This window comes from Drepanopeziza brunnea (assembly GCF_022702325.1).
Source record: "Drepanopeziza brunnea f. sp. 'multigermtubi' strain 214-2 chromosome Unknown ctg5, whole genome shotgun sequence".
Classification (NCBI taxonomy): domain Eukaryota; kingdom Fungi; phylum Ascomycota; class Leotiomycetes; order Helotiales; family Drepanopezizaceae; genus Drepanopeziza; species Drepanopeziza brunnea.
The window spans coordinates 1710804-2257672 of NW_027094068.1; the positions used below are offsets into that span (position 1 = coordinate 1710804).

The window sequence follows — 546869 nt, forward strand, 5'->3', positions numbered from 1 at the left end:
TACCTTGATGAGACCTCCTAAAATTAGCTTCTGTTCTTATGGTGAGTATGGCTGCGCTGCTGAGTTGTAGTTCCATATTGGGGATTTCCGCTCTGGACTAAGCAAGTCTCGAGATGAAAAAAAAAAATATGTTTACGAGTATGAAATTGGGATTTCTGAACTGCGATACGGCAATAAAGGCTCAAATGGATGTATTCGATCTGTAGGCTACCAAGTTCCGACTCAGAGAGCGTCAATGTCCAAGGGGAATAGAAGCATCTGAATCTTATACTACAGTCACAGCAGAAGGAACTAGGAACTCAAAAATTCTGGCTGAGAAATCATCGTATTAATTGCAGGCGCCAGCGCCAAAACACCATGCGTGATCCCGTTATCCAGAACTATATATATATACATATCAACAAGCGAAAAGAAACATCAATAAGCGAGAGAGAGAGAAAAAAAAAAGCATACGCAGAACCCCCCCCCCCCCCCCCCCCCCCCCCCCCCCCCCCCACACACACCGCAGTCGAGACAGAAAGCCATTCGTGTAACCGTATATATACCCATGCCAGCAGCCAGCTCAAGAAGGAAACCCCATCCGTATATATCACAAGCGCCAGGCCGCGGCCCAACCAACACCATTACTACAACCCCATATTTCCAACATTACCTCACACTTTCTTTCCCTTTCCTCTCTCACCTCCACCACCACCTACCTACCCTCATCAACGCCGCAGCAACCAGCCAAAAATCCCCTTCGCCTTCCTCGCCGCCTCCGCAGCAGCCGCCTCCGCCTCTGCCGCCACCTCCGCCGCCGCCTCCGCATCCGCCATCGCTCTCGCCCTCGCCTCAACCTCGGCCCTCACCCTCCGCAGCTCCCACTCCCTCGCATGATGCTCGCCCTCGTGCATCTTGCAGAGCCGCGCGCCGCGGTGGTGGCCCTCGATAAAGAGGTCCTTCTTGGAGGGGTCGTCGGTCCGCCAGTACGAGGCGCAGGGGTTTTTCCCGCAGTCCTTCGTGACGATTGCGCCGTTAGCGACGAGGTTCATGCAGGTTGGGATTCTGCAGAACTCGTCGGCGTGACCGCACATTTTTTCCCCTTCTTTTTCTTTCTTCCTGGGAGAAGGGGGGGGGGGGCTGGGGGGAAGGGGATGGATTGGGTAGCGGGAGTGGGTGCTGTTTACTCTTTCTAGCTAGCCGAGATAGGAGAGGGTAAGTAAGTGTGCTTCTCCGATTGACTTAATATCGAGGAGGAGGCTTTCAGTGCACGTGTATATATCCGCGTGTATGTAAGTCCCACTGAGTCAGATACCAACCTTTAGTATTCTGGTTCTGATTCCGGTTCTGAGTCTGACTTGTGTGCTGAACGTGGTTTTGAACTTGGCACTGGCCCTGTAAGTTGTATGTTTGATCGCTAGACGGTGAAGAAAATAATCCCAGATTCATACGCCACGACGACGACTTAATATACACACAGTCTCGTTGGGCCCCCAGTGTTCACCGTGGGTTTGACTTTCCCTTCGTTCCACCGAGATCGTGAATGGCCAGAGTCAGAGACTACGACCTCTTTCCCTTTCGGCATCGTGAATAGGACAATTCTACGTCCATAGGAATCATGACTGGACATCCATCCACCTCTCGGGGTTCTGCTAGCTGTATTTGCCAATCATATAGTCATAGCCCCGGGTGCCGTGATTGTGTAACTGTTTTGCAAATCTTGGATATGGGACGAGGAAGGGCTGGGAAAGTTTATGATAAAACCCTCCGGTAAAAACCGGAGAAGAGGACAGCTTTGTTCGGAAGAGAAAATATACTGGAGAATTGCTTAAAGCATCATAAACACCACAACGTCTAGATCTGAACCACAACAGCGGAAAGCTTCGCTATCCAAGAATCAAGATAGTGAGTGCAACTACGCCGTGATGAAATCTTCTTGACTCCAACCCAGAGAGCGAAAAAGACAGATACAAACAAAAAATATCAGAAAAATCATATTTCATTACTTCTTACTTGCCCACTTCTCTTATCCCGCAAAGTCGCCCATACCCTCCGTTCCGCAGTCAGTTGCCATCTGTGGCCTAGCCATCAAAATGTAGACCTCTTGTCTTTCAAGTAGGTAAGTATTCAAGGACAGTTCCCCCCTTTCTCCCCTTTCTCTCCCAGAACAGAAAAAGAAAAACCTCAGAAAAAGGTCCATATGAAATACGAATGGAACACCTCAAGGGCACTATCGAAAGCAGAATGGTGTGACTCCAGGCTAGTTTGCACAAGGGACGGATCGAAAAGGTAACGAAGTGAGAAATAAATAAATGCAATAGGAAATCATAGTCTGGTCGGAAATCGAGACGAGCAGTTGGAGATTGGGAGAGAGGATAGGACGTAAAGATAGGAAACCAAGGGAACTAAAGGACAACGTTCTCCATTCCCTGCATCATGCCACTCTCAACTAGCGAGGTATGGTTGTTAACGCAACTTGTGCGCGGTGCAGTTCCCAGCTACACCCAAAGCGATGCCTCCAAGACTGCCCTGTCTGTCCCAGCCAGCCAAGCGGCCCAACAAGTAAATGCCCACAAAACAATCATCCGGGTATCATGAAATCTCCATCCTCTTATGGCATAGTCCCAAGCCGATATATTCGTTACTTCAGTCCCCCGTGCGTCGCCCGAAAGCCCTCGAGGCTCGGAATCACACCCGAAAATCCAGCATCAAATGTTCCCGACACTCCACAGCTCCACGCCCAGAATCTCAAACTTCTCACCTTCCTCGCTCAGCGGCTCGTTTCCAAACGTCAAGCAGTGGCTGCTGATCCCTCGCTCAAAGTTGTCGTCTAGCCATAAGCCGTAATGGCCGTCACCGCCGCCGACGCTTAGGAAGCCCGTCTCGCAGAGCATCATGTAGTCGTTGACTCCGGAGTAGGGGAAGGCTTTGAAGCGGATGCGGTTGGGTGTGGACACGCCGGAGGCAAACCGTGGGGTCTGGGGAGAGAGGATGGAGGATGAGGAGTGTGAGGGCGAGGCTTTAGGAGGTGCGAAGTCGGATGTGAGGAGGTCTGGAGGAGCGTGCTGAGGAGATCCGACGGTGGTGCTACGGACGGCATTAATGGTATCTGCTGAGGGCGGAGGAGGGAGGTTGCTAGGTATTGAAGAGGAGGTCAGGATGGAGGCGCGCCAGAGAAAACATTCGCCTGTGCCGAAGTAATGGGGGGCCGGGTGGGGTGCTTCTGTTAAGTAGGCGCCGAAGAGCTGCATTACATATATATAGTCAGCATGTGTATCCTAGTAGCACAAAATGGAGACCCTCTGAGAAGAAGGGTGATACTGGAGAACATACCCCGCCTTCGCCGTCCTTCACAACCAGCACAAACCCATTCCGTAGCCCCCTCAGCTCTTCACATTTCTTGTACAGCGTCCCCAAACTGACACCGTCCTCCTCGAGACTATACACCAAGTTCCAGTCCTCGACCAATTGCAGTCTCGCCGGTACCAGCAACCGTATCTCCTCGGCCAGCGCTGTACTGAGCAGCCTCGCAGATTGTGGCGTACTGGAATGGTAGCCCTTCAAATGCACGGGGTATAGAGGCGGCGGCTGGAATGGAGAAGCTTGCCGGTACGGAGGCGTATAGACACCGTCCATACCGGTATGTTTCGAGGCCGAGAAGGACGGAGATTGTAAGGGAGACTGGTGCTTGGAAGAGGAGGGTTCGGTGGAGAATCTTCGTAAAAGGCCAGTGACGGCGTGTGAGACTGTAGAGGGCATGGCCCAGGATGAGGAGGAGAGGGAGGTGGGTGTGCTCGTGCCGGTGTTTGGGGAGGAATTCTCTTGGTTGTTTGGGGACATTGTGTAGAGCGGATTGGCGAAAATGATTATGGATGAATTCGTAGACGGGTTGAGAGCAGGTCGAGTTGCTCTTGAGGAGGAATGGACGTCAATTGAAGAATACTGAGTTCGTTGCGGTGGTTTGAGGTAAGGTCCCCTGTCTCATGGGGGGGTAGTTTGATGGCCCGGGGCTAGATTGCCAGGAGAAATGTGATTGGCTTTGGAGGGTGACTTGGCCAAAGGAATTACGAGGCTGGCATTCAGTGAGCTTGGCAGGCACAAGTATATCTTCATTTTGTAAATCTCTGTACATGAAATGGGCGTTCGCCGTCGTAGCAGAGGGAGAAATTTACAGTCGTACGTCGCAAAGGCTTTGAATCTCCATTCGGTACGTACACAGTCCGCAAGCCCGCTCCTATTTCCACTGTTTGCCTCAACCTCGGTGCTTCTTCTACGGTTGATTCCATCCTGTCACCCTCCAAAGGCTCGATACCCTAGCCTATCTCTGATCGTTTCCCATCCCCCACACCGGGGCATCTTCTTCACGACCCGAGACAAGCCCAGAGTCCGCAATGAAAATGGAGGTCGCGTCAACTGGAGGCAGTGTAATACCAGTGACACAGTGGGAGAAAGCATAGGCAAGCCCAGAGGCGATCCCCCGAGGGACAAAAATAAGTATAATCAATGTGACGCCCTTAGACGTCTTTCAGAGATTAAACTGAAAAGAACAGATACTACACTTGATCTAAGCCAATAGGCAAAGCTGAGGTGACATGCGTTAGCAAAGGTGGATGTATACCTTGGGGTCGGGGTGGATGGAACTTACAGAGCTGAGGAAGAGAAGAGAAGAGTTGGGGAGGGAGAGGGGATTATATAGGCCGCGAAAATTCCAAGGCGCGCTAGTGGATGGGTGTCCTGGAAACCATCACGTGAGCTCACACCAGGCCTAGCGCAGAGCTTGGCGCGCTAAGGATTTTTTTTGTATATAAGCTCGATTCCAATTCCCTCTCTTCTGGTTTCTTTTCTTTTCTCCATGTCAATCATACTTCATAGAATCATTTCTAGTAAGTTTTCTCTTCTGCACTCCAACCCGCAAACCATCGCTGACCTTCCTCCCTCTACAGAAGTATACGACCTTCTCTGAGCTTCTCAAAAAAGCCACAGACCCGCTCTCGAAGATGAACTTTTCTTCAGCGCTCAAGAGTGAGGCCTTTGCTCCCGGACTGTCTGGGAAGATGGCGGCTATGCGTAAGCAGAGCTGTATAGGGAGCGGCGATGATCTTGGCCTTCTTCGGGCGTGCTTCGGCCGCTTGGATTAGGTGGGTGCTGATAGATGACTGAGAGATCCTTTATTTTCATTGCATGTCCTGGTTCTCCAGGGCAGTGAAGAAGATGTGGGGGTGGTTGTGAGCTGGGCGGTGTGGAGATAGACGTGCAAAGGTTACTTGAATGATTCGGTGGCTGTCTCGTTCTCCATGTGCGAATGACGCAGATCTAAAGACTGGGAATTTGCAATGACATTCGAATAATCTGAGATCTATTTGACGAGCGTCATGTTAAATGCTTGGCTCGCGCCCTGTGAAGTACCTGCCTATCGAAATTGGTACGTGAGAAATCAAAAGCGCATGCTGCAGACACTGACACGTTCACGTTACACAATATGGCCAACCCTCCTTATCTCGGCCGAAGATCGTATGCCATCGTGAAAACCCTTTTCCCCTTCAACTAATCCGACCTGTATATACGACGAAGGCGAGCTCCAATGTCTCCCAACTCGTCAGCAGCACTCCGCCCCTTATCCACCTTGAAACACAGGAACCCGTATCACATCGAAATCATATCACGTCGAGCCCAGCTCAGTTATTGTTTGTCTATACTTCGTAGTAGTGACTTAGTCTGAGGAGCGAGTGATGATAGGACGTCCAAGGGGTTGGTGGCAGGATTGGATTAGGAAGGACGAGGTTTTGATGTATGACTTGGACCGAGCGAGCCAAGGGTAGCTTCCAATCCATCTCACCCTGACCGCACAAGCCAACACCATGCATCTCGGCATCGGGACACGATGAGAGCATGAATGAACAGTAAAGGGACAAAGAGAAAACAAAAAGGCGATGCAGTACAGAAGAAACAAGCGGCCTCTTATTTCTGCAGTGACTCGGAGCGGTCGAGCGACTTCAAAAAAGGTATGAAATTAAGTACTTTTGCCCATCGCAGTTGAGAAGACCGGTTGATCACGATCGTTAAAACACTTAGAAGCTGCAGGTGATTTGGAAAGCCAAACCACCAACGCCCGCTTGCAGTACCAAGTATCATACGCCACGGTACTCCAAGTCTGTGATGCGTACCAACCACCCTCTCCTCTCGACCCCTATCCGTACATGGTCATTCTGCAATCGTCCCTTTTTGGTGTGCTGGGAAGCGTACCTTCCACCAAATAGGTAGAGCTTGTCTCAGAGCCACAGTACGCTGGGTAGATCGGGGACCTATCGCGAATTTTGTGCTACCGTCTGCGTGGCATCCGATGCACGCTTGTCCGACCACACTTCTGGTGACGACTTGCTACAAAAATCTTTTCGAAGTCTTTGAGTCGTTGCCATGAATCCCTTGACGGACGTGGTATTGGGTGATGCTATCTTACAGGTATGATAGGCGAGGGAACGAGACGGAGGGTGGTGTGAGAGGACTGGGTTTTTTGTGCGATAGAGGAAGGGACATTGAGGGCCGAGATCCTCGAAAGTACCTCGTTGAAACGGCTCAGGGCTTCCCTTTGTCATACCTGGTACCATTAGGTATTCTCATCCTGGATCTTTTTGATCACAAAATTGACCCAGTTCGACCAGAAGTGCTGGAATAGAACCGCTATCATTGATCTTTTTCCGAAAATGCTCTGATCCCTGCCTCAACCCCTTCCGGACTAGGCTTCTCGGCGCAAACATCCGGTTCATATCCAAAGCTATGCCGCAAGAAATCTCTCGTCGTGGGTCCAATGGTAGCAATATATGTGCTTCTCATCTTGGGCGGCCCAACTGCTTTCGCCTTCCCTGTTTTTGGATCCAAGATCCCCAGTGCCCGGAGCATAGCCTCGCATCCCGTGGGAGAAAATACAACTACCCACCTCAGAGGCAGATCCCGGGTTTCTCGTAATATTTTGGTGAAGTTTTCCTCGAAGAACTCCATAACGCCTGTCCCGTACACCACAAGTTCATCGACTTGTATGCGGCGTTCGTCGGCCAGCGTAGGATCCATCAGGGTTTTGGGTATAATGTCACGCCTTTGTTCACCTACTAAGAAGAGCAGCGGCGGCTTGTTCTTCCGGTCTTGATACCATCGACCGTAGTGATCGAGCATGTAGTGTGACAAAGCCTCCCCATTGCCCATATCTGCGCCAAAGATATTGAGAGCCGGAGTCTGCGAGATTGCTCGTAGGGCTCGAGCAGTTGCTGGCCCGACAGTGTATATCGGTACATCTTGTAAATATGGCCATTGCTCATCGCCTATGCCCATTGCATTAGGTCTTGTACAGAACGGTAGAATATTGATTGATTCGCACCTTTGCCCTCCTCAACAAGCCTTGCGAACGCTTCCACCGCATGCTGGGACGTAAATATCATGCCGCCATATTTCTTCCATTCCTCCTTGCCAATCTCCTTATTCCGAACCAGATCTCTCACAATATCAATGCCCTTATCCAAAAATCGAGGCTTGAGGACCGGCACGAAGGTAGGTGAGAAACAAAGCCCATCTTTCTTGGTGGAGAATTTCTCCTCGTAACCATCATGAGGCGTTGATTTTGTCTTCAACAATAAAATCGGGGTAGAGCTCCCATCTTCATTGCTATTCGTGCCCATTGTCGCTGAGTGGCGGGGGGCATAATGTGGTTGAAAGTCGTGTACCTGAAAAAGCGTCATGGAGATTCGCGTCCCCGCTCAAGCGGCCGCCATCACCGCGTTTAGAAATCCAGAGCTCCAGCAACGGACTTTTCTACACATCCCCATCTTTCTTGACTACTTCACAATCCGTAAAAATGGAAGATGATACTCGGGAGCGAGAACCACCCAGTACTGCTCCTGTAGCTGCGGAATCTTCCACAGAGCCTCCAAAAAAGCTACCCAAAGGCATCATCCTCGGGAAGGATGGCAAGCCGTGAGTAAGCTAGCTCTACAGGCTCCAGACGTCAATACTAACTACCCTAACCAGATGCCGAACATGCAATTCTCTCAAGGACATGACATCCCAATCCAGAAAATTCACCAAAACCCCGACGACCATCGCCCCCAGAGAGTGCCCGCCGGACGTCGAGCAACTGGGCCGCTCCTCCTGGACGCTGCTGCACTCCATCACCGCCGCCTACCCGACGGAGCCCACCCCCACCGAGCAGACCCAAGCCAGCACGTTCGTGAGCCTCTTCGCGAAGCTGTACCCGTGCTGGGTGTGCGCGGAGGATTTCCAGGACTGGATGGCGCGGAACAAGGTACGGACGGAGAGCCGGGAGGAATTCGGGCGGTGGATGTGCGAGGCGCATAATGATGTTAACCGGAAGTTGGGCAAGAGGGAGTTTGATTGCTCCAAGTGGGAGGAGAGGTGGAGGACTGGGTGGAAGGACGGGAGTTGTGATTAATGGGGGTTTGGGCCTGTGGATGTCGGTGTACGATATAACACTGGGAGGGGGGATATGTGTAGATATCTGGGATATTTTTGCATAGCGGGTAGGTGTTCTGGGCAGGGCGTTTAAAAGGGTCGGTCTCAACTCAGAATCTGAAATACCTCTGCTCAGTCATGTAGGTGGTCATTGAAAGCTCACGGCAGTCTTGCTTTAGGTTGCGAAGCGGCATATAGTTCCCGAATCTGCCTGGATCTCGGATGAATCTTTGTCGCCTGGTTGTTCTTGCTCAGGATCAACACTGAAAGCTCTCAATTGTGAATAGCTGAGTCTGAGAGACTGGACCCCGTCTTCTCCTTCGCATCAGTAGTCCACGACTGTATTTTTTCTCCTAATGTCCTCCAACATGTGCTCTTTGCTGGAGATAGCATCTGTCCATCTCAAAAAATCGATATAACATATCATCCTAGACTACAAAACTACAAGAAGAAACCCGCTTCCAGATTCCGAGACATGAACAGAGACACTTATTTACTGCATCGAACAAAAACATTGTCATTCCCCCCACTCCCCGTCTCTCAACTGCTGCACTTCTACCAACACCCGGGGGGCTCTAATATACAAACCGTTCTGGTTCTTGCAATACAGAAAGGGTCATGACTCCTCCAACCAAACTCAGCCTGACAGCCTCATTCTCTCTACATCTTGAGATATCAGGTGGTTCTTTCAATGTACACAAACCCAGCGATGTGCAAAAAAAAAGAGTGTTCTTTTTTTGTTTTTCCCAACGCAAAGCTAGGTCGGACTCAGCCTTTATCAGTTTTGAAAAAATTAAAGTAAACGGAGCTGCGATGTGCAAAAAGGGGAAGAAAATATTATTGCGTTCGCTAATATCGGCAGTTGATGTGTATTTTCAGAGAATCTTGCCCGATTTGGAAAGTAAATAACGCTGCGACGTGCAACAAAAAGCTTGCTTATTTTTCGACAGCGGTTCGCCTTCTGAACAACGATTCGATAGGAGATGGAGATTTTCCCTATTTGGAAATGAAACAAACGCTGCGACGCGCAACAAAAGCTTCGATTTTTTTCTCGACTGCAGGTCACCTTCTAGGAATTATACTATAGAAGTAAAAATATTAAAAAATTACAAAAGGCCTAATTAAAATCGCATGTCCAAATCATTACATGGCTGGTTCCCTTTCTCCATGATTTATAGTAAATGTTCCCTCTTCGCCAGAGCACTTCATTAATTCAAGCAATCCAAAACCAAACACTCTGCAGCCAATTCTTCGGCTCCCTGATGACTTCCATCTCGGCCAGCTGATCCATCTCCTTCTTCCCCGTCAGCACATCGATGTCCTCAATCTTCCTCGCCCACGGCGTGCGGAACCACAGTTTGTGGCCCAAGTACAAGACCAAGAAGATCGGCAGGGTGATGTAGGCCGCTAGGAAGTCCGCGACGCTGAATTTGTCCGGCCAGAAGATCTGGAAGCCGTTGGTGAGGGTGAGGAGGAAGATGATGATGAGGACGACGTGGGTGAAGTAGGGCTGGAACGGCGTGCGGTAGGGAAGTGTGTGCAGGAGCTTGTTGTGCACAAAAGCCGCGCGGAATCGGAGGTAGGTTATCATGACGATGATCCAGGCGATGAAGCCTGAGATGGTGGATATGTTGACGAACCAGTTAAACACCGTCGCCCCCGTATTCGAGACATTGAGGAAGGCGAGGAGCCCGAAGGACCAGGTAAATAAGACAGCGACGTACGGAACTCCGCGCTTGTTGGTGATGCTGAAGACTCTTGGCGCTTGCTTGTTGAGGGACATGGAGTAGAGAACCCGTGATCCGGAGTAGAGGAACGAGTTCCCGGCCGACCATGCGGACGTCAGGATTGCAGCGTTGATTGCGTGGTTCAGGCCACCGATTCCAGCTCGCTGGATTCCAATCACCCACGGACTCGCGCTCGCATTGCCAGCTCCGAGCAGCCTCTTGTCGTCAGAGGGTACGATGACACCGAGAATCAGAGACGCGAAGCCGTAGAAGATAGCTAGTCGCCAGATGAAGCGTCTCGCAGCTTTGGGGATGTTCCTTCTCGGATCCACTGTTTCTCCCGCGGCGATGGCGATGAGCTCGGGAGAGGTAATGAAAGCGAAGCCAGCCTTCACACACGCGTGCCAGAAGGCCAAGAACTTGCCCGTACTGCCTGGAGCCATATATGACTTGAACGCTCCGGGATCTTTGTAGTACCTGAAGCCAAGACGATCACGGTTCGGGCCGCCTCCGAAGAAGAGAACGACTCCGAGGATGATGAGGCCCATGATAGTGATGAGCTTGATGCTGGCGAACCAGAATTCTGCCTCGCCGAAGAAGGATACGGCAACGACGTTCAACAACAATATTATTGCCAAGACAATCCCAATCCAGACCGCGACGTTTACTGGAGCATTCCAGTAATCCAGTACGATAGACGCCGCGCTGGCTTCGGCAGCAACCAGCATGGCATACGCATACCAGTAGTTCCACCCTGCGGCGAAGGCCAACGAGGGGTCCACAAATCGCTCAACGAAGTACGGAATTGAGATTCCCTTCATAGGGAGATAGGTCACCATCTCTGCAAGGTCGTTCATCACACACCAGACGACGAACATCATAAAGACGTATCCCATGAACAGCGGAACTGGACCTGTCTCGGACAGGATGCCTCCAGATCCGACAAACAAGCCAGTCCCAATGGCACCGCCTTTTGAATTTTTAGCAGCGGTCTAATCAGATGGACAGGCAATTCCATGCTTACCGAGAGCCAGGAACTGGATATGCCGACTCTTGAGTCCACGTTCCAGTTGATTATGGCCCGTAGCCAGATTGAACTCGGGATTGCCATCCTGAGACTCGGCCTTCAGCTCATCACTGAGCTTCGGGTCCGTTTCCTCGTACAATGCTGGATACGCCATGGCTGGAACCGATCGCGTCACGAAACGCTGATGTGTTTGCACTGTCTACATCCCGAAGTCGACGACGACATCTGGATAATTGGGGATAATTACGTAGTGTCCGTCGGCTGAAAGCGGTGTGCGATAGTCGTGCGACTAAATTCCTTCAGGATGATCTTGTGGGGGATCCTACGTGTTAGCTTCTTGTGTTTCTCGTACCAGCGGCAATCAATACTTTCTAGTGATAAGTGCTATTTATAGTCTAATTACCGCGCGGTCCTCATCGCATACAGGTGATGCGGCAAAAGCTGGCTACCAGCGTGGAGTTGATGTCTTTGAGCCGGATACATTGAATGGAAAAGAACGGAAGGCCTGGTTGCTGCAAATTGTTGTGAGATCCTGCCTGACGGGCAGAGGTCTCTTGGTTTATGAAGATGGATGTTGAAATTCTGGTAAATGACGGGGATTATGACTAAGGTGCCAAGGTTCTAAACGAGACTAGTGTGCATATCAACTGTGAGCCGCATTGAGCTTAGGTCAACCTCCATTTACTTTTTCCGCATTTAATCCTGCACCTCCATTCTTTCCAAACATCGCGAGAGGCCTTTTCACACTGGATACCACGCATGACACTGGCGGCCAAGAGCCAAAAAGAAAAGGGGGAAAAAAGGGACCGACACCGGGCATTTACTTCATACAATTCCAAGGTGTTCAAGTATTTTGCGCGGCCAGATGCACGGATCGGGCTTGTCTGGGGCTACAGGGCACCGGACATGGTACCTACTCAAAGTGCTGTTTGATTCCAGCTCATCATGCTCAAGTGTTCAAGGTTCTAATGGATCTTCATGAAAGCTGTTATCGAAAATATTAGGCGCCGCGAGAGGGACAGCACATCTCATATCGTATCCGAAGCAATGCCTTCAATACCGTCCCGTAGAAGCTGATCAGCAAGGGGGGCTCAAAGATTCGCAATCCCGTTTGTTTCATGCAGCTCTTTGATCTTTCCTACCATCCGAGAGAAAAAGCCGAACCTGTCAATTATCTCCTCCTCTTGTAAGCATTCACATGTCAATCGATGCCCCCTTGGCGTTTACTGATTGTAAACATCTTGGCTTCTGATTATGTACCTGAGCGTCGTCGGCTATGTCATGTTTATCAAGCTTCGTGTTTTATGTGTATAATGCGGCTTTCACTGTTATTTCGTCTTTTTGGTTCTCTATTGCCCAGAGTACTACAATTCTGTCAGTATCACTCTCGCCGTTATGCATTGAAACATATCATGCATAGTATTAGTTTCAATTTTCTAGGCTTTCTGCTTGCAGGCAGAAGCAGCTGTGAAGCCACGCACATCCAAGACGCAAGTCAGAAAGTGCCTTTCGCCCTAACAAGAACGCCGTGTTGCTTTTCAGCTCCTCTTTGTCAATTAGTCTGAAGATCATGGTGAGGTTGGCAAGCATCATGACATATCAATTCGCTCTTCTACAGCGTTGAACATACGACATTGAGACCTCGCTTTCTCCACATCCCGCAAACCTCATGGTGGCTTGTTAGTAGCCAGCTGCTGGGAGTATGCCCCCGCGTCTGTCCCACGTTTCCAGCTGGGACGAGAAACGCCAGATCAGATCAAGTTGCTCTCCACGATTTTATGCTCGCAGGTATCTGTCCCAGAACGTGCTGGAAAAGCTTCTGGGTACCGGTTTCATTTGTAACGGGTATTCCGGGCGACCAGAGACAGTGTAAGATATTTCAGTTGGATACTTCTCACCCTTTAATTCAACTAAGAGAATGGAATTCTCCTCAAGCGTAGCTCCAAACCAAGGGGTCTTTAGGGAACACAGGATGCGGGGTATGCAGAGCTTGACGAGAGTTCGGCATGGAACTGACGTTATGTCGAGTAGTACAACATCAGAACCCTTCAGCTTGGATTCAAACTCTCCACCCATTTTGAGGCATGCTGTGCTTGTTAGAGGCGTCAAAACTCGAAGGCAGCGTGCAAGATCTTGGAGGCTCAATTGGCTTGGTCCATCTCTAGCTTGCATACCTCAACTGACGTCCTGAGTCCTCTCGGTGATCCCAAATTGAGTGGTGGTTCGTCTTCACGCTGAATATTACATTTTGGGTGGTCTGATAGAGGACGATCACGAATCTACCTAATCTCGCCAGACAACCAACGCCAGCCAAAGTTGTACAAACGGCAATGTCCGTACCACCAATTCTTTGCAGACTGATCAATCAAGAGCAACATGCTCGTTTCTTTTACATAATGTATTTCCCAAATCAATGCACATGCTTCCCATTAAAGAGGGCCTGCCACTATTATCTCCTGAGAGCCTCCTGCGAGCCTCCTAAAGTCTACGTCTCACCACATGCCCTGCATTGCTCTCGCGCTGTAGCTTGTAAGTGTAAGAAGATATTCATTGGATGTAAGGTGATCGACAGTGTCAGAAGGAAGTCTTGTACATCAGTTATCTTGCCATACTGCATAGCAATGACGTTGGGTCTTCTAACTGGCTAAACTCTGTGGACGAATTTGATTCCTATCTCTATATAAGACGTCTCCCCGCTCGAATAAATTCAATTGAAAGTTCACATCCATCTACGATCTTCTCTATCATCTGCTCCATCAAACATCAGAGACTTCGCCCAATCTTCAAAGTTCAGACTTCAATAATCTGTCAGAATGGCACCACCAAACGCCTCGGTCATTGTGAATCGTGAGTCTCTACTTCCATCCCAGCTCTCTGCCTACCGATCCACTCCTCAATGTGCAACTAATGAAATCGTCCAGGCACAAGTATCGCCGCAGTCGGCAAGACAGGCAAAGGTGCTGGCGTCATGAGGGTCTACACTCAGGTAAGGTCTCGCTGTCCATCCCACCAGCTCTGCTAACATAGGGCCTCTCAGGACGTGTATGGAGGAATTCGAGAAGCCGGATACAATGGATCCGGGTCTTCTTGGTGGGGTGGAGACACTGTCATCGCCACGGGCAAGATCAGCTCACCTATTGCTGTTGCCGCCACGCCAGGCCTTGAGCACGTAAGTCCCTCAAGATCTTCTTCACTCGGTGATATGGATTCTGACTTCCTCGTAGATTCGTCTCTATTACATCACTACTGATTTCAAGCTTGCTGAACTCTGCTATGACGAGTCGGATAGCGGCAAGGGATGGTTCAGCGGAGAGCTGAGCGGCAAAAACTACCCTATCGCGCCTTACTCCCAGATCGCTGCCACCTACTTGGCCGTCGATGACCTGAAAATTCGGTACGTGCCCATCTAACATGTAAATCTGGAAGGCCGTGTCTGCAGAAATTTCCACCGAATGGGATAGTCGGTAGAGTGCTAATGTGCAAGACAGCGTCTATGTGCAAGCGCCTGACAACTCCGTCCAGGAGTACAGCAATGATGGTGAGCACTTCAACCATGCTGGGCATCTTCCACTAACCTCAAACAGGATCATGGTACAAGGATCAACACCTGGGCACAGCCTGTCCTGGAAGTAGCATCGCAGTGACTGCCTACAAAGGTGGTCCAAACGCCAGTCTCCGGTATGAGAGCTACTCCACATTCTCAAGTGGTCGCCCTTTCCAGCTAACTCGCTACCGTCAAGTGTCTACTACCAAGCCCCCAACCTCGATCTGATGGAGAAGGCGCACGACGACGGCGGGCACTGGGAGACGGGGAAGTTCTCCGTGTCCTCCGCCTCGCCCCGTGCTGCCATCTCCGCCACCAGCTGGACCTCATCCTCGGGGACCGGAATCCGCGTCTACTACACCGGGCCCGACGACACGATCCTCGAGAAGTGCAACGACGGGAGCTGGTACGACGGCGCCTTCAACCAGGAGTCGATCCCAGGCTCGCAGGTCGGATGTCTGTCGTGGTACGCGGCGAGCTCGAAGGCGCCCGAGATCCGCGTCTATTTCCAGAACGGCATCCAGGTCACGGCCGTCTCCGAGTGGAAGTGGCAGGACGGGTGGAACGCTGGTATCACTGCCCTTCCTCCTGCTGGAAAGTAGCAAGAAGAAGGCGCGGCGCAAAGGCAAACAGTAGGGTTGTTGTTGTTGGTGCTGAAGGCCGTTGAAGGATTAAGCGAGTGCCCGCCCTCCCCCCCTTTTTTTTTCCCTCCCTTTCGATCTCGGAGGATGGAATCAGCGGAGGAATCTGCAGGGTTTTGTTTTCGTCTGTTTACGATCCACACAATCTTTTTTTTTTTCTTCTTTTTTTCTTTTCAAACAAATAAGGCCCTTTTTTTTTTTAACTGTGATGGGGGCCATCCCCTTTTCCCGTAATAAATTACGATTTCAAAGGTTGGGGTTAGATAGGTGGTGGATGGATGCATCCCCGTGACGGAATGGATGGAATGAATAGTGAGTGAGTGAGTGAGTGAGTGAGTGAGTGAAAACCAAGGAAGTAGATTCTGGACCTATCCTACTGACTTCCCGCTCTTTACTCCGTGCACCGAAATCCTCTCCTCTCCTCCCATCTAGCATCCAGCATCTCAAGTGAAAAATCGACATAACATAACACTTTCACCATATGTAATTACTGCTCGGTAAGCAAGCAGCCCGCTCTGGACTCACACACACACACACACACACACACACACACACAGGTACCCACCCACGAAGGGGCATCAAACAGCAGATAGCCGAGCCCGAAACATCCTCTTTATTCACGGGTCTCAACCCCAATCCCAATCCCAATCCCACTCCCAACGCCAACCTTCTCCTCCTCTCTTCACTCTCACGCTACAATTCCGGCTCTGCCGTCTGCTCAGCCTCATCCAGATACTCCTCCATCGTCGTCGTCGCCGTGGCAGCAGCATCCTCCCTCCACCCGCCCCCGCGGATCGCCATGCTCGTCGCCTCGGCGCCCTCCATCCGGCCGACGGTGCTCGAGGCTGTCACTGTTCTCATATCTCGAGTCGTCGACCCCGAGGCCGCGATGGGTCTGACGAGCAGCGTGAGCACCTGGGCGAGGGGAGCGGCGCTGGTGATGACGATGGTGTTCTCCTCCTCCTCTTCCAGCTCCTCCTCCAGATCCTCTAGATCGTCAAAATCGTCAAAATCCCCCTCCTCCAGATCCTCTTCTCCCAGCTCTAGGTCGTCATCGAAAGGGTCGGCGTCGGCGTCGGCGTCCAGATGGTGCTGGTGGGTTGCGTCCGGGAGTTCGGATAGCGCAGCTGGCATGGGAGAGATGGCGGTGGTGGGAAGGGCGCTGGGCGATGTGTCATCGGCATGGAATGAGACCTGCGCAGGTGCATTCGTGTTAGAATCCATGCATGCTTGGTGGGTAAGGTAGTTGGACGCGGGGATAGCGATGGATACCGTGTTGGGGTCGGGTCGTCCCCTGCTTTCTTTCCCCTCCGAGGGAGGAGGAGGAGGAGGAAGAGGAGAAAAGAAGGGTGCTGTATTATATGTACTGTACGTACCTGCTCTTCGGGGTCTGCATGCATGGGAGCCTGCCCACCATTCGCGACCACGAGGACGGGCAGGGAGAACTGCAAGAGAAAGAGGAAGATCTGCATCTTTCTTGATGTCTTTCTTGATGGTGTTGAAGATGGAATGGATCTCGGCAAAATAATAAATAGTAATAAGAGTAGATGCGACCAGGACGGCGACAACGAGAACGAGATGATACCGAGGCCGGACACGGGCGTCAGTAGAAAAAAAAAGAATAGATATGGAGAGAAACAGATATTAAGACGCGTGAGGTCGTGAGAGAAGAGAACACAACAGCTTGCCGATTACAGTATTACACGAGAGAGATGGAGAAGAGAGGAGAGCAGAGACGAGACGAGGAAAGGAAAGGAGAGGAAAGTAGAGATGAAATGCTGAGAGGACATCTGGACCTGAAGAGCTTGCGAGGGAACAAAGCGTGTCGTTCGGCGTTTCACTAGGTGTCTAGACTAGCTGCCCCCTTTGTATGGACTTACCTCTGAAAAAGAACCTGGTGTTGGGAAATCAACTGCAGAGCGCCGTCTTGCTAGTAGAGGTGTCTGTGATGTTTCCATGGTCGAGTCAAGCGGAGGATGTAGTGCCGAAGTGGGGTGAACGTTTGTTTGTCTCGATCAAGGTCTACACGGCCAATGAATTGAAGACAGAAAGAAGTGTGAAGGCGTGCAGAGCGGAAGGGACCGAGGCCGTTTCACTATTCTCACTTGTAGACTAACGTGTATAAGGTATATATATATATGTATACGTTATACGTAGCTGTAGTCTAGGTATCTATCTACACCATGATCAGTACCGTGTCGACAGACGGGGGAGTGGAAATAAATCTGCATGTCGAGGTATCTGTCTATCTGTAACTTACTTCATGTTCTCATGCCTCCGAGAGCGCATGCCTTGACCGGTTCCAAAGCTGAGATGCGCTTTATGCGTCGACGGTCGGCGCAACGAGAAAAGGTAGAGGTGGACTTACAGAAGTATATATCAGGGTCCACTTTCCCTTTCCTCCGGATTTAGTCTACTCTGTATATATCATACGTACATACATACATACATACATATACACACATATATATATATATATATATATACATTGCCTTCCCACCCCCACCTTTCTTTCCTCCGCCGTGGAACGAACGAACTCGCCTTCACTTCGGCCCAACACGATCCCCACATTGGAATCCAACAAGCTACAGAGTAGATCGTATAACAACACACGACCGCGCCCGGAAACCAACCAGCACATTTCAATGTGTCAGGACATGTGGCCGAGGTAAGCTTCTCGCCCAGTCCTCTCCCAATGACAGGCAGCTAACGTCCCCCATAGTGGTTATGGCGTGTGACTCAAGATCGGATCTTGTCGGTTCTGCAAAAACCGGTGTCTTCTCATGGGCTCTGCCCGCAGGGGTTCGGTGTGTACTCCGCTCACCATACCACCTGAATCCAGGAGCTAATGTATATGTATTGCAGAATCCCCTCGTGTTCACTATCTTTTTTGCAATTTTTTCCATTCCAATTTTTTTTACAAGGTTTTTCTTGATACGTGAATATTACAAAAGAGATATGTTTTTTTTTTGACCCCGCACCGCGAAACGAGATTTTTTTTTTCCCCAAACGACCCCGCGATTCTCGACCCCCGGAGAAGCCGCGGTTGGCTTGAAAGAAGGCAATACCGGTACATACTTACCTGTGCTTCTCCTCTGGGAAGAAAGATGAGCAAACAGTCTACGGAAGATGGGATCCCCGCTGGCTTGTTAGATTGATTGCTTACACCAAGAACTCGGAATCGCTGCCGCTGCGTCCAGGGCTAATCATAATGTCTGTATGTGACTGCATATATCCCTTACCTGTCTGTGATCTTCTTGCGGCTTTTCCACCTTCATCATTCGCTCATATGATATCTAGACCCCAAGGGAGAAGGAAGGGCTGGCATCGTGTTCTCTGCTGTACCTATCAGTATACCTACCACACGACCTTCTCCCAAGCCATTCTCTCCAGCTTCAACATCTGGCAACACCCAAGTACTACGGCAACTCCTCATAATTTATAGCTACTACAAAAGATGGGTATCTCAACCTTCAAACCGGCCTTGTCATTGCCAGCAGCGCGCCATCGCGCCCCTGAGACTCCCGGTCAACCTCTTCCTCCGCCTCAGCCAGACCAAGTCACCAACCCCCAAATCCACCGCGTCCCCCAAGTACTCCAAGAACGGCTGGGAGGCCTTAAAGTAAGGCGCTTCTCAAAGCCCGACGCGAAAGCCCAGTAGAAGCGTGGTCAGCTTGCCCTGGAGAAGCTCATCCACGCCGCCAAATTGGGCTCTCGCGCCCCCGCGTGCCCGCATCGACGTAGCACAGTGCATGCTCTTCCCATCCCCTCAAAATGAGAAGAAGAAGACTGTCGTGCTCGCCGGCGCCGGCCTCTCCACCGCAGCCGGCATCCCCGACTCCCGCACGCCGGGAGCGGGCCTCTACGTCTCGCTCCTCTCGTCCCCCTCTGCACCCGGATCAGAGCTGCCGTTCCCGGAAGCCCAGTTCGAGCTGTCTTTCTTCAGGATGAACCCTCACCGTTCTACGCGCGTGCGCGAGCGCTGTTTCCCGATCTCGTTGATTCGGGGTCCAGGTCCAGGGAAGCCGAGGATCGCGCTCCTCGCCATGTTGTGGCGGGAGGGCTTCCTAGGGAACGGGGCGCTGCAGTATGTGGATGGGCTGGAGGCGCAGGCGGGGATTCTTGAGCGCATGTTCGTGCAGGCGCATGGTGGATTCGATCAGCCGGCACTGTGCGAGCTTCCCGTCTGAGGTCGTCAGGCGGGCGATTGCAGGGAAGGGAAGCGTGCCGTGCTGTGCGGTGCTGTATGCAGCTGGGCTGTTGGCGGGTTCGTGAAGCCCGGGATTATGGGGGATTTCTTTGGAGAGCAGCTCCCGAAGAGGTTTCACAAGGCGTGTCGGGGAGTGGAGGGGGCGGATCTGCTGCTCATTTTGGGCTGTGGAATTGGAGGTTGCGCCGTTTAAGGCGGTGCCGGACTTTGTGGGTGGGCGAAGAAGGCACGCCGAGTGCGCTGTCTCATCGTGAGAGGGTTGGGTCGTTGGGGACGAAAAGAGCCGACGTGATCTTTCTAGGAGACTGTGATAAGGGTGTGAGGGGCTTAGCGAGGGAGATGGGCAGGGAGGAGGAGCTAGTGAGGACCTGGAAGGAATCTAGGAGAGGTGATGTTGTTCGTTAATATATTTAGGACGGATTTTTTTTTTTAATTGCCGAGTTTACGTATGAGTATCTGCTATCATTGGTATCTTTTTTAAATACGATTCCCATCCTGTAGATACTTTTTGTTTCTTGTATCTATGAATAGGAGGCGTGGTGAGTCAATACCTACTTGTCTTACGGAGATGGACTTCTAAGGGGGTGAGTAGAACCGTCACATGCAGCTTATCCACGGGATCATCTGACCGACATCACATTATCCTCTTCTTCTCCTTCATGTCTCATTTTTTTCTTCTTCTTCTGACTCTTATCGATACACGCACTCGTCCCTCTGGCATTGATTCGCGAGTCCCGTGGTCGAAGAGATGCGAGATGGTGGTCAGCCAGCCAGGCAAAGGTCTGAGTTACGACACCCTTATTAACAAGCGTGCTGGAAGCACTCCTCCGAGCCCCCTATTCTTAGGTATCGTGACTAGGTATCTATTATTAATGGCACGATTGTTTATAGCCGAGAAATAAAATTCGCTTTCCCGGTTGTTAATATTAGCAAGATGAATATGAGCAGCGGAGTATGTATGGATTTAATCAATTAGAAGGAAGGATTACGAAAACCGTGACAGAAGGGGATATATACCTCTCCCTGCACGTACTTACCTCAGGTCCCCGTGGTCACCCTCTTCGTCTGCGAGCTCCGCTTCCTCTGCAGGCTTCAAGACTACTTCGGGTAGTTTCTGAATACGATGCTACTTTCGAGGTCCCTTTGCGTGGCCTTGCTAGCCTCGTTCAGCTTTCTTTTTGATGGAGCGCAGGGAAGAAAAATTATCGGCTATCGGACAGTTGACGAGGTAAGTTCCACCTGATTTGATCCTCGGGTTACCGCCGACCACATCGCATGCGCTTATATCACATTACGCGGACTATAGGAAGAAGCCGACTTGATTAATTTTTTCAACAAGCCGTACAGAGATACCCTGTACGACCGCAGTCGGAGATACTATCGTCAAATAGGAAACGGCTTTTACATGGGTGAGTTGGTTTATATATCTGCAGATCGTCACTTTTCCCAGGCGCCGCTAATCAATACTTGGGGCGAAATAGTAAACGAGCCTGCTGGCTGGCTGCGTAAACGATGGGATTGGTATTGTGTCATCGAAGCGGAGATTGACAAGATTGAAAAAGCGGCCAAAGTATACATCCCGGAATACTATGGACGCACGACTCGAAAAGGTCGGACTAAACAAACGCTGTTATGGGAATCACCCGAAGAAGTCTTCGTGGATTACATCGACTCGTTGGATATCCCCGAGCCCGACGAAGCGCTACGATTTTCCTGGATCGTAGAACACAGTTGGAAGATGCAGATGGTTATCCCAACCAAGGTACTGAATAGGGATGATCTGGGGCTATGGGCTAAATGCTATCAGACACGGCAAGAGCTATTGGATTATTCGAATGAGGTTGTTGAGTGGGGGACCTGGGGCATTGAGGGCAATCCTGGATTACCGAGAAGGATGTCGAAATAAATAATCCGGCTGATGCTGAAGTGGAACTGCCACGCTGGTACGCAATCTACGGCGGATCATCATCGAGGCTTCGTGTGCATGAGTGGATCATTAATGCGGATAATTATTATATGTACGGAGTAAGCCTTACCTAGGGAGGGTCTGAGCAGTAGGTATGCCTGTCGGTAAATATTGGTATGGATATAAATAAATGCACCCACCTACCTAGGTACCTACCGTACCGTTATAAAGAAAGACAACTAGATAGGTGGTTTGGTTCAGATCAGGGCGGACTAGCCATCTAGCCAAGCTACCTAGCTGGTTGAGGAATTGGGGTGTCACGATCGCGAATCACGATCTCTCCAGCGGACGGGAATTAATCGATTCCTGCACGCGGCGCGGGAAGCGCAGGATGGGCCTTAAGTACGGTACCGGTACCGTAGCTAGTACTGTCGTACCGGTACCTACTTACTACTAGGTACCTCAAACCTATTGTTATGCCTTCCAAGCCAGGATCCGCCTGTCGACTTATGTACTTACCGTAGCAGTACCTACTTGGCTGTCCCTGTTTGCTCAGCCTCTCTGTCTTCTTATCAAAAGCTGTTGGGTTGTGGTTGCCACACTATTCCTACTACGTCAACATCACTCTGCCACTTCCAAGTACCCCGAGTTCATTCTGGAATTTTATATCGACCGACTTTGTCGACACGCCGCTGTTCGCTGTTCGCTCTGCTCGCCGTTCGCCGTTCGCTGTTCAGCGCGCAGGCCTCAAACGGCAAAAGCTCGTCATTATTAGCGTTGCCGTCGATAGAACAGGGATCTAGACTGGAGCGAAGGACTCGACCGGGCTGGACTCGACCGGGCTCGACTCACTCGACTCACTTCGACTCGACTCGACTCGACTTGACTCCACCCGGCGGTGAAAATCCAGAGTCTGAGCGTCGAACATAGCTGCGTGCTGCCGCCGCCGCTGCTGCTGCATCTTCAATTCCTAATACTACTACATCTTACCTGACCCCCGCAAAAGCCTCCCCAGACGAGACTAGGCGGTCTAGGTTCAGTCTGCGTTCAAGACGGATATCTTCCCGACTTTAGAACCTCCAATTATTCTTCACCAATCTCTCACCTCCCATCACTACCCACGCGACGAACCCCCCCCACTTCGAGGCGGGGTCGCGATTTCAAGAGCTTCACTCTCCTTCACTCTCCCCCCTTCCTCTTCGCCGCACAATTAATTCGAGCATTTGATTTTATCCTTATCACACAGGACATGTTAAGTCAACGCACGCCGAGAATGCCCACTGAGTACAGACATTCGAGCTCAGGATCTCTGAACATCCCCCCACCAAGCACCATCAAAGGCTCCGGCGGTCCGCCACCCCCAGTCGGAGGTATGGGTCGATTCGAGGGTCCCCGAAGCCCCCCGAGCAGACAAAGTGAGTCGTGGAATCGTGTGGAAGGCCAATACAAAATATGGCGCCAGGAGAAGGGTATTAACAGCTGGTAGATACTTCACATGTACCATGCAAGTTCTTCCGCCAGGGCACATGCCAGGCCGGTGCGGCTTGCCCGTTCAGCCACGACCTGGCGAGCCAGAACGACAACATCTGCAAATACTTTGCAAAGGTAAGGATCGGGATCTCGCGCCGGAACTTTTCACGCCGAAAGCTGATTGTCGCAGGGTAACTGTAAATTCGGTCCCAAGTGCGCAAATGTTCACGTCCTGCCCGATGGCCGCCGAGTGAACTACAAGCATGGAGGATCGATGGGAGGTGGACACCTGAACATCGGAAACCGATTGAATACAGACGGATATCACAACCAACCCTCAACCTCGACGCTATCGAACTTTATCCGCAATGCTGCCCCTTCGCCCTACAGCCAACCATATCCAGTCGCGTACCCGAACCAGGAAAACGGATTTCCTCTGGTCGGCCGCCAGCAGAGCATAGATATCAACGTACCTACGATCGATACCAGCTATGCCCCTCGTCCCATCTCCAACTACGGCTCCCCTCGCGATGACGACCACAGCAGATATGGTCTTGGTCTCTCTCCGGTGGCTGGCAAGGGTCTGAGTGTTTTGGACGCCCAACTGCCGGCTTCGTTCGATAGCAATGGCGTTTCGTGGATTGCGAGAAATGGCCCTATTGCTTCCTCTGTCCCAGCCAAGTTCGGTCTCGAGTCCCCACCCAGCTCTCTTGGAGCAGCAAAAGATGGAAGAACGTCGGAAGCCTTGAAGAGTCTCCATAGTTCGGCGTTCGGTGATGATACGAGGGATCGATTCAATGGTACTCCTTCTTCACCACCTACCTACCCAGTCGAGGAATACTTTGGAAAGAAGCCGATGCACTCTCAGCGATATGCTAAGCCCAAGGTCATGTCTTCGAGTTTGCCGAAGCCTGACTACGACTGGGACCCCAGTTTCCAATTCGAGGAGGATTACCTGCCAGAAGCTCTGAATGATCTCATGACCCCACAGGAGAAGGCTCGACGAGGATCAAGAACGGCTGCCGAGGAGGGTAGACCGATTATTAACTGCGGAACCGCCACGCCGAACAACGAAGTCAAGTTCGGTTCGCCTTCTGGGGCTAGTCCTTCCCGCTGGGGCTCTCTCTTCTCCCGCCATCAGAAGGAAGACGAAGACCGAGCTCGACCTTCAGTATTCGGCCATGTTGGCTCTCCTCTCCGCAACTCATCGCTTCATCCAGGTGCCAGTCCCAGCTCGAGACCTATCGCCCGACCCACCGTCTCAGGCGACTCCTCCCCCTACCTTGCCTCACCACCCCGCCAATCCTCCATGTCCATCATCTCCCAGCAACTGCAACGGACCCGCCTCTCACGAGCCGAGTCGAACGGCAGCAGCGAATTCCCGAACCGCGTCCCCAGCAACCCTATCAGTGGCGCCCGAGCAGTAGCCGAGCGACAAGTCAGCTCAAGTAGCATGAGTAACAGATTTACAACTCCAATCGACGAGGAGCAAGGCGATTTCATGTTCAACCTGGAAGACGACGTCGATGAGAGAAAGCGTGAGAAGCGAAATAGCGGTGGTTGGAATATTGCCCATGGCAAGAGTCCTCAATTAGGTCCTATTGGTCCCAATGGCGCGTCAGGTAGTTCAAATGGTGGAGTTGAGGGCGTGTTTGGGGCCCATTAATATAGCACGGCTCTATCATCTGTCCTCCGTCTCCATTTCTGGCGTTTTGGTCCTCACGAAAGCCTTGCTTGCACAAAATAAAGATTCTCACAACTAGGGAAACATCGGCAAAATCACATTCGGCGTTCACCCACTCCCTGGTCTGTCAAAAGCACTACGGCGGCACAAAGTTTTGCGCTCAAGGCATCATCATTCTGCATAGCTAGAGAATATGCCCGGAATCATTCACTCTGCATCGCATGTTCGTCTCTCCAGCGCATCGGGGCCATCAAAAGGTACAAAATGGTCTCTGTTGCTCACGAAGGCTGGGCGCATGTACTGTTGTTGGGTTTGGTTGGTTTGTAAATTAGATCTATTTTTTTTTTTTTTTTCGCGAAGGATCTGGATGGAGGGGGGGGAGCGGGTTGGAATCAACTGGCGTAAAACTTCCTTCTCTTTCTCATTATGGGGATTCATGGCAGCGTTGAATGGATAGATACAGCTAGCTCTTGGTTTCTCCATCAGGAGGAGTTTGACCGGGCAGTGGATAGCGGAGACAGCATCAATTCAAATCCAATCTTCAGAGCGGATCCATTGACTGGTGAGGAGGGAGGGCTGGTGAGCTGAGCGTACTCCGTAGAATCTGGTCGATTCATGACTGCCCATCACGTGATACAAAATCCGTTCAACATGTGACCCTCACTTCCCAGCCCAGTAAACAACAATCTTGAAAATCAGAAAGTGGAAGGAAAGAAATGAACAAAGAGGTAGCTTTACTTAATCATGCAATCAGCACCATATTCGACCGAAAGTAAAGATGAGTAAAAAAAAAAGTAGGGCTTCAGACTCGGTAGCCCTCCCAAGAGCATTTGTGGGAGTGGATCCCTCGCTTAATCGCCCACCCTAGCGCGAAAAAGAAAGCGCAGCTGAACTGGAGCTATTTTCAATTTCGGAAAACGGGGACGAGAGCTACGACAACACCAACCCATCACATCGACATCGATCGCCCAACGAACGAACGTCGAGACAAGATGCCTACTCACTTGAGCAAGACCCGCAAGCAGTACGTTCCTACTTCCACTCCCCTGTGCTATGCTTTTCTCTTGTGTGTTTCTGCCAGGCGGGTGGGGTGGGGGGGTGAGCGCGCTGGAAGGGCGAAGGCGAAGGGGGAAGGCCGATGAATTCTTGAGGGGATGAGAGAAGAGGGGAGCTTGCCTCTGCGCGCTGTGCTCTGTGCCCGGTGTGGAAGGATTCCTGGAGAGACTGTCTGCCAGCTCTCCTCACCCTACACGCCAGCCAGCCAACCCGCCAGGGGCGCGACGGAGATCTTGCCGGGGAACGGCACGGAGCCGAGCATACTGTGTATATTTGTCCCTGGAGAAGAATTTGGCGCTGACGCTTTTTGGTTTCTCGACAGCCGCGGCCACGTCTCCGCCGGACACGGTCGTGTAGGAAAGCACCGCAAGCATCCTGGTGGACGCGGTCTCGCCGGAGGACAGCACCACCACCGCACCAACATGGACAAGTACCACCCGGGATACTTTGGAAAGGTCGGTATGCGTTACTTCCACAAGCAAGGCAACCACTTCTGGAAGCCCGTTGTCAACTTGGACAAGGTATGTTCGCTTTTTCTCCTTGGGGTTTCTTCCTTGCTCTGTCGAGCTCCTCTCTCTTCTGTTGGGTGTGGGGAAGTGGGGATTCCGAGGTGCTCTCGTCGATACTTTGCGGCATCCCCTTTTTATGCGCTTCTGCGGTAATGAGAGAGTATGTCTGCTCTGCAAGAGCTCGAGATGGAGGCTCGGAACAGCCAGCTCAAGGACAAGAGCTTAACACCACCAACACTCGCGCACCAAAGCAAGCCCAGTCAGCCTCTGCTCTCCGCCAGATCGTCTACACGGAGCCAGTGGCACGAAACCGGCTAACAGACCCCAACAGCTCTGGTCCCTGATCCCCGCCGAGAAGCGTGACGAGTACCTGTCCTCCGCCGGCAAGAAAGACACAATCCCCGTCCTCGACCTGCTCCCGCTCGGCTACAGCAAGGTGCTGGGCAAGGGCCGCCTGCCGGAGGTCCCGCTAGTAGTGCGCGCGAGATGGTTCAGCAAGGAGGCCGAGCGCAAGATTACTGAGGCTGGTGGCGTTGTCGAGTTGGTCGCATAATTTTTCTCTCGAAGTGTGGTTGACGAGACGAGATGCCCGAGATGATGGCGTGTTGCCCTTCTGGGTTCTTTCTGATGCGGGCATGCTATGGATGGGATGATGGCATTGCATGGCATGGGATGGGACGGGGGTGAAGCCAGGCTTCCTATTCGCTGTGTGTGTAGAGGACTGACTCTATACTTGCGAGATGGTGGCTTCTGTTATGGCTTCAGAAGCTCCTTGTGAAAAATGAAAAGCACCACCTATCAAACCCAAGGAATTACCTCGTTTCGTTTCGTTCTTGGAGTTTTTCGTATTGTGAAGTGAAGATCACATTAGGGAACTTGGAACTTGAAGTATTGGACAATTGCTTGATCCCAGATTACCACGGTCCAGGCTCTACCAATCCTCCCTTTAATATACCTCGTCCCCCAACTTACCACCAAGAAAGAGAGAACGCGAGAGAAGTGAGCTGGAACGTTTCTCTCCTTAATCACAACCAGCATTCTTTTATTCATCTAGTTCAATGCACCCAGTTCAATCAATCAATCAATCAATCAACCAGTCTACTCCGCTGACCTTCTTCCATAGCAGGACTCTTTCCTTGTGATTGATTGTACTTTCTCCTTGTACCGCTCTATCTTTCTGTCTTTATCTTTCTGTTTCTGTCTTTTTGTGTGTGTGTTTGTGTTTGTGTATTTGTCTAGCAGGTAGGTAAGTGGGTGGGATGGTGGGTAAGTGGGTGGGTTAGTGGGTAGGTAGGTAGGTGGGTAGGTAGGTGGGTGGGTAGGTTGGTGGGTGAGTGGGTATTCGGACAAGATAGCAGAGGGTTGGTATGTATGTTGTGTTGTGTTGTGTAATGGGATAGGATGGGATAGGATGGGATGGGATGGGGTAGGATGGGGTAGGATGGGGTAGGATAGGATGGGATGGGGTAGGATAGGATAGGGTATGGGATATGGGATATGGGATATGGGATATGGGATATGGGATATAGGATAGGATAACAGAATGAGAATATATATATATTGAAAACAGCGAATGTACCCGAAAATGAGTGATTGAGTGACGGACTGACTGAGTGAGTGAGTGACGGAGTGAGTGAGTGAGTGAGTGAAGGGGAGGAGGGGAGAGGAGGAGAGAATGAAGAGAAGAAGAGGTGAAGAGGTGAAGATATATAAATATAGCAAAAAGAGGAGGGAAGAAGGAAGGGGATGGGGGGGGGGGGGGGGGGGGGGGGAAGGAAGGGGAGGAAAGGGAGGAGAAGAAGAGAAGATATAAGATATGAAAAGATGAAAAGATGAAAAGATGAAAATATGAAAAGATGAAAAGATGAAAAGATGAAAAGATGAAAAGATGAAAAGATGAAAAGATGAAAAGATGAAAAGATGAAAAGATGAAAAGATGAAAAGATGAAAAGATGAAAAGATGAAAAGATGAAAAAATATAAATATAGCAAAAAGAGGACGGAAGAAGGAAGCGGAAGGGAAGAGGAGGAGGAAAGGGAGTATGTGATTATAGGTGGCTGATTATAGGTAGCTGATTACATAGCTGGTTAGCTAGCTGGACAAGATGGGATGGGAATAGACAGAGTAGACAGAATCGACAGAATCGACAAAATCGACAAAATCGACAAAATCGACAAAATCGACAGAATCGACAAAATATACCTACCTACCTACCTACCTACCTACCAACCAACCATCTGTACATCATTCATCTCCGTCACTTAAATTCATCAGCTTATTTTCGTTTTATACCTTTTTTTTTTTTTGTTTTTCGTTTCTTCATTTCCCGCTTCGACTTCGTCGCGTCTTCTTTCTCGTCTTTTGCTTGATACGATAACTTGCTTGCTTGATACCTTGCTTGCTTGATACCTTGCTTGATACGATACCTACTTACGGACCCATCTCGTCTGAACGACCGAGGTGCATATGCTATTATGTATCTATAGAGGTATGCGTGTATGTACAGTGAATCGAAAGAAAAAAAAAACAAACTCGAACCATATGACCTGATATTGCATTACCTGTTCTGGTCTGCCTGCCGTGCCTATCTATCTATCTGCTGAGAGAACGCCATGCCCATGGTATCTTTCTTTCCCATTACGCTTTCGCTTTCGCACATTACCAGAGTTCCCAGTCTTTCCTTACATATGTATCTTACATCATCTGCATCTCGTCCTCATCCGTATACACATCGCCCTCCTCTTCTTCTTCCTTCTCCTTCTCTTCCACCTTCAAGAACGGATGCTCAAGCGCCTCCTTGGCGCTGATCCTCCGATTGGGATCCAGCTCGAAGCAGCGCTCCAGGAATCTGACCGCGAGCATCTCCTCTGCCGTCAACGGGTCCTCGGCGCCGTTCTTGCCGCCGTCGTTCCGGCACGTTGACCACAGGATGATCTTCTCCAGCGTGAAGCCCGCGTTCCCGATCGTCGGGATGTTGCTCTCAAAGACGACGCCGTGCAGGTAGGCGCACGACTTCATGCGCTTGATACCGAAGATGGTGGCAATCTCAATCGTGGCCTCGACGTCGTCCGCCGAGTTGAAGAACGGGAAGCGCCGCGAGAGGATGGTGAGCAAGATCACGCCCGCGGACCAGATGTCGATCTTGGTGCTCTGCTCGGTGCATTTGAAGAGGACTTCGGGCGCTCTGAAGCCGCGGGTTCCGGCGCGGTTAGCCCGGCGGGAGGGTCGTGTGTCGTTCTTTGGGTAGCCACTCGAGGGCCCGGCGTTGGCTGCTACGCTGTTGTGGATGCGCCGTTTGCGCTCGTTGGGGTGCTCTTGACATAGGCACGGTTTGGCGTCTGTGCCTTCGCGTTCTGCTAACCCGAAGTCGACGAGTACGCCGCGTTTCTTGTCGGGCTCGTAGAGGAAGTTCGTGGGCTTGATGTCCCGGTGGATGATGCCCTTGGAGTGTACGGCTGCTAGGGACTGGAAGAGAGAGCGGAAGTAGATCTGCATGTCTGGGACCGTCATCTTGCGGAAGTACTCGCGGAAATCAGTGTGTCGGAAGTATGGGAGCACGGCGACGACTTGGTCGGTGGAGCGGAAGGCGGTGATGAGAGGGCACACCGAGTCGAAGCCGCGGAGGTTGTTGAGAAGCTCGAGTTCGTTGAGGATTCGGGAAGGACTGCTGGTTACGTAGATCTTCTTGATGGCTACATATTTGGGTCGCCGGCGCTGCTGGCCGTAATCGTCCATCTCTGACATGGGTTGCATCCGACGTTCCTTCTTCAGAGGCGGTGATGTCGATCGGGGGGTTTCCTTCTCCTCAATGTCCCATTCATTCCTGTAATTCTCGTATTCAAGATCCTCGGCCTTGTATACTGTGGAAAACGTCCCTGCGGCGCGTTAGTATTTATGCATACAAGCCTTGACATGTAACATACCCTCTCCAATACGATTTATCAGTCGATATCGGTTCTTGATTCCTTTGCTTTCCTGGATCTTGTTCATATCCTCCTGCACAACCGGGTCCACTGCCCCGTCGCTCTCTTCAGACGTGTCTGAATATGCATCATCGTGCTCTTCGGGCTCCTCTATCCTCGAATCGTCCATGCCGTGTTCCTCGTCGTCTACAGACTCGTCGCCATCCATCGGGTCGTGGTGTATCGAGAAGGATTTCGCATTTCCATTTCTGTGCTGGCGAATAATAGTCGCCATTGTGTTGTTGCTCGCAAGCGGCAACGAAATCCAGAGGTACAATCAAGCTTCCAACAAGCCGAGTTCGAGGGTCGAGAAATTTTCCTTTCGTTGTTTTGGTTGTTTGGGATGTTTTGGTCAGGATACAGCTTCCCGCGGCGCATTCGTGGTGGGGTCAACACCGGACCGGTCAGACTAGCCCGAAGGAGACGCGAAGAAAACAAAAACGCGGTTTCCCTGCCGCCGAATGTCAATACCAAGATCCGGCACTTTGCGCCGTCAACATCCACAACCACGACGACGACGAAAACAAAATTACAAACCTGAATGTCTGTCTGGATTTGCGTCGCAGAACCCGCGCATATACTGCCATCATGGACACCATAAACTTCGATATCAACGATGCCCTCAAACACTACATGAGCGACCCTGCGACCGTCGCAACGCCCGAAGCAGACTCCAATCTCGTCGACTGCGAGAACGACCCTGAAGCCCTCACTAACCCCCTCATAAACACAGTCCTCAACCCGATCGTCGACTCCGTGGCCGAGAATCCAGATGCCATCACGCGAAGCTTCAACTTCGACTCCCTACAGTTCCTACTCAAGTGTGCCCCCATTTCTCTTCCCTCATCCCAGAACTATATATCAGAACCGGACTCTGAACTCTTCAAACTCTCTAGATCCGCTTCGGTTCTCCCCACACATGCCCTCTCCAAGATCCTCGACCTCATCGTGTCTGGCCTGTCCACAGAGGCGGACGTCATTCACAATGATCTCGAGTCGGACGAGCAGGAGCTGATCTCGCACCACAAACAGCTGCTGGAAGCCTTTGGCTTTTTGTTGCAGTGGACGATCGCGGCAGTCGAGACCAAGGCCGCAGAGAAATCTAGCTCGGCGCCGGCTGCCAGAAGCAGAGGGAAGGGTGCTAAAGCCAAGACGGCTGGGAAGGATAAGGATGGCAACTGGGATTCTAGTGCGCAATTGCAGACTGCTCTGGACACTATGTGCAAGGTCCTGAAGTTGAAGCTATCCAAGATTTTCTTGACAACTTCTGAGCGGGATACCTTTGTCAGTTTATTTACGAGGCCTGTGTACATGGTCCTGGAGAGCGAGCAGAGAGTCAAGAATACTGCGATCCGGATGCACGCTTTCAAGGTTTTGTGTATAGCTGTCAAACACCACGGGCATGGCTACGGTAAGAGCAGACGTTTCTTCTGCCAGAGGTTCAGGGCTAATAAATTCTAGCTGCGCAAATATCTATTGTCCAGAACTTGACATACTTCGAGCATCTTGCGGAGCCTATGGCGGAGTTCCTCCACATACTCTCAGAGCAATACGATTACCCGCAACTTGCTGACGAGATTCTCCGGGAGCTAAGTAACAAGGAATTCAACAGCAATGATACCAGAGGTCCCAAGTCAGTCTCGGCGTTCATCGTCAAGCTCTCGGAGCTGGCTCCCAGACTAGTCATCAAGCAAATGACAATGTTGGCGAAGCAACTGGATAGCGAGTCCTATGCCCTCCGATGTGCTCTTATCGAGGTTTGTGGGAACCTGGTAGCTGATCTCAGCAAGCAAGAAGAGCGTAGCGATAACTACAAATCACAACTGAATGCCTTCTTTGACGTGTTGGAGGAGAGATTCTTGGACATCAACCCGTACTGTCGATGCAGAACGATTCAAGTATACATCAAGCTTTGCGATCTCGACCAGAAGTTCCCAAAGAGAAGACAGAAGGCTGCAGAGCTGGCCGCGAGAAGCTTGGAGGACAAGAGTAGTAATGTTCGTCGAAATGCGGTAAAGCTACTCGGAACGCTCATCAAAACCCACCCTTTTAGCATTATGCACGGATCCCAATTATCGCTAAAAGAGTGGAATGCTCGACTGGATGCTGTAGATGCTGAGTTGAATGCATTGAAGCCTCCGGCAGAGACACCGGGACTTGTCGACGGTACCAAGGCCAACGAGACAATCGATACTGCCTTGCTTGATGATGCTACTGTTCTTCCCTCGGATTCGCCTCAAAAGCCAATGAGTGACGAACAGAAGATGGCAGCTATGAAGAAAGCTCAAGAGGATGCTGCTACTTCAGAGGCGATCAATAAGCTTACCTTGACCAGACGATACTATGTCGAGGCACTGAAGTTTATCGAGGTCTTGCACGGAGCGACTACCATCATCTGCCAACTTCTAGGGTCCAAGAACAAGAGTGAAGTTATCGAGGCTATGGAGTACTTCGAGATTGGCGATGCTTACAACATCGAGCAAAACAAGTTGGGTATTCGCCGTATGCTGAGACTGATCTGGACCAAGGGTAACAGCGACGAAGGAAAGGGTGTCCAGAATCATCTTATCGAGTGCTACAAGCGCCTCTTTTTTGAAGCTCCTGACTCTTATAGCGCTAACGACGCGGCTAACTACATTGCTCGGAACATGATCAGTTTGACATTTGGTGCGACTCCAGCAGAGCTGACTTCGCTGGAGCAGCTTCTGAGCACCATGATGAAGGCCAACCATGTCTCGGAGCTTGTTGTACAGAAGCTGTGGCAAGTGTACGGTGTGCAGAAGCGAGAGATCTCGAAAAGTCAAAGACGAGGTGCCATCATTGTTCTTGGGATGTTGGCAACCGCCAAACCCGAGATTGTGGTCGGGGAGATGGAGTCTATGCTACGAATAGGTCTGGGAAGCCTGGGCCGATCAGATCTTCAACTAGCAAAGTATACCTGCATAGCACTCCGACGTATCAACCCATCTGGTCGACAAGCGAAAGAGATCGCGGTACAGCCTTCGAAGCTCACCAATGATCATGCTGTCCTCCTGAAGCTTGGAGCCATCGTTGAAATCGAATCCGATCAAAAGGAATGGTATGGTGTTGCTGAACAAGCCATCAATGCTATCTACACTTTGTCGAGACATCCGGACACACTATGTTCCGAGATCTTGCGAAGGAAGACGAAGTATGTCTTCCAGAAACGTACTGAGAAGACTCCAGAGCCGGAGGAACCGCAACGCGAGGATACGCAAATGTTGTCACCACCACCAGAAGCGCCTGCAGAGCCAGAGCCCAAACTCAAGGGGTCCATCGCTCTCTCACAGCTACTCTTCATCGTAGGCCATGTTGCTATCAAGCAAATTGTTCATCTGGAACTCTGCGAACTCGACTTCAAGCGCCGGAAGGCAGAGGCCGAGAAGAACAAACCAGCATCCGATGCTCCAATCGACAAAGCTGCAAAGGAAGCTGCTGATGATCTCGACGCGATTGGCGGTACAACAGAGGATGATTTCACAGAGGCTATGTCTCACATCCGTGAGCGTGAGCTGCTATACGGTGAGAACTCGCTTCTTGCCAACTTTGGCCCTCTCGTCTCTGAGATATGCTCGAACAACACTACGTACCGAGACCGCAACCTTCAAGCGGCAGCTACTCTCTGCTTGGCAAAGCTCATGTGCGTCAGCTCCGAATATTGCGAGAACAACCTGCCTCTTCTCATCACCATCCTCGAGCGCTCCAAGGACCCCATCACACGCTCCAACGTCGTCATCGCCCTAGGCGACATGGCCGTCTGCTTCAACCACCTCATCGACGAAAATACCGACTTCCTCTACCGCCGCCTGAATGATAAAGACGCCAGCGTCAAACGCACCTGTCTCATGACCCTTACGTTCCTCATATTGGCAGGTCAGGTCAAAGTTAAAGGTCAACTGGGCGAGATGGCTAAATGCCTTGAGGACGACGACAAGAGAATTGCGGATCTCAGTCGTATGTTCTTTACGGAGTTGAGCACGAAGGATAATGCGGTGTACAATCACTTTGTGGATATGTTTAGTCTGTTGAGTGCGGAGAAGGAGTTAGGGGAGGACTCGCTCAAAAGGATTATCAAGTTCTTGGCCGGGTTCATTGAAAAGGTACGCTCTTCCCTTGCCACCACTTATTCCTTTTTCTCGCATCATCATAATGGAATACTGATTTCCAAAAAGGACAAACACGCGAAGCAACTCGCAGATAAACTCGCCGCCCGACTCGCCCGCTGTGAGACCGAGCGTCAATGGAACGATGTTGCGTACGCTTTGAGCTTGCTGCAACACAAGAACGAGGACATCACCAAGCTAGTCAGCAGTGGCTTTAGGGTTGTGCAGGGGAGTGCTTGAACTTGAAGAAATCATGGAGTGTATAATGAAGATGAACGATGTAATGCACATAAATGGTTGGTAGGCTGGGCTGGGGGAAACGGCGCTGCGGGTACTGGCGTTATGTGTGCAGAGTGGTCGGTTTTGTTTATTTGTTTCTTTCTTTCAAGATTCTGTGGAAAGTTGGAGTTGTGCAAGTATAATAATGAATGGATGTGAATTTTCAAGTAGTTAGGACACTGTCTCTCTCACTAGAATTCAACCAATTTTATGATGAAGGGAGACAAAAGGGTCCCATTCGACTAATGTAAATCCCGTTTTCCAAACAAGGAAATGACAATGGCGAGCAATAATCGCTTCTCTCATTCTCTTGACAATCACGCCTGCCCTAGCAAATCTTAGCAGAATCTCAAATAAGTAAGAATTGAAGGTGACCGTCTGCGTGAATTCAATTTGCCTGTTCCTTAATGACAATACTAGAGATTGCAGAGCCCGAGCTAGCAAGAAACTTTTCAAGTTGCAACAAACGACTATTGAAACTGCCCCGGGAGAGATCAATTTTCTGCACAACTGCACATCGATCAAGCATAGAATACGATATGCGCAATGGCATCTTCAAGTAGCAATCGCGAGGCCTCTGTCTTTACGCTTGCTAGCGACTATCTAAAATCCCCTGAAGAACTACCGTATGGAGTGTCCCTTCACTGCCAAACCACATTGCTTTCGGCCGGACTTGACTGACCTCAATCTTAGGAGCCTGTATGTGACGTTCATTGTTGGCACCAAAGATATCCAGCAACCCTTTAGGCTACAAAGAAGTGTCGTCTGCACCATCTCGCCGGTCCTGAACGAGATCTTCAAAGACTTTACAGAGATCTTGAGAATAGAAGACGTCGAGAAGGAAGTGTTTGAATATCTTTCTGTTGTGAGTGATGCTCGAGATCTCTCCACCTTCCTTTCAGGGTTCGTGTACTGACGTTCGGAAATCTGTAGTGGGTAACCACTGGACAACATCAAAGCGTTCACGATGAGTCCAGGAAGTTACTTGGCGGAAGAGCAGCTCCGGTTGGGTTTCCAGCTCCTGTGACCCTCGTGAAGGTTTGGAGATTGGGAGAGCGATTCCGAATCCCCGAGTTCCAGAACAATACGATGAGATTACTCTACGCGTAAGTGCTCTCTACGCGTAAGGACAACTGGGCCGAAGGCCCTGTTGCATCTTCCCAGTGTCTCAGGAGTATCATGCTTCTGAGACGGCCCCTAGACGCTCAGGAAAGGATTTTCGCGCTAATGTCTCAATGATCTAGTGTGTTAGATATAACAGCTTCGCAGAATACCATCATCAGTGTAGTCGAATTCGCTTGGCATGATAGAGAGCCCGACATGTTGAAGAGCTTGTTCGTTAACAAGTTTGCATACTGCTGTACGTCAGAAGAAGTCAAAAATTTCTGATGTTTGATTGGCCTCTAGGATTCTGAGAGCATCTATCATCCTTTCATCGATTTCTTTCAGAATAAGCCATGGCTAACTTCCCATGTCCTATAGGGTGGAGTGGATATGTTCGAGAATTGTTGCCTCACCTTCCATCAACCATGGTTTTTGCCATCGTCGACCAATTGAAACGTGGCGGTGAAGCAAAGAGAGATATTAGGGACTTGAGGAAAAGTGTTGAGGCATTCTTCGTGAAATAGGCTGGCTCGCTCAAGGGGAGTACACAGGAAGCTGGCTGGTCATCGCGAGAGGGGTAAGTAAGGTTGGACAGGAAAGAAAGTCGATGGGCATAGTAGAATTAATTTCCCTGCTCGGCATCATTGTTAGGCTCTATAAGAGCTTGAATGAAATATTCTTTCAAAATCTTATCAGTACTCCAGGAAGGGCTCTTATCCTGACCAGAATCCCACCATGAAACTGGCTGGTAGTCTTTCCTGAGATATGAGGAGCCTACAGGAATTTCTGTATAGCTACGTCGCAAGGAAAACGACTTATAATGGAGAGCAGGCATACGAACTCGTGGATACGACCGTTGGATGTAAGTGAGAGTTTTTAGAGAGATTCCGAATGCTACCTGCACTCATAGAAAAATTTTCTCTTGATTGAAATGCCTCGAGAATTATTGGCAAGATAGGCGAAGTGAAATCTTGACATCCCAGTCTGTCGGGCAACGTTGCATATGCCAAGATCCTTACTTGGAAGGCACGTATGACGAGATCAAGTCTTTCAACTTTCGTAGTAAATCACTGAGATACGACGATAATTAAATTCATGAGTTCACCGGTCATGGGATAGCAATGCGAAATAATGGATATGAGAATAAGATAAATCCGCTAGGTTCCAAAACGGTAAAACCCAGGCGGAGCATCCAGTCATTAGCTACACTGAAAGAAGCAAATATTCTCATGACTTTAGATTACAGTAAGGCATATTTCTCAGCCAGAAAGATAATGATAAGGGAATGGCAAGCCAAATGAAGTTATAAATGTGCCAAACTCTTGCTGCGGGTCTACGACTTTGCAGATACCAAGATAGACAAGATGCTTGGAGAGCTTCCACTGCCAAGACAGAAGTTTTGAAACCCTCAAAGCTTTTCATTAGAAGTCGGCTTAATCAACATTCTGGGGACATTCGTAGACTGTCTGTTGAGGCGGAGGAAGGTCATGAGGCCCAGGGAAGCACCTGCTCACCCAGATCACGGGTCGCGGCACTCTTTAAGTCATGGATATAAGGAAAAGCCCCCCAGACTCAGTCGTAGCATTACAACAACTGATATAAAGTGACTGATATAATATCAAATTAGATAATTCATTTGCGATGGGACGGATTCGGATCAGAAATATGTTCTGGACTTTGACGTCCCAATGTCCCCGATATTTGTGGGGCACACTAGTCAGCGTTCTCAGCCGCGTCCGCGTCTCCCAAAGTTACCTACCCAAATCCACAACCCCAGACCTCACATCAACATCAACAACGACGACCACCGCCACCACCACTACCTACGACACTCCCCTTCTCACAATGGCCGAACGAGAACTCCAAGACCTCCAGCGCAAGCTGAAATCGACCCGCTCCTACAAGGAGCAGCAGCCCCTCCTCTCTGCCGCGAAGCTCTCCCTCCTCAAGCTCAAAGCCCTCACTCCGCTGCCCACAACACCTAGCTCCGTCCTCGCCCTCGCGCGCGACGTCTTCGAGAGCGGCGCCCTGCTATCAATTCGCGCCAAGGACCCCGCGGCCTTCACCCGCTATGTGCACCAGCTGACGCCGTTCTACGAGCTGCCCGAAGAGCGGCTGCAGCCCAGCAGCGAGAAGAACAAGATCACCGGCTTGTACCTACTGCTGCTGCTCACGCAGGGCGACTATGCGGCCTTTCACACGGAGCTGGAGGGGCTGGAGTTGAGAGGGGGAATGGCTGGTGTGGATTGCGAACATGATCGCTTTCTGGGATACCCGATCAAGCTAGAGAGGTGGCTGCAGGAGGGCAGCTTCGACCTGGTGTGGAAGGCGATGGCTAGCAGAGAGGTACCCAGCGAGGAGTACGGTGTATTCAGCGAGGTAATTTCTCCATTCCTTCGCCTCTTCTCCTGCCCCTTTAAAAATAGTCCATCTCCCAGCATCAGAAAGAAATGCATGGGGGCATAGCGTTAACCTACCCCCCCACAGATCCTCACAACCCACATCCGCGACGAGATCGCCACCTGCAGCGAGACGGCCTACCCATCCCTCCCAATATCCTCGACCAAGAATCTTCTCTTCCTTGACAGCGAGGGCGCAGTCGTCGATTTCGCACACGGCCGGGGCTGGATTGTCAGGGACGGCCGCATCTTCTTTCCAAGTCAGAGCCTCAAAGGCGGTGTCGACGATCTGGGCAACGAAAAGGAGACCAGCCAGCTGGCCATCGAGAATACGCTGGGCTATGCAAGGGAGCTGGAGACGATTGTATGAGCGGGCGAGTGGCAGAAAAGAATACGGATTAATGGATGGCATCGCGGATTCTTCCTCAATCAGAAGAAGCATGATCTTGAGGGTTTAGAGCACAGCATAGGAATGGTCGGGCATGGAGAATAAGAGATCAGCTGATATGATATCAAGCTTGTATTCTAGATACGCTTACGCGTAACAATTGCAGACTTGATCCCACAATGAATGGACTGCATATAGTATGGTTCCGCTTGCTTTCAACTACTTACTTACGTACCAAGCCCTCTGACCAGCAAGAGACTTCTAAAAAAAAAGTCAATTGCTCCCTACATACATGCAACAAGTTTCAAGTAGTCTAGTAGAGATGACTACGATCTACTTTTTCCGAACTCCTTTTTTGGGGTGGCCCTGGCTTCCAAAAATTCGACCTCTCATGCAATGAGCTTCAACCCACTGCCGTTCTTTCCAATCTCGCAGACACCGCATACCGCGCAAATCGTCCCCTTATACTTAGTCTGGTACTTGCTTCCGTCGAAGGCGCACACCTCGAACGATGAGCCGCCGTAGATGGGTGTGTAGGAGGCGGCACAGACTTCAAAGTCGGCGAACTGATCAAACTCAATCTCCACAGCATCATTAGGGTTCCTTTCGCAGTTGGCTTTGATCTTTTTGGCCTACAAGCTGTCAATAGGGAGTCTTATACCAAGAAACGAGGTAACTCACGTTCTCGAGCATCTTCACTGGCGCAGGATTAGCCAGCATTCTATTCGCGAAGCTCAACGCCGAGTTGTAGTTCTTATTCGTGAAGGCCAACTTCATGGCACTGGTCAGAGCGAGGACTCTGTGATTGACCTCGAGTTTGGGAATGGTGAAATATGCGGAGAGTTCCAGACTACGCTTGAGCTTCTCAGGTGACTGTGAGACCTCGGCATCAGTGCCAAGGTTCCGTCGAGCTAACTCAATGCCCATGGCAACGGTGTACTCGCTTGCGGTGGTAATGAGTTTCTTAGCATCCTCAACCTCCGAGGCTGACGAGACTGCATTTACCAGGAGAGCATGGAGAATATTTTGGAAGATAGCCGCACCATCTTGCAGCTTGTTGGCTTTCATCGCGCTGTACCCATCCTGGAGGTCAACGGCGGCAAGCGTTTCAAGATCTCGAGGAATTATGGGAAGGACGTTTCGGGGGTCAGTCTCGTCGACGTTACGACGGACGTAGTTGATTAGAGGAGGCAGGCCACTCGACGCGGGAAGGTATGTCTTCGAAGCCGAGTAGACTTCCAGAAACCGCGGCTTAAGAGGGGCGAAGTTGACCGCACCGAGTTGTCTGTTCAACAATTGCATAGCGGTCTCGAATGAGCCGGCAGCCACATGATCCGCGGCGATCGGAGAGTTGCGAGCCCACAGGTCTGCTTCACTGCTCCCCGCACCACCTGTCTCAGCACTGTCGACATTGACAAAGTCACTCTCGACTTCTGGGACTATGTCATCACCCATATCCCATCCTCCTGCGTCCTCGTCGTCATCGACCTCATCAAGAGCCCCATTTCGCTTGGCAACTTCATCGCCAGCGTCATCAAAGCCGAAGCCATTCGATGCGACTGCTGGCTCGTCTTCTAATGATAAGCCTTCGACTTCGCCGAGAAGTGCCTTCTCGAAAAACGATTGAGATGTTGCCTTCGTTGGCCAGTTGGCCTTGAAAGTGGAGACAATTGGTTTTGGGGGAGAGAGTGGTGAGCCAATTGCGGGGAGAGTGATCTCATCTTCTGTAAGGCCAGTAGCTTCGAGGATGGATTGGCATTCGTCCTCGAGACCATGAGCTTTGGCAGTCATGTACGCGAGTGGATCTGGAAATGTTAGTAAATGTAACAGGACTGTGCGCTCAATGCAAGCACTTACAAAGGTCAATTTCCTTGAACATAGCTATCCGGTCGTTGACATCTCCAAGGTACAAGGCATTTTGGAATCGGGCTGTGAAATCGCCACGATGTTCCGCAATCTTAGCCATTCGAGTGAGTTTGGCTTCATCTCCAGTAGCGAGATACAGGAACGAGAGCTTATCGAATTGTCTCAGCTTCTGGTAGGTCATCTCGACAATCTGATGATTGCCATGTGCGAGAGCCTCCGTAGTCAGTCTTGACCAGAGCTTGGGTCTGTCCAATTGCTTTGCCATCTCAACTGCAACATCGAGATTACCACACTCAATCGCAAGCTCGAACCGTGTTTGTGGGTCCTGAACAAACTGCAAAGCGATTTCGGGGTATCCCTTCTTCTGCAAGTACGAAATGATGCTTTGACCGACAAGACTTGAGTTCTTGATGATCTGGAGCATTTCCTCGTAGTTTCGCTTGACGAGCGCAAGCTTGAATCGGTATTCCGTGGGATCAATGTTCAAGATCTTGGGCTTGGCGTTCCTGTCCAGGCAGTAGACGGTTCGCGCCTTCACTCGGACAAGGTACACAGTTTGGTCAAGAGTGCGTACAATGCCATTGTCACCATTGAGCAATGTGTATTTGATATGGTTAAGGGTAGAGTAGAGAAGAACACCAGCATCGTCCCAGGTTGCGCTCTTGATTCGGATGGTCTCGTGGAGTGTGCTGACTTGTTCCAAAGTCTTGGTCACGATTGTGACATTGTGTTTGCTGAGAAGCGCAGCATACAGCCCATCGTTAGACCAAACGACGTACTTGACGCCACTGACAGCCAGTTCCGCTGTTGACTTCTTTTGTTGGACGTCATAGAGGTGGACGGCGGTGGGAGTAATTAGGAGGATATTACCAGTTCCTCCGAAGTAGATGTCCGTGGTTCCAGTGGGAGGCTTGATAGTCTTGGTAGTCGAATTTGAGAGGTCCTTGATGTCGATTTGCTGGTTGGCAGCAGTGAAAACAGCAAATCTATTACGAGCGATAAATACAGCTGAATTTCCTTGACCTCGCTTGGTGTCAGTGGTATCCCCGGAACCGTCTCGGGGTAGGTTGATCAGTTCGTAAGAACCTCCGTCCGCCGGAGAAGTGACAAGGATAGCTCTCTCCGCTGGATTGAATGACAAGGATCGGGGTGGGACCCATGGGCTGCCAAGCTTCTTCAAGGTCAACAGCGTTGGGCTCTCAATATTCTTTTGGAAGTCGTAAGAGCGAACCTGCTTATCCTTCGTAATGAAGAATAAGTTGTTCTGGTAGAAGGCCGAGGCTGGTCTCTCTCGCTCAAGCTTGAAAACCATAACTCCGTTGTCGTGACCAGCTGCGAAAAGGTTGATTTCTGGATGAGCGGCAATAACCCAGAATCTATCGTTCTCCCGCTTGAACGACTGTACAGAAGTCCGCTTGTTGAGATCCCAAACTCGAACCGTCTTGTCTTCGCCCACTGACAATATCAGATCCTGGTGGGGGTGGAACAAGCATCCTGATGCATTCTGGAAATGACCTCTGCAAGTGTCGACCTCCCATGCCTTCGTTTCGCTCATTCTCCATAGCTTTACCAATCGATCATCGCCCGCCGAAACAATCAAGGGAAGTGTAGGATGGAAAGCGACCCAGTTCACACCTCTGTCGTGTCCCTCTAGTACGAATTTGACCACAGCATCTGTGTTTCCGAACATGTCTGCCTGGTTTTGGTTTCCCCTCGACATTTGATCCTCGAATGTCATAGATGTTGGCGCCGAGTGCTTTTTCCGCAGACCAGAGATATCCCATACACGCACTGACTGATCGAGGGAGGCCGAAACTACCAGGTCGTCCTTAGGGTGGAACTGGGCGCACATCGTGTAGTGGTTATGGCCAGTCATTGTGCAAACTTAGAAGCCTAATCAGTAGGCTTCCATATAGGGCATTCAAGCAGACTTACTTAATGATCTGTTCTGCCAATTCCAAATCCTGATTGTCTGATCATCAGAGCTGGAAATGATCCAGGGAAGCTCATGATGGAAGAAGACAGTGCGAACGTAGTCCAAATGGCCGTTTAGGGTGAAGAGACACCTGCGAGTCTGATACGACCAGACCTTGATCTTGTAATCATCCCCACCAGAAACGAAGAGAGGTTGTGTCTTGTGAAAGTCAATTCCTCGTACCGGGCCATCGTGCTCTTCAAAGCGATCAATCAGCGTTCCCATACGGTAGTCCCATAGCTGGATGGTCGAAGAATGTAAGGAGACAAGAATCCACGGTCTGGGTCCGATTAGCTACGAGTGTGCGCAAGATGCTGTGGCTGCGGGGCGCACCTTTTGGGATGGAAAGCAATGCCTTTCGCTCTCGAGGACTTGGACTCGAACTGGGCTGCTGTTAGCAACTGTATTCGCATATGCCCGTTCTACCCTAGAGTTCCCCATCCTATATCAATCCACACATACCTTTGTGAGCATATTAGGGGAGGAAGTGGTTGCCATCTTGACCGACGCTGCGAGGACCGTGGAAACCTAGGCCTCTGGCATGAAGAACAGCAGATGGTGAAGAGTTCAATGCAGACAGACACGTATCCAGCAGCAGTATTCAGATGTTCAGAGTGATAGTATCGAAGGCGGAGACAGGAACGGAGGTAGAGAGAGAAGGAGATGGAGACATCCGAAATGTGTGATGCGGGAAGCTGCGACTTGCGACTTGTTCACAATTCTTGACGCCTGAGGCAGAAGCGACCGAGCCCTTTCAGTCCTCAAGCCCCCTGCGCTTCAACTCAAAGCTCTCCACTACTAAGCTCTTTAGCGCGACGTCAGCTCCGGCAAGGTGGCATCAACCGCCAATGTCAACAATACAGACCAATTCCTCAGCCTCGTCTGTTGATTTCCATTTGTTCTGTTGATAGAATAGAAGACGATGCCGAGATAAATTCTGCCTTGGCCGTAAATCCGTACCTCTCTTCCCACTGGCGGACTGCATTACACTACAATACAATACATTACAAAATACATCCTCGTCTGAAGTCAGGACACAGCCCATTCCACAAGACCGGAACATCTGTCCAAGAGGCTACGAACAGCTTGACAACCCCCTCAAAATCCAGAAGATGGGATTTTTCACTATGCCATGGGGCCTGACTGGAGCTCTATTGGCAACGACATACCTTCATTCCCTATGCGGCGTGTCTGCGGGCCCATCCATTAATGTCGGAATGAAAGCCTCGTTTTCCGCTGCGCCATATCTTCTAGAGCTCCTGTACCTACTCCTAAATCTGCTTAACTCAGACACATAAAGCTAATTGGATGTAGAGAAACTGCGGGAAACGAGAACGCCACATCCTATTTCCCCCTCCTTGACCGAATCGCGGATGGCTACTTTACCAAAACCTCAACGGACAAAGAACTGTTCGAGAAATTCGTTCAAGTTCTGAAGGATGACGGGCATATGCTGCAGCCCGAGTCTCTATCTTCCTGGCAGTTTGCTCTGTCTATGCGGGCCTCAGCGCCTCGAATCGAGGCACATTACCAGTACTACCACACGGCAGCCGAGCCATCATTGAAGGGGGAGCAAGATACCTCCTGCTCGGTCTGGGTGCTGTTCAATGGAAAGCAATATTGTTCACCAGCACTTGATGCAGCCCATGGCGACATTGGTGGAGACTCGTAAGCCTGTCATCCCCAATTTGATTAAAATCGCTGACTTGATGGCTGCAGGCAAGTTCAGGAGTTGCAGTTCGACCGAGTGTTAGGCAATTCTTCAGCACCTGCTTCCATCCTTTACGCCGATATCACTTCTCCTACTTTTGGGCGGTTCCACAAGACCCTGGTGAAGACTGCTCGTGAAGGAAAGACCTCGTATCGTATTCGGCACAGAAAGTCACTAACAGCCGAAAACAAACCCCTTATTATTCCTGGATACGGTGTGGAGCTTGCCCTCAAGCGGACTGACTACATTGTGATTGACGACCGCGATGAAAACGAGAGCAAGACTGCAAGCGCAGCGCCAGAGAAAGAAGTCAGGTTTGAGGACGAGGAATTGGCAGATCTAAAGCCGCTATCAGCATCGGAACTGTACTCGCTTGGTTTAAAGGCTTCGAGCTTCATCTTACAAAGCGGGAATCCTCTCGATTCGCTTGTAAAATTGTCCCAGGATTTCCCCAAGTATTCGAGCGCCATCTCCTCTCACGATGTCTCCAAGGAATTTGCTGCCGAGCACCACTACAACCGTGGCCAGTTGGTACCTGCGGGAAACAATATGGTGTGGATGAATGGAGTTCGGCTGATCGATCGGCAAATTGAAGCCTTGGACCTGCTAGACATTTTCCGAAAAGAGCGTAAGCTTATCAATGGACTCAGGGAGCTGGGCCTCACTGGCACTCAAGCCATTCAGCTACTTTCGCACTCGGAGATAGCCACTGTTAAGGCTGAAAATTCACCCCCAAGATTTGACTGGAGAGATGATATTGAAGGAGGAAACGCCATCATCTGGATGAACGACCTCGAAAAGGACAAGCGATACGCCGGATGGTCACCCTCACTGAAAACAGTAAGTCTTTGAGACTTCTTCACGAGTCCAATGCTAACCTCACAGTTTCTCCATCGAGTATATCCTGGTCAACTGCCTCAATGTCGACGAGATTGTTTTAATGCAATTTTTCCAGTTAATTTTACCAATCCCCAAGACGTTCTCCTGGTGGCAGACAACTTACTGAATTACGTGAAGAGAAAAGTTTCAGTACGATTTGGAATCGTGCCCCTTACAAGCACCCCTGATTCTCTGGCGCACGCCAAAGTGATGTACCACTTGCTGGATACCTATGGACTCTCAGCTGCCATGGCATATCTCGAAGCTGCGTATACGTCTCAGAAGATCTTGGCACCAAGTGCTGCACACTTTCAGACTGCGATTGGGGAAAGGACGGCCCGCAACGATAAAAAGGCCTTAACTCTCGAGGAAGTGCTTCACCCAGAAAGCTACCAAACCCAAATCGAAGCAGCCCGGCAATGGGTGCGACGACTTGCTGCAGATAGTAAGATTCCAACGATGTTTATCGATGGTGTCGCTATTCCCAGAGACGAAAACTGGCTTCAGGCGATGAGCCAGAAAGTTACCACTGATCTTCAACTCATTCAACAAGCCATCTTCACCGAGATCCTCGATGAAGAAAGCTGGCTCCCTGGGCACTTTCTCCTTCAGGCTTCAACACGTCGAAATTCACTCGTTGTTCCCGAGGACGAGAAGACATTGAAGATTTTTGACGTCAACAAGCTAGTGGGAGAGAACCAAGAGATCCTGAACAATTTGCCTCGCATCGAGGCAGATGTCACAGCCGCAAAGGCGGACTGGGCTCACATGATTTTGGTTGTTGACCTAGAGTCCGAGGCTGGCGAGAAACTTCTTGCAACAGCGGCAGTCTTCCGCGAAGCCAACCCATCCGTCGAGCTAGTTATTGTGCATAATCCGGCCTCAGACATAATCGATTCCGGTCTTAGCTCTGACTTCTACCAATTTATGCTGAACAACGATAATAAAGCGTTCTCAAGCATCAACGATCTCACAGCTGTCTTGTCAGCCGAACTGGCCGCTCCAGGGCAGGAGATTCAGCAGCATGCATTAGAGTACTGGCGTGGAGGTGATGCCATAGTCAAGTTTCTTGGGCTTCTCCCAGGTCAGAATGCAGTGCTTTTGAATGGCAGACTGGTGGGTCCCATCCCTGCGGACTCGGATCTCGATGAAGGAGACTTGGACCAGCTTCTTTCATATGAGCGATCGAAGCGCATTACTCCAGCCAATGCTGCTCTTGAAGCCCTTGGGCTGCTGGATAATATAGCAAATCCTTTGGCAGCTGCCAAGATCTCGTCAATCGTAGCTATTTCGACTATTTCTGACACTCCGGATGGAATATTCGAGGAAACTTCTACTCTTCGAATGAGCCAATTTCACGTTTGGAATTCTACGTACACTGCAATCGAGACTGGTGATGCGTTGACTGCAAGCATCCACCTCACAGTCCTCCTCGATCCCGCAAGCCAACTTGGTCAGAAGTGGGTTCCTCTTCTCAAGGTGCTCTCGGAACTTGACGGGGTATATATGAAGTTATTCCTAAACCCTAAAGAGCGCTTGGAAGAGCTACCTGTCAAGCGTTTCTACAGATACGTTCTGGAATCCAAGCCAACATTCGACGAGGTTGGCGCTCTGAAACCTCTCAGTGCAACTTTCACAGGTGTTCCACAAGAGGCACTGTTAAATCTTGGCATGGACATTCCTCCAGCCTGGCTTGTGGCTCCCAAAGTCTCCGTCTACGATCCGGACAATATCAAGCTCAGCTCTATCAAAACAGATGTGGAAGCTCTATATGAGCTCGAGAACATTCTTATTGAGGGGCATTCTCGCGAAATTCCTGGCGGAGCTGCTCCGAGAGGGGTTCAGCTCACGCTTGGTACGGAGAGAAACCCCCACACCGCAGACACAATCATCATGTCTAACTTAGGATACTTCCAATTCAAGACAAACCCAGGCTACTACAGGATTGATCTGCTCGAAGGTAGAAGCGCCGAAATCTTCAACATTGATAGTGTCGGATCGAAGGGCTGGAGCCCAACTGCAGGTGATGAGAACACCGAAGTTGTCCTGATGAGCTTCAAGGGTGCAACCCTCTACCCACGGATATCCCGCAAGCCGGGTATGGACAGCGAAGATGTTCTCGAAACCAAAGCCGACTCGAAGATGGACCTAGTCTCCCGCGGGCTGAATTTCGCCCAGAGTATTCTAGGCAAAGGCAAGGGCGCCGTCGAGAAGCAAGCACAAGCAGACATCAACATCTTCTCTGTCGCTAGTGGCCACCTCTACGAGCGTATGCTTAACATCATGATGGTCAGTGTTATGAAGCACACCAAGCACACCGTCAAGTTCTGGTTTATCGAGCAATTCCTCTCCCCCTCTTTCAAAGACTTTATTCCGTACCTCGCCGCCGAGTACGGCTTCCAATATGAGATGGTTACCTACAAGTGGCCTCACTGGCTTCGCGGGCAGACTGAGAAGCAGCGCGAGATCTGGGGCTACAAGATTCTATTTCTGGACGTTCTGTTCCCGCTCTCCCTAGACAAGGTTATTTTCGTCGATGCAGACCAAATTGTCCGCACCGATATGATGGAGCTCGTGAACCACGATCTCAAGGGCGCACCGTATGGCTTCACACCGATGTGCGACTCTCGCGTTGAGATGGAAGGATTCCGCTTCTGGAAACAGGGGTACTGGGAGAAATTCCTCCGCGGCCTTCCATACCATATCTCAGCCCTCTACGTCGTCGACCTGCACCGTTTCCGTCAGATTGCAGCCGGAGACCGCCTTCGTCAACAGTATCACCAGCTATCAGCTGACCCGAACAGTTTATCCAATCTAGACCAGGATCTGCCAAATCACATGCAATCGATCCTCCCGATCCATAGTCTCCCGCAGGAGTGGCTGTGGTGCGAGACATGGTGCAGCGACGAGAGTCTGAAAGACGCAAAGACGATTGATCTGTGCAACAACCCACAGACCAAGGAGCCGAAGCTCGATCGCGCGAGGAGGCAGGTGCCGGAATGGACTGTGTACGATGATGAGATTGCGGCGGTGGATCGTAAGCGCAAGGGCTTGCCGCCGATAAGTAGTGAGGCGCCGAAGGTGGCGGGAGAAAGGAATACGAAGAGTAAAACTCTGGAGGTGGCGAGTCCGACAGCAAGTAAGAAGGATGAGCTATAAATTCGAGGGTGGGATGAAATTTGTATAGTACAGGGAGAATGAACTCATAGAATCGAATGTCACGGGATATTTTGCGGCTGCTTGCTCTGGAACGCTGCAAACACCGCTTCCTCTTGCCCCTTCCCCGCTGTTTCAAAGTCTGCTACTGCTGTATATGACATTCTTATTTGGAGGTGGGAAGGTTTATCAAGAAGCTGTTGGAATTTATAGTTTTAATCTGTGAATATATATATACACCCGAGGACAGTAAGCGCCCCCGCCCCTCCCCCTCCCCACAAAAGAACAACAAAACTCTGGATCAGTGCCAGTGTCCTGCAGCTCTTCAGGATACATCAAGCTCCAGGCTTGTTTGCTCATAAGCTTGGTAAGAGCCGTATGAGCAGTGCTGGGGATGTAAGAGACGATACAGCAGACGGGCGAAACCTAAGATATCGCAGCATATATCGACTGGGCGACGCCTTTGTTTACTTCTTACATTGGCTTTTTAAAGGTTTAGAAATATATAAGTTTTTATGGTGCATGTAGTGCACTAATAAGCTAGGAGGGGATTCCGATGATTGAATGAAGCTTGTAGAATTCTATCTGGGAGACTGACACACAAAGAGATGGAGATCTCATTGCACTAATAAGCGAGGTCACATGAGCTGAGGCTTGGGTGGAACGAAGCTGAGGCGTGGCTGTTCCGCACAACAACTGTGGTATTGTGTTAACTGGACCTTGGAAGGACTTGGTCAGGAACTTGGACTTGGACGTGGATCTGGGTATCTTTGTTTGGTATTTCGATGCTTGATGCTTGTGAAAAGGAACGGGTGAAGCAGCATAGTGACAGTGTTTGACGGTATGCTTCCTAACTACCTTGGACCTCTAAAGAAGCAGGTGTTGATTAAGCTTGGTTGGTAAGAATATAATCTTAAAGGCAGGCCATTTTAGAACAGTTATTGAAGGGAAGAAAAATGGGTTTCTCGATGGGTAGCTCAGTTAAGACTAGAAAAATAAGCTTTTCAACCCTTTTCGGTCGGATATTTTACTTTTTTTGATATCCCTCCTAAAGAATATATATATGCAAATTCAAAAGTTTTCAATATGAATGCAAGCGTTAAAAAGCTTCTGATAGCCAGGAATAGTGTGAATATTATTAACAGTAAGGTTTTTTTTATTCTCTTTTTTGGGTGGGGGGAGGGGGGGGTAGCTTGCGATAGCTTTTGCTAATATTGTATTTGATAGCTTGGCTAACTGCGTCCCAAACAAAGTGAACCCCAAACTAAAAGGTAATTACCATGCATGGTTTACTACACTTATTTACCTTTTTGATTTATGTTCTGACTTATTTAAGGAATTTCCAATGAATTCTCGTGATAGAATGTCGGTCTATACGTATAGGTCTCCATCGTAAACAATTAATAAACAAGTTCGCTTAACTAGCCAATCATGTGTGCACGTCGCGCCGGCATATTAACGGGATTTCTTGCTTTGACTACGCCTGATGAATCCCATTTATTGATTCCTTCCAATCACGGCGCTAGTTGAAGTCACGCTATTACTATCGAGTCGCAATAATTGACCCCCCTTCGATCTCCAACATCCCCTTCCTTTCTCACGCAACATCACAACAGCAACATCACAACAAGAAATCTTATCTCACAACAAATGCTCCTTTAATATCGTGAACCTCAACCACTTCTTTACTTACAGCATTACGCTTGCAAATTACAATTGCTTCTTTGCTGTACGCAAACCTCGATCTCAGCCTCGATTTGTATCAAGTTGAAACTTGCAACTGGAGCTTGCCTTTCTCACACCAAGACGCGACTGATATTACGACCCGACTTCACATCGAAATATTGTACAGCCGAAATTGTAAGTCAAGATCCTCTAGGAAAAGCTCTTGTGTAAAATGTCTTTTCTTTTGCTCGAAGCGACTCTTCCATTACTCAAGTTCCACTCGTCAGCAAAGGGGCACCTGCTCGTTATGGATCTGACACAGATCCTGCGGTGCTCTAGCATACGCTATCCTTGTCTCTGCCTCTATTCATATGTTATTTGCCCTTATAATTTGACACGAAGAACATAGACCACTGAGCTCTAGGCTGATATATCCTATACAGGACTTCACATGTCGAGCGCGACTGGATTCACCAATCACCCCGGAACTATGGCCTCAAACTCCTCTACTTCTCTCCCTGGCTTTCCTTTTAAGAGCCCGTACGATAAAACTTCTGAATCAAATGCTTCCACACCAATTCCTCTTCCTGATAATGTCGCTACCAATATCAAAGCTTCCCGCACTTCATCCACTGAACTCACCGATCACGGCCCTCTGCGCTATAGCAGAACTAATTCGGTCAACACTATCGTTAACGTGGATTTCGATGTAAAATTTAGCAACGTCTCATCCCCGCCAGAGGTCGACGGTCCAGATATAGCGATTTCAACATGGGAGGCTCCAGGTAATGATCGTATCTTCCCTCACTTCAGTCATGGCTGTCCTAATAAGGAGGCACATGAGCTAGGCACCTTCTGCGAGGAGTGCCGCGGAATCGGTATGCCATGGGGAGCAGAGCTTCCGGTCTACCACACCGAAGATAACCTCGCCCTTCTTCATGGTCCACCAGGTACTCTTGTGGATCACGTTCTTCTGGCCGATGAGGAAGCTGTCGCTGTTTTGTCGATCGTAGCTTCGATGGATGTTCGCGGTCGTCTCTACAGCAAGGTCGATGGCCTTCCCAAGCTCATGCGCCGCTTCCCTGAGTCGGTCTATGCTGGCCAGAACATTGCAGATCTCCACCGATCACTTCTCCGAGTTACCGGTCCCGAGCACGAGCTTATTGAAGCCCATATGATTGTCGAGGAAACCCTGAGAGATCCCCACCTCACTTGGGAGACCCTTGGTAACAGAATCTATAATCACATGCTTTCCGTCGCTCCTGTTCTCCATTACGGGCTTTCCGCCGAGGAGATTGCCGCTCCACTTATCTATGAAGAGAGGAAGATTCCGAAGTCGAAAAATAGCAAGGGAATGTGGAAGGCTCCTCCAAAGACAGATGATGATTCGAAATGGGTGAGCTGAGCTTTTTTGTCCACGCAGCTTGAACCTAGACGGCCGCTTAATAGCATTCGCCTCTGTGAATTCGATGTACTGACCTGATCATAGGAGTTCTGTCCTGGTTCGGATACCAGTTTAATTATCGTCGGCAAGCCTGAGCCTCAGAAATTCTTCCTCATCCGTCAGAAGAAGAACAACCCAAATATCAAGGACTGCCGTCAATACCCTGGCTGGGAGACCTTCGACTGGTAAATTTTGACCCAGCCCGTGAAGACAACTTGCGATAAGAACGCTTCATGAAGATGTTACTAATTATCTTTCCAGGAATGACCCAGATCTCGTGGAGTTAATGAACAAGGCCCGCCGCCAGATCCTTCATCGAACCACAGGTGGTACTTATCCTAAGGCTCTTATCTGGACCCAAGCAGAGAAAGACGTCCTCAAGGGTCTTATCAAGGTCGTTCTCGACAGCGGTGTCGCTCCTAAAGATATCAAGTGGGATCCGATTGCAGAGGGCCTGTTCAAGCACTTCGAGGGCAAGATCCAACCTAAAGGCTCACCATTCGCCCAAAATCAACACCTCAACAAGGATGGCAGCATCGAACCACCCCGCCTCAAGTTCGCCAAAAAGCTCAGGCAGGACCGAGAGGGCTGTCCGAACAGAAAAGGACAGACTGTCAAGACACAGGCACATAAGTATGGTGACATTGCGCTGATGCTGAGAATGGCGGCGCCTAAGAACCAGCAGCAAGCTTCGGATTCAGATTCGGACGACTTGGACGACTCAGATGATGAGCAGCCTAATGGAGCTACCAGCAGCAAGATCAACAGGGCGAAGAAGAATACTGCGAAGTCAGCCACAGCGATTACGAAGGTTACCAAGCAGGTCAAAAAGAAGACGGTTGTCAAGATGGAGGCCCATGAGCCTGATTCAGACATTGGGAAGATCGATGCGCCTTCGCCCCGTCTTCGCGGACTGAATAAGAGAGACCGATCTCCTGGCGGTGGCGCTAGTGATCCTGATGTGTCTGGGACTCCTCGATACTCCAAGCTGATTCGAACTGAACGTCACTGAAATGCAAGATCTTGGGGGTATTTATCGGCGGGGGATCAAGTCTAGAGGTTTCTGGGCAAACGATGGCGCATTTGGGATTCCTCTCTTTAAAATTAGCACAATTTCTGGGACGTCGGCTGCAGATTGATATTGGTCTCCTGCGTAATTCGAGGCTGGTTTCTTGTCTCCCTACATTTCGCTTTGGGATATTTATGCAGTATACGACAGTATCGATGACAAAGTGTTGCTAGGTAAAGTGGAAGGAGAGCAGGGTGCACGTGCCACCAAGTCGGTGCACAGACCTCAGGCCTTGGCGCTGGTTCCTACTACCGGTACAACCTCACCCCAATTCCTAGTCCTAGATAATACAAGTCAAATCAACCACAACCAACATCATCAGAAGCTTCCTCCTATGACCTAGTATTATCACTAGATAACTACTAGCGATACAAAGTCCCGCTATGGACAGGCCACGACGCTGACATCTTGGGTCTTGATCGAGAGATGCTGCAATGGAGAGATGCTGCAATGGATGGATGCTCATGTTGTTGTTGTTGTTGTTGTATTTATTAACGTCGGGCGGGTATCCAAAACGCAATGCTTGGACCCTGGGGACCTCCCATGGGGTACGGCGACGTGCTAAGTAGAGGAATTATATACAAAGTACTATCTAATCGAGAGTAAAAACCACGTTGGGGAAAACCTCTCGTCAAATAGCTGGACACCTGTAAACCCCCTAAAAGCAATTCATAGTGATGTGCGTCGAGTTTTCTCTCGACAACTGTCGAATACGTGTGGCCCTACGGGCGGCCTCGATCCGTATAGTACAAACATCGTTCTCTTTCGTCGTAGAGCTAAGAAGGCTCGCGTTCGTAGCCCTTAAATAGAGCCGGTGTGTTTGTAGAACGCTCTTTCGAAGGCGCAGTACCGTGTTTTCGATCAATCGAACTAAGCCCTTCCCATCCCATCTCTTATACACGTTCCCCCTCTATCGCAAATCCTCCTGGTCTTTTCAGTCGGTATGCCCGTCAGGTATAGATCGTAGTCGGCGTGGTATTCGAGAAGAAGGAGGAGGGAGGTTCGGAATCGCCGGTAAAGGAAAATCTCTTCGAGGAGACGTCGCATGTCGATGATTCAATTTCGGCTCTCCAGACTCTTTATCTCTCTTTCTACCGCAGGAGAAAGAAAGAAAAAGAGCTGAAGGTTCGTAAGGGGCACCTCGTACAGATAAAGAATCGTAGCCCCCCGATGGATGCTCATGTAGATAGCGAGAAGTGCAATATTCTTTTCAAGAATTACAGTTTCATGTGATATTTTGAAGGTTTAGGAGCGGGCCTCTATTGCTTGAGTTTGAGAATATGAAGACGAAGATGTGCTCTATAGGCCATATATATTGAACAAAACCCTGATAATGCTAGTGCAAAGGTGTTTATTTTGCTTCTGATGTCAAGACTTTTAAAATACGTCGACAACGTAAATACAAACTCCTTCGCCTGCCTCGCCACTAGAAACTTCTCCAAGGTGCTACCCTTCAAAGCTTTCCTGCTCTTCACTTCCTACCCTCTGATTCACCAACACCTGTATCGCAAGCGTTTTTAGCGGCTGGAATTCCACATGAATTCTCTTACCAGCCTCATTTGTTGCAGCCTTTTTAGCGCTAATCGTTTTCGGCTATTCACCGATGCTCCACCTTCCGACTTGGCTATTCCTTTCTCCGTGTCCTTCTCAAAATAACGACTCGATCTTGCAACGCAACGTCCGAAAATTCTGCACCGCATCGATTTTGCCCACGACTCAGAAGCTCGTGATACAACAGTTTCTAGGAATTTACGGCCAACAAAAGTTTCCTCCCGCTTTCTTCGACGCGCCGCGCCGACTTCACGAAGGGACTCTGTTAGCAAGCAAAGCGAATATTAATGAATATTTCAGGTGGAAGACTTGGTAAGAGTTTCATGGGCAAGAGGCGAGAGAATGAGAAGAGAAATATGGATAATGATAGCGGCGTCGACAAGATCTTGATTATTCAAGCATCGATCCGGGACTCTTCTCTTCTGAGTCTGTCAAGGGTTGTACTTCACTATCTAGCACCTCTGGAATCAAAGCTTCTGCTACCCCAAGCTCGGTATCAACCATCCCTACTATCCAGGCTTGTAAGTTCGACCCCGCTCTTTCCAATGGTGATTATTGCCAACATATGTCTAGCTCAAGCTACTGGGTCCGATGATAGCTTAACCATCATGGTCGATGCCTCTTGTCAACAAGCCGCTCCTCCTGGTACTAGAAAGACTTCAGCTGCAACGGGTAAACCAAACCCCCAGCACAAAACCACTGGAAAGACCCGAAGAGTGCCCGCCTTGTGTTCGGACCAGAAAACACTCGACGAGAGGAAGGCCGAGGTTCGCAAGCCCGAGCCAGACAAGCTGCGGTTCGCATCAAGCTGAACAGTGGAAAGTGGCACGCGTTCAAGTATCCTGGCCGCGCCAACTTCGACTAGGGCAAGAAAACCTCGATTTCCAAGTGGAACGCGTGGAGAACGAAGAACTTCAACAACTACTTCGAATATGACAACGCCGGCACTGCCCCCCGACCGCAGGGTAACCCCCAAGCCAGGTGGTACCACGTGGAGAAGGAATTCATCGAGATAATGCTCGAGAAGATGATCAAGAATACTGACACCGCTTTGAGTGGCAAGGATTGGCAAAAGCTGGCTAAAAAGCACAATAAGATGTTCAAGAGGACGAAAATAACAGTTGCGGAGAGGCTCTTCAACGGGAAGGCTGCTACCAAGAGCGAGATTATTGGAGAGAGAAGTGTCGCGTCGCTAAGGTCCCATTTCAGCAAGGACGAGGGGTTGAAGGAGCTTCAATTGCAACTCATCAAGAAGTATGACCTAGACCACTATGAGGGCCATACCACGGATAAAGACTCTGATTCTGGATCTGATGAGCCGGTGCAGGACGCCAACTTGGAACGTGGCTCGAACAATGAGATGGACGATCAGCGACCTGCTGCTCAGTCAACTGTTGGAGTTCCTGTTGCTTCTACGTGGTAAGATACTTCAAAGGGTGGTCTTCCTGTATTTCGGACTCCAGCCAAAAGTTTCGCTAGAAGACTATCACCCTCTCTTATTAATGTCTTGCGTCCAGCTGTTGGGCCGTCAGCCTCGTAGAAAATTGACGAGTTTTTGAACTCTGCGCTAATCAAGGTCAGCATCGCAAGTTCAAACATACCTGGCACTGTGTTTGCCACGGCTATTAACAGTTCAGTCTCGCGGCTTATGGGATTGACTGCCTGGCAATCTTGTATTCTGCTCTGCTCCTTGGTTGCGGACGTTCTGTACCATCTGTGAAGGATAAGAGGAGCTACGTGTAGATTTGGGTTTTTTTTTTCTTGTATATTCGGACATTTGGTTTCTCTGGATTATTCTTCTTTGTGGGGGGGGGGGGGGGGGGGGGGGGGGGGGGGGGGTTGAATAGTTTATGGATGGAAGTCTGGCATAGCATAGAAGATCATTCTCGATGAATCGAGCGGGTATAGACATCAATGCTAATTGTAACGGATAACTTATCAACAACCATTATGCCTTCCATTTGTATATGGTGACCTGTGTCCTTATATCTATGATGTAGGCGAGATTTCCGTTACCCACGCTACTGTATCCGCGGACATTTGCCTTTTGCGACCTTCAGGTTCCAGGGTGTGGAAGTGCATCATAAAATTTGTTCAGAGTTATGCGCCTAGTAGTATCTACCAAAGTAACTCCTAGTTTTGCTGACTTAGTAGCAAAAGGACCCGGATAGAGAGGCTAGGAAGACGCGAGGTTGATCGCCGTCACAGATCACGTTTCCCTATCTATCATCGTCGAAGTTTTTCATCCGACTTAGGAGAGCGCTGCGCTGGAGAAAAAGCGAAATGGTCGATTTTATTAAGGTACCAATCTCTAGATCTATCGAAATACAAAGATCGCTTGCTCGCTTTGACAAATCGAATTCTCCATAAGTCCATATCGTTCATCTGGTATATCAACACATTACCCCCGCACCTGAGCGAGCCCCTTTTACTTGCAACTGTAGTCTTGGCAAAATGGCTGTGAAGAATTTAGGAAACGTCTCGCAAGAGCTTGTAAACTATCTTTAGATATTCCTTAAGTCTATAGTGTTGCTACTAGTAGAAAGCCCTTCGGAAGATACAAGTAAATGATCTCGGCGATATCTAGGAAGCATCTCGATCATATTACTTCCAGTTCATCTTTTAAAAAGCTTTAGGAACTTGGTTCGAAATAATCAGCCCAGCATCAAAGGAGCATCAGTTGTCACGGCAAAGACACTCCAAGATGTCAAGGACTAGTAAAATCCTTCAGGAATTAGACTTCCTTTTGACTTGATGGTGCCCTCATTTCTGGCCGCTCACCTGTATTGTGCTTGAGCCGGAAACTTCTTCTTCCCCGATTAAAGGCCTCAAGATCCCCCCCTTTGCTTCCATCATCTAGATTTTTTAACAGTAAGAGATCCTTCCTTTTTCGGCGCATTTATTTTCATCGACCCCTCTCAAAGCTCGGAACTATTTTATTTTCTCTCTTTCATCACGGGACTTGGAACGAGAACGTTCGCCCGAGAATGAGAAGCCTTCGCTTACTCCCATTGTAGCGCAGAACAGCATTTAAGATGTCTCTTCGACAGTAGAACTCGAAGTCTGGAACCATCATCGTCGACTGCAACACATTCGACCGTCCCCCAAAACATCAAGATCCACCGACAGCGACGACAACTAGCCTACGCCGAGCAGACCACGAAGTTTCTTATCTTCGACCACCATTGATCAAGACATCATGGCTCCCCCAACCAAGGACTCCTCTTCGACCGCAAAAGAAGCCCTCCCCGAGAAGAAGAAGATTCCCTTCAGCAAAGGGAGCACCGCTAATCGAATATCTAATGTAAGCACTCACCCTTCCCCCCCCTAATCATCCAAGACCAACACTTCACAGAGCTCCATCAAACATGCCCCCTGCTGCCCCAGAGGCACCAAGTTCAGCTGGTCGGCCAACATGCACCTTTCCCTGGCCAATACCCCCCGCCCACAAGTCGGTGTCGAGAGCCCCGAGCTCATGCACATGAACCTCACCGACACCAAAGGCAACACCTACAGGATCGTCTACCCCGGCCGCGGCAAGATGGACTTCTCCTCCCGGCAGTGGGTCAGCGCGCTCGACAAGTGGCGTCGCCAGTTCATCAACCGCCGTCTCAACAAGAACAACGACGGCGAGAGCCAGGCCAACGACTTCCGCCCGCACTGGACCGAGCCCGAGCAGGAGTACCTGCTGCACGTCATCAAGGAGTGGATCAAGAAGAACGAGTGCTCCATCAGCATGCGGCACTGGGAGGAGATCGCCGGCATCTACAACGCTCGCTTTGAGGGGACCGAGGCGCAGGCCGGGTGGAGATGCCCACCAGCCTTCAACGGCAAGGGCTTGTCGGCGGGTGGGAAGTTGAAGCTGGCGCACACGCTCCCGGCCCGCAAGGCGACGGCTGTGCGGTCCCAGGTGTATCGATGGCCGAGAGTCAGAGAAGCGATGGATGCCGAGCTGAGGAAGATCGAGCAGGAGGATAACGGCGATGACGATGACCGGGAAGACGTCGATCTAGAGGCTCCGGACTCGGATGATGAGGATGCGCTGGATTCAGAGGACGCTTACGAGCCAGTGGACGACGCTCCTCATCAGCCGCAGTCATCTCGCCTCGAGGCGTAGATCGGCCCAATCTTTCGTCCCGAGTCTCTTCGTGGTCAGTACGGCCCCGACCATACATGTAGTTAATTATCCAGCTAACTTAAAAGCTCAGTCCGTTCTTGAATACGGACCCATCTAGGCTCTATCAGCTAGGGTTCTCCGAGCTCTAGACAATGGCAGAGAGTTGGGTTGGCTCACATTGCCATATTCCGAACCTGGAGAGAAGCAGCCAGACAGGCCCTTTGAGCCTTCACGATGAGCTAGCTGTACTCTACATAGCCCCGAAAATCTCAAGCCTCGCTCGCACATCCACACCCTCTATCTCTCGAATCACACAGCACCGCACCCGAATCCCCACGCGTTCCCTTTCCTCGAAATATCCACCGCCGGTAGCAAGCGTCTCCCCCCTCAATTCCCCACCCAGCCAAAGTCTCAGATTCTCGCAATGAGACACCCTCCCCGATACTTGCCGTCTCTCTAACCCTAGCCCACGAATATCCCATTAGCTATCTGTTGCTAGGTAAAGTGGAAGAAGAGCAGGGTGCACGTGCCACCAAGTCAGTGCACGGACCTCAGGCCTTGGCGCTAGTTCCTACTACCGTACCTACCGGTACCTTAGGTACCTAGGTAGGTACCTACCTACAACCTCATCCCAATTCCCAGTCCTAGATAATACAAGTCAAGTCAACCACAACCACACAACTTCATCAGAAGCTTCCTCCTGCGACCTAGTATTATCACGAGGTAAGTACCAGCAATACCATCTATTCCAGCTCCCCACCCCATTTACCTCGTTCGCCCATCCCCGCCCAGAGCGATGAGGTGCGTGCATCTCTTCGGCCAAGTGACGATGGATTATAGGGACGGGCTACGGTACTTGCATCTCATCGCTGCCCCCTTCATTCCTCTGCGCCGATCTCTCTCTCGATCCCGGTCAACTGTCGCTTCTTCTCATGTTGTAGGCCGGCGCATCTCGCGCCGTTATATCGATGGGGAGGAGAGGGCCGGACTCGAAACCGCTTCTATCCAATTTCCTTCGGCTCGTCATTGGTTCTCCTCGTTTGTTTGGTCGCTTGCGACTTGACTTGACTTGACTTGACTTGACTACCAGCTGAGTTCGAGGTGTTCCCATCTGGTCCCTTCGGCATGTCTCCTCTAGCCTTTCTCCTGGTGCGCCAGAGTGTATCATTCCACTTGGCAAAAAAAATAACAATAACATTCTGGACTTGTAAAGTTCTATGAGTTTGAATCAAAAATAAAAATTGCATAAATCAACTAGCTACTCACGAAATGATTACACTTTACAAACCTTATTGAATCGGTTTTGTCGCCAGCTTGTAGTGTCTGATCTCAACTGACAGTAGACTGGTAACTTGTTCTCAGCGACCAGGCCGCTGAGCCGCTTATTTGTAACCACACGATATATTCTATTTTTCACTCTCAACTAATTACCCCCACTTCTAATGATGTACACAGCGTTCTTCGCAGCTAGAACGCAATTCTACTTCTATTCCAGTTCCACCCGAGCTCATATCAGTGACAACGAAAGCGTCAGTCGAGACCCGGCTATAGAATATTACCCTGAACCCCTTAACCAAAGTACCCCAGAAAATGATGCATCATGATACTCTGGAGCATGATATCCCCCTCGAGTGTTCCAGGTGAGAAGTTCTCCCTAATCAGATCTCGGTTCTCGATGCGCGTAACGATCTCGCTAGGGTAAAATCAAGTCAGTAAGAGCTGTGTTGAACTTTGGCTTGAAACCATACCCCTGTTCATCCTTTTTGGGACTTGATCAAGTTTTTCACGCTCCAGATGGGGCTTTTCGACGCGTGTTTTGGCGTATGCGCCTGTCTCATGAAATTCGAACTCACTACGAGGTCTGGCCTTTTTCGATTCCTGCACGGGCTTTTATATTATTGTCAGTTGAAGAAATCGTGGGAAGAGAGTACTTTACTTACGCTGCCGTCGCTAGATGGGGGTATCTTCAAGCCGGATCTGGGCAATATGGAATTCTGAGGATCAATCAGTAACGTGCCCATCTGAGCTGAAACCTCACTGACCAGCTCTCTTTGCTGGCTTCTAGTGTAGCGAAATGGCGTATCCAACGGGATACCTTCCATCTCGAGCTCGTGAGCCTGAATCGTATCCGCTTAGCACCAAACCCATCATTGATAAGTCCAGTTGGGAACCCACATCTTCCCGGGTATTCCTCAAATCTTCACGAGATTTGTCCGCTTCTTCTTGACTAAGATAATACTTCCGCTTCTTTTTCGAAGCTCCGTTGACTTTGGTAACCACACCCCTCTTCCTTTTTTTGTCGATGTCTGGTAAGTAACCCGCGGCGAGTGTTAATTCTACGAGCCCTGAGAACGCGGGTTCCGGCTGTTTATCAACAGAGCATTCGCTCATCAGAGTATCCTCGTTCTTCAGAGTATCCTCGCTCGTCAGAATATCCTCGCTCGAGTCCCGTCTCAGTCTCTTAGGCTCTGGAAGATTTTTTAACTCCTCAAAGTTGGTCTCCATCATCCACTCTGTATCCTGGGCCTTCTTGATAGAGAAGAGCCGGGTGGACGAGACAATATCGGTCTGCGTGCTTGAGAGTGACTGTCGATTACTCTCACTTAGAAGCCTTAAGTCACCACCATCAGTTGGGTACCTTCAAAAGAGCTTCCTTTCCACTCACTTGTTGCTCCCGTCCTCAACAGAAGATATCCGTTGGTGAGTTGAGGCATCTGTGCTCGTAGAGCGATTGAACTGCCTCCTATACTCCCGTTGCCACCGTTTGAATATCTCAAGGCAGTTTTGAGCAATGTGGTGTTCTTGCGCCAGTGAATCCGTCCGTTTATCTTTTTCCTTCTCGACCTGTTTCGTATGGGAGTCTGATGTGCCATGATTGGTGGGAATATCTAAGATGTCCGTGGCTGGGCTGGTAGAACACGGAAGTCAGCAAATGGTTTTGGAGGGAGGACAACACATCTTCCCAGATATGTCGGAATAACCCGAGAGCCGGAACTAATGGAATACCTGTAAAGTGTGGAGGCCTGCGTTACTGGAACTTTGAAATTGATAGGGGTGGTCTTGCGTCTCATCGTGTATCGAAACCGGGATATAGAGGGTGCAGCGTGTGAATAGTAATCGATACCGCGTACGATAGCGATGCTACCGTCCAAAAGTGCGATTGTTGTTGTTGATGTTGGTGATAATTGATGATGATGATGACAGATGACTGCTTTGAAAGATCAAGCCATAAAGAAAAGTCTCAAGTACGTACCACTTGGCAGTTGTTAGGAGGGAAAGAGCGAGGTATCGTCCTTTGGGAATACGCGAATGTCGAAGAAGACACGACAAACGAATGACCACCCACAGATAATTCGATACCGTCTGGGCGTTAGGTATGTACAATTGCGTTCAAGTCTTTCGTTTCCAAGTTTCCATCACCGCAGATGCCTAAATATCTTAACTTTAGGGGCGTGCCGAAGCGTGACGAGGCTGCTCGGCTACTTATGGGAGTCCATCATAGCCGTAAGGCTGCTTGCTATCTAGAACACATAGTCATCTTCAGTAAGCCCTGGAAGGTGATTAAACAACTTGCGAGTTGATTTAAACTACTATTATTCTCTGTCTAGCTTTGTTCACTTTACACGGCTTAGTATATCAGCATTGTGAAAGCGGACTTATGCTGTCCTTGAGAATTCCGTATATTTCTATATAGTAGTTTACCTCACCTAGAATCTTTTCATTAAAATTTCCAGAACAAGTCACAATAAAGGGTTTGTTGACAAGCCCCCCCTTTTTTTCCCACGACCATCAATCTCGCCTATTTATAGCAAGCATTTTACTGGCCCTCGGCATTATTCTCTAGTGCCTTGATTGGCCCCACCGTTTGGTTTCGGTCGCGCCGGAATATTTTTTTTTCTTGCTGGAATTTACCCGTGATGTGTTTGTACTTAGAGAGAGGTAGAGTTGGGTGACGGGTGTCAGAAAATTGATTGCTCTCGTGAGAGGAGAGGAGGAGAAGAAGGTTTTAGCTAAGTAGAAGTACATGGTACGGATATATGGATCACGTGCGTGGAACATGGGAGCCGGAGTTGCCAACTACTCCAGTTGACGAGCCTTTATAAAAGACCATACGCTTTGCCATCACTTTTCAAGTGATTGTTAATTCTTTGCAGGATTAAAGATAGTCTTTTGGTTATCGCGTACGTACGAAAGATGACGTCTCTATCATCGCTCCCAAGATCCGATCCCAAGTGCTTGGACTTCTCTAAGTCAGTTCCGGCCGCCTCTCATTTCTGCCACTTCACACTCTTCGACCTTCCATTTCTCAGCTTGAGGCACAGGAACACCATCGCATACGACGCCAGGGCGAAAACCACTACGATGCCCACATCCCGCCAGCCATGGCTCTTTGAAAGATTCAGCGTCTTCAGATAATCGCCGCCCTCCCGAAACTGGCAGACCCGGCACTCCTCAGTCGCAAGCGGATTAATCAGATTGCTACCGGATCCAGCCTCTCTCAGGTATCTCTCGAGATACTGCCCACACGTCTGGCCCCTGGGCGGGTCAAAGATGGCAAACTCGCTCTCGTTACACGTGACCTCGGTATCCCAGATGTCAAAGACGAGCATGGCGCCCATGAAGTAGGTGAAGGGGTTCAGGTAGTACAGCCAGTAGCGCCAGAAGCCGACGATCTGGTCGTATGGGACCAGGATGCCGCAGAAAGGGGCCAGGACGCCGATCAGCACGGGGCTGGCGAACGCGGCGAATGCGGCGTTGGGCGCGCACGTCGCGACCAGCTCGCCGATGCCCGTGAACACGAACTCGTACATGATCATGACCAGCAGCGTGGGGCCCGCCCCGTGCGATGGGAAGCCAACCGTCCAGTACCAGGCTACGAAATAGAGGGCGGCGCTTGCGACCAGGTAGGGGAGCTCTGCTACTACGACCGCCGTGGCGAAGGCGAGCCAGGAGTAGATTTTGGATTTGGCCTCGCGGGTTTCGAAGATGTCGCGTCGGGAGATGAAGAGAGGTTGCAGCTGGTTAAGGGCACCTGGGGCGACGAAGATGAAGTTGAAGATCGTGAAAAGGCGGGAGTGTAAGGAGGTGACGGAGTGGCTGACTTGGTAGAATGTGAAGCCGTTGAAGAGGGCAGATGAGATATGCAGGATAACTGTGGTGGGTGGGCTCGCTTGTCAGCCTGTGCCTGTTACCTGAAATGGAAGGAATTGTTGATGGGGAAGATGAGGACGGCAATTTCTTTAAGATTCGTTTCGAAGGATAGAGGCACATGATCTCAGGACTCACGAAATGCTGGAAAGATCCCGCTAAAAGCTTGAAGGGGAAGAAACACGCTCAGAAGATGATGCACTCACGCTTGTTGTTAATGTAGTCGGTGTTGCGGTACAGGGAGAGACTGGTCCGCGAAGTCACCATTCTGATCTGTTGCCATATCGGCGTAGCGAACTCGTCGTTGTACTGGTCGGACATGGCAGAGAGGGAGGATGTTGAGGCCGATTCGCGCTCGATCCGTTCGAGCTCGGCGGCGACGGCGACGTATTCTGGGGATTCGAGCCAAACTGTATTCCAATCCTTTTCACGGCCCCACGAGCTGGAAACCACGTCGATTATATACTCGGCCGGGTTGGTATCGAGAAGGCATTCCGGAGCACCGTTCCTGGCGAAGTAGCTCTTTACCGTTTGAGAGTTCTTGCCGCCTGTGTCGCCAAAGTAGGCGACCTTTCCGCCAGGAGCGAGGAGGAGTAGAGTGTCGAACTGGGAGAATACCTGTGCGGACGGTTGGTGAATTGTCACGAGCACAGCTTGTCCGACATCTGCCAGTTTTCGCAAAAATCGGATCGTGTTGAACGCAGATTGACTATCCGCCCCGGATGTCGGCTCGTCGAGGAAGATCAGGACTTTCGGTTTCGACACCAACTCGACACCGATCGTGACTCGTTTCCGCTGCTCCAACGTTAGGCCGGCGTCGACGCAGCCAATCAAGGTGTCGGCAAGGTCGTTCAGTTCTAGTAAATCGATGATTGTCTGGACGTAAGCGATCTTCTCCTCGTAAGAAACTTTCCGGTCTTGCCGTAAGAGGGACGAGAACTCCAAGGCTTCCCGGACGGTGACGAATGGCTCGTGGACGTCGACTTGCTCGCAGAATCCGATGCAGCGTTGGAAAGACACTGGAAGCGGTCGACCGTCGACTAGGACCGAGCCGCTGATCACGCCCTCGGTCTTGCGCTGCCGGGAAAGTCAGTACATGCATGATCGAAGATAGAAGTCTCCGCTGCAAGCTCACTCAATACTTACTTGAGCCAAGGTATCCAAAAGTGTCGTCTTGCCTGCTCCAGAGGCACCTATTCATGGTCAGTAGACATGACATACAGTGCTGAAGATCACATACCCATCAGAGCCCCTAGCATGCCAGGCTTGACCCACCCATGCACATTATCCAGCAGGACTCTCTCTCCAGCCTTAGTCTTCACCGTGTACGACAAGTTCCTCCACGTCAGCACTGATGTATTCCGCGCCAAGTCCCCAGCAACCCTCGTCTCCTTACCGACGCTACTAGAGGAGCGGACTTCATCAACTTCCATCACTTTGTTTCCGGCTGCGCCAAAAGTCTCAGGACCCACAAGTGTTTTCTTATTGTCGACATCGCTTTGCTCCGGCTTCTCCAAGCCCGGGCTCGACATCTCTTCGTCTTTTACAATAGCGCGCAAGACACCAGCAGCTTTCTCTCGCGGAATGAGAAGTGTTGTCTGTCCCTCGGACGCGAAATGCCACTTGGTGCTGTAGAAGATTGTGACCCCGGCGAAGAAAACCCACATTGGCCACAGTATGGCGAAGTTACGCCAGACGTGTCCGTGGCCGTATCTACATTGCCCCGGCGTCAGCAAGCTCTAGTTTGGTTGACCGGAGCAGACCGGTTAGCTACTTACGCTAAGGATTCCAGATAGTCGTCTCCTCGGACGAAGGTGGTATTGTGGAGTGCTGCCGCACCTACGCCGGCGCAAGAGCGGGATTCCGGGTCAGGGTAGCCGGGGCCGACGGGAACGATGTTGGGCCCGATGCATTTGATGATTGTGTCATGGAGCTCGTTGGATAGCAGAGCGTCGAAGGCGTAGGCCAGGGGGTCGACCCAGAAGATCCACTGGTTCATAGTCAGCAACCTTTGCTGGCACTTCCACACGTTAGTTGGGAAAGTGAAGGATCCAAACTTACCACGAACCACGGGTGCATCAGGTGATAGTTAAACATGTATCCCGTGTACAGGTTGACGAAACCGATCACGATTCCGGCCCACTTGGAAGCTTTGTCAAATGTTGAAGACATTGCGCCGATTGCACGGAAGAGGGCTGTCATGGTCTGGAGAGAGTATCAGTATGTCCACCAGCTATAATAGTTGATTGATGGAAGCTCACTAATGCCGTAACGAAGAGCAGTACCCAGTACGTAAAGAAAGCATCAGCACTCTGTGCCAGCCCAACCATAAAGTACAGCACCACAGAGAACATCGTAATCCGGAATGCAATAACAGGAATATCCGCTACGATCTGGGCGATGTGATAGGCCGCCAAATTATTAAAGGCAAAATACTTGTGCTTCAGCAAGACCGGCCTCCCATTGAACGAATCCGCAACTTCAGACATGGCGATCAACGTATTATACAGCAGCGCAAAGAACAAAGCTCCTGATTTGATGAACAGCCCAACTGAATTGGGAGGCGCATCGTAGAAGAGTGATCCGAGGATGAGCGCCAGCGCGGTGCTGGATATCTGCTTCATCAGGAACGTCTTCTTGTCGCCCCACAGGATCTGGTACTGGCGAACGAGGCACGCTTGAACCTGGGCGCTGAAGCTGACGGTGAACAGGTCGCTGCAACTCTCATCGGCGACGGACTTTTGGAAGCCCAGCGTCCGTTGCTCTGCTAGTGCGCTGGATGGGTAGTTGTACTCTGATGACATTTCGAGATAGATCTGCGATTTCTCGTACACGGCGCGGAACGCTGCGGTGTTGCGCGGGACGATGCCCAAGCATTCTGGGCGGATCTCGCGCTCGCTTGGTACCGTCACACCGGTTAGGAAGTCGGCTGTGTTGGCGCCGTGCAGACAGTCGAAGCCTAGGCTTTCCATGTAGGGTCGCGTGGCCTCCATGGGCCCGAAGTAGATCTGTTGCCCTTGGTCGAGAAGAAGGACTTTGTCGAAGAGGTCGTAGATCCCGTTGCCGGGTTGGTATAGGGTCACGATTGTTGACAGTCCTCGGCTATTTGTCAGTGCCCGCAGAGTTTTGATGTACTGCAATGCTCTGCATATCCCAGTGAGTAATTTGGAACTCAGAAAGATGGTGTGTCGTGAAAAGACTTACGTGCTTGCATCCAGGCCTCTGGTTGGCTGGTCCCAGCAGTAAACCGACCCTCTTGTTGCCAAACACTCCGCAATGGATACCCGCTTGCGCTCCCCACCCGAGACGCCCCTGACAAACTCATTCCCAATCTTAGTATTCTGCGTGTGCTCAATCCCTAAAGCTTGCAGCAGAATATCTCGATACCCCTTCCGGTAATTCTCCTTCTCGGCTTGGGGCTTGTTGAACGGGACCTTGAGCCGGGTCGCAAAGTCCATCGTCTGGCCCACGGTCAAAGATGGGAAGAACAATTCGTGCTCCGTATTCATGACAATCTGCCCGGCATACTGCTCAGCGGCTTTGTGATCCATCGAGCCGTAGAAGACATCGCCGCTGACGGACTCGTATCCTCGCCTTCGGTTTGCCAGTACGCTCAATAATGTGGTACATCCCTACTCCGTTCAAAGATTAGCAATCTCTCAAAAGTTTGCAGCCTATGCAGGGCAATGTCTGCTGGAGGTGCTCCCGCATAGGCCGGAACTAGACATGTGGGATGCCGTGCCACTACAACTTACCGACCCAGGCTTTCCCAGCACCAACAGCATCTCCCCGGGCTTGACGCAGCCATGCGAGCTGTCCAGAATAGTCCTAGTCGCGGGATGGCGGCGCAAGCTCCTCAACTTTCGGGGAATGTCGAACTGCGAGACGAAATTCTCATGAACAGCAGCATCAGTGCTAATACCTTTGACAGTGAGATCGGTCCATGTGATGCCCAGCTCCTGGGATGTGCCACCTGCACTAATCTTCTCCCTGTCGAGGAATGATTGGAGTTTCGAGAGGGCGCTCTCTGCTTCGCTGGGCGGGCCTTCGGTGACACTCGGAGATGTCTCTATGATATCTTCCTGCGTTCTGGCGCTGTTGGGTTTGCTGTCGTCGTCGTCCGTGGAGGAAGAACTTGGCAATTCTACCTTTGCAATTTCGCCATAATCCATACCAACAACGGCATTCGTCGCTGACACTTCCTGAATTCCCGCAGCAGCATCAGTGCGCATGGTGAAAGTAGATAAAAGATGACCAGGCCGGCATAGGCGGGCGGTGGATTGAAATCGACTATATACAGGAAGAGTGTATTAGAAAATGTGCAAATTGAAATCGAAAAATTCCTGAGCGCATTTCATATTTATTGCTCGAGCACCATATACATAAGCTTACTCTCAAGAGGCAGGTTCAGAGATCGGTGGGCCGGAAATCCACTAGGCTGGTCAACGCTACGACGTCGCGGAGTAAACAACAAGCGAAGACCGATGAACAGGACATCGCGTTTGGTGGAACCGATAGTGCGAACGGGAAAGCAAGATCCGTGATACCGACAATAATGATGATGGACGGATAGGATCCAAAAGATACGACAGAGAAGTCCCCATAAGCATGATGATTATGATTATCGTTATCATTATCGTGATCACTGCTATTATCACCATAGGAAAGCATTGCATTGCATTGCTCGCTTGTGAATTGTGGGACGGCTTCAAGGGGAGTGAAAAGGTGTCCGATTAGTAAGCGGCATCTGTTCAGCAGCACCGTCCAATCAGGCGACGAAGCGAAGGTCCATCAACAAAGAAAACAACAAGAAACGAATCTCCACCAACGTGACCAATGTGGGGCAGGGTATCTCTGCAGCAAGGCGCTAGCAACTTCTATCTGAATCTTGTCAACCCAGTTTGCGATTCAATTGCGTTATTCGTCCTCTTCCTTCCGTGTGTCTTTCTCTCCTTACTTCACCTCACCTCAACTCTCAGAGAAGCGGATTATTCTGCGTCCATCTGCTTCCTAAGTACAGCCAGTCGACCATATTGCAGAATCATCATTCCACACACTAAACTAGGAGCTAGACTATCGCGCGACGGTCAGCGGAGACGAACAGCAGTAATTCGAGATGGCCGATACCAGTGACTGTACGCTGGCTACCTGCCCAGTTGAGTTGTCGGAGATTGGATACTTGCCCAACGTCGCCGGTAACGTCTTCATTGCCGCATGGTTCGGTGTATGTCTCCTCGCTCAGCTGGTGCTCTCGATCAAGTACAAGACGTGGAGTCATCTGGCCGGTCAATTCTTTGGACTCATCCTGGAGATTGTTGGCTACGCCGCTCGCGCCAAGCTCCACGATGATCCGTTTGGAAACCAGTTCATCGTGTACGTACCCACCTCACCTCTAAGAATTTCAACTTTTTTCTCCTCCTCCTCGTAACGGAGAGGACGTTGTTGCCATAGGACTGACCCGCCCTGCTCCTTGCTCCCAGATACATCATCACCGTCACCATCGCGCCGGCCTTCCTGTGCTACACCATCTACCTCTCCTTCGGCCGCATCGTCATTATCTACGGCACCCACCTCTCGGTCATCCCCTTCCGCTTCTACACCATCATCTTCGTCGCCACGGACATCATCTGTCTTGTGCTGCAGGCTGGCGGCGCGGGGTGGACCCAAGACAAGAACATCTCGCCGGCCAATCTCGAGCGCGCGATCAACGTGCTGCGCGCCGGCCTCGGGATGCAAGTCGCCAGTCTGAGCATCTTTATTGTCCTCGCCGTCGACCTCGCGTACCGCGTCGTCCGACGTCGAAACTCGTGGAGCATGCGATTCGTCTCGGTGCGAGAAAAGAAGATGTTCAAACCGATGTTGCTGGGTAAGTCGTGCCGCTCCCAACTCCCACCTTAACTACCCCTCACCTCACCTACACCTACACCTACACCTCCACCTCTATCCCCCTCCCTTACCCCTTCCCGTCTGAATCACACAAACAACATATATATATATATGTATAATTTGGTTAACCACCTCACCCACCTCTCCCACACAGGCTTCTTCACCGCCGCGGTCCTCATCCTCGTCCGCTCCGCCTACCGCATCCAAGAACTCAGCGAAGGCTTCGTCCCCCCCGAAGATAACGCCGAGGTCCTCTTCATGATCCTCGAGGGCGCCATGATCGGCCTCGCCTCGCTCCTCCTCGTCCTCGTCCACCCGGGTCCCGTCTTCGGCCCCGCCGCCTGGAAGGCTACCAGCTTCTTCTCCAAGCAGCCGTCCCGGGCTGAGAAGCTAGATCACCACTCGGCGGCTGAGAATGGCTTCGAGATGCCTGCTGCTGCTGGCGGTGATGAGGGGGATGGTGGTGATGAGAGGAAGGGGCTGCGGGCGTCTGATATGTCGGGGGGGAGCAGTAGTCGGCCGTTCAAAGGATAGGATTATGGACGGATGGATTCCTGCACTATGAAGTGGATTCGAATCCGTTGTTGTTGTTGCTATTATTGTCTTTCTTGGCGAGCGGAATTCGAAAATCTGAAGTTGGGCGATCCCAGGTTGCGCTGCATGCTGACTAATAATACAATACGATGCAAATGCAAATGCATGGGGAAAGTAGACAGCCGTCTTTAATCCCTGTCTTTAATATCTGCCTTCCCGCTTGCCTGCTTGCCTGCGCTCTCTCTGCAATAGATCGCTCGATGGCTTCCACTTCTTACGCCTGTCTCCTTCCCTCTATCTTCTCCTTCTCCTTCTCCTCCCCCCACCCTATCCTCATCCAACCACCCATACTGATACACCTATATCAGTACCTATATCAGTACCTACATTAATCAGTAACACATAGACACGGGGCTCGACGCATCATAACCCCCTTTTTTTTTTTCAATCTGAAATCCATTACATAAAAATTATCTCTATAATTTTCCTCTCATCCATTTATCTCGCGCCTTGATCTACGTATCTATTCATCACGAGACTCTTCCAGCTCTTTGATTGGCAGGGACGGAACCCGATCTCGGCTTCGGCTTCTAGATTGAGAGATGCGGATTCGGGGGTCGGTAAAGAAAGAGGTAGATAAGAGTGTAAACAGTGAGAGGGTCTTTTTTTTTTTTTTTTTTTGAGATGAGATTTTATATGGGTTTTTGGATTTATGGATCGGGATAGATAGGCTGGGCTGGGTTGGGCTGGGGATTAGTATTGTTTTGAAGGGAGTTTATTTTGTTTTATAGCTTTTGGGGGGGGGGGGTTGGAGGGAGGGGTGGGGAGGGAGATGGATACCCGTGCGGCCAAGAAGTCTGTCCGCCAAGGCTAAAATCGCCCAAAATTACTCCCAAAGTTGCAGGACTCTCCGGTACTGAAAAGGCACTCCAGCGCACCGTTGCGTCTCCAAGATTTTCGCCTTGGCGGACAGACTTCATGGGGCACGAGTAGGGAGGGATGGGAATTGGAAAAGAGGTAAATCCGTAGAGAGTTTATCCTGCTGTGACTTATCTGATTAGGGGAAAGAGATTACGAAAGCTTACCTTTGGGACATGGATTACACATGGATGGAGATAGAAATCACATATAACATCATTCCATTATACAGCTTCGTATGTAGGGAAAAAAAGAGAGAGAAATTAAGTAAATTACATGTCCCAAAGGTTAGCTTTATGGACTGAGATAGAAATTATATATAACATCATATGTTCCTCTATCTCTTACAGCAGAGTGTGATAAGAGGGGTGGATGAAAGAATCGTGGGTTTCTTTGTTTGTGGTTATGATGGAAGAGTTCTTCGCTTTTGGCTTGGCTTGGCTTGGCTTGGGATTCGCTTAGGTCACCTAAACAAGCGTCCAAGCGAATGCTTGTTCAGCAGCTTTAGCGAGTTACGTCGCAAGACGGGATTCGCCCTGAAATTCGCATGAAGGGAACAGGTTAGCAAGGGTTAACGTGCAAATATTAGAGGGGTGAGATAGCAGTGGAACGTTGGGATGTAACATCTGCAGCAAATCCAGGACTCACAACAGCGGCCCTCGCGGATTCAGGAGCTGGAATTGCTTCAGGGCATCCGCGACCCGGTCGACGACCTGAGTCGGCGCGTACGGAAAGTCGGAGCCGAAGCCGACTTGCGCTGCTCCGGCGAAATCCAGCATGCCGTCGAGCTGCGCCGTGCTGGTGCTGAGCGCCGTGTCGTAGTAGAAGCGGCCGAACTGCCTCTGCGCCTCGGCGATGTCGATGGGCACGAGATCCGCGACCGAGGGCGCGAGGAGGGATGCGATAGCACGGGTTCCCGCGTAGGGGAGCGCGCCGCCAGCGTGGGCGAGAATCACGTCGACGTCGGGCGCTGCGGACAGAGTCCCGGTCATGACGAGGTCCGTCGCGGTGCGGGTGGTGGTCCCTAGCATTGGAAGCACGAGTGTCAGCAGTTGCTACTCGCGATCCATCGATCGGCCAAGGCTTGCGGTAGGTGTTAAGATTCTCCCATTACTCACAGAGGAAGTCGATCACGTATTGGGGCAGGCCTGGGCCGATAAGTTGCGGTACGACATCTAACCCAGCGGGGTGGATGAAGATCAGGGCCTTGTACTTCTGCAGCCGAGCCCAGATGGGTGCGTACGCGGGATCGCCGAGGAGCTTCCCGCCATACGTTGTGAAGATGGCGACGCCGTTGCACAGCTTCTGCTCGGTGTAGAGGTAATCGAGCTCGGCGAGCGTGCCCTCGACGTCCTGCCAGTCTGGGAGGGTCCCGAAGAAGCCGAGCTTGGCCGCGGTCGAGTTCTTATCGGACAGATAGGATGCCATCTCGACATTTAAGCTGCGCGCCAGACTTCTCGCCTCGTCGCCCACGCCCACGACCGAGACTCCAGGTGCGGAAATCGACAGGATGCCTGCGGTGGTCGCTCGCGTCAGTCCATCACGACTCTCACTCATGGGGTGGATGTTCTGTTCTCTACATACCTATCGAGGCCCCGGTCTCTTGCAAGAAGCTCTTAGTGGCCGATAGAGACCATGTTGGGATATCGGTTAGGCCTGCGGCGACCAGCACCTTGGAATAAGATAAGGGTATCGCGTGAATGTGCGTGTCCACCCTCCCAGTACCACCTGAATTGGAGGCTTTCAAGAAGGGAACACCGGCAACGAGATGCACCACTGCGCACATCAGGAAGGAGAGTTGTTGAAGTTTGGCCATGATGGGGTGGCTGGTCGTGATACTGATACTGCTGCCGATATACTCCTTTCCCAAATCTGCAGAAAATGGCGGAGGTGGCCCCCTTCTTGAGCTTGAGATCTTCCCGGGAACATTGATGCGGTAATAGACGCTCAGTGCCGTCGTATACGTCGGTCGCGCAGACTCCGGATCATGTTCCTTTCTTGGGACTCTTCTGCCGCTTTGCTGCGCCTACCTTGCTCGGATATATCGCGCCTGTTGCCCTTGATCGACCAGTTAATTTGGAGTCGTGGTTTTCGTGCGGCGTCTGGAATTACGGAGATTTGCTATGGCCAAAAATCGGTTAATCTAGAATCATCTTATCAAGTGGGTTGTTGTTGAGCTTGCAGTCTAATATTGATTGAGATGCTCCATCCAATCCCCGTCTCCGGACCCATAGTAGTGACTTCTTGGTCGCAACTGATGATGGTGTAATATAAAATCGATTTGGAAGCATGCTAGGCTCAGTTGGTAGTCGGTGGTCGGTGGTCAGTGGTAAGTGGAAGATATCTCGCGAGACGAATCGAAACATTTCATTTCGAAGAGAATACGGGATGCAAGGGGCATCACGTGATGCGTGCGGTAGTCTATCTATCGGACGGCTGCATGAGAATCACCCGAACCGCGACGATCACGACCCGGATATATCATGACGGGTTGAAGTCCCTAATCCCTCGACATGCAGCCAATATTACTTCTCAACATTACCTTGATTATTGCTTCTCCTAATAAGGGTCTTCCCGTCCGTTCCGCTTTGTCATCGGTATCCAACTGGAATTTTCGTTTGTTGTTTTTCAACGTCGGCCGGCCGTCGCGTCTGCAGCGGTCACCTGTGCAACAATCGAAAACACCTATACTACACTCTTACAACTCCATCGGTTACTCTCTATGAAAATTGCTAGTCCAACCGTCTCGTTGCGCAAGGACCTTAACAGCATTATTCGTTCGGCACGCGGGTACCACGATGGGCAGGGGGGGGAGGAAGAGGGCTTGCGATACGTGCCATGCGCGAAAGATCCATTGCGACGGAGCGCTGCCCAACTGTGACGTAAGATATTTAGTTTTTTATTTACGGAGAGGAGTCGGTCGGTCGGTCGGTCGGTCGGTCCGTCGGTCGGTCAGTCAATCGGTCGGTCAATCAGTCAGTCAGTCAGTCAGTCAATCAATCAGTCAGTCAGTCAGTCAGTCAGTCAGTCAGTCAGTCAGTCAGTCAGTCAGTCAGTCAGTCAGTCAGTCAGTTATGGGATCGGATCAGAGCATCTGGCATCTGGGCATCTGGCGTCTGGCGTCTGACATCTGGCATCGGGCATCGGGCATCTGGGACCTCCACATCCTTGAAAAAAGCATTTTCTAAACGCGAACGCCAACGCGCTTTAAGGCTGTTCCGGCAAAAAGGACAGTAGCAATTGCAATAGTAAATAGTACTGACTTCCGCCTTCATCCATCTAGTGGTGCAGTCACCAAGGCCTCGCTTGCACCTTTGAGCGTGGCGTCGGCAAAAGGGCAGCCGAGAGAGAGCGGCCGAAAAACAACAATCGGTGAGTTGGAATGGGAGTTTCCCGAGTAAACGAATGAATGAGTGGAGGAATGAATGAACGAATGAACGAATGATTGAATGAATGAATGAATGTACCGCGTGTAAACTTCTGGAACTCTCTGTCTATCTTAGTGCTCTACGTCTATCATAGTGCGCTTACTAGACTAGACGGTTGGAGAGTCGTGGATCATCTCCCCCTGTCAATCTGTCCGGAAAGAATAACGTCCTGTAACCGCTTCCGCTGCTCTGGTACTGACGATCTATAGGGTCTCAAAAGCATCCGCCACTCGGAAATCATCTGCGTCAGGGTGGGCAGTGGCGGATGAGACGGTGCCATTGCCATGGCCAACGTCGCCTCGCGCTTCCACGCAGCCGTCGTTCGATGTATCCGGGCCCGCATACTTAGGACCAAGTCCACTTCAACTTCCACTTCCACTTCCTCTTCCACCGCCAGGAAGTGTATGTTACCCGCTCCCTTCACCACCAAGCTCTTGTTTCCAGGAGCATCACCGGTCACCAGTCACTCTTTCGCCAGCAGAGAGCAGCCGGGGATGGGCCTGGGCCGAAAGTCCTCTTCTCGCGACAGACAGTCGTGATTGGATTCGGAGATGGGCTGGGGAAAGCGCCATACTGGACTTGCTCTCTCCTATCCCATCAGGGGGACCACCATGGCAGATAGACCCGCCGCCGCGCCATCCACGGTTGACAACTAGTGAAAACCTCACCGAGCTCCCCGAGAAGAAAATAGCAGAGCTATACCTGCAGCTATTCCGCTCGACTCCGTTCCGTCTGGTCTTCCCAATCGTCGACACGGTCCTCTTCCAAGATACGATCAACTCCGCCTACACACGAGACGGCAACTCAGCCATCTCCAGTGCGTGCGTCTTTGCATTTCTATCCATCATGTCCCATATGCCTTGGGGACCTAGATCAAGCGGTGTCTTCGACGGTGACGCTTGTGCGAGGCAAGCAGATTCACTGATGGGCTTGACTAGCCTAGAAACCAGCATCGTCGAACTTCAATTCTATGTTATGCAATGCATGCAGAAACTCTTTTCTGGGAATCTGAAAGCGGCGACCATGTGCCACGCCGTTGCGTGCCGTCTCCTGTTCATGCTGGGCGGGCACCTCTATCCACAGGAACCACAACCGCCCACCAGAAGGCTTAGCGGGACCGACCTGGGTCGGCGAACCCGAGAGCATCTGCGGAAGCTGTTCTGGCTCTGTTACACCTTCGACAAGATCATTGCGTTACGCACCGGGGAGCCGCCCTGTATCGACGACGAGCAGTGTGATCTCACCCTGCCACCTGGCTACGCAGATCTGCTCTACGAAGAAGGCGACTTTGATGCGGCGCTCGTGACTGCCATCACTCTATTTCCAGGGGACCTCAGATTGAGCATCATCAAATCGCGTACCTGCAAGCTGTTATTCAACCAAGTACAGAAGCTTTCCAACTCGGAGCTCCTGCGGATCGTCCGAGAGCTTGATGGCGATCTCGAGGAGTGGCGACTCTCGATACCCCTTAGCTACCGGCCCACACTATCCTCTAGTGATGATGGCCATGGATTCACGCCCGATATGGATTCTACCCAGAAGATGCACATTATTATGATTCATTTAGAATACCAGTGAGTTCTCCTTATCGCTCTGTGGGCTATTATCCAAGGGTCTCGTTACATCGTAAAACCATGGCTCTCCTCTTCTCTCCAACCCGATATCATCTTTGATACAAGTCGATTGCTAATCATATACCTGCTCAAGTCATCTCATGGCGACTATCCACGGTATCACCAGTCGATCCTTCGCTTGGAGCGCCGGTGATGGTGTCAATCTGGTAAATCCAGGCCTTGGCATCAGCTCCAGTCAGGCATTATCTGTCGAAGCGAGCCGAGCCAGCTTGGAATACCTCCGCGTCGCATCCCATGCACTTTTAAGCACAACATTCTGGTGAGACAACCCATGGAATCGATGCTTTAAACCTTCATTCAACGCTCAACCCTTCTTCTTTCAACCCTCAACCCCTCTTCCAACCCTCAACACCCCTCCCATGCCCTCCTCCCTCTCCCTTCCCCTTCTCTCAGCTCCCACCTATCTCCCCCCCTCTTTCCTCCTCCTCCTCCTCCACCACCACCACCACCACCAGCATCCTCGCTAACCACCCACCTTCCCCCCTACAGGATCGTCGTCTTCTACCCTCTCAAAGCCATCCTGACCATCATGGGCAACATCCTCCTAGACCCCCTCCAGCCCGCCGCCGAGCGCGACATGCTACTCTTGGATTCCACCGCCCGCCTGATCCAGCAGATCCGCGCCCAGCGCTCCATCCCCATCGACAATCAAGACATCGCCCGCATGGACAGCTTCGTCTCTGAGGTCATCCGCTCGGGGAAGTCGACTGTCGCGACTGCTGCTGCTGCGAGGAAACGGCGCGAGCGTCAGGCGCAGCCGCAGCCGCAGCAGCAGCAGCAGCAGGGTGGTGGTGGAATCATTGACGACGCGGCGGCGATGGTAGGTGGATCACCTTGAGCCATGGGCCGGCTGCGGTTTCGTCCCCGATCTTTCGGGGGTAATGATGTGGGAGTATGTGGTCTGGGAGTTCGGAGCGGAGATGTTCCAGTAATTTTTTTTTTTTTTTTTTTTTTTTTTATGTTTACGATTGAAAGTGATACAACGGTACATGAACGAGAGAAAGAGCGCTGGCACGCAATCATCACATCCCATCCCATCACATACACACGACTCTTTTCGAACATATTCACTACCATGCCATGCAGGCTCTGAAATCTTTTTCTGTTATCATCTTTTGTTGTCTTCATTATATAGATTTTTATTTTCAGTATCGAATTGGTAAAATTAGTAGTTGTGGTTTTCGAACCCTTCTTATCATGATCACTATCATTCTTATTGTTTCCATTGTGATTATTACTATTGGATGATGATATTGGTAGTTGTGGTTGTATGAAGAGGAAGAGGAAGAGGAGGGGGAGGGGGAGGAGGATGAGGGAAAAGTAAGTGAGTGAGTGATTGGTGGGATTGTACGGCGTAGCTGAGACAAAGGTCTATGTGAGGAGGTTTAAGTTTGGTTGGAAAGGAGGGGAGAAGGCCTTACCCGAATGGAAAAGGAGATACCTAGGGGAGTACCGTAGGTAGGTAGGTATTCGGGAATGGGAATGTAATGCGGGCATTGATGCGGGCAGTGTAGTGCGAGCCGTGAATGTGAGACGTGCGGACGTACCGTACCGTACGTACGGGGCCGGGACTGCTGCATATTTCCACACTACGGTAGACGAGAGGGTGGTAAAAGAAAAGGAGAGGAGGGAAGAGGGGGGAATGAACGTACAGAGGTTAATTGCTGTCTGGCTTGGCTTTTTTGTATGTGTTTACTAGGTATTTATGAGTAGGTAGGGAGGGGAATTAGCTTTGCTTTGCTTTGCTTTTTTTTGCTTCGCTTCGCTTCCCTCCGTATGGTGCGTTTTGGTCGACCGTTTATTCGACCGCGGGCTCGGCTCGGCTCGGCTCGACAATGTGGACAGACCTACCTATCGACAGCCCACCGGACCTTTCACTTTTGATGTGATACCCGACCCTATACTTACGAAGTGCCCAAAGTCTGAGCCCCGGGAAGAGAAGGGTAGGTAGTCCGTCATCTGGGCGGTAAAGTCCTCCATCTACCGTACCATCTCAGCGCTCCTGTCCGCTCCTGTTGGCAATTGGTTGCTTCGCCCTGTCAAACCAAACCCCTGACCCTCTTTTTCCGTGGTTCAGACCTCTGGAAACATCGAGTAGGTAGGTAGGTACTCCCCTTACTTAGCACGAGAAGAAATCCGAAAACTTCTTTCTTTTTCTCAATAGCGCGTATCAGATCAAAAATCTCCCCTCCCGCTACGGGATATTATCGAATCTACTATCTCTATCACTATCACTATCACTATCAACCTCGGCTACGCTCCTCTGCTCTGCTCTGCTCAGCTCAGCTCAGATAATCCTCCGTACATGAGTTGGTCAACGTTCCATGCTCGATACTTTCGCACTCTTGTTAGAAAAACAACGATGAGCGGCGCTGGGTAGGTGTCAATTGCGCAGACGAGGCCATATACGGCGATGTGGCTTCCAATTCCAATTCCAATTCCGATTCCACTTCCAGCTATCCATATCCATCTGGCGAATTTATCCATTTATCCATCAATCTTTCTCTTCCCCCCTCTCTCTCTGTATAACATAAGCGTAGCGACATATCTCCCGCTCATGCGCCCTTCCTTTTAACCGATCCAATTCCACCATCCATCCATCCGTTCATCCGTCCATCCCATCAGCTAATTAATCGAATACGAGTCGTCACGTATGCTATCACCATCACCATCATTATTTCAAGTTTTCGCAAAAAGGATTAATAGATAAATCATAGCCAGCCAGAACAGCTACCTACCTACCTAATTATCTACAGATATCATCAGGCTCAAACACCACACAACACACAATCCTCAGACCCGAAACAATGCCACCAAGAACCCACAAACAACGAGGTAGAGATAGGAAATCGTAAACGAGCGTGGATAATAGATTGCAGAAACGAGAGAGCGTATCAATTCATCTATCTAACTATCTAACTAGCCAAGTAACTAGCTACCCTGAGGCCTGAGGCAGGATGTACTACTGAACGTCGTCAAACTGTGCAACCCGCACCTGTAGGTTGAGTCCACACCGAAACCCCATGAGAAAAAAAAAAAAAAAAAAAAAACAATAATAGTTCTGGGAGGTCATTTCGCTTTGTTTGAAGAGAAAGGTACCGTGCACCCGAGCTGAATATAAAGAAGATGATAGTAGTGATCCTCCGTAAGAAGGAAGACGGAGAGGAGAGGAAACGGAGAGCACGCATCCGCATGAGACAGCCAGTCTAGAATAGAAAAGAAAAGAAGAAAAAAAGACTTCATGCGCAAGCCTCATCGACAGCCTCCCGGATATGCCCTCCGGTGGCCAACGCCGTCGGCATAGCCACCATGCTGAAGTGGTCGGCATCGACAACCCACGTCTTGAGCTCTTGTCCGACGAGCTTCTCCCAGCCGTTCGACCCAAAGGAGGTCCGTTTCGCGTAGAACCAGCCCATCATGCCCGCGCCGGCGTTCTGCATCGCGTTCCCGTCGCCCTCCCCGCCGCCAAAGAACCACTGCTTGGTTTTCTCGTCCACCTGGACCGCCTCGTCCGCCGGCTTGTCGTCCATAACTTCGGAGAGGCCCAGCCGGGCCCAGATCATGAACGTCTTGTTGGGCCGTCGGTCCGAGGTCATGGGGCGCGGGTTGTACTTGACCAGGGCGCGGCAGACGCTGAGGAGGTGCTGCTTGAGACGGAGAGGCATCGGGCCCATGATGGCGGTGCCGCCTTGGCTGCGGTTGATGCCGGCCGTCATCCCGCTCGCCTCCAGAAGCTCCATGCTGATTTCGGGCTGGTGGGGGAGGGGAGCGGGTACTCGCATATCGAGCATGATGAGTCCGAGAATGGTCTCGCCGGCGTCGAGAAGACGGCCACTGACCTCGTACGCGAACACGGCACCGGCTGACCAACCACCTAATAGATAGGGGCCCTGCGGCTGGACGTTTCGCAAGGCTGCGAGGTACAGGGTGCTCACTTCTTCGACGCTGCATTGAAAGGCTGCAGGGTCCTGAAGGAATGGTGATTCCAAGGCGTAAACGGGGCGACCCTTGGGTAAACTAGGCAAATGGACTTCAGGGCAATTAGCTTTGACTTGATCCGAGGAGAAAATCGGATTAAGGGCGATGTATACTTACGATATGCCGCTGCACTCCCAGCGCCATCGGTGATCAGAAACAACGGAGTCTCTGTGGAACGTTTCCTCCCATGGATCAAGACTGCTCTGCTGTGATAGAGTGTAGCCAGATCGGGCTTGGGGCTGGTCTTCTTCTCTGCAATGACGATGTCCTTGGTGTCGAATGTGACATGGTTTATATCACTCGGCGAATGCGCATTCAACGACGATGGCGTCTCGCATCTATCTGCCCCTTCTTCCGACGAAGAGAACACGTCATTCTCCCACGACCCTTCCGTACCATCTTCGGTCTCTACCTGTCCAAGGGCTTTCCGGACTTCGGCGACGGAATGGTGCTCCTGAAAGAAGGCACTTGGAATCGTTATGTCGTAATCCTTCAAAAGCACATCGCTTATGGTGATGGACATTAACGAGTCAACCCCCAGGTCTGCGAAAACGGTAGAGTCGTCGATCTCGGAGCGGTCGACACCTGTTTCTTTGGCGATCGTGCTGAGAATTGCTTCCAGTCTAAGTTACGAGAGAGTCAGCAATTTTTCGCATCAGGACGAGGAAGAGATGACTTTCTAGAAGACTTCGAGATATCGCAAAGAAAGGAAAAAAAAAAAAAAAAAAAGATGGACTCCCCAATACTTACTCATCTGCTGCACTCGTAACGGGCTCCTCAATTGATGGCTCGATCACGACTTTCTTGATCGGGGCTGCGGGCTCTGGTGTTTTTGCAGGCTTTGCCACTGGCCGGGGCGCGGCGGGACCAGCGGAGGACCTAATCAAAGCGGCAAATGCGGACCGCTCGAGTCGATGGAAGGCAATACCGCTTACCACCCCGACAGTTGTCTCGCCATCGAATATGTAAGCGTCGCCGATGATGTTATCTTCTCCAGGCTCGGGGGTGTTGAAACAAATGTAGTTCGTATACGACTTTCCAGAGCTTAGTCGATCGCGCATCAGGTTCAAGCTCTCAAAACCAGTCGACACCCACAGCACGTTCTCAGGCTTGTCTGGATTGCAGTTGACTTGAAAGCCGGCGAGATGCACAAGTGCGTCAAGCCAGTACGGACTGAACATGAAGTTGCTGTTCTCGGAGTCTGCGTCCAATGTGATCCGAGAAACACCTTGGCTAAAATCGTTGGAGACAGTGACCTCGCTCATTGCTTGGTAGCGCGAATTGTATCGCACCAGCTGGGAAAAGAGCTTGTAGACGATGGACTTGGAAAGGCTGTGGTTGTCTCTGGCGTTCAGAAGACCCTGTTTAGCAAGCTTCACGAGAGAGCTGCTCTTGCGCCAGGTTGATGTCCAGGTTTGGGGGTCTGCGATCTGAACGGTGCACTTCCCATGCTCCAGCTTCCTTGAAGTCCCTAACTGTGAAGAGAAAGTCACAGTGACGGAGTCCTTGGAAGTGCTCATCTGGGTGGCTGTGACGAGGACTTTCTGGTCGTCACTGCCAGACAGCACCAGTGGGCCGGTGATATCAAGATGCTCGACCGAGAAGGTTGGAGCCTTTGATCCCGGATTCGTATGTTGCACGACGTACCGAGCGGCACTCAGGGCCATGTCAAGGAACACACTGGTAGGACAGATAGGGTTGCCGTCTACGATATGCCCCGCCATTGCGGCCGACAAGCTTGGCTCCAAGATTGACGATGAAAAATTGAAAGTCGATTTTTTATCGGAGACGACTTCATCCTGAAGACTCTGGATAGAGCTATTCAATAAGCTGCGGATCCCCTTCTCCTGAACAGCAGGCTTGGCACCTTGAGAGCCGAGCGTGGCGCCATGGTCCTTGAAAGGCGTCCAGAAATCTCTGAGCTCAAAGGCATAAGCGGGTAGATCCAGCAACTTCAGGTGGGCTATGTGCTCCTGGTGGAAGCGTGTCCAGTCGACAGTCTGTTGCTTGGTATGTAAAAAGGCGAGAGTAGACGAGAGAACCTTCCAATCATCTTGCCCGGATTGCAAGGATGGAAGAAGTCTAGACTGAGGCACATCCAGCGTGGACTTGACGAGTCCCAAACAGACAGGATGGGGGCCACACTCAATCCAGACAGTGCTATCACCATCAAGAGAGCGAAGCGTACCCAAAGCTCCAACAAAGTTGACGGGTTCACGCGCTTGAAGGCCAAGATACTTGGAATCGAAGGTTCCTTCCTCAGTGACCAGCAGGCCTCGCAAGGTAGACGCAACGGGAATGGCCGGCTTAGAGAATCGGACCTGTGTGGCACGTGACACAAAGGTGGAAAGGATTGGATCGACCTGCTGACTGTGGAATGCATAAGGCGTATCGAGCTGCGTGGCTGTTACTCCTAGACCTTTCAGACTGGACTTGAGAGCTTCGATCTGGCCGATTGGTCCACTGACGACAGTGGACGACGGTGTGTTGATACAAGCTACCTCGCATGAAGCAAAGTCTTTGAGCTTCAGCACGCTGTCATCCTTGGACATGCCAACAGCTAGCATAGCATGCGTGTTCCGTTGCGCACTCTCTTGAAGCAGATGTGCTCTTGTACCGACAAGATAGAGCGTATCGTCAACTGAAAGTACACCGGCTGCGCACAGGGCAGCGAATTCGCCCAGGCTGTGCCCAATGACATGAGTAGGCTTGATCCCGTACTCCTGCCACAATGAGGCAAGGGCAAGCTCCACCGCTACGGTTGCAAGTTGAGTCTGAGCTGCGGTAGGGACAAAGCCGCTGGGAATGTCGCCGCTCACAAGCCCGATGAATGAGTCAAAGCCGTAACCCTCGCACAGGCGTTGATATGACTGAATTGACAGCTTGAAGCTCCGAGACGACTTGTATAGATCGCTGCCCATGGTACGGCATTTGTGGCCCTGGCCAGTGAACGCAAAGACAACATTGGATTTTGTCTTTGACTTTGACTCTGGAATGTACGAGACATCGCCCTCCTGTGATAAGCTTTCTATGAGTTTTGCGACCGAGGCGACAGTGTATGCATTGCGGTACGGGTGATGCATACGACGAGCAGTGGTGGTGTAGGCCAGATCCGCCAGAGAAGTCGCGGGTTTTCGGCGAAGGTACTCTAGCAGTGCCTTCTTGTTGGCCGTGTACGAGCCAGCAGTGTGACCGGAAATGGCCACAACATGGTGTTTTCGTGGATCCTGGCTTTGGCCGCTGCCAATAACAGACGCCTCTGCATATTCTTCGAGGATCAAGCTCACATTGCCGCCCTTTCGCGACATTAGCCAACGATCAAATTTTGTGGTTCTGGGATCAACTCACAGCAGCATCGAAGTTGTTAAGCAGGATCTTTCGTTTTCCGCCATTTTTAGGTGCCCGGAAGGCCTGGTGTTGTTCGGCAATACAAATACCAGCCATGCCTTGGAGTGACAGGTAATTTCGGTTGAAAACGAACTGTCCGGCTGCAGGAATCGGCTGCCCCGGGATCTTGCGCTCTCTCAGGATCATGATAGATTTTATCAGGGAGGCCAAGCCAGCTGAGGCCTCACCGTGGCCGATGTTCGCTTTGACGGCTCCCACATACAAAGGATTGTCAGGTTTCCTGTTCTTACCAAAGACGGCAGCAACACCTGACATTTCTGCCATGTCACCAGCCTGGGTAGCGGTACCACTAGTGCTTTCTTAGCATGTTTCCACGATATTGATAACGTGTCGACAGAGAAGAGAGAACCAGGCTCGAAGCGAGGTTCTGGGCGGGCCAAGAGGATGTAGGGGAGGCATTCGACTTACTGCATTTCCACGAACCCGATATCTTCGGTCTTTACGTTGAGTTGGCTCAATAATGTGTTATAGAGAGACTGCTGCGCATTTGTACTAGGATGCGTGACTTCGGACTGATCAGCCATACTTTCTTCACAACGTAATGCACGGAGGCTTTCCATACACCATGGGGATATCGAGGAGAAACTGTGAGGGTTTGTACTTACTGGAGATGGAATCTGCGGACGAGTTGCGGACTGCACCTCGGATGACAGCGAGAACGTTGTCGTTGTCAGCCAGAGCGTCTTCCAATCTCTTCATCACCACAACGCCAAGGCCTTCACCTCGACAATATCCATCCGCACTGTCCTGGAAGGTCTTGCAAGATCCAGTTGTCGAGAGAAAAGAGCCTCTGCTCAGACCTGCATAAACTAGTTATACGGGAATTGTATTAGTCTCGGCTAATAATTATAATGCAGGGGTTCAAATGTTGGAGCCTTGGCGGACGGTGCGAGCTTCGTCTTGACCACCACCCCAAAAGCCATCAACAGAAGAAAGAATTTTCTCGAAGGAGATCCTAGTTCCTTACCTGCAGGATTTGAAAGGATCGAACCGCCTCCAGCAATCGCCATGTCGCACTTGTTGCTGAGTAGATTCATCATTCCTAGGACTACCGCAGACAGACTCGAAGCGCAGGCACTGTCCACGCTGTAATTTGGACCGCCGAATCCGAAATGGTAATGAAGCCGACCAGGTACAAATGCTCGTTGAAGCGCGGGTACGAAATAAACATCAACGCCTTCGTTGATATTGGTGTCCCGATAATCGTCACAAGCTTGACCGAAGAAGGTAGCAATTCGACTGGTCTGCGTAGACATCGTCCTGTTCGGGCTATAACCTGCCATTTCGAGAGCTTCGTAGGCACACATGAGGGACAGTCTCTGGAGGGGATCCATCTGCAGCGCCTCCCGAGGTGAGACCTTGAACATTCGATGATCAAAGAGTCCGGGGTTCTCCAAGAAGTTGCCATATGGCACAGAACTTGCGTTCTTCACTTTGCCGTCTGCATCAAAATGCGCATCAATATCGAATCTTGAGGATGGAATCTGGCAACCAACATCAGCATTCGGTCGGGTAGCGTGGAAAGGGGGGCCTGCTCACTTTGCTGTGGAACTCTTTCTGGTCAAGAAGAGATTGCCAGAACTCGGCAATGCTTTCCGAACCAGGGAATCTGCCGCTCATGCCAACAATGGCGATGTGCTCGGGGTTGGGACCATTGGGAACAGAAGGGGCAGGTTGGTCCGCCGGGCATGGTGGCAGTTGCACCAATTCGACGGTCCTTCCCGCTCGTTTCAAAGCACGTTGTACCATACCTGTGTGTCCTAGGGGCCCGATAGAAATCAACCGGACAGCCTTTTCGCTTCTGGGCAGCTGTTCTAAGACTCCTTGGACTGTGCCACTTAGTCGCAACTGGCGTTGCATGGTATCGTCAAGAGCACCCTTGAACAGCTGCCGCAGAGTCTTTGCATAGTATGGAAGACAGGTACTCGTAGACATGAGCTTTGAACTCGAGCGAATGAAATCATCACCTATGCCGCTCGCCTCAAGGAGGCCATCGATATCTGATGGAGGAAGATGAGGGGCATGTGCCGCGGCCCCGAACGGGAGTAACAACTTTGGCGCATTGGTAAAGACTTCGGAATAAGCGAACAGCTCTTGGAGTAGAGAGGGTGGTCCGCTGACGGTTGCCCATCCCTCGGAGACAACGCTCAGGTATGCGTGCTTGTGAGTAGGGATGCCCTGATTTTCCATGGTTAGCCCTACTTTCCCAAGCTTCCTGGCATCGGATGTTACCTTCTCGACATGGAACTTTTCGATGACCTTCTCTAGGGTATCTATTGGAACGTTCAGGATGGAATATCCCCAATGGCCAAAGCCAGCTTCGATTGCCTCGGAGCGGCGGCCAATATCGACCGCGAGTTGGAAGGCAAGTGAAATCACTTTGGTCCCAAGATCAAGCACATCGTCCAGCCCTCGAGAAGACGCACAGACTGCTGCGGGTAGAACACCAGTGCACAAGCCGACGATCACGGCTTTTGGGTTATTAAGGATTGATGAATCGGATTGACAATGTCTGTTACACGGTATTAGCAGGCACACTTGGTGGGTAGCAAAGGTAACTAAGAGAACTTACAGTATAAGTTCTCCCAGCTGGGCAACGGCCATAAGCACCGTAGCAACAAGGTCATCTGGATGGCCCAGTTTGCTGAAACGTTCTGCGAGGTCGAGCAGGTTGGTGAAGGAAAAGAAGCGACTCTGCTCGGAAAGTTAGCACTGCTTCCTTCCAAAGTCTCTGAGATCGAAAGATCATCTAGGGTTGCTCATCTAGACAAGCCATCCCTATCCTTAAGACATCCATATTTTTTTTGGGGGGGGGGCATTGGCTGACCTGTGCATCTAGGTTGAGGCCTTGCACCTCGCGCTTCACCACCTTTGTTGCATCTTCGAGGAACCTGTGGAGGAGAGCCGATCGGTTTGAACGCTCAATGAGAGACCGGATGCAAACCAGTGTTTCGACTGTTTGGTCGCCGAACAGTATCACTGGTGACTGCATATTGACTGAACATGTGGTGGTTTAACGCCTTGCTCTCGGTACGGGAGGGGGTATGATGAGGTTATAGCCTCTCCAACCGCGGGGCGAAGATAAGGGATGTTCTATCTTCACAGGATATGACATAGGGTGTTGCCGTCTATTGGACAGCCGTACGGAATCCGAGCCTGAAGAGTACTCGCCCTGGGTTGAGCTTCGAATGGCGTTCTTTCCGTCTCACCTGCCGCTAGCAGTCATCTCACGCATATATTGATACTTTTCTTACACACTACCGAATCTCCGCAACGCCTTCCGTCCTCTCTGTCGTCAGCTAGCTATCTCCAGTGCAGATAACTGGACGCGGTTCAATCCGTGGCAAAGATAGTGAGATGATAGCCGTTCGGTCTCGACTGTTCGTCGGGTCTTCACGGAAAAACTCCTCTCCACTCTCGGACAAAGGACTCGTTCTCTTGAAGAATTGGAATTGGTTTGATGATGTTGAGATATGCCCGCTTACAAATTTTACCGCCGCGAGCGTTTGCCTGATGGACTGTTAGATATGAGGATGGGAAGAGGTGGGTACGAGGAGCGAGTGATAGCGGTAGCTTTTACGGATGGTATGTAGGTATATGATTCTGAATCTTTGGCATCTATGAAAAAAGCTGCGCTCAGAACCCGAGAGGTTGTTTCGCTCCTTGCTCAGCCGTATTCCAAATAGCTGACTTTATTATGCAAGCCGACATGGAGTGTGATTTACCGCGAGATACCAAGCCAGAAATTTCGGAGTTAGTATTCCTACATGTTATGAGGGGTCAAGGATTTGCAAAAACGGCTACCGTCTCGAAAGGCGGCTCTTTTTTGTGGATCCATGCAGTTCTGAATAAGTAAAGCTATAGCACCCGCCAAGAGAGGCACGTACTGACTGCAGAAGATCCCCTGCCTGCTCGTCCGATAATCATCGACGCCCCCACCCCCATGGAGGGATAGATCTTTGGATTCCGTATGTCTCGCTCGCGAATCTGTGGGTCTCAGCCTCCGTGTTGATGCCGCGTTGGGAGGAGACACCTCAGTGTCAATTTACTCCTTCTCCTGCGCATGGATGGGTGGATGGATGGGTGGATGGGTGGGTATTGAGCCTCGCTCCCTGGTACCTTTTCCCAGTCCCCTCTCCAGATATGGTATGCCGATGCCTCGTTCAACTCGGTCAGGAAGAAACACAGCTGAAAGTCTGCAGGTAAGCTAACGTCACTAGCGCAAGATCAGCGCTGAGACAGCATCTCGATCCCTTGGCTTGACGCTTAATCCCTTGACCATTTGTCGGTAGAAGAGATAAGCATGCGTCGCCTGAACTGTTCCGGCTATCTGTTGAGAGGTTATGTTCCAGAAAAAGTTGCCCTTCGGCGGACTGTACGAAGAGCGAGAAACATGTATGTCAGAAAATGACTAATCGGAATGCACAGAAACTATCTTGTGGTCGTCGGAAACGTTGCAAAGAAGGCAGGAGCGATGATAGTCTGCTTGCGATAGATGGACCTGGCGTTGAAGTGATCAAAGGCAATTGTTTGGCCCGCAGTTGTTGATAGGAAACGAAACCCCGCTAGGAGAAGCCTCATTCCACCGAATGCAATCATGTCTATATGTGCCTGTTTAAGAGCCAGGATAGGAAGCTTACATTGCTTAAATACGACTGCATTCAGTTCAAAAGTCCAATGTGCCTCCCTACTTTCCCAATTCCCCATTCCCATACTTCCTCGAGGAAACCATCATTCAGAGTCACATCTGCTTCAAGCAGCTTCGAGCATGACCATCAAAGTGTTTCATCATGCACCCATCTGAGAACGGTTCATCGGTCAAGATGGAGGACGATGCGATAGCTGTGATCGGGCTCTCGTGCCGCTTTCCTGGCGACGCGACCACGCCACAGACTTTCTGGGATATGTTACGCGAAGGCCGGTGTAAGCGAATGTTTACTTTTGCCCCCGAAATTCTAGATGAAAACATCGTGAAAAAAAAATCGCTCACAAAATTATACAGCGAGCGCATCGAAGGTGCCAGCAACAAGATGGAATGCCGAAGGCTGGCATCACGACGTCAAGGGGAGGAGAAACACCGTGATCGCCCCGCAAGGTTACTTTCTGTCTTCAGATATCACAGCCTTCGATGCAGAGTTCTTTCACATTAACCAAGCAGAGGCGGTCGCCATGGACCCGCAGCAGCGCATCATGCTCGAAGTCACGTACGAGACCTTTGAAAATGCCGGTCTCAAGATTGAAGACATATCCGGAAGCCAGACAGCATGCTACGTGGGCGCCTTCACGAGTGACTGGAGAGAGATGCAATTCCGCGACCTTGACAGCGCACCGACTCGTAAGTGGAAAAAACAAAACAAACCAAAATCGCGAACCCGCGATTCAGCTAAATCAAGAGCCTAACTTGTGTATGCAGTGGCCGTCACTGGTTCTGGAATCGAACTGCTGGCCAACAGGACTTCCTGGTTTTACGACCTGCGAGGCCCCAGTGTGACCGTTTCAACTGCGTGCTCGGCTAGTATGGTGAGCATCCATCTGGCATGCCAAAGTCTCCGAACTGGCGAGGCTACCATGGCACTGGCCGGGGGAGCCAACCTGTTCCTCTCCCCAGAAGTCTTCGCGCTGCTCTCCAACCAGAACTTCTTGTCGCCCGACGGAATGTGCCACAGCTTCGATGCTAGCGGCAACGGCTATGCTCGCGGAGAAGGCGTTTCTTCCGTTTTGTTGAAGCGCGCGAAGGATGCCATTCGCGATGGCGACACGATCAGGGCAATCATCCGGGGGAGTGGATCAAACCAGGACGGAAAGACGCCCACGATGGTAAGTGAATCGACCAGATTACACTTGTGTCGAAAACAGGAATATTGCGAACGAACATTGGATGGCTGACCGATCGAGTTATAGACGATGCCCAATGGAGCTGCGCAAGCCGATTTGATCCGTGCCACTTACACATCCGCCGGCCTTGACCCTAGCCAGACGAACTACTGTGAGGCGCATGTGAGTCGTTATTCTCCGTATATTGATTATCTGCATGCATACGCCTAGATATGCAGCTGCGAACGTTCCCGCCGCCAGCCTACCTGTGCATTGTCCTGAACCTTGGCTAATTGATTGTGGCGCTCCAGGGAACCGGCACAGCAGCAGGGGACCCTGCCGAGCTTTTCGGTCTTGCATCAACATTGTGCGAGAATCGGGATCCCGCTAAGCCCCTATATGTCGGCTCAGTCAAAACGAATGTAAGTCGTGAAATGTCTCGCTCTTTTGTGATAGATGCAGTTGCCTTGGGCCGATCCTTGCCTGTTGAGGCATCATAAAGTGCCCAAGTGGGGTGTTGAATCTTCCCATTGTTGCAGAAGAGGCTGACGATCTGCAGATTGGACACCTGGAATCTGTCGCCGGCATCGCAGGCGTTGTCAAAGCCATCCTTGCCCTCGAAGCCGGGGTCATTCCCCCCAGTCTGAATTTCGACACACCTAATCCCAAGATTCTCTTCAAAGATTGGAACATCACGATTCCTACCACAGCCGTTCAATGGCCATATCCTGGCCCGCGCCGAGCCAGTGTCAACTCGGTAAGCCAAATAATGACCTCCTATCTACCTTGATGAACTTCTCTCATCGGTGATCTAGTTCGGATATGGGGGCGCCAACGCCCACGTGATCCTAGAAGATGCTTACCACTACCTTGCAGAGAGAAATCTGCTGCAGCAAGGGCATCATCGTACCCGGCTTCCAGCTTTTACCAATGGCTACCATACCAATGGTGGGAAGACGAACGGACTGATCGTGACCAATGGCAACACCAATGGGAGGACCAATGGAGTTGGCAAGAAGATCAATCGGCACGTGTTCGCCCTCAGCACTACTGACGAAGAAGGCATCAGCCGAATGAGTGCAGACTTAGCAGGCTATTTGGAGACGCACAAGGGGGCCGCTATCCTGCCAGATCTCGCCCACACCTTGAACCGCCGGTCTCGCTTCCCGTGGAAGTCGTTCTATACGGCTTCGTCGGCGACGGAACTCCAAGATGCTCTCGCAAAGAACAGTGGATCCTCTCATGTCTCCACCAAAGTACCAAAACTAGGGTTTGTCTTTACCGGGCAGGGAGCGCAATGGGCTCGAATGGGCGCTGAATTGAGCCAGTTCGACATCTGCCGCAAGAGTTTCGAGGAAGCGGATGCGTATCTTCGTGATACTCTGTCATGCCCTTGGTCTGTGATCGAAGAACTTGCGAAAGAAGAAGCGAGCAGCAACGTCAACCAGCCCTTTTACAGTCAGCCCCTCTGTACTGTGGTTCAGGTTGCTATCGTCGACCTGCTCGCTTTGTGGAACGTCAAACCTGTTGCTGTTGTAGGCCACTCTAGGTAAGCGCAACCATCTCCATCCCAGAATATATAGCTCTAGCTGACTGTTTGCGTGTAGTGGTGAGATTGCAGCAGCCTACTGTCTCGGTGCGCTCAGCAAGCAAGATGCTTGGAAGGCCGCTTACTTCCGTGGCTATCTTTGCTCGCAGCAACAACTCTCAGGAAAGAAGCACGGAACCATGATGGCGGTAGGTACCTCCAGAGAGAAAGCTCGAGAGTTCACGCAGAAAGCGACCACCGGTACATGCCTTGTAGCTTGCGTGAACTCCCCCACTAGCGTCACTGTATCCGGCGATAGCCAAGCTGTCGAGGAAGTGCGACAGCTTTTGCAGAAAGAGGGCATCTTCGCTCGCCCCCTCAAGGTCCAGGCGGCATACCACTCCCACCACATGGCTCCTTTGGCTGGACCCTACCTGGATGCACTCGGTGACATGGAAACGCTTCCTGGCCATCCCGGAAGGACCATGTACTCGAGTGTCACTGGCGAATACATCGAACCCGATGAGCTTGGCCCAACCAACTGGGTGCGAAACCTCATTTCGCCAGTCCTGTTCTCGGATGCCGTTGCGGAGATGACGAAAGCTGGCGATGCCGATCTCTTCGTCGAAATCGGACCGCATCCGGCATTGAAAGGTCCAGTACGTCAGCAAGCTGGCAATAAGACAGAGTACTTGGGAACGTTGATGCGGGGCGTCGACTCGGTAGAGTCACTTTTCGAATTCGCAGGGAACGCTTTCATCCACGGCGTGCCAATCAACTTGTCAAAAGTCAACAACGGAGAGGGTAAACTAATCAGCGATCTCCCGTCATACCCCTGGAACCACACCCGGAAGTTCTGGAGCGAGTCTCGCATCTCCAAGACCAACAGACTTCGCAAAGCGCCGCGCGGAAGTCTTCTTGGGGCTCCTTACGCTCCAATGACCCGCGATGGCCAGCTGTGGAGAGGCTTCGTCAGGATTTCCGAGGAGCCATGGATTCGCGATCACAACATCCAGGGCTCTATCTTGTACCCGGCAGCGGGATTTTTATCCATGGCAATCGAGGCTGCTCGACAAGCTGATTTTGATCAGGAGCACCAGAAGTCCGTGAGCGCCTACCTGCTGCGAGATGTACAGATCGATAGCGCTCTTGTCTTGACGGAGACCGCAGACGCTGAGTGCATTATTGAGCTGCGCCCTAGCGAGCCCGGAGGCGCATGGCAGAGGTTTTCTATCTCCACATCTCAGGATGGTGGAAATCTCCAAGAGCATTGTTCCGGTCTCCTCCTGCTCGAATACGAAGCACCCAAGGGCTCCAGTGCTGCATTCGAGAAGGCACTCGACGACGAGGGTCGAATTGTATCATACCATAGTGCCGAAGGCGTCACCAAACACACCATAGATCAGGAGAAGTTCTACGAGGACCTCGCATCCATCGGAATGACTTATGGTCCAGCTTTCCGAAATGTACACGCCGTTCGCGTTGGCGATTGGACAAGTTGTTGCACTTTGACCATTCCGAGCAGTCAAGTTATCAACTCGCCGCAGGTGTCAGCTTTTGAGAGACCCCATATTATCCACCCCACTGTTCTCGACGCGATGCTCCATGCTGCTTTTGCCGCATCCATGGGAGCCGGTGTCAACGAGGCGGCAGTACCCAGCTCTATTCGAGAACTGGTCATCACTGCCGATATGCCATTCGGTGGCGGCGCGGTCCTCCAAGGCTCGGCAACGACCAAACGCCACGGCTATAGTGCCTTCATGTCCGATGTTGATTTTCTGGATGCATCCTGCACAAAGCCTATTGCTAAGATTGTGGGACTTCGGTGTGTCAAGGTGGCATCGTTGCCATCAGGGCAAAGCGCATCGGCAAGTTCAAAATCGCTATGCAGTCAACTCAGCTGGACACCCGTGCTCTCTCTCGCACCCCAGTTGCTGCAGCACTTGCCCAGTGCTATTCGACCTCTCAGCAAGATGACCCCTGATCGTAAAGGGGTGGAGAACGAGAAAGCTCTCGAGGGATTGGTTTCCCACGGCGTGCGACGGGCGCTCCAGAATGTCAAATTCTCAGAGGTGACCTCCGACAAACTGCGCGAAGTTTACAGTTGGTTGGAGCAGAGGATGGACGTTGCCGCAACGCCGTCAACAAAGGAGCGAGCCGGCTTTTTGGACGGCGGCCTCGTACCAGAGACCGATATTGAGCAATATCTGTGCGCAATCGAGGACTTGGAGGGCCAGGTGAGTTTCAACCGCGCCGATTTGCAGCATTTCCTGCCGAGGCTGGAGAACATACTGCGTGGAGAGCCATACGTTCCGCATGAGGGTCCGGGGGAGCATCCTCCAGTCTTGATCGGCGCAGACGAAGCCATTTTTACGGCTATTGAGGTAAGAGATAGAGTATCCTGCCTGCTTATTCCGGAACATACTCTAACTGTAAGTAGACTTTGAAAGCGTTCGCATTATGGCGGCCCGGAAGCGACGTCTTATTGATAGATTCCGGATACGATGGCGTGACAGAACGAGCACTGAGCAATATACGTTCCGTCACTGGGTCAGCGCTGCTTGATACTGTGGCGATAACATTCGCCTCCAACCGGCCCAGTGCCTTGGCCAACGCCGAAGAGGCGTTTCCCAATGTCTCCTCGGTCCTCTTTGGACTCGACAAGGACTTGGCTTCGCAAACATTGAAAGAGTCTTCCTTCGACGCTGTCTTTATCAGCGGCGGTCTCACATACTCTCAGGAAGATCTCAGCACAGTTCTCGGAAAGCTGAAAAGCCTCTTGCGACCATCTGGCTGCCTTTACACCGTCGAGTTGACCAACCCCAGCATTTCCAGACTGCCGTCGCTCTTGGGATTTCAGAACCTCTGGACGAAGTCCAAAGGGCCTTCGCCATTCGATGTTTTCCCACGAGAAGCTTGGGAGTCCGCACTGACCGAGAATGGCTTTCGATTAGATTTTGCTTTCCCAGAGCAAGACAGCCACACGCCGGAGACAACACTCTTTGCGGCCTCGATTCCATCCGACATGGCTCCTTCTGGGATTGACAAAGTCATCATACTGCAACCAGTAGCACCTTCGGAGCGAGTCCAAGCACTGGCAAAGGGAATCACTGAGGCACTTGAGGGCCTCTCGGTCGTGGTCAAATCCGAGACGTGGGGCGATGCCAGCCCTGCTATAACTGGCGGCAATTTTGTATCGCTGCTAGAAGTTGATAACGACATGATCGTCAATCTATCTTCGAGTAGTTTCTCCAAGCTCCAGGAAATGATTCTCAATGCATCCAGTGTCTTGTGGGTGACGGGATCCATCCGACCAGAGCATGAACTCGTCACCGGACTGGCGCGCGCGATCAAGAATGAAGTCGCGAGTGTCGAATTCCGCGTGCTGCATACGGACGATACCAATTCTGATGGGGTGGTATCTTCAACTATCGCCAAGCTTGCAGTGGCTGGAACAGGGGAGGACGAGTATCTTCTCCGTGGCAACGCTCTTCACACCAACCGCATCATGGAGGATACGACCCTGAACAAGCAAGTAGGTGAAATGCTGGATCACAAGACCGCGGAAGAGATAGTTCTGGGCGAGTCTCGACTCCCCCTCCTCCTCTCTATCGCACAGCCAGGCCTACTCGATTCCTTGTGCTTCACGGAAGACAAGAGCGCCGTACTTCCACTTGGACTTGACGAAGTAGAGATTGACGTGAAGGCCACTGGGCTCAAGTAAGTCGAGTCTCTGATGCCATATTGCCTATTGCCCGATCCCTTTGAGCTGACTCGATCAAACAGTTTCCGTGATGTGATGGTGTGCCTGGGACAGATCCCCGATAATCTTCTTGGCTTTGAGGCGAGTGGACTCGTTCGCAGAGTCGGCTCGGGCGTCACCCGATTCAAGCCCGGAGATGCCGTGTGCGTGCTCGGTCATGGTGCTCACAGGACCTTGTTCCGCAGCAAGGATCTCTTCTGCCAACACATGCCTCTAAACATGTCGTTTGATGAAGCAGCGGGATTGCCCTTGGTGCACGCCACCGCATACCATGCACTTGTCAATGTTGCTCGACTCAACAAGGGTCAGTCGGTGTTGATCCACGCCGCCGCTGGTGGCGTTGGACAAGCTGCGGTTCAACGTACGTACTTGGGGCTTCCCATTTTTCCCATTTCAGATTGTCATACTTTACTCTCGAGGTTTTCTTGATAGGGCCGTTACTGACTTCACGGTCTTCAACAGTTGCTCAGCACCTCGGTCTCGAAGTCTATGGCACCGTTGGCTCTCCGGAGAAGAAGAAGCTTCTTCAAGACCTGTACGGTGTTGACGAAAGTCATTTGTTTCATTCTAGGGACACTTCGTTTGCCAAGGGTATCATGCGGGCGACCAACCAGCGCGGTGTCGATTGCGTTCTCAACTCCTTGTCGGGAGAGGCTCTCCGTGCTTCGTGGAACTGTATCGCACCTTTCGGAAGCTTCGTCGAGATTGGTATCAAGGATATCCTAGCGAACAGCGCATTGGAGATGCGTCCCTTTATCCAAGATGCCAGCTTCTCATTCCTCAATCTCGAGCACGTTCAGCGTCGGCGCCCAGAGTTGATGGGAGAGATTCTGGAGAAATCCTTCACCCTCCTTCGCGAGGGTCTGACGAGAGGGGTCCAGCCACAGAATGCGTATCCCGTCTCACGTGTCGAGGACGCCTTCCGTCTCATGGCTTCCGGCAAGCATCAAGGCAAGATCACCATTTCGTACAACTCTGATGCCAAGATTCCTGTGGAGCTGGATCCTGCAGCTGCCATCGACCTCTCCAGGGGCACTTACGTTCTGGTTGGTGGACTTGGTGGCTTGGGAAGGAGTCTGGCAAGGCTTCTGGTCGAATGCGGTGCCCGAAGCATATCCTTCATCTCGCGATCTGGCTCGTTGACCGAGCCGCCTGCCGTCGCGTCCCTTGTCGAAGAGCTAGAAGGAATCTCGGTCAGTGTGACGCATTACAAGTGCGACATTTCAAGCGAGGATGCCCTGCGATCGACTCTGGACAGGTGCGGAAGCGAGAACCCTCCCATCGCAGGTGTCATCCAGTGCGCCATGGTTCTCCGCGATTGCCTCTTCTCCACAATGAGTCACCGCCAGTGGATCGAATCTCTGGCGCCGAAGGTCGAAGGAACGCGCAATCTCGCCAAGACCATGCCTCCAAACCTGGACTTCTTCATCCTCCTGTCGAGTTTCTCCGGCATTTTCGGGAACATGGGCCAGAGTAACTACGCCGCCGGTTGCACGTTCCAAGACGCCACGGCTCATACGATGCACTCGCTCGGCCACAACGCCGTGTCGATCGACCTGGGCATCATGCGGGATGTCGGTGTCCTGGCCGAGCAGGGAGCCAAGGGTCACCATCTCCGAGACTGGGAGGAGCCGTTCGGCATCCGCGAAGACGAGTTCCACGCCCTCATCAAGACGGTCATCAGCGGCGTGTCCAAAGACCGCAAGACCTTCCCCACGCAAATTGTGACTGGGCTGGCGACAGGCGGAGCCGTCGCGAAAGCAGGCATCGCCGAGCCCTTCTACTTCAGTACGCCCAAGTTCCTGCCCATGAGCTTTGCGGGCAAGGGTGCTGCTGGAGCCGACCAGACGGTATCGGTTCTTGAGGAACTGGCTCGTGCCGAGACATTCGAGGCGAGAGTCGTCGTGATTGAAGGAGCGGTGGTCGGCAAGGTGGCGACCATCGTCAGTACGGCGGCCAGCAATATCGACATCTCGAAGCCCCTCTACGACTACGGCGTGGACTCTCTGGTTGCTCTCGAACTCTCGAACTGGTGTCTGAAAGAGATTGGAGTTTCTGTTTCCACGTTTGACCTGCTGAAGTCGGCACCCATCTCGGCTCTCTGCGAAGAGATTGCGAGGAGGATTCAGGGAGAGGCCAAGTAGTCGGTCAGGTTGCACGTAGTACCGTAATGCTTGCTTGCAGGTTTGTTTGCCATTCTGCTCTCTTCCCGTAGATCTATCTGGGTGGTGTCGTATTCTGCTGGGTTTTGTTGTTCGCGTTCTAGATACTAGGAGAATCTTTTGCTAGATTTAGAATGTCAATATTGATCAGATTAGAAATGGCTTTGGTGGGGTTGAGGGATGTCCATGTCACTGCCAACAGTGTGAGAGGTCGTCATCGTTTTTGAGTCTTGGCCCGATTATAAATCAAGGCACGTGCACCTCCCACTACTCTTCTCCCTACTTTTCTTGGGTGCCCTAATCGTCGGCTAGCTTAGGTGGGCCTCCTTGCATCCTTTCAGTTAAGCGACAATTAAGTGAGTTTGTTTTCTCATGCTTTCTCGATCTCTATGGCTGTTCTCCAATCCGAAGCTCGACTCTGGGCATAAACGAATTACCAAGGGGTTGAAGCCATCCAACGAGCCAGATATCCTCTTTGCAAAGCTCCTGGCATAAATGGCCTGATATATTACAGCCTTCGTTTACGCAGTCAGTCAGTCAGCCATGCCAGCCAGCCACCACCCACAGCCCCTTTCACCCTCTCACTCAGCAAGCCAGTTTTTCACTTAGCGGACTAATCTTCTCCTCGGTCTGGAAATCAGCGATTTTTCTGCGCTCGTCTGATGTTTTTGCATCGATCTTGTCTAACTGTCTCTTGACCACCAGTTACGGGGCTCCAGAAAGAAAGGCTTTGGCGAGTTCTAGAGCTTAAATTGACGGAGCCAAAGCTGGAGCTGGAGCTGGAGCTGGTCATGTCAGATCACGACTTCCTTGCAAATTTTCTATTCAATTACTTCACTTCATATTCGCTTATGTATTTACAAGTGTCCGCAACTCTCGAGCTTATCTGAGAGCAAGAAAAAATTTCTCTCTAAGGCCGCTCGTGTAACAGCATATCTGCAGCCACAGCAAGTGAGCAAGCAAGCAACTATCAGGCACGCCTCCCCTCGAAGTCTCGCAGCGGTAAGCAACGTCTCGCTGCAGATAATCGGTGATCACTCCCCCCATTGCCCACGCCTCAAGCATCGTATAGGACTTGAATCATGCGAGATCAAGCCCCCTCAACATTTACCTGTCATCAAGCCCTTGCATCTTCGTACTTGGTGAGAATGAATCTCACGCCAAAGAGGTGTTATGACCCGTCGTCGCAGTATCGTTGGTGGCTCCAGTACGGCCCGATTGCGTTCACGATAGCTTCACGTCGGCTTCACCGACGTCGAACGTACGTTATCAGCATACTGTGTTCCTCTCTGACTTCAGCTGGGACGTGTGATGTTCCCCCCTCGCTAAGCTCAACATGTTCCGTCGTCGCCGAAATGCAGAATGGGCTGAGCAGCAGCCATGTTGGGTACAGATAAGATAGATATATAAACCTCCCAGGAACCTTCTGTGTCCTGTTTTTGTCTGGCATTCAGATCATCCATACAGTCTTCTTTTTCAACAACTGCCTAGCTTGCTGCCACTTCTTCAAACTCGAATCAGTACTCTTAGATTTTATCTTTTTTTTTTCTACTTTACACACAGCGTCAACCCTCTTTTGGTTCTCCATCGGTCTGAGAATTCGTCTATCCAGCAATCATGAGTGACTATCCTCAAGACGAGTACTCCGAGGAGCAATCCTACGAGGATCAGAGCTACGAGCAAGATCCAGAGCTGGCAGCGACCGAAGAAATTATTGGAGAAGAAGGGCATGAGGAGGAGGCTGAGGAAGAAGCAGTTGAGGAAGAGCCCACTGAGGAAGAGTCTGTCGAGGAAGAAGCAGTTGAGGAGGAGCCCACTGAGGAAGAGTCTGTTGAGGAAGAAGCAGTTGAGGAGGAGCTGCAAGAAGAGGAATCTTCCGACGAGCAGCCCGTCGAGGAGGAGTTGCAAGAAGAGGAGGCTCCCGAGGAAGAGCCCGCCGCCGAAGAAGTCTACGACGGCGAGACCCTTGAGGCCCCTGCCGAGAACAGCGGCGACGAGGATCGCTCTCTCGACGCCGAGGGCTTTGAGATCACGCTCGAGAACCGTACCAACGTCGAGCAGGTCTTCTGCTACGTAGTATGTCTACCCCGCCACCCCCAGCACTCCGCAAAGCGGCCCTGCTGAGCCTTGAATCGTTGAATATTCTCAAAAATAGGTCGCTAACATCATCTCAAGACAGGACAAGCCCTTGATAACGGCAACAGAGTCTGCTTCGTTAAAGCTGATAGAAGGACTACCTACTTCCCTGAGAACATCACCGAAGTCGGTTCCGAAGTCCCAGAGGACTGTGCCATCAGACTTGGTGCCCCGGGCGAAACTATCGCCGTGACCATCCCCCACATCGCAGGAGGCCGGATCTGGTTCTCCCTCGACCAGAAACTAACCTTCTATCTCAACCCTGGCGGGAACGGGCCGGCCATTGCCGAGCCGTCCGTCACCAACAAGACCGACCCCAACATCGACATCCGATGGGGCTTCTGCGAGTTCACGTACAACCGAGATCAGATCTACGCCAACATCAGCTACGTCGATTTTGTCAGCTTGCCCATCTCCATGCGCCTCGAGACGACCAGCGGCGACGTACAGTCGGTCGAGGGACTCTACCAAGACGGCCTCGATTCCGTCGTGGCAGGGCTCCGCGCCATGGACAGCGACTACGCTGCCGACTGGCAATCGCTCATCTACCCCGGCGACGGCACGCCCCTGCGCGTTCTCAGCCCGAACAACGCGCACGTCTGGTCCGGCGGCAAGGCCTTCGCCGGCTACTACGAGCCGTACGTGCACGCGGTCTGGGCCCGCTACCGCAACGAGGCCCTCCTCGTCGACACGCAGGCCAGCTACGGCACCCTGGAAGGCCGCTGCGACGACGCCGACGATGGGGACACCCTCGTCTTTGGCCGCCACGGCCGCTTCGCCCGGCCCAGCACCGGCGACGTCTTCAGCTGCAGTACCGGCCCCTTCCGCGATAACCAGGGCGCCATGGGTCCGCTCACGGCGCGCATCAGCGCCGCCCTCAACCGCTCCACGCTGTTGCGCAATCCTGCGCAGCCGACGGCGGAGACGGTTGCGAGTTTCTACGCCCACGACGTCACGAACCACTATGCGCGGTTGGTGCACGCGGCGAATCCGGACGGGAGGGGCTACGCTTTTCCGTACGACGACGTGCCGGCGCCGGGGGATGTTGATCAGTCGGGCTTCGTGACGGGCCAGCCTCGGGCTTTCCACGTCTGCATCGGCTCGGTGGTTCGTCGATCTGACTCTGAAGCTGTGGCCGAGGAGGGAGGGCTGGAGTAGATGTGAGGTGGAAGTGGAGGTGGAGATGGAGATGGAGATGGAGATGGAGGTGGAGTGGGAGTGGGAGTGGGAGTGGAAGCATCAGACTCGACGCCGTGGACGTCTCTCTCACATCTTGTCATCACCATCACCATCACCATCACCATCCCCCCCTTTCCTTTGTTTTTTTCTCTCTCGTACTGCTTTCTCCAAGGCCCACGTAGTCCCCCACGTCCTTTTCGCAGCTGCGTCGTAGTAAACCGCCTTGAAATTAGTCACAGTGAATTTTTAAATCTTATTTTCAATCTCATTATCAATATAAATCCTAATAAACTACCTAATCATTATAAATACCAATCTCCTCTCTTTCCCTCCTCCCCTGCCTATCCTGCATATCTGTACATATACAGCACGTAGTACGTAGTACATACGCATATAAACCTTTGCTAATTAAATTATCTCACATCTCATCTTCCGTTGTACATGTGTGGTACCGGTATTATATCATTTTATGTAATCATCTATTTCTATTTCCACATCTTGACGCTCCTCCTTTTCTTCCCCCCTACCTACCTTCTCCCCCTTTCCCTTCTTATAATTACTTAATTCCCTTGTCTCATTCCCTCAATTCTCTTACTTAATTCTATTACTAATTCTCATATCTGATTCTCTTAATTTTCTTATTCACTGCTTGCTTATCGACTCACTCACTCACTACACTCATACGTAGTAAATAGATCAATTTAGAATTCACAATTCATACTACGTAATTCTAATTTCAAAATTCCACAACCCCGAAGAAAGCTTAAAGAAATTCAAAGTTCCATGATCCGAAACTCAAAATCCTAAATTCGCAATTTCAACTTCTAGTTTCTGAATCCTAAATTTATGATTTACGTAGTAAAATCCACAGAAGTCGAAAGAAATTCGGAATTCGCCATCTAATATCCAAAATTCTAAATTCTAAATTTAAGAATCAAAATTCAAATTCAAAATTCGCAATCCAAAATCCGAATTCAAAACCCAGAAACCCCTCAACCTCTAAATTCAAAATTCTAAAATTGTAAATCCTAAAATGAAGGAGAAAAAAAAAAGGCTTCTCACTTCTCGCTTCTTAAATCCCGCCACAGCCGAAATCATAGAAAAGTCCCTAAGCAGAGGTATTGCTTACTACGCATAAATACATACATAAATACATACATAAATACATACATAAATACATACATAAATACATACATAAATATATACATAAATACATATCAATTATACAAGCACAAAAAGCATACACAAGAAATATTCATCTCTCTCATCAAATCCCCTCCTCCCCTCCTTGTGTTAAAAACCCCCTTCCTAAATCCAAACCCCAAACCCTCTAAAAGAGTAAAACTCCAAACCCTTAAACCCCTAAATTTTCAAATTTTCAAATCTCGAAATCTCGGAACGCGAAATCTCGAGATCTGAGAAGAAAGAAGAAAAGAAAATCTAAGGCGATAGACAATACAGATACAGATACAGATACAGATAAACACAAACACAATAGAAGACAATAAAAGACAAGAACAACCAAAAAAAAAAAAAAAAAAAAAAAAAAAAAAAAAAAAAAAAAAAAAGGAAAAGCACAATCAACGTGACCACCAACCGATAAGACAAACCCCCCGTAAAAAAAGGGGGAAAAGGGGGCCGGGAAAAAGGGAGGAGAAAAGGAAAAAAAAAAGGGAAGAAAAAGACGGACCTATAGAAACCTCTTGATTCAATCTTCTTCATCTTACCCTCTTCTTGGTTTTTCCTCTTCCGTTCCTTTCGTTCCTTTCCCCCTTTTTTTATGTGTCTCTCTCGCTCGCTCGCTAGGCTGGCTTGGCTTTCGTCTTGTCCTCTGGTGGCTTATCCAACCTTATGCATTGTTTCCTTTCTGAGCTACTACGTACCTACTGTATCGTCTTCTTGATGCAAGCTTATCTTCTCTCTTTTAGCCTTTATTCTATCCCCTCTTTCTCTCTTTTACGACGTAGCTTTCATCCTATCCTTTCTCTTCCTACCCAACCTTATTCTTTCTCTCTTTTAGCTTTTCATTCTATCCTCTCTTTCTCTCTTTGACGACGTAGCTTTCATCTTGTCCTCTTCTTGGTTTTTCCTTTTCCGTTCCTTTCGTTCCTTTCCCCCTTTTTTCTTGTGTGTCTCTCTCTCTCTCTCGCTCGCTAGGCTGGGCTAGCTCGGCTTTCGTCTTGTCCTCTGGTGGCTTATCCAACCTAATGCATTGTTTCCTTTCTGAGCTATCATCTTCTCGATGCAAGCTTATCTTCTCTCTCTTCCTACGTACGACGTACGACGTAGCTCTCACCTTATCCTCTGTCCTTCAATCCCACTTTGACTTCTCTTTTACCTTTCATCCTATCCTCTCGCCTCCTCTCCAACCTTATTCTTTCTTTCTTTCTGAGCTGTGATCTGATCCAACCTTATCCTTTCTCTTTTGGCTTTCATCCTGTCCTTTTCTCTCTTTTAGCTTTCATCCTATCCTTCTCTCTCTTTGAGCTCTCGTTCCGCTGTCTCCTTTCTCATCCAACCTGATCCTCTCGCCTCTTATCCAACTTTATCCTTCTCTCTCTTTGAGCTCTCATTCCGCTGTCTCCTTTCTCATCCAACCTTATTCTCTCTCCTCTTATCCAACCTTATCCTTTCGCTCTCTTCTACTGTACTACTGTACGTCCTACGTAGCTTTCATCCTATCCCCTCCCCTCCAATCCAACCTTATCCTCTCTCTCTCCTTCAGCTTTCATCTCATTCTTCCTCTCTTTCCGAGCTCTGATCTCACCCAACCTCATGCCTCCTCTCTTTCTGAGCTCCGTATCATCCAACCCTATCCTTCCGCTCTCTTCTACTGTACTACTGTACGTACGTCCTACGTAGCTTTTCATCCTATCCTCTCGCCTCCCATCCAACTTTAACTTCTCTTTTAGCTCTCATTCTACCTACTGTATCCTCTCTTCTCCCATCTCTCCCCTCTTCCCATTCCCATACTCTCCCCTCCCCTCCTCCTCTCCCCTCTCTCCCCCCTCTCTCCCCCCTCCCTTTCAATCCCAACCCAAACACCCCTCGTAACAACTTCCCTCCCGCCCATCCATCCATCCATCCAAACACCCATCCAAACACTCACCCAAACACCCACCCACCCACCTAAAGATACACGAAACATCTCCCATCCCCATCCCCATCCAGCCGTCCCTTCCGGATCAACGGCTATATCTAAAACCACCGACGGACGACCGCGTAGGGAGGGACCGACCGTACGAGAGATATTTTTATACACGCATGTATGTATGTATCTATGTATGTATGTATGTATGTATGTATGTGTGTGTGTGTGTGTGTGTGTGTGTATTTATATCGATGCACATGTACCGGTAAGTATGTGTGTGTGTGTGTGTGTGTGTGTATTTATATGCACATGTATGCATATTTATTTATATACACACACATGCACACACACACATGCACATGCATACGTACGTATGTATGTATATTTATATACACACACACACATATATATATATATATATCAACTCACATACATATATATAAATAAAAACACACCCACGAAACACACAGACCCCTCCTCTCTGTTCAAACATAGCCCAAAATAATAATAAAAAAAGGGGACCAGTTTTTGGGTTTTTTTTTTTTAAAAAAAAAAATTCCCCTTCCCTCCCCCGTCACGCAACCCCCCCGTCACCCACCCCCCCTGCTGCTCCCCCCTGCCCCCCCTGTTCCTCCCACCCACCCCTGCCCCCCCCCCCTCCTTCCACTCACTCACGGGACCAAAAAAGTAAGCAAGACGCCTGCCTCCAAACATCAAACATCAAACATCAAACCCCAACCCCCAAGCAAGCCTGAAACACCGAACCTGAAACACCAAACATCAAACACCAAACAAAAAACGTTGAAACGCGCCCAGCCAATGACAAGTGCGCTCACTACATAGGCAATAACATACTGTACATACAGTACGCGATAACATATAGTACCTGTACATACTACGTACATAGGCTATAACATGGCGTGGGGGGAGGGGGGAGGGGGGAGCGGAAAAAAGGAGAACCCCAAGGCCGCCCAGGCGATATGACTCCGTGAAAGTCCCCAGCCGAGGCGCGGCTGCGACTCTTTTCGTACGTAAAGGGGGGGGGGGGGGGGGGGGGGGGGGGGGGGGGGGGGCGGACAAGGCAGACGAGGCGGAGAAGGCAGACCAAGGCAGGAGGGAACCAAAAAGAGGAGGAGCACGATTTGATAATGGGAAAAAAAGGAGAGGAGAAAAAAAGAAAAAAGGAAAGAGGGAAGAGGAAAAGAAAGTATGAGCCCCCCGTATGCAGTTCGACCGTTGGACCGTTGGACCGTTGGACCGTTGAACCGTTTGGGTTTCCGGGTTGGGTCGCCCGCCTGGGTTTGATCGCCCGCCCCGGGAGGGAAGTTCCCGCTTTGGGGAATTTGGGTTTGGGTTTGGGCGGGATGGAGTATGTGTCAACCGGCAGTTGCTGTATGTACGTAGTACAATTGTAGTACTACGTACCGTACCTACTATAGTACCTACTACGTACCTACTACGTAGTAGGTACTCCTTATGCATGCATGGAAGCATATTTCGTACGTACAGTAGTGCAGGACGGGATGTGGGCGGTGCCGGTGCGGTATAGGTTTTATGCAGGGACGGAAATCTAGCTTGTTTCTTGTGGAATTGAGTTTTCGATGAGATTTTGGGGAAAAAAAAAAAAAAAAAAGGGAGGGGGAGTGGGGCCGGGTTCGAGATGGGATGGGATAGGAAAAGTGGATGGGAAAGTAGATGTGGACGTGGACGTGGACGGGGACGGGAAGGTGAGAGTGAATGGAGGCGGCTCGGTGGGTGAGGGATGGTTGGTACGCGGCGAGCTGCTCGGAGGTGGTTGTGATGCGGTGGCTACGACTACGTACGGTACTTCGTCATTCCTCACGACGGATCCGTATACTACGTACCTACTACGTACCTACTGTAGCCTGCTTTGCAACGAGTCGGACGAGATTGGATCCGATCGGATGAACGAGCTCGAGGGGGCCAGGGCCAGGGCCAGGGCCAGGGCCAGGGGGCCGGGACCAGGGGGCCGGGGGGCCGGGGGCAGGGCCGGGGGCCGGGACCAGGGCCAGGGCCACGGCGCGGAAAAGGTCAAGGAGTTGATGCACCGTCCGTTCGTCGGAGGTCCATCCACGCGCTTGATTGGGACGAAGTCAAGGGGGGAGTCACGGCAGTCGAGGTGGGCGGAGTAGGCGGAGTGGAGGGGAGTGGGGGAGAGGTGAAGGGAGAGGGAGACGGAGAGGGGGAGGGGAAAACGAAAAGAGAAGGAGTCAACAGAGACAGACCGACATATCGATCAACACACATTACGACGAGGCGGGAATTCGGATGGGGTCCTGACGTGGTGGCTCTGGCCCGGGCTAAACTGGGCGGCCGGGCTATTATTACGACCGAGCCGATTCCCTGATCTGCCGCGGATAGACGAGGCGGGCGGAGTCGCGTGTGAGCTAGAGCGAGCGCGCACTATGTAATGCAATGCAATGCATGCATGGCAAGGCCGGGCAGGGCAGGGCGTTGCATGACATGAGAGCGTGGTCATGGTAGTATTTCGGGATACGGAGGCCAGCAGATGAGGGAGGGCGAAGAGGGAAATGACAAAAGAAGAAGAAGAAGAAGAAGAAGAAGAAGAAGAAGAAGAAGAAGACGAAGGGGGGTGGATGGAAATGGTTGTCGGGAACGCAGACACGCAAAACAGACCTGCATCGAGCGGACGACGAGGAGAAACGGACAAGAAGGGGCAGCAGCGACCAGCGGCGACACACGACACATGTATGTCGTTTCAGCCCTGTGGAAACCTCGGCCCAAAGAGGAATAGGAAGAAAGAAGGAGACGACGACCGACGCATGCCGACTATGCCTATTTCCGATTTAGCCTCCCACCGCTTCCCCACCGCTCTCCACTCTCCACTCTCACCCTTCTCCTTTTTTGCATGTGCAGCTTCACCCGTCCTCTTCACCTTCTAAATCAGGTAACCAGGCCTCTGCCGGTCCTGCTCCGCCCGCCCGTCTGCCCGTCTGCCCGTCTGCCCGTCTGCCCGTCTGCCCCGTCTGCCCCGTCTGCCCGCCCGCAACTTAACTATGTCCGATCTTAGGTTGAGCCGTCAACCAAGGCACCGCCCGAGAAAGCGGGCCCCGTATCAACATCCCATACTTAGCCAAACACCAATCACCAATCATCAGCCCCCCGTCCGTTAAGCGAGGCCCCATCTCCCCCATCCACCCCCCCCCAGCCCTGAATCAGGAAATTTGGTTCCCATGGCCGACTCCACCCAGACTCCTCTGCAGCCCGTCCCCCCCCCCCCCCCCCCCCCCCCCCCCGTTCACCTCCCCCCCGTCACCCAATTCCCAAAATTCCGCTGCCCCTTCACTATGGGAAAGAAGCCAAATTCAAAAGGACAGCTGCCCCCCCGCCGACCGGTCCGTTTTGAGAGCCTTTTTGAGCAGGTTTTTCTTTTTCCCGCTCTCTGTTGTTGCCGTCGCTACTGTCGTCATCTCACACTCGCTCGCTCGCTCGCTAGATTCTGACCGAATTGAATTGGATTGGGATTGGGATTGGGATTGATTTGGCTGCGGATTTGTTGGCTTCGGGATCGCGCATTGGATTGGGTTGGTTTGGACTCGATTGGATTGGATTGGATCGGATCGGATCGGATTGGATTGGATTGTTTGGATTTGATTGACGGAACTGTTTGACTGTCAGACGGACTACCGGGCTCTCCATTGTCGCTGCTGTCTGTTGCTGTCTCTCTTTCTGTCTGTCCATCTGTTCGTCTGTCTCTGCATCTCTTCATCTGTTCATCTCATCTGTTCATCCCATCTGTTTGATCTCATCTGTCTATCTCTTGCGTCGGCTCCGTTGTCCGTTGTCCGTTATCCATCGTCTATTTCTCGTCTTGTCGTCGGCCTCATCGTCGTCGCCGCCGTCGCCGTCATCGTCGCCATCGTCGTCATCAGTCTTATCTATCTCTATTCTCACCTGGTCGCATTACTCGACTCACCGACACCCACCATCACACTCTCATCTGTACCTCCTACCATTACACGCCAGTACACCTGGGGTCCCGCGCTCAGTTGTCTCCGGGGAACCTGCAAGTCCCGGACCGTCCTGCACCACGCCGGACCCGAACCCAACGTGCCTTGATCTATATAATTTAATACTCGGCCTGTACCCGTCGCCATGCGATCTTCTCTTCTTCACCTCGCCGCTGCCGCCGCCCTCTCCTGCTCCGCGGGTGCGGCGGCGGCCACGGTTCCGAAAGCCCCCGCCCTGCCCGCCTCGGCCTTCGTGCCGACCCAGGCCAAACTGCTCCCTTTCGACGACGCCAAGGCCGGCAAGGATTTGGTCGGGCTCGAGTTCGACACGACCCACGCCATCGACCTGATCTCCGAGGGCTCCGCCGCCGACCTCGTCTCCTCGGCCAGCGCCCAGTCCTGCGCCGCCTCGCCCAACATGCGCTTCGAGTGGAGGTCCTACTCGACCCGGGACCGGCAGGCCCTCATGGTGGCCATCCGCTGCCTGATGAACCGCCCGCCGTCGGGCAACTTCCCCCCGGCCGCCAACCGCTACGAGGACCTGGTGCGCCTGCACCAGATCAACACGCCCCGGGTGCACGGCAACGCCATCTTCCTGCTCTGGCATCGCTACTACGTCTGGACCTTCGAGCAGGTGCTGCGGGCCGAGTGCGGCTTCAACCGCGCCTTCCCGTGGTGGGACGAGACGCTGGATGCCGGCCGGTTCGCCCAGAGCACCCTGTTCACCCAGCCCTACTTCGGCAACCTGCTCCCGGCCCAGGCCAACGGCCAGGGCTGGTGTATCAACAGCGGCGCCTTTGGCGGCATCACCCTCAACGTCGGCCCCGGCCAGTCCAACCGCGCCCACTGCCTGACCCGGGCCCTGAACGAGCAGTTGACGGCGCAGGTCAGCAAGGCCTACGTCGACCTGTGCAACTCCCGTGCGACCTACGTCGAGATGGCCAGTTGTGCCGAGGGAGGGTACGTGACTTCTCCCCTTTTTCCCACATGCTTCTTCTCCCGTGTCATGCGTCCCCCCCGCGGCTCCCCCCGTCGTGTCTCCCCGAACCCGAGCCCCCAGACTAACCCCCCACGTGTGCAGACCCCACGCCTATGGCCACAACGGCATCGGTGCCGTCATGTCGGACGTCGCCGCCGCTCCCAACGACCCGATCTTCTTCATGCACCACCTGTTCGTGGACCACGGCTTCCGCATCTGGCAGAACGTCCGCGGCGCCACCTCGGTCAACGGCAACGGCCCCGACGGCAGACCGCTGACGCTCGACACCATCATCGAGATGGGAGGTGTCCGTCCGAATGTCCCTATCCGGAGCATCATCAACACGCTCGGAGGGGTCCGGATCGGGACCGAGATCTTCTGCTACCGGTACAACTACTAGTGTCCGACGTCCGGACATGGCAGCGGGGCGTGACGCAGGACCGGCCGTCGGGCGCTGCGTAGCTGTACTGTACAGAGAGCGAGATGCCGGGCCGGGGGGGGGGGGAGAGGTGAATTTATTGTATCTATGTAACCCTGTGTTCTTGGGACTGGGCTGTTGCCGTGTACTGTCTAGCCGCAGCACCAGCCCAGGGAAGCCTCCGACAATGGTTTGGAGGGGAAAGAAAAAAAAAAGGGACGTCAATATGACGAGAAGGAGGAATTTTTTATTTTTTTTTCTTTTCCGTCTCTCAACCTGAAGGAGGAGATACGATACCCGAGGGACGTGGGAATGACCCCCTAATACTTGGAACCTCTCATGTTGTTTATTTGTCTCTCCTTTTTTTTCTTCTTTTTTTCCTTTGATCGATTGACTCTGGAAGTGGCTTCATTATTTTTGGGGGGGTGGGAAAGGGATCTGGCTTTGCGCTTTACATACTAATACTGAGAGTGCGTGTGTATATATATGTATATATTTGTGTGCGTGTGCGTGTGCGTGTGCGTGTGCGTGTGCGTGTGTGTGTGTATATATGTGTGTGTGTGTTGTGTACATATGTGTGTGTGTGTGTGTGTGTGTGTGTGTGTGTATATACATTTATATCATCAATATAGACCTGCTCTTCTTTTTTCTTCTCATGTTGGTATTATTTGGTTTTGAGGCTTGGTTTTAAGCTTGGTTTAAGCTTCAGGTGCGGGATTGGGGATTGGGGATTGGTAGGTTATTAGGTGGTGGTTTGTTTCTACGCTGCTGAGATTGTTGGTTTGGTTGGCTTGGTTGATGGGGTTGGTTGGTTGGTTGATGGGGTTGATAGGGTTGGTATGGTTGTGGGGTTGGGTTGGGTTGGTTGGTATGGTTGGTTTGGTTGTGGTGGAATGGAATAATGGAATGGAATGTGATGTAATGTAATGTAATGCTATAGATATACACTTCTCTCACTTTTACGTAGGTATTTATCTAGAGATCTGTTTATACGTGTTTGTTTCTCTTTGGGTCTTTGGGTCTTTGGGTCCGTGTGCTTTGGGTTTGTGGTCTTTGGTCTTTAAGTCTTTGGGTCTGTGTGCTTATGTCTGTGGTCTTTAGGTCGTTCGACCTTTGGGTCTGTGGGTCTGTGGTCTTTCAGATCTTTTAATCCTAATATAATAACATCGAATTCACATTCCTTTTTTTTTTTTTTTTTTTTTTTTTTTTTTTTTTCAGTTGTGCGAGAAGGGAAAGGGAAACGGGAAAGGGAAAGGGAAATGAAGCGAGATAAAATAGGATAGGATGAGATGGGATGGGATGAGATGGATGAGATGGGATGAGATGGATCGGATTTCTTTTCTCGGCGGTGGGATAGTGGGATAGGATGATAAGAGGATAGGATGATAGGATGATGTGTGTGTGTTGTTGATTACCTTCGTTCTTCTTCTTCCGAACCGAACGGAGCGGAGCGGAGCGGGAGGCGGAGAATTTTTTTACGTTTTTTTGGGGAGGGGTGGGGGGGTTTATTTGTTTTGTTTATATGGAGTATGGAGTTTGGAGTACGCGATGAGTGCGTGCGAGGTGTGGTGAGGTAGGTGAGGTGGGGTGGGGTGAAAGAGAGGTGAGGTAGGTAGGTAGGTGCCTTTAAGCTATACATACTATACGATAAGATACGATACAGAAGTACGGTATACAAACGAAGAAGGTCTGAGAAGGTATACCAAGTACGACGTAAGAAGGTACTACGTACCTACTACTACCTCCTACGAAACCCTTCAGCATGTTACGGTCCTGGCAAGGGGTCAGGGGGTTGATTAGTCAGCCGTGGTCATATGACATCCCGCCTTGGGGGATGCACGTACTCTCTCGGCCTTGTATCATAGTTCGTGCGTGCCTCCTCGTCTTTCCTTCACCCTACAGTACGTAGCGTACAGATGAGCCGCGACTACGGTACTAGGACGGTACCATACTACCTTTCCTTAGCTGTTACACAAAGAAAGACCGACCGACCGACCGCCTTCGCTGCGAAGCGCGAAGCATGGTAATAGGTACAGTACCTACCTAGTACTACGTCTCCACCCCGTTTTCTCAATATACTTTAAACCGGCTCGGCTGCAACCCAAGGGTCCTTTCAAGTGACACCGGCTCCGACGTTCCTCTGAAGTCTAAGTGCCGCGATCAAACCCCCTTGCGGATCTCAGTCCGCCAGAAAGCTAGTAGTAGTAGCTACCTAGTACCTAGACCCCCTCCGAACCTCTGCCGTTGCGGTGCGACTCTCACCTTCGCTTAGATTGCTTGTGCTGCAGTCCGTTCGGAACCCCTTTCTTGCGATAAGACGCGAAGCTCTCTATTAAGCTATTCTACACCTGATCAAGCCTCTCGACACCTCTTGGCCTGTCAGCTTTATCGAGCGTTGCACCTCCCCTCCCCTTTTCTTTTTTTTTTTCTTTTCTTTTTTTCTTTTTTTGTGATCTGCTAAGCTGTAGAACCACGCCAATTCCACTCCTTCCGCTAGCTTCGGAATCCTTCTTCCCAGCTCCCTTGCCGAACTTCAACCTCACAACTTCCACGCATACGTACCAGCGACGGCCCCACGAGGGATTCATACCGTACTTGTTCGTACTTGTACACAGAGAGGATAAGGCTGCCAAGACCACGCTTGCCGGAAAGAAAAACCTCTCGAACCTAATCGCTTTCTCTCTCTCTCTTTGGTCCTGCTCCAGTCACTCAGCCGATGACCGATATGCTTTTCCTCCCGCCTCCGCCTCTAAGTACTACGTAAGTAAGGACTGCTGCTTAGCCAAAGCCCGCCACCCAATCACTTTCAGTACTGTACTGTACTTGTAGTAGAAGTAGTAGCTGCGATTGAAAAAAGGCCTTATTTAGCCTTACACACGCTGCCGAGCTTGCCGACCCTGCTAAGCCTGCCATACGTCCTTGCTTAACCTGCCGCTCTGGCAGCTGACTCGCAGACTCGCAACCAGATCCTCGAGTACCTAGGTAGGTACGTAGTACGTCCTTTTCATACTACTACTTATCGGACCCCTCGATTTTTTCTTCTAGTCGAAACCGGGCAGAGGCCAAGTGGCCCCGCTCGGAAATGCAACGACCACCGACATGGTAGCCATATCGGATACGACGCGTAGAAGAAAAAAAATGGGACGTGGAGCCCTTCTTTCAAAAGGGTAAAGATCTTCTTTGAAAGGAGTAGGTACTTTAATAACTTTATTTTATTTTATTTTATTTTATTTATTTATTAATTTTTTATTTTTTATTTATAAGCGAAGCGAAGCCTCTGAAGTTTAAGTGAGGAAAGTACTGCTCCTTATACTTCAGAGTGCACTCTAAGCGACGCCTCTGAAGTTTAAGTAACTACTGCTACTTATACTTCAGAGTGCACTTTAAGCGAAGCCGGATTCATAATCTTCAAAAAAGCATATATATATACGTACGTACTAGTACGTAGTATACCGTTCTGAGTTCGCCGATACCTTGCATTTTTGGTGCTGGTCATGGTTACTTAAAATTCACCCGATTCTTGAATCGCCAGCGCGGACGGTCTGCGCGCAAGAGTGTTTTGACTGACTGACTGACTGACTGGCTACGTACGTACGTAGGTAGTAGTACCGGTAGTAGCTTACTTACTGTGAGTCGAAGCATGTTTTTTTATGCGTGTATAACGAACGACCTTTCGAACTACGCAGTAGCTACGAGCGCTCTAATAAAGTAGTAGTAGGACGTAGCGGTTCCTGACAGAAAGTCTCGCGATATCAAATCCGGAGAGTAAAAGCAAGGCAACCTTCTTCACTCGGCCTTCGGATATTTGACGAATCTACGTAGTACTAACGATAACAACGATTGGCTTCTCTTAGCTTCACTCTTGGCTAGGCCTGCTGGATAACTCTAATATACGCAGTACTGTATTGTAAGAGCCAAAAAGATTAATTACGGAATACTAGTCAACTCAACTTGACTTGCAACTGCGCGGACGCATTAGGTAGTGTTTACGGTCTTGGCAAGGGATTTAAGAGGTTGGATTAGTCAGCTGAGATCACATGATGTCCCACCCTGGGTAGGGTAGGGGATGCATGGTACCGTAGCGTACCATATACCGGTACTCTCGGCCTTGGACTGTAGGTACGGTAGGTAGTTCTCCCCTCCTCGTCTTTCTCTCACAGTAGGTAGCGTATAGATTGGTAGCTAGCTAGTAGAAGACTACTTTTGCTCGGCCGTAACATGGCATCTCCCTCTTTTATCTTCCTTTTTTTATTTCTTTTCTTTTCTTTTCCTCTTTCCCTCTTTCCCTTTTTCCCTTTCAGTGCTCTTTTTTTCATTCCTTCTTTTCCCCCTTTTTGCTCTCCCCTTCCTCGCTTGTTCTCTCTCTTTCTCTCTTTTTCTTTCTCTCCTTCTCCTCTCTCTCTTTCTTTTCGCTCTTGTTCTTCTTTTCTTCTCTTTGATAGAGGATCCATCATTTATAGTTTGCAGTCTGAGCAGTCTGAGCAGTCTAAAAAATCCCAATTTCATCATCATCGTTATCATCATTATCGTCATCGGTAAACCCATTTATGGATGCGGCGTCCGTGCGTCCGTCCGTCTGTTTCTCTCTTTACAGATCTTTGAAAATCTTTAGAGAAGATAGATATGTTTCTCTCTGCTGTTGATAGTAGGAGTTTGACCGGATTTTTTGAGGCTTATTTTGGAGGGTTAGGGAAGGGGGAGACAGGGAGGGGATGGGGATGGGGATAGGGACGGCGGGGACAGGTGTACCTAGTGAGTACCTATGACGAGAGCAAGTAGTATATACTACGTAAGCCCGCTATTGCTCCAATTGCCTTTAAATCCGCAATCCTTTCGGTTTTTTTTTTCCGGCCGATTCTTTACCTGCTCGATTTTACCGAAAACGCAAAACACCCTCGTTCGAACTAGGCTCGAAGTACTCGATGGAATGTGGAAGTAGTGGGACTTGACGTCGCAACTCTATGGAAAGGGCCCCTAAAGTTGCGACGTCAAGTCGCACTATTAAGCTCAAGAAACGAGAGTTCTACGACCACGACCGAATAACATGCACTTGCGAAAGAGGTTCTCCCCAAAGTGTAATAGAACTGCGAGCGAGCGCGCACAAGAATCGAAGGGGAAAGCGTTAAATTGAGTTGTGTAAAAGAGAGTTTTCAATCCTCGGAAGAGGCTAAGAGGCGACACCTGTGGAATGTACCACGGTACAGGCCTAAGTATTACCCCTCGAGGGTGCCTTAAAAGTTTGGTTTCCACTTTAAACCCCCTGTTTTCCTTACCCTCGAGGGGTAATACTTACGCCTGCGACGTAGTACTAGTACGTAGTATGGAAAAAAGATTATCTGCAGGAATAGACGGGATCTATACTCAATCGAGTACTTTACCGCGAAGTCTGGAAAAACTTACTCCGTAGCTTGCGGAGGGCCGTAGGTTTCAGCTTGGCGGCCGGGCTGAAGCTTAGAATTGCATCTTATTCTGCGGCCGAGCTGACTTATGATTTCCTTACATCATTTTGCGGTTTTAGTGCATTTCTTATCTCAAAGTGGTATAGCGTTGGTGTTAGAAGCCTCGGAGGTAGCCTTATACTGTACCTGCGACCGTTGCGAAGCGAGGTCCCTTGGCCTCGGAGCTTGCGGAGGGCCGCCAGGGAAAAAACCTCGTTTTTATTATTGATCATTGTGAAGTGAAGTATATCGATTACGAGGGGTATGTATGTTTGATAGGTTGGCGGGCGAGCGGGTATACGGAGTAGCGTATGTTAATTGGGGATATGTTAAAAGGATAGATTGAGGATGAAAGAGGAAGGAGGGGGAAGGGGAGGGAATAGGTGTGATGTGATGTGATGTGAAAAAAGAAAAAGAAGAGGAAGAAGCGGTTGCAATCGTCGGCGGTTTACTTGAAATTTTTGATTTGAAAATATGTATATATATATATAGGTATATATATATATTCTGCCGAACTGGCTGCATATAGCGACTTCGGAATCACCCAAAGCGGGACGGACATGCAACTGCAAACCCGGGACACTTTCCTTTTTACTAATGACTTGTGTCAAATTATAATTATTAGTAGATAACATTGTGAAATATCTGTATCTACATCCATGCTAAGAATACATTGCTTTATAAAGAGTACATGATGAATATATAAAGATGCGGAGTCAAAACATTGCGATGTATCGTGAAAATATAACGGAAGAAACTGTTCCAAATAAGCCAAATATTACCTACCTTGCTCGTTTCTAGATATCTCCAACAACCACAAATGCCAATCGAAAAAAAAAAAGATCAATACACGAAAAGGAAATGATTCTTTCCATGATGTTATAATGGATGTATTCATAAGTGAATGCTGGAGCTGAGCGAATCAACTCGACTCCGACCCGATTCCCCCTATATTAAGAGGAACCGCGTGCGGTCCACAACCCCAAGTTATCAAACCTCTACAAAAAAGATCTTTGCGAGCCCACCCACCGTCCCTTGCTTTTTAGTCAGTTTGTCAGTTAGTTCTGTTTGCCCTTGACTCTAGGATCAAGGTGCGTAGCGGAGGCCGAAGCTTGGCCCTGATTTTCCACTGGTTCTCTCTCAGAGCTGACCCATTCAAGGCGAATAGCTTTATCTTGGTCCAGCAAGCAAGCTGCTAGAAACAGAGAAAACGCGTGGCAAGCTAAGCCCAGAGCGTCCCTACCAAATATAGAGAGCCGTTCCCTACCCGAGTTCCCCTTTGTTGTGGTTGCAATTTGTGATAGGAGGAACGATAAATCACAAAAAGGGAAAACCTTTATTGAATGAAAACGTGGACAGTATAGAAAGTGAGTATGCTTTCAAAGGAAAAGTCCGATCGATTATTGTGTATATCTTGAAGAAAGTTGCGTGACGGATAGCGCACGTACGGTATGTACTTGTAACATCAAAAAGTAGGTACGATTATTATTGCATCAAAATTTAGCACTACGATAGAACAACAACAATAATATATATTTGGAAAAACTGTTTTTCCTACCGATTATTACAAGTATGAACGGAAGTGTCCCGGGTTGCTGGGTGTCCCCCGCTTTGGTTGGTTCCGACTTGCTATAGGAAGTACTGTATTTTTTTTACAATAATACTTGAGGCAACCGACGATGATCCGCTTATTTCTTTTCATCTTTAAATGGTATCGAATGTGTAAGTAGGTGAGAGTTAGATTCTTCTTTTGAATTGAGAAGATAAGAAAAGAAAAAAAAAAGGTAGGTAGGCAGAAAAGGGAGAGGTGTGAAAGGAGGAGGAGGAGGAGAGGGTGATGCTAGCTATATATATATATATATATAAAAACTTGCATCTCATCACATACTACCGCTACTACTAATACTACTACTACTACTACTGCTGCTGCTGTCTCAACCTAATCCTCAGAGTCTCAGAGTCTGCACGAAAAATAATTGCAAGTTTCCTTGTTCACAATCTTCACTTTACTTTACTACAGCTTCTTCTCATGTGTGTCTGTTTGTGCTAGCTCGCCATATCGTACAGCCATTCCGTGTATCCATCCATCCATCCACCATTCATCCATCCACCATCCATCCATCCATCCATCCATCCATCCATCAATCCGTCCACTCAGATCCCAGCCACCCAATCAACCCAGACGCCAAAAGCAAGCAAAGTAGCCAATGCTCCCCTCCCATGTCTCCTACCAATTCATCCATCGTCACACCTCACCATCCGTATCTACCAAGTCGTCTGCATCTTCGGGTACTCCTTCGAGCTCAGCCCCAAGTCCGCAAAGATTGGATCATCCTGCTCCAGATGCTGAACACGCCTATGGTCCTCTTCTTCCAACTTCGCCATCTCCTCTCCCGGCGTCTCCGTCTCATCATCTCTCTCGTCCCGACTCATTTCCTCAACAGCCTTGTCCATATCGCCTAATCCCTCACCGATAATCAAGAACTGGGTGTGCTGGTAGTTCAACAGCTCGGGCTCGAGGGGCATCCAGCGAAGGTTGCGGAACTTGCTTTGGATATGCTCGGGGTACTGTGCTGGGTTGTCGAGGGTTGCGTTGGCTGGGCCGGGAGCGTTTGGATTCTTGGCCGAGACAACATAGCTGCCTTTTTCGTTAAGACCGAGCTCTTTCTGGATTTCGCCAATGGCGGGCATGGTAACGTGGTATGCGAGGTGCGATTCGCGACCGGTGGAGGTGATGGCGTAGATACCTTCAGCGAAAGGGGTGGCGGCTGGGATGTGACTTGTGCTGTTTTCTGTCAGTTTTATTTCGCAATCAAAGATTGGGAGTGACTTACCCAGAAGTCTGGGTAGCATAATCGTTGCTTGAGAACTGCTCTCTCAGATCCTTGATCGTCGCATTCGGCTGCTCAACAAATACCAGGAAACGATCTTGACGACTCTTAGGAAGCATTTTCTTTGGCAAGGCCAGGAGGCGAGCATTTCCAGAGTCCTCGAGTGGGCCTTCGCCGAGCTTTGCGCCAAGTGGAAGAGGGCGGAGAACGATGTAGCTGCGAGCAACGTCCTCAATGCCATTGGGGTCCTCAACACCAACGCGAGCACGGAAGAAGAAGTAGATGATGCCCTTCTCCAGGATAGATGATGGAATGGCAGCTTCACGTTTCTCGCTACCCTCTTGCTTCGATCCATTGGTATTTGAAGCTTCTGGCCCGTTGATCTGTTCGGCAGTCTTGTTCTCGGAGTCATTCTTGAGATCATTAGAAGACGATGTGATAGCAAATTCATGCTTATCGCTACCCTCTTGCGCGGATCCGTGGGTTGTTGAAGCCTCTGGTTGATCAATCTGCTCCGCAATCTTTTTTTCGGAGTTATTCGTAAGATCGTTAGAAAACGATGGAATAGCAGATTCTCCCTTGTCACCACCCTCTTCCTTGGATCCATAGGTGTCTGAAGCTTCTGGTTCGTCGATCTGCTCAGCAGTCTTGATCTCAGATTCCTTCCTGAGGTCATTGGAAGAGGATGGAATCGCAACTTCACGCTTATCGCTACCCTCCTGCGTAGATCCGTGGGTGCTTGAAGCTTCTGGTCCATCAAGGTGCTCCGTAGTCTTTGTCTCAAAATCATGCTTGAGGTCGCCGGAAAAAGCTGGCATACCAGCTTCATGCTTCTCCTCCGCAATGACGGACTCGGCGTTGTTCTTGATTTCCTCGGTCGCAGCTTGCTGTTCTTGAATTGTAGATTTCATGACATCGGAAGTATCAGCATTGACTTCATCAGATGCTCTCTTCTCGCCCTCAATGCCATCTGTCATAAGCTCGTACGATCCACCGTTTATTTGCTTGGAAATTTCCTCGTCATCTTCAATGTCCTTAACTTTCGTGCTTTCGCCCTCGTCGTCCTCTTGCTTGCATGCAATGGTGTTTGGAGCGCTTGATTCGTTGATCTGCTTCGCAATCTCATCATCGTCCTCAATGTCCAGACCCTGGGCTGGCTCCATCTCAACGTCGCTATCGAGGCCGTTAATATGCTTCTCATCCGCTTCAACGCTCTCGTGCTTCAAGAGGAGCTCTTCATTTCGATCTTCATGATCGTCGACCATTTCGACGTCGGCACTATCATCATTGAACTCGTTTATCTCCGGCCCCTCAGGTAGACCTCTGGCTTCCTTCATCTCTTCGTTATCCACGATTTGCTCGTCTTTTGGCGTCTCGGCATCATGGTTTTCATTCTTCTGTCCGTCGGGAGACGACTCATCGGGTGCAACCTTACTCGCGCCCTCGTCTCCAAAAGTATGGCCTGCCGCCGGTCCATGCTCAGCATCGTCTACCTTCTCTTCGTTGGCAGACTGCTGTTCAGAAACATCTTTGTTTTGCTTCGTGATCTCCAGGCTACCCTCGGTATCCATTGCCTCGGTACTGTCGGCAATGGATCTCGGGTTTATGTTTCCGTCGGCCTGGGCGTCAACAGGGGCATCATCAGTTTGATCATCGATGTGATATGAGAGCTCCTTGCCATCCTGGGCCTCCTTGTTTTCCGCGTCTGAATTTGAGACCTCACTTGCTCCTCGTGCCTGCTTGACTCTACCCCGGCCCTTCTTTGCTGCTGGAGTCGACATCTTAGATGGGTGAGAAGATGCATTCTCATCCCCCAGCTGTCTGGAAACATCTGCGCCATCCTCGACTTCGTTTTCAATCACGGAATCTTCGGCATTGCCATTGGTCTTCTGGTTCTTCTTGGGTCTACCTCTGGCCTTCTTGACTGGCGGGGACGACGCAGTGTCTTTCTCAATCTGCTCTGCGATTGCCTTATCATCCTCAACACCATTCTCCATGATAGAGTCTTCATTCGTCTCATCATTTGGCTTTACCTTCTTTGCTCTGCCTCTAGTAGCCTTCTTCTTTAGAGCAGGCTCTGCAACTTCCTTCCCATTCTCCTTCGCATCATCGACGCCATTGTCTACCACAGAGTCCTCGACGGCATTGGTATCATCACTTGTCTTCTGCGACTTCTTAGGTCGGCCTCTTCTCTTCTTGGGAGCGATCTCGACCTCTTTCACATCAGCAGCATCGTCTTCGGCTTCATTCGTCATAACTGATTTTTCATTTTCTTCCATCTTCTGCGCCTTCGCACGACCTTTGCCTCTCTTCTTTGGGGGCTCAGGGGCTTCATCTTCAGCCTCGTCGACAGCTTCCTCGTTGGCGCCGTTATCCATGACCGAGTCGTCATTCTCATCAATCTTCTTCTCCTTCTTCGCTCGACCTCTGCCTCTCGTCTTTGGGGGCTCAGGGACTTCCTCCACATCCCCATCGACAGCTTCCTCGTCAGCGCTATCTTCAATGACTGATTTTTCCTTCTTGTTAACCGTCTTTTCCTTCTTCGCTCGACCTCTGCCTCTCTTTGGGGGCTCAGGGGCTTCATCTTCAGCCTCGTCGACAGCTTCCTCGTTGGCACCGTTATCCATGACCGAGTCGTCATTCTCATCAATCTTCTTCTCCTTCTTCGCTCGACCTCTGCCTCTCGTCTTTGGGGACTCAGGGACTACGTCCTTGGCGCTCGAATCGTTGTTCTTGTCTATCGTCTTGGCCTTCGCCCGGCTTCGTCCTGTTTGCTTGGGGAGATCCTGGATTTCATCGACTGACGCCAGCTCGGGGCGATCCTCCATGACAGAATCATCTCCTCCAATCGATTCACGAGTTGCCACAGCCTTCTTTGCCCGAGCTCTTCCTTTCATCTTTGGACGTCCGGCGATTTGCTTTTCGATCTCCTTCGTGTCGTCCTCGACTTCTTCATCCATCCCAGTATCCTCGGCGCCTCCCATCGTCTCCTCGAGAGTCTTTTGGATTTTCTTGGGTCTGCCTCTGCCGCGCTTGGCCGGCGGAGGTGAGGACGGAGCGGCGGCGGCGCGCTTTGTGCCTCTCTTAGGAGCTGGTGAGGCCTTAGCCTCCAGAGAAGATCGTTTGCCTCGCATGGCGAAGTTCTGTGGACTATCTCTGTGGTCAGTTTCTGGAAGAATTCGAACATTGCGCAGAAGTTAATGGGCTGAGGACGCAAATCGCCCGACTTGAGAACTGCGACGAAAGGCGATTGCGCGCGAAGCCGATGCAAATATTTACTGACCTTAGCCTGCAGATTGGAGAGCTTGATGGGTTCTTTAGAGTCCAGATGGTAATCGATCCGTGTTGCTGACGTGCCAGATTCGATTGACAACTTTGGCAGCATTGGTCTGATGATGAGGTTGGGTTTAGACGAAAGCTTCCTGTTTGACAAGCTTCGCTTAGTAAGAGACGCGAAAGCGCGATCACCGCGTCTATGACGCTGATATATCACGTGATGCACGAGCTCAATTTGGGAAGCTCTTTAATGTTTTGGAAGACATTCCCTAAATTCTGTGAGAGTTTTCCGTACTCAATACCTCCCTTATCCCATCTTCAGATAACGCGAAACATGTTTTCCTTCACCCCTCTTTTCAGGCCCACTGCTTTGCCACCCTCGTATTCCACCCCAGCGCCTCCTCCCTCCCCTGAAATGCTCTCCAGCCTCAATTTCAGCTCTTCATCTTGCTCCAGTACTGTCTTTTGTCGTTTCGGTTTCTCTCCCTCTTCCTTCGGCTCTTTCGCATTTGTGGTTGGTTCCGTAGATTCCTGGCCCTCCTGCTTTTTTCCGCTCATCGCGTTCGTGTCGAAGAATTTACGAGGCGACTATTGAAAATTGGAGATCAGCCTCCGTAACACTCGGAATTTTCAGAGCCAAGCCACGGATTCCAAGATGTCCGCACATTTAAGTTCCATATCCCTAATGGAGCCTTTGTTATGATTCTCTGTTTCGACATCTGCAAGCGAGAATTGAAAGTGGCATCGAAGATGGGATTCATGCGGGCTTCATTCTCATATTTACGGTAGATTTACCGTTCCATTACATCGGCTGATCTTCTCCCGTTATTAGGCCACCTGTCACGTGACATCAGAAGCCGTATCACTGGCTGGCAAGATAGAGCCTGTTCTGCACCATCGTGGCAGAATGGCCTCTACCTTGCTATAGAACACCCGGTATGCTGGCCTGTGTCTTTACTGTATAGTCAACAGTACCCGTTCCCCCTCCGGCCTTTTCTTCGTTAAGGCCAGAAAATTTTGAGCGAGAATATCGCGCCTGTGTCCAGTCTCCTTTGGAATCCAAGCTGCATGGCAGCGACTCAACGGCCCGCTCTTTCCCAATGCGGCGTCAGAATTCCTTACCCACTTTGAGACCCGCATGACGATGGAACGCAAGATCTGTCTCGAGAACCAGATATCTGCAACTAAGGACGTGCTTTTGTGTATAAAGTATAAGACGTACGTCCTTTCCTATTGTGTTAGTATAGGTGTGACCTTCTGTTTCCCTACTTAATTCTCATCTTTTTCGCTTCTCTAATGTCTTTTTGTGCTGCATCTCTGGGTAGTTGTATACCCAAACTCGGCCGTTGGCAAGCGCGTAGCAAACGCGCAGCAAACACCCCCCCCCCCGCGTAACGAAATTCATTGCTGCGATTCAACCTATCGTTGTCAAAGCTTATACTGCTTTTGTAGATCAATATTCCAGGACGTTGCAGAACTTAAAGAAATTATATTGCAGATACATCCAAGTAATAGACTTGATAGTCTACTACGTATACCATGAGGGCTTGAAAGGCTGAAGAGTGTATTGATCCAGCAAGCGCGGCATGAGAGATCAATTCATGACTTGGAATGGTTGTTTTATAGCCTCGTGTGGAAACCTCGTTCATGAGTTGACTTCTGTCCTGTGATGTGACTGTAGTAACTTCTGGATGAGTAGCGTAGTATTGTGTGATTAGGAGTAATTCTTTGCAGTCAAAAAATCAGGGCTTGTCCCCATGTCTGGGTGTTCGGGTTAGCTTGTACCTTGGAGCTTAGCTTGTAGGATTTATAGCACTTGTATGGTTCTCAGTGCGAGTGGGAATAACCCAACGACTTCACAATCAAAGCTTATTTCTAGCATCGCCATACTATGGTGCCTCGCATTTGATCATGATCACCACTCGATTCTCATTCAATTTCCTATCTTTTCCTGTGGCATATAACACTGCCTCTACTCCTAGTTTCCCTAGTCTCCGATGTTCATCTAGGTAAGAATGCAACCACAACGGCTAGAAAAGTTTGGAATGCGGGTGCGGGCTCATATGTTCATATGGGGATCGTCAAGGTGTGCAATGTCCAGAGTAAGCCAGGAAAACGCGTTTCTGATAGCGGATCGTCATTACAGCAGTGTCACAGTCACCTGAATTTGGATGTCAAGGGCCCAACTGCTGTCGGATAAAAATCCTTTGTTGAGTTTGTACTCAGGCCAGCCCTCCCATACCCCGGTATCACCTGTGTACTTCTGTGGCGTCTGCTCACTCTTGGTCTGACGTCTTCTTTGGATTCAAACGGATACTCTTCACCGCTTTCGGGTCCGTCGTCTTCCCCTTGTTTCTCTCCGGGTTTTGGATTTGGCCTACGACTCATCCCAAAACCCTGATTCGAGTTCTTAAATACTGCCATCAGGAATCTTATCGGCATATAACCTCTATATTCCCGTCTCATAAGTAAGCCTTAGTCTGAGACTTTGTAAAACCATTTCATGTCTTCCTTAGTAGCTTTCTCGTATGTACGCAGGGCTTCCTTTATGCCAATTTTGCCAAGCCATAGGCGAATCAGTTCAGCACTACTCCATCCTTCCTAACTTGTCGCAGAATTGCATATTCACGCTTCAATGAGCCTGGGCATAGTGATAGTAATGATAATTGAGTGGGACCATCACTTCTCTATCTTGCCAATATGAGAAGTAGCCATCATTGTACGGTGTCTAAATTCAGCTCCGAGCGCACCTAAAGTTCTCAAGTGGCCCTTTCACCTTACTCGCTCGGTCCTATCAAAACGAAAATTACTTCCTTCGCTTCACTTCATAATAGTCAGACTCTATGGCGAGACCGCCATTTCCAGAACATACATTTTCATAATGAGAGTGGGCTAGTTTCGGCTCTCAGAATCAGACCTTGATACCGATCTCATTTCGTGCAAGTGTCAATATCATCAGCTCACTCTACCCTGACCCATCTACCCCGTTAGGTAATCAATGACCTCTCAATGCTCTCCCAGAAACATACAAAAGCTCCTACAAATTATCTTGGACAACCCTACTGGAGCAAGAAACGAGCTATGCTTGAATCGAATGAATAAGTCCTAAGCCTGGCGCGCAAGAACGTCTCTCTGTATCGGCCAGGAATGCCCAATCATGCGACGTCAACACGGTGTTTGTCTTTTAAAGTGAAGGATCTTTCATTATTGGCAGCTATAAATCCAGGAGCTACTGCTGCCATAGCTATATACTGCTGCCATCAACTCAATCTGACCTCTTCCCTATCATGGATATTTATTCGAGACTTCGATACGCTATTTAGCAATCTGGCAGTAATATCAAGGCCGCGTCAATCACCGTCCTTGCATGTGATGGTTGGAAGGGTTGGCTTGTCTCAGTCACTACGACTCTCCTTCGTCCCTGCATGATACGTCGCTGGCGTAGAGATGGAAATTTGCTATGACCTTGGGATCTGTCTAGGTCACAACAGAATTTTGGACGTGTCGTCGGGACAATAAGTATGTTACGAATAGCCTTGATTCCCGCAGTCTCCACTCGGCCATCACCAAAAAAAGACAGCTATCATAAAGGCGTGATATCCAAACCTTCAGTGAATACAAAGATCGCTAGAAAAAAAATTCGGCATCCAAAGCCAGCGTAGCGTTCTCAAAAGACACGTATCAGCCAATGTAGGAGAGAACAACACTTCTTTCACCCCGAGCAACACATTCAATGACTTTTTCTTTGAATGTCAATACTTTTTTTTTTTTTACTCGCAATCCATAAGTGTTTCCGTCAATCCAGTGGGAAATAGAAACACCTTGGAGGAGCTAGAAAACTAGCTTATAGTTTATATTGCAACGTCAGAAGAAGATGATGTTGCCAAGTGTAATGTTATTCTCAACCATCTAGTATCGGCCTTTCGTGAAAGTTCTGCATGCATACCTACTGGATTATTCGTAGTGTTGTCCTAACATCTGAGTGCTTAGAAATACTCCTCCTCCTGCTACCCCTCAAAAAAAAAGTTAAACAGATTCTAAGCCGTGAGCAGCATTCGGAGACCGCACCTATCAATATAAAAGGTACAGGAAAGGCTTAAATTAGAGAACAGCGTCGAAAACAGCCTTGGAAAAACCCATACCCCGGCCGGAGAGAATGCCCGAAAACTTAGCCGCACGACCGGGGAATGATACGACTACGACAGCCCCCATTATTCCTTTAAACGGAGCGGCGGGTAACTGTTCGTAAGGCGATAACCTTGCTTAATTGGGTTTAAATTAATTATGGCATCTTGAATTACTGGCTGACAGACTGACTGGCGTACTAAATATCTGGGTAGGAAAGGAAATAGATGTGTTAATTCGCAGTCGATATGATTGGTTGTGGTTGGCACTTTTAATGCGCTGTATACAACGTTGAACGTAGGCGGATTGGGATGTGGTGCTGGTATGGTGTGGCGTGAATTCTAGGTGCAGAAAGGAAATATAGTGGACTTTCCAGTGGTAGTGGTAATGATTGAGGGGGATAATTAAAAGAGATGACTGGAGGTGAGAGGATACATTCACGGCATCCCAGCTCCTTCATGGCGTTGCTCCCGGTACAAAAACAAGAGGGATAGGTTTCCGAAGGATAGTGAAGGAGTTTATCGTAACGTCCGCTTGCCATCTCCTGGAACGGGGCAAGGAAGGAGGGTTACGGGACGGAAAACATAGTCTGGACACAATGGAATCTGCATTTTCGTCTGGACTATATATAAATATCCTACACATCCTACATATAAGTACAAATGAAATATATACACCCATGTATCAGTGCACCCAGCCATCCTTAATGTAGGAAAGGCCGTCAGTCCTTCCCAAGTCTTGCCTCTACTTCTTCTCATCATCATCACTATCATCCTCAGGCGGCATGTCCAGCACTACCTCCGTGACCTTCTCCCCCTTCTTCTCTCCATCCTTCAATGAAAACTTATACTTGCCCCCCAGCACCAGGTCCTTCGCCACAATTTCCCTTGTGCGACCAAGACTCTCGATGTCCGAGATTCTCTGCAAAGTATTCTGAAGATGTTCGTCGAAGCCCTCTTCTTCACAGATGGACCTGAACGCGCGCTGCATCGGAACGCTGTCCGCCCGCACGTACGCCTGGCTTGTGATTGTGAATAAGTTATTGTGGTCATAGTCTTTGATAAAGTCGGCTCGTGTCATGATTTGACGCGCTTTGTGCAGCGGGATTTGCGGGATAAGGTGGGAGCCGTCGGTTAAGGCGTAGGGTGAGTCTTGGGATTTCTCAGCGGCAACGAGGGCTTGGGCTAGGACCATTGCTGCGGACTATAGGATATGTGAGTGGAGAATGGGAGGATTGGAAGAGAGAAAGTGATGAAGAGGAAAAGAGCTAGGAGAGGGAAAGGGGACGCACGGCATATTTCTGTTGATCCATCACGTCGTCGTCCATTTCAGTGCCAAGGATCCAGCACTGGTTCAAAAACCAGCGCTTCTCGGTATCGATAATGGCATCGCATGTCTCGAGCATATCTCTGCTCTTGGCGACGCGGTTGAGGAAGGTGAGGCGGCCGCCTACCCGGTCGTAGACTTCGTCCATGATTTTCTTGTCGGGCTTCTCGCTGAAGTATTTGAGTCTGTATCGGGACAACGCGGATATGGCTTGGTTCTTAGGCAGATCCGTAACGGAAGTGATTTCCATTCGGGTAGCGAGTTGCTTCATCCGTTCATAGACCCAGTAGTCATCGCTGTTGAAGACCATCGTCACGAGGTTACTGGCTGCCCATTGTTCAGCTCGCTGCTGTAGGAGCTCGAGGAGATCCCGACCGTCGTCGTTGTCGCGGAGGAGATGCACAGAATTGATAATCACGATCAAGGGTTTACCGAGTTTTTTGCGGCGCTTCAGAGCCACTTTCTCGAGCTTGTTGAATGCACGTTCAATGTCGAGGAGAGCGGTGCTCTCTCTTGGCCCGCGTTCAGAGAAGTAAGACCCAATGTAGTCCTCATGAAACTCGAAGTCTAGGGCCTTTCCTAGCCGAGTGCGGAAGATCTCTAGGTCGGCGTGGGCTTCAAACATACTGCATCCCTCGCCGTCGACCTTTTGCATGGCGTCCAGCAGCATGCTTGATTTGCCTGTTCCTTTTTCTCCGATCAGGAGATGGTAGTGACCCCTTAAAGATCCATTAACGATATCATCTATCTTGGCCTGCTCGTCTCGCAGGATCCAGTGCTCGTCTGATTTTCGAGCTAGCGGTGGCGAGGTAATGGAGTTTGGGATTTGCTTGCCTATTGCCGCAAGTTCGAGAACGGGATCTCCAGGTTTAAAGGCGCCTTCCATCTTGTGGATAACTAGCCACTTGTAGAACTTGTGATACAAGTACCCGCCGGTACCAAATCCTGTTCCGAGGACGACGATGCTTGCGAACGCTGTGGCGGCAGCTTCGATCATTTTTTTCGACAACGGTATATCATCTTGGGCGTCGCTAAGCCTTTCGGAATGGTAGTTCCGCCGTCTGGGAGGACTGCGGATGTCTCCTTGGGTAGCGCTGTTAGCTGTCTGTCTAAGTATACTTCAACATGTTCTTGCAGCACATGACCCACACGTGATCATCTATCTAATGTCCGCTGGACCAGCCAGCGAATTCCACCCGGGTAGCCAGTACCTGGACCACAAAATCTCGCAGATACAGCTAATCATGGAGTGCTGAATATTGATATTTGATGAGACAAGTCTGGTACCTATATGCATCTGGCCGGAGCAGAAGAAGCATTTATCAACGAAGGCATTGGGACCGGACCGGACTCTCCATGCAAGGGGGGGACGTATTAGGACAATATAATAAATACCAAAGTTTCGTTCTACTCACGTAATTCCCCGACATCTCCAGATTTTCCCGGGCGATTCGTCGCGGTGCCAGTCCTCCCCAGGGCTGGCGGTCTCGTCCAACGGCGCGTCAACAAGCGACTGACTGCAGCATATCGATATATCCGGCGAGGATGTGTAGCTGGCGCCCTCTTCATCGTGAAGCGTATGGGGGTTGCGTTAGTCCGAGAAGAACCCGTCGTTCGTATTCGGCCAGCTGAACTGCTTGTTGAGTGGTAGATGAGTGTGATGTATCGGGAGAGTCCACGTCGTCGTTGCTTGCTTTGCTTTAGGTTTCTGGTGTTGTGCTGCTATCCAGTAAATGGTCCGTGGGAAGGACCCGACATCGAAAGGTGGAGACTACTCTCAAAAAAGGTCTGCACCTTGGATGAGGATATATACAACCTTTGTAGATCATCGATGAGAGTATTCTATATACGAATGGATCACAAAATAATTCCTCAACTAGAGATATCGGATGAACTGAGGCTCAACGCGGCTCGCAGTGCATTTCCTGATTGGATCGAGTGACTTGATCAGCAGCTCGGCGAATAGATATTCCGGGATTGAGCCTCAAATCTTGGCGCCGGCTACAAACAACGGAGTCTTAACGACATTCATCCATGGTTTTTCTTATTGATCAAGCCGGAGCCCTCGTACGGATTTGGAATATCGTGTAGAGACTACCTGTATTCACCGAGAATGTATTACTTGTACTATCCCTTCTCGTCACAAATTCGCAATGTAAACAACAACTCCTAATCACGTATCACCTGGGAGAAAAAGTTTCAAGATAAGCAGCGGGAAGGCTTTGATATGCTCCGGATGTTGTATGAAGGACTTCCTGTAAAGACCATATTTGGGTGCCCTCAAGAATGGATTGCTGGCGCGTTTGCTGGCTTGGGCCATTTCTGCTGCCCAGTTTGGTTACAGCAGATCAAGAAAAGTCACCCATCTGCCCAGTACAAAGCAGATTAACTTGCTTCAATAGTGGGCTAGCTCAGAGAGCCGAACAGCAGCTCTTAATTGTCAAATGAAGAAACACTCTTATTGACAGCAGATAGTGTATAGATTGAGTCGATGTACTATTTTACAAGGTCAAGAGGGTTACAGCCCTATATTTCCAAGGATCCACTGGCCTGGAGATATTACGATAGTGTTCCGATTGCAAGCAGGTCAGAATGCTATACTTTTGACACCTTCGCATAACCAGCTTGAAGACATGTGTCAATATCATCAGTTCACATCTGCAGGGATTGTGGTTACTATTAATCAGGACATAGACTGCGCGACTTGGCCGTCCAAAAAGATATTTTCTGAGCCGAAAGAACCCTCTGCCTTAATGCAACCTTTGTCTCCCCGGATGACCTCAATTCATCTGGACACTGTTATTGAACCAATGTTGAAATGGGATGCATACCTCCTTTCTGCATTGGAAGTGGCAGGATATGTTTTTCCTAGTCTGAACTCCCCCGTTCCAAAACCACAATATCGCAGAGAGTGATACAATAGCTTTTTAACTTTATCTACCTTGGGGAGAAGCTTAACATGAACTGAAAGATAGGTTCAGCTACAGCGAGTAAGTATCAAGTAAAGTCAAACCTGTAGCAATCAATCACAAAGGGGCTTCTTACCAACATAAACGCAAATAAGAACTAAAGCGATTCTAAAATGCCAGACTCTGCGTCTTCATCGGATAGCTAGCTTCAAGTGTGCTTGTATATTAGCATACTTGTGCCAAGAGAAACTTGCTGAGAGAAGTATACTTCAGACCGGCAAAGATAAAGGTGATAGGATGGACTCATGGCGTCGGCAAAATACTGTGGGTGGCTGCCTAACTCGCTTAGCCTTTTCTACGCGTCCGGAGATGTCAACGAGTTCAAGTTTCCTATCGACGACGCGATCTCCGCTTTCAACACCAACCTCAACAGCATCGACCTCTTTGACCTCCGACCACAAAATCTCTCGACCACACCCTTCTAAGCCCTACAGCTCTCGCAGCACGCTGGAATACGCGTACTTTTCACTCCCGTATCATAATTCCGCGAACTTTCTTCCTTGCACTGTCGCCGCGCAGTCTCTGTGTTTCCTGCGACTCGGTTTCGATCTCCGAGGACTGTTTACCTGATCTCTTCGATCTCGACTCTACCTTCACCTCCTGCAACTCAATTGCATCGACACAGCAGTGTGCGACGCGCTTCATCGGATTTTCGGTCACATCATTGAGTCCAGCGCAGCTAACGCTTCTCTTCCACCATGTTTTCTATCAATAAGGGTGAGCTTACAATTCCCTCCAATCAGCACCTGTGTGGGGAGACATCACTAACCTCCAATTAAAGGTCTCCAGAAGCAAAACCTCCCAAAGTTGAAGGATGTACACGAATTTTGGGTTTTGGACCCCCAGGGACGACTAATCTCTAACTTCTTCGCGTCTCTGGATCCTTTGCCTCCCACATCCCCAGATCTTAACACCGCTGAAGCAGGAGATCAGCGAGAGAACTCACAACTGGGTGGATCGAATTGCCCGAGTGATCGGTTCACAGACCCGGGCAACGAGACCTTGATGAACATTACCAACCTCATATCATGCTCGACCAGAAGTTTAAAGATTAGTCAAGAGAATATCAAGCGTCAGCAGGGCCGCATACCTACCTTTGATGAGGAGCACGAAATCAGGGGAACAATTCCAGTATCGACAATCCGTACATACTGTCTGCAGCGGTCTTTCGTTACTAAATTCTCTGAGTTCGAACCTCTCTCCGGCCTGACTGCCTTAGACTTTTTACGAGATCTCGAGTTCAGTAGGCGAGACCATCTGCGAGCAGTAGGAAAACGGCTGTCTCTGACGATGCACAACTGGCGAACGGCTCTCATAGATGAGGACAAAGCACTGGAATGGATGGAAAGAGCGCAAGCGCGTGACATGAAAGCTCAAACATTGTATGCCGACCTGTTCGTCAACTTGAGGATCTGGGTATGTCTCCTTTCGGATCGGAGAGAAACATCTGCTAACATTCGAGTAGATTATGATCGCAACGCTAGTCGACGAGGACTTTTACGAGGCCAATGCTTTAGCGATGTTGAACACCCTCTTCCCACCGGTCGTCAATGAAACCCCAGACGCTTCTTTCGACCCCAACACATTGCTGGAGCTCAGATCTAAATATTTCGAGTATCTGCATGACATGAGGACAGGATCTACAAAGATATCTGAAACTCTCGACATGTACCACAAGCCAAGCCACCTGAGATCATGGTTCCGGGTTCGAGAGACCGTCGACGAGTACCTGAACGTGGCGGAAGCCATGATCGAAGGGGTGAGAGGCATCAATAACGTGAAAGACATGGTGGTTTTAGGCACAAAAGTTCCTGTTCTGAACCCCACGGAAGTTGCCGCAAACCCAAGTCCGAAGACAACAAAGGCTCCAAGAAAGATGTTGAGTATGATCAATTTTCGCCCTGGTAGACACGCTAGCTCACAGACCGTCTCTGGCACGAACCTTGAAGGCTTGTATCCAACAACTTTGTATTCCCATTCGACAGCTGATGTACAGCTCACAAAGCAGCCACAGTTGGGCCAGTCGACTGGTAACCTGGGAGGGATTCACAAGTCAAGAATCGACGCGAAAGTTGATTCCAACACAAACAAGACTACCTCAGCTGCTACTCAGCCAAAGATTGACCCTGCAGCCCTCGCGCACGCGGAAAGATCCCTCACTTCTCCGGTCGCATATCATCCAAAGGATGATAGTGCATCAAGCACACGAAATCGTGCTCCAACTCTCAAATATCTCGGATTTATTCCCCCTATCGATGCACCCGAGAGGCTTAGCGAGCGTGCCTTCGCTTTAGATCCGGCGACACCTTCCCCAGAGTCTGGCCCGTTCGAAGTACATAGCAGGCTTCCCACTGAGACCTCTGTCGAAGGAATTGGAAGATACAATTCAATTTCTCAACCACGTCGCCCCCGAACATCAAAAGAGGTAGTTTCGACGCTGGGCAATTCACCCAATCGTGGGAAACTGCGAAGAAGCTCACTTCTTAGATCAATGGAGAGCCTTCACACCACTCCTACAATTCCAAGAAGCCCATTAGAGTCTGTGGAAGAGAACACACAAGTCTTAACAACGTCTGTCGATCTAGACACTCCAGAAAGCGGAAAATCGTTGAGAAAACCTAGCCCTCGCTTAGATACCGCAGGACCTCCGCCAGATGTGCCTCTGCCGCCAAAACCTTGGAACAGTCCGGAACAGTCACTGGTATCAGCTTCAAAGCAGGTTGATCGTGGAAGGAAGTCAGTATCGGAGAAAAGCGACGGTGCGGACTCGGTTGTTGTTAACAAGGTTGTCAGCAACGTAACCGCTCCCGCGTCTGCTGCAACACCACTCGCTTCCAGCCCTCCAAATATTGCGTACCCACGTCAACGCGTGCTGAGTTTGGATTACCAATATCAACGAGCAGATCCGCCCCGTCCGGTTCCTCGTAATGACAATTATGAGTTCCTCAATCACGACCCCTACTTTATCCCCCTGGATACTACAACTCGAGCACCAACGTTAAAGAAAAAAGGCAGTCTAAGCAGTTTGTTTGTCCGGCATAAGTCGTCCGCAAGTTCAATCAAGGAGGAGTTCGGCCGGGGAAACCCCTTGGGCATCTTTAGTAAGATTAAGAACAGTAGCAGCAAGAAAAAGGGCGGCGCAGGACAGAGAGAACCGCCACCTCGCCATACCCCGCGATCGGCAGGATGTGGAAGGCTACCTAGCCGTGATGTTACGGAAGAGGAATTCGACTTCGTAACCCTCTGGTCCAACGTGACATACCCGCCGAGACTTGATGCGTATACCGTATCGCCACCAGCTGAAAATGAGCATCCCTCAACACCTCAGGCAAGATCAAGGAATTTCTCCAGACCCTGATTCAAGATTTGTCCGCCGGGAAGGAAAGGGTGCCAACGAGCCGCTGCATATCTCTAGCTTACATCGGATGCTAGGATGTAGTTTATGCTGGTCTATCCTTTTTTTTTCCTTCTTTTTCTTTCCTGTAGCTCCTGTGCCTGCGTTTGGAAATATGTAGATATGAGTAATAAATCTTGCTTTACCAAACGATCCCGCTGCTATTCTTGACTTAATGATGCCGGAGGTTTAGATCAGCCCCTTTCTTTTCCCTTTCCTGATAAAAACCATTCCTGTGAAGGAACTTGAAGTAGAAATCACAAATGCGGGATGTCCGGGGTAGCAGTGTCATAATGCACATCTATGACATTTACTCCTCTTGAATGTTTGGACTTGAAAAGTCTTTCCACCCTTCGGGTACTCAGAAAGTGCCTAGGAGACTCGGAATAGCTTTTTATATACGGATATGTTTTCCAGGTCTTCTTTTGGTGGTTGACATCCATTATTGCTAGCCGAGCACGTCCCCTCGAAGGATCTTGGCATTTTGTCCTGCAGACAGGAAAGGAAGGCCCATTTTCCTCTTCTACGAACGTGGTATAATTGTGGTTTGGCGCTTCGCTCTCTCCCCTTTTTTGCCGTTACATGGGCTCCTCTCTCCTTTTTACGCTGCGGGAGGGTCGGTCCTTGAGCAGTTACCCAAGGGCATGTCTTGCTATGTCATGTCTAAACGGATCTACTTTTATTGTCTGTATCCATTAACCTCGGCATTCAAATTGTAGAGTGTTGTTCATCTATCCAGTCTTTGAGATTGGGTCATGGTGCGTCTATCTATTGTGGATGGAAGAGCTCCAGCATATACCTGACTGCGAATCAAGAGATGTATAAGAATAAAATCATGATAGTATCGAGGGTGAAAAGGAGAGGGAAAAGAGGTAACGTCTGTTCGTCGTAGTATTTATTGTATTGTATTGTCTTGTAATGACGATGTGATGATGGTTCAGGGAGGAACCAACTACTCGTCGATATATGCGTGTGCACGTGACATAGCAACGTGCCTAGTGGAGTGGAGAGCACGTGGTAGTGGGGCCTGATACAAGGCCAATAATAGACCAGGAAGTCAGGGATCAGGAACGCCAACTCCACCACACTATCTACTGCTAACCATGTGAAATGTAGAATCAGGGAGGCTGTCCAGCAGCATACAACGAAGAATCAGGCACTATCTTTCCTTGTTCAAATACTCGGAGGATTGTTCAGGCAATTGTAATGGTTTCAGTTCCGCTCTGATGTCACGTGCCTAGTTCTTTATGCCTGATGAACAAGGCATCATGAATTTTTTATCAAACGACGCGTCGGCCACAAAACCTAAATTCAAAATGGGCTTGAAACTTCCAGACGCTCCTCGCTCTCGTCTGTTGGCAACTTGATCAACGACCCACAATGTTGCAGAGATTCAAAGGACTATTTTCTTCCTCAATTCCCCAATCCAGCAATCTCAACCACGGTGAGGGATCCTCTGGTAAGTTTCAATAGAATTCTGACAGCTGTTCATGATGGGGTGGAGCTACCCGTAGCGCGACTTACAAAAGCTGGGTGTGGGGCCGCTGCTTGCAGATTTCCTTCTGCAATTGCAACGGTTGGAATTTGTGCTTTTGAAGACGCGCTGGCTGACCGAACGACGTCTGCAAGAAATGAGTCGCGACGAGATGGAGACTGCCAACGGCTTCGACGAGGTAGCTGATGCACGACCTACAACGGAGGAAGAGAGAAAGGAAGAGGATAAGAAGGAGAGGAAGCGACTGAAAACCTTAAGGAAGCTGGACAAGAAGAGGAGGAGGCAGAGCCAACAGGCGCCAGATTCGTCGATGATGGACTCTTCTCTGATGGGCTCTTCGATCATGGAGGAGTATGCTGCCCCGGAAATGGCGGCAGAAGTAGAAGAGAAGAACCCTGCACATGCGCTCCCGTCGAGCAATGGTACCAATGGACATGTGAAAGAGATGCAGGAGCAGGAGCAGAAGGAGCCTGTGGAGGAAGCAAAATCCAAACAATCCCGGAGAGGCGCCCGGTCCAGAAAAAGACGATCGAAGGCTGAAGCGGCCGGGACCAGCGCCATCGATAATACCCCACAACCTGCGGAACCCATGAATTACGAAATAGAAAGCGAAGATATTGTGTCTGCGATGAAGAAGGGTCGTTTGGCCAAGAGTCAGAGCACAGAGGCGAAGGTCAAGAAGTCAAAAAAGTCTAAGAAATCGAATCCGGAATCGGAGGTTCAGCCAACCCTTGATGAGGGAGAAGGCGCTGCTGTCATGAACGCTCAAGATCAGTCTAACAACCTAGGTCAAACCCCAGGTAAGATCAAGAAGGCAAAACAAAGATCGCATAGGTCCCCCCACAAGCAGTCGCAGAACAATGCTGCGACCGACGAGGACGACTCTGCCTCTAACTTGTACCCATCCCACAAGCCTGCTCCTTACAACCTATCAGCATCCCACTCAGCTGTTCAGGAAGATACCTCTGAGGTAGAAGCCCGGATTCAAAACAGTGCCGAGCTATTAGCACTCGAAGAGGCAGCAAACGAAGAATCGGCACCTAAAGGACCTTCAAAGAAAGCTTTAGGCAAGAGAAAAGTTTCTGATACGGCGATGGGATCAAATTCTAAGCGCAGAAAATCCAAGGTTAAGGCAGCAGAAACGGCCGAGTCGACCGAGTACGACTTCATCTTATCACAGATTGCCCCCGTCGCAAACGATGCACCGGAACCAAGACCACGCAGCAGGTCTCATTCCGTTTCGAGCCAATCACTGACGAAACTTGGTGAAACTGCTGCCCGGCTCTATGCAAGCCAGATGGAAAATAAGAGGTATTCGCCTGCTCCTTCGGATGCCAGCTCGCTAGGACCCCCACCTTCCAGCACTTACATGGCATCAAATATGGCATCGAGTCTGCAACGGAGATCTACCCCGATATTTACACCTATTAACAAGCTTCAATCCACTGCTTCACACATCAAACCCCCAGAGGGAAATCCTGATGAGCCTCCCTCACCACAGCCGGAACCGTCGCAACCGGAACCGGAACCGGAACCGGAATCGGAACCGTCGGTTGAAATACCAGCGCAGACTCCCAAAGCTGTCCAACCCCGGAAACGTGGCCTTCCTGCTGGTAAGCCGGAGTCGTCACAGGCCAAGACCAAGGCTAAGAGGAAGACGTTGAGCCGAGAGAGCAGTGCTGCTAAAACACCTAAAGCCAAAACGCTTAAGAATCCGGTCACTAGCCAGGTCACTCCCTTACCAAAGGGGGCACGTCTTCCCGATGATGATGCTCGTGCCATCGAAGCTGCTGTCCAGTCGTACAGAGATATGAACGACCTCGAGCAGAGGGATATGAACGCCATTATTCAAGATGATGCTTCCAAATCGAAAAACAGACAGTTCTGGACGCACATGTATGAAGAAGTTCCGAACCTACCACAAGTCAAGATTCTCAATCGGTGCCGTCGCCAGTTCCACAACTTCGAAGCACGCGGATCGTGGACCGAGGAGCAGGACCAGGACTTGAAAGATGCTTATGAGAGACGTCCGGGCAAGTGGAAGCTAATTGGTGCAGAGCTCAATCGATTTCCAGAAGATTGTCGCGATCGCTGGAGGAACTACTTGGTGTGTGGAGACAATCAGGTAAAGGTTTCCTGGGATCTCAGGGAAGAGGAGAAGCTGAGGAGGGTGGTGGAGGGAATTGCGAAAGGTTTGAGGGCCGATAAGCAATTCAAATCTTCGACGGACATCTACAGCTTTATGGATTGGCAACGAGTCAGTGCCGAAATGGGCCATAAACGGAGTCGACTTCAATGTCAGATCAAGTGGAAGAAAATTCAAAAGCGAGAGGAGGAGGAACCCGAAAGCCCGGGAGAGCAAGATCTCGTGCCTATAGCCAAACCCGGATGGCGCCTTGAGAGCGCCGAGGCGGACGCTAATTCAATGCTTCCGGGGGAGAAACTCCAAATGCTGTACCAGATCAGGGACACCAAGGCCGGGAGGCAAAAATCGATTCCGTGGTACCAAATTCAACAAGAACTCGGGACTTCTGGGAGAAGAATGGCCTTCAAGATTGCACTTAGGAGTATGAAGGAGCTCATCGAAGATCACGAGTCCATGAAACTTCAGGAAGTCGTGTCAGCCCTCATCGACTTGTATGAAAGTGCTGCTCCTGAGGAGCCGGACATCATGAGGGGTTTAAGGATAGGCAAATCTAAGCGCAAGAGAAAATATGTGTCCGAGGATGACAACGGCGAAGAATCAAACACAATCAAAAAGAAGCGAAAGTCCAGTAAGACAGAGAGCTTCAGCGCCAATGGTGAAGGTGCCAGTACTGCTGCAACGGCTGAGATGAAAGATGATAACGACAAGACGCCTCCGGTTTCGGCCAAGCGACCCAAAAAGCTACGATCACGCATGAAAGCTCAGAATTCAACTGAGAGCCAGGAAACAAATGATCATGTATCCGATGCCGGCGGTGATGATATTGGTCCTGCTTCCCAGGCCATTAAGAAAAGCAAGTCCACGCGCAAATCCCCTGGCCAGAAAGCAAAGAAGCCTATTACCAAAGCAAGGACTTCGAAGCGGCCTCCTCTGAGTGAGTATCGGGTGGTGGAAAGCGAGGATGAGGAGCAGGTGGTTATGGAAGACCCGATACCGAACCCAGCGCGTGAGCATGCCGTTCAACCCGAAAATGAAGTTCAACCTGACGACGAGGTGCAGCAGGAGGAAGATGAAGATGCACCATTAGACGAAAATGATCCGCAAGATGACGAGAGCCGCCCTTACCTGGATATTCCCCCGCCAGACGAACCAGAAATCCCGGAGTCGGAACACGAGATGGACAACGGCTTTCAGTCAGGACAAAATGGCTATATGATGTATGAAGACGAAGAGGACATCGAGGACGATGAGTATGACTACACTCGCATCACCCATGATCAAGAGAGCGTCGATCTCGGTGATTCTCATTCTATCGTTGCAAATGGATTCAATAACGGCAGCTCTGATGAGATGGACAGTGTCGAAGAGAATATCCACCTTCGACTCGGCAGAGAAGAGAGTGTAGATCTTGACACCCCACGGAAGCAGGCGTCGTATCCCGTGACGCACTCCGGGGAAGACGATGATAAATTTGGACTTGGGGTCAATGGCTTCAACAACCGCTATGTGAGAACGGGGTCCATCAGTTCTGATGCAAGCAGTATCCCAGCTGTGGCTTTCGAGGGACAGAAGGGGCGGGCGAGGGTGAAAAGTATGGAGTTGTGACATGTCCTCAAATTTGTGGTACTCATATCTCAATGGTCAGTCGACTTCATGAGATTGCCGGGACGGCAGCTCTTAGCGTTGAGAATGGAATGCACCAGTTCGGACTCAGCGGGAGAAGCTGAAAAGGCGTACAAGCATCCATTACGAGAGCCATAACATAGATGCGCTCATTCTGCTCGATAGGCCAATAAATATTACTTAGGTATCCTATACGTGCCACACATCTCCTGACTTTTGACTTGGATTGAGATTGCTGTGAGATGAAGTTGCAAATTTTTAATTTTCGCATGTAAAGTTGTTTTCTTCCATCTTTCCGATGTGTCCCACGCCTGGTTTCAAGCTCTTTCATATTCTGGGTCTTCGTATTCAATTTATCCAGGGGTATCTTGCGGGCTTACTGAAGGTAACATTCCACCAATTGGCGGCTGTAGAATAGAAGTTGTCCATGTACGAAGCGTGCCCATTCTCACTCGACTTGTCCCTCTGTCAAGGCTTAAAGCAATTGACGAAAGGTGATGAAAGGTGAACGTATGTACAAGAGTGTAGGAGCACCACAAGTGTCCTCCTCGCCTTGAGGAAAGTTCTGGTGCTCCCTGCGCCCTACCCTTTGACTCACTTGGCAGTGGTTGTTTTCTGTGCTGTGCACTGTCCATTGCGACCAGCCACATCACTCCGAACGCCGTTCCTCGCGTTCGAGAAGGTCCTCGCTTCTGGGCTTCCCGACGAGGAAAGTGGTGGGGCTTGGAGGGCTGGGTCTATTGAACAAGGCATTGCTTTAGCTCAGGTTTTGTCTCGGGTATCGATCGGTAAGTCTACGGAAGTTCCTCGGATCTTGCTCTGCATACACGATTGAATGCAGGATTTGCGAAGCGTCTGGCGAAACTCAAGAATATTCTCGTTCTCCGGTGTTGTGTTATCTCTTGCCGGATTTGGAACGAGCTGCATTCTGGGCATGAGGCGCGTTTTGATGGTCGAGCGAGCGACACTGCTGTTATGTGGAACATCATTCGAGATGATATTAATCTGAGATTTCTTTTATTGGAGCGCCTTCTCGTTCCGACTAGTAGTTGTCATATCCACCGACGCCTTACGGAATCCACAGAGAGATATGTAGGTGGATATTAATAGACCCCTGTACCGGCTCGCAGATATTATGTTCCAAAGGGAGCGTATCGGTAAGCTGGTTGTCACAGTCTCTCAGCTCCTCTACGTTAACTGGCTACTTACTATTCACGTAGGGTGATTTGTCTCGAAAGTCACAAACACCCCCATGGACGCCAATACTCTGAGAACAAACCTTCTTGAGGAGAATGGGATGCTTTCTTTCTTACAATCCCATCTTCATGCCCTTAATCAAACGTGGTCAGGCTACGAAGTCTGTGTGGTACAAGGTTAAATTTAGTAAGGTCAAACTGTATTACTACGTCGCAGGCGTAAGTATTACCCCTCGAGGGTATGGAAAACAGGGGGTTTAAAGTGGAAACTAAACTTTTAAGGCACCCTCGAGGGGTAATACTTAGGCCTGTACCGTGGTACATCTCCCGACCCTTGTCAACCGGTCCAGCCCGTACGTACTTACTTAAAACGGTGGAAGGGACCTTACACGCCAGAGGGACGTTGCATGAAGTTAACTATACCATACTGCGGGCTAATCCTGAGGGTTTTGCGCCGTTCTAGACCAATCGCATTTGTGCTCGACGCTTGCGTGCTGAGCTCGATCAACTACTGGCCGCATTGGATTGCATTCGTGTAGCAGCCTTGCCTCGTCTTCTCGTTGGAATATCCTTAAGCTTGCTTAAAGTTCAGGGCCAGGGGCCGACTAAGACCCTGCGTTGGGCTGAGTTTGATAAGGTTAAAAAGGCCTTATTTTATTCGACAGCGAGGTCTGCTTATTCTTACAACTACCGTTGTACCCACGGTACAGGCGTAAGTACTACGTATTACCCCTCGAGGGTGCTTCAAAAGTTTAGTTTCCACTTTAAACCCCTTGGTTTCCCTACCCTCGAGGGGTAATACTTACGCCTGCGACGTACCACGGTACAGGCCTAAGTATTACCCCTCGAGGGTGCCTTAAAAGTTTAGTTTCCACTTTAAACCCCCTGTTTTCCATACCCTCGAGGGGTAATACTTACGCCTGCGACGTAGTAGTACTACGTACAGTACGTAGTAGTACGTACGTACGTACGTAGTACTACTATTCTTGCGCGTTTTAAATTCGAAAGTGTATTTTTACTAAGGGGTTTAGCAGGGGCTTGCAAGGGGGAGGGTGGCAGTGAACCTTGGGTACCTTTAGAATACGGCCCTTAACCTTAAAAAACTGGCAGAATTCTTTACATGTCGAGCAATTACGCCGCTGCCGCCGCAACGATGAGAATTCAAGACCTTTTCAATTACGAACCTTGAAAGCTACCGCGCTACGAATACTACGATGAAGTACAACGTACGTAGTACTACGTATGTACCACTACTTGATTCGCAAGCGTCAGCTTTTCCAGCTTCAACGCTAATTTTAACCTCTTGAACTTTTACGCAATTGTACGACTTTCGAAATAGCCTTCGACCTTTTACGCTAACGCTTTGCGATCAGCCTCGCTTTCTTTTAATTCAAATGCCTCGTACGCCAATTATACGAAAGCCTAAAGCATTAACGATTCATTCCGATCGTATTCGAATTGAAACACCTTTACTTTTCAAAGTCAAATCGAAAGAAAGACAAGAGAAGTTGAAGTATACGGATAGACCAATCCGCTTTGCTAAAGCATCTTCAACTACTCTTCAAGTTCACCGACGGGGACTGACGGGGACGTAACCTTGCTTTCGATACGCTAGAACGATAACGCTTTGAAGAATAGCGTTTCGAATCTTTTTGACGCCGCCGAATTGCTTAGCACTATATACCTTACTAAGAATCCCTTTCTTCCGAGCTTCGCGGATACGGTTAACTGGCTACTATCCCCCCCCATGAATAAATACATGTCGAAAGTATAATCTTGCGAAGGATCTTATCAGGGCTTAAACCAATCAATTTATAAGAATACAGCCTTGAAAAGTATCTTTAATTTAGTAACTAGTCTGTGCAATTGAGTTGACAGGGCTTTGAGCCATTCAGAAGCCACCGCTCTACGATTGTTGTACTACACTTCGTATGAAGCTAGACTGGGTCCGACATTTAAACATGGGGAGTACCAATGCAGCGAAGTGAAAGCTACTACTCTCCCCCCCCATGAATAAATGTCGGACCCAGTTTAGGCCCATAAATCATAGAGCGGTGGTTTCTTAATGGCTCAAAGCCCTGTCAACTCCACTGTATAGACTAAATACTGGCTCAAAGATACTTTCCAAAGCTGAATCCTTATAAGTTGATTGGTTTAAGCCTTGGTAAGATCCCCTTGCGAAATTATACTTTCGACATTTATTCATGGGGGGGGAGAGTACGGTACAACACGTTGTACGTAGTACGTACTACATATAATGATATTGGATTAAGCGAAAGGGCTACCAAGGGATTCCGCATCCTCTGGTTTTACGTAGTAAATGAGACCTTGGCAAGCCATGCGCGGTGGAGACGGGCAACAGCGATAAGTGGCCGATTGGCAGGAATTGATGACTCATAAATGCCAAGTATCAAAGTCTATGGCGTTTGAGCCGCCAAAATGAGTAGAAATGCATTTGCTATCGTAGTACATCTTGATACAAGTATGCCAACATGTCTTTGCCCACTCTTGGAACTCCATCAAAACCACCAGAACCACTACTCTCCCCCCCCATGAATAAATGTCGAAAGTATAATTTCGCAAGGGGATCTTACCAAGGCTTAAACCAATCAACTTATAAGGATTCAGCTTTGGAAAGTATCTTTGAGCCAGTATTTAGTCTATACAGTGGAGTTGACAGGGCTTTGAGCCATTAAGAAACCACCGCTCTATGATTTATGGGCCTAAACTGGGTCCGACATTTATTCATGGGGGGGGAGAGTAGAACCGCCTTCAGCAAATACTTCCTTTAGCTCTCAAGCTAGCTGCTTACTAACAAAGTTTCGACGGGTGACACGAGCGGATGCACGCCTTCAGCCTCCACTTCCCATATTTCAGTCAGCTCATCCATTTCAAAAATCCTACCAACATCTCATTTAATCCAATCCGAGTAAGGTCTTCAGATGTAGCAAGCAAGCTGGATTGCTATGATGAAAAGATCACAGAAGGTCGCTGTCATCGGCGCCGGTGAGTCCCAAATTTCGTTCTGCATCGCAGCTGCAGGCCCCGGAAACGCCAGCTGACATACATTTATGATGGAACAGGACCCAGTGGACTCGCCGCGCTCAAAAATCTGAAGGAGGAAGGGTTCGATGTCACAGTGATTGAGCGGAGAGCGGATGTCGGTGGTGTCTGGGCTTTTTCGGACGATGCTGGGATTACTTCCACGCTTCCAGGTGAGTTCTGCACTTCTTCCATTCATATATACCCTGCACTAGACGGGAGACAAAAACAAATTGTAGAATTGTAGATCTGACTGACTTATCAGCGACCATATCGAACGTTAGCAAGTTTGGCGTGCGTGATATTATCTCCCCATGAAATGAAATCCGGCTAAATACAAAGACTTTGTTTACAGAACTCCTTTACGGACTTCCCAATTCCTGATGGTACGTTGATTCCTTTGCTACTCGCACTTTGACCTGAAAAGAGCTGAGGGTTTGCCTTTGGTCTTTCAGATTTCCCGGTACATCCAACGGCGGCACAAACATGCGATTATATCAAGTCGTATGCCTCTCATTTTGACCTCCATCGGCACGTCCAGCTCAATACATCTGTTCAATGGATAAAGCGCAGCGCCGATGATGCGAATTGGCAGGTGTGCACGATTACAAGCGGGAAAGAAGAGATCACAGACTTCTATCGAGTCGTTATCGCAACAGGGCTATCGACCGTAGCCTCTATTCCCAAGTTTGAAAATGCTGATGCATTCAAGGGGAAGATTTTGCATGTCCAGGCTTTCAAAGAGTATAAGCTTCAGGGAGTTCGAATTGATTCACATCGCTAACACGGAGACCAGGCCTTCAGACTTTAAGGACATGGATGTCTTGGTCCTCGGAATAGGGAATAGCGCTGCAGATACATCAACGCAGCTTATTGGACATGCCAAAAGCATCTATCTCTCACACCGTGCAGGTGTAAAGATCGTAAGTGACCCAGATAACCTTCAATCCTTGGCTTGTATAAATTTTGACAGCTTTCAGCTACCACGAAAGATCCGAAACAAACCTCTGGATTTTGTCATCACCCGGCAGAAGAACGTCGTAAAGTTCGCTCTCGATCGGTACATACCAGCCCTCAGCCGTTGGCTTTTCGACCTTACTATCGAAAAGTACTCCAGGCAGTCATTCAAGCTCGATCCCGCGTGGCGGCTATCCCCCGCCCCGTCTCTGGCAAAACACCAACCCTTGATTACAGATAATCTAGTAAGCAGCCTCTGGGCGAAGGACATCATATCTGTACATGGCCTGCGGCGGTTCATCGGCGATGGCGAAGTCGAACTGACGGACGGGACAGCCCTCCACGTGGATGCTGTCATTCTATGCACCGGCTACGAGCCCGACTTCTCAATAATGCCTGAGTTCAGCCCGCTCGATACCAGCAAGAGAGCCGGCATCTACAAGGCACCCCTAGCAAGACTATACCAGAACATATTCCCTCCACAATACGCCGACTCCCTCGCTTATCTCAACTACTTCGCCCTGACCGACGGCGTCATGAAGGTCTCGGATCTCGCCACCATGGCTCTCGCACAGATATGGAAAGGCAGCTACCAACTGCCCCCTCGAGACAAAATGAATGCTGAGATTGACAGACATCATGAGTGGGTCAGAGCGTTAGGGCAGGGTGACAGCGTCTATACCGGACTCGTGAGACCAGGACCTTGGTATGCATTTCTGGACAGCGCGGCGGGAACAGGCGTCGATGAGCATCTGGGGTACGGGTTGAACGGGTGGAGGTTCTGGTGGCGAGAGAGGCACCTGTGTAATCTGATGATGAGAGGCGTCATGACGCCTTTCATGTATCGCTTTTTTGAGGGCAGGAGGAAGAGGTGGGGAGGTGCTAGGAAGGCGATCGTACATGCGAATGAGTGGGCGAAGGCATATGCTGCGTGAGATGGAAAGAGATCGGTAATAGGACTATCGGGTAGACGTCAATCTCTAGCTCTCTGTATATTCATAGCCATCAAAGCTCAGACATGGGCTTTGTTGAGGAAACTTGGAGGCTGCAGACAGAGATTTTACTCCCCCCCCCCCCGAAGCATATCTCTCTGGTTTCTGCAGCCTCTGCCCTTCCCGAATACTGATATAGAATAGATTATATGAGAGGAAAGAGGAACCGTTGCTTTTGATTGTCGAGATTAATTTCAAGCGTATACATCCAATTTCCATCTCGGAGCACTGGTATGATTGCAATAGTCGAAGAGCCGCTGACATAGAGGACTTACCCGGCCTGGCCATCTCAGGGTGCCATTAATAAACTATAAATTGAGAACATCTCCAATGAACATCTCACGTGCGCAGCTGCGCTGAAAAGAAGGCCAGCCACAACTTACAACTTCAGAAATAGACGCAAGCAAGCAGTCAGCTGTTGTGTCCCACAGAGAAAAAATATAACCCTCCTTATCTTCCAAGGCTCAAGACAAACGAGAATGAAGCAAGACAGCCTCGGATTTGGAGCGCGATCAGCCGTAGAGATCAAGCAGTCAGCTGCTTTGTCCCCAATCATACCGAGAAAAACATAACCTTCCTTATCTTCCAAGGTTCAAGACACACGAAAATAAAGCAAGACAGCCTCGGATTTGGCGCGCGATCAGCCGTGGAGAGCATCGTATCCACGGAATCCAGATCTTGAGATAAAATAGCTCTCCATGATGAGCATCGATTCAATATTCGAGTCGCTCGGGTGCCCGGGGCAGTCACATCGGTTTGATTCCCCTACCCATCATCTCCGCGTCGAGTTTCGTGCCCGCCGTCCTCATGGAGCATCCCATGCGCAACAAGGCGGATGCGGCGCTGGGGGTGACTTGCATGGAGGGAGCCATGGACACATTCGTGACTCCGATCGTGCCAAGGTGCGAGATAGAAGGGGACTACAGGTTTGCTGGGGGGCTTCAGGTCCCGCCTTTTGGCAGCATGATGATATCTGGTGGTGCTGGAGAAGGAGGCGAGAGAAGTATTCGACGGACGAGACCGGTGGTCATGAGCGCGACGATCCAGTTGGATTTCGAGCAGCCGGTGGGTCCGGGAGCAGGGCAGGTGATGGGAGATCTCTGCAGGTTTCGCAGCAAGGAGCTCGTCGGGGGGGATCTTCTGAAATCTAGCGCAGCAGCATTCCAGATGCCCGCCCACCCACGCGCGCAAACATGACAAGGCAGATCGAGATGCATACGATGCAGAGCTGAGGGCGCACATGGTGTACCACCTGCTCTCACCCACCGACGTCTCCCAGTGTTCTCCGAAGCCTATTGCAGCTGCGGCCCATGTCTAATGACGACGCGACGACCTAGCTGGAGCAGCCGATCACCACCACAGCCGCGCTACGTCTCGCGCAGTTCGTCGGAAAGGTTTTGCGAATATCGCGGACGTAGGTCTTGTCGCTGGAGATGCTCTTCGTCGCCACGTGCCAGGTCGTCCGGAACGAGCTCTCGCTCTTCGAGCGGTTGTGCGACGTTTCGGGCTACGTACGTGTACACCTACGACCCGGCATCCATCTTCGCCGGCGCCATCGTCGGCGCCGCAATCCTGAACCGGCTGTTCAACGCTGCGGTGTCAAACACCTGGCGGACCACAGCCCGCTGCGTAACATGGCCATCTTCGGCTTCGACGACTACGCCGGTGAGATGTCGCTGGCACTTCCCGCGTCTGCCTTGGCGACGCAGGATGTTCCAAGGCGGCGCTGTTTAGTGGGGAGGGCGGCACGTACGATATTGGGAAGTGGAAATCGTCGGGCGGCGACGACGAAGGGAGTAGGGGTCCGATTGCTCGTGATCCACAACAACAGCGACAGCACGGCTTTGGCCAGATAGTAGTATATCGAGTCCGAGGGCGGCATGTCGAGCTTGGATGGGGCGATAGCTGCGCGGCGGCGAGTCTGGACCGAGGCCGTCCCGACTTGCTGCATCATATCATCTACAATTGACGTGGAGCGGGGCCTGGGTTTCAGCTCGTTCAGCTGGGTGAGAGTGGGCTACTTACTGTACGTTGCAATCTACGTAGTCCGGACCCGTTACTGGCGGTATTCGGAGAGAGAAGGGGGGGGGTTACCTCCCTAGGTAGTAGAAAGCCCAAATTCGCTTATAAGCGAGGCTGTTGATATAAATCAAGCGTCACATTAAAATGATGAGCAAGACGCCGAATTGGAATGGGAGCGGAATACCGTTCGTTCGATCGATCACTAATTGTTGGAAGCAAACTGAACGAAAGCTTTCTCCTTCGCCTCTTTCTACCTCGTGATGCCCTCCCCCCCAAAAGTGGTGTAGACAGTTGTCGACGAAGCGCTGGTCCCCATCACCAAGCAGGGCAACTTTCGTGGTCCTTCCGTATCCATATGCAGGCTCCTCTTTCCTCTTTTTGGATGACACTATCGATTGAGAAGTCCGGAAGTAGCAAGGGTTGTATATCCGTAGGGACAGTACAGTACCGGTACCTGGTCAGAGTGAGTCAGAGCTTCGCCCCTCAGTCAACCGGAATTCCCAGCCTTTCGTTTCATTCCTTCCCATCAAGGTTTCCCCTCCTCCTCTCCATCTGGTTCCCCACCTGAGTATCCCCGCCATGGCCATCAAGGTATTCCGTCGGTACCTAGGAGTTAGGAGAAGCGTCTTACAGGTAATCCCGTGATCTAATTGCCAATTGGTATCCATTTTTTTTGAAACACATCCATCTAACCCCTGAAAAAAGCCAGTACACTATTACCAGGTTTTTATTTTTCAATATTGGGTGAGCCCCACTTTTCTCCGAGGGCCGGAGCCGAACATCACAGTTGGCCCGTGACACACAGTACTACCTACCGGTAATCCTATGCATAGCATGAGTCCGCGTTTGCCTTTGCTATCCGTATTCCCCTTCACTATTACCACTTACGTGGTAGTAGTACCTTACCACCGCTTACATCGCCGTCGCTTTCAACAGGAGGAGTTGACCTCACAACTTCAAGAACCCTTCCAACTCCGACTAACTAACATAACTAAACCACGGTTTCTAAAGCTGGGTCTACTATCGATAAGCTTTTTTTTCAACAGGGCTGCTACAGATATGTCTCGCATACCTACTGCACGCTATACGTCCGATGCACAATCCGATTTTCCTATTACTAGATAGCATCGCTTAAGCACACCTCTTCTTGCTAATGCGGCCTTAATGCTACTTACCTTTCTTGCTACGTACGAAGCTGTAAAGCGCGTTTGCAACGATCACGCTTTGAACCGTGGGTATGCTATCGGTTCTTGCAGACAGCCGTGGTTTGAAGAAACTCAATGAAAAAGGGAAGAGTACTGCAGTCTCTAGCCGTGATATGATAGATGGGAAATGCTTACTAAGGAGAGGAACAAAGGGAAAGATTGGTGCTAGAAGTACCGACAGCGAGGTTGAGTTAAGAATAGTAATAGATTATGGAGTTAAGAGATTCAAGTTCACATACGGAAAAGGCGTTTTTCTCTTCCTCCGATTATCGGACGTGAAGGTATTTTCACTTCGATTTTTTTTTTAAAAAAAACCCCTGTTACTGTACTATTGTTTTAATCGCTCCTCCTACTACTACTAGTATGTACGCAGTACTAGTACGAGTATCCCTCTCAGCATCTGATGGGGGTGGGGGGGTAAAAGTCAAAATCTAATAATAAATACACTAATATAGAAAAGGAAGCGAAGTCGAAGAAGAGAAGAGCAAAAAGAAGAACATTATTCCTCGACGGACTCCTGGGAAGGAGCTTGGTGGAAGGTGGAAAGCTCTGGACGGGGATGGAAGTCGGAGAGCAAAAGCCAAGACTCAAAGTCAAATGATCCGTACGTACTACTGAGTACCCGGATATACTTACTGTAGAAAAGGAAAGAAAAAGAAGAAGGAAACCAGAAAAGAGCCTTCAAGGTGGAAAGTTTCGCATGGCATGGCATGGCATGCCCCCCGCTCCCGGCCTTGAATTCTCCGTGTGCAGGTAGGCAGAAAGGTACGTAAAAGTTTAAGCTCCAAATTCGGAAATTAAAAGAATTCAAAGTCTGAAGGCAGCACGTGGATCACGGGGGACGGGAGACAGGGACGGACCAGAGATCACTGAAGAAACATACTAGTAACATACTAGTAAGGTGAGAAGAGGAGGAAAGTACAAGCAGAGTTTCTCTCAAGTCCGTACAGGGACGAAGTAACTAGTCCTGGCACTTTTTTCCCCATGTTTTTTCCACTTCTCTGTCTCGCTGTTACCTTTCGGAGAAACGTGATCGATTCACCCATCAATTGTTTTTTTCGCTCCTCTATCCATCCCATTCATCTATCCAATTAATTCATCAATAGAAAATAAAGAATCAATGTCATTGGTATATCAATACCATCCATATCCCACCATCCACCTAATGAGTCACTCAAAAAATCATCAATGTACAATTTCTTGATTAGCTAAGCTCTCAGTCTCTCTCTCGCCCTCTCTCACATGACCTGAAAAATCAAAGGTGAGTAAGCAAGTGATAAAACCTTTCCTTCGGCATCGCCATATTTCGTTATCGTAACGCTATCGCTCTGAGATCCGATCCATCCAACCATGCTCCTCCCTCTTCTTCGTCTGACAATAGTCTGGGTTGGGCTTTCACATGTACTACGTACATCAATCTCGCTTCGTGAAACGTGCCCGTTTCTTCTGTCGTCACCAATAATCTCGAAACGTGCCCGTCTCCCTCTCCCCTCCAATACGTTATCTCTCATATACGCCACGAGCGGACGGTTACTCTCGGCGGAAAAAAAAAATAAAAAAACAAGGAAAAAAGAAAAAAAAAGATGAATAGACGATCCATCGAGACGAGGGGCGTGATCTGCCAAGCGCCACGGCTCCTTGGTATGATCCTCTCGGCGCAACTCAAAACTCTGTCTCAACATCATTCACCCCCCGACGACCTCAGCCTCCTCGCGAACGAAACAAACAATACACCATGGGAGAGACATGCATCGAGGGCCCCTATCGCCATCGGGATGGATGATGGGGGATGTACACCATGGATCGGGCGCTATCCTACGTAGTTGTAGATCTACCCGTAATACAGTCAGTACCGAGTCCATCCTCGCACAATACAACACACACTAGCACTTCTGTCTCTTGGCGATACAATTCACAGGCTTACCCTGACTGACGTTGACAAGATCCAAGCGCGATGCTCAGATTCTTCCTTCTCACTGAGGAGCGATCAACGCCTCATGGCCCTTCTCGCCTGCGATCGTACTTTGAAAGGGGATCACTTCTCTGAATAGGGGCGTAACGTCCCTTGGAGCACATTGTTGCATTCCTGCGCGCCCTTACCCGAAGGGATTCGGCTACGTGCTGCGCCTCTGACCCGTCTCCTCCGTCAGTATGATTGACTGCCCAGGCGAGCTTGTATGCGATGGCCTATGGCAAGTCAACTGCCATTCCACGATCAGGTTTTGAGGACGCACAACTTATTGGGAAGGTCCTTTTATGTAGTGTTACATACATACACTCGAATGCCACGGCCCGCAGTGGCTCTAGGGAGAGATTCGGCTTCACTTGTGCCGAGAGATGTTGTGGAAGCTCGAATCGGCCATCGGCGCCGGGTCATGGAAATGTCGACCATGGTATCCAGATCTTTTGCGGGGGGCTTCCTTTTGCTTCTTGCTGAAGCCATGTCTCGTGGGCCGTGATTCGTACCCAACCAAGCCCGAACTGCGGAAAAGCCGGCTCACGATCAGGACGTGGGATCAACGTTATCCTTGCAAGCAGCAAACATGGACAGATCTGAGCCCGGATATCTTCCGGGAGAGTGTAACTTGGGGAGTTCATCTTCACAGGCGAGTCCAATGGGGGCTTATCATTAGGCGAGACTGACCAGAGAGATCAATTCTACAGAGTAGTACCTAGTACTTTTGGTCAGAGGCCTATATCAGACAGTCCAGCTGTCTGGTCGAAGCCAACATGGAACCCCTTGCACTGTGAAATCGTGGGGTAGGCCAAGTTCTAATCTCGGATGCAACCGAGTGAGTTGGAGTCCTGAGCCCTGGAGTCCTGGAGCTGGAGTCACGTCACAGCCGCCTCACAGGCAAAGCAATGAGATAAGATAGAGGTACCAAACACCTTTCTCTCTCTGCTGCAGCGGCAGAGGCAGCGGCGGCCTTGGCGAGAGAAGCCGGGCCAGCCTGCAAGACTTCACTTCGCCTGGTCATGACTCTATCAATTGACGCGGCGCGATTAAGCAATGCCACACCCCTACAGATGATCTCCATAGGGTGTGGAGCCTGCCAAGATCCTCACTAGGCAACAAGATAACAATCTCTTGGCCGTCACCTCTCGGGCACCCTTGGCACCCTCGGCATTCTTGGCCCAGATCGACGATGATTGGCCAGGCTTGGGTTTGGCCCTGCATCGATCCTTTCTTGGCTTTCGGCGTTCCCCCCTCCGACCCTCCAACCCTCCTCGTCTCCCCCTCCGGCTCTCTCTCCAAACCCTCCAAGGTCCAACTCTTCGTTCGACCCTTCGACCCGTCAACCCGTCGACCCTTCACCCTCAGGATTCTTCCTTATCCCACGCCCCACGTCACCCCGCGTCCAACTAGCCAGACAGGCAAGCTCCCAGCGCAATTCGCCCAATCGGGCTCGATCGGCGCGGTACTTGGGCGCCAACATGATACTCCCGATCATGACCGTGGCCGTGTGCCAGGATGAAGGAGCGACGCTGGGAACTTTCAAGACTTCCAAGTTACTACTACTTAGTAGTACAAGTTACCAGCCTGGTGTAACTCAGTCCGAACTAAACAGGTAGGTAGGTAACTTTGGTGACGGACAGAAGCTCTGGGCAGGTCAAGCGAAGTACTAGTAAGTAGTAAGTGCAAGTCGCTCCTTGGGTCGGCCTATCATCTACCCGCCTTCGGCTCCACATCTGACTATCAGATTGCTCCGCAGTCTAGCGTGCTCGAGCTCATAGCCGGCCCCTTCGATATATTACCCTCCCTACCCCGTCCCCTACGAGTCAATTGCAGAATCCAGACTCCAGCATCGGTCCCGACCCCCCAAAGTCAAAGCAAAACAGAACGACGATCAGATTCTTCCAAACTCGATCATCATTACGTCCGTCCCATTTCTCAAAACATGACGGGCGCTTTCAGCTCCATCGATACCAGACGGTGTCGTCACTATGCCAGATTCTTCCAGAATCTGTCCTTGAAAGAGGCAAACGCCATCTTCTGGCTGCTTTTCTCCTTTGTAAGTACTACAACATATCGAGTCGCGTCGCGTCCGATACGGGACCCGGATATCCGTGCGGCTGTCCAAGAGCCTACAGCTGACGATGCAATAGGTACTGATATTGATGTGTTGCGCTTCACTACAGCATCACAAGTAAGCAGAGCTCCGTCAGAAGCCGTCCGATCCAATCCTTCCATGACTTCACGATACTGATGATGATGTACGTAACAGGTCAATAGCACTCACGGAGCGAGACAAACTACTACCGAAGGAAGTAGTGGAATCCCAGGAGCACAAGATCAAGAATCGCCGCACGCGGATCAAATGCCTCATGTGGGCTTCCCTCTGCCTTGCCCTCTCCGCCAGCGCCACAGTACTCGAGTGCTTCGCCGCCTTCAACATCCAGTACTGCGATGGCGAAGACCTGATGCAACTCTACTGGGGTTTCTGGTCCGTCCTCCAGGTCGGCTCGAACATCGCCATCTTGGGTGTCATGGTGCAATTCTGGATCGTGCTCGGCGACGTCGAGACGCCGAGCTGGGCCGTGGCACTGGGAACACCCATCCTGGTCTTCGCGGCACTGGGCTTCGTGTTCCGGGCCATCTGGATAGACTTCTTGCAGAAGCTGGGTAGGAAGCGCAAGCAAGCAGCACCGGATGAGGAGAGAGGAGAGTCGCGAGACGGAGATGACAGCGATGGAGAGGAAGATGAAAAGCAGGTCAGAATCAATCGATCCATAAGTGCTGCGTAAGTCACCAGTTTCCTGATCCCCACGGTGTAGGTAGTCACAAGTCACACGCTAAGCATTCCCGATCCGTCCAGTCCTACCGTGGTTAACGATACCACCGAAGACGTCATCTCGGCGCGCCCGGCTGCAACACAACCTCGACCTGCGCCCACCCCTCGCGGTACCACGGTCTGGTCCCGGGACTTGCAGTACCTCCTCGGCTCCGTTGTCCACGATCGCTCGGAAGACCACCCAGTGGTATCGCAAGAACTTCACATCTATCATCACCGCGACGCCTCGGGACGCAGTAGATCCCATGGCGGCGGCCGGATAGGCTCCCGGGTACAGATTGTGACGCCCAACCCTAGAAGCTCACAATAATCCTCCGCACCTGCCGGGCGGGAAGATTATTTTGTTACTGGGGGCGGGATTCGTTTAAATTCTAAACCTTTTGGAAGGTTCTCGTAGGGAAAATCTAGCGGGCGTTAGTGAGGAAGATTTGGGGCGACGCTTCTGGCAGTTGATATCCTCAAGGCGATAAGTTAAAATTTAGACGGACAAATAGACAGATAGACAGATCGCGCGATCGCTCGAAGCTCACAATATACCATGATTCACTCTTCACTTTTAATCAAGTCGCAGGTCGGGACTGGTATTGGTAGTGGTATATACAAGGGGATGCTGGCTCGCCCTCACACTCTTCGATATTCATCAGATTCGTTTTCCCTTTCGCGACCTTCTCTCTACAGGGGGCAGAAGTAATAGCCAGAAACAAGTACTGAACCTCGTCCATCCGTGCACGCTTCTATTACGTAATCATCAAGGTGGGCAAGGACGGCCAGGAATACCACACCCTATCACATCCAAGCACAGTGAACACGAAGTACTACTACTAGTAATTGAATATAAGAAAAAAAATGCTATTGATGGTGAGTAATCGTTACCTTGTATATATATGCTTTTGTGACGTGAGTTTTTAAAAACGCGTTTTTGGTTTGTTTTTTTCTACTTCGTATCACACCACCTCTTTCTTTATGTTGTGAAGTGCTTACTTTTTTTGGAAATTTTGGAGGGGGAGAGAGGGAGAGAGAGAGGGGGGGGGGGGATTTTTTTTTTTCCGGCTGCGTACGGTACCTCCCTCTCTCTCTCCGTATGGAGGAGTATATCGATAGGTACCTACCTAGGTAGGTAGCTAAGTTCGGGCAGGATGTCTGAGAAGAGAGCGCACGAGCCCAGGCCTCTCGTATCCGCTCCACGCACGTGCTCGCATTTCCGTGGCAGTACGTAAAGGAAGTAAAGCCTTCCTTGTTTGGCTAGCAGCAGCTGGGACGTCGGACAAGGGGACATGAGGAAAACCTACCTAGTAGTACCACCAGAAGAAGAAGGAAAAAGAAGGAAAAAGAGGAGTCGCGCAACCTACGTGCCTAGTACGTAGTACTAAGTACGTAGTACTAGCTGTAACTTTTCCTTTCTAGAATCAGGTAAGTAGGTACTACGTACGTAGTAGTACTACTAATTAGTAGTAGTAAGTAGTAGTTTTAGATTTGTTGTTGGACAGACCTTGTTTCGCGGAAACCTTGAGAGAGAGAACGTGTGATTCGATCTGAGCCGAACCAAAACGTGTGCCTCCGGACTCCACAAAGTTCTTGATGTGGAGAGGGCAGCGAGAACAGGGAGGTGGTGTCGCATCGTGTCGTCTTGGAGACGGTCGAGGTCGCTGCCTACTATTTTTTCACGCGCGTTCTGTTCTTACTTGTAGTAGGTCCCTACATGCAAACGTCTCATCGATAGATAAAATTTTATCGATCTTGTTGAGTACTATTATTGATTTTCTTACTACCCATGTTAACTCTATATCGTTGCACTTTACTCACGGTATGATTATTGAAAGCGCCATCTGCTCCGTAGGGACCACACGGTACAGGCGTAAGTACGTAGTAATTGTTACCTCCCCCCTTGAGGGCGCCTCACAAAATTTCAGTTTCCACTTTAAACCCCCCTGGTTCCCCGACCCTCAGGGGGTAGGTAATAGTACTCCCGCCTGGGGCGTAGAATAATAATTAAAAAACCACTCGCCGGAACAATCGATTCTAGAAAACGTGGATGATTATGGACCGCAACAACGCAGCGTCTTGTAAGCAAAACTAGGTAGTGAGAACATTCCCGTCCCGCTTAACCGAGTGCCATTCTCTTACTGATCTCATAGCGTTGCATCATGTGATTGATTACTAGAGCGCAATCTGCTACGCACCTTAGGCATAGTTTTTTACAAAAAAAATCACCCGCTGCAATAACCGATTCGAGAAACGTGAATAATTCAAGAACGCAACAACGTGACGTTTTTCAAAAGAAATCAATCAACCAGACGAATCTTTCTTCAGCTTTCTCAACTAGAATATCTTATTTTTTTTAAAAAAAAAAAAAAGTTTTAGCGCTGTAAAGCTGGGTTGCATGGTTACCAAAAGCGCCATCTAATAGCTACCCATCCAAACCAGCTCACCATGGTAACAAACAGCTCAAACAAGCACCACCCACTACCGACTATCATTATTAAATTTCGCGCTCTGCCAAAACCTGAACATTTCCACGCAGCAGAAAGTGACCGCTTTTCGGTTCTCGTGGCCCGTGCACCCTGTACTTTCTCAAAGTCGCCCGTCCTATCCCCTCGCCCTTAAGAAAAAAGGCCTAATTATCATCAAAGAGAGTAAGGGGGCTGCTCGAGCCTCGTTCTGGTCCAAGTCTAAGTCCAACTCCAGTCATCTTGTACAAGATGCACAAAACTAACTAACTGGCTTATAAGTTATTTTGAAAAAAAAAAAAAATTAAAAATTAAAAATTGGGGGGTTTGTGTTGTTCAAAACTTGCACTTCCGTTCTTATGTACGGTGTGGAGTAAGGACTCTGTACGGTTTTGTTTTTATTTGTTTTTTGTTTTTTGTTTTTTGTTTTTTGTTTTTTGTTTTTTGTTTTTTGTTTTTTGTTTTTTGTTTTTTGTTTTTTGTTTTTTGTTTTTTGTTTTTTGTTTTTTGTTTTTTGTTTTTTGTTTTTTGTTTTTTGTTTTTTGTTTTTTGTTTTTTGTTTTTTGTTTTTTGTTTTTTGTTTTTTGTTTTTTGTTTTTTGTTTTGTTTTTTGAAAAAAAAAAGGAAATAAATCTTCATGTGGGTTTGAAATGAAAATGACGTCTGGATTTGCAGAGGTTTGGTTCAAGAGAGAGAGAAAGAGAGAAAGAAAGAAAGAAATCCAGCTGATTATTGAACTTTGAAAGAGAAAAAATTGTAAGGGGTTGAAAAAAAGGGGGGGGGGGTTTTGAAATTGTGTTTTTTTTTTTTTTTTTTTTTTTTTATCCCTTGGAGGGGGAGGACGGAGGGCCGGCATTGCAATACGAAGTACGTGATTTATCTATTTTGATACAAAAAAGAATCATAAATGATACTCCCTGCCTCCCAGGCGTAATAATTCCCGCCTGAGGGTTAGGTGTGGGAGCCAGGGGTTTTTTGAAGGTGAGGGAGATTTATGAAAACTTTAGAAGCGACCCTCGACAGGCGGGAATTATTAGAAGGTGTTAGGGCTGTACTGTGGTATGTGGTATGTCTTGAAATGGATGGGGGGGGGGGGGCTTAGATGGATGGAGGGGTTTAAAGGGATGGGTTTAAGTACCGTATGAGTGAGGGTATTTTGGTTATCTTGTGGGTTTGGAAGGGCATTGGTTGATTTGAAGTGGATTGGTTGAGAGGTGGATTTAAGCATTGAGCAAGCTGTTGAGATTTGATAGATTGGCTTGGGCTTGGCGGCTTGGGCTTGGCGGCTTGGTAGATTGGCTAGCGTAGCGTAGCGTAGTGTGGCGTATTAACTTATGATTTGAATACTTCGTATAGGATATAATAATCTCGAGAGTTGATTGATTACATAGTTTGTTTGATTGTATAGTTTGTAAGGGATTTGCATGTATGTATGAGGTGGGTGGCGAAATAGATAGGTAGTTTTGTAGCAAGCAAGCTAGCAAGCTAGTTTGTTTGTGTACGGATCGATTTTAGCGCTAGACTTAAATATTCGGTAACCAAGGTACGCTTCGGTTTGTGTAAAATCGCAGTGCAGTAGGCCCAGGTTTGTATATACGGAGGTACTTGAGTTTGAACGAATGCCAAATGGGCCCTAAGTAAGTAAGTAAAAAGAATAAAAAAAAAGCTCTGCTCTCTGCTCTCGCACACTGAATTTACTATACTGTGCTGTACTGTACTTATAACGTGACATTCCGCAGCGCCGTCTCCATCCACACCTTCGTATACAAACGATGCAAGAACTCTATATGGTTCGGCATAGGCTTGTCCTTCGCTGTGCCACTCCCTTGGAAAAATACGCTCTTGAGACGAAAGACCGCTACGCCTCCCTTCTCGTCGCCTTCGCCTTCGCCTTCGGGATGGACTTCTACGCCCATCTCGAACAAGCCGTCGGAGGCCCGGACGCCTTGCACGGCGGGGGCGTCGCCGCAGCGCACGACGATAGATGTGGGCGTCTTGGAGACGACGACGAAGTGGTTGCTGATCTGGGTGCCGGGGGGGTAGGTGCTGGTTTGGAGGGAGGGGGCGTCCCAGAGCTGTTGCGAGGTGTTGTTGGGGGTGCGGTATTTTGAGGATAGGTAGTGACGTTGGAGGGTGTAGCCTGGAGGGGAATGGGGGTTAATTATGATGTGTGTGTGGATGGAGATGAAGATGGAGATGAAGATGAACGTGAAGATGAATGTGTGTGCAGCGTTGAATTTCGTAATGGGGTAAGATTGGGAAAATTCGGCACAGCTGCCTTCCCCAGCCCAGCTCAGCCCAGCCTGCTCTTTGGACTCTCTTCTTTTTCTTCCTCCTCACAGTACACATACCAGGTTAAAAAAAATCAAGCAACCAGCTAGCAGGCGCCTATAATCTCACCCATCCCCCCCACCCATAATAAAAAAGTAAACAGAAAAATACACATAATCATAAACACAAGCAGAAAAACATAAAACATAAAAACATAGAACTCAAAAACTCCTAATAAGCGAAAACAGCAAAACAAAACATACCATAACCGCTCCAAACCCCCGCGCAAAACGCCTCAACCAGCTTCCCCTCCTTCTCCAGCAGCTGCGGCCGGATCTCGCGCAGCGGGACCCTGCGCACGCAGAGGTCCTTCGTGACCGGGTTGCCGTTGGGGTTCTGGGCTGCGTAGGCTGGCGAGGCGAAGATGGCGTCGGTGGGGGGAAGAGGGACGAAGTGGGAGTTGCGCGTCCACTGTTGGAAGGGCGCAAACAAATCAAAAAGGGAATTTCAATTTGGGGGTTTTGATGGGAGGGGGGGGGAGAGAGGGAAGTGGGAGGTTGAAAACCTACGAATGCGAATGCGGCACCGCTGCCGGCGCCACCGAGGACGGCGGTGCTGAAGAGGGTTCGGATGACGCCCATTGCGTATGCGTATGCGTATGTATCTATATGTGTGTTGAGTCGAGTGGTAGAGAAAGAGCAAGGAAGAGAAGGGAGAGGGGGACTTTGTCACTTGTGATGTTGTTTTTTGTCGGCGCGGGCTTTGACGGCGTTTCCAGGCGAGGCTCCGAGAAGAAACTTGATCCCATGTCTTGATAAATGAATAATCATTTTATCCTTGGAGTTATTTCTTAATCCTTTTACTGGCTCCTACTTATGGTACACTGGGGATGTGAATAGCATAGGGTTTATATCTGAATTGGATATTAAAGGGGTTGTTTTCGCAGCTGCTGTTCTGCGGGAGATGCGGTCAGGTGATAGATGATATCATAATTAGTTAGTTGTCTTTCTTTACGAAGTAGATCTTATGGTTTTTTTCAATATCACTTATATGCGATCGTTTGAATTACATTACATACCTTTTAGTATTTAACCAAGTCCTGGACAGCAGCAGCAGCTCCGTCCCCTTTTCACTGAATTGTAATTCATTTTCAATATTTCCTGTTCAGTCAAGAGTTCAATATATAATGAAGTGTTTTCGTTCCAATCTTATTTGTATCAAGCTTTTTCCAAGTATTGTGTTCCTTGACTTGATATTAATTAGAGCCCGTTTGGTTCAACGCCAGTATGTAAAAACTGGCTCAAACGTTGGGTCCGTAGAAGCTCTAGTTTCTGTAGTACAGTTTGTACAAATCGAGATTTTAAGACGACGTTTGGCTCAAGGAAATCGATTGAATTTGTACAGAATTTTGACCCGTACTTCTCGTGACTTTAATGCGTCATGATTCTTTACACAAGTCAACGCAATCGTCTGTTCGCTTAAGTGGGCCTCTATCGACCTATCCTTTTAGGGCTTCGTTTGGTCGAACTCCAGTTCATATAATAAAGTGGCGTAAAACCCGATTTATATAAACCCCAGTTTGTATGGTACGGTTTATGCAAAATGATAATTTAATCGACTTTTGGTCAAGAAAATGTAACCAATTTTGAAAGAGATTCTGACCCGTATTTCTCGTGATCTCTATACGTCATCATTTTTTATACCTTTAAAAGCTATATTCACGTAAATTCTACCATTTCGTTTTAAGATTTTGATAGTCGATACCTTTTTTTTTTTCGAATCATATTTAAGGTAACCAGCGGTTAAAGAAATGGCTTTGATAGATGGTGCAATAACAAACATATGTGGTATAAATGTTTTCCTTCCCTGCTTCGCTTATTCTGTCTTTTAAATACGACAAGTCGTCCTTCTTTTACATCCAGACCCTGTCTGCAGGCGAAAATTCTGTCGTACTTTAATTTCTCTGCCGGCCTACTGTTCCCTCCGGTGACGAGACCACCATCCGTGGCCTCGGGAAATCTCGTTCTGCAAACAAATAGTCGGTTCCTGGCCAGCGTTCAGCCGTCCGGTGTATTTGCTTACCAGAACTTCTTGAACAGCGCTCTTCATCCTCTCAACTCCTCGCGCTGGCCTAGGAGAAGTTGTCAGTACCTCGTCTCGAGAGCAAAAGATCGCTGCCGGCAGTACGAGATACTGAAAATCCCATTCTGGTACGGCTTCTCATGGACTGAACTTACCCTTGGATGCTGAACTGACACGAATACCCATTCTGCTGATCGGACTCCAAAAAGGAAACTTGGCAGTCCGCGGACTCCGCAAGCTTGCCGAGGATTTCGGGCCCACTTCCCATTATCTTGCGGACCTCCAGGCCTGAGAGCTTTCTCTCCACAGACACCTTGTCCTTCTCATATAATATCCAAGTGAATTCGAAGGATGGCGTATCGGCGCCAACCCATCCGGTTCTGGCCTCCGTCCCGACGGGCAGGTCGTTGTCGACCTTGGCGAGCTCCGCCCTCAAAATCCTTTGCTTGTCAGTGACTCCGTGCGAACATGTCGAATGGAACACCACGTTCGCGTCAACGGACGTGGGGTCCACATATGAGTATGGGGTCTGCACGACGAATCGGACCTCTTTCAAACCCAGACATTCGGCCTGCCTCTCGAGCGGGAATGAGTGGAGGGGATTATACCGGCCGTGCAGATCCAGCAGTATATCCTTTGCGGAACGCTTCACAAAGGGCGTGTAGCGAGTCATTTATAACTCGCCCACCAAGCTCGGAAGACTGATCGCGACTCGCGGGACGTCCAGATCGGCATAGAAGATCTTCGAGACGTCGCAGGATCGGGAGTAGTCGGCGCCGAAGTAGAGGTAGTCGGCGTGCTTGTTGAACGCGTATCGCGCCGTGTCTCCCGGTCGGTCGTACATGAAGCGCAGCTCGTAATACTGCAGGCATTCCTTGCGGGCCTCGAAGCTGGCGCACAGTACCGCGGGGTAGCGGAAACGGGGCGCTATGTACGGGTAGAAGCTGTGGGAGGGTCGGCCGGCGACCAGAGGACTGGGTGGATTCGGTTGCAAGACGAGCTCGACTGGGACGATGCGTGGCGTTAATGCTACGAATTTCCACTTTCAAAATGTTAGCTGAGATTTTTTCTGAGGGGAGGGGGGAAGGAACATAAGATATGAGGAGGCTTGAACTTACAATCTTTATCCGAACCTCAGCGGGCAGTTTTGGAAAGAGGTGGAACTCGGTAAGTGCGCTGTTGCATGTCAGTCTACTGCCATACTATTGCATCGAGAGTGGTTTTCTACTTTGGAGCTTGCACCACGAACTCCTGATCGTAGCTGATACCCTCGCCCTTAGTCGGGTCTTGGAGGTGTTGGTTCCAGATGTGGTTGTTCCGGCACTTCAAGATCGCGTTGGCGTAGTCGTCCGAATTTTCTCTGATTTCCGATTCCGTGGTTCTCGGGGGAAGGTTCAGGCCCTGGGCCATATACCGCGTGCAGGGCAAGTAGGGGATACCGCGCTTCGAGTTGATAGTATATCCAGGTTCGCTAGATTGTGGGGTGAAGACTCGCTGTGAAGCCATATCGAAAGACAGATCTTCGAGCTTCCGTGATGGCTTGCGGGTAGCGAGGGGAAAATCCAGGGAACATGCGTCTGGTAACTAGAAATCAATGTCAGCAAGGCTTTTGTCGATAGGGATTTTTATTCGATCTCACATGCTGAGGCGCTGGAGGAGCACTGTTTGAGCGAGAGAGCCTCATTGTATCTCCTTTGTGTTAAGAGGTTCAGTTACAATTATGAATTGCTAAGCCAATAGATTTGCAAATGTCAGAGATTTGAAAATGTCAGAGATTTGAAAAATGATAGTTTATGAAGGCCGAGATGGGGAAACTACCGTGCTTATATAGGGTCGATGCCTGGCGCTAGTTGGGTACTTAAGGGTGAGTCACAATCAATGACAACTTCATAATTAGCTTGCTGATAGTGACTTAACTATTTAATGAATAAAGACTAAAATCAAATCAAATGTGTTTTTCAGTCTAACTACGGTTTACGCTTCTTCTCGAACACCACGCCGACTACGATCTATACCTGACGGGCATACCGACTAAAAAGACTAGGAAGATTTGCGATAGAGAAGGAACGGGTGTTAGAGATAGGATAAGAAGAGCTTAATTCGACTGATCGAAAACACGGTATTGCGCCTTCGAAAGAGCGTTCTGCAAACACACGAGCTCTATCTAAGGGCTACGAACGCAAACCTTTTTAGCTTTACGACGAAAGAGAACAATGTTTATATTATAAGGATCGAGGCCGCTCGTAAGGCTATACGTATTCGACAGTTGTCGAAAGAAAACTCGACGCATAGCATTATGAATTGCTTTTAAAGGGTTTACAGGTGTTCAGCTATTTGACGAAAGCTTTTCCTTAAAGTGGTTTTTATTCTCAATTAGATAGTACTTTGTATATAATTCCTTTACTTAGCACGTCGCCGTACCCTATGGAAGGTCCCCAAGGTCTAAGCATTGCGTTTTAGATACCCGCCCGACGTTAATAAATACAATAACAATAATAACTACGGTTTACGCTTCGCTTATTATATAGCCGTTTAATAGTGACCCAATTTTTGAGAATCATTGTATTGTTTATAGATATAAGACTAAGCCAAATCAAGGATGAATTCTAAACTAGATACAAACTCTAGTTGGGAAAAATTCAATAGTTTGAACTTCCCTAGAAAGATCTGGACTAAGTAGGTTCTCTCAGTGGTATCGAGTCGGGGGATAACAGCCTTAGATGCTTCTGTTAACATGCCTTCGTTAATGTCGTCGTTTGCAGATTCCATCATCACGGGAGCTACTACGGGGGCGTTTTGCTCTAGCCATGGTGACCTCGTGAAGCTCTTGTACTCTCCTCTCGTCGGCCACGGCCTTGTCCTGCAGTATCTTTTATCTGCTGCTGCGTTGTCCGTCAAGATCTTCAGTTTAGCAGCTTCTCTGGCGTTGCTGGTGTGGAGGGAAGAGCTCCAACATATACCTGACTGCGAATCATGAGATGTATGTATATATAATCATAATAGAATCGTGGGTAAAAGGGAGGGGAGGAGAAAGACGTTCGTATGATACTCGAATTTATATGTATATGTATATGTATATGTCTGATGATGATGGTTCAGGGAGAAACCAGCCACTCGTCTATATACAGGCCATACATGATGCACCCACGTGACAGGGGCGCCTGGTAGAAGTACTAGATACAGGGACAAAACAAATACAGAACACGATCTCCACCTCACTGGATGCAGACATGGTTGGTCGCTGAGGTGATTCAGAAACTCTTGATCCCTGAGCTGCTAGGAGAGACAGCATTCTTTTAATTCCAGTGAAGTTTGCTGGGTTGTTCGGGTTGCTTGTCGAATTGTTTAAGGAGTTGTTTTTAGTCGTTTCTATGTAAGGGGAACGATCGTAAGTTCGTGTAAACGTGATTGGTTGATGATATGCTTGTTTAATGCTTGAATAAAACCTTAAATTTCTGGACTATCGCATCGGTCACGAGGAAATGAGTAAATGGCTTCGAAGCATCGATCAATGCTAAGGGCCCCTTAGCTCTAAGAGATTACCACTGTAATACAACCCAATCCAACCAAAGGCCTTTATCGTGTTTCATACCGACAGCCTTTCAAGGGATTGAAGGTTGTAGCCCGCTTACTCCTTTAAGAGCATAAACACCGACATCATACGCTCGGGTTACTAGATAGCCGTTAAATCGTGACCAAATTATTAAAGATGGTTGTACAATTTATGAGTATAAGACTAAACCAAATCAAGGATGCGATCTAAATTAGATACAAATACTGATGTGCAAAAGCAGAGCTGCAATGCACATTCCAGTAACCAGTAATGTAACCCTATACCGCACGAAAAATACTAATGAAGACTCATACTAAACCTTCCGGGTTGGAAAAGCTCGCTTATCTTGTTCGGGCTTTTCAATGGTAGCCCCCTAAGCCGTATCCAACTCTCCAATCAAATACTTCAAGTGGTTTTGGAACCGTCTGCACATTGGTTTTAAGCATCCTGGGCCAGGTTGAGGCGCGAAATGAAAACTCTTCTAGTATCCCTTCCTGTCCCACTTCGAAGGTCGCGTATTAACACTCGTCACTTCTTCGCTTTCGCAGCCGGTGGATCCCTTGAGCCCCGAAAAATCCACAGAGCCGTCGAAATGGTCATAGATTTGTATATTCTGCGAGGAGAGAGCAAGTACGGAGCACCAAGCTAAGGTAGTCGAGAAGCAGGAAGGTTCTCATGCATATTCCAGTATCAAAAAATATTTTCTTTCTCTCCTTTTTTCATAACCTGGGTAAGGAGAGGTTCATTCGCCAAAGAAAGGCAGTCCTGCATTGATTTCTGAAATCAATACCTCGATGCCGCTTCTAAAATACTTGCTGCTTGGTAGCGATTCTATCGGTAAACGCACACGTCGGGACCCAAAGCTTGAACCAATATACATCCTCAGGATTGCAATGGGAGATTCTTCTAATGGAGAAACAAGTTTCCTTCCCCCTCCTACCACTCATCACTTAGCGAGTCGTTTATCTGCGCTTGCTCTATATACAGCGCCTACGACACCACTAAGGTAGTGTGCATCACATCATTGGTTTTGCAAACTCGTAAAAGCACCCCCCACTGCTAAAGCCAGCTTGATCGGTCCCAAAAGTCCAGAAAGTTAACTCCAGGCAGTAAGTAAGTAAGCGACCTTCGCTTCTCGGAGCTTTCTAGACCAGCAAAAGCAGTCAAGCACGCACGAAGAATATAGAATGTAAATGTCCAGATCGGGATAGGATTTCGTTGCGCAGTGACTTAGTTTACACTGACTGCGAAGTGAAACTTGGAGAGCTTTTTCCAGCCAGCCGGGTCACTCGCTTCATCACAACCTTGGGGGTCAAGTAAGTAAGCTGCGCATAGTCACGCGACTGATAGTTAATTCCTAAATACCGCTATCGTTTTCTGTATAAGGAAATGAAACGTATATGAAAACACGCGAACAATATCGAAAGGGAAAGAATTCTAATATTCATTTAATTATTTACATGCTAGGAAATTCCTCGAAAGGTAGGTAAGGTCCTACCTAAGAGCAAGCAATAGCTTTTTTTTCTCTGTAAAAAAACGGTTAATAAGGAAAGGAAGGGTTAAGTCAACAAATTGAAGCCCACACTCACCAGATGATTACATCGGATCCTGTTCTGGCCTCTTTTATTTGATTTTTGAAGGACCTTTATCAAATCTCCACCCGCTCTTTTCTTGGGGGGGGGAGTATAGGGGACGAGTCAAGCTACTCCTTGAGAGATTCGACGCGTCAAATCATAGTTAAAGGATGAAAGAAAAGAAAGAGAGCAAGAAAGAATCGATATCTTCCCACCATGTCCCGAATAGATATTAAAATGGAAGAACCTATGGAAGACGCAACGGAGACCCCGGGAATGTTGCCCCAATGCAATGCAAAGATGATAATCAATGCGGGTTTGAGCGACTTGAGGGAGAGAGGGCTGCGATGCCAAGAAAGCCGCAAGCGCGCAGAATTCCTGCTGTTGGTGCAGCTTGACACGATTCATCGTGAGCGGACGAGGAAGTTGAAGGATAAGATAAGCACTTGGACGAGGTTCATGACCACATCTCGCAACGGGGTACTGAGCATGAAAAAAAGATCGAGTAAGAGCATACAGACTTTGAAATTTGCAGTATTTCGTATTGGGGAGAGGTTGGAAAATGCCATCCGAGGATCGTGCATCATATAGATTATTATAAGTATGTAATTCTCATAATCTACAGCCTGGATGAAGTAGTGCTCTCGGGATCCTCCGACTTGACCTCTACCAGCAACTTACCTATTTTCAGATTTCTATTAGCTTCGAGTTTCTCCGCTTTTACAGGTCGGGCAGGAGAAACATACCAGTGTTCACACCATTGTAAAGGTCGACGAGAGCCTTTTCGGCAGCCTTGAGACCACCCTTGATGATCGTCTCCTTGCGTTGCAGCTTACCCTCGGACAGCCACTTCGCGAGTTCGGCTCGAGCTGCGGGGTATTGGGGAATATAGTCGAAGACGATAAAACCTTGCATCCTAGGAGGCGTAAGGAGAGATTGGCGCAGAAGGCCGGATTGAGACTTACTTGATGCGCATGGTAATCACCATGGTAATGTTCTGAGGAAGGTTAATATCGCGGACAGGCTCTGAATAAGATAGTGCGACGTACCTTTGGCCCAACCGGTTGAGCAGAGTTGTACTGACTGATAGCTACCTAGAATCAGATCCTGGCCAGAAAATACCCCAAGCATGGAGCAGACTTACCACCGCACATGACGAATCGTGCATGAGGTTTCGCTCTGCTCAACGCAAGCTCCAAAATTTGGCCCCCAACATTGTCGAAGAAAACATCAATCAGATCCGGTGTCTTCTCCTTGAAATCTTTCACGAAGTCAGGGCTCTTATAGTTCAAAGCATCATCGCATCCGAGGTCCTTCAGCCATTTGACCTTCTCATCGCTTCCCGCCAGTCCCAAGACTGTTGCTCCCTTGAGCTTGGCGATTTGGCACACCACGCTTCCAGTCGCACCTGCGGCGCCAGACACGACCACAAAATCACCGGCCTTGACCTGTCCCACGTCTGTGATGCCGAAGTACGCAGTAAGACCAGTCATTCCGAGCACCCCGAGAGAATCCGTAACTTTTCCGTTCTCTGGGATCTGGAGGAGAGAGATCTCTTTCTGGTTAACAATCGCTATTTCGGACCACCCGGAAGGCGCCGTAACGTAGTTCCCAACGCTGAACTTCGACGACTTGCTTGCTAGGACCTTTCCGATGACAGTTCCTCGCATCACAGCGCCAATTTGGATAGGCGGGATGTACGAGCGTTTGTCTATGGGATGTTACTCGCAATCACGTGTGGTGGTGGTGTGCATGTATCTCACTCACCATTTAACCACCCCCTCATCGCCGGATCAAGCGACAAGTACAGCGTCTCAACCAGAACCTGGCCATCTTCGAGATCCTTCTCGCTGAGCATGGGGTTTTCCTTCAGGGTAAAGGTCTCGCCCGGCACGATGAGAGCCTTGGGGCGCTGGGCAAGGACGACGGAGGTGTATGTAGATTGAGCCATGATGTTGCCTTTGCGTTGAACCGGTTTGACCATTTTGCTTCAGGCGGACACGTCTCCTTTCTTATATATGGCCACGAAGGATCGATCGTAGGGACAAGGCTTAGAAATCGCTTTCCACAATTATGATGATTTGTCTGTGGTTGTGAAACTCTGCTACTGCGGAGAACCACCGCTTGTCGGGCAGTGCCTCGGTTGCCGGTCGGTCACTTGGCTGTTTTTGGATGATGCCCCGGGTCCAATGCGTAGGAAAGTAGAGTTTTTCAAAGTGTTGTCAGAGGGATCATCGGATGGCGGAGATGGCCTTGTAATAGTAATTTTGCAATCGAGATGTAGCTGGGATTCGCTGGTTCGGGGTCTGGCAGACAGACGGCTTGATCAATATGTTGATTGATACTCGAGACGGCTCGTTCGAATTTAAGGTTGATTGAGATCTGGACTTCGAGGAAGCATAAGGTGGGACCTCGGAGCAAGCATTCGCGCATGCATCTAGAAAAAACCTAGAAACAACCTAAAAAAAACAAACACGAACATCATCAGTGTAGATCCGCAATACTGGCCGAAGGCTGACTCGTAAACTGTTTGCAAACAGGAAACTTCTGACGCTACCACGTGACCCTTTCTGGACGAATATATCCTTATGAGATTTGAGTAAGCAGATGTTCAATCTATTCCTCATACTCCCACCCATTTCTAAATACCTGTCCCTCAAACAAACCACGTCAAAACTACTGAAATCAAGTCACCAACTATCCTCTTCTCCGTATCCATACAAGTCAATCAATCTCCAAAGCCGCTTATCTCTTCTCTCCTTCTCTCCCTCCCCAACAAATAAAAACAAAAAAGCACCGGCACAACCAACCGTAATTGTTAGAATATTGGGCTGCCGCCTATATTCCCTTGTATAGACTAGCCTCTTGGCTGTTCCCTTAGGAACACCTGTACTATAGCTCTCAGTACTCTCACACCTAAACTACTACACCTTCTGCACTCCTGATTCTATCAGTAATATCAACAAAACAAAACAAAACATCCGATCATCCTTTCGTTCCCAGAATCTACTTCCCTCCCCCCCCCCCCCCAAAATATAGGATAAAAAAAAAAAGGAAAAATAAAGGAAAAGAAAAAGGGAAATATTTATGATCATAAAATAAGCCCCACCACCCAGTAAAAAGCCAATGAATACAATTCCTACCACAGAGCACTCACTCCTCCCTTGAATCACCAGCAGCATACAACGTCAGGGTTGCTAGACAAGTAGGAGTATATATATATATATATAAATATAAGTTAAAGGAAACATGTTTTACCGAGCGGGAATCGAACCAAGATATCGAGTCGCCGGGACAGCTCTGTTGACTTCAGAAGAGATGAAAAAGAAAAGAAAAGAAAGGGGCTCGAACAATTTTCCCACGTCAAAATAAATGTCTTTGTGATTTATTTGGTATCAAACCCATCCAGTACGACTGCATACACATATATACATATATATACATATATATACATGCATCCATACGACGCTGGGGGCAGCTCTGGATCGCACCGCTACTACATAATTACAAACATATACAACTAGCAAGCCATCTATAGCCAATTCTTCTTCCCCAACTCTCCAACTGCCCAGCTCCCGAACGCCAGCCCACCCTACCCCATCCCGCCTACCCATTCCTCTCCCCGCCTCTCGCATCCTCATTGACAACCCTGTTGCCATCCCTCTTCCCATCCCGCAAGCTCAGCAGATCCTCCTCCCCTCCACCCTGCTCACGACTCTTCATCCACCCTTCCAAAATCTTCCCGACTTCCCGAAACCGAACAGGCTTTGTCATGAATATGTCCACGCCGGCTTGAAACGCCATCTCCTGGTCCTTCTCGCTGCTAAAGCCCGTCAGCGCAATAATCAGCGTAGCGCTATTGCTCTTCGGCAGCTCCATTCGCCGGTCGATAATGCTTGGGTCGAAGGCTGAAGCTGAGGGCGGTGAGGTAGGGAATATGCTGTTGGGAGATGTGGCGGAAGGGGTTCCGGGAGAGGAGTTGGACGGGAAAGAGGAAATTGGGGTCGCTTTAGGGAAAGACATGGGAGATTGTTGATCGTAGGCGAGGCGTCGCTCAGTTTCAAGGTTGCGGATGTGGCGAGTTGCTTCATAGCCTGTCATTACTGGCATTGAGACGTCTGTTTTGCACGCCTGTTAGCCAGCCGACCGAAACGCAGGGAAGGTAGGGGGAGGCATACCCATGAATATGACATCGAAACCCCCGGACCGACGGCGGAATGCTTCCAAGGCCAAAAGGCCGTTCGTCGCTTTCTCAAACTCCCATTTGTTTTTCTTCATATAAGTTGCTAGTAGCATCATGTTGACCGGATTATCCTGCTTACTGTCAGTATCCTATCCCTGACATGGATGCTAGGAGGGATGTTCACTTCGACAAGCAGCATGACCGGCCGTCGAGGCGCTATTGGCGTGTTCGTATCCTCCACATAAGAGGTACTACTACTGGGCGGCGTCGTTTGATCCGTCTCCGCGACGCTCTCCCCCGAGACATTCGAGCTGTTCCCAGAGTTATCACCAGAAGTAGCCTGGGAGCTCTCCCCAAAATTATCCGTTGAGCTCTGCCCTCTCGCCCTTAAACCCAGTCCATCTAGCGCTTTCGCACCCTCAGCATCAATCGTCGTCGCGCTGGTCTCAACGCGTCTCGTAAGCAGTGGTCTCGTATCAGCCGGTTTGGGCTCGACGGCGATAGGAGTTTGAGTCTTTGTGAAAGTCGGGCTTTGGTGGATAGAATTCAGCGTTATTGGTGCGAACTCGATCGATGACTGTATGTTTCCGATCAGCCTCTGCGGAATACTGCTCGGAATTGTATTCACCCCCACACTATCTGGCAATACATGAACAGGTCCATCCTGACTTACCCGCTCTTCCATTGGCGTATAAGGCGTTCCATCTTCGGCGTCTAGACAATTCAGAAAGGCCTTAGCGAGCCGGTGAGGCCCGCAGGGCTTGGAGACAAATTCCACGATCTGACCAGTGTGGGTTAGCGAGGGGGATATGGCTCGGTATGCGCTGTTACTGCAGAGAATGAGTAAAATGCGGTGGGAAGTTGCGGACACGGCTCCTTTGTTGTAAACAGACTCATCAGAAATAGCGATATCTGCTGCTCCGGTGCTATCGACAAGTGTGAACCCGAACCATTCGGTTGCATATTTCGCTATCGATGCTTTCAGACTAAATAAGGCTTCGCATTCGAGTCCCGACTTCCCAGATATATCGTCGAAGCCGAGGATACTGATCGTTCTGCCTCCCACCCGACGACGAACAGATACAACAGGGTCTTCCCTCGTGTACAGCGAGTCTGACTTTTGTACGTTGTCCTTGGAGGGCGGTGCACAGTTCTCCAACGGCAGGCTCAACGTGATTTCGGTGCCGGCATTCTGGTCGCTCTTGATATCAATTGCCCCGCCTGACAGATCCACAATTTGTTTGACTATGCTCATACCCAAGCCTGTCCCGGGGGCAGTAACGTCTTCCTTTGTTGGGTTAGCACGTATAGATATAGCCTAGAGTTACCAAGCCGAAGCGCAGAATCAAGACAAACCTGCGAGAACGGCATGAACATCTTCTTCTCCATAAATTCCTTCGACATCCCCTTTCCAGAGTCGGTAACCGTCAACGTGACCATCGTTCTCTCAACCGCGCCAGCCTTCTTCGTGTGGAGGTCATCCGCCATCGCATGCGCCGAGATCTTGACCTTTATGTATCCCGATGGCGTGTATTTCAGCGCGTTGCCGAAGATGTTCATCGTCTGGAAGAAACACACGGGAGAGTCAGTTGGCAGCTGCATTTCCAGGAAGATTTCGTTTCCTTTGCACGAGATAAATGAAAGAAGGAAGATGAGACGGCCTCTGGAATCGGGAAGAAAAAATATGGGCGGCGCCCCGAACCTACAAGTCTCCTCCAGGTACCAGGCACAGTTGGGAATTTCCACTGCGATCTGAAATCAACGTCAATTATCACCGTAGGTAGCACTCTGTGTACAACATTGTCCGCTGTATCCTTTGCGTGGTCTACGTCCTTGGTCCGACTCCTTGTCGTGTCTGCCAACCCTTCGGAGGCGAGGCCGTTGAACTCAAAGCCAGAGTAAACACCTTCGAGGACCTCCTCGATGACCGCGGACACATCGAGATCTGCGACCACGCCCATGGGTTGCACACTTGCTTGCCCGAATTCCTTGATTTTGCTAAAGTCTAAAACGTGCTCGATGGTGTCGAGCAATGTTCGACCGCAGATATCAACAGTCTCAACAAGGTTTCTCTGAAATCCGTCAAGGACGGTGTCGGCCAGGAATTCCACACTAGCAAGGACTCCATGCAGCGGACTTCGCAGTTCGTGACTGACGTTGCTAATAAAGTCGCCTTTGGCGCGGTCAGCGCTGAGCGTGTTCAGCCGAGAAACTTCCGACATGACGGAATGTCCGAAAGCGATCAAATATGAAAGATGGTTTTCAGCAGTGAAAATTCGAGTAGCGGACGTAGACCACTAGATCACGGAGATCAGTATTTCCATACGGATACTTCGGAAGCGGGTTGACAGTGTCTCGGGATCAAATCCTGAGACTGGATGAAAAGGGAAAGAATATGGTCCCCTATTATCTTACGGCAAACGACCCTATGAAGCATCCCGAGGTGGAATCATACAGTGGCACGAAGAATATTTGGCGGGCTCCAGGAAAGGCAACCAGAAGGCGCAGAATATCTGCCCGTTTGCGAGCGGCACGGCGAGCTCGTTTGTCTTCTGTAACCGAGTTGACAATCGTGACTACGGAGCAGTCGCGGGAACGGAAATTCGGGGCAGAGTCAAGGGAAATGGGCCCGTCCCTATCGAAAACAAACAGCTCTCCCAAAGGATAGGTTTTGACGAGGGAAGTCAGAAGACTATGGTCAATGGCGGTGAACGTGCGTGGGGGATTCGTCGCATTATTTAATGACGAAGAATGTCGAGTCGAAAAACCCAAAATGTCTGACTTGAGGCCCACAGGTGGGACATTACTAGATGCTCCTCCCCTCTCAGGGGCCGTAGTATGGCGGGAATGCATGGAGCTGGGACTGCCACTTGGTAGTATCAAAGGGTTCGGGCCGGGCCTGGACCTGTCATCTGTATCGGGTTCCGAATCAGTGTCGGACTCACCCAACGACTCCTGATCCTCTGACCGGCGGGGGTCCATTTCGAGAGTCCTCCTGCCCTGATAGAACCTGAAAGGCGCATCGAAAAAGACAGCTCCGTCGACCTCCATCCCCTCTCTTACCAGATTCGACGCACGTGAGAAGGTATCGTGCAGGCGTGTAGCAAAGCCATTATTGGCAAACTCATCATCATGGCGTCCAGCTAGCTGGCTCGCAGGATCATCAATGGCATGAAAGACGGACTTTAGATGCGGCACCTGGGGAACCTCAGATGAAGATGACCAAGGAGAGTTATTGAAGGTGAAGCGCGCATCTGGACTTGGAAAGGTATGCTGTAGTGGAGACTCGACTGGGCTCGTACCTACCAGCGCTGAGAGATTGCGGCTCTTTCCCAGCTGTTTCTGGCCGTTCCTGAAGCTGCCAGTCCCGTCGTCCCGATTAGTTTGCCATTGGAATCCGACCCCTGCGCCGGATGGAAGGTTGTATCGTTTCAGTCGCTGCCAGTCTCCATCCATGGTCCCATCGCCCTCAATAAAAGCGTGCAGAGCCTGGCTCATCATCGTGACCCTGACAATATCCTCTTTTGCCCTGATACCCTCCAGGTGGTCCATAACCGTGGCTGCCATTTTCGTCATGAATTGAGCTTGCTCGAGCGAGAAATCCGTCCGCGGTCTGTCATCCACTACGTAAACACAGCCGATGTTGACCCCATTCAAATTCGTCAAAGGAACACCGCAGTAGAACCTCAAATATGGCACACCCTTGACGCAATCAAGCGTGCTCATCTTTTCATCCAATTGCAGATCTGGCACCAGATACCAAGGCGTCATCTCTGCCGTTGTGTCCTGGTTAGGCTTCAGTCGCAGAGTCTGCTCACACAGCGATTGCCCGCGCACGACCCGCGCTCCGCTGATGGAAAGCCATGCATTCTGCGCGCCGTCATCGTCGCTGACGCTCAATGTACTGGTAGATTCGGCGAGGAAGTATTCGTTTTCATGGTCGATGAGAGAGACGATGGCTCGTTGGGCTGCCAGGCGGAGAGCTATGAGCTGCGCGAAGGCCGTCAGAGCCGTATCGGAGAAGGACTGCTGGGTGTTGAAGTTAGTCACTTTTGGGAGGAAGTGAGGGCCATGGGCTTGATCGTAGCGGACGGGAATAGGCTCTGGGATATGACCGTCAACGCTCTTTGGTTGGTAGTATCTGTCTGTGTGAGGAGATTTCTTCCGGGAAGGGCAGGTCGTCTTTACCTGTACACCTCCCTCGAGCGAAGAATCTCTGCTGTGGACATGCTGGGCGTCGCTGCTGGAGCTCAGTCGGCGGCCATAATTGCCGGGCGTAGGAGTTTCGAGGGCAATTCGCTTGTGGTGTTTGAACAGAGTCCTTCGTTGAGGTGGCGGAGGGGGAGAGATGGCGAAAGAGAAACAGGAGACGGATGCAAGATCAAGGTTCAAGTCAAGAACATGTGATGTGAAGAGGCGAGTCATGTGAGGCCGAACGGACCATAACCCGAAGAAAGTTGTCGATGTCGATGTCAATGCCGATGTCGATATTCAGACGAATGTAGCCCGATCGATCGAACAGGGGGCTGGTTACCTTTCGAGTGCTCATGAGTGAATTAGTAGTAAGTACTACGTCGCAGGCGTAAGTATTACCCCTCGAGGGTAGGGAAAACAGGGGTTTTAAAGTGGAAACTAAACTTTTAAGGCACCCTCGAGGGGTAATACTTAGGCCTGTACCGTGGTAGGTAGTATTGTTCTTCATCACCTCACGATCCGGGTCGGCCCACCGAACAGCTGTTGTTACGGTCGCGGTCGCGCGGCCACAAACGGTTCCCGATCATGGCATCTGCTACATATTCGTCACATTGTCTGCTTGGAGGGCGACTTACTGATTTATGTGAATAGGCGGATTTTGGAGTTGAGTTATAGGACTGAGTTATGCTACAGTATAGAGTCAGCGCCACAGCCAAGATTCTTAGTAAGGTGGACGGTGTCAGAGATGACGGTTAAAGACCTTCTAACTTGTTTAGCACTAAAGACAGTGTTATCTCGACTTTTGGAAACTCTATTCGGCCTAGCTTGGCTTTGGTTCGAGGCTAATCCTATGCCCTGGCCCTGAACCTGTTGTGCAATTGTACTACTACCTATTCCGCCAGCATTATTTAGTATCTTCAAAGTATATCCTCAATTCAATAGGCACCGATCGCATTCGTTATAGCCCGATTTTGTTACTATTATATCACAGTTACCGCCGTCGCAGTTCTATTCGAGCTATTCGAAAGCATTTCTAAGTTCATACTACGTAATTTTCAGGCTCGTAAGATTATTGCCGAACGGCCAATAAACCCTCGATATAAACCTCTTATTTCTTACATTCGCAAACGCCTCGACCTTGACGAATATGACGATATATCTTATATCGAATACATGCGGCTCAGCAAAGCACAGATTCGTAAGTTCTCAAGAGTTCCCCCTCTCTTAGCTGTTAAGTGTGCGCCAAGGTGGTTTACGCTATATTAAGATAACTCGGTACGATAACTCGGTCTTCGAAATCCATTTACGCGATTTAATCAAGTTAACGAAAAGTGGAGATAATTCAATTGTTAAACAATTTGCAAGCATGAGGCGTGTTTCATTTCGCTTAATAATGGGACTTGACGTTGCAACTTCAAGGGCCTTTCTTTAAAATGGGCGAAACAGTTATATCCCGCGTCAAATGCTATTAAAATCAAGCGAAAATCTGATAAAATTTACGATCTTAATCGCGTGCATCTTAACGAATCTTAAAGCTATAATAATAATAAAATATGATACAGTCGAGACACTCGTAAAGTGTCGTTGTTGTTGTTGTTGTTGTTGTTGTTGTTGTTGTTGTTGTTGTTGTTGTTGTTGTTGTTGTTGTTGTTGTTGTTGTTGTTGTATTTATTAACGTCGGGCGGGTATCCAAAACGCAATGCTTGGACCCTGGGGACCTCTCATAGGGTACGGCGACGTGCTAAGTAAAGGAATTATATATAAAGTACTATCTAATCGAGAGTAAAAACCACGTTGAGGAAAACCTCTCGTCAAATAGCTGAACACTTGTAAACCCTTTAAAAGCAATTCATAGTGATGTGCGTCGAGTTTTCTTTCGACAACTGTCGAATACGTGTGGCCCTACGGGCGGCCTCGATCCGTATAGTACAAACATCGTTCTCTTTCGTCGTAGAGCTAAAAAGGCTCGCGTTCGTAGCCCTTGGATAGAGCCGGTGTGTTTGCAGAACGCTCTTTCGAAGGCGCAGTACCGTGTTTTCGATCAATCGAACTAAGCCCTTCCTATCCTATCTCTTATACACGTTCCCCCTCTATCGCAAATCCTCTTGGTCTTTTCAGTCGGTATGCCCGTCAGGTATAGATCGTAGTCGGCGTAGTATTCGAGAAGGAGGAGGGAGGTTCGGAATCGCCGGTAAAGGGAAATCTCTTCGAGGAGACGTCGCATGTCGATGATTCAATTTCGGCTCTCCAGACTCTTTATCTCTCTTTCTACCGCAGGAGAGAGAAAGAAAAAGAGCTGAAGGTTCGTAGGGGGCACCTCGTACAGGTAAAGAATCGTAGCCCCCCACTCGTAAAGTGTCAAGCGTACGATTAGATAGTATTACAATACTATTCTTCTCCAGCCGTAACAAATCTAGCAAAATCAGGCGAATCTTTCATCAAATAATAATATATTTGAACCCGAATAACACGATGACCAATTATATTAAAGTATTGAAATCAAAATCATTAGATCCATATAGTCGTATTTTAATGAGATACCAATTTCTAATCACGAAGCTTTTAGTACATAAAAAGAAATAGATAATGATTTTATTTTCGACGCGGGGCATAATTGTTTCGCCTACTTTGGGGAAGGCCCTTCAAAGTTGCGACGTCAAGTCCCACTATTAATCGATTTCCAGAAACTGTTTCTAAAATCATGACCGATGGTTTCCAAATGCCTCGAACATGAGTAGTGGAGCAAGTTTTCGAATCCCTTAATTAATTCTCAAGTTTGAATGCCGCTCTATGCTGCGAATTTTGATTCAAACGCGTCCCGCATAACTTTTGCAATCGTTAATAGTTGTACGTTAACCTTTATTTCAGTTTGAAAAAAGCCAATTTCGCACTTACCACGGTACAGGCCTAAGTATTACCCCTCGAGGGTGCCTCCAAAGTTTATTTTTCACTTTAAACCCCCTGTTTTTCCTACCCTCGAGGGGTAATACTTACGCCTGCGACGTAGTAGTACCACGGTACAGGCCTAAGTACCACGGTACAGGCCTAAGTATTACCCCTCGAGGGTGCCTTAAAAGTTTAGTTTCCACTTTAAACCCCCTGTTTTCCCTACCCTCGAGGGGTAATACTTACGCCTGCGACGTAGTATTACCCCTCGAGGGTGCCTCAAAAGTTTACTACTAGTTTCCACTTTAAACCCCCTGGTTACCCTACCCTCAAGGGGTAATACTTACGCTTTGGACGTAGTACTATCCAATCGAGAACAAAAGCTACGTTAAGGGAAAACTCTTCTTTAGATAGCCCCAGGCATTAAGAGTGAGGCGCGAGGGTGTATTGAATGTACCCCGAGGCTGGCGGAAACGAAGTGAGAGATTTGCATTGCTTAGCGAAGAGATCGAAAATTGACGTTCATCGATATTCTTTCGCATCTCCTCGCAAAGTTTTCGTGTATAGGTCGATCTCTTTTAAGGTACCCTTACACATCTATACTCAATAACGAAGTTGGGTATTAATCAATGTCGAGGGTATAAGTGAAGGGTAAAAAGTGACGAAGTGTATAAAGTAATATTTACAAAGTGAATCGTATATTCGTGAAGTTCGGAAATTGCAAATAAGACTCTGAAGGAGCCTTATATGCTGATGCCAAGGGCTGTACGCCCAGCGTACAAGTGCCCTAGACATGTAATCTAAAGGTCTGAATGATATCCCAACAAAAATAGCGCAGCTCACTGCGCTAGACCCTAGAAATTGCCCTCAATATGCGGACGGGGGACTCTTACACGTGGGATATTTTGGTAATGGCTTGCTCTTATAAGTCTTATAAGAGGCCAACGGACATCCGCTCGCTGGGAAATTACATGAGCTGCTGTTCGGCTTACCGCCCGTGATTTTGACGTCCTCAAACACAAAATTCTTGCAGCCCGTGCCGCATAGCACGTAGTAACTGATACCATCGCTGGTTACCGTGCCCGTGATGTTCTTGAACAGCACGTTCTCGATGATGACGCCATTGGAAGGCGTGCCAGTCGGTCCGCCGTTCAAGTAGTCCTGCTGCACGACGATGCCGTAATCGGAGATGTTAAACATCTGGATATTGGAGTAGGTGATGTTAGCGACGTAGCCGGTCGTGTTGAAGTTGCTTTTGATGCGGGCGCCGTTGGTTGAGTTGCGGAGGTAGCTGTCCGTGAACTACGTGTTTTGTAAGTAAGTTTAACGTTTGGAAAGGAGTTGAACGAGACTAACGAGAATGTTGGTGACATTATTATAAGATTTTCCTCCGATAGAACCAATGCTCAATCCGTGGGTGCCCGAGCAGTAAAGGTTTGAGACAGTGACGTTGTCCGCGGATGTGACAGCAACACAGTCATCTTGGTTGTACACGGTGCAATTATGAATTAAAATATTTTTGCTTTTAGTGCCGACACCAAAAGCATCCGAGTTATGGGCGGCGTTCTTGCCCCCACTGAGGTCGTTGGGGAGATCTCCGAGTGTGTTGTCCAAGTAGATGTTGCGAATCGTGACGTCTCTTGAGTTACCAAGTTTAAATGCCCGAACCGGCCAGTTCTGGAGCTGCAGGTTCTCGATGAGCGAATCATTCATCTTGACTGCGATGAGATGATTTGGTCTTTAATGTCAGTAGTGATGACGGAGGATTGGCACTGGGAGCTCTCACTTGGGTAAACCTCCGTTCGACCCCAATCCATCCCAATACATTGGTCCGTTTCCATCGATGATTGAGTCCGGAGTACCTCTGATAGTAATATTCTTTCCGCCGAACTTCATAGGGATGAAGTCGCTCGAATTGGTAAACGCGAAAGTTGTCGTGCCAGCGAATGTAATCACGGAGCCCTTCTTCGCCTTGGAAAGATCGATTGTTCCGTTGGACGGCGCTGCAATGTCTTGAAGCACAATATCCGTGCATTTTGCTAGAGCCCCAGGAATCTTAGAATACTCCGTCACAACACATGTACATGCAAGAACCGTGCTTGCATATGCACAAGCCAACGCGAAGAAAAGAGTGGAATGCATCTTGGCGACAAGATGTTATAAGAGAGCGACGATGCTTGGTTTCATGAAAAGATCAGAGGACAAGAGATGTTTGCAGACCGTCCAAGCATGGACTGTGGTCTTTATAATGCCCAATTTAGTTCGTAGAGCCATCTCTTTCCGGCTAGACTCTAAATACCCTTCTGATTCGTCTCATGTTGAAGACTTCGTTTCAGATCAAATGCAGATAATGGATTATAGGGTACGGACCAGATAGTGGCCACTCCCGATTGCTAGTAGTGGGGTTGTCGTGCTTAATTAATACAATAGAGGGGTCATTCGTTGTTCGTGAAGTTTAATGCCTTCAACCCGTTATTCGTTATTCGTTAAACACGTGACTGGAATAGTATCAGACTAGCCCCCGGCTACTTAACAAGAAGCTTCCCGGGCGAAAGATTAAAAAGATTAGCAAGTACTCGAGTCTCAGCTCGAGTTTCAGCGTTACTACTAGTATCCTTCATCCTAAATAAGAGACGAAAAGTATATTTTACTAGGGGTCTACCAGGGGGTTGTAACCCCAACGCTTGGAAACGTTTATTCGCAATTGATCAATAACGCCTCGTTACTACCCCCTATGAATACTACTCTCCCCCCCCATGAATAAATGTCGGACCCAGTTTAGGCCCATAAAACATAGAGCGGTGGTTTCTTAATGGCTCAAAGCCCTGTCAACTCCACTGTATAGACTAAATACTGGCTCAAAGATACTTTTCAAAGCTGAATCCTTATACTACGTCGCAGGCGTAAGTATTACTCCTCGAGGGTAGGGTAACCGGGGGTTTTAAAATGGAAACTAAACTTTTGAAGCACCCTCGAGGGGTAATACTTAGGCCTGTACCGTGGTAATTTGATTGGTTTAAGCCCTGGTAAGATCTCTTGCGAAATTATACTTTCGACATTTATTCATGGGGGGGGGGGAAAGTACTACTACTACGTATATATGGAAAGTATAACTTTGCTAGGGCTCTTACCAAGACTTAAACCCAGTCTTGAAATGTACTACTACTACTACGTACTTACCACTTACAAGTATCGTTGAGCCAGTATTTCATACATGTAGTACTATCTTCTCCTGTGAATAAATGTCGGACCCAGTTTAGCCCTATAAATCGTAAAGCGGTGGTTTCTGAATGGCTTAAAGCCTTATCAACTTTATTGCACAGATCAAATAGTAGTACTTGCCCGAAGATGATTTTCAGGGCTGAATCTTTATACTACGTAAGTTGATTGGTTCAAACCTTAATAAAAGCCCCTGCGAGATTATACTTTCTCTAATTATTCATAGGGGGAGTAGAGTTGACCGGGCTTTGAGGCATTCGAAAATCAACGCTCGACGACTTAGTACTGTACTGTAGTAAGTGCTACTACGTACGTACTTGTATGAGGCCGAACTGGGTCTGATAAACATGCAGAGGGGAAATAATAATATTCCAAAACTACTATGACCTACAACGATCGATCGACAAACGATCAATATGTCCGATAAATGATATTAACTGATAAAGTACGTCATTACGGTATCAGAACGACGTTTTGAAAGAAGTTTTCAACTGCCTACGAAGAGAGAAGAGATTACGGTATAAGTTGCGAAGGAAGAAATGGAGAAAGGTGTCCTTGAAAGGTCTGTGCGCACCCCTTGTTTTCTCGGCTGTCCTATCCCGAATTGCCGGGTCAGTCCTCTTACGGGGCGGAGGTACAAGCTTTAAAGTTCTCCACCGCCCAATTCTGCCAGCTAATCCAAAAATTCGTTTAAGTCAGAGGATCTATTGGCTGACAGGATTGGGCGGTGATAAACTTCAACGCCCGTACCTCCATATATAGTTGCACTAGTACTAGTATATCCGAGTTGTAGTACGTACTAGTAGTAGTAGATGGACTTCGAAACTACGGAGGTGCTAGGGGTGGGTTACTAGTAGATCACCGCCTTCGATGGCAAGGGGATCGGGCAAGGGGATTTTTGATAATGAAATATTCTATTACAGATTCTGATATGTGAAGCACTGCTATGTGAAGCACTGCTATGTAAAGCACTGTTATATAAAGCACTGCTATGCAAAGCAGCTATGTAAAGCAGCTAGTATGTAAAGCAGCTATGTAAAGCAGGGGTAAAGGCGCTGACGTACAGTAACTTAACCTTAGCACCTCCGTATGCTAAAGCTGATTAAAAGTCGAATACTACTACTGTACGTACTACGTCGCAGGCGTAAGTATTACCCCTCGAGGGTAGGGAAAACAGGGGTTTTAAAGTGGAAACTAAACTTTTAAGGTACCCTCGAGGGGTAATACTTAGGCCTGTACCGTGGTACGTAAGTAGTGCGTGGATCTTGTAAAGTCAACAGCCCCACGCGCTATTCTACTAGAAGGTTTATACGGCAACCGATAAACGATGAAGCCGATAGACGTAGTACTACTACGTAGTAGATACGTAGTAAGATCGTAAAGGTATAGCCCGATTAAGCTAGTTTCTATAGTGGATCAGGACAAAGGGAATTATATAACCGCTACAAAGGTGCTGGAGGTAAGTTAGGTCACTGCCTTCGTTAGCAATGTGGTTGGGCAAGGTGATTCGTGATAGTGAAATATTCTGACATCGATTCTGCTATGTAAAGCAGGCGTGAAGGCGGGGACCTACAACTAACTTACTCCCAGCACCTTCGTATACCTCCATAGTCTATACACCATTATCCAGGCCTAAGTGTTACAGCCCGAAGGAGCCTTCAAAGTCTAAATCTCCACTTTAAACCCCTTGATTATTCTACTACTACTTACTCTCAAGGTGTAACACTTCCGTACGCTTATGACATTATAGCGATCTAATTAATCAACCTTATCTTCTTTCCCTTATGATTACGTCCGTAGTAGTACATTATTTCGGCAAGGGCTCTTATTGAAGCTTAAACTAAGTAATAAACTTACTACGTATAACGATTGAGCCTTGAAAAGTATCTTTACGCAAGTATTTATTTTACTCCGTATGCGATCAAGTTGATCAGGCTTCAAGCCATTCAGAAACCACCGCTTTACGATCTATAGAGCTGAATTGGATCCGATATCTAGATATTAAGGGGGGGATCGAGAAGGAGATTAATTATCAGGCCCGTAATGCTCCGGTGCGAGTACGGAGTATACGGTAATCTGTGGCCATAGCGAGTAGGTGGGAGGGAGGCTCGCCGAGAGCAAGGGGCTCGAGGAATCGAGTTAAAGACTTTTGAAAAAGGTTTGAGAACACTTACTGTAACTTACTACTAGTAGTAGTACCAGTACTTAATACGTATGTTTATCTCCGGCGAATTTCGGATAAAAGTTTCGGCCCCTTTAACGGGCTTCAACTACGTACTACTAGTACGTAGTATGTTTATATTAGCAAGTTTACACCCGCTAGTTAAGTTTACATCCACTAGCCCGATTGGGAATAATAAGCGCAGATCGTCCTAGCGTTCGCCTCGGTGAAGTACTTGACTTTTCACTTCAAAGTTGGTGCAAGTACCTTACCGAAGAAGCAACGCTTCTAAGTCTCGTTTCTCAAACAGACGCTATTTAACGCAGGTCATTACATGAGTCAAGGTGATATGTTAAATAAATTACATGAGTCACGGTGATATGTTAAATAAATGAATGAGGCAACGACGAGGTCGAGTTATTGAATATCTAAGAGATTGGTTTAAACAAAGAAAAAAGTGTCCAAGTACGAAGATTCTCGCTTAATAATTTTAGCGCTCAGCTGACTCGAGGCGGGTGCTTGGACGATCGTGATGCAAATCGTACACACGGAGGGGGTACTAGGTATATTTGAGTATAAGGTTAGATTACGATGCAAATCGCTCGTGCGCGTGCGTATATTTGTCTAACGGGAGCATGCCTCGGGATGGCCTTCGTTATATCACGTGATATGTCATCTTGCGAGCTGGCTTATGTAAGCTCTCGAAAAGGAAATATGGCCGGTCGGCAACAGTTCTTTGCATTTTCATCGAATCCATCAGCAACTGTTCTTCCCGCATCTGCGACATTTGGCTTGGGAGGGCAGCCCGACTCCGGAGATGACATGGTTTATGAACGAATGAATCACACAGCCTTTTCAACTTTTGGTATCACCAACCCCGCCCGTCTTGCATACCTACTGATCGAACGTCGCTGTCTCTCCTGCCTTAGCCTCAGCCTTTCCCTCTGCCAGCTGGTCAACTCGAACCCCTTTCGAAGCGAAGTGGAGGAAGCCCTTGCACTGCTCGCTTTCCGGATCCAAGTCCAGATGCAGATATATGTATATGTATATATATATATATATATATGCATTTTCCATGGGACGTGGCGTGAGCAACTCACTGCCGGCATCTTTTGTCTCACACACGGCGGCAAGAATCCACCAATGAGAGCCAACCAACCGCCCGCGAGAAGGGTTTCATGGCACTGTTCACCGAGCTGGCAGCGTTCAGAGTTGACCACGCCGCAAGACCGTACTCTGCGTCTGCCTGGAGGCCCGTCTCACTCATTTCGCAGAAGACCAATCGCTCTTCGCGGTGGCTGGCAGACGGAGGGGCCGAGTGGTCTGCGATCCTGGCTCGGTCACTTTGTGCATCACCCCCACTGTCTGGGGCAAAAAGTAGGTAGGAGAGGTATAATACAAGTCGAAGGGCCATCCGTCACCATCTCTTGCGTGGAGAGCGAGCGAAGGCGAAGCATCCGCACTCGTCTGTACTCGTCTTTTACCGCTCTCCCCCCTTTCTCCTGTTTAAGTTACGCTTTCGCGAGCCCTTCTTTGCGCTTTTGCGCTGTCTGTTGATGCACTCCTCTCTGAAAATCGACGTACTGGGTATCCGCACCCAGCAGCACTCTTGGACGAAGAACGAACGATAACGGGCGTGGATAGAAGAATTACGCATGGTGATTGGTACCACCCTCTGGTGCCCTCGGTCGAATCGATGCCCTTCTCGACATGAGGGCGCTGTCTATTGTTTGTTTACTGTCAGCACCCAACAATGACAGAGAATTGTGCTCGGCTCAATAATATTTGTGCTGTCACAACTCGGCGCATCGTATTGTTGTATCGCAATCATGAATTTGGTTGTCGATCTGCTTTTGACCAATCGCCCATCCCATGCCTCGATTCAATCACTGGGCCTGGTCCAGGTAAGTCCTTCGAAGTTCGAAGTCCTGCTGGTGAGCACTTGAGTCTGGCAAGTCGCCAAGCTTTCTACTCCACAAGCTTCGCGTCCTTTCTGTGTCTTTCTCATCACTTTTTCGCTTCTATACTGTATCTCAATCACGTGTCCGTCGTTCTGCTTCTGCCCCTCCTAAGTACTTCTTTCTCAATTCAAATCCTCGACACAACAATCTACCACAACCACTGCACTTGCGCTGCTGCATTGCATCAACCCCGCCCTCGTCTCTCGTATCCTGCGCAATACATCAACGGTGTCCAATCCTCAGGACGTAAGTATCACGACCCCTCCCAAGTACGGAAGAACGTGACTTATGTCTGCCTAGCCTCAACTCCAACATGGCCTCGCCCCTTCAGCACGCTGGCCAAGCCCAGATCTTTTCTGCTCCCTCAGACAATGTCGATGCTCAGATCGAAGACAAGAACTCTCCTTCAACATTTCACAAAGCCATCGCTGAGGCCGCTCCCGCTGTGGCTGAGGACCCACACGATAGCGGATTTTTCGAAGTTGAAGACTCGGTCGCACCTGAAATGGCCTATAAAGATTTCACCCTCTATCCCGAGGACGATCGTTCTGAGATCGAAGTTCCCATATACGGAATGTTCGCAGACATCGACGCCGCTACTGGTCTAATTGAGGGTGATACTAGCCATAACAGCGGAGTCAAGTCCGACGACTACACTCTGACTCCACAACGCTCCGCTGAGGAGGGAGGTCCTTCTCTCAGCAACACACTCAGTGGTGGCATCATCGAGGGTGTGAATGAAGATGTGTACGAAGTCCTCGAGACCGATTACGAGATTTGCTTTCAACCTGGCTATTTCGCTCCCTCTCCTCCCGACGTTTCATCTCGGGACCCATTTGCGCGGTGGCTCGGCACCTACCACCGCCACGAGGAGAGTGCATATCTGCTAGAGCGGCCGCCATATCTTGCCCACAACTTGGAGAAGCAGTAGAAGCTTTTCCTTATCAAAAGCGACGCATTCTCACAACATTTTCACGACATTTTTACGCCAGTTTCACGACATTTTCACGACGCTCACACCCTACTTCTCACGATCGTTCGTTGGTTCTGTTTTCGTTATATCATTACGGGTTACGGCAGGGCTAGGACAACACGGGTCTGCGTCTGGGTATGGGTATGATAGGATTTATGCTACGAGGACCAGTCTCGCAGGATGGGCAGGTGGTAGGAATACTAGGGCTCTGAGCAGCGAAACAGGGTGGGCGTTATGGTGTTCGTTGTTCATAGCACAGGCAGAAAGAATAGTCTCCTCGTCTCATATCATGAGATCGCATATACCCACGAGCAGAATGGAAAGCTTCATCACACGCTATCTGGCACCGGCCGAATGGCAATCTTTTCGTTTGGCTATGCTTCTTCCAAGAAAGGTCAAGTATCGGGTAGACCGAGCTGGCTCCGGACGCGACACGATAATTTCTTGGTGTCAAGGGTCTGCCCACGCGTTTTTGGCATTTCACATCTCCCGCACGGAGGCTTCCAATGTATTTTGCGTTTTGCAGACGTGCAACAGACCACTGCCCTCCCTCCATCTTTCTATCTTTCTATCTCGGTGCTTTCAAACTCCTCTGATCGGGCCGATGAAATTATGCGACTAGGAAGATCAGAGTTGTTCCTGGCGGGCTGGCGGGACTTCCCTTTTACCGATTACCGACCGCGTAATCTTCTGCACTGAAAGTCTACATCCTGCTAATCATAAACGTCGGACCTCCTCCTCATATACACGTTCTGATTGTGGACGTCCCACTTGAAACTTGGGGGAGAGAGAGGAGGAGTCCGGATGGTACTTCTCGTGCGCTCTTCTTCTGTTTATATAAAACAAGTGGTCGACGTTTCGAAAATCGTAGGTAAGGTAGGTAGATGGATGAGTGATGCAAGGCCTTTCCCCCCCCCTCCCCCGCCCCCACCAAAACTAAGCGGTAGGAAAAAGCATGGACGCGCGGGGCGGGACTGATTACTGTATAGCAGAGGGTGATAAGTAGTTAACACAAGACTTATGGGAGAATCCTTCCCGCTCGCACGGAGGAAATTAATATATTAAACCAATCTGAGACGTGCAACAAAAGATTTTTCGGTGGTCCGCTTTCTGGTTTGTAATTGGTCTGTCGATGGATCCGATGATGAGCGCGGCGGCGTTAGCACCGTGCTGGGATTTCTTATTTGGTATAATCTGCCAGGTGCTTCTCCAGCCTGCGTTGCTGTTGAATTCTGGATGGGTTCTGGAAGGGAGAGGGCAATCGCTTATTGATGATGATGATGATGATGGTGATGATTACGCGTTCATTCTTGGTGCTAGACTTCGTTATTGTTGGTATCACATAGGGTGTGCACACCGGGTTGAGACCTGATAACGAATGCTATTCTGGAGTATTCGTTGGTGTTGTTAAGTCTAAGGAGAAATAGCTATTCTATGTGAGTGGGAAGTGGTAGGTAGTAGTACCGGTAGTAGTGGTGCCAAGGCTGCACGTGCCACTAACCCCGATCCCGAGTCCTTAACTCCGATCCCTCTATTCCTCTAGTCCAGCGTTCCCACGGTTATTCTTGGTATCCTTCAAGACCGAAGAAACCTCTTCTCCTTAAGAGCAAATGCAAGACGAAATCGTCATCTGTTAATCTAACTTCCTGATTTGGAGCGAGTAATTCCTTGAGACTCCCAACTTCTCTTTACCCATCCTTCCACTCGAATACTGACTGTGTTGATATCGAACTTTGATGGCATCGACGAAGCTGGTTGGTGTTTTGTTAGGGATCAATTTCGTCATCGCGTCTGCGCGCGTTGTTTTTGTCGCTATACCAGCGAACCTCGGCTAGTCCGCGGCGTTCGTATGACTGTCGGAGAGCCATACTATCGATCATTGACCGTTTCTGTTGGTTGTCCCTAGCTTGACACAGCACTCATATAAAGAGTACGAATCGGTACAGGACGATGACGTGGACCTCTGGGAGCTGAGGCTTCACGGTGATCGTCTCAAGCGTGGTTGCTACGCAGATGGCGATATCGATTCCTGATACCATTCCAGTTCGCCCGACTTTCTGAAGCCGTTGTGAAAATGAATCGGTGGTAGACGAAGGGTCTGATCGAACTTCTGTAGGCCTTCCGCATCCACAGAGTCATCTGCCTGACGATTCCTGCCTTGAGCAAATGGCTCGTCGCCGTAGATCTCTTCTTCTATTTTCACTACTAAAGCCCAACTCGATTCGTTGGTCCCCCCCCATCGAGAGATTGGAAGAAGTCTCGAGATCACCGTATGCGCAAATTCTGAGCAGCTCACTCCGTTTTCCAGCTTTCCATCCTCTAACACCGCAGAGTAGTTGTAGCTAAATCCGATCCAGCCACAAAGGTCCTGGTCATACCACCAAACTCCATATAAGTTCCCTGCTTGGTCGTGAAAGAGCCTGGCTATAATTCCTGTTGAACTTTGCAAAGGTAAACCGCCTTGTCCTTGCGACATTACCGCGTCTTTCGCGGAAGCGTTGGCTGCGGTCGCATTATCTGTAGGAGCTCCAGCCGTGGTGTTATCTTTGTTGCGGGGGTCGTGGCTTCGCCGTGGTCACTGACAACAGCACGATAGTTTCAGCCACGCTATTGCAACCACACGTATCAAATGCCATAGCACACCTTCGCCAAATAACAGAGCGTGCTAGTAGAGTACATTCATCTAAGCATTTTCCTCCAGGAGATAAAGGATCATCAACCATCTCAACACCCAAGGTCAACGTTCAGCTTTATAGAAGGTTCTCCATGCCATTCGTTGATTTACTAATAGACGCCGGATTGCTAATAGAATCAAATGCGTCGTAAGCAAACATAGTATTGTCTGAAACTCAACTTATATTCGTAGTTGCAGACTCGAAAGGTATACGAGAATGTAAGCTCACTTACAATTCATATGCAATTCTTAAAGAATCGTGCCTACTTCACGTTAATATATCAAGTCCACAAGCTAAAGCATAAAGCTATTCGTTTCGTTCGCGTAGCATAATGACTAGCAATAGTACCGGTCCATCGATCACTATACATAGATCAGGAACGCTATAGTACTAAGGCAAACTAAAGAACGCATATACTATAAGCAAGTGTTTTAAAAAGTGCATTGAGTCCACTTTGCTATCTAAACTAAGTCCGAAGTTTATCAATTTACTTTTCATTATTCGAACTCTTAACGATGAATCTTATCATATGAGCTAGCATTATATAATGCATAATATCGTCCCGGTGCCACACAATTAAAGGCACTAAAGCACTCGCTATGTCTGTCTTAGAAAATCTCATAAAAGTACGAATGAATAGAGCTGTATGCTAATTGTCTAAACTATTGCTACTTTATTAACAATACAACGACGAAAATCCCACTATAATGCGACTACTCATACTTTATGATATCCACTCTTACATGTCTTAAAGCGTAGTAAATGAAACATTGCGTATTACTTCCTACGACCGCTTTATTGCTATATCGGTCATCCGGACCATAGTAAACGAGTTTATAAAGTAACTTCTGCTAAATAAAAGCAACAAACAGAATGGTGCAATGCTGAATTTGTCTTTTGCAATAGTATGTTTCTTAGTTCGCTTCTCAATAGCCAAAAACAAATCTATAACCGATAAGCAACGAGCAAGAACCAAACGACTAAATACGATTTCCTTATTCGATGATAACATTGTATCAGACTCTGATCCTATATAACGAACGGGAAAAGCGAATTCAAAAAGTCCCACAAAGTCTTCAAGTGATTTGTTTATGGTGTAATTGTGCAGCACCAGCTATTTTAAAAACCCGAAGTGTCTCTCAAAACCAATGCGTTTCAGAGGATATAGCAGCCACGATTTAGCATTCTCATCTTCTCGTAGCCAAAAAGGCTTACTTTGCTGCGAGTCTACCTCTAGCCTTATCACGAAAACCAAAGACACTCTTTTAAGCAACTTGGGTGCGAAGCTTAAAGACATCTACCAAATCGACGACATTTGCTTTGCTGATAGTGATTCCCATGCGCCACTCCTTTTGTCCAATTAGTGCTCCTTTCTGACTCACCGAAAGCTTGGCAGTCATTTTGATGGAACAGGTGACATTAGCAAGGGCAGAATCACTATAGCGTGCAAAGAAGTCGGAGAATGACTTCCATAGTTCTTCAATGAGGTCTCCATCCTCTTCGCTGACAACAAAGATGTACTCCTTGTCTTCCTTTGCAGGATTGAAACCGCATCTGCTCCACTAATATTTGTCGTCTGAGGCAAGACCAGGATCCTCGAATGTCGGCTTGATTCCCTGGTTGAAAAGGTTTGTCTCGAGGGTCTCTACAAGCCAATTTAGGACTCCACAAAATACCCCAGTCTTGCCAAAGTTGTCGAATGTGTCGTGATGCAAAACCACGTCGGGTATGATTGTAGTTCTACCTGGGTTTTCTGCTGGTTGAGGGCTCTTCAGATGTATACGTTCCGTCAATCGCAATCGAAGCTCCTCTTTGCGGACACGCATGGCCACATCCCGGAATCTTTCTGTCAGGCTGCGTCCCTCTTTTTTTCCTTCTCCTTTAACGATAGTCTCTCTATCTCTCGTCGAAGCAACTGGATCTTCCTGGCCGAAGTTCTAGCTCCGTGTCTTGATCCTCCGGATTTCGTGGCGGTGTTTGCCGCAAGGTCTGGAGTCGCTGCTCTGTTTTGTTATACTCGGCTCCTCGTAGGAGTTGCTTGTTGGGAGTCGCTGCTCTGTCTCGTCAGGTTCGGCTCCTCATAGGAGTTGCTTGTTGGGAGTCGCTGCTCTGTCTCATCATATTCGGCTCCTCGTAGGAGTTGCTTGTTGGGAGTCGCTGCTCTGTCTCATCATATTCGGCTCCTCGTAGGAGTTGCTTGTTGGACCACGACTTCGCAGCCTCCGAAACCCTTGCGCGACTCCCATGTCCCTCCCTCCGCGCAATGGAAGCACCGATTCTGAGAATTGTCGGCGTCCTGTTAGGCACACCAAGAAGCTTACAGCACTTTGTCAATTCTGGATAATTGAGATACTTGAAAGCTAGGTGCAACTCTTCTTTCATAAAAGGGGGTCAAAAGATAACCCATGCCATATTGAAAGGAGGTGAGTAGATGTAACCTGGTCCGGAATTTTTGCCGCGATGGTTCGTTTGAGTGGCGTCTTCGACGACCGAACAAGTGCTGAATGCGAGGGTGGTATGGTTTCAATGTTATTAACCAGTCGATTTATATCTAGATGAGCGTTAGTCAATATCTGAATAAGAAGGGCAATGAAATAGATATACCGATGTCTGGGGAGTTGGGCGCACCCATTGCGGTAATGCTGCAAGCAATAGATATTACCCACCTTAGCAGTCGTCCTCTCGCTCATCCCCAAATCGCAGGATGTCTTTCTTTCACGGAGGAGTCCTTTGAGGAAGCTTCAAATGATACTGGTTAGCAAAGAGCGTTAAATCTCCTCCAGAGCTGTGAAGTGCTTACCCTTGATCTGTTGGTATGATACTAAAGGGCGTGCACACGTTAAGGCCTTTCGAATTTTCTGGTGGTTGGTTTAGTATTTCAACCTTGTACTAACAAAGGGAGGATAGATATAGAAGGCTATACCAACTGCCAAGCATCCCGTCGGGCTTATTCGCAACGGGGATTGCGATCCCATCATTCGGATTCATAACTGGGTCTATATATGGTGACCTCGTGCAACGCGTATGCAATGTATAAACAGCACACCATACTGGTATCCGAAACTGGAAGCGGCGGTTGCGGCTAGGATGGCCTGGTGTGTAAACGACTGGACGGACATTATGGTGGTTGGCGAGAACCAGTTGGCATCAGGTGGGTTGTTGAGGTATTGGAGACCTTATCAGTAATAATATCCAATTCCAGTCTATTGCTCGAGCAAACCGTGATCAAAAAGATGAGGATAGCGACAGTAATCATGAATTCCAAGGAACCCAAGGAATAGAGGCGATGCGGGTTTGTATCTTCCTTCCGACCCGGGAGATTTTGTTATCGGAAGAAAGACAAGTAGGTAATTTGGGTGAGGAAGAACGTATATATAGTGCCGAATCGCGGCTTTGTAGCTGTTTTACAATTCACCCAAAGCGACAATATCAGACTAAAGGCCACCAGCTGAAAGCGAACTCTAGAACATAGTGATTACATATAACCTATACTAGTATACCGTATTCTACTGTCTAATAATCTAAAGCGGAAGGATATAATCCCAAGCTTCGCTGTATCTGGTGAGGTTCATGAGATTAAAACAGGAGAGATGGGCCAGAAGCCTTCTTATACCCGCCACACGTGCTTTGCAATCAATTTCCAGTTTTCATCAAGTTAGGAAATATGGAAAAAACTCCAAGCAGTGCTGGTACAAGCAGATTGTTCCCGTTTCCCCTCAAAGGTATGATATCACAATATGTACAATCATCGATCCCAACCTCACTCTCCAGTCCCTGCCTCAGCTCCGCGTCCCCTCTTCGTCTCCAACGACCAAGACCCATCCAGCTGGGAAATCTGCCCCCTATACTGCTCGTTCGCAGCCCCCCCCCCTCCGTCTACCAGAACCTCTCTCTCGAAGAATCCTCACGTCCACCAGAGAACTGTTCTCAGGCTGCTCTGCATCTATCTCTCTTGATGAATTCCGGACGAGCCAGCTACACATACGCAATGTGTATCCATCGACAGTCTAAAACTCCAGCCTAACCCGAAACATCGCGTTCCCGCCTACGGTATACGGTATCACCCGCTGTTTGACCATCCCCATCCCAACAAAGGAGTAGTCGGCGGAGGGAGATGTGGCTAAATCGTAATCGCCAGCAAGCCCGGCTGCCCATTTGCTTCTTCTCGCCCTCAAGCATCTACCTACATCCCGGCATCCTCCGCCTTCCCAGCCCTCCGAGGTGCAACGCCCTCGAGCCAACATCGCACACTGCACGTAGCAGGCAGAGCATAGCATCAACAAACACTGTCTCGGCCCTACTCGCGCACTCGGTAAATCGAGCGAAAACACCACTCCGCTTCATCCTAGACTGTACAGGATATCAAGAAAGGCAATCGACCAGTTTCTCTATCCTGTTTTACCCCCCCGCGTTGTACCCGCCCAGCCCCTTCGTGCGTGGTTTTCCGTGTTTGGATGATTGAAAACTCAGCGTGTACATACGAGGGGGTTCCACTGATGTGTTGGTTATCTTGCTTCTTTGTACCTTGCTGACTCTGTTCTTGTGCGATACAAGCATATATATGTGTATGTATGTATATATATATATATATATATATATACGACCAGGTTCTCATCCGAGTACATATACGGGCGGTAACAAATCGTCACTAATCACCGCTACTCGCTGCTGTCAACGCGTGCTTGACCCCTTCGGTACTTGATATCAACGATATGTAATTCTTGAATCGTCTCTGCCTGGCGTGTTTCGGCTTGACTACCGTCGCTAATCGAGAGCCGCTGGACTAGACCTGATGCAGATCGACCTTCAGAACGCAAGCTTGGTGTCGATGTGAATAGAGTGTGTGTTCGGATCCGTGGCCGCCATATATTCGTCATCTAGCCGTGCAGGTCAGATAGCTCTACCATTCAAGTATATTCTTATCCTATCCTGCCGTAGTCACAACAGCGAGTTGGTCTCCTGCGAAGCACCGTCCCGATTATGAATTCAAAGTTTTCGAAGTGCTTGTCTTGCTTGCTTCGCTAAATATGTACTGCTTGCATCGCTAAGCCCAGCAAGCTTTCGACGCTCAGCGGCTGACGCTTCACTTTTCCAACAGACCCATCAAGCGCTTAAAACATCCCGGAGTGGCATCCCCAGGTCCAGGGAGGGGCACAGGCCCGAAACCAATGCCCGTCCTCCCGCTCTTCGCCTCGTCGTGTTGGCTCTTGCTCGCCGCTCTCCTCATTCCCCACCAGTTCATCAGATACCATCGAAACTTCGGATCCTCCGAGACCAGGCATTGGCCCCCCCACGAGATATCCATGAAGTATCTATGCGTGCACTCTGCCCGCGTCACCCAGCGGTACTTCAGTCGCTGATTCTCCGAGCGCAACCCCACCGCCCCCTGGTGCTCGTCGCTGACCTGAACCTCAAAGTCATACCTCGAGACCGTCGCGCTCGGATACACCGGACATGTGTTGACCCTTCGCGGTTCGCCTATGGGCGGCATGATGCGGGTGACTTTCAGCCCGGTCAGCTCCCAGACGATACGGACGAGGCCGTGAAGAGCGGTCTCGTCGGTGACCTTGGTGGCCGCGCCAGGAACGTCCCATCTATAGGGCGATTTTGCTTTTGCGAAGTGGGCTGGTCAGTCACGGTTCCGTCTCTCATTTTCTCTGGAGAACAGGATCAAATATATTTAGGGGTGCTTTAGGACAGTTGCAGATAAGAGATGGCAGGCTGCTCCTTCACCTACTATCAGCAGGTTGGACGAGGAGGAGTTTGTTGTCCGAAGACAGGATGACAGCGCCGACATGGATGCACTCCGGCCCGGCTATCGAGTCTTGAAAAGTTGGATCGGCGAATTCCTCCAGGCTGGAATCGTAGGTGATTTCCGAAGGTATGGATGAGTTTGATGAGGATGCTGAATGGATCGACGCTGATGGCAACGGTGGTGCAGAACAAAACGATTGCGTTGAACTGGACGGTGATGAAAATAATCGTTTCGATGCTGAATTCCCCATAGCTATGACTGTCCGAGATATCCGGGAATGATAGGATAATAGTATACTGATGATCAGATCTTGGTATTAGTAATATTGATGTGGTGAAGAGATACAAAATGATTGACAAGCGGAGGAGCTCGTCGCTTTGCCTATGCTAATTAGCAGCCATTTCTCCTGGGTGGCAGTTGCTTCTGATGAGGATCATACTGAGAGGGCGGATGCTGGGGCCCTGGGATGCGGTGTGCCTTCCTCTTCGGGAGGTCATTTCATGAATCTCGGAACAACGGTCGATTGATTTCCGGCTGGCGAGGAAAGCTCAAGGAGCCCTAAATCAGCCTATGTTTTTAACCTCGCAGCTTGGTTTCGATGTAATAGCAAGGTAAACAGACAGGGAGCTGAGTAAAACTCCCTGGAAGACACGGACGGTATGGTGACAATTGTTGTTAACAGTCCAAATTCAACACTAATATTGATTTATGCTTTTTTTTTTCACAGGAAACAAGTTTTTGAACTCTAGAGGAAGGTATGTCCACGGTTCATGATGCGAAATTAATGAAGCTGATTCTTGGCTATATTATTTATATATATATATTTGGAGGGAGACAGAGTACACTTCCGCTCCATCTCGGAATAAACATTTGTAAACCATCGATTCGCCAGTTTTTGATTTACCTAGGCAGAAGCAGGCTTGCACCAAACCATCAAGTGTCTCCCAGGATAATACGGCGTGAAGCAGTCTCTCCACTTCAAGTCCTCCTCCGTTTTACCATCAAGGCTCATCTCAAAGCGTCTCAACATAGTAGCGAAGGCAATGTACAGCTCACACCATGCCAAGTTGACTCCAAAACAGCTTCGTGGTCCCCGACTGAACGCCACGAGATTTTTATCCAGGTTCTTAGTATCGGTAGCAAGCCAGCGGCATGGATCGAATGTCGATGGCGAGGCGAAAATTGCATCGGATTGATGGACGAAAGGGGCGGCCATGCCAACGACGGTGCCGCCTGGGATTGATACCCCTGAGATGTTTGCGCCCTTGGTCGGAACGACTCGGAGCAGTGGCGAAGAGACTCCGGGTGATACGCGGAGCGATTCTTTGATGGTGGCTGTCAGGAGGGGGAGGGTTTCGAAGGCCTCGAAGGAAGGTGGGCGATCGATGTTTGGCCAAACAGTCAGAACTTCGGCTCGGAGCTTCTCGTATAGAGTATGCTGATTCAGGATGTGGAAATGGCCGGTCATGAGGCTATCGGCCACGGTCAGACCACCAGCGAATACCATCGTCAGGGCCTCTTCACACAGGTACGTTGCACTTGGGACGGGAAAGCCTCTGTGTGCCCCTGGATCCAAGAGTCGGTGGTAGATGGTTGGGTGAGGTGCGTCTTGGAGGCTGGATGGGTCGCTTACCACATCCCGGACTTGCTTGCCGATGATTTCTTGAAGATGTATCAGACCGGCGGTCTTCGGTGATGCTCTGACAGCCAACCAAGGCGGAAGGGAAAGCAGTGTCTTGCGGAATAGTGGAAAGTTCTTGAAGATGAAGAAGGTCGGGAGGGCTGCATCCATGGCTGTCACGAGAGGAGCCCGGAAATCGGCTTCCTCCATGGCGTGGACAGATTTCCCAAAGCAGAACTCTTGCACAGTGTCGACTGTGAAACATCGGAAGGCGAATAAGAGGTCTGCTGATTTGCCGGATGCATTGTTCTTCTCGAGGAGCTCGGTAAGTTGATCAACCTAGTCGAGTCAGTATTCTGGATTGGCCAGTGTCTGTTTCTAAGTACTCGCATTTCGTCTGACGAGGCCCTGCAAGTTAAGGATGGCTCTGCGAGAAAAGAGAGGCTGGAGCACGTCTTTCCTTTGCTTCGATTCAGCGTAGGTCAGAAGCCCGAAGGAGGAATGGTCTTCACCGAAAGACTCGTATAGTAGCCGATCCTTGTCCCATCTTGCGGAGGCGTTGTAGATGTCATGGTATGCTGAAGGATTGGAGAAGTGAAGCTGTCACAGCAGTCAGTCAGTAAATGCATTCGCGGAGCTTTACCCAGCATCGACTCGTACCTCGTTTGGTGCTATACGAATTACATCACCTGGCTCTATCAGTTCAAGCTCTGGCAGAGTGAAGAAACCTGGATACTCACCATACTGCTTGTGTAACCGTGCCAGAACATCAGTCATTGATTCCTGAGTAACGACCTCGACGTAGGTCTTCCACTAGGACGTAGCCCTCGCAGCCAGCGGTCCTGGAAAGTTGCGCAAGGGGTGAAAGAACACATTGTAGGCCAGGATGCCGAGTTTCAGGGAAAGCGACGACAGGAGCACCGTCCACAAGGCGAGACCGGTTGAGACAGCCATGTCTCTCGTCGCTAACCACACAGCAACTAATGGTATCACAGGGGTTGTGATGCAATGCAAGTACTGGATACGTATTCTTTGGTATGAGTGTAATCGGTTAGTTTTGCATACCTCTGACTGAGTGGAAAGGTAGCTAGCTACCTATATAACTCCTGAGGGACGAACGGAGTTGCAAACAGACAACCACATGGTCTGACCTTAGTAGGTCGCTTGTGCTGTGCTACCACACCTATGGTCTGACATGCTGCTCGCACAGCAGCCAATCTCGCTTAGCTCTATTGGCGTTCACGTGTTTGCAATTCCAAGTCCAAGTTACAAAGGTTACCAAAGTTACTGAAGTTTCACAACGTTCCAGCGCTCTTGCAACGTTCAGTTCCAACCGCAATAGTGCGGGTACAAGGACACCGTATGGCCGTTGTGGGTGTACAGAGAGTTGTGAAAAGCCGCGAGGATGTTCAGGGGTAAAAGAATCGCATTGGGATCAAGGTAAGGTAAGATACTGAATAATGGCAGAATGCTTGCTGCTACGCTAGTAGAGGCAGGCATCCGCGTTGAATGAATGGATCTAAAAAGGCATTATGTGGTACAATCGGCGGTACATAAGTATCTGGTTTCAAGTAAACAAGTGTGCTGCTCGCGGTTACGATGCTGATTCAAGATTCAGGTAGGAATTCGGGAGTCCGAGTTGTGACTGTCGGATGATCACTTGCTCTTGGCGCTAGATGTGCTATTCTATAAGCCAGAACGTTCGGTCTCATAGATCTGTTATCGGAAGCAATATCACCAGGAACAGCATCGCTCCACGAAACATTACGACGTGCCAGTTCATTGTCGCTGGTGTAACTTTCTGAGTCGTGGGGAAGAATGCACATCGCCAGACCACGAGGATGAAGCACACGGCACAAGTGTTGACAGAGATACCCGCATGGCTGAGGGACCACTGCATCAACGCTGGTCCGGCGGTGGAATAATATATCGGGAATCTAAAACTGTGTCTGGGGACTTTCTCCCCCCAGAGATGTCTTGAGGGAGCCGAGTCGCTGAATATGGGAGGTAACAGCTGAGTATATTGCACATACACGGCGTAACGGCATAGGATCATGACGAAGGCGGCGGAAGATCAGAGAAAGGAGGCTTCCCATGAAGGACACTCCTTGCGGGTTCCTATTATCCCAGATTCATATACTCGGTGAACAAAGCCTTTAGCGAATTTCTGGGGGCCAAGCCTCACGCCAAGATCCACAGTAAAACGTAAGCGTCGAAAAAGCCGAGCACGTAAATTAGCAACAACAAGCCCCTTCACCGGTGGAAGACACTAATTAGCGAGGACGGTGATGAAGCAGATGCAGAATCCAACGATAACAATCACAAGAAGGGTTCCATGCCACCTCTCGAAGACATCCCCGTCGATGTTGAGGACAAACAGAACTTGGATCATGGTCTCTACCAGGAAGGTCAACGCGGCGAGGCGAGACCAGTCTGCCATCCCAGAGCAGCAGCAGCCTGTCTACTTTCAGTGGATAGCGCACGTGCCCGACGCATATTGACTTGCCGACAAGGGAGCTACGGAGCTTCTGGTAGCTGCGAGGCACAAGCTGCGAGACCCATGATGCTGACCACCACTCGGCGGAGCCTTGTGTGTTCGAGCCAATCGACAATTTTATACTTGCAATACGTGGTGTCTTACATGGGAGCCATCTCAGCGATGCTCGCGGACACAAACGTGTAACCTGCTCAAACAACCAGGTGGGTACCCCTATGATAAACCTGCACTACCTCCGTTGAAGAGACCAAAGAAGCGCGTCCTGTTCGTTTCTGCCAGGACATTTTCCCAGAATTCTCCGATTCGCTTGTGCCCACATCAAGGCGATTCCCCACGTGCTCATTGACAACGTGCAAGCAAAGCCCAGAGTAGAGATGGAACGGAAGTTGCGCTATGCCGGCAGTTGAGTTGGCTCTGATTCGATCTGGTGTGTGTCACGGTAGCACTAGGTCACACGTTGAGCTGTTGTGTTTTGCCCAGCCTCCGCATCTCCTCATCTCGTCTTTCTGCGTACCTCCATGGGGAAGGGAGAGTGGTTCGAAGCCGTCGTGGAGGGGCTCATAGCGCCTATTGCGAATTGCATGATTTTCGCTCTTGCGGTGTTCGAGATCCATGATGGGCTGACTGGTTTGTTGACGTGGTCATCCAAGAATGCTCATGAGAGTATGGACACAGCTAGTACTCAGACCGGCAGGTCGGCGACCCGGCGAAATGGTTTCGCACCGAGGACAAGATCGAAAATGAGAAATGTGAGAGAATGCAACATGTAGGAAAGGTCAAAGTTGAGAGCCATGAAAACAGCTGGCGCAAAAGTACGCGGGTGGTTGCATCGAAAGAGACTGACCTGCCGACTCCAAAGGCAGCCAAAGCCGGCCTCGCTTCACCCTGTGTGCCTAAGCAGTGTTTCCGTACCACCTAGCGTTTGAATTCACCTCGAGGATATCATGTTGCCCAACGCTATGAGTAATCACCTAGATTCGATCCATCCCCGAGTGCTCTTCAACGACCTTGGCAACTCGCAAACCCACCTCCAAGTCAGAGTGTACTGCTCAGTTCGGGCAGCGTGATACCAAAACGTCCTCTCACGTGTTCTGCTCCGCCATACCTCAGAGCCATACCTTGAGAATTTGAAATCCACGAGTCTGCACTCACGTCTCAAATCCACGGTCCCAACCCCAAGATCACATTTGGGTGTCTCCGGGCTCTCATCACGCTCAAGGGTCTAGAGGATCTCAGGAAGCTGGCAAAAGCCAGCTATGGCTTTTAATGGGAGCAGAGAGCTTCTCCCCGGACGGTCGGCTCCACTGGCTATCGTCTCTGCTTCAGACCAAGGTGGTGTTGTGGTGCTAGCAGCGGCGCTAGGCCTGGCGCTTGCTCTCGTCTCAATCCTCATCCGTGTTTCCATCTCAAGAGGAATTCGATCGGCAGCCGACTTTGCCGCCGCGACCGCCATGGTAAGCTTTCTCTCGTGCGATCTCGGCTTCGCTCCTGGCTGCTGACAGACTGCAATCCAGGTGTTCTCGGTTCTGCAAGCAAGCGCGGTCTTTTTCTCCGTCTCCCACGGATTCGGCAAAGCCATCGACGACATCCCCTTCAGCTCCTGGGTGCAGGCGGAGATGGTAAGTCCCCTTTCCGCTGGCTCCATCTTGGTTTGGGAAAGTTAGCTCATGAGATAGGCAATCTACATCAGCGAGATTCTATACCTCGTCACCCTCTGGACGACCAAGTGCTCGGTGGCGCTGTTGTTTACCCTGCTATCACCTGACAGAGGTCACAAGATAGCTTCAAACGCCATCCTGGCCGTATCCACGCTGTTCATGATAATCTCGGTCCTGATGGTTGCGGTTCGCTGCGATATTGCCCACCCGTACCTGGTTTCGCGGCAGGCATGTCCTAACTTGGTAAGTTATTCATGATCCCACCCAACCACCCACCCACCTACTCTGCTAGAACGTTTCCTGATATATACATGTACATGACTGTAGTTCTCTCGCTGGCAAGCCATTGCAGGCATGGACATCACCACCGAGATATGCCTCTTCTCAATCTCCACCTCCATGATCAGCAGCCTGCGGCTCTCCCTCAAAAAGAAGGCGATGGTCGATTTCGCCTTTGGGTTGCGCCTCCTGTAAGTCCCTCCTTACCTCCTCCGGCCGCCTGCGCCTCCACAATCACCTTGCCAATCTCTGCCGGCACAGGATCATCGTCCCCGCGATACTCCACCTCGTCAGCATCCCGGCCGCCCTCAACTCCCCGGACTCAAATACCAAGGGCGTCTTGACCGTCACCTACATGCAGATCGAGCTCAGCGGCGCCATCATCGCAGCCACCGCGCCCTGCCTGCGCCCGTTCACGAGAGCCTTGCGTGCGCATCACAGGGCGCCTGCATCGGCGCGGAAGTCGAGCCCGGGTAACAGCGGCTGCGGGATGCGCACCTGGTTGCCTCCGGATCCGGATCGGGGCAAACGCGCGAGGGGGGATCCACGTCGGCTGACTCCCTCAGAGAGACGAGGCCGGGAGGGAAGCAGTTGGATGCAGTGCCCGGCCACGCGGTGGGATCACACGGAGCATCATGCCGTTGTGGTCGCCGGACACGAACGCGGCTGCCGCGCGGCGCCGCGCTCGGAATGTGGCCGGATGGTTATCGAGAAGGAGAGTCGGTGGGCGGTTGACTTTGAGACGAGTGAGATGGGGGGTGCGGAGAAAGATGATGGCCGGGATAGGCGGCTGTCTCTCCCGCTGTGATTTTTGCTGTCTGTAGGATTCTGTATGTATGATATCGGGCTGCCACCAGGTTCTTCACGAACTTCTGTGTATCTCAATACATAAATGGAGAGGCCTCGGTAGAGATTGAGATTCTTGGACGTTGTGCACCGCTAATGCCGATGTTGTTTTTGGGTATCGATCTCGGTTCCGGCTGGCTCGGCGAAGAAGCCTTCTCCGATATGCTCTCCGTTTGAACCCGACACCGCAGAGGTTTCAACCTCTGCTAACCTTCCAGACACTTCTCTCGAATTTTTCTCTTCCTTCTGCATCCACCGAGAATCCCATCCCAGTCCCCACACACACATATATGTATATGCAGAGCAAAACACACGCGGGATGACCAGCAACCTGGGGATCCAGAGAGACAGAGACTAGGAAGCCCTCTCCCTCTCGAGAAGACTTGTATTTGCGTTAAAAAAAAAGGTCGAGGTTCCAAGACCGTGATGACCGACTCATCCGTCATCCCATCACCAGCTACGTAAGCTGAGGTACCCACGTGATGCCCAAGTACAAGACAAGACCGGTCATCTCTATACGTATGAAAAAATGTAAATCTCTGAGGCTGTGCTGTCTTCTCTTCTCTCCTTGTGCGACGGATGGACGCGTTCAGTTGAACGGGGCAGGTATCCTTCTCACTTCAGTTGACTGTCGCGGCTTGCATAGATAAGGTAGATAGGCTTGTGGATATCTAGCTGACGGAATACCGCTTTCGCTGCTGACCGCGTCGCCAGTCGGTTGGATACGGCGTGCGCTTGGAAATGCGGAGGTGGTTCTGCGGGATATAGTGGAGAGTTTTGCGAAGGAGAAGCAGAATGGATTGTTTCAGTGCCGGGCCCAGACTTTGGTGTGGTGACGGGAGGTCTGCCCACGTCGATAGTTAAGCGAGCGGAGGCACGTCTACCGGTACGTCTACCGACGTTGAACGCTTGGACCGCGGGGCAGGATATTGGTGCTCGTCAAGAGAAATTGTTCGTTGATATAGAGCTGATAGATGTGCGATGTATAGTTAGTATATTTGTTCTTATTTATATATATATATGTATGTATACATATATACATATATACGCAGTATATATATAAATATCTTAATCTAAAAAAGTTCTCCCTAACCGGACCTGCCGACAACTAGTCCCCATCCTGCCGGTTTCAGACAGACGAGGGTGAAGATTCGCGGGTCTCGATGGGTGGGCAACCCGCTCGTGAACCCGGCTGCTTTTCCGGCTTTTTTCACCTGTGCCTCTCGCTGACCAGAGGTCTCCCACCGGCACGGAGGGTCGATTTCAGAACTGTTTCCGACAGATAAGACGTCTCCCTGCGTACGCTCACCAGCAAAAACAGGACCCCTCCGCAAGCAGGAGCCCACCCGTGTGCGAGGCGACGAAAAAGTCTATATACTACTTTCTTGGTGCCAGTCCAGGAGGAAGTCAAGACGTCTGCCGTGATCGAGATGGATGCTTCCTTCCACGAACTCTCTAGGGTCCCGGTACGTACTACCTACGTACTACGTACTACGTAGCTCGTCCAATCTCGAATTACGTAGCAGTAATATCGAGCCAGCCAGCAAATTTCCAAGAGAAATTAGCGATCTATATTCTATTCTATCCTGCGTATTCTATTTTATTCTATAAATAGTGTTCGGTACTGCTACGCACCGCTCCCGTACCGTACCGTACCGTACCGTACATGCAGAGGATTTCGAGGTGTACGTACGGACACCCAGCCCGTCGCTCCTTCCTGCCAACCCCCCAAACTCGTCAGCAGTCACGTACTGACGACGTACTACGTACTTACCGACTACTACTTATCGAAGCGTCAGCCCAGCTCCAGCGCCCGAATGCGGGGTTCCCGCGCTGCAATCCGCAAGCAGCTAGCCTACCCGCCAAGCGAGCGTCGAGCCAGGATCCCCCGCGGCGGGCAGATCTGAAGATGAACGACTTCTCGCCTGCATCGCCTGCATCGCCAGATCCCCGGTGGGGGCGTGATGATCGCATGCATGGGAAGGGATACTCTAACCTCTAAGTAACTTTCTCCCTAGACCTTCAAAGGCTCAAGCTGCTCTAGTTGCTCCAAGCTGCAAGCACGAGATGCTAGGGGGGAGATGGCGTGGCATGGAATAGCGTGTCAGCATATGCCTGTACATCTTCGCCAAGGAGACAGACGAGGACGCTTGATTGGTGCCGCATCACTTGGGGACCTGGGCAGTGAGTAAGATGAGTAATACAACTTGGATATGTAATATACTCTGTATACTTACGTAGTATGTACTAAGCACGAGCTGAGCGTAAGAGACGAAGACAACAATAGATCAAGGAAAAAGCCTAAACGGAAGGTACAAACAAGGGAGTCTAGTCTGAGTAGTCTCACTTCCCTAGCCTGCAGGCGGGGGACCAACGACCTTATATTCCTTCTTCCCCTCCCACCCCGTTCCATCCTTCCCTCCATCCATCCCATTCAAGTTCAACCTCCCCCTCCATCTCCAACAACTCCCCCTCCCCCTCTCTCGTCCACGCTCAACAATTTGCAAGCACGACAACCTGCATCCATCGCTGACCCCGTCCGTATCTTGATCCTTGACCCTCGACCCTCGATCCTCGACCCGGACCCAGTCTTCATTCATCATGCAACTCAAGCACCTCCTGCCCGGCGCGCTCGCAGCCGTCGCCGCAGCTGACAGCCTGATCGAAGTCCTCGCTGAACAGAACTCCACCCTCTCTTCCCTCAATGGCACGTATTCCATCTCCCTCCCCCGCTACCGCTCTCCCTTCCACTACCGCAACCCCACCTAACACTTCCCAGCTCTCCTCGCTACGCAGCCCAACCTCGTGAACACTCTCGGCTCCGCACAAAACATCACCATTCTCGCGCCCAGCAACGACGCCCTCGACGCTTTCTTGAAATCCCCGGAGGGAGCTTCCGCTGCGGCCAGGCCTGATCTTGTCGGCGCCTTGCTCACCTACCACGTCCTGAATGGCACCTACAAGGCTTCGGCGTTCACGAACACGCCTCAGTTCTTGCCGACGCTGCTAACGAACTCGAGCTTTGCGAATGTGACGGGCGGACAGGTCGTCGACGCGAGGTTGAGAGGGATTACTGCGAGTATCTTTTCGGGGCTCTTATCAGATAGCAATGTCACCACGGCTGTAAGTTCTGTCGCTCAGCATGGCGATCCTTTCGGGTGCTACGCGCCCTCTTCCCGCCTCACGACCTTCCACCTTTCTCTTCTCCCACCTGTCTCACCCCTAGCTAACATCCCCAGGACGTCGAATTCGACGGCGGCGTCATCCACGTCATCAATGGCCTCCTCACCATCCCCCTCCCCGCCTCCGAAACCGCCACCACGCTGGAGCTGACCTCTCTCGCCGCTGCCCTTACCGCCACCAACCTCGTCTCGACCGTCGACAGCCTCTCCGACGTCACGATCTTTGCGCCCTCCAACGAGGCATTTTCCGCCGTATCCGGCAACCTGTCCACCGACGTCGTCTCGTCAATCCTGACGTACCACGTTGTGCAAGGCACCGTCGGCTACAGCAGCCTCCTCAGCAACACCACCCTTCCGACTGTCAACGGCGCCAACCTGACCATCACGGTCGTCGACGGTGCCGTGTTCGTCAACTCGGCGAGAGTTACCATTTCCGACGTGCTGATTGCCGGTGGCGTGGTGCACGTCATTGACAGGTGAGCTTTCCCCTACCCTCGTGGCCCTTCTTCCCCATGGTTGCTATGATCTCCTGTCTTGTTCCCCTTTCCACTCCCACGTCGCTAACGCGCCTCCCCTCAGCGTCCTGAACCCCAACAACACCAGCGTCGATTTGTCGTCGGCCCCGTCTCCGACCAACCCCCCGGCCACGGTCACCGGAGGCGCCGGCTCGATGCAGGCGGGCGCTCTCGGCATGGGGCTCCTGTTCGGCGCCGCCGCTGCTGTGGCCTTGATGGGAAACTTGTAGATGGGCTGTACCTGGACGCCAATATCATGAGATAATGGAAGGGTTGAGCATCGGATAGAGAAGAAAGACACACGTGATGAGAAAGATGGCCTGGTCCAGGCTTTGGCCTCTGGATGGATGACTGAAATGACGAGCGGGAGTATGTCGGTCTGTATACGGAGTCACTAATGTTCGGCTGCTGCATTAATATCAATTTATGGGTTACCTCTCTGCTCTCATGGTTTTGCCCCCTGAAATCTCGATACTTTCATGTTGACATGCATCTGATGGGATTGAAAAGGTGGTGCGTCGGCAAAGACGCATCTCGAGTTGGACATCCCATCTTTCCGAGCTCGTGAAAGCGGGATCGATTAAAGCGTCATGAGGCCATAAGGCAGAAACAGGCATACACGCATAACACAGCCTCCTTCGCCACTTCTTCCGCCACCTTTTCCGCCACCTCTCTCGCCACTTTTCCCGCTACTTCTTTTGCCGTTTGACTTAAAGCAAATTCAACGAAATGAAAACTATTTTTAGCTTTTTATAATACCAAGCACGTGCGCTCGACTTCTTTTACGTTACTTTTATTTTTATTTATTTAATTTAGCTGATTATAAGCTATTTTAGCTTTTTATCGATAACGTGTATTAATTTCGAAATAAACTACTACTTATATTGAAAAAGCTTTACGTTTATTGTTACGTCACGTGTTGATTCGAGCATGCACGTAAGGCTCTTCAAACTTCCGCTTTTAACTTTCTTTTTGTTACTATACGGTGCTAGCAAGCAGGCCTTGGTTAAAAGAATAAAGGATTAGTTAGCCGAAGCTAGCGGCCGCTTAACGAGCCTCGCACGTGATATTCGAATCAAATCAATCACGAGCGAAACTTTAAATTCGATTCGAACTCGAATTTTTATATAAAGTATCGGAGTTTAGCGACTTAGCCGATTCTATGAGCGCGTTTGTTAGTCAATCGTTTACGGAGTAGTAATGCAGGAATGATGTAGGCTATACCCGGTTGAGATTAGCTCCGTCGGAGGTTCGGCGTCCGAGTGGCTGTCTAATGCGTGTGTGCCTGTTTCTGCCTTATGGCCTCATGACGCTTTAATCGATCCCGTGAAAGCGGTATAAACTACTACTGTTTACGTAATCAGGGCAGGGTACCTCCTCCGCACTCGGGACAATCAAGATGATCGCTATCGCTATCGATATTGATCTTGCTTGAATTTGGACGGGGATTTGCGTCCGGCAGGGATCAGTCTATCCCCGTGGGGAGCGGGCCATCTTTTGCTGATTGTACGTCGTAGTTGTCGAAGGAGTAGGAAAGCGGCGATATGCAGCGGAATGATTTTGCACTTTGTTTTGTTTTTGAGAAGGTGGATGGATGGGGGGGGTGGTGGTAACCTGCTGGATCTGGGTCAGGTGTGTTTTTTTTGCTGCCCTGGTTTGTTGATATCTGTTTTTTTTCCCTCTGTCAAGAAGGTAGGGAGAGATGAGATGGGATGGTTTACGGAAAGGGAATGTTGATGATGATGAAGATGATGATGGTGAAGATGATATACGGGAGTGCAACACAATGTCTTGTAAGCCGAGCTCGGCGCTGGAAGATTTTCGTGGGGAGGGGAGGAGGAGGAGAGGGGAGTGGGGAGTGGGGAGTGGGGGGGGAGGAGGGGGCTACGTATCCTTGTCTTGCTTTCAGTTTGCCCAGTCTACGCACTAAGTACTGTACGGTAGGTTGTATTGTACTACTAATCGTCGGCTCGCTTAGGTGGGCCTCCTTTCATCCTTTCAGTCTTAGTCGGCATAAGCGATTGCGGATCGGAAGCGAATGCGGATTTTTCTTTTATTACTAGTTATTATATACAAAATACAACTTAAAATATTACTTTTTAATTCACAATCGTATAATTCAATTGTATTTTATTAATTATAAGCCGAAAACGCGTTTATATACCGATAGTTTGATATTTTAAATCGATGAAAAGCTTGCTGTTAAGCAGCAAGCTGAATTTTTTTCTGAATTTAGTGCAAAATAATAATGAATCACCGATAAAATTTAAAACAAAAATGCTAAATATCGTAAAGGAATCGATTTACGCAAAGCTAAGCGCGAGCGTAAAAAGATTATACGAAAACGCTGCAAGTTTAATTATTAAAAACGACGATTTAATACTTATTTTAATTCTCGATTCGAAAGAGATTTAGTAGATGCAACAACTTCTTCAACGTCAAATTTTGCGGCTTCGTAAAAAAAGTATTCCTCGACCAACTCTTTCTCAACTTGAACTTTTTTTCGATGATAATAATTTAATAATTATAACCGATACTATCGGAGACCCTTTTTTAAAGCAAAATATTATTCCTTTTCTTAGTATTAATATCGATAGCGATAGCTTTAATTTTGATAGTAATAGAGATTCAAACGATTCGTTGCGTAAGATAAAAGACGAATCAAATTCTAATAAAAATAATGATCGATGGTCAGATATTTTATCGGATAATACGATTTTAAATGTTTCGGAAGACGATATAATAGACGATTAATTATTCATGTAAATATTTCTTAATTGTAATAATAAATGCTATAGTATTAAAGAATTTCTAACATATTCGAAAAAATCCGCATTCGCTTCCGATCCGCAATCGCTTATGCCGACTAAGACTGAAAGGATGAAAGGAGGCCCACCTAAGCGAGCCGACGATTACGTACGTACGTAGTAGGTACCGGTACCGGGTAGTACTACGTACGTAGCTGGTAGGTGGGGGGGAGGGGGGGAGAGTGGGGGGCGCGAAGTGGGGGGAGGGGGAAGGGAATAATTGGGCATGAAACGACGGGCGACGGATTCCTGCTGACGTACGACGAGTATTTCTTCCCGCTGGGGACGAACAAACCTCATCCCTCTACAGTACCGGCACAGCTCATCAGCCAGCACCACCACAAATTGTTGGTCGGAACTTGTTTTACGCAGACAATCGATTCTTCGTGACAATTACGTGGCGGATTGTTTCGGCGTCGGTCGATCGCTGTCGGTCGCGGTTGCTTTCCTCCTGCCTCGACCTCCGTACCTACCTCCGTACCTACCTCCGTACCTACGTACCTCCGTACCTCCTCTACCGGTTTATTCAGTGTTGTGGTGGCTGGCAGCTTCCTGGATAGGTCAGAGTGATCGGTCTCACCTCACTTGTGTCACGTCACGTCCGGTAGGATTGGATGCTTTTCCTTCCGTTCCCTGGTGCAGTTCACCTTCCCATCTTCCTTCCCATTCGCTTCTCTTCGTCACTGTCACTTTCCTTGTTTCGTGTTGTTCCCGTCTCCGTCCCCGTCCCCGTCCCCGTCCCCGTCCCTATTCACGTCGGAGAGAAGGAGAAGACCACAAGAAGCAGCAGCAGCAGCAGCAGCAGCAGCAGCAGCAGCAGCAGCAGCAGCAGGAGATCCAGATCCCATCGACCCCTGTTCCATCTCTCTACTCACGCTGAAGAAGCGTTGCCGTTTGGTCGCATCTCCTTCTCTCCCTCACTCGCTCTCTTGCATCACTCTTCACCTCCCACCTCCATTCAACTACTTGGAACCGATCCCTCTCCAACTCCAACTCCAATTCCATCCCCATCCCCATCCCCATCCACACTCCCAATCCCAGCTCACCATGTCGCAGAAAATTCCCATCCTCCTAGAGGGCGCATCACTCCCAGAAGCTCCCCGTCCGCGGCTTCGAGATCGCCAGCACTCCCTCCACCCAGGTCTGCGGCCGTCCGTGACTGACATCCCCGTCACGCCTGGCTTCCAACTGGGCGAATACATACCCTCACCCTACAGTGCCGAAGACCTCGAACAAGCCTCCTACTTCCCCCGCGACGTTCATAAGTGGCGAGAGAACATGGCACATTCGCCATCGGCGGCTTCGGGCGCGAAGTCCAACCAAGAGGATTCGACTTCGGGACAGGCGCGAAGAAAGTCCTCGTCGGAGATGGACCCGCGGGCTGCCAATCCGACCTTGAACCTGAGTGGGAGTGTTATCTCGACCACCTTCTGTATCCCTTATGGCCTCACGTACCGAAAAGGGCAGGATTGGGTGAGTCCATCTCGGAAGCAACAGAAAGCTGTGCTGTGTTTTGCTGTGCTGACGCTCACTACAGGCGATGCAATCTCGGCGCGGCACATCGGCCCTCTTCGACTCCTTCTCCTACCTCTCCTCCGACAGGACTTCGTGGAATCACACCCTGGTGGGCTGGACAGGGGAGATCGAGGAGCTAGAAGAGCTGACCCCGCCTGATACCCCTCCCGCGACCACCACGGCCTTGAAGATCCCCCCCCTCAACAAGAGCTCGGCTCCGATCCCCCTCGATGGTTCCGTGCGGCCTGCTGAGCCTGTGGTGCAAGAGGGCATCCGGGTAACCAAAGAAGGCCGTGCGTGTCTGGAGTGGCAGCTCGCCCACGATAAGAATTGCCGCACTCTGCCTGTCTGGTTGAACGATGACAACGAGGAATCTGCAGATGGAGACATATGCTTGAAGGACCAGTCGCGCTGGAGACGCTTTGCCGAGCACGAAATCTACACCCTCTTCCACTACAAGCAGCACGAGCCGACCAATGGCCAGGCAGAGCGCCAGACGTGGGCTGATTACTACCGGATGAACCAGAAATTCGCCAACCGGATCCTGGAAGTCTACAAGCCCGGCGATATCGTCATGATTCACGATTATCACCTGCTCCTCCTCCCTAGTATGCTCCGCCAGAAGGTCCCGCACATCTACATTGCCTTCTTCCTGCACATTCCGTTTCCCAGTAGCGAATTCTTGCGGTGTTTGCCCCGGCGGAAGGACGTCCTGGAGGGTGTTTTGGGAGCGAACCTGATCGGCTTCCAATCTCACAGCTACTCCCGGCATTTCGTATCGTGCTGTACCCGGATCCTGGGATTCCCCTCGGACATCTCGGGCGTGGAGGCGTACGGCACCAAGGTCACAGTTGGAGTCTTTCCCATTGGCATCGATGCGGCTGCGGTGGAGGAGCTGGCTTTCGATGGGAGCACCATCGATCAGCACGTGACACAGTTGAGAGACATGTACAAGGGGAAGAAGATCATTGTTGGTCGGGATCGATTGGACAGCGTGCGGGGTGTTGCGCAGAAGTTGATGGCCTTTGAGAAATTCCTCGAAATGTACCCGGAGTGGGTCGACAAGGTGGTCTTGATCCAGGTGACCAGCCCGACCAGCGTCGAGGAGGAGAAGGAAGACTCGGGCAACAAGATCGCCAACAAGGTCGCGGATCTCGTTGCCAAGATCAATGGCACCTACGGATCACTGTCGTTCTCGCCGGTACAGCACTACCCACAATACCTGTCGCAAGAAGAGTACCTCTCTCTGCTCCGAGCAGCTGACACGGGCCTCATCACCAGTGTACGCGATGGGATGAACACAACCAGTCTGGAATATGTCGTCTGCCAACGCGACCTCCATGGACCCCTGATCATCTCCGAATTCTCGGGAACCGCGTCGAGTTTGAAGAAAGCCATTCATATCAATCCCTGGGATCTCTCGGGCGTGGCACGGTCCATCAACCACGCTCTGACGATGAGTGAAGACGAGAAGCTTGCGATGCACTCCAGTCTCTACCATCACGTCACCACGCGGACCAACCAGACGTGGATCCATGCCTTCATCAAGCGCCTTCTCGCTGTGCTGGGATCGACGAAATCCGTCATTTCCACCCCGATCCTCGACAAGGCCGCTCTTCTGACGCAGTATCGATCTGCGAACAAGCGTCTCTTCATGTTCGATTACGACGGTACCTTGACCCCGATCGTGAAGGACCCAGCCGATGCCATTCCCGGAAGCCGACTCATGCGCACCTTGAAGGCTCTTGCGTCTGATCACCGAAATGCGGTTTGGATCATTAGTGGCCGAGACCAGGAGTTCTTGAACCGTCAACTCGGTCACATCCCGGAACTGGGTTTCAGTGCAGAGCATGGCAGCTTTATGCGGCACCCCGGCAAGGAGGAGTGGGAGAATCTTGCCGAGAACTTTGATATGGGCTGGCAGAAGGAGGTGTTCGAATGCTTCCAGAAGTATACCGACAAGACCCCAGGTACGTATCCTACCGCCATCGCTGGTGTTTCGCTAACAAGACAGGCTCGTTCATCGAACGCAAGCGCTGCGCCCTCACTTGGCACTACCGGCCCTCCGATCCCGAGCTCGGCGCCTACATGGCCCGCGAGTGCCAGAAGGAGCTCGAGAAGACGGTTGGCAAGACCTGGGACGTCGAGGTGATGACCGGCAAGGCCAATCTCGAGGTCCGCCCTACCTTTATCAACAAGGGCGAAATTGCCAAGCGACTCGTTAGCTCCTACGGCCACGAGATCGGCGAGCCTCCCGAGTTCACGCTGTGTCTGGGCGACGACTTTACGGATGAAGACATGTTCCGTGCTTTGAACGGCAGTGCGCTGGACCCCAATCACGTCTTTACCGTGACGGTGGGCGCGAGCAGTAAGATGACACTGGCGCATTGGCACTTGCTGGAGCCGAGCGATGTCATCAGCAGTATTGCGCTGTTAAACGGAGGCGATTCCAATGTGGCGGACCTCGGGCCCCTGGCCGTGGTCGAGGGCAAGATCCCGGAGCAGATGCCGGGGAAGACGGTCCCGGATGAGACGCCTGGCGGGAAACTGTGAAGGGTCCGGCTGCAAGCGATGAAGTCACTTGGCGGAAAGGCGAGGTTTGCAAGGTGGGCGGGCATGGAGTTTTGGCGGCTGGAGGGTCGGCGTAGAGCGTAGATGAGCGCATATCCGGGTGCGACGACATGAGACGAGACTACGTGTGCTTCGGCTGGCTTTCCTGTACATAGCAAACGGATAGAAGGTCCTGCATTTTTTTCGAGAGGGTGAGTGAGATGAGCATCGAGAGCGATTCACCGAGGACGTAGATATCGGCGTTATGCTTGATACCCGCGTAACCTCGGAATCAATAGACTTTCTTGTACATGATATGACCTGAACGTGACTGTCCTCTTCTACTGATTGATTGGTTGGTTGATTGATTGATTAGGCGCTCTGCAGCGGAAGCATCGGAGGAAGGGAGCAAAGAGCATCTTGAGTGTACCTAAGGATGAATGGGAAGTACGAAATTGGTTTTTTTATTTGTATTTATTCGCTGGGCTCATATTGGCTGGGACTACTCCGTATGGCATGAGTTTCGGAATGCGCGTGGGTGGCTTGTACTTGTATAAGCGCGCTTCGGCATTATCTCTCTCTCTTCAGCCATGTTCTCTCATCCAATGATAAGCGCCTGGTTCCCTGGTCTCTGTTCCCCCCGTCCGAACGAGTCCCGATGGCTGTGAAGCCATATCCACCCCACATTGAGTGGAACGGAACGGAATGCAATGGCATGGAATGAATCAATGGATGGGGCCCTCCTCACCCCGTCTCGCCTCGCTTCTTCATCTCACCCGCGCCAAACAGAACATCGCATCAAACGACATGGTCTCGCTCTCTCTCGCTCTCGCTCTCAGCTGCAGCCGTAGCCGCAGCCCCTATCGATTCTCGATTTTATTTCTCCGTCTCATCTACCCGCGATCATAACACGCTTGATTGGCTACCACGAGACGACGGGCTTCCCGTGCTCGTGCTCGTCCTGAACCCCCAGCCCTGGACTGGTACTACACCTTGTTTCAACCTCATTTCTTTTCATTTCATTTTTTTTTTTCTTTTGGCAAAGCTGCCCGGAATGGACCAGCGCTTCTCGAACACGAATGGGGCTCTTCAGACAAAGACTATTGTCGTCGTCGGGTCAAGTGTCACCCACCAGCCATGGCCGGCCGGCAGGCCGGCCTGCCTCTTCGTTCGTAGAAACAAAGAGGCTGAGTATGCTACCTACTTATGATGCGGTGTTCCTATGGAAAGCTAGGAGGGTTGGGTGAGGGTAGTACCGCACCTAGCGCGTTCGTTGTCGTCGCTCTCTGTCTCTGGGTGCTGCTCGCGGTATCTCTGCTTTCTCTTTTTTTTTTTGTCCTTTCGGCTTTTACTTCGTGCCTACCTGTCTCTTTTCTTTCTTTTTGTGTTCGTTTTTTCTTCCATTTTAAAAACTACTCTAGATACTTCTATTTTTTGTTAAACATCGTCTATCTGTCTATCTTATTCCAGATTAGCGAAGCGGAACGAAAAGAGGGCTAGGGAGGCTGGGTTCGATATCTGTATAGCACCGCAGGTTCGGAGGCACAGAGTTTCTCTCGTTCCTGGATGTACCCTACCCACATACATCCGAGATCCAAATTTGAAGATATGAAGCTCTTTCAAACGGTATTTGGTCTTCTGCTGCTGGTGGAGCTGAGCTCGGCGGGGCCGCTGCGGAGAGAACTGGGAAGGAGACGGTAAGATCTTCCTTAGCTTGGTGTTGCCTGTCTGTCGTGTGCTAAGAGCTGACTTGTGTACAGAATGGCGAGGAGCTTTGCCTTTTCTAATACGTCGATACCCATACGGATCAGTACTGCGAGCGTAGCTGGCACTTCCGATACGCGCACGATCATTCCTGTCATCACATCATCGGACCTGTCGTCTCTGAGCTCTTCGGTGGAATATCCGTCATCCACATCGATAATGCTCGCCTCCTTGACAGATCAGACAACTGACTCGCACCTGTCTATTCCCTCCTCATCCTCTCAGTTCTCGCCTTCAAGTACGGCTGCCAAGTCCTCGTTTGCTTCGTCACGGTCGATAGCACTTGTTACTTCCACAAGTCCACCCGCGAGCCTTCTCTCCCGCCCACCTTCTGCATCTCCTGGCAACTCTACACGCTTGTCTACGAGGCCAGCTCTATCAAGCTCGCTTCCGTCTTCTAGTGCCGTCGAAAGGCAGTCACCAAGCATTCTTTCATCCCCGTCCCCATCGGCTTCGGCCCTGAAGGCCTCGGCCCATCGGGCTGCTGCTTCATTTTCGTTGAGAATCACAACTGGTGCTGCATCGGATCTGATCCTCATGACGGTGTCTCCCACGCGTTCAGTCCCGTCTCTCAGGACCCAATCAGCAGCTGCGACTCCCAGTGGCCAACAAGATAGCAGCACATCTCTTCCTCCAACTTCATCCAGCATCCGCACCTCTATCCCTGCGAGTGCTACTCTATTGCCTTCTCCTTTCACTGCCGTCAACCCGGCTCCCGGCAGTCTCACATTTTCCGCCACGTCCTCCACGTACTCAATCCCGCGCTTCACACTCAACAACACCAGATCCATTGCTCTACCGTCATTTTCTACATCTAGAGGTCTCGAGTCAGGGCCCGCCACAACCATACTCATTACGATCGACCTCTCCTCAATCACTGCGTCGAAGCCAAGTACTACTCCATCGACCGCTCTCTCTTCGTCTCCATCCTTCGTCTTTGTATGGACACGTTCTTCCCTCCCAGCTTCGACAATCTCTCACATCCCCACCGTCATCGCCACTCCCCCCGCCCCAACCTCTACCATCTCTGCCGCTACATTTGCCGCTAATTTAGCGCAAGCGCAGGGCTACAACGTCTTATTTTCGACCCTCAACTTCTCGTCCCCATGTACAGACAGGCAGATTGCATGTATCGGTGGGAGTGTGGGAACTTGCAACAACGAGGGTAGCTTTCAGATCACGGACGTCTGTGAGAAAGGGGCGCGTTGTTTTGCCTTACCGATGAACAGCACGAGTGGGGTGCTGGTTGGGTGTGCGGATGTGGCCGCGGCCAGGAGTGTATTGGGCTTGAGCTTGAGCCCGAGCAGCTCGAGTTTGGGCGAGACGAGGTCGGCAACGGGGCTGGAGTCGACCAGCTCTTTCGCTTCAGTGTCCAGCGTGCTCGAGTCAACGGCTCAAGTATCACCGACTCTCACATCAAGAACGCCAGACACATGCTCCACGGTGGAAACGACGGCAGGTCCACCTCCACCAACCCAATCATTTGCCAGCCAGACGACGCCTCCCCTCGTTCAGCCAACTACATCCCGAAGATTCGCTTCGCAGACGACACTCCCTCTTGGCCAGCCTACACTGCTGACATCGAAGTCGCCTCTTACCTCCGAGTCGGCTCCTTCGACCTCTACATTTCCGTACGCACCAGAGCCTAGTGCATCAACAACAGTAGTGGCTGACCCGGAACCGGTTCCTGCCCCTATTTCCACGCCCACGCCCAACGGGCCCACCTCGGCCGAGCCCATCAGCACCATCTACACCACCATCCAGCCAGAACAGTCCACCGTCACAATCATCCTCACCAAGCCCTTACCCTTACCTACCGCTCCCGCTCTGGCTCCTGCATCTACCTCCACCTCGGCATCATCCAGGACTAGAGACAGCGGATTCCTAACTATCATCCCTGTCCCTCCTCCTCCTCCTCCTCCTGCGCCGAAACCCGGTCCACCATCGCTCGGTGCTGGCAGCCGAGGGGACGACGACGATGGGGCGGGTAGTAGTTGTGAGGGGAAGAAGGAGAGGGTTACTGTTACGGAGACGGAGACTGTCACGGAGACTGTGACGGAGAAAGAGACGGTTACGGCCACTGCGACTGTCATTATCGCTAGCTAGTTGGGTATGCCGAGCGGGAAGCGGGTTGGCATTCTATTTAGACTGGGCTGGGGTGTGCTGGGTTGGGGTAAGGCTGGGCTGGGCAGGGCAGGGCCAGAGGCGAGGCAGGGCCAGAGACAGGGCAAGGCAGAAGAAGAAAGAAGAAGAAGGTCAGGAAAGGAAATAAAAGGAGGGGAATGGGGGGATGGGGGGATGCTGTTTGTGTCTGTGTAGGAAACTGTGTAAGAAACTGTGTAAGAAACCGAAACTGTGTAAGAAACCCGATCAATAAAAATCCAGGCTAGCTAGAGAGGGGAGAGTGGGGGGGGGGGGGGAGAGTGGGTGAGTGGGGGGTGAGACTTACCAGGCTTGTAACTCGTAACTTGTCAAGCTGGGAAATTACAACGGAGAAGATTTATTGGATAATTTTTTGGTCTTTGAAGAATGAAAATGAAGGGAAGGGAGTCTACCTGTTTGTATATATATTTTTTTTTTTTTTTTTTTTTTTTTTTTTAGGCTCAGCTTATTTTAATTCGGAGGGGGGTTTCTTCTTTTCTTTTCAATCTTTTCAATCTTTTCAATCTTTTCAATCTTTTCAATCTTTTCAATCTTTTCAATCTTTTCAATCTTTTCAATCTTTTTTGCCCTTTTCAATCTTTTCTTTTCCCTTTCTCCTTACTCTTTTTCCCTCTTTCTCCTTACTCTTTTTCTCTTCTCTTTCTCCTCATTTTTTTTTTCTAATTTTTTTTAAAGAAATAAATTTTTCTTTTGTATTTTTGTTTTTTTTTTTTTTTTTTTTTTTTTAATTCAGTTTGTTTTTTGATTTGATTTCATTTGAATTTTTTTTTTTGAAGTTTGTTTTTTTTATTCCGTTTTTGGTTATTTCAAGCTGGATCTGCTCTTGCTCTGCTCTTGCTCTTGCTGCTCTGTTCTTGCTCTGATCAAACCAGATTAGATTAGATTAGATTAGATTAGATCAAGCTACTTACCTACTTACTACGTACCTACCTACTTACTACGTACCTACCTAATCCTAATCCTAATCTTAACTCCAACTTTAATCCTAATTCTAATCCTAATTCCACCAATCCTAGCTCCATTTCCATCTCCATCTCGTAATGATAAGCCCCCCTTCCCCCTTCCCCCTTCCCCCTCCCCCCTCCCCCCTCTTCCTTCTCCAAATCGAAAGAGAGTGTGCTCTAAGCTCTAATCTCTAAGCTGTAGGCTGTAAGCTGCAAGCCTTACAATATAAAGGCTTTCCATCCCGGCAGCCGCGTGTGTGTGTGTGTGTGTGTGTGTGTGTTTTGTGTTGGACTACCTACCTACCTTACCTCACCTTACCTACTGGACAGCTAGCTAGCTGCCTGTATTCCCCTGTGTATGGACTAGCCTCTTGCTTTTTCGGGTCTCGTGGCTACTCCTTTGCTATAGCTCTCCGTACCCGTACTCTCACACCTAATCTGATCGACTACACCTTCTGCACTCCTGATTCTATCAGTTTGTATGGTTTTTATTTTTTATTTTATATTCTTTATTTTTTATTTTTTATTTTTTATTTTTTATTTTTTATTTTTTATTTTTTATTTTTTATTTTTTATTTTTTATTTTTTATTTTTTATTTTTTATTTTTTTTTTTTATTTTTTATTTTTTATTTTTTATTTTTTATTTTTTATTTTTTATTTTTTATTTTTTATTTTTTATTTTTTATTTTTTATTTTTTTTTTTTATTTTTTATTTTTTTTTTTTATTTTTTATTTTTTATTTTTTATTTTTTATTTTTTATTTTTTATTTTTTATTTTTTATTTTTTATTTTTTATTTTTTATTTTTTATTTTTTATTTTTTATTTTTTATTTTTTATTTTTTATTTTTTATTTTTTATTTTTTATTTTTTTTTTATTTTTTATTTTTTATTTTTTATTTTTTATTTTTTATTTTTTATTTTTTATTTTTTATTTTTTATTTTTTATTTTTTATTTTTTATTTTTTATTTTTTATTTTTTGGTGGGGAAGGGGGGTTGGTTGAGATATGATAAGAGGGGGGGGAGGGGGGGGATATGGTCGACCGTTATCAGACGAGCGAGTGTGGTTGGGTTGAGTAGGGAAGGGAAGGGAAGGGAAGAAAGGCTCGAAAGGCGGGAGAAATGGGAAAGAAAGAAAGAAAGAAAGAGAGGAAGGAGGGAGGGAAGGGATATGGATGAGATGAGATGATGGCGGAGCATCGACATCGACATTGATATTACCTACCTAGGATGATCTAGCATCCATCTAGCCAAGGCCCTGAGAACATCTACATAGGTATGCATCGAGTGAGTGACTCCAGAACAGCTACTGCACTATCATCAAGTTACAATTCAATTCAAGTCGATAGTAACGTCAGGATCAGTCAGTCTGCATCATGTTTCCATTTTCATGTCATCAATAATTCCATTTGCCCTTTTCATACATTCGTGAATTCGTTTTCGTTCAATGATACCAAGCAAGGCCTTATGAGACGGTCCCGTCCCGCCTGCGCCTCATTCATCCATGTATGCAACGCGAAATCTTGGGACAGATGAAAACAACCCAGACAGATGGATGCGTGCTGGATGGTGGTCGTGTATGGCAGTTTTCTGAATGTGGAAAGAAAAGCAAAGGGGAAATTCAGAATATGTACAGGAAAGGGGGGGATCAGATGTATATGCTGTCACAGTCAGTCGGACGGACGTGCTGTCAGAAATGATCGAAAGAAACAACCAATCCTACGTCGTCAGATGTAAGCGTCGACATCATCGAGAGATCCAGAATTTAGGAGTGAGTTGGGGCATGATGATGACGAGTTGGAGCATGGGTTCTGCAAACACCCTTCTCGCAGCTGTTGTCAAACCAGCCGAGACGAACGTCATCCATCCACCAGATCTTTGGTCGACCTTGAACAGTGACGTTCATGCCAACCGAGTCGAGATCCTTGAAGAGGCCATCGAGGCTGACGGGAGTGAGGACGCAATCCAGGCTCTTGAGCGACGGGCAGGCCGGGACCGAGACTCGCTGAGTGACGACAGATCTGGTTTGGCGAGAAAGGCGGTCAAACTTGAAGCCAGTGAAGGTGAACTCGCAGGCGGCGCCGAAGCTGTCGCATCCCAGGGAGGCTCCATAGAAGTTGAAGCTAAAGCATCCGGTGGCACCATGATCGATATTGCCAATCTCGCCAGAGAATCCACCTTGTGCAGAGTTTGGACCAGATTCTGGCGTGGATGCATTGACCGTGAAGTTTGGGATGAACTCGAGGAGAAGTGGCTTCGACACGGGGAGGTATGGGTCGACTGTAAGAGTTAGAGCACGAAACATATATTTTAGGGCCACGCAAGAGCGAGTAATTTCTACTCCTCGGAGGAATATACTCTGGCAGACTTACCTGGTGGTGGGACAACCGTGAAGCCGTTCGAAAAGTCAAACTTGTGGTATGGATTCGGAACAGGTTCTGGCTGGAAATCCGTGCTCTGGTTGCTAACAGAGAGAGGAGGGATGTCATCAAACTGTGGGCATAAAATATTAGCCTGAGGCTCTTCAAACAGGTTGGGTATACAAAACCTACGTTCAAGACAAAGTCGCCCAGCAGACCGCACTTGGTAGGCATGGCAGGAGCAGGGGAGGAGACCATGACAGAGGAAGAAACTGTGCCGGAGCTCTGATTGCTCATGGCCGTCGGCTCCATGGTGGATAAGGTGGTGGGGGCGAGCGAGGTCAAGAACGAGGTCTCGGTTCCAGCTGGAAAGACACCCATATGAGTGCTTGCAGTCACGTTCACGAAGCTGCTGCTGGTGAAACAGGTGGCGGCAGACGATACTGGCGAAGAGATGGGCCACTTGCTGGACATCGAGGTAGGGCCAGAAGTAGGATTGATGGCACCGAGGGCAGCACTGGTTGATTGAGAAGCAATTTCAGTACTGTTCAGGAATGGTGCAACGGGCGAAGTCTGAGTGAAAGTCTGAGTAACTCCATGGACATTCCAAGAGACGGTCTCACCACTGACAACAGCAGTGGTCCAAGGGGTCGATGAGGCGGTGGGGTAAGCGGGGACCCAGATGGTGCTTGACGTGGAAAATGGTTTGAATCCACCCTGAGCTGCATAGCTGGTGACTTTATACGAGTGGCTGGAGGTCTTGTAGATGTCAACAGTCTCCTCAGTGATGAATGAGACCGGAGAAGACGGCTTCGCAGGGTCAGTAGCTCCAGGGAAGGCGACTCCACCGGCAGTCGAAGTTACATTCCAGCCACCCCACGAGCTTGTGTGACTAGAAGCGATGGATTGAACATAGGGGCCAGTGGTTTGCTTTGCGAGCGATAAGGTTCGAGTGAGGGTAGTACGAGTCATGTAGATAGTACTCTGGAGGGTCAAGGTGCTAGTAAGCTCCTCGGAAACCGAAGTGTAGACAGGCACAATTGTGACCACGCTTGTCTTGACGACGTAGGACGAAGAAGGCTTACGACCACCGAACCAGAAGGTCATACCATTCTCAACGATGAAGGCAAGGATACTAGAGCTGGGTGGAGTTGGGGTTGGGGTTGGGGTCGAGGTTGATCCGTATTCAGTGACGGTGACCATGGCAGTCTATCTCGTGTTAGCAGGCCCAAGTCTCGAATTTCTAAATCGACCGAGACGCGCCGCTGCCTGCGATCTGTCAAGACAGAGGCATGTCTTTGAAAGAGAGGCACTTACTTGAGTAACCGTAGTCTCGTAAGATACCAGAGGGCTGACCGCAACAGCAACGCTGAGGGAGGTGGTCTCAATGTAGTTAGTCTTGGTGGAGAGGATGGTGTAAACACGGGTGATAGTGGTGGTAGGAGTGAGCACGTTGGACGGGACCGAGTGGTACACGGTAGCTGTGGTTGTCTCCTCCTCATGGATGGTGATTGTAGTATATTGAGGGGAACTTGTCTGATCCTCACGGACGGTGATCGTAGTGTATTGAGGGGCAGTTGTCTCATTCTCGCGGACGGTGATCGTAGTGACTTGAGGGACATCAACGAAGACCGTGGTGATGCTTGGTTGGCAGACGTCGTAGCTGCAAGGTGGTCAGCGAATGTTACAGGTTGAAGGCAAGTACGTACGACGAGAGGGCAGGAGCTGCGGCGGCGAGGGCAGCCAGGCCAACCGCGCCGACGAGGACGCTCAGGTTTTGGGGGCGCATCTTAACTATAGGTATGCGATTGCGGGATGTTATTGATCAACAAATCGATAAATACCGTGCTGTGAAGACGGTCGTCGGTGAAAGTAACGTAAAGGGTTGTCAAAGGAGTGTGTGAAAAGAATTGAGTCGAAAGGAGAGTGAGGTGAATTGAGGTTGAAGGAAGAGGAGGTCGAGAAGAAACTTGTTTGCGCGGGGAGAAATAAATGGGCAGAGGTTGACCGTCGAGGAAAGTACGCTAACGCCCGATTGGGGTAAGCGGGCCAGCTTCACTGACCACTTCTCTGATACATTTTGAAGTTTCTCTACTATGGACATGAAAGATAAATAGACATTCGTGAGAAGGATATCAAAAATGTGAGTATCATTAGTGTGTCAAGGACAGCAGCAGTCTCGCATTCCGCTATCTTTGACGGGCACAAGCTTCGAGCTTCGAGCTTCGAGCTTCAGATATTCTTTGCAGAGCAACAGAGGAGATTGGAAGTAGAAGCAAGGGTACACAGGGAGCAGAGAGAGGAAGCATCGTAAATTTCAACAGCGGCATCCTGACGAGAAATATAGGAAATATACCCTGGCGTCAATCAGGCACAGGAAGCAACCCCGACATTCGGCAGTGGGCCTGCCTGCCGGAAGACTTGCAAGAGCACAGGACGCAGGATACTTTCGACCGAGCAGCTTCCCGTCTGACGCGAGCGGGCTTCTTCCAGTTACATATAGTTGTAAGATTCAGCAGCGGGATGAAAAAGCAAACGGAAACCAGAATACAAAGGCGCGTGGTACATCTCCCGATTACATGCAACTAGCCGTCGGTGCTCGAATCTGGATCAAATCCTGCGTCTACAACGATATACAAGCGTGGGCCACCACTATAGCAAGGCTCTGTTTCGAGTGGAGTTGCACAAAGATCAACTTCCGGACTTGCTTCCGGTTTAATGCTGTTTTATTGAAGTCCGGACATCTTCATCTGTCCACCTTTGGGAAGCTCCAAGCAACAAGGGACCCTCCGGCTCCTCATCCTCCTTCCATTCTGCAAAATATATTAGTAACGTATTGCAATCTTAGTATCGAGGACGATATCTTTCACTCTTACATTATTATATAGACATATTATCCAGCTTTTGTCAGACCGACTATCAATATAGTGTAGTTGAGTGTTGTTCTCAGGGTAAGGGGTCTATTCTATGCTGGATTTATCGAGCAGAATATTGAGGGCAGCAGTCCTATAGATTGAGATGTTCTTCTGGATCCTTTATTGTTTCGTAATCGCAGGATGGTCGTTAGCAAGCATCCTATGCATCTCAGGGGAAAGCCACGATCCAGCAGCCTCAGGCATCACCCGCGTCATCGTCATCGCGCCAAGTACTGCAACAACAAGAGAACCGAAACCTCCAAATTCCTATCTTTCCTCCGTAAACTGTCTCGTCTACACGTCTCCTTTAAGATGGCAGAACCAGAGCCTCGTATGTCTGCCGCTGCGGTCCTTCAACCCATCCGCAACGTCGTGTCGGCTTCCGCTCTCTATCCATTCAAGGGAATCTGGTATTTCGGCGCGCACCGCGAGTTCTGGCCCCTCTTCGGGCGCCGTCTGATCCCCTTGCTCTTTACCTCAATCGTGGTTCTTGGTCTATTATTCACATTCACATACCTGCCACAGGTCGCTTTCCTAGCTATATTCCATGGCCCGGTGGCATGGTTCAATGCGGCGTTTCTGGTTCTTGGGGAGGGGCAAATCTTGATCGCGTTACTATTCGAGGCTCTGCTCGTTGACGAGACGCTTGTTAATGTCTTTGATGTACGTCTACTTCTTGTACTCCCCACAGAGGTTCAGGCTGTACCTATTCACTCCTTTGACTCCTTTGCTAAATCCTCCTAGGGAATCCTCATACGCGAAGGCCTGTGAGTAAACTCCTCCCTTTTCTGTCCCTGGCGAACCTCTTCTATTGTTGCTTTTACTAATGTCCCCCAGAATCGACCTCGTCTCCCCCTCCCGCATCCTCTACCACGACGCCCCCAATTCCGTAAAAATGCTCGGCAAGCCCACCTCCTCCGCTATCTACTCCCCCTTTTCCTTCCGCCAAATCTTCGAATTCATCTTCTTTCTTCCCCTCAACCTAGTCCCTATAATCGGTACCCCCTTCTTCCTGCTCATAACGGGCGCCCGCGCCGGCCCTTTGCACCATTACAGATATTTCAAACTACGATGCTTGACAGGTAAACAGAAGAAGAATGAGATTAGGTCGCGCAGGTGGAAGTACACCTGGTTCGGCACCGTAGCGTTGATGTTGCAGTTGGTGCCGGTGCTCAGTATGTTCTTTCTCTTGACGACGGCGGCGGGGAGTGCCCTGTGGGCTGTGAAACTGGAAGAACAGAAGAGATTGATCGCGGAGGCTCCTGTGCCTGTTCCGGGGCCCATGACAGATGAGGAGGCGCCTCCACCGCCTTATGCCGATAATCCTATCTAGAGGGATTCTGGTAGACAAATAAGATTATTTACGATAATGCAGCACTGCTTCGCGTATAGTTGATGTCAGGTCCGTTTCTCTGCCCTTCCATTTTTTTGTGCATTTCCTTGTGCTGTTTACGGACTCTTACGTATTTTGCGCTTTCCAGACTCGTCGAGCTCCATACTAGCATCTCTTGGAACCTTGCCGCCGACTTACACCTCTTTCTCTCGGGCTAATATCACCCAGCTCTCTGTGCCCACCCGGTCTCGGGCTGCTCAGGTAAAACGCTGAAGTACTTGAGACCGCTGAAGCACTTGAGACCGCTGAAGCATTTGAGAACACAAGAATCCAAGCATCAATGTTGTTACAAGCTTCTTAGACCGAGCCTCCCTCGGGGAGAATGGAGAGAAGGCTAAGTAGCTAGCTGACTTAGGATGAAAGCCACGATGCAAAGAGCTCAGAAGATAGGACGGCGACCTGTGCCTAGATTGTGAGCCAAGACCTGCCACCCAGTTGAGAGGAACGAGATAGTCTACGGATCGTGGATTACGGAGGTCGATGCTGATATCATGTAGCTACTGAAGGCCAGGAAGCTGGACATTGGGAACTGGACTATAGGAGGTAAGATGCCTTGTTAGTCTTCTCTTCTTTCAGGCTTTTTTATGGTAGCGAGTAGTGCAAATCCTCAAGCTAGAGCTGGAACACTTACCTCGAGTTGGTGGAGCTGCCTTGCCTCAACTCCGGGCTTGGAACAGGAATGAGATGGATTAGACCATATGAGGGAGTGAGAGGACCTGATGCCGGACTCGATTGCTCTCCACAATAATCTTATCCGCAACAGACAGAAGAAGGAATGGTTGTATGCTACTGTAGAGCAATAAGAAGAGTCCGTATTGCTTTGTTCCTCCCTCATCCCTCCTCGAATCTCGAGATCTCCAAATCTAAAAAGTCCTTAGTTAATCGGCTTCAATCCATTGAAACGCGACGCTTCTTGACCTACAAACATATGAATCTAAGCTCCTTTGTAGTATTATGCCTACCGAAAATCGACAGTTGAGCGCAGGAGTCCCAAGTTCTTTGAATGTGTTCTTTCCGGTCAAAGAACGACAGCTACTGAGCTGAGACGATGAAACAAAGAAATAGACAAGGCTGTTGTTCTTCTCAGAGACAGCCTCGAGCTAGAGAACGTGGCTCCCGAGCTAGCGAGCGTACCTACCGGATTTATGAGGTCCCGTCCGATACCATATAGTAATCTCGCGATTCACTTTCGCGTCTCCCGCCATTTTCGAACAACCACGTCAACACAAAGTACGCTAAAACTAACCTCGTCGGCATCCCAACTATCAACCATTGAGTTCTCGGACCAAAGGAACGCGCAAAACGCGTACAGCAGCATCATGTATCACCCTCAAGCTGGCAGATCACAGTTCGAGATGAATGCTCGGATCGTAGGCCTACAGAACGAGCTGCAGGCCGAGATCGATGGCTACGACTCCGCTCTCCTATCACCTGAAGATCGGAGAGACAGTGATGACCCCAAGACAACATCGACGGCGGTAGTCACTCGGGCGGTGCTCGACCCTCGGGCCCAAGAATACCATCCGCTGCTTGCATCTCCTAACAGCACCACCGGTACCAGCTTCTCCCTCCCCCTTTCAAGGGTCGACAGAATGATCACGCCAGTCTACGGATTGACTGAGCGCTCCTACGGAAATCAATTCACCGGCTTCGATCCCCGTGAGGTCAGTTCCTTTCAAATCGGTCCCTTTGAGATCAGCTCCCGAGGTATATTCTGGTTCGCGGGGCGCCAGATTTGGAAGGAGGAGGCCCTTAGCACGGAGCACGTAGACTTTGTGAACCGGGCTTACGCAGCAATGCAAAAGAAAATGATAGGCGATTACAACGGGATAGAGACCCAGCTTTCCCTTCAGGTGCAGCAGACTGCGGCAAAGCAGCTGCGACTCCAGTCCCCTCAGGCATACGAGAACAAAAGACAGCGCAATCAGCTGCGACTCCAGTCCCCCCAAGCATACGACTACAAAGGACTGCGCCATCAGCTTCCCGCCGACAAAAACAACAGCGGCATCCGCTCTATGTTTGTTAACCTGCCGTCGCACACGTGGAAGGTTGTCCTCAAAAATATCGCTGAGAAACGCCAACTCATCGTCTTTAATCGCTGGGCCAACAAGCTCCCGCCGGCTTCGGAATGGAAGTTCGATACAAATATCCGCTCTGCGCTTCGCAAGGACGAGAACTGGCGTGAGCTGGAACATGAGATGACCGGTACGCCTGTCGAGTACATGGATGTCGTCGGACCGTGGGTTGATGCGCAGTCACACTGGGTGCGGGCCTCGGCCTCGGATGAAGTGTTGAGAACTGGCAGATGGGGATGGGTGAGATAGATGATTGTACGTACGTGCTGAGTGAGATAGGTGTCTATGCTGGGCGGGCGGAGGGATGGATACGATACTATAGGATGGATACAATGCTATGGGCGGGACTACGCTGGGCTGGATATGGGGTTGGGTTAATTGGTAATTTGGTCTTCTGGAAGGAGCAAGTCGGGGCCACGGGCGACGGGCGACTGCGACTGGCATACAATATGGAGATCACTGGCAGATGCGATGGAAAGAAAGGTCATGCATGACAGTTTATGTACATATACGAGTACAATTTGCTTCTTGCTTTGCATCCCTTTGTCTTGACCTCACTATGATATTTGTGAATCGTCAGGTATATAGTGCCTCCAAGTTTAAGATTGGGGAATGGGTTAGGAATAGAGAGAAGGGGACTGGCCTGGCTTCTCGCATAATAGAAACTGCCCCAAAAAAATACGATAAGCAGGACTTGCTACATCCTGGAATATAAGAGGATACATGCACAGCGAGCCGCTGTTTTCTCGTACGGTATAGCATTTATAGCACCACCGCTGGCAATGGGCCGCCTTGATAGCGGAGAGCTGAAGGGTCCGAGGTGGTGGAAAATCCTCGCTTAGCGATCCAATCACACCCCACTGAGAAGTAACAGAAAAACAAAACATCAGAAAATCAAAATCAAACACCCAGACTAAGACTAAAAATCAAGGAAATCAAGGAAACAAACGTTAACAACCCGCAACCCCAAACCGCAGATGGTATTGGGCTTGGATTAACTCCCAAGACAGTTTGCTGGAGTGTGAGGACGCATATATTGAGGACTAAATACCTGTACAGGATGTATGAAGAAGGCCAATCTTGCCAAAAGCGCTATGGTTTCTTTCGTAGGTCTACAAACACTGTGGGTAATACGAATTCGAAAATGTGCACGTCGTTCCTATTATGCAAACAGTGGATCCACTCTATGTTGCGCCTCCGCACTGCTGATACTTCGCTTGGGTAGTTCCCGTAGCTGTAGTCGCCGCACTCGTTGATGTGCTCGTCGGTGACTTACTCGTGGATGATTTGCTGCTTGTGGCGGCAGCCAGCGATGTCGCTGGCAGTCCCATTGAACTCGACCTGCCGCCCGAAGCGGGCCTCGAGAAGCGTCCCGTTCCAATACACGTGAGATCAAACCAGTCCAGCACCACCGTTGTATTCGTCTGAATGTTATGGTCCACCCCCTGCGCAATTTTAGCCGTGAACGAGTCCCCATAGACATAGGTCGTCCACCCACTCTGCGGACTATCCGCCAACGTTCTGACAGGCGCGCTCGGCAAGTCCAGCACAGCAGTCCACTCCTTGATCTCCTCCTGGAGATTCTGCGGGTGGAGAATGGTATCGGCTGTGCCGTGGAATATCTGCATCTTCGGTCTCCACCCCGAGTGGTAGCCGGGGTAGGCCGCTTCGACGATAGTCTTCCACTCGGCACCCGTCTTGGTGATCTGCCCTGTTGCGCAGGCGTCGCTCCACACGGCGTACCCGTTGCTGGCATAGCAGCTGAATGCAACGCCAGCCCATGCGCTCCCGGCGGCGAAAACCTCGTGGTATGAGCTGAGCAAGACGTTGGTCATCATGGCGCCTGAGCTTGTACCTATGGAGAACACCTTTCTCGCATCGCCATTGTACCTGGCCAGGGTCCACTTCACCATACTGACAATGCCCTGACTGTTGCCTCCGCCATCATGGGATAGCGTTTGAGGAGATAAGACATCCCAGCATTTCCAATATAATGTTGAGCTAAATATGGATCTTGGCTAAGACCGTAAACTGTTAAAAATGGGGTCACCGGACCTACGCCCGTAACGTTGATTAAGTGCATCTATTTGAGCTTAGGCTATCGAGGAACATCAAAAACTTGATTAATTGCTTATTAATAACGAAAAAGAGAATTTTGCGAATGTAAATATGACGGACGACTTTACGCGATTACTTAAGGTGCTTACGAGAGCGCGAAAGATCATATAGAGCTTAAGAAGATCTTAAAGTGGTAACTTGAAATCGACAACTATCGAGTACAAAGATTAAAAAAAGCTCAGGTTTATAAACACGAAGAAGGGAGCGCTAAGGACGCGTAAACTATAGCTTACGGGTGAAAAGAAAGGAACGAAAGAAATGAAAGAATATAAAAAGGAAAAGAAGGAGCTAGCTTAGCGCACGTAAGAATAGTATTTAAGAGACCTAGCGTATTGTTATATTAACGAGCTAGATTTGCGCTTTTGCGATTGAAAATTACTACTATAAATTCTTTTCCTTTCAAATACTTAATTAGTAGCTATAGCTAATTAATAATAGTTAATAATAAAAAGAAAAATTCTCGAAAACCAGCTTGCTGCATCGCCTTAAAAGAAGCTATTGCTATAGATTAAATGCTCGAAGGATAGCTAATTGCATCGCCTTAAGAGATACTATTGCTAAATTGCATGCTCGAAAGATAGCTAGCTGCACCGGGCTTAAAGCTATGGCTATAAATTGGATGCTCGAAAAGTAGCTAGCTGCATCGCGTTAAAAGAAGCTATTATTATAGATTATATACTACGGTACAGGCCTAAGCATTACCCTTCGAGGGTGCCTTAAAAGTTTAGTTTCTACTTTGAATCTTTTGGCTAACTTACCCTCGAAGGGTAATACTTACGCCTAGGACGTAGTAGCTACGAATATTACATCGCGAAATCCGAAAAACTTACGGCCCTCCGCAAGCTCCTTTAGCTTGCGGCCGGGCTGAAGCTTCACATTTTCTTTATATCCTTTTAAAGCGTATTTCTTATAATGCGGAAGGCAGCCTTGCACTACGACCGGGCGAAGCAAGGTCTCCTTTGGCCCCGGAGCTTGCGGAGGGCAGCCAGAGGCAAGACTTTGTTTAATAGTAGCGTAAAATTATACATACTAATCCGAAAGTGCTCTTTAAGGCCCTAAAGATCAGTCAATTATATATATATACTTCTACACTCTTACTATTCTATCTTTGCCTGTATTCAAAGCTACCTTCTGATATTAAGGCTAAGGTGCGCACGAAATTTTACTAAAGGACTTATCTTTTCTTGTACCTTAGAATCTCTTTTTTCCTTATATACTGTCGGTTCCTCACTCATTGAACTGCGAGTCGTTGATATACAGGTCATTAGACTACTAGTCAAGAGAATAGAGTAGTAGTGGGGACCGATTGATTGCTTACCCTGGTAATTACCCATTTGGGATTTACCGAGCTACGCGAGGTAAATACCCTGGACTATGTTGTCTCGGAGCCTCAACTTCCGCTACACAGCCCCTTCGGAGCTACAATTCCCGAGATCCATTTACCCTTGTAATTTACTTGATAGAACTCTTATATTTCTTACAAAGGAGTATATTCTGAATTAAAAAGATCAATCAAGATTCATGATCCACTTCCAGTACTGAAAGAAACCTTATTTTCCTATTGCAACTATACAGAAGAAGCTTCATTCATTTGATGTTTATTATTACCGGCGAACCAACATATACAATTTAGACCTTTGATAAGACCTTCTGCTACGCCGTGATCAATTTTTTTACTTTAATAAATAAGCTAGATTTTTGTAAAGAATTTTAATTGTATATCGCAGTTTTTGAAATACGGCTTTATCAGGGTCGATTATTTCCCATGCCTCGAAGAAAGTGGAGTTGTATTTCCCATGCCTCAACCCACTTTTTAAGTGGGCCCGCCCAGCCAAATATACTCGCTGCTTTATACAGGAAAAATTTTTCAGTAATGCCGCTTATACTAGAATTATTTTCTAAAGTTCTCGATTGTAATTTTAAAGCTATTCACATTTACAATTTTTTTTATAAAAAAAATTAATAGAAATAAATAAATACAATTCTATCGATATGTGTTTTTAATTACAAATATTATATTAGCTTAAGAATCAATTCTAAAAGATACGCTATCCGCGCAACCAACGGTCTTGTATAACGAACACGATTAAAGCATATATGTTTTCTCTATTATATCGATACCGTAGCTTCTTTAGTTCGAACGTCGTGGTTGCAACGAGCGCGCCATTTGCATATATCGTTAAAGTAGTATATCTATCTCATATAAGTCTTCTCGTTATTCGGACACTTAAGCTCTTATCGCTCGTTACTACGTCTTTAAAAGCTTTCAGATTGTAAAATACATCGCTTTGCTAAATTGAAACAGGTTTCTCTTAAGAATCTTTGAGAAATAAATCTATATCTATATTAGAATCGAGTATACCGAAGCCGAGGTCGTTAAATGTAGCGTCAAGCAGCGAGTAGATTTGGCTGGGCGGGCCCACTCAAAAAGTGGGTTGAGGCATAGGAAATACAACTCCACTTTCTTCGAGGCATGGGAAATAATCGACCCTTTATCAGCCTTATTTAAAGCTTAATATAAGAAGGACCGTGCACTTCTATACAAATGACGTGTCTTTATAAAGAAAGGGTCCGTGCACACGTACTCATATAACGCGTCGATGCGCCGTTACGTGCGGCAAAATTAATGGCGGTGGCTGAATTAGGCTTAGCTGTATGATATATTTAATTCGGGCCGATCGTTTCCGAAAGGTCAAAATAATAAGATATGAGCGATTAAAAAGCTTAGTACGCTCAGAAATCCTATCAGATCGGTATAGAATTGTCCTACGTAACTGGATAACTAATCATCCACCACCATAACCCTTGGAACTTATCTTGGGTCACCGTAGGTGATAACGATATATTTAACTCGGGCCGATCCTATCCGAAAAGTTTAGATAATGGAATACGAGCGATTAAAAAGCTTGGCACGCTTAAAGATCCGGTATAGAATAATCCTACGTGACTAGATGATTCATCACCTACTATCACAACCGTTGGAACTTATCTTGGATCACCGTTAGTGATAATAAAGTGAATAAAAAGGGTTTCCTAATACTAACCCCTTTTATAAATAAATATCGGATCTACTTTAGCTCTATGAATTGTAGAGCGGTGATTTCTGAACGCCTTAAAGCCCTGACAACTCTATTGCACAGACTAAATACTGGCATTAAGATTAAGATAAAAGCTTTGTTTCAGCTTTGGACTTAGTATATTCTTCCCCTCTATACTACTACTACCAAATACTAGTACATATCGAAAGTATAATTCCGCAAAACATCTTACCAAAGCTTAAACCAATCAACTTATACTACGTAAATTTTAACGTTGAAAAGTATCTTTGACCCAATATTTAGTCTACATGATAAAGTTGACAAGGCTTTAAGCCATTAAGAAACCATCGTTCTATGATTTATAGGCCTAAACTGGGTCCGATATGTATTCATGGGGGGGAGAGTATGGAGGCGGGTATGCCTGTCGGAAGCGTGCGAAAGGGTTTTCGAAATGATTTTCAAGATCGCTAAATTCGCGCGCTTCGAAGCCACGCTATATAGCGATTGAAGATGGTATATAATATATTACAGTATAGCAGAATTAAGTCTTATTAAAGGTTCAAAATGTGTATAAAGAGAAAAGAGATTCTAAGGTACAAGAGAAAATAAGTTCTTTGATAGGGGTCCGTGCGCACCATAGCCTTAGCATTCCTTGGCGAGATTGTTCATTCTATCCGATTAGAGTTCTAGCATCTTGGCACGCTATACAAAGTAAAGTATGTCCTCATTTCCAATGTATCGGAGTTTCCGCTATAAGCCGTGGCGGAGAACTCGTACGGCCAGCATGTCTGTCCCTACATTGTCAAGCATAGCCATAATATGAGCCGCCCAGTCTATAAGGGCCCGGTTTTCCAAGATATCCTTTGGCCTTCCAAGCGTCCCAATCAAGAGTAACGTGCGAAAATTTCATCAGCTCCTCTTCTGATGCAAAACATCGAGCCCTCAATTCCAAATCATCTTTCTTTACCACATCCGTTGGAATAAGCATTTGCAGCTGCCAGCCTTTGAACCCTTTAACCCATGAGAAGCGCAGCGCTTCCTTGGGCTCTGATACCAATCTTGTTAACGTGATGTAATCCACGATTTCTTCTTCGTTTTCGCTCCATAAGGATATCGGGATTTTAATTTTGCCGATATTTTTCATCTTCCTCTTTCTCGCTTCGATAGCACAATACCAACGCCTTTCTTCTTCATCTATACTGCTACGTACCCAATTACCAGGTCCGTTTACTATTCAAATTATAAGCTCCGCGTAATAGTAGTAAACAGATAACGATCTATATAGATCAACTCACATATATAAAAGCCAGATCCTGTTTGAAGAGCATATGGGGGTCTTTTTACATGTAGCTCGTCGCCTTCATATAACTTATTGTCTTTATTGATAAGCTTAGCTTGTTCCTATGAGTCGCGTATTTAGTATAATCATATAATCGTAGTACACGCTTAGGAGGTAATATATGAATCAAGTGAATCTTACTTCGGAGACTGTTGCATAGCCAATGACTTGGTTTTTTTTCCAGAAATCTTTCCACAAAACTCCTTGAGCTTTATTAAAAAGAAAGCTCAAGGCTATCAAGACTGCGCAGACAGACCTCGATCGTAGCATCGTCTTTGTCTGTTTGTCTTCTAATGATGCGCGCTGACGAAAATAAAATGAGTTCGCATAAGAAAGAGGACAATGAAATTGAATCACAACAATGAATTGCATTTGAAGCAAGTATAAGATAAAGAAATATAAATCTCTTTTCAAGCTCGTATTTGAAATTCATACGTTCGGCTATAAATATTCGTGCGGCTGATAGTAAGTAAGACTTTATTTACGCTTATCTGACTATTCATAGTATTGCAATCTCCCCTTTCCAACTTAAAAAGATTAACGTAATCTCTTGTAACAACTCCGTTTTTCCGGAAGTCTGAATCATGAGGAGAGAAGTGGAGTCATCTTAGCGATAGTTTCTCCATTTATTATAGGATCTCAGCTCTCCTATTGGTAACTTCCCCTTATCAAATTGACCTTCTTTTTCCGTGGCTCAGACTTCTGGAAAAACTGAGTACTCGTCCGGCCAGTCAGTACTACTACAGGTATGTACTATCCCCTCCCATGAATACATGTCGGACCCAGTTTAAGCTCATAAATCATAGAGTGGTGGTCTCTTAATAGCTCAAAGCTTTATCAACTTTATTGTATAGACTAAATACTAGCTTAAAAATATTTTTCAAGGTTAAATCTTTATAAGTTGATTGGTTTAAGCTTTGGTAAGATCCCTTGCGAAATTATACTTTCGATATATATTCATAAGGGGGGGTCGGATGACTCCGGTCCGGCCTTGATACTGGTCGCCATGCGACCCGCACAGCCACGCTATAAGCTGGCTACAGCAGTCTATACCTGTTTGACTCTCTTTTGTGGTTTTCCCTTGACAAGAGATTTCCTCTTATTGTAATCCATCTTATCCGTAAAGGAAAGGCGCAGACGACAATAGCTCTCGCTGCAGCACTTTAAATTGCTTTCTAGGGCCTTCTTGTATGTAACTCCTTAGCTTAACACGTCGCCGTATCCTATGGGAGGTCCCAGGGTGGCAGGCTTCGCTTGCTACCCGCCCGACGTAAATAAATACAATAAGAACAACAAATTCATAGGTGGGGGGGAGGTGGGCGTACTACTGCTACTACTGCTACTATGTCCCCATATCGAAAATCGTTCCGAATATAGAGTCAAATTTACTTAATTATTGCGTGGCCGATCATACAGAGCGTTGCAATCCCTTTCCCCATTTTAAGGAGATCGATATATAAGGATATACTTACTGGCCTGGCCGCGCGAGTACCTCCGTAATTGTATGATTTTGCTACCTCCTAGGCTAGCTGAACGATTGGTCTTAAAGGTGAGAAGATCGATGTATTAGCTAGAAGGTAGAAGCTATAGGAGAATGAGGTGACTCTTTAACTGTATGGTTTATGCTCTAGGCCCTTCTACGTGCCTCGCTTAGCTGGTCACGCGGTTCAAAAAACCCCTAACTTGACTGTAAAAGCTACTATTTAGCTAGTGCACGTAATTCCTTCTAATTGTATAAAAGAAGTCAGCTCCCCTGAACTTTAAGGAGCATACAGAATTCAGATACCTTATCAACCGAGTATTTTGCAATTGCAAAAGTGCTTTTTTACGACGTTACGAATATTCACGACAGATCGCGACCGGCGATCCAACAATAAAAGAAAAGCGCAAACGATAATAGTTTTCGCTGCAACACTTTGAATTGCTTTTTAAAGCTTTTTTATATGTAACTCTTTAGCTTAGCCGTACCTTAAAAGAGGTCTTAAGGCGGCAGGCTTCGCTTGCTACCCACCCAACGTAAATAAATACAACAACAATAACAACAAAAAATATCGTCAATCGTTTTAAATCCTTTTCCATTTTTCTTATCCCGTTCCTCCTTTATCGCAAATCTTTTTATATTTTCAGTCGGTATGCCCGTCAGGTATAAATCGTAATCGGCGTAATAATCGAGATAGGAAGAAGCGGCTCGTTCGGATCGCCGATAAAAGAAAATCTCTTCGAAAAGCTACCTTGATTTAATTTCATCTCTCCAAACTCTCTTTGCCGCAAGAAATAAAGCTGAAGGTTCGTAAGGGGCACCTCGTACAGGTAAAGAATCGTAGCCCCCTTGTCTTTCTATGAAGACGATATGCAAGGGCTGAAAACGGCATGGATTTTAGAGAATACTACTTAAAACGCTTGTCCTTCACGGTCATAGCTATGAATAGAATATATGGAACCCTCGTAATCTTGGCATAAGAATGTTCCTCTCGCATTGACAATTTCTCTTATGATATAAGCTCCTTGCTTTTAGTCTCTTCCGTTGACATTTGGTCGGTCTAAAGATCGGTACCGGCAAAGAATCTATGCAGCTATTCCGATCCTAAACCTTTATCGAAAACTAAAATGCCTTAATATATCATCTGCCGTAAACCGCTCTTTTAAGTCATACTTCAATGCATTTGAAAGCAAAACCATAAACTGATCTGCCTCCTCATCGCTAATCGAAACACCGATATTTGCTGGTTCAACTTCAGTAGGTAACATTCTCTTTAGAATTTTATTCGTTTTTAAAATCCACAAAATGAGCTGCGTACCTTTCCCAGACCGGTTATGGTTATGCGCAGCCTTGACCCGGTTGATTTTATCCCGTATATTTTTGGTGCTATTCCGTATATTTGGTCTAGCTTGACGCGGGAATGATTCATTCAGCTTCTTTAATCCTTCCAAGTGGGTAGGAGGAGGCCCCAAAACATTGTGTATTTGTGTTAGTACTTCAATATCGGGGAACACGAAGGATTAGAATAGCCTGGATTGGAGACGCAGCTCAAATACAGTGAGTGCTAGAGCCTAGATGTTCGAGCCTTTGCCGCACTTATTTTCGAGCAGCAGCTCGGGAGACCTAAAATCTGCAGGAGTTCCGACACTCTCCTCGAGTGACTTGTCGACGAAGAACGATTCGCCGAAGTCGATGACTCGGATGTTGCTAGTGCGGTGTCCAAGAAGCCGAGTGAGATCCGCGGTCTCGTAGAGAACTTGGGAGCTTCGGATCCCAAGACTCTTCCGTTGTATGCGCAGACACGATCCACATTAGGTGCACCAAGCTCTTCGTACAGCTTTTCTACCGACTATGAATCGATGCTCTTAAGCTCGAGAAGGACATTCGCACTTGTAAGATCTCTGTGTACAATCTCCACTTCTGCTGAATGGAGAATTGCTAAGGTTTGAGCGAGTTGCAGTGCCATTCTTTGACGGCTCTCCGCATCCATGTAATATTGATTCTGGGTCACCGCGGTGATGTTTGGGCTTAAAAAGCGGGAAACAGTGCAAAAGTGACGTCCGTTCGGGCCATCCACTCAGAAGTTCTCGATTGGAAGGTCGATATATTTTGCAGACTTGCCTTTGTTTATGTACTCTTGGTGTAGGAATATAGGGCTAGGCATCTAAGGTCACGTGGTTACACTAGGTAGCAGGCCTTGGCACCAGCATATAGCTCTCCCTCAGCTAGAATAGCTGACCTCTTCAGACTTCACGAATACAATAGGTACCACCATATATTCGTACTTCTCATTCGGTACCTGTGATACCGACACTTGGATTAGACCGAAAATCTTTAGACTGACGTCTGAAAATTTCTTCGAGAAATCCGCTAGTGCAATCTTGATCGCAACGTAACGTTCCTCTTCTATATCGCGAGCTAGCCAGACGGTTGCGAATGCTTCGTTTCTTAGCTTGTGGACAATCCGGTACTTCCCATCCTTGAAATTGTCACCTATCGACATGGGATGGAATCCATCCTTTGTGTAGTACTCAACATCCTTAACCTTTTCAAATTTGGAGATGCTATAGAGATTGCCGTCGTCTCTTAATTTTTCATTTCCCTTATCTCTCATAGGCTGTATAGTCTCCTTGAGGTCATCCGCGCGCTGGAATATTTCCTTACCTTCGCCCGCATTGGTATCATGTTCCTGCTTTTCGGCGATGCTGCTTACGACGACGATTGGGATGCCGGGCTTGACAGTGGTAGCAGGCTCGTTATCTTGGATTAAGAAGTTCATTTCGTTATGGTCGCGATGCTCTGTATGATGGAGTTGCATGTACTTCGGTTTGTCGAACAAGAGTGGATAAGTGGCAACAATACGTCGCTTGCTGGTGTTGCAAGCACAACTTCATCTACCAAGACTTGCAGAGCTAACAATTCATCACAAACTACTTCTTTTAGCCCTCCCATTTCTGCTGTTATCGCAAGCCCGTCAAAAGCTCCTATCGAGCCCGCCAGTAACCCTTTGGTCTCTCCTTCCGTCGAAAAGGTCACGGTGTCTAGCGTGGAACTAAAAAACGTCTTCGACTTTGCCAACGTTATCAAGGAAAATGTGGCCCAGATTACCCTCGAACGTCTTACCGGCCTGTACAATAAAGCTCTTGATGATGCTCTGAAAGCTGTCTTAGGTTCTGCCGCAGTAATTGAAAACCTAGCAGCTCGCTCATTACAACACCGTGAATATCGCCCGCAGCTTCGCTCTGTTTCGAAACCTCCCTACCGAGATCCGAGCGGTCATCTGGAGGAAAGCCTCACCAGCTTCTCGCATTCTGAATACAAGATTGTAGAAGGTTGTCAGACTCAGCCTAACTACGGGAAAGCTGGAGGAGACTTATGTCGATACGAATTGAGTTTCCAACTTGATTCCTGCAGTTTTCCAGGCTCACTACGAATCCCCTGACTGGGCAAGATCACAGTACAAAGTCCAGCTCTGCAGAGGAAATGATGGATTCAGTTTCTCCTTTCGTCCTCCATCTACCCCTTTAAGGGGGTAAATTCTGACTTTGATACCTAGTTCGGACTGTGTCACACCCTGATCAACCCGCTCACCGATACTCTCTTGATCCAGCGAACTTCCCACAAGCCAATCTCATACCTCCGAAAGATGATGGATGTCTCTGCCTGGTCGAACAATGCCCTGAAGGAGGTCCAGAATGCCGTCTTCGGCACAGCAGTATGGTTCAACCTTAAATCATCCCAACAAAACACGCTGTTCAAGTTCTAGGGTCTCAGAAATCGCGGTTTTATAAGGCATGGATTCGCACGCCACGCGCCGGGTCAGCAGAAGGTCGGCCGGACTATTACCGGATACTGCCAGATCCTGTCATTTCCCTTTCCTATAACCAGCCAAATGGTCAGCGATTATCGCCCAAAAACGTCAGAGGTGGGTGACGCGGGTCAAGCGCGATCTTGCAGAAAATATACAGAAAGTCGAGTAAGGCCTGAGAAATATCGTTAGCTAGAGAAACTTACTTGGTCGCTATGAGTCCTATATTTTCGATAAATCGCAAACGTTTTCTCAAATCCGCATCGTAGACCGGGCGCGCGTAGACTGGACATATCTAGAAAAGTGATAACACCTCGCTTAAAATCTTGACGTAATAAAACGCGAAAAAATACAAAAACAAGGGAAAATGTTAAAAAAAAAAAAAAAAAAAAAAAAAGTTCAAAAAAACTAAAAAACTAAATACCTATAACTTAGCCCTGGGTCAGGACCCCTTCCAAAGAAGCCATTATCGGGTGAATAGGGAAAATACCCTCTATTTTATACCGCGTTCTCATATTAGGAGCGCTTTTCCGGCAGAAGTAGATGGGCTACTTGCAGAATCGACGTAACTAGAGTAAACGGTTGATTGTTTGTAATGGAAGTTGGGATATGGGCATTATAAGGGAGTATATTTTTTGTTTTGCAAAAGTGCGCCGGTGAATTAGCGAGAGGGAGGTTGATCCGATATGCGATGCCAACGAGGCTAGCACCAACCACTTTTCGCTAGGCTTGATGCTCTGTCTTTTTATCTTTGTGATCGTGGAAAGTACTAGGCATATACGCTGAATTTTTACTGATAGATTCGAAGCAAGGTCACTGTTGAACGTGCGATACGAAATAGAGCAGGTGTATTTAGCTGAGCTTCGCTCCCTTATTCTGGATCAACACCTTTCCCACCCACATCTTTCTGTCCCTGAGATGAAGGGGTAACATGACCTTTCAGATGAGACTGTAGGGGGGACGATCGGGCGAGATTGTATGGGAGAGTATGCAAGCGTATCTAGGATTTGAGGTAAGGAAAAACAAGTCTTGAGGGGTAGATGAGAACAGATCCAGGCTTCGCGTTGAGGTATTCTCCTACCTGGTCACATAAAATGCCATAAAAGCTGTTCAGATATGGTGGTCCTTATTTGCCAACGGGGTTCACTTTATTCAAAGCCGCTCTCGGTGTCATTATTTCTGCGATGATGGGTAGTGCTTCTGTCCCAGATGAATACTTATATTCTTCACTGCAAGACCACCCTCGGCCGCGACGACTTCCCCGATGTCTCTCGGTGCCTCTCAAAGATCAGCGGTGTAGTAATCCTGCCCCAAACAAACCTCTTCGCCAACAACGCGCCGAAGACTTTGGCGGCTGGCCACACGGTCGGCACCTACGCCCTGGTCGAGGGCAACAGCTTCGACAACACCAAGACTCCCGTTACCGCGGGATTTTCGAGAACCAGACAGTTTAAGAGCACATGAGACGGTTGCGATCTCGGGATGCAGTGCGGCGCTTGGATGAGTCTACATAGGAAATGCGTTGAAGAGGAGTCGTGCCTTCCCGAAGTGGAAGAGCTCGGGCGTGTTGAGGTGTACCTTAGTCTGGGAAGTGGGCATTGTTATGGCACCACTCTGGGTTCATGATTAATGTTCCGAACAGAGCCAGTATTGGGAATGTCTGAATGTTTGGTTTGGACCAATTGTTAGAGTGGCGATCTTGGCGTTGAGCACACTTAATACTTGTACGTATTTCTTTCACTTTGTACATACATTCAACAGTGCACTCTTTCGCTAATAAGAAGAATATTGGTATTGGGTTGGCGAGAGGGTCATGAAGATCGGGAATATACCACTTGAAAGTAGTCTGATAGGGTCTCTGCGACTCTGCGAGAGTTGAAGGCAGGTATCAAAATACTCACCTGTCTTGCCATCGCAGCTACTTGATTGCCATCGCTGATTGGAAAGGGATGAAGAATAAGCCATGCTGGCTTGTGCGTAGTTGCGAGCCTGGACTGGATTTCAATTGTAGCAAGAGACTTCTCCGTGAGCCCTCCACATTACTTCCCTTCGGCGAATATAGATGCAACATCTGAGCCTTGTGATATAGATCTCAAAGCCCCTGGGAATCACATATTCAAGCAGCAGATCTTGCTGGGAAGACATATATAAGTCCGGAAGTATTTGATGTTGCGAGTCGGGGATGCTTCAGTCATAGAGCCGCCATCAACGATGCTGATGCTGGAAGGAAGGGGAATGTAAAGTTTGGACCGCATCCAAGCCGCATCAGCACCTTGGGGGGTTTGGGAATATGGGAGGGCTCACGACTTCTTCCATGCGCTTGGCTCTCCCACCCATAACCAGTATCAGTCAGATGTTGCCTGCACGTGCTGTTGATGCAAAATACTAATCACTTCGTCTCTAAAACTCGCCCTTCGTCCGCTTCCGCGCCCTTACGCCTTTCTCGTCCTCTTTCGATTCAATCTTCACCGAGCTCTCCTCAGCCTCCTCATCCAAAGACTTCCCAGCACCAACTACCCAAGTCTTCACAATCTCCTTAACCTCCTTAACCTTCTTTTCTTTCCCCTTCGCCTCTCCTACCCGTCTCAAATACCCAGAATACACCACCACCTCCGCCACCCCAATCAAAGCACTCCCACTCATACTCAGCGCTAATCTGGCAGGTGTACTCCACCACTTCGCCGCAATCCATATAGCCGCCGCGCAGGCAAAGACACTAACCAGGACGTTGAATATGAGGGTCACTTGTCTATCGACATCAGCGTATGTGACGCCGTCGTCGTCTGGATCTGAGGCATTGATATTCTGGTGACTCGAGGAGAAAGCTCTTGCTGCTGAGGCGGCTGGGAAGCGCTGGGAGAAGGTTTCCATCGGTGGAGGAGGGTTCGTCATGCGTTCATAGGAACGGGCTTCTTCTTCGCGGCGAAGGCGGGCCATTAGTGCTTTGTATTCTGATGTCTAAAGTGTACGTCAGCCAGCTTTTCAAGGCATAAGGAATGAAATATCCGCTAGAGCGAGGCTGGTATCTACCCGTCCATCTGCATCCCAAGCACCACCTACCGGTTCTGGTTTTGCCGGTGGTGGCGGAACATAGACTCGAGCGCCTTTGAGCAGATCCTCCAGTCGAGACGGTTGTAGTCCTCTGACTTTCATGTTCCGGGCGAGTTCGATGATCTGGCCGTGGGAGATAGGGTTTCCTATCCGGGGATCAGACAGAGCTGGTTCTGATGGTTTACTGCTTGTTTCCTTTCCCTTGAAATCTGCGGCTGCATTTTTCGATTGGGGTTCTCTTTCTCTAGCTTTTCTCAGTGCATCGTCCTCGCCGCCATTGATTTTGTTCGTCGCGTCGCCATCGACGTTTCGTTTCTCACCCACCCTATTCTCGAGGCCCTGATATTTTTCCAGAGCCTCCACGAGAGGATCTGTCATAGTAAGCAATACCATGTTCTTGGTCTACTGCAGTGTCGCGAAAATAAGGCTGGTGAGGTCCCATGTCAAAGTGGAAGCTTCAGGATGTCGGCCTCGGTACTGAGATGGCCCGACAATAATATAGTGCAAATTTTAGATTCCACACCCTCATCTTCACCCTCTAGACAATTCTGCCACGACGACGCCCCTACGCCACTTAATTCATCTGTAGGATATACTGTGGTTTTCTCGGATGTTTGGATCGCAATAAAATTAATCTGTCAATTTCGGCCGCGCAGGAGTCTGGGCTATGAGAATCCCGGCCAGAGCTTCGCTGCTCTTCAACAGCTCCCCAACCTCGACCCTCCCGCTATATTCGGCATGTTCTAGGTGTCAGTTTGCTGGGCAAGAACCAGTACGGTTATTCTTGAACTCGATACACCGGCATCCATCACGGAGGAGGCAATCATCCTGGGCGCAAGCAGCGTCCGTCGCCTCCCATGTTTTCTCGAATGCGACCGCTCGTACAGCAGCTCCTGGAGACGTCAGCGTGGACCCTTTGCGGATAGTGGCGAAGGAGATGAAATTCTTGAAGGGGAATATACAACAGTTGCTGGGATCTGGGCATCCTTCTCTCGATATGGTGGCGAAATACTACACTCAAGCGGAGGGCAAACATGTACGGCCGATGATTGTACTATTGATGTCTCGAGCTACGGCCCTGACTCCCAAGTCTCCCCGGTATAATGCCCAGCAGCAAACGACGGATATTGACGATTCCATTTCACCAATGTCCATTTTGGCGGATGTCAATCCCACCGAGCCCTCCTCGAACCCTCTCACGCATTCACAAACCTCATACCCTGCGACAGACAGCGATATCCTGCCAACTCAACGACGGCTCGCAGAGATTACAGAGCTGATCCACACAGCTTCACTACTTCACGACGATGTGATTGACCATTCAGTGGCCCGGCGCGGAGCACCCTCCGCAAACCTCGAATTTGGAAACAAGATGGCAGTTCTTGCGGGGGATTTTCTCTTGGGCCGGGCCTCCGTGGCACTAGCCAGGTTACGAGATGCAGAGGTCACGGAGCTTCTTGCAACAGTCATTGCAAATTTGGTGGAGGGAGAATTCATGCAATTGAAGAACACGGCTCGAGACGAGAAGAACCCAGTCTGGACCGAGGATACCGTCACATACTACCTGCAGAAGACATATCTCAAATCTGCAAGCCTGATCTCCAAATCTTGCAGGGCGGCCGCGCTTCTGGGGGGGTCAGATACTCAGACGGCGGATGCGGCGTACGCCTACGGAAAGAACCTAGGCCTCGCATTTCAATTGGTGGACGACATGTTGGATTATACGATCAGTGAGAAGGAGTTAGGAAAGCCAGCAGGTGCTGATCTAGAACTTGGATTAGCCACTGCCCCGTTGTTGTTTGCGTGGAAGAATAACGCAGAGCTCGGGTCGCTAGTAGGGAGGAAGTTTGCCCACGAGGGCGATGTGACTAGGGTAGATCTCACCCCAAATTTTTTCCATGTTTCAGCTACTTACACATTCCCAGGCACGAGAATTGGTTCTCCAAAGCAACGGACTCGATCAAACACGAGCTCTGGCCGAGGAATACGCAAATCGAGCCATCGCAGCCATTTCCGCCTTCCCCGATAGCGAGGCCAAGGAGGGCTTGGTAGAGATGGCGATCAAGACCCTGAAGCGGAGGAAGTGAGAGCGAGATTTCTGTATAGGCTCCTCGTATTCTTGCGGCAAGGATGCCGCACTGTATAACGCATGCATTAGAGAATCCGCATAGACGATTGTATTATACGTAAGCGTTATAACGAGTGGTCTAGCTAGTAGAGGCTGGCCAATATACTTTTTTGCCACTCTGCCGCGTGTTTTTTTCTGGCGATTCCCGGAGGATTTCTTGGGGATTGGAACTTGAGAAGGTCAGTGATCCGATATGGCTACTGATTGGGATTCTGTTCGCTTCCTGTTGCTATAAAAATGTCACCTTCTCCTTTCTGGTCCTTCTCAGTCAACCATCGCAGTCGCCATCTATTCTCGCACGCTCTATCAATGCTTTTTTTTTCAGCGATTGTCGCCTCTGCATTTGTCACGCACTGTTACAGCATAGGTACCTACTTCTCCCCGGGATCTGCTGCTTATGAGAAAAGTGTTTTCGAGTTCACGGAAAGCATTTATTACCTGACCATTGTGAATAGAACAAGTGTTATGCTAGTTAGTGTATGCGTCGTCATAGCAAAGCATTTTGTACCCTGCTGCCCATAGCCGGCGTGACATCAATTCTGGCTGGATTGTAAGGACCTCGGACGCATCATTCATCCTTTGTAGATAGATTGGTAGAGGTAGCTTTGCAGCAGTCAAAACACCTAACCGGAAACACCCGAGCGAGAATTGAATCCAGGTCTAGGTCATCTTGCAATCCGTGACGATAGCCTCCCGCTCATAATAAATCTTACTGATTTTTGTGGTTGTCGTCGGCGCTTCAGACATCGTACCAAAGCCTACCAATACCCGCCCACACTGCGCGGCTAATGGGCTTGGGTTAAGATCTGACACGACATGTTGACTCTCTTCAACAGGTGAATAAGATACACTTGAGCCAGGATGAGGGATGAAAATCGCGGACTCGACTGGGAAGGTGGGGGTTCTTTGCGAGGGAGAATCACTCGACCAGTGTGGCCATGCCGCGTTGTGATAGAAACTATTGCGATCACTAGCTGTATTTACTCTTCGTGCTTGGATATATGATGTGTACACGCATAAATTTCGAAATTCGAGATTGATGATGAGAGATCACAGAGTGGGACAGGTGCTAGCCGGTGCAGTTGACTACCAGGTGATAGCTGGCACGAAGTGCTGAGAGAAACACTGATGCCAAATGTACCCGTGGCATTCGTATTTCCAAAGAATCATAAGCAGTATATGAAGTTCAGGTCGAGGATGACAGATTTTCGTGATATGCAATGTTCAGCTAGGCCTCGTGGTCCAGCCTGGGAAGCTTCGCTAGCATCCTCTTGGACATGTTCAAGTCGGTCGATTGAAGTCTACTTCTTCTCGGTTCGGACCGGGCAGTTGTTAATGCTGGTAATTCTTTCCGCAATACTTCCATACGAATGACTACTGGGCACTGTTGTAAAATTCCTCGTACCGGGGGACATGGTGTATGACCAGGGAAAAATACCACGGATACGAATAGCGGAATCCTACGTACTTACGGATGAAATAAAAGAACTTATATCTCGCCTCATTTATATAACGCACTCACCGACAGCCGATTCCACATCTCGTCTCAGCCCGGGGAGGCTTCTCAAACCCGTGGATTCAGCTACTGGTGCATTTTCCAGTTCGTGGGACTGGCCTCGATCAACCCAGAGCTCGTTTGTTGAGTGAAATTACACATACGTCTTTGGCCATTGCCTAGACTATAAGAGGTATATCTCAACCACTTGATGAGCATTAAATTGCGACGGAACGGACTGTAAATGGCAAGGAACGCGAATTACCGTGCTTCCATTTGGATACATGGTAGTCCGAAACCAGTTAAGTCTAGACATGGTGTAGCCAAAGTAAATCCTCCATTGGGTGAAGCAGCAGAGTCACACCTCCCTTCGAGGAAATTCCTCATCATGTTATCAGAGCAACGGCAAGAGGTGGATGGGTAGCGACCGCATCTGGCCGATTCCTCAATCGGCCACAGATGGACATCAGTATCATCTGCTACTTGATAGCATGAGTGGCCGGATTAAGGTCAACCAATGTTCGTCCATGGAAACTTGAATGCTGAAAGTAGTGTTATACCAACAACTACGTAGGTCTTGGTTTTCGCGAGAAGAATGCAACATATCATGAGCTTGCTAGTTGATGGGTGCTTGCCACTCACAGATATTAGGAAGGTCCGTTAAGGCCGCTGGATTGAAATCTCCAATTTTCCATAATACGTAGTATAATCAAGACAAGACAAGACAAGACAAGACAAGAGTTGACGTTCCTCGCTCCCTAACCAGGGGCTCGAAGCGAGGTGGCTAGAATAAACGCGCTAGTGCTGGAGCCCCACATTTTTTCGATACTTCCAATCTTCGGCGCGTCGACTTCCTTCGACCATAAACATCAACTTCAACACTCTTGAAGCACATCACCCTCGATACAACCTTCGGTCAGGACACTCATAAGGAGAGTCTTTCTGTGTCAAACTGCTCACTGACCCACAGAATATACAGTTTTCCGGCGCTGCGACGCCTATTTTGTGGTGCAGGATTTGCCTCGCTTTGAGGCGTGCCTTCAACTGCACCCCCCGGCTCTAAAGGAGTTCGGCTTTCTCTCTCCCACTGTATTCACTAGCGTGGACAGAGCCGCAACCCGAATAAAGGCCGTCGCTAACCCTCTCGGTTAATATAAGTCATGGACTTCTTATATTCGTAGCGATCCTCGCTTCGACTAAACATCATCAACATATTCCAGACTGTCAACTTCGACACCAGCTCCTGACAACACCATCTTTCGAGTCAATATGGAGACAGGCAAGGCTGCCCTAGGCAAGATGGGGGGGACCTCAGGCAACCACAGGTATGACCAGCTTCTGTTTCTCTTCAGCTTCAACCACGCTAATACCAAATTTCAGAGCGCCCTTGAAGACATACTCTCGTCGCAAACCCCACAATACCTCAGAGCAAACCCCAGCAAAGAGAAAACGCGCAGAAGAACCTCAATCTCCTGAAGAGCTACCTCCCGCGAAGAAATTCGCGCCTTCTTCCATCAAAAATTACTTTCAGCCGCTGTCCAGCTCTTCAAGCCCCGCGCAAACCCGAGCGGCTCATCAACCTTCAGACGATCTTGCCTCAAGATCGACGCCTCCTTCGTCTCCTCCGACCTTTACCCCATCTTCACCCTCGCCGAAGACAGCCAAGCCACCGCGCCAACTTCTACGGCGGAGAAAGCGGCCGAAACGAAGACTTACAACAAAACTCGATCTGTCACCTATCAAGATGTCGACCTCTGAGAGTTCAGTCCTTATGAATTGCTGCATCGAGGGCACATGCCAGCATGATAACAACACTGCTCGCCTCGCTCGCAACGAGAAAATCATGTCAGCCAAGTTTGACGAAGAAGACGGCTACACGAACACCATCGACAACATTCAAGTCCCACCTCTGGATGAGGTGCTCGCCGCAATTCCCCTTACGTTCGAGCATGGACGACGTACCGCAAAGATGATTCAAACCCTGATTTCAGCAGGCCAGAACCCACCAAGATGTTCGGTCTGCAAGCTCCCCTTCAATGCCAACAACGCAGAGGACATTATCACACACAAAATGGTTCACAACAATATTGAATTCTTGAACTCAAACAAGCATGATCTCTCCGTTATTACGGATCCAGCCTGGACTCGCGACGTTGGCTCGTCTCACAAGATCACGTTTTGCAAGTTTGATGAGCACGCTTCGTTGACTGTTCGAGAGTTCGCCATTGATGTCGTCAGGAATAAGGTTGATCGGGCCTTGGGATATGTAGGATACGAATCCAATGCTAATGCCGAAGCTTATGAACTTGGTCGCGATATGTTGTCAGGAGTAGCCAAAGTCTACATTGCCTTCGTTGGACCACCAGGACTTAAGCCCGCCCTGCGCGCCGTTGGTGTGGTTGTTGTGAGGAGGGCAATGGCGGCATCGCTCTACTCTCGGCAGGATGGACAAGAGAAGTGGACTGCCCAGGATCATGAATGTGACATGATCGTCGATCGGATCTGGGTTGACGAAGAGTACCGCAAGCTGGTCCCGATGAGCGATGAGCCACAACACCTCGCCACCAGACTGGTTGACTTTGCCCGCCTCAACTTCTATTACGGCTACACAGTCGCGAAGGAAAAAACTGCTTTCTCACAACCTACCTCGAGTGGTTACCGCTTCGCCTGTCGCTATTTTGACGGTGTATGGGGTCCTGGAGAGCTCCTCGCTGTGAAGCTATGAAGGGGATGGCGGTTTTATAGATGGGTCGGGGAGTTTGTAGCAGTGATTTTCAATGCATCGGGGGTGGGGGGCGATTGGCGTTTGGTGCTGCGTGGTTTTATTTTGATTTTGTAGTGGAATGGAATGAATCAAAGTCCTGCTAGCAGCTGCTAGCAGGCATAAACCTCGATCTTAAGAATATTGACCGTGATATGAAGATACCAAACGAAAGATCTATCGATTCTCCTCACCAGCCGGGGAAGGATTTGTACTTCGGAGACGAATCTAGACTCGGATATGAGTACATATTACACGGAGATAGTCGATTATCAAGGCCTCGGAAAGATGATGAAGATAGTTAATTATATGCTTCCAAGAGGCAGGGGAACACTTTGATCTTTATCATGGTCTCCCATGGATGAGTTTTGAATGCGCTGAACCGCACATGGGAATATCCAGCAAATCATATGCTGGAGTTTCATTCATTAGGAAAAAGACGGGATGAAAAGCGCTGCTCGGGGCTTCAGCCTACAGTCGTGATGTGGGGAACCGCTGTCTGTCCAGAACTTAAGCTTCAATGTGGCCCAGGCTCAAGAGCTCATGATCCATCATCACCGAGTATCCGGGCAGCAGTGACAGTGGCAGCGCCGACGACGACAACGACGAAGACGGCGACGATCACACGAACAAACACCGTTGAGATGCCCTCAGTAATACAGCAAACAACCGAGCAAGAATCTGGATGTCTCCCACGTACAATGTCTGCGGAACTCCCTGCCTCGAATCCGTTCCGGAGGAGAATCTATGCAGCCCTCCCCTCTGCCATGTCAGAGCGCCCCTCTGCGAATTCCCAAATATCGGCCGACTACGCAGAACCGCAAACAGATCCTGTGGGAGGTGAAGGGACAGGTGTACTGAAGAAGATCACCAAGAAAGTCAGGGTTCATTCGCCTCCTCCGCCATCGCTCTCCAGTCCAACCATATCCGACTCATCCTCAACGGTTGGGAATGAAATCTATAATACATCCGGCAGGCCTACAAAATCTGCCATACCGCGGGAAGAGGATCCTTTCGAAAATGCGACCGCGGACACGAGCGATGATGAGGAAACAAGTAGACTTGGTAGGGTTCCGGCAAACCCGTTCTCGAAGACATTGGAGACTATGGAAAACCCGGGACGAGGTACCGGAACAGTACCACCAAGGAAGGCCAGCAACGCGGGGCGAGCATCTATGGATGTAGATGCTTTCAAGAGGCTATTAATGACGGGAAATTCTGGGCTGGCTACGCCCCCGACACAGACTGGAGCTCAGGCGCATGTGGCACACGCTCTCGGGAACGGGGGGAGTAGTACAGACACAACATCTCTATGTCGGCAGTCTGTGTTTGAGGCCATTCAAGAGCCATTGACAGAATCACCTCGCACATCACACGAGATATCAGAGCCGGATGATGATCGGAGGGGGTTGGTGGCAGAGATGTCGCACTCGTCCGCAGGCAGAAAGAAACCCCCTCCACCAAGCTCGAGACATGGGAAAATGATAAATATGGAACTGAAGAACGAGAATACACCTATTAGCACGCAATCACCTCCTACATCAGGCTCCATTACCTCCCAACATTACATCAGCTCCAGTCAGCACTCCCAGACAGACCTCAACAAGCCTCTGCCTCCAGCTCCGAACCGCGCCAGCCATGATTCGGAACGTGAATCTATCTTCGACAAGGAATCTGCTGGGAAGACACCAGAGCCTCCCTCTCCATCGCCATCATTGCGGTACAAGACGCCGCCCGCCCCGCCTCTTACTCGCCGGCACAGCCAGAAGATGGCCGAATCGAAGTTGAGACGAGCCGGCTCGACCCGGTTATCACCCAATCCCGAAGAGGAGCCTCCCAGAGTCCCCAGCTCTGGAAGTGAGAACAGGAGGAAATCCTCTGAAAGTGCCAGAGCTCCTCCGCCTCCGCCCTCCCGCCGTCTGGGCTCTTTAAGAGTCTCACCGAAAACTTGTGTAAATTCGCCTTCGACTGTCTCTTTGCCCGCTCCACCGCCTGCTCGAAGATCGTCTCGGTCCTTAACTGGAGGCAGACCATCTTCAGTCTACAGTCTGGATCTATCGTCGACGAACAAACGGTCCTCCGTCGTGGCGCCTCCGCCTCCACCGCCTCGCCACCATGGAACCTCACCCGAGTCGCAATTGTTCGGGGACTCCCAAAGACGAAGCGGTGAGTACCATCGAAGCACGGAGGTCACCCGGCCAGGATCGTCGAGCTCGTCCTCACTACTGCACGAGAATCTGCATGAGGAACCAGTGCAAATTCCAGCACAGGCGAGCAAACTCGATGTTCTCGCCGATTTAAGCAAATTGCAACGCGAGATCGACGCACTGCGCACCCAGAGCGTGAAGCGAATCACATGAAACCGATGTTTGGATCGGCAGTGTATACTTAATACAAACGAAGGGATTATGACGAGGATAGATGACATGGTGGAGAACATACCGGCTCCGCATCACACGGGCGTCTATCTGTTTTGCCATGTCGCTACCGTCGGTCGTCGGTACTGAACATGGGTCGGAGCTCCCCAATGCCGGGTTTCATGGTCGTCCGTATGCTTATTTGAGTCTGAGCGCGAGGGCCGTCAAGGGATCGGATCTTTGGGGGGGGGAGGTTTTTTTTTTTTTTTTTTTTTTCAAAGACGAAGGCTGGAATTGTCTTGGGCGTCTTGGGCATAATATGTCGACATCAGCCGCACCTGCCAAGTGACGCAAGCCAGGCGAATCTGAGCCCTTTACTTTACGTAGATTTTTAGAGTTTCTGCGGGCTGTGGTGGCAAGTGAGGGGAAAATGGGCACGACAGGGAAGGGCGAGCTCGGGAGATCACGGCTGAGGCGACGAGCTTTGTTGATTCTGGGATCCCGGGTCCCGGGTCGCTTGCTAGGCTTGGCCTGGGGTATGGCATAAATTAATGCCCAAAGGGCGAATTGAGGTCTGGAGCGAGATCCTGGGGAATCCGGACTGGGAAAGCCGGGCTGGGTATCGTCTACGTCAGCTTGTACTGCACTGGAATGGGGCCCGGCTGGTCTATATTACCGTTCCTACATTGATCACCGAGGGCTGCGACCAAGACGGACGGGACGGGAAACTTTCTCTGGTGCGTCACGCGCGATCAGCACCGATATTGATTGAGGTTACCGGTATCATATTGGGATTTGGAATTGCGAGGCGATGATGTCCCGGTACGATCGTCGCCGAAAGGGGGAGGGGAGCTTCCACATCGGTGATCGGGAGCTGCGGGCACGAAGAAGACTGGGAGGAACTTGTCGTCCCTCTCGCGGTCTGGCAAAGGTCTGGCTGCAGACTCTGTATGTAATTGTATCATGGGATAATATCAATGGGGTTCTCTCGAGACTATAAATGGTACATCAGACTTCGCCGTGTCGTGAGTAAGGTGTCTCCTCTCCCTCCATCTCTTCTCCCTCTTCATCTTCGCCCTTTTTACAGCCCCGTCGCATGGTCACGGCGGTACGTCTCGAGTACGGTACACGGTTGTACTTGCAGAGCGCTGAATTTGGATTGGAATGTACTTCTTAGAATCCACCTACCATCATCCATCCACCTACCAGCATCCATCCACTTCCTAGCATCCATCCATCCATCCATCCACCCACCTCCTCAAATACACTCCCTCCACCGGCATCTCCCTCTTCCCGGAATCTCCTCGCCCACCTGCGCAGCGCAAGCCGACAGACATCATCTCACCGATTCGGGGCGCAACCAGGCGGGTAGGGGGGTTTTACGCATGTATGTACATATGTGCCTAGTCTCCGTGTGTGTGTGTGTGTGTGTGTGTGTGTGTGTGTGTGTGTGTGTGTGTGTGTGTGTGTGGCGGCCGATATCAATCAACAGCAAGCAAGCAAGCAAGCATGCAAGCAAGCAAGCAAGCAATCAGCTATAGCGAGCGATCGATCGATCGATCGTCTTCGCTGTACTAGTAGTAGTAGTAGTAGTAGTAGTAGTAGTAGTAGTAATAATAATAGTAGTAGTAATAAGGATAAGGGCGGAAGGGTGTGCTTTGTGCTTTGTGCTTACGGGCAGGCAGGCAGGCAGCTTTGGATATCATTCCCGCGCTGGTGTCTGATATGTCTGATTTGTCTGATATGTGTGTATGGGGGGGAGATGAGATAGCTCTGTCAGGTCAGCTCAGCTCAGGTCAGGTCAGGTCAGAGAAGAAGCGGGATGACTGACTGACTGGCTGACTGACTGACTGACTGACTGACTGACTGACTAGATATGGGTGGGGATACTACGCGGCGATGGATGGATAGATAGATAGGATAGATAGGACGGGTGTGTGGATGGGTGGGTGGGTGGATGCGTGCGTGATGGATAACTCCCTCTCTGTTTCTTTTTGTAATCTCTCGCTCGAGGGATGAGGTTGATGGGTTTGGGGTTTTGAAATCCTCCCCCCCCTTTCTTTTAAAAAAAAAAAAAGTAGCGGTTGTAGCTTTAGAGAGAGAGAGGTGCATGATGCGGCGATGGTTAGTAAACAGCTGCGCATTTGTCTTTTGGCTTTTTCGAGGTGGAATGAAGGGGATGTTGAGGGGGGGGCAGGTGAGGTGAGGTGAGGTGAGGTGCGTTGCAGGAATACAATTCGATGAATCTGATGAAGGAGGCGGTGATTTATGGATGGATGGATGGACAGCTTGCTCTGTCTTGATGCCGTGACCGTGACCGTGACGCATACCTACCTACCTATTCCGTCGTTGTATCTAGTTGCAACTATCCATCTATCCATCCATCCATCCATCCATCCATCCATCCCAGCAGATAACACCAAAACCAAACAAAAGACAAAAGCAGAGAGGAGGGAGAGCTCTCATTGAGAAGACTACATACGGACTACAAACTACAAACTCCGCAAGTACCTGCGGCTCGATGCGGTGTTCCCTAAAAGGTAGCGCCGAATAAGGAAGGCAGAGAGAGAGGCTGACTTGCCGAAATAATCAGTGATTAGTAAGGCAGCTAGCTGCTTAATTCTTATCTGATCGAACCGAGCTTGGCTTGACATGGGCGTGAGATACCGGTACGTAGCATACAGGTAGGTAGGTCACTTCATACATACACATACACATACCTAGACGCCCATCACTGCACGTCACCTACTGGTTTACATGCACGCCGCGAGGGAAAGATGCGACGCGTCGGGGAGGACCGTTATTGGAATTACGGGGGTGCGAGAATAGCGTGTGTGAGTGGTAGTTGTACAGCAACTGTGTATGCTATCATGGTCAACAGGGTGAGGGAGTGAGTCCCTAGCGCTCTACTCTGGAAATGCTTGGTCAACTAACCAGGTACTGAGTAGCTGAGCCTGCCATGTCTTCCGCATATTCATCCATCCATTAACAACTCACGCAACTCACGAACCAGCGAGCCCGCTTGCATCTCATCTCCTCCTAGACAGCTCGTACCATCTTCTGTCAACATACACACATACATCCGTGCAGATCTGTGATGAGTGTACTCCGTGCAGGAGTTGTTGGTGGGGAACAGACTTCCCCGCCTCATGCAGAACGTGGCACGGTAGGGCCTGGCGCATGGAGATGGAGGTAGGTCCGGCGCGCCGACCGGCACCTGCACGCGGGATGGGATGAGATTCATGCGGTTTATTCAATCCGATGGGGGGTCGGGGATAGGTCCGGCGTGCTGAGCCGGCACGTACGGCGCTGGATGCGAGGAGACGTACGTACCGGGGATGGAAATGAGCATGGAGATGGAGGAGGTAGGTCCGGCGTGATGACTGTGACGAGGATGCATATGAAAGATGTACGGAGGAGGGGGGAGGAAGGCGTCGCTTATGGGTCAGTCATGCAGGCATGTGTTGGGTGGTGGTGTTTGGGTATTGCTGCTGGAGGATAGGAGTGGGTGTGAGCGAGGGGGTGAAAAGGGGGTGCTCCGTAGAGCAGACGATGGAGGTCGAGGGCCGAGGCGGAGTTTTGGGTGCCCAAGCATGGTTGGGGAATGTGATTGTTGTTGTTGTTGTTGGAGTACGTACTGTACCGTACAGCTCGAGTTCGTGTGGCCTCCATGAGATTGACATGTCGGAATGGTTGGCTGTTATGACTTCCTCTTTGGAAATAGTTCTCATGGAGCGGTTGGGTTAGGTAGCGCCTACCACAAGGCGAAGCGAAGTAAACAAGTTGCAGCCTCCAATGCAGCCTTTTCAATGCAGCCTGGCGGTACACGAATCTCGATCAGGATGTAGCACCAGGCCAGGGGAATTGCGACGAGAGAAGCGGCGAATGGGTGGTCAGCCTCTCGGTCCCAAGGAAGTGACTTACGCAGTACGCAGCCTCCTCCGGTCTCGCCCCGTGGTCCATGGTAGCCCGGGGATGCTTGCTTGGATTGGGTCGCAGCCACCATCGGTGACGAGGACTGCAACTACTGTCATTACTACTTACTGCAAGCTACTGACCCCATCAGCTGTACCAGGTTCTGCTACAGCCTTAGCAACAGCTTCAAGGGTTCTCATTCACCTCTTGTCGTCGACATGTGGCAAACCCACCGCTGCTACGTAGATCGCTGCAATCCACGGCTGCTGCTCGCATATTACCCATCCATCCATGGGTCTCACTCTCCTCCTCTTCGTATTATCTTTGCGGAGGTCTTCGATACTAGCACGGTTTGAGTGTGGTTGGTATTATTCTGCAGCAAACCTGAACATGTCTCGGTCGAGAAGCAAGCAAATGGATTCCTGGATATCGGGCATTTCCACATCCAACTTGGCAGGTCCTTCTCAAGGCGTTCTTTTGCTCATGGGATGTATGGGCGGTGGGTGGAATGCGAGGCGCGTGGCCAATAACTGTTCTCTGCAGCCCTAAAAAGGGGTTTCTTCCGTAGTGTGGCTGCGAGGGGGGGGGATGACCCGCGCGTGATGCCCATCGCCCTCCTGTCTCGGCGGTCAAGCTTCGAGAGAAGAAGACGCGTCACGATTGGCGACGAGAGGGCCAGGAGGAGGATTCCGAGGGTGAAGAAGCAATGCGTTACGGAGTATGATCGACCCGGCGATCACTCCTTGCTGATCTCATGCACGGCTTTCTTCAGCCGTCTCTCGCCCCTGCAGGAGGAAGGAGGACGCTCCAGAAACGTCGACGGTGTGAATGGTGCGTTATTCATGGATACCGGTACTCTTCGCGAGGTGTGGTGGGCCTGGAGAGCCACGGTACTCTAGTACTATACGTAGTAAGGAGGATTGCAGGAGAAAATTGGGACTAGACGACTCGCGCACGTAGGTTTCTTGAGATGGGGGGATTTCCATCCATTCCTCGAGATATTGCTTTGTCGATGGGGGAGATGTTTAGACACCCGTTTGAAATGAGTTCGGAGGGTTTTCTCCGGTCGTTTCTTCTTTTTTATATCAAGGAGCTTTGACCGTAGATCCCAGCGGAGGATGGGGTTGGGAAGAGAGAGGGTGGAGAGTCGGAGCGTCGGCGCGTCGGAGCGTCGTAGACCCCAACTGTGCCTGCAGAACCGCGGCGTGGCACCACAAGGCGTTGCACCTTGGCGGAGCTGAGTGAGAAGGGAGCTGAGTCAGGTGACAGGTCTAGATCAACCTGAGGAAGTGGAAGATTTCGCTGCAAGCTTGACCTAGTTCAGCTTGAGTTCGGTTGGATTAGATGTGCTGCATAAGCCCGGAGAATAAGCTGTTTGGATCATCGAATCTGGATACTACTACGTAGTCCGTGCAAGCAATGCGCCGATCCAAAATTTCCCTTTTCCGCTCACGCTCACCCACCCACGAGCCTCTCGGATTGGCGGCAGAGTCTTGGTGCAGCATGCCAGCAGCAGCAATAACAACAACAGGAAACACGAAGCTACTCTGTACCGTAAAGCCGTGCTGGGGAGAGGGAACACTTGCATCCGGGGTTGGTGCCGTCCGTCTCGCTTAGGATATCCCTCCACCCCGTAAACAAACCGCGAAGTAGGGTGGATCGACAATTGGAAGACGATATAGATTATATCACTCGTGCAGCAGGAATGTGTGAGGCTGCTGCTCCTGTGTTGCGCGCGCTTGCATCTTCAAGGCTGTGCCTGGGCTGAATCATCGACACGGCTGAATGATCAGTTGGTCGAGGCAAAGAATGAAGAAGCGATCGTGAGCCGAGCCGAGCAGTATCCGTCTGTTGGGCTCATCAGAACGGGAAGGTGCGGATCCCTCCTCTGGCTTTGGGGCTAGAGTGCTAGAGGGCTAGAGGGCTAGAGGGCTAGAGTGCTAGAGTGCTAGAGCTCTAGAGTGCTAGAGTGCTAGAGTGCTAGAGTGCTAGAATGCTAGAATTCTAGATTGCTAGATTTCTAGATTGCTAGATTGCTAAAATGCTAGAATGCTAGATTGCTAGATTGCTAGATTGCTAGATGGCTAGATTGCTAGATTACTACGTACTGTGGTAGAATGCCAGATTGCCAGAGTGCCAGATTCGCATGGGGTATGTATCTTGACTGACCCATCTCCGGGTATCCTGACTGATGCACCCCGTCTCACCCCCATGCCCTCGCCAGAAGAACAAATCTGACAAGTCCTAAAATTAAGTACAGTAAGTACAGCAGTAGTACTACTAAGTAAGCCACGGATCATTCGGGCGTCTGCGGCTCCACCAGAAAAACAATCCTCAGACGGTACCGTAGTAGGACTACTAGGTAGTGCGTACAGAACGGAGTATATTTTTGGTGCTGAAACGGGGGAGAACAAGGGCAGCACAGGAGCCAAAGCGTCGAGATCCCTCTCCCCCGGAGATAACATCGGGAGGCGAGACCAGATCCGTACGTACTACGCAGGTAGAGTAGGTTAGGTTGTATGGAGCACATGGCTGGGCCGGGAAGGAATGAAAAAAAAAAAGATTGCAGAGGCGAGGGATTCATCATCACTTGTCATCATGGAGAGAGATCGTCGGGATCCGAAAAAGTCCGTTTCTCTCTTACGTAGAGCCCCGAGTGCTGCTCCGCGGCTTCGGCGCAGAGGGAGGTATTGGTTTGCATGCAAATACTGTGCGCATAATGAGACTCAACAAGGTATAGATAGTGCTCGTCGTCGTCGGCGGCGTTCCCGTCGTTCGATTGCCCAACCCAGAGGCAGGGGAGAGAGAGAGAGAGAGAGAGAGAGAGAATTTCCCAGCCGCCCGGTCGGTCGCCCGCAGCTCTCGGGACGAAAAACGTCGCGCGATGTTGGAATTAGTTGTCTATGAGGGCATTTTTGTTGGCCTTCCCGCTTCATAACCTTGCTTGCTGCAGAATTCCCGTTGGTCGTGCATTACTCTCCGTGCGGAACCAATTGACGCCTTGGGTGTGCTTCCTTTGCTTCCACTTATTCTTTTTCCTTTTTCCTTTTTTTTTTTTTTTTTTTTTTTTTTTCCGCGCGCGACAGTCCGCAAGGTGGAAGCGAGGAGAGAGCTCGCACGCAACGCGAAATCGAATCGTGTTTCCCCCTCGGTAAGAGAGAAAAGACGAAACGAAGCGAGGCAACTCACGACCGGTTTGCGACTGGTTTTCCGTAATTACCATCACCCACCGGCCGTCCTGCTTTGGGAAGGGCTTGCGAGAAATGAGCTCGGCCAGGCCATGGGTCCCATCCTCCTCCCGATAGTTGTCAAATCCTGTGGAGTTTGCCCACGGACTTACGGTCTTCTCATTACGGGGCCCCTCTGGGAGTAGGTTCAAGGTTCAAGGAGAGGGGGGGAGGAGAACAGGGTGTCGTGGATCGAAGCTTGGTGTTGTACGTAGTAAATACAGTAAAGTCAAAGTCGAATGAGTAGAAGGACCCTGAAAGAGAACGGGCGTGCCCGATCGTGAGGGGGCCGGGAAAAAGTGTATATATTTTTTTCCCTCTCTTGAAACCAAAAGGTTCTCGCCGTTCATATCGGGGACATGAAAGATTCCTCTGAGCTTTGGGGGGGCCAAGAATACTGCCACCAGGAAAGCGAGGCTCGTGCACTTCTGTGGGTACCTGTTCGGATGTTACGAGGAGCTGTACCGTACTAGTACATAGAGTGAAGTCTCGATATCGTGGTGGTTGAAGGTCGCGTTGAGGATCGGGGCCGCCTGGATATGTATATTGTCCGTACCTACTACGTCCTGTATAAGCAGAGACGGATTCGTATGCCAGGATAAGGAACCAAAAGTGTACGTAACAAGAAAAGGGTTATAGAGACTATCTATTCTATCCATGCCGCAGATGCCTTTGGAATATACGTAGTAGGTAGGACTACTACGAAGTACTACGTGTTTGAATAGCTGCTAATGATTCCGTGCCGCATCTACAGAGGTAGACACCATCGACCCGCCCAAACCGATCTTGACCGAGGCTCGCTAAAATTGCTAAACCTGCAACAAAAACATCGACTGTCAATCAACACGGAGAGTGACCAGTCAGCCATCCAAACGAGCCACGGAGACATCGGACTCCCGTCTTTAATCCCATGATGCTCCTAATAAAAGTAGCGAAGGTTCGAGACTTCGGCGGATTAACTCTGCTTATCTTCCTCCGAGTCCCTGCCCTCCCTTCATCAAATTAATTTAGCCTTTTTTTTTTTTTTTTTTTTTTTTTTTACCCCCCCTTCCCTCTCTCTCTCTCTTTAAACCCTTTCAATTCTCCCTCCCACACCTTAACCCCCCACCCCTTGGCCAAGGCTCAGTGCGGTGGAGTAGCTTCGCAGGTTCCCAGTGCCCAACCTGGGTTTCCCTCGATAACCCCCACCCACCCCCCACCCATCTTCGGGTGATCGCCCTCCCTAACCCCCCCCCCCCCCCCCCCCCCCCCCCCCCCCCCCTTTCCTCGTCTCTGCTGCCCCTGCCCCTGCCCCCCTCTCTTCCCTTTCGGGTCACAAGGCCGGGGCCTAGGGCGAAATGCATGAATCATGGACCCGCTAAGGGGGTGGGTACCGTGAGGAACACAGAGTAGTCGCAGGTTTGGGAAGGGCAGTGGGGGATCTGAGTTTGAGCCCAGCTCCCTCTTTTGCTTGTTGGCTTTTGCCCAATGTGTCTCTCCTTCGAAGCAAGATACCGGTAAAAGATAGAGAGGGAAAAAACAAGCAACCAAGACAATATATAATGCGGATGTGCCACACGGAAGACGACAAAGTCGGCTCTGACAACAAGAGGGGGACGGTGGAGTTCGGGTGTGGGTGGTGAGATGCTGCCAACGGGTGGTGTGGCGGAGAGAGGTGCAAACGATGGGCGCATGCTGGCTAGACTAGTAGTTGGGAGTAGTAGTAGATGCTGGGAGAGAGAATGTGTGCCGTAACCGTATGTGGGAGGATATGGGTGGAAAACTACTACTAGTAGGTAGCCGTCTGCGATTGAGCTAGGCGTTTTGCTTCCTTCTAACGGACGGCGACCGTTATCAAAACAATACGGTGGTGATGAGCGGAATGGGGGGAGGGGGGATCGCAAGAGAATGAATGTCATTCTTCGCCGCTCCAAGCAGCTATAACCAGCTTCCGCTGTTCAGCACTCGGTAAACACGAAAAGAAGAGCTGAACAGTTGGCCTTTTTTTGATTTGATTTATACTAGTATTACTGCGTTGTACGTAGTACAGTATGTACTACGTACCTACTACTACTATTACTATTTGCTACGCGCTACGCACACTCTCGAATCCGCATAATTTGTGACTTGGCCTGGCTAAACCCTATTTACTCCCCCCACATTTCCATAAGTGTAGTACTACTACAGTATGTACTACTACTAGTACAAGACAAGGGCAGAGCCAGCGGACAGCATCCTTGCCAAGGTACTGTAGACTGTACGGACGGCAAGGGAGAAGACGACAAAATATACTTCTATTGTAATACCTATGCCGGGTCACCCAGCCTATGCCCGTTGCGGCCCCCTCCGCGTGTCCCAGACCCGACCGAAACTCTGTTTTGGCGTCAGAGTCTCAGTGGTCCAGTGCTAGCTACCCTTAAGCCACGATTCAGGGACGCGGTAGTACTACAGTAGTAGTGGTTGTAGTATTTGAGTACAACTACTACTAGCATAAGTAGCAAAACCAGAGCTGGCCCATACAGAGGACAGAAGAGGACGACACCGGGCGTATGCAAGGCCTGCGTAAAGCCCATATCTCTTGCAGCCTCCCCTGACTAGGCGACCTGCATTGATTGCATGGAATCTTTTCTCGAGGCTGCATTTTTCGGAGCCAGCCAAAGCCTGAGTGAAAAGAGTGTGACCTGTTCTTTTTTTCGATCGGATCAATACAGTACATACTGTTTTTCGCTTCTCGCTTCTCGCTTCTCTTCGTTGCCTTGTCTTCCGAACATTCTCTCTATCAGATAGTCAGTCAGACAGTCAGACAGACAGATACCGGTAGACAGACACACAGATACAACTACCGGTAGACCGACAGACAGACAGTCAGTCAGACATATCCAACCAAGGCATACCCAGTGGGATTTTCGGGCGGCCATCCCCCATCCCCCGTGCACGGCCTGAACGCCACTTGAACACCTTAATACCTGTAGCCCCTGCTGAACCTTTTGCTGGGGCTGCTGTCACCCTATAACCCTGCCCTGTCTGACAAGGTTCCACCCCTTCCACCCCCTCCAGGGCCTCCACCCTCCACCCTCCACCCTCCACCCTCCACCCCCCGAAGGTTTGAATCAAACGATTTGCTCCGCCGTGAGGAGCGAGTGAGTGAGCGGGCCACCTTTGCGTATAATAACTATACATATCGTGAGCTCCCGACCCTTCTCTTGGAACGTCGGGACTTCTTGCCCTCGCTTCTGCTCTCTCGCTTCCCCCCGCCGTTTGTCGCCTCGCTTCGCAAATGTGGATGCTGGATATACGTACAGATATACAGTAATTCACTACCATTAGTGCTCGTGTGTTGAATGCAAAGAAAAGAAGAAAAGAAAGAAAAAAAAGAGGGCTCTCATCTGATAAGATGGAACAGAAGAGCCGTATGTTGGTAGCACAAAACATTTCCTCGTTCAGTATCAACACCCCGAGTTCAGAAGAGGACATTGAAGAGGTACCCCGACACCCCGTACGAAGCGCCGCCGTATTCCACTCCCGGGTCCCCGTCCAGCGCCGGCTTCACATCGAGAAGACCTCCTACGCGGAGCCATTTCACATGATGGAAATTTCGACGTCGTTGGTAGATTCAAGAAGGAGCATGGACGGGTCCGAGATCTCTTCCGCCTCGGCGTTGACTATGGCGACTTCAGCCGGCTCCTCGACGACGGATCCATGGAGCTCGTCGGGTTTTGTGGAGGAATGGGCAGAGGATCGGGCGGACTTCAACTGGGATGAGGAGGATGGGCTGTTGCTGGTGCCCAAGCTGGAGCCCATAGAAGACGATGCGGTGGATATGGACATGACGGAGTTCGAGCCGTTACCGGCGGTGAAAGAGTGCATTGCGCCGCCAGAGTCGCCGTCCACGACGGTCCAAGCCAAGAGACCTCGTGGTCGCCCGCGGAAACATCCCAAGCCGACGCCGGAGTCTCTCGCGAAAGTGTCCAAGGGAAGGTCGAAAACTGGCTGCATAACCTGTCGGAAGAGGAAGAAGAAGTGTGACGAGACGAAACCTGGCTGTAAGTTGAGGAGGTGGAGGACGTCGAGGAAGTGTGTCCTCTCGGGTGGGGGTGGTGCTAACGTGCCGTAGGCCTGAACTGCGAGAAGAACTCGGTCAAGTGTGAAGGCTACCCGGAGAAGACGATATGGAAGAGTGGCAAAGAGAGAGCTGAAGAAGGTAGGATAGCTTCGCCATACCAGCACGGCTTCGATGAACTGACCCGGTTCACAGCCCGTCAACGCCGGGCAAGCAGCATGACTCTGTCCACCGTGCAACTGCCCTTCCTCATCAACGGCCTGGAGACGGAAGGGGATCGGATCTTCCTGAGCCACTACATCTCCCGTCTGAGCATCATCTTCACGCTGGAAGGGGAGCAGGACAGCGCCTTCAGAAACATTCTGTTGCCCATGGCCCATCAGGACTCGGGCCTGATGCACTCGATCCTGGCGCTGTCGAGCAAACACATCGACTACAGCTCCTCGTATGGTCGGCAAATCTTAGCCGACCATCCATCCGTCGACGTCCAAGCACTGGAGGAACGCTCCCTGTTCCATCAGCAAGCCGCCATCAACAAGATGCTCGGTTCTCAAGCCGATGCCCAGTCGGCCGGCACGCCCAAGGCCCCCTCCCCGGCCCTGTACGCCCAGATGCTCTGTCTCGTGCTCGAAACGCTCTCCAACCCGGAACCGACGGGCCAGCACCGCATCCACCTCGAGCACTACCAGCGCCTGATCGAGGAGAACCCCCCCGACGAAGGCGAGCCCATGAAGTTCATCCACGAGTTCTTCCAGTACCACATCCAGTGCGACCAGCTGATCCACTACCCGGGCGACAGCGGGCAGCAGGACGCCTTCCCCGACGACTTCAACCTGCCCTCCACGATGGTGCAGCCGTCGGCGGTGCGCATGCTCGGCGTCTTCGACGGCCTCTTCCTCTACATGTCCAAGATCACCAACATCCGGAACCAGATCCGGCACAACCTCGACCACGGCATCGAGCCGGTCCTCGACTACGCGAGCCTGCACGCCGCCGCCGAGATCGACGCCGGCATCCGCGAATGGACGCCCGCCTGGCCCGCCGGCGACGCCCGCGACAACGCCGGCCTGCTGTACCGCCAGATGATGTGGATCTACCTCTGGCGGAGCGTCTTCCCGCCGCAGATCACGGGCTGGAAGCCCGACGAGCGCATCACGTCGGCCGTCAACGCCGGCATCGAGCTCCTCGCCAGCTTCGGCCCGCGCGACCCGAGCCAGACGCTGATCCTGGCCCCGGCGTTCGTGATCGGCTGCGCGTGTTTCGAGGAGGGGCAGCGCGAGCCGATCCGCGCGGCTATCCGGACCGTCAAGCAGTACATGGAGTACCGGAACACGGACACGGCGCTGCTGGTGCTGGAGGAGGTGTGGCGGCTGATGGACGCGCGGGATGAGCGCAGCTGGGACTGGCAGGCGATCGCCAAAGGGATGGACATGGATTTCCTGGCGACGTGACGATGATGATGATGACGATGATGATGATGATGAAGACGGATGGAAACCCCGACCACTCTCTCGCGCGCGCGCGCGCGATCGCGAGCGATTATGATATACAACATGCCAACAACTTTGGCTGTTCGAGATATCCCCGAGCCGATCGAGACCCCCATTGCGACATGCCCTTACGATATCCGAGCGACGGCTGGATTCTATGCCGCGATACACTTGTATGACCGACGACGACGACGACGACGACGTTTGCCACTTGACCGACGACGACGACGTTTTTCAGTCACACATTACGAGATACGGCCTTTACACACACACACACACACACACATACACACGCATACGCATACGCATACGCACCCACATATACACAAATACACCTCTATCCTCACTCCCTCGCTACTCTACGCCGCGCTACGCTTCACCTCACCTCATCTCGCCGCTCCTCTCCTCTTCACTTCGACCTGTACCGTACCGTTCTACACGCACCCACGCACGCACCTACCTCCGCGTCTTCTTTCCCCCACCATTCTTATCCTCCTCCAACATCAACCGGCGGGGACTGTATATACCACACCATACCACTACCTTACCACACCAAACCACACCATCTTACATCAAATTTCTAGTCTATTGTTTTTTTCTTAAAAGAAAGAAAAAGAAACTCTCCTTGGGGTTCGGTCAGGTCAGGAGCAAGGTAAAAACGGGGCGGCTGGTTGATCGCTTTAGGGGGGGGAGGGGCTTGATTGAATGAACGACGGGGTTTGTCTCTTCTGCTCCCCCCCTCTTTTCTTTCACACTCTCTTTTGGAATTTTGGGGGTTGGGGGAGTTGGGGGTGGGGGGAATGGTCGGGGGGTTTAAGAGATACGATTGGTTTACTGGTATCGGTATTGGTATTGGTACCAGGCTGGGTTTGGGCTTGGTTTTGGATGTGAAACTGAGGGGTGTTTGTGTTTCTATACCTTCTCTTCTTTTGCTTTTCTGTTCTTTTCTCTCCCCTGCTTGGGTGTACAGCTGGGAAGATGAGGAAGGAAGGAAGAAAATAGAGAAAGGAGAAGAGAGGAGGGGAGGGAAACTTGATCTGTATTTATGGATTGGGGATAAAATCTTCGGGTGTCTTGTGGATATATGTGCGAACGTTTTTTTTTTTTTTTTCTTTCTCTTTCTTTTTCGTTAGAAAAACGAGGGATTGGGTACATGATGCATATATATACACATATTTCGTTGGTCGTTACTGTTTTTTGTTTTGTGGTTGAATGTTGCAGGTCAAAGGAGAAGATATATATACCGGTATATACATCTTTCTGAAAGGCAAACGGATAGGATATTATCTATCTGTGTAAACATACATACATACATACATACATCTTCTCTACACATGACAAGATGTAAATACACATACACATACCCACCTACACCAATACATCTTCTCTAGCTCTCTCTTCTCCTCTCTTCCTCTCCTCGCCCCTTACGGAGGAAACTCCTCTCTATCCATCTCTCCACAGAGTAAACCAATCCCTTGCGCGACAGTGCCGCCTACAACCCAATCACCATCCACGACGACCATCCGTCCCTCCCCCCCCCCCCCCCCATTTCCCCGTCGAATTTCAAAGCCCACGAGCCCTCTCTCACAGCACAGAACTCCCAACGTCAACCAAAGATCCAACTCCCTCGCCCGTCCGCCCGCATCGAGTAAGAGCGAGGGTACTTACCCAGCAGTGCAGCTAGCAGGCACACGCCCCCTCATTCACGTCTGTCCCTCCCTCCTCCGTAGGGGTCCTGCACTACCCACAGCAGGTGCATCCATCCATCCATCCATCCATCCATATATCCATATATCCATCTATCGTGCGGGCTCTGGAGCAGACCGAACAGTCACTACTCTACTCTACACTACACTACAGTCGCAAGTGGGCTAGGTATACCGAGTATTCGATTCGAATCGATAGGTAGGTAGGTAGGTAGCTAGGTAAATACCCGACCCCGAAAAAAAAAAAAAAAAAAAAAAAAAAAAAAACAACCGACGCCATACACTCCTCTCCTATCCCATTCCTCCTCCTTCTTCATCTCTTCCCTCGCGGAGGAGGCCTCCAGCCCTCTGGCGAGTGCATCTCGCCTCGTCCGTCCTCGTGTTCACCTACCTAGTCCGGTGCAGGTCCGGTTCCGGGACGAGGAAAATCCCTGGGTGGGTCTCCCGCTCGGAGGTTGGAGGTGCGGCTCGTTCGCGTTCTGCGTTTTGCGTTGCGGTGGGTGGGTGTTCTACTGTGGATGTATCGATCTGTCTATCGATCTGTCTATCTATCTGTCTGTCTGTCTGTCTGTCTGTCTGTTTAGGTAAATCTACGAGGGGAATATCTACTTCCCGTGCCTGGGAAGCGGGATTGGAAAGGGGGCCGTGTGTCATTCGTTCATGGTGAGGTGAGGTGAGTCGCCTAGCTCTCTTGCTCTCTTTCTTTGCTTGCTTGCTTGCTTGCTTGCTTGCTAACTAGAAATTTGGATGTATGGAGGATGGGAGGATGGGAGTATGGCAGTATGGAAGTATGGAAGTATGGAGGGGGGGATGTTTACCAAGAATTTATTATTTTTTTTCGCTTTTTTTTTTTCTTTTTCTTTTACTTTTTTTTTCTTTTTTCTTCTTGGCTTTGTGTGTGATAGAAGAGGGGGTGGGGGGAGGGGGGCAAAAGGAAGCTGTGCTGCAGCAGCAGGATACCTACGTACGGAGTAGATGTTGTTTACTGGGTACCGGGATACTTTACTCTGTCACGATATCTCTACTGCGTCAGTATACCGCGGCCTCCGCCACCCGGCTGGCTCGCTTCTCTTGATCGGGGTGTTTGTTTGCAAAACCATACCGGGCCGGGCTGGACGACGTGCATGCATGGTCTGGTCGTACGCGCGACGCTGCATACGGAGGGGAGTGGGTGATGATTATCGGCGGACGGAAACAAGCTTTCAACAGGATATGTTGTGCGACGCGAGGTGTGATGGGGGAGGGCAGAGCGAGACTGGAGAACGGAACGGCGGCTCGAGCTGGGGTAGGTACGGCAACTGTGGGTGTTGCTGAGATACGGAGACCAGACAGGGCGTGTCTGGTCTAGAGAGCAGAGAGCAGCTTGTGATATCAGATGTATCACAAACGGCCCAAGATTCTAGTTGGGATGATGGACGCATAGAGAAGAAGAGGCGTTCTGCAGCGCAAGAGGCCCGTTGGGTGAACGTGCGAATCGACGGTGTCTTTCTCGGCGTATAGGACAACTTGATCGTGGTGGAGTGTGAGAGGGAGTAGGTAGGTAGACGGACCGCTAGCCGGCTGGCTGATGATATGCAGGAGATACAGTTGCAGGCGCTTGCAACGTTACTCGACCCGTTATAGAGGTGGCCGAGATATCAGCTCCACGGCTGGGGGACTCTTGCATATTTATTGCAAGTGCCGGACGTACGTAGTAATAACAGGGTCGGACGTCTTTGGGGGCGACGCATCGTGTGCTTGGTGGGGGTTTTATGATGATACAGTACGAGACTCCGTACGGCAGCCGACTGGACGCTTATCTCGATCAATTGAGTCATGAGAAGTGGGAATACGAAGTAGAGAGGTAAGTTGCGATGAAGTTTTCGATATCGATGGCGGCCAAGGGTCTGAGGAGGAGAGGGGAGGCTTACATCAAGGCGGTTGCGCGCAGCGGAGCGGGCCTCTGAAGGCCTCCGAACCACTATGGAAACCCGACTTCGGATCTCGTCCTCCATCTGTCCATCTCCGCGGGGTGCAATTGGGTGCTGAAGAGATCTGATACGTCGTAGGAGAAGAGGAATGTGCGGATGTGTACAATCGTGGTTCATGTCTCCCCGTCTTACGGATATGGTAGTATGGAGCAGCGGACCCTGGACGCTGGATGGTGGACGCTGGAAGCAGGGGAGAAAAAGTCGTCGACCCATCATTGCAAACCGAGTGAGAACTTTGTACTACCAAGTATAGTACTACTACCTAGTACGTAGTACTTCACGATGCGCGTGGGGGTGACGGTAATAGACACAGGTTTGGTGCATGCACGATCAAGGGTCTTATCAAACACTCGACGTAGAGATGGTTAGAGTTTGACTTGAGCTGGTGATGCTTGGCCGAGAGGTTGTCGCCGGTGCAACTTGACAAGATCTGGCATCTCGTCTTTCAAATAGTCTGTCGGCCTAGTTGCAAGCGGTAATACGTAGTATGATGTTGCAGTCTTCGCTGCAGGGCAAAGTCTGAAAAGGTCAAGCAAAACGGGTTTCCTCCTTTGCATGAATGGGCAAAGTCTAAATCGATTGATAAAAGTCCGTAGACAACTTAGTATGAAGAGCAAGCGGAAGAGAAGACTGCATGCATAGAGTACATGCCTGTATATCTTGCAAGACAGAGAAAGTAGTGTGTATCTCCTGACTTCAATCAAGTGAAGATTGTTAAGGCGGATTCCAATGGAAGTTGGATAGGTATATGCTAACGTCCCTGGCTAGCGAGAGATATCTGATCTTGATTGAGGCATCGAGCGTGTACTTAAGGAAAGTCCACTAGTTCTATGGAGTAGGAAATATACTACGTAGTATGCAGAGCAGGACATACTACGTCGCAGGCGTAAGTATTACCCCTCGAGGGTAGGGAAAACAGGGGGTTTAAAGTGGAAACTAAACTTTTAAGGCACCCTCGAGGGGTAATACTTAGGCCTGTACCGTGGTACGTAGTACGTAGTAGTACATGTACAGCATAAATAATGGGGGTCCTCCGTCGGAATCAGCGCGTTACTTCCCAGGGTAAAAGTATACCAGGGCATGGCATCGGGGCATTGAAAATCAGAGCCGGAAGCACGATTGTCTTTCACCACCTTCTTTCGCCTCGCCGTTATTCCGTATTTCGAAGCTTGATCCGGTCGGCTCTACGTCCGAACATGCCGTATGCGATAGGCGAACCTGATCCGCCAACCCAAGGTTTTGCGGATAAGTACTGTCTGCACATGCATGTTACAGACTCCAAACTCTCAAGGACGGAATTAAAAAAAAAATGTTTACGGAGTCCGAGTAGAGGCATGACAAGAGCCCTTCGAAACAAACTCCTCGCCGAGATGGAGAATCGAACTCCGTAGTCCGTATATCCATCAATGCCTTGGCAATGCTAATCACGAGCAGCCTGTCGTATGCATCTCCAAGGCGCTGGATTATACGGAAAATCGATTTTGAAATCGTCGCTAGCTCGGGCCTAAGCTTGACGAATTAGATCGCTACAAAAAAAAATTTGATAGAAGTCGGGATGAGAACTCATGAAGGAACTCGGGTAATGAGCAGGCTCTCACTAGTACTCTCCAGTCAAGTATTTTCCATGCCATCTCGTGCCACAAGAGGACCGACCTGCCAGCCGGCGGTATTCTATAATGCTATGTCATGTAGTCTAGAGACTGTTACCAGATCGGATGATCTTGGGGATAGGAGATTCGACCTGCTAGACGAAGTGCGCAAGTCTTGGAGACAGGTATCGGAGTTGAAGAGATCGCATTGTCGCTGGATCTGACCAGTATCTGAAGTGTGCCGAAGCGAAAAGAAGTCAACAAGGAAAGCATGATGCTATAAAACTTCTGCAGATCCGCAACTTGCGATCTTTTCATCGTGGATGATATCCTCCTATTACAAGGCAAGAATCTCCCGCACTGGTATGCAAGAGAACAAACAGCTTTGAGCCACTACAACACGCTGGGAAAAACGGTACAAGAAAGGTACCCTGCTGCTTCTGAATGTTTTGCTTAAGCACCCAATGGACTCTGAGTATCAGTTTTAAAGGCTGAGCGAAGAGACTGCATACACTCACCAGTATTCTCGATAGCTAAGATAGATTTCCCTCATCCTCCGCAGCCATTTCTAAAGCTGGTGCTAAGAAGACAAGTAGCCAGCGCTTTGAAACAGTTGCTATATCATGCACCTGTCAGCATGTCCAGAAGCAAAACCCGCGGCTGCTGAGGGGTATAGCCGCATTCCGGATCGAAGCGACGAGCAGGTGGCAGAGAGCAGATGGCAGATCTCTCTTGTAGGCCGTGGTCGAAGAAAGGGATCACACGAATGTGCCCTACGGCGGCTGCCGCTATTCTGCGTACGTATACAAACTGGGTCCTTTAGCTCGCTATATACATATATAGAGACCGACGCGTATCTGGAATAGACTCCTTCGCGGAGATAATGGCCGCAATAAGTGAAGCCTGGCAACACGTACCGGCTGGAAAAAACCTGGTAGAGTGGTAGCACGTGTGCCTGAAAAAAAAAAACCCCCCCTGATACAACCTGGACGCGCTACTCTTTTACAAGGATGGCGATATGTTCGGTCCTTTCTTTCTTCGATGATAACCACCAACATATTAAATTCAGTCTCCAGTGACAGAAGCAGGATAAGGAAACTGGTATGTCTCCGTTCGGAAAGGGACCAGTAAAGAAAGCTGAGACCTTACGACGAGGCCTGCAACGAGGTATAATTACCACGGAAGATTATACCCCGAGATGGAACTGCTAGAGCAAGCCTCCGTCGCAAAGAGGCTCGCAAAGCGCTTGCGGCTTATACCAGGGGCACCGCAATGTTCCCTTAAGGATAGCGAGCAAAGCAATGATGAATAGCTCTCGTTATGCCCGGACGGAACAACGGAAAGCTCCTGCGGCTTACACCAAGAGTACCGCAGGCCACCGACAACATTTCAAGATCATGAGCAATGCGAGCTCATGATGCGGGTGATGAGATGGATGGTATGAAAGGGTAGAGGGACTGAGTGGACAGAGGGAAGGGGTTGAGACAGCGGTGATGGCGGAGAGGGACGAATGAAGTCTTTGACGACTGCGTCTGCGAGCGAGCCGATGCGCAGAGCCCTGTTTCCATCTTACAAGCAGTCCTATGATTTTCTCTCCGGGACTATGTACGTACGTACCTCTTCATACTTACTTGAGTATGTCTAGTCCAGCAGATCTATCTCGTCCCGCGGTGTGATCTCCCGTGGTAACTGTACCTCGCTGCGATTATATCTCGTCGTGAGGTCTCACTTTTAAGCTACGATTTATTCCTCTTGGACGCAGAATCCAGGGATATGATCGCAATTCAAACTCCAGTCTGACTTTTTCGGATGACTCGGATACCTATAAGAGCCACCAGTTCCATCGCTTAGTTCGTGAGAGTCATCTACAAGATCCTTGTAGATATTTCCTGACGTGTGCCTTCCTTATATGGACGACGTTAGAGTCAAAGGGTCCAAGCCTTTTTACAGCTACGAGGAAGTTTTGCCTGGAATCCGACGCTTCGTATTGGAACACATTCAGAATATTGACAGGGTAATAGTTTGATTGGAAAGAGCTAGTACTACCGTTGGAACTCAGTCCCAATACTGCATGCCAGGTCTGAATATCGTTGGATTCGTAACCGATAGCGAAGGTCGCCACGCTCAAAAAGCCAAAATAGAGAAAATCCTCGAGTGGACCAGGTGCGATGATATTACCGAAGCTTGCGCTTTCATCGGAATCGCGATGTACTCTAGGATCTGGATCAAAAACTTCTCTACTATTGCGGCCTCGATCTACGCTACAATGAAAAAAGGAGTCAAAATGGAATCCCAACAAAAGGCAATGCAATTGCTCAAGGAGGCCTTGCTCTCGGCGCCTGCCTTGATCAAAGTTGACTACGGACCCGAAGAAGATAAAATCATACTCACAGTGGACGCCTGCCTGAGAGTATGAGGAGCAGTCCTGCAACAAGAGGACGTCGAAAAGAAGCGTCATCCAGCGAGGTTTGAGAGCGGCCTTTGGACCCTTGCCGAGACCAAATACGACGCTACCAAACGGGAGTGCCGGAGAGGCCTCTAAGCGATGGAAAAGATGAGAAGCGAGCTGTACGGAGTTCTTTTCATCCTCGAAACTGACCAGAAGGTGCTGGTGGGCCAGCTTTCCTTAAGTGGCAGCCAAGGCCTTCACAGAGTGGTGGAACAAGCTCACCGATCGCGACGTAACCCTCTTTCCAAACGGGTCAGAGCAGTATAAGGATGGGCACAAGCATGTCGGCTACGGATGCGCCATCTACAAAGGACAAGCAAAGGTCGCCCGCCACTGGTAAAGTCGCGGTCAATAACCAATCCCACGTTTTCGACGCGGAGGCAATCGGAGCATGGAAGGCTTTAGAGCACGCTATTCGATCGACTCCTTCATATATAGACTAACTCCTCGCCATCCGCACTCTTCACGGAGATTTCTCTTGGTAACCACCGCAAGCAAGTGACTGCCCACGGAGACACTAGCTAAAGCAACCTACCTACTCTTGCCTTCAAGACGAAAACCCTCGGTGCCCGTCGTCATCCTTTGGCAAAAGGGCTTGCAAAAGAAAGGGCTTGACGATCATTCGATCATTCAAATCGATAGCCTAGAGATATCCAACAACCTCTTCTTTCCGCCTTCTAAATCACGAGAGAACGAGAGAGAGGCGCTGACCTAACCTACCTACCTTCCCTACCTACCTGCGCTCCCTCCCCTCGAAGCCTCGCCAACCAACCGATTTCTATTTCTAGGCTTTCCTGGAAGTCTATCTATCACGGAGTGAGCTAGTTCGGTTCCAAAACCCGCCGTCTTAGATTCTAGGGTAGGATAGGATTGAACTATCCCGTCTCGATAGCGTACCGATGTACGAGATCGATACGCCCTAAGCCATCGCAAGTAGGCATGTACAATAGGGTGGTGATTCTTGGAGTTCTCTATTTGTTTATCTGCTCGCTTTTGTACTTTTCACTTTCCCTTAAGCGAGCCTCCTGAGTGAGTTAGTTGCTCGCTCTGTCACGGGGGGGAGAAAAGAGAAAAGAAGTAGGTCACTTTTGCGCGTGCCTGGCCTGGCCTGGCCTGCTCACTCTGCTCGAGCAGAGCAAATCACTACTTACTGACTGACACTTACCGACTTCGGTCTCTCTCTATCCCCTTTGCAAACTAACTACCTAGTCGCTCGAGAGCTGCTTTATTTATTCTTTGTTCCTTATTCCTTACGCAAACACTGTCTTCACCAGGAAGAAACGACAACGCTGCTGTTCCGTACTGGCTTGAACGGTTCGACTCTCGATTTGCTGCTCTTATGCTCTCTCTCTCTCTCTCTCTCTCTTTCTCTACACGCATCTCGTCTCTTCCAGAGTTTCCATCTATGTATGTATTTAGAAAGCTAGAAAGCTAGCTAGCTGCACACGTTTATATATATACATACATAGATACCCTTTCGGGAGGAGGGTCACAGGACTCGACGGCGGCTGACCTTTGAAAGAATACTCCTCCTCCTCCTCCTCCTCCTACTACTCCCTCCCTCAGCCACCTCTCCATCGCCCTTCCCCATCCAAGCCATCCAAACCCCCCCAAACACACATCTCAAATTCGACCTCACCGACCTCAACCTCAACCGCGTCATTTATCTAATCTCAATAATCCCCAACAATCCCACTCCATCCCAAGCCAATCTGCTCGCCCAGCTACTTACCTACCTACATACTTACATACCTACATACCTACCTACATACTACCTACCTACCCGCTACCCAGCTCCAGCGCAGACCCGCGCGCGGATGCCAATCTCTCAATCAATCAAATCAAATCAAATCAATCAATCAACATGTACCTCATCTTTCCCTTCCCCCTCCCTTCCCCTCTCCCCCACCTCCTCTCCCCCTCCAACTTTCTACTACGTACTTTCTACGTAGTACTTTCTACTTTTTTTTTTCTTAAAAAAAAAAAAACCTGCAAACCCAAACCCAATCCCAAACCCAATCCAATCCAATCCCACTCCCGATCCCAAACCCTCATCCAAATCCAAATCCAAACCCAATCCCAAAACCCAAACCTGCAAACCCAATTCCAAACCCAATTCCAAATTCTCCTAGCGCTCCCGGCGCTCCTAGCGGAAAAGAAAAAGAGACAGACAGAGACAGACAGACACACGACTGCAATCTGCGCCTGCACCTGCACCGGCGCGGGATGAAAGAGACAGAGAAAGAAAGAGAAAGAGAAAGAAAGAAAGAGAAAGGGACAATGGAAAAAAGAAAGTGTGGGGGTTTGCGGTGTGCTCGATGGATTGCTAGAGATTGCGAGAGAGAGAGGGCTTTGGGTCACCTGCGGCTGAGGGGAAGAGGTGGGGGGAGGGGGGCTGGTTGGTGTGTAGTATGTATGCGTGGAGGTATGGGTAGGCTATGCTGAGAGAGAGAGAGAGGGAAAGAAATAAAAAAAAGGGTAAAAAAGACAAGTTGAAGCAGGGAGAAAACACACTCTCACAGATCTATCTGTACAGGCCTACAAATCATAGAGCTGTAGCAGACTACCTCTCATTCATCATTGGGTATCTCTCTATATCAACTCCCAGTCTCGCACATGGTCTATTTTTCTTCTTCCTCAAAATGCGCAACATTCAAGCCTTGCCTTGCCTTGCCTTGCCTCAAACACATCACTGCGGAGTTCCGAGCCTGCTCTCCTCCTTCTTCTCTTCCGCACCATAAACAGCATCACTCTCCCTCTCCCTCTCCCTCTCCATCTCCTGCCTCTCGTCCACAGTCAACTCACTCCCCGCCTTGCTAATCTGCACAAAAAACACCAGGATCAGCAACGCGGCTCCCGCGCACGCAACCTCGAACCAGAACACCGCCTGGTAACTCTCCCTCATGCCCAGCCGCTCGACCGTGTACGTGTTGACAATGTCGGCGAAGCCCAAGCACACCGCGATGCCCAGATGCAGCAGCAGCATGATGACCGATCCGGCCAGCCCTTGCTGCTTCCTGGGGAGAGAGGTGGTGATGAAGATATTAGCGACGTTGAATGTGATGTCGATGCCCATCGTGGCACAGATCATGGACGGGAATATGTATGCCCAATAATTTGCGCCTTGGGGGGCGATGGCGAGGAGGAGGGGGGCGATAATCCAGGACACGCCGGACATGGTGACAAGGGCGGTGCCGGGGACGAGGTGCATGATGAACCCGCCAAAGGTGGCTATGAGACATCCTCCCAGAGCCATTGGCACGTACCAGGCGACGACCTGGAGGGGGGAGGCGCCCATCACTTTTTCCATGTAGAATGTTGCGTACAGGAGGAAGACACCGAGGGAACCGTAGGTGAAGAATAATGCGACGACTAAGGCGGGCATGCATGGGACTTTGAAGAGGGAGGCTGGTAGAAGCGGTTCTTTGGCAATGAAGGCTTCGACGTACGCGCCAGCTATGAGCAGGAGAGATCCGATGATGAAGAGGGCGTAGATGTACGGTGTCTTCCATTTCTGGGGAGCGTGCGAGCTGTCGATGATGGCGTATGTGAAGAGGATGAGGCCGCAGGCTATAATTACTGCTCCTAGCCAGTCCATCTTGACTTTCACGGGAGAGTTGCGCTTTTCGGCCATGTCGGAGGGGATGGTGATGTAGGAAGTTACTGCTGTGATGGCTGAGAGGACAGTACCGATCCAGAAGTACCAGCCCCACGTGGTGTATTCTGCTGTGAGGCCTGCGAAGAAGATGCCGACGAAAAAGCCACCTGCAGCGCAAGCTCCGTAGATGCTGAAGACGAGGTTTTTCCTTGGACCTGGACGATAGATTGTACCGAGGATCATCATCGAGGATGGCAGGTAGGCCGCGGGCCCGAGCCCTTGCAATGCCCGACAGAAGTTCAACATGGTGTCGTTCGTAGCGAAGCCAGCAATCAGGCTCCACAGGGTCAACCAAGTGAAGCCGGCAACATAGACCGGAAAGCCTCCATACATGTCGGCTAGTCGGCCAAAAATCAAGAGAAAGCTGGCAACTGCTAGAGAAAAGGCACTTGCAGGCCATGTCGACGAGGCAACTGTGATGTTCAAGTCCTGAACTACAGTTGGCAGGATGACTGTGAACCCGGAGACAAAGTACTCCTGCTTAGGTCAGCACTCGCTCGGATATCAGAAGAGGGGATTTTACCGTGAGAACCTGTGACATGGATATCGAGAAGACAAATCCAACTTCAGCCCATACCGAGTCGAAAACTTCCGGTCTCTGTCTTCCGAGCCGCTCTAGCCGCGCTTCAGCTGACTCCTCGACTGGAAGAAGATCGCCTCCTGGATAGCGAATTTGCTTCTCATGAGGATGTTTGGAGATCCTGGGGGAGATTGGACTCGCAGCTGGGTATGGCGGACTCGAAGCGAGGTCAACACTATGTTGATGCTCGATGGTCACCTTGCTCTCTCTCGATAAAGAGGGAGCCACAAGTGGCATCTGACCGTTGCCAGGAGACATAACGAGGAAGAGGTCGTAGAGATAGATCCCGTCAAGGGTTCATAACATGAGACTGGCCGACTATCCAAAGAAAGAAAGTGGAAGAATACCACCAGCCAAGATTTTTAAGAAAGAGCAGGTAAGGACAAGAAGCGATTATATAAAAATGAACACGCTCGCTATATCATGCATGTTGGTGCATGGTAAAAGAACATTTGCTAGTTATCCCATCTTGGTGATGAGCGATGAGTGATGGATAAGGGGTGAGGGCGTCATGGTCTCGGGCTGGATGGGGGCGAAAGCGGACCAAGTTGACGCTCGCAGAACCCCACCCAGGCCGGTTCCAAGTCTTTGACCCTTTGCTCGCCCGTTCATGGTCCATGGTCCATGGTCCATTTTCCATATCCGCTACTGGAGAGAAAAGCGCGTGGACAAAGGGCTACTTCTGAAAGCACGAGCGAGCTAGAAACTCTTTGACGCCGAACGTGACGGCTGTAAAGTGATACTGCGGCATGCCTGCATGCATGCCAGTTCCGACGACTCAGAAGAGGAGGATAGGCCGGTAGAAATGTATAAACGCTTGTATGTATGTGTTCTGCAGCTGTGACCGTTGAAACTTAGGAGACGCGAGTGCACGTACGTGCAGGAGCACGAGTGGCCAGGCTTGAGGACCGTACACCGACAGACCGACAAACCGACAGACCGACAGATTGATAGATTGATAGATGCAGGAACTTTCGAGGCAAAGTTCGAGCAAGATTCGATTGAACGAGCCGCACTTGGACTTGGAGTTGGAGTTGGAGTTGGAATTGCATAAGCAATCAGACAAGATAAGAAAGAGAGAGACGAGGCTCAAGATCCAAATCCACAGACCGAGTCGGAGGAAGTTCTCTCCTTTGACGACGTAGAGATCTACCGGTACCGCGTCGATCCCGTTCACCTTATTACCTAATAGTCAGTCACATGCCCCCACCGCAGGTCACGTTTACACTCTAACCCCAACCCGGCCTTAGCTCCCCCCATTAGCTCGGTCCCACAATAATTTTTTTTCTCTCCCCTACTTAAACTTCCTCTCTTCCCTTTACTTTCTCCCCTTCTTCTTTTCTTCACTACATCAGTAGGTTATAAATTAATACTTATAACTTATATGGGCGCTCCACTACGGTGGCTTGCTGAGGGTTATTCTTTGACCGCTGCTTCTTGTAGCTGGCATACATGGGTTTTCCTCCGTTCCCGGCGCCCTTGAGGAAAGGTGAACGCTCTTTCCTACCAGCCGACTTCGCCGATTCCATCGGAGGTTTGACTGTGGGGTGGTCGCTACAAATTACGTGGAGGTCCGGCACTGAGGGTGCTGTGGTGTATGGGGGGAAGGTGAGGGAAGGGGTTGGCGTTCAAGGGGAGATTGATTTGCAAAGACTTTTTTATTTTTTCCCCCCTGAGGGATATGCGCCAGCATTGAGATGGATTGTGCTGTGCCAGTTGATTCTTTCATGGTTTCCTAATGCGCTGTGAAACTCAATCTACCGCCTCCCGTGCCCCCCAGTACACGCTTGAGGCATATCCTGCGCCGCCAATCCGTTGTGATGGCTTCGATGACGCGATCCTCGCAATCTATCACGTTCCATGCTTGTCGACGTTTCTCTGGGAGCGCGAATTCGAATCTGCTGCGCGGGGGATGTGATGCATCTTAATTACTTTACAACTTCAAAATCCAATTTCATCACAACTTCAAAATACATATCATTTATGTGGTACTCGACGAATGTCACCATGAGAAGTGATATCACTGAAAGCATCCTGTACAGATATTGATTGCTGCAAATCCTTGATTTCCATCGAGACGATCCTAATAAAGCTACGCAACAGATCCTTTCGATACCTTCAGCAGCTCAGTCAAGAGTGTATACCATATCGCCATCTAGTAGACACGCTTGGGGGGAGACATGGAAGCCTTAATCGTCAAGCTGCCAACGTTTTGCCATCCCTTCTTCAGGAGAGACACGAGGTAGTTGATGGCCAACATGATGTTGGAGATCAATTGGTCCTCGGTCATTTCGACGTTTCCGACAGCGACACCCATGCAGAGAACCTTCTTCAGTTGGAACTTGATGGTGGACTTGACCTCGGTGATCTTGCCGCTCAAATCCTCGTTGTGGGAGACTGGGGTGGGGAATTTACCAGCTGTAAATCCATTAGCAGATGCCGAAGTCGCAGATAGGAAGAGGAAGGAAGTATGCATACCCTTGGAGAGACCGGGACCCAAGAGACGGGGGATCTGCTTGATGAGGGTGTCGGAAGCGATGAAGGCATCGTACTTGCGGGCAAGCTTCTTGATAAGCTTCTTGTTCTTGTTGAGCTTCTTCAAGTCATCGGCGGACATGGCGTCGACACCACCGTGCTTCGCACGATCGATATCGTGCTGGTCACCGAGAATGCTATTCCTCCGTCAGCCTGCGCTCCATGTCCCTCCTTGTGCGCTCCGCAACGTACCAAATGCTCATGCCGGGGCGGGGGACGACTGGGAGACGAATGGTTCCGGAGAAACGCTTGTCACGCTGAGGATCATAGTTCTTGAGGCCGATTTGGAGCTCGACGGTCTCGAGGAAGTTGCGCTTCTTGGTCTCGAGGGAGTACTGAAGGAGTTGTTGTACGTTGGTACGCACTCCGGCTGTGGCAAATCGTCAGTAATTGCGCAGGAGACATTGCAGGTGTGGTCAGGGCATGGGGAGAGTAGGCGACTGATTTACGTACCGACTGTGATTTTTGAGGCCATCTTGACAGTCTTCCAGTAGAATGGTTGATTCTAATGGTGAGGATTTTGCGTATTTGTAGAGCTGGTCTGATGCGAGTTTCGTGAATGTTTTTGAGTGTGTGGGTGATTTTTTAGCGGGGTCACCAATCACGTGGACGCTTGGCAACGGGCCCCACTCGAGTCTTCACCGACTTGATGATTCCCACAGGTCGAGTGTCGAGTCGAAAATCGTTTGGGATCCTCGTGATTTCCCAACTCAATATACATCATCTACATATTACTTGCTCCTTTATTATTAGCAAACCAGTACGTACAAATAAATTAGATCACATTGAGATATTGTTAAAAAATCTATTTCCAAACTTGATTGAGATGTTGTAAGGGAAAGTTCAAAACAGTCAGCTGTATTTCCGGGCACTATGTCTGAATCCTTTGCTCTGCCTGCCACCAAGTCCAGACCAGACCGTACCCCAAGCGGTGCTGAACAGAGAATCCATGCTTCGAGGCACCAACCAAACGGACGGGCAGATGTTAGGTAGGAAAGAAGTGAGGAAAGAATTCTGCATTGGGAGAGAGGCCACGGGAGTGGGTTGTTCGAAATCGAATCTGAAGTAAACTTGTCACGGCCGGATCTCGGATACACCTGCTAGGAATATAGTATGAAGAATTCCAAAGAATAGAGAAGAGAAGCCAATCAATAAAATCGTCACTATGGAACCACAAAGCTGCAAACAGAGCAGAGCTAGCCACCGAATACTCGTGACGTTAACCTCGATCTGAAAACTTCCCATGTCATGATAAACATTTCGAACACTGCAAACCACCGACTCCAGATGACTCGGTGTAGTAACAAGGACAAAGATTTCCACGGAGAGAACGGCCGGCGTGATATTCGATCCCGAAATCACCTTTGGTTAGACGACGACGCCGCCGCCAAAAGGTGATTCTCGCTTGCCGGAATCGTTAGCGCCTGCCTGTGCTGGTCTGGATATGTGAGGGGGTAAACAAACCAATTTATATTCACCTCCATTCGCACCCACCACACGCAATCATCTCTTTCACTCCGCAATGCACGCAAGTTCCGAGCTCTAATACCAACCGTAGCCAGTGCGTAATAGCTTTTTGCGCTCCCGCACTCTCACCCGTCTTCACATCGCGTTGGTTCCTCTGTGATATCTACTCACGCCTCCAGCTACCTGGGTATCTTTTCACATTGGAGCGATACTCAGACTCGAAACCCGAGTCCTCGATAACATCACCAACACGCACCTCGTACCATCGCGCTTCAGACACTCTCATACGGAACCTCAATCGCACAGTACCTCACTTGTGCATCGCTCCTCCCCGTCCAAGCAACCAAAGTAAAAAAAATACATACAGCTCGCAACAAAATCGCTGCAGAACCGCCATGATGCCGTCGGGTCGCGGCAAACCGAACAGAGTGAACCTGTCCCTGTCGAATTGGGCCATGGGTGGCTCACTGCTTTCCATCAGCAGCTCTCCTGCATTTGCAAATAGGATCGCGTCTCGGAAGAACAGGCATTCGTCTGATTCTGGATTCGAGGATAATCTGAGCGTACGTCACCCCTGCCCTCTCTTTTTTTTTTAAATGTACGTGCTGATAGAATGTTAGGACGATGGACCACCTGCCAAACAACCCCCTCCTACGATCTCATCCAAGAAGTCCTCCGGCTCCAAGAAACCCGCCCCCGCCCCCGCTCCTGAGGTCAGCGCCCCCTCAGCTACGCCCGCCTGCGTAGATTGCAATGTCAAAAAGTCCGCTACCGAGAAATGCGTTCCGGCTTGTCCAGTCTGCAACCAGGAGTGCGTGTGGGAGAAGCACATGCATGAGAAATATGGTCAGATGACATGCCCTGACTGTCGTCGCGGACAGGAGTGGTTAATGGATGAGTTTCACAAGGGAAGAGGCGAGTATGGATGTGAGAAGTGCACGCCTGATTGCAAGACTTGTGGACGAGGTCCAGTTTGGCTGAATAAGAAGTGGAAAAAGACGTTGAGGAGAAAAGTCAAGGTCATCCAGGGGGATGATGGGAAGAAGAAAGAGAAAAGTAAAGACAATGGGGAGAACGAAAAAAACCAGGCCAAAGATGAAGAGGAGAAAAACAAAGCAGCTAAAAAGGCAAAAGAAGAGGGAGAGGCAAAAGCAAAAGCAAAGGCCGAAAAAGAGGCCAAAGAGGCCGAGAAAGTTAAGGAGGCTGAAAAGGCAAAGGAAGCTGCAAAGGCAAAGGAGGCCGAGAAGGCAAAGAAAGCCGAGAAAGAAAAAGAGGCTCAAAAGGCAAAGGAGGCGGCCGCGGCCAATGGCTGGACCACCGAGAAGGATGCTAAGCTCACTGGTATGAAAGCTGTGAACAAAACCTGGAAGGCCATTTCTCTGGAGGTCGACATGAGCAAGGATGACTGTATCGAACGCTTCAGGGATCTGAAGAAGAAAGCCGAATCTGAAGGCGAGAAGAAGGATGAAGCTACTCCGGCGGGTACACAGGACAACAGTGGTGGTGGCCGGGAAGCAGGATTCGACATATTCGGTGATGGTTGGGGGAGCACAGATCCGATTGTCATTGAAGATACTTCCGGCAAAGAGTCTGGTAGACAGGAGAAGCAAAATAAGAGCCTGAAGAAAGAGGGTGGAAAGAAGAAAAATAAGGGCAATAAACAGGGCAAGGATGCTGGAAATGCTGGAGGAGGTGCTAATCAGACATCGGGTGGCGATGGCTGGGGCAATACAGAAGACAACACTCAACCAGCCGAGCAGACTAACACTGGCTGGGGTGGTGATGGCTGGGGTGATGATGGCTGGGGCAATACGGGAGACGATACTCAACCAGCCAAACAGACTAACACTGGCTGGGGTGATGATGGCTGGGGCAACACAGGAGACAACACTCAATCAGCCGAGCAGACTAACACTGGCTGGGGAGCGTCGGGAAATTCAGGAGACAATACCCAGGCAGTAGAGCAGAACAACTCGGGCTGGGGCAAATCTGGCATTTGGGGAGACAACAACCAATCGACAGGAAACGAAGGCTGGGGAGCAGTCAACGATACAACAGGCGCAGACGGTGGTAATAAAGGCGGCACAGGCAACTCTTGGAGTAAGCTCAAGCCCACACCTCCCCCAGGAGGCTATTTCATGGACTCAAACCCCACTGGAAAGTCTGTCAAGCCTGGAAACGCAGTGCCTTTAGACGATTGGGGTGCTTTCAACAGCTCATGGGTTGAACTTGATCCGTCAACCCTCGACGATCCCCCAAACACCAATTCTGGCTGGGGAGGGGGTGCATGGGCCAGTAAATCTAAGGATACTTCTGGCAACGCATCCAATAATGGTAACCGAAACAGTAATCTGGGCGCGGGTAACAACCATAATCCAAGTGTTTACAACTCGTGGAACCAAGCTGGTACTGCCGGCAACAACGCAAACTCGGGCGGCTCTTGGAACCAGGATTCAGGGTATAAACCATTTCGAAGCTCCCGGGATAGAGGAGGCGACTCGTCCAATAACAATGCAAACTCGGGCGGCTCTTCGCACCAAAACCAGAAGTCCGGGAATGGAGGAGGCAGCTCACGGAACCAAAACAACACACCGCACAACAACGCAAACTTGGGCGGTTCTTGGAGCCAGGATTCAGGATATAAACCATTTCAAAGCTCCGGGGATAGAGGAGGCAACTCGTCCAACAACAACGCAAACTCTGGCGGCTCTTGGAACCAGAACTCAGGATATAAACCATTTCAAAGCTCCGGGGATAAGGGAGGCGAATCGTCCAACTACAACGCACACTCTGGCGGCTCTTCGCACCAAAACCAGCCCAATGCCCCAAGCCAGAAGTGTGGGAATGGAGGAGGCAGCTCATGGAACCAAAACAACACACCGCACAACAACGCAAACTCGGGCGGCTCTTGGAGCCAGGATACAGGATATAAACCATTTCAAAGCTCCTGGGATAGAGGAGGCGACTGGTCCAACAACAACGCAAACTCGTCCAACAACAACGCAAACTCTGGCGGCTCTTGGAACCAGAACTCAGGATATAAACCATTTCAAAGCTCCTGGGATAGAGGAGGCGACTGGTCCAACAACAACGCAAACTCTGGCGGCTCTTGGAACCAGAATTCAGGATATAAACCATTTCAAAGCTCCGGGGATAGGGGAGGCGAATCGTCCAACCACAACGCACACTCTGGCGGCTCTTCGCACCAAAACCAGCCCAATGCCCCAAGCCGGAAGTCGGGAAATGGAGGAGGCAGCTCATGGAACCAAAACAACACATCGCATAACAACGCAAACTCAGGCGGCTCGTGGAACCGAAACTCGGGAAATGGAGCAGGAAATTCGCCAGCAAACAGCCAGGCCAACACACCCGACACTCCCAAAAGCCACAAGAACTCGAGAAATGAATTCAGTCACCACCCGGGCCCCTCCAGCTCCCATTGGAACAGCACCGACGGCGGCAGAGGCGGACTCCAGCCATCTAATCTTGCTTGGACGGCCGATGACTGTACGATGCTGGGACTGTTGGAGCAGAGACATCGCGAGGAGAAGTGGGCACGTATAAAAGCCGATTTCTACAACTGCACGGGTCGAATGATTCCTGCTGAGTTGATCGAGAACGAATTCCGGGCGACTGGCGCCTCATAAGTGGCTGTGATATGGTATGTATGGGGATGAAGGACTGGCGGAAGGCTGAGGAGGGCGGCGTTTGGAAATCATGTACTGAGTTGGGGGGAGGTTTCTTGCTGGATCCTGACCTGGGATGTGTCTCGAGCTTTTTCTTCCTTCTCCTCATAATTCAGTGCAACTGTCACGTGGCCTACACTCACGACAGGCAACGGATTGATAGGCAGGTTTAAGTACGGGAGGGTGCTTTCGAGCAAGGGAATGAAGCCAATTCAACTTCTCCATCTCGAATTATGGCCGGGTACAAGGGATTCTGGTTGGTGTTCCTTTTTTTCAGCTGACGATTGCCGGTCCAGTGACATACATACCGGCCATCCCGGGAACAACAACTTCCACGCTTGAATCCGGCCTTCATACCTTTGTGAGATGTGGGAGCCCTTCCCCAAGTGGTGAGGTCAATTCCCACTATGACTTGCCTTCATACGTTGTATATATTCCCTGTGCAGCCTCCCTCCCGTCCTCCGCTTGGTCATCAAACAAACAATCTCGCATCTTCTTCCTGCCGGCGGTGAGTTCACGTCGTGACACACATGGGCTGTTCTTCTCGAAGCTCTGTAATTCGGCCTTGATTCTTACGATTTCATCACATATATGCTAAGAACACATTCGACAGGTCAAGGTAGGAAGGATTGAGTCACGGGGTGAGTACCGGTAGGATCGAACTGATTTCTTTCTTGTCACGTGTGGAAAGCTCTCACTCCCACTCCCACTCTCAAATGCCTCCTCTCCCGTTTGCAAGTATCACTGCGCTTCCTTTTCGGCATTCCCAAGTCCATCCGTGAGGCACGCTGCCGTACTTCTATGGCTCTATGCAGCCCTATCGTCCGGGACGTTCCGGTCAGTGGCCAGCCCAGCTTGCAGGTGCCTGGCATCGCCAGTGATTGTTTGCCTAATCCTACGCTGGGAAGTCTCATACTCCCTCGAGCTCCTCCACGGGTCGCGAGATCTCGCTGCCCCGTTTGTTACACGTAAGCCTTGTTGTGGCTCAACAACCCCATGGATAGCCACTCACTACCAAGCAAACAGGTCGTACTAATCGGGCACGATGGAGCTTGGACCAAACAGGTCTCAAAGATCTAGGTTGGCTGTCACAAAATGATAATGGGCTTCTGAAACGAGGCCGTTGAGGACGAGATGGCTTTGTACATGTGAGCCACATCAGGTAGCCATCCGAGTGACAAGGAAGGACTGTGAAATGGGGCGAATTTTAGGGATCTATAAGAACGCCTTTATCATGCTCAACGAGGACGGTCATGTCATGCTGAATGGGGACGGTCACATCTCAAGTCGCAATAGCAACACAATACTATCACTAAAACTCTGCTCGGATCTCCCAATCATTACGACTATTGTCATACAAGCAACCTACGACCCTCGATAGACACCTCGATCGTCTGACAGAAACCATTCATCCGTCTTATCCTACCCGGCTCGCGTGAACCTGTCGTTGACTTACTCAAACATTACCTTGCCCACATCCGAGGTCAACCTTCGAAATCATGTGCTACTGGTATTCCCACGTCTACAGCTGCAAGCACGTCACCTACGCTTTGGGAAAATACTGTTCACAAGCGAGTCTTGTGCAAACACCGTGCAATAAGAAGAACATCTGGCAAACAATTCGGATGGGAGAGGACTGCGAAGATTGTGCTATGCCAGCAGGCCGTGGAAATGATGTTGTGGATGATGTTGGTATGGGAGGAGGAGCCATGCAGCACAGGGTGGGAGTCAGGACCAAGAGGAGTAGGAAGTGAGCGGGTCAGGCTGAGGGGTTCTAACGGGGATGGCGTTCTGTGGAGTATGGCGCAACTCAGGAGTTTGGGAATTTCGGGGCTCTCGCGAGAAATGGGACTTCTTCTGGGCTATAAGATACCCCAACAACGCTTTACAGGGTCTGAAGCCTTGAAGCACATACTGACTGATGGATGCCAGAGGTCTGTCAGTCTGAAGGTACACTACTTGTGGAAATTCTCTATAGTTTGAAAATCAAATGGAAAAAAAAACTTTTCTGAACCAGAGGAATACTCATTCAATAATGCACCTAGAGCACATTTTATCAGGCTAAATTTGAGGCTCTCATCAGTCAGGCTCGCAAAAATGCATACATGGGTAACCGCTTCCTTTTAAAAAGGGGCAGATTCTGATTCTAGTATTTACATTGTGAGTGATGGTGCCTCGCAGTATCGATAATCCTACGATCATCAAATCAGGAATCTTTTCGTCGTGCTGTATAGATTATAGACTCAAGACTGTATCGATAATCCTACGATCATTAAATAAGGAATCTTTTCGTCGTGCTGTATAGATTATAAGCTTAAGATTGTATCGATAATCCTACGATCATCAAATAAGGAATCTTTTCGTCGTGCTGTATAGATTATGGGCTCAAGACTGTTTGGTAAAGGGAATATTGATAGAGATCTTTAGTTAATCAATCTCTACGGAGTTATATTGTCGATTAATTTGACACGGGAATAATGAAAGACATCTTTAGTTAGTCTCTAGTCACATGGTCGGTTAATTTGACACCCCTCGGTTAATATGACATCGCTCGGTTAATATAACATCGCTCGGACATTATTATTAAGTGATCAACTACTACATCGAATCCATATCAAATCAGCAACAACCACCGACGCTTTTGAAAGACCTATGGTATTATTACTATTCCATCGAGCAGTATGAGATAAGCTGTAGGGATCAATTGTATAGCTACATATATCCAGGCCCAATCAGGCTATGTGTCGTTAGATCATTATCTTGTCTTGCAATCCACAAAAGAGCTACACCGCAAGGCTTCGAAGGGACCATCTTTTCTTATACTTTCTTGGAGTCTTGTATAATTCTAGAGTTTTTATGTTCTTTGCTTTTTTTGGTTCAGCAATGGCCCTCTCTCTTCACAGTCTTTCTTTCTGCTTTCCTTGCTTGATCTCTCACTATAGCAAAAATTTTGGTCACCATTCCACAAAGCTGAAAAACACCTCGAACCGTTCTATTATGGGACCCGAGCCTCCATTTTTAATTCTCTTTTTCTCTCTTATCGGGGCAAATCCCGGAAATCAAGTGGGCGAGTTTGGTCCATGCTGGGGGGATTAGGAGGAGTTTTGACTCCTAAAATTTTCAGACTCCTCCTCAAGAGCCAGCCTCTCCATCGGCCTTACTCTTGATATGTTTATCGCCGTTGCCGTATTCTTGGATCGAGTGTAGGTGGCTCGTGCGGATCTATGTGTCGCTAGCGCTATACCGTCCAGCACCAGCCGGGAGAATCGAAGGGCACCGCAATCAACACACACTGTCAAACACGATTGCTCTGGCGCATTTGATATTCATCACAACGAAATCATGGAGGATGCAAGACGGCACCTGTTGGAAGTCACCGGAAACGCCAGATCCCGGATCAAGCGTCCGAATAACCATATTCTCGCAGAGCACATCGAGACAATCATCCATTTCTGGCAGCTGCATGCTGGCTTCGAAGAATGCGCCGATCATGGGATTGTATTTGGATACTTAAATGGGGTCTCTGTGTGCGCAACACTCCTTCAAGTCTTTGCCCTCGCGCCAGAGAAGTTTCAGAAACTCATCAATTTCGAGCATCCACGTCGCTTCCCCGTACCAGCCATCCGCGCAGACGGAAGTTGGTTGAGTGAAGAGATCATGAGTACGTCGAGTCCCACCTACACCCCGATCTCCAAGGAAGTATGACCTGCCAGTGGAGTGGAGGTATGGAGCAAGCGTGCAAGGAGCGGTTCCGCACTGCTGTTGAAGTCTTTCTCTATCTTGAAAACCACTATGCTTACAAGAATGTTTCACAGTAAGCAATACTGACTCGGGGATTAGATGTCATTGTACTACTTTCTGATACGTCTGGTATCCCCGACACCCATTTCGGCTACAGTTTAGCACTGATGTCAAGAGAGTCCATGGACCAGCTGGCTACATATGAATACAAAGCCGACTCTTACCTGGAGTATCTGGTGGGTAGAATGGAAAATGGAGCGCCCGAGTCGGTTTGGAATCCCGAGAGTTTCTATACCTTTCCTCCTAGCACCAGAGGAATATCCTTCTTCTGGAACCATAGCGAAGCGCATGTAAGTATAATTGATTTCCAGATAGCTTGCTGCATAAGCTTCACAAAGCTTCTCAAAACTTTGGATTCCGCCAACTGATCTATTTGGCGTCTAGTGGGTTGTGATCAAAATCGACACTGTGGCCCATCAAGGACAGTGGGGCTATACAGTCCTTAACTCCATGAATTATGGAGACGGGAAAGAACTCTTGAACCTCGCGCAGAAGCACATGCCATTCCTGGAGAGGCTCATTTGCAGAGCCTCTCCTGGAATCCCTGTTCCAACAAAAACTGGCAGATATGAGATTGCCGTTGACACACCTCAGCAACAGAACGGCACCGACTGTGGGGTGTTTGCGATATACAACTGCATCGCATCACTGACTGGAGAGGAGATCGATCATAATGCGTGGGCACACGAGCTTCGTTACTCTTACTTACAGCTGGTCCTTAACCACCTTGTGTCACTACCATTACCCCCATCGCCAGTTGTCCTACAATCTTCTACCATGTCCCCTCTTCGGCAGATTCAATTGCCTTCGATTGAGCCAGGAGTTGAGTCAGAGGTACCACCGGGAAAGGAAGAAACAGGCAAGGATGCGGAGGTTGTTGGCGAGGTGAATGGAAAGCATGGACAAGGTGAAGGAGAGACTGGTGGAGAGATTACGGGGCATAAGAGACAAAAGATGAATGCCAGGGATACTAAGAGAATGAGATGACTCAAGTTCACCGATATCATGAGCATGAGAGGAATCAATTCACCGATCTCCTCAAGTTCTTCGTTGTTGGTGAGGTGAAGGGAAAGCATGGACAAGGTGAAGGAGAGACTGGTGGGGAGATTACGGGGCCTAAAAGACGTAAGATGAATGCCAGGGATACTAAGAGAATGAGATGACTCAAGTCCACCGATATCATGAGCATAAGAGGAATCAAGTTCGCCGATCTCCTCAAGTTCTTCGTTGTTGGCGAGGTTAAAGGAAAGCATGGACAAGGTGAAGGAGAGACTGGTGGAGAGATTACGGGGCATAAAAGACAAAATATGAACGCCAGGGATACTAAGAGAATGAGATAACTCAAGTCCACCGATATAATGAGCATGAGAGGAATCAAGTTCGCCGATCTCCATAAGTTCTTCGCGGACTTGAGGCAGTGACGGGTGGCTACGGGGGAGAGGGCGAACGCTTGGGATATCAAGGCAGCCTGGTGTAAGATATCAGGAATACGACCCGTTTAAATTGAATACGTCAGCAAGCAATCAGGCAAGTCCTGAGCCATGCATTATGCTGTTGACCTTCGAGTCTGTCCCTCCGTAAGTCATTAGCAAGGTGAGTTGTTCTATGTACGCCCTACGTGAGACCCCCACACCTCTTACGGCATGTATATGTACACCGAAGAACCGAAGCTCCAAATTGCCGACCGACAGATATATTCTTATATATATACGGGCTCAGGACCGTCTACTCTCCTTTTTGTTTTACCACCTGAAATGCCCTCGTCTTCCTCGCGTCGACCTGATCATGTTCCAGCTAACCAAAGCAGGCGAGTGTAATCGAACGGCGCCCCAAGATCTCTCGACGTTTCTGACAGGTCGTCAATGAGGTCTGTATGATGGGCGGGGATTGTCGCACATGTCGTACATGGTACCGCAGAGTCCAGATCCTCCAATTCATTGGACGGGTGAATATTAATCGGTGAACTAGCTCTGCTACCACCCTAATTAGCGCCAAACCTCTCGCATGTTGAGCGCGTACCGAATTGAAAAACAATGAGCGGCGCCGCCATGTTATGTTATGCACTTCCTCGAGTTTCTGCTTTCTCTCTCGGTCCGGACGGTTTTTATGTATTTTCTTTTTTCGAGATGCTTCCCAATCCGGAAAATTGGTGTTGGAAAGAGAGATGTAGGAGTTGAAACCTTGGGTAGTAATTTTTCTTTCAGGGCCCGTTCGGTAACGCTTCCTAGCCGTGTTTCCAAGCCATTTTCGATTTCCTAATCCATATAACCTAGGTTTTGGTAACAGCTTTCTCCGTAGGAAATCGAAACCTCGAAATCGAAACTAGGAACTATGAAACGAGCTCGAAGCCCTACTAATCGTAGATTGTAAGAAAATTACAAAGCTGAACTTCGTATTGACCTGTTTCTACAACTATAATACCGGTCACCACTAAAAACCTTTAAGGAAGCTGACCGAGTTACTTTTACTTTTATGCTATGTATTGACTTATCAATCACCACGAATACTTATACCATACTTGACCGGAAGAAAGTCGGCATTGATGATCAACTCAATCTTCAAACGAAGAGTATTTCTAAGTCATAGATTCTAGGAAGCGTTACCAGACAGGTTTAGGCACTAGAAAACGTTTCCGAGACGTTCTGGGAACGGTTTCTATTCCTAATTCCTACTTCCTAGTTCCGAGTTTCCGAGTGGCCATATTTACCAAACGGCACCTTAGAGAAGTTCGACCAAGGAAATAGGAACTGCCAAAAGAATCAGCTTCGGTTCCAACAGGCCTACAGTGCAAATTCCAAGTCCCTGTTCATTATCGACCTCCAAACATTAGTCTCATGTTAAAAGCTGCTTGTTGCAGCGTTGGAATAGCACCCGGTGACTCTAGTTTGGTGTCACCAAGTACAATAATAGGATTGTCAGAAAGTGCGGTGAGGCAAAGCGAGTGTTAAGAGCCACCCACCATGGACCCGTGAAGCTATTGACTCTCGAGATCCTTTTCTCTTTTGCTCGTCGAAGTCATACCTGCACGGGATTCCACCAAAACCTTCGAGATGGAGAAGAGCGTGGCTCTCGAAAGTGCGAGGCAGTGCGCAGCACAAGATCACGGTTCCAGTTCTAGCTTGGATACTGGGCAGAGTCGGGCATCTTGCAGCCATGGTCGGCTGCGTGAGGGAGAGGCTGAAATGAGGACTCCGTTGTATTTGATATATCTCACTGTGAGCATCGGAGGGTAAAGCTTTTTCTTTCCCCCATACACCATGAAGACTTTTCAAGAAAGCACATAGGCTAATATTTTGCTCAGCCTACAGGTTATATGGACAACCATCATGTCCCAAGGCTCGGTAAGCTCACTTCCAACAAGTAGATATATACATACATAGCATGGCATACGCTGAAAATGTGCCGTTGTAGCCATACCTCACATCGCTAGGACTCCCTTCTCCGATCATCGCCCTCGTATGGCTCGCCCAACTATCAGGAGCTTTCGTCCAGCCATATATTGGCATCCTCAGCGACTCCTGCGAGAATCGATGGGGCCGAAGACGACCTTTCATAATCCTTGGCACAGTACTCACCATCATATGCACTATTGGACTACCTTGGACCCCAGACTGTGTTGCCTTTCTCTTCTCGCTATTCGATGGGAATAGCAGAGAGTGGCGGAGCTCAGAGCTACTGGCCACTCAAATCCTGGCTTCCATGTGGATTTGGGCTCTTAATATATCCATCCAACCTGTCCAGTCCGGCATCCGAGCTCTGATCATCGACTCGGTCTCTCTGCCCCAGCAGGTCCAAGCCAGCGCGTATGCAAGCTGTGTTATTGGATTTGGAAGTATCCTGGGATACTCGACCGCCTTTGTCGATTTGCCGCTACTGTTACCATGGCTGGGAGATACGCAGATGAAAGGGGTCTGTGTGATTGCTTCAGTTGCGCTGGGTTCTACGGTAGCACTCAGTTGCCTCACGATAAAGGAGAGGAAGCTAGATGCCGCCTCGTTTCCGAAGCACAGTAGTGGTCTTCTTGGCCGGCTGAGGGAGCTCTTTGCAAACTTCAGGATCTTTCCAAGTAAGATACTGAAGATTTTTGCGGTTCAATTTTTTGCATGGCTGTCATGGTTTCCGTTCATGTTCTACATCACCACGTATATCGGGGATATTTGTAAGTGTCGTTAATATCCGATACTGTTGTGGTAATCGCTGATATTGCCAGATGGTGTAAAATTCCAAGTACAGACTCCGTCCACGGCTCTCCCAGCTCCATCCTCTTCTTCGGTAACCTGCGAGTCAACTCGATATGGGACCCTCGCCCTGGTCTTCTTCGCCACGATGGCCCTCCTGACAAATCTCACTCTACCACACTTCATCATAAGCAGCGCCACCGAGAGCGAAGACTATCTGACCTTCGCCCAGAAATCGCAATATCAAGTTCTCAACCGGATCCGAACACTTTACAGGCGTTTCAAGACATCCTGGCTCACCCTCCCTAGACTCTGGGCAGCGTCTCACATCTTCAGATTCGTCATCCTCCTCTCAACAGCATTCACGGACAGCCTCCTCATCTCCACACTGCTCGTGGCCACGTTGGGAATCTCGTGGGCCATCACACAATGGGTGCCACATGCACTCATCAGCGCCGAAATCGCAAAGAGCCAGACGTACATCCCAGCGTCGCAACAGATACTGTCCCAGGGGTCCGCCTCCACGGAATACCGGCCGCCATCTGCAGAGGATGACGATGCAGCGGACGAGCTGGACGGCATGCTGGGCAATGCAGAGAAGGCCGAGATGGACGACGGGAGAGACGAACCGAAGGCGGTTCTGCAAGCCGGGGCTGTGATGGGCATGCAGAACATGGCGATCGCGACTCCGCAGATGGCGGCGGCGGTGCTGTGCAGTCTGCTGTTCTGGATCCTTGGACGCTACGGGATCACCGGTAGCGAGGCAGCGGGGTGGGTGATTCGAATCTTGCAACTGTCTGGGTTGGTTGCAGCTTGGCTAGCGAGCCAGATCGAGACGGACGGATAGAATGCATGTGATCTTTGCTGGATGCACATCGAAACTTGCCTTGCATGCGGAAGGTAGACAGTGCTGTTTACGAATGGGAAGCGGGTACGTCCCTGCGTTTGTTTACTTCTCACTCGACCCCACCCGCTAAGAGCCGACTTCGAAAGTCGCATGCGAGTGACTGACGCGCTGACAAAGCACGATCTTTCTATCTTCCTTTCTGAAATCCTCGAAGTATTGATTGGCCGTGATATGCTGAGCGCGGTTTTCAAAGCCCTTTGAATGAACCTCAAGGTCCCCGGGCCCAGGGAGCGATGTACATACTAGCCCCTGAGCCGCGAGAGAAGTCTCCGGGACAGATCGGGAATACGACAGAAAATAAGAATCGAAGTAATGTGCTGGTGCCAGTTCCGTGAGTCGTACCTCTGTGCCGGGTACATGTACGGTAAAGTCAAGGGGGAAGAACGTATGCGATCCACACCCTTCAGTCCCTTATCTCGGTAATGCCTTCAAAGTTCCTCTTTCAAGTCCAGCTCTGAGCAGGAACTCGGTAGACGTCGCATGCATGAAATAGGATCGGATTGAGGGCGTCATGTTGCTCGGAATGGATCCCCTTGAAATGTCTCATCAGGCGCATTTATACTTGGGGATTTTCTATGTATTGTCATGGCGGTTATTGTCTTGTCCAAGGAAATACACGATTTCAACAGATTGTACAGTTAATGAGAACGCATGTCTTTAGGAGCACAGACTAACATTCTTGAAGCCGTCAGAATCACGTTCACTGAAGACTGAATTCAATATGTTAGTGGTTAGCATCGAAGAAGGAAAGGACCAAATATACCACCATTACTAGAACAGAGTAACGTGTTCAGGTTTTGCCAGGTCTTTTCCAGGCACACGCGTGATGCCACCTTGCCAGGTTTTTCTAGGCAGCTTTCAGCCTTGCAAGAGAAGGCTGAGAGGCGCGCATGGACTGTTGTTTAACCGTGTCTTCTAGTTGTACATTCACAACAACGTCTGAATGCTGATCGACTCGTCAAAGTCACTGACTGGTAAGGGATATAACGTTCCAATATTGGCTCCAGCTCAGATGATACTGCAACATCAGGCAGATCTAGACCGCCTGTAACCTCCCCGCGCCCTCGCGCGCCATTCCCATCCTTTCTCAATCTCCCTTCAAACCAGCATAATGGCCGCAAACAAGACCCTCGACCCGGCGACTTGCTCATCCGCCCCCGAAGCCTTCAAATACCCCTTACCACAGGTCCGCCAATTCCACCGCAGCTTGACCGTCGAGCTAGACGAGAAGAATGCGCGCCTGCGCACATTGGTGGGGGGTAGCTACCGACAGCTCCTCGGGACGGCAGAGACGATCTTGCAGATGAGAGAGGATATCGGACATGTAGAGGAGAAGCTCGGTCGGGTTGGGAAGGGATGTGGGAGAGCTATTGTCGGGGGAAAGGCTACCGGGTTGGCGAAGCTGCAGGAGAGAGGGAGAGGGGAGAAGAGGGCTGAGGATCTGGCGTGGGCAGCAAAACTGAAAGTCTTGGAGATATGTGGGGTCACTGTTGGGAAGTTATTGAGAAAGGGAGGGAATGTTAACTCGGAAACGAAAGCTGGGAAGGGGAAGAATCTGGTGCTAGCTGCGAAAGTGCTGGTGTTAAGTCGGTTGTTGGCCAAGAGCGTAGGGGAGATGGCACCTAAGAGGAGCCAGGAGGACCAGCATGCAGTGGAAGAGTTGAAGAGGAAATTGGGTGCGCTACGGAGGAAGCTCCTGAGGGCTGTTGAGAAAACTGCCGAGAAGGTTGGACGGGACAGTCGGGACGACCTGATCCAAGCACTCGCAGCCCATAGTCTGGCAACAAGCTCTGGTGCAAAAGATGTCATACGGCACTTTCTACACATCAGAGGCGAAGCTATGGCTCTTGCATTTGACGAAGAAGACCAAAATGCGGATAGTCCGGGAGTTGTGAGAGCATTGGAACTGTATACGCTAACATTACTCGACGTTCAAGCACTGGTTCCGAGACGGCTCTCAGAAGCTCTGGCAAGCCTGAAAACGAAGCCTTTGCTGAAAGATGAGTCAATCAGGAGTCTCGAGGGCCTCAGACTAGATATCTGTGAAAAGTGGTTTGGAGACGAAATTTTGTTCTTCACGCCATATATCAGACACGATGACCTCGGAGGCAGCCAGGCCGTGGATATGCTGAAGGGATGGTCTAAGAAGGCCTCAGAAGTAATGTTGCAGGGATTGGGCAAAACTTTGGGCCATTTAGCCGAGTTCAAGACCGTCGTCGGTCTACGAACGCAGATTCTTGAGATCTGGATTAAAGAAGGCGGTAAAGCAAAAGGCTTCGATCCGTCGATCCTCCTAAATGGTCTACGAAAAGTCATCAACGATCGACTAGTCACGCTGGTCGAGTCTAGAGTGAGCAAACTACATCTTGTTGCCACAGAAATCGAAGGAACTTTGGGAGTATGGAGAGAAGGCATCACAGACCGACAAGAAAGTCTCTGGGATGAAACCCTGTTGGAAATGGAAATCAGCAACGGAGCAGCGCTCTTCAAGCAAGGTGTTCTCGCCCGTACGCACGGTCGCAGCGATGCCGTATCACGAGTCTTCCGAGGCCACCAAACCTGGCGACATCTCATCGACGAGGTCATTGTCATTCTGGAGCAGCTAAAAAAGCAACGCTGGGATGACGATCTGGAAGATATTGAAGATGATCTCGGTGTTGAGTCTCGGAACACATTACTGAGCACCGAGGATCCAAAGATGCTGCAAGAACACCTCGATACGAGTTTGGACGAAGCGTATAGGCAGCTCCATGACAAGATATCTGGATTGTTGGAGACCTATGAGGCTAGCGAGCAGATAGGGCAAATTTCCATCTACCTTCTCCGTATCATCCGGGACATTCGCACCGAGCTTCCCAAGCATGCGGCCCTCCAGGGTTTTGGTCTCCCGCTTGTTGCGCCCCTTCATCAAAGACTTGCTTCGGAGGTCTCTCTTAAGCCCCTGCAAGCATTCAGCAGAACATACACATTGAAGCGAGTGTCTGGGAGATTGCTGTGGGAGGGTTCGCCTGAATTGCCTGTCCAGCCCTCTCCTGGGATGTTTAAGCTGCTGCACAATCTGGCACTGGCTATGACGCAAGTAGGCGGCGACTTATGGAGTCCAGCTGCTGTGCGCGTTCTGAAGAAGGAGATGAGGGGTGCGGTGGGTAGGGGATGGAGCGAAGCTCTCAAGGCGAAAGCCAAAGTCGAAGTCGAGGCCAAAGTCGAAGTCGAGGCCAAAGTCGAAGTCGAGGCCGAAGTCGAAGTCGAGGCCAAAGCCGAAGTCGAAGCCGGGGTCAACGGGACGACCAACGGCGCCAATGCCGAGGCCGAGACGGATACTGCAAACGGGACCGAGCCTACCACCAACGGCGAATCCACCGAAGATCAGAATGAGAATCAGAATCAGAATCAGAATCAGAAGGTTGACGACGCGAGCCCAGCGGTCGTGACCGAGTCCTCACCAAGCGACGACGACGACGACGACGTCTTCATCCAATCCCTCTTCGACATTCTCGTGCTACAGAGCGCCTTTGAGCTCCCAGAGGCTGGATCCGAGGATGACGATGATGAGGATGCGCTGCTGCTGCTGCGGAACGCGATGCAGGAGAAGGTCGAACTCGATGCCGCGAGTCGGAAGCGGATACAGGCTGCTGCGAAGGAATACTGGAAGAGGACCTCGTTGCTGTTTGGTTTGTTGGCCTAGCTCGATCCTGCATAGAGACAGATAGATGAGCAGTAATTGCAGTAGCTATAAAAATGCACACACACACACACACATATCCATACATACATATTCATGAACATGGGAATCCCCAAGCAGCTACCTAGCTCTAGCTAATATCTACTCATGTTTTTGGCCCATCTTCCTTCCACCCATACATACATACTTATCAGGTCTCTCGACCAGTATGGCTGCGAAGACTGCTATTCCTCTCTCTCTCTCTCTCTCTCTCTCTCTCCCCCCCCCCCCCCCAAAAAAGGAGGGGAAAAAAAAAGGAAAAAAAAAAAAAAAGGAGAAAAAAAAAAGGAAAAAAAAAAAAAAAAAAAAAAAAAAAAAAAAAAAAAAAAGGGAAAAAAAAGGAAAAAAGAAGGAAAAAAGAAGGAAAAGGAGGAAAAAGGGGGGAGGGGGGGAATGATGAACATCTCAATGTACCACCATTCACTCATTCATTCGTTTACTCCTCATCTTGCTGTACGGAGTACAACTTTCCGTCAATCGAGGAAACTCCGGCCCACGTCGTACAACTAGGACGATAGGAGCAAGCAAAGCAGGGCTACCAAATTGCCCAATTGCCAATTTGCCACAGTAGCAGGGCAGACAAGAGTCCGCGTCACCATTCATCGATTAGATTGTGCGTGCGGTTGGTATCGAGATCCTCAAATGTCTGGAGGACTCCGAGGATGCATTGTAGGTGAATCGAGTCTACATACATCTAGTAAATCTCGGTGAGAACCGTGATCTCATCACTCCACCACCAAGTTCATGGGTACTGTTACAAAAGCCAAGCCAACCTCCGTGGCCACGCACATCGACGTCACGCAAGTCATGCCAACGCACAAACGAACGTAGTTATCTATCTCTAGAAAGCAAAAATAAAGGCGTGCTGGACAGGTAAAGCACTTTCTCCTGCCAGCCACACGGAAGGATAACTCCAGAGAATCTATTTGCTAGACTCGAAAACGCCTGTGATGCAATGCAAAGAGCTTCAAGTAACGCCGCCTCCATCCTGTGTTCCATTCTTTTTCAATCCTTCTGAATGCAAGAAGGGAAGAAAGGGAAAGCCAAGGCTAAGAAATGCGAACGAGGGATCCGTGAGCGAGGAAAAGGCGCCTATTGGATTTTTTGCATGCGCTTTGACATGCTGCGATCTAGTTAGTCTTGCACATGTAGATATGGAGAGGGGAGAGGGGAGAATGCGACTCACAAGTCAAAGAACGCAAATTGGCTCGGCGCACTTCCAAACTCATACACGAACCGACTCGCCAAGTAACTGCCAAATATAGCCCGCAGATAGCTATCTGGCACTCTCTCGATGATAGTATTTAGACCAATCTTCTCGAGCAAAAGCTTTGGCAAGGCATCCTGGAGGACCGAGTTGCGGAGCTTCTCGTCCTTCCACAGTTCCGTCTTCTGCAACTCCTCGTCAAGCTTGGTGATGGCAATGGAGAGAGTATCGGAAAGGGTGCTGCGGGGAATCTTGGTCTGCTGGTGCTCGCGCCAGATGGCCTCGAACTCTAAGCGGGCGTTGTCCTTGATCTTGGCTTGCACCTCCTTGACGTAAGCTTGGTAGAATGCGGGTGCTTGACCGTCGGCGCCGACGCACATGTTGTCGACGAAGCCCTTGTCATCGAAGGACAAGGAAGCAAGGACTTCGAGGGAAGAGGATGTCACACCGCCCTTGTTGGCAGACGCGTCCTTGAAGAGAATGCAGCCAGCGTCTTCGAGACGGAGCTTGGCATCTTGGGTGATGAAGAGATTAGCGCCTTCGACGATGTAGGGGATGGTACATTTTCCCTTCTTGATGAGCTTGCCGACTGTGGAAAGGTCGACAGACTCGGGACGGCCACCACACGGAACAAAAGAGTCGGTCAGGCCGGTATCACGAAGGTGGAAAGTGTTGCGGAAGCTGGTACCGTTATCAACAACCTCGCCGCTTGGAAGCTTGACGTTAATCTCGTCGACCAGGACGCGATATCCGGCCTCCGAGAGCTTGGTGATGTCGAATTGAGAGATCATGACGCGTGCCTTGGCAAGACGAGTCAGCTCCTCGTGGTCAATCCCGTTAGGGTCGACTAGGACACCGCTACCATCAACGATAGCGGTGTACTTCTCATTGCTGAGAAGGATTTCGTTGCTGCCCAAGTCACCATCGGGTCCTCCGGTCTGCATCTTTCGGACTTTGCTGGGATCAAGCTCAAGCTTGCGGTAAATACCCTTGACAAACTCACGAACGGACAGGGTGGTCATACCGTACGCGTCGTGAGGAATGCCACCAAGCTTGGGAGACTTGCCGGTGAAGAAAGACTTCCACCATGGAGCGCGACGCGAACGAGCATGTTCCGTAGCCCAGTCAACGAGGTCGGCGGTATTCTCATCAGGACCCATGAAGAGGATTTCTTGCTTGCCGTAGAGATCAACAATGGGGTTCTTGATTCCCGGAGTCTCGGCCTTGAGGAGGAGATCCATGATGCTGTCAATGTACTTTTCGAATGCAACACTACCCTTGTCTTGGTGAGCGGCATCGAGGAGAATGACACCCTTCGATCCTCCTTCAGGGATGTCCTTGTTCTTGCGCTGTTGGGTGTTGGCCAATCCGTAGTTCTCATCGAACATGGAGCGGGCATTGATGGCGTAAGCCTCCTTATTACGCGACTTGACGATGCGGATGCCTCCTCGGGCAATGTCACGGAAGCGGAGATGGAAACCGCGACTCTCGGAGCTGACCACTAAGAACATGCCATACAAGGGCTGAGGGTACTCGATGGCGGGTAGAAAGCTGGGGTTGAGACGGAAGCTCAGTGCGACCTTGGTCGGGGTGTAGAAGTTGGTCTTGAGGAGCGCGTTGTTAAACGTGCAGAACGCGTCCATGACCAATATTTCGTGCTCGTTGCTGCAGGTCTTGATAATCAGGTCCTTGAGCTGAGCGTCCGAAAGAGCGGCGAAAGAAGGGGTTGGGGTGATCGTGTCCTCCTCGTAGCCAGGGCCAATGGTGAGGTGGGTTGCTGCGAAAGACGCATACAAAGATTGGATCAGCTCGGGATACATGCCGATGATCTCGTGAATGTAGCCAGCGGTGAAGGTCTGAGCTCTCAATCGCTTCTTGATCTTTGACAGCAGTTCGGCATGAGCACTATTCGTAGGATCAAGAGCAGAGACCAACGATCCGTATTCAGAACCAAGGCGATTAAGGAAGTGTTGGACGAAAACCATGAGACAGTGCGCATAGACCGTCTCTTGGAGGCTGAGTCGGCCACTCGCAAACAAGGGTTGGAACTTATTTTGTGGGATGCAGTAAAGCAGAGAGATCTCCTTGGTGATTTGGTGGATGGAGGCCTCGAGAGGAGGAAACTTTACCTTCGCATCCACATTGGGAGCAGGCTTCAGGTATAGGCAGATGACAGTTATGCCGTTGCTGAATTGCTCGACGTACTTGCGAGAGCTGGTAACACCATAGTAGTGGTACAGATCAGAAAGTGCGCTGAACAAACCCTCCGCGGTTCTCCGACGAAACGCGACGACGAGTCTCTTCTCCTTGGAATCCTCGATGTCGAAGACCTCGATTACGGGACCGTTTCTTGAGACCGCTAGTCTGTAAAATACCGGAGTCAGCAGATACGCAATCTGGAGGTTATCGGGATTGGCTGCAAGCGCAAACTGCTCACGAGACGGGACAAAACCGGACAAAATCTGCCTGGTTGACTCACTCAATTACATCTTGGTAAATCTCCTTGGTATTCTTCGTCGCCTTGGCGAGGAAGAGTCGATCTGCGATGACCTCAAGACGCGTCTCTTGAGGCGAGGGGTTCGGGTCGACAAACTGGCATTCGTACACGAAGTAACAGCGCATAGTTGTCTTGGCGGGTTCGGTGCCGGCCAAGTTGGTCGGCGACCGAAAGGTTTCTACGCGGAAGGTGCTGGTGGAGGAGGAGTCGAGATACCTCTTCTCCAAGCGGTGCTCGTAGCGGGGGCCATCGAGGTTGGTGACGCCAGGCTCGCTGGTATCGATGTAGATTGCATGATCAACAGCCTCCATGTCGAGTTTGATCTCTTGTCGGCGGTCCTCTCGCGCGAAGGCCGCGATCTTCGCCGCGTAGAGGGAGACGATGTTGCTCACAATCGCGTCCGGGGTCTCCAACTCGAAGTAGACGTCGTCGATGCCCAGTTCGTTGTAGAACCAGGCAATCTGCGCGTCGATGAGGGGCTGGGGAATCCATGAGCTGGCCTCAATCTTAGCTTTGACTATTGGGGAGTTAGGTAAGTGTTGCTTGGAGGTTGGGTTGGTATTGAGGGTGCGTGTGCGTGTGAGAAGGAGAGTGGGAGAAGTTTGGGGAAGGTGTTGATCAAGCATTGGACAGACACAGAAATCAACATGATCCCCCCGTCATGATTTGGCGACCAAAGATTCGAAATACATCATCCTGGTTGCCACTGGCAAGCCCAGGATTCCTTGGAGAGGAACCGCAGACTTCTTCTACAGCCCGCGGTGCAAACGGAAGATAGTTCTTACCTTCAACCATCTGGGCGTGCTTTCCCTTGAACTCTGGAGCAATATATCCCACCGTGGGAGAGCGTAAGATTCTGTGTCCGTTACCGCTGCCATTCTTTCCGTTCTTGTGGGGCACACTGAAGTGGATTGCTTGAGGAGAGAGGTGTCGCTCTGGGCTCTTGGCAAGGTCATCAAGAACCTTGTGGGAGGGAGAGCGGATTGGGGTCGTCATGTTTCCTTTCTGTTGATCGAGTTCGAAATCGGAACCAACTGGCTCATAGAAGTCTGGGAACTGCGAGTCCGCCATGTCAGCCGTGTTGAGTTTCAAGAGTCTTGTCGTTTAAGATGTTGAAGTTCGAGAGAGAGAGAGGAGGACATTGGATGCACAAGATATAGTCACCGTCGCCTCGGCTAGCGGCGACGAGAGAAAAGATATGCCGAACGATGAGGAGATCGGAAGGCACATCCGAAACAGGACCGAGAAACAGGAATGAACAGCAAGGCAGAGAGAGATCAATGTTTAGGAGCTGCCCCCGCCCTGGCACAATCTTCCCGACTTACTTTTTTATATTTTTTGTTTTTCTCTTATCTGAGCAGTGACCGCACGAAGCCACCAGGTCTGGGTCGCACACGACACACGTACCTCCTGGTGCGGTACGGGGAGGTGAGGCGGTTTGATATCTTGAATCGTCAGCAGTGCCCCCTTGCTGAAATTAAATTGATACGAGCGATAAGAGGAAAGAGGGAGGTCTGTGGAATGAGAGGACAAAGGAAGGAAGCCTTGGGACATACCGGGGTCAGGATAGCGATAGGGATTGAGATTGGGATTGGGATTGGGATATGAAAGGGGGGTTCCAGAGAGGCCGGGGAGTCGGAATGAAGGAGTTTTTGGTTTTGGCTTGGTGATACCGGCCGGGTTCCTGCGTTGCTGCCGTGACCCACAGATAGATCTTTCCTGGCACAATTGAAAGTGTGGTAAGGGGTTCGGGTGGGCGTATAGTATAGTAGTACAGTGTTCGGCCGTAGATGGGTTTGGTCGAGCTGGATGGGATGGAGGGGGGGGGGGGGAGCAGAGAGGTGGACGAGGGTGGAGAGGATGTAGGGTAGGTAGGTAGTCGGGCAGAGGAGTGAGGCGTGAAGATTGGTGGAGGAGCAAAAGAAGCTGTAAAGCAAGAAGAGAGAGAAGCTCCTTGTTTATATATCCATAGCTCGTATCGGCTCTGGTCTGCCCGGACCTCGCATCGAGCATGGATGAGGTGAGGGCAGGAGGGGTGTTGGAGAAGAAGAGGTGGGGATATGTGGTCGGGGGTCGGGGCATTGAGCAATAACATCACGTTGGTACGCGGTCGGGACCTGAGTGGCAGAGAGACGAGGGCCTGGGCTTGGGCTTGGGCTGGGGCTGGGCTGGGCTTGAGCTTAAGCTTATGCTTGCTCTTGCTCTTGCTCTTGCCCTTGCCCTGCCCGGGCCTGGCCTGGATCCTCCATTCCTCTTGCTCTCAGGACTGTCTCTGTACGTTCGGAGTTGTTGTCGTGTCAGAGATTATTGCATCTCGCCTCATTTCTTCCATGTGGTTGTTCAATCGTGAACGCCTTGTGCCCTGGCTAAGCGTCGTCGCCCGCGACCGAGACGGCTTGAAACGGCCTACAGAGTACCGGTAGACCCGAACGCCAGCTGACTTTCTCGATCCCGTGACGGCCATCTTCATTCGAACCCCTCCCCCGCAATTACGCAACTACGCCACGACCTGGACCCGGAAGGTATTTCCTAGGGGTAATCAAAACTACCCATCTATCAATCAGATCCAACAATAGAAGACGAAGACGAAATTGGTGCAGCATCGAAGAACATTGGATTCCACATTGTCAACACGCATCCACGATTCCCCCGTCTGGCACCGTTCCTTCTCAACCCCCCCCATTCCATGGCACCATACAAACCTGTGCATCTGCCACTCATTACACATCGCCCCGACCTCGCCGATCAAGTATCAATTGCCCCAAGAGAATTGCGAGAATTGGCTCACCTGGCGTGAGGAGCTTTGTTTCGCATTACGTTTCGCCATGTCGTCGTCTCGTGAGGAGCAGAGCCAGTATGTGTACCGGTAGGTCGTATCATACATATCATCATCACGTCTGGGAACTCATTTTTCCCAAGCGAAGATGGTTTGGCTTACCTACCGCATCTAACACCCTTGGCACTTGCAGTCGCCAGTGGAGTTTGGACTTTGGACTTTGAACTTGGACTTCGCTTACTGGTAGAGTAGCAGCACCAGCAGAGAGTACGCTGTGTCTCTTGATGCCCAAGATTCTCTACATCACACAAGAGAGGAGTTCCTGATCCCCTCCAAAGCTCAATTGAAGATCAAGTCATTGCCAGAGGCGGGTAAGTCACCCGACCTCCCGCGCCCTGGACATGGGAATGTCAGAGCCGAGTCATGGTTATTAATATCATGGTGTTAGAAGCTCGTGACTCCTCGGGGTCCGAAGCCTCTGTTTACTTGTGTGGAAACTCCCTGGGCCTGCAACCCCATCGGGTGTCGACACGTATAAAACAGTACTTTGCAACTTGGGCAACACAGGGTGTCTATGGCCACTTCAAGCCTCTTGCCGAGAGCCCTTTGCCGACCTGGCTCGATGCGGACGCGAAGGCTTCGGGAGCTATTGCTCCTATCGTCGGGGCTCTTCCTTCCGAGGTGGCTGTCATGGAAACATTGACGGCAAATCTACACCTTCTGATGTCTGCATTTTACAAACCAGATATCAATGGCCGTCATAAGATCATAATCGAGAGCCAGGCGTTCCCGTCTGATCACGTGGGTACCCATGTTGTCTGTTTGGATTGCGTATGGCGAGCTTTTCTCCCGAAGCTCCTAATCGAGTGATGAGGGTCATGGCCTAATCTTACGTATTCGTCGACCAAGTTCTCCTCACCCGCTGTCGCTAACTAGATTAGTTTGCAGCAGAATCACAAGTCCGTCACCATGGTCTCTCTCCCGAGACCTCGTTAATCACAATTGAAGCACCCGCACTCCCCCAACCACCTCTCTCAACATCACATATCATTTCTGTTATTGAAGAGCACGGCTCAACCACGGCTCTCCTCCTTCTCCCTGGTATCCAATTCTATACCGGCCAATTCCTCGATATCCCTACCATCACCGCCGCGGCCCAGGCGCAAGGCATCTTCGTAATTTGGGATCTCGCCCACGCAGTCGGTAACGTGCCGCTCAAGCTCCACGACTGGAACGTTGACGCTGCCGCATGGTGCAGCTACAAGTATCTAAATTCCGGACCCGGCGCTGACGGTGGGCTATTCGTTCATGAACGCAATGGTCAAGTCACTACAGAAACCGGTAAGAAAGTATTTGTGAACAGGCTGAGCGGATGGTGGGGAAGCGACAAGTCCTCTCGCTTTGCTATGGACAACAAGTTCGTTCCCATCCCCGGCGCTGCAGGTTTTCAGCTCTCGAACCCCTCCATCCTAGACATCACGAGCATCACCGCGTCTCTCGAAGTCTTCGCCCTTGCTGGCGGTATCAGTCCTTTGCGGGAAAAGTCTGTGAAGCTTACTGCGTATCTCGAGAAGCTGCTCACAGAAATGAAAGAGCATGAGGAGAAGCGATTCGAGATCATCACGCCTAGCGACCCGGAGGCGAGGGGAGCACAGCTGAGCCTGAAGCTGCAGCCGGGGTTGCTGGATCAGACTATGGAGGGCTTGGAAAAGAGGGGGGTTGTGGTTGATGAGAGGAGGCCGGACGTCATACGCGTTGCGCCGGCGCCATTGTATAACACTTTTACGGATTGTTGGGATTTTGTGGATGCATTTAAGGGGGCACTGCAGGATGTTGTGAAGCGGTGACGGGATAGCATAAGAAAGATATTTAAGGGAAATCTCTGCAAGAACTTATGTTAACTGTTGACGATGATATATGGATGGAACAAAGTACTAAAACATGTCCGGAGCACTGTTTTCGAGAGGAATGACGAATCGAGGACTTCTATTCTGACATTCTTATATGTATACGGAAATGCACAGATACATATAATTGGGCTTTTTTCCTGCCTTTTGATCGATTCTGAAAGAGAATGCAACCACCTAACAGCATGGCATGATCAGTAGAACAATAATCTATTGATACTTTATCCATTTCATACTCTGTAAGATTTCCTATCCTCAGCTCTTATTGTCCCATCGACAGATCGTCATCACGGCCCTGTCAACAACAGAACGCCAAGCCTCTCGGAACGCATGCCGATCTCCCGTCCAGAACTCGCGTTTCTCACTCCTGCCAGTCCAAAAAAAAAATTACAACCTCACAACATGACACCCCACCACCCTCTCACTACTATACCATAAAGATAATGTCCACCCCAAGCACGCGCCTCACATTCCTCTATCCGCACTTCTTTCGCGCCGCTCGCCTCTCTGAATCCTCCGGCGCTGCTCCCTCAATCCTCCTCCACGGCCGAACGCGGACATGGACACCGCAGCTGCCATTCAAGGCAAGCCGTAAGGGTAGAGGTGGCAGTGGCAGTGGTAACGGCATTATTGGGAGAAGGGGCAGGTCATTATTTACGGCGGCAAGGCGACGACAGGAGCGCTTCGTGCAGCGCCATGGGAAAGCTGTTGAGCCGTTCTTGGCGGATGGCGAGCGTAGTGATGGGGTGAAGGTTTACACACCGGAGGCGGTGGGGGAGAGCAATGATGGGAAGGATGGGAAGGTGGTGCTGAAGAATGCTCCGGAGCTGCAGAAAGAGGTTGGGGGAAAGGGGAAAGGGAAAGGGAAAGGGAAAGGGACAGAGAGAGTGGAGCCCTTGTCGGAGGAGACGCAGGCTGCGGCGAGGGTGCCGAGCGAGGAGGGCGTTTCTCTTCCTGGTGGTGGTGCGCAAGCCAAGGTGGATGGGAGAGAAGGCAAAGGGGGCGATGTGCAAGGGAAAGAGAAGGGAACGGGAGAGCAGCAAGGTCCGACCGATACCGTGCTCCACATGCCGCCTCCTGAGACTGTGGAGGAGGAGAATGCAGGGAAGCCGCCGCATTTGCAGACGCCGCCGTACGTTCACCATTTCGACACCTATACCCTAGTGCAGCAGGTTGAGGCGGGGGGGTTCACGGAAGCGCAGAGTGTGACGGCTATGAAGGCCGTTAGGGGCTTGCTGGCGTTGAATCTGGAGATGGCGAGACGGGGACTGGTTAGCAAGAGTGATGTTGAGAATGTAGGTCTCTACACTTCCTCCCACTCTTTCTAGGTGTAGGGTACTGGATGCTGGGAGAGGAATGCTGATGATGGTTGTGTGATAGGAGACGTATCTCTTCCGAGCAGCATGCTCGGAGCTCAAAACCGAGATCCAGAATACGCGCAAGAAAGACGAGGAGACGATGAGAAGGGAAAGAACACTACTGCAGCACGAAGTGGATATTTTGAACCAGAAGCTCACGCAGGAGCTGCTAACGCTGAAGGATGATTTGAAGGGCATGTTTGACGATCGCAAGATGTCTGTCCGATCAGAGCAGAGGACTATGGATAGCAAGGTTCGTTTAATTATTCATCCAGATCTTCTCCCTTTCCCCTTCTACGGCCCTTCAGAAACCGCAGTCCCGCGGAACCATTTCGTTAACAGGAACCCAAGATCCAAGAACTCAACTACAAGATCACCGTCCTGCTCAACAGCGACAGCAAGTCCGAGATTGAGGGACTCCGCTGGGTCCTCACCCGCCGCTCCGTCATGGGCATCCTGTTTATGGCGTTCATGGTGCTCACCTCGCTCAGGTATGCGAGCTACAAGAGCCATGAGGACGAGATGCGAATGAAGAAGAAAGAGGAGGTGGTGGCAAAAGGGGGAGTGGGCGGGCCGGAGGGGGATTTGCCGGTGCAGGTCAGTGCAGCAGAGATATTGACTGCGAATTAGCAGGTGTGGGATAGTGCAGGGAGGGCCGTGAATATACCATCTGGCGAAGTGAGAAAGGTGCCTTTTATTGCTAAGGCTATTATATGTTTATAGAAGAGATACCCTAATTCCCTTTACCTGCCTTACCCACCGCGGTTTCCATGGCTTTACTAATCTTCAATACAATAGGTGCAGTGCCGTCCGTCTCAACTGCTATCTATTTACACACGGCACCGCGTCTTCCCCCTTTTCTCCTCTATCCAACAACGACACAAACAGGAACAGGCGCCTGTTCGTATACCCTGTGGTAGGTGTGCGTATGCTCGCGCTTGTCCGACACCGCTCCTTCCTAGATGGGTGGTGGAGTAGAGAGAGGGGCGGAGCGAGCGGATACGCGCGCGGCTTGTGTAGGTACCAGAAGAGGAGGAGGAGGAGGAGGAAGAGGAGGAGTCAACCGAGTAAGTATGTAGTAGGATGGATATAAGCACCCTCTTCCCCCCCCCTTCTCCTCTGTACCGTTCGTTCGTTCGTTCGTTCTATACTCGTCTTTTGCTATCTATCAAGAGGACAGGCAGGCGGATTCGAGACAGATGTATTTATGTTTATATATATTTATATATATATATATATATATCGTCGCTTAAGCTGGCAGGTTGAGTGAGAGACTGTCGGTTGCTCCAGGCTCTGATTCTAGTTCCTTGTTTTGTTCATTTGTTTGTTTGTTTGTGATACTGGAGGTTTTGACGGTGGAAGCGAAGTGGTGAGTGAGTGTCAGGGGTAAGTTAGATTGAATGAAGGTGCAGTTGGGGTTTTGGAGACGGGGGGCGCTGGTTGAGCAAGGCGAGGGGCTATCCAGCTGGCATAGCTACTGATTCAGAGGCTGCTGCCGCGAGAGGAGAGGAGAGGAGAGGAGAGGAGAGGAGGAATCGAGAATCGAGAGAAGCGTCTCGATGTGGGTGTTTCGTATCTCTGATTCTAGCAGACATCTGGTTCTAGTAAACACACATCTCCCCGCTACTCTCAGACAACACCACACTCCGTACCTGATTCGACCGTGAACAGAACAGCAAGGATTCCGGACCACCACCATCATCATCAAAATGTCGTCAACCATAAGGAAAATAGACGGAAAATTACGCCGAGGACCGTCCCCGCCTCCGGATAAAAAAAAGAACAAGAAAAAGAGAGAGATAAAACATGTCGCTTTCCCTACGCTGGATTCGACACATCTAGTAGCATCCTCCAAGAAGAATATATTTGCCGTTGTGGCATCGCTGCCTTTTCCGTGTTCTGTTCCACGCTTTATGCCACACCTGGTAGTTGTTGCCCCTCCTTGTCATCATCAGATGCTGCGCTTCTTCAAGTTGCACTTGGTGAGGCACTCCTCGACGCCCATGGCGATAGACGCGGGAATCTGGGATTTGAATTGATCGACGTCGCTGCCGTCGATGGCCTGCCCAAAGGCGGCCGAGACGAGGTTGGTCGAGAACTGGAACGTCTCATCCAGGACCTGGCCCGTGCCCGCGTCCTCCGAGTTGAAGGCGGCGACGAAGATGGCTTCGGTGCAGTCCGGGTTGTACTGCGCGTGGACGGAGCCCATGTAGAAGGGCGTCATGTCGAAAGTGTCGAGCGTGTTCTTGATGACGCGGCGCCCGCTCGTCTTGTTACCGGGGACTTTGAAGACGCCGTTCTCGGGCACCATCTCGACTTCCAGGCGCCCTTGGGTGACGATTTGGAGTTCCGTGGCGCGCGGGTGAACGTGAGGGGTGTTGAAGCCGCAGGGGCCGAGGAAGCCGACGGACATGCCGGAGCCGGAGCCGACGAGCGCCGGGAACGTTTTCCGGTTCGCGGCGATGAGGTCGCCTCCCTTACCGCCCTGGCCCTTCTTGGCTGGGTCGCCAAAGGGGAACCTAAATTGTTCATCGGTGAGGAGGCCGAATCTGTCGGCGGCGGTGTCCGCGAGGAAGAGCTTTTGCGTGAGGGAGAGCTCGCCAGGGGCACCGGCGGCAGGAGTGCTTGCGGAATAGCCACACGATGATGTGTTGGCGGCGACGGTGCTTGATGCCACGATGGCGAGGGCGATGATGGATTTGGAAAACATGTTGAAAGAGTGGATCTACCTACTTCTCAGGTGAAGAAGTCGCAGGAGCTAAAGAATGGATCAACCTGATGGAAATTATTGAACTGAGGGAATGTTTGATGAACGAGGGTAAGAGGAACCGGTGGGATAAGAAGAGCATGATATATACCTACTTCATGGTCTGGATCAAGATAAGCCCTTTTGCTATATTGATCCATACATATTACCTCATCCCAGGCGAAATGAACTGCCCCTAAGGGGCTTGGAAAAGGCTATGTTGCAAGCTTTTCAGAGGATTCTGTTGCATTCCCCTTGGGAACTCTTTTGTCAAGCTTCATTGAAACCCTTGACTGTGTGTTTGCTTTCGCCTAGGACGAAATGGCTTGCGAGAGAACATTATGAGCCAGCTGTCAGGGTGAGTAAGCCAAGGTCAAAATAGCCTAAGTCTGTTACAAGGTAAATGCCGGTACTGTAGGGCCACCAAAAGGTCTGAGATTTTAGCCTTAGCTCAATCTAGGTACCATGTATATGCTAAGTTTACCTACATACTATAGTACCGGTAGTACTACGTATATTGTAATAAACCAGATACGGATGTAAAGAACTTCCATCGCGGATTCACGGGGTCTCGATCTGATTTCTCATCGCACGGACAATTTTAGTCCTAGTTTCAGTGGAAGTTTAATTGGTGGGATGAAAAGGCTACGGGCTCGACAATGTCTGTTGATGGGTACGGAAGCCTTAACGGGAGAAGGGCTAAGTAGGACTGGCAGATGATGACGATGCTCACGTCAAATCCGCCGCCTCCATTCTAAGCGCTTGCGATCAGGATTCGATCTAAAGACAGCTGCTAGAGCTAAGGTAATACTCGGCTATGTGTATGTGTACACTAATATCGACCGTCTTCCTCGTTCTACCAATCTATGCCGTCGGTCAGCGCTGCTATAATCATCTGATCCTCAATTGAGTTTAAATCCCGGTTCAATTCGGTATACAGTCCTGAAAGAGCCAAAAGCCAAAGAATATTCTGAAACAAAGAAAATCAAACGTTAAAAGCTAAAGCCTCGTATCTGGCTAACCGAGGGCCTAGAGCCCGCAGATAAACAGTCAGCGCACTGACTATTGACCAGATTTTCGAATCTGCCACGGACCAAAGTAGCCCTAGCTCTACCGTAGTTCTACGATATAAGTTTTAAGCAACTTAAATGGAAGCTCAAATGGAATCGTCTCAATTGATCTATACGTTGTACGTTGTATACGAGAGCCCGTCTTTGCGTATACGGACCGTTCTCGGACCATACCCGAATCGCGTATTTGCTACTTACCTCCTGGACCCTCACCCTCCCCTTCTTCCCCCACAGTGTAACAACTCGCCAAGTTGTTCTCGCGCAATCGCCAAAACTCTCGTATCTTCGTGTTTCCGAGCCTTGTAATAGTACACAAAGCTGGTAAAGGTAGCCAAGCCCCGATCATAATTAAAATCAATCAGCCTTAGCTTTGGAAGTACTACCTACCTCCGTTCAGACTGCCACTTAATTTCACAGGGCTCCATTTCATACATGTTAGATCTTTCGTATCCTGATGTCGGTGACTCTGCGAGCTCTCCGTTCGTTCAAAGACTTTTATGCTGCAACGTCTCCCAAAACATCTCCCAAACTCATTTCGCGGGCTCCAAGGTTGTCAGTCAAAGAGACTTCTCTGTGAGCGAAAACACTGAGATTTTTGAAGTGTACCTATGCGGCATCTTGACGCTGAGTAGCGTATAGAGCTGCCGAGCTTGCAGTCCAAATCAAGTGACACTGCCAAATGAAGTGACACACTGCCAAATGTTGGCAGATACTACGTATGTTTTCTTCAGGTTCTTCTGCCCAGAAGCAACCCCGTTGGGACGATGTGACGAAGACTTCCAAGATGTTTACGCGGCAAAGCGTCTCAAAACTGGAGACAGTTTTCAGAAGTCAACAAAAAATGAATCGTGCAGATAACTGCTGACGATTCTTGGTCAGGGCGCGGTGGAGACTGCTCACTCTACCTACGCCGTGCAAGAATAGCTGAAGCCATCGTCATCCATGGCCTTGGGAGGCATTGGTGATTCGGAATAAATCTGCAAAGGCCTATTCTGGGATTTCATGACCAAAAGGCAAGCGCGCGAACGATGGGATTCAGACAGGACACTGCGCTTTGTGTGGAGTATGATAGGCCAGCCGGGGATGTGATGAGATTCGTGGGATTGCTCCAGGAAAACACACCTCTAGGTTTCCTATATAAATATGGATGCTGCCGAATCTCGCAGCTCACAAATAGGAGAGAGGAATTATCCATAGACCCCAAGTGGCTCCTTCGGCGTGTCCTACTCCAAGTCATCTTCGGAGAGTGACGCGCAAGCCGAAGGAAGAGAAACGTTGTGTTTGAGAGCGAATCACTCGCACCCCCTTCATAATCTATTATATGCAAGGAAGTGATTATGCGTTCTGGAAGCCCTCTCCCCCATGGTCCAGCAGCTGCGCTTCCCATGACATCGAAATCAGTTAGCTGATTGTATCGAATGCGCATGATTTGCTCCGTAGTCAGATGGAGGGCTCATCTCACCTCCTGTTCACAGATAGTCAACAGCCGCAACCGCTTCTCTCCCGACCACGAAATTTCTTCTGCATGGCACTGCATGGCACTGCATGGCACTGCATGGCACTGCACGGCACTGCACGGCAGCTTCGAAATACTCCCGGGCTGGGTCAGTGAGCTTACTAATGTCCCAATTTGGTATGTGGAGTGCTGATGTGAGCGCATGTGCCTTTTCAAGGTGTGATCTTCTTGTGATATATATATATACTTGGAAGAGATTCCGGCCGTGTAAGCATTTACTGCAAAAACAATCTTCCGACTCCGAATCGATCCTCGAAGTGTCCTCATAACGAACGGCTATCTCCAGTGGTCGAGACTGATATGACCGGTGTACGAGTCTGAACGTTGATCCGTGATGGTACCTTGACCGAGGATATCTCGCGTGCGGGAATTTTTCGCTTGCGGCAAGTCATTTTTGGTGAATATATAAATCCATCTAATGGGGGACTTGGTGAACATGACCCGCGCTGTGGTATAGTGGAATACCGACCCTGCAGTAAATCGGACTTCAGCATTTCTGACTTGGACGGGCTTGCTAACACCTCATTTGCAGGAGCGCGGGCGTGCTTACTTTTTGCTTCTCCTTTATCCCCCCTTTTTTCTACCCCTTTTTTTTCCCCTTTTTTTATACCCTCACCTTAAAACGATCAGAAACATTTCAACAGGCCACAGCTAGAATGCAGTCTTCGGAGCCCGTGAAAGAGATCCCTTCAATGAGATCTTTCAAGTTTCGTATTTAACGAGTCACCCTCCCGTCTGTTGACGTAAAACTTGCTGGATCTGGGTAAGAGCTTCGTTAAGAATCAAGAGATCGTCTCACTGCGTCTGAATTGAGCCCCAATCCTGCGCGCCTCCCTCGTGTTGTAGAGTATTGATAGAGAAGAGTGGCCGAACACGACATGTCGTGATATCCTTCGCCTTGAATGGATCGCCTTGAGAAGAGGTGAGGAGAGACGTATGCCAAATTGGAAAAGTATAGAAACATCAGAGAGCCCGGTGAGAAGTTTCAAGTCTCATAGACACACCTACAAGAGTCTATAAGAGCAAAGCAAAACCTCAAACACATTCATCACCAAATCAAAGTCACCACAACCCCAAAGCACTTCCACTAAGCATCATCAAAATGCGCCCCATGACCTTCCTCACTTACATGCTCCCCATCACCGGCCTCACTCTGGCCGCCCCCCGACGCAGAGACACTTACTATGGCGTCTCCCTCGAACTCCAAACCTCGTCTGGAACGGACCCCAATCACGTCTTCGGGCCAGCCCCCGTCGAACTCAACAAGCTTACTGCTCTCGGCGGCGCCGGAGGAGTCTCGGTTTCGAGAATCCTCGTCGATGCCAATGTCCACCCCAACATCCCTGACATCAACCAGGTGGAATGTCGTGGATACAAAGACGCGGCGGGAATCACTCCTGGAACCGCGCCGTTTAGGGTGGCGAGCCCGGCCGAGGTTTCGACTAACTTGGCGACGGTGAGCTCCGTACTGTGCTATGTTGTGACGGACGCCGAGTAGTGGGTATATGGAGTGGAGTGCTCGGATGTAGGAGAGTATTTTGGCCGAAGAAGAAACTCGATTGTTGGTAAGTTGAATGAGCGAGGGGTCTGTCTGTCCTTTCCGTGGAGATGATAAACCGGCTTGAAATTAACACGGCTTAAAGATAATTGGGTTTTCTCAATCTATCCCGTTGTGATATTTGAACATCAATGATAATCGAAAGTTGAATAAGCATGTTGTGTCTGGGTCTAGCTTACCTAGTAAACAGGAAAAAGTACGGCAGAAGGACTACCGCCAAGGCTCGTGGCCCTTCTCACTCTGCGTAACGTATCTCTGTAACTGCCCTGTGCTGCTTATATGTCTTCTTTCTCTGCAAAAAGAAGGTAGCCAGAGCTAGGAGTAGACTTGGTAAGCCCACCGCCAGCGGCTGGCGCAATCACATCTGATTGCGCTATTCCTTTCTTCTCACTCTTCGCACTGGGCGTCTGTGATACCGGAGTGACTAACTTTACTTGAAGGTGTTGCTTTGAGCTCCATTAGCAATTGTACTCGCAGTCGACGACATTAGAACGGGTGTACTCTTGGATGAAGGATGAAGAAGTACTGAAGTAGACATCAGGTGCAGTTGTCTGCGAAGATTTGTCGTCGCAAAATATCCGTTGTACAGGTCCTTCGCGCTGGTGACTTACATACCCTGCATCCACACGAGATGAGATGTAAGATGAGGCAGATGTCGCAGCTGTCTGGTCGCAATAGCAAAAGTTGTGTGGACTGCAGGCACAAGATAGCTCGATTCCGAGGGCATGATACCCGCTGTTTACACCACCATGGCAAATTCCATTATATACGAGGCAGTCGGCTGCGTAAAGCCCCATCGTTGCGAATATTTACGTAGAGGTGATTGAGATATATGCTGTTGGTCCAACGGCGGTGGTTATGATGGGTTAGGAAAGTAGCAAAGTGATTTGATGAGATCGGTAGATAAAAGAGGAAACATGAGCTGAAAAAGGACAAAAAGTGGCATTAAACATAAGACTGATTTTTTGCCAAGATTGAACCACTTTCAACTCCGAGTCCTTGCATCTTATATATCCTTGATGAATTTCGCTCTTATTGGGTGGATCAAAAATGTTTTCCAGCCGCAACTCAGCTGCCGAGGTTGTTGAACATTGAGACTCAGTGGTGAGTGTATCTGAGTTACCAGGGATGCCAAACTATCACAACTCGTCCCTGTATACTCTCGAGCCACCGGCACCAAGCTGGTGATGTTTGACACCCGCCGTCAACGCCTCCAGATGAGCCCAGTCCTTGGAGTCCTCACCCAGACCCCAAGCAAACACACCTCCCAACTTCTTTTCCTCTACAATGGAAGGAAACTTCTTCAGAATTGCCTCTGGGGTGTCCCAAGACCACCAGATGTTCTCAATCTCGTCCCAGTAATAATGTCCTCCATGAACAGCATCATATCTGCCGTCTTTCAAAGCTTTTCGGAACGAACTTTCCACTTCGGATGGGACAGTGTCGATCCAAGAGAAGCCTCCAGCCTGTCCGAGATCGGCTCCCGTCTCTGGGTCTTCCATCAGAACGGTCTTACAGATGGGTAAGCTCGAGCCGCAATTCCCCTGAGGATCTGTCTTGAACCACTTCACATAGAATGCAAAGCCCAAATTAGCGTTCTCTGGAGCTAGTCCATTATCAAGGTACGCATTAATGGCATCAATAGATAGTTCGACCCCGGTATGATGCTTTGTGACTACGTCTCTCCGGTTCATGAGATCGTAGGTCATAATATTGAAAAAGTCCACCGATTGACTGATCAACGGTACGGTGACGTTGGTGAAAGCCAGCATGTCTCTTCGTAGACCAGGTACAGCTGCTGACATAACCTTGGAGGAACCGAGAGCAGCACGAATTTCTGATAGGAGAAGGGGATATGCTGAGATTTCCCACTCTTTATCGGAATTGGGGATCCGCTTGTAGTCTTCGCCATTACCTCTGTGAAAGTGTCAGCGATTTGTAACAATGACTTTGTCTTGTAGGATTAACCCAGGGTATTCCCAGTCGATATCAACACCTGTGAAAGGTTAGCACGTGTGGTAATAAGCACTTTGGAAGCAAACCATCTGCTCCTGTGTGCTCAACCATAGCCCTCACGTTCCTCGCAAACAACTTTCGGCTCTCCTCTGTTGCAGCAGCTATCGGAAAACCAGTGTCACCCCATCCGCCTATTGCTACCATGATTGATGTACCATTGGCAAACTTTGACCGTACTTCTTCTACAGTCGTGAAGAATGGCCATGTAGATGGATTTTCCTGGTTGAAAGTTGAAGACTGCATGAAGGCTATAGCAACGTGGGTTATTTCTGAAACTAGTTCAGGCTCCGGAACATCATTGTGCTGTCTGAAAAGACGGTTAGTGAGATGTCTAATAGAGCTTGAATACTGGTTTCATCAAGTTTCATACCCCGTCAAATACATGATGTACCTCGCATTGGCTGTGAGAGCCATGAATATCATGAAGAACGAACACCGGAGCAACATTATGAGGAGATTCCAAGTCCCAATGGCTCCCTCTTGCGCGCCTAGTAACTCACAGGTCTTTGAAGGCTTTGGCCGACAACGGAATCCCCAAAACCAAGGCTGAATATGTCAAGTCTTGAACTTTGACTTTCGACAATCAGGATGCAACAGGACCAGAGTCCGATTTCCGGGAACATGTCGGATAAATGTTATCCCGTGTACGCGTAAAGTAAAGCGCGTCTCCAAGCGCGCGAAGTGTTTAACCAACATTTCAACAGCGATGGCAATCTCAAAAGGCGAAAAGGTCGGCGAATCGTCCACCTCAGCCGCGAAGAAGGCTCTCAAGGCAAATACCAATGGAGTCGCAAACTACGAGCTGCCATGGCAAGTCACCCGCTGCCTCTCGTAGCCAGATCTAACTTTTGCAGGGTTGAGAAATACCGACCTGTGTTTCTTGACGACGTTGTGGGCAACACTGAGACTATCGAGCGACTGAAGATCATAGCTAAGGATGGAAATATGCCTCATGTGATCATATCCGGCATGCCGGGTATTGGAAAGACGACTTCCGTGCTTTGTCTTGCCAGACAGCTCTTGGGAGACTCCTACAAGGAGGCTGTTCTGGAGTTGAATGCGAGTGACGAGAGAGGTACAGAATGTCCTGGTCGGACTCTACTACAATTAATCTGACTTGAACGATTCAGGGATTGACGTCGTACGGAATCGAATCAAGGGCTTCGCCCAGAAGAAAGTCACTCTTCCCCAAGGCCGACAAAAACTCGTCATCCTCGATGAAGCAGACAGCATGACATCCGGCGCCCAACAGGCACTCAGACGTACTATGGAAATATACTCTGCGACCACTCGGTTCGCGTTCGCGTGCAACCAGTCGAACAAGATAATCGAGCCCCTCCAATCTCGTTGCGCCATCCTTCGATACTCCCGCCTTACAGACGCACAGGTTGTCAAGAGGCTTCTGCAAATTATCGAGGCTGAAAAGGTCGAATATGCTGAGGATGGTTTAGCTGCTCTAGTATTTAGTGCAGAGGGTGATATGCGGCAAGCTATCAACAATTTGCAATCTACGTGGGCGGGGTTCGGGTTTGTGAGCGGAGACAATGTGTTCAAAGTTGTCGACTCGCCGCATCCTATCAAAGTTCAAGCCATGCTGAAGGCATGCTACGAAGGCAAGGTTGATGCTGCGTTGGAGACACTGAAGGAGCTGTGGGATCTGGGGTATTCGAGCCACGACATTATCAGCACGATGTTCAGAGTCACCAAGACGATACCGACATTGAGCGAGCACTCGAAGCTGGAGTTTATTAAGGAGATTGGATTTACACATATGAAAATTCTGGAGGGTGTGCAGACACTGCTGCAGCTCAGTGGATGTGTGGCGAGACTAGCGAAGCTGAACATGGACTCGAAGAAGTTTATTGCTGCAAAGTAGTATGGAGATGAGATAGCATTAAGAGGCGTTCCGGAAGTTTTGAGTTATATCATGGGAAAGGAAGTGTGGCTGGCGTATATAGCCGGGCGTTTGTAACCGACAAGAGGGAGTTCTGGATTTATTCCGGGTACTGGTCAATCTCATTTGCAACCAGGTGTACTCATTTTCTCCCATCAGGGTTTCTTCTCAGAAGGCTCCTTAAACTCCTTCTCGTAGCTCTCCCACACCGCGCGATCCCGCACCATCCTCTTATGCATCCGCACCTTCGCCTCATACTCCCTTACCCTCTGATCAGCTTCCAAGCAAGCACCGAGAATCATGCCTTTCAACATAGAAACACAATTAGCTTTCCATTTCACGTTCCACATGCGGCCGAGCTGCGTCCGTATATTACCTACCTGACATCTGTATAAACCTAGTATATTTCACATGAGCCCCAAAAACACCACAAAGTCAGGAGCGGGGCGACCTCACACTTTGAACTGGATAGTCAGCCCCTTATATATCGGACTTATCCTCCATCCCACGCCCCCCAGGATAGCTGAGAAGAACCCCCACTGCGCGTCCGTCAGCCCGAGTACCTAGGCGAGTAGCTATCCACCCCTCGATGGACCTCCACAAGCCAAGGGAGATGGTTTTTCTTTCGCGTCCGTCTTCAACCGTGTACGCTTTCAACCAGACCGACCTGCTTTCTTTGAAGGGAAAAGGGGAGGGGAAGGGGAGGCTCTATGGGTATTTACTTTTGCAGCTCCCACCACGGCGCCCCGTCCGGCTTCCCATGCCGCGTCGCTGGCCTCTTCGCTTCGGAGACCGCCGGAGGTGTGCATGATTACATTTGCCGTTTTCACCTCTTGCTTGTTTCTTGTTTTTGGTTGGGTTTTGGTCTGGGTTGGGGAGTGTTGAGGCTGGGTTGAGGGTGTGGTCGAGTTCGAGGTCGTTAAGCGGGATTTCGGTAAACGTCATGAGGATGGAGCTTGGGCTTGCCGAGAGGATGCCGAGATGGGAGGAGAAAGATATATGTGTCTCGAGAGACCTTTATTAGACCAGTTATTGGGGAAAACCGGTCGGCTTATCTATTTCGACTCTCTATTAAATCTCAGATATGTTTTGCTAACTTATTTTTGATGAGTTATCCGCTTAGGGAGCAAGATTACTGGAGGATTGTGGCGACCTTTCCTTGCGAATATGGAGATCTATATGCATTGCTCTCTATTAAGTTTTTACAGTCTATGATCTATTGTGAGTTTTTCACAGTGAAAATATACATTCTCTCCTTCCCTCCGGCTTGGCAGGAGCCTAGTCATTCCTCCATTTCCGTTCCATGGCGTGAAACCTCGCGTGGCTCAAGTGGTCCTTGTTCACCAGATTATTAGCGGAATCGGCGATATTCTCGATGTCGATTTCGAAGGCCATCTTGTTCAAGAAGTTGACAGCCTGTAGTTTGTGAGCCAGATCTTGTGGTATATCTCGGACGGTGACTTACCGGTCGAGCATGCCATCGGTGTCCGTCAATCTCAAACCAGGATAGATGACCTCCTAGGGACGTAGTGCACAGAACAGCATAGGGTGTTTGCTTCACTTCTTCGTAAGGCAGTGCTTCGTCGATGGCAATCTCTCAGTATGTCAGCATCAACACTGTTCAAGAGTAGAAAACATCCACTTACCGGATCATCTTTTGCATTTATAGCGAAAAGGGGAATCTTGATGGCGAACAGGGCATCGGTAGAAGAAGCATCCCGATAGTAGGCTCCTTCGGTTGGATATCCCCAAGAAGGTCCCTGCACTTCCCTGTCGAACTCATGGAGATAGGTAACCTTGCGTATTTTCTCGAAGTCCAGAGCTGGGTTCTTTATGACTTCGTCGTGATGGCGCTCGATCAACTTCTTCATGTTGCTACCCATCGTCTTTGAATAGATTTCTCTTCCAAGCCATGTTCTCTGGAGGGCCAATGATCCAGCGTCGAGATTCCAGGGATTTGAGCAAATGACCGCGCTCTTCAATTGGCAGTTGGCACCTTCTTCGCCAATGTACTTTTGAAATTATCAACACCCATATTCAAGCTTCCTTCAATAGATATCGACTCACATTCGTGATGATATTAGCTCCCAAGGAAAAACCTGCTCCGAATAGAGGCCGGTTTGGGAAAGTCTTTCTCAGCCACTTCACAGTTTGCCTGCAGTCCCAAGTTGCTCGAGCATTGTAAAGAATACTGCTTGTGATTTTGTGCATTGCACAACCTCGAGAATTGATTACACACGCTTCCCATTGCCTGTCCCCTTCAGCTGCCACTAGCGGAGCCAAAACGTGCTTCAAATAGATCTCGTAGGAGCCTCCTGACAGCCCATGCAACACAACCAGCATGGGCTTGCTGTCCAACGACCCAATTTCTTGAAAAGCCTCATCACTGAAGTAGGTTGTCCGGATGGGAAGAGTCTCATCCTTTTCTGAGAGAGTCGGGACAACGAAATCTACCGCGTAAGTTCCTGCATAAGCTGGATCTTCAGCCTCGAAGATCTTGCGTTTGTAGCAAATCGGAGGACCATCGTTCTTTACGCTGGTCCACATGGTTTGCAAGTGCCCATTGAAAAGAATCGGGTTGAGTCGACATGGCGGAGTTGATTCCTCACAAACCGATAGTAAGTCTGTTGATGATCCGTCATGTTTCCTGGTGAGAGTAAGAGGGTTTTTGGAGTGAGTGAAGGTTGTCGTTGCATGCCCAAGCCATTCCATGTTGGGTGGGGGGGGTCACCTCCTTTGCGGGCAATGACTGAAAATAGGAAATCTGGACAGCAGCAGTCTGGAAACGAAGCTCAGCAATCGAAAAATATAAATAATGGGGCCTCGGTATCGCAGGGATATTGTTCCGATAACAGGTTGATTTCTTACCGGTATCACCATGTAGTTGTGCTAGCTACAACTAGGTAAGAAGGGGCAATACTTGGGTGTATTAGTCAGCACTCATGTACCAGTTGAGCTTCGCGACATCTTCGACTTCGGCGCGTCCCGAGGCAGAACCCGAGAACCTGACGCAGAGGCAGAGCGCCACCAGCACCAGCGAATATGGCTTACCAGGGAGGCACAAATCCAAACCCAGGGAGCGGCTGGGTGGGCTCGGATCCGCGAATGCTACAACCACAGCATTCTGCTCCATCGCCATCTCCCGTCAATCATAATCACATTCAAGGCCACGGCCAGCGCCAGTACTGGCAGCACAATGCTCAAATCCCATACGCCACGAATCCGGGTTATGCGAATATCGGCTATCCACCACCACCTCTTCCTCCTCCTCCCCCGGCGCAGAATTTCCAACCGCAGTACCACTCACAGTCCCTGCCTCAGCCTCAGCAAGTTCAACATGCTGCTTTGCAGCCTCACTACGTCGTCTCACCCCAATATATCTCCCCCGCTCAACTGCTCTCCGCCCAACCACAACCACAGCCAGGCATGGGAAAGCAGTACTCCTCCACCGTAGAGCCCACCATCGGCCGGACACTCGAAACAGTGAATAGAAACACTTCGAGAATGTCGTCGAGCTCTTCCAATCCTGAGCAGGATACGGTCAAGCTTCTGGTAGCGTTGGCAGAGGAATACTTCCAAGCTGCGCATGAAATCGCATCTTCTGTGGTGGCGTCAATGACGGAGGCTAACGTTGGAGCCTACGAGAAGTTGATTGCTACGGGATTGGGCTGCTTGGACACGGCACTGAAGAACTTCAGGCTGCCACCTAGATTAGAAGCAAACATTCGGCTACGGTATGCAGGTGTGTTATACGAAGAAACCGAAAACTCCCCAGAGGCAGAAACAGCTCTGAGTAAGGGAATTGCGCTTTGTGAAAGGGTATGGATAGAAACACTTGGTCTACAAGAGGTTCAACTAACTCCCCTCAGAATCATTATGACGACCTTAAATATGCCATGCAATTCCTCCTCGCTCAATCGATGGGCAAGAAGAATTTGAAAGCTTCCGTGAAGGCCTTAACCCAACACGGGGAAGATGCCCACACGTTTGTTACTCCTGTGCCGTATATATATATGACATTGCTGATGCCTTCAAGTTACTCACACTTTTCATGGGTCTACGTCTTTCGGTTCCTTACAGCAACGCATTCGATCAAATCTGGCGCGCTCATTGACTACCACTATGCCATCAATAGTCTTCGTGCCGCAGCTAGTTTGGCAGAAAAGCAAGGCGATCATGCCATTTTTCTTACAGCATCACTCTTGGAGGCCATCACCTACATGAAGACCACAGGTCCGGAAGCTACGGAGAATGTGCAAAGAGCCATCGCTGCTGCCTGGAAGTACCAAGAGGAACCACGGTGCAAGATCCCGCAGCTCACGGGTCTGACCCACATTCTCGCTGTGTGCTGTAGTATCAGACAAGGGGTCTCTCAGGACATGGTTGAAAAATTGAAGGCAATGCAATCAATGATGGACGAATCGCTGAAAACAGCGCGGGACTGGAGCACCATAGACGATGCCATTAGAATCCCCATTAGACGGACTCCAAAGAGCTCGCATGTCGTGAGCCGAGACACGCGGATGGTACTGGGAATCGGCGCAGATGGTGGAGATAACCTCATGATGTGCTTCTTAAACAAGAAGGACACATACTGCGTCACGTTTGTAGATTCTCTTACTTTTTTATCTCACGCTGACAACTTCCAGATATCTCCTTTCAGGATTGGTCCTATTACATAAAAATTCATCGGATCAAAAGGGGTTCAAATACCTGAAGGCCGGCTTGGACATGTTAGAAGGTGAGACTAGGGCTCTATTGTTATCCGACTCTCATATCTCTAACAAGGCTTTCTGATAGACACCCGCATGCCGAAGAAACATCATGGTTCGCTACCGGAATTATTCGCCAATCGCCAGTGGCGAGGCCTGTTGTTGTGTTACTTTCGCGTTTACATGGCGTTCTCATCGGCTGGTGCAGGAGACTGGCTGGACGTGAAGCGTTACCTCGACGAATTGGAGGCAACGACACTAAAGTTCGGTATTCCACTAGAAGGTACCTTGGATCATTTCGTAGTATATCTCTCAGGGGTTTACTATCAAGGTATTGGGGAGCTCGACCTTGCCTTGAAGAGATTCCAACATCGGAGATTTGACCTCTCTGCGACTAAGAACTCCAACGCTACTTTGACCGACCAGATGCTTCGGGACCTCTCAATTCTAGCTGCTCTGAACGAACTCTGGATCCTGCAAGACCTGCCTCGGCGAGATATCTCTCAGAATATGTCTTTGATGGACAAGTTGAAACCTCTCTGTCAAAATCATCCAAATATCGACGTCCAGACAGCATTTAACTTGATCGCGGCAACTGTAAGGAGGAATCCTCCTACGCAAACTTTCGAGATCAAAAACTATCTGCGACTTGCCCTTTCTGGGGCCAAGATAACAGCTAATACCCAGTTCTTGTGCATCACCTTGAACGTTATGTGTAGTAGATTCTTCAGCAATGTCGTGGGCGATCAGGCCGAGAAGAGCGCTATGGCCGCGTCGACACAAGCCACAAATAGTGGAAATGTCCTCTGGAAAAGCGTGGCTGACGGGATGCTAGCGAGATGTTTTCAGCTTCAAGGAAAGACTGAACTGGCTGAACATACCCTATTGGAAGCCCAGTCCAATGCCCAGAAAGCGTTGCGAGGCTCTTCAAGTTCCAAGGCCGCTTGAAGGAAGGATGTCAGAGCATTGTCTGAATATGTAGCACAAGGGGGCCACTTGATATCTGGGTTGGGACTGCCTTTGCAGGCATGGCATGGCGCTCAGGAATTTCGGCGTAATCTATACCCATTTGCTTATAGTTTTCGGTGGCCTCCGCATTCGCAAACAGGTACAGGTGTATGAAAGCCTTTGGTAATTTCTCTATGGTACGCTGAGCTTTGCAAAATTTACGGTTGCTTCTTACTGGGAATCTCTTCACCGATCCAATCGAAGCGAGACTGGTAAATATCCCTCCGAATCCTGAGGCGATCAAGGTCCATCAAATTACCTTAGAAGGGGCTCTGTGGCTCTCAAAACAACGATCCCCATGGCTCAAAGAGTCATTGGCATGCAAGTAATACCTAACTTGTCAGCATTTTGCAGGTAGTACTGTTGTGTAAAATAATGTCTCGGGGGCTGATATCTACCGTATCTAATAGTCAGTGCGCTACCTATTGAACCCCTGAATTCGCCTCTCACGACCCCTGCCACCACGGAGGGCCGCACTCGAAACGCCCGACGATCAAAATATTTTTTTGGACGTGACGCGAACATCACACAGGATATTGCCAATCCACTCAACCACACCATTTTCTATGTTCTCGACACTATCCCGCGGGAGCTCGAAGGTCAGGCAGTCATACTTATGCTCATCATGCCTTTGTCATATTGTTGGCCACCATCCACAAGCTGCCCGTCCGCCAGTCGATCGCACGACCCGAGCAACATCCACGCCCTTTTCTACATATGTAAGCTCGCAGAAGGACAATGAGCCAGCTGTTTCTCCAGAGGGCGAGGCGACTCCGCTTGGCGATGAGCCCGAACCTACACATCGCCAGATTGCAGAGGGATATGGTGGTCTCAGGGATAGGCCGATTTCGAGTTCCAAAAGTACCCTCAAGGCCTTAAGAGAGTCTCTTATTGCCGCGGGCGAAGCTTTGCCAGCCGGTTCATCCTCTAGGAAGAGGAAACCCAATAAAGACTCCACGAAAGGTTCAACGAAAACTCGCCATACTCCAGATTCTGCGCCCAAAGAGAAGCACAAGCCAACCAAAGCAACTAAGCAAACATCCGCTGAAGTTTTGGAAGAAGGGAAAAAGAACAATCTACGTGTGAAGAAGGAGGGCAAAACAAAAATAAAGGGATCGAGGTCGATAAGTCTGGACACGGCAGCTTCTTCAAATGCAGGCCCGCATGGGTTGGATGTCGAGCTGAAGTCGGAGGATAGTTCACAAGTCGGCAAAGGAAAGAAAAAAAATAACAAGATGGCAGCTTCCACTCCACTTTCGACCGAGCAAGCTTCCCCTTCTACTGGGGGCCTGACTAGCAAAGTATCCGGAAGTGCATCAAAGTCTACATCGCGGTTGGAGCTTCCGACATTGACCTTGCGCAAAGTTACTCTTCCGAACGGGTCTAATAATAAGCCGGTCAGAACCTGGCGTGTGACAAATGAAGATGGTCGCGAGTATACAATCACACGGACTGAGAATAAACCGCAGTCCGGAGCGCAAGTCGACAAGCTCGTGCCATTTTTTGCCCACAATCCAGGTCTTGCTGAAAACCCCTGCCTGAAGAGGCACCTGGAAACAAGTTCACCGGAGGAACTCTCTGCGCTGCAACCTCACCTCGCTAACGGGGTTGAGGATCTGCTTTCAAACGCAAAAGCCAAGACTGAATCTACACGAGCATCTCCTGCTACGAAACGGAGTTCAGCAGATGCCAAAGCCACCGTAGAGAGTGTCGACCGGCCCCCTTTAGGCCCTATCAAAGCTACAAAAGGACTTATTGATGAAGAGATCAAGACCATATCGGCAGGTGATCTTCACCTGGTACCACTTGACAGCGAGCCTCTCCAGGTCCCTCGACTATCTTATGGATTGGAAAGAGTCCTGTTCAATCCGGGTGTATATCAGCTTCAAGATCCTCGTTCAAAGGTCTTCAATTTCGATCCCTACTTACAGACAATCATGCCCGCTAGCGAGTTTGATTTCGATGCCCTCAAGCAATACATTACGTCTTCCCGTGACAAGAAACTACTCGGGAAAGCTGTAGCAGAAAAGAAGAAGTATACAGGTTCTACATCTAGTATGACATCTGCTCTGGCTCATTTCCACTTCCTCCTATCTCAATGGCGCGCAATAAACACCAGAAACCTGTCAAAGATGTTCCCCGTTCCACACCACACCTTCACCGCGCTGCAACGCGGCCCCGCTGCTATCTTCTTACGCTGGAGGAATGGAGCATATGCTATTGATGCAGACAAGCAATACGATACTGCCAATATTCTGATGATGCTTGGAAAGTCCATGGAGAAACTTCTCACGCTTTCCACCAAGGACTTTGAGAAATACCGGAAATCAAACCCCGGCGTGATCACAGACGAAGAAAAAACCGCTGATGATCAATTCCATTACACAGGGATGGGCGATTTCCTTATGAGATCGCAACTAGATGCATATGATCCGCGAATCCCTGGGACTGGTATGTTCGATCTCAAGACTAGGTCCGTCGTCTCAGTACGAATGGATATCGATGACTACGAGGAAGGTCGTGGTTACGAGATCCGAGGTCTACATGGGAAATGGGAGTCTTTTGAGAGAGAGTACTATGACATGATTCGTTCAGCATTCTTGAAGTACTCTCTACAAGTCAGAATGGGTCGTATGGATGGCATCTTCGTGGCATACCACAACACGGAAAGAATCTTCGGTTTCCAGTATATCAGCCTCCCGGAGATGGACTTTGCTTTGCACGGAACCAAGGACACTACCCTTGGAGATGCAGAGTTCAAGCTGAGTGTGGAGCTGCTCAACCGGGTACTGGAACGAGCTACGACTAAGTGGCCTGAACAGTCGTTACGCCTTCACTTCGAGACGCGTGATACAGAGACGCCATTCACATATGTGTTCGCAGAACCCATGGTCGAGGAGGAGATCGAGCTGATCCAAAAGACCAACAAAGCGAAGATTGATGCGTTTGAGGAACGAGTTTTGGGCCTGGCAACGAAAGAGGTCTCGCCTGAGGAGCAGCTGAAAGAGTGGGAGAGCATCCGGGCTAGCGTGGAAGAGAGCGTGGAGCAGGATGAAGAGTCTGTCATCCTGGAGGAGGATAAGAAAGAACTGGAGGAGATACTCGAGACTACTGGTCTTGAAGAAGATACTCTCGTCGCTGAAAATGACTTGATCGATAAGGATGTCGAGGAGGCCAAGGGGGAGCTTGAGGTAGAGAAAGTGGACGAGGAGCTCGCAGCGGCCGACGCCGAAGACTTGGTTTCTGCTCTCGAAACTGAGGAGGATCTCGAATCTGCGGCCTTTTCCGAATCCGAACAGCGTGCAGAGGTGTTCAAGGAGCCTGAGGCTGACAGCGCAGACGAGAGCTCCGCAGAAGAAAAGCTCGACGATGCTTCGGAAACGAAAGTTGATGGGGTCGATTCCGCCGACGAGCTGGCCAGCAAGCCCAGGTCGAAAACCATCAGAAAATTTAGTGGAGAGATCATGGCTATGACCCTTACTATCCGCAACAAAGTCAACGGGAAGTACATCGAGAGACCTGAGAATCTCACGGAAGATGACAAGTGGGAGGTGGAGTACGCCTTGGCGGAGATCCCTGGCCAGGATCGGGTTCTGTCGTTGTATAAGGCTACGCAGTTGCGGCGCATGAGGACGCTGGAGAAGTCGCCCGATCGTGACAAGACCGGTGATTATTTTATCGAGCAAATCAGGAAGTATAACCAGAAGGGAAGGGAGTATAGGCAGAAAATGAATGAGTTGGAGAAAGACAAGGTGGCGCAGGTAGTGGATCAGCCGATCGAGAAAGTGTCCACGCCGAAGGAGGTGGAGGTGGAAGTTGAGGAGACCTTCGAGCAGGGGGAAGCTGTGGGCCAGACCTCGCAGCAGAAAGAGAGTGCGGGCGAGATCTCAGAGCAAAAGGAAGTCATAGGCGAGACTTCCGAACAGAACGAGGATATGGCCGAGACCTCGGAGCAGAACGAGGGTGTGGCTGGAAATTCGGATCAAAACGAAGTTTTGGGGGCTGTGGTTGATGACTCCATTACGCCTGAAGAGGTCAAAAAATAGAAGAGTGCAACCCCCAGCAAGAATGCTGTGACCGAGACCGAAGAGAAGAGAACGCTTCAGAGCATAGCATGGAGTTGAGTAAAAGTGGGCAATATGTAAAATATGTAACTTGACGGGCTGTACAGTACTGTAGCACTTTCACAATTGGAGGAGTGTGAAGAGGATAGATCGTGTGAAATGTAAAACCAGAATCATCGTCACTCATTTTTTACAATCCTTACAATTTCATCCTAGGCTTCCGTCCGTTTTCACTTCAGTCAACGGGGTCATTGTGAAAAAACTACTTGCCTTGGTCAGCCCCATTCAGAAGAATCAGCATGATTGCTCAATCTTAAGATAATAAGGAGAGAAGAAATGAATCTGGTCTCTAGGGAATTCAAACCTCAAATAGACACCCCGCAGCCATGTTCTCTCGATATTGGGCGGCTTTGGGCCTGACCACTGTTCCTTTGCCAGGGATTGCGGACCCAGGGTTCACAATCTATCTATCTATGTAGAAAGAATCGAGCTAAGGAGAGCTGCAATGGAGTATAATCAAAATCATAGGACTGCATCCGGAAGGAAGCTCTCGGTGTGACCGACCGACCTTATTGGAAACGCGGGTTATCTGATATGTAAGGTATAGAGTAGAGCTATAGTGGTTGTGGATCATCGCAACGGAAAGCTGGCCTGCCTATCAAAACTTTGCGATAGGAGAAAATCCTCGTGGGAGTGAGTTCGTTGGCGTTTGGCGCTGTCTGCTTGAAATATCCGCTTTTAGGTAACGACGGGTAGCATTCTTCATTGAACAGGGAGGCTAGTGGAGATGCTGCTTGGGTTTGGATCCTTTTTCCCCCCGGCCCTGGATTGCGAGATGGGTGGTTGAGTGTTGGAAAGGATTTGGAGTGAACTACATGGTGGCAACCTATCGTAGCTCAACGGGGCCCAGTGTTCGTTGTACACCAAAGAAGAAGGAAGTTTGGTATCTTTGCATATCTGAAGGGAAGAGTACGGTATGGATCGTGCCGATCCGCTTTTTCTGCTTCGAGCTTGCTTATGGTTTGTTTTGTTTCGACTTTGGCTCCTTGGATAAGCGAGATCGATGGGATCGTGTGCCAGTTTACGTGAGACGGGTAGTAGCAACGCCTGGGTCTCTGGCTTTGGGCACATACAAGTTGAATGAGATAAGTAGGAGATAGTGAGGTTCGAGAGCCGCTGATTCCATGGATTGGCTTTGCTTTTCTGCGTATCAGATTCCGGTCTCAATTCCTCAGACTCGAAACAGACAAGTTCAGTAGGGGCAAGTCACTGTTCTGGCGGAGGGAGTCACTTATCGATTCAAGTGCTGAGGTTAATCTTCTTTGACGGCAGAACATTGAGTGACAACGCTGATAAGTAAAGATTTTGGGAGTATCAAAATCAATTGAGATGAATGAGAATGTCTATTTTATTATTTATACAATGAAGTTGTAGTGTTGCAGAATCGTGAAATGGGCGTAGAGTATATATGAAGTTCGCCAAGGCTACTCGAACCTGCTACAATAATCCGACTTGATTGACTCAACAATACAACGTCTTATGAATAAATAGAATATATACTTGTTGCTTAGCAAACTGACTTCTAATGGAATCTCGAATGTTATGTGCCTGCAGGCAGGTGGTTGCTAAAGCGCAAGAGCTAAAATCTCTCGGATAGCCCTGTACGCTACGGGGTATATATATACATGTGAAGTTCGCCAAGACCAGCATTAAAAACTTGACCTGCAGCACTCATCATATGACTCAACGGCGCAGCGCTGTGTAAAATGAAAAGGTCATAGATATCATTCAAAAGAACCACAAAACGATGTTCGTTATACTGCACTCACCGGGAATCGAACCCGGGGCCAACGCACACTGTCACGGAGTGATGGTGGGAAGCGTTGATTTTACCACTAAACCATAAGTGCTATTTGTAACGATGAGATATGCTGTGCAGGCTTTGTTTTGTTATCTACCTCATGTTGAATTTTATCCAGCAAGTCAAATTCTTAGCAGATGGTCGTGACCATTATCCTTACTATTTGGCTAATACGGAATAGTTTCAGGGCTCTAAAATTGGTGTTAACTCATTTTGCACACTTGAAAGTGACCCTCTCTTTCTGCAATCCAATCTCTACAATGACCTTATCTCTGCTATTAAAATTCCACTCAAAGTGCGTGAATTAGCTCGTTCGCGGTATCCTCGGTTTCTATTCCACGCCTCTTTTGATAAGCCATACGGAACTTCAGGCCACTCACATCGTCGGCCTCGCCGGGCTGTGACTTGACCACTAGCTTCAAGCACCACCCCGAGCTTGCTAAACAGTGACAAAATGAGCGGTAAAATTGAGAAGATCATCGTACGCCTGCAGGGAAAGTACGTATCGTGCCAGCCAATATGACCTTAGGCAAACGACTAACACCCGCCAGAATCACAGAAGGGGCCTACTACGAAGCCCAGCAGCAAACACGAGTTGTTGCCGCCCGTTACGTCAAGTCCGAGAGCTGGCCTGCCGCAATCGATATTCTATTCAATGTCTCTCAATCTCTGCTCAAGGCCGGACAGGGAGGGAGCGGTGGAGATCTGGGCTTGTTCCTGATCGATGTATACAAGCAGGCGGGGCTGAACCCGGATTCGAGCAGTAAGGGCAAGCTTCTGACGTTGCTGAGGCTGTTCGATAGCGAGGAGCCTACTCGGAAGAAATTCATCGCAGAGATGATCGGGTGAGTTGTGCACCAGGAGAAGAAAAGAAAGGAGGAGCTGATATGTGGTAGCTGGTCAGCAAAGTGCGGCGAGTACCCGGCAGGCGAGCCGGAACTTCACCACGTCGCAGGATCTCTCTACGCAGAGGAGCACGAAGCCTACGAAGCCGAACGTCATCTCACACTCGGTACGAAGGACTCCCCAGAGGTCTTTGCGAAGCTGGAATATGAGTGGTACACCCAGGACGACTCCCACACGGCGGCGCTGTATGCGGCCCGAGTAGTGTTCCCGTACCTGCTTACGGGCAATGTGCGCGACGCTACAAAGTCTCTACGGCTGTTCACGAGCAGGTTGGTGGAGGCAAATAAGGGGTTAGCGGTGCAGGATGTGAGCAGCAGCGCCTCGGACATGCGGATTTATCCCAGCTTGCCGCTCCTCAACTTCTTGGGTTTGCTGCTGCTGGCCGTGCAGAAGGGTAGTGCCGGCTTGTTCACACAGCTGAAATCCAAATATGCGGTTCATATCAGGGAGGCTGGGATTTGGGATGAAGCGTTAACTTCGGTGGCGGAGATGTACTTTGGCATTGCGAGGCCGAGACAGGGCAATCCGCTCATGGATATGATGGGAAGCATGTTTGGGGGTGGGGGAGCTGGACCTGCAAAGCCGCAGCCAAAGCGGGTGGGAGCTTCTGTGCCTGCTGCTGAGGGTTTGGACTGAGGGAAAGAACCGATACAAATTACAAACGACTGTTCTGATACAATTCTCCACAACGCCTGGGTATGTGAACGCCGTGCTATGCCATTCCATGCCAATCCAAAAAGACCTTGTAGGGAATTTTAACGAAGCCCCAGGTCATCTTCTGCCTCGTACATCCAATTGTCCTCTGCTAGTCTAGCTACTTTTGCTCGCAGACTTGTCCGAACGGCTTCAAGTAGTTCTGCTGATAATTAGTACCCTTGAATCAGTCTGCAGAAAGCTTGCTCACCAGCTGGCTCGCTAGGCGCACGGTTCCTATTCCTCTGATGATGTTTGACAGCATCCGCCAGTCTCTCCCTCTCCTCTGCACAAGGATATCAGCCTAGCACATCTCAGTTTACCTTATGCAAAAACCCACTCTCGTCCTCCTGCGGATCTATTTGTCCCCCCTCCTCCGGCCCATCAAACGGCTGAATCGACGGATCTTCAATCTCGAAATCCCCATTCTTGTCCCGAATCACAATGTCCGAAGAGTCGGAATCGGGCTCAATGTCCAGACGGAGAGTCTCGGAGGAGGTGGAGGTAGAGGATGTCGTGGGGCGGCGGCTGAGATGCTGTTGGAAGAGGTTGCGGCGAACGCCTTGGGCGCGGGTTGTGGAGGAGCTGGACTTTGCTTGACGTCGTTCTGGCATTCTTAGGAATATTTGAAGCAAGTGAATCTGGAGTTGTAAGAGATGTTCAAGGTGGGGGGGTTTGTAGGTGGATTTGTTGTTTTCCCCATAAACAAAGAGAGAGACGAGGCTCGGCCTATGCAAGTTTTTTGTGGGGCAGCAAGATCCAACTCCTCGACAAACATCCTTCCCTTCATTTTCTTTTTTGCATGTCGACAATATTTAGAGCGCTCGCGACCTCGACTTCTTCATCATGGTCACTTACCAAAAAACCTACGATGAGTAAAATATTCGATATCCAGCCGATTGGCCGGTTCGTGGGGCAGAGCGCTGCGATCAAGCGTCCTAGGGTATGTTCATCTTCTCTTACGTGGTGCACGAGATTCGGACGATATTCCATTTCGATATCCCTTTTTCCTTAAAACTATTTCAGATGTCGTTGATTGTGGAGAGCTATAGAAGATTTGTTGAATTTATATTTTCCATCTTACATTTCTTTATCATTTTCGTCTCAGGCACCTCCTTTTCTGCCTTAAATTTATTTCGATTTGTACTGACAATATATAATTGTTTTCCAGGAAATAGCTTGTTTCTCATATGATGAAAAGCATCAATTTCGTCTAGATGATTCGTCCATCAGGCACTATTACCCTCCAAAGCTCGGAGCAAATCTCTCAATGGGCTTCGATACCTTTGAGAAGCTTGACGATGCCGCCGATGAGCATCTTGACAGCTTGCTGAAGACCATCATTGCTCTCGAGCAAGAAACAGGAAAGCGTGTCGAGGCAGATGTTATCACGTGGAGAGGAATGATGACAAAGGTACACCTAGCTTTCACTGAAGCTGGACGGCTTGCTAACATGGTTTTCAGTTCATGGCAGCCATCTTCAGCGATAGAGATGGGTAACTCTCTCTCGGTAATTTCCAAGTTTCGGCGGCTGACCTCCTCAAAGCTTCGAAATGAATGCCACTCTTTTCCAAGTGGGCATTTCCTTGACTCAACTTCCGTACTGAGCTGACAAACTACTGTGAAGGATACAATGTATGCTTCCCGAATTATTGTTCATGATTTAGCACTGAGACAGGCAGTTTCATTGAGGAGAATCATGAGTACAAACGTCAGTCGCAAGCAAGGCAAATGCGGCAGCCATCACATCCGGGAAGGCCATCTCAAGACATGATGAGCTATTGGGGTGAGTAGTGACGTGGGTATGGGTTGTGTATTACTGACTTGTATAGGCTACAAGTTCGAGACGTTGTGTTTGATTCCAGCCACGTGGGACGAGACGACAAGAGATTACATTGAGAACCGAGAGAATGAAATTGTCAACAACTACGCCCAATATTGCTCCGTTGTCAAGACGGGAATCGGCAACACAAACATGATCCTTGGTGGCGAAGTAGACGCATGTAAGACGTGGACTTCACCATGCAGCTTATCAGTACTGACTCACATACAGTATGGGATTCCAAGCCCGCTGATGGAGGTCCTATTAACTGGGTCGAACTCAAGACATCTGCTGATATTCGCCATGATGGAGACATGAAGAACTTCGAGCGAAAGCTCATGAAGTTCTGGATCCAATCGTTCCTGCTAGGTGTTCCTAAAATTATTGTTGGTTTCCGGACGCAAGATGGCTTCCTGACGAGAATCGAGGAGATGGATACAGCGTCAATACCTGGTACAGTCAAGAGGCGAGGTAAAGGAACCTGGGATGGAAATATGTGTATTAACTTCGCGGCGACGTTGCTTGATTGTAAGTTCTGCGGGGATGAGAATGAGATTACTCTAATACGAAGCAGTTTTGAAAGCGACGATTACTGAAGATGGAGTTTGGCGAATTCGAAGAAAGGAGAGGAGTTCCAGCATTGAAGTCTTCAGGATCGAGGAAGTCGGCCATGGTGAAATTCTCTCGGACGATTTTATCAACTGGAGGATAAAGCTGGCACTGAGTGACCCATTGCCGACTCCTGCATCAGCTCCTCCACCGGCCGCTGCACCTATCGAGCCTGAAGCGGCCGCATCTACAGGTTATGTTGTTGGACTGTGAGGCGGTTGGGGATCGCTGGCATACAGGGGTCGGACATTCGTACATCAATTGGAAATCTGTTGGTTTAGCCTAGAGAAGCCCGAAAAGTGTTGGCGATAGGTAACCAACCACTATGTGATGAATCTCCTTTCTCGGCTCCTTCTGTCCAACGGGGGGAAGTCGGAACTGGGTGAGACAAGCCACCTTAATAATAAAAGCTTTCGATTTGCTGCATTCCGGTCGGTCAGTCACTCACGATAATGCCAACAAGCAATTCGCAAAGCATCCGAATATCTCAACAAGTGGCCACGGCTCTAGGCCAGGTAGGTCAGCAGAGCGGGGAAAGTGATTTATACTGTAGAACGCCGAATGCAAGTCTAGAGAGTTTATTACAAAATCTGCAAACTTGTAATTGGGTCCCCGATGGATTGCGTCACACAAAGCTTCTTCCTACTTTCTCCGTGCCTTATCCCTTCCGTATCACATCCCTTTTTTTTTTTTTTTTTTTTCCCCTCTACTTCCACTACGAACCGAGGTTTGCGCCGCGACGGCAAAAGATTCAACTCGAAATTCGCCACATAATTCCAATGGGGGGCTTGCGAAGCTCCCGCCTCTTCCAGCACTCGTGCAGACTCTATCCTTCTCCTCCCATCCCCAATAAATACATCCCTAAAACCCGACTCGCATCGTCGCTCGCCGCCAAAATGTCAAGCCCAAGATCTTCCGCAGGTATGGACCTTGCTCCCAAGAAAGCCAGGTGAGTCGAGGACATCAAAGCCGTCGAAGCCGTCGAAGCCGTCGAAGCTGTCGCACCTACATCCAACCACAGATCACAGGTCTGCCAATCCAATGCTGACGGAGCTGCTGGAACTCCAGTATCCCAGATACCTCATATCCGATCGAGTTGAGGAACCAGCTTGGTGTCCATGGTCTCACGCCGCCGAATGTTGAGAGCCATGCGCTGCAACTCCAGAGATGTAGGTTTTTCTTGTTTACTTCTTTCTTCCTCTTTTATTCACTGCATTTAAGTATCCGAGTGGGTGACATTCTAATACTGTTCAGGCCTTAAGCAGCTAGACTCCAAGACAACCCCGATTGAGAAGTACACTTACCTAAGCAACCTGAGGAACAACAACGTGCATCTCTTCTATCGACTGGTCCTTGCGAATTTCGAGGTTGGTCGTTGCCCCCCACTCCCGGGTCTATCACGTGACCAACTACTGAATCTGGCAGACTATTGCTCCTTTGATCTACACTCCTGTTGTCGGTGAGGCTTGCTTGAAGTGGTCAGAGATCTATCAACAAGCAGAAGGTAAGTTTCGTCTGTATTAGGGGTTTTGCGTTTCCAACACAGTCGCTACCCCAAATCCTCAGTGTGAACTTGATCTTTCAGTCCTCACAACCATTTTTCTGATGTCCACAGGTCTCTACATCTCGTACAAGGATCGCGGAAGCATTCTCCAAGTTCTACAAAATTGGCCCCAACCCAACGTCGAAATTACCGTGGTTACCGATGGCTCCCGGATTCTCGGTCTTGGCGATCTCGGGATCAACGGTATGGGGATTCCCGTCGGGAAGCTTGCTCTGTATACGGGCTGCGCTGGTATCCGACCTGAGGTGACCCTGCCATTGTGCTTAGACTTGGGTACGAATAACGAGAATCTCTTGAAGGATCCGTTGTACATGGGTGCCAAGATGAGAAAAGTGTCTGAGAAGGAAGAGAGTGATTTCTTGGATGAGTTGATGGTTGCTTTGAACACGATGTGGCCTGGGTATGTAATACCTGAACCCTTGCATTGTATCATGGCTAATATCTAGAAGGATCGTCGTCCAATTCGAGGACTTCAAGAACCCCTTCCCAGCTCTTGAGAGATATCAACATAAATTTGGGTTCTTCAATGATGATATCCAGGGAACCGGTGCGGTTATTCTTGCTGGCATCATCAATGCTTTGAAGAAGAGTGGTGTTCCAGCGAAGGAACAACGCGCTGTCTTTATGGGAGCTGGAAGTGCGGGTGTAGGTGTTGCCAAGCAAATTGTCGAGTACTTCATCAAGGAGGGCTTGACTGAGGATGAAGCCAGAAAGTGTTTCTGGTTCGTCGATACAAAGGTAGACTCGTTTTTCCTCAGATCCATCTAGATTTGGCTAATAGTCCAGGGCCTCATTACCAACGACCGAGGAGATAAGCTTGCTGCTCACAAGGTCTACTTCTCGCGTGACGACAATAACGGCCAACAGTTCAAGTCTCTCCCCGAAGTCGTCGATTACGTGAAGCCAACGATCCTCATGGGTCTGTCAACAATCCGAGGCATCTTCGATAAGAATATCCTCGAGACTATGGCTAAGTTGAACAAGCACCCTATCATCTTTCCACTGTCGAATCCATCCAGCAACTCAGAATGTACCTTCGAGGAGGCTATCAAGCACACCGACGGGAAAGCTATCTTTGCTAGTGGCAGTCCCTTCCAACCATACCTCTACAAGGACAAGGTCATGATTCCAAGTCAAGGAAAGTAAGTATCAACCTTACCTTTTCAAAGTACCAAGAACTGACAAACCTAGCAACATGTATGTTTTCCCTGGAATTGGCCTTGGAAGTATCCTCTGCAAAACCGCCAATATTACCCAGGAAATGGTACCACTCTGCATAAACTCCCCACCCTGGAACTTCCAACTAACACCTCCAGATCTATGCCTCAGCCGTTGCCCTCAGTACCGCTATCACAACCTCCGAACTCAACGATGGCCGTCTCTACCCCGAACTCTGCCGCATCCGCGAGTGCAGTGTAATCGTTGCCCGTGAAGTAATCCGTCAATCCCAGCGCCAGAACCTCGACGGCGAGAAGTCCCTTCGTGATCTCAGTGACGCTGATCTCGACGCTTGGATCCGCAGCAAGATGTACGATCCGACGAAAGAGAGCATCATTCGCGCCAACCTATAGGTTGCCTCCTCACTGCCTTCTCACGTTTTCACTTGAACCTGATTTTTCGGGTTTGAGCTTTCACAATGCATCACTTTGCGTTGAATTTGGGAATTGAGGATGGCGAGGTCAGCGAAGATCATTTGGGGGGCTTTTATACATACTGAACATAAGTTACAGTGAGCGACGGTATAGAGAAAAAGTCGAATACGTTGACGTTTGCGTTGCGCTACTTGCCCGATTAATCACGGCATGGGAATTGGCTTGGGAGGATGGATAGATGGATTGCAAGCTTCATTGGTGGCGGGATGCACTGCGTTGCGTCTGAATCGGACTAAAATTGCCGCCTGTTCTCTTCTTTTCCCTTTCTATTCTGTCTTTTTTTCTAGAGACCACCAACCTAAAAGTTCCAAATGGAGTCGATTCCTCTCCCCTTCCTCCTCCTCTTCTTCATTCCCCTTAGCCAAGCACAAGGTTCTCCCAAGCCCAAATCCTCGCCCGCTCCTCAAGCAGTCGCTGCCTCAACGGCCTCAGCCCCTGCCTCGCCCCTACCGGCTGAGAAGGCAGTGCCCACCGATCCGTCTCCCTCCGCTCTTCCAGCAAGCCGTCGACTCGCGCCTGCAACACGGCCTCGTCCACGGCCCGACCCTTCAGACCTTCTGCGCGATACGCCCATCTCTCTCTCCCCTTCCCCGCTTCTCCTTCCTCTGCTCGCTTTCCCATCCTTGAGATCCTCGCGCTCGCGTCCTCCTCGAGTTTCGTGCGGCGGATGCAAAAGTCTTGCGAGGTGTGGAGGCACCGGGCACAGCCTGTCCAGTCTGTGGCTGGGGTAGCGGCCGTAGTAGGGGTGTGCCCGGCATGGGAGCGGGAGTGGGAATGAGAGTGGGTGCGAGGGGGAGAAGGGAGGGGGGAGCACCGGAAGCCGGCGAGGGCGCACTGGAGGCAGCGGTCTCGTGGCGGGCGAGGGAGAGCTGGAGAGGGGGGGAGGGGGGTTTGGCAGGCGATTTTGAGGCTTTGGAATTGGGTTTGGACTTGGGTCAGGCGGGTGGGGGGTTTCTTGAGTTGGAGGGTCGCATTCTTGGATGTGGTTTTGGATCTGCTGTGGGACATTGTTTGGTAGTTGTGAGAATAGCGGGTGAGAGGAGCAGACTGAGGCTAAGCAGTTATACTCGGGGATGGGAACAAGAGCGCTCGAGGATCAAAGAGAGAGGTCTCAATGTGCCAGCAAGTCGAAAGAAACATTGCCTACGAGGAACAAAGCGTGTAGAATATTCTGGGATGTTTCGTATGGGGAGATGGATGAAAGGGCTGGGATAAAGGCATTGTGGACTTGAAAGTAGGATTGTCTTTGATGGCAATGGTGGACTTTGATACCTTTGAGCTTTGTGGCAAGAGAAGTCTGTATTCCTCTAGACGTTTCTCTCTAGTCTGAGATCTTTCCGCTTAGCCCTTTTCGCGGCAGAGATCCGAGAAAGGAAGGTCGCGGGCTTTCCAATGCATTCCTATTCCTGCTAGCATTTATCCAAATGGTTCGTAGAACGGAAAAAAAAAAGCTCAAGTAGACTTACGCGCTCCAGATAATTACCTAGCTGCGATAGCATCACATGCACACCCTCCAAGAGCATCTAATCAAGCGTGTAGTTGGTGGCTTGACGGTCTGACCCTGTTGTTTGTTAGTATGGACTTGTTGTGTAAAAAGGGGCAGGAGAGGAGGGGGAGACGAACGGGTTGCTCAGATTCGACTTGTGCGAGTGTTGGGAGGGCCATCTGCTGGAATTGAGGCCGTTGGGTTCCTGGGAAGGCATTTTGGAAATGGGAGGTAGTTATATATTTACAGTAGCTGCTTGTACAATGACTATAAGGAAGACGAAGCAGATATAGAGACGCCCAAAGACAAGAGTGGATATAAGTGTGAATGTAAATCAAGCAGTCAGAGATCATGGAGGGGACATGATCAGAGTCACAAGTTTAGAATTATAACTTGAGCCTCGGAGCTAAGCACCGACGCTCCCATGGACATGGAAACGTTCATGATCTGACCGGCAACGCCATGCCGACCGAGCATTGGCTGGGGTGGCCATAGGTCTGGGTCTTGTACAGACTTGCTGAGCCATGTCGTGTGCTTAAAAGCTGTGGCTCACAAGGACGGACTCGAGATACACAAGCTTGTACGTCTTCTGCAACTGTTGCAGGATTGGCAATCTAATCTCAAGGACGTCCTTGCTGACCGGTAGATGTGCTGACAGCAATAATAATAACCAGAAGCGGTGTGGGATGGTCGTTCATAATGACCTGTCCGCACGTTAATATAACTGTGATGGGTGAGTAACCAGTGGCAAATGTACTTGACCATTTAGTGGCAGCTCCAGGATCATGCGCTTGAAAAACAGACAGTAGTGAGGAGTGTGTGGCATTGGAGCCATAAGTATCAAGGGAGAAGTCGAACGTTGATTTCCTTTGGTATCCGAACGCCATAAAACTACAGTCTCCTTCCGGAAGAAACCTTGGGGAACTCCAACGGTAGCCTCAGCTTGGCAACTTTCCGCTGAGAAGCCGCAGCTTTGTCCAGACCCTGCTTCTTCCTCTCCACCTCACCCAAAGCTCCAACCTTTGCTCCAATCTCCCTAAAGTACTGCGACATCTCCTTAGTCTCGAGCTTCAAATCCTCCTGCAGCTTAAACATATCAACCTCGTAGCCGTCCACTATACATGCCAGTGCACACATGTGGGTAATCATCAAGTCAGCACCAAATTTAGTGATCAAGTCTCCCTGAGCAAACTTCCGCTTCATACCCTCGAGGACTGCTTCCGGGATATCGCCCAGCAACTTCTTCAGCTCATCTCTTTTGGGTAGAGTCCTCTGTCCTCTGTTGATCCTGCAAGAGTTTAACACCTCTAGCATGAGCACCATGTAACGCAGGATTCTGAGCTTCTCGACATGGGCAGAAACTTTCATAATCCGAGATGCGACATATCTTGAAGGGCATTCAATCTCCTTGTTGGCCTTTATATCTGCCTGCCACGTTCTAACAGGAACGGCACCAAATACATCCTTGCCAATCAAGCTGTCAACTGTGTACACATCCTCGACAGCCTGGGCTTCCTTGTTGGCTTTTGGACGTGGTTTTGAGTCTTCGACTTGCTGGGCTAATTCCTCTCGGGATGTCATAGAATTGGCACCATCCGCCATGCTTGCGAGGATAGCTGCTGTGGCGGCGTTAATCTTGGCTGGCTTATTGTCCTTGCTTCTTGCCGACTTATCAGGGGAAATAGCATTCTCTGTATTGGCAGCAATCGCTTTGCGTGCCTTCTTTGTACCGAATGTTTGTCCTAGGTTGTTTCGGTTTTCTGTCTTGTCCTGCAGATAGTCATTAACGGGTGTAACAGTAAGAAGCACTATCTGGACCTACCATAGACCTAGAGATCTCGTGGTCCTCCACAGTAGCTTGCTCTGCTCGCACACTGCTTCGTACAACCATTTTTCGAGCCTCCACTACCTCCATCTTGCCAGTCTCTGGATCGTAGATACCGACATAATGCTTCAGCGGAGCATCTTTACCCCCAGCCTCCTCTTCAATCGCCGTATAGTCGAACTTTGGGTGTTCGGAGGAGTGTAGGAGCAGTTCTTCGGTTGCAATACGCCCGCTGAGTCCTGATCTGGTAGCGGGATTACAGCGAGCTTTCGTGTATGGTTTGAGGTGGACAGCGGCCGGAGCTGCCAGACCAGGCGTAGAAGCTGATCGAGTCAGCAACCAGACAGAAAAATAACGCAACGAAAGCCCGACTCCAGGCGGAAAGCTGCGTACCTATGATGGGTGCCCATTTTCCTACTTCGGAGACGGTAACCTGCACTTGCTTGACTTTCTCGATTGCGACTCTTTTGATTGGTTTGGAAGACCCTTCGGTAGTCCTCTTTCTCTTCTTGACCTTCTCTACCTTTTCCGACATTGTGGTCGTATGTATGGTGTATCGTGATGATCCTGGAAGACAAAATTTTATTATCGGCATCCGAAAAATAGTTTCACCGACGTTTATCATGCCTTGTACATGAGGCTGTTACCGGTATGAGGCATCATTTGCGGGGCAGCGAACCGACCCCGGACGCACAATTGAAGAACTTTTCAAAATTAATTCCAAAAGTGATATGAGTTAGCATGAGGGCAGAATTTGTGATCGTAGATTGAATATCATGGGCAGGGCAAGCGTCTGATATTGAGCTCGAAGCGTGGCACGCTGCCACTGTCCAACAACTAATGAGCATTGGAGATGAGAGCGAATGTCAAATGTTGGTGTCATTCCACAGTTGAAGCACGATGAGGGCAGAACGAATTCACATAATGAGTCACAGTAGTTCGTTTTTGAAGGCAAACTTCTTTTCTGATTGATTCGCAATTGAAGTCGAGGGTACCAAGCATCTGCGGCAGCTATCTCCCACGCTCCTCTGTTCATAAACCCTCAGTTGACAATCCGACGAGATATTGACCGATTCTACTTCCTCCCTTCCAATCCACCGAGTGCTGAAGAATGCGCGTCATCAAGCTGCTCTACCCTTGAACATCCCAGCTGCCATCGCGCCGAGAGGTGGTGCCAATCCGTGCTAGTGCTTGTGATCCGGAGTGCTGAAAAAGGTGTAGAGGCTCGATGCGGGAGATGGCGTAGACTCAGAGGTTATGTTTTCATGGTGTTTGTTCGGGAGACAAGGTTCACCGAGATCGGGATGTTGTGAGTTGTTTACTTGCTGCGATGGGAGTTAGCAATTGCTTCAACGTCTTGCACACAAAGAGAATGCAACTTACGATCTCGCACGCGTCTTGCGGCGCTTTCTCTTAAGTCTGCGAACACGCTTCTTTCTGGAAAGAGGTCAGTAGAATTCAGAGTAGAGGACGACACGGGGAACTAGCCTCCACTTAGCCCGCATGACTGTGTTGTTGTTAGCTATAGCTCAAGAGTTGGGAGTTGGTCAAAAACATACTGTCAGAGTTGATGTGATGGGTGTTGGGAGGGGAAAAGAAATGTTGGACGAACTGAGCTTCCATATGATGTTGGTGCGAGCCACGCTAGGAGCAAGCGAGAGGCTAAGCCCTATACGGATTAGCTGTCACGTGGATGGATGAGCCTCATTAGCAGTCAGCCGCCCTCAGTCTTCAATTGCGATGCCCTACACCTTCTCGCCGTCGAATCAACCTAATCAATCGATCCGCACAGCCAAAAAGGTATTTTGAGAGTGTCCTGTACTCAAAGGTGTACTCAAAGGATATGAAGTTGCTATACTTTTCCGGTGTTTGACTAACACTTTCCTTTCTGTTCTCGATACTCAACTTCCTTCATCATGTCTGAACAATACAATTTCACTGAGCAGATCCTCGATGATGTTAATAACCATGATGTCCAAGACTGTATTGCCATTCTGAGGCTCGAGAACCACCTAGGCGACCTCCTGCAAGGTGAGTGGGAGCTGTTGAGAGCAGCTTGTCAGTCATATCCTAACCCTTTCGTTCTGTCAGAGTTTCCTATCTTCGACGGAGAAGTTGCGGAAATTGGTAGAGATCCCGACAGACACAGTGGTGGGCAGGATGAAATTCGTAGGAGGTAACCACTCCACTCTCTCTTTCGGTGCCCTCTTTGAGGGTTTATACAGGTACATTACCCTCCCAGATGACTTGCTATATCCCGTTGTCTCCAAAAACCACTTCCGCATATACTCGGTAATCTTCGACAAAAAGGCGCACGACTTACAACCATTGATATACTGCGAGGACCTAGAGTCTACGAATGGCACCTATGTCAATGATACTTGCATCGGCATGATAGGTCGTGAGAGGATCGCACATTTGCTTAGCCACGGCGATGTCATAACCGTGCGGCCGGATTGGCGATTCCGGTTGTACCAGCCTCAATTGACAGCTCTCAAAGGACTCAGCGGAAAGTCGGAAGACCTTGAGGTGGGTTGCCATCGAATTGTCGTTGCATGTCGCTGATAGTACCTAGTACTTTCAGATGCAATACAGTGTTTCAAAGCGTATTCTCGGTAGTGGGCAATATGGTTCGGTGTTCTTGGCCAACGAAGTTGCAACTTCCAAGCAAGTTGCTTGCAAGATTGTTGATTTCGAAAAGGCTATTGAACATCGCGGTGATCCTTCTTCATCCCCATTCTTTGTCATCGGCGGATTGCAGGCATCATCAGGAAAGGACGCCATCATGCGCGAGGTCAAGATACTAGCAGCTCTCAGTCACGTGGGTTCTCTCCGGGTTCTGAATAGTCCTTGGACAATTTCTCATTAGTACTAGCCACATATCGTCAACCTGAGAAAGGTTTTCTACTCACAGAATACCTTGTAAGTTCATCCAGTCAAGGGACTGCAAAACTCGGCAGTTGTCACGATATCTAACTGTAAATAGATACACGTTCACCGACCTCGCCCCGGGTGGGGATCTCTTCTCATATATCGAAAAGTGCAGAGACTCGATCACTGACTGCGAAGGCCGAATTATTGCCCGACAAATTGTCATGGCCTTGGAGTTCATGCATTCGAACGGCGTTGCACATAGGGACATCAAGCCGGAAAATGTTCTTATCATGCAAACAGACTTTGGAGGACGCGTTGTTTTGACAGACTTTGGTTTTGCAACTTACACCCGTGAGAGAGCCGGGAGGATGTTATCCAAAGTCGGCACAGATGGATACCTTGCACCGTAAGTAAAAAGTATCGTCTCCCGGGCAGATCTTCAGGGCTCCTGTTGCTGCACCGTCCGTTTAAGGCTCGAAATAAAAACCATTTTCCGGTGCCCTGGCCCTACAGGATGCTGACGATTACCAGTGAGGTAGACAGAGTCGAGCGAACAAATCAAAGCTACACGACGGCCGCTGACATGTGGTCTCTTGGCGTCCTGACGGCGCATCTTTTGACTGCTCAGTCAATTTTAACACAAGAGGAAGTTCCTCGTCTCAGTCAGATACAGATAGCAGAGCGGTTCCTCGCAGTGGAGAGCAGAAATCAGTTGAAGCCACGAGCCGTCAGATTCCTTCAGAGACTCTTTGTCCTGAACCCGTCCGATCGAATGACGGCTGTTCAAGCACTCAATCATTCATGGTTCAAGAAGCCAGATTCGGAAGCAGCGGCTATTGAGGATGTCTGTAGAAAAATGACCCGGTTCTGGAAGAAACGCGATGACCAACCTGATACGATGATCGAAGCTCTTCCCGGTGTCCGCAGAGATGATCGAGTAGATGACGAGTCAAGTAGACAGTACAAGTCTCGGCGCAAAATTCCAGATGCCTCGTCATACCAGTATTTCGGTCTAGAAAGGCATCTCCAACAGAGACCATCTTCACAGAGACGGACACTTCTTGAAGACCTCAACAAGTCAGGATCACAATTCATTGCTACCAAAGAATCGAGCGTCAGCCGGCTCCGAGATGCGTTCACCCACGGTAGCGATATATTTGGAAAGAGCCATGGGTTTGAAACCCAATATACCAACTCACCAGAGGACGACGAAGGAATGTCTGTTATTCCTACGACAACTTTCCCAATTGAAAAGACGTACGGATTCACTCTCAACGCTGCTACCAGTCCATCCAATCCTCAAGATTATTTTGCGGCTACGGACTTGGGGAACTCGCAGCAGGGCTCTAACTTGAAGAGAGTGAGGTTTGAGTCAGAGGATCCGGAAGAGCGTGCTCTGAGAGACGCTGTTGCAAAGGCGGGCCCAAGATGGCAGACCGCGAAGGATTTCGGTGATGCCCTCAAGAAGCGAAAGATGGAACTTGTGGCACGGTCTGGAAATACACAGAGACAGCCGCTGGGAACACTGCCTATCAGGACCTCGTCAAAATCCGCGTCATAGCTCGGCATGATCTGTTCGCTTATCCATGCGAATAGCATAATATGTTTCCGCTAGCCTTGGGAGATACCCATTTGCTGTTTTTTGCACACCATTGGCGAAATTTAAAAGCATTTCTCAGATGAGCCAAAATGTCAGAATCATGGACAGAGATCATGGAACCAAATCCAATCGCCAAATTTTCTATGGTGACTTTCTCTTCTTCATACAACTGGTAGGTAGTGTCCACGCTTGCCTGATAGTACTTTCCGAGTTGCAGATATGCAGTGAGATGCTCTTGGCACTCCACCAATCACCCTGGAAACCTCATCCCAGGCATTGTTTTCGTAAGTAGTCTTGTAACGTCTGTTCTGCTTCTAATGAGTATATTTTTAATATCGATATGCCTTCCAGCCAGTTAATTACCGATGCAGACAGTGGATGGCTTATACAACCTTCGTCAAATCCAGCATTTTACTGGAGAAGCTCATGACCTCGAACCTGCGGACTGCATTGACATGCAGAGTGGCGTCGAATAGGCCAGTCTGAGGTCCTCGCAAATTCCCGCCCAGGATCAACAAGGGCGTCTCCTACTGGTGACTATGGTCTCGTCCTACGAGTGAGTGTATCTGGTCCGTCTCGCCATCTGATAGTGGCCAGGTTCTATCAGTCACCTCACCGCCAAAAGAGAGGCTCTGGATCCTCTTTAAAGACTGGTAGCAACGGAACTGCGGGCTCAATTGATTGAAACGGAGGTGCAAGGGGGCATTCGGACTCTGGATGAGTCCTTGAGCCGCGCCTGTTCAAAAGTTACAATAGTGAAGCGTAAGAGGCTGGACAAGCGACGGTTGTCGAACCGATAAACCGAAAGCTAGCAACGCCACCTTTTCTCCTCATTTTCCACATTTCTTCACCCGAGATGCATTCGCTGGATTGTTCAAGCTCGGCCCGAAAGGGGCAGACGAGCAACATCAACATGAATTACACATCCATCGATATCATGGACCATTCAAGTCCCTTACTCAGAGCTGCACCCTTTTCTTGTATGCCGAGAAATTCGACGGTCGACGCTCGAGACTATCGCGTGCCCTTGGCAATTTGTTTAAAATAATATACGAACCTATGCTCGTGTGGCGCACTACATCTCGCCATCTCGCCATCTTGCTGGAATCTAGCTGGTAACTCCGAGGTTTTTCGTCCCTCTTCCCGCTTGGGTTGCGGAATGCGGCCCTCCGTTGCCTCACGTCGAAGAGAGACTCAACCCCAGATTTGACCCTGGGAAAGTGCCCCATGGTCCGAATGTTTGCGGTCTCGACGTCCAATCAGCTCTTTTTCAAATATTTTCTTCGTACCGTCTCTCCGCGCCTATTCTTCATGTAGGAAATCTAGTGAGATAGCCTGGTCCAGGTGTGGTCGTATGGTCCGGGGACTCTGCATACTTGGGATTGCATCTCTATCCAGCAGAATAAGTAGCAGGAGCTTGTCCCCTCGGGGTTTCTTCCTTTCATTGTGCAGCATTCTATTCTATCAAGACACACTTGAGCCCTCGGCTACAACAGCAAATCCCCCGACCATCATGGTAGATATCAAGAAGACAAACAACGTCAAGGTTGCCGAACACGACGATGACGCTGACATGAAGGAGAATGTGGTATCAACCAAAGTCCTTATCGGTGACGAGAGCTTTAACCAGGCTATGATGAAGGAGCCACCTCAGCCTAGAAACTGGGTTGCCATTAACCTCTACATAATCTCGGTTGTCGGGTTCTGCTGTTCTACTTCTAACGGTTTTGACTCCTCTCTATTCGGAAATCTGCTCTCCCAGACGAACTTCCAGGAGTTCTTTGGGGTCGGCAATGTCGGCATTAAGGCTGGCATAGTCAGTTCCATGACCCAAATTGGTGGCGTAGCTGCAATCCCTTTCATCGGCCCTGCGATCGACACCTTTGGCCGAAGGATCGGCATGTTCATCGGAGCCTCTATCATTCTCCTCGGTGTCATCATTCAAGGCACTGTCATTAGCACAAACAATATTGGTCAGTTCATGGGAGGTCGTTTCTTCATGGGAATGGGCGTGTCTATCATCGCGTCCGCTGGACCCTGCTATGTTGTCGAGATCTCTCATCCTGCCTACCGTGGTATTATCACTGGTTTCTATAATGTTTTCTGGTGAGCTCCATTTTCAGACCCCCCTGCGTTCACAAGCTGATAATGGAACAGGCCCGTGGGTGCTCTTGTCGCGTCGAGTGCATGCCGTGGCAGTCTCAACTTGTCTGGACACGCTACATGGCTTGTGCCGATTTGGCTCCAGGCAATGTTCCCCGGGATTGTGTTCCTCTCGGCGTTTTTCCTCCCAGAATCCCCCCGAGTAAGTCCCTCTCTGTTCCACTTCTCTTCGCTCAATGAAGATTGTCTAATGTCTGTCTAGTGGCTATACACCAACGGAAAGCAAGAGCAAGCAAGGGTTTTCCTCACCAAGTGGCATGGAAACGGTAACCCTGAGAGCGAATGGGTCAAGCTACAAATGGGAGAATACGAGGCACATCTCGAACTCGATGGCGCTGACAAGCGCTGGTGGGATTACCGGGCGCTGTTCAGGAACAGAACCGCCGTCTACCGCCTTGCCTGCAACTGCCTTGTCTCACTCTTCGGACAGTGGGCTGGTAACGGTATGCATCTCTCCAGCTTTTGTTGAAGGGGACACTTTGCTAAGCAGGTATACAGGTGTCGTCTCTTACTTCCTCAGCGGAGTGCTGGATACTGCCGGCGTCACGAATACTACTACTCAGAACAACCTCTTCGTCGCTATGAACGCGGTGCAATGCATTCTCTCCTTCACTGGAAGCATGTTTGTTGACAAGATTGGTCGGCGCCCTCTCCTGATCTGGGTGAACGTAGGCTGTTCTATCTGCTGGATAGGAGTGACTGCCGCATCAGGTATCCAGGCCAGCAAAGGCGACAAAGCATCCAGTGCCGCCACTGTCGCCATGATCTACATTTTCCAAGCTGTCTACTCCTTCGGATGGACCCCTTTGCAAGCCCTCTATCCTGTCGAGGTCCTCTCGTTTGAGATGCGTGCCAAGGGAATGGCCTTCTCCAATATGTTCGTCAATGCTGGTAAGTCTGAACAGCTATTTCCTCAGATATCACTTACTGACTCTCTCAGGCACCCTCGTCAACCAATTCGGTTTCCCGTCGCTCTGGACAACATCAAGTGGAAAACCTACATCGTCTTCTTGGTCTGGTGTCTGGTCCAAGCTGGCCTCATCTACATCTTCATCCCTGAGACCAAGAACCGCACTCTCGAAGAGCTGGACGAGATCTTTAGCGCCAAGAACCCAATGAAGGCTTCAATCGCCAAGAAGAGGCTTGAGATTGACGAGCACAAGAACGTGATTGGGGTGGTCGATTTGGATGAGAAGGATGCCGCTTAGCCAATTTGTTTATTCAGGTGAAACTTCGTAAAGCTTTTGGTGGCTGTTGTGGAGCTGAGAAGCTGATGCATTTCAAGCATTGATTTTCAATACGCTACGAGCTCCATTAACTACTTTTATCTACCCATGATCGAGAAATTAAACCTGTTGCCTCGTTGTACGTGACTCGGAGGATATGTTATCAATCCTATCAACAAAACATGTTCGAGGCCCCGTTACAGACATCCTTTCTATACAAATTCTCGCAAGCATGCATACAGCCCCTTCCTCCTCCCTCTCCAATGTAATCAGAAGCAGCGCAATATTTTTTCCTTTTTTGAGCAATCAAATTACATAGTTGCGATATCCAAAAATAGAAGATATCATCTCTGTCGAACTAACTACTTACCACTGAGCTATTTCGAAACGCCTTCCTTGCGTCGTCGGCCGTCTTCTTCGTCGAATGTTTCTTCCCAATACTTGCCACACATGATACATGCAGTACGTGATCTGGTTGGTCAATTTCGCTGCTTTACCACTTGCACGCGGAAGCCGAGCTAGGTGGTCAGTAGCATAGCCAAAAACATGTCTTGACGTCGTCGCTCGCCGTGATCCAAGAACACCATTTGCCTTTCTTCTTCCGCCCCTGGACGATTCTGTCCCCTACGAAGAATGATGGCACTGATCGCAGGTCGGGCACTCGGTAGTCCGGCGTCAGGGGTGTGAGGTCGCTCGCTTTTTTTCCGACTATGTACTTTGCGAGAGCTGGCCTCGAGCCTACGATATCAACCACCCCCCCCAAAAAAAAAAAAAAAAAAAAAAAAAAAAAAAAAAAAAAAAAAAAAAAAAAAAAAAGAAAAAAAAAGTTGTGGTCGAAGTTGATTATCCCCAAGAGACCGTCCAGTGGCGTGACACCGTCCGGATTCACACCCGCCTGATCTCTGTCAGAGATCTGCTAAGGTCTATGAGAAGACGTACGGCCTCGCAGAGGAGATACGCCCCCCATTTCCCTTGAAAGGACATCTTCTTCTAGCCCAGAATGGTCCGTCATGAATGGTCTTCTTAAGGATGGGTTGAATCCCGTAGTAATTGAGATGACAGAAGCCATCCAACTACACCATACACACTTCCACTCGTTCTGAGCTTCGATACGGTTGCTGTGGGGATTGCGACATATGAAGCGACGAGTTGGGTGCCGAGGCGAGGCCGAAGCTAGGTGGGTGGCTAGGTGGACGCCAACGAGGTAGCAAGGCCGCCTAGTTGGAGCGAAGACTATATTTATAATGGCCTTAGATGTAAGATCATAAGATACACTTAATCTACCTCCAGAGACGAGCTCCATGGCCAGCTGCATCATTGTTAGTACTGCTCTTCTACGGAAAATCAACGACCCCGTAAACATTGAAAATTTGATCGTTTGAAAGGTCGGGAACTACGCATAAGGCTTATACAGACCTGGCAGTGGTATTTATCAGCATCTTCCAACCTTAACGCTTTGTGATTTCCGAACGCCGGGACGATTGCACCAGGGTTGATAGGCGCTCCAGCCGCAAAGCTGGAGCTTGGTTTGCTATTTCTCGCAGACGAAGAACTCGAAAGCTGAGAGTTCCACGACAAAGTAAAGGGGGCAATGCAGCATGTGAGAGTACAGGTGCCGGTTTTGACGAAATTGGCTGTGAGCGGGAAAGTCCCTCTGCATAGCAATTGTTCCAGGCTCTCCCGTGAAGGGCAGCTCTCAACAAGCAGTTTTCAACGGCGGACGGTTGGCCGAAACATTTCTGTTAATAAGATATGCGATGTAGTCCGAGCCGCACTCATCAAGTGTCTTGCCTTCGTGCTTGCCAACATCGCATGGCAAGGGCACATGGTAATACCAACTTTGGGAGCAAGAGCACAGCACAACGTTTCATAGTCTGGCCAGCATGTTGCTGCAGTACAAGGAGCGGGACACTTCAAAATATTCAACGATGACACAAGCAAACATCTGCTCATTACGAGTTGGGTGGAAGTGATTTTGGTGTTACTCGCTACTTGACAGATGGGACGCAAAAGAGCAGAAAGCAATGCAATCCACGGAGATAAATGTCAGGAAAATTGCAATAGAAGCAGTGTAAATGGATCGGGTAATCAGGATCGAATATTCTCACTACCAACTGAAGTTTCGGCAATGAAACAAAACAAACGTACCCATAAGCTTGAGAAGGACTACAGAGGTATGAATCGTTCTCTAAATTCGAAGCTACGAATTCATTTCCTGTCGAATGAGAGTGTCTACATTCTTGGAAGCTTTTCACTGGTTGCTAGCCAGCGACTGCGTTATTGGCAGCCCTGTGGTTGAGTTGTGGTATATGAAGTGATGAGAGAGGTCGTTTGTCGTTGGAGGATGTATCTCGCTAAACTGGCACATCCGAGCCGGGATTGACGACATCGATACCAAATCACGGCCAGTAGTTCAAACACGACGGCATGCTTCTTTGATGAGCACTACCGGCGACTCTTCGAAGTCGCACGCTCTCCGTGATGAGATTGCCGAGCTGGAGCGGCGTTTGGAAGCAGCAAAAGCGAAGCTAAAGGACAGCAATGCCATTGGGGACATCCTTCCCAAACCCTCCAAAGTGCTGCAAAGCGTCGGTCAGTCTGAAACTAAAGATGGAAGTCGGCCTCTCTAAACAATACGCAGGTCCTCTCTCCACCTCTTCCCACCACTTCCTACTTCTCTTATCAGATTCCGCGCTTCCACTCGGCTCGTTTGCATTCAGCAGCGGCCTCGAGTCCTACCTCGCCCATACCCGTTCGAGCTCCTCTTTCCCCGCGTTCCTAGGCTTCTCCTTATCCTCCTATGCCTCAACAACCTTGCCGTTCGTTCTCGCGGCGCATCGAAACGTGCTGGACCTGGTAGAGCTTGACGATACCCTGGATGCGGCCATTATGTGCACAGTAGGTCGACGAGCGTCCGTTGCACAAGGAAGGGCTCTGCTTTCGATCTGGGACCGGTCGTTCAGCTCGGCCAAGCCTGCTGGGGCTTCAGCTGTCCACGTACAGGCGCTGAAGGAATTTTCCGTTCTGCTACGAGGTACATCTACGAATGTCTCCTATGACTTGCCGACTGCTTCGGCCCATCTCGCGCCGCTTTTTGGCGCAATTTCGCGGATATTGGGGATCGGTCTGCAGCAGACGGCATATATATTCATGTTGAGCCATGTGAAAGCTTTGCTGTCAGCAGCGGTGCGAGCAAGTATATTTGGACCATATCATGCACAGAAAGTGCTGGCGAGCAAAGAGGTTCAAGAGGGTATTCAGAAGGTTATAGAACAGCATTGGGATACCACAATTGAGGATGCAGGGCAGACTGTGCCTGTCATGGATCTCTGGGTTGGGAGACATGAGATGTTGTACTCAAGAATATTTAACAGTTGAGCAAAGCCACCAAGACACATGCAGCGGATTTTGATGTAAAATAAAAACCGTTGAGATCCGAAGCCCTTGGATATATGCTACAGCTTGAGCCCATCCTAATCCACCAACGCCACATGCCAGTTCTAATCGCTATCACTATCGTATGCAACCAAAGGACCTGATGGCGCTGGTGCCTTTGGCTTAGAAGCCACTACTTGCGCACCTCTGAAAGCTGCCAGAGTGCTACTCGAGAAAATACCACTCTCCTTTGCCTCTGCCTCTTCCCTCTCGACCTGGTCTGCCTCGATCATCAATCTTTGTTCGTCCTCAAGCTCCAGCCCCTGTTCTAGCCCCTGTCTTCCCACCGGATTGACGGCATTTGCACTCCTAGCAAAGTAAATGTCATCCGGAGCCTCATAACCAGCCAACCCAAACCCCCCATCAATTTTTTTCCGTTTCCGTGCTTCAGGATCACGTCCCTCAATCTCTGCGACGAATTCGGCTGGAAGCGCTCTTCGTACAGCCTCGGCTGCCTGCTCCTCAATTCTCCGTACCTCTCGCTTTTGTGCCATCGGATTGGGATCTGCGCTTGCCCATCGAACGTTCAGAATCTCGCTGTGGTCCAGGGATTGGTGCGCCATGGCTTCCTTTGCAAACTGTGCATTCGCTTCGTTCGAATATGTGATGAAAGCTACACCTCGAGTGTTCAGAACACGGACTAAAAATCATTAGCGTTACCCAATTTCACAGAACATAGTAAACCTACTGCGCTCGACTTGGCCCCATTCTGCAAAATGTCTAGCCACAGTCTCCTCGATATCGTCACTGACATGTATCCTTCCTACATAGATAGTGCGATTCTGCCTCATGAAACTTCCCACACCTCCCATGTCATCTCTGTAGTCGGAATGCTTGTCTCTGCCAAATACATCGACGTTCGGGTTAAAGTGATCGTGAATGCCTGGTAATCTGTGAAGATACTCGCACTCTTGACCCTTCGGACAGATGCCGCGCGCAAAGAATAGGCAGAAGTAGCTTCCAGAGACTTTGTCCGCCTTCGTATATCCGGTATCCTTCGCAACATTGCAACGCCCCGCGGCGGCAGTCTTCGACAGGTATTTGTCCTCCCGATCGCCACCGGACCATTTGTTGTACCAAATATTGAAGATAGTACCTGTCTGAGGGGGTGGCTCGGATTTTATCGTCGAAGGGTCGACTTGTGGTCGCGCCGGGCGTTTCTTTTTGCGCATGATCTTCTTCACTTTCCTCTCTCCTGCCACAACCTCATTGCTTGTTGTCGCAACAGCCATAGATGAATCGTCTGCCTCGTTATCTTGAGGCACCGTTGTGGGCGGACTAGCTATCTCGACGTCGGCCATTGTTTTGGTTGTTGAATATCACAGGGTGAAATCTGAGGCTCGATAATCCACGATGAGGCTGATCAACGCTACCAGCTCGCCCGACGCTAAACTGTCGTTAGCGTATGCGACAGAACTTTGCCGAGAATGTCGCCTCCGAGGCCGACCTCTCACTTTGGAGGAACGATTCGCTCACTTTGCTTATGATTTAAAGTCTTTGTATCTGAGATTTGGAGAGTGGTTCTCAGTGTCAGCTCGTCTCGAGCGCTGGCCTCGTCTTTTCCAACCCATTTCAAGCTATTATTAGGCGAGCCCCTGATCAAATCGTTACAGCAGATCGATCACCTTTACCTGCACTGCACAATTGAGGTAGTCCAGACACGAAAGGCTACAATCTCCAGATTCGCGTTGGCCCTGCCCTCATCTTTGAGTGGCTTGAAAGACAAAATCTTCAGAACTCTTCACGATCAGCCATAACATTCAGCGGCCCGTTCGAACCAGAATGGGTATTCGGATCAGTTGCTGCCAAGTAGATTGTCATTACAAGCAATACTCTGCTTTCTGAAAACACCCGCTAGGACGCGTCAAGTCAAATCCAGGCACCAAATACATGGGGTGGTTCTGGATTCGTTTACTTGAAGTATTGTCACTCTCATGGCATCTCTTGGCATCCCTACATTTTGTTTCACATCATCAGAAAGGACATGAGATTTTCTAACGCAGACCAGAGCAATCTCGCAAGGGCTTCAACTCTTCCACAGGCATTCAATATGAGCTTCAAGATGAAGCAGCTCTGCTCATGCCATTGCAAAGCTCGCCTCTATTTGAGTCGCTAGACTTCAACTTATTGGCGAGGGTTATTCTATAAGTATGTCTAGAAATCCAAGGGTTGCTTCCGAGAAGCAAGGGCTTGTTGCCTGCTTGAGACATCTTTTTCAATCCTTAAAATACGTACTTGTCCTTTAAATAGTTTTTGTGCAAAAGCAGACCTGCAATGCACATTGCAGTTTCTAGTACCATAACCCTATACCGCACGACACTATTCAAACTGGGATTTTTCGGTACCTTAACAGCAGACAGCCCTCTATACAATTACACATTGCTTCGACCAAGGACAGTCAAGGCTGCTGTTGTCGGCACTGCAGGTGCCACGTTGTACTTTGCTTAAATTCATCGCGGACGCATGATACTTGGTCAAGGGAGGACGGCTGGTGGCAATATAGCGGAGTGCTGTAAATGTGCTGGCGCCGAACGAGGAGTCCACAGTTTTTCTTATCCAAGAACGTGTCACTCTACTACCGAAACCTTCTTGATAAGTCACATTCTGGGAATTGAATAGCGAACCAAATGTTCAATTCTATGGGCTTTGTGCATCTGGAGCGATATCCAGTCTGATCGTTGCCCTGGTGTTCAGTTCAAAATTCATGACTGCGCGTGCTGCTGCTGCATTTGCTGCGGTCAGTATGGCAGGCATGCGCGGATCGATGAAGGAACAGCTGGAGAGATCTCAAAAAGCGACTATCACAATCTTACAGTCAAAGGGCGAGGGAGCTGCTTTAGCCTGCTTTATCAGATGCCGCTTGAATCGCTGCACACATCGGGATACGCTGATCATCTCGGTGGAGACGCCTTCGGTATGGCATTCAGTGTTCTATTGCTGCTGTTGACAGGCGAAGAGTTTCTGATCACCTCCGAACTATGCCACGCGCACGCCGCTTCATTTGTCCGTCTTACTTCCCTTATCACCAGAATCTTAGCTACGAGGCTTGACTTGAGTGGATGGATAACCAAGCTAGTCGACACTCTTGAATGGCAAGGTGGGATTGAATCTCTTGATATATGGTCAGTCACATTTGTGATCACATGATATAAAGGTCAACAGACAGACACATAGCCATGGAAGCAGATTCAGCCTCAAGCCCAAATTGAAGCAATCGTACCTATCCTCACCTCATTGAACCCCAAGTATTATATTTGGGAGTCCAGGTCCCACCCCAGCGGCTACCACGCGCCTAACCCCTCGGCTAATGTTTCAGAGGTATTTTGCCGTTGACCTGCATTGTTATCAGAAAGGGTAAAATATTTCTTGTACAACAACAGCCACTCCAATCTCAAGCTCACACATGTTGGCGTTTCAACGTTGCCCGAAAGTACGGTATCCCGATTGTATCTGGTACTAAATCGCATCTGCGGGCGTTAAGCGAACGTTGGTATCTGAACTCGGGGTACCTAGCTTAGCCAGCGTAATAAACTAAGCTTGCTATGCTTCCAACTCCTCGTGTGTTCATTTTCTCTTCTTTGTGTCTCTCTTTCAGTTTTTATTTATTTCTCTTGATGAGAGAGAAAGATGCGATTAATGGTCTCGGCTTCTTGGGGCATTGATCGGAGCTTGGATCGCGAATTGAGATGATGTGAGGGCGCAATCGAGTTCTGCAAGTTGGCTGTTCCCACTGGTGGATGGAACGACGATCAATAATGTGGACAAGATATTCTTACAGTGGACTTCGAATTATGGGGAGGCGTGGTTGAATATGTGGTGCCAGAATGGTACTACTGGAAATAACGTCGTATTGGGTAAGCGTCATCATCGCACGTTATATTCGGAGACGAAGACTCAACTGATCATGTTCATCTTCCAGGAAGCCAATTTCAGGTAGATTCGACTCGCCGAAACGGATATGTAATAGCGGACGAGGCGTCTTTGGTTCAGAACTTTCCAGTTGCATGGTGGGTAACAGGAGAGTATGTCTTCTTATCCATCTCTCATCCCTTTCCCAAAAACTTTCCAAGCGGCGAGTTCTAACTCTCCCCTTTCTTTAATCACGCACAACTCGCAGTTGAGGCTGATGGGAATGGGGTGGATGGTCCTATCGGAGTCACCTTTTCGTCTGAGGCGAAGGTAGCTGCAAAGACCTTCTCGCTTACATCAAGTGCGACACAGGTGCCGGCTGCATCGAGAAGCTCTGCAAAGAGTACGAGTTCCGCAATTCAATCGCCAACACGAATACCGACCAGCTCGCAATCTCCGTCTGCTTCTACTGGAAGTGGCTCCGGATGACCTGTGCCTTCAGCATCCTCCATCCCACCTTCGTCTTCTCTTTTATCGCCATCACCCACAGGCTCATCGTCAAATCCAGGTGCGACAGTCACCGTCACTACAGATTCTCGCGGTCCTAGTTTTCTTGGTGCCATCATTGGTGGGGCCATCGGAGGAGCCTTTCTCCTATGCTTCATCATATTTGGCACTACGATTTTGTGTAAATACAGGGGAAAGAACAAAAACGCAGGTGTACTTAGTCGGACAACTTCTGAAAGTTGGTGGAGAAGGTCATGCCGTACTACGGAAATGCAGACTGCTGGTCTCCATGAGATGGAAGGAGAGAGGCTAGTAAGGCACGAGAACGATGGAAACCAGATGCATGAGGTGGAAGGAGATATGCTCCCTAGGCATGAGAAGGAGGCAAGCCTAGTTAGGAACTAGAGGCACACTCCAGTTGGGCTGCCGTAGACTACAAAGTATGTACAGAGCAGACGTCAATATTTAAGAAGCTCGAAATACAGTGCCAGATGGGATTCTGGGCGGCTATGTCTTGAACTGGTGAAATTTACATAGCCATCAAATTATTCTGCTTGGATTAGAGTCGAAAAACAGATACAAGTTATACAAGGCAGGCCATGCATATTACCGTAGGAATAGCAGCTTGGCCACATCGAGGTGATTCGCAACGCATGCTGCTATCCTCAAAACTTCTGAGCTTGAAGTCTTCTACATGTCGCGTCAGATGTAATCAACTCAGCAACGGTGTTGGGTTAAATTGAATTGGCGATCATCACATGATTTGTGATACGCGGATGAAATCCAAATCACCTCCCATCTTGAAGATCTCGTTGTCGATAATGTGGAATTGGGTCTACTGAGAGTAAGAAGATTGCCTCTTCTCAACTGAAGCCTGGGTGGCAAGAAGGTTGGTGGTTGGTGACAGGTTTGACGACTCGTACAGGTTCTGCAGTCGTACTCGCGTGAGTCGCGCATCTCCCCCAACAATAACTGCCCGAACAGGCCACGGCATTGCAGGCTTCACTCCTGGAAGACTTTGGCAGCACATATCACCCGAATCGCAAATCGTCGTCTGGATTGTGCCTAGCAGAAGGCGTCCTTGGGCTTGAGGCTCCCGGAACTTGCAAGCTTGAGATGGCGAAACGAAAAGCTGGCAATGCATCCGAAGCTTTGCCCAGTCGGCAGGAGAGTTGCTTGTCTAGAATAAGACGACCGACGTCCCCCGTTTCGCCTAACGCTCTTCTCACGTCTCATCAGCCTCGCTGTGGCGTCTTTGCCGCGTTTCACACGACTCGGTTGCGTTGGCCTTTATTAACGCATTGTCGAGCTGCGCCCTGAGTCTGATCTCCAGAGTCCGGAGCCAGAGGCATCAAAATTCGAAATAGCCTGCTCCAAAACGCAGTGCGTGAAGGCACGCGCCTGCAGGAGGGCCGCCTTCCATGCACAGAACTAATCGCCAGCCATCATGCGCCCTGTGCCGTACCATCCCGGCGCTGCTCTCAGGCTCAGCGAGTCGTCGTGGCTGAAGGCGCTGAGGGCCGTACGGATTCATGGAATCGTAGGAAGTTTCCATTGGATCCGTCTGACGCGTCACTGTTTGCGGCCCTATCCAAGACTAACAAGCCTCCCCAGTCTGTGCCAAACGGCCTCCCAGACCTGTCTGGTCGCAGTGCGTCCACTGAGGGAGGAAAGAAGGGAAAAAAAGAAAGAAAATCATTGGAATGAGTATTTTGTCGCCCATTATCCCATAGCCAGATCGTGGGGTTTGCTTGGCGTTTACAATCATCCAAAGCCCCTAAGTGTTGTCACTTGTGATCTCGCTGTTTTGTCTGAAATTTGCTTGCTTTGTTTTCTTTCGCCTCTACCACTCGTTACTACTCATACCTCGTCACCCTGCTCAATCAAGAGGCACAAATGGAATCCCCGAGTCTTCGCGTATTCTCGGACTGATCACTGCTTCCAATAGTTAGGGGCAGACCGAGAGGCCCAACTTCTGTCGTCAATCTTTGCGTCGTCAAGGCTACCATCTTCTATTATCGCCACAAGGTCGAGCTTTAACGTCTGCTTAGTTGCCGCGTGGCTAAACAGTCGGGGGAAGAAGTCGATTCTAAGATCTACAACTAAATTGTCTAGTGTACCCGGGACCGCGTCATCGGTGTCCATAGGGATCAATATAGTCTGGGAACGCCGTCTCCAGGAAGAAGGGGTATCTATTGCCTGTGTTTAACTTGATCTTGTTTTATATAATCATGAAAGGGTTTAAGACGACGCTGGCCATTTGGGGAAGTCTGTTATCATCATGTACGGGAGCGATCCAATTACAGAAGAGGACCAGCGGACCACCGAGGGTTGTAGGTTTTCCAATCGAGAGGAATACGATACCGAATCCAGTCGCGAGGGACAGGTTACGGAGGAGGGCCGATACTGTACAGGTAACGTTGGACAATGAAGTGAGTGTAAGACATGGTCTTGGAGACGTTCTGTACTGATGGTGTCAAGGAAACTTTATATTTTGTGAATGCCACTTTGGGAACACCAGCACAAAGTTTCCGGTTACACCTCGACACGGGGAGTAGCGATCTTTGGGTAAATGCAGCGTCTTCGAAGTTATGCAAATCAAGAACGAGTCCATGCGCATTTGCAGGTACATATTCAGCCAACTCTTCGTCCACGTATTCCTACGTCTCGAGTTTGTTCAATATTTCTTATGTAGATGGATCAGGCGCCTCAGGAGATTATGTGACGGATAAATTCACAGTCGGTACGACAAGTCTAGCGAGTTTGCAGTTTGGAGTTGGCTACACGAGCTCAACGAACGAAGGAATCTTGGGAATCGGGTATGAGATCAACGAAGTGCAGGTTGGGAGGGCTGGGCAGAAGGCTTACAGGAATTTGCCGTCGCAAATGGTGGAGGATGGACTCATCAAGTCGAGCGCTTACAGTCTATGGCTGAACGATCTTGATGCAAATACAGGCAGCATCTTGTTTGGGGGAGTCGATACAGGAAAGTACACCGGATCGCTTCAGAGCCTTCCAGTCCAGGCCGAGCGCGGATCCTACGTCGAGTTCCTCATCACTCTCACAGAAGTCAGCTTTGGTGACACGGTAATCGCGAGCAACCAGGCTCAAGCTGTGCTGCTCGATTCAGGATCTTCCCTCACATACCTCCCGGACCCCATAGCAGAGGCCATCTACGAGCAAATCGACGCCCAATACGAATCTTCCGAAGATGTAGCCTACGTACCTTGCTCCCTAGCAGGAGCGACCACTACCATCAACTTCAAATTCTCCGGACCGGTCATTGCAGTTCCCATGAACGAACTTGTCATCCCCGCGGAATCCGCCAGCGGGAGACCGCTCACCTTTTCCGACGGCACACCATCCTGTCTGTTTGGAATCGCACCAGCAGGATCCGACACCTCTGTCTTGGGCGACACCTTTATCCGGTCGGCTTACATCGTCTACGACTTGGCCAACAACGAGATATCTCTCGCGCAAACGAATTTCAACTCGACCATCTCGAACGTCGTCGAGATCACGACAGGGACGGCTTCCGTGCCCGATGCAACAGCCGTTTCAAACCCAGTGGCAGCAGATAGCGGTGATGCCGCCGGAAAAACTGGGACGAACGGACTTGGGGGAACTGCGACTTCGAAAGGCGCAGCGCAGAGAACTGCGGCGCCGATAAGTATCGGTGCTGTGGCTGCTTTTGGGGCTGGGGTGGTGTATGCAGCCATGTGATGGATCAGAGGACTATGAAATGGATGGGTTTTCCAGCGGCTGGCGAATCAGTGTATTGGAGGGGGAGGCGTTTTGGATATCACACGAACGAAAGCGTTTTGGATCCTACGAAATAGCATTGAGGTACTGGGTACCTCTGAGATTTGTAGCGAGCAATTAGCATGGCATGGAACGGCGTCAATTGGCCGCTTCTTTCTGCCTACATGAATGAATGTAGCATTCTGAACGACATACTGTACCCAACAAAATATTTACAGAATATTTCTTTCCCTTCCGTTACTGACAGTGACCGAAGCCCGACCAAAGTGAAGTGTTGATCACAAATAGTCGCCGTGCGAGCGAGCAGTCCGTTCGTTTGAGTACTGTAATAGTCAGTGCGCTGCCTCATAGTAGAATAACCTGCGGACTCTCACAACGAATGCACTGTCCTTGAACTCCGTGCAAAAACTCGCTTACCCAACTAGGTACCCCGACCCAAATAGGCACGGAAGCGACGACATCCTAAGCGAACCATCACGATCCCAAACTCTCCGACCTCGCTACGTAGAGACTAGAGTGCCGTGACAGACTTGCGCCACCACCCAACACCAGTGGGCCACACCAATCAGCCCACCCCACCAGACAAGACCACTTCGCCCCCACCACTTCTCCCGATCCCCACAAAACCTGTACAAATTTTTTACCGACGATATTAATCCATACCCGGCACTGGTGGGCATGCAAATCAGCCCGCTCGCCCGGGTAGCTCAATCGGTAGAGCGTGTGGCTCTTATCACAAAGCAGTACAAGATCACCTCAAGGTCGTGGGTTCGAGCCCCACCTCGGGCTCAATCCCCGGGGTTTCCGCATGGAAGCTTCCCCTTTTTTTGGCCTTTGCTGAGTGAGTCTTTTGAGTATCAAATTTAATCAAGTCAAATCCCGAACGAGTAAGTATGTAAGGAGAAAAAAAATATTGGTTACACCAGAAAATTCGTTCTCGGGCTTTGAAGGTGAGAATTAGGAGAAGGGAGAGCGGCGTGGAAACAAGAGTTCTCTCTGATTTGGGGGCTTTTGCGGTTCTTGCTGCTGCTGCGCTTTCTTTCTTTCTTATGGATATGTATGTATATATGAATATAATGTATATACACAGAGGAGTGAATCGACAAATGCGATTCGATTGCTTAAGCAGGCGGGACAAGCAAGACCAGACCAAAGAAAACCATCCATCCATTCATTCAATTAATTCAATCATTCAAACAAACCCTTCTTTCTTCCTTCTTTGTCAAATCTCCTCCTCCTCCTCCTCCTCCTCCTCCTCCTACCAAACAAAAAAGTTATTTTTTCTTTCATTCTCATTCTTATTCTCATTCTCATTCTCATTCTCATTTACTTATTTATTGACACTTCGTTAGTATCAATCAATATCTTAACATCCACCACCACCACTCACCTACCGGTACCTACCTACCTACCACGTTTTACCAACCCCCCCCTCCTTCCTCCTCCTCCCCCCCCCTCCTCCCATCTCCCATCTCCCCCCTTCTGCTAACAATCTGCTTAAATAACAGTCAACTTACCTCACCTCACCTCACCTCACCTCACCTCGCCTCACCCAACCCACCGCATCATCATCATCATCATCATCATCATCATCATCATCCATCCACCGCATCCACTACATCCACCTACCCACCCACCCATCTATCCATCATCCATCATCATCATCCACCCCATCCACCCATCCATCTATCATTTCTCTTCACGGATAATGCTCAAGACGAGTAGAAGAGACAGAGAGAACCCTTAGGGTATTGAATATTGAACATTAAAGAAAGAGAAGAAAGAGAAGAAAAAGAAGGAAGAAGAAAGAAAGAAGAAGGAAAAAGAAAAGAGACAAGCTTGCAATCAGTGAATGGGGAACCTGGGCTGGAGCGGTGATGGTAGAGGGTGACAATGGCGGGGGATGTGTGTGTGTGTGTGTGTGTGTGTGTGTGGGTTCTCGGTCCCTCTACCTCAGATCTGGCTGGGGAGGCGTGTAATCATCTCGCACCTTACGATATGATGGGGCCCCGGCGGTGGTTAGTCCGGACGCAGCAAAGACGGACCAAGGGTAGGTACGTACAGCTTGTGCAAGTCGTCAGAAGCCTTTCTTTACACACGTGTGATCCCTAGCAGCTACATCAAGGTAATGAAATGAGGCTAGGCACAGTGACGTTGGGCATTTATATATTTCGTCTTCTCACAACTCATATCTACATAACCAATCTCTCGGAGACAGGTTCGTTATTAAGTTGCCATCTCTCATCCCCCCCAAATCGGTATACACCAATCCTCACCACCAGACCCATGTTTTAGGCATCGCATCATCGCCCAGACCGCAAAAAACGATATATGGGATTCTTCTGTTCATGGACATCGTAAAGAAAAGAGGTGTGTACAAGAAATTTTGCGCATCATGTAGAAAAGAAAATCCACGCAACCACGCCATGCAACGACCAGTGCCTGCAATGCATATAATGAAAATGTTTTTTTTTTTCGTGTGTGTGCACCACGTGGGGTATGGTGTAGGTTATTGAGTTTCGAGAGAGGTGTCATGTCATGGAGTTGAGGAAGGGACTGAAGAGAAGCTCTTCGGCGCTGGGTCGCTTGGTGTGGTCCACCTCGAAAGCCGACTTCAAAAACACGATAGCCTCTTCGCTAGCATGATCGGGAATGGTTGGACTGTTCTTAGCACCGCCAATCTTGAAGATGGCTTGAAGCTGGGAGCAGTCAGGGAAGGGATGATTGCCGGTCATCATCTCGACAATCAGGCAGCCGAGAGACCAGATATCGGCCTTGCGAGTATACGATGTCTGTTTCACGACCTCAGGCGCCATCCAGAAGACTGAGCCTTGAAGTGAAGGTCGGTTCTTGTTGTTGCCAGCTCCGCCGAGGAGGTTAGAGGCTTCGATCTTCTTCGAGATACCGAAATCGGAGATCTTGATGCCCCCCTTGTTATCGACGAGAATATTGGCTCCCTTGATGTCACGGTGGATGATCTCACGGCCGTGCAGGTAGGCAAGACCAGTAACGATCTGTCGCACGAAATTGCGAATGAGAGGCTCCCGCAGTGCTCCGTATGAGTTTAACATGGACTGCACCGATCCACCGGGAACGTATTCGAGGAAGATGTTCAAGTGTTCAGCTGACGAGCTGGCTCCGAGATATTGGACTATGTTAGGGTGTTGAAGATCTCTCAGAAGACTAATCTCGCGTTTCAGAGCATCGATCATGCTCTTCTTCCGTGCGTCATTCTGGCTGTTTGAAGCAGGGGATGGAGCTTCGACTTGCTTGACGGCCAGAAGTTCTCCCGTGACAGCGTGGAGAGCCAGGTAGACACTACCGAATGAGCCCTGCCCGATGAGCGCACCCTTCATCCACTTGCTATCATCCCATGAGTCACCGGCAAGGAAACTTTGCAGTTCTTCATCCTCGTCCTCTCCGTCTTCGTCCAAGGCTTGGCTGATATCCCTGAGAGAGCCACTGGCTTCGGTGCTGCCATCCTCGAAGAAACTACTCTGGACGATGTTGCCATCGGGATCCGTGATATTCACATTCGAGCTGTCCGATCCACTGTCTCGGAAAGAGACGTATGACTTTCTGTTGGGCTCGGAAGGCGATTGTTCCTCTTGCACACGCTCAAGCATCGACGATGCAACCGAATCTCGGTATCGGTTGTTGAGTCTGCCAAGATCCAGCGGTTTGACCTTGGCGAGCTGGCTGCCCCCACTCAGCCAGGTATCGGCGATTGTCGGCATGGGAGGTGCGTCAGCAATGCTTGACGTATAGCTGAGGTTGCTTGCGACGCTTAGACGGCTGTTGACCTTGCTCAAGCGTGTCGATCGCCGTAGCGAGAGCCGGGCAGTACGGTCAATTTCCTCTCGAGGATGGTCCGGGAAGTACGTTGTCAGATCTGACGTGATCAACTCGCTGGGAGGTCTCTGGCCAAAGAATTGTCGCAGCACGCCCTTCTTCCCAGGGGGTCGAGATCTTGAGGTGCCTGTTGGTTGCTCCATGGACGGGGGCCGTTCTAGAGCGTTGGCCGTATTATGAACATTACGTTCACGTTCACCTGCAGAGACGGCCGAGTTCCCGGATTGGAAAGAGGCAGGCGACAGTGGATGCTGTGGTCCGTCGTTGAGGCTCTCCCCCAGAACTTGCTGAACCTTCACCTGACTTCGCCGGTCCACAGTCTCGGGCACGCGGTTTCGGTTGGCAGCGGCTTCTTCAACAGCGATACTTGCTGCCCGTTGTAGTTCGGCCTCGCCCGGCTCGCCCTGGTGTATCTTCCGAAGAATCAGACGATTTCGCTCCGGTCTCTTCTGGTCCTTGATGATTCGCCAGAGCTCGGCCTCGGTGATCCGTCGACATTGGCTCGGGTCGGGGTCAACCCCAGCCAATACGTAGAAGCAGTAATTCCTGTCGTGATCTTCCCGGTACCCAAACTTCCTCAGCGTCAGTCTCATCACCTCCTCACAAGACTGGCAATCCAGAATCCGCACGACCTTTGTCAATCCACCTGTCGAGATGACTCGGATGATGTCTTGGTTTTGCGGTAATTGAGTCATCATTGAGCCATCGATGCTTGAATTGCTTCGCATATGGGCGACGTTGCTGTTGTTGCTGCTGCTGCTGCTGCTGCTGTTGTTATTGTTGTTGTTGAGCAAACGAGCAGTTTGCGGTTGCGCGTCTCCAGGTGTAATTGGGCGCCTGCCACTGGTCGATACTGCGCTTGACGGGTTGCTTGACCCGTTGTGAAAGCCCTGGACGCTCTCCCTTCTTGATATCTCCGCAGGACTTAGGACACCATAGCCATATCTGGGCTGTCGGGCAACCCGTGCCTCAGACCCAGTAGTGAGCGGGGAGCTCGGTCGCGATTGTGGTCTGCTGGCATTCTCACGAATGGCGGCAGCTGGAGTGAAGCCAGGAACGAAGCCCTCAAATTGTCTCGAGTATCGCTTGTTGGAAGGTGCTGTAGGAACCGCTCTCGTGGCAGCGTTGTGTGGTCTCGGTGAGCCAGTAGCGGGAGGTGTATAGTGTTCGAGGCCAGCGAAGGAGTCCTAGACTTGTCAGTATACAAGTAATGCTGGTAGCATTGGCAATGCCAACTCACTCTATTCCTCTTCTTCTGGTTGGCGTAGGCCTTGGTCCTCAATTTCTTGATGTTGAGGAATAGTCTCACTCGATCCCCGATCTTGTCAATGCCCATCTCCTGCAGCACCGCCTTGTCCATCTCCAGTAGATTCTCTCCATTGATGTTGTTCTTCCGGAATATCTTCACGTACTCTCCACAGTTCACACTGACCAGCCAGTCACACACTCTGTCCTCGTTCCAGTTCTTTGCTGACTCTGGCGACTCGGCGTCAGAAAATTCCGACGCTGTCGGGCTGCCGAAGGACTGGTTCGAGGTCACAATGGCAGGTGCCCGGCGGATGGACTGCATATTTGACTGAGATGGGGATGAAGAGAGGTTCGAGGAGTTCGATCCCAGATTCGTTTGGAAAGGCGATTTCGAAGCTAGCATCGCCATCGTGGTTGAGGGGGGCGGGGGCTAGTTACGAATGGTGGACGTGGAGAGGATGGTCGAGAAGTTGGTGGGTGTAAAATCGATCAATATCGATCGGTCGGTCGGTCGTTCATCCGTCCGTTGGTATAGAGAGGGACGGATTCCGAGCCGGGTAAGAATTAAAGAGCGCAGAGGAGGCTCTTGATATTATAGAATAGTAGACTTGGGCGTGCAGGTGAGCTTCGTATTAGAAGGAGATCAACCAGGATCGTCGCGTGTGATGGCTTTTCTTTTTTCTTTTTTTTTTTCTTAGTCAAAGTGCAGTAATAGTGGGATAGGGATTTGAAACAGGAAAGTAAATCTCTTTCCGAGAGACAGACGCGGTGTTTTCGGATGGGAGAAAGGTATATTATGAATGATGGTGATGATGATGGGGGTGAGGTGAGGTGAAGTGAAGTGAAGTGAAGTGAAATGAAATGAAGTGAAGTGAGATGTAGAGAAGGAGACTGAAACAGTGGCTGATTGATATGCGGGTTGATGGATGGATGCATTGATTGTGCTTACCAGAGCAGTAATAGGTACCGTACCTCAATCAATCGTCACCTCCTTTCCTTTTTTTTTCCTTCTTTTTTTCTTTTTTTTTGTTCTTTCTTTTCTTCCTCCTTTTTTTTTTTTTTTTTTTTTCCTCAAGGCAGATGACGGATGCAGATGATTCCCGGTCGAGTCTCGTCTCGAGTCGGAGCGCGGGTGATGGAGATGTGGAAAGGAGCGGAGAGAGCGAGGGGGGGGCGGACGAGGGATCAAAAAGAACAAAGGCGGCTGTCGAGGATGAGGTTGTTGCTGTTGTTATTCTTCTCCTTCTGCGTCTTCTTATTGGTTGGAATGTCATGAAAAGGCAAACCACACGACTCGGCACACAGACCGCAGGGATCAGAGCATACAAATCGTCGATCGCGCACCTGATTGGTTGATGCACTTCTGAAACGACCGACACGCAACACGCGCGCTCGAGGAGACGAGAGTCAGTCAGTCGATCCTACTTGGCGAAAACAAGAGGTTTGATGTCGGACTGGCGACGACTGCCACGCCACAACCGTCCCTACAACAGGAAGGGTATTTGTGTGTATGTGTGGAAGGACGGTAAGTAGGTCGGTGTGGAGGTAGGTACCGGTACGTACGTACGTACGTAGTACGTCTGTGGTATGTCCCCATGTACTGATGTACCGTACAGTAGTAGCTTCGTATCTTCACCTCCTCCGCCGCGAGATGAGACGACACGAGACGAGACGAGACGAGACGAGACGAGACGAGACGAGACGAGACGACACGAAACGCGACAAAATGGCTCATGGGCCAATCAAAGCAATAATCTATGGAGTAGCTACAGTATCGATCGCGATTCGCCATTCGCTATTCCATCCGCCATTCACCATTCGCCATTCGCTATTCGCCATTCGCCCGCCATTCGCCATTCGCCCCGAGATAATCCGTTCCGCCCCGCCCCCCCCATGCTTTTCCCGAGTCTTGCCTCCCCGAGTCATCGCAGGCAACTCAACTCAACTCCAATCATCTGCACCGTCAAGGCATAATGAGTGCAATAGACTTCTGAAAAGTGCATTTTACTTCTATAAGTAGTTGTCATACGCACGCGAGTTAATACGCTCGTGAGTACCACGACTTGTATACGGAGCACCGTATGGAGTGAAAAACATGCTCCCAGTCCCAGTCCCAGTCCCAGTCCCAGTCCCGGTCCCGAGCATCTCATCTCCGATCTCTCGCCGCCCTTCCTCTCCCTATCAACCAACACCTTCCCGAAACGGCAATCAGCTCGAGCAGAGGGCGACCCGGATCGTCAAACAGATAACATTTCTTCACCGCAGCTGTGGTCCGTCGCTTCGCCCAATCATCCAATCATGCAATCATGCAATCATCCATCTTCCCAGCGAAAAAGATAAGAAATGTTTCTTAAGCTCAAGCCCCAAGTCCAAGCCCCAAGTCCAAGCCCCCAAGGCCCCAAGGCCCCAAGGCTCCAAGGCTCCAAGTGCAGCAGATCAGCGCAGGGGCTCATGGTGAAACGAAACTACAGAGTAGTCGTCGTAACGCGCTGCCTCTCGCGGCTCGCCCAGGAAACGGCACCAGGACCTACTGTCCTTACGCTGTACGTACTGTACGTACTGTACGTACAACTAGGTAGCTCCGTACAACTACAGAGGGCCTACCGGTACCTAGTTGTAACTATACCTACCTATGTGACTTACGTCGTAGTAGTACCTACCTACCTATCAAAGAGCCCCCTCACGAAAAGCTTCCTCTCCGTGGACCTCCGTCCGACTCAAAATTACAGAAGTGGAGTCGCTTTTCCCCATGCCTCGACCGCTTGAAACGACCGAGTGCTGCTCTAACTACGCAGTACGTAGTACGTAGTACGTAGTACGTAGTAGTAGGAAGGATAAGTAAGCGACGCTGACGTTTCTCGTGCCCGCAAGTTCAGATAAGAGAGCTGCGCCGTACGGAGTAGAAAGCCCTATCGGGAATGAAGCTCATCGCACGCTCAGCGGGTTTTGGTTACAGGATCGCGAGTGGACGTAACAGGCTAGCGGCGATGGTTTCAATCATGGCAAAGGCATACGGTAGGTACCGGGACCGGTACCGGTACCCATACCATACCGTACGTACGGTAGAGCAGCACTCTAATTTGTGCGGCCCAGGCAGGCGAAACTATCAGCCTGACGCGTCGCGGTGGTGGTCAAAGTCAAGTCAACCACAGACAGCTTGGGGCTCGGACCAAATCTCATTTCTTTCGCTGTCCGTCCCGACAAAACTCGGACTGCCTACCACTTTCCATGGCCGGTTTGATTGCGGCCCATGCATGGATACTTGAGGCGAGTGCCGATGGATATTACCATCTTGTCAGCAGTAGGGAGTACCTGTCACATAGGTAATACCGTAGGTACCGGTAGGTACCTACCTAGGTACGTAGTACATTTTTGTTGGCTTCGAGATCGGAATTTCCGGCACGGTATGTATGGAAGACCCTGCTTCTGACCAGGAGAGAGAGTTTTCAGGCGAAATGAAATGCATCCTGCGGAATACTTGTCAAATGAACAACCACCTGTTCCCCTGATTCGGGCCTTTCCCATGGAGCGTCATACTCTAATACCGGCGGTGTCCTCTCTTCATTGGAAACTCAATCTGGATCAGATCAAATCAAGCTTTGCAATCTTGGGATTCGGGAGCGAGAGACTCTGCTGATATCGGCTTTTTTCGTGGGCCAGATCCACGAGCTGGAGGCATTCAAGCAGGAGAGTGTCAACGCGTTCGAACTCATGGAAGGCGTGTCTGTCGTCTGTCAAGGGCAGGCAAAAGACTGCTGTGGAGTGAGCCTGAGCGAGGTTTGCCATCACCCCATGATTCCGGAAGCTTGTCGTTTTCCTTGTGAGATGCATTCCCCAAGAGAGCATGCGGTGAGTGACATAAGTCTGTGTATGGTCTCGCCTGAGGCTCTACGGAATATACGTAGTAGCGACATCTTCATCTGCACTTTAACTTGACTTCCTACTACCGGTACTTCGTACCACCTCCTCGAGGCTCGAATCCCCTTGCTACTACTATATATAGCCAATTAACCATGCCTCGATTTATCAAAGCTGAAAGGTAACGCCCTCTGCGCCCACGTGACTCAACACCCATTCATAGGTCCGTGCAGGCTATTGACAGCCTTGGACTTCCGTACCTCGTCACAGCCTCGAGGAGCTCCCAGAACCATGAGGTAGCTTCAACCACAAGATCGGATGGCTCTCGACCACTCGAACGGCTACGTAGCCGCACGAAACCTGCAAGACCTCAATGACAATGCGCTACCCATATTCAATGTCGAGCGGGTGCAGCTGCAGTTCTCGATAGCGTCCGACTTCGTGGCCGCGCAAGTCGCAAACAACGTCCTGGTGCTGGCGCTCTCCAACGGCAGGATCCTACGCATAGATCTGGACAACCCGGCGGATATCGACGGTATGTGTGGATTGCCGTGGTCTTGGGAGCCGGATGCTGATGCTGGGCAGATATCGATTTGCCCAAGAAGACGTCCGAGGTTGGAGTGATACGGCGCATGTTCCTGGACCCGACTGCCTCGCATCTGATCATCTGCACGGCTTTGGGGGAGAACTACTATCTTCATACCCAATCTCGACAGCCCAGACCGCTGTCCCGACTCCGCGGGGTTTCTATAGAAGCTGTAGCGTGGAACCCCGCCTTGCCAACCACTTCAACGCGAGAGATCCTTATTGGGGCAGCAGACGGGAATATCTACGAAGCATATATCGAGACATCTACCGAGTTTTACAGGAAGGAGGACAAGTATCTAAAGACACTCCTGAAATACCCGGATGGTCCTATTACTGGGTTATGGGTTGATGCTGTGCAGGATGCGAGGAAACCGGACTTTCGAAGGGTTTTGATTGCGACGCATAGCAGACTCATACATCTTGTTGGAAAGATTGGCCGGACAAGCCACGAGGGTGGAGCTTCCATTTTTACAAAGCTGTTCGATACGGAGCAGCCTATTGTACATGAAATCTCGAGGATCTCCACCACCGCTGCATCGTCCTTGGTTGTGTCCCCAGATGCTCCAGACTCGGCATCGGTGGAGAGCTTGACTCCCGATCGGATCTTTGCCTGGCTGTCGTCGCAGGGTTCCTTCTATGGTCGGCTTTTGACATCACCAGCTACGACTGAGTTGGGCACCAAGGTCTTCGCAGAAGCAAAACTGTTGCCTAGATCACAACTACCGGCCTCGGAATCGGGCAGTGGTCGTAAAAAACCCGTGCAGGACTCCATTGACTCGATCGCCTTGACTCAGTGGCACATTGTGTATCTGGTGGGAGGGCGCGTAATTGCGATCAACCGCCTTGATGATCGAGTCGTTTTTGATCAAGTTGTCCTGGATCCAGGACAGCAGGCTCTTGGACTCTATGCGGATCAACAGAAGAACACATTCTGGCTGTTCACTACGCAAGAGATTTACGAGATAGTCGTTACAGATGAGGACAGAGATGTGTGGAAGGTCATGCTAAAGACGGAGCATTTCGATGCGGCATTGAGATATGCCCGAGGCCCGACTCAGAAAGATGCAGTGGCTACTGCATCGGGCGACTACCTTGTTAGCAAAGGCTCCTTCATCGAAGCCGCGGGAGTCTACGGGAAAAGCAGCAAGCCATTCGAACAAGTTGCTCTCATTTTTGTCGATAATGATCAACAAGATGCGTTGCGGAAGTATCTACTCGCGAAGATCACAACTTACAAGAAAGCGTCGGTAATGCAACGAATAATGATTGCGAGTTGGTTGGTTGAGATTTACATGTCGAAACTCAATTCTCTTGATGATACAATCATCACCAAGGCTGAGTTGTCTGAGACACTGAACCCTGCCATGACGAGGGATCAGCTTGACACGATACGAGCTGAGTTCCACACCTTTGTGAACAAATACAAATCAGACCTTGACAGGAAAACCACTTACGATATCATCAGCAGCCATGGCAGAGAAGAGGAATTGCTCTACTTTGCCAGTGCGGTTAATGACTACAATTATGTTCTTGGATATTGGATGCAAAGAGAAAGGTGGAAGGAGGTCCTCGATGTTCTCAAGAAGCAGACAGAGCCAGATATATTCTACCGGTACAGCAGTGGGCTCATCACCCACGTCGCAGTAGACCTTGTCGATATATTGATGAGGCATTCGGATCTGAAAGCACGGAATCTCATTCCTGCCTTGCTGAGCTACGACCGAAACTTCCAGGGACCGCTGTCCCAAAATCAAGCCATACGATACCTCCTTCACGTCATCAACCAACTGAATTCGACCGATGCCGCGGTTCACAATACCCTAATCTCCATGTACGCTTCCCACCCTTCGAAAGACGAGTCGGGTCTGCTCTCATACCTGGAATCTCAAGGAGACGAACCAAGTTTCGATTCCGATTTCGCTCTACGGCTCTGCATAGAGCACTCCCGCGTCCAATCTTGCGTACACATCTACAGCACGATGGGCCAATACCTGCAAGCCGTTGAACTCGCCCTAGCCCATTCCGAAATCGACCTCGCATCTCTCGTTGCCGACCGTCCAGTCTCCAATCCCGCCCTGCGGAAAAAGCTCTGGCTCGCGGTCGCCAAGAAAGTCATCTCCCAATCCAACGGTATCAAGACCGCCATCGAATTCCTGAAACGCTGCGACTTGCTGAAAATTGAAGACCTGATACCCTTTTTCCCTGACTTCGTTGTCATTGACGATTTCAAAGAGGAGATCTGCGCTGCTCTCGAAGATTACAGTCGTAACATTGACGGTTTGAAGAAAGAGATGGATGAGTCTTCGCAAACGGCTACGAATATCAAAATTGACATTGCAGCTCTGGACCACCGTTATGCGATCGTCGAGCCGGGAGAGAAGTGCTACGAGTGCGGCTTACCTCTCCTGAGCCGACAATTCTTCGTCTTCCCATGCCAACACGCCTTTCACAGTGATTGTCTGGGGAAGAAAGTGATGGAACAAGCCGGGCTCGGGAAGAGCAAGCGGATCAGAGAGTTGCAGGGCTTGATTGGTAGGGGGATGGTGACGGGTGCGAAGAGGGAGAGGAGTATTGCGGAGCTGGATGGGCTGGTGGCTAGTGCTTGGTGAGTTGCTTCGTTCCGCTGCGTCTGTGGTAAGGTTGGCTATACTGACGTACGTGAAACAGCATTCTCTGCAGCGACTTCGCGATAAAGCGTATCGACGAGCCGTTCGTGCTCGCGTCAGATGATAGGAATGAGTGGGCTCTATAAGAATATTTAATTTAGTCAGGCCTCTCTTGGATGCGGAAGCCGTCATACACACACACAACACCCAACCACAGCTCGCATCTCCAACGTGACCAGGTTCTTTTGAAAGTCGAGCACTCTTGGTCCTCGGCCAGGGAGAAAACAGATAGGCGCGGGCGAAATGAACAACGGAGCAGAGCACGGACTGACTGACTGACTGTAGAGCTGCGGTAGCAAGTCCCACGTTGTAAGATTACACCTACCTACCTACTATTTGCCTTGTACTTTTTTGCCACCTTGCACGCGCACACAAACACACCGAAAACTTAAGCCTGCTTGCTGGATAGGTCCAGATTCTGACTGTCTGTCTCCTGGGTCCTGGGTCTCTTCACCCCGGCGGGATCAGTACTGTACAGTACAGAACAGTATATTACATTATACTACATACACCAACCACCAACGTCATTTCCTGCCACGGTGTAGGCTTCTTCTGCTGCTGCTGTGATTACTGTGATTTACTGTGTCATATATTGAACGATGGCAGAGAGAGAGGGGTAGAGACAAGAGACAGAGTCTGGGAGGGGAAGAGAAGGGAAGGGAAGGGAAGGGATGGGAAGGGATGCTGGGCCGACTTTTGTCCGTCGGGATTCGAAAGGGGAGAAAGATCAAGATGGTGCCAGGGGGGGGCGAGGTGGGGGTAAAGAGAAGGGGCTCTCAACAACTACCGCTCCCTCATGGATTGGATTCCTAAGCCAGTTGGTTCCCTTGGGTTATGGGGAAGCGTGGTGGAGTTATGCCAGTTTTTCCTCTGCAAATTAAATTTTTTTTTCCCTCGCTTTTTCTCGTTTTTTACTTTGGTATTTCTTTCGTTCTCGGGGGGGTTTTTTTAGAGGGGGAGGTTATTGTTGTGCTCGCTTGGGAATTTTTCTTTGGGCCGCAAGCGAGAGGGGGGGTGGTAAGCGAGAGGGGGGGGTGTGAGGTGGGCGAACGAGAAGCCCACCCTCCGACGCGAGCAGGATACTCCAGAAACCGGGCGGGTCTCTTGTTTGCACCTAGTCAAGGGCAGCGATGGATTTTCCAGAAATCTGGGCAGAAATCTGGATAGAAGGCCGAGCATCATCATGAAGAACGAAGAATTAAAAATGGAAGAAAACATGATCTAGGACTTTTTTTGAAACAGGTTCGGCTGGTAGCGAAATGCCAATAATAACCAAATATGACACAAATTGAGGCCAAAAGCTTAGTGCTTGAGTAGAGGGCGCCACATCCGGCTGAGAAAAAAAAAACTAAAAGCTAAACAGGTTCGTGGTTTCAGAATTCAAGACAATGGTGTTCGTGCCTGAGGCTTCATTTTACCAATGAGTATTCAGTGGCCGGATAAACTCTAAAGCCGTTAGGGCACGTGTTACAGTACCGAGCTGGGCGGCTCGTTCTTACACCCACAAATCCAACGTCACAATCCTCCATCTCCGCCTAGAAGGACCATCTTTGACTCTTTGCCATCACCATCCAGCGTCAAGTTTCTCTCAACGAAGAAGATCCACGAAACCGAGCGCTTGCTGCGCCGTCAACCGCCAAAATGAGTGACGCCCAGGCAAATGAGGCTGAGAAGAACATCGAGATCTGGAAGGTGAAGAAATTGATCAAGCGCCTCGAGGCTGCCCGAGGAAATGGAACTTCCATGATCTCTCTCATCATTCGTGAGCATCGCAGTCTAGTCTCTTGGAATGGAATTTGACTTGAAGAATAGCGCCCAAGGACCAGGTGTCCCGAGCAGCAAAGATGTTGGCAGAAGAATACGTATGCTCTATTTTTGTTCTATTTGTCGGAATATTGCTGAGGCTCTTACAGGGAACCGCATCCAACATCAAATCCCGTGTCAACCGTCAATCCGTCCTGTCTGCCATCACCTCTACCCAACAAAGACTCAAGTTGTACAACAAAGTCCCTCCAAATGGGTTGATCGTCTATTGCGGAGAAATCTTGACTTCCGAGGGCAAGGAGAGAAAGGTCAACATCGATTTCGAACCATTTAAGCCTATCAATACATCCCTGTACCTCTGTGATAACAAATTTCATACAGAGGCTTTGGCTGAGTTGATGGAGTCAGACCAGAAATTTGGATTCATCATCATGGATGGTAACGGAGCTCTCTTTGGAACCTTGAGTGGTAACACAAGAGATGTGATCCACAAGTTCTCTGTCGATCTACCAAAGAAGCACGGCCGTGGTGGACAATCTGCCCTTCGTTTCGCTCGTCTCAGAGAAGAGAAGCGCCACAATTATGTTCGTAAGGTTGCTGAACTGGCTGTACAGAATTTCATTACAGCCGACAAGGTCAATGTTGCTGGTATCATCTTGGCTGGTTCTGCAGATTTCAAGAATGACTTGAACCAGTCAGATCTGTTTGACAACCGCCTCGCGACCAAGGTCATTAAGGTTGTTGATGTTTCCTACGGAGGAGAAAATGGCTTCAATCAAGCAATTGAACTTTCTGCAGAGACTCTCAGCAACGTCAAGTTTATCCAGGAGAAGAAGCTCATTGGCAAGTACTTTGAGGAAATCAGTACAGATTCTGGACGCATCTGCTACGGTGTTGAGGATACTTTGAAGGCGTTGGAGCTCGGAGCCGTCGAGATTCTGATCGTATTCGAGAATCTGGAGATCAACCGATGGACCTTGAAGAATGCTGCCGGAAATCTGACTATCCTACACACCACTAAGGCTCAGGAAGCTGGCGACAGAGAGCAATTCATGGACAGGGAGACCGGACAGGAAATGGAAGTCGTCAGCCAGGAATCTTTCCTCGAGTGGATCGCCGAGAAGTACAAGGATTTTGGTGCTACCTTGGAGTTTGTTTCCGATCGCTCTAGTGAAGGAAACCAGTTCGTCAAGGGCTTTGGTGGTATTGGCGGACTTCTCCGATACAAAGTCAACTTCGAACAGTTGGCTGAAGTTGATGACGATGATGACTACTATGACGGTATGTGCTGTAGCTATGTATTGTGGAGCTTGGACTGACTCTGTGATAGATTGACAGTCCGATGCCCTCGCATCAGGCGAGGAATCAACTGTAGTCGTACCATCCAATCAGAATCTGTCACCCCGCCCCAGTGCCGCGCCGCAGATTCGACAGCAGCCTGCTCCCGTAGGCTCGCGCCAGAGACGTGCTATCAACAAGCCCAGCCCTCTCCGGTCCGTCACGATGGCTACTTAAGTTGAAGACTCCTAACGCAGAGGTAGGCGTACCCTGTTACCCAAGGAAATATATACTGAATTTCTGTTATAGAATGATGACTCGAACGTTTTGGGGACGCAAAAATGTTCGGCGACGGAAAGTGTGTGTTTGGAGTTACGCAAGACAAATTGCTTTTATCAGGGTCCAGTTGGTTTTGATACTTTGCTACGCAACCCGAATTGACACTTTATTCGGATAAATCAAAGACAACAGTTGCAATTCAAGAATCATTTGGCCCAGAAGAATACTTACATTGCAAGTTGCTCGATGACAGTGCTTGTTACAATCAATCGCCTGGCCTGATATCAAGCTGGACTTTTTGTTGGAACTTTTGATAATGTGTTTTACATAGCACCGTCTGGACTTCCGTTGCCGCATCTAGTGATGCAAGAATTAAAATCAAGCCCTGTCCTTTCAGTAATGGAGTTGACCTCAGAACTTTTGGGGCCTTTCCCTACAGTATTACACCTCTGCTATTTCTCGGTGGCACCTTCCACAGGGCGCCGGTGCCGGAATTTCCCCCAGTTCAGAAGCGACTGAGTCGACGGCTAAATTCCTTGCTCAGTCGTGAAATTTTCTCTCTGCCTATACATACTACTATCGGAGTTCTACAAATCCCAGTCTCAGAACTCTTTAGAACTTCAAACATGGCGCAACGCTCAGCATCTCCTCGTAGACGACTATGCTTAGAATGCCAGTTCGGCGTTCTGAACATCAGCAAGACAATGTACAAGACGATCAACCTCTCAAAAAGCATTTGCAACTCGACTCAATCCAGATTCACGACTCGAGAGGCTAAGCTTACACTTCGCACAGGTCCCGATTACGACTACAACAAGGGCACTCCAGATCCCGGTGAGGTCTTACAGGAGAGCGCCCAGCATTTTGAGGAGGTGAAAGTGATGATTGCGAGCATGAACGATCTCGACTTGACCTACGAAGAGCACCCTGTCGAAACAATAGTGCAAATGATTTTCACCAGCAACAACATGGAGAATACCGGCTCCAGCCACCCCGTTACGCGAAGACTTTGCCGGGGAAATCTTCGCCGGGAACCAGGTCGCGGAGTCCACAGGAGAGAGCGAGACGAGCAGCATGAGGAGGACATGGTCTCGCCCCGGAGGGAGGTGCGACTGGCACGGATGCCGTCTCTCGATCCGGACCACAAGTCATCCAACACGCATGCATATGCTCTCGAATATCCGACATGTCGCACGGCTGTCAAGGGGGAGAGGGTCTTCCAGCGAGCATTCATTCTCTTGGACACCCCGGAGATTCCTCATGGACGACGACATATCGACGCCGAACACGAGGCGAGGAGTACGTCCAGATGGACGGACTACGTCCACCCACGACCGCGGGACCGCCCAAGATCGAAGGGCCCATCGATCTTCCCGCCCCCGAGAGATGATCTGCGATGTCGCATTCTGGCCGTCGAAGACTATTTCGGCAAGGAAGGAATCGGCGACCGCGCGCGGCAAGCAAGCTTCGACAGGAAGAGAGTACTTGTCCGAACCAATCGAGAGGCGGATCCAGCATCCAAGAAAGAATATGCGGGCAGCAGCACACACGCGACGGAGAAGTTCATGCGTGCCCTTGGGTGCCCGCGCAGCTCTAGCGACCTACACCAAAGATCACGCCAATACCCGCCGAAAGCCAACCGTCAATTAATTGCCCACTGGGAAACACCAGCGGAAGTGGCAGAGGGAGGAAAGAAAGCTGGATGGATGGATGGATGTCAAGAGTATGTTGTACACAACAGAAGCATGCCACAATCCCCATGACAGGAAAAAATTACACCTTCCGATGGGGGAAATCTGGGACGCGATACTCCCGGTTGGATTTTTGGTAGCGTTCCCCCCCGGGAGAGAATCCTGGGGGGGAAAGGATTCCTTCTCCTTTCTCGGTTCGAACATTTAAAAATATATAAATATATATATGTATATATATATATATATATATTTCTAATAAGATGTTGAAAGTCTTTTCATGGGAGAAACAAAATCATATTCCCACTCCCAAATGATCAAGCACATTCCAATGATCCGAGAACATTCTTGTCATTTTTCACACACACACACACACACACATATATACAAAACCAGTCATACCATCTAAAATCTAATATGGGCTCATTCGTCATTTGTTAAAACATCCCCCCCCCCCCCCCCCCCCCCTTTTTTTCTTCTTCTTCTTCTTCTTCTCCTTTTTTTTTTTTTTTTTTTTTTTTTTTTTTTTTTTTTTTTTTTCAAAAAGATCCCACCATCGCTGAAATTGTCCCAGGGCACCCCGAAGACCTGTCCTTCTTTTTACTTGTACGCTTGCTAATCGGAGAGGGATGGAGAGAGGGGTAACGTGTCGATGCTTTACGGGTATATCGACTTGCATATGTGACTTTTGGCCATGGTAAAAAACATTGAATGTTCGTGTTAAGAGGCAGTCAGTCAGTTGAAGGCGGAAGTTTTAGCAGAGGTGTACGCACGCACAGATCGTGGGATGGTGGAACAAGGACAGGAAGAATATCAAGAGCAACCTCCTGAGGAATGCATTGTGTTTATCTAGAAGCCGAGTAGGAGTTAAGAGTAGGTTCATCAAGAGGGAGGACATCCGCATAGGCAGTCTCACCAAATCGAGAAACGGGACGGGAATTGGAAAAAAACTTTTACTATCGAGATGTCTCGCAATTGATCTATCATACAGCGAGGGCCGGGCACCCCACTTCAAAAAGAATTCTATGATCGAGAAGTATGCCATGGTACGAAACAGCTTCCGCTCCGACCATGTCTAATACCTGAACAATAAAGCAGCAATTCCGATGAGAGCAAAGAAAGAAATTACTAGAGGTGAACCACAATGCAAGTGGAAGAATGTGGGAACCAAAGACATTTGACCCTCTCCCCCAGACCAACCACCAACGCCAGAACGACCTATGAATGCCTTGTCGTCAAGTCCGAGAGAATGATCCTGGGAATCTATGCTGCGTTCGAGGATGGGCGATGATCGATCGTATCACTTGGATGTGATGCAATGGGGCTCTTACCAACGCCTTCCACCGCCAAGCGGGGCAGAATTGGAAGAGGTGAAACCTCCTACCATCGACCTTGTTAGTCCCATCAGCGATGGAACGAGATTAAGAAAAGATTGATCAAAACTCACCACGGCCACCGCCACCTCCACGACCTCCACGGTATCCACCACCTCCTCCGTATCGGCCACCACCACCTCCTCCTCCATACCGGGCCATCTCGGCGAGACGGGGATCGATCTGTTGCTTGGCCTCGGTGAGAACGTTAACGAGATCACGAGCCTGCTTAGAGTCTGTTCGTAGTTAGCAAGTACAGATCAAGGAGGAAAATCGGGGAGCTCACTGTCAGTGGTGAAGAAGGTAATGGCAGTTCCCTTTGCACCGGCACGACCAGTACGGCCAATACGATGGATGTAATCCTCCGAATTGTTAGGGTAGTCATAGTTCAACACATGAGTAATGTTGCGGACATCTTCATTGAAGGGTTAGCAAGAGCAGGAAAAGTGTATAGCAACGTTCCAGGGCGGCTATTGAAGAGGCTGCATTTAAATGCATCCAATTCTCTCTCTGCATCTGACATGTGTACTGTCCATTGCGGGTTTAATGCCAGGGATGGTGATCCACACATCCAGGTCCTCTTGGTTTGGGAGTCTTGGAGACAACTTGATCGAATCAAGAGATGCCAATTCCACACCTCGTAGAAGGGAGAGTACTACTGAGTTTGGAATTACTAGTGTTGCATGAGACATGCCACACCGCAGATCCAAGACACCCGGTTTCAGAGAACCGAAAGACACGAAAGAACCCGGGCATAATAATAACGCAATCTAGAAAGCGCCGGAGCGTTGAGAGTAAAGCACTACTGTGTAGGCGACTGGACGTTGCAATATAGGGGGAGGGAGTTTCAATCATACCGATACCACGAGAAGCCACATCAGTGGCAACCATGATGGGACTCTTGCCTGTCTTGAATTCGTTCAAAACCCAATCACGCTCGTTTTGTTGCTTGTCTCCGTGGATAGCTGGAAGCATAGTTAGTATGTGTTTGACATGCTTGATATGGCAACTCACAAAGCGCGGGCCAACCGTCCTGTCTAAGGAAACGTGTGATATCGTCAGCAACACGCTTAGTTCCAGTGAAGATCAAGATCTTGTTGTCCTTATCCTCCATGATCTTCTCCAGGTGCTTGGTCATCTTGTCACGCTTCTCAAACTCCGAAACGACCTCAACGATTTGGGTAATTCTGTGGTTAGCAGAGAGCTCCATAGAGCCAATATTGACCTGGATGAAGTTGTTCAGGTAGTCGGAGGCAAGAGCTCGGACCTCCTTTGGCCATGTAGCAGACCACATGCAAGTCTGTCTGTCAGGGCGAATTTGTCCAAGGATCTTGCGGATTTGAGGCTCGAAACCCATATCCAACATACGATCAGCCTCGTCGAGAACGAGGTAAGTAACGCGACGGAGGTTGGTCTTTCCGGACTCGAGCATGTCGATGAGACGGCCTGGGGTAGCAATGCAAACCTCAACTCCCTTGGCGAGATCACGGATCTGTCCTCCTTTAGGGACACCACCGTAGACACAGGTGTTGCGGATGCGAGATGACTTTCCGAACTTGGTGATTTCCTGTTGAATTTGGACGGCCAACTCGCGGGTTGGGGCGAGGACCAAGACGATAGGACCGTCACCAGGAGCAAGCAGTGGTTGAGCGTTGATGTGGACGATGGCTGGAAGACAGTAGGTCAAAGTCTTTCCCGATCCAGTCTCGGCAATGCCGACAACGTCACGTCCGGAGAGGGCCATGGGCCAACCCTGAGATTGAATAGCGGTGGGTGCTGGAAAGCCTTGGGCCTTGACCTCGCTCATGACATACGCGGGGAAACCAGCCTCATCGAAGTTCTCCACGGGACGGGGGACGTCAGATCCTTGAACTGCGATGTTGTGGGAGGCTCTAAACTTCTGGACGTCAGCCTCGGAGCGGGCTGTGACCTGCGGGTCCTCCTTGTAGAAGGACTTCTCGAACTTGGGCATGGTGTTGAGATCTAAGAATCCGTCAGTCATGTTCTCCGCATGAAGGTACTGCGGCGATTTACCCCAGGCTTGCTTTTGAAGACCTGCACCAAGGTTAGACATTCGATCTCCGCCTCCTTGGCCACCACCATATCCTCCGCCCCCAGAGTAGCCATTTGTGTTTCCGCCATATCCACCGCCTCCGTATCCGCCGCCGCCGCCACCGCCATATCCGCCTCTTCAAATCAGTTAGCAAGTTGTACCGAGAGGACTAGAAGACAAATGAGACAGGTTACCTGCTTCTCGCGATAGAGGGAAAGACTGAGCTCAGAAGTGAGCTGGGGCCTTGTCGCCTCGCAACACAAGGAACAGGGTGCCCTGAACTTCACACAACAAATATCTAGACCGTAGGCTGTCATACCCGTTGGAATACGATGAGTTGGAGTAGTCGTTGCGACTATAGGAATCGCGGCTGCCATACCCTCCGCCGCCGCCTCGACCTCCTCCGCCGTAGCCACCGCCGCCGCCTTGGTATCCCGACATGATGCTGTGCGAGTCGTTCGTTCTTGTGAAAAGATTCGTATGAAATGCAATAGGTCGTAAGGTTAAGACCGCGATTGTTTTCTGCCTGCGACGTTCTCGAGTTGATGAGAGAGTGTGGTGCAGGTGCGATGTCGATGTCAGGATACTGTGTTGGGGAAGGAATGGAAAGGTGGAAGATTTGAAATGGGCTAATTGCAAATTTTTTGAATGGGCCACCCACGCTAGCGCCCAAAGCGGACTAGAAGTCTAAGAGCGATAAGCGAGGTGACGTTTTAGACTTTGAGAGAGGAATTCGAAGGTGCACGAGTCACGACAAGCAAATTAATCACGTGATAGCAGAGCGGTACTCTTTTCGTTCAAGTGCGAAAGAGGATATCGAATTGAAATTTCGGCTTCGAGGAATATCGAGAGCAAAATCTTGGCTCCGAAGACATTCAAACTTATCCATACAGAGTAGCTATTATGACACAACCAGCTGACTGGTGAATGCAGACCTTCTCATGTCAATCAATCCTCTTCATAAGAGTATGTGCGAGTCTCTACGAAGTGCTTCTCATCTGAGATATTTACTTTCTTTTTTGCCACCACGTTGCTTCTATTTCTGCCACGACGGTCACTATTCTGGTCCAATTTCTCCGGGTTTCCCAGTATCCAATGACGAAAATATTTAAGCCGCACAATGGCAATGTAAACGCGTTCTTCGTGGTTCTTGTTTATATGCCCCTCGCGCCCCCTCCTGCTACACATGCCCAGCACCCATATCCCAGAAGCCTGTTTCCATCTATCAAAACAGAGTAAGCACCAGCGAACCACCAGTAAGGTAAAAACTCACTCTCGTTGCATGGATGAATATTTTGACCAGCTCCTCGATCCTACTTGGTGACTGTAAAACCGCATTCCTTTCGATTGTTGCTTTAAACTGTCAGCGTCGATCCTGCTAGGCTGGTGACGTGACTCACCAGATCCAGTATCCACTGCTTCCACGTAGTCATCAGCAACATAATTCTGTATCCATTTCCAGTATATGTTTCCATCACGTTTTGTTTTGGGGTCTGCATGGAGGCGTTTAGCAATGACGCCGTAGCCGATCAAGCATGGTGCCAAGGCAATTTGAAGGGCAAACCAGTCTTGCGATTGCCCGATGTCGAGGACGTATCTACAGTCCGTCAGCCCAACTCAGCTTTGTTTGCATGGAGAAACTCACCTTGTGTAAGCGGTACATGCTATCTCGGATTTTCAGCTAGTCTGGAGATGTTTGTGACCGGAAAACATACCCTGACTTTCTTCTGTTGCCTCTATTTCTTCTCTCGTAACGCCAAATTCTTTGCAATAGGTGATGTGCAGTCCCATTTCATGATAGATATGGCCTACGATCTTGGCAGCCTAGAGGGGCATCAGTGCTGCAGAGGCATCTCTGGCATGGATGACATACCGCTGCGATGTCTGCGATTGTCTTGGCCTTGTAAGCGGCCAAGGAGTTGGCTCTGGCAAATTGAACCTGGCCTGTTAAATTTGACCTCGTCAGATTGGGCCGGGGCTCAAACCAAAAACAGATAGTCCTGAATGAGGTAGTATTTGAAAGATTCCACAGGCAGTGTACCGTCACCAAGCCCAGCGACAAAGGCATGCTCAGTGTGTTCTTTCCAAGGCTCTTGAACATCTGGCCGTTCTAGAACATACTCTAGAAAGCGATTACTGCACCGATATCAGCTGAGTAGCCTCAAATACTTGCATGTGAGGCGTACGGTGTAAATGGCAAGGTGTACGTTGAATGGAAGTGGTTGATCGGCCCATTCCCTTGTCCAAGGTCCGTGGAGGTCTTGATACCCGCTTCAACGTATGCGCAGGCTCTCTTCACCGCTTGCACCATACTCAATCGATTCGCAAGATTGGATGCAACAGCAGCTAGAAAACGTCAGGAATTGTTCAATATGGATGAGAGTACACTTGCATGCTAGCGAGCAGCCTGTACCGTGGGTATTCTTCGATACCTGGTACGGCTTTTCTATTTTCGTCACCTCGTCTTCGCCGTAGAGAATATCGATCATCAGCTCCTTTTCAGCGTCCGTTGTTGCTACACTGCCATCCTTTTTGAATGGTAGATGACCCCCCTTCACCAGCACGTACTTCGGCCCGAGAGCCTGCACGGCTTTGGCAATGGTGATCAAATCTTCCACGTTCTTGGGTTGAGCTGTGGGGTTGCCTCTGGCGGAAAGCAGCAGCAATGCTTCCGGCACGTTCGGGGTGAGAATTGTAGCGATGGGAAGGAGATGCTCGCAAAGTTCCCACACAGCTTCTGGGGGTAGAAGCTGATGACCACTGGTTGATACCATTACCTGCATCTGTCAGCATGATCCTCGCTCTCAATTTGACGCGCAGTTTTTGCAGACAGGATCGATGACAGCTTTAGTCACGTGGTGTTCTCTGATCGAGTCTGCCACAATCCTGATAGTCTCGGCTGAAGCAAGCATTCCTGTCAAGGTCAGAACTACCCAGGATGTAATTTTTGTGGTTGAGCAAACGGCTGGACCTAAGAGGACGAGGTTATACCAGTCTTCACAACATCGACGCCGATGTCAGTGACAGATGCGTCGATCAACTTCTTGACGAACTCTGGAGGGGTGCAATGTATATCGATGACTCCGAGGGTGTTCTGGGCTGTCAAAGCAGTCGTAGCAGTCATGGCATAGCAATCATGGGCTGCGATGACTTTCTGGTCTGCTTCCAGTCCACTGGAAGAACACAAAAATGGTCAGCGGATAAGAGGACATGTCGAAATCAGCTTCAGGGATTCTCACGCTCCCCCGGAACTATCTGAGCCGGCAATAACAAGCACTCGTCCTTTAGCCATGTTTGTTTTCCAAATAGGCGAGATTCAGACTGACAGTGGAAGAAGGGCAGAAGGATCTGCGTCGAAAGACAATGCTCTTATGTAAGCGAGTCCCACCAAGACCTCCGCAGCCGGGCGACAACGACCAGACCAGACTTCAACACTGCATCAGCGGCACTTAATAGAAATGTTTCGGAGCCAAGTCAAGTCAACCTGCGTAAGAATGCAGTCAAATCCACAATCAATAAATTGAATTAACCTTTACGAAGGGGTTTCGAACCCAACTAACTCGTTGCCCAATTCAGCCGAATCCGGTACCGTATTTGCACGAAAACGGCGCCGACGACGATGATGATGGTTTAATAAGAGCCATACAGCGCCAAGCCCAAGCCTGTCAATACTTTATATTGAAGAATCTTCGAGGTTTGCAAGAAGTCTTCAGGATAGACGATTACAAAGGTGCATGACACAAGACACTTTTCCATGCCAATTCCCCGGAATCAGTAGCACTATGGAGAACGAGAAGCGCATCCTCTCTGGGACACTCGGATGGATCCATGAAGCACTTCCAAAAACCTCAAGCACACACCCATTTCCGCCCCCTGCCACAGTTGTCCTACGCCACCAAACACACAGACAGACGTACCGTATGCAACTCTCGATTGACATCCTAACACGCCCAGATTCCGCCTCCAAAGCTGGAAAGACGTGCTGCCAGACCGACTGGGATGGCCGAACCTTCCTCGCTCGGTGGAATTGTAAAAAAGGTGCAGCTGAGGCCATCTGCAGAAGACCCACGCGGACCAGGAACTCGATAGTACTCTATCGGTTTATTCATTCATTCATCCGAAGCTCAACGCGCACAGCCTCTTCGCCGCATCCTGCCCCAAGTGTCAATGTCACTCGCTCGAGCTCCGTAGGGTCTGCGCTCTAGCCGTCAACGGTGTTTGCCAGGAGCCAGGCAACCTATCCCGATCTGATAACCAGAACCAACGCATGTTACAGTGCCTCTCAACGAGAATACTATCTATCTATCTATCTATCGACCTTCCTTGTATGCATACGGTACATCTCCTCACCTACTTACCCTACCCTACCCTACCCTACCCTACCCCCACCTCCGCCGACTTCTATTTGGCGCCTTTCGACCTTCTCTTCGTCCGTCAGATCCACCACAAACACACACACACACACACAAAAATCCATTCATTAGGCATTTTCACAACAGTATTCCTTCATCACAAACACCTTCACAATCAAATCGGACGGCGCCTTATGCCTTCTTCTTCTTCTTCTTTCATTCATTCAATCATTCTTTCTTTCCTCCTTCTTCTATTCACACATACAGACCTACCGCCACACAACAGAGATATTATCGTCCAACGGTCATCTAAGCACCGCCCCCCAACCCAGAAAATCAATCCCCATCCCCCCAAACACCAATGCTATGCCATACATGATGAACTCCTGAGGAAAACCCAAAGCAAACGAGGAGCGCCAGAAGCCGCTTGGGTTCCCTCTTCCTTACAACGCCGAGAACTGGGAGACAATCCAACCATAATCCTGTGTTGTCCGGACATCCTGATTGTCGATATGATTATTATGCTTCGGCGAGCCAAAAAAAAGTCCATGTATCGCGGGTATCCATATTTCAACCCCTCTCTACCTCGGAAGCAGTCAAGCTCCCCGGGTCGGGCAGTTCCAGTCATCATCTATCCATCATAAACATCGCGCCCTCCGTATTCCTCAGGTCAAAACTCAGGCTATTCGCAGTCCCGGGTCGCTCCCCCTCACCATCTCTCTCCGGCACCATGTCTATCCTCCCATTCTCGTCCCGCTTTCCAGTTCCATGCTCTACGTCCCCGTTGATATTCATGGCAGGGGTCCTCGTATATACATGCGCATCGACTGGGTTCCCCAGCTCAATCTTCGGCGTCGTAGTGCCGAGAACGTGATCCAAAATCCCCATGTCAGACAACGCAGTCGCAGGTCGCATCGTCTCTTCGCTCAACATACTCTCGCCTTCAACACCGTAGCCCGGCGCACCGGCAGCTATCTTAGCGTTTCTTTCAAGAAACTGTGCGAGGCGGCCCATCTGGGTTTGCCAGCGGTCGTGCAAGACTCTGGCAACTTCGTCGATATCTTGGGGCGTTAGCTCGGGTTTTGCGGATTTCAAATGACCAACGCCAAAGGTGTTGAGAGTTCGGCGGACTGAGCTCTTGACATTGGAATCCTTGGAGGCTGATGCTGAACGAGACTCTCGCATGTCGGCATTGATCCGCTTCATGGATGTATTTTGATCATCCTCCAAGAATGGAAGGAACAAGATTTTCGTATTCTTAGCGAGAGCATTTACCAGAATGGTGAAGCCTTGGAGATTGATGTTGTTGTGCTCGCAGTAAACATGGGTGAGGCCTGTATCTGCTTCGATGACCGATGATAGAGTGTTTGCGCCTTCCAGACCGAGGTTCTGGTACATAATTCGCAATATCTTGAGAGTCTTGTTCTTCTTCAAGCCCTGCAGAGCGCTGTTGAGTCCGATTCCAAAGCGAGTGACTTCAAGATGTGCTTGCTCGCCTGAAATATCCAAGTCCTCCAATGTCTTGTTATCCTCAAATACTAATCTCATGGCCTCGCAGGTTTCCTCTCCTGCGTCGTATGGGAGAGACGCCTTCGAGATATCCAGGCAGCGAATTGTGGTGTTAGTTCGTAATGCTTGCAGCAGCTCCCTAAAGTGGTCTTCTTTCGCAAACTCAATCATGCGTAGGAATAGGTGGGTGGGGGCTTGATTAGCTCGGATAGCCTGGACGATTCCACCGATTCCTTTCTCCAGCCTGTTGGCACTAACATGCAGCTCAAGGTAGCGGACCTCGCCAGGCATTCTAGTCATAGAACGCATCAAGAGGGCGACATCGTCACCGTTCAAGCCACATTGGTCCAACTTGAGAACGTAGAGGTGGTCCGACATCTCGCTGGCCAAGTATCTCGATATTAACTCGATTGTATTCGCATTGAGCTAAAATGGATCAGCCAATATATACTCACGAACACAGAATAATAATTACCGCTACGTTGTCCAATACCAACTCCTGGAGCCTCCAAGTCATCAGTATCTCTGGAAGCACCAGTGGCTTATCTCCAGTGGTCCAGGTAGTCCTCGCAAGGTTAAGTTTTCTTAGTCTTGTAAACCGACTCATGGAAGTTCGAAACACTTCCAGATTGATTCGCCCAGGATTGTCCGAGAGGTTTATGTATTCTAATGTAGCATTTTGTCTGTCAAGATGTGTAATGATCTGCATGAGGCCTCTATCATCCAGCCCGCAATGAGAGCACTCAATAGCCCTAAGTTCTGCCTTTGACCTTTGCATAGCCGGGACCAGGGCCTCAAGATCAGTTTCTCCTAGCTCTATACCATTCAGGATGATCCAATTGACATTTGTGAGTTGGGCTTGGCACAGGGGGAGAAGGGCGGCCACAATCTCACATCCAGGGTCTTTGTCAACCTCGCTACCTTCGAAGTCAAAATTGTCTTTCGGCCGTCTCCGTGGCAGGCACTGGGTGAAATCCATTCTCCGGACCTTGCTTGATTTCAAAGCGAGGGCTTGTACTTCTTGGTACAGCAATGATTTGTTCTTCGGATTCAGGGCAAAGTACTTTTCGATAGATATACCACCCCGGGTCGAACATGCTGCGTGTTCGAACCCGTTATTGTCAATCGTGCCGTGCAAGGAGTGCAAATCAATATTTCGGAAAGAAATTGATCTGAAGAGGTCATTACACCGTAGACTCCGCATGACAGCCAGCAACTCCGCAACAGAATATTTCTTGGAATACTTCGGTGGCCACAGCCAGAATTCTGGTGCATCTTCGGCCTCGTAGTCCACCGCATACTGGACATTACCAGGACTGGTGTTATAGGCCAAGCAGTAAGCGGCAAGAGTCCTATCAAAAGAGTCGACTTGGTCGTCGTCGATAGGAAGGCCCATCTCGCAAGTATCAATAATGCGCCGAGGTCCGGAGTAATTGAAGTTGTGATCGTCCCAGAATGGTTTGAGATAACGCCAAGCTCGCAGAAGGGCGAAAGCAATATCAGGGCTTGCCGAAGCTGCCAGCTCGAGAACTTCTGGACCTTGCATTGGCTGCCGGAACCCCAGTTCAAACCGGTCATCTTCGTGGGTGACTCTCAAATCGAGCAGTGAGACTATACCCAACGAGGACCTACTGATCTTGACGTTGGAGATACGGCCGTTTGGCGAGTTGTATTCAGGAGGAGGTACCAAGTGGACTCTGTTCAGGCCAACTACCAAATAGAACACCGATGACCCTATCTTCTGCAAGTCGTCTGATGACCGTCCTGGTTTTGTCGTTGTTCTTCGAACCACTCGGAAGATCTGGAAGTGTTCAGAATCATAATCATCGACACCTTCCACAGCTGTAGCAAGATAGTGAACGACTCGTTCCGGAAATGGCTCTACCATCAGAAGTCTCGCTTTCTGCGCCGCTCCTCGAATGGAAGAGTGCCAAAGCTCTGCATCCTTGGGGTCGTGAAGCATAAGCTGAACCGAGCCAACTCCATGAGAATCTTCATCCAGCCATACGACCTCGGTAGTGAAGAAAGGCCGTCCATCCTCAATCCTGTATACTGTGACGATCTGTTTCAGGGGTATTTGGTTTTCATGCTCCGCTGAGGTATAAGAGTTGATCGACTGCACCTCCTGTAAGGAACCAATCGACGTGGTCGATGGATGGCGGGTCCCATTTGATCGTCCGTAGGGCATTGGAATAGAGGGGAAAGCCTCGTGTGCCCGAACCTGGCTCTTGAACCGCAGCAGATGGGTATCCGTCAACACCAGGTACTCCTTCTTCTTCCTAAACATGCCACTCGTAGTCTGGATCTCGCCATAAAAAAGGACCGTCCTGCTCGCCGAGAGTCCAGCTTGTATCTGCCCCTCTGTTTCCGGAGGAGTATTCGGTGTTCCGTATGCACTGTCGGTTTCCCCCTCATCAACCTGTGTGAGCGATCTCCTACCCAGCGATCCAAATATCGACGATGGTCGACTCTTCTGGAGAGTCTTTGATCGCACTTTCGAAGAATCGACCCAACCCGTCTTAATTGGGCTCACGGACCCGTCTGATAGTGGTTGCAGCAGATCGGGATTCGGAGAAGGGGCCAGGCTGAATAACGAGTTCCGCTTGCTCATCCTCTTCTTGTCCTTCTTCTCGGCATCTTCGACTGGGCCGAGCGTTATCTCGCTGTTGATTTGGGTGAGGCTACTCAGGGAAGCCCGGGAGAATATGTTGATGCTCTTCCGCCTGCCGGCATTTTTCTCCTTTTCCTTGGTAGGCGCCATAGCAGCACTCGATTTCGTGGAAAAAGGAAGGGCTGTCAAATTCGTAGGGCTGGCATTGGAAAATGGTTCAGTGGAGGCCAGGAATCGATTCCGAGTTTGGATATTTCAGTCTAGAGAAAGATGACCGTAGCGAGCAGATTGGTGGAGTGAGGTGAGGTCGGAACTGGCTGGCTGGCAGTGTCTGTCTGTCTGTCTGTCTGTCTGTCCGTCTGTATTTCGGTGCTGTAGAGTGTAGCGTAGTGTAGTGAAGGCAAGGTCCAGATGGAATCCGAATGGAGTAAGTCAAGCAAGTCAGTCAGTCAATCAGTCAGTCAGTCACCAATGGACCGCCGACCCAGTGAAGGATGAACGGACGAGGAGGAAGAAGTTCGTCGACGGGAGCTGAGGCGCGAATTCAGACGGCTACCACATCATTGGCCTACCAAGGTGTTATGATGTTGCTTTCGTCTCCTCCACGGGTAACGCAGGTACGGTACAGGGACAGGACGGGGGGGGAAGGGGGAATTAGGCGGAGAAAGAGCCTCAGCCTCAGAAACACACACACGGCACCGAAGCAAGAAAAGAGAAGAAATGAAGCAATTCGCAAACCCAGGCCGGCACGTGGATCCAGATCCCAGATACAAGATCCCAGATCCCAGATCCAGGCCAACACGGTCGCCGTAGTACGTACACCTGGCTGGCTGGGTAGATAAGTAGTACTGTATGTAGTATAAAACTAGTAATAGTAGGTAAGGTAGAGCGGTAGGAGGTTGTACAATTACATTACACCCAATCCGCATCCGCATCCGCATCCTCATCCTCCTCCTCCTCCACAAGTAAAAATGACGCACGGCCACTCGGTGATGGTTGTGATTGGAGAGCGGCTACCAGCACATCCCAGCCTGGTGCCCACGGGCAGGGCAGAAGAGACATGTTTACTACACGGGGCTCCCATGTTTAGAATACGAGCCAAGTTCCCAATCTAGAGATGGCTTCACTTACAGGTACCGGTACTACTAGTATCGTAGTATATGTACTTTGGTGCATATACGTAGTACGTAGTACGTAGTACGTACCGGTACCGTAGTACTCCGCACAGAGTATATGAATGAGCCTGTTATCGGCACAGCCCGGCTTATCGGATGGCTCGACCATACCATACAGTACTACCTACGTAAGGAACGCCATTGCTGATACCGGTAATTCTCAGTCGATGAGTTCCTGATTATCCTACCTACATACTACCGGTTTGTATGATGTCAAGAAGAACGAACATCCCAATTTCAATCGCTATAAAGTTCCATATCCATCAGTGAGGGTCTACCGGTATGCAAGCTGCCTCCTGCTGTCATAGCTTGGCGGAAGATCCTGTACTATACCAGCCCGACGATATGATCTACTTGAAACAAGAGGTAATAATGGTATGTCTAATTTCTCTGCCTTCACACGTAGTACTTGCGTCCAAGGCGCACAGGCCTAAGCCTCGGGGACAGGTGATTTCCGTAGGTAGTCAGGTGCGAGATAAAGGTTTAAGCGTGGGTAGATGTCGTTATTAGCACTGGTGGAGAGCTCTGCTTATTATTAGTCTCATCTCCACGAATCTTTAGCTCGGCCTAAATTGAACCGGAAAGGCTAAAGCAGACCGAATTTCTAGGTAGTATCGATAAGTGTGGATGATCTGCGAAATGATGTGGCGTCATTTCGGGAAGTTTTGCTCCCGTACTGGTATCACGGTCATGATATCAATACCTACTACGATATGTACTTCCCTACTGAAATATATCCTGCTCATCTCTCAGAAGCAAAGGGCTTGCGTGGTGTTTCATCCGTATTCTTTACACAATACATTCTGCTACAAAGGTTAGCCCAAGGACCCGACTAGAGTTACCCCTATATCTGGTATATGTACCCTGTCTGGTATATGTTCCTCCCAAGAACCAGGTTTTACCGGTATCTCTCAGCATCCCTCTTTCACGTGATTTAAACGTGATGTTAGGAAAGCTCGTTGCAGGTCACTTGTCAGAAGCCGGATCCGGATCAGGCCTCCAGTCCAGCTTCAGATATTTGGACGACCAAAACGACACGGTTTTTCGAAGCTCGGCCACCCCCTTGACTGCATATCCCCCATCCCTCCCCTCGACCCAAACATCCAGCTTAGCCCTATGCTCCGGATCCCGTCTCACGCAGATTCTCATCTCTTCCTGAACATACAGCGGAGCCAGGTTCCGGTAGTCGAATCGTGCGATCATCTCTCCTTCCTTCAGCTGCGATCTCATAACCGAGAGCATAAGCACCAAGGTCAACGGACCGTGGACCAGTAGGTTGCGATGACCTTCCACTTCCCGGGTATATTGAGGATCGAAATGTATGCGGTGGGCATTAAATGTCAGGGCTGAGAAGCGAAAGAGCAATGCCCGTGTCGGAGTAATGTAGACGCTGAAATCGGGCGTGGTTTTAGCTGCGAACATATTCAGCAGTAGCCCGATCATGCAATAGAGGACATCCTGCGACCTACGCTTTATGACTTTCCCTACCTTCTCCAAGTCCTTCTTGGCTTGCTCCCTGGATTTCTCCCTCAGGAAGACCAAGTGCCTGGTTTCACTCACAGCCAGGTTGCCTATATCGCCGCCTACCGGGTTCAACATCGCCTTCTCATTCGACTGCAGCAGCAATTCTTTTTCTGGCGGACTCCGAGGTGGTATTGAACGGATCCTCCGCCTGATTGATACAAAGACTTTCTCATCGCCTTCGGCGCCTTGAACCTTGACATCTGTGATATTTTCGCTGCAGACTGCCAATGTATTGCGCATTCGCAATTGATACCTTTCCCGGCAATTGAAGATGATAGAGCCGCCTGCCCAAAGCCGCCGCACAAATGGGGGACCAGGGGAATGCAGACTGTCGGTGCCATCGGGAAGCAGACCGCTTTCTACCACTGCTGGAGGGAAGTATACTAGATGGTGGCCTTGGGGGAGGAAGTCGTTTACATCGGGGTCAGGGGGAACGTCGTACGCGGCGTCCGGATTCGAAGCGTCAAAGCCCGTTGGGTAGCATGACGGGGGGAGGAAATCTGCGAGAGTTGTATTGAGGAGATGCCAGGGACTTAGAGTGATTCTATCGGTGGTCCTTTTCACAGGGCGAGATGTGAGTTCCTGGTACAGTGAGGCTTGCAGGCAGGGTGGTTTTGAAGAAGCCTCTGTTGAGAAAGACGGTATGGCTATGCCTCTGCCTAATTTGAATGCTCGAAATGTAAGTAGAGCATTCCGTCGAACTTTCGAATGGGCAATTGGTTTCATGTCTGCTCAGGGTGTAATATTTACATCCTAAAGCTCCCAATGCCTTACGGCTCAATGCTGGCAGGGATGATTTATCGAGAATCTCGTAAATTCACCTCGGTATCAGGCCGTTCCTGGCTTCTCACCGCCTTGCTGACAAAGCCACTTTCAAGTATCGGCAGAATTGTCTTGGAAGCGAGCCTGATACTGAGGTGATCCTCTATCGACCTTTTACTTCTCTACTTCCCCTGCAGTTGACGCATTTATCTCGTGAGTAGCTTATCGTCCCAACTCCCCAGCCATCTCCAACTCTGCACGTAACTCTCAAGAGCATCCAATGTCTTCTTCACCATTTGATTCGGATCTCGCAACCTGCTACCCTCAAACTCGACAAAGAAGATGTATTGGAAGGGGACGACTTTCGTAGGTCTACTGTTGATGCTTGTAAGATTGATACCGTGTTTCTGGAAGCAATTAAGCACAGATGCTAAAGCTCCTGGGGTGCCATGGTCAACCTTGAACGAGATGAGTGACTTGGTCCTATCTGCTGATCCAGCCTCGGCATCAACGCCCTTCCGTATGATCAGGAACCTTGTGGTATTATCTTCTCGGTCTTCGATACCTTTCGCCAGGACGTCGAGATCTTGAAGGTCTGCCGTCAGTATGCTTGCAATGGCTGCGCTAGCTCCCGACTCGTCCTCCTTGACCAGTTTGGCTGCTTCACTCGTGGAAGTCGCATCGACTCTCGGAACACCTTTCAAGTAGAAGTTAAGGAAGGCGTCGCATTGTCCAAAGGCCTGCGGGTGGCTAATGATCGTGCTGACATGCTTGAGGCTGTGTAGAGGAGTGACTCGAGGTTTGGGGGGATTCGGTATCGACATGGTAGGAGTGCAGGCACCGGAAAGATCTGGGGAGTAGATGGCATCGGATTTTTTGCCCACCAAGCAGTGGTGTACGTCGAGGTAGGCTTCGCCGCAGACTGTGATATCCGCATAATTGTCGTGACGATCTGCCATAATCTCAAACGTGTTGACCACGGCGCCATTGGTAGAGTTTTCGAACGGTACAACGCCACACGCAGCCTTTCCCGACTGAACCGCTATGAAAACTTCTAGGCGACAGGGTCAGTTCAACCGGGGCCCATACGGGGATAGCTCAGGTACCTTCAATGGTCAGGGCAGGCTCGCAGACATATTGATCTGACGCGAAGACACCAAGAGTCGCCTGGGCAAGGCCGATAGCCGTCAGTCCATAGAGGTTGCATTCATAAAGCTGGCAAGGGTGTTGTACCTGATGGGTGTACGAAGCTATCGGTCCTAGGAAAGCAACGACGATTTTCTCTTGAGGGGGGGCCCCAAAAGACTTTTGGGGGGGAGCCATTGGTAGTCAGTCTATTCTAGGAGCGTCCTCTGTGGTATGACGCGATTTAAAATTTTGGTATTTACCGTGAAAGCTCCGACTTGGGTTTCACGATGTCGGCAGGCGCCGTTACCCCGCCTAAGGCTAAGCGAGGGGCTGTTTATTAAAATGTAATTTAGCATGTGACTCAATCGGTGACTCAGCTGGGTGATCCGGAAATTTCCGTTCTGAGCTGGGAGAGATTCCGGCACCGACGCCTTCTGCTCATTAAACCAGGGCCTGCTCTCGCAGCATCAAACCCAACTTCATGCGTGAAATCACAGCGTCACATACCAGATCTTAAATATGAATCGCAGTCATGGATATCATCATATTCTTTCGAGGACTTCTTGAAAATATACAAAGCACTATCGAGGTATAGTGAGAGAAATTATATAGAATACATTAGGTACAGTGTCTGACTGGCTCTCTTGAAGTAACAACACGTACGCATGGTTCTTGCAGTACTCAATGGCTTTAGTGCTTTTTGGTGTGCTGTGAAGCACAGAGGACCAATTTATCGGTCATCGAGCGTTCCATCCCAAATATGAACTCCTCCCGTACCAAGCGCGCCAGTCAGAATTGACTATCGAAGGTGTACGGTTCCGCCCCTTTTCCTTCCTAAGAACGGGGGAAGGAGGCCACGGGGAGTGTGCTGCGTGACAGGTCGTGTAGAGAGGAGATATGTGCAGCCGGATTCTCAGAGTATTGACAGGGCGATGCAGGAGAATCCGGGGAAATCATGAGGGAAGACTAAGAGTATTGGTCTTTCGAGTGCTTCTCCTTGAGGCCGCCGATGCTCTCTATATCGATCGAGTCGAACCTCTCGCCACTCTCCTTCTCGTAAGCGGGCAGCTGTTCGTCCTGGAGAGGCTCAAGACCAACGCCATTGTCGCCGACGCGGACAACGACTACTCGACCGCCCTTGGCTTGGCCCGTCTCGTCGTGCTCGTCAGGGAAGGTGATGCGGATCTCGGGAACAGGAGATGTAGGCATTCCCGGGCTCTCAATCATGGCGGTCTTCTCGTCGTCGTAGATGTAGATACTGGAAGGGCGGCCGTACGGCGCAGCGGTCGCTGACATGCGGCAGTGGTTGGATACGGGGCGATCAGTACTGCCAGCCGGCTCGTTGTATATGGGAAGTTGTTGGCGAGCAACTGCGCGCGACCGGCGAAACTTGCGGACGACAATGAGGGCCACTACGAGACAGAGGGCGACGGAGACGAGAACCGCTAGGACGATCAAGAGGTCGGTCATGGGGTCCGACATGCTGCCGGATTCGCTCTTGCGGCGGATTAGGGTGCTGCTGCGGACCATTATGTTGGCGATGGATGATGCCATAGTGGAGAGTTTGTGCTGGAAGATGTGTAGAGGGCACTGAAATTCGCAGAAAGTTATTATCGTAGTAGTAGTAATAGTAGTAGTAGTAGTAGTTGTTGTTGTTGTTGTTGTTGTCCAAGAGGTATCCTAGACCAAGATGTGTGGAGGCTGTTGTTCCCGTCAGCCATGAATCAGCTCTGCTGTATTGTCCATGTTCTCCGTGTTCTCTTCATTGCCTTCCCGCTCTGGACGGCATTATCGCCGTGGAGGGGATGTCGGTGTCAAGATTCTCGAAACCGGATCTCTGCAGGGGCAGCAGGGGCAGAACAGAGGGGGTGTTGACTTGACTTACACAAGGAGTCCAAGACCGAGTCCGAGGCCAGAAGCAGGAAATTCGTTAAAAGGAAAATGAACGTTGGGCAGTCGGCAAGAGAGTGAAGCCGGTGTACCTGAGATTGGAAGGAATGTGGGAGTTCGGAGGGAATTAAGGCAGGAATGAAAGGGATGGAGGACCTCGGGAGAAAGTGCTGGATGGCGAACGGGGTAGTCGTTGGACTCCGAAAGGGAGTAGAAAATAGACACCGGCACGCAAGTATAGGAAGGACGAGGTGGGCACTGGCCACTGGCCACTGGGCACGATTTTCCGCTTGTCTCCTGAGGCCACCAGGTGGGACACTAGAGTGGGTCAGTGGGTCAGCGGGTTCTTTGAGTGGAGATTTAATAGTCGGTGCGCTGACTATTAGAGGCTGCAAGAACCGTTTTATTCTTGGACCTGGCCAATCAGAGGGGTCACATTCCAGGGGCCATCGCTTAATCAATCTCGCTAAAAATTGGTAAGCACAATTTTTGGGGGGCGGAGCTGGGCTTGGCTTGGTGAGCTTGGAGCGAAGCGTGTCGAGCGGCAGGGAAGATGTCATCTTAATCTTGCACAGCGCATCGCTCGTATTTGTAAATAGGATATGGCTGGCCATCAATCCATTATCAGACAACTATATCCCCATCGTGAAATCGCCAACGTTCAGTAGGTAGGTAGCCTTCGCAAGATAGCCAGCCAGCCAGCCCGCCAGCCCGCCAGCCAGCCCGCCCGCCTGCCCGCCTGCTTTCCTATCTTGCTTCGTTTGTTTACATTCCTGACGCTATCTAGCGTAGTGTGCTTTTATCGTTCCGCTCACCCGCCAGTCGGTGGGCTGTGCGTCATTCCTGACTCTTTCATTCTCCGCGAAACAACTTTATGCATAACCACAAATCTTTTGAAGACCACTGCACCCTAGAACCGCGTCCGATCGATACCAGACGAAGGAAAGTTGGCGGTGCGACTTGGGCATCAGGACGTTGGAACCCGATTTCGAAGCACAGAAGCGCTTCGAATGCTTCTCTGCGTGGTTACAGACTGACTGTGCCTTGAGACCTATGCTTGAGACGTTGCCCGTTCATCGGCACCTGGGGTGGTGGGATGAATTCCCACGGCAAGTTTGAGTAACCTTGGATGCATAAGGTCCATGGGCACTTGGGGGCGACGGCTTGTCCGCATTTTGTGCGTACGGACAAGCTTCTAACGCATCAAGATATGGAGACCGACCTTGCAGCTGATCTGACCTGGACTTTTCCATCATAGCAGATGCTCTCTCATCCGGGAGATGAGCAAACGAAGTTGTCAGGTGAGTTTTTGAGACACCACAGAGAAAGTCACGACATGGAAAGTGCAAATTCCCTTTTGCGACCATTTGAATTCGGAATACAAGCTCCGCGGAGTGGTGTTGACAGGACAAAATTTGGGATAGATTTTGGGCTGCTTTGGATCCCGAGCCGGCTTCTTCTTGCTCTTGTCAGAGGTCGTGGATGCTATCTTCCTCTGCCACGACACAGGATCACAGCGCATCCGACAGGGCAGACCTACATGGTCCATCGTATCTGCCGCTCGGCATCGTCGCATACGATACAGTACCAACAGTAAAGACATTCAACTGGCTGTCGTGGACGGCCGTGGAGGACAAGGCAACCGGCACGCTCTTCCAAAGAAACCACGTACCGGCTCCGGCAATCGTTCAAAGGACATTCGATGGCCGGTTGTGTTTCTACGGCTGCCCACGTGAGGCGAGCACAATGCTGTTGTCTCTAGATGCCGAGCCCTCTTCAGCTTTTCGTTGGTCCCCTTTGGCTGGATGATAGGAACATTCGGACCTGGAAACTCGAGTATGAAGATAGTGGAAACCTTCGCTTCTTCTTTCCTCTTCCGTTCTCTGCCTTTCCTTCTTTTCTGTTTTCTTTTCCTTTCCTTTCCTTCCCTTTCCTTTCCTTCTCTTATCTGCTCTTCTCTGCCCCTGCGTGTTGACGATCTCGACTGGCGTGTGACCATGGCCGAAATTCGGGATCTCAGATTTGTTCTAGAATGGCACATATTTTCGACCTTTTGTAGAAAGATCTTCTGTTGATGGCATTGTTTTCTCAAAGACTTTTTCGATACACAATGTGACTGATCTGCAGTGAGCGGGAATAGGCTCGTCATTGTATCTGTGTTTGGAAAAATGGAGAGACGTTTACTAGAAAATTATTGGTTTCGTTCAGACGGCTGTGGCGCCTTCTCGATGCCATGCTTCCGAGCCCTTGGACTTTGCAGCAACATACTGCGTCACGTGACGACGCCACCGGCATCGGGACAGTACGGTATATGCTGTGTAACGCGATTAGGCAGCATAATGTTGACCGGGCGAACTTGCTGCCTCGCCACGACCACTGTCTCGCTGCAATTTTTTGACCGTAACAAACAGCGGTGAGACGAGAGGGCCCACTGCGAACGAATTTGGGCTTGAGGGATCGCTGTCAGTTGTCTGATTTTCTGATCCCTTGGCCACCGAAGCTTTCATTGCTTCTGCTTCAGAGGACCGGGGACAGGCAACAGTAGCGCAGTCAGACGAAGCATCGATCCGACGAGGAAATTGGCTCCGTCCAACGGACACACGGCGGAGACCAGCAGTGTGGTGTGGAACGAGATATTCTGCCTGGCAGCACGAAGATCTGGACCAGGCGTGTTGTCTGGAGCGATGTGGAGTGAATGAAGGACTTCTTTCGTGTTCGAGATATGCGGGCAGGCGAGGAAGCTCACGATCTTCCAGCCGGCTATCTGTGCAAGGCCTTCGTGCTGCGTGTTGGAGGTTGGGAGGTTGGGAGGTTGGGAGGTTGGGAGGTTGGAGGTTGGAGGTTGGAGGTTGGAGGTTGGTGGTTGGTGGTTGGTGGTTCTACGAAGGCTGCTCTATTTGAGGTGCCCTCGAGTGTTGGGCTGGTCAGGTAGTTATTCGTTACTTACGGAGTAGGTAATTTGGGTATCCTGAGGTCGACAGCTGTCTCATACGAGATGCCACTACCCGTTCGGGGCCTGCTGCTGGCCTTCGACATCGCCAGGTAGAATGCAGATAGAACTCGCCAGTTGCAGATTGCGAGTTGCACGCACGCTAATTAATTCTTTTAATTCTTTCACTCTACCCCGTACGTGGTCTACCTTCACCTTTGTGGTTATAGCTTGTTATTCCTCCTCTTGGACTCTCGGAGAAGGAATCTGGCAGTGGAGTGAAGGAGTGGAGTGGAGGAGTGGAGGGGTCGATGGGATGGCGTCAGGGCAGCAGGAAGCGTGTTCCCCGAATTGATAAGAGCGGGGCAGGACAGGGCAGGACAGGGCAGGGCAGGGCAGGGCAGAGCAGGGCAGGGCAGGGCAGGGGACAGCATGCGAGGTCATTAATCAAGCCCAGACAGGGTCTATACTCTAGACTTTTTCTTTGCATCTTTCTTTTCTTTTCTTTTCTTTTCTTCTTTTCGGCCTGCCCGCGATACTGAGAGAATGAAACTGGCGAAATCGCGCAATGATCACTCACAACCTACTTCGACGGAGTACAACAGACAGACCGACTAGACCGACCAGACCAGACCAGACCAGACCAGACCACACCACACCACACTACACCACACCACTTGTGACCCTGGAAAGTCAGTGCTCCTAGGGTCTGAAGCAAAGTCGATTGCCGAGGAGAGGATCTGGGAAATAAGTTTTCATCAATCGAATTCCTTCCGTCCCGCCGGAGAAAAAACAAAGAAAGAAAAAAAAAAAAAAGGGAAGGGCAGAGACTCTCGGCGATCATTGTGGACCAGGCCAGGGCTACGGTATGGAGGGAGGAAAATAAGGGTGCAATCCAACGATGGTCGATTGTCTGATTGTATCGATTGTGTACGTAGGCACCGCCCCGACTTGCTGTCCCTATGGTCTCCTACACATTCCAATCCGGGGCCGGGGCCGTGGAGAATGCAGAGAGAGAGCTAAGTACGACGTAGGTAGCAGTGAGGTCGGTCTATCTGTCTTAACTATCATCAACATTGCCTTGTTCTGTTGTTCTCTGGCCATGCATGCATGCATGTATGCATGCATGCCATGTAAACATTAACGGGCACCAAATTAGCGGAAGGTCAATTGTACTTACCATACCGGTACTACTAGAGTAGGTACTATACCTACTGGACACTACTGGACACTACTGGACGACTGGACGACTGGACTACTGTACTTGACACAGATGCACTGACTGGAGGCCCGCTTCAGGGTCCTCGTGGTTTTACACATCGGGCTAGAGTTAGAGTTATTTGGAGTAAAAGCAAAGAAAGTTCTCAGACCCTGTACCCGTACCCGTACCCGTACGGAGAGAAGAGGCGGCTCGTGAGTAGGTACGTAGTAGTAGTAGTAGGTAGTAGTAGGTAGTAGTAGTAGGTCGGGAAGTCGGAGGCCGGTAGGCACGTTCAGACCCGAGATCGATCGGCGGAGGGAGGATGTTTTCGTTTCCCATTATTTACTTCGATCGGCCTTGTCAGGTTTTCCCCCATTGCCGTGTCAACGTCAACATCTCTGTCTCCATCTTCAACTTCGACTTCGACTTCGACTTCGACTTCGACTTCGACTTTGGTGTAGAGTAGAATTCTCCTTGCCTTGTCTTTGCCTTGCCTTGTCATGCCTTGTCTTGTCTTGCCTTGTCCTTGCCTCGCCTTGCCTTGCCTTACCTTGTCTTACCTTGCATGTTTTTCTTACTGGCCTCGTTCAGCCACATCAGTGCTTGTCGCAGCTCTGGCTCGCCCCCCCACCAGCCTGAGCCCGGCCCACCAACCCGCTCTCGCAGCCCCTGAAAGTCTCCGTGCCCTTGTCGAAATCGACCAAGACGTCCAAGCCTTCCTTGCTCTACTTGACTGCCCGTAAGAGAGACATTCTCCATCTTCATCACTATCGCCATCGCCATCGCCATCGCCATCTCCATCCAGCTCCATCTCCCCCAACCGACCAGACCAAGATACTGCCCGGCAGCTCACGATCACGCCCTATACCTCCCCCCCCCCATCCCCTTCCCCCCGCCCTCCCTCTCCCCCCCCGTCAGGGATCTGCTGTCCCTTCTGCGGAGCTGTACTACGATCATTTCTTGGGGAATTCAGCGACCCGCAAAACTTCCATTCCATAACCATTCCTGGCCTCATCGCCTTTGCGTCCCTCAGACGCGTTTTTCCGACGACTCACTCCTCCCAAAAAGGCCAAAAAGGGGACAGTCCTCCCTCAAACCAACACGACCAACGAGACATCTTTTTTGGTGTCTGGCTACCCCGGGTGCCTACACATCAGCAAAACGCGCCTATCCAACCCAACCCAACCCTCCCCCCCCCCCCCCCCCCCCCCCCACCACCACCACCACCCCCAGTAGCATTTGACAAACGAAGGGGTGTCGTGTGCGACCTTTTCTCTTCTCTTGCCCTACCTAACTTAAACCCTTCATCTACCTCGCTCTCCCTTCCTCGATGCCGGCCACTTCTTGAAGTCACCCTTTTCTTCCACATTTTCTGTAAATGAGCCTTCCCCTACCGCATAGTCGACCCTCCCGTTACATACCTCGTCAACCTCGTGAGTGCAGAAAGTTCAGCTGGTCCCCCGGCCTGGCAACATCATCAGCCTTACTAGATACGTGCTGACATCTCTCAAACCCGCTCTAGTTCTCATAGATCTAAATTCTGTCAAAATAAGTAGCACAGAATCGTTTCTCCTTCACCCGCGCCCTCGTCGGACATAATTCGAATCCCCTTCACTACAGGCCCTTCGCAGGCATACCGAACCTTTCACGCGGCTTCCCTGATGTCTTCGGTAACTACCAACAGACCTACAGGCGCCATGACGACTGCTGTGAGCTTCAAAGCCCCCCTCCCCCCTTCCCGCCCTACGGATTCTTCCTTAGATGCAGCTTGCTGATTCCGCGAGACAGTCACGGCCAACACGCTTCCCAGAATTCGGCGCCGCCCCCGGCAGACACAGTAGCGAATCCTCCCAATCGTCTACCCTCGGACAAAAGTTCGGAAATGGTGCTGCTTGGCAGCCCTCTGGGGGCATCTGGAGCAGTAATCCCATCGGTAGTGGATACGCGCACACCAAGAAGGACACTTCCAGATCCACGGGTAGGTGGGCAGTGGGCGATAAGGCTCTAGCGGTCACTGATGACAGAACAGCGGGCAATGATGGCTTCTCAGACGCTCTCAGTGGCTCCAAGGCCCTCGCGGAACAATCTGAAGCCGATCCCTGGGATGTGCGTACAAATGGGCCGTGGAATCACCACCCGGACACAACCTCACCAACGATGCAGTCCAACAGTGGAAGCACATCCCCTTCCCACACCCGGAACAGCATCCCCAACGTTCCGACTCAGGCTCCCCACGAGATTCACAACCCGTACCAACAATCGCGACCACCCATTGGCCAAGGACCAAGTTTCAGATCGCAGACGAAGAGCAGTTTGAATCCTTCATCCGGAAGTTTCAATTTTGTACATAAGCCGAAGCCGTCGTTCTCCTACAACGACGACAAGGAGAACTCCTACCAGTACGGCAACGATGTATACGATGACGAGATCCCCTCCAGATACCTTGCAGTCGGTAGCGTTTCTAGAGATTCCAGCATACCACCTTTAAGGACTGTGGAATCCGGTCACAACGGCGCTAGCGTCTCATACGCGAGCGGCAACCTCCCGTTTGGTTCCACTGTCCATCACACTCCCAAAAGTTCCATCCATTCGCAGCGTCCTTCGACTTCTGGACCCGTTGGCTCCTACAACTCGCAATCCAATGGCCTGAGGTATGAGCTTGCTCAGAGTGAAGCAGATTTGAGTGAGAAATTTGCTGGGTTTTCGGTGATCCGAGAGGCGGAAGGTTATGCATCGCAGGTCAACAACGGCAACGCTTACCCTCCGAATAACCCCACTCTCCCGCAAAATCACTCGTTTACCCAAGGCTCGCCCCCGTGGAGTGACGGACATGGAACTAAGCTGTCAATCAGCTATGACACTTACTCGGCACAGCCATTCGCTGAACAAGCGACGTTCTTCGTTAATAAGGGCGGCCGCTTCACAGAGAAGGGATCTGTTTTATCAGCCGGGAGCGAGCATCGTCGAGGTTTGAGTAGTCCCAAATACTACTCTGCGGCCGGGACCCCGCCTTCAGGACAAGATCAGGTCTACCGACCAAACTCACGGGGCGCTCGTGCGCCGCAAGGCCCTGCTGAATTGAGCAGGAAGCTTCAGGATATCCACATCCAGCAGCAAGCACACGCATACGCCCACTACATGTACAATGCCCAATATGGCCATTTCCTCGGGAATCCCTATGACGGCTTCACACCAAGCTACAGACCTACGAATGTTCCGTATGGGTACCCGTTGCCAATGTCAGCCTATCCTTCAGGCCCGGCAATCCCAACTTGCCCAGCTAAAGATCAGGATATTGGTGCAGGTGTGAGAAGCGTGCTGCTAGAAGAGTTTCGGTCGAATTCGAAGGCCAACAAGAAGTACGAACTCCGAGTAAGTGGACACGGACTCCGAAGATGAACGAACACCTACTGACTCGTCTTAGGACATCTATAACCACGTTGTAGAATTCAGTGGCGACCAGCATGGCTCCCGGTTCATCCAAAACAGACTCGAGACGGCCAACAGCGACGAGAAGGAACAACTTTTTCGGGAGATCCAGCCTAATGCTCTTCAGCTCATGACGGACGTCTTTGGGAATTATGTGATACAGAAGTTATTTGAACATGGTAACCAGGTCCAGAAGCGGGTACTTGCCGAACAGATGAAGAACCATGTCCTGGAGCTATCTTTGCAAATGTACGGATGCAGAGTCGTGCAAAAGGTATGTTTCCGCAGTCTGCGCTGTGGAGTCTTTGGCTAATGCGAGAGAGGCTTTGGAACATGTCCTTGCCGATCAGCAAGCCGAGCTTGCCCAGGAACTTCGAGCGGATGTTCTCAAGTGCGTCAAGGACCAGAATGGCAACCATGTTGTCCAGAAGGCCATCGAGCGCGTCCCAACCGAGCACGTCCGATTCATTATCGAAGCCTTCAGGGGCCAGGTACACACGCTCGCTGTTCACCCGTACGGCTGCCGAGTGATTCAACGAATTCTGGAGTATTGCAAACCGCATGAGCAAGTCGGCATCCTGGAAGAGCTTCATCAATGCACAGCTATGCTCATCACAGACCAGTACGGGAACTATGTCACCCAACATGTCATCGAGCACGGCCAACCAGAAGACCAAGCCAAAGTTATCCGGATTGTCACTTCTCAGCTGCTGGAACTTTCTAAGCACAAGTTCGCCTCGAACGTGGTTGAAAAATGCATCGAGTTCGGTACACACGAGCAGAGGCGAGCAATCGTGAATACCGTCAACCATGTACACAGTAACGGTATCAGTCCCTTGCAGCTCATGATCAAAGACCCGTACGGCAATTACGTGATTCGTACGTTCCCTCCTACCTCACTATCTGTCCCGTGCTAACGTTCCGCAGAGAGAATCATTGGTCAACTCAACGGTGCAGAGCGCGATGGCTTTGTAAATGCAATGAAGCCCCAACTCACTCAACTCAAGAAGTATACCTCCGGCAAGCAAATTGCAGCTCTTGAGAAGCTTATCTACACTCCTCCTCGTCAACCCTACCTCCCTGCGTCGATCTCTCCGACCACCCAGCCACTGCCCATCGACATTAACTCCATCGCTGCAACTCCGATGCTCACCAACGGACAAAACAGTCCCCAGAGCACCAACGTCAGCACCAACGTCAGCACCGTTGATGACTCCACCGAGGGAACAGGTCCGCCGGTCAAGCTAGATGGTCCTATCCAGCTTGAGGGGCTGCCTTCTCCCGAAGTCGTCATCAACGAACTGTAACCTCTCTCTCTCTCTCTCTCTCTCTCTCTCTCTCTCTCTCTCTCTCTCTCTCTCTACTCAGGTACCGCCAAGCAAGTTTCTGCATGTCAGGCGTCGGCAAGACGGATAGGGTGGGATTTCCAAAACTGAAAACTAATCATCCATTTTTTTCTCTGGTCTGCATAACTTCACTGCATGTCTTACAGGGTGTTGTTGGTTGGGTGTTGTTTCTCGGGTGTTCAGTATCTAATATTTTGGGGGCTATGGGCTTGCTACGATGGTTGGGTTATTGGGCTTGTATGGGTGAAACTGCTATGAGATGTCGCAAAAGTGGCTATACGATGAAGCGATACTCCATTGTATGAGCACTCATTATACGACACGTAATATTTGGGAACTAGCCATGGGATCTGGCTTTGGGACGAGGAGAAGGGAGAGCCGGCTGTTACTCCTTCATCATCTTGTCGTTTTGTGCCTGTTTGGGTTTTCTGCCGCGCGGCTTTTGGGTCGAGGAACGTACCTAATACATGGATCGCGGCGTGCTTCATGAGTATGGGGGGAGTCTCTGGAATGTCTCCTCCGGAGGGATGGATAGGAAAATATGACGGGCAGGGTGGGATCTGAAAGGGACGTACTTGGAAACATTTTGGGGGGGGCGAAGATGGGACAGATGTGTAAACGAAGCTGCGCTTTTGGGGATATCTGGCTTGGACACAGACGAGAAGGCCTTGTTTGGCTGCCGCTGAATACACGCACTGATATCTCCGTACAATCTTGTGGCTTCATATATATGGTCCGATATGGGACAGAGCACGAGACATGCACCATCAATCATACGAGTCAGCCCTGGACAATCTGCTCCCAGGACTACGGACATATTTGGGGGGGGGGGGGGGGATCAATCAAAGACTTCTGACGATATAGCAAAAATATGCACTCGGATGAAGCGCGATTTTGTACTGGCGCTAGGTGTTTTTAGCCGAGCTTCGCTCACCTATCTCAATCAAAAACTCTTTCAACTCCCATCTATTACCCCGCTTGGGAGAGGATTTCAGCTTGGCTGTACCTTTTCATGGGTCCGGATATCTGCTGGCTCCAGGTATCTCGAGCCAGGATTCAGAGGTGGGGGGGGGGGGGGCATGTCAACTTGGTGATCAGCTACGGACGGGCGAGTTGAGTCTCCTCCTTGACCTGGACTATTTATTGTACTGGATAAAACTAGCGGTAAGGTTTGGTAGAGCTGAGATGACGGTCAGAGAGAGAGAGGGAGAGAGAGAGAGAGAGAGTAGCATGTATACAACACTGACCGTCGCCCGGTCACCTGCCCGCTCTTCCCGGCCCAGGCTATTTCGGCGGTGCTCGTAACAACAGCTTGCGGACCTGCCACGTCTCGCCCCAACTGTCACTCAGCACGCCGCGACAACTCCTCCGGGCTCGGTCTCGGTCTCGGTCTCGGTCTCGCCACGTCGATCATCCGATGTGATTTCTTCTCTCCTCGCCCTCGGCCATCCGAGGGTAGGATCGGCCTTCTTTGCAAACGGCCGTTACCGGGACCCGATAGGTAGGTATTTTCCCTCAGCCTGGGTGGGAGTCGGGGGCTCTTCGCCGTCTCAGACCGCCGGCCTGGTGGTCGGTTCCCCTTCCCCAGCCCAGGCACCGCACGCCTGATAGGTGCGTCGTGGAGGTCGGGAGAGGAAAGCTCGCCGGGGTTGGACTCTCTGGCGGGTGGGAAAATCAGAGGGCTTCCTTCTTCTGCGTCGCGGAGTGGGTGGCTGCGGAGAGGGACGGACGTATTAACTAGGACCGAGGCAGCTACGTAGCTGCCCGCCCAACACGGAGCAGCGACTGTTGGAAGCAGTGTTGGTTGGGATTGGTTCAGCTGCTCGATTGTGACTTGAACTGCCGCTCGATTCACGCGTCTCCTGAGGTGCCAGTACGGAGTAGTAGATTTCTGTCCAGAACGCTTTGCGGAGGGGTCGCTTGGCTTGGCCAGCATTCGGCGAACCGCACTCGGCAGGATGCCCGTTCAAACAAGAAATAGCTGTGATTGCGACAATCATGAGTTTTACAGTATGACTGCTGTTGGGATCAGTCTTGGGAGTGGCAGTTGCTCCATTTGTATTTGAAGAGACCCAAACGTCACGTCACGGCACGCCTCGCTTAGCTTTCTTCGTTTCCACGAGAGACTGGTGTAATTCAGGAAGTATATCTCTCCACTTTCCACTATCGGTGCAGAGTGATGTCCTGATTTCGTGATCAGTGGACCCCGCGGCATGTGCTGTTCAAGCCGCTGCGTGCGGAGACGCGGGAGGGGACGAGGTTCGTCCAAGGGACAGATATTAGAGATTTCGATCGGATTCCCACGGGGAGAGGTAGGAGTCTATAGGCGTGTGTGTAGTCGTGCGATCTTCCGATTTGACCTGTACATGTGCACCCACATCCTTTTCCTGCGCCTGATTCAATGGGGTAATTCTATCCCGCGAGACAGTACGGACGAGGCTTTGAAGAGATCAGCGCAGTGAGCATCGCTGTCCCCAGGTATGATAGATAGAAGAGATTGCCTCATTCCTCTGAAGTCACGAGTTATATTTCATGTGGAGAGGCGTTGTGTGCTACTGTAGTGAGATGATATAGATTGATATCACCGCATATCACCTGACTTTGAACAACACTCCGCAATTGATTTCCTCGCGCGACATGTATGTAGACCAGTCTGGTCTGGGGTTGCCTTCGGGCTGTTGTTTGCTGCTATCCTTCAAAGTCGGGACTTGACCTGTACGAGCTGCCTCCTATGCACCTTCAGCTCTCTCCCTTATGAACGTGATTGATTCGCGCGGACGTCTCCGATTCAGGGGGGAGGAACGAGGGGGTTCACACAGAATAATACAACTGGCTTGTCCCCCACCGCTCTGTCGTCTAACTGGATTCAACTCGTTTGCCCCTGATGTTCATCAAAGGTCCCTCGTCTGCATCTTCAACCCTGCAAACCGAGGTCCTCGCTTAAGGAGAAAACATTTTCGTACCCCTGGATTTGCGCCTCGACGTCAAGCGGCTACCTACTAACTGTTGGCATTTTTGGCCAGTCCAATCCAGAACCTCACAGACGCCATGGCTCTCGCTGTCAAAACGCTGTACCTGATCCTTTACAACGGCATCTTCGCCGCTCTATGGCTCACGCTCTTCCTCCGCATCGTCGCGCTTGGGCCACTGTCCTCTCACGACAAGACCTACGACACAATTGGCAACTTTGCACTATGGATACAGACGGCAGCCCTTCTTGAAGTTGTGCATTCTGCCACCGGTCCGTTGAAAAACCCCCCTCCTCCCCCTTTACTGATCCTCGCAATGATTCTCGTCTCGATGTCAAAGGCCCGGAAACCGCCCTCACTAACGCCTCTCTCCACCCACGAAGGACTAGTACGCGCCCCTCTGATCCCAACCTTCATCCAGACCGTCGCCAAGAATCTCGTGCTGTGGACCATCGTCGCGCCGTTCCCCGCCGTCGCCCTCTCGCCGGCCTATACCGTCATGCTCGTCATGTGGTCGTCGGGCGAGGTGATCCGCTACGGGTACTTCGCGCTGATGCTCTCGGGCCGGCGTCCCGGCTTCCTCGTCTGGCTGAGATACAGCGCCTTCGTCGGCATCTACCCCGTCGGCATCGCCGCCGAGATGTGGCTGGTCTGGCGCGCCATCGGGGAGCCAGCCTCCAAGTGGGTGACGGGGATCATGTACGGAGAGCTGCTGGGGCTGTACCTCCCAGGTGAGAAGAGGGCTCTCCTGGCGGGGTTCGCACGTCCGGCCGTGGAAACTGAACGTGTATAGGCTCCTACTACCTGTATTCGTACATGCTGAGGCAGAGAAGCAAGACTCTGAGGTTGAAGAATGCTTGAGGCAACATCCCACAGGTGGTTCGGGTAGTGAAGGGATGTGCCCGTCAAGGTATATACAATGTACCGAGGGGCTAGCCTTCTCTCAGCGCCACGATGTGTGGATGCAGCTTCCATTTCTACTTTTGTCCGTTGTCCGGACCTGTTCCGAAGCCTTCAATTTCAAGCCAAGACCACGTATTCTCCGGGAATCACCGCGCTGCTTGAGGATTTGAATCTTTGAGAAAGCCCGTTTTTCGTTCTGTGGTGTTGGATTCTGGAGAGACATCGACATACTCTGGTAGATAGTGCAACGCCAACTAGTGTAAACCCATTCCTCCAGTAGTCAAGCCACGCTTCAAGTTCTTAGCAAGCGATCGGGACAAACCTCCAAGCCCACTCTGTATCTGCGTGAGGATGCATTGCAGCGACGGCACGAAACTGGTTAAATCAGTCAATGTACTCCCTGTGACTCGAGAGATATCCCCGCTGCTATCAGATCCATACCGTACCAGTGAGGGCTCGTGGATGTTCGTGGTCTTACAAGCGAGCCACATCGCCGCCGCACCTCCATATTATGATTCGCTCGCTTATTCGACCGTTGGAACATTACCCGCTTCTGGCAGACCTCTACAGCCGAATGTCCTCAAGTCTAAAAAACGTAAGGCGCTGTCTGCTCTGCACGGCTGTCCCTGATGGCACCATGGCACGCATGGATCCATAGCGAGAAGCAAAACCAGGCTACAGGATGGTCGCATCGCACGCATAGCACCCGTTCAGCAAAGACTTGGTGGTGCCTACCGAGCTGGGAGGAAGAAAAGTAGTTGAGAGCCTGCAGATGCTTTCTCCCTCACAGAATTAGCCATTGCAGTCTAGCGTATCGTGGGAAAGAGTTCTACCTCCCCCTTACTTTTGTCAGCCGACTTGCGCCGCCCGCTAGAAGGATTCCGGTCTCTGCCGTGTGGCTCTAGGAGACTGTCGTCTTCCCTTCGCCAGGGGCCGGCGAGCCGCGAAGAGAGACGGGACGGATTTCAGCATCACCGTCTTCGCAAGGAGAAAGTTTTTTTTTCTTTTCTCGCGAGAGAGAAGATGTCCTGGCAGGTTGTTGCTTTGATAGACGACGATAGGATAGATCTGGCGTTGGCTTTGATGTCCCGGAGGGAAGCACCGCGTCCAAGTCGTCGGAGATCCTTATGATAGGTAGTAGCATCAGGCATCCACGATACCGATGCAAGCGATGAATCAAGCTCCGTCCGCTCCATCATCTCCCGCCGAAAAGAAAGGGCCGCGGGCCGTCTCGGCAGAAGCGAGTGTTGGAAGCTGTTTGTGTGCGGATGACATCCTCGATCGGAGGAGGGGGGAAAGGGAGGTTGGTTTACCCTCAGAGCTAGGCCGCATCTAGTTACGTCCCACACCTCGTCACTTCCGCATCCGCCAACCAAACAAGGACTGTAAGCGGAAAAAAAAAAGGGGGCAACTCGGCATCCCGCTCCTGTCTTCGCATGAACGACAACAAACAAGGGTATACTCATGTGTGGGATAGAACACATTCACATCCCCCCACCTTCCTGGTCCGCCACCGAACTCCAATCCACCTCGGCCCCAACATCGCACCAAACATATGTACCGGTATATCAACAAGAGCCAAGAACACGCCGAACCGAGCACGAAGCGCAAGCACCAACCCCCAAAAAAAAACCAAACAACACCACAGGAAGCCCTGCCGCTGCGGCACAACACCAACCCCTCGGCAGACCGACCGACACGCAAACGCAAACGCAAACACAGATATATCATCGGGCCTGTATCCACACCGAAAAGTAAGAAAAAGAAAAGAAACCCCCCCCCCCCCCCTTCTCCTTTTCCCAGGCCAGCCTGATCACTTACGCATGTTAGCCAGCCAGCCAGCCAGCTAGCCAACCAGGCTAAGCTAGCTATCTAGCTCCGTAGAGGGAACAGCCACCGCCACCACCACCACCACCCTGCCTAGCAGCCAGCAGCCAGCAGCCGAAGAAAAAAATAATCCCACCATCGTCCTTAGTCAGGCGCCCCCTTCTCATCTGATCATCATTGGTGTTGTTGTGCCGCTCTTGCTCTTGCTCCTGCTCTTGCTCTTGCTTTGGCTTTGGCTTTTGCCGTTGCTTGGACTGCCTATGACTTAATATTGCTGTTGTTGCTGTTGCTGTTGTTGTTGTTGTACTGCTTGCTTTTGCTTTGGCTTTTGCTTTTGCTTTTGCTTTTACTTCAGCTCTTGCTCTGCCTCTTGCTCTTCCTCTCGCTCTTCCTCTTGCTCTTCCTCTTGCTCTTCCTCTTACGCGCAGACCCGGCTCGGCGACGTAGCCCCAGAGGACAGCAGAGCGATGACTCGAGCAGCGATGACTCGAGCGGCGGACGGTGCAAGCAGAACCTTCCGCTAAGAATCCTCCGTTGGTTGAGCTCGCCCTGGAGAAAGGGAAGCATTCTGCACGCGCTGGCTCAGAGTGTGAACTATCTACCAGTAGTGAATTACTATCAAGGCGCGACCGCCAGAAAACAACTAGATTTGAGACCACCGAGACCACCTCGACTTGCTTACTCCTCATTCCTTCTGGGTATAAGAGTGAGCCTGTCCGCCACCTGGCACTCAATCATTCAGATCTCGCAAGCTGCGTCAACACATCTCACAAATCACCTTCTTCTATCATCATCACCCGGGACCGCAGTCATTTTAATGATTCAATTATTGTTCCAAAGTCTTCTGCAACCCCTTCTGCAATGACTTCTGGTGTATGGTTCCTCGCATGCATGGAGAAGCCCGCAAAACAAGCAAAACCCACAACCCATTCACTCCATGAGGAATGTGACTCCCGTGTATGCAGCCAGAGATTTTTCGAAGGAAAAAAAAACTCAGGGATAGAGAAAATTTGAAAGGCGATTGGACCTTGCTGCCGGCGAAACCCAGCAGCCTGCCAATCTTCCGACACCTGATCTCGAAAGCCCTGGATGACGCCGCCAAAAGAAAAAACCACAAAATGCAACCGACCATCCCCCTCCCAGATTGACCAAGCCTTGGACGAGAAGGCAAGAGAGAAGTTTATCAGACCAAGCAAATCCTTATCTCATTGCGAAATAGGATCCGAAGGGCGTCTAAGAAGTGAGAGGACACATGACGAGACACCGAATCAAATGCATGAAACGACCCCATATGATACAAAGCGTTCTTGAAAGGCAATATGAAGTGACGATTGTATCCTCCGCAAAGGCATACGTCTGATCGAAAGTGATGAACATTTCCGCGAGGACGCCAATGGACGGGGCGGGAAGAGCACCGAGATCTCAGTGTTGTTCATACTTGGGAGCTGGGCCACCATTATCTGATTGAAAGTTAGTATGGGATTCTAGAAAGGGAGATGGCTGAGGGTGTAATGACGTTGGTTGTTATACATCTGGTTTGGGGCACCATAGGGCGATGCTGGGTAGCCAGAATACTGGAGGTGGTTGGTACCGTACTCCTGCAGTTGTTGAACACCGCCGGCGGGAGGGTAAGGGCCAGGCACTGGGGCACCAGGTTGGTAGCCGATGGGAGGAAGTTGGACAGATCGGCCAGGTTGTTGATAGCCCGCAGGAGCGGCGTCGGAACCTTGGTCAGACGGTGCGACAGCAGCACGAGCACGATCATCCTCTTGCTTGCGTTGAGTCTCCTCTTCCTTCTTGCGGGCCTTCCACTCTTTGCGGATCTCCTTGAATTCTATAAGGCGGGGTGCGTTAGCGTGTGTCACACAAGAAATCCCGAAGCTTTGGGAGACCCATGCTAGCTTCGGACGGAGTGAGGTTATCCCCAGTCCTGTCTCGACCTAGCTCCACGCCAATGAAAATCATCTAGCGTATCATGGAAAGGAACGACTGGGGTAGCTAGCGATGGACAAACCCGTCCGATTAATTTAAAAACGTCGTGCGTGGCACACCTGCACACAACACGTCGCGAAGTCTACCACGACAGTTCCCAACGAGCAGGAGGGGGGTTAGCTTACCTTCGGGGGTGCGCTTTTGGCCGTGCGATTGCATAGTGACGTGGGCGTTCAGGTGGTTCAAGGTACCGTAAGCCTTCTCACAGCCGTTCCAGCCGCACTTGTACATACGCTCAATCTCCTCATATCTTCTACGAGGACGCTTGTGTTGTTGGGCGCCGGGGATGGGGACGAAGGAGTAGACCTGCCAAGGACGTGGTTAGCATGTTCTACGATAGATCGGAAGGCCATGGAAGACTTGGGGTTGGGGGAAGGGAACTGGGTGACGCGCCCGTCTGGCGACGCGCAGGAGACAGCGCGCCCGCACTTGCGATTAGGGAAGACATATCAGGAGAACATACCTGTCCAGGACGCGCACCCGATGGTGCGGCGGAGGTTGGTGTTTGAGCCCCGCTGACTGGGTACCCTCCGTGCATTGGATGTTGGCCGCCGGCGTAGCCAGCCCAGTCCGGTCGTGGTTGAGCATACATGGCGCCGGTGGGAGGGGGGTTGGCGTAACCGTGTTGCATGTCTTGCTGCGGGTGGTAGGGAGAGTACTGGCCGCTGTGTGGAGGGTAGGTCGGGCTGGAGGCAGCAATGGATGGATCTATAGGAACATCCTGGTCAGATTTGATTTGGGAGCTTTGATGATTTGGGCGACCATCTTGTAGAGGCAAGGACGGACTAGTTGATTGAGCCATACTTCCTCCACTGCTGCCGCTGCTGTGGCTGCTGGACGAATGATACGGGCGTTATATGTGGCCGGGGAAGGAACCCGAGCGCGCCGAGGCAGGATAGACGCCGTACTCGGAGGTCGGGGTCGCGGAGGCCGAGTGAGGGTAGTGGTTGTGGTTGTGGTTCTGGTTGTGGTTCTGGGTGTGATTCTGGTTCGGGTTCGGGTTTTGGTTCTGGTTCGGGTTCGGGTTGTGGGACCGTAAGTCCGGTTGGGGAGGGTATTGCGCAGCAGACGCGTGATCTGCGGGAGAATCTTCAGATGACGTGTCGGTGAACGCGCTGAACGGTGAATGCAAACCTGACTGCGGATACTGGGCGGAACCTCTATCCATAGAATGAGGTGGCGAGCTGGCGGAAACACTGAGTAGCTTGCTCAGTGTTGCTTCGACGGAGAGGTGTTCGGCTTCGGCGCCTTGTGCGGCTGGAAGTGATGAGATGGTGTCGGTGGAGAATTGCTGGGAAACCAAGGACATACTATAGCACCGGAGATATCGAGTATCGAGGGAAGTGGTTCGTTGCTAGTTGACTCGACTTTGCGCGCGGGGTGGGGATCGGGCTTTTATAAGGTTGGAGTGGTTTAGACTGGATCGAGGTTGAGGTCGAGTTCGAGTTCGAGTTCGAGTTCGAGTGTGGGGGATCGTGGGAAAGATAATCGGTGTCCTAAGATGTTCACTTCTGATGGTCGTGCGCCCTCGAAGATAATGTACCGGCGGCAAGTGGGTGGGGGGGGGGAAGGTGAAGTTGTAGTCAAGATCAAGGACGAGGACGAAGTCGAGACGGACCGAGGAAGCTTAGCTGGCGGGGGGGGGGGGGGGGAGGGGGGGGGGGGGGGGGCTTGCAGTAGTAGTGGAATAGATAGTACGTGAATCGTCGCAAGAGCTACCAGTGGCGGGGATTCGGCTTTTGTGTCTTAGCTTGCCGGCAGAGGAGCGGCGTGTATCGAGTAGTGTCCGGTTGAAAGTCTTTCGGACGGAGGATTTTGGGGGGGGGGGAGAAGAGGGACTTTGGGGGTTGAGGGTTTTGGTGGAAGTGGCGGTGGTAGGTGGATGGGGAGAATGACGAGGAAGGTGCGGGTGAGAAGAGAGAGAATGAATGAGTGAAGCTGAAGAAGGTAAAAAGTGTAGGTGTAGGTGTAGTAAAGGAAGGTCAAAATTAATCAATTGTCACAGCGACAAAAGGTTGAGCGCAGGCAGGAGATGGAGAGGTGGTAGGGAGAGAGTGATTCGATTCCGGTAAGGTGAAGAAGGGTAGTGACACCATCAATTATTTGTCGATCCGGAGAGGAACTTTGGGACCGATGCGGGCGTGGGATGAGGATGGATGATTGGCTGCAATACCCACAGCAAAGCAAAGCAGAGCAGAGCAAAGCAGAGCAAAGCAAAGCAAAGCAGAGCAGAGCAGAGCAAAGCAAAGCAAAGCAAAGCACTGCACTGCACAGCACAGCACAGCACAGCACCAGCACCAGCACGAGAGCGAGCCAGAGATGGCAGACGTAGCGCCGTGCGTGCTGAGATCAACAGGTCAGGTCGGTCGGTCGGTCGGTCGGTCGGTCGGTCGGTCGTCGAAGGAAAAGAAGAGCGAGCGAGGCCGCAACAGGATTAAGTGCAAACAAGTGCAAGGACCGTGTGAAATGAAATTTTAGGATGACCGTCTGCCGCGCTTGCCCCGATGCAGTACTAGCGTGGGCGATGGCGCACTGCTGATGCCACGAACTGCGCGAATTCAACTGAGTTGTTAATGCTTTTTTTTTTTTCCCTTTCCACTTCTCCACTAGAGCCTAGGGGGCTTCCACAAGTGGGATAGCGGTGAATTTATCGAAAGAGTTAGGGTTGGGATGGGTTGGGATGGGTTGGGATAGGTTGGGCTAGACTGCGCTGCGCTGGGTTATAGCCTGTGAGGGAGAGGGGGGGGATGGAGGGGGTTAAAAGAGGGAAATTTCGAAAAGAGGAAAAAAGAGGTGAGGTGGTGAGGTCCGTGTGGTATGGGCAAGGATAAGTTACCACCAAGAACCAAACAACCAACTACTACGTACTACTGGGTAGCTAACAACTAACTACCAACTAACTACCAACTAACTATCAACTAACTACCAACTAACTACCAACTCGCTACCAACCCTCTGACAACCAACTAACTACAACTACAACTACAACTACAACTAACGACTACCTCACAACCTCACAACCGCACGACCTCACGACCTACAACTACCGTACGTACAACTGAAAATCGAGGTGGGTCCTGTCCAGCTTGGCGGTCCGAGGGTGGAGATCGCGAGACAGACATTACCGTACCGACTGCCGATGAGTGGCTGAATGGTCGAATGGCAGCTGGACGCTGGACGAGCGATGACGAGGAGAACAGAACAGGGCCGAGACGTGTGACATGTGCATCTCAGCAGAATTGGGTATGCAAATCAATCTCGCTCACGTCCCGGGGGCATGGTCGACGACGACCGACAACAGCAACCGATAGCAGAGGCGACGGCGACGGCGACGGCGACGGCGAGGAACCCTCCCTCTGGTGCTGGCCTCCAATCCCATACGCACCAAATATTATAGCGAGCGTTACAGCTGTCAACCATCAGCCAGCCCTCTCAGGTTTAACACACCTACCTACTCCTACCCTCCGATACGCACCAAATTATAGCGACCGTTACAGCTGTCAACCACCAGTCAGCCCTCTCAAGTTTAACACAACCTACCTACCTACCTACTCCTACACCTCCTACACGCCGTCCGATAGGCACCAAATTGTAGTGACCGTTACCGCCGTCCCCTATTAGCCAGCGCTCGCATTTCCAACACTACTACAACTACCTACGCCTTCACGTCAAAACGTGCACTCATGCCGGTATCCAACGTCACCACCTCGACACATCCAAGCGTTATTACGTCGATGACTTTGCGACTATACGAGGTAGCTTACCGAACTCCCAGATGGATGATCCACCGCCCACTAACCTCTCAACAACCGACCAAGGCTATCCCAAGCTGGGCTCGAGTCTTGATCAGATGAATCGACGCCGGGGAATCAGCAGCCTAGGGCCGTTCAAGCCTTCGATGAATGGGATGCAGAACATGCCAATCCGGCGGATAGCAAAGTGCAGCGCGCGAGTACTCCGTACTTAGTGCTCGCTCTTCTTCTTCTTCTCCTCCGCTCGAGGAATTTCGATGAGGTAATAAAGGCCCGCAGCGAGAGGCTCGAGAACAGACACAGTAATGTACAGCCTACTTAGTTCCACATTCAAGCCCCGCTATTGCAGAGATTGCAGAGCAATTACGGCCGCGTTGATTCCGGGAAGAATTCGTCAAATCGATCAATCGATTTACAAAACGTTTGGAAATGCGGACTGTGTTGGATAATCGACTCGTCATTCCAGAAGATAGCACTTTTGGAAGGGGAAAAAAAAAAGAAGCAGTTTCGAAACCGAATCGGAGGAAACCTCCGGAACCCTACCTCACCATCAGGCCCCTCTCACGCACCCCACCGCCTTGCCAATAAAGCTTGCGGGGCCCATCCGGCCGATTCCGTAATTATGATATGGTGCTCACGTGAAATTATGTCACTTCCGTTTCGAGTGCCTGATAATGAGGTGATCGGAATCCCCCCGGCGGCGGCGCTGAGGATTTGGCAATCAATTATTGTTTCAAAGGCTAGAAGGCGGGTGGTAGATGCGGATTCTACGATCTGATCGTGTTTTCACCTGCGGGCCCTCGATTACAAGTCGGTGGAAGCAAAGTGTCCCTCCCCATCCAACCCATATCAATCATACATCAATAACGCGAAAAGAGCTACACTATTAATAACTAGATGCATAGATCGGCGTCATCAATCTCTCTCAGGTCTATACGAGGTTCAAAGTCTTCATCTGAACAACTTCCTGATCCATGATTCGAATAGTATCCAAATCTCGATTAAATCTCGATCCAATTTCGATTCAATCAGGATTTTGAAAGTCTTTAATTTCACATCTAAAAATATATATATTGACGATACTGATCCTATTCTTCTAGGATTTGGAAAATAGAAAAAACAATTTGACGTTCAGAAAGACCCCGGAGCCGTCGACTCGTGACTCTACTCTTCACACGATCACAGCCCTCTCTATCTGTGAACAGTGAACAGTGACCATCTATCTCACTCAACCTTTTCCAGAGATCCGTTCGAAGAGTGAACGGTCGACCGCTCTTGAGATTTTTTTCTTTCGCTTAGGAAGTCCGAACTTTTTCCGGTCCCTGGGTATGGCCTCGTACGGTTAATAACGAACGTGGAGCTTGTTACCGGTACCGTATAGGTACCGGATCCTCTGTCCGTCTGACGGAGCTCGATCGCGCCGATTCGTGCGGCTAGTTTTTTTTTTTTTATCATTATCACGACGGCTGTCTTTGCTGCTGGGTTGTTTACAGCACGAATTGAGATGGGATGGTGAAATAAAATACTGTACGAGGTAGGACGTCCGCTTGCTTCTGTTGACTGTAACCGAGAGAGAGAGAGGCTGCATGCCGGTCACCAGGCAGCGGGCGCACTGATTGTTCCCTACCTACCCACTCCGCCAGGAAGAGATACACGGAGCGTGATGGGGAATCAGGAGCTGATTACCTAGGTATCTCACCCGCCAGCCGGCTGGACTCCAGATTCCAAGCATCAATTATACTTCGTGTCGAGGCTAGCGTAAAACGAGGTCTGAAACCCGCCCTGGAAAAAGAAGAAAAGAAGAAGGCGAAGAAGAAAAACAAACAAGAAGATATCGTTCGAGTTCAACGTGGTTGATCGGAGCCGGAAGTCAATATACTACGTAGTACGTAGTAAGTCGTGGTCCTACTGCGTTGCGCACAGGTAGGTGTTGCCGTGGGTCCTTCTCACAGGTCGTCTTCCTGCACTCGTTCGGAGCATGTGTGAGTTGAGCTGAGTTGCGTTGAGTTGAGTTGAGTTGATGCTCCTCGCTCGCGCCAGTGGTAGGAGAGAAGGATAGGTAGGTAGGTAGGCACTCACTCACTCACTCACTCACTCACTCACTCACTCACTCACTTACCTAAGGTACTTACTTACCTTTTCTCGACGATGCCTCGAGCGGGTAGATGCACGATGCGTACGTAGACCTGGGTCGCGGCATGTCGCGAAGTTAAAAACGGGTGGGTGGGAGAGTTTCGCATGCCAGATGTACTACTACCGTATGTGAAGGCCGTCCCTAAAAAAAAACCAGCGTGGCGCGCGCGTGTAGCGCGATATTGATATAAGCAGTTCTCCGCAGATTCGGCGAGGACTACGGTAGGTAGGTACGGGTACTGTCTGTACTGTAGCGGAGTCTTGGGAGATGCGACTTGGCAAGCCCCCCGCCCCTCCCCGCCGGTGTTGGTGAATCTACGGTAGACTAGACTACACACTGCTTCACTGCCGGTGGCCGACGCTGGGGATGAGGGATGTCCTGGTTCCACGAATCTGAGATCACGCTGGTGCTGTCTTGCTACTGTACTGTGACTGCCTGGGCACTAGGGTAGTGGGCGTTGCACTTGCACTTGCACTTGCACTTGGACAGGAACGCTTGCATAGCCGACCCAGGTGGACGGGATAGGCTAACTAACGATTGTGATCTCGAAGGCACGATAGAAAATAGTCCTTGCTGCGTTGCTGCGCTGCTGCGCAAGAGAAACTCAACACTATTTTGCACTTCGGGACTTGATCAGCGTTCGCAAGGGCTAGGCGTTACTATCAAGGCTTAATTAACTGTGTTTGCCATATCATAAGTACGGTAGGGAAGTTGGCTAGCGCGTATGGGAAGATGGCGACGACAGCTGCTGCTGCTGGCGCTGAAGGAGTCGGAGGAGGGGAGCGAGGACGGGCAGAAATCGTGTTCTGGTGATGACAAACCCGGCAGAGGTGGGCTTGGGTTATGCTACCATACCGTGCATGCGCGCCGTTTTCCACTCCGCGAAGCTGTCTGGACGGTGATGCTTTCTTTCGGATGGGGTGGATGGCTGGCTCTGCCTTTCTTTCTCACCAGCAGGGAAAAGAAAGGGACAAACGACTCGTGTCGACTCGACATCTACGGTACCGAGACATCAAATCACGTCCTGTCTTCCGACCAACCTGACTTGATGCTGACTTGCGCCGTCCCCCGTCCTGCCCTTTATCACACCAGAGCGGCGGAAGATGTGTGATGCATCGTTTTTGATTTCCGACATCTTCTCATGATTACCTGGCCCTCATCCTATCAGAATGCCGTGACGAGATGTTGCATGCTCGACGTCGCAGCCTGCACCTTTTGACTTCCCTTGGCCCCGGGCGAAGGAGAGAAAGGATGGAGGAGGGATGGATGTGAGGATGAATGGTCAGCCGAGGCGCGGAATGGAAAAAAAAAAAAAAAAAAGGTGCAGAACGAGCACCGATTCTGTGAAGAACGTAGTCACGGATAGAGCGTTTACTTTCTTGAATAGGCGCAGGAGAGAATCGCTGATTGTGGCTCCTTCTCGCCATTCTCTCCAGCCCGCTCCTAGGATTACCTCGGGTTGCGATGACATCGAAATTGGATGCGAAGCATAACGGGTTTTCTCGTACGAAGACCGACACATATACAGGGTACCGGTAGATGCGGTATGATTGAACAGCGCCAGCCCCCGTATCCTGATCCTGGGGTCAAGGACGGGGCTTAAACCTTGCGATTTACGGGCCCACACGATGACTACTTATCAACTGTACCGGTATCCATATTGCGGTTTGGATCGAAAATAGTAGTAGTAGTATCGGGCAGGAAGAGAAAACAAGTCCTACACACCCGCAACAGCCGACCAGCCAGTCAGATCTGACAGCCGGCGGTGCTGATTTGGGTCAGCACCAACTCCACTCGGCCACCCCCTCGTGCGTTGATCAATCGTTCGCATCGAGTACTTCATTGGGCTTCTGGACCGCAACTCACTCGGCACGGCGTGCGCATTCAGGAAGGCGGAAGGCGGAGGGCGGAGGCGGGTAGCTTCTTCGCAATGTTTACTCCGTTCGCCGGTGCCAAAGCGGGAGCCTTTCGGACGGAGAGGGGAACGATGTTGCGCAAGTCGAGATTCCTGGATCGTTGATATAGAGTTGATCGTTAGCGGATTGGGATCTGAGTTCGCTCCCGTATCGTCCAGAGTAAGGATAATAAGCCCTGGCGCTCTCTGCTACTACCTTAGCTAGCGCTCGCTCAAATCGCCGGCCTCTCGGCAACCCGCAGAAACGGATATGGGGTTTCTCGACAGCGCCCTGACTACGCTCCGGACGGTCACTGCTCCGGGCCTCCTGAGTGGCTCCGTCGGAAGCCAAGATGGTGCCTCTGCTAAAAAGTAAACAATCCCATCTACCGGAAGGAGTTGTGGTCCGCTGGCTGCTCGAAATGCCATGCGAAGACGCCAAAGCAAGGGGCGTGTTAGGCCGGCTGTTAGGGCCGATCCGTGATCCAGCGAGCAACCAAAATTCGCAAGATTCGCGAGGTCATGATTATCGTCATGCCCTGGGTAAGACCGGTCGTCAAACTTCAACATAGCCAGCGCCAACCAATCGACGGCCTCTATTTCTCCTTGATCTTCACAGGGAGTCAGATAGGTAAGTAGAGGTCGGAGACGGGCCGACGACAACAGCCACTCTACTCGTACTCGGAAACACTTTTCAGGGATGAATGATTAGCTGACATCTAACTACCTACCTACTAGTAGTACCGTAGTACATGGAAACATCTACGGACTGTGCGCGTCTCTAGCCCAGGCGGCCGGGGTAAGGCTGAGAAGGGGGAAACTCGGATTGGTATTAGTAAAAGCAATTCAATTTTTTTTTGAGTCAAATTCCCTGCAAATCCTGAAAGGAAGTGATGGGCACACATGTCGACGTACTGTCCCCCTGCTGAGGAGAAGCGGTGGCCAGTGACCACAGCACAGAGGCTGCTTGGTCACTCACTCACTCACTCACTCACTCACTCACTCACTGGCCAGGGGCTCAGAGATTACCGAGTATTCAGTAAACAACGCATCCGCCACCTCCACCAGCCATCGCCAAGACGAAGCGACTCCAGGAACTCCCCGCTCGCTTTCAAACTCTAAAAAGCCATCATGTCGTCCGTCTCCCTTGGTGGTCTGAGATAGGCATGCGTAAGCGTCGCGCATAGTACCACTCCTCCCGTACTTCTACAACTAGAAGGATATCAGCATATCAGTACCTACCTATGCATAGACAAGGCCAAGCCCAGCACCAGACAGCCGGAGCTCCTACCACTAGTACGTAGTCCTTCTACTCTCCCCTGCTCCAGCCACAACCTACAGACTAAAGCCTAGCAGGCGGACTAGGGCTATGATCTACCGCCATCAACTCATCTGGCCTTACCGCGCGGAGATATCTTCTCCAGGACCCAAGGATCGCTCACTCCTCCTGCCGAGCCAGGCTAGCCCAGCGACATCACCAGAATGCCGAGGCTACCACCCGCAGGGGCCAGCGGAGGCATCACCGTGGGTCCTCCGCTGTCCGTAGGTACGCAGTAGACGCCGGACTTCGAAGGTCGAGTGGAAGTCCGAGGAGGCTCGCGAAGGAAGCTTGAAGTAGAGGAGATCCCAGCGGGAGGATAGGATAACAAACCTCTCTGCTGAATCTCATCTCCAGGATTCCGATTTTGTCAAGTTGTCACAGTATCAATTGGCATCACGCTAGTGTTGACAAGTATTGTCGAGCTAGTGGTGAGAGACCAAGCTCTGTATCCGCAGCGATAGAGCTTGGCGTACGTGTAACACTACTGTATGTACAGAGTACGACAGTCAGCCCCGAGGTTGCATGTACATCTCGATGCGCTGAAGCCTGACGATGCTCTCCGTCCTCTGCACGGGGGGGGGTAAGCATGTAACTTGGGATCTGGGACAGGACTCAAGTAAGCCCGGGCGGGTCATATCCCTCGCGAGGTGTATTACTGTATTGGGGTTGCCGTCAAACCAAACACGAAGAAGCTGCGAGGTTATCGTTCTGGGTTGTCGAAGTCGAGACAGCACAGACAGACAAGGGCACATTGCATCACCGACGACGGCACGGGTCTCTGGGCCAACCAATCCCGGGGAGACGTACGGGTTATGACGGCAAAGGGCACATGTTGCTCCCTTCGAGTTTGAGCGAGCATGGCAGAGAGGAGGAGGAGGAGGAAACTGGACGTGAGCTTTTCAAACCGGTGTCGTTTCTACTCTCTACGTATCACCGTATCAGGGTCGAGGCTTGAAGTACGGAAGGGCATGTCCAACTGCTCCTCGCGGTGGGAGCATAGCCTCGATAGAGCAATTGTGAAAGCTTCCCGACTCGCAAATGCCTCATGACTCGAGCCGCCTAAACGGAAGAACGCTTTGTCTTCGTGTTAAGCGATCTACCTACCGTACTGTATTCTGGTATGGAGTCAACCCTGCATGGGAGTCTCGCACGGCACAGTTCCGCTCCTTCATCCCTGACTTCGCGCCTTGTAGCCACCTCCTACGAAGCTGTCAACAGAGGTCGAGCCTCGGCAGGCTCTAGTTGTCTGAGAGAGCGATTTGCAGCCTGAAGTTTCCCGGACGGGCCATCTGCTGCTCCGGACCTTCACTCGGGACGACCGATGTCAATGGTGATCTTTCACCCTTTCGACTCTGGCCTCACGGAATGTCCTTTGCTTGGAACCACGTATCTCGGCACAAGACGAGCGATTGTGACATCAGTTTCGTGCGATAGCGACGATGCTCTCCGAAGTCACATGTCGCGACTCGCGTCGAGGGATCTGGGGGAAAGGGGTGCATGCCACACGATTCTGGACGTCCTCGAATAGGTTATCCGCATGTTATCCCCCAATGCAAACTGTGGCCGTTTTCGGTCTCGTGGGGGCAATATCGGCTCTGGAATCATCTTTGGTCACCCAGCTCACCGCTAGTGTGTTGTCTGTGCGCTGGCATCGTCTCTTCCATCAAGAATGATTGTCTACGGAGTAAGTAGCGACTTCACGTCAATCGAGTCTGCTTTCCAATGTTGACTTGGGAAAAAGCTTCTTTAAGCGGTCTCGCTAAGCGCGAATTCGTATCCTTGCCGTTACTTGGGTAAAAGCCAATGCCGGTCTCCTGCCAGAATCACACCCTAAGCGCAGAGCTGCGAGACTAGGTTCCGGGCCTCGCCTACATTAGCAGCGGCACAAGCATTTATGAAAAGGAGTCAGAGGGAAGAAGCACCATGGATACAAGTACTAGTAAATGTTCCCTAAGCGTAGTAAGAGCTAACCTCGCGACTTTGGGAAACCTTCCCTGGGGCGCCCTGCAGTAGTGAGGTCAACTCCCACTATTCTTAGGTAGTCTGCCTAGTCCCGCATGTGTAGTGTAGGTAGTTGGCTACCTATTCCACCCGTCCACCGATGTCCTTTGTTCGCGATGGTGGGCTGCTACTCCGTGAGGACCATCGGTCCTGATAGACCGTCCGAGCGCGATAATCATTACAACACGAAGTGCCGAGGATGATTGCATCCCCCGTCGTCCACTACGCCTCGACGAACATTTGACCGATGTCAACCCCCACCCCCGGCACTGCTGTAACAACAGTCCAACAACAGATGCGCTACATCCCACGGCAAGCGTCTGGGTGATGTACGGAGCACAGAGTACAAAACAGTTTGCGATGACCCACTTCGCTCTTTTGTACCTCGCCCTAGAGCTCAAGAAGGACTTTTATAACCATGTTTAGTACGGGGCAGATATCTTATCAGATGCGGTATAAGATTGCTCAGTTAGATTTCCAGTGCTCTGCAAGCAGCATTTGGTACGTCCAGACCGACCCCTGCAAACCACGACCATCACCGGAATGACCACTGTGGCCAGGAAAATCTGCAGCACTTTGAACTTATGAAACCGTCCACGGTCACCACTCTGATGGTCATCGTCATCATCATATGCCTGGTCATCACTGTTACGTTGATACCGGTAGCTTGCCTATTTGCACAGACGCACATCGGCAAAGGATATCGAGATGGGTACCGTACTCGACAGAAGAGAAGAGACGTGGCAGAGTTCCTATTCCTAGCTGACTCCCTGTTCGGTGTGCAGATCAGGATGGGTTCGTTTGTCCACTCATTTTCCCGTGTCGAGAAGAAGAAGTTTACGAACACTCGTGGTAGATGACGAGCTTCTCTTCCAGATAGACGATTGCGCCAGCTCGGCCCTTTTCCATTTTGCACGCAAACAGCAGACCGGGTTTCTTCCGTCCATGAGTACCCCATGTGAACAGCCCACTCAGTTGATCACAGATGAGATTGGTCATCGTATTGACGGGTCCCTAGGACTGCCACTCCCCGACAAGACAGATTTTATATCTGAACACCGGCTTCATCACTCTCGTAGAACTTTGTATCATCCCGGTACTGACAGAAGCACGGCCTGATGTCAGGCTGGCTCATCAGTCTTGATATATTCCAAGGATTCATCAAAGGCCTCCTCAGGTCTATCCTCTTCTCCCCATTCCCCATCGCGTTCTCGGAGGCCATTCTTTCAGGTAGTGGCATGATACTTGAACTTTTGGACAGTGCCGCAACAGCAGAAGCATGCATAGAATTGGAGAGGGCTCTGTAAAAGGGTGCTTAGGTGCGCAGAGAAAACCAACAATGTTTGGATAAGAACCATATGGGTAGTAGCGGCAGTGCGTCGATATGCCTACCGCGGCACACAGCTTTCTTGAGTCCCATCATCCAACCATCAGTAAAGATACGCTTTGTAAAAAAAAAATTAGATGTGAAATAAAGACGCAGAGAGAGATACTCGAAACTTGTCCGCGACACTATTCATCAAGGAGCTCCCAGATTGAAGCTACAGACCACATCGCCCACAGCCTGCCCTTTCGCACGTCGTCCAAAGGTGACAAGATACCGGTACATGTATTTTGTGCATCCAGCAGGCGGGATGGCTTGGTAGACAAGCTGTCTTTTGATCTGATCAACGGGGACGGGATCGATCGGGCCTCCGGAATCCGGAACCGTCCAACCTACCGAGTTACGTTTGGAGACCGGATCCTCACAGGTCATCGAGTGGATTTGTGGGCAGACTCCGGTAGAGCGAGAACCCGCCACGTCGCCACAACAAAACCAAAAAAAAAAAAAAAAAAAAAAAAAAACATTGCTGTTGTAACCCGAGCCAGTGTTCAGTCAACGGGCTGTGACGTCTTCGCTTCGGAGCGCCGTCGAAAACAAAAACAAAACCAAAATCGAAAAAAAAAAAAAAAAAAAAAGAGGGAGGTGAAAAAAAAGGAAAAAGAAGCAAAAAAAACGCCAAAACTTTGGTAGAGCCCTTGCGATTGTGCGATGCAAGAGGGCTACCTAGAAAACCACCGACTCGAGGGAAGGAGTTTTTTCGAGCCGCTGTCCTCAGCGGGAGAGCGGCTCAAGCTAACGTCTGCTGGGCCTGATCCAGCTACACCAAGCGAGCAAGCTCACCTGGTGCGGCGAGAACCAACATGGAAAACTCTTCTAAGTAGTCGAAAACAATTTTTTTTTTTTTTTTTTTCCCGAAGGGGGGGCAGATGACACGCCCAAGATGTGATGTGGTGGGGACGATCTCCACACGGGCACACAAGAATACTCGGGATTCGGTGAGAGGCTTGCGAGATGGGATACCGGTAGTCTTCTTCGTGTTGTCTCCTGGGGTCGAGCTACGACTGAATCACTACGTCTCCTGCGGACAACCTGCTCGGCCAGCTCGCTCGCTCTCTCTACGGATATGGAAGGGCACCTCTGGGCTCATCGTCTGGAGCGGAAGCCTGCTGGTGATAATCTGAGTACCAGTGTGTGTTTGGTGGGCTTGCGGGGTGTCGTCGGCCCGTTCGTGAAAGACAAAGCGAGGGGGGAGCTGCGATCCGGGATGCCAATCGCTTCTTTACGCAAACGCCATCCTTGAACAGTTGCCTGTAGCATTCTCGCTACACCCCACGCATTCGACACAGCTTCTGACAGAGGAGGATTGACGATCGGCTAGGGTCTAGGGAGCGGCTGGTCTGTTCAGAACGGTGGTTTGAAGTACGAGCTGGGATAGGTCGCTTGTATTGGGGTGCTGTTTTGCTGGCAGTCTTGCATACCATGGATAATCAAGGGTGACCTATTTGTATTCACAACTCCTGAAAATCGAAATGGTGTATTTGCTGGTTCAACATTCTGCATTGGTCTATCATATTTATTATTTCCATAATGCCGTGCTTGACCAGTGGCCGAGACTTATCAAGGCAATCAGTATATCGACCTGACTGGCACTGTAGGGGGGTTCCACTGACATTAACCTTCGTCCACCGGTTGCTTCACCTACTTAAAGTCCTGGCAGTGCCTTCTGGACTGCTTAATGCCCCTTATGTTATGATTGGCGGGCAGGCCCGAAGAGATTAGAGGGTGTTGGGTCCGCGGTCTCCTTCGATAGGATCTTTTCCTGGGTATCCCATTCCAACCACTGCCCACTGGCTCTTTCTTCAGCGTCGAGCATAAATCCAGGACTCCAATACTCCCATTCTTCGCACTGCTGATCTACCCAGAGCATACCCCCTGAAACAAGATCATCGACGGCGGTTTTTGCCCTGGCTCTTGGCCAGCGCAGATTTAACATCAGCATTGATACGCTAACGTAGCCGAGTACCTGCGCTGCCTCCAGCACCGCACTTTGATCGATGTTGAGCTCCTTGGGCACAGAGCGGATGTAGACTTTGTGGCCGACCCTAAGGGTAGAGTAGGAAGACCCGAGAGGTTTCAAAGTACCAACAGCACGGAGGACATCATCACTTGAGTGTGTCAGTCCCACTCTAGAGTGTCGCTTTGGGAACACTTACTCTGTGATCTCGGTACTTCCCTCAGCTCTGGTGCTCATGATCCTATCCCGGACTTCCTTAACACCAATAAGTCCACCATTTTCCTCTCTTGTTGCCCCACAGACTTCGACAACTCTTACGGCCAGCTCGAAATAGAAGTCATTCACGCTTCCACCTAGCAGCTGTGCCCAGAAACTCCCGCCTCCATCTTTGCCTCCAGCCCCACTACTGCTTGCTAACGGATCTACCCCGATAGCTGAACACATACGGGCAAATTCTGCACGGAAGCTGGGGTTTGAACGGATGTCTTTGGCATGGGTCTGGGCGAACTGCTGAAGGAGAGAGCGGAAGACCGAGAGCTGGGTAGCAAGGGATGTCGAATGGGAACTGCGAAGATTATTTCCATGGGATGCATATTGGGCAGATGTTATTCTCGAGCGATCAAAGGCCGCAAGACCTACTCCTTTGCGTGACATTGTTGATGTTGATCGATGTCTGGAAGTGTTTGAAGTCGAGGGCGCACGTGAGGAAGTTGATAACGATAACGCAGAGGAGCCGCTAGTCCGTAACGACATTAGCACCCACAATCAATCCAATTTTCACTTCAATTCAAGGCCCCAGCATCACTTGATTTATCACGAACTCACTCTCCCCCGACACACTCGACAACATGGCCTCATCTCAGAGCGTTCAATGCTTCGGCAAGAAGAAGACAGGTATGAGCAAAACCTAGAAACTGCGATCCAGGGAGGTGCTGACAAAATTCTAAATAGCCACCGCCGTCGCCCACTGCAAGGTACGAACGATGCGATCACGAATTTCGCGCACGCTTTCGAACACTTAGTCGAAGTGAAGGAATGATAATACTGACTGGAAATGGAATTAGGCTGGCAAAGGTCTTGTCAAGGTTAACGGCAAGCCCCTCAACCTGGTTCAGCCAGAAATCTTGCGATTCAAGGTCTACGAGCCTCTCCTCATCGTTGGTCTCGAGAAGTTCGCCGGCGTTGATATCCGTGTCCGAGTCACTGGTGGTGGACACACATCTCAGGTCTACGCCATCCGTCAAGCCATCAGCAAATCAATCGTCGCATACTACCAGAAGTTCGTTGACGAGCACTCGAAGAACGCCCTGAAGCAGTCCCTCGTCCAATACGACCGAACCCTGTTGGTTGCAGACAACAGACGTTGCGAGCCCAAGAAGTTTGGAGGTGGGTTATGTTCTTCTGGAGATAATTTTGGTCATTCTAACGTGTGTGATAGGTCCCGGAGCCAGAGCAAGATACCAAAAGTCTTACCGTTAAGGAATGGGAATGTTTGGGGGCGTGGATTGGGAGAATTGGCTCTACTGCATTTGCGAAGGATGGGCTCTGCTTTGCTGGTTGTAGGATTTTGAGCAAATGAACGAGAGATCCAACCGGCAATACAGGGAATTACAAACAAGGTCTGCGGGTTTGATGCCGTGTATGATGTGTTGTGACCAGGACTAGATATCGGGACAGTATGCGACGCGCAGAAGAACCCGACCTCGAGCAGCAACTCCAGACATGAATCGGGTTTCGACTATGGATGCGAATGTCAAAGTTGACTTCCAATATTTGATTCGACTGTGAAATCGGTGGGAATTTGGTGCGATATGCGACAAAATCTCTGGCAAGAGTTCAGGCGGACTTTGTGACAGGATCGTAATATCGAAGTCGGCCTTCAGTGTCCCAAAGCCATCTTGGAAACGAATGCGATCTGTAACGAGAGCTTTTCAAACTGGAAATCCCTCGTCCACACATTTTGGGTCATCTCGGACTTCCAATATTCGTATCCCCGATGTAAAGCTCATTCGACATTCAGCACGATATGCAACAAACTGATACCAGGACCATTGACCATGTACCAGGACTCCATCCAGGTAGGGTCTCTCCTGACATACTAATGTTCGAAATTCCTTTCTATGTCCCGAGAGACCAATCGTCATTCTGTGCGATGAGCAGCAAAACGAGTTTAAGAAACATAAATCCACCCTCCATAAAAAAAAAGAAACCACACGGCACGCAGCATTTTTCTCGCCGGGCTCTCTGATATGGAAACCCCAGCCACTTTTGTCAATGTCCCAGCTTGGAATGAATATTCGGTGCGATGTGCAACAAATAAAAAAAATCTAGAATCGACTGAGAAGGCTTCCTGCAAGCCGACAGGCATAAGACAGTGTTCCTCGAAGTAGATTTTTGTTAGGATGGAGTGGGCACTTTTTACAGTCTGGAATATTGACTTCCAGAGGGAAAGTCGTCAATCTCTTCGAGTGAGGCCGCGCGGGTACTCATTTAATGGTCAGTCGCATGGTGTGTTTCTTTAGTACTTTATGCAGCTACGGTCTACTAAACTCACCAAAAATCCGGCGAGCTATCACCCAGCTTTGACCTAAGTCCCTGCGAAAGGGAGAAGGGTGGGAGGAGACTACGGAGCGATGTGCACGCCAGGGAACATTATATTGATAGGCAAAGTAGCACAGCCTATGCCACTCCTAATATTACACACAGTGCATACCCAGCGCCCACGAGGCCATCCAGCGAGCACGCCAAGTCATCCGCCATCCCTCATTTCTTCGTATTCTCTAGGATCGTCTTGATCATCTCGTTACCCACCTTGGTCGCGTCCGCGAACCGCGGCTGGAAGAACCTCTGCGTGCTCTCGAAGCGATCTCTGTACCCCTCAAAGTCCCCAAAAGTAACACACTCGCTCCAGCCCCGCGCTGCAAATGTGAACTCCAGGTCGTCGCTACGGAACGTGTTGTCCTCAATAGCCACGCGTATGACTTCGTCGAGCAGAGTGGGCTGGCGGAAGAGGTACTCCGTAACGCCCAGCCAGAGGCGGAAGAGGGGCGTGGAGCAGATCATATGGTCGTAGGGGACAATGTCAAGCTGGGACCAGCAGTCCACCATGGCAAGGAGACTGAGGTGGTTATTGGGGAGCGGCGTTGAGGGTTTCTTGCCGAGGGAGAAGCGGTCGAGTACTTCGTCCTTCAGGAGGAGCTGCTTATCCCAGTTCTGGGTGGGGAAGACCTTGGCGCCTGCTTTCTTGATGCGCTGCTCCAATTCTTCTCGGTGGCCTCCGAGCATCAGCTTGTACAGGTCGGTTACGGACTGGGCGTACTGCTTGATCTGCTGTTTGGCGTAGGGGTTCAGGATGGCAAGGCCAGCGTAAACGTGCCATTTCTGGGAGTAGATGCGCAGAGTAAGGTTGATCTTGACGTTCTCAATGCCACCCACGTAGCGGGCTATCTCCCAGGGGAATTGCTCGTTGGCATGCCACGCTTTACCCATGCTGAGGAAGGCCGCGTGGGTTACGGCCTGGGTGTCCGCTGTGATTCGATCATGCTTTGCTGCAGAGAGGTAGACATGAGTGGAGCCCAGGCAGGAGAGGACATTCTCGACCTTGTCGAAGTTGGCTTGGGAAGCACGGTGCTTAATCAGGACCTGGCTGGTGGTTAGGATGGAAGATATCGATGCCTTGAAGAATGCCTACCAGCGGCTGGCCCTTGGGATCAACAGCTGGACCATGAAGAGAATGGCAGCACACAATGTCTACATCTGCTGGGAGATGCTTCTCAAAGGCAGCAATTTCAGGAGCTTTGCAAGAAGTTTGACCGCCGACGATGGCGCCCTGCTTCGTAGCTATGGTGAAACATCAGCATTAATTGGGAGAGCAAATCGAGCCAGCGCATACAAGGTCCGTACTGTGCAGCCACCTTGTCAATCGAGGCTGCTTCAACATTGTAGATGATGTAGTCACTGGCGCGGGAGACGAGATGTCCATTGGGAATGATGTTTATTTGTTTCTATGAAAGTCTCAGCACTTGTTGCGGAGGGTGCTATCTCTAGGTAGTTACTATGCCTGCGAATTCCTCGCGGAGGCCCGCGTATTTCTCCTCCCTGTCGCACGCGTTCACCCTGCCCCATATAAGCCTACGTAAAATCGGTGTGTGCCCTGTACTTATACAATGCCCTGTTAGCTTGAGGAACCCAAATAAGTTCGAGTAGGGCAGTAGAGGGAGAGGATTTTTTCAGACAAATAAAATTAAGGTAGCTGAGATTTTTCATCAGTGAGAGCCAACCACCAGCTTGGCACCAGAATGGTGTTCAAGCCAGCGGAAGACAATACTCGAGCCAAATGCACTCAAGTCATCATGAAGAAGAGAAGGGAGAGAAAAGGGAAGGGAAGCTTACCATGAGAGCAAAGGGCCCAACGACAGACGGGTAGGAGAGATTTACCTCCATCCTGCGGCGCTGAGCCTACGGGCGTACATCTTGCCCATGTCGCCCAAGCCAATAATGCCTATCGTGAACTCCTCGGAGCCGATCTTGGTTTCGCCTGCGGTGTCGTTCATGTTGTTCGCAGCCATTGCTACAGGTACCCCAGAGGATATCGCGTCTCTCACATGGTACAGGACCCAGGTTTCATCGACAGGCCACTACCTAAGTCGTAATGCACGCTGGAGTTGTTGTCGATGTTATTGCAGAAGGAAAAGTATGGAAGTCAGGAAAAGAAAAGTTGAGCTCAAATACTCAGAATTCCCAGCCACGCTAAGCCGCGCTACTCCTAGCGCCGGAAAACGGCGCTACCATTTTACGCGAGGTACCATCCCACCACACGAATTTCGCATTGGTTGCGAACATTTGCACCTCACGAAATCGATCACTCCCAGATATCAACGACAAAATGCCTCCCAAGAAAGCCGCCCGCCCAGCGCAAGAAAACATCTCTCTCGGCCCTCAGGTCAGAGATGGTGAGTTGGTCTTCGGTGTCGCCCGTATCTTCGCCTCGTTCAATGGTAAGCCCTTCTCTATACCCAGAAAGAATCCTTGGCTGATCAAAATGCAGATACCTTCGTCCATGTCACCGATCTTAGGTTCGTCGAGTTCCCTCAAGAAGAGAAGTCCCTCCCACGCGCAGAAGTGGTGGATACATAAAGACGTGATTGTGAGATGGGTTCATAGGCTGACTTCCTGGGTGATTCCAGTGGCCGCGAAACCATCACTCGTGTCACCGGCGGCATGAAGGTCAAGGCCGACCGTGACGAGTCGTCCCCCTACGCTGCTATGTTGGCTGCTCAAGACGTGGCTACCCGCTGCAAGGAGCTGGGCATCAACGCTCTCCACATCAAGATCCGTGCCACTGGAGGTAAGTCTATGCTCCTTCTTCCAGCAACACTACAAAGTCGTGACAGGTTTCTAATCAACTCCCTTCGCAGGTAATGGTACCAAGACCCCAGGTCCAGGTGCGCAGTCCGCTCTCCGCGCTCTCGCCCGTTCCGGGATGAAGATAGGCAGAATCGAGGACGTCACCCCCACCCCATCGGACTGCACCCGTCGCAAGGGAGGTCGCCGCGGTCGTCGTCTGTAGGTTGCTTGCTTGCTTTGTGTGGTGGAAGAAGGCGTGGTTTTCGCTGTAGTAATGACACTCACGCGGAGGGACGGCAAGGTTATTGCCTGGCCCCCAACTTGCTCTACGTGTCATATCACTTCAGTGCAGCAGTAGAAATCCATGATCATAGAAGAAAAATTCCCCATTGTGACTGCAGATACGCTCTCTCTCTCCTTGCGAAAGTGAGAAGCCCAATCGACCTTAGGAGAAACCTGAGTACCTGAAATGACAAGTAGTATTATCCTCTCTCCCTCTCCGCAGCAATGAACGCCCCTCTCGCTATGCTCGGACTTGTGTAGAATACAAAAGAGACTGGTTCTGGAAACGCCATTGAAAATGCAGTACCGCCGTGACGCCCGCTATCCATTTATCCTTCCCTATATCCTGCCTGCCTAGTAACCTCGTAGCTGCGTAACCTCATGAAATATGCTCAGTCGTAAAGAGAAGAGAACGTCGATGATGGTACACTTGCCATTAGGTGGTTGGCGTGAAGGTTCGATTAAAATTTGACGTTGATGGAGGCGCGGGACTTTTTGCGATGACGTTTCTCTCTCTTTACACCTAAGCACAACCCATGAGATTAGAAACTGCGCGATTACAAATCTACGAGGCCTTTCTCTCGGCCATCCTCGTCCAGCTCGACTATTGCTGGCGCGTACTCACCTCTTTCGTCCTCGGCCTCGAACTCGCTCAACTCGGCATCAACGAACTCGCCATCCTCAAGCTGTGTAAGGATTAGCGTCAAGGAATCTGAAAGAGTCCAGTGAGGAAGGATTTACTTGGACTTGACCAGATCGAACAAAGTTTCCTCTCAAGTCCCAACCGCCGCGCCACTTCCAGAGGAAAGACTCGAATTCCGCGAAAGCATCTCCAACAGCCTTCTGGTCTGGAGTAAGCCGAGTTGAGGCCGTCAGCAACTGCTCATCAAGACGAGACTTGAAGGTGATCAGGATGTTCTTCAGGTCATTTTCAAGACTGCCATCCATGTCAAAGATGCTTCCCTCAATTCCAACTCCGTCGTACATCATCTGAGCGTGAACAGCCTTGATGAACTTTCGGCAGAAGACTGGTAAATCGACAACCAGGCGAAAGGCACGGAAGATGGTTCGGATCATATAAGCCCAGTGCTCCATGCAAGCGATGTTTCCGAGCAGCATACCCGTGAGGTAGCAAAATTGTAGCTCTCCGATAATCTCATCTGAATCCTCAAAGGCGCAGGAACCAGAGATGATTGCCATGATGTGTGAACTTGTATCCATAGCTTGCTCAGTTCGCTCTCGTCCAATAGACCTAGAAGAGAAGGTGCGCCCATTTTTCGGGAAAACAAAGTCCAAGACCTCATCCTTGCCATAGTGTCTGGCTTTATCCGTGTGTGTGCTGTTATAGAACTTTACGTCATGGCTTGAAGACACAGCCCAGTTATTCCAATCCTTTTGGCCAGTGACCCTCTGAAGATGGGCAACCTTCATGCACGAAGTCAAGCGGGTCCAGATAGAAGAATCAAGGCCATCGATCTGCTTAACAGTGTAGTCTCGGAGCTTGTCAGCAAATTCGAGCAGGTTGCTCTCCTGAATACGAATCTCAGCAGCACTGATCTCCCTATTTGATGTCAGTTCACGCACGTTCAAACACACGTGCGGACCTTATTTTAAAGCTGTATTAGGCAGCAAGGGGAATAGCTGACTTACTCAACAAGAGACTCGTTATATTGGTCCCACTTCTTAACAATGACCTCGCCATATTGGTCTGATGCCAGCTTGCCAGACATCAACCAAAAGCCAGTACGGAGTGAGCCATCTGAAGTACCGGCCCAAATCAAGTGAGCACCATGGGGTAGGCTCTTCACGCCTTCAAAGACTCCTAATTGCTTAATTCCAAGGCTGACAGTGTCATAGCCAAAGATGACGCCAATAGGAAGATCTCTGACCACAGCAACATCGCCTGACTTAAGGATCTCACAGCCCTTGATGTTGGGAGCTCGAGTAGGGGATGGAGAGTGGACGCGCAGAGTACCAAAGGAGTGGGTGCCAATTGCTGCCATTGATATGACTGACTTGGTGGAGCGCTCCGAGGAGGACTTCGACAGTTTGCAGGTGTTTGTGGTATCGACGCTGCCGGTCTCATCACGTTCAGGGTACTCGCGTCCGCGGGAGATCTTACTAGGGTTCTCAGGAGTTGTGGTTAAGAAGCTGGTGAGAGCTGGGTGGGTGGTGCCCTCCTTGCTACCATTTGATTTGACCGACAGCTGTCTGGACAAAGCAGAAGCGTGGTCCTTCACCGTCGATGGGCTTCTTTGAACATTCAGTTGGTCTTGGATGAAGGTCGAGTTGTTCTTTTGAACGGCCTCTTCGCTATTTGCGATGGACATCCTTTGGCGGGAGACGAGAGGCGTCACGGTGAAGGCAGCATCGGACTCCATCGAGAACGGCCCTATGCTGCTTAAATCGCTGGTGTTGACGAAAGGATCGTCAGGTTGCTGCGCCATTGTGTCAACGGGGATCAATCAAACGAGGAATAAGTTTCGAGAGGGTTGTACGAAGATTAAGATCGAAAGACTTGATCTGGGGATGTTTACTTGGTTCACCTCACTTCGCGAAACCAGAAATATTTCCCACAATGAGTTTCTGGACCGAGCGTCGGCGCTAGAGAGTATTGGGAGTAGACTGAGTGGTTACCGAATTTAGCGGATTTGACAAGTTTCCGTGGTGGATGACGGAGAGAATGAATGATGCGCAGAAAAGCAGCTGGATGCCTCTCCAAGCAAAGCGATCCGTCCTGGCGTGAATAAACGAGAGTGAGAACTAATTAATATATGAGCTCAATCAGCACTATTGCTGCATGCTAGAGCAATTAGAACAGGTAAGGAGAGAGGGTATGAGTAGAAGAGGGACCTGAATGTTTCTTTCAGTCTCACAAGAGGCGGTCGCTGGGGAATTTTATTTTATATAGACTTTTATACTCCATCCTACAAACTAGTGCCTAGTGCAAGGATTATGACGCGACTTGCTCCATATACGCAAATCATGCCCCGCAGCCCAGCCCGCCCTGTCTGAGCTTCTTGAGACGCCGTCACACTTTAAGGAGACTCTATTCATTCCATCGATCAAGGACCAACAACTACCTATCAACATCACCGACCGTGATAGTTACCCTCGCCAGAGGAGGGCCTTCCTCTCAACGGGATCGGGTCAGCCAGGGAAATATGCAGCGGTCTGCGGAAGTAAGCACTGGGGAGAATGGCCTGTTGGCGGCCCAAGACCCGACGGATGGAAAGGACACTGGGGAAGAAGAACAGCTCGAGCAGGCCCTGGAGACACTGAAAGAGATGCACATCCAGGTCAGCTCTCACTTAAGATCCTACTGTGACAAATTGATATTGATTCATGGAAAGCTTCGAGGCTTGCGAACTACAATTCCCAGACTGGTTGCCCCGCTGGCCAAAAAACAACCCTCGCGTATGCCCACCCATGGACTTCCTCTACTGTAACGATTGATACAAGGTGGCGACTAGCAATTTATGAGACTACAGTCCTAACAATTCCCAGCTGAAGCCCTCTTTCGTGAATTTTCGGAATCGGTCAACACGGCAAACCAGGAGCTACAGGAGTTCCGTCGATTGATGACCGATGAGGGGAGCGTTAAAGTTATGGAGCAGGCAAGCAAGAGCCGGACAGAGAATCCCAATGGAATCAGGCCGTGGAAAGTCACCGAGCACCCAGACTGGCTTACACGAGGTCTACGATCAATTTAGGATATACAGGATACATACCTACATAGCACATACATACCTATCGGTAGTAGGAATCTTTGGGGTTTGTTGAGCGGTGCCCTTGTCTGCAGACTGTAAGACGGGTTTGGGATATTCGTGGTGTACCGTTGGATGGGGGCCACCGAGATAATTGGGATTTGCTGGAGTCTTGCGCATATTAGGACGGTGTTGGGAAAGCCCATTGCTGGCTCTTGGATACCCAAGGAGGAGTTTGAATGCGGAATCATTTCCCATTTACTTTTGCGTCTTGTCACCTGGGACTGTTCCGGCACTACTCCTTAGAATCAATCATGACAGCCTAGAGACGTACTCCCAATATTGTTTGAACCAAAGCCCACGCTGGTTGAAAGGGTTGGTTGGTATTGTGATTGTTCGGGCTACATCCATGGATGCACTACTTTCTTTCACCCTTGGGGCCCTGCTAGCGGGCGACTCGATAACCCCCCACCTTGTTCGGTTGAGCCACCTTTATGAGTCTAAATTCTGCTCTGACAATGTACACGAACTTGCAGTTTGCAGTTTGCAGTATTGGAAGCGCTCGTGGAAAAGCCAGTTGTCTGCTGTTCGAGCCCTATTCCCGGCCCGCGGATCTCGCTTAATTCCAACCCCTCCACCGTAAAATAGAAATTTGAATTGGCGACCGCGGTCAGACGCAACGTGTGGCACTGCTCAACCCGATCCTCGACGTACATCCTACCACCATGGCATCAAGATTCTTCCACGGCGACAGCTCGAGCGAGAGCAGCTCTTCTGACGAGGAAGAGCTCTATTCCGACAAGGAGGAGGAGGAGGAGGCATCTGATGCAGAAGATTCCGATGAAGATGAAGATGAGGACGACGATGACTCCTCGAGCAGCGACGAAGACGGCGGCAAGAAGAGCGGTGTCAGCAAGTTCTTGCGAGATGCAGACTCTGAGAGCGAGGATAGCAGTGACGAGGATGTGGCCAAGGTCGTGAAGAGTGCTAAGGACAAGCGCTTCGAGGAATTGGAGGGCACCGTCAAGGCCATCGAAAATGGACAAAAAATCAACGATTGGGGTGTCATTTCTGCAGGTAGGTCGAGATACAGCAGATGGATGTCAGTGGTGTGGTGGCTAATGGACTTGATCAGAGTTCGATAAACTCAACCGACAAGTAGTCAAGCTCGTCCAGGCTGGCAATACCCCGAAGCTGTACGTTAGAGCTATCGCCGAGTTAGAGGATTTTATGAACGAGACAATCGCCAAGCAGAAGGTTTCAACAAAGAAGATGAATGCAACCAACGCCCGAGGCCTGAACGCTGTGAAACAACGCATCAAGAAGAACAACAAGGACTACCAGAAGGATATCGATGCGTACAGAGCAGACAAGGATACTTTCATGGAGTCCGAGGATGAAGAGGAGCCCGCGCCAAAGCCCAAGAAGCCAAAGGCCGTTTCTGGTGTGCCTCAACCCGCTTTCGAGGAGGACGACGAGGGATTCTCAACCGTTGGCAAGGGTGGGAGAACACTGCAGTTCACGCCGGAGAGTATTCTCAAGCATCTGCGGACCATTATGGAGTCTCGAGGAAAGAAGAACACAGACCGGACAGAACAGATCAAGATTATGGAGAAGCTGTACGAAGTTGCGGGGACTCCATATCAACAAGTCCGAGTTCTTTTGACCATCATTTCCACCCGATTTGATTTGACCACTGGTGTCCAGACATTCATGTCTCAGGATCAATGGAAGGCAGCTGAGCAAGAGTTTGCCAAACTTCTCAAGGTTCTCGAGTCAAATAGGGATTTGGTCGTGACCGAGAGTGCGGAAGAATGGGAAGATGACGAGAAGCAACCGACCATTACCCCGGGCGTGAAGTTCAAGATCCCTGGCAGCATTGTCTCGTATGTTGAGCGACTTGATGACGAGCTCACGAGATCCCTTCAGCACATTGATCCGCACACTGCCGAATACATCGACAGACTATCGGACGAAGGCGCCCTTTACAACAACATTACCCGGGTCTTATTGTACACAGAAAACCTCCGCCAGGACGAGAGCCTTCAGATTCCACAAGACAACCTCAATCGAATCGTGATGAGAAGACTAGAGCACGTCTACTTCAAGGTTAGTAGCCTGGGTCCCTTTTCCTGATGATCTTCCTAACATAAACAAAGCCATCTGCAGTGGTCAAGATCCTCGAAGAGAACTGTTGGAAATCGATTCCCGAGAACTTGGAATCCGCTATCACACCTCGTAGTCAAGTTCCCGATGCCACAGCGCTTGTCAACGTCCTCTGCAACTATCTCTTCGTCAACAGCGAGGGCATCATCCGTGCTCGAGCCATGCTTTGCCAGATTTACTTCCTTGCTCTGCACGACAACTACTATAAGGCTCGTGACATGATGTTGATGTCTCATTTACAAGAGACTATTAATGCTTTCGATGTTCACAGCCAGATCCTCTTCAACCGGACCTTGGTTCAAGTGGGACTGTGCGCTTTCCGAGCTGGTCTAGTATATGAGGCTCAGACCACCCTTCAAGAAATCTGCGGTTCCGGACGACAAAAGGAGCTGCTTGCCCAAGGTGTCATGATCCAAAGATATAACCAAGTCTCGCCAGAGCAAGAACGCCTCGAGCGCCAACGACAACTTCCTTTCCACATGCACATCAACCTCGAGCTCCTTGAGTGCGTCTACCTCACCTGCAGTATGCTTCTCGAGATCCCTCTCCTGGCACAAACTGGCTCGTCTCCCGATATCAAAAAGCGCGTCATCAGCAAGACGTATCGCCGCATGCTCGAGTACCACGAGCGACAAATTTTCACCGGCCCACCCGAGAACACTCGAGACCACGTCATGCAAGCCTCCAAGGCATTGGCCGCCGGAGAATGGAAGAAGGCGACCGAGTTTATCCACTCCATCAAGATCTGGGAACTCATGGCCAAGCCAGACTCCATCAAGGAAATGCTCTCTGCACAAGTCCAAGAAGAAGGCCTCCGAACATATCTCTTCACATATGCTCCTTACTACGATACCCTCTCAGTTGGTACCCTTTCATCGATGTTTGAGCTCTCTGACCGCAAGGTCGCCGCCATTGTCAGCAAGATGATTAGTCACGAGGAGCTTGCAGCCGCCCTGGACCAAGTCAACTCGTCCATCATCTTCAGAAAGGGTGTCGAGCTGAGCAGACTGCAGAGCTTGGCACTAACTCTCAGCGACAAAGCCAGCGGTCTCATAGAGAGCAACGAGCGGACTCTGGAGACAAGAACACAAGGCACAGCCAACGCTTTCGAGCGACAAGGTGGCAGAGGTGGACGTGGTGGACGAGGCGGGGGACGTGGCCGAGGAGGCGGTGGACGTGGTGGCGGTGGAAACGCTGCGCCGAGACAGTCCGGTGGTACTCAGTTTACAGGTGGTGCGCTGGGTGCTGCGATCCGGGCTTAGTTTGATGGTTTTGTTGCATTGGGAATGGGCTCGGGCTGTATGATCCATCGGGCGTTTCCATAGAGCTTACGTGAAAAAGCCCTCATTCTTTATTTGGTCAGACTCGCGATAGTCAGGTTCCTGAATGCAAATGTTTCTGAAAGATTCTACGTTTGCTCCGTCCGTGAAGTTGTTCGATGCACAGCCAGTGCTATGTTGAGGCCTCATTCCGTACTAACATATTCTTTTGGCTCTTTTTTCTTCGACAGAGGTTGTACCCGGAACAGAAACGCTTGTTTACTTCATGAAAGGTAGATTCTTGCCACTGCTCTCGACTACAGAGTGGCTTGGTTCAGATAACTAGACTCTAGGACGCTTTTTTCACGCAGGCTACCACCACCTTACCCCGTATTGTGGCTCCGCATACACGTAACAGTTTTGAATGTGCAAAACTTTGCGGGATAACAGGATGAGTACTCGCAATATAGCGAAGATTGAAACTTAAGGCTCGAAAACAAGTGATTGGCATGCTGTACTCAAGTGTGATTGGTACCGAACCTGCTACGAGCTTTCGTGTAGAGACAGAGGCGAGGTACCGAAAAAGTGCTGCATCTATGCGTGTCACCGTATGTGCCGGAGATAAAGTAGCGTGGCTTTGAGGTACGAGGAGCATAGATGAAGATCTCCAGCTGAGCGGTAGAGCTCAAAAGAGATGCGAGATTGCAGAGCCACGAGGCATAGCGTTCCTCGTGCGATACCTCGTACTTCCTGGCCATCAGGAATTCATCTGCTCAATGTTACCTTGCCTGAAGACCCTCTCGTACTGGGTATAGAAACCATGCTCTTGAGCCGCCATCTTCCTACCCAAACGTGAGCAAATACACACCCCATTTTTCTACCTCTGATAATACGTACCTCAGCAAAAGATTCATCTGCCCAACATATACCTCCATCTTCAACGCCCGAATCCGCGCCATCCGCCCCGAAAGCTGCTTCCTCTTCCGCACCCAGCTCAGCCTCTTCCACACCTCCTCTCGCCCCCACCAACATACCCCCTTCGCCTCGTGCTCTTGCTGCAGCCTTTCGAGATCCCGACTCAGACTCTCTAGCATGTTTTCCAAAGCCTGGACGGACTTCCCGAGGGTGCCGTGAGGATCGTGGATCCGCACCGGGCCGAGGCAGGCTTCGTCGGAGCAGCACTCGAGAACAGAGTGCAGCTGGACTCGGGTGGAGTCGACATCGAGCTTCAAGGCTTCAATCTCGCCAAGGGCGCTGCGCGTGAGCGTGTAGAAGGTCAGGTACGAGGCTAGGATTCCCAGTACGAAGGTCAGGAGCGAGATCACGTTTGCTGTGATGGTGAGCGGGGTATCGATGCAGTCCTCGGACATGATGGTTGGTTTTGGAAGAGAAGAATCGGAGGAAGAAGAAGAAGAAGAAGAAGAAGAAGAAGAAGAAGAAGAAAAAGAAGAAGAAGAAGAATGAATGATTAAATGCACGGTGTAACTAGCAACTCTAGACAGATGTTTTATGAGGAAGTTTAAATAGCGAAAAGAAAAAAAACTTGTGAGACGCTCTTTGAGATGCTGGAATCACAATGTTCCAGATAGATAGGTGCCTCGAGCTCGAGGCTTCGAAGCCACACCACCACGGGAGCAGAACTTGAGACCAGTCTCCGGGTATCCAGAAGGGAATCTCTCTATACCCAGTTTCAGCATGGCATGTTTGCAAATTCCGGGCAGACAGATCCGAATTCAAGTAGTTCTGAATTTCAAATATGCGGCCAGAATCCGAAGAGTAACAAAATGACAGTGGAACAAGAACTAAATGCCAAACTGCTCAGCGCGAAGGAGAAAAAACATATGCAGACACCAGGTTTCTGCTTGCAGTGTTGGAAAAGACAGTTCTCCGCCCATTCTGTGGGCGAGATGAATGCGAGAAAAGGAGGTAAAGACTCTGGAATAACGATGTTGAGAGGGGAGGTTTGTGAGCCAAACACCCGCCCCCCCCTCAAAAATACCAGCATGCACTATGTACATGGGTTTGGCAAATTTGAGAGCTGTCATCACGTATTATAGGATCGAATCAACAATACCACCTACCATGATGCGTGACCGAATGCTGTCAAGTCTCAAGGCCACGATTGAAAGTTCGAATATGAAGCCGGGTACTCTTTTGGGCCAAATGTTGTGCCTACTCTCTCGGTACCGAGCTTTCTTTTCTTGTTACAGGCTGTGGACCAGCGTCGAGAAGCACAGAATTACAGGGGCAACTGACAGCTACCGCAACAAATCCACAAGTCATGTGTATATATTTATATGTTGGTATTTCAGACTCCAAAGGTAAAGTGCAGCCATCCGGTTAGCCTTGCGCCAAATCCCATCCCTCCGTCAGTAAATATAACGCCTGAACTAAACCATCAATTCGTACCTACCTAGGGACTCGACGTATCTGCTGTACAGTAGTCATGCACTTAGATTCCACTTAAAGCTTGGATGACATGCTCGAACGAGCAACGTTGACTTCGATTAGTCCGTTCGGTCCCGATTGAGGGGCGTAGACCTCCGCGTCCTTGCCCGTGTTCTTGGTGTTCTTATGCCAAGACAAATCTGAAATAACGTCAGCTCACATTTCTGCAGACTTGCCAAGGACATACCAATTTCGAAGTAATGCTTGTTGGGCAGCTTGTACTCCACATTGCTGACGTCGGGAACAGCTTCCAAGATCTTCTCGCACATCTTGTACATGGTGTTCTGCACCGAGGGGCTACTCTCCTCCGCGAACGTCTTCATGGTGATGGACCGGGCATCATTCCACGCCTTGTCAAAGTTAGGGATTGCAGCATTGACAGCACTCATTCCCGCAAATGTCTTCCAGACCCAAGTGGCATCGACGTCCGTCGATAGGATTCTGTCCCAAACCTCAGGGAGTGTGGTGTATTCGTCCCGCACGAATCCGTGGAATGCAGAGCCGGTACTCTTCAATACCAGCAAGCCGACAATGCTGCTGCGGATATCGATGCCCTTGCCCTTTGTGATCTTTGCCTCGACGTTTCGGGTCTCATTGCCGTCGCGGTAGAAGGAGTGTGGGTGTGGCTTGCCGTCGATGGCCATGCGAGTCCATCGGTGGGTGATGACCTTGACGTTGGCAACAGTGATATGGGCGTAGGCTTCGACGAAGTGTGTACCCAAGATGCTGGCGAAGAGCTCGGGAGGTGTGACGGGGTACTCCTTAGCCTTGATATAGATGGTGTTCTTCATGGAGTCAGTTGCTACTACTACGCTGTTGTCGGCTTTCGTGTACCTGCCAATCCATTAGAAGAAGGCCGAAGAATAGGGAACAGAGGCCTACGAAGTATCAATGGCTCCTTCTAACAGCACGCAGACAGTCATTTCTGTAACTGTCTGAACACCAGTGCTCTGGTCCTTTTCGACCTTGTAGACCCGGACATTGTCCTTGCCATATCTTGCAGAAGCGACAACAGCAGACATGGTGGGTGATATATAAGAGAAGGATTTGTTTGCTTGTCGATTGGAGGAGTTATTCAGAAGGCGAGCTCTAGCAATGTCTGACCTATAGGATTCATAGGTAAAAGGTTCGGCTTTATGTAGGATGGAGCTCTTATCGAAGTACAGCTTGACCCGACAGCTCTTCTAAGAGGAAATCTCAAGTTTTTAATCCTCCCGCCGTCAATCCGAGTGGATTTTCCCGGAAACTTGGAGTAGATCGCCGACACTCTGCCGCCCTTCCCAGGCTTCCTATTGGCGTTGAAATGGATGCAATAGGGGTGATGGCCGTGAGGCTAGGATGGCTTATCGGACGCTTTCCGATGGCCGCAACGGGAGGCTCTCCGAACAAACAGACTCTCAAATGCTACCGGACCGTAGATGTGCAGCTCTTCAGGTGGAAGTTCATACAATTTATAGAAGTACTAAAGCGATAATCAGAAATGCCCCTTTGAGGAATTCGAGAGCCACTTTGAGGTGAGCAGGGGCACGGGCCAAACCCCAGCATGGAACTTGGAAGCTTGACGGCATGAGGAGTATTAACGTATCGATTGCTTACTTTATCGAGGACCACCATTCACCATCCTCTCCGTCTCTCCTCATTTCAGACACTCACTCGTTATATCACTGCGACCACAATACAGAGTCACTGATTGATTGATTCAGCTACCATCATCCCATCCGCCAACTACCTACCACCTTCTTTACTCTACTCGCCTTCTCCTCCGGGCCGCTACTCGCAGTGACCATCTCCTCTCTCTCCTCCCCCTCCTCCACGCAGCAGAACTTCGAATGCGACCCAGTGCTGAAACAGGCTGGATGACTTTGGCATCCATCCGATAACTCCATACGACATATGCCGCCTCCGGAAGACACCGTTTGACCTACTCTCATTGAGGGGCAGATGGGAGGACCACCGAACATTCTGAGCACGTCCGCGACGCCGACTCAGAAATCGCTATACTCGCAATCTTCGTACCCGTCAAAGACCAGCATCGAATCGACTCGAGATGGACTACAATCCCAGTCTGGGGCTAATGCACCCCCCCGCACTTTGGGAACCTCTGCTGTGTCTTTCGGACCTCGAGGATCATCTCTCGCGGCCACTCCTGCGCCTGGGAGTTTCAGTTCGAACATGCGCAGCCAGATCATGCCCTCCAGGCAAGCCTCCGGGCAAGATGCAAATGCTTCAATGGCAAATCTCGAAAGGCTTGACGAGGACGATGGATCCGGAGTGGGGCAGTTAACGTCGTTACGTGAGGCTCTGAACAGAGAAATGAAGATCAAAGAGGGCAGTGAGAACATGCTGGAGGCATTGAATACTAAAAAGGCAAAACAGACCAAGGAGCAACGGCAGAGAGTTGAGGCAGAGCTAACATCCTCCAACCAGAGGATCAAGGAATTACGCGCTCAAATTACAGAATATCAAAAGCCGAAGCTACCCACAACACCCACGAGAGCTCGTATGGATGTCTCGTTTCAAAGCAATAGTGTACGGTCTCCTCAAAGTGTCACTAGAAGTATTGGAGGATCGGAACCTGACGAGCCGACCGAGTCACCTACATACGTGCTAGCAGAACTCCTGCAGGCGCTAGAAGTCGAAGGACTCACCCCAGACTATTATGTTGGACATGCGAACAATTTGGTGGATCTTTTTAAAAGACACCCAACGATCAAACAAGACTTGGTATGGTCTATCTTTGGCCTTCGAATGCAAGTGATGCTCTTGAGTGAGAGTAGAGAAGTGGTAGCTGCAGGGTATCGGATGACGAGATATGCAATATCTGATATTACTTCATTGCAAAAGATCAGATCTTTAAACACTGATTGTCTTGTTGTCTTGTAAGTCTCAATAGCTTGCTTTCGATGTTCTTTATTGATTCTTTGACCAGATCTCTCATTAAGGAGAGGAAAGCGGATGTCGAAAGAGAACAAGCTTTGAAATTCATCAGAGCCTTTTTAGATGTAAAAGGGGGCGTCAAAGAAATCTCAAGAGCTGTTGTTAGGACAATTTCATCTGTTGCTGAACATACAGATGATCGATTAAAGTCAATTTGCATTGAGACTCTCGCTGAGATCATGGTTCGAGATCCAGCTTTAGCCGTCTCTTCAGGTGGAGTGCGACCTTTGGCAGACGCTCTAGGTGAGGGGGCATACGAGGGATCAGAAAGCTTAACAGCTGCATTCCTATTTCTCTTGGACTCGCCTCAGAGGAGGAAATATCTTCGCTCCGGCTATGAGCTTGAGGTGCTGTTCACGGCATTCACGGACTCTCTGTTTGCGAAGCCAAGCATCTTGAAGCAAAATTCAAAAGCCATATCATATGCTCTTCGATCCTGGCCAGGTCTCATGACATTGTCAATGTACAATTTCAGGGCCATCAAATCACTGGTATCTTGCCTGATGTTGCCAAACCCTACAATCCGAGACACAGTCATCGACCTTCTCTATTCTCTTCTGAGGATCAAGTCACCCTTTTGGGCTACCTCTTTCCTGGCGGGCCGACGGCTTACCACATACGGACGACTTGCAACGCTCAAAGCAGCTCCCCAGAAGACCCAGCAGCCGGTAGAAGAAGAACCAGGAGACAAAAGCTTTGTTGACCATTACACGGCGTTGCTACTTGCCGTCTTGATTTCTTCGGACACGCTCCCAGCGCTATTACAGGTGACTCGAGACGCAGACAGCTCCATGCTGAAGCGCAAGACGACTCTTCTGATTGGAGAAATCCTGAAGTTGGCTAGCAACCTCCTTCCATCAAATTGGAGTAGTGACTTGCAGCTTCTTCCTGATTTGTTCGCAGCCGCATCTCACTTTGGAGACAACGAGCGTTTTGATGCTACGGGTACTGTTTACCAGATAAGCAGTGTCAGTCGGACCTTGTATCGATCAAACCCAACTACTGCCAATCCTCTGAACAGCCCAGTCAACAACAGCAACGATAATTTAGCAAGCTTGGAGGATATGCCCAAAATGACTCCAACTGTTAACCTGGACGAGACGACATTTCGACAGCTTCTAGTTGAGACGCAGGTGTTGTCAAGCACCAATCCAGTCAAGTGGAAGTGGGACATCATTTTGAAAATCATCGAAGGCCCATTGCTCAACGGGAAGCGTCTTGATGAGGCGATCAAAGCTTCCAAGTTCGTCAAACGGATCATGAGCTTCTACAGACCTTTCAAGTACAAGTTTGCTGAAATCAGGAATACTCGCCTCACCCAGAAGTATGTTCGAGTTGGTTGCGCACTCATGAACACCCTTTTGCAGACAACGGTAGGTATCAATTACCTCTCGGATAACAAGCTGCTTAGGCAAGTTGCCGAATGTCTGGCCCAATGCGATCCGGTAAGTTATCAATCCGCGGCGTCCTTCTCAAGGCCGGAGCTAACCATCAGCAGACAAGTGGACTAACGGCCCAAGCCCCAATGTTTTCCAAGGATCACCTATCAGAGACACTGTGTTCTGGGTACTTTGCGATGCTTGGTACTTTGAGCGGTGATACCAGGGGCTTGCAGATGCTTGATCGTTGGCGGATGATCAACATGATGTACCATATCATGGATCTGAAGCAGCGGCCTGATCTCATTAAGCTGCTACTCTCTAACTTTGACTACAGCATACAAGGTCATCCTCGAGTGCTGCTTTCCAAAGCTCTAACTGCTGGATCAAAAGAAATTCGTATCTTTGCTACCAACGTGCTCAGAAAATACTCCAGTCGATCACGGCCCAATGGGCCTGCGAATCAAGGTGTTCGGGATTCGAAGTGGGCCATACAACTTCTTGTGACCCAACTTTACGACCCCGAAGTTGAGGTATGTGCCACTGCAATCAAAATACTTGAAGAGGCCTGCAACCGAAAGAGCTATTTGGAGTACATCGTGGAGTGCCGTCCGGCACTGGACCATTTGGGGGAAATTGGTGCGCCTTTGCTCTTGCGATTTCTGTCTACCTCGATTGGATATCATTATCTGGACGGTCTGGACTATATCAGCAACGAGATGGACGACTGGTTTCTTGGTCGAAATGACGGTTACGTAGGAGTCATCGAGGCAAGCTTGGCTCGATCCTTTGGCGAGATTCACGAGGAGTCTTCTCGACGGATGAGTATCGAAGATGATAGCTTTGAGATGGAAGGCGATAATGACTACCATGTCCCACCACACTTTTACAGGGAACTGACGAGGACGAAAGAAGGCTGTAAGCTTCTGCGGGATAAGGGACATTTCGAAGAGTTCGCATCAACGATACGCGACTACGGTATGCTATCCGACGACCCGGAACTGCTCCTCAAAGTCAAGGGTTCGCTATGGGCTGTCGGCAATGTTGGGTCAATGGAACTCGGGGCACCATTCCTGGAAGAATACGATGTTGTTGAAAACATTGTCAAGATTGCCGAGTCGCACGAGATCATGAGCCTGCGTGGAACGGCATTCTTCGTTCTGGGACTGATCTCTCGGAGTGTCCATGGACTGGAGATCCTTTCGGAGCATGGGTGGGATAGCAACACTACAAGCATGGGTCTCTCGCTTGGGCTCTGCATCCCGAATGACCTGAGCAAGCTGTTCTCATACCAGCCTTGGAAGCACGAGAAAGTCATGGATGTTATTATGACTGAAGAACACCTCGTCGCAGTCGCAAAAGCCCGGCAGGACGATGACGAAGTCAACCAGCGTATCCTGGAGCTCATTGTTGACCTCGGCAATACCGTGCTACAGAAGAGAGCTATGACTGAGCTCATGCATATCAAGGCCAAGAAGGTGCCTGGCTTCCGATCGCCAGCACTGTTCAAAAAGATCATGATACTGCTTGAATCCCACCACTTCCGCCTCGGCGTCCGGCATTTCGTGGCGGAGCTCTTTGACCGCAGCGTTCTTCGTCGTATAGTATTTGAGGAAGACATCAGCGAGGAAGAAGGACTCGATAGCGACGATGGAAGTGGCAGTGAAGATCGCACGGAACGAGCAAGGAGCGTAAGCGATGCATCGAGTTTCAGCGCCACGGATATATCTGGCGTTTAGGGATCTATGGTTGTGGCGTAGGATATTGTACGAACATCGCGGTGTACTTACTTGGTATAGGAAGGGCAGATATCTGGCGGCGTTTTAATTTTCTGCTGTAAACAAAGGGAGTTTGGGGCTCGTGAAGGAGGCACTGAGCAAGGCGGATCTTTGTAGAGTCTTACGGAGCGAGGGAGTCGTGATGACAATGAAAAGCATTGTGAGTTGACGATATAAGCAGTCCTCCACGGATTTTGCGCCTACGGGTTGAAGAAGCTATTAGGCATTTCCGTATTGGTAGCAAGTGCAAATCGATTCGCGGTCAAGTGGCTTGAAGACGCAGTGGCTCTCACTCCCACTCGAATACAGCTGAGGAACTGTTACCGCCAAGTGGCGAGTCGTGAGACCCAGTATGTGTTTTTTTCCTTTGTCATATCGACCCTTGCTACTTCTTCTAGAGCAGTGATCGCCGTGCCAGGTGCGCGTTGGAACTACAAGAGCGGTCGCTCTGTTCCGGTACGACACAGAGGCGTTCCCGGGAATCCGGGCATCCGAACTCTGAATTTGGGTTGGATGCCCGAAGGGAAGATACTTGGATCTTGCATCACAAGCGTCCTACGATCTTGGGATCCCCGAATCTGTATAATTTCAAGGTGTATATTTCTCTTCCAGCTCAGCTACTCTTTCTGTATTGGACGCTGATACTCACAGCCAATCTCTTATCATATCCCTGGATCGACCAGGTAAGATGGTCAGGTCAGTCCTGATCAGAAGCCACTGGCGGCCAAGGCGGACCGTTACACGTAGCTTTGGCGACATTGTTGTGTTTTGGCTTGCATTGGCCAGTAGGCTTCGAGCTTTCGGGCTATTATGTACATCATGTCTCACTCGCGCTGTCGAGTCCAGTACAGTGGGATGGGTGGCTTCTCTCAGTACGCCACTTGCCACGATCTCAGCTCGACACCTCATGTCTCACCTGCCAATCAATTCAAATTATGCCAGACGCTTCCGAGATTGTAGATCCCGTCTTAAGGATATAGGTATTTCGGATATGGAATCCCTGACGTACGGGCATTTGCTGCTTGCTTTCGTCCCATTTTCCTCTCCTCTCCCCCTCTTTCTCTCTCTTCGTTTTTTTGTCGCTATCCAGCTTCAAGATGCATGCCCCCAAAGCCTTAAAGAGATTGAGTCTTGAGCTGGGCTTCGATTCGGTGTGGCGTTCGAGTTTAGACCTCAAACTCTTGATCCTGATCCGGATGGTTCGCATGTTCGCTTACGGAGGCACGACTATCATCCTCGTTTTGTTTCTGTCGGCGTTGGGGATTCCGGATACGAGGATCGGGCTGTTCATGACGATGACGCTGGTTGGCGATATTGGCGTTAGCACGGTCTTGACGGTGGTGGGGGATGGAATGGGGGTGAGGACGACGATGGCTATGGGGTCGCTGTTGATGATGGGGAGCGGTGTTGCGTTTGCGTTTCTGGATGGGTATTGGTGGCTCTTGCTGGCGAGTATTGTCGGGGTAATTAACCCGAGGCAAGTCACTTCACAGAGGGACGCGATTCCAGGGGCAGTTGAGCTGACTTCGGATTATCAAGTGCGAACGAGGTCGATCCGTTCAAAGCCATCGAAGAATCGGCGATTGCTCGCCTAAGCACATCATCGAACTGCAATGATTTCTTTGCCTGGTGGACACTTCTCGGTATGGTGGGAATGGCAGCCAGCACGCTCCTCACAGGCTTCACCGTCGACTTACTGCAAATAAAATATGGGCTCAGGCCCTTGGAAGTCTACCGACTGGTGTTCCTCGCATACGCCATGGTTGGTTTCGTCAAGCTCATCTGCTCCCTCTGCATCAGCACCCAAGTCGAGATGGAGGCCCGATCACCCTTAAGCTCGATCGTCGAAGTCAACGCCGATGACGACCAGACACCTCTGCTCTCAGGAGAGGAATACATAAGCTACGACGCCTTCTCCGAGCGCAGTATTCCCGTCGACGGAGAGCCAGCCCCGATGTTCACGCCGGAGTCGCGCTCCTTTATTTGGAAAATCAGCCTCGCAATCACGCCGGATTATATCGGTTCTGGGTTAGCACAGATCGCGTGGATGACCTACTTCTTCAAGCGGGAATACGCCATCGATGAGGGCTCGCTGGGCCTGGCAATCTTCATCGCTAGCATCGTAGCCTCTTTCCTCAATCTCCTCTCCTCGCCCATGGCTCGCGCACTGGGCCAGGTCCCGACCATGGTGATCTGCCACACCATCACCTCCATCTCCTTGCTGATGATTTCGGCGCCGAATAATAAGACGTTGGCCCTGGGACTCTTTATGGTGAGGATTGTACTGCGGGAGATTGACGCTGCGCCCAGGCAGGCTTTCATTGCCGGCGGCGTGCTGGATGAGGAGAGGACGCGTGCGGTGGGGTGCATCAATGTGGTGAAGACAGTTGGTGTTTGCGCAGGCTTGTTCTTGACCGGGGAGTTTGCGGGCGTGGGCTTGTTCTGGGTGGCGTTCATGGTGGCTGGAGGCTTGAAACTATTGCATAATGTGTTGATTGTAGGGTTCTTTTGGAACCATAGGGGGAGGTACGAGCCCTAGTCTTGATGGAAAAGTATATGTACCAAACATCTTGTTAGCCGATCTATTGTTGTGTGCTTCCATGCCTTTTTGTGGTAAGTCGGTAGAAGACTGTATACAAGTGACCAGACCCCATAGAAAATAAAAAGTATCAAGCTAACTCGCCCCGAGCCACAAGAGAGATGGACCGGATATTAAAGGCAAGACTTTCCCTCAGATTTGCTGTCATTTCGCGAAACAGTGACCCACCTTATTGTCAACCTCCGATTGGGGTAGGTACCGCCTTGCAAGCGAGGCAAATCAGAGGTCCCGGAGCAAGCCACAAGGTAGACTGATTTGCAGGGCAAACCGAAGCATCAATCAAGACTAGAGGCCAAATGCGGAAGCTTGATTGATGGAGTAATGGCATGATAGGCTTGCTTCCAGGGCAGATGCGAGGGGAAGGGAAAGATGTAGAACGCATTCTGTACGGTACTAAGTAAGCGAGAGATAGCTAGCACCTCTGGTCCTCAACTGGAGGAAGCCCCCATGATTGCACTCAGAAGCGCTCATCAAAAATATAGTGAGGTGACCACTTGCGGCAATCAGGAAATTACGGTGAACTGCCGAGGGCAACAGCGCCTTGGAACTGGATAATATGCCAGATTTACGATCCATAGCCAAAAATGCTTGGACGGCTTTGGGGGGTGGTAACTAGCCAAGCATGTTGGCAACGAGTTCAAAGATGATGATTTTTTTTAGCTACCCCAAGAGCCTCGTGCCTCGTGGTGGCCATCTTACTTTTTTTTTTTTATGTTTCTCTTTGCTGAGAAGTTCACCAGCTGGCGGAGGTGGATGAAGGCGGAGCGGAGGGCTTGTCGTTGGAATGAAATTCATGGGTTGGACAAGAGAGCACAAAATGCACATTGAGGAGTGAAAGGGATCATCTACAGAGCAAGAGTAAGGACTATAACAACAGAACTGAAGCAGCCCCAAAAAGTGCTGAATAGATTACTGAATCTGGATGCCAACGTGGATCAGATAGGCAGCATTTGGGCATAAAAACTTGCTCTTCGGCGCCAGAGTCTAATGCATGCCTCCAAAAACAAAGGAAATGAGTAAGAAGAAGATGCTAGAAATTCTGATAGCAAAGTACTCGAAATCTTAGATCTGTGAAAATCCACATTGGAAAATGGCGCCTGGTGTTCGGAAAATCAGAAAGTGCCAGCGAGGCCGGCTACTGGCCAATTTGTGATCCACAGGAGTCGGATGAATTATACCCGGGATACAAAACCTGTATACGCGATACTTCAAACTTGCTTGTACCTGCCCAGGTGGCTTCAAATCCAGCTCTTTACAAGGCCCGGTTGGGCCAAATCTTACATCTTCGATTCCAGTAGTGCTTCTGCTGGCAGTCTGCCATGACACACATCCATCAAACACCCTCGATATGGTACACACAGCCTGCTTCACCTCTATAACCTAACCTTCGGCTTGGTCTCCTCCACCCCCGTCGGCCACTCCGCAACCATACTCTTCCCCTTAAACCGAACGATATTGTCCTTGTACGGATGCGCATCCCCCTCAAACGCCTTCAGCCTCGACAACCGGTCATCCCTCAGCCGATTCTTCGGCAGCATCCCACTCACCGCCTTTCGCAACACCTCCGCGCCGCCCAGCTTCGCCATCAGCCCATCCATCGACACGGTCTTCAGGCTTCCGGGGCGGGTGTTGTGTCTGTAGTAGAGCTTCTGCCAGCGTTTCTTGCCGGTCGTATGGAGCTCCGAGCAGTTCGTAACCACCACGTAGTCGCCGCAGTCGGTAGATGGGTCCCAGATCGGCTTGTGTTTGCCCATGAGGAGCACGGCGATACGGGAGGCGAGGCGGCCGAGGGACGGGGGAGTGAGGGCTGCGGATTGGGGGGAGGGCATGGGCCGGATGGTCGTGAGGGCGTGGTGTGGTGTTGTGGCCGAGATGTGATGCCATGTTCGGGAGTAGGCGAGTTTGGTCTGGAAAAGCTGTTAGGTTGTATGTTGCAGAGGCATTTGAAAAGCGTACTATTCCATTAGTTTGTGACATGCTGGCAGCTGGTCCCCTGTGCCGATTGGGTCGACGGAGAGGTTGTGAAGGGAGGAGATTCGTCTTCTGGCTGGGTAAGGGCCGTTGCGACATCCAAATGGAAGTCAGCCATTTTCAACCTAGCTCTCGCGGTGAGAGGCGGCAATATGGAGAGGCGAACTCAGTGCATTTCAAAGCAATACTCCACCATCACAAGTTATTCCTGAAGTCATCCTCACCTCATACAACTTTTCAACATTGATACGAAGAGCTTTAGTTATAATAAAGATTTATTTACCCTCAAAGACCTCAAAATGGCGATCACGACTCCCTTCCAGGTGAATCCGCTCGATTAAATAGCTGACCATATCACGTGGAATCTTTACTGACTGCTTCCAGACATTGTTTGCAGTCCCAATGACCTGTCAAAGCTGTGTAAATGACATATCAGGATCATTGAACAAGCTCAATGGCATTCAAAGGGTCGAAGCAAACCTCAAAGATCAACTCGTGACTATCGAGGGCACAGGTTCGTCCAGTCTCGAATGTTACCGGTATGCATGACTCTACATGTTTACTCACGCTTTGTTAGCGGCCCCTTCCGCGATAGTCGCTACCATCCAATCTACGGGACGAGATGCTATACTACGGGGAACAGGTGGTTCAAACAGTATGTTGTACAGTTCCGAAACTTGTAGCCAAGTTTTGTTGAGTTATACGACTAGGTGCGGCCGTCTGCATTCTCGAGACGCATTCGACGACCGTATCGGATAAAGTCAGGGGACTGGCACGAATGGTCCAAGTTGCTCCAAATTTAACGCTAATTGATCTCACGATCCGGGGGCTGTCACCAGGCAATTACTGGGCCACTGTCAGGGAAACAGGTGATATATCAAATGGTGCGGTATCAACACGGGGAATCTGGAACGAGTCGGAGGAGTCAAAAGACAGTGCCATCAAACACAAGGGATTTCTGGGGACGGTGCAGGTGGGGAAGGATGGAATTGGAAGCGTGTTCCTCGACAAGCCCGTTCAAATATGGGAGATGATTGGCAGAGGGATGGTGGTATCGAAACAGCACGACGGCGATAACGAATTTGAGAGGAATGATGCAGACACGCTCGTTGGCGTCGTTGCTCGGAGCGCAGGAGTTTGGGACAACGATAAAACGGTGTGCTCTTGCTCTGGCAAGACGTTATGGGAGGAAAGAAAGGATGAAGTGAAGAAGGGCATGTTGTGATAGTAAATGGGACGCGGAATGCGCTACCAGGCACTTGAGGTGTTCGGAGGATAACTCGATAGAATCTCTTTGCGCTCTGGTATCTCGTGTGGAAGCTGATATCGGAACACTTTGAGCCATGGTAGCTTTGGTCCTTGAGGCTCATCTCAAAGCGGCAGCTGTCGGACGTCAAGCTGAAATACGTCCCCACGTATCGTCTGAATACGGGTACTCTGCGAACGGCTTGTTCGTCATCTCATCCTGCCCTGATGATGATCATGGAGAGTTCCAGGCCGAGCTCACAGAGAGCATGACACCTGCCAAAACGACTAGCTCGCACGCAGGAACCCACCTTGTAGGTTGCTAGAGGTGACTATCAGCCTATCGAAGTTGTTGAGACGAAGTCAGAAAGCTCCTTGTCTGGCGGTCTGCCAACTGGTACCGTGACACCACCTATCCAGATCATCCAGATCTGGTGGTCCGCAACGGTGTTGCCTGGCTCTGGAGTTCGGAGTCCGGCATAGGAATTCGCTGCTTCTAAAACGGACTTCGTGGTAAGCGAGTTTCGGCTGTTACCCCCGAGGTTTCCCGTGCACTGGGCTCTACTGTACGTACAGTAGGTAAGGGGGTGGAAAACGACAAGGAGCTGCCCGCCTTGTAAGCACAGCCACGAATCTCCGCCGACTTTACTCCGTAAGGTGGATGCATCTGCGAACAATTCGTGTTTCTCGGGTCGACGGCGAGGCGGTGCTGGTGGTCCCCGATAACTTCGCTTGTGATACGTCCTCTGTACAGGAACTCGCTTTTGGCTGCATACAGCAGATGCAAGCAGATGCAAGCAGATGCAAGAAGATACAGAGTACAGTATCAGCGAACCCTATTCCGAACAAGTTTTTCATATTTTGATTGTACAAGCCTTCTATGGTGCGCAAAGGAGTCCCGAGGCCATCAACCTTTGACCCGGCTCTGATGATGTGCGTATCAAGCCGGCTACGCGCCCTGCAACGCCCTGCGTGGCAGAAGTGCTCTGCGGGCGAACTAATGGCTAGATTCCGGGGCTCTTGGAACACTCGCTGCTTGGACATGGCTGGCTCTCCGGACCACGGACCACGGACGGGCATCTTGGACTCTGGCATCCTGGACTTTGGCATCTTGGACTCTGGCCCTTCTTTCGAGGTCTCACTCTCTCCCACTTTCCCTCTGACCTCTCTCTCTTTCAACTCTTGGCCTCATCTCAAGCAACGCGTCGTTCAATCTCAGCATCTTGGCTGACAGACCCGTGGCCATGCCCCTCCGTCCAAGCAGCGCTTGCCCAGCCTCGTACAGTCGTGCAGGATAGTACCGGTAGTACGTAGAGTACGACGAGCTCTTGGACTTTGGATATCAAAAATCAACATAAACATAAAATCAAGATCCAGATAGAAAAGATCAGATCCCTCGAAACTACTCACGTTGTTCAAGAGAAGAACAAAACCCCTCCACTCCAGTAGTCGTGATCTAGAACTGCCAGTCAAACGCGAATTTCCCATATTATGCATAAAGTCCAACTCTCGCCTAGCAGGGACAAGCCCCGCTCTCCCGCTCGGAACGGCACGTGGTAAGCGCCGAACACGCGACTCCACTCGATCGACTTTCCTTGTCGCCCGCTCATTCCTACTCGACTTTCCCTCAGTCCCCATTACAACCACAACTACCGATACAACCTCAATCACACCATCATCATCACCGACAACTACACCCACCACCATCACTTACAACACAACGACAGCTGCGAGGCAGCTAGATTGCGATTGTACCTCATCTACATCACTGGGGTCGGACGACTATCTTTTACCATCTTCAACTCCCGGTAATCTCTTTCCGAATCACCCGCACGCTCTCGATCGGCAATCTAGACGCAAAACGTGAAACGCACACACACGTACACCCAGAGCAAGACGGACTCTTCCTGATATCTTTATACGGGTCAGCACCACGGCACATGGTAATATCAACCCCGCTGTACGCATATCATCATCTGCAAAGCCTGTGGAGTATTATGCCGTGGAGGACAACAGCAAATTGAGAGCAAGAGCAAAATCTTATCTTGTTTAAGCGACGAGGCAATATATCATTGGCGGGATTTCGCAGCACGAGTCGCGTCGAGTTCTACACCCTCCGTCAGACGGCTGTGGTCGCTTCGTGAGCGGCCACTGATTTGAACAAGGCACGACCAAATCCGCCCAAACCAATACTTTCATCATGTCCTTGAAGCAGGTATGTCGCCACCTGTGCTCAAACTGTGAGGTCTGGGTACTGATCCATGGTAGGAAATCGAGACCTGGGTATCGGCGCTTGGCCACTACGACAACAATGAGTTTGAGGAGTCGTTGAGAGAGTTCGATGCCATTTCTGATACCTCAAAGATCCTTTTCAACTGTGGTGTCATTCATGCGACACTAGGAGAACATGAGAAGGCGGTTAGTACCACCCATTATGTCTGAAGTCTGGAGACTAAACATGTGTAGGTCGAATGCTATCAAAGAGCAGTACGACTTGATCAATACCTAGCTGTAGCATACTTTCAACAGGGTGTATCAAATTTCTTGGTTGGCGACTTCGAGGAGGCATTGGCCAATTTCAACGATACATTACTCTACTTGAGAGGGAATAACATGATCGACTATGCGCAATTGGGTCTCATGTTTAAGCTATACTCCTGTGAGGTCCTCTTCAACCGAGGACTTTGTTATATATATCTGCAACAAAAGGAGGCGGGAATGCAGGATTTCTCTTTCGCCGTCAAGGAGAAGGTCGTCGAGGATCACAATGTCATTGATGAGGCCATTCGAGAAGAGGCAGAGGTATGTCTTGTTGAGATTTTGACTCGACATCTTTGACATTTCTCAGGGTTACACCGTCTTCTCGATACCAGTCGGTGTGGTTTACCGACCGAACCAAGCGAAGGTCAAAAATCTCAAGACTAAGGACTACCTGGGCAAAGCTCGCTTGGTGGCAGCATCGGATCGTGCCAATGCCTTCACTGGATTTGCAGGATCAGAGATAAAAAATGTGAGTCTCCCGGAAGCTGTTCATGTGCCGGACTCATGTTTCTAGGCTAGCAAACTTGCCGTTAAGGACGATAGACCCGCTGAGAATCTCTCTTTCGCTGCAACGAACCTTGTCAAGCCCGGTCTTCAAAGTAAACGGCAACAATCAGAACCTCCGCTCAACCGCAACGTCTTCCCGCCAACACCGCCTCCCGAGGCGGTGCCCGGAAATCAGATGACCCGAGGAGCTTCTGTTCGCAATGGTCCCAAACCTCAACTCGCCAGAATAAACACCGAGAATACACGTCCAGATGAAAGATACGAAGTCCGAGACGAGAGAATAACGAGTCCGCCGCAACGTCTCCCCATCCGAAGAGCAGAAACCGCCGCACCCGCACGACAAATGTCAACACGAGACTCCTCCCGGACCAGGCCAAGAAATCAACAGAGGCGTTCACGAGAGGAGCCCGCGGATGACGACTACCCAGGGGAGCTGTATGACATGTACTCCGCTGGTGGAGGGAGAAATTCCGGGGGCAAGCGGAATACTGGAAGCAACAAAAGGACACAAGGCCGGTATATCGAAGAGGAAGAGGAATACGCCAGCGACTATGATGACGCCTCCTTCGATGAGAACGACTTCGAGATGATCCCACGAGGTAACCCGGCACGATCGCGAGCTCCATCGTCCGCCGGCGGCCAATCGCGACGACCCGACATCCGCAAGATCAGGATAAAAGCACATGCTGAAGATGTTCGATACATCATGATCGGTGTCGCTGTTGAATTTCCCGACTTAGTTGACAAGGTCAGAGAGAAGTTTGGTTTACGGAAGCGTTTCAAAATCAAAGTCCTTGACGAGGATATGCCTGACGGGGATATGATAACCATGGGCGACCAGGATGATTTGGATATGGTGATTATGAGCGTGAAATCGCAGGCGAGAAAGGAACGTCTGGAAATGGGGAAGATGGAGGTGAGAACCCTACAAACCCCTTAACCCCCCTCCTCTTTTTCGTTCGAATATCGCTAACTTACTGCAAAGATTTGGGTGAAGGAAGGTTGAACGAAGCATTTACGAAGATTATGACAGCATTTCTTTTTGAGAACAAGTGCATCACATATACCAGCGGGCGAATCTTGCATATCTAGGTTGGGAAGGAGCATTTTGGCTGGTTGAATTTTCATAAACGTAATATTTGCACTACCGATACACGTCTGGGACGGGTTTTGCAATGTTTGCTTTATCGGCAATACGCAGGAAGGAATTGAGTTACATTAGCTGCCCCGTGGGGTTTGATGATGCTGCTATCAATTTACCACATCATGGACAAACACTTCACACGGTGTGACACCAATTAGAATCTGCACATGCAATTTCATCTCACTATCCAGCCCACCTCACATGGGCATCCTCTTCATCTCCTCTACCGTCCAATACTTCCTCATATTTTCCGCACCGAGGGTCTTAACTTCCTGGTCCAAATGCGTCCACAGCACTGTTCCCCAAGAATCCATCTTCTCTTTCAACACACTCAACTGCAACTCCGTCTCGCCACTCTTACACTTCTCCAGATACGCTTCAAACTCATCCATGCCCTTGTGGATCTCCTCATGCTGCCGCAACAGCTCGGCCGCATTCTTGCCCTGCCTAAATTCGGGCATCTTGGTGGCGAGCACCGGGAAGATGTGCTGCTCCTCGATGGCGTGGTGTGTGGCGAGGTGCGAGCAGAACTGCAGGCCGGTAGAGATGAACTGTCTGAGGGAGAGGTTGCGCGGGCGGGCGTTGCTCTCGCAGGCTTTGTAGAGCAGGGTCCAAGATTGGCGGAAGTGGTTGTGCTACAAACAGGTTTTCAATTTCCAAACATCAGCCATGCCTCTCTTCTCTCCTTCTGCTTTCTGCTTTCTGCTTCTTTTTCCCCACTTCTCGTTATCGGGGTAACCCTTGAACTCTTTTCCATGATGAGGTGAGATGGGTATGAGATGTGAGATGAGAGATAAGTAAGAGAAACTGCAAACATGCGAGCGACATACGAAATACTCCATGTGGTCTGCCATGCTGTTGTAGGCTCTGAACTCGGCAGCACTTAGCTTTGGCAGCTTCTCCTGCCCTTTCTCCTCTTTCTCCACCTCCTCCTTCTCCTTGGCCTTCTCGCTCTCGGCTTGCTTCTTGTGGTTGTTAATCACATCTGCCCCCGTCTCTCCATTCAGCATCTCCGCCTCTGTGCTGGCGGGTTTCGCTAGCCGGTCTACTTCCTCGATTATCTTGTGCTCTTGCTGTAGATCTGCCATGATGGTGTGGAAGTCCTGCTGGTGGGGAGCGGAACAGGTGAAGTTGCGACGGCAGATTGGGTAGGATGGCGGTGGTATCGGTATCTGGATCTGGTTCTGAGCATAGACTGCCGTGTGTGGTTTTGGGGCTTGGGCGCGTGTTATTAAGGGGGAGGAGGCTTGGAGTAGGAGTTGGAAGGGGAGGAAGGGAGGGCGCATCTGCATTTGCTATTGTTGCAATGGGATGAGGAGAGGATTTGGGGAGACATGGCGAGAGATGGAGGCTGTGTTGTCTTGTGTTTTATTTTGTAGAGTGGCGGAGGAGAGGGTTGAGCGGCCTGGCGAGGGATAAGGAGGCGTAAAGATGCTAGCTGTGATGAGAGATACGGAGGTGATGATTGGTTGAGGAGAGGCGGTTTTGGTGGAGAGGATGCTGACTACTTTGTCCATAAGCCGCTTAACGAGACAAGACAAATAGTCCGAAGGCCTTCCCTCCCTCACTACTATCCTCCCCAGAAAATAGGATCCACCAGGAGTCGGAGAAGAGGATGGAGAATAATAAAATTCTATATACTTATTAGTAGCACTAGTGGGTCATGAGGTAATGAATATTGGTCACTCTTTCCGTCAACTTTCTCCCCCCATGAATACGGTAGGTAAATGTCGGACCCAGTATAGCTCCATAAATCGTAGAGCGGTGATTTCTGAATGCCTCAAAGCCCTATCAATTCCATTGCACGGACTAATTACTGGCTCAAAGATACTTTTCAAGGCTGAATGAATCCTTATAATACGCCTATTGTCTCTGTTTTCTTGCTGGTGTGCTAGCCTATTGCCACTCTTTCGCTATTTTGAAGTCGATCAGGTGTAGGGAGAATATCTTGAAGTTGAATTCCCGCGATATTGCAGCCCCTGTTTTTTCCGATGTGCTGTGTAAGGCTTGAAGCATGATCGGTAATTCCGTCGATATCTAGGTAGGTATCTTTGAAAGCATTGTGATACGATGGCATTGTATTGCTACTCTTAACTTCTGACATCGTCTTATACTGATTCCTTGCGCTTCGACATCGACCTCCTCTTTCTCGAAAGGCATTTCCTTCTTCTCTTCCAGCCTTTAAGTGCACTAGAATCCGCAGGTCAGCAAACCAAAACCTAATCGTGATCTGAGAAGGGCGTCTACATACGCAGAAGATAGTGCAATCCTATAATCCCGCCGCAACGTCAGCATATTTCGTATCATCGACGGGCTTGAGAAGAGCTGATAGATACGTACTCTGCATGAATTCCCAGATGCATTGCAACCGGTACACTTACCGTTTTCACACACTACGTCGGTGCTCTGTCCCTACCGGTCAGCAAAACTCTTCTCTTCGATAACCGAAGAAGGGAGGAGGAAGGAGGATTGATGTACCTTGCCGCAAGGGTCGATGAGCTCAGAACAGAGGTTATTGGGCTACAATTACGTATAGAGTTAGTTATGACCGTTCAGAAAGTGTAGGAGATAAGCAGTGTATAAGCAAGCTCACTTGGAACTTTAGCTCTTTGCATGTCTCTCGCTTTGTCAAGCCTGGAACTGCTTGCGGAAGCGCGAAGCATGGGGCGATAGTCGCTAGTGTAATAGCGAGGACGGTGAGCTTCATTTTGTAAAAGTACTTGTTCAATAAGATAATAGATAGATGAGTAAGTGAAGTGTTTGAAGTGAGGGATAATAAGATGATCCTCTCTACCGAGGATGGGCATACATACGGCTTTATACTCTTTCGCAAGCGTCACTATGACCCCCTCATCTTTTGAAGATAAAGTTATCCTTTGAGGATAAGTAAGGTAAGGTAAGCAAGGGATTTAAAGTGGAATTTTGAACTTTCGAAGCATCCTCAAGGGTGTAACAACGACGCCGGTACCGTGGTTATCAGCCAGCCTTGCGCAGCCGAAACGTGAACTTACTACCGGTACTACGCAGTAAATAGTACGTAGTAGTACTACTACTACGTTACGTAACTCAAGGTTTTCCGCCTCACTACTGTACAGGCCTACCGGTATACTACGTAGTAGTACTTACTCTCCGTAAGTCTTAAGGGCATAAATCTCCGCTACCAAGCCCTTGATTACTCAACCCTTAGAGTATAATACCTACTTCCGCTTCCCGCTAGTGACGTTCGAAGGAATATACTTTATACTTCTTTACTTACCGTACATTACACTATCTCTTACCGTACATTGTGATAAAAAGGCTCGGTACAGACCACTAATTAGCGCGTGAGCTGAACGATAAAAGAACACTTATTACGTAGTAGTACTAACGATAGTACCACGGTACAGGCGTAGGTACTATTAATTGTTACCGCTTGAGAGTGCCTCAAAAGTTTAGTTTCCACTCTAAGTCTCTTGGTTACCCTATCCGCAAGGGGGCCACAATTACGCCTGGGACGTACGTAGTACCGGTACCGGTAGTACTACGCTAGATAAAGAAAGTCGGTCAAGACACGATCGCGAGTAAAACCCTGCCAGGTAATGTTGTTAACAGGATTGCATTTTGATAACAGCATGATCGTGGGTGGGACTTGACGTTGCAACTTGAAGAGCCCTTAAGGGCCCTTCTTAAGAGTGGGCGAAACAATCATATCTCGCGAAACGATTTGTATCTTGTATCGATTCTTACACAACATTGGATTGCACAGGAATTACATCCTTGAAGAACAATATTTTCCTATTAAATATTTGCTTACGCGCCTCAATAAAAGTCGATCATTTTCGCATGTCGAAATATAATTCATAATATGCTACCGGTATTGTGTTGCTACGTACCTAGTAGTACAATGTCTCGAAAAGTGTCGGAACAATCAATATCTCCCGCAACGCGGACCAAGATCCGAGACCTTTAAAGAGGCCACTGGTCACAACGCAAGTAGGACCCATCGTTTTGGTATTCGAGCTTCACATTTGTCCTTGATGGTCTGGTACTTAAGACGTTATACCTCCTCTCTCCATTCTCCATCGTCTATTTCCCAGTGTTATGTTTTCCGGAGGAATAAACGTGGGCGAATATCCAACCCACGTTCGCTGATCGATATATTCCTCCATATGTTTCTGCCTTATCCTTTTCCGAATCTTCAGCGTGAATTCCGGCGGTGAGGATCTTACGAGTTTCCTTTGACATCTCCTCAGATAAAGCCTCTTTTTTAAACGCTATAGCATAGAAGATATATTCCATAGCGTAAGCATGCTGAATTATCTATTTGCGGGCACGCTGAACTGCGTTGCGATCGGTATCCGAATTCTTCTTCAGATAATGCAAAATGGCGGTTTATTGATAGCCGTCTTTCTCAATGTCAGCAGGCCCTTCCGGGCATTGGCCAGTAAGGATTTCGCGGCAGAGTTCGTTCGTTACTTCGTAGCTCGCGCCAGCGTTTTCGAGGGCGTTGCTAGTGCATATCATCTGTACCACGAAACCAACCAGGTGGTTATGGTAAGTTGAGTTTTCGTCTTTCGGGAGTAAGCCTTGGACGTCCTTGAAAAGCCGAGCGCTTTCATTGAAGACGTCGTCAGGGTCTGGAGTGAAGCGGTTGTAGTCGTAACCGGGACCCATTTGCAGCTTGAATGGTTTCTAGGCTATTTCACTCAAGACTCTGGGGACGTTGAGGCTTTCATATTCTGCGCTATGAATGCCCAATGAGAGCTGGGCTTCGAGAGGTTCGTGGCCGGTCTTTGGATGTTGTTGTTGTGTCATGATAAAATGTTGGAAAGTTCTGGAGGTGGGTGAGCAGTATGGGTGGTATAGCTCGAGCTTCGAGTAAATAATTTACTTGGTGGTTTGAGGTTTTGGTTTCGGAAGAAGTGATTGAATTGTCTAAGGTTCTACGAGGAATCTACGGAATCTCTATATATAGGCCTGGAAACCTGTACTGAAGACGCTGTACCGCGTTTACCTATTAGCCGTATATTACCTGGTCCGCGTATCAATAGCGCCTAACCTGCTGTAGCTACCTAGAGCATCTAAACTGCTGTAGCAGTAGCGTCTATCCCGATGAGCCATATTAGTTGATCGATTATAAAGATAGAATCTGACCTGCTATACTAGCACATACTCCGTAAGGACATGATTGAGGTTTGAATTAGCGGCTGAGCGATAACTCGACGCCAGCATAGCCTGGTCATCTTTGATACTAGTTCCCGAAAGCGATACCTGTGTTCGGTTATCGGAGGCCATCATGCTGGAGAGACAATTCGTATTGCGTTGAAGCAGCTTGGGAACGATATCAAGTAGAATGATGATCCGGGTAGTACCATCTCCCAAACAGATGACAGCCGAGATGCCGTGTAAACAAAATAATTGCGAGAGCACTGTCAGATAACGAGAGCTCTAGTCACCAGTGATTCGTTGATGTATTTGGGCTTCATAGTGACAATAATATAGATGGGGACTATTCCATACCTGCTATCGTCTGGTCAGTGAAGATAGTAAAATATAGAATCAAAGTGAGGTAGACTTGCCAATTCTTAGCGTTGATCGTAACTCGACTCTGACTGTACTCTGTAGGTACTCCGACCGTGGGTACGATTAGTCGAGCGCACGGGCCATAAAATACGCCGCCACCATAATAGGTAGCCTTACCAACATCTGCTCTACGGAGAGTGATTCCCCCACCTGAGACCTCGACAGACGAATAATTACAGCCAGAATGCCGAAAGCAGAGATAGGTTCCACGAAGCATCTGAACAACAAGCTTAAGTCCAAAGGACTGCAGCGCCTACGATGGTACTGTCAAGTGAGTCTCCTCCGCCTCGAAGTCTGGCGCCTCTGCTAACGCCCCCTAGGTCTGCGAGCGCCAAATGCGCGATGAAAATGGCTTTAAGATGCACACGCAGTCCGAAGGACACGTCCGGGCGATGCTCCTCGTCGGTGAAAATTCCAAGAAGTTCATCGCCGGCTACAGCAACGATTTCCAACGGGACTTTCTTCAGCTACTGCGAACATCCCACGGCGAGAAGAGGGTCAATATGAACCATTTCTATCAGGAGTACATTCACAATAAGGAGCATGTGCATATGAACGCGACGAAGTGGCCTTCTTTGACCGAGTTTGCGAAGTTTCTTGGGAGGGAGGGCCTGTGCAGAGTCGAGGATGATGAGAAGGGACTGCACATTGCGTGGATAGATAACTCGCCCGATGCGCTGAGGAGGGCAGATGCTATTCGGAAGAGGGAGAGACTGGATAGGGGTGACGAGGAAAGAGAACAGGCTCAGATTCGCGAGCAAGTTCGGAAGGCGGAATTGGCTGCAGAGGGCAGAGGCAACAACCAGCAGGAGAACGCCGAGAAGGAGCTGAAGCGCCCAGACGTAGGGAAGGTGAAGTTGAGCTTTGGGACAAAACTCACTGCCCCGAAAGCAGAGCCAGTTCCGGAAACAAATGACGGCTCGCCTTCTACAACAAGTGCCCAGGATAGTGGAGGAGTGGACAAGAGCCCCGAGAATGGTATTGAGGCACCTGCAGAGACTGTTGCGCCTACTGCAGCGCCAGCTAAGATTTCTATGAAAATGGGAGCCTCAATCAAGCCTAAGAATGTCTTCGCAGCCGCAAAGAAGAATGCCCTTGGTGGTAAAAAAGCCGCCATTATCGAGCAACCCAAGAAGATGGGCGAAGCCGAGCGCATTATGCGAGAGGAAATGGAGCGCAAGAACAAACGAGGACCGCCTGGATTCGGTCCACCGCAGAAGAAGCAGAGGTTCTAGATATGGGTTTTAGGCAGTTCACAGGCGTCTTTTCTGGGAAGGGAGGTGGGCGCATTTTGCAGGTGCACGAGACATGGCGTTGATTTGATACCATTTGTATTTGGCTATAGTGAACGAATTGTAGATCATCCAGTAACACCTGTAACTCCATTCGCTTTTTCAATCCCCCCATTTCTATGCCGGAAAAGCTTCAAGTTATACTCTGCCGTCCACCAGATCCATGCATGATACTCCTGTCTCTCTCGACGCCCCTCTCAATCTGCTTCCGTAGCACTTCCATCTCTCCTACTCAGCGTCAGCTTATGCTCTCCCAAAGCCACCATCAAATTAGAACAGCACTTACGGAATATACTTAATCCTCGCCTCGTCTTCCATAACGGCCACTACCTCATCAGGCAGCTGCCCACTGACCTTCGTCGCATAGACGCCGCGCACGTAGCCATCCAGTCTCTGCCACTTTGCGACCCAGCTCTTACTCGGATCCGCGAGGGTGATCAGGCCTTCGAAGACCTGAGACGTGCAGTCGATGATGGCGTCCATGGAGCCTTCCAGATGCAGGAACTCCTCGCAGTTGGGGCATCCCTCCTTGAGGAATCGCTGGTTCGCCGTCAGCATGTATATAAATATAGACATACATATAAAGAGAGGGGGGAGGAGACGGACGTTTTGGGTCATTACGATTGAGCAGACCATGCAGGCGCGCAGGTTGCGCTGCTGGTTCGGGGGGACGAAGTTGTCGCTCATATCTTTTATGGCTGTTGTGTGGTCCCTAGTAGGCGTTTGGAAAGGTTCCGTCGGGGTTGCGGAGGTCGTTGAGAATTTGTGTTTTCTCGTCCCGGTTGCTCTTCATTGAGGTCGAGGTTTAGATCGCGAGGCTGAAAGTGTGTATGTGGTCCGTGCTTTGGGGGTCTGTTCCGCCTTTTAGACATTTAATCGGCAACCCTGAACGTCCTTGGCATGGGTTCCAATCAAAATACACACATCAAGTCACCTGACAGTCCTCGCCGCTCCGAAACCCACAATAGAGATTGCATCATGGTATCTGGCTTGTGTAGCTATCCATTGGCCTCTAAAGGCGAATCTATTCTTCTCTAAGCTTGGTTTTTCGTAAAGGTTCTGTACATGTCACAGAGTACTTAAGCGAGTCGACATGAACGTTGGGCTCTCCATTGAGATATCGAGCTTCGATGTCTTTATCCCATCTGTTTTATTCTCACTGCATCATTCCTATTGCTGTCTAGTTGAAGCTCTTTATCAGTCCATGTCAGCTTTGGATTTGAATATCGGATTTTTGATGTCCAGATCGCTTACTGGACATGTTCGGATTTGCGTTGTGACCATCATTGTACGCTTTACTGCATTGTTACTTACTACCTTATTTTATCATCTAGCAATAATTACAGGACTAACCTCTGTCTCGCTTGAATTCATACTTACCTACCTAGGTATGTATTCTATCATTGCCTCTTTTCTCGCTTTACTTATTGCCAAGGAATTGTTGCTTCAGTCACCTCCTACTGCTCCAAAAATCCAGCTTTCGTCGGAAACTCATCAGGTATCCCTGGCTACATTGTTATCAATCCAAAAATTCCAAGGCAACGCCGTACTCGATTTTATTCTACTCGTTGCTTAATATATTGTGGCTTTTAATGCGATGCTGGAGATGGATTGAGGGGTACATGCTCCTCGGCGGGAATGGAGCCCTAGCTGCACCAGAATTTAACTGTACAACATAAACCCTCCTCCGAGTAACATGGCGAGGCTCCCTTGATAGCGAAATCTTTGTCGTATACCCGTTGCCTCCTCGGGCTGCTCCACGCCCTATTCCCGCACTAATATATCCAAGAAGAGGGAGTCTCTTGGAAACAAGGGAGCAGTGTATCCCACGCTTATCCTTGAACAACTTCTTTTGCAACAACTGAGTACTCGTAGGCAATGAAGAATCACCAGTCAGCTATGGCTTGCAAGTGAGGTGGGTAGTTTGTACTTGAATTGAATCAGCCTTCCCAAACTCTTCCTGATGCTTCTTTCTCGTAGAGAAAACCCGGACGCCAGTTCTTCCTCCAAATCGTCTTCACGACGACACTCTGGAAAAGACGGACAGCACAAGAGCCTATGACGAGTCCATTTTGAACCTAGATAACTATTGATCCAAAGAATCAGCCCGCATGCCGTGGCGTGTGTGTTCCACCACAGCACGGGGTTTCGGGCCAAAAGCAGGATTGTGCCCCGATCACGTTTGGTACACTTCCCGCGTTTCGACTTCCGTGACTGGTCACCTAGAAAGCCGAGCTATAATTCTGTGTATGCCCGAGCTTGAGAGACTCCCAATTGATATTTCAGCCCGAAAGTGGAAGATTCGGGATATCGAAGTCGAGGTCCCGTTGGCGGCAAGACGAGGCAGGAACGACCGGGAATGGATATATACCTACCTACCTAGGTATATATAATTACTGACGAGTAGCTGACTTGAGCTTAAAATCTACATCTGAAACTGCGAACGAGGAATCAGTTCTGGTTATGATTCAACAGTCGAAAATGGACAGCCAACCACCCCCGTCAAGAGGCTACGTGGATCCAAACTTCCCTAATCCAAATGGCCCTGGTGACGCATCTGTAATCATATACGGGTATCTTGCGTCTCTCATACCCCACTACAGTTGCTGATTTTCTACAGTTATACACCCAATTTCATCATCTGCATTCTCGGCATCGTCTTCTTCGCCTTCATTTTCTTTGCCCACCTCTTGCAAATCATTATCTACCGGCTCTGGTCCTTCACCCCTCTCGGATTCGCATGTGTAATGGAAGTGATCGGCTACGTATTCAGAGAGCTCTCGTCCCGCAAAGATCCATATCGAGTCAACTTCTTTGTGGTCCAGTACTTCCTCATAGTCACAGCCCCAGTGCTGATCTCAGCGAGCATCTATGTTTGCTTGGCGAAGGTTCTTGGGTGGGCAGCGGATTCCGGCCTGGATCTGAGCGCCAGGAGTGTGTTGTTTCGGAGGACGTTTGCGCTGTCGACCTTCATCACTATCGACGTGCTGAGCACCCTCCTACGTACGTATTCAGGGGAGCATCCTCTATCTCTCTCTTGACGGACCCGAGATTCTTTTAACATGTCTCATTATCTTCCCGAAACATTCACATTACGCCAATTGCTGACTTCCCCGTCATACAGAGGTCGCCGGCGCGAGCATGATCGGGGTTGCCACTTCCAACGGAAAGAATCCGACGACGGCGAATAATATTCTGCTCGCGGGACTTGCGGTCCAGACTGCCGCATTCTTCGTGTTTCTGGGTCTCCTCGCCTTTGCTACTGCAGCGATTTACCGCGATCGGAGGGTAGCACGGAAGGCGAAGAGAAGCCCTTTCCTTGGAGTGCTAGTAGTTGCCAGTGTGTTGATATTTGTGCGGACTATCTTCAGGTTGGCCGAGACGGCTCAGGGAGTCTTTGGGTATCTGAGTAGTGACGAGAGGTACTTTGCAGTGTTAGAGTTCGTCCCAGTCGTGCTGGCTGCGGGGATTCTGGCAGTATGGTTCCCGGGCCGATGGCCGACTGCACGTAGGAGGAGGGGGGGAAATGAAAGCAGACAGCTTGTTTGAACGGGTGATTAGAAGTGATATTGATTGTGGGCCAAGGCAAACATACTAGTCGCTATTCCTGCACTGTTTACTTCTCGGATTACAACGCAAGGAGAATCTGGCACCGCTTCAGCCCGACGTGGTATGCAAAGCTCCAGTGAACCCAACCTGCCCGGTGATCTTTATTACATAGCTTTAGGAGGAAACCCCATCAACAGCGAGAGAATCACCAGAGGCTCATCCCTCACCTCTTCCGAACGCAGCCCGTCCCTCGCCATAAAAATAAAAAACCTCAGTAAATCCCCTCTCAGCCATATGGGAACTCCCTCCCCTCCCCCATCAACGCAACAACCAGTCCATCCATCAACCTCCTCAAAGCCGAGAGATACTCACAAATGGTCTTTCCCATCCAGCCTCCCTTCAAGATTCCGTCCTCCGCTCCTTCCTCATCCGCGTTTATGATGTTCGGCGAACATGGATCTCCCCCCACCCCCGCTTGGACGAGACGGGACGTCAAGCGAATTGCGATAGCGATAACGAGTGCCAAAATCGTGCCCCCTGCCGCCGCCTAGCAAAGCTATATATATACCTTTCTTTCGCCCACGCGGACATGTCAGCACGGCGAGACGGCTCCTTTAGCTCAGTGGTAGAGCGGGCGATTGCAGCTGCACACAGCAAGCAACTCATCGCCAGGTCGATTGTTCGATCCAGTCAGGGAGCTTAAATCGCGGATGCTGGGTTTGTCTTTTGCTTTTGCTTGTTTTCTTTTTGGGGGGGAGGAGGGGAGGAGGGGAGGGGGCGACAAACTAATTCTCCGGGGCTCCTCCTCCGTCCATAGGTCGGTAATCTATACTGTGGGGAGGATTATCACTCACTCACTCACTCACTCGGCTGCTGCGCTTGCTGCTTGCTGGCTTTTCCCAGCAGCCGAGGCGAGGCGAGGCATGCGATGCGATAAGATGCGATGCGCACCCGCTCGCTCATACCTATATCTACCGTACCTACCTACCTACTACCTATGTACTAGCAGTGCATATATAATATACCAGACAGGCTGCCACTGCCTCCCTCCAACCTCACTTTCTAAACCCACAGCACGCATGGTTTTGTTTTTGCTCATTCCCTATTCCGTATTGCCTGCCATGTTTCCTCCCTGTTTGTCCATTGCCTAAATCCCATTGCCTAAATCCCATTGCGCAATCGATCCTCTTCTTCCCCACATCTCGGACGTCACCAGCTGGAAAAAGGTCGCCCGACTGACCGGGCTGAAAGTGAAAGACTGCTCGCTGTCTTGAACCAAGAAGAAAAAGAAGAAAAAGCTGTCGCTTTCGCGCCTCCGGCCATCGATCACTGATGGACTGACTGTTTCGAGACTTGGCTTCGGCGGAGTATGAGCTCGGGGTTTGGGTTTAGGGTAAGGGTGAGGGCGAGGGTGAGGTCGACCGATGACGGGTTCGGGGGGGGGGGGGGGGGGGGGGGGGGGGGGGGGGGGTTGAAATAAAAAAAAAAAAAAAACACACTCCATCTATTATCTATCTACGTACAGCGAACTATCGAATTGCCTTGCGATGATTAAGTCTCGGTGAAGGAGATTAACTTGGCATATATTTACTTTACGATTGAATGTATAACAAAAGGAGGAATGTGTGAGCTAGTATCAGAAAACAAATAATCAATCAATCAAAACGTCGATATCGATTCCCCAGCCCAAGAAAGGATAGATAGATAGTGTTCAATTAGCGGTGTCTGTCTGGGCTTCAGACTGTCGGAGGCTCTAATCTCACCAACATGCAGGTAGACGCGACGACCATGGGTGAAATCCGTTCCCTATTCAACACAGGATTCGAAATCTCCCCGACAGTTGGTTGTTGGTAAGAAGGTAGAGTTCTTCTGAATTTCGGACATTCACTGACATCGAATGGATCGTCGTCTTTTCTTAGACAGCCTTTGCATTGAGCGCGGCAGCATGTGCAGTCACCTAAGAAGGGAAGAAAATCAGTCATGCTCACTCAAGAAAAAGCGTAACAGCAGCAGCAGAGAGAGTGTGGATTGGGACGGACCAGAGTCGCGTAATCAGCCGAGCCGTAATAGATAGCATGGCCGTCGTCGTGAGTGGCCCCGGTAGAGAGCGTATCGCCGTACTGCCAGTACAACTCGCCCGCCGTCCAACTGCTATCGAGGACCGCAGCTTGCCAGGGCAGCATGACGGACTTCGCGCTGTTCGTCGTCCCGTACTCTTCTAAGATGACGGGCTTGCCGACTGCCGCTGCAGCCGTGGCGTGGGTCAGGATCCAAGAAGGGACCCAGTCGTCGGTCTCGGCCCACGATCCCGGGTAGGCGTGATAGGTGCCGAAGTCGATGGTCGGGATGGCGAGGTTGGCGGTGAAGTTGAGACCTTCGCCCGCGGAGTAGGGGTAGCTTGTATCGGTGCCCCCGTTGAGCCCGAAGCCCTCGTCGCCGATGCAGACCATGTGGTTTGAGTCCAGGGACTTGATGTAGGCGGACGTTGAGGCGATCCAGTTTGTCAGGATGCTTGACGGGCACGAGTTGCAGCGCGGCTCATTGGCGAGTTCCCAAGCGAAGACTGCTGTGGAGGTCTTGTAGCGCGCAACGACGGCGGCAACTTTGACCGGTGAAGTCAGCCTTGGCCATAGACAAATGGTGTGGGCAAGGCATTTAGCAACGTTTCAGAGACAGATCTTCAGACTGTCCCGGGAAAGGGAGAGAAAAAAACGTCATTCGGCATCTTACTATATTTCTGATACTGGGCCTGCGCAGCTGCGTTGGTGTACCAAGCTGTGTTGGTGATCCCGTAGTATGAAGCATATGCCGGAATCCCACCATAGTCGGACCAGTTATTCACAAAGTTGATGATCAAGCTGATGCCATGGGCTTCTGCCGATTGGACAACGTAGTCCAGGCGCTGAAGGCCATTGGGACCTGTGTTGATCACAGGAGCCTGCCCAGACACGAACGATTGGTACCAGACAGTGTCGCCGGTTGGAACAGTGGTAACATCGTTAAACCCCCAGACGCGGAGTACTTTGAGACCGGTCGAAGCTAGGTGGGACATGATTAGGTCCACATCCGCGGAATTAGTGAGAAATCCTGAGAGCGGCAGGTCAGCAAACGATCGCTGTAGCAGTCTGAGGGACGAAATTCCCCTGAAACACCCGAGAGAAGAGAATTGCCTGCTGCCCGGACACTGACCTATGTAGTATGTATTGGTGCCCATAAAATATGTCTTTGGATGAAGTCAGTATATTCCCCTGACGAATGTTCCAAGAACTGATCTGACGACGCCTCAGGGTCAGATCCCCAGGCTGGGTGGAAAGGGTAAATTTCTTAAGTCTCCAATCCCTTACTTTTTTTCCATTGATAGTGAAGACACCCCCACTGGCTTTCGCATAGCGGGGGATACTGGTTGACTTAGCCACGGCACTCGAAGACGTGGATGACTTTGAGGTGGTTCTAACTGCCGTAGAAATCTTCGTCGTAGAAGCTGTGAACGTCGATCTTACAGAAGTTGACACTTTCGTAGATGTGCTGGAAGCGCCAGCTAAGTCATGATTTAGTAATCTGCACTCAAATATCCATCTTGAGCAGAGTACATACCGGTCCCAGGTACACATTGACTGTAGAAGGGGTTCTGGACGACGCATGCGTATCCCGTCACACATGTAGTCAGTCCAGTCCAACCAGCACCTCCACCTGTAAATTGTCAACATGGAGTAGTAGCCCGAGAAACTCAAGGAAATTTTTACATTGAAGATATGCTCCCTGCTGTGCAATCACCGGAGCAGCCGCGAGTAAAAGAGACAGCTTCATCTTGCCAGGAAGTGGTCTTGTCTAGATAGTGGCTGTAATGATTGGAAAGGGAGAAACCAACGAGCCATAGGGATTGGAGATGTTGTTCTTCATCAGGATGGAAGAGAAACCCCGTCGGTGTTGGGATCACTTAGGTAGGTGATTAAAAGTATGTGTGTACACACTGATGAATCGGGTGAATAGGTACCGGTATTTATGTTGATGATTGAATTGATTGATGATCTGTTCTGAGAGATCAAAGTTCGTATGAAAGGTTGATGTGCTGGCCAAGCCTCGAGCACACGATCCCGTGATCGGTAAGCGATCATGGGGTTCCTACTCCAACAGTCGGGCCGCCATCACGCCTCAGCTTGATCGATCAAAAGTTTGTGTGCCAATCGCCTCTCACTCGATGCCACTGGCTAATTTCTTGCTGGACGGGTGTTCCCTCTCATCCGAGGAGGAGATAATTGAGGAGTAATGAGAGTAACAGGTCCCTTTAGTCAAGAACATACACCTTTCGCAATACCACGGTAGGTCTACTGGGCAGTGAGTCTTCCAAATCTCGGAGTTGTCGGTACAAGCGGGAAAGCCCCCCAGGTTCTCGATCCAAAGGGGATCAAGGTATCTGGAGAGCCTCTCCCGCTTTCATAAGGGGTCTGGGTTACAGGGCTTTCTGACGCCGTGGAAGGGAATCTTCCGTTCCGAAAAGGGAAGGACATTACCCTTGTATCCGCCACGGCCCTCGTAGCCATATTGCTTGCATCAGAGAGTGACAAGTCTTCTTTCTACCATTTGAAAGCATTTCCCAAGGTCTCAGAGATGGGTTTGTCAATATTCGAGGATGACGAGTGGGAAGATGACAGCTGTGTGTTGTTTCAATGCCAAGAGATTGGCGAGAGTCCAGCACATGAGCTACACTACTACTCGTAGCGCTGACAGCGGCCCAGCTGCAAAGTGATCCCTTTTGTCACCCGTCTATCCCAACTCGCCAACATCCATCATCATCTCAACCGCATCTCTTGAAATGTTGTTCTGAGTGAGCAAGGTTCAGTAAGCAAAGTGCGTCGCTCTCCAGGCTCTGATGGAGGCAAATATCAAGTACGAAACTTAGTGTGAAGAAACGAGCGGCAAGGTTTGATCGAAAAAAGACTATATATGTAGTCATTGGCGTGAAGAGAGGTGAAGATTAAACGACGTTGAGAAAATCGGTGTATGGATGTATTGCCATCAAGAGGCGAAGATGGCTATCAAAATCCAGTAGCTCCTATGTTTGGAGAACAGCACAAACTAGATTATCGAATACATGGTCCAGAAGCCTTGAAAGATTGAAAGACCCCGTCATATCGTTATGTCCAAAATTGAACAATTGCTGCTCCCGTTACCTTGCAGGTTATCCATCGAGACATCTACTGATGGCTGTAACCTGTATAACCCCTTTCATCACTGGGGCTTCGTCTCGAGGATAGCGTTGGATTCATCTTTCAGGCGTTCCTCGGTTGTCTGGAAAACTGCCGGGATACCTGTCTCTTCAAACCCACACCCGTCGCGGATCATTTTGGCAAGTCCCTTGGTAGAGAGCAGAATCAATGGCATACCATGCCCGTTGAAACCCGCGCAGATGTACTGGTTGGGTTTATTGGGAATTGCTCCGATGTGTGGCATCAGATCCGAAGTGTACTGGTTTTTGTGAGCCAGGAAATCTTCTCTTCGGGACACGATGTAGTCATACTCCCATGATTCCAGTCCAGGCCCGATCAAGCTGTGCACCAGAGTCCTTCCAACCCCGATACGTTTTTTGCATCATGTCGTTCCTGAAATACTCAACTGCTGGCTCGATCAGCGTAGCATCATCGGTGACATTATACCATTGGCTCAGGTCCTCGGAGAATGTATGGCGGGCGCCTCCGACGATTATGCTGCCATCAGTGCGCGGGATTTGGTAGTCATAGAGCCCAGGTCCGTGTCTCACGCTATGCGTGTTGGGAAGATACGGAACTGTTGTTCCCTCTGGGGTCTTTATTCTGGTACAGATGCCTCGGGATGGGACAATTTTGCTCGAATATTCAGGCGCCAGTGAAGAGGTGTAGGCGTTGGTCGCTAGAACAATGGTCTTGGCAAATATGGTGCCGCGCTGCGTTTTGATAGAGGAGTAGCCATCTTCCAATGAAGAGTCCGAGATGTTCAACACGGCAGTCTTCGTTTGTAGGTTGACTCCTCGATCAACGGCACGTTGAAGGAGATGCATTACTAGCTTATACGGCCAGATATGACCGGCAGTGAAACTGAATGCAGCTTTAGCTCCAATCACACCGGAAAGAGCTTCGGCGTCCTTCCCAGCAGCATATTGTACGTCTCTTGTCGACGGCTCGCCGGCTGCAACCAGTTCGTCAAACTCGGCTTTACACTTGTCCGCATGCGCCTGATCCAAGCAAGTGTCTACTGCTCTCGTCAATTGAAAATCGCAGTCGATCTTCTCTTTCTCCACTAGTTCCTTGACTGCATAGACTTGAGAAGACTCGAATTTAGAAATCTCAGTTGCCATCTTATCGCCGTACATTTTCTTGTACTTTGGGACTAGGACGCTGTCAAATCTCAACGGTAGTGTGTGGGTTTGATCTTTGATCCGGGGACTTACTGTTGAAGTAGACGTCCGGCTTCAAGTGGCCTCCTATGATTTGAAACAGTCAGCCCAATCCTTGTTTGGTCTGGCGACTTTGACCAAATCCGTGGAAGCTCTGATGCCGAGATGGTCCACTTGATCTGAGCATGAGGTCGCCCTGGCTCCAACAATCGTACAAGCACGTCTCAAGTAGTATCTACAGGTATTTGAGTCATTCCACAGCTGGGGGGCCGACCTGACAATCAAAATCAGAAAAGAAACAGGAGCTCACGTACCATTTCTCCCCGAAGCCCCCGAGCAAGCCTCACGGGCCTCCAGGATGACTATCGATGGCCCAGCAGCATCGTTCCCGTCAAGCAAATGATGAGCTAGCGAGGCCCCAGTATATCCAGCTCCTATGATGGCAATCTCGCAGTGCTGTGGCAGCTCTGGTGTACTCCGGTGGGAATCGAGAGGGTGGAGCTCTGTCCGCCAAAATGGCACCGACGGGTTTGCGACCGGATACGGGAACGGTGGGTTCTCAACCGAAGAAGTGGGTGACAATATTTTTGCTACCGCTGCCAGTCGGGCCTTTGCATTTGCATTTGCATTCGCATGGCTGGATGCTGTCATCTTGTGCTCTCACGTGAGTGTGAACCCGAAATGACTTGGTCTAAGAAGGTATCAATCAGTTAACAAAAAATTTCAGCTGGACCACGGTGATAGTAAAAAGGCACGTCGGATATCCTCTTGAGACGGTCACCCAGAGAGTGGTTTACGGCTATCTCGCTCTTTATGTAGCTACAAGCAAACCTCCTTCGGCCCTGATAAGATAAAAAAACATTACTCCGAAGATGACGGAGCTCCGCGGATGAAGGAAGCCTGAAGATAAGCGAGCTCCGTGGCGTTGGGAAAGGCGCCAACAACACACCCGTCGCCTAACCTATCTTGAAACGGTCTTCTGAACCGTTGATTTACTTCTCGGTTAAGTGGATTTATATATCTCAACCTTCCTATAATTAGAGTCGTAATAGAAATATATATATATATGAATCTGTCGTATAAGCTATATCCTGATATTCTCCAGCCCACCCAGCCAAGCCCTTTCTATCTAGCTACATAAATAAACCCCTTAATTCTGACATTAATCATCTAGCATTATGCATTACCCATTGAACTCAGAGAAGCCTCTTCTTTCCTGCTCGTACATGGGGACGCGCCAGCGCCTTTCCGCGAATCCAGAAGCACGTCTTTGGTAGACTTACGCAGAGACCCAGAGCCAACTGCCCAAGTCCCGGGACGTGATACCCCCTACATCGAGACTTTCCGAGCCCCTTTCCGTGAGGGTGCAAAACCTCCCTCCTTCGCGAAGTGAATCCCCCCTCTCCTGCACCGTGCCTCAGTGAGGCGTCGTCGTCAAGATTTATATTCGCCGGCATCCATTTTATGGGTGTGGTTGTGTGTCATCTCTATTCATGAGAGAAGTCCCCTCACACCATGATCCACTCCCCATCAGACCCCTCCATATACCTGCTCCAGCGAAACGGCGTCCCGAAATCCCCGTTTCTCTTCATGCCCTCGTTCTCCGCCCACAACTTCTCCAGTACCTCCTGGCCCGCAAGATTATTAAGGTACCCGCTGCGCCCCATAATCTCCCGACACTTGGTGCGCACGATACCCTGCTGTAGCTCGTTCACACACTCGCTCCCACTGATGAACAAGGGCCACAACAAGAATTTCTCCGCGCCACTCCCCTGCTCCAGACTCGTGACGTAATATAGTACTTGCGAGACGAGGTTTTGGAGGTTGAGATGCGACGAGGGTATGTTAGGACAGGCGAGGCGCTCGGTATACAATAGAGCGGCGTAGCGGAATGCCTCTGAGATGTATCCGAGGTCGCGGAGTTGCGTTGGAGAAGGTGTGACGGGCAGGGTAGCGACGAGGCGGATAGGGTCGAATTCCCAGTTTTGCAAAGCGAGACGAGCAGCTTTCCACTCGGCCCAGAATGTAGTGCGCATGCCGTCGTGGGACGATGTTGATGCGAGAGCTGAGAAGGAGGCATCGTCGTCGAGAGTGGAAGCGAAGCCGTTACCGTCGAAGTTGTGCGCGTGGAGGTTGTAGAAGTCGGCTAGGGCTTGACCGGCCAAGCCAGGTCGCGGGCGTGGGAGAATTGGGCGGCGGGGTTCCATATCAAAGGAGTCGGCATGGAGATCGAGGACTGGGCGGTGTTGAGAGAGCATGTTGAGGCGGCCGAGCTTGCCGATGACTTTGAAGAGCACGGAATCGCAGCCGGCGAAGTTCTCGAGGGCGTGGTTGGGGTGCACGGGGTTGGCGATCATCTCGAGGTAGCCGCCTCGGAGTTGGGCTTCACGATTATTGATGCTGGCTGAAATCCCGTCGTAGAACGTGAAGAGGGTTTCCATCCAGCCCCAATTCCCAGTCTCGACGCCCGAGTCACGCATGCCAAGAATCTTCTTGACACCTGCGAACTGGGTTCGGAACTGGGCGATGCCGGATTCGCACATGCGGTAGTGGCAAAGGATGAAGAGTGTAGCAAGGACGCAATCATGTCGAGCCTTGTGCGGGTCGCTGAGTTGCTGGTTGAGGAGATGGACTGCTAATGTTCTGTGTTGGTGCTCCTCATAAACCGACGAGTCTGAGGGCGGAGGAGTATTGGGGGACAAGGGGTGGTTTGACGACCTTTGAACAGGCACAGGACGCGAGCCACCGCTGATCCAGTCTTGAAATTCGAGTTCCAGGGGTGCTAGTCGCCAGTGATCCTGGCCTAACGATTGTTTTCGCTTCATGCGAAGATTGCAAGCTGCAAGAGCACAGATCGCATGTTGCAAGCTCTTGCTGGTAGCAGCGAGGGCGAGAATCTGTTCTCGGTAAGGGTTCTCGGGGCTGTCGATGAAAACGACCGACGGGCAGATGATCTTCTCGTAGTAATCCAGGAAGAAGGACACCCGAGGAGACATTTCCGAAGAGTAAGAGGAAGACCTGGATTCGTGACCCAGGTTGTATGGGTCTGTTTCCGAAGCGGTTTGAGAACGAGCATCATCATCACTGACTGAAGTCCAGCCAAAGTGACTTGCTCGAGCACTGGTAGCGTACATGTCGCATTCTGACGCAGGCATGGACCCTTAGAAACCAGTCAGTTGGTGCCAGCGAGAGAGGCTGAGGCCAACTTACCGAGCATATCGTCGTCGTAGAAGAGACCTCGGGCGCCGGGGGGTGACTGCTGCTGACGATTCTCGATCACATCGTAGTGATTCTGGTGAGAACTGATGCTCGAGCTGATCTCCGACGAGGCGTAGTAGTGTTCCGGACACGAAGTTGGACCACGTGAATCAGCCATGAAACCCGCAGCCGGACTGTCTGTAACCGAGTTCCTCGAAGAGTAGTTGTTGTTGTTGTTGTTGTACATCGTGATCGGGCTGTGCATGTATGAGGCGTCGTCGGGGAAGGACTGGCTGATGGGAGAAGGAGCATAATCGTCGCTCTCAGCGTAGGATGTGCTGAGCGAGTCGATGGAGCTTCCCAGCCCGATAGCATCGGCTCTCCCTAAGCTGAAGGTGTGCAGTCGATGCAGTTGCGGCAGTTGTCTCTGATGGCTCATACCTTCCTGGTGGTGGTGGTGGTTGTGGTGGTGGTTTTGTTGGTGGTAATCCGGGAGCGGGTGATACTCGTGAGAGACAGCCAGGTTCCATTCGGGCATGCGGTCGTGGTGATCGTGATGTTCCTGGTGGTCCTGGTACTCGTGGTGTATTGGAGGACTCACCCCCTGGGGGGCCATGTTGACAAAGTCATACGTCGTGTACGGGCTGGCGGGGATGGAAGCCCGAGACGACGGCTCCTCTCTCTTGATCTTGACCTCGTCGCCCTCGAGGGCTTTGGATCCACTGGCATGGGAAATCCTTCGTGGTCGGTTCGGCGTCGGCGGGCTCCTGGGCGCGGGAGCGGACCTGGCCACGGGCAGAGACAGGCCGCGGAGTTTTCCTCGACTTGCGACCCCAACCCCCCACGTCAACTGGGTTTTGTATCCTGAACATTCCTTCCCGACCTCCAGACAGGGCGAGCAGTAGGGTCTCCTGCGATCGCATTTGACGTTTCTCTTGGTGCAGGCGAAGCAGTCGTCCAAGGCACCACTCGCCGGCGCTCGACGACGTCGCTTGCGCTGTGGAAGCGTAGGCGGTTCAGAAGAGCAAGCAGACAGAGGAGGACAGGCGACCGGTAGAGTCATGATGGTGTATGGTGTGAGATGATCAGGTATAGAGAATTTACCGGTAGTCTCGAACTGGGATGAGTAGAGGTAGAATGGTAGTAGAGTTTTGTTGAAGTATCCGATAGTCAATTAGTTAGTTGTCAAGGTAGAAAGAAGTATGTACGGAGCAAGACATTGGGGCAAGCTATGCATCCGAAGATGAATGTAGATACCGGTAGATACTGGAGATGTAAAGTATGTATACAAGGACTCGACCTCTGAGGTGGGCACTGGCATCCATTATGAGGAAGGCGGCGGGTTTTTTCAAACTAGTGGCGAGGCCAGGCAGGACCAGGGCAATCTGGGAGTGGGGATGGGGGGAGATATGGGAGGGATATGGGAGGGATACGAAGTATAGGTTGTAGTTGTACTATGTGAGGGTGGATGCAAGCAAGGACAAGGTTTCAGGGGACGGGGGGAGGGGGGAGGGGGAGGGGGAGGGGGAGGGGAAACTCAGGAGGAGACTGCATGGAGAAGAACAGCCTTTGGGGAGAGAAAGGATGATCTGGATAGTGGATAATGGATACTGGATCAAAAGATAACAGATAATGGACAACAGATGATGGATAACAGACAATGGAAACTCGAAACTCGAAACTCGATACTCGATATGTGGAAGTAGAAGAAGTACAACAAAGTATTCATCTCTGTCTCTATCCGGCCTGGTGGAAAGGATGGATGCGACGAGAGAAAACGTGGAAACGTGGAAACGTGGAAACATGGAAACATGGAAACATGCAAAGAAAAGAGCCGATAGATCACATGACCGACGGCTGCATCGGAGTAGCCAAGAGAGAGAAAGGCAAGGATAAGAGTCAGGATACAGCTGTACGGAGTAAGAAGTGTAAGGATAAGGGTAGATAAGGGGGTGGAGTAAGGATGAGGGTAAGGATCCCTACTCCGTACGTACTACTATGTACTATGTACGTGCAAGGGCTTTTGCCTTTTGCAGCCGAGGCCTGCTCTTCTCCGTCCGTGACATGTTATGGTAGAGGTATAGTAGATAGTCGTCGGTAATGTACGTAGTAGTACTTCCTGAGCCTGAGAGACGATCTCCGTATGATTTCTGTAGGGATGTAGCAGGATCCCCTTATAGACCTTCCGGCCTCCCGGCATGGAGTGAGTTTTGGTTCCGGAGTGCCTGTTGACGGGTGGATGGATAATGAGGCGCTGCTCGCTACGAACTGTTTGCAGAGTCCGTCCGTGTGTCAAGCAAGCGCCGTGGGTGAGTAGCTACTAGTAGTAGTACGTAGTACTTGGGATGGGTGAGCGAGTCCACCCGTAGAGAGATCAGGTGAGTTACCTTAGTCTCCAAGCGAAGCGAGGAGTCTATTTACTTCTACAAGTATATCCGCGGCCTTATACAGTAGGGGTAGAGGGACAGGACTCCGTACTCGGTCGTTTTCCAAACTCCCCCGGAAACGTACGTACAGATGATGAAAATCGTCAACTATCGCTATCGCTACCGCTACGTCGAAGGAAGTTGGTTCGTTGATTTCCCTCGGCCGAGGCCTTCCGTTCCCCTCTCGAGCCGTGCCGTCTCTTCTCCTGGGCCTGCGCCAGATGTGATGGATGTCTTGCAGGAAACAGAAAGATCACGCAGGAGCAAGAGAACAATATGATCACAGACATCAGATCCCACTGCGATTCGCCGCACCATCTCTTCTCAGCCAGGCACTCCGATTGATGCCTGCATCCACCAGTCCCTCACGGGGCAAAAAGCGGAAGCGTTGGCTGTACTTCCGTCGATGAGGACGGGATGGCGCAAACGGTGTCGTTAAGCTTAACTCAAACCAACCATCTCGCCCACAGGCACTCTACTACCATAACTATACTTGCTCTCCTTGTGGTTCATTGGCGCCGTCCTGACCATCGTCTGCCTCCATCCCCCTCGCTTCTCCAGATGACGAGATTCGAATTTCTCTGATGTCTCTCTTTACCTGTACAACGTATGTTCTGCCTTGTGAAAATGGTTTCATTCACTCCTAGTCGTAGTCGTACTTCTCTGACGGGACCATTTAATTTGATTCGTCGGGAGCTGTCCAACAGAAAGTGTCCGGGGTGAGATACCTAAGTAAGCCCGTCGATTCCACTGCACTCGAAAAGTCAAATCAACAACAGTCTGGAAAATACCCAACGCTAGCCTTTTAACCTTTACCGTAACTTACTCCGTAATTTCTTATTTTCCCCGGCTACTCTAGTACTACTGCACTGCTACGTAGCTACTGTAGTTGTACCATCCTTTTACTCATGTCCCCGCCGAAACACCTGCCGCTGCAAGCGAAAGAAAGATGCCATCGCGACTAGGTAATGCAATCTGCAATACCTAACGAAGCGTCTTCTTACTTAGCCCTTCCCTTCGGTCCGTCCCTCCGCGCCCCCCCCATATCTCAAAAGGCCATGCCATGCGACCTGGAAGCTTATACCACAGCCCGCAGGCCGTATATAGCTAAGTAGCCTACCTATTTATAGGACTTCTTCTAATATAAAAAAGAAATACTCGGGACATCTGCGAAGCGTAGTTTACTGTAGCGCGCGGCTTGGAAATCTGCATCGGAAATGAGATAAGATGAATAGGTTGGTCGGGTCAGACAGTCAGACTCAGTCAATCAGACACAGTCCGTCAGGCAGTCGGCAACGGGGGGGGGGGGGGGGGGGGGGGGGGGGCGAACACGAGATGGATGTGTAAAAGCGCAGAGGCTGAAGTGAAAGAACGGATTGGATATAGGTCCTTGCTCTGTCCAGCTCGGTACTACTTGCTGTAAATCATAGCCAAGGAGAAGACAAGGCGCGGTAATGCCGAGTGCGAATGCTTGTTCTCTCCTCCGACGCAGACAAGCTTGACAGCTGGGAGACCGGAATCCGTCCGGCACGGCAGCGGGGGAGACGGTGAGCGGCGAGTAAGTTGTACTCTACGTTCTACTAGTACTATACTTACCGGTAGTTGGACAGGGAAATCCTTTGATCAAGATCAAGATTCTCAGACCTTAAGTAAGATCATACTCTGTACACAAGACACACAGACACATAGAAGTAAACACACAGACACACATTCTGCATTGACCAGCTGGACGACCTTCACCAACGAGACAGGCTGGCACGCCGTCGACTCTCTCCTCTTCGCCTCCTCGCCTCCTCGCCACCCCGCCTTTTTCCGTCTCTTCCCGTCTTTTCCCGTCAGACGCCGGGCCACGATGCTATAGGTTCGACGGTTCGACCGTTCGACAATTCGACCGTTCGACGACGCCGATGCGGCACGTTTGAACGTTGTGCGCCGACAGGATAAGAATTGGGATCAGGATTAGTAGTACTTGGTACTATGATCAAGATCCACCTTCTTCCCTAACTACTACTTACGAACTCACTCAGGTTCAATTAACTGACATTGACACTGGCACTGGCCCTGACAGTTCTGTCCCGGCTCGTGGCGCCGCTTACCTCCATATTACACTCTATACGAAGAGTAGTTGCTAGAGGCTTCAACAACATTGCCAGGATCGCCATCGCCATCACCGTCACCATCACCATCACCAACCTCAACCTCCTCTCCAGTGTTCGGGACTGACCAGAAAGCCGTGGCATGATAGCATCACATGCGACATCCAAGCCAAAACTACTCCGTATTTCGTAAAGTGCCACTATTCAGGGCACTTCTTCGGCGCGTGCGATTCGCACGCGGCACACGGTTCGTGCTGTCCTGTATAGCGCGTATAGCGCGTATAGCACGTATAGCACGTATAGCACGTATTATATCTGTGATCCTTGCCGGCTTCACAAGGGCCGCTTGCCACAACTTAGGTAGTACTTGTTGTACAGTACTTGTTGTACAAGCAAGCCACTCACTACTGTAAGCCACGGAAAGATGCATCAAAGGGCTGGCCGCAAGTCTCCGTGGAAGCCGCCGAACAAGCACGGAAGCCAGACTGTCTCATCCAGCCATCCAGCCATCCAGCCATCCACTGGTGCTTGATAGTTGTACAACCATCCTGACTCCTGACTCCTCACCCGATTAATCCGCGCCGCATACCGTATCCCCTCGATAAGTGCAGCCCAATCATGCCCTCTGGTCCAAGTCAGCCAGGCCCCTTATTGCCGCCGAGTATTCCTGCTTTGTGGAGGCATAACAGACTCACGTTAAGAGTACCTACAGGCAGCCTCAACCACCTCGCCCTGAAACACCGCACCAAGGTGATCGGCCAAGCCTGGAGCCGTTCGGAATAAAAAAAAGTATATTCATATTCCCATACTTTCCGATAAACTCTGCAATTCTTTCTCGGCATGTGTGCTCCCCCACAGAAAAAAAGGTACTGTAAGTGTAGTATCTGAAGGGGCTCTTCAATAAAGTATAAATCGAGTCGAGATCTCACAACACGAACTCCCGGGTTCAACGCACGTACTCCTCCAGTCTCTAGGCAGGGCGAGACACCGAATGAACCGACGTACTCGCGACGGCTTGCCTCTTGTCCGAGGGTTGACTTCGACCCTCAAGTACCATAGCCTCGCATAGGTACCATACCAAAATTAAGGTAAGGTAGGCTATAGTAGGGTCGTAGCTGCGGGTTCGTGGAGGCAAATTGTCGACAGCCCAATCGCACTTGTATATTGATACTTACCGGGCAATTACCGATGGATCAGAGTGGCAACACCAATGCATTCATTCATGGACAGAGCCGTCTGTCTGCTTTCGGCACATGTCCGGCGCTGCGTGCCCAGTAATCAATCACCTCAAGGTGGCACTTGGCCCAGTTGCCAGGCTCTTACCGCTGAGCAAGAAGATCATGTGTAAGCGGACATGATCAATCTGTTGTTATATTACTCTTGTTATTGTTGTTGCTGTCAACCATACTATACCATGCCTGAGCGAAGATGCGATTTGATTTGATTCTTTTGGGGGGGAGGAGGGGGAGGTTCGCGTTCGCTTTCGCACCCCCAGTATCGTCCGTACTTCCGTACTTCCGTACTTCCGTACAGAACGGGATATCGTCTCATCTCGGGTCATCCGAAAGCTCATTCTCTGCTCAAGACTTTGCGAAGCTTGATCGCTTACACTGACTTTCATCTGCAGGTACCTACAACTACCTACGACTACAACTTCAACTACAACCATCATCGGTGATCACAACATCTCACCGGGCCGGGTTCATGATTAGTATAGAACCAGAAAGCCCGGGGAGGGGGCGAGTGGAACCAAATACAAGTGCTCTGTCTGCACAACTAACGTGGGCCTGATCGACTGACTCCAAGTTCCTGGAGTACATCCCCCGAAGTTGTGTTGATCCGTACTCCATAGTACTAGTACAGTAGATGCAGACGCAGATGTACTACTACTACCTAGATGCAGACTCTAGACACTTTGCTCTGTATGTAGTATTGCCGAGAGCCGTACCTGAGTTTGCCAATTAAGTAGAGGCTAGAGCGGGTATCTTGGACGACCCGCACGAGGTGAAGGGAAGATGAGAACCCTTGCCGGCTGGGCGGTGCGGATCAGAAGAGATTGGTTCCCTCTTTTTTTCCCCTCTTTTATATGGTTATGAGACCAGTCTTGTGGTATGAGTTGGCTGTTGGGATTTACGCCCCGTACTCTCGTTCCTCCAGCTGGAACACTGGCTGAGCCGACTGATATGATTGATGTCTTGATATACCCCGAGAACGGCTTATCTTGGTACGCAGCAGGGTCTCCTCCGCGTCCAGCTTTTTGAGTCCTATTCGTCTTAGCTCGGACCTCCTTCCTTTGGTCCTCCCCCATCATCTATCTGTACAGAGTAGAAAGAAAATCACGATCCACTCACGTGCCAAATGCTCACGTGGAGATAAACAACCAATGAACATTAGCTTATTTCTTATCGGCCAGGCGCAGAAAAAAAATATCTCCAGAATAAATCATTGACCTCGAAGTGCTGTACGTGCGTCCAACCCACTGAACCCCAATCCGCATCCACAACCGCAACCGCAAGCATGGGCCGCGAACTCCAGAAAAAGAAGAAGAGGTCTTCGATCCCAAAGATCAAGATGAAGCCGAAAAGCAAGCGCGTCAACCCCCTCGGCAACCCCATCATCGCTGCGAACTGGTCCGTCCCTCTCCCCTCCTTCCCTCCCTCTCTTCCTCCAACCCCTCCCGTCACCATCCCAAATTGACAAAGGACTAATCGGAGCGGGTGCGCAATGCAGGAACCAAGCCGAGACCCTCACCCAGAACTACCGCCGCCTCGGCCTGACCTCGCGCCTCAACTCCGCCACCGGCGGCATCGAGAAGCTGCGCCCAGGCGAAGTCTCCCAGTCCTCCACCGCGTCCCGGCTCGCCATATCCAACGTCGTGCCGAAGCAAATCGCGCCGTCGGAAGCGCGCGTCGAGCGGGACCCTGAGACTGGGAAGATCCTCCGTGTGATTCACGAGGGACAGGCGCCGAACCCGCTGCATGACCCGTTGAACGCCATTGAGGATGCGGCGGCGATGGAGGCCGACGACGGGGGCGTGTTTGAGGGGTTTGGCGGGGAGGGGGGAAAGAAGGAGAAGAATGAGATTGTGCGGAGGCTGGAGGAGCAGGCGGCTATGGTGGGGGAGAAGAGGGAGCGCGGCCAGAGTGAGAGGGAGAGGGAGTGGATTGAGAGGCTGGTCAAGGCGTATGGGGAGGACTTTCAGAAGATGGCGCGGGATCGCAAGTTGAATCCGATGCAGCAAACGCCGAATGATCTGCGGCGGAGGATCGGGAAGTGGAAGGCGAAGTATGGGGATGCGATGGAGGTTTGAGGGCTGGGGCGTGTGAGGTGGTGGGCCGAGGAACGCCCTTCAGGTAACCTGTGGGATCTCGCCCTGTCGTTGGAGACCTGGAAATGATTCTGGCGGAGACGGTAAAGGCTCCCAGCCTCCCTCAGTGGTGTCGATACGTTACATAAAAGGGTCTGTTCAGGCGGTGTTCGGAGTTACGGTGGACATATGTGTATTTCCACACTATTTATTTGACGCATTCGCTCTCAGCTTTCGTCATGAAAATCTCTCTAACTGCCCAAAGGAAAGGCAGGTAGGCGGGTAGAATACTACGAGATGGTTTCCAACCGAACCGAATCGGCCTCGTGCTGACGCTCCGCGCTGAACAGAATATAGGTCTGGCTGTCCGCCCGCGGGAAACTGGTAGGTGGGCGGGCATCTTCACCCTCTGGCAATGCCGCGTGGCGGCCGAGACCCCAGAGCTCCTACCGTCCGTAGGAACGACCGAACGAACGGGCTGGGAGGATGACGGAGGTAATACACATATATGAATATAATTATACAAATATACAAATATATATATATATATATATATATATATATACAAATATATATCTCTCTCTCTCTTTTCGCACCCCGAACTCTTTCACTACGTACGTACGTATAGTAGTTGTACATTCATCTGTCAGCTCATTTAAGCTTTCTAGAACCTAATCGCGAATAAAGCTTTGGAGAAGGTAGATAGATAGATAGATAGATAGATAGATAGATAGATAGATAGATAGTAGCAGTGAAAAAAAAAATATATATATGTGTATGTATATGCATATGTATATGTATATGTATATGTATATGTATATGTATATGTATATGTGAAAGCCTCTTTCACGATAATGAGAAATGGGTTTATGGGGAATGGTAGTAAGTACGTAGTAAGTACGTAGTAAGTAGTAAGTAGTAGTAGTAGTAGTAGTAGTAGTAGTAGTAGTAGTAGTAGTAGTAGTAGTGCGTAGTAAGTACGTAGTAAGTAGTACGTAGTAGTAGTAGTAGTACGTAGTAGTAGTATCAGACCCAAAGTAGTTTTTGGCGGGGGGGGTGTCTGTCTTAGTTAGGACCTAACGGAGCGGAGCTTATCCAATTGAAGAGAGAGATAGGAGAGATAGGAGAGATGGAGAGTTGGAGAGTTGGAGAGTTGGAGAGTTGGAGGGTTGGAGAGTTGGCCATCGCTTAAGCACGAAGTAAAGTTTGGCAGAAGTCAATCGCCGGGCCTAAGTACTACTACTGTACAGTAGCGAGCAAGCAAGCAAGCAAGCAGCATGCATGCATGTATGCATGTATGTATGTATGTACAGGCATCTGGGGGTTTGGTACGTACGGAGCAGTAAGTACCGTACTGTAAGTAGTAGTAGTAGTAGTAGTAGAAGTACATATCGCCACTTCTACAGTACGTAGCTAAGCGAGGATGGAGGGGGGGGGGGCATCGGCGTCCGTCGGAAGCGGTGCTGGGGTTCGCGAGGGTGGTAGGCCTGAAGTCTCGATAGGGAGTGGATTTGGGGGGGCAAAGTCCGGTTGGGAAATGTCATGGGAGAGACGGTTCGCTGGGGCGGTTTCGAGGCCGGGAAGGTGCGGGCTGTTGCGTGGACCTGGTTACTTAGGTGGTACGGTACATTCGATGGGGGTCTCTGGGGGGGAGTGGGTGGGTGGGTGGACGTATGGGATGCTGGGCTGGGGCGAGGTCCCCCCCCCCCCCCCCCCCCCCCCCCCCCCGATTGTTGGGTTCGGTGGGTGCTTTCATGGGTCTTTTGACGTGGGATGGGTAAGGTAGTGGCTTCTGTGCGAGCATCTAGTAGTACCTACCGCACGAAGGGTCTTTTTCTGTTGTGGATGTCGTCAGGTTGGCGGGTTCGTTGGCTCTTGGCTTTGGGTCGCAGTACTTGCCGTGGCGTTACGGGATCGACGGGTTGGAAGCATCACATGGTTGGGTCTCTTGGTAGCGTGCGTCTCACGCTTGAAAGACATTTTCGTAAAATCGCTGAATGTCTGTGGAGTATCTAGGACAGTGGGAGGAAAAACATGTATGCAAACCTCGTCGTCTACTTGTTTTACATGTGTGCTCTATACATCTATCTCGTCACAGTATTAGAACATTATCATTAGAAAGGTATCCTGAATATGCCCCAAGACCAGATACCCGCTATTGCCAACAAACAAACCCGACATTATCACTGGCCCAACTGACTGCTGAAAGGGAGCTCGACGTAAGCAATCGAGACGCTACTCCCATCGACTGTTGACTGGGTATTCACAGTCTGTGTCTCATTCCACAGCACGACCGCCATTCGCGTGTCCTCGGGCTTGTCGATGTCTCCTGGTACCACACAGTCACCGCTCACATAACAAGCTCTGGCGTCCAACATCGAGGCGTTGCCCCAGTCGGGAAGGACGAATTTAGTAGTGTTCAAATACGCGGCTGCCTCCATGATCCTGTACAGTCTGAGCATTGCAAACACGCAACTGGACTCGGAAGAAGAATCAAAACTTACCATTCCGCTGAGGACCCCGGGGCTGGAAAGGTAGGACCTCTCCACGCTGTCGGAGCCGCCTGACTATATGCGAAGGTCTGGCTGGTGTTGAGGTTGGTGAGCGTCGTTGTACCACAGTAGCCAGCATCGGTCGTATTGATCATGACTCGAATGTGATCGCCCTCGCAAATCGCGAGCTGCGATGCGGTTAGGAAGACTGGATCGCTTGGCACCCTGGATGGATGGAGACGTCAGTTCCAAAGGTTCCCAAGTAGCGGTCGGAGGGCGAACGGAGCTAATGAGATGGTGTGCGCCGGACCATTCGTAAAAGCCCGAATACTCGGTTGTTCCATTCTCCCATATCGACATGAACACACCGGCTTGCCACAGGCCACGGGGCCCGCCACCATCTGATCGGGGGAAGCCATCCAGACCGATCCAGGACGCTACCGTGTAGCGATCGACTCTCGCGCGTGGGTTCTGAGGAATTGAAAGATGGGGCATGACGAGGGTAGCCTCTACAAGATTGAAGGCCGAAGTATTCGAAGAGCTATTGAAGTTCTCTGCGAGTTGGACCGGTCCGCCCCACTCGGAGCTATAGAACGGCACATATGGAGTGCTTTGCGCGGTACAGGCAGAGCCCAAGGACACTGCAGTCAGGAAATGATCGGGCTTCATCTTTGCAAGATTCGAGCCAGCGGTTGATGGTAGACTTCGGAGAATTGTGACGAATGTAACCTGTTTATAGCTTCTCTGAGGTCGGCCAGGCTTCGGCCTCGATATGAGCGTCTCCATAATAGATACAGTGTGATCCAACGCCAAAGCTTTCACCGCCGCAGGAGGCTCCAACCGACATGATTCGTGAGCTGTAGCGTGCACAGCCATCGCAACTGTTCCCATGATGCAATCGATCTTTTTGATGTCACTTCTTCCTTCCTGTGGGGCGACGATCTGAATTCATTCGGAAAGGTATGCGCTGCGCTAGCGAACTCTCCAAACCCCCTTTTCCGAGCCACAGTTTCTCGCTTATTCTCACCACTCCTCTTGTTTTCATTGCCCCTTTTTTCTCGCCCCTCGGAGTTCCTCAAACGACAACTAGAGCACGTCAAGAAGACGGAGCTTGGATCGCAACAGGAGTGAGAACCAGGCCTGCAGGTACTGGTCTGCATGTTACTTTCGGGTCCCCTTACTCCCAAGTGGAGATGGCAAGTGAGTCTTGAGTTCCCACGGGGCAGTTCGAGGGGGCCAGACTCCCTGGATCCTGAAAACCGGATCGCAATACCTGGATTCAGGAGCCTTGCATATACCGACTCTGTTCAAATTCAAATTGAATCCCAGAAACATAGTGTTTGCCAGGCCAATCCGCCAGCCTTGCAAAGCGTCGCAGAAATGGCGAGCCTAAGCTTCCTTCATGCCTACAGTGCTAGATAGTAGTAACTGCCAATGCATAAAAACACTTTTCGCACCAAGATTCAGGGTTAGCACTTCGAAAGCCAAAAAAAAAAAAAAAAAAAAAAGTTCAACACTAGCCGGTGTTTACCAACTCTGTCTCCGGGGAAAGGGTTAAATCGAACCGCCAATCTTAAATCTGATTGTTTAACAGACCTGCTATAGATACCCCCAAAAAAATAAGCTGGAGTCGCTCCTTATTTAAGATTTCTCCTAAAGTTAAGCGAAAGTCAACGTTCTATACCTATATTCCTGCTTATACTACGTACTACGTACGTATTAAACTCCGGGACATCCTAGTGTAAAACTAAATCATCTTATAGTTATAAGCGACGTTATAGTACTTTTTATTAGTAAAAAGTATATGGTCTTTATTCACCTTTCAAAGCTTATGACTGTCGAAAGTTAAAGCTGTCAGATGTCCCTAGTAGGACTACGTACCACGGTACAGGTGTAATTGCTGCACCCTTAAGGGTACCTCAACGATCTAGATTTTCCACTTTAAACCCTCTGGTTAGTTAGCCTACCCTCAAGGGGGTCACAGTTACGCGTGCGACGTATAGTACTACTACTGTACGTAGCACGGAGTGGTAGAAGGATAAGAGTTCCGGTGCGAAGAGAAAAGTTTATGCATTCCCGGTTTTCCACTCATCACCGACTTGGCCCATATACTACTACGTACTACGTACGTTGTACAACGTATGTCCGCCACGCCTTCTTACCCCGACGATACGCGAACTTCACAAGATGAAAATATTTGGGGCCCAACAATTTCCCAGCTTCCTTCCGATGTCAAGTCCAACGGTACAAACTCGGTAACCTTTCTACTTAGCGCGGAACCAAAAGATTGGGCGGGTTTGCAGCACTGTGCGACCTTCCGTGAAGTACTACGTACTACGTACTACGTACTACGTATGATTCTACGTAGTACGTAGTAGTACCAGTAGTAGCAACGTGTATTGAACATTGCAGTGCGGGGTAACTAAGATTAGAAATCCGCCGATCGATTCCTAATCAGTCGTAGAGTATAATCTGGATAGGGGAATTGAATGTTATTGTGCATTAATCAGCCCTAGGCACGCATCTCCGTCCGCCCCGCGCCCAAAACCCAAATTTGATGTACTAGTTAGTACTAGTTAGTACTAGTTAGTACTAGTTAGTACTAGTTAGTACTAGTTAGTAGCTGCCGGTGTTATCAACGTTCGAAGTCCAGCAAACTCAGTCAGGAAGTAGCTTTGGACGGATGTCTTCCACGTACCGGTACTACTACTACTACTACTACCTACAACATGTGGAGTGGAAAGAGGCTCGCTTGCAGTCTGCTCGCTTTACTGGGTCGTGCCCATGCTCGTGAAGCTTTCCCGGGGCGAATCCTGGATCGCGCGACGGAGATTTTGCCAAAGTATGACTATGTTGTAGCTGGAGGAGGCCTGGCTGGGCTTGTTGTAGCAAGTCGACTGGCGGAGGATCCAGGTAGGTCATTCTTCTCGCAACTCACGAGCTCGAGATTAACTACTCAAGGGATGACGGTCCTCGTTATCGAAGCTGGCGGCTTGTGAGTCGGGTATCAGAAAGATCCAAGCTGGTCGCCAGAACTGATCAGCCTGCAGCGCGGAGAATGAAGATTGGATCACCATTCCCCTCGTGTCGTCGGGGAATGTACCTTCGGTTGGAAATGGGCCCAGAGGATCGAAATATGACTGGAACATGACCGGTGTTCCTCAGCCAGAGCTAGGCAATCGCTCGATCAAAGCCCCAGCCGGTAAAGTCATAGGCGGTGGAACGATTTTGAACGGGATGGTGTTCAATCGTGGATCGAAGTCAGAGTATGACCGTTGGGAGTTGCTGGGGAATCCCGGATGGAATTTTGAGAACTTGCTGTCTTATTTCAAGAAGTCGGAGAAGTCAACTCCGCCTAGTTTGAAGCTGGACTTGGAAGGCTGGGCCGTTGGGTACAATCCTGCGTATCATGGTAGACACGGACAGGTGCAGTCAAGTTTTGCTCCCTTTGTTTGGCCCTCAACAAGTGAGTTCCTGCCCCAAGAGCTTGAACAATCTTGACCGTAGCTCAAAGAGAACTTCATAAACGCAATGAGAGAATTGGCTGTAACAGTTATCTACGATGCAATGGGAGGAGATGCAGCCGGCGCTTATTGGTTCACTCAGTCGGTAGATCCAGAAACCGAAACGCGCTCAACTGCTCAGGAATTCGTTACCCCGAGCAGACCTAACCTACATCTCTTGATTCGCAATAGAGTCACAAGAGTTATACTAGATTCCGGCAGGGCCAAGGGCGTAGAGTTCTCGACTGGCAAAGATGCTGTAAAGAACACCGTCCAAGCCTCGCGGGAAGTGATCCTGTCGGCTGGGGCACTCCACACCCCCCAAATCCTCTTGCTCTCCGGGATCGGCGAAGCAGCACATCTTTCGAAAATAGGAATTCAAGTTGCGGTTGACCTTCCGGGTGTTGGGTCGAACTACCAAGACCATTTACTCCTGTTCACGGGCCAAACCGGCAGGTCACCCTTGACGCTTGACGGCATATTACTGACTTTGCTCGGGACAGTGGATATCGCACCCAGCATTGGAAACTTCAGCAACCTTACCTGGGCTTCGGAGCAGCGTGCCATATACGATTCCACCAGAGGCGGTCCATTTGCCACCATCGGCGCTAACTTCCTCGCCTTCCTCCCCGTAGAATCATTCTCGAATGTGACATCTATGTCTCTAGCTGCCGCAGCTCAACCTTCAACACATCACTTGTCATCAGAAACGCCACCTGAAGTTCGAGCAGGATACGAAGCACAATATGCCCTTCTTAGCAAAGGCCTCTCCTCGTCCTCGGTAGCATATATGGAGTTCATCTTCGATGACATCGCAATACTCCCAGCTCTCCAACAACCCTTCAGCCGCGGCACCGTCTCAATCAACAGTACTTCTCCCTTCGACGACCCCGTGATCGATGCTCGGTACCTGAGCAACCCTCTTGATCTTGCCCTCATGGTAGAAGCCGTCAAATACGCGCGCACGATCAGAGATACCGATGCCATGCAAGCCATAAATGCGGTCGAAACCTATCCCGGAGCCCAAGTAACGACAAGTGAGCAGATCGAGGCGTTTGTCAGAGCGGGTATTGATACCGAACATCACCATGCCGGGTCCGCTTCCATGCTTCCGAGAGAGCTCGGTGGGGTAGTTGATCCCGAGTTGAGGGTCTATGGTGTGCAGGGCTTACGGGTTGTCGATGCAAGCATAATACCGATGCTCCCAGCCGCCCACTTGCAGGCCACCGTGTACGGAGTTGCTGAGAAAGTAAGTCTTCTGAACCGCGGAATGCTGCTGATCTCACGTTAGCTAGCTGACTTCAAGTCAGGCGGCATATTTAATTCGGAAACGTCATTAATGCAGTACTATTTCACGTGGCACCTCATATCATACAGACTCCACCGCGAGAGGAAAATCTGCTTTCCGAAGTGCTGAGAGCGGCGCGATACAACTTACATTTGCACTTTAGCCTATCAAGACAGCGGCCTGACGAAGTGATGTGTGCCTTCCATTTTCAGATCGCTGGCCACTCAAACAGACAGTTGCCGGTTGGCTTTTTTTATCATGGCATCTGTCTAGCAGACTCTAGCTCACAAGTCTCGACTCCCACCAAGTGATCCAGACCTAGCAATATCTCACCAAATCCATACTCTGCTTCCCCCTCTCCGTATCCCCATGACTTCTGAACCAATAAGCGTGCTCCAGTAATCTATCTCATTTTACAGTATATGACCTCAGGCAGTGGTCGAGTAACCCGCGCCGACCTTGGACATCGCGAAGACGGAATTGCCCATCCCGCCGCTCAGAAATTTGCATCATGGTTTATCACTCCGAAATCCAGGGGGTAGCAGTATCCAGTGGCGTGGGTGGTAGAGTGGTTACCACCCTCAGGTCAAGCTGGTGTGGAGGGAACTGTAACGATTTGGGGCCGAGTGGTTTAGATTCACCGAACCACACACGACAAAATATAAAAAAAATCAAAGATATACGGATCAAAATGAAAACCCATCACAGAGGCTTTTCTTCTCCCACCGCGCGGTGGGAGTTTGTTTTGCCATTTTTTTCACCCTTTTTTTTTTTTTTTTTGCATTTTTGGCCCCCTTTCCTTTTTTTTTTTGGCTTTTTTTTGCATTTTCCCTCTTTTTGCCCCCTTTGCACTATTTTTTTTCCCTGCATACTTCTTCTACTCCTCCCTTCTAGCTTCTAGCTCCCAAACCGGACCGGGAATTTTTATTTATTTATTTATTTATTTATTTATTTATTTATTTATTTATTTATTTATTTATTTATTTATTTATTTATTTATTTATTTATTTATTTATTTATTTATTTATTTATTTATTTATTTATTTATTTATTTATTTATTTATTTATTTATTTATTTATTTATTTATTTATTTATTTATTTATTTATTTATTTATTTATTTATTTATTTATTTATTTATTTATTTATTTATTTATTTATTTATTTATTTATTTATTTATTTATTTATTTATTTATTTATTTATTTATTTATTTATTTATTTATTTATTTTTTCCCCCCCCCCCCCCCCCCCCCCCCCCCCCCCCCCCCCCCCAAAAAAAAACCACATTTTCTCGAGCTTCTTTGGACTGAGAACTCCCACATTCAGATAGATACTGCAGCGCCTTGTAATTTCAGCTCTGGAAATCCACCGAACGCGCATTTACGTTTAGCCGACACTGCCATCGATCTCTTCTTGCTTGCTAATACTTTTTTTCGATGTCATTTCCTTTTCTATAAGCCAATCAATCAGTATGTCCTCCAGGATCACATTTCCACGCCCTAAACAGGGACTGGATCTGCGGCGATCGACCCTTGGTCTCGACCAGTAGCACCCGAGACGGGACGTTGTAATTGTTTCCTTCGACGTCGAGCCAAGAAGAGATACGGTGGATGAGAAGTGGAGCGAAGTGACGGACACAGGTGTCTCGACGTTGAATACCCGCTCCCTCTCAAAAGAAGCGCCCGAGTCTTCCTTGGCCACTCGACACTTCGTGGTAGGCGGGCACAAGAGGCCTCGACGGCGCAAAGACAGATGTTTCATTTCGGGGCCGCGGAATCGGTCCTTGGGCAGGACGAGGCAAACGAGCTTCTTTGGAGCCTCCTGCGCATTCCCGACGACGCTGCGTGCTGTCCGCAGCCCAAGATCCGCGATACTGTCCTTGCTGGTCCTGGTCTGCGATCCGAGCTCCTTGTTCTTCGGTGTTCGAAGACATCAGCACTATGGTTGCCATTCTCGAGGCGGCTTCTCTGTGCCATGGATATGTTGGGTAGGGGTTTCGGGCTTGAGAGGCGGCTGGTGTTTCTGGGGTGCTCTAACGAGTGCCTCCACTATGCTGGTAATGACGCAAACTACGCCCTGAGAGCCCTCCTTCTCCTAGCGTACCATGCACTACGACCATCTGCCTCCTCGTCGGATGATATTAGGGTATTGACATATCTGAAAGCTTTGGGAGCACAGCCTCTTCCGGACACAGCACGACGGAATGCTATATATATCGTACGCGCATCGAAATTAACCTGCGAGGACTTTCCAACGAACGCTTCAGACATGGGACATATATCCATTTGGGACGAGTCCGATTTCTCCTTTTCATAAATTGAGGCTGTAGGACGCTGGGGAAACTGGCAGCGATCGGCTCCGGCGTTCCTTCCTCATTGAACTTACCAAGCAAGGAGCCACAGACCCCAAAGTAAGATATATAAATAAAAGGACTTCCGCAGAGCTGTGATCCCGTGTTCCACATGTGGAAAGTGCCATCGACAGCCGTGTTTTCTAATCTTCATATTTTTTTTTTTTTTGGCTCTTTGCCCGACGGAAGATGTGCTATCTCCTGTCGAAATGGTCGGTCCCGAATGCACAAGGCACCAAGAAGCCGAGAACGTCAGATTAGGCTGCGTAAGCCGCAGCTCGCTAGAAAGCCTAAGATCGAGTATAAAGGATCGCTTGGTACATAGCAATCCATCAACACAAATTACTTTGATGAGCACTGTAGGGACAGAAAATCGCAAGGCCCACGCGACAGATGGATTTCGTCTTACGCGATTTGTAAAATTGACGAAAGCAAGCGGTCGCAGTGATCGCGAACAGGAGCTTGAGGATAGCCGAAAAGCATCTCCAGAAAGAGCTGAGCACATAAAGTACCTGTGTAAAGATGATGTTGGGCAGATACAAAGTGGTGGAAATAGCCCCCCCAAGAAAAATCTCTCCAAACACGCTAGCTACGTCGAAGAAGAAGCGAGATATCAGTTCGTCCGGGGCACGAGATCTCGAGCAGGTATTCCAGGATAAATCGACCCGTTCCGTGCGCCCTGCTTCTACGTGAGCAGTTTCCGCCACATCTGGTCAAGCTCTGTTGGGCTCCAGCCGTATAGCACGAACAGTGCAGCGTGATTTCCGAATACAACATTCTCATGATAGAGGTGCTAGGAGATACCGAGCGAGCGTCCGTCGACGGGAATTTTGAATTGAAAGGAGTGATGGTTGTAGAGCCCAGGAGAAGCATGACACCGCCGAAGTGTTGCTAGAGACGTGGGATAGAAGAAGGTTTCGGTGAAGACGCATCAGATGCGCGAACAAGGCCAGATTCAGTCACGTGTGGTCCACCAGAGCTCCCATCCTTAGTCGTCAGTCCCGCCGACGATGAGATCTCGTGCTTAAGGTAACAAACAGCAGATGACCATGGCTCCAAGAATCTTGATATTCGGCACGGGGAGCATTGGTGCAACATATGCTTTCCTTCTCTCCCGGGCAGTCCCAGCAACAAACATCGTCACAGTCTGCCGCTCAAATTTCCAATCGGCGTCACAGAATGGCTTTACGATCCACTCGACGTTATGGGGAGAAAACCAGACTGTAAAGCCGGTTGTTGTCCGCTCCGTTGATGATGCTGCGGCTCTCAATGCCGATAATCCTTTCGACTATGTCATCGTCTGCTCGAAAGCACTGCCGACCATCCCGTCAACCGCCGAGCTCATCAAGCCTGCTGTCTCGTCGAGAACGACAATTGTGTTGATACAAAACGGAATCGCGATCGAGGAACCGTACGCCAAACTCTTCCCGGACAACCCACTGCTAAGCACAGTGGTATACCTGCCGGTCACGCAGATCAGCCCGGGAATTGTGCAACACAAGGAAGTCGAGTTGCTGCACATTGGCGCCTATCCCGCGTCGTCAGGCACCGAATCCGCCCAGAAACTTGCAGACCTCCTCAAGGCGGCTGGCGCAACTGCGGAGGTCCACGAAGACGTCCAGTTCGAGCGCTGGTCTAAGCTCTTGGTCAACGCCTCGTGGAACCCCATGTGTGCCCTTTCGCGCTCCCGGGACGCCGAGATCTTGCAGTCGTCCGTCGACGCAAAGGACGTCATCCGGGAAGTGATGCTCGAGATCGCGTCTGTTGCGAATGCATGTGGCTATTCCAAAATCGATGCTGCGTTGGTTGATTTCCAACTGGCAAGGGCGACTGTTCGCGATCTACCGGGCGTCGAGCCAAGCATGATGGCAGATGCACTGGCTGGGAGGAACATGGAGGTTGAGGCTATCGTAGGCAGTGTCGTCAGACTTGCCAAAGAGCATGAAATCAAGACGCCAATGCTGAGGACGGTCTATGTCCTGGCAACTGCTCTGAATAGCAGCTTTGCGCGTAGATGACACGCGGTAGAAGAACGATTCCATCTCGGTTGTGAGCCCCGCAAGATCATGGAGATCATGATTTATGAAAATACTTATGCGCTCTAACCATGGGTTGCTCAGACTAGATCACGCTCCGCCTTCTCATTTCTGCCTTTCTTTTTCTTCTAAGATATCGTATCTGTTGCGCATCCGAGTAAGCGCTCGTTCCATGCAAGCTGCTGCGTGGATCCGGAGGAAAGATTAGCACGCAATGAAAAATAGCCTGACAATAGCCAGGTGTTTTTCCCATCGCGAATCCGTCAAAAATCAAATTTATCCAGCGATGGGAAGAGCACGTCCGGATGGTTTGATACGAACAGAGAAAGAAGAAGAAAAGAAGAAGAAAAGAAAAGAAAAGAAAAGCAAGGGAGTGAACACCCATGTACCGGTACCAAATCACAGCGAAGCTGCTAAGCTACGACTACCTACATTATACCTTAGCGCGGACCACGAGCGATCCAGACAAAAAATACGGGATGCTTCTAGATTGTCACACGTGATGCGTGGTCCTTCCCAAATTGCTTGCGATACCGGTAGCCCTCTTCCCCTCCTTTTGCCACCGCCCGCCCACCGCAACGGAGATGCATAACTAGCTCGCTAGGGAAGCGAGCAGCACCCCAGGGGCAGAGAATGGGGTTTCGGTTCCCGTCAAGATGAAGAAGAACAGACTGAATAATCACTGAGCCAAGTTGATACTGAGAAAGAGCAGACATGTCTTGCTGCACAGCACGGGGCGTGTCTTCTCCATTCCAATCAACTTGGTTCAAGCTGATCTCGCTACAGCCCTCTCCCAGACAGCTTGGGTCTCCTTCCACGCAAGCTTGTCGACCCCATCCGGAAGATAGCCAGCCAGAACAGGCCTGAAAACAAAACTCCCTCTCTAGCCTCATCAACAGTCGTTGAGAAAAGACTGACAGTGGGTAGGATGGTCCACCGTTCTACCAGTGCCGGTATGGCGTAGGTGCCTGACGCTGTGGCTCAGAGTCGACCGATGACGCCTGAGTTGACCAAGCCCGGGTACTTGTGGATGAACGTGATCGTCGGGTTCGATCTGGCGAGTTCCTCGAAGGCGAGAGTGGTTTGCGTGGTCCCGGTTTCGGCCGCCTGGACAAATGTGAAGTCGTTCTTCACTTCAAGATCGGTGGTGTCGATGGCGCTTTCTCTACCACCGGCTGGGACCGACATCACACGAGGAAGAGGACTTTGTTTGAGAAGGGCAAGAAGGTTAGAGATGAATCGAATTCTGGAGTCGTAGCGAAGGGCGTGGGGGATGTCGATTCCTTCTACGCTTTCTGCATTGCTGGTCAGCCATCTCTATTAGTAGGAGGAAACGCCGGAACATACTATCTCTCCCCTCCAAAGATACAAGTAGCCAGGCAACACGAATACAAGGTCAACCTTCGTCTCCTTGGATTCGATCTCGTCGCAAGCTTTGTCGACGTTCTTGATCAGAGAGATTTCCGTTTCGATGAACTTGAAAGTTCCTCCGGGGCTCGATGCCCTAGTCTCAGCGAGAAGGGGCTTCGCTCCCTTTTCTGATCAGCCCACGATCTAGACTGTTGGGTTTTTCGTGTTCTTCGCGAACTGCTCGAGAGAATCCATGCACAGTTGCCTGATGTTGCTGCTACGAAGACGGCAACGAGACCAGAAGCTTGGCTCGAGGCCTTGAAAGTCTCGTTGGACTTCCGAATATCTTTGATACTGACCATTCTGATAGGTGGGCACTGGCGGTACAATTCACATTTCAAGTTGAAGATGATTTGCAGTGGTTGAAATGGAGTTATAGATTTGCGGAACAACAGCTAATGATTTTACATGAATGCACAGCTGATGAAATGATGAAAAAAGAATGATGAAAGCCAGAACTTTGAGGTCCTGCTAGCTTAATATGCATTTATAATCAGAAATGCGCCGTATTCCCACATAGTAGTAAGATATGATGCCTGATGTTGCCCGTGTTGTTTTCGCATTCAGGATTACACTCACTCGCTCTTTCGCGCCCCGAGATGGACCCGATATCCCCAGCCAAATGTTCACAATTGCCAATCCTTTGCGAGGCTTATCCTAGGATTATTCGTTTGTCCGTCTGTTCGAAAGAAAGCAATGACTTTAGGGTTATTTCGTTTGTAAGCAATAGGTATCTGTTTGCCTGATTGCTTTGTAAGAGTTTAGTATCATCACGTGTGATCGGAACGAACAGGGATGTCATGGTTATTGCCGATGCTGCCCGACTTTGGATATCAGAAAGTCTTCCACCTCCATGCGCACCCGCCTTAGCAACCACTCAGCCTTCCATATCTATCTGTTTCCTTTAACTCGATACAATGGCATCACGAAGCGTCGCAAGAAGCTGTTCCCAGCTAGCAAACTCTGCGCCATCCTCCGCCGCGCGAGCGTTTCTCCAACTCGCCCCTCTACGCTCCTTCTACAACGCCCCTCCAGTCCTGGACTTCCTCGCTCCCAGCATCCCATTCCCAGCTCTGCAAAGTAACCGAACAGCCGATTACACATCTGCGAGGCGCCAGATCGACGCCAAAAGGTCATTTACCAGCTCCTCGAGACAGCAAGCAACAAGGGCCATCTACAACCCGCGCAACGACGACGATGGAGCGCCCATGGACGTTGAGATCACGCCTCGGGCCTCGAACGTACGTTTTCTATTCCTGCCGCCAATGGCTATGTACCCTCGGCATCTCGCTAATGCATAATGTCTCGTCTGCAGCGCCTGCGAGAAATAATGGCCAAAGACGCCAACCCACACCTCGCCCTCCGGATCCAGGTCGAGAGCGGCGGGTGCCATGGCTTCCAATATCTCATGTCGCTCACCACGCTCCCCGCTCTCCCTTCTTCTCCCACGAACACCACCAGTGCTACGCCGCAACTAGAATCCGAGGCCTCCCCGGCGCTCAACACCTCGTCCAGCGACCCAAACGCCATGCCCTCGCTCGCACCGTCCTCGCCGCCACTGCCCGAAGAAGGGAAGAAGGGAACGCTATATGAAGACGATACCGTGTTTGCGGCAGACGACGGCTCGGACGCGAAGGTGGTGATGGATGGGCCGAGTTTAGAGCTGCTGAAGGGGAGCAAGATTGATTACACGATGGAGTTGATCGGGAGCCAGTTCAAGATTGTGGATAACCCGCTCGCGACTAGTAGTTGTGGCTGTGGCACTAGCTTTGATATCAAAGCTTAGATTGGATAATGAAATAATTTGGCCGATATACGTAGTGACTTGGATTTTGTCCGTAGTTTGTTGTGACATGTGGAACCATCAACTCAAAACTCTATCCTACAAATCATACGAAGCATAGACACCACTCCTGTAGGCCTGCAAAATCGAAACTTTCGCTTTCACGCGGTATATGCTTGTTAACGCCTATCAATCTTGCCAACAATGTAGAACAGCCTTCGAAAGAAAGTTTTCGTACCTCGACCACCTACGTAGTATATCTTCGGACATACGTAGTACCTATACGGTACTCTCGAATGTTTCGGGGAGGCACGAAACCGCGCCGCCTCCTGCCTCTCTTCAACACCTCTACAGTAGCTACCGGTACTTCATTCAACAATCATAACCCACGGCAATCCACTTTCCACGCATCGCCCCCTTTCTTCACCGATAGGTCTGCTTTCCGATGACTATTCTTATATATATATATATATATATATATATCTAAACAGCCGGTACTGCGGATGAGGAGGGGGGGGGGGGGTGGGCGGGGAGGAAAGAAACCCCCCTCCCGGTACCTAGGACACTTTGAGAAAGAGGGCTTTCTTTGGATTAGATCTGTGGACGTAAACCAAAAGAAAGCCGAGTCTTTTTTCCTCCCTCTTCCCCCCCCCCAATAATAATAATAATAATAATAATATTTTAAGAAAAAAGAAGAAACAAAAATTATTCCCGCTTACTGATTTCCACGACGATAGAGCCTTCGAAGAAAGAAAGAAAGAAAGAAAGAAAGAACTGAGAGAGAGGTCAGAAGAGCTTGTCTCGAGGGTAGGTAGGTAGGTACCGGTACTACTACCGTATTTTATTATCAAGGGTTTTCCGGAATTCGTGCTCCGTATGTGCGTCGAAGCTTAATCGATACTTGATCGAGCAGGGACTACTACTGTACCTAGATTTTGCTTAACCTTAATCGAGTCGGATGAGATGCGAAAGTTAGGTATTCAAGGGAAATATCGGAGTTCGGATTTTGGTCGGGCACATTTCCTTCTTTGTACTGCGTATCTTGTCCGTAAAGTGAGGGAGCACTTAATCGTTATCGACGCTCGTTCCGATGATATGTTTTCCGAACTGCATTCGAAGGTATTGAGAGAGGATATTATTAAGTCGGTTTAGAGGATGATTATGACGGTTTGGAGCTTGGAAAATCGGTCTAATAAACTGCATATAAACCTTTCGCTTTCACGTCTCCGTACCCTTTAAAATGTACTAGGATGATAAGCCTGCTACGCTGTAGCCACTAGACGTTAATATACAATAACAACGCCACTCCTGTTGACATGCACAAAATCAGTCAGATAGCATGTCAGACTCGCTATCAGGTTCCCTGAAAAGCGTAAATTCGAACTTCCCGTCCACTTCATTTTTGATCGCCTGCCGGATCGCTCGTTCATGGCGCTCGCTCATGGCGTTTTCGGGCTTCTGGTTCATGATCGACAAAAGCAGGCCTCGGTTAGTGTCTTGGAGTGTTAAGACGTAGTCCAGAATGGCGTTGAAGGAGAATGAGGTGACGGCGTGGATGTTGAGACTGCGAAGGTTGGGGAGACGCGATACACCCGGCCACTTGAGGGGAGTTGATCAGCATTGTTTACTTGAATTTTTCGCAGCGAGTCGTGAAAGATTGAAGCAAAGGAGAGCTACACTTACAAGGGCATCTGTGACATCGTATCCGCTGAAGAAGATTTCTTCCAGAAGCGGAAGATGCTCGGCGAGGGTCAGAATCTCGGTAGTCGAGAAGTAGTCGGAAGTGCTCAGGAGATCTAAGTATTTGAGAGATTTTAAAGCAGAGACCGAGGAGACCAGAACGTCGATATCGTCTCGGAACGCAGTCTCGGGGTCCGCTCTTAATTCCAGGGACTCGAGGGAGGTTTGGTGCGACAATGCTCGATGGAAGTCCTGGTTGCCAGCCAAAGGGTAGTCGACAACTTTTAGTTTCTTGAGCCGGATGTTGTTTTTCAGGCAGACTTGGGTAAGGATCTTGGGTCCACTAACGAACCTACTCAGCAGCAGCTCTTGGAGTCCATTGCAATTGCTTAACCACGCGATGACCTCCAGAAAGATATCGTTTTCTGGGACCTCTAAGTCAACCGTCCCGTCGGCATCAGTAAGTTCTATAGCCTCAAGTGCAACACACCCTTGGAGGAGTGACAGATTCTTGACAGTGGCCGATCTTAACCCGTCCAGCTTCAGCCTCTTCAGCGATTGGGAATGGTTGTTCAATGACAGGAGAGTTTCTAAGACGGAGATCAGAAATCGCCCAAATAAGATGGGTGGCTCTTGCCATAGGCTCCGGGACAGTAAGGTAGAGTGTTAAACGAATAGAGGGCCTGCCCACTACATACCTGGTCCCAAGGCATGTGCGATTAGAGCAGTGAATGATTTCAGAGTGTTTGACCGCAGACCACTGAAAAAGGATGCTATATTACTGCTCGGGTGTATTAGGATTTACTGGATGTAGCGTTAAAGGGACCAGGATATAGTGGTGTTCAGCTTACTGGTCGACATCGCCTTTCAGACACGTAAAGAAGGTCAAGTCATCGAAATCGAAACAATTCGCAGAGATGGCCTCGGCGACACTTTGATCCAAAACAGCTCCATCCCACAGAGTCATGCTCTTCAACTTCGAGAGGCGGGCAGTCCAGGCTGCGAGGGCCATTGTACCAATGATGCCTGAAATATCCTCAAGAGCAACCGTGGCATGATTCATACTCGCAGAGTGGCTAACATAGCTGGTAATCGATTCTCCCACGAGTTCTAGGATCATGGGAATATCAAGACGCTTGTTAGATCCCTTGGAACCTCTCATCTTAAGCGTCATTGGTACTTGTCTCAAGAACTGTTTCATGTCATCTGAAAAGAATTCGTCTTGGGCGCTCCGGAAAGGAAGCTCCTCGAGAAGCTCGGCCAAGTTTCTCAGGTCAAGAGATCGGATATAGAGACAGTAAGGGTAGGCTGTAGTTTTAGAGCCAAGACTCGACCTGATAATAGACTTCCAGAGCAACATCCACTTGAAAAGGGTGATCTTCTGCGCGTCTAACCGACCCTCAAAGGTTGCATTTCGAGTGAGGTCGGCATCATTGCCTTCGCTGCTGATGATGGTCGATTGATTGTGAATTCTGTAGAAAACGAACTCAACCAAATGCCAAAGTGACACAGGACACGAGATGAGAGAGTACACACCTGTACATCCAAAGGAGCGCTGGCTTGCCCAGGGCCTTGCTTGCCAAGGCACAATGGAATAGCGTGTTGAAGTCGGCCAACTTGGACAGCTCTTCGCAGACCAGGTACAGCACATCTGCTGGTAGCTGGATCATGGCAGTGGTGGTGGCAGCGGGTGAAAAACACGGGGAATGAAGATTTTCTTCTCTTAAGCGAAAGTTGAAATTGATATTGGAGTCGATATTGAAGTTGGTGTTGATGTTAATGATTGTGGGGTACGAATTTCCATTTCCAAGTAATTCATTCGAGAGCGAACGCGTCGCCGAGCGCTAGTACTAGTGGACCGCCAAGCGCGCATCGGGCACTCGCGGGCCGGACGGTCGAGTGGTACCGGTATCATGGTGCAAATGAAGATCTCGGCTACTATTACTGCTACTTACCTACCCATACTTAACCTATGTGGTTGATTTTGCTCTGTACGGTGATTTATAAAGTATCCCAAAGCAAAGTGTTCCGTGGAGAACAGCTGGCAATATGGCGATCCTGAACTTCACGCTCAACCCCGAATCTCTGGACAAGCTGCACAGTGCTTTGGCGTGCCTCTCCAAGTTCTCCGAGGCCGTGTCATTAGAGGCATCTCACGACAAGGTTCGTGGGAGCCAGATATACGCGTAGTGGTGTAATGATTATCAGCTAATGCTTGATGCAGCTCGTCTTGACGGCTCTCAACTCATCCAAATCCGCCTATGCCTCGTTCACCCTGGGCAACAAGTTCTTCTCCAAATATCACTTTAAACCGGTAAAGACCAGCCCACAAGTTAACGTTAAGGATAAGTTCATTTGCAGGATATACAACAAGGTGCATATTTACGCTTAATTTCCTGTTAGTCCGGGCTGATCACGATAGGCTTTACTGTCAGTCTTCAAGGGTCGAACAATCGATCCGACAAGAGAGAAGGATACGGCAGTTGAAAAGTGCGATGTTGCTGTCGAAGATGGCGAGGGCCAGGCAAAGAGTCGGTTTGTGATCAAAATCGTGTGCAGGCATGGTATACCACTCTTTCCCATCCTCTGATCACAGCACTGAACTGGCATAGGCGTCCTCAAGACTTACCGTCTGACTTTCGAACCGGTTGCCCCGATGCACGCTCTTTTTGTGAAGGAGAGTGCGAACAACCATTGGTCAATCTCTTCCAGGGCCCTCCGGGAATTTGTTGAGCACTTCAGTCCAGGTACAGATCAACTAGACATCTATTCCGAAAACGGTCGTGTAAGCTTCACCAGCTACACCGAGAAGATTATGTCAGGAAACGGTTCGATTATCTAGCCTTATCATAAATGGGCCATATCTGACACTAATCCAGAGATCCTGAAGCAGCCACTGCATACTACCATTGCTATAGACACCCTTGAGTTTGGCGAATTTTCCGTCGAGGAGAAGCTCCACATCGTCATCAGTGTCAAAGACTTCAAAGCTATAGTTGCGCACGCGGGTATCACAAATACGATGGTCAAAGCCTTGTACTCACGTCCTACGAATCCAATGCAGATTTCCTACAGCGAGGATGGAATATTGAGCGAATTTATCCTCATGACCATTGGAGAATCTAGGGCCGCCTCAGCAACACCAGCGCCCAACGTCTCAAGGACCAATTCAAAGAGACCAGAATCAAGGCAGCCTTTGGAAGCTACCTCGAGCTCCAAGCGGACCGCAACCCCCCAAATGCCTCCCCCGCTAACCAGTACAGCTCCAAGTATTGCCCGAGCAGCCAGTAGAGCTCTTAGACCATCTCCTCCACCACCGCAGCCCAGTGTTCAATCACAGTCTCTTTTTCTGCCCCAGGGCGATGATGATAAGAGATGGGATCCGACGCCCTTCGATGAAGAAGATGACGAGATGTTGCAGTGGGATACGGGTGAAGAAAAGGTATGTATTGCATGCTTTTGGAGGCTTCTTGTGCTGACAGCCCAGAATTCCTTGCGGATAAATTCGGCGAGGCAGCAGGGCCTCGAGAATCAAGGGCGAGGAGGAAATGGAGATTCCGATTTGGTGCCAACTCAGCGACTGGCACCAACCCAAAGACTATCAGAGGTAAGCTTCCCCTCCCCAAGGAAGGCGTGGCTAAAGAACGCAGGTTCATGGATTATTCGATGATTGATGGTAACTGGACGTGCCCGACTTGCCCACCGAATCGTCGCTGAAGTCATTGCTAAACCTCACATAACAATATTGCTTACCGAGATCAAATTGAGAGGAGCCGCAAGGGAATGCCTTGCTCCAGAGAAGGACCAAGAAGATGAAAAAGCTCATGTGCTGACGCAAACCCAGCTAGTAGCGCATCCAGCTCCGATGCTAGATATTTTGCTACCTGGTGGCAAATACTGCGAGGAAGCAATAGTATTCCACTTGCCCTTCACATCGCCATCCGTGGTACTTGGTCCGCAATTCCCATGCTCACCCCAACCCCATGCCAGGACTTTCCCGTCCGCAGTAAGTCCCAAAGCATGTTCACTTCCGATTGCGATCTGGGAAAGGGGTGGGAGACCGGGCGGAGCTAACTGTCCGTGATCGTCTCTGCCCCATGAGAGTAGCTTGCCGTCTTTCAGCAAAACGAAGATGCTGCCCCAGGTTGCACCAGCATCCTTCCAGCCTGCCACTGATTGCGGTGCTGTTGATCGCACGTCCCATTTTTCAGATCCCAAAACAACGTGCTGTCCAAGCTGGGATTCTCCAACGAGGTATGTGAATTCTCGCCCGCATACGGCTCGAACAACCTTGAAGTCCACTCCAGTGATCTTTCGCGGTTCATAGATGACCTCTTCTGGTTGACCCAACTGCCCTTTGCGACCATTCCCCCACCCATAAACTTCCCCATTGCTTAGCACAGCCACAATGTGACTTACAGAGGCAGCGAGGTCCACTATCTCAAGACCTTCTGGTGGAAAGTTGTTGACCAGTTGAGCTTTTGAGGAGCGAAAAATTGGCTCTCCCAGGCCAAGCTCGCCCTTGTGCCCAGTACCAAAAGTGTAGACTTGAGTAGCTCGGCCATTTTGATCTCGCTGTACAATAATAGAGGACTCCCAAGACGCAGCACAGAAAGCGACTCGGCTAATGGTCTCGTCGGCATTGGAGCGCACCAGGTGAAAATGGGACTCCAGGACTTTGTGGCTGGGAAGTAGACCACATGCGCCACTCGTGTGGTCTCCAGAGCAATAAAGAATGCCTGATGCTAGGAGAAGGGTGTGGTTTCCTCCGGCTTTGATTTGAGTGACTCCGTTTATTTGTGTGTCAGGGTCGAACAGGACTTGTTTTGGGACTGAGACATCTTCTTTGTGACCGATACCGAGTTGGCCTGAGCCATTTGATCCGATGGCATAGATCGTCGCCATCTCGCGATAATCAATTACACGCGATTTTTTCCAGCCAAACCTGAGGCCATACCAACATCACGTGATAAATCCCAGCGCTAGATAGTAGCGTCTTGGCAAATATCTAGCGTCCACAACCTTTTGATTTGGAAACTTTTCAGCGAACTTTTCTCTCTCATCAGCAATCCTTCACGACGACCATCGACAACCATCGACAACCGCCACGATGCCTTCCTCCAAGTCGTATGTCGCCCGTCCCCTCGAATAGAACATCGAATGCACTGGATTCAGTCTATCCCGTGTCTTCTCGCTGGAGCGCAATTGCATCGACCGTCAGCTCCAGAGTGACCGATACATGCTCCCAGCTCGATTCTTCCTGCGCTGCTCCCTCGTTGGTACAAGCATCAACCGCTTGCACAACGAGAGATGTAGTACAGGGTCTTGAGGTTGAAGATTCTCTTCTCCTTTAAAACCATTGCCGCACACAATTAAGTAGTTCCTCTGCCTCGCGCAAAAGTTACGAAAAGCATTGGCTTATGTGCCGTGCACTCCTCCTGGACTGTGTCCGGGGCCTTGTCGGATGAGATTATGACTCGATGGGCACAGCCATCCTGCTTCCCTAATGGGCTGAGGAAATGGTGTCGCCGTCGAGCCTCTCACCGATTAAAATCATACCTTCGAGTTAGCCTTCTGCGAGAATGCCGCGCTTCAGCTGCAATTCCCATTCGGCGCTCTACTCCATACTTTTGTGTGTAGACACAAGACTGACCTTCCTGGATTAGAACCGCCCCTACCCTTGACCAGATTCTCGTCCCCGAGACTCTGCTGAAGAAGCGCAAGTCCCAAGAGAAGGCCCGCGAAGAGCGCACCGCCGAGCTCGAGAAGAAGAAGAAGGTCAGTTGATACTCTACAGACATACACAGGTTGGCATTGCAGGACTTTTATGATGCATAACACTATTTTTGCGACTAGACACGAAAGTGTTGATGCTGTCGCCAATTAACCATCTTTCGGGTCTGAACTTCGTCCTGCAATGGCATCCTGTGTATGTCGAGATGTTATCAGGCGCATCGCTAATTGCCTCTTCACAGGCCGCCAAGGAGAAGCGTGGCGTCATCTTCAAGCGCGCTGAGAAGTACGTCAAGGAGTACCGTGACCAAGAGCGTGAGAAGATCCGTCTTCAACGTTTGGCCAAGCAAGAGGGCAACTTCTACATCCCTGCTGAAGACAAGTTGGTCTTCGTTGTCCGTATCAAGGGGTAAGCAACTCGCTCAATGATCGCATCGTACATCTGCTAAACCTGCTTCAGTATCAACAAGATTGCCCCCAAGCCCCGCAAGATCCTCCAACTCCTCCGTCTTCTCCAGATCAATAATGGTGTCTTTGTCCGCATGACCAAGGCCACCCTCGAGATGCTGAAGGTCGTCGAGCCATGGATCGCTTACGGCTACCCCAACCTGAAGACTGTCCGCGAGCTCATTTACAAGCGTGGATATGGAAAGGTCAACAAGCAACGTATTGCTCTCACTGATAACTCGATCATCGAGGAGAACCTCGGCAAGTACGGCATCGTCTGCATGGAGGACTTGATTCACGAAATCTTCACCGTCGGCCCCAACTTCAAGCAAGCCGCCAACTTCCTATGGCCATTCAAGCTCTCCAACCCAACTGGTGGATTCCGTACCCGCAAGTTCAGACACTACGTCGAGGGTGGAGATCTCGGAAACCGTGAAGAGAAGATCGTAAGTTTCCAGTCCCTCTCCTAGCCGGCATGCTAACTTTCTTCAGAACGCTTTGGTCCGCCAGATGAACTAGAGGGTTGATATCAGGGGAATTGGGTCTTTCTGTTTGGCTCTCTAGCTGCGTGGCTCGCATGGCGTTATCATGAAGAATGAAAAATGACCTTGCACAAACAAAATGGCGTCTCAGGATTTGAAGTTTTTTACGTGGAGTTAAACAAGCGAGAACCTCCTCATATGAACGATTTCCTCTTTCTTTTACACATGCCTATGAATCTTGATATTCCGTTCTTCTTCTGCTAACTTCTATCGCTTTCCCCTCATTGCTGCTGCCTTCTTTTTTGTGGTGCCTTAATGAGGAATCCTGTCCGTGTCTCTAAACCGAACCCTGGGTCTGTAGCTTTGTGTTCGAGGATGACGCCTCAGAGATAGGGAGCGAGCTCCAAAATCGAACCAATATCGCTCTCAGAACCGTGGCCGTGTTTTCACGCAGATCGCACTTCCTCTACGCCTTTACTTTTCGAGTGTTCCGCTTCTACAGTGTTAGGTCAAAACTCGGCCTCAGAATTGTTCTGTCTTATTCTATCCTCTAGGAACGGTACGTGTCCATACGCTCCCCTTGCCCGTCTCCCTTCTACAGTATCGGATCGAATATCTCGAAGAAAAAAACCACGTTATGCCCAAGTATCCGCTTCGGTATTCTCCACGTCCATAACCCCCAAGATTGACGAAGCTACCGTGGAGTCGACCCCCCAAAACGCTTACAGTGTCTGATCACTCACTCCCTACAAACTCTTGCATGAGTCGTGTGCGAATCCCTGCGGGATCTAATTGGGTCAGGTATATATTATCGTAGGCTGGATTCAAAGGGTGAGGTGAGATGGCTACGAAGAGGGAAAGTGGAAGTGGAAATGGAAGTAGAAAGCGATGAGAGAGTGCATGCGCCGTCGAAGCCGGGCGACGGCTATACGAAATGGAGGAGAGCGCAGCCACCGATCGAGCGGAGGGGCGGAGGGAGGGGGAGCAGGCGTGCGTTTTAATCCAGGGGATTCATCAGCGCCTGTTCTGTGGGGTTTTCCTCACCTCCATCTCGATACGTTTGTTCGGCCATGATTTGATTTCGTCGAAATTGCCTCCTTTCAACACGTTTTTTTGGGGCCGTCAGCCCAGACAGACACTGGTTTTATTCCTGCCACACGGACTGGACTGTACCATCTTCACGCCTAACGCATGTTCTACTGATACAGGGTTCCATTCCTAACTCGAGATTGGAAGAACAGATATCTTGACCTAGGATGGATGGGTAAGTGAGTGGGTGTTGATAGTGTGTATGTAGGCTTCTTGCGAGCTATGTGAGACTGCTGAGAAAGTCTTGCTCGCGGCTGAGTCTGATGAAGTAAATGGATTAGACTTTAAAAATGAGGGAGATTTGGGACGGTGAAGACAGAGGACAGGACGTTGGGGGTTATTCTTGGGCTGTGGATAAAGAGGCCCTAGAAGACCGATTGTGGTGACTGTTGCGGAAAGATTACGACGATACACGAAGAGGGAGAGAGAGAGACAGGAGTACGGGAACATGTCCCGTTAGACTACCTCAGCCATGCATGTTTGAAACTGCAGGAATATACAATGTCCTCAAGCTATACTTCAAGATCAGCGCCGGCCCCCAGCGAACAATGTTACACTGAAAGTGGACTCACCTCCCCATTTGTATCCAAAACACAAAACCTGAGCAGCAGGTACAATGGTACGGATTCAGACTCTCCCGAATCTTTCCCGGATTCGATCACGATTATTCATGAGACACAGCACAGCTTGAGAAGAAAAAGCAAAGGTCGAGGTATCTGATTATGTTAAGGAGTCAGAGTCGTTCAAAACGACAAAATTGTCAACCATCGGATAAACAAGCACATACGGAACCAGAGCAGTCGTTCCTGCAGACCCCGGATGGCTGCCGCGCACGGACCACCTCACCTCAGCAGCAGCAGCAGCAGCAGCCATGCAAAAGGTTCGAAGCTCATCAACCAAAAAAAAAAAAAAAAAAAAAAAAAAGGAAACACATCTTCCCCCCCACACAACTGACTCTCCCCCGACATCCCTCCCTGCTATCCGAAGCCCAACACACCGCCGCGCCAGACTTCGAATTAAACGCAAGAGAAAGAAAAGGAGGAGAACGCAAAAACAAATACAGAACCAAACCCAAAAAAGCCAGGGCAGAAGAGACCGAAGAGATGGACACCTCCTCCTCCCCTACCCCCTCCCTCGAAGGCCAGCAGCTGCCCGACCTCTCGAAGCTCACGGCCAAGGACAAGCAGGAGCTGCAGCAGTTCCTCAATCACGAGAGCCAGAGGGCGCAGATCCAGCAGAGTGCGTTTCGATATCCCGCTGCCTCCTGTTCTTGCGTTTTTCCCCCAACCCCCCAACCCCTCCCCCAACCGACGCAAGACTTGAATTTTCTCTCTCCGGCTCATGGTCGCCGCCTCTGCAGGGCCAGAGGAGCTAGCTAGCTAGCTAGCTGTGCCTCCTCCGGTTGTGGAAGGATCTCAGAATACCTGGGGTCCTGGAATGGGAATGCGAATGGGGATTCGGAGATTGAAAAATTGGGGCATTTGGAATTGGAAGACACAGAGAGAGAGAGAGAGTCTTTTGCTGACGAGTTCTGGTTTCGTGATTAGCCGTCCACACCCTCACGGATCTCTGCTGGAAGAAGTGCGTGACTGGCACGATCAAGAGCGGCGCGCTGGACAAGAACGAGGAGAGCTGTGCGAAGAACTGCGTCGATCGGTATCTGGATGCGAATTTCGCTATTATCAAGCGGTTGGACGGCATGAACGCCCGGCGCTAAGAGGAGGGGAGTGGATGCCGACATGGTGGGAAGCACGGGAATAAAGCTTGCATCAGGGGAGAAGCGATTCGGCGATATGTGATTGTGGATGGTGGTTGGTGGGCGGCCTAGGATGGAGAGAGGGAGGCCTTGCAGCAATGAAAGCAGTGTATGAATATGGTCTCGGCGATGCGACCAGGTCAAATCCAGAAAACATGAATTCTACGGGATGCTGAGGATGAGAAATATAATAGGGAGTCACAATCTCAAGCATGAAGAAACAATTCGTAGTAGGGGTGAACGATGGGCGTTCAAGGCACTTTTTGTGCAAATTCCGTTTGGGCTGTCACTCTTCTACGTCATTTGAATGCAAGTGGCGACCGTTAAGACGGTAGCTACGAGTCCCGCGGGTATATTCCATAACCATATCGTAACCCCATCACACGCTGTCCATCCCAAATCCACACATAACTCCATGTTTAAACAATGGCGAGCTTGGTGGCGGCAATGTCGAGGGCATCGACATCGGCGGTCAGGCGAGCGAAGGCCTTCTTGGATCCATCAGGTCTGGTATATTCATTAGTCAAAGCAGTGGGCGTTTGGGCGCAGGAGCGAAGCTTACCGGATGAGAGTGTTAATCTTGACGGTATCGATATCGTAGAGCTTCTTCAAAGCCTCCTTGATTTGTCTCTTGTTGGAGCGGATGTCGACGATGAAGACAAGGGTGTTGTTCTCCTCAATCTTCTTCATGGCGCTCTCGGTGTTGAGCGGGTGGATGATAACCTTGTGCTCATCGAGACGGGGCTCATGGGGGACCGACTTGCGGGGGTATTTGGGAGCGCGCGAGAGTTGAAGGGTCTTGGGGCGGTGGAAGGTGGTCGAGAGACGGACCTTGCGGACCTTGTGGGAGTGGACCTTTTGTTGTTCTTTAGCAATTTGGATTTGGATTTGACAGTAGCAGGTTGTCGCGGATGGGATCTCAGTAACTTACACCCTTCAAGGCAGCCTTGGAAGCAGCGCTGGCTTGCTTGTTGCCCTTGCCCTTGACGGCGGCACCTGTATATCACTTACGCATCAGCAATCGCTCTTGACGAACTCGCAATATCTGCTGCTGCTGGTGCGCATCCTCCTCCAAATTCATCGTCGCGTCTTTTGGCCGAAGCTCGCATTCGAGGCGTGAATAGTCTGATGTGAGGTTGCAGAAGTGTGCAACCAGGCTGGCGAGATAAAGCAATGTTGAGAAAGGAAGCCCTACCTTTCTTTGTGTCCTTGGGGGCCATTTTGAAGATAGTTGTCGATTTGGCGATATGTCGTTAAGGTCGGAAAGGTTGGGAAATTCGCGATTGGAATTTTGTTGTGGGCGGCATCTTAGCGTATCGGCTCCTCGTTTATTTAGCTCCGATGCACGTGATCCTATCGCATAACTTTGGAGAGCTTTGCCAGCCGCTGTTCGGCTATTTGAGATCGCAACCTCTCTGGGATTCAACAAAAATGGCCAAAAAGAAGGCGACCAAACTAAAGTCTCTATCTCAAGGTAGACCGCCCACAGTGAAGCCTCTCCGGTCGATTTCTAGCAAAGCAACCCGGACTCTCATCAGGACTCATCACACCCTCGAGAAGCAAAAGGCAAAAGCTCTCGCCGACGGCGATGATGCGAAAGCCGCAGTGATTGCAAAGCAAATCGAAAGTCGAGGAGGCATTCAGAGCTATCAAAAAGCAAGTCTTACAGGACAGACCAACGAGAGAGGCGGTGACTCCTCCAAGATATTGATGGAATGGCTCGAAAAGCCGGTCGCTGCACTATTGAAGGACCAGGCTGCGAAAGGACAGCCGGCTCGCTTGTTGGAAGTTGGGGCTTTGAGCGTCGGGAATGCATGCTCGAGGTCAAAGCTGTTCGAAGTGGAAAGGATCGACTTGAACAGCCAGGCTGAGGGTATCAAGCAGCAGGATTTCATGGAACGACCGATCCCGCTCGAGGATCAAGACCGATTCGATGTCATCAGCCTATCCTTGGTTCTCAACTACGTTCCGGATCCAGCTGGGAGAGGGGAGATGTTACTCAGGACGCTGCGGTTTTTGAGAGCCGTAACACCTTCCGAAGGATTAGAGGAAATCTTTCCCAGCTTGTTCCTGGTCCTTCCGGCTCCATGTGTTGTTAATTCCAGGTACTTGGACGAAGCGAAGCTCGAGACTATTATGAAGAGTCTGGGATATGTCCAGGTCAAAAAGAAGCTTTCGAATAAGCTCGTCTATTATCTGTGGAGAATGAACTCGGTGAAGCCGGTGCGTACTATTCCATTCAAGAAGGAAGAGCTGCGGCCAGGAGGCGCGAGGAACAATTTCGCCATCGTTCTGAAAGGAGGGCAGAAGCTGTAAGGATTAGAGCAGTAGAGGCTGGACTCTGGTATATCTCGTCATGGATAGGAAAATGCTACGACATGATGAGGATGTGGGTGGCACAGGAATACATCGCATGGAGTTCGGCGTTCTGTTTTTTCAAGGTGTGTCTGTACCGAATTATACCCAAGCATGTGCTGAAAGGTCGAAGCTGGCATCTTTTTACCTGTGAAAAGCTAGACGGGAACATTTCAGCTATTTAATTCCCAGTTTGTCTTCTTCAACTGAACACCTGTAGAGTCTCGGACCACGCCCATCATAGCAGAGCCTTCAAGATCCTGCTCACCATGCAGGCAAGCAACCCAGCTTACAGAAGCGACTCACAGGTCCACCCAGAACTGCCGTTCCCCGACTCTGAAATACAGATAGGCCCTGGGGAAGAAAAGAATAACCGCCATGCGTAACGAACCGCAGTATACTGTTATTGCTTTGAGAGAATCTTTTGTCACAAGCTCTATCCTCTAGTATCTTCTGTCCTATAGTATCTATGCCGCGATCACTTTCTCTTCCTTCTTCACCTAGGCTTCACTTCAATTCAGCAGCCAGATACTCAGGCCCCAGTGACCTTCTTCCAGCTCTCCCTCGCCTCCAAGGCGTCGAACCATCTGGTGACATTGGGGTACTTTGCAAAGAGATCTGCAAACCCGACGCCCTTGGCCATCTTTCCGTACGGCAGGTGGTACAGATCAGCCAAGGTCACGCTGTCGCCCGCGAGATAGGCCGTCTTAGCCAGGATGCCGTCATAGACGGCCAACGCCGCATCGAGGTCGGCAGCGTGCTTCTTGACAAGCTCCGCATCTGGCTCGCCGAGTCCCAGCATCCTTGTAGCTGTCAGTACTGTTCAACTCTTTGGAATCTCCATTCGAAGGATTGAGAAAGGGGATTCTCTCTCTCTCTCTCTCTCTCTCTCTCTCCCTCTCACCCTTTGAACGCCTTCTCAAAAGCAAGACCCGAAGCAGGACCGTCAAAGTAGCTTATCTCGACCGAGCACGCCTAGTACATCCAGGGCAGGCACGACATCAGCAGCAGCACACAACTCCCGCAACCCTTCCTTCCCACAGACTACCTCTGTGCGCGGCAACACTCACCTGCTCAAACAGCCCGTAGGCCTTCACATCTCCGTCGGCGGGCATCAGCTCGGTGCCCTGTCCGGCATACTTCTTGGCAATGTACTTGCAGATGGCCCGGCTCTCATACACCAGGTATCCGTCGTCCTCCAACACCGGGACCTTGCCGAACGGCTGCATCTTCAGGAAAGCAGGCTGCTTGTGCTCCTGGGCAGCGAAGTTGATGGCGCGCAGCTCGTACTCGACGCCCTTCTCCGCAAGCGCGGTGAACACGCGCTGCGCGCACGTGGAGTATGGGGATCCGTGGACGATGAGGGGCATCTTGATCTTGATGGTCGGTAGGTGGTGGAAGGAGTTGCTCAGTGTGAATGAAAGCAGGAGTCGGTGAGTCGGTGAGATGATGAGATTAAGTACACGATCTCTTATCCCACCTAAAGGTGGGGAAGCGGCTATGCAGCCGCTGATATTTTGACGCATTATATTAGTCAAACGATAAAGAGCCAATTATCGGCGGCCGATTTTAATGATATAATGACTATCTCTCTTGAAACGATCTTCGAACCGGTGCTGATGTAGACCTTTTACTCCGTACACAGCTTACCGAGAGCTTTTTACCTACCTTACGAACCGCTCAGGGGCTGCCGACGACAAAGGCGATTGTAAAGTAATGCTCCACCAAGACAGCCTGTCACCAGTAAGGGGCACCAGGTAGTAGAGAGCGCAAAAAGATTCATTGGGTATCATTAGCAAATCTCAAATCTCTAGAGCTGTCCTGTGCACCAGCATAGTCGCCTCCATATTCTTCCGGGCGGTACAACAGCTGTCGTATGTACTTGCTCACGGCGGCTGTGGGGAAAAACATCCAATCATGATCGTCTCTTCGCTTCAGCGGCTCTGTGAGCCTCAGTCTCCCTCTCTAACCGCCCTTTCCTCCGTCTCGTGATGCCTCGTCGTTGGATAACCTTCGAACCCCACCGCATTAAGCTGCTTCGCATTAGAAACATGGAGGTGACAATGGCGACCGGGACCGCAATCTTCCAGAAATAGCTGGTGCCATGCTCAAGGGCTGGAAAAGGCTCGATGTTCATTCCAAAGTAGCCAGTCAAGAACGTCATTGGGAGGAAGAGAATGGTGATGTTTGTGAGCTGTTGCAGTGTCTCGTTCTGGAGAGCAGACATGGTGTTGAATATAAGGTCGATCATGTTATCGCAAGACCGTCGCATTTGATCGAGCGACTCTGTGATGAGAATGATGTGATCTTCCACATCTCCTAGATATGTCTGGGCCATTGGGCTCATTTTGACTGAAGTCGTAGTACTCGATGATAGGGCCCGGGGACCAGCGTTAGGGACTGGCAGTGTCACGCTTTTGTGGTCGCGCAACGCATTTATCAGGTTTACGATCGGGTTCACAAGGCTCCGAAACGTGAAAATCTCGCTTGTTACGACATACAATGATGTGGTATGCTTGAGCTCTGGCTTAGTCAAGACGTCTAGTTCTAAGTCGCCAATGACATCTTGGTAAGCTGTAGCTATCGGGATCGCAAGATCAATGATAGCGTCGAGTATTGCCTGTACAATCATTGATGCATCACAGCTGCGCCTCAAGATCGTATCTGGTGTCCTTAGTCGCTCCAGAATAGGCGATTCGATGTCATCAGCAGAAGACTCGAAGAATGATATGACCGTGTTATCTGCCAAGTTTAGTTAACGCTCAAGTTGATTAGAATAAAATTTCAAACCCACCATTAGTCAAGAATATCGATACCTGTTCTGCGCTCACAGCGAGCTTTCGAGATGTCAAAGGGGAGTGCTTTTCCATGAACTCCATACGTTCTTTGTTGGGGCCCCCGTGGTATCTTTGCAGTGTCTTCAAATTCTGGAGATGTGGCTCACTAACACTCTCTGTATGACCAGTAACGAAGCTATTGGCTGGATTGTGCACGCCTGCTACCATGTTCTTCTCGTTGTATTTCTTTTTAGGATTTGATCCAGAAAGCAAATTGTGCGCGAACTTGGACAAACGGCCCCGCTTGGGTCTCCTAATGCTATCCGTGTCGCCATCGTCAGAGTCGCTGTCTTCCGCATCGCGGTGCATGTGTATGAGCTTTTGGAGAGTGAGAACCATGTAGGTGTGGTCAGAGTACCTGCAGAACGAATTAGTAAAGTGTTCTGGTTGGGCAGAAGAGCGACTAACCAGTCTGCCTTCGTCCTGTTGCTCGTGTTTATCAGATCCTCCATGGCCAATCGATGCAGCTTTTTGTACTGCCCCAAAGCTTGTATTACGTCCCAGCTCAGGCCATTCACGTTGATCCATCTACACTTGACCCAAGGCTCCTGCTTTTCGTGTAGAAATTGGATGAGCTGGGCGTTGTTGAATTCAAAATGGTATATTTCGTCTTCGCTAATATCTACCACGGTGATCTGGCAATCTTCGTGGAACGTTGGTAATTGTGCCCTGCCGCCATTCGGCTTCGAAGGATCGAGTCCTGGCTCTTGGCCGGCTTGCCACTGTGGTCGGAGGGGCATAAATTCGATGGCGGATTTCGCAGTGTTGGTTCGATTGCGTCTGCGCGACATCGACGGCGGGTGATTGAGGCTAATTTCAGGATCCGACTGTGTAGAGGAACTCTTGCGGAGGGGTCCACGTCCATTTCCACTTCCATATCCATCGTTATCTGTGGGAGGGCGAGGCTGCCCGGACTCGACGTCGAAGTTGACATGGCCTGGTGGCGGCGATATGCATGGAGCAGCAGCTGGAGAGGACTCTGAGAAGTCTGGGAATCCTGTCTTTCCATACTCTGCCATGGCGCTGGGGTGTCGGAGTTGAAGATTATCTCAAAGACCAGGAAGAGAAGAGAGGCCGAAGTAAAAGGGCGAGCGTCGATCGAATTGGAAAGGTACAGGGAGGTGTTTTGAAGAAAAGAAAATCCACATAATATGTCAAAGTCGATACTAAAATGAGTTGAACAAGACGTGGAGCAGGAAGGATGGGAAAGTGGGAGACGCGTGTCGTTCGCGATGTCATTTCGCCGAGGCTTTCTGGGCTTTGTTTTTTTTTTTTTTTTTTCGGTCGGGCCGGGGCCGTCCGCGTCGACGAAGAACCTACTACTATCATCCTTACTCTCCCGTCTTGCTTTTCGTCTTCTGCTCGGGATGGAATGATTGCAGCTGTGGGTATGCACCTAGATATATATTTATATTTACATTTTATCTTTCTTTCTTTCTTAATAAATGCACGATGCATAGTGGGGTATCCCGGTACTCAACTGACCCAACTGACGGGGGCCCAAAGTAAACAAGATGAAGCTTTGCCAAACGTGGGCTTAGACCAGCTCGTCCTCTGGGCTAGCATCCGTCAAAGAGTAGCTGAGGTACCGGCAGTCGAGATCTTTGATTTTGGATCAGAGGAGATACATAGGTAACACACAACAAAAAACAAAACAATCACCGGTGTCTATTAATCAGATCAATGAGTCAGAGACTTGCATATTCATCTCTCCTTCGTAGCTCTATTCTACTCTTCGGCTCGCCGCCATGTCCTCAGCAAGCCATGTCGACTACAATGCTTCCATTCTGATAGTAGGGGCAGGAACAGGAACAGGAACAGGAACAGGAACAGGACCAGAAACAGGAACCTGGGGCTACTCAACAGCCTTGCATCTCGCTCGACGAGGCTACAAGAATGTTACACCACAGTCCTGGATCCCTCCGAGCTTCCTTCTCTAATATCAGCTGGCAACGATGTCAACAAGAGAATCGAAGAGGATAAGCTCTTCCCTGGCCCCCTCCAACGACAATTACAAACTTCAATTGCGTCTGTAGGCTCTCTCGGCAACGAACCAAGTCGTTTCGTTCAATTCCAGAATCTCTCCGTCGGCTAGCCACCGACGGCTGGCTCAATGACCCAGTCTTCAAGCCCTATTATCGTATTATCGCTCCACAGGATGTAATCGGTCCATCGAAGACGAGTGCCAAAGCGTGGATTCACCTCCCACAATCCCACAAACTTGGAGAGATCACTTTCCCTCGCTCTCCTCCAGACTTCAAGCACGTTCTATCCTTACCAATATCCGCCTTTCCCAAGCTACCTACCTAGGACGCAAAACTCCCTTGCTCCTTCCGCACTTGCCAGGCCACACAAGACTCATTTGCGCTTTCCTGATCCAGCGCGAAGCAGAAGAAGCTGTTGATAAGTTTTGATAAAGACACTGCCACCGCGATTCCCCAACACCTCTACCTACAGTCTACAGTCTACAGTCTACAGTCTACATCACATCACCTACGACAACCCGGGATCCACGATGAGGAAGCCGGCCTCCCTCCCTCTACTTCTTTTCTTCGCCCTCCTGATCGCCCGCGTCGCAAGTCTCTGCGAATGTGGCTACGGCTCCCTGATCAATGCGAGGGCTCATACTCCCTCTGCGGTCGCCCCCCTCAGCCATATCGACACCGATGCGATTCCATTCGTCTGGACAGACTTACTGGAGACCGATTTCTTCCATCTTGACAGCATCGCTAGGGACACCGACTGGGACGTACAGAACTACAGCGTGACCGCTCAAGCTGCTCGAGGCCCTTTGGGGTATGTATGACCAACCCCTCGATAGCCAAGCTCCCCGACACGCTCTTTGAATACCCCCGATCACTATATGCTATAAAATCTGCGCTCTCTTCTAAATATTAGCATACTAACAAGTTCAAGCATGCGATTTCTTCTGGATGATGTAACTGTCAATCGTATTTCCGACAATTACAACTACTCCGGCCCAGGAGAGGACGGTGGCGATCCAGGCCTACACATGGCCGTTCAAGCTAGTGTAACTACAGATGGATTTACACAATCTTCCCAGCTGAACTCGGTACGTGAGGACATGCTCTGGGGCAGCTATAGAGCCTTACTGAAGCTCCCATCGGTTTCCGGCACCTGTTCGGCGTTCTTTTGGGTCAGTGTTTCCCTAGACAGAATATATGCCCTGCTTCCCGCCTGCTGAGAGATGGATCTCGTGCTAAATTTTTGCTAGTATTTCAACGACTCGCAAGAAATTGATATGGAGATACTCTCGAATCAGTTCAACAAAAACAACAACACCTTCATGATCAACCTCGTCCACCAATCTCCACAATCCGCGTCCCAAGGATTCAGTGTGATCGGAAAGGACTACCAGATGCCTACTCTGCCCTTCGATCCCACCTCGGACTTTCACGAGTACCGAATCGACTATCTTCCCGAACAGATCATCTTCTACGGCGATAGTCAAGTCATTGGCGTAATGAATACTACGGTCGATCCACAGCCAGGCCATTTAATCCTCACACACTGGTCAAATGGAGACAAGGGATGGTCAGGTGGTCCACCACTGGAGACAGCAGTGCTATCGGTTGGATACGTCAAAGCCTATTTCAATTCGTCTAATCCTACTCGGCAAGCCGCCCATGCCATGCGCTGTTCAGATCCGTCGGAGCCGGGTACAATCTGTAAAATTGAGGACTATAGAACCTCTGTCAATGTTACAATTCCTGGGTCCAATGAGACCTTCAGCATTCCGACTGACCCATTTTTCTTCTTCCAGATGTTCAACACGACGACCGGCCAGATTGTCTACCAAAGCAGTGCCAATATTGGTCCTGTTTGGTGGCAATTTGGGTACATGCAAGTTGGGTACACCATCGTTGCTTTATTTTTGTTCTCTGGTACGTTATTATGATGAAGGGGTAGATGCGAAGGAAGTGGGCCAAATTGCTTCATGCCCTCATTTGATTTGCGGCGATCAGTGCTGGCTGAATCAGAATTTGTGATTTTGGTCTCTGTGGGCAATACAGACAGAAATATTCGCCAAAAACCCCATTTGTTCCCGTTAGACTAGTACCTGGTGATTTTTGCTACAGAATGGATATCTACCTACCGGTCAATATATCATCACTGCAGTAGAATTCTACTTGGAGATCTGAGTTCCGAGTACTTTATCGAATAGCGCAGGATAACAGAATGATGGTATCTTGCGATTTCCTAATTTTTCGTCTTCGACTTAGTATCTTCATTGTGAAGTGCTAATTGTAATATTTTTGATTTCCAATCAGATAAGTTATTTGATTTTCGAGAAAACCAAGGAGTAGCGATGTGTGATCAATGTTGAAATTGAATAGGTGCCCATCTAATAGTGAAAAGATATATAACTTGATGACTATAAATCTCTTTGTTTGTTATGATTTCAAAGCACATCCACATATGTGGTTCCAATGGAAGCGAGGTCGCCCAAGTATTCGGTTAAAATCTGCGGCTCAATTCAACAACCAGAATGTGCATTTGCCTACTAAGATACGTCCTTCAAAGCCGAAAACGCTGGCACTGGGTGCTACACGAAATGCGATAAGAAATTCATCTGTCACCCGAAGAAAAAAAAAACAGGTTCTGTCTGCAAGCCATGACAACAAGCTCTTCGCGTCCAGTGAAGGTTTTGGTTGTCCTTGCAAATTCTGCCAGGGCTTGAAATTTCTGATCACGACCGATAGATGCCAGACACGGTGGACATTCGCATTCGCGTACTCAGTGGCATGGCAGATGGATGGATCCTCGGTTCTTGTGTTGGGGAGCGTAGCCTTAGGAGTGCTGGTGGTAAGTATTGCCGAAGACTGGAACAGGCCAAGGAAGATGGGAGCGTGGAGCCTGAATCAATATCAAAGTCGGCTGAAGGGGATGATCCCATGAGGAAAGAGGTTTACTGCTGCTGACGTGTGGGTGTTTCGATATTGAGATGAAGTAGGTTCCTGCTGCCATACGTTCACAGAGACCAATTCGACTTCAGGCTCAAGCTGGAACTCGACAGTCGAATCCAGCTCTGTATAAGAGAGGCCTCGAGCCGGGTAGTGGTGAGCTTTGAAAGCACCCCTGGGGCATGATCTACGAAGTCCCAAAAAGAAACACGCTCTCCTCCAAAGAACAGAATCGATAGCCGATTTTACATTTCTCGTCATCGACTATGACTTTTCGTTCATACCTCTTCTTGTTCTTCAGAGTTCTGATATTTGGAAAACAAAACGCCGCGTCCCGAGACTCCAAACTACCCCAGTGTTTCCCGGATTCGAACTTGTCGAAACCCATGTCAACCAAACCAGTTCGACCCGATTGCATTTATACTTTCGATCACGGCTCTTCCAAGGCACATCTAAGGCACGGGGCCTACATTTTCTTACTCTTGACATAGATCAGAATACCAAGCATCACCACATCAAAAGTAGCCTGGTGGTTCAGGTGGCAAGCTCAGCAGTCGTGCAGCAACAAAGACTAACGTGCTCTCTAGCCCCCCCCCTTACGACCAACCAAGACAACCACCAACTCGGGCAGCGCCACCCTCTTCTCAACCAACTTGGAAGAACGGCCACTGTGGGCTTCGGCTCATATACCTAAGTCTTCTCACCGAAGAATTCAGCCAAGGCTACCAGCATTTCAATTCCGTCAATATTTCAATTCCGTCAGACTATCAAAAGAGATATGTGTAAGTTGATTCCCTATCCTCCATCTGAAATCCTGAGCTTGCACCTGAACCAAAACATTTTTTTTGCCTTTTTTGTTTGATTGGGTTTTTCTTTCTTTTTCTATTTGGATATGGGTTCTGCTGCCGAGGGGGTTACTGGGGAGGCGAGAGATTGGGGCCAGACGAGCTGCTCGGGTTTGGCTTGCCGCTTGCACGTCAATACAACAAGCTCTGATAGAGGAGCCGATACGAGCGCATCACCGAACCAAGCACGCGGGAGATGGTGGCAGCTCACAGACAGCACAGCCATTATTCGACTGATAGGTAATCGTAGAGACCAAGTCCCAGAAAAATGGTATGGAGGTAACTGCTTGATGGTATTTGAGGCTCCGAAGAAAAGAAAAAAATACACTTTATTACGTATTTAGGACTCGCCCCTTCGCGAATGCACTGGAGCATCAAGAGAGCGGGAATGGGAGACGACACGGATACAGGTACGAAGGACGAGATACACGAGTCAACGAACTTCGCAAATCGCTCAGCTATTGGCAAACCACTATTCGGATCGTAGGCTTCCAGCAGACAGCCGTGGCAGAGAGTCACGAGCCTTCTCTTGCGTCTGCTTTCTCTCTCCGTCGAATCCCCCAAACCAAAGCGATTGGGGAAAGGATCGAGTACGAAGGTTCTGATCGGATATCAAGGAGAGGCGCAAGTAAAAACAAAGGGGGGGCTTCGACCATGATTGGATTGAGGCGAGTGCTTCAAGACCAAAGATCATCAGGACAAACTCTCCGCTCTTGCTCCTCTCCAGTCTCCACATCCCTCAATCATAGTGAGCATTTTGAAAATGCCTCACAAACGCTTTATTCAATCCATTCCGAGGCACACAAAAAGCCTTTTTTCAGTTCCCCGATTCAAGTCGATGCCCCCAAGAAGTCGCCGATGGAACGCCAAACCAGTAGACCGAATCTGAGCGCGCGGCTATAAATGCCGCACATCATACGTAAGGAGCACCGATAAAAGCACGGGAAAAGATCCCCTCGGGACATCAAAAAATGGGAAAACTTTTGCAGGGGATCGTCTTCTCGAACAACAGGCTGGCTTACTGGCTGATCGCATCTAGCACACGAGCCTCGAACGGCCTGACCCGCCCTCGAAAATCCCATAGATGGCACAGCGGATCCTCAAAGAAGGCATGAATTGAAGGGAAAGATGAAACAAGCGGCACAGAACAGGATAGGTTGCAGAAGGATGCCGAGAACACATCGGGCAGGTTGATGCCACTCACTAGTCTAGGGCATACGCATGGCGGCGCCGTCACCAAAATGGGACTCAGTCAATGAAAATAGTAACAAAGCGAAGCATCGTGAAAAGCATGGGGTAAGTCTAGAAAATAATCATTCAAATCATCTTGGTGTACGGTAGTTACCGCGAATGATTGCACGATGCAGCCTTCGAATTCATTATCATCAAAACCCCTCTCCCGGTGCGTTCATCATCTATACCCCACAGTAGTACACACGCCTCACCTCCCATCTATGCGACGTACACATACAAGTTATCATCACCACGCTCCAGGTAATCCTTATCAAGCAGTTCTGCATCTCATTAGCACTCACTCTTTTTCCACAAGTACGGAAAGATATGGGATGGGCGGACTTACTATCAATCTGCTCCTTGATCTCCGTAACCTCTACCGGCCCCCTCTTCTTCGTCTGTTCGATAACCTCTGCCACGAGCTGTGCATGCGACAGAGACTTCCGACTCTTCATGATCCTGACAATCGCTGCCTGAGTCTCATACTGCCTGTCTCTCTGGACACGCTCATGCATATCCTTGTTCTCCTCCTCCGTCTCCTTCAGCTGAATCTGGTTGATCTTGATCCTGTACTTCGGATCCGAAAAGCCTAGATTCACAGTGAACGTATCGGTAGAGTTGACGTCTTTGCCTTTGGGGTGTTTGGTGAGAATGCGAAATTTGGCGCAGGCAAGAGATTGCAGGGTACGCTTGAGCTCGGCGTCGACTAGGTTAGTGGCTGTTTGGATATCAGTGTATGAGAGGCTTTGGTCCTCTGAGGATGAGATATCGTTGAATAGGAGGAGAACGATAGCTTGGAAGCCAGAGACGGCGAGTTCCTTGGGGCCTTTCTTGAAAGTGGCTTTCATTATGCTGTGATCGAGGCGAGGCTTCCAAATGAGGCGTCGGCCATTGTGCTTGTGTTTGTACTGACGCTCGTATCTTTCAATTTGCCGCGCGACTTCCGATGGCATGTTGACCTCGTCGTCGGCGTAGGTAGGCCATGAGGCTGCGGAGAGCACGAAAACTTGAAGATCAACAGCGGGGTTGATCTCCTTCTCCTTGAGGTACTCCTTATAAGCGATCATCTCATCCTTAGCAATCTGTTGGTCCTTGAACATCTGCTCTAAGTTGTGCGTCCAGTTGGTTCCACATTCAATCTTCAGCTTGGCGAGCATGTTGCGTTCCGCATCTTGGCTAGCACTGCGAGATAACAAGAGTCGACGGGCAAGATCTTGCTTGTAAAAAGCCTCAAAGACGTCCTTGCCTTCGATGAATCGGAAAAGCTCCAGTGCTTGCTCCAACTGCCGGTCAAGCTCAGCGTCTTCGTCGCCGGTGCTTGCTAGACCTTGCTTCTCGGCATCGTCTCGGTCCTGGGCATCAGATGTTAAAGATCTCGGGACTGCCTTCAGACCTCCACGAAGTAATGTATCCATGTACTTGGCAATCATTTCTCCTGTTTTGGAGTTCCCCGCTACCGACAAGTTTTTTCTGTCATTCATGAAGTTGCCAAATGCGTCCCTGAGTCCGTAAGAAAAGGTTTCGTCCTTCTCAAATGCGTCACGAATGATTTTATCCAATCTCCGTTTCAGCTCAAGCAGGCGGATGACCATCTGATTGATTTTGTCCTTATCAACTACAATCTCAGATCCAGCCCGCTTGATATAGCTCTCGAACGGCACCTTCAGCCTCTCTTGGATTCCAGAGAGTCGCAACCGGTTGTAAAGAATCTTCAGCGACACTATTGCGTTGCTGTCGATAATCTTGGCAAGGCTATTCTCATCCAGAAGTATGTTTGAACGCCGTTCAATAAGGATTTCGTGGGCGGAATCGTGGATCCTACGTTTCGTTGTACTATCAAAATTGTACGCATCGCAGCGATCGGCCTCTCGGTTCAATAATATGTCGCAAGCAGAAATGTACTCCTTCATACCTGACATACTCCTTTCCTCGGCAAATTTTTCGAAGTACGCAGAGCTCCTCTTGACTAATTCCGGCTCGAAGGACTTTGTGTATATTCCAAAGATATGGAGCATCAGAATCGAATCTTTCAGGAGAGCGCCATCGAATAGCTCAGCCTGCCTGGTTCGGTCATATTCGACGAGGTCACACATCCCCCAGACGATTTTCTCGCCCATTTTCTGCCCGTCCTTTGCCTTTCCCTTGGTATTGACGGCATGGCGAAACTGGGCGATACTAAGGTCCTGTAATTGGGGGAGGTCTTTCATGTTAAGAAGATATGATCGATCGAGGTAGCTGAAGATAGCTCTTAAAAGGGTCTGGGCAGAAATTAGTTTACTCGCGAGGAAAATCGAGACGACTCACCGATTGCTCATTCCACCTTGTCCAAAACTTAAGTACAGTCCGTAGTCCTTCGACATTGCCCGTCCCAGCTTCATTCTGAATTTTCGGAAGCAGCTCCTTCTCCAAATAAACCTTGCACCGACTTCTGAAATGAGAGAACAATTCCGCTGCCCTCTCTCGTCGACATAATGCTTCTACGCCTCGATACAAGATCTCCAGAGCCACAGCAGTCGGCTGACTGTTGAAGATAGCTGTCAGAGCTGCATCAAGCTGATTCCATGTGCGACTGTAATAGTCATCGAGATCCTTCGCCCTTGAGGCCGTCCTCAAGTTCTTGACCAGCAGCTTCTTCGCCCCAGTGTTCGGCTGAAAGTTCGACTGCAGCGGCTGCTTCGTCAAGTCAATGACGACTGGCCGCTTATCTAGACTGGCGCTCTTGCTCATCTCCAACGATAGACCTTGGTTTCCAGACGTGTGCGACGTCTTCAGTCGTTTCGTGAAGGGGATGGTGGATTGCACTCCTGCCTGGTGCTCGGGGGTGGATGTGTGTCGACTTGTGGAGAGTTTTGAGCTCTCCTGGAACCTTCTTTTCGAGGACGATCGGGACGGGCTTGAGGTGGGCTCAGGAGGATCCTCTGGGGACGGCATGGACGCTTACTTATCCCTCATTGAGTTTGAAAGCGTGTTGTGGTAGGTAGTGGTAGTGGTAGTGGTAGTGGTAGTGGTAGTGGGGTCGAGTCGAGTCGAGTCGGGCGAGGAGGTACAAGGCGGGAAGCTGCAGGTGAAAGGGGAGACGAGATTGCTGCACCACCGGATCTTGGTCCGCACGATTAGGATTTGACAGCAGGAGCTTGAAGAATGGCCTGGGTGACTGTTGAAGGGAATCAATTACTTAGCTACGGTACCTTTGTTATTGTATGACGCGAATGGGTATGTTTATGGGTATGGGCATGGGGATTGGGGAATATCAAGCCGGGGAATGCTTATCACCGATAAGGATTAGAAAACGTGATACGGTACCACCACGTATGTTGAGGTCGAAGAAGGGAGTAGATAGGTACGGGACGGTAGGCTACAGTCCTTCTAGACTTCCGGTCCGGGATGATGTAATACCTACAATGTTGGGGCGCCTTGATTTCGACTACTAACATCTCCACCTATAACAACATCTTCGAAAAGTGCCCGACTTTCACAGCCAAGTCATCCATCCCCATGCTACTTCGGCCACGGCTTGTCTTTGGTCTCTCCTCTCCAATGCACCGAAACGGGATCCCTTTCTACCTATCTACTGGTATCTACGGTACAGCGTTTTCCAAGGCATACCTCCCTTCACGTGAATGTTGTGAAGACTCTCTTCGCCGCCTGCTGATTTTCGGTCGTCTGATCCTCGAACTGCTCACTATTAGAACTGCATCGTTAACCCTACGGAAAGTAAACTCACGTCAATGAAGCCTGTGATCGACATAAGCAGCACATATGTCTCTGCAAGGTCATCGATGCTCTGGCTAGAAGCCTTAACGGCGCCCCCGAGTCCTGCAGACTTTTTGAGGACTGCAAGGAGAGAGATTCTATTTTCTGATAGGAATCGCCGCCCAAGCTCTATGGTCTGCTGGTTTTGAGAGCCTCGGCTCAAGATGGTGGCGCATAAGATACGCATCACGGCGGCCAACAGGTTGTAGTGTTTGCTGACGGCACCAGGACCGTCAATATCTGAGGGCGTTAGCAAGAGCCTTGTGTAAGAACGGGTCGACATACCAACGCCCAAATCGGGATCGATTGCGAAAAATCCCGAGGCTTTGACGGAATGGAACAGTCCTGTATTGAGAACAGCGGATGCCCCGTACCGAGTCTGTGATAGATTTAGGAGTAGAGAAAGTCTGGCGTGGCAATATGACAGATACATATCAACATCTAATGAGTCAGTGCACGTCTAGGGAGAGTCAAGGACTCAGACTTACCTTCAACAGGAGTGGCTCGTAGATCATCCGCCATGCCCTGGATAGACTCCACAAGAATGCTGACAAAATTAAGACGGGTCAGAGACTCAATAATGTACTTGGAGTTCTCTTGCTTCCCCAACTTGATCACTGCCCCGAGAAGAAGCAATGCGGTGATCCGGCAGGTTCCCTCGCCACCATGGGCATCGTCGCATACAAAGTCGATGAATCGCTCACCAGCAGACTTGATTGTTTGAATGCTGTGTCGTCGTGGAAGCCCAGAGATGCCTCTCACATCTGCCATGCTCGTTAGGTAGCGGTAGGCTATGCTATAGTAATGTTCCTTCAGGGCTACCTTGGATCCGAGCGTGCTGATTGCTCTAAGTGACAACTGAAAGAGGTGGAACAGCCTGTCGCTCACCATGGTTCCGGTGTCGCCCTTCTTGAAAGCATCGGAGGTGAAGTCGATGCTGAAAAGTAGAGACTTTGCAAGGCTCGCCAGCTGCATAGCTTCGTCAACAACGTCGAGACCACTCTCCAGCCTCGGCATTATTGCTTGCAGAGCTCTTAAAACAAAAGATATCTTGGCTGGACCATCGAAGTCGCCACATGAAACCATTACTAGAGTCAATTGAACCCAGGCTTTGAGGACTGCCAATCGGGCAGCTGTAAGAGTCTTTATCTGGTTATCTTGAGCGTAAAATTCTAGCAGTTGCTGGGCCTGGTTGTTAACTAAGACTACATCCTGTGGATTTTCCAATCTCTTAGTGTGTGTCAGCTCTGCCTTCCTCAGCACGAGAAGCTCTTCAATCTTGCTTAGATCAAATTGAGAAGAAGGGTCTTGTGCGTCGTCCAGACAAGCGTAGAGGTCGACATCGCTGAACCAGGACAACTGCGGATGAACGGGGCTGGGGTTGAATTCGGGCTCCATAAAATCGAAGAAATCAAAGATAGTTGCATGGTCTATCTTTTGGCCGTCATCAAGTATTGTAGATCCCAGGAGCGTCTCAAACATCCGCTGCTTCCGTGATGGAGAATGGTCACGCACAACCTGGCGGAGTTCTGCAGAAAGATAATGTAACACCAAGGCGCGTCGACACAAATATTCGGACAGACAGGTCGCCGCTGGTGTGGAAGGAAAAACCGGGTCCGCAATGTCTACGCCATCCCAAAGTATTCCCGGTTGAATTACTCCTTCTTTGAGAAACATGTCAAAAAATGCGTCATTCGCTTGCATTTCTGACATGACTAACTTGCAAGACAGAGGGGAAATCCAGAGCTCCTTCAGCACGTACATGCCCTTCAGTTTCAGGGACACTAGCCACGATGATGGACCAGTGTCATCCTCTATAGGCGATTGCAATACGAGGAGCAAGATTGTATGGAAAAGAGAGATCCCACGGCTGAACGAGCCATGTGCATCTGCACTGAGACTTCCCGGACCGCACTGGAATCCAAGTAAAAGATGGGCAATTGTGATTTGGCCGGGAGTGGCTCGAAGGCATGCAATGAGGAAGTCCAGTATATGGACCTTTATGATGTATGAGGAGGACTCCGGCCCTTGGTTGATATCAATATCCGCTTCCATCTCACGCAGCATGATCTTTGAAATTGTTTCGGCATCATCGTCAAGAGCGGCAAGTGCCTTGTTCCGATTTGACCCTCTCCCTAAGCCTGTGCTTGGTGGGTGAGAAAGCTTTGGCGATGCAGACAGCTTCTCTAACAACTTCAAAGACGCAACGATGAGCTCTGCATGGCCAGTCCCACAATACCGACCCAGATCAGAGATGATGGAAAGATTGTTGAGGACACCATCCTCGAAACATCCATATGCAGCGTTTGGGACCGCAGCTCTTCGGTAATTTGGTAGGGATTTCATAAGTGGCCTGATTATATCCAGATAGGTAGGCTGAAGTTCTAGAATTGCCGTGATAACATGGAGGCCACGCAAGAGGCACAATATCAAAGGTGAATCTGGTGCAGCACATGCGACATCTGCCGGGTCCTGACGGACTGTAGAGAATATCGCAGCCATAACTTTGTCATTGAAAACCCATTCCATCACCCTTGAAAAAGGGTGAAGGAGGACGTAGCTCTGAAGCGTGGACGCCTGAATAGCTGAATCGACAGAGACATTTGAATGGCTGGCAAAGATGACCAGATCCTCGTTGAAAGTATCAAGGCATGTAGCGATGAAGTCCAGACAGGTAAGGTATAGCAACCTTGCTTGGACGACCTCACCCAGCTCCAAGGCTCGATCGGCAAATATCGTTCCTAGTACGAAATCGACATAGGGTTCGATACCCGGCTGGCGAGTTGAGATCCCCAAAGTCTCTGGGAAAGGTAAACCATCGCGGAGACCAACATCGTTTTCATACGGTAGCACGAGAGCATGGAGAAGCTGGACAAATGCGTTTGGTTCTTCGAACCCAGATGCCAACCCTCTGAGAATTCTGTCCATAGAATACGGGGTTGGTGCGATGGCCGGGGCTTTAGGCGCCGTTGACCCTGAAAAATACCCGCCAGCCATCCAAACGTCAAGAGCCGCCCAGAGATACTCCCCTACTTCTCTCGTTTTGTGGCTAAGAAGTGACCGCAGAGTAGTAAAAGCGCATGCTCTGAGCCGAGGTTGAATTGCACTGCTAGCAAGTTGGAAAAGCAAGTCGACGATATGGAACGTTGGATGCTGGGCTAAGAATGCTCGAGCTGGTTCACTTTCGGAGCAAAGTCGGGTAATGAGCCTTAAGTAGCATTCCAGCATCATTGCCGATTCCGGTTCTGCCTCCGCAAGATCACTGTTAGGCTTTCCGGTGCGGAAAGCTTGCGGTTGCGGTAAAGCTGGGCGGTCGCGGATTTTGGAGGAAAAAAAAGTAAGCTCTTTGAAAATTTGGTTCCAAGTCAAAGAGTGGGTTCTTCTCATTTTGCCAGATGATTGTGTCCCATCATCCATCAAAAAGTGATGTGCGGCTGTCGCACAGTCTTCGTCTTCAGAGATAGCTTGAAGCATTTCACAAAAAGCACTGACTAGGGGCGTTGATGCTCGCTTGGAAGCCCAGTGAACAAAACCGAGGAGCGCCCCATCAGGAACATCCCAGAAGCCACCATAAGCTGCCTTCGGTCGTCCCTCGAAAGCGTAAGATATGATCACAATGAACTTTTCTAGATCAAGATCATGCTCATGCTCCATACTCAGCTGGCGCTGTTCGTCTTCATCGACACGGAGCTTTCTCAGTACATCTGGGAGATTTGTGATGAAAGCTTCGATGAACCCCTCGAGCTGTTCCATTTGGGCTTCTTGGAATGTCTGAGAAAATGGAACAGAGTCTGCCACAATGATCGGTGCCTTACGCTGTAGCCACTGGCGCAAACCATGTCGCGCTGGGTCATGCCATTCAGCAGCTTTGACATCCGCAGAGATAGACAGGATAAAATCGAAAGCCCCGTCCTTCAAAGCATCGTAGAATTGCTTAGATCGCTGCCTGGCCTCGTCTTCCAATTGGTTGTCTGGGATACTCCCGTCGGAATTCTCTGTGTACCAGCTACTATACTCAGCCAGCCAGAATACTCGGAACGCAGCGTGGACATATGACAATGCCCACGCATTTTTGTCATCCACCCGTGCGAATATCTTGTCGTTCAACGCTCTCGCATCTGCTAGTACATTTATACCCTCCGCACCCCCAAGACCTGAGATGAAGGCCGAAAGAGCCGGAAAATAGTGTACTAAAATTATGTCAGTACACGCTCACTTGGTTGCGCCAAAATCTCAAACTGTGTAATCAACATACAGAGCAAATTATCGTATTTGTCGGCTTGTCTGAGGGTATTCAGAACTTTTTCAAAATCGGCTTCAACGGAGTGGTTCTCCTTTACCAAGTACAGCATCATGAGACCTAAGGTCTCATGCTGCTTTACGAGACTAACTCGCTGGTATTCGATAGTCTCTCTGGCTTCTGCTTGTTGCTCAGGACCCATCAGTGCCACCCGGTTCAGACTGTCCAAAAGGGCCTGCAGTTCGTTTTTGATATCTTCCATACCGGATAGACATCTCTGCGTATATCTTGTTGAGCCGTTTTCTGGCTGTGTTATTTGGGCTACGATAGCCTGTAAATCTGCCCGTAGAGCCTCGTCCTGTTCTTCGTCTGCGGATAACTGTATGAGTAGCTGAAGGCAGTCGAGCAAGGTCTTTCGCCGCTGGTGATAGCGCACGATCGAGTTCGTAATTGCCGATCGTCCTGAAGATTCCGTCTCATCTTGAACTTCAAAGAATATCCGCGCGGCATCGAGCTCATCTAGATTCAAATCGTTTGCGAGCTGTAATGCACCTTGCTGGAAGTCATCGTTGATTGTGTACTGGTCCCCATCAATATCGAGCTTCCCTGGGTTATATGTTAGCTTCTGTAAGGCTTTTCTTCTGATGCTTCGTACCTGTTGCCAAGCTCTGCCGACTTTGCTCACTCCGCGGTTTCTTGTCCAGCAGATTTTTGAAGTCTCTGATGTGCGCATCAAGCTGCGCGCCCAATCGCTCGATACTCGATAGACGTGACTCTGAGAGGGCGAGTAGATCCGCATAGAGAGCTTGGAGGCTTTCCAAGCTGCTCACCTCTGCCATTTTTCAGATCGATGCGCCGAGAGGCACAGGCGGGCGATCGTTCGTATTTGACCCAGAACAGGACGGCAGCAACTTTAAGATACACACATGTATTCAGCCAACCAGCTCTGAAGTTGTCGAAGGTACTGGCTGAATCGCGGGGTGCTGGGAGGAATATTGAGGTGTTGCGAAACGACTGGTGCCAAGCGAATTGTTGATCCAGAATGCAACGAGAAAGTCGCGTCGTTCCCGGCAAGGCTGAAGAAAATATTTATTTACTCAGCCCCGAGCCTCCGTCGGCTATCTCAACTTCAATTACCCACTCGGGACGACGATTGCACCGGATGATCGCCGTTAGCTGCGTCTACTCCACGAGATAGCTGTCGAAAGTCTCGATCTTCTGTCAACAACGTTCTCTGTATATCTCCCTACTGCTAGCACGCGAGCTATGAGCACTCGCTGCTGTTTGATAGTCTTTTCAAGATGGGCGACCTTGATAACAACGAGGTTCGCCTCGACAAAGCATTAGGTAGGCACTTCTTCCTGGCCTTTCGATGCTGTTTCTCTGCGTTCTAATTATATGTAAGCCTGAACTTCTACTGATTTCTTGTAGAAGGATGTTGGGGTACAACCCAGAAATCTCGCGCCGATGCAATGAGAGGTAAGCATCCGTATCCAAGGACTGGGTACAACTAATGATTTCCAGATTTAAAAGTGTTATTTGATAAGGATAACAGAGCAAAGCTGTGAGTGCATTCTCGGAATATTACAGCCAATCCAGGCTGTGGCTGATTATATGTCTGCCCTAGTGACCACCTTTCCGACAAGGCATACCGCAGAGTCTACGACGGTGTTTTCCACATGGCATCGGCCGAGCTAGCTGTGTACAAGATCGCCAAAGTAAAGAACACCAGAAGTACAGCGGAGGCACGGCTTGATGCCTGTGGCGACATCATACGAACAGTGGTTAAAACTGGCGCACACAAGCTCAAGAACAATACCGTCAAGGACGTCGTGGCACACATTATCAAGACCCTTCTTAAGGAAGAGGGCGGTTACAATGAACCGCTTGCCCAGAACTGCCTCAAGGCGTTGACTACATTATTTGAGTTTCAGCCTCGTGTGGAGCGGATGGAAGCCGATTTTTGGCTTCATGTGGTCGACTTCTGTCTCAAAGGGCTGAACACATACCTGGATGAGCATGAAGAGTCGCCTCGCAGTCATTCGGGTACCGGAACGAGCCATCCTTCCAGTTCGTTAGTCAAGTCTAGCCGTGTACGCGCTCACGAAGGCTCGCTGAATAGACAAAACATCGAGGAGCTGTTCCAGACTCTACACTTGCTCCTCTCCGCATCCAATTCACCGCTTGGCAACAGATACTCCGAGGTCGGGGAAAGTACTATTCGAATATTGAAAATGCAAGGCTCTAGTGCAAGCCAACTTCACCAAGTCGCCTTTTCTACTCTCAATATCGTCCTGAGCCATGTGCGAGAAGAACAAACCGTCTTCTGCCAATCCGCTGCTCAAGAGATACTCCCTGTTATCTGTCGTTTATGGCAAGGAAAGGCTTTGGCAAAAGACGAGCTCTTGAATACTGTGAGGGATGAGATGCTGATTCTCTTATTCTCCGTCCATCTTCACCTAGAACGAGCTATTGGGGACGAGAATAACTTGGAGCTGCTACCAATACTGGAGGAACTCTTAGAGGCGCTGAAAGGGGATTATGCGAAGCGATCAGACCGTGATCAGCTGCAACTAGATGACTTAGACATGGCAGATTTTTGCGAGAGCCAGAACAGTTTAAGCACACCGTTTTGCATGTACGGGTTCGGGCTGAAGCCTCACAACGTCAGAGCTGAACGTAACTGGGCCATCCTCCGAAGTATCGGGATCATTGAGCGACTTGTGGCTGTTGGCCAAGAGCGAGTCGGTTCCGCTGCAGGTGAGAGGAGCGACGACGTTGACAACCATCCCCGGAAGCGGCAGCGCGTACCGGATCGACTACTCGAGTTGCTCAGAGCAAGGGACGAGACTCTACGCTTAGCAGGCTTGCAGATGATCTCATTCATCCTCCAGGATACCCAACTCTCGGCGTCTAGACTCTCAGATCTGCTAACGCAGTTGCAAATATGTGCTGGTGACAAACGCGGGAATATCACTTCTTGGGCTTTGTTGGCCGTCGCAAGGGAAGAAGAACTGCCTTCCAATTAGCTATTCACTAACATGTTTATAGTTGTACAGCCCAAACCTCTGTGAAGGATATCAGCTCAGTGGAGTGGATGCAGCTCTGGCAGCTCGGCATTCGGTCCCTGACTTTCTCGACCACGTGTCGCAGTGCAGCTCTCGAGCTTCATGCAATAATCTCCAGAAAGTTGGTCCAGTACCAGGACATTGGTGAGGACGTGGGATCAATTGTCACATCCGCTGATATAAGTGGGCCAGTAGTGCTCTGTGACTCGAGCATGTTCTTGATGATGGATTTACTGCATTCCAGAGTCACTGAAGTCCCCAGCGCAAGTCTTTCAACTGCACAGCATGTCATCAGATGGCTCTTCGCCAGATGGAACCCAGGTACGTTCAATGAAGCCAAGTTCCAGTCGACGTGCTGATTTGACAAGATGAGGGAAATTTCGCTGCTCGTTACTCCATCAATGTCCAGCCGCAGCATATCGTGGCTTTGATTCGAACATGTCTCGGTCTATTTAGGGTGAGTTTACCCTCCATCGCAACAATGCCTTGCGGTCCACTTGCATTGGCATGGCGACAACACGTCAACAGCCAGCAAACCCTCCGATATCTGTTGCTCCTGGATAAATTTCCGGGCTATGATGCAGAGTGGTCATGCCCATCATGCCCGGCTTATTCGGACCCTGGCAGTATCACCTATGTCACCAGCAGCGCCCACTTCCAAGCTGCCCGCAAGCTAGTTCTCGAGCTTCTGCAACCAAAATGCCGCGGTATTCTACAGAGTTGGAAGTCCTATCTGGCCGATCAATGCTCGCTGGTATCTGCAGATATGTTTCGTAATGCAACCAATAGTTGCATTACAATATTGCTTCTGATGTCCCACTTCATTGGCCCGACTCTCCCGCAGCCGCAGCTGTATAGCCTGGAAGCGGATGGGCGAGAATTTACCAAGGAGATTGCAGGTTTCCTTTTTGGGGCATTTACGAAAGATCCGAAAGGAGCTCAATGTCTCAATGAGGCATTGCTCCAGTCGGTCCAGCCTTATTTACCTCCCTGCGGATCCAACGAATTTCGTCAATTGTCGGAAAAAGACCCCTATCTTCTCGGATTCTTCATTTCCGTTGCGGTCACGGTAAAGAAGCTCCACGTTTATACTGACGGTAAATCTCTGGAGTCTGATGTCGACATGATGGATGATAACGATGATTTCATAATCAGAGAGGCCCACTCCAACGCAGATAAACAAAGAGAAGATATGCCCAGAAAGATCGATTGCCTTGAAACCTGGACCAGCTCCTTCTATCTTGCGGTTACAGGCCACTTGTTAATGATAGCTGCGATAGACGATACACCATGCTCCGTAGGTGTCGTAACTTCTTTTGTTGACCATCTCGATTCTCTTGATACGCAGCAATTTCTAGCGAGCCGGCGCCTCTTAAAGCATGTCATTGAATCAGACCTAACACTAGATGAAAGTGTTGCGACTCGAATACTTGAGCGTATCGCGCTAATCCTGCAGGAAAAAGACTATCTGCAGTGTGAAGTCGCTATGAAAATGTGCCTAGAAACTCTCGTTGGCCTCGGATCTTTTTGGTCCGCTGAGGAAGAGAATGATACAGCGGATGCGGCCTCCCAGCTGCACTGCTTTTTTATCACTCATGCTCATGAGAAAGATTTATCTTCTCCGCATGTCCAGAAAGGCATAGCTGAGCTACTATTGTACCTCATGAGGTCCAATTCGGACTATGGGGCCTCAAGGGATCTGCCGTCGCCCCGCTCGAGTCTTTTCAAAATCCTCCAACACGGTACCATATCTGTCCAGTTCTACATCGGGAACCACATCTCCCAAATATTCCACATGTTCATACTCAAAGACCACGATAGTGTCTTCCAGGATATTTCCGAGAAGTTGCCACAGAACGGGGATCAACCTGAAGGTATTTTCTTCCGCCTATACGTATTTGCAAAGCTGGCCTCTAGCTGGCCCACCTTACTTCGGCGCTGTATCTATTACATCTTTGAGGCCGCTGGGTTGCTTCCAAGTTGTACCGAGCATGCAATGAGATGTATGACACAGGTTGCTTCTGCCCTGAATGTCAACAGGCCTAAAGTACTGTTCACTCTGTTTAGGCCGCAGATTCTCTACACATGGCTTGACTACGATAGAGAAAGGGAGAGCGTTAAAAAAAAGATCGAGGAAATCCCTTTTAGGATTTTTGGATTTACGAGTCTGGAAGAACTCGTCGAGGAGGCCCAAGAAGAAGCAATGGCTATACTAATTATGCGCGGCGAAGACAGGGCAGCACAAAGTCTGGCGGAAAGCATCAACGTCGACTATACCGATCTGATCAAGAAATGCTTCACCAAAATCATAGCATATTGTGTTGCTCACGATACCTCTTCGCCCAGTGGCTCGAAGGACTTGGTCACCGGGTACAAACGTATGAAAAATCAATTAGGTGGAGAGGTTTTCCACGAGTGTCTCAATCTTCATTTTGTGGACATCATTGCTGTCTTTTTCAACATCATAGAAAGTGTTATGTCTGCGGCAAAGCACTTCATCAAAGATCCAGCACTCGCTTATGCTGGGAATATACTCGACCAGATCAGATCTTCGGACTCGACAAACCAAAACCTTCCGCCCACCCAGCAACCTCACTTCAAGGTGCGACATCTGCAGGCTTGGATTCAGTATATATGCCCACGAGCAGGGCATGACTTGAAACACCTATATACACCAGCTCTGATTGTCTCAATTGGGAGAAAGCTGCTTAACGGTATTCACCCAGCGCTTGGCTCCCTCCATGCATGTACTGTGTTGAGGAAGCTCAGAGTCCTGATCGCCCTGGCTGGCAATGCTGCAATCCAGGGGTATCCTCTGGAAATGCTCATACAGTCCGTACGGCCGTTCATTATCGATCCCGAGTGTGCAGAAGATGCATTTGGCATCATCAAATACTTGATGATTAGTGGCTCCTCTGCCCTCGTCCAGAATCCCGCTTTCGTTGCTGGTATCTCGTTGGCTATGCTGGGTTCGTTGCGCGAAATTTGCGACTCTCAAAGAGCGAGCACAACGCAAGAAAGCCAGCATCAAGATACAATCTCCAAAGCGCAACAGTTCCATACCTGGGTCGGACAGTATTTGGGAAAGTATGATTCGCCAGAATTAGAGGGCCAGTCTGCGTCGGCTTTTAGAAAGCTTGTTGAGGCGGCATTCACAACCGGTGTAGGCACTGCGGACAAAGATTCGCTAGAGAGTGTGCTCCTGATTCAATTGCTCAACGACGAGCGAAATGGCGGCATTCTATTGGATCGACCGTCCAGAGAGCTTGCTCTGTCCATGCTCAGTTCCGAGTTTCGAACCCCAGTGTCATTTCGCAACGATATTTTAGGACAAGATGGTCATTCTATCGACTATGCTGCCGTAGTCTGGAGGTCTTGCAGAGGTTCAACGAATAATGCGTATTTGTCTTGGGCAGCGAGAGTTCTGGGCAGAGCTTTTGCTGCATCTGGACTGGTACACGAGGACCTTCTGCAGGAATCTACCTTGGCCCAGATCACAGAACTTGCGACGCACACAGATGAATTTGGATCTTCCATTTCCTGCGTACTGAACCTACTGAAAGAGTTGACACTAGCATCAGCTACTGAAAACGCCGGCTTGGCTGAGACTGCACTGCGAGTTATTTTGTCAAAAACCGACGACACCACCTATCAAAAAGTCCTCCCGTCTTCTCTTATTGAAGCGTCTTTTTGGAACCTATACCAGATCCCACCATCCGAAGTCGGCAGTCTCAAATTAGGCCAAATACCGCTAAGCCAAGTTCTGGAAACGGAAGCCATCTTTGATGACAAATGGCTACGGAATCTGTCTGTAGCAATTGCTCAATCTGTTCCAAAGGAGCCTCATCTGAACGCACTGGTACCAATTTTGCGCATGGTTCCTGGATTCCCCGAGCGTGCATTTCCCTTCCTGGTCCATCTGGCCATTTCCGCGCCTGTACATGATCAGCAAGACAGGAGGAAGAAACTCTCCTCTGCATTTGGTCGTTGGTTCGATTGCAGTCAGGACATCAATAAGGAAAATCTCAAGATGCTCCTTAACGCTATTCTGTACCTTCGAACACAGCACTTCCCCGGAGAGAAATCCATGGCGGACCGATCGCGTTGGCTTGATGTCAATTTTCTCAAGGCTGCTAAAGCTGCTTCACGTTGTGGAATGTATAAAACATCTCTGCTCTTCACAGAGGAGTTCTGTTCTGTACCTTCCCAGCCCTCACGGCGGTCTTCCACCAACAGAAGCAGCCTGGAGAACGTCGAGCTGCCGACGGAACTCCTGCTGAATATCTTCGAGAATATTGACGATCCCGATTCATATTACGGGGTTCAACAAAAAGCAAGTCTAAGTACCATCCTGGCGCGATTCGAACACGAGAAAGACGGGGCAAAGAGCCTAGCGTTCAGAGGCGCTCAATACGACAGCCATCTACGACGTCAAAATCCCGGTACAGCTCAAGACGTACAATCACTAGTCAAAGCTCTGGACAATCTGAACCAGAGCGGTATATCCTCTTCGCTTTTGCAAATGCAGCAAAATGTTGGCATGTCACCAGAAGTCCTTGAGTCGATGTTTCGTACAGCTCGGAAACTAGAGCAGTGGGACATACCCGTCCCAAGCACTGGAAGCAGCGATTCAGTAACACTCTACAAAGCCTTTCAAGCGGTCCACATGGCCTCAGATGATACATCTATACTGCTTGCTGTGAATGAAGGACTAGAGAGCACTATGAGGAATCTGGTCCAGAAAGACTTGACCGCAACTGCGTTGCATAGCTCACTACAGACATTGGCCGCACTGGCTGAAATGGACGAAGTCTTGACCTCTCGGGGCTCGTTGCAGTTCGAAGAGATGCTTACGAGATTTAATGCTCGTTCTACGTGGATGAAGACCGGAAGGTATGTTTCTTGTATAGCCTGAATTTTTCCTATGGGACATACTTTAACTTGCCCCTAGCTTCGACGACATCAGCCATATATTGTCCTGCAGAGGGACGACACTCAGCATATTAAATCGCGAACCGCGCTTGCAACAAATCATGGCTCTCAAGCCTATCGATACCAGAATCATCGAGGTCAAAACTGCTTTGCTTGCCTCAACTGTCAATCGTGCTCACGGTGCTCTCCAAGAGTCGTTATCCCTGGCTACGTCTATGTTGGACTTAATCAAACCTTGCCATGATGTTGGTGTAAATCCGGAAGTGGCGATCCACTTAGAGGCTGCAAATGCTCTGTGGGATCAAGGTGAGATGGCATCATCTATCGGCATGCTCCAGAGTCTGGACGACAAGCAAGCACTGGAAAAGCAGACAATTGCCATCACTAGGCCCGAGCTCTTGACCAAAATTGGATACCAGATCTCGGTCGCAAGACTGGAAAAGGCCGAGGCGGTGGTTGACAAATATTTTCATCCGGCTCTGAAGGAAATACAGGGAGGGAAGGGAGGCGATGAGGCCGGACAGGTTTTCCATCAATTCGCAAAATTCTGCGATCAGCAGCTCGTCGACCCAGACGGCCTGGAGGACCTTGATAGGCTCAAGAAGCTTACCAAGCACAAAGACGCTGAGGTCAAAGCATGGTTAAAGATAGTTGGAGAGATGCCCAGCAACATATCATCGAAGCAGAAGGAGTCTAACAGGCGCCAGCTAACAAAACACCAAAATTGGTCAAAGCTTGACCATGAAGAGCTGAAAAGCCACGAGAGAAACAGAAGCGTTTTCCTGAGGAGATGTCTCGAAAACTACCTTCTAGCTCTCTCTGCATGCGACGACCACGATAGTAATGCCTTGCGCTTCTGTGCACTGTGGATGGAGCATTCAGAGGATGAGCTTGCGAATGATGCTGTTTCAAAATACTTGAGCGACGTACCAAGCCGAAAATTTGCACTCCTCATGAACCAGCTCTCTTCTCGGCTACAAGATTCGGACTCTGAGTTTCAGAAGCTTCTTTTCAGCCTTGTTCAGCAGATTTGTATCGATCACCCATTCCACGGAATGTATCAGATCTACGCCGGAGTAAAAAGCAGACATAATACACAAGATGAATCTTCCGTCCTTAGAAGACAGGCAGCGGTAAAGCTGGCTAATAAGCTTGCCAAATCGAGCGTTGCAGAGAAATGGGTGGCACTACAGACCTGTAACAGACTCTATGCAAACGTGGCCATTGAAACTGACGAGAAGTACAAGTCCGGGAGGAAGCTATCCCTCAAGGACTCGGCAGCTGTAGCTCATCTCAGTAACGGCTTGCTCAAGCTGAAGCTGCCTCCGTCGACAATGCAAATTCCTCTCGCGCCGAATAAGGACTATTCCAATTTACCTCTGTTACTGAGATTGGAACCCACTTTTTCGATAGCTTCCGGTGTCAGTGCTCCGAAGATCATTACTGCTCTTACAACCAGTGGTGAGAAATTCAAGCAGCTAGTAAGTCCTCTTCAAAATCATATCAAGACACCGGCTAAAAATCCGCAGGTAAAAGGAGGAAATGATGACCTGCGTCAAGATGCCATCATGGAGCAGGTATTTGCGCAAGTTAGCGAGCTTCTCAGAACCAACAAATCCACTCGCCAAAGAAACTTGAAAATCCGGACATACGGCGTCCTCCCTATCACCAATACTGCTGGAGTTATAGAGTTCGTACAAAACACTCAACCTCTTCACGACTTTTTAATGCCCGCTCATGAGAGGTATCACCCCAAGGACATGAAGGGCAGCGACTGCCGAGTTGGCATTAGCCGAGTCCAACTTGAGTCGCCCGACGTTAGGGTCAGGAAGTATCGCGAGATTACGAACAAGTTTCGTCCGGCCATGAGATATTTCTTCACGGAGAAGTTCACCAACCCCGACGAATGGTTCTTGGCGAGACTGGCATACACGAGAAGTACAGCTGCAATCTCGATCCTTGGCCATGTCCTTGGTCTCGGTGATAGACACGGTCACAATATCTTGCTGGATGCGAAAAATGGAGAGGTCGTACACATCGATCTCGGAGTTGCCTTTGAGACAGGTCGCGTTCTTCCAGTTCCAGAGCTGGTGCCTTTCCGACTTACTCGTGATATCGTCGATGGGATGGGAATCACCAAGACCGAAGGTGTGTTCCGTCGGTGCTGCGAATTTACTCTCGAGGCGCTGAGAAAGGAAAGCTACACCATCATGGCGATCCTTGACGTGCTCAGATACGATCCTCTCTATAGCTGGTCGGTAAGCCCGATTCGTATGGCGAAGATACAAGAGGGACAGAGTGTTGCTTTGGCCGCCAATATTGCGAATCCCGCAGAAAAAAAGGATCGTGTCAGCGAGGCAGGGGAGGCTTCTAGAGCTTTGGCTGTAGTGGGCAAGAAGCTGTCCAAGACCTTGAGTGTCACGGCAACAGTAAACGATCTCATCAATCAGGCCACCGACGAGAAAAACCTTGCATTATTGTTTTCAGGTACCTACCTATATTCTCGATACTATCACCTCATTTTTGACGTCGCTTACTAACCTCGACAGGTTGGGCTGCATACGCATAATATTGTTGTACACCTCGGACTTATTTTGTGCTTTTCAGCGACGGAGTGATGGGCGCAATAATACCCCTTGATTTGCTGCAGCTACTTCTACAATTATTTCCTCGCAAGGGCATTCCGGGTTATGCGATTGGGTTTCTGGTGCTTGCTTTTTAGGTCACGTGTGCTCACCGGGTTGAATAGGATTCTTTCCAATTGAAAGCTTCTTGTTTCTGCAGGTGTTGGGGGACAAGAAGAAGTCTTGGCCCGTAGGTCTGCCCTCCCCTAAAATTTGTACCTCAAGCGGGGAATCTTGGTCCAAAGATGGTGAGTTTTTGGACTGACTTATAATTTGTTGATTGTTCGGGTATCATCTCGCTTGTTGGAAGTCTCAATTCGTGCATGTCTCTGTTCAGGTTATGGTGCATCTTCTACCTCATTACTACCGTTCTACACTAGATCGATGTTCTGCGTGCGAGCAGTCATTACCTCTTTCCAAAGCAGAGTAAATTGATACTTCTCATTTCAACTCTCCATGATCAGGCAAATTTCCCGTTAGCACGCAAACCAGGATTCATCGTTGAGAAATATGGTTATGCTACTTGGATGCAAGAGGAAGAATCCCGATTCATGGAAGTCGGTCCAAGCCCCAGGATAGACAGGCAGGCATTTCAATGGTCCTCTGACCCTCTTCTAAAAGAGACGGCTACTGGGCCAGCTAAAATAAACGGTAAATCCAAATCAGAAATATTTAGCAAGCAGACCATCCTACTGAAGGAGATTATCCCAAGACCGTTTTGACGCAGCGCCGATTTCATAATTTAAAACAAATCTTTTTATACATTGAGTCACAGACTTTTTGGTTCATCAAATTGGCTTAGATACAAACCAGCTGGAAGACATTACTTATTAAGTAGATATTCGTGCTAACATGTTCCTCTGTATCGTTACTACAGTTTAGACTTCAACGCTTTCATGAATCTAAAAGCGAAAATAATCAAATTGATTCAGCGAAAGATTTGGTCTGAAGAACGTGCAGGATTCTACGGAAAGATGAGGAGTAGTAGAAGAGACGAGTACTACCAGCAGAAAATAGGTAATGTGCTTCTTAATTGAGCTTTGGTAGATGGTCATTCAAAGAATTTTTCAGAAAACAATTCAAACTAAACCATTTCAGCAAAAGTTCAAATAATTTGGACAGTATATTTACAATATCTATATTTTTTTGGATACCAATGATAAGTGGTTAAATGACTACGCTAACAATGTATGACCTCGATACCCTCTATCGGACTTGTAGAAGAAAAGCACCGCCGGGCTTTCCTGGAGTCGAGAAAATGATATCGGGGTTTGGATTATTTTCTGATTATACTATCCATCCCGCCCGTAGGGTAAGGTAGTAGTAATCGTGATCGTTATCGACGCTCTCGATGACACTTTTTCGAATTGCATTCTGGGTATTAGAGGATGATACTGGGTCAATTCAAGAGATGATTATTGCTGGTACTGGGTTTGGCGCTTGGAGGATCGATTTAATGGACTGTATATAAATCCTCCGCTTTGCACGTCTCCGTACCTCTGGGGAGGTCATCCGGTGATAAGCCTGCTACGCTATAGCCCGCTAGACGTTAATCAATTCAACACCAACAATAACAACATTGTATAACCTTCTCTGAAAGAATGCATCTTAGGGTTGTATCGGCCTCTATAGCGGTCATATATTCCCCCGTTTTGACCTATTACGGGAACTAGCTTAATCGAGCGATACTTTTACGGTCCATCTCTTGGTATCTTACCTACGATCAATTGCGTGCGGCTGTTAAGGATGCGTAGGAAAAGGTCGGCGAATTTAAATTTTAAGCGCTTGTTGAGAGTATACTGGAGTGTTGTCGAGCTGTAATCAATAACAACTTAGGCCGTCCTTTTTATTAAATTTATCCGCTCATTAATGTTGTCCGACGCAACAAATATCGCTAAAACATCGGGCCAAAGCTGATCTACGGAGCGCGCTTTTGTCGGAATTACGTAGTATATCTTAAATCTCAATTTTGTACATCGTAATGTTTAATCAATGGTTTTGTAACGACTGAACCTACGATCAATAGCGTGCTTGCAAGGTATCTCCCAGGTGACTTCATCAAGGATTTCTTATTCGACGAATATCGTCTTGCGTAAGCCAGTCCTCTTGCGATCCCTTCGTCTCCTTTATTGTATTATCAAGCCCCTAGCTTACCAGTCCTTCCTCCGTTACATATCGATCAATCTGCTCAACGACGCTGGAGTTAAGCAAAAAGCTGACGTACTAATAAAATAGAAGCTGGAAGATGAAGTTGAAGCAGAAAGGCTAGAGAAACTTTAAATTAATCCGATATTCCGTGAAGTACTCACTTTGATTATGGTGTAATCGAGTATCCTCAATTGCTCGAGATTAAGCTCAATTACAAGCTGAAGCTGAGATAACACGGAGTCAGCAAGAAAGGAAGGAATCTTTGCTTGCAAGAGAGTATATTGTTGTTGTTATTTGTGTATTTATTAACCTCGGGCGAGTATTCAAAACGCAATGCTTAAATCTTAGCACCTTCCAAAAGGTACGATGACGTGCTAAGTAAAGGAATTATACATAAAGTATGATCCAATCCGAAGTGAAAACCACGTGAAAAAAAAGCTTTTTTTTTCAAATAGCCCCGAGTCTTTAATCCCGCGATATCGCAAAACCTTTATAACCCTTAAAAGCAATTCAAATTAGTATAGACGATTATGCTTTTCTTTTACGGACATACTACGTACTAGTGATAAATCGCAAAAAAGAAATAGTATATTTTCGTCGAAAGAAAAACTAAAAAAGCAAGTTATAGCGTAAATAACGTTTATCGATATCCATTATCGAAATAATTTAGGGCCGGACCGGACTTAGCCAAATAGCCTTTTCGAAGGCGCAATATCGTAAGTCGTCTTAAACCTTCTTTTATCTTTCTTATCTCGTTCCTTCTTTATCGCAAATCCTCTTAGTACTACTATCTTCAATCGGTATGCCCGTTAAGTGTAGATCGTAGTCGGCGTGGTAGTTGAGGTAACAAAAGGCTCGTTCGGATCGCCGGTAAAGGAAGATCTCTTTGAAAGGCCACTTTGATTTAATTTCGGCTTTTAACTTCTTTTTGCCGAAAAAAGAGAGCTGAAAGTTCGTAGGGGGCACCTCGTCCAGGTAAAGAATCGTAGCCCCTTGCAAGAGGGTACTATATGATCGATACAGAGCCTAATAAAGCGCTGGATTTAGACGCAGACTTTAACGTTTTACCCGAATTTGATAGTGATTTTACTTTTAGAATATAAATATGATATTCAAATATTCGAGCATTCTGCTTTCAAATACCGAAAGAATAGCGCCATCTTTTCTAATAGCATTTAATACTAAGACCAAATGAGCGAAAACTCAGCCCTCGGCTAGTCGTGTGTGTGGCGTCGGATAACATTACTTAATGAATACACCTTTTATAAACAAGCCTCCCATGTTGAGGGAAGGGCGGCCCAAGCGATTATACTTAAAATGCTTTGAAACAAGCAAATCAAGCAAAGAGACGAACATCAGAGTTCTGCTGAAAAGTCTATACTTCAAAATAATTTTTTTTTTGAAGGGGTCGGCTTTACGGGAATTATTCAATGAACTGTCGATTGACTTCCGGACTTTCTACCACCCCCATGAATACATGTCGGACCCAGTTTAGGCCCATAAATCGTAGAGAGGAGGTTTCTACTACTACGTAGTACTACGTAGTAAATGGCTCAAAGCCCTGTCAACTTCATTGCACAGACTAAATACTGATTTAAAGATACTTTTCAAGGCTGGACTCTTACGTAGTATAAGTTGATTGGTTTAAGCCCTGGTAAGATTCCTTGCATAATAGTAGTAATAGTAGTAGTAGTACGTAGTACTTTCGACATGTATTCATGGGGGTGGGGTGAGGGGCTACGATTCTTTACCTGTACGAGGTGCCCCTTACGAACCTTCAGCTCTTTTTCTCCTTTTCTCTTGCGGTAGAAATAAAGATAGAGAGTCTGGAGAGCCGAAATTGAATTATCGATATGCGACGTTTCTTCGAGGAGATCTTCTTTTACCGGCGGTTCCGAACCTCCCTTTTCTTTCTTAAACACCATGCCGATTACGATCTATACTTAACGGGCATACCGACTAAAAAGACTAAAAGGATTTGCGATAAAAAAAGAACGGATATAAGATATGAAATGGGAAAGGCTTAGTTTAACTAATCGAAAACACGGTATTATACGGTATTACGCTTTCGAAAGAGCGTTCTGCAAATACACCGGCTTTATCCAAAGGCTACGAACGCGAGCCTTTTTTCCTTTACGACGAACGACGAAAGAGAACAATGTTTATATTATACGGATCGAGGCCGCTCGTAAGGCTATACGTATTCGATAGTTGTCGAAAGAAAGCTCGACGCATAGCACTATGAATTTCTTTTAAAAGGTTTACATAGTGTTCAGCTATTTAACGAAAGGGTTTCCTTACCGTGGTTTTTACTCTCGATTAGATAGTACTTTATATATAATTCTTTCACTTAGCACGTCGCCGTACTTTATAAGAGGTCCCCCAAGGTCCAAGCATTGCGTTTTGGATACCCGCCCGACGTTAATAAATACAACAACAACGACAACAACAACAACAACAACAATTCATGGGGATGGGATAGTACCTGGCCTTTACTCCGTACACAAGAATATTTGATTCCCCAGGCAAGGCTGAAAGTAGCTAGGCGCTCCATTTCCTTCTCCTTCCAAATCATACGCCGTTGATCGATTCAAGACCTCGGACATCGTACACAAAGAGAAACAATCCAAGGAGCTATAGCATGAGGATAGCTTCATGTCGTACTCGTGCGGCCATTACATCTGTCCTTATGCGTTGATCTTTCTAATTTAGGGGGAAAATATTGCAACGCTTTGAATCTCACTAATGTTGAATATTTGGCTAGGCGTAAGTTCGAATTTATACTTGGGATAATTATCGATAAGGGGATAAATATGTTGGCCGCACAAGTAACCTTGTACACACTTATCAGTTGTCAATTGATTGATGTTATTTTCGTCTGGCGGGTGAGAAGACGCATTGATTAACACCCTGGAGATCTCCCGTGATGCACGGAGACGTGCCGAGTAAAGTTCTCATATCGAAAGTCTATTTCTAGATAAGTAAAAGCTTTCCCCTTCTATTGCAAATCCTTCTGGTAATTTCGGTCGATCTGCGCCTCAGGTATAGACCGTAGTCTGGCCAGAATATAAAAACAAGAGGTTTCGGAGCCGCCGTTAAAGGGGAGACTCTTCGCAAGGACCGCCGTGCGTCGATTGACTGTACCTCGGCCCTCCTGACTCTCTGCCGCAGGGGAGGGTTGAAGATTCTCAAGGGACATCTCGAACAGGTAAGGAATCATACGTAGTAGTTCCCTCTTATCTGCACCAAAAAAATATATAAAAAATCCTCAAATAACACAGACTAGCTCACACTAATATCAACCAGCTCGCCAGCCCACCTTTCCTCTTCTAACCCTAACAATTAACACAGTTCCATATGTGAACTTCTTCTAAGCTAACACCTACCGGTAGATTCGCTGCAACTGTGTACAGTCTTGCGTGTGATATCCTTTTCCTTAAATAAATATTGGCGTAGCTGCGGTACGTGGCACGAGCTAGAACAAAAGCCTATCCGTCGCACTTTTAGAGTTTTTCTTTTTATACTACCCTCCTTGGATCGAATTTAGGATCTCCAAGGGCCCATGAATAAATATTTGCTATGTTTTGACCCATGCTCCCGTGCCTGCGCCGACATCAATTTAAAGAGGATAGTTATAGATATAGCTGAAGCCTATTCATGTTTATAAACAATCCTTATATAATAGCGTTGTGCCGCCTTTTGCCCAGCGTCTTAGAAGGCTAGAGCAGTGTCAACTTCCTCTGTGTATTGCCATCATGACGCTCGCTACTCTCCTCCTCGTCGCCCTGCCTTTGACTCTCGCACTGTCCATCTTTGATCCTCACCCGACAGTAGACATCACTACTCCTCCCGCACGTATCATCGGCGCGCGCAGTAGATTAGGTGCAGAAAGCTTCAGAGGGATTCCCTTTGCCAAACCGCCTATTGGGCAGTTGAGGCTTAGGCCTCCTCAGCCACTATCTGCCCTCGGAGAAACAGTCGATACGGAAAACCCAAGATCATGCCCTCAGATGTTCTTCGGTAACGATCTGTACTCCTCGCCTTTTACGTCCGTGGTAGGAGCTATCGCTGAAAATCCACTGTTTCAAAAGGTCACCAATACTGGAGAAGACTGTCTTACAATCAACGTCCAACGACCGAAAGGGACTACAGCCTCCTCCAATCTACCTGTGCTTTTTTGGATTTGGGGCGGAGCTTTCCAATTCGGCTCAACATCGATGTACGATGCGGCTATTTTGCTCAAAGAATCGGAAAAAAACAACCAGCAGTTTATCTTCGTGACCGCCAACTACCGATCCGGAGCCTTCGGATTCCTACCAGGCAAAGAGATCAAAGCCGACGGAGCCTCAAACTTGGCCTTGCTTGACCAAAGGCTCGCCCTCGAATGGGTTGCTGATAACATTGCCGCATTTGGTGGCGATCCTAGCAAGGTGACTATCTGGGGGCTCTCTTCTGGAGCTGTCTCGGTCATGGACCAAATGGCCTTGTACGATGGGAACAACACCTATAAAGGCAAACCTTTGTTCCGTGGCGCTATCATGAATTCTGGGAGTTTGTTTCCAGCAAATCCAGTAGATAGTCCGAAGGCTCAAGCTATCTACGATCACGTTGTCTTGAGAGCTGGGTGTTCCACGGCGCCCTCCACTCTGGATTGTCTCCGGGGTTTGGATTACCAAACCTTTCACCAAGCCGCAAATTCTGTTCCCGCACTGTTAAGTTACACATCACTCGCTCTATCGTATATGCCACGCCCTGATGGCGTCGTCCTAACCGACTCTCCGGAAGCTCTGGTCGCAGCAGGGAAATATGCAGCTGTGCCGACCATCATTGGTAACCAAGAGGACGAAGGAACCACCTTCGCCTTCTTCCAAGGGAACATCACGAATACCGCGGAGATTGCCGCCTACCTTTCTGAATATTACTTTCAAGACGCCAACGCCACCCAGATAGATGAACTCTTGGCCGCGTATCCCGACGATCCTGCTCAAGGCTCCCCATTCAACACGGGGAACAAGAACAACATCCAACCGCAATACAAGCGCCTTTCCGCCATCCTCGGTGATCTCGCCTTCATATTCACCCGCCGGTCCTTCCTCGAAACGCATACGTCCTTGTTCCCCGACGTCCCTGTCTGGTCCTACCTCATGTCACACAACGCCGGCTTCACCCCGCTGGGCTCATTTCATGCCGGCGACCTCATTACGATCTTCTACGATAAACTTGGATTTTACACCGCGACAAATATACGCTCGTACTACTTCAGCTTCGTGAAAAATTTGGATCCGAATGCGGACGGCGGACGTATGCCGTGGCCGAAATGGAGCGAAGGGAGGAATTTGATGCATTTCCTCTTGCGGGAGGGGAGGCTGCTGGTGGATGACTTCAGGATGGAGGGCTACAGATGGTTTAGGTCGAATCTTGGGAATATACGGATGTAGATGTAGCGGGCGCGGCGACAGGAGTTTTACTAATTATGAGATATGAGTGTAATTACAGTCCGCTGCAGGGCTCCCTTTTGTATATATATAATATCACGTGACTGTGGACGTTAATACCCCATCAATATATATCACCTGTTATTCAACTCTTTTTTATTACTATTGGCCTAATAATTGGCCGTGGGCAAGTACGTGGAAGTTGAAGTCTCTCATTCCGTGGTCTCATAGAGGACAAGCCAGAATAGACGGTGAGACACGTGGGCTTTGAGACTTGTCAATGACGAACTGTTAACCGATGATCGCTAAAAAGTGGGATAGTCCTGGACGACTTTCCATCTCCATTTCCGTCAATGTTGACTTCTCAGACCCAAGTGGCGATAGCCGAGGTCACGCCCCAATAGGAGAGTTCACGATGGCTTCACATACGGACTTTATCACTTTTTCAAGCAGACGAAGCGTCGTCCATGCAACAGACGGAATCGTAGCCTGCACGCAGCCCCTCGCTGCACAGTGTGGGCTTCGGATTCTCGCGAAAGGAGGAAACGCTGCCGTAAGAACGAGCACTCTATCTGATCCCCTGGTTATCAAAATTGACAAAAGACTTAGGATGCAGCCGTAGCAGTCGGTCTGTGAATTCCAAAGTTACTATGATCCGAGCTGGTGCTAACGGACACCTATTCTTCTGTCAGCTGCTGGTATGAACATGACCGAGCCATGCAGCACAGGGATCGGAGGCGACATGTTCTGCCTCTACTACGACGCGAAAACTAAGAAAGTGTCTGCTTTGAACGGATCGGGACGATCAGGCGCCAGGTGCACTCTTGAGAGGATTAGAGGAGATCTGGGCATTCCTGACGGGACGAGTGGGAATATTCCCATGACGAGCGTGCATAGTGTTACGGTCCCTGGTGCTGCTGCTGGGTGGTGAGTTTGAAATGCATCGCAGCGCAGATCAGCAAGAAATTTATTCCTCTCCGAATGCTGTTGGGATCAGAAAGTGACTTTCGGAATAGGGCTGACACTGTGGATATCTTCGGTTCTGGAAGAGTAACCCTCGAAGATATCCTGTCTCCCGCGGCCGAGTTGGGCGAGAAAGGCTTTCCAGTCTCCGAGCTCACAGCAAGCTTCGTAGGTAGACTACCGAATGGTCACCACAAGATGAGAAGTGAGGACGCTGATTGTTGCTTCTAGTGGGCATCGGGCGAAACAAAGCTCAGAGAAGCATCCTCCAACTTTTCGGAAATGCTCAAGAAAGACCCTACTACAAGTGACGGCTTTCGTGCCCCCAGAGCCGGAGAACTGATGCACAATCCCAATCTGGCAGAAACCTTCCGTACTCTAGGTAAAGAAGGAAAGAAAGGATTCTACACTGGTAGAATCGCGCATGAGATTGTAAAGGTAGTTCAAGATCTCGGTGGACATATCGAGCATGATGACCTGGTTCATCACATGGCCCTCGGTACCGAGCGCGTTGATCCCATCTCTCTGACTTTCAGAGATGAAGTCGAAGTCTGGGAGCACCCGCCGAACGGACAGGGTATTGTCGCTCTCATCGCTCTCGGAATCCTGGAGGAGCTGGAGAACAACGGGACGATACCCAAATTTGAGGAAATGGGCCACAACTCAGCGGCATACATCCACGCCATCGTAGAGTCTTTGCATATTGCCTTCGCAGACGCCGTCTGGTGGGTCACGGATCCGAATGAAGTCAGGGTCCCTGTCAACGGCCTACTTTCGAAAGATTACCTAGCTGAAAGAGCGAAGCTTTTCGAACCCAACAAAGCATCACATATTCAGCATCACGGTAGTCCAGCCTTCAACCACTCGGACACTGTGTACTTCGCAGTTAGCGACCGCGACGGCAACGCCGTATCGTTCATCAATTCAAATTATGGTGGCTTTGGAATGGCTGCGATTCCCCAGGGCTGTGGCTTCACTCTGCAAAACCGAGGCGCGAATTTCAGTCTCGATCAAGAGCATCCGAACGTACTGGCCCCGAGGAAACGGCCGTACCATACTATCATTCCAGCTATGGTTACAAATACGGCAGATGGGAGTCTAAACTCGGTGTATGGGGTGATGGGGGGTTTTATGCAACCGCAAGGTCACGTGCAAGTCTTGTTGAATATGCTGGCGTTTAAGCAGAATGCACAGACTGCGCTCGATGCGCCGAGGATTTGCATTGGGGCAGGGATGCCGGACGAGGGAGAGGTGATGGATCAGATCATCTATTTGGAGGATGGGATTGGAGAGGGGGTAGAGGAGGAGCTGAAGAGAATGGGCCATAATGCGCAGATTGTGAAGGGGGCTCAGCGGAGTCTGTTTGGGAGGGGCCAGCTTATCAGGAGTGTAATGGAGGATGGAAAGTTTGTTTACTCGGCTGGGAGTGATCTGAGGGGCGACGGGGGGGCTTTCCCTGCGTGGTAAGTAGTATATATAATAGTCAGTGCACTGACTCTGTGACCTGCGGGCTCTCGGTCACAGTCAGGACAAGCAAGTGTCCCAGGTCAAGCAAGTGTCCCATTTCAATTATTTCAACTTGTATTAAAAATAACTTAATAACGAATAAAGCTATGATATTAAAAATTTGATACTTTTAAAGAGCTCGATTCCGCCGATTAATGCATTCAATTTTTATCAATATCGCTCTTTTTATTATCAAGTAATTCAAGTTGCAAATCGTAAAAAAAAAATTGGCTTTGATTCTTTATCGAAAAGAATCGAAAATCGCGATTTGTATTAAGAATAAGTCAATAACAAAAAAAGATACAATAATAAAAATTAGATATACGAATCGAGATAAGTGAATTATACTTTACTTATTAAACATATTATATATTTTTTATTATTAAAATAAGTAAAATAATATTTATTACGCAAAATCACAATTGTAACAGCGAAAAAAGCTCGGACAATTTAGCGAAAATTCAAGAACATCAACTTTTCGATTATATTTGTAATTTAAATAAATAATAATTATAGAAGTTATAATAAAAAAACCAAATGTTACGAGTCCGCTTGATTAAGAATTTTTTAAATATCAAATTTTTATATTAAAACTCAATTCAAAAGACGATTAATATTCAAAAATATAAAAAATTTAATACAAAATATTTGATTTTCAATCAAATTCAATCGATAATCAAACATTATTTATTCTATTTATTATTAAATTATTAATAAAAATATTTTATACTTGGTTAGACTTTTAAAGATCACGATTACGCCGATCTATGCATCTAGTTTTGAATATCATAGCAATATTCGTTGCTAATTTATTTCTAATACAAGTTGAAATAATTGAAATGGGACACTTGCTTGTCCTGACTGTGACCGAGAGCCCGCAGGTCACAAAGTCAGTGCACTGACTATTAGAGGATAGAGGTAAATAGTCATCATTTCATTGCTGTAATTACCTTTCCGGAGAATTGGACGCTGGCACGTGAAGAACATCAAAATCCGAATTCCAGACCGAGGAGCACAATTCGATGTAATCATATTATATAATAGCAGGCATATTTATAATCTATTGCGCTATTCGAGCTGCAAGTCTGACCGGCAGATCTATCTTGTATTGAGCGTTTTATAGATACTAGTCGTCGGTTACCATAAATTTAATTCGAAGAAAGTGGCCGCCTTGCTGTAGCAAGTCGGAGCCACTAAGGCGGGATAGTAACGGGACAATACTTATTAAACAACAGCTATTTATATAAGCTAAGAGAAGAAATCCATATACTCAGAGAACAATCTTTCACAGACGTATAGTATATATATATATAAAGACGAACTGATTTGTTGCGAGTCGATACATTAAAAAGTAGTGAAAATATGGCTAAAATCCATCTTTAATCGTCGGTTTCCTTAATTTTAATTCGAAAGAATTGACCGACTTGCTGTACTACCCCCCCCCCCCCCCCCCCCCCCCCAATAAGGGGGGCTACGATTCTTTACTTGTACGAGGTGCCCCTTACGAACCTTCAGCTCTTTTTCTTTCTTTCTCTTGCGATAGAAAGAGAGATAAAGAGTTTAAAGAGCCGAAATTGAATTATCGACATGCGACGTCTTTTCGAAGAGATTTTCTTTTACCGGCGATTCCGAACCTCCCTCTTCCTTTTTCTCGAATACTACGCCGACTACGATTTATACTTGACGAGCATACCGATTGAAAAGATTAAAATTATTTGCGATAGAAAGGGAACGTGTATAAGAGATAAGATAAAAAGAGCTTAGTTCGATTGATCGAAAACACGGTACTACGCCTTCGAAAAAGCGTTTTGCA

At 49.9% G+C, this 546869-nt stretch overlaps 147 protein-coding genes across 154 annotated transcripts; 80 read left to right on the plus strand and 67 right to left on the minus strand.

The window, feature by feature from the left end:
- Positions 1-2687: 2687 nt before the first annotated feature.
- Positions 2688-3819, minus strand: L3040_003815 (uncharacterized protein; the record flags this gene model as incomplete). The annotated part of the gene is made up of 2 exons (XM_007294575.1): positions 2688-3224; positions 3313-3819. 2 exons carry the CDS (start codon positions 3817-3819, stop codon positions 2688-2690), a joined length of 1044 nt encoding a protein of 347 aa, XP_007294637.1.
- A 2841-nt stretch (positions 3820-6660) lies between these two features.
- On the minus strand, positions 6661-7646 carry L3040_003816 (uncharacterized protein; the record flags this gene model as incomplete). The annotated part of the gene is made up of 2 exons (XM_007294574.2): positions 6661-7292; positions 7349-7646. The coding sequence occupies 2 exons, from the start codon at positions 7644-7646 to the stop codon at positions 6661-6663; spliced, it is 930 nt and encodes a 309-aa protein (XP_007294636.2).
- A 176-nt stretch (positions 7647-7822) lies between these two features.
- Positions 7823-8416, plus strand: L3040_003817 (uncharacterized protein; the record flags this gene model as incomplete). The annotated part of the gene is made up of 2 exons (XM_066156553.1): positions 7823-7941; positions 7996-8416. The coding sequence occupies 2 exons, from the start codon at positions 7823-7825 to the stop codon at positions 8414-8416; spliced, it is 540 nt and encodes a 179-aa protein (XP_066012135.1).
- A 1233-nt stretch (positions 8417-9649) lies between these two features.
- On the minus strand, positions 9650-11344 carry L3040_003818 (uncharacterized protein; the record flags this gene model as incomplete). Its single annotated transcript, XM_007294573.1, has 2 exons — positions 9650-11133; positions 11188-11344. The coding sequence occupies 2 exons, from the start codon at positions 11342-11344 to the stop codon at positions 9650-9652; spliced, it is 1641 nt and encodes a 546-aa protein (XP_007294635.1).
- A 2659-nt stretch (positions 11345-14003) lies between these two features.
- L3040_003819 (uncharacterized protein) lies at positions 14004-15336 on the plus strand (the record flags this gene model as incomplete). Its single annotated transcript, XM_007294572.1, has 7 exons — positions 14004-14037; positions 14112-14176; positions 14228-14359; positions 14415-14584; positions 14679-14728; positions 14775-14868; positions 14931-15336. 7 exons carry the CDS (start codon positions 14004-14006, stop codon positions 15334-15336), a joined length of 951 nt encoding a protein of 316 aa, XP_007294634.1.
- Positions 15337-16068: 732 nt separating this feature from the next.
- L3040_003820 (uncharacterized protein) lies at positions 16069-16847 on the minus strand (the record flags this gene model as incomplete). Its single annotated transcript, XM_007294571.1, has 2 exons — positions 16069-16569; positions 16752-16847. The coding sequence occupies 2 exons, from the start codon at positions 16845-16847 to the stop codon at positions 16069-16071; spliced, it is 597 nt and encodes a 198-aa protein (XP_007294633.1).
- A 1173-nt stretch (positions 16848-18020) lies between these two features.
- On the plus strand, positions 18021-19565 carry L3040_003821 (uncharacterized protein; the record flags this gene model as incomplete). Its single annotated transcript, XM_007294570.2, has 7 exons — positions 18021-18043; positions 18098-18109; positions 18176-18182; positions 18241-18251; positions 18576-18592; positions 18676-18997; positions 19049-19565. 7 exons carry the CDS (start codon positions 18021-18023, stop codon positions 19563-19565), a joined length of 909 nt encoding a protein of 302 aa, XP_007294632.2.
- A 1143-nt stretch (positions 19566-20708) lies between these two features.
- Positions 20709-21491, plus strand: L3040_003822 (uncharacterized protein; the record flags this gene model as incomplete). Its single annotated transcript, XM_007294569.1, has 3 exons — positions 20709-20813; positions 20892-20994; positions 21067-21491. The coding sequence occupies 3 exons, from the start codon at positions 20709-20711 to the stop codon at positions 21489-21491; spliced, it is 633 nt and encodes a 210-aa protein (XP_007294631.1).
- Positions 21492-22764: 1273 nt separating this feature from the next.
- On the plus strand, positions 22765-24627 carry L3040_003823 (uncharacterized protein; the record flags this gene model as incomplete). The annotated part of the gene is made up of 3 exons (XM_007294568.1): positions 22765-22906; positions 22978-23096; positions 23152-24627. The coding sequence occupies 3 exons, from the start codon at positions 22765-22767 to the stop codon at positions 24625-24627; spliced, it is 1737 nt and encodes a 578-aa protein (XP_007294630.1).
- A 1010-nt stretch (positions 24628-25637) lies between these two features.
- Positions 25638-26763, plus strand: L3040_003824 (60S ribosomal protein uL15; the record flags this gene model as incomplete). The annotated part of the gene is made up of 3 exons (XM_007294567.1): positions 25638-25669; positions 26024-26222; positions 26542-26763. The coding sequence occupies 3 exons, from the start codon at positions 25638-25640 to the stop codon at positions 26761-26763; spliced, it is 453 nt and encodes a 150-aa protein (XP_007294629.1).
- Positions 26764-28904: 2141 nt separating this feature from the next.
- L3040_003825 (uncharacterized protein) lies at positions 28905-30407 on the minus strand (the record flags this gene model as incomplete). Its single annotated transcript, XM_007294566.1, has 2 exons — positions 28905-30085; positions 30134-30407. 2 exons carry the CDS (start codon positions 30405-30407, stop codon positions 28905-28907), a joined length of 1455 nt encoding a protein of 484 aa, XP_007294628.1.
- A 353-nt stretch (positions 30408-30760) lies between these two features.
- On the plus strand, positions 30761-34536 carry L3040_003826 (uncharacterized protein; the record flags this gene model as incomplete). Its single annotated transcript, XM_066156554.1, has 4 exons — positions 30761-30993; positions 31069-31583; positions 31634-34293; positions 34366-34536. 4 exons carry the CDS (start codon positions 30761-30763, stop codon positions 34534-34536), a joined length of 3579 nt encoding a protein of 1192 aa, XP_066012136.1.
- A 585-nt stretch (positions 34537-35121) lies between these two features.
- On the plus strand, positions 35122-36203 carry L3040_003827 (uncharacterized protein; the record flags this gene model as incomplete). Its single annotated transcript, XM_007294564.1, has 5 exons — positions 35122-35201; positions 35269-35440; positions 35509-35681; positions 35820-35935; positions 36058-36203. The coding sequence occupies 5 exons, from the start codon at positions 35122-35124 to the stop codon at positions 36201-36203; spliced, it is 687 nt and encodes a 228-aa protein (XP_007294626.1).
- Positions 36204-37524: 1321 nt separating this feature from the next.
- Positions 37525-38448, plus strand: L3040_003828 (uncharacterized protein; the record flags this gene model as incomplete). Its single annotated transcript, XM_007294563.1, has 2 exons — positions 37525-38058; positions 38167-38448. 2 exons carry the CDS (start codon positions 37525-37527, stop codon positions 38446-38448), a joined length of 816 nt encoding a protein of 271 aa, XP_007294625.1.
- A 407-nt stretch (positions 38449-38855) lies between these two features.
- L3040_003829 (uncharacterized protein) lies at positions 38856-42805 on the minus strand (the record flags this gene model as incomplete). Its single annotated transcript, XM_007294562.1, has 6 exons — positions 38856-39098; positions 39148-40271; positions 40324-42216; positions 42268-42587; positions 42641-42690; positions 42770-42805. The coding sequence occupies 6 exons, from the start codon at positions 42803-42805 to the stop codon at positions 38856-38858; spliced, it is 3666 nt and encodes a 1221-aa protein (XP_007294624.1).
- A 614-nt stretch (positions 42806-43419) lies between these two features.
- On the plus strand, positions 43420-48056 carry L3040_003830 (uncharacterized protein; the record flags this gene model as incomplete). Its single annotated transcript, XM_007294561.1, has 4 exons — positions 43420-43568; positions 43622-43975; positions 44027-44858; positions 44904-48056. 4 exons carry the CDS (start codon positions 43420-43422, stop codon positions 48054-48056), a joined length of 4488 nt encoding a protein of 1495 aa, XP_007294623.1.
- Positions 48057-50208: 2152 nt separating this feature from the next.
- On the plus strand, positions 50209-52174 carry L3040_003831 (uncharacterized protein; the record flags this gene model as incomplete). Its single annotated transcript, XM_007294560.1, has 3 exons — positions 50209-51114; positions 51208-51347; positions 51424-52174. 3 exons carry the CDS (start codon positions 50209-50211, stop codon positions 52172-52174), a joined length of 1797 nt encoding a protein of 598 aa, XP_007294622.1.
- Positions 52175-54327: 2153 nt separating this feature from the next.
- L3040_003832 (uncharacterized protein) lies at positions 54328-55205 on the plus strand (the record flags this gene model as incomplete). Its single annotated transcript, XM_007294559.2, has 2 exons — positions 54328-54549; positions 54648-55205. The coding sequence occupies 2 exons, from the start codon at positions 54328-54330 to the stop codon at positions 55203-55205; spliced, it is 780 nt and encodes a 259-aa protein (XP_007294621.2).
- Positions 55206-56981: 1776 nt separating this feature from the next.
- L3040_003833 (uncharacterized protein) lies at positions 56982-57899 on the plus strand (the record flags this gene model as incomplete). Its single annotated transcript, XM_007294558.1, has 2 exons — positions 56982-57086; positions 57138-57899. The coding sequence occupies 2 exons, from the start codon at positions 56982-56984 to the stop codon at positions 57897-57899; spliced, it is 867 nt and encodes a 288-aa protein (XP_007294620.1).
- Positions 57900-59557: 1658 nt separating this feature from the next.
- L3040_003834 (uncharacterized protein) lies at positions 59558-60970 on the minus strand (the record flags this gene model as incomplete). Its single annotated transcript, XM_007294557.1, has 7 exons — positions 59558-59592; positions 59648-59786; positions 59840-59893; positions 59942-60016; positions 60075-60510; positions 60565-60807; positions 60906-60970. 7 exons carry the CDS (start codon positions 60968-60970, stop codon positions 59558-59560), a joined length of 1047 nt encoding a protein of 348 aa, XP_007294619.1.
- Positions 60971-62167: 1197 nt separating this feature from the next.
- On the minus strand, positions 62168-67279 carry L3040_003835 (uncharacterized protein; the record flags this gene model as incomplete). Its single annotated transcript, XM_007294556.1, has 9 exons — positions 62168-63051; positions 63254-64124; positions 64194-64240; positions 64288-64760; positions 64826-65037; positions 65109-65252; positions 65309-66191; positions 66252-66679; positions 66803-67279. The coding sequence occupies 9 exons, from the start codon at positions 67277-67279 to the stop codon at positions 62168-62170; spliced, it is 4419 nt and encodes a 1472-aa protein (XP_007294618.1).
- An 884-nt stretch (positions 67280-68163) lies between these two features.
- Positions 68164-69467, plus strand: L3040_003836 (uncharacterized protein; the record flags this gene model as incomplete). Its single annotated transcript, XM_007294555.1, has 3 exons — positions 68164-68420; positions 68528-68913; positions 69088-69467. The coding sequence occupies 3 exons, from the start codon at positions 68164-68166 to the stop codon at positions 69465-69467; spliced, it is 1023 nt and encodes a 340-aa protein (XP_007294617.1).
- Positions 69468-71029: 1562 nt separating this feature from the next.
- L3040_003837 (uncharacterized protein) lies at positions 71030-72201 on the minus strand (the record flags this gene model as incomplete). The annotated part of the gene is made up of 3 exons (XM_007294554.2): positions 71030-71409; positions 71504-71899; positions 71970-72201. 3 exons carry the CDS (start codon positions 72199-72201, stop codon positions 71030-71032), a joined length of 1008 nt encoding a protein of 335 aa, XP_007294616.2.
- A 982-nt stretch (positions 72202-73183) lies between these two features.
- L3040_003838 (uncharacterized protein) lies at positions 73184-76285 on the plus strand (the record flags this gene model as incomplete). Its single annotated transcript, XM_066156555.1, has 6 exons — positions 73184-73267; positions 73669-73757; positions 74023-74086; positions 74258-75387; positions 75521-75706; positions 75937-76285. The coding sequence occupies 6 exons, from the start codon at positions 73184-73186 to the stop codon at positions 76283-76285; spliced, it is 1902 nt and encodes a 633-aa protein (XP_066012137.1).
- Positions 76286-78686: 2401 nt separating this feature from the next.
- L3040_003839 (uncharacterized protein) lies at positions 78687-85825 on the minus strand (the record flags this gene model as incomplete). The annotated part of the gene is made up of 11 exons (XM_066156556.1): positions 78687-79477; positions 79543-80048; positions 80176-82721; positions 82774-83122; positions 83242-83338; positions 83439-83642; positions 83801-84317; positions 84373-85011; positions 85066-85345; positions 85406-85527; positions 85661-85825. The coding sequence occupies 11 exons, from the start codon at positions 85823-85825 to the stop codon at positions 78687-78689; spliced, it is 6216 nt and encodes a 2071-aa protein (XP_066012138.1).
- Positions 85826-87623: 1798 nt separating this feature from the next.
- Positions 87624-96082, plus strand: L3040_003840 (uncharacterized protein; the record flags this gene model as incomplete). The annotated part of the gene is made up of 11 exons (XM_066156558.1): positions 87624-87756; positions 87836-88168; positions 88247-88650; positions 88735-88830; positions 88959-89069; positions 89207-89404; positions 89463-90196; positions 90255-92559; positions 92616-93895; positions 93962-94299; positions 94401-96082. The coding sequence occupies 11 exons, from the start codon at positions 87624-87626 to the stop codon at positions 96080-96082; spliced, it is 7614 nt and encodes a 2537-aa protein (XP_066012139.1).
- Positions 96083-97717: 1635 nt separating this feature from the next.
- L3040_003841 (uncharacterized protein) lies at positions 97718-99394 on the plus strand (the record flags this gene model as incomplete). Its single annotated transcript, XM_007294550.1, has 2 exons — positions 97718-98176; positions 98276-99394. The coding sequence occupies 2 exons, from the start codon at positions 97718-97720 to the stop codon at positions 99392-99394; spliced, it is 1578 nt and encodes a 525-aa protein (XP_007294612.1).
- A 7249-nt stretch (positions 99395-106643) lies between these two features.
- On the plus strand, positions 106644-107877 carry L3040_003842 (uncharacterized protein; the record flags this gene model as incomplete). Its single annotated transcript, XM_007294548.1, has 2 exons — positions 106644-107458; positions 107580-107877. The coding sequence occupies 2 exons, from the start codon at positions 106644-106646 to the stop codon at positions 107875-107877; spliced, it is 1113 nt and encodes a 370-aa protein (XP_007294610.1).
- A 7721-nt stretch (positions 107878-115598) lies between these two features.
- On the minus strand, positions 115599-119549 carry L3040_003843 (uncharacterized protein; the record flags this gene model as incomplete). Its single annotated transcript, XM_066156559.1, has 4 exons — positions 115599-116118; positions 116168-119314; positions 119448-119453; positions 119518-119549. The coding sequence occupies 4 exons, from the start codon at positions 119547-119549 to the stop codon at positions 115599-115601; spliced, it is 3705 nt and encodes a 1234-aa protein (XP_066012140.1).
- A 209-nt stretch (positions 119550-119758) lies between these two features.
- Positions 119759-120159, minus strand: L3040_003844 (uncharacterized protein; the record flags this gene model as incomplete). Its single annotated transcript, XM_066156560.1, has 2 exons — positions 119759-120028; positions 120106-120159. 2 exons carry the CDS (start codon positions 120157-120159, stop codon positions 119759-119761), a joined length of 324 nt encoding a protein of 107 aa, XP_066012141.1.
- Positions 120160-124309: 4150 nt separating this feature from the next.
- Positions 124310-126460, minus strand: L3040_003845 (uncharacterized protein; the record flags this gene model as incomplete). Its single annotated transcript, XM_066156561.1, has 3 exons — positions 124310-124768; positions 124857-125974; positions 126307-126460. The coding sequence occupies 3 exons, from the start codon at positions 126458-126460 to the stop codon at positions 124310-124312; spliced, it is 1731 nt and encodes a 576-aa protein (XP_066012142.1).
- A 2098-nt stretch (positions 126461-128558) lies between these two features.
- L3040_003846 (uncharacterized protein) lies at positions 128559-131218 on the plus strand (the record flags this gene model as incomplete). Its single annotated transcript, XM_007294545.1, has 3 exons — positions 128559-128577; positions 128642-129276; positions 129326-131218. 3 exons carry the CDS (start codon positions 128559-128561, stop codon positions 131216-131218), a joined length of 2547 nt encoding a protein of 848 aa, XP_007294607.1.
- A 1667-nt stretch (positions 131219-132885) lies between these two features.
- On the plus strand, positions 132886-136500 carry L3040_003847 (uncharacterized protein; the record flags this gene model as incomplete). 2 transcript variants are annotated; one of them, XM_007294544.1, is made up of 1 exon in its annotated part: positions 132886-136500. In XM_007294544.1, one exon carries the CDS (start codon positions 132886-132888, stop codon positions 136498-136500), a length of 3615 nt encoding a protein of 1204 aa, XP_007294606.1. The 2 variants fall into 2 exon arrangements, with proteins under 2 accessions (XP_007294606.1, XP_066012143.1); XM_066156562.1 differs by having other exon boundaries at positions 134560-136500.
- A 4180-nt stretch (positions 136501-140680) lies between these two features.
- Positions 140681-142648, plus strand: L3040_003848 (uncharacterized protein; the record flags this gene model as incomplete). Its single annotated transcript, XM_007294543.2, has 7 exons — positions 140681-140720; positions 140798-140929; positions 141022-141050; positions 141112-141142; positions 141212-141500; positions 141553-141679; positions 141737-142648. The coding sequence occupies 7 exons, from the start codon at positions 140681-140683 to the stop codon at positions 142646-142648; spliced, it is 1560 nt and encodes a 519-aa protein (XP_007294605.2).
- Positions 142649-143512: 864 nt separating this feature from the next.
- Positions 143513-143902, plus strand: L3040_003849 (uncharacterized protein; the record flags this gene model as incomplete). The annotated part of the gene is made up of 1 exon (XM_066156563.1): positions 143513-143902. One exon carries the CDS (start codon positions 143513-143515, stop codon positions 143900-143902), a length of 390 nt encoding a protein of 129 aa, XP_066012144.1.
- Positions 143903-144228: 326 nt separating this feature from the next.
- On the minus strand, positions 144229-144587 carry L3040_003850 (uncharacterized protein; the record flags this gene model as incomplete). The annotated part of the gene is made up of 2 exons (XM_066156564.1): positions 144229-144381; positions 144459-144587. The coding sequence occupies 2 exons, from the start codon at positions 144585-144587 to the stop codon at positions 144229-144231; spliced, it is 282 nt and encodes a 93-aa protein (XP_066012145.1).
- Positions 144588-147742: 3155 nt separating this feature from the next.
- L3040_003851 (uncharacterized protein) lies at positions 147743-148324 on the minus strand (the record flags this gene model as incomplete). The annotated part of the gene is made up of 4 exons (XM_007294541.2): positions 147743-147763; positions 147857-147908; positions 147956-148119; positions 148205-148324. 4 exons carry the CDS (start codon positions 148322-148324, stop codon positions 147743-147745), a joined length of 357 nt encoding a protein of 118 aa, XP_007294603.2.
- A 1507-nt stretch (positions 148325-149831) lies between these two features.
- Positions 149832-151035, plus strand: L3040_003852 (uncharacterized protein; the record flags this gene model as incomplete). The annotated part of the gene is made up of 4 exons (XM_066156565.1): positions 149832-149945; positions 150040-150080; positions 150159-150674; positions 150750-151035. The coding sequence occupies 4 exons, from the start codon at positions 149832-149834 to the stop codon at positions 151033-151035; spliced, it is 957 nt and encodes a 318-aa protein (XP_066012146.1).
- Positions 151036-154890: 3855 nt separating this feature from the next.
- L3040_003853 (uncharacterized protein) lies at positions 154891-156084 on the minus strand (the record flags this gene model as incomplete). Its single annotated transcript, XM_007294539.1, has 3 exons — positions 154891-155312; positions 155707-155914; positions 156013-156084. The coding sequence occupies 3 exons, from the start codon at positions 156082-156084 to the stop codon at positions 154891-154893; spliced, it is 702 nt and encodes a 233-aa protein (XP_007294601.1).
- A 1330-nt stretch (positions 156085-157414) lies between these two features.
- Positions 157415-159209, minus strand: L3040_003854 (uncharacterized protein; the record flags this gene model as incomplete). Its single annotated transcript, XM_066156566.1, has 7 exons — positions 157415-157468; positions 157526-157574; positions 157681-158171; positions 158214-158567; positions 158644-158701; positions 158754-159109; positions 159165-159209. 7 exons carry the CDS (start codon positions 159207-159209, stop codon positions 157415-157417), a joined length of 1407 nt encoding a protein of 468 aa, XP_066012147.1.
- A 4062-nt stretch (positions 159210-163271) lies between these two features.
- Positions 163272-164636, minus strand: L3040_003855 (uncharacterized protein; the record flags this gene model as incomplete). The annotated part of the gene is made up of 6 exons (XM_007294537.1): positions 163272-163333; positions 163399-163568; positions 163618-163649; positions 163702-163742; positions 163797-164363; positions 164420-164636. 6 exons carry the CDS (start codon positions 164634-164636, stop codon positions 163272-163274), a joined length of 1089 nt encoding a protein of 362 aa, XP_007294599.1.
- A 1622-nt stretch (positions 164637-166258) lies between these two features.
- L3040_003856 (uncharacterized protein) lies at positions 166259-171064 on the minus strand (the record flags this gene model as incomplete). Its single annotated transcript, XM_066156567.1, has 9 exons — positions 166259-166770; positions 166831-166966; positions 167020-167412; positions 167509-168123; positions 168192-168398; positions 168542-169132; positions 169251-170864; positions 170928-170976; positions 171024-171064. The coding sequence occupies 9 exons, from the start codon at positions 171062-171064 to the stop codon at positions 166259-166261; spliced, it is 4158 nt and encodes a 1385-aa protein (XP_066012148.1).
- A 3718-nt stretch (positions 171065-174782) lies between these two features.
- On the minus strand, positions 174783-176057 carry L3040_003857 (uncharacterized protein; the record flags this gene model as incomplete). Its single annotated transcript, XM_007294967.1, has 3 exons — positions 174783-175217; positions 175272-175653; positions 175702-176057. The coding sequence occupies 3 exons, from the start codon at positions 176055-176057 to the stop codon at positions 174783-174785; spliced, it is 1173 nt and encodes a 390-aa protein (XP_007295029.1).
- Positions 176058-181167: 5110 nt separating this feature from the next.
- On the plus strand, positions 181168-182187 carry L3040_003858 (uncharacterized protein; the record flags this gene model as incomplete). Its single annotated transcript, XM_007294966.2, has 3 exons — positions 181168-181199; positions 181500-181502; positions 181557-182187. 3 exons carry the CDS (start codon positions 181168-181170, stop codon positions 182185-182187), a joined length of 666 nt encoding a protein of 221 aa, XP_007295028.2.
- A 7800-nt stretch (positions 182188-189987) lies between these two features.
- Positions 189988-190909, minus strand: L3040_003859 (uncharacterized protein; the record flags this gene model as incomplete). Its single annotated transcript, XM_007294963.1, has 2 exons — positions 189988-190529; positions 190642-190909. 2 exons carry the CDS (start codon positions 190907-190909, stop codon positions 189988-189990), a joined length of 810 nt encoding a protein of 269 aa, XP_007295025.1.
- Positions 190910-191563: 654 nt separating this feature from the next.
- Positions 191564-193234, minus strand: L3040_003860 (uncharacterized protein; the record flags this gene model as incomplete). The annotated part of the gene is made up of 6 exons (XM_066156569.1): positions 191564-192619; positions 192667-192740; positions 192793-192880; positions 192941-192969; positions 193021-193093; positions 193154-193234. 6 exons carry the CDS (start codon positions 193232-193234, stop codon positions 191564-191566), a joined length of 1401 nt encoding a protein of 466 aa, XP_066012149.1.
- A 2799-nt stretch (positions 193235-196033) lies between these two features.
- On the plus strand, positions 196034-197522 carry L3040_003861 (uncharacterized protein; the record flags this gene model as incomplete). The annotated part of the gene is made up of 5 exons (XM_007294961.2): positions 196034-196231; positions 196292-196396; positions 196454-196678; positions 196763-196905; positions 196976-197522. The coding sequence occupies 5 exons, from the start codon at positions 196034-196036 to the stop codon at positions 197520-197522; spliced, it is 1218 nt and encodes a 405-aa protein (XP_007295023.2).
- A 2639-nt stretch (positions 197523-200161) lies between these two features.
- L3040_003862 (uncharacterized protein) lies at positions 200162-201222 on the plus strand (the record flags this gene model as incomplete). The annotated part of the gene is made up of 3 exons (XM_066156570.1): positions 200162-200267; positions 200340-200683; positions 200800-201222. 3 exons carry the CDS (start codon positions 200162-200164, stop codon positions 201220-201222), a joined length of 873 nt encoding a protein of 290 aa, XP_066012150.1.
- Positions 201223-201261: 39 nt separating this feature from the next.
- On the minus strand, positions 201262-201706 carry L3040_003863 (uncharacterized protein; the record flags this gene model as incomplete). The annotated part of the gene is made up of 3 exons (XM_066156571.1): positions 201262-201498; positions 201561-201636; positions 201693-201706. 3 exons carry the CDS (start codon positions 201704-201706, stop codon positions 201262-201264), a joined length of 327 nt encoding a protein of 108 aa, XP_066012151.1.
- Positions 201707-205111: 3405 nt separating this feature from the next.
- Positions 205112-208132, plus strand: L3040_003864 (uncharacterized protein; the record flags this gene model as incomplete). Its single annotated transcript, XM_007294960.1, has 3 exons — positions 205112-205537; positions 205602-207549; positions 207594-208132. 3 exons carry the CDS (start codon positions 205112-205114, stop codon positions 208130-208132), a joined length of 2913 nt encoding a protein of 970 aa, XP_007295022.1.
- Positions 208133-209737: 1605 nt separating this feature from the next.
- On the plus strand, positions 209738-211542 carry L3040_003865 (uncharacterized protein; the record flags this gene model as incomplete). Its single annotated transcript, XM_066156572.1, has 3 exons — positions 209738-209826; positions 209890-211078; positions 211123-211542. 3 exons carry the CDS (start codon positions 209738-209740, stop codon positions 211540-211542), a joined length of 1698 nt encoding a protein of 565 aa, XP_066012152.1.
- Positions 211543-214765: 3223 nt separating this feature from the next.
- Positions 214766-217149, minus strand: L3040_003866 (uncharacterized protein; the record flags this gene model as incomplete). Its single annotated transcript, XM_007294958.1, has 5 exons — positions 214766-215280; positions 215373-215493; positions 215553-216569; positions 216678-217023; positions 217070-217149. The coding sequence occupies 5 exons, from the start codon at positions 217147-217149 to the stop codon at positions 214766-214768; spliced, it is 2079 nt and encodes a 692-aa protein (XP_007295020.1).
- A 1438-nt stretch (positions 217150-218587) lies between these two features.
- Positions 218588-219608, plus strand: L3040_003867 (uncharacterized protein; the record flags this gene model as incomplete). The annotated part of the gene is made up of 3 exons (XM_007294957.1): positions 218588-218938; positions 219020-219042; positions 219113-219608. 3 exons carry the CDS (start codon positions 218588-218590, stop codon positions 219606-219608), a joined length of 870 nt encoding a protein of 289 aa, XP_007295019.1.
- A 62-nt stretch (positions 219609-219670) lies between these two features.
- L3040_003868 (uncharacterized protein) lies at positions 219671-220351 on the plus strand (the record flags this gene model as incomplete). Its single annotated transcript, XM_066156573.1, has 5 exons — positions 219671-219677; positions 219757-219869; positions 220059-220080; positions 220166-220211; positions 220267-220351. The coding sequence occupies 5 exons, from the start codon at positions 219671-219673 to the stop codon at positions 220349-220351; spliced, it is 273 nt and encodes a 90-aa protein (XP_066012153.1).
- A 636-nt stretch (positions 220352-220987) lies between these two features.
- Positions 220988-221992, plus strand: L3040_003869 (uncharacterized protein; the record flags this gene model as incomplete). Its single annotated transcript, XM_007294956.1, has 1 exon — positions 220988-221992. The coding sequence occupies one exon, from the start codon at positions 220988-220990 to the stop codon at positions 221990-221992; it is 1005 nt and encodes a 334-aa protein (XP_007295018.1).
- A 1182-nt stretch (positions 221993-223174) lies between these two features.
- L3040_003870 (uncharacterized protein) lies at positions 223175-223656 on the minus strand (the record flags this gene model as incomplete). The annotated part of the gene is made up of 2 exons (XM_066156574.1): positions 223175-223188; positions 223242-223656. The coding sequence occupies 2 exons, from the start codon at positions 223654-223656 to the stop codon at positions 223175-223177; spliced, it is 429 nt and encodes a 142-aa protein (XP_066012154.1).
- A 4045-nt stretch (positions 223657-227701) lies between these two features.
- L3040_003871 (uncharacterized protein) lies at positions 227702-228508 on the minus strand (the record flags this gene model as incomplete). The annotated part of the gene is made up of 4 exons (XM_066156575.1): positions 227702-227946; positions 228118-228129; positions 228195-228300; positions 228380-228508. 4 exons carry the CDS (start codon positions 228506-228508, stop codon positions 227702-227704), a joined length of 492 nt encoding a protein of 163 aa, XP_066012155.1.
- A 3431-nt stretch (positions 228509-231939) lies between these two features.
- On the minus strand, positions 231940-232497 carry L3040_003872 (uncharacterized protein; the record flags this gene model as incomplete). The annotated part of the gene is made up of 1 exon (XM_007294953.2): positions 231940-232497. The coding sequence occupies one exon, from the start codon at positions 232495-232497 to the stop codon at positions 231940-231942; it is 558 nt and encodes a 185-aa protein (XP_007295015.2).
- Positions 232498-235926: 3429 nt separating this feature from the next.
- Positions 235927-236970, minus strand: L3040_003873 (uncharacterized protein; the record flags this gene model as incomplete). 2 transcript variants are annotated; one of them, XM_007294951.1, is made up of 2 exons in its annotated part: positions 235927-236484; positions 236587-236970. In XM_007294951.1, the coding sequence occupies 2 exons, from the start codon at positions 236968-236970 to the stop codon at positions 235927-235929; spliced, it is 942 nt and encodes a 313-aa protein (XP_007295013.1). The 2 variants fall into 2 exon arrangements, with proteins under 2 accessions (XP_007295013.1, XP_066012156.1); XM_066156576.1 differs by having other exon boundaries at positions 236557-236970.
- Positions 236971-237244: 274 nt separating this feature from the next.
- On the plus strand, positions 237245-238664 carry L3040_003874 (uncharacterized protein; the record flags this gene model as incomplete). The annotated part of the gene is made up of 2 exons (XM_007294950.2): positions 237245-238450; positions 238503-238664. 2 exons carry the CDS (start codon positions 237245-237247, stop codon positions 238662-238664), a joined length of 1368 nt encoding a protein of 455 aa, XP_007295012.2.
- Positions 238665-241469: 2805 nt separating this feature from the next.
- On the plus strand, positions 241470-242925 carry L3040_003875 (uncharacterized protein; the record flags this gene model as incomplete). Its single annotated transcript, XM_007294949.1, has 2 exons — positions 241470-241525; positions 241581-242925. 2 exons carry the CDS (start codon positions 241470-241472, stop codon positions 242923-242925), a joined length of 1401 nt encoding a protein of 466 aa, XP_007295011.1.
- Positions 242926-243662: 737 nt separating this feature from the next.
- Positions 243663-245321, plus strand: L3040_003876 (uncharacterized protein; the record flags this gene model as incomplete). 2 transcript variants are annotated; one of them, XM_007294948.2, is made up of 1 exon in its annotated part: positions 243663-245321. In XM_007294948.2, the coding sequence occupies one exon, from the start codon at positions 243663-243665 to the stop codon at positions 245319-245321; it is 1659 nt and encodes a 552-aa protein (XP_007295010.2). The 2 variants fall into 2 exon arrangements, with proteins under 2 accessions (XP_007295010.2, XP_066012157.1); XM_066156577.1 differs by having other exon boundaries at positions 244068-245321.
- Positions 245322-255833: 10512 nt separating this feature from the next.
- L3040_003877 (uncharacterized protein) lies at positions 255834-257950 on the plus strand (the record flags this gene model as incomplete). The annotated part of the gene is made up of 3 exons (XM_007294946.2): positions 255834-256482; positions 256554-256640; positions 256695-257950. 3 exons carry the CDS (start codon positions 255834-255836, stop codon positions 257948-257950), a joined length of 1992 nt encoding a protein of 663 aa, XP_007295008.2.
- Positions 257951-268392: 10442 nt separating this feature from the next.
- Positions 268393-270199, minus strand: L3040_003878 (uncharacterized protein; the record flags this gene model as incomplete). The annotated part of the gene is made up of 2 exons (XM_066156578.1): positions 268393-269838; positions 269885-270199. The coding sequence occupies 2 exons, from the start codon at positions 270197-270199 to the stop codon at positions 268393-268395; spliced, it is 1761 nt and encodes a 586-aa protein (XP_066012158.1).
- Positions 270200-272096: 1897 nt separating this feature from the next.
- Positions 272097-272951, minus strand: L3040_003879 (60S ribosomal protein uL1; the record flags this gene model as incomplete). Its single annotated transcript, XM_007294943.1, has 4 exons — positions 272097-272359; positions 272420-272613; positions 272669-272846; positions 272930-272951. The coding sequence occupies 4 exons, from the start codon at positions 272949-272951 to the stop codon at positions 272097-272099; spliced, it is 657 nt and encodes a 218-aa protein (XP_007295005.1).
- Positions 272952-274341: 1390 nt separating this feature from the next.
- Positions 274342-277590, plus strand: L3040_003880 (uncharacterized protein; the record flags this gene model as incomplete). The annotated part of the gene is made up of 2 exons (XM_066156579.1): positions 274342-274506; positions 274564-277590. 2 exons carry the CDS (start codon positions 274342-274344, stop codon positions 277588-277590), a joined length of 3192 nt encoding a protein of 1063 aa, XP_066012159.1.
- A 3381-nt stretch (positions 277591-280971) lies between these two features.
- On the plus strand, positions 280972-282417 carry L3040_003881 (uncharacterized protein; the record flags this gene model as incomplete). The annotated part of the gene is made up of 3 exons (XM_007294941.2): positions 280972-281290; positions 281470-281720; positions 281815-282417. The coding sequence occupies 3 exons, from the start codon at positions 280972-280974 to the stop codon at positions 282415-282417; spliced, it is 1173 nt and encodes a 390-aa protein (XP_007295003.2).
- Positions 282418-284480: 2063 nt separating this feature from the next.
- On the plus strand, positions 284481-286455 carry L3040_003882 (uncharacterized protein; the record flags this gene model as incomplete). The annotated part of the gene is made up of 4 exons (XM_007294940.1): positions 284481-284659; positions 284732-284771; positions 284842-285589; positions 285641-286455. The coding sequence occupies 4 exons, from the start codon at positions 284481-284483 to the stop codon at positions 286453-286455; spliced, it is 1782 nt and encodes a 593-aa protein (XP_007295002.1).
- A 1171-nt stretch (positions 286456-287626) lies between these two features.
- L3040_003883 (uncharacterized protein) lies at positions 287627-290200 on the plus strand (the record flags this gene model as incomplete). The annotated part of the gene is made up of 1 exon (XM_007294939.1): positions 287627-290200. One exon carries the CDS (start codon positions 287627-287629, stop codon positions 290198-290200), a length of 2574 nt encoding a protein of 857 aa, XP_007295001.1.
- A 1128-nt stretch (positions 290201-291328) lies between these two features.
- Positions 291329-295011, minus strand: L3040_003884 (uncharacterized protein; the record flags this gene model as incomplete). Its single annotated transcript, XM_007294938.1, has 4 exons — positions 291329-291359; positions 291423-293807; positions 293923-294457; positions 294726-295011. The coding sequence occupies 4 exons, from the start codon at positions 295009-295011 to the stop codon at positions 291329-291331; spliced, it is 3237 nt and encodes a 1078-aa protein (XP_007295000.1).
- Positions 295012-296765: 1754 nt separating this feature from the next.
- Positions 296766-298563, plus strand: L3040_003885 (uncharacterized protein; the record flags this gene model as incomplete). 3 transcript variants are annotated; one of them, XM_007294937.2, is made up of 4 exons in its annotated part: positions 296766-296806; positions 296969-297087; positions 297165-297517; positions 297658-298563. In XM_007294937.2, the coding sequence occupies 4 exons, from the start codon at positions 296766-296768 to the stop codon at positions 298561-298563; spliced, it is 1419 nt and encodes a 472-aa protein (XP_007294999.2). The 3 variants fall into 3 exon arrangements, with proteins under 3 accessions (XP_007294999.2, XP_066012161.1, XP_066012160.1); XM_066156581.1 differs by having other exon boundaries at positions 296972-297087; XM_066156580.1 differs by having other exon boundaries at positions 296766-296794.
- A 503-nt stretch (positions 298564-299066) lies between these two features.
- Positions 299067-300611, plus strand: L3040_003886 (uncharacterized protein; the record flags this gene model as incomplete). Its single annotated transcript, XM_066156582.1, has 3 exons — positions 299067-299918; positions 300004-300234; positions 300333-300611. The coding sequence occupies 3 exons, from the start codon at positions 299067-299069 to the stop codon at positions 300609-300611; spliced, it is 1362 nt and encodes a 453-aa protein (XP_066012162.1).
- Positions 300612-301932: 1321 nt separating this feature from the next.
- L3040_003887 (uncharacterized protein) lies at positions 301933-302691 on the minus strand (the record flags this gene model as incomplete). Its single annotated transcript, XM_007294935.2, has 1 exon — positions 301933-302691. The coding sequence occupies one exon, from the start codon at positions 302689-302691 to the stop codon at positions 301933-301935; it is 759 nt and encodes a 252-aa protein (XP_007294997.2).
- A 3724-nt stretch (positions 302692-306415) lies between these two features.
- Positions 306416-306811, plus strand: L3040_003888 (uncharacterized protein; the record flags this gene model as incomplete). Its single annotated transcript, XM_007294934.1, has 1 exon — positions 306416-306811. One exon carries the CDS (start codon positions 306416-306418, stop codon positions 306809-306811), a length of 396 nt encoding a protein of 131 aa, XP_007294996.1.
- A 1199-nt stretch (positions 306812-308010) lies between these two features.
- Positions 308011-309334, minus strand: L3040_003889 (uncharacterized protein; the record flags this gene model as incomplete). Its single annotated transcript, XM_007294933.2, has 4 exons — positions 308011-308788; positions 308840-308867; positions 308914-309194; positions 309258-309334. The coding sequence occupies 4 exons, from the start codon at positions 309332-309334 to the stop codon at positions 308011-308013; spliced, it is 1164 nt and encodes a 387-aa protein (XP_007294995.2).
- Positions 309335-309593: 259 nt separating this feature from the next.
- Positions 309594-310763, plus strand: L3040_003890 (uncharacterized protein; the record flags this gene model as incomplete). Its single annotated transcript, XM_066156584.1, has 3 exons — positions 309594-309697; positions 309742-309962; positions 310018-310763. The coding sequence occupies 3 exons, from the start codon at positions 309594-309596 to the stop codon at positions 310761-310763; spliced, it is 1071 nt and encodes a 356-aa protein (XP_066012163.1).
- Positions 310764-310936: 173 nt separating this feature from the next.
- Positions 310937-311590, minus strand: L3040_003891 (uncharacterized protein; the record flags this gene model as incomplete). The annotated part of the gene is made up of 4 exons (XM_066156585.1): positions 310937-311085; positions 311162-311178; positions 311238-311320; positions 311504-311590. The coding sequence occupies 4 exons, from the start codon at positions 311588-311590 to the stop codon at positions 310937-310939; spliced, it is 336 nt and encodes a 111-aa protein (XP_066012164.1).
- A 469-nt stretch (positions 311591-312059) lies between these two features.
- L3040_003892 (uncharacterized protein) lies at positions 312060-313328 on the minus strand (the record flags this gene model as incomplete). Its single annotated transcript, XM_007294930.2, has 4 exons — positions 312060-312197; positions 312247-312375; positions 312428-312793; positions 312849-313328. 4 exons carry the CDS (start codon positions 313326-313328, stop codon positions 312060-312062), a joined length of 1113 nt encoding a protein of 370 aa, XP_007294992.2.
- Positions 313329-313823: 495 nt separating this feature from the next.
- L3040_003893 (uncharacterized protein) lies at positions 313824-316441 on the plus strand (the record flags this gene model as incomplete). The annotated part of the gene is made up of 5 exons (XM_007294929.1): positions 313824-314600; positions 314651-314766; positions 314818-315384; positions 315431-315522; positions 315582-316441. The coding sequence occupies 5 exons, from the start codon at positions 313824-313826 to the stop codon at positions 316439-316441; spliced, it is 2412 nt and encodes an 803-aa protein (XP_007294991.1).
- A 626-nt stretch (positions 316442-317067) lies between these two features.
- On the plus strand, positions 317068-320547 carry L3040_003894 (uncharacterized protein; the record flags this gene model as incomplete). Its single annotated transcript, XM_066156586.1, has 1 exon — positions 317068-320547. One exon carries the CDS (start codon positions 317068-317070, stop codon positions 320545-320547), a length of 3480 nt encoding a protein of 1159 aa, XP_066012165.1.
- Positions 320548-322880: 2333 nt separating this feature from the next.
- Positions 322881-323968, plus strand: L3040_003895 (uncharacterized protein; the record flags this gene model as incomplete). Its single annotated transcript, XM_007294927.1, has 3 exons — positions 322881-322924; positions 322978-323271; positions 323323-323968. The coding sequence occupies 3 exons, from the start codon at positions 322881-322883 to the stop codon at positions 323966-323968; spliced, it is 984 nt and encodes a 327-aa protein (XP_007294989.1).
- Positions 323969-324087: 119 nt separating this feature from the next.
- On the minus strand, positions 324088-324639 carry L3040_003896 (uncharacterized protein; the record flags this gene model as incomplete). The annotated part of the gene is made up of 3 exons (XM_007294926.1): positions 324088-324188; positions 324237-324311; positions 324366-324639. 3 exons carry the CDS (start codon positions 324637-324639, stop codon positions 324088-324090), a joined length of 450 nt encoding a protein of 149 aa, XP_007294988.1.
- A 257-nt stretch (positions 324640-324896) lies between these two features.
- L3040_003897 (uncharacterized protein) lies at positions 324897-326669 on the plus strand (the record flags this gene model as incomplete). Its single annotated transcript, XM_066156587.1, has 9 exons — positions 324897-324968; positions 325197-325439; positions 325490-325521; positions 325572-325599; positions 325653-325660; positions 325708-325811; positions 325858-326028; positions 326079-326375; positions 326422-326669. The coding sequence occupies 9 exons, from the start codon at positions 324897-324899 to the stop codon at positions 326667-326669; spliced, it is 1203 nt and encodes a 400-aa protein (XP_066012166.1).
- A 683-nt stretch (positions 326670-327352) lies between these two features.
- On the plus strand, positions 327353-329591 carry L3040_003898 (uncharacterized protein; the record flags this gene model as incomplete). Its single annotated transcript, XM_007294924.1, has 9 exons — positions 327353-327405; positions 327525-327625; positions 327711-327823; positions 327882-327960; positions 328072-328420; positions 328470-328758; positions 328807-329162; positions 329212-329284; positions 329337-329591. 9 exons carry the CDS (start codon positions 327353-327355, stop codon positions 329589-329591), a joined length of 1668 nt encoding a protein of 555 aa, XP_007294986.1.
- A 2458-nt stretch (positions 329592-332049) lies between these two features.
- On the minus strand, positions 332050-333518 carry L3040_003899 (uncharacterized protein; the record flags this gene model as incomplete). Its single annotated transcript, XM_007294922.1, has 3 exons — positions 332050-332928; positions 332981-333306; positions 333377-333518. The coding sequence occupies 3 exons, from the start codon at positions 333516-333518 to the stop codon at positions 332050-332052; spliced, it is 1347 nt and encodes a 448-aa protein (XP_007294984.1).
- Positions 333519-334899: 1381 nt separating this feature from the next.
- Positions 334900-337418, plus strand: L3040_003900 (uncharacterized protein; the record flags this gene model as incomplete). The annotated part of the gene is made up of 7 exons (XM_066156588.1): positions 334900-335014; positions 335075-335159; positions 335209-335512; positions 335559-335804; positions 335859-335905; positions 335970-336263; positions 336389-337418. The coding sequence occupies 7 exons, from the start codon at positions 334900-334902 to the stop codon at positions 337416-337418; spliced, it is 2121 nt and encodes a 706-aa protein (XP_066012167.1).
- A 1552-nt stretch (positions 337419-338970) lies between these two features.
- On the plus strand, positions 338971-340828 carry L3040_003901 (uncharacterized protein; the record flags this gene model as incomplete). Its single annotated transcript, XM_066156589.1, has 6 exons — positions 338971-339563; positions 339615-339762; positions 339823-340063; positions 340119-340511; positions 340561-340608; positions 340653-340828. The coding sequence occupies 6 exons, from the start codon at positions 338971-338973 to the stop codon at positions 340826-340828; spliced, it is 1599 nt and encodes a 532-aa protein (XP_066012168.1).
- A 2456-nt stretch (positions 340829-343284) lies between these two features.
- Positions 343285-344224, plus strand: L3040_003902 (uncharacterized protein; the record flags this gene model as incomplete). The annotated part of the gene is made up of 2 exons (XM_007294919.2): positions 343285-343438; positions 343488-344224. The coding sequence occupies 2 exons, from the start codon at positions 343285-343287 to the stop codon at positions 344222-344224; spliced, it is 891 nt and encodes a 296-aa protein (XP_007294981.2).
- Positions 344225-344346: 122 nt separating this feature from the next.
- Positions 344347-345582, minus strand: L3040_003903 (uncharacterized protein; the record flags this gene model as incomplete). Its single annotated transcript, XM_007294918.1, has 2 exons — positions 344347-344921; positions 344970-345582. The coding sequence occupies 2 exons, from the start codon at positions 345580-345582 to the stop codon at positions 344347-344349; spliced, it is 1188 nt and encodes a 395-aa protein (XP_007294980.1).
- A 2510-nt stretch (positions 345583-348092) lies between these two features.
- Positions 348093-348738, plus strand: L3040_003904 (uncharacterized protein; the record flags this gene model as incomplete). The annotated part of the gene is made up of 4 exons (XM_066156590.1): positions 348093-348135; positions 348201-348241; positions 348300-348303; positions 348503-348738. 4 exons carry the CDS (start codon positions 348093-348095, stop codon positions 348736-348738), a joined length of 324 nt encoding a protein of 107 aa, XP_066012169.1.
- Positions 348739-350868: 2130 nt separating this feature from the next.
- Positions 350869-352360, plus strand: L3040_003905 (uncharacterized protein; the record flags this gene model as incomplete). The annotated part of the gene is made up of 2 exons (XM_007294916.1): positions 350869-351069; positions 351119-352360. The coding sequence occupies 2 exons, from the start codon at positions 350869-350871 to the stop codon at positions 352358-352360; spliced, it is 1443 nt and encodes a 480-aa protein (XP_007294978.1).
- Positions 352361-354930: 2570 nt separating this feature from the next.
- Positions 354931-357908, minus strand: L3040_003906 (uncharacterized protein; the record flags this gene model as incomplete). The annotated part of the gene is made up of 2 exons (XM_007294915.1): positions 354931-357438; positions 357492-357908. The coding sequence occupies 2 exons, from the start codon at positions 357906-357908 to the stop codon at positions 354931-354933; spliced, it is 2925 nt and encodes a 974-aa protein (XP_007294977.1).
- Positions 357909-361675: 3767 nt separating this feature from the next.
- Positions 361676-364697, plus strand: L3040_003907 (uncharacterized protein; the record flags this gene model as incomplete). The annotated part of the gene is made up of 3 exons (XM_007294914.2): positions 361676-361892; positions 361943-364550; positions 364613-364697. The coding sequence occupies 3 exons, from the start codon at positions 361676-361678 to the stop codon at positions 364695-364697; spliced, it is 2910 nt and encodes a 969-aa protein (XP_007294976.2).
- A 1555-nt stretch (positions 364698-366252) lies between these two features.
- On the plus strand, positions 366253-368094 carry L3040_003908 (uncharacterized protein; the record flags this gene model as incomplete). Its single annotated transcript, XM_066156591.1, has 7 exons — positions 366253-366373; positions 366424-366473; positions 366525-367558; positions 367620-367656; positions 367706-367746; positions 367855-367912; positions 367963-368094. 7 exons carry the CDS (start codon positions 366253-366255, stop codon positions 368092-368094), a joined length of 1473 nt encoding a protein of 490 aa, XP_066012170.1.
- Positions 368095-368558: 464 nt separating this feature from the next.
- On the plus strand, positions 368559-369695 carry L3040_003909 (uncharacterized protein; the record flags this gene model as incomplete). The annotated part of the gene is made up of 1 exon (XM_066156592.1): positions 368559-369695. One exon carries the CDS (start codon positions 368559-368561, stop codon positions 369693-369695), a length of 1137 nt encoding a protein of 378 aa, XP_066012171.1.
- A 1252-nt stretch (positions 369696-370947) lies between these two features.
- L3040_003910 (uncharacterized protein) lies at positions 370948-373487 on the minus strand (the record flags this gene model as incomplete). 2 transcript variants are annotated; one of them, XM_066156595.1, is made up of 7 exons in its annotated part: positions 370948-371000; positions 371068-371229; positions 371280-371408; positions 371851-371958; positions 372008-372976; positions 373028-373182; positions 373366-373487. In XM_066156595.1, 7 exons carry the CDS (start codon positions 373485-373487, stop codon positions 370948-370950), a joined length of 1698 nt encoding a protein of 565 aa, XP_066012173.1. The 2 variants fall into 2 exon arrangements, with proteins under 2 accessions (XP_066012173.1, XP_066012172.1); XM_066156594.1 differs by lacking the exon at positions 370948-371000 and adding an exon at positions 371001-371011.
- A 739-nt stretch (positions 373488-374226) lies between these two features.
- L3040_003911 (uncharacterized protein) lies at positions 374227-376338 on the minus strand (the record flags this gene model as incomplete). The annotated part of the gene is made up of 12 exons (XM_066156596.1): positions 374227-374268; positions 374320-374399; positions 374447-374643; positions 374692-374710; positions 374762-374870; positions 374920-374985; positions 375032-375182; positions 375233-375392; positions 375439-375823; positions 375878-375960; positions 376038-376219; positions 376286-376338. 12 exons carry the CDS (start codon positions 376336-376338, stop codon positions 374227-374229), a joined length of 1527 nt encoding a protein of 508 aa, XP_066012174.1.
- Positions 376339-378025: 1687 nt separating this feature from the next.
- On the minus strand, positions 378026-381668 carry L3040_003912 (uncharacterized protein; the record flags this gene model as incomplete). Its single annotated transcript, XM_007294910.1, has 2 exons — positions 378026-379333; positions 379383-381668. The coding sequence occupies 2 exons, from the start codon at positions 381666-381668 to the stop codon at positions 378026-378028; spliced, it is 3594 nt and encodes a 1197-aa protein (XP_007294972.1).
- A 1991-nt stretch (positions 381669-383659) lies between these two features.
- On the minus strand, positions 383660-384943 carry L3040_003913 (uncharacterized protein; the record flags this gene model as incomplete). The annotated part of the gene is made up of 2 exons (XM_066156597.1): positions 383660-384105; positions 384163-384943. 2 exons carry the CDS (start codon positions 384941-384943, stop codon positions 383660-383662), a joined length of 1227 nt encoding a protein of 408 aa, XP_066012175.1.
- A 242-nt stretch (positions 384944-385185) lies between these two features.
- L3040_003914 (uncharacterized protein) lies at positions 385186-386302 on the minus strand (the record flags this gene model as incomplete). The annotated part of the gene is made up of 4 exons (XM_066156598.1): positions 385186-385386; positions 385438-386033; positions 386086-386146; positions 386213-386302. The coding sequence occupies 4 exons, from the start codon at positions 386300-386302 to the stop codon at positions 385186-385188; spliced, it is 948 nt and encodes a 315-aa protein (XP_066012176.1).
- A 771-nt stretch (positions 386303-387073) lies between these two features.
- L3040_003915 (uncharacterized protein) lies at positions 387074-388557 on the minus strand (the record flags this gene model as incomplete). The annotated part of the gene is made up of 4 exons (XM_066156599.1): positions 387074-387552; positions 387635-387808; positions 387993-388315; positions 388397-388557. The coding sequence occupies 4 exons, from the start codon at positions 388555-388557 to the stop codon at positions 387074-387076; spliced, it is 1137 nt and encodes a 378-aa protein (XP_066012177.1).
- A 4948-nt stretch (positions 388558-393505) lies between these two features.
- Positions 393506-396863, plus strand: L3040_003916 (uncharacterized protein; the record flags this gene model as incomplete). Its single annotated transcript, XM_066156600.1, has 8 exons — positions 393506-393560; positions 393650-393679; positions 393748-393836; positions 393916-394105; positions 394157-395499; positions 395552-395830; positions 395880-396435; positions 396484-396863. The coding sequence occupies 8 exons, from the start codon at positions 393506-393508 to the stop codon at positions 396861-396863; spliced, it is 2922 nt and encodes a 973-aa protein (XP_066012178.1).
- Positions 396864-399950: 3087 nt separating this feature from the next.
- L3040_003917 (uncharacterized protein) lies at positions 399951-400732 on the plus strand (the record flags this gene model as incomplete). The annotated part of the gene is made up of 2 exons (XM_007294904.1): positions 399951-400602; positions 400665-400732. 2 exons carry the CDS (start codon positions 399951-399953, stop codon positions 400730-400732), a joined length of 720 nt encoding a protein of 239 aa, XP_007294966.1.
- Positions 400733-404023: 3291 nt separating this feature from the next.
- Positions 404024-406689, minus strand: L3040_003918 (uncharacterized protein; the record flags this gene model as incomplete). Of its 2 annotated transcripts, none has more annotated exons than XM_066156602.1 (9): positions 404024-404061; positions 404118-404435; positions 404719-404899; positions 405057-405301; positions 405380-405426; positions 405502-405670; positions 405728-405850; positions 405905-405947; positions 406597-406689. In XM_066156602.1, 9 exons carry the CDS (start codon positions 406687-406689, stop codon positions 404024-404026), a joined length of 1257 nt encoding a protein of 418 aa, XP_066012180.1. The 2 variants fall into 2 exon arrangements, with proteins under 2 accessions (XP_066012180.1, XP_066012179.1); XM_066156601.1 differs by having other exon boundaries at positions 404058-404061; positions 404132-404435.
- Positions 406690-418595: 11906 nt separating this feature from the next.
- L3040_003919 (uncharacterized protein) lies at positions 418596-419687 on the minus strand (the record flags this gene model as incomplete). The annotated part of the gene is made up of 4 exons (XM_007294902.2): positions 418596-418632; positions 418690-418717; positions 418868-419184; positions 419233-419687. The coding sequence occupies 4 exons, from the start codon at positions 419685-419687 to the stop codon at positions 418596-418598; spliced, it is 837 nt and encodes a 278-aa protein (XP_007294964.2).
- Positions 419688-419881: 194 nt separating this feature from the next.
- On the plus strand, positions 419882-420512 carry L3040_003920 (40S ribosomal protein uS9; the record flags this gene model as incomplete). Its single annotated transcript, XM_007294901.1, has 4 exons — positions 419882-419927; positions 419985-420007; positions 420098-420419; positions 420472-420512. 4 exons carry the CDS (start codon positions 419882-419884, stop codon positions 420510-420512), a joined length of 432 nt encoding a protein of 143 aa, XP_007294963.1.
- A 1284-nt stretch (positions 420513-421796) lies between these two features.
- On the minus strand, positions 421797-423601 carry L3040_003921 (uncharacterized protein; the record flags this gene model as incomplete). The annotated part of the gene is made up of 5 exons (XM_007294900.1): positions 421797-422675; positions 422725-422873; positions 422926-423037; positions 423089-423149; positions 423471-423601. The coding sequence occupies 5 exons, from the start codon at positions 423599-423601 to the stop codon at positions 421797-421799; spliced, it is 1332 nt and encodes a 443-aa protein (XP_007294962.1).
- Positions 423602-423918: 317 nt separating this feature from the next.
- L3040_003922 (40S ribosomal protein uS11) lies at positions 423919-424602 on the plus strand (the record flags this gene model as incomplete). The annotated part of the gene is made up of 4 exons (XM_007294899.1): positions 423919-424030; positions 424081-424108; positions 424220-424380; positions 424451-424602. The coding sequence occupies 4 exons, from the start codon at positions 423919-423921 to the stop codon at positions 424600-424602; spliced, it is 453 nt and encodes a 150-aa protein (XP_007294961.1).
- Positions 424603-425218: 616 nt separating this feature from the next.
- L3040_003923 (uncharacterized protein) lies at positions 425219-427463 on the minus strand (the record flags this gene model as incomplete). The annotated part of the gene is made up of 5 exons (XM_007294898.2): positions 425219-425347; positions 425403-426222; positions 426312-427099; positions 427199-427265; positions 427453-427463. 5 exons carry the CDS (start codon positions 427461-427463, stop codon positions 425219-425221), a joined length of 1815 nt encoding a protein of 604 aa, XP_007294960.2.
- Positions 427464-427825: 362 nt separating this feature from the next.
- On the plus strand, positions 427826-428374 carry L3040_003924 (uncharacterized protein; the record flags this gene model as incomplete). The annotated part of the gene is made up of 3 exons (XM_007294897.2): positions 427826-427960; positions 428015-428078; positions 428169-428374. The coding sequence occupies 3 exons, from the start codon at positions 427826-427828 to the stop codon at positions 428372-428374; spliced, it is 405 nt and encodes a 134-aa protein (XP_007294959.2).
- Positions 428375-429093: 719 nt separating this feature from the next.
- L3040_003925 (uncharacterized protein) lies at positions 429094-431796 on the plus strand (the record flags this gene model as incomplete). Its single annotated transcript, XM_007294896.1, has 3 exons — positions 429094-429445; positions 429504-430477; positions 430528-431796. The coding sequence occupies 3 exons, from the start codon at positions 429094-429096 to the stop codon at positions 431794-431796; spliced, it is 2595 nt and encodes an 864-aa protein (XP_007294958.1).
- A 754-nt stretch (positions 431797-432550) lies between these two features.
- Positions 432551-433163, minus strand: L3040_003926 (uncharacterized protein; the record flags this gene model as incomplete). Its single annotated transcript, XM_007294895.1, has 2 exons — positions 432551-432635; positions 432691-433163. The coding sequence occupies 2 exons, from the start codon at positions 433161-433163 to the stop codon at positions 432551-432553; spliced, it is 558 nt and encodes a 185-aa protein (XP_007294957.1).
- A 938-nt stretch (positions 433164-434101) lies between these two features.
- Positions 434102-435263, minus strand: L3040_003927 (uncharacterized protein; the record flags this gene model as incomplete). Its single annotated transcript, XM_007294894.2, has 5 exons — positions 434102-434138; positions 434207-434226; positions 434290-434381; positions 434429-435075; positions 435124-435263. 5 exons carry the CDS (start codon positions 435261-435263, stop codon positions 434102-434104), a joined length of 936 nt encoding a protein of 311 aa, XP_007294956.2.
- A 919-nt stretch (positions 435264-436182) lies between these two features.
- Positions 436183-440296, plus strand: L3040_003928 (uncharacterized protein; the record flags this gene model as incomplete). The annotated part of the gene is made up of 3 exons (XM_007294893.1): positions 436183-437120; positions 437171-438623; positions 438677-440296. 3 exons carry the CDS (start codon positions 436183-436185, stop codon positions 440294-440296), a joined length of 4011 nt encoding a protein of 1336 aa, XP_007294955.1.
- A 1136-nt stretch (positions 440297-441432) lies between these two features.
- Positions 441433-442874, plus strand: L3040_003929 (uncharacterized protein; the record flags this gene model as incomplete). Its single annotated transcript, XM_066156604.1, has 2 exons — positions 441433-441812; positions 441875-442874. The coding sequence occupies 2 exons, from the start codon at positions 441433-441435 to the stop codon at positions 442872-442874; spliced, it is 1380 nt and encodes a 459-aa protein (XP_066012181.1).
- A 1433-nt stretch (positions 442875-444307) lies between these two features.
- Positions 444308-444911, minus strand: L3040_003930 (mitochondrial 54S ribosomal protein uL13m; the record flags this gene model as incomplete). The annotated part of the gene is made up of 2 exons (XM_007294891.1): positions 444308-444841; positions 444891-444911. The coding sequence occupies 2 exons, from the start codon at positions 444909-444911 to the stop codon at positions 444308-444310; spliced, it is 555 nt and encodes a 184-aa protein (XP_007294953.1).
- Positions 444912-445204: 293 nt separating this feature from the next.
- On the plus strand, positions 445205-446130 carry L3040_003931 (uncharacterized protein; the record flags this gene model as incomplete). The annotated part of the gene is made up of 4 exons (XM_007294890.1): positions 445205-445228; positions 445290-445419; positions 445483-445560; positions 445616-446130. 4 exons carry the CDS (start codon positions 445205-445207, stop codon positions 446128-446130), a joined length of 747 nt encoding a protein of 248 aa, XP_007294952.1.
- A 2220-nt stretch (positions 446131-448350) lies between these two features.
- On the plus strand, positions 448351-450204 carry L3040_003932 (uncharacterized protein; the record flags this gene model as incomplete). The annotated part of the gene is made up of 6 exons (XM_007294888.1): positions 448351-448365; positions 448419-448568; positions 448617-448952; positions 448999-449160; positions 449206-450114; positions 450184-450204. The coding sequence occupies 6 exons, from the start codon at positions 448351-448353 to the stop codon at positions 450202-450204; spliced, it is 1593 nt and encodes a 530-aa protein (XP_007294950.1).
- A 335-nt stretch (positions 450205-450539) lies between these two features.
- Positions 450540-451634, minus strand: L3040_003933 (uncharacterized protein; the record flags this gene model as incomplete). Its single annotated transcript, XM_007294887.2, has 2 exons — positions 450540-450977; positions 451173-451634. The coding sequence occupies 2 exons, from the start codon at positions 451632-451634 to the stop codon at positions 450540-450542; spliced, it is 900 nt and encodes a 299-aa protein (XP_007294949.2).
- An 889-nt stretch (positions 451635-452523) lies between these two features.
- On the minus strand, positions 452524-453049 carry L3040_003934 (uncharacterized protein; the record flags this gene model as incomplete). The annotated part of the gene is made up of 5 exons (XM_066156605.1): positions 452524-452532; positions 452594-452611; positions 452683-452748; positions 452821-452862; positions 452936-453049. The coding sequence occupies 5 exons, from the start codon at positions 453047-453049 to the stop codon at positions 452524-452526; spliced, it is 249 nt and encodes an 82-aa protein (XP_066012182.1).
- Positions 453050-456088: 3039 nt separating this feature from the next.
- On the plus strand, positions 456089-457139 carry L3040_003935 (uncharacterized protein; the record flags this gene model as incomplete). Its single annotated transcript, XM_007294885.1, has 2 exons — positions 456089-456175; positions 456225-457139. The coding sequence occupies 2 exons, from the start codon at positions 456089-456091 to the stop codon at positions 457137-457139; spliced, it is 1002 nt and encodes a 333-aa protein (XP_007294947.1).
- A 254-nt stretch (positions 457140-457393) lies between these two features.
- Positions 457394-457883, minus strand: L3040_003936 (uncharacterized protein; the record flags this gene model as incomplete). Its single annotated transcript, XM_007294884.1, has 3 exons — positions 457394-457424; positions 457483-457736; positions 457803-457883. The coding sequence occupies 3 exons, from the start codon at positions 457881-457883 to the stop codon at positions 457394-457396; spliced, it is 366 nt and encodes a 121-aa protein (XP_007294946.1).
- Positions 457884-459677: 1794 nt separating this feature from the next.
- Positions 459678-460745, plus strand: L3040_003937 (uncharacterized protein; the record flags this gene model as incomplete). The annotated part of the gene is made up of 3 exons (XM_007294883.1): positions 459678-459769; positions 459817-460199; positions 460321-460745. The coding sequence occupies 3 exons, from the start codon at positions 459678-459680 to the stop codon at positions 460743-460745; spliced, it is 900 nt and encodes a 299-aa protein (XP_007294945.1).
- Positions 460746-462660: 1915 nt separating this feature from the next.
- On the minus strand, positions 462661-464552 carry L3040_003938 (uncharacterized protein; the record flags this gene model as incomplete). The annotated part of the gene is made up of 7 exons (XM_007294882.1): positions 462661-462702; positions 462785-463347; positions 463476-463832; positions 463935-463968; positions 464090-464283; positions 464340-464435; positions 464489-464552. 7 exons carry the CDS (start codon positions 464550-464552, stop codon positions 462661-462663), a joined length of 1350 nt encoding a protein of 449 aa, XP_007294944.1.
- Positions 464553-465974: 1422 nt separating this feature from the next.
- Positions 465975-467766, minus strand: L3040_003939 (uncharacterized protein; the record flags this gene model as incomplete). The annotated part of the gene is made up of 4 exons (XM_007294881.1): positions 465975-466211; positions 466264-467108; positions 467170-467202; positions 467430-467766. 4 exons carry the CDS (start codon positions 467764-467766, stop codon positions 465975-465977), a joined length of 1452 nt encoding a protein of 483 aa, XP_007294943.1.
- An 857-nt stretch (positions 467767-468623) lies between these two features.
- L3040_003940 (uncharacterized protein) lies at positions 468624-471376 on the minus strand (the record flags this gene model as incomplete). The annotated part of the gene is made up of 2 exons (XM_007294880.1): positions 468624-470275; positions 470326-471376. 2 exons carry the CDS (start codon positions 471374-471376, stop codon positions 468624-468626), a joined length of 2703 nt encoding a protein of 900 aa, XP_007294942.1.
- Positions 471377-477352: 5976 nt separating this feature from the next.
- L3040_003941 (uncharacterized protein) lies at positions 477353-478145 on the plus strand (the record flags this gene model as incomplete). The annotated part of the gene is made up of 2 exons (XM_007294879.1): positions 477353-477465; positions 477566-478145. 2 exons carry the CDS (start codon positions 477353-477355, stop codon positions 478143-478145), a joined length of 693 nt encoding a protein of 230 aa, XP_007294941.1.
- A 2180-nt stretch (positions 478146-480325) lies between these two features.
- Positions 480326-481525, minus strand: L3040_003942 (uncharacterized protein; the record flags this gene model as incomplete). The annotated part of the gene is made up of 3 exons (XM_007294878.2): positions 480326-480587; positions 480647-480859; positions 480945-481525. The coding sequence occupies 3 exons, from the start codon at positions 481523-481525 to the stop codon at positions 480326-480328; spliced, it is 1056 nt and encodes a 351-aa protein (XP_007294940.2).
- Positions 481526-483363: 1838 nt separating this feature from the next.
- On the plus strand, positions 483364-485477 carry L3040_003943 (uncharacterized protein; the record flags this gene model as incomplete). Its single annotated transcript, XM_066156606.1, has 6 exons — positions 483364-483547; positions 483596-483629; positions 483685-484100; positions 484149-484589; positions 484641-485386; positions 485448-485477. 6 exons carry the CDS (start codon positions 483364-483366, stop codon positions 485475-485477), a joined length of 1851 nt encoding a protein of 616 aa, XP_066012183.1.
- Positions 485478-488825: 3348 nt separating this feature from the next.
- Positions 488826-489794, plus strand: L3040_003944 (uncharacterized protein; the record flags this gene model as incomplete). Its single annotated transcript, XM_007294875.1, has 1 exon — positions 488826-489794. The coding sequence occupies one exon, from the start codon at positions 488826-488828 to the stop codon at positions 489792-489794; it is 969 nt and encodes a 322-aa protein (XP_007294937.1).
- A 999-nt stretch (positions 489795-490793) lies between these two features.
- On the minus strand, positions 490794-491524 carry L3040_003945 (uncharacterized protein; the record flags this gene model as incomplete). Its single annotated transcript, XM_066156607.1, has 4 exons — positions 490794-491107; positions 491160-491169; positions 491214-491350; positions 491401-491524. The coding sequence occupies 4 exons, from the start codon at positions 491522-491524 to the stop codon at positions 490794-490796; spliced, it is 585 nt and encodes a 194-aa protein (XP_066012184.1).
- A 615-nt stretch (positions 491525-492139) lies between these two features.
- On the plus strand, positions 492140-493008 carry L3040_003946 (uncharacterized protein; the record flags this gene model as incomplete). The annotated part of the gene is made up of 2 exons (XM_007294873.1): positions 492140-492463; positions 492538-493008. 2 exons carry the CDS (start codon positions 492140-492142, stop codon positions 493006-493008), a joined length of 795 nt encoding a protein of 264 aa, XP_007294935.1.
- Positions 493009-494331: 1323 nt separating this feature from the next.
- Positions 494332-496355, minus strand: L3040_003947 (uncharacterized protein; the record flags this gene model as incomplete). Its single annotated transcript, XM_007294872.2, has 5 exons — positions 494332-494604; positions 494689-495275; positions 495384-495466; positions 495537-496157; positions 496222-496355. 5 exons carry the CDS (start codon positions 496353-496355, stop codon positions 494332-494334), a joined length of 1698 nt encoding a protein of 565 aa, XP_007294934.2.
- Positions 496356-496734: 379 nt separating this feature from the next.
- L3040_003948 (uncharacterized protein) lies at positions 496735-498359 on the plus strand (the record flags this gene model as incomplete). The annotated part of the gene is made up of 7 exons (XM_007294871.2): positions 496735-496848; positions 496910-497059; positions 497108-497249; positions 497298-497513; positions 497565-498127; positions 498173-498292; positions 498336-498359. 7 exons carry the CDS (start codon positions 496735-496737, stop codon positions 498357-498359), a joined length of 1329 nt encoding a protein of 442 aa, XP_007294933.2.
- A 148-nt stretch (positions 498360-498507) lies between these two features.
- Positions 498508-499590, minus strand: L3040_003949 (uncharacterized protein; the record flags this gene model as incomplete). Its single annotated transcript, XM_007294870.2, has 1 exon — positions 498508-499590. One exon carries the CDS (start codon positions 499588-499590, stop codon positions 498508-498510), a length of 1083 nt encoding a protein of 360 aa, XP_007294932.2.
- Positions 499591-499795: 205 nt separating this feature from the next.
- On the plus strand, positions 499796-501384 carry L3040_003950 (60S ribosomal protein uL30; the record flags this gene model as incomplete). Its single annotated transcript, XM_007294869.2, has 5 exons — positions 499796-499812; positions 500352-500463; positions 500661-500827; positions 500879-501311; positions 501358-501384. The coding sequence occupies 5 exons, from the start codon at positions 499796-499798 to the stop codon at positions 501382-501384; spliced, it is 756 nt and encodes a 251-aa protein (XP_007294931.1).
- A 2155-nt stretch (positions 501385-503539) lies between these two features.
- L3040_003951 (uncharacterized protein) lies at positions 503540-504153 on the plus strand (the record flags this gene model as incomplete). Its single annotated transcript, XM_007294868.2, has 2 exons — positions 503540-503675; positions 503984-504153. 2 exons carry the CDS (start codon positions 503540-503542, stop codon positions 504151-504153), a joined length of 306 nt encoding a protein of 101 aa, XP_007294930.2.
- A 458-nt stretch (positions 504154-504611) lies between these two features.
- L3040_003952 (uncharacterized protein) lies at positions 504612-505412 on the minus strand (the record flags this gene model as incomplete). Its single annotated transcript, XM_066156609.1, has 4 exons — positions 504612-504699; positions 504755-505047; positions 505124-505188; positions 505388-505412. The coding sequence occupies 4 exons, from the start codon at positions 505410-505412 to the stop codon at positions 504612-504614; spliced, it is 471 nt and encodes a 156-aa protein (XP_066012185.1).
- Positions 505413-505623: 211 nt separating this feature from the next.
- Positions 505624-506709, plus strand: L3040_003953 (uncharacterized protein; the record flags this gene model as incomplete). The annotated part of the gene is made up of 3 exons (XM_007294866.2): positions 505624-506504; positions 506557-506633; positions 506681-506709. 3 exons carry the CDS (start codon positions 505624-505626, stop codon positions 506707-506709), a joined length of 987 nt encoding a protein of 328 aa, XP_007294928.2.
- A 370-nt stretch (positions 506710-507079) lies between these two features.
- L3040_003954 (uncharacterized protein) lies at positions 507080-507917 on the minus strand (the record flags this gene model as incomplete). Its single annotated transcript, XM_007294865.2, has 3 exons — positions 507080-507350; positions 507452-507522; positions 507618-507917. 3 exons carry the CDS (start codon positions 507915-507917, stop codon positions 507080-507082), a joined length of 642 nt encoding a protein of 213 aa, XP_007294927.1.
- Positions 507918-508462: 545 nt separating this feature from the next.
- On the minus strand, positions 508463-510403 carry L3040_003955 (uncharacterized protein; the record flags this gene model as incomplete). Its single annotated transcript, XM_007294864.2, has 3 exons — positions 508463-509289; positions 509342-509742; positions 509793-510403. The coding sequence occupies 3 exons, from the start codon at positions 510401-510403 to the stop codon at positions 508463-508465; spliced, it is 1839 nt and encodes a 612-aa protein (XP_007294926.2).
- Positions 510404-511899: 1496 nt separating this feature from the next.
- Positions 511900-513303, plus strand: L3040_003956 (uncharacterized protein; the record flags this gene model as incomplete). Its single annotated transcript, XM_007294863.2, has 3 exons — positions 511900-512180; positions 512301-512541; positions 512620-513303. 3 exons carry the CDS (start codon positions 511900-511902, stop codon positions 513301-513303), a joined length of 1206 nt encoding a protein of 401 aa, XP_007294925.2.
- A 3303-nt stretch (positions 513304-516606) lies between these two features.
- Positions 516607-519318, minus strand: L3040_003957 (uncharacterized protein; the record flags this gene model as incomplete). The annotated part of the gene is made up of 3 exons (XM_007294862.2): positions 516607-516668; positions 516734-518645; positions 518692-519318. The coding sequence occupies 3 exons, from the start codon at positions 519316-519318 to the stop codon at positions 516607-516609; spliced, it is 2601 nt and encodes an 866-aa protein (XP_007294924.1).
- A 681-nt stretch (positions 519319-519999) lies between these two features.
- L3040_003958 (uncharacterized protein) lies at positions 520000-525219 on the minus strand (the record flags this gene model as incomplete). Its single annotated transcript, XM_007294861.2, has 6 exons — positions 520000-520062; positions 520112-520380; positions 520426-520581; positions 520629-524330; positions 524396-524986; positions 525036-525219. 6 exons carry the CDS (start codon positions 525217-525219, stop codon positions 520000-520002), a joined length of 4965 nt encoding a protein of 1654 aa, XP_007294923.1.
- Positions 525220-525681: 462 nt separating this feature from the next.
- On the plus strand, positions 525682-534949 carry L3040_003959 (uncharacterized protein; the record flags this gene model as incomplete). The annotated part of the gene is made up of 9 exons (XM_007294860.2): positions 525682-525727; positions 525812-525859; positions 525905-525944; positions 526008-527369; positions 527432-527769; positions 527817-532341; positions 532400-533861; positions 533910-534867; positions 534930-534949. The coding sequence occupies 9 exons, from the start codon at positions 525682-525684 to the stop codon at positions 534947-534949; spliced, it is 8799 nt and encodes a 2932-aa protein (XP_007294922.2).
- Positions 534950-540907: 5958 nt separating this feature from the next.
- On the plus strand, positions 540908-542590 carry L3040_003960 (uncharacterized protein; the record flags this gene model as incomplete). The annotated part of the gene is made up of 1 exon (XM_007294859.2): positions 540908-542590. One exon carries the CDS (start codon positions 540908-540910, stop codon positions 542588-542590), a length of 1683 nt encoding a protein of 560 aa, XP_007294921.2.
- Positions 542591-543002: 412 nt separating this feature from the next.
- On the plus strand, positions 543003-545017 carry L3040_003961 (uncharacterized protein; the record flags this gene model as incomplete). Its single annotated transcript, XM_007294858.2, has 5 exons — positions 543003-543140; positions 543197-543215; positions 543280-543514; positions 543604-543718; positions 543782-545017. The coding sequence occupies 5 exons, from the start codon at positions 543003-543005 to the stop codon at positions 545015-545017; spliced, it is 1743 nt and encodes a 580-aa protein (XP_007294920.1).
- Positions 545018-546869: the final 1852 nt, after the last annotated feature.